This window comes from Staurois parvus, unplaced genomic scaffold (genome assembly GCF_062004578.1).
Source record: "Staurois parvus isolate SC_StPar_1 unplaced genomic scaffold, SC_StPar_1.0 ptg001306l, whole genome shotgun sequence".
Lineage (NCBI taxonomy): Eukaryota > Metazoa > Chordata > Amphibia > Anura > Ranidae > Staurois > Staurois parvus.
Window position 1 is genome coordinate 349,793 of NW_028319102.1, and position 520,056 is coordinate 869,848.

Sequence of the window (520,056 nt, forward strand, 5' to 3'; positions counted from 1 at the left end):
AGTGATGTGCGAACTTGGCGCTATATTTCAAATTTCAGTGTTTTTGGTTTGATTATATTATTGAATTAAATGTATTATTATTATATTATTATTTTTATGATTATTTATTAAATTATAATTTATAATTTCGTGTTTCAAATTTTATCATATCCGGGATGTTTACTAGACTCTTGTTCAGACATATTTCAGTGAGTTATTCCTAAAAATTACAGCCTACAATATAAAATGCCAAAATTCCATGCAAAATAATGGTACCGCTTTCAGCACCAAAAATCTTAAATAATCATACCGCCTGGGAGGTTAAAAAGGGGTGAAAATCTTTACCAAATAATTATAGGTCTGTTAGTTTAACTTCTATAGTTGGGAAGATACTGGAGAGTTTAATAAAAGACCACATAGATGAGTTCTTGATAAAAAAAAATATTTTAAGCAACAGACCACATGGATTCATGAAAGACAGAAGTCAAACAAATCTGATCTCTTTTTATGAGGAGGTGAGGAAAACCTTGAATAGAGGGGTGGCGGATGACGTGGTATACTTGGACAGAGGGGTGGTGGTGGACGTGGTATACTTGGATAGAGGGGTGGTGGTGGACGTGGTATACTTGGACAGAGGGGTGGCGGTGGACGTGGTGTACTTGGACAGAGGGGTGGAGGTGGACGTGGTATACTTGGACAGAGGGGTGGCGGTGGAAGTGGTATACTTGGATTTGTGAAAGCGTTTGACACAGTTCCCCACACACAGCTAATGTGTAAGGTAAAGTCTACGGGCTTGGAGAAATCCGTATGTAAACGGTTCATATAGTGAACTCGGTGTAGAGTTATTCACCCTGAGGTCATCACAGAGGACAAGGGGGAACTCTTTACATCTGGAGGAAAATAAATGTAATCTCCAGACATGGAAAGGTTTCTTCACAGTGAGAGCTGTGAAAATGTGGAATAGACTCCCTCTAAAATTGGTTCTTGTCCAGCTCAGTGGATTGCTTCTTGGATACACAGAATATAACTGGATATAACATTTATAGGTAAAGTTGATCCAGGGAATATCCGATGGCCTCTCGGGGGATCAGGAAGGAATTTTTTCCCTTGCAGGAGCAAATTGGATTATGCTTTGCTGGTTTTTTTTGCCTTCCTCTGGATCAACTGTGGGTATAGGATTATAACTTTTTTTTTTTTATGGTTGAACTGGATGAACTTTTGTCCTTTATCAGACTAACTATGCAACTACGTAAAAGAATAGAATTCAAAACATTAACAATAACATATAAAATCATTTTGAAATCTGCCCCAAATTACATCACCAATCTTGTCTCCAAATATCACCTAAACTGTCCTCTCCACTCCTCCCACGACCTCCTGCTCTCTAGCTCCCTTGTCTCCTCCTAACATGCATGTCTCCAGGACTTCTGCAGAGCCTCCCCCATCCTCTAGAACTCTCTACCCCAATTTATCAGACTATCGCCTTCTCTGCCCACTTTTAGGCGATCTCTGAAAATCTATCTTTTCAGGGAAGCCTATCCTGCCTTCAGCTAATAACCAAACCTTATATTTCTCCTATCAGTTCATACCCCCCAGTTATTACCTTTTGTACCACCATCCCCTCCCTCTTAGATTGTAAGCTCCTAGGACCAGGGCCCTCCTAACCCTCTTGTATTGAACTGTATTGTTGCTGTATTGTCTCCCTTTATATTGTAAAGCGCTGAGAAAACTGTTGGCGCCATATAAATCCTGTATAATAATAATAATCCTGGTGCATAGGGTTATCCTCTACTTATGCTGACTACTGATCACACCTTATGCTGAGTGTGCTATTTAACAGGGGTGTTAAACTGGTGGCCCTCCAGTTGTTGCAAAACTACAAGTCCCATCCAGCGGCGGACTGACAACTCATGGGGCCCCCGGGCAATAGGGGATCATGGGGCCCCTGTGTCCTTGCCCAAACTCAAAAAAGCCTATGAAAAGGGTACCAGTGGCATCTCATGGGGCCCCCGACTGACCTCGGGCCCTCGAGCAGTGCCCGAGTTTTCAAATGGTCAGTCCGCCCCTGGTCCCATCATGCCTCTGCCTTTGGGAATCATGCTTGTAACTGTCAATCTTGCAATGCCTCATGGGAATTGTAGTTTGGCAACAGCTGGAGGACTGCCAGTTTGACTCCCATGTGCTATTACTATTACTAATCAATTTTAATGCCTTTATCATTACCAATCATTATCATAGTGTATGCCAACATATTAAGACTTGCTTTTTTAAATGCTTTACCACTACAGATAACAGATGAGTTCATGACGTGACCTGTCTGTACATACACAGCATATCTGATAAGTATTTTCAGCATTTAATAAAGACTCACAAATGCAGGTCAGCAGGCTTTGATTGCAATGTGTTATATGGCAGTCATTCTGTTTTCTTAATGAAGTGTGAACTTTAACATCTCTGATACACAACAAAGATTTCTTTCCAATGTATATTTTATTACAGACAAGTAAATCATACTTTTGTGACATATGGAATTCTTTATATTATCTCAAATAAAGAATCGTTTAAAACCTTTATTACAGAACAACACAAATCATAAATTTCCTGTTTTACTGCAATACTTTTATTGCATTCTGAACAGCTGTGTAAGAAATAAACGTATAGGCTAAAAATAATAGTAAAACCTTAAAGTGTAACTACACCCAAAAACAAAAACGTCATTTATTGCAGCTTACCAGTCCTAAGATGTGGTGGCTGCATTTGTTCCCTTCTTTCCTTTGTTTTTACCTGCTAATCCTGGGAGTAACACATGTAGTGCCCTCCTCCAGTTAGGCTGTTAGGCTGCTAATGTAGTGCTACCCCCGCAGGGGTCGCTTGAAAATGCTTGTCTCCAATGGTTGCCCTGACCTTGCAAGCCTCTCTCTCCACACTTCGGACACTCTGGGTTCAGACATATTTCAACAGTATAAGATAATAATGCAAGAGACACACATCTTTAGTGACACCTCTATATTAGACTTGTTCAAAAGAGTAGGCTACAGAAATAATGGGTTTAGGATAAACAACCCCAGTTAACACATAAAAGCAGAACACTGGTATTATTATTATTATTATTACTACGAGTTTATATAGCGCCAAAGGGTTTGCTCAGCGCTGTACAATAGGGCTCAGCGCTGGTAAAATAGAAGCAATCAATTAGCAATGTTTAACAGATTATACAGTTATGAGCAGGAGCAGACTGACAACTCATGGGGCCCCCGGGCAATAGGGGATCATGGGGCCCCTGTGTCCTTGCCCAAACTCAAAAAGCCTATGAAAAAGGTACCAGGGGCATCTCATGGGGCCCCCTACTGACCCCGGGCCCTCGGGCAGTGCCCGAGTTTCCAAATGGTCATTCCCCCCCTGGTTATGAGGAATAAGCCTCAACCATTTAATTGCAGCACCAGCAGCATGAAAGGGAAGAAAAGGCTTGTTAACTTATCAGTTACCTCTGGACCACCGGCGCCGCAATGGGGAATGCAGAGAATGATGTAAACATATCCCACATGGAAGAAACATAGATTTGAAATATATGTTAAAAATATTCTTCCCAAATATATTGCCATATATTTGAAATACTAAAATTTTGGCCATATTCAATAAATTTCAAAATATATTTCAATAAATATATATATATATACATACATACATACATATATACACACACTGCATGTTGAAATGCGTTTTTATTACAAAATATCTGAAAATTATTAAAAAAAAAAAAACATTTCAAATATACTGTATGTCTTTAAAATTCAAATCTAGATTTTTGGAGTGCATTTACAAATATATGTAAAAATGTATGTTAAAATAACTTTTTTAATAGGTTAAAAAAAATCTGAATATATATTTAAAAAATATATTTTTAAAAATATCTATTTTTAAAATATATTCTTCAGATTTTTTTTAACATATAAAAAAGTCATTTTAACATATATTTTACCATATATTTGTAAATGCACTCCAAAAATCTAGATTTTTGTATTTTTAAAGACATACAGTATATTTGAAATGTATTTCTAAAAATATTTTTCATATATTTTGTAATAAAAATGCACTTTAACATGCAGTGTATGTGTGTGTGTGTGTATATATATGTGTGTATAGATATATATATATATATATATATAATGAAATATATTTTGAAATTATTGAATATGGCTAAAATTGTAGTATTTCAAATATATGGCAATATGTTTGGGAAGAATATTTTAAAAATACATTTCAAATATATTTTTCTTCCGTATGGGTACTCCACAGATATAAGCATCCCAATTTGAATAGCAGTGGCTTAAAAGAGAAGAGGTCCCTTTAACTAGAATTGCAACTTGAGCCCTGTGATGTTTAAAGTTCCTAATATGGTGGTATCAGTTGCCTTCTGCTAGCAATAGTGGGGGCCCATAAACATTGGTGAATACTGGTATTTCAATGAAATGATACAGATAGGTTGTGGTACTGCTCAAAGCAAAGATCTCATGGTACTGATGTGTAAAGGTGTCTGCATGCAGTCTTTAGGGTGATGACAGAAAGAGGTTGGGCATCTGCCCGCTCAACAATCCTATGAAGGCACGGCCTCCTAGGAACAGAGTTCTTGCTTAGTCTCTTGGCTGTGTGCAGGGATGTGCGGAGTTACTGGCTGATGGCCTATCAGCACATTGAGCAGAGATGTCTGTGTGAAGACCGGATAGTGACAGACCCAATGCAGAGAGGTTGATGTGATACCGGTGTGGCAATCAGTGTCACCGCTGTCCTGTACTGATGTGCAGAGTCCCGCAGCAGTAAGCCAGCAATTTGTCTCTGGAGGAGAAAGAAAGTCCCCCTGTGTTCCATTCTGAATCCCGTGCCAGGAAAGTGACCAGTCCCTTGTTGTAAAATATATCTGCTTTCTCAGCATTCTCCTCATTCTCCAGCTCTGGTAATTGTAGTTCAATCAGCACTCAGGTATGCAGGATGTATTGGCTATAGGACTACTGGTCTCAAGATCCTCTGCTGTCAGAAAAACTTCATCCACTCCGTTAACAGGAGGTGATGTAACAGTCTCAGTACTAGGCACTAGGGGGAAAAAGAATTAATCATAGCCTCACCTACGAAATGTACCTGAATGGCATAATGATATAGCCAGCACCTGGCTACAACAAATTTATTGCTGGCTTCTCTGTAGTCGGTGGAGCATTGATCTATTGTTTTTGTCTGGTCAGTGCTTTCTAAACTGGGTGTTTAATTTCTCCTACCTGTTTCTTGGAGAAGCTTCCAGAATATAGGGCAGGGAGTATCAAATATCCAGTTACAAATACTAATTACGCCTCAGCAAGTCCCTGGAAGGGGGATGTCCAGAAGATGGCTGGGGAGGTGATAATTGAGGTATGAACTGAGGGGTTCTTTCCTCTTCAGGGAGGGTTCCAGTGCCCCTGGCACTGCTGCCCCTGGGAGGCAGTCAGTGTAGAGGAGAGTTGCAGTTTGGCCCTGTGATTTTGCTGAGCTGAGGAAGTGGAAAGGAGTTGGTAAGGACATTTTCCTGGACAATCTTTTATCTTCCTCACAGAATCGTGTCTAGTGGATGGTGGGTGACAGACAGTTTCTTGGACATTGTGAGTAGGACCTTGCATTGGACTTTTGAGTGTGATTGTGCTGAAATGGAATTAGATGCCAGAGGATACTGAATAGACAGGGATGAGTTCTAGCAATATTGGCATTCCCTATTACCTTCAGCAAAGGCTGTTTAGAGAAGGTAAGTGGGAGGTTGTCTTCCTGTTATCTACTTCTACCAAATGGGGTATCCTGTACCCAGAACTCCTTTCCTGTTTGAAGTTATTCAGCCATAAATTCTAAAAATACGTCCCCTAGATTGAACCTGTAAAGGTGGTGAGTATGGAACCATGCTTGTGACTGACAGCCAATGTATTACCACCAAAGGAGAATCTGCCTTTCTAATGGCCCATTCAGGGTAAGTGTTATACATACTTTATGTGTCTGGCTACACTCAATTCTCCACTTTATCTATTGAGAGAGCCATGGTTGTCACCCTAAGGCAGACCAGCAAATACCCGTTCTCTAGTCCATGCCAGTTCCTGATGATGTGAACAAATCTGCTTGTGATGCAGAAAAGAAATTCCCAAACACACCCTCTGTTTGCTCCTTGCTGTCTCTGACATACAGAAAGCTTCGCATAAAAATTCTTTGCAGCACTCAAACCTGCCCTGCATCTTGAATATGATTGGTGATACAGGAAGCTGAGAGAAGGGAATATGAACAGCACATGCTTTAACCTCTTCCAACCATATATGCAGTGGCACAGTGGGTGGGCCTTAAAGAAGAATTCCAGGTATGGATATTTTTACGTAGTTACATTGATCCATCTAGGACCAATGTAACTATGAATATACCATATCTATGGGATTTCTCTAAAAGTTGAAATTTACTGTAGAAGATCCAGTGGAGAAATGGGATGGTGACTTCACAATGTCTACCTCATCCAATCAGAGAACATTTTGCATTCAATGACACCTGTGCAAAGTGGCCCTCGTGGCACAAGACCCAGAAGCTAGTGGAGATCATTGGAGTAGTAATGCCTACTACATTGATTTCCAGCTTCCAGGGGGTTCCCACAGGTATGGTATATGCATAGTTACATTGGTACTAGCTGCACCAAAGTAACTAAGTAAAAGTTGTCATACCTGGAATTCAGCTTTAATGCCCAGCCACAATACACATGCATCCATGCGGCTCCAAGGTTCTGTTCACTCACTGTGCACTCCCAGCACACAAACCAAGCTGTTACTGGGCTGGGCAGGGCAGGCTCTTGATCATGTGACTGCTGCAATAGCCAATCACAATGAATCTGTTAGTGTTAGCATGCACACACCTGAGGACGTCACTGTGTGATGAAACGCGTAGGGTAAAAAGGTCTGATGTGACGTCATCATACATAGTGGCCACTGGCTGGAAGGACTGGGATTGAATCTAGCTGCAGCTATTTATGAGATATTGGTACCAAGATATTTTAATTAGAATGCGTAATTTATATTTTTATAAAGAGTTTTAATTTGGTATACTGCACTATGAGATTTTATATTTCTTTAAGTCTGGTAGGAAGCTGGGAACAACCTTTCTTCTGGCATATTGGGATAAATCCCACAGGCGCTTATGGTCACTCATTATGTAAGAGAACCATGGATTTCCAGTAAACAGTGTGTGTTTATCATTCTTTGTCTCTACTGGTTGCTTTGGGAAAACCTGGAGAATGAAATATTGTGTGTACATAGTATTGATTTCCCAGTATATGTGTCCACAAGAGAATGCACATTTGCTGGACTTTTTTCACAGTGAGATTGATCACACATTATGACGTGTATGGGCGACCACTGTGATTGAAGTCACTTATGTTTCTTGTGTGAAGCACAATTGGCACAGAGATTGTCATTTTCACATTTTAATGTTTTGAGTAGATAGTATACCAACTATATTTTATTTAAAGTGTATTAATATTTAGTGCTGCACTAACGGGGTTGACAGTTAACACCCACTGAAAGGGTTGCCAGTAATGGCAGTAAGGGGTTACATTTCCAGTGACCCTGTGAGGTACTCTCTGAATTCTTGCAGTAGTGAAATACTCACAACTCAGATTAAGGTTAATTGAATAAACTTTTTGACTTTAACACATTTGCAATGTTTGCTGAGTTCCCAGATTTCAGCTTTAAGGGTGAATCTGTGGACAGCACAATCACATTTTTACTATCGTACATGTTAACCCGGGTAAAAAGTGCTAGGTAGTTGCTGCCCGGCAGGGAGGAAAAGGGTTAACTGTTTTCCTGTTTCCTTAATTCTCTGTTTTTGGTGGGCTGCTGCTGAGCTTTGTCTCCTCCCTGTGCTTATAAAATCAGGAGGGAGCTCTAACCAGACAAATTCCAGCCATGTGGGAAGAGGGAAGGTTGACAGCCGGGGCGGACTGACAACACATGGGGCCCCCGGGCAATAGGGGATCATGAGGCCCCTGTGTCCTTGCCCAAACTCAAAAAAGCCTATGAAAAAGGTACCAGGGGCATCTCATGGGGCCCCCTACTGATCCCAGGCCCTCGGGCAGTGCCTGAATTTCCAAATGGTCAGTCCGCCCCTGGTTGACAGTCGAGAAATAATCCAATCCTCCAGCAACCAAAGGCTCTGTACCCCTCTGCCATCAGCTACCTTCTCATCCTGACTGTCCTCACTGGAGATTGCCTGCCTGAGGGCTGCTGAGACCTGTAGTTCCACACAGCTTGCTGCATAGAAAGCAGAAACACAGACAGCCAGCAAAATGTGGGAGAGCGCTTTTGTCCCTGATTCCAGCAAAGCTGCTACAAACAGGGGCGGACTGACAACTCATGGGGCCCCCGGACAATAGGGGTTCATGGGGCCCCTGTGTCCTTGCCCAAACTCAAAAAAGCCTATGAAAAAGGTACAAAGGGCATCTCATAGGGCCCCCTACTGACCCCGGGCCCTCGGGCAGTGTCCGAGTTGCCAAATGGTCAGTCCGCCCCTGCTCTAGCAATACATACTAAACTGAGCATGTGCGACTTACCCCCAAGGCTCTGTTCTATCAGGAGATGAAATAGGGACAGTGTAAGAAGGAGAGGATCAGAGAAGACAGGATCAAATATCCTTTTTACACAATGCAGAGGATTAACCCCTTAGGTTCCACAGTGAGTATAACAAGCATGCTTTACTGCACATACAGACTGATTGTACTGTTGTGGGTTTAGTAACACTTTAAATCTGAACTCTGGTCAGCCATAAAAACTTACTAGTTTGTGATGCCCTCCTCCTCAAACATCTAGAGTGAAGTGCCTCTTTAGGGGAGGATTCAAGTAAAGGAATATTTCTCTTTATCCCTTGCACCCCCACCAGCCAGAACTGTCCTCTATGCTCCTTTATTCGCAGTATGTAGGCAAGCCCCTGATATACTGAAATGTAAGACCACTGATCCAACACGGTACAAGTGGTGGAGAGGCCTCGACTACACGGCCGGATTTTTAATTCGGGGGAGACATACTACTGTTTCCCCGAAAATAAGACCTACCCCGAAAGTAAGCCCTAGCTATACTTTTTGACTTACCGCTAATATAAGCCCTCCCCCGAAAATAAGACCTACCTCCACCAGGGGAGAACTGACCATTCGGGCCCTGCCCGAGGACCCGGGGTCACTGCAGGGCCCCATAAGAGACTCAGTCCGTCCCTGTATGTGCCGCTTCTGAAATAAGCAGCCATTGAGGGAACAGACAGTGAGGCAGGCACTGCAGACACCTCTCCTCCTCGAAGTTTCAGCAGAGGGGTGGGTCCACATCCCTGCCACGGGTGCTGAAGACAGAGTGCTGGAGGCCCGATCCTAATGACAGTACTGCAGCTTTATGTAGGAGGAGGGGGGAGAAAGAGGGCAGAGAGAGAGAGGGGGGGGAGAGAGAAAGAGAGGGGGGGAGAGAGAGGGGGGGGAGAGAAGGCAAAGAGAGGGGAGAGAGAGAGAGGGCAGAGAGAGAGAGAGAAGGCAGAGAGAGGGGAGAGAGAGAGGGGAGAGAGAGATGGCAGAGAGAGAGGGGGGCAGAGAGAGAGAGAAGGCAGAGAGGGGGAAGAGAGAGAGAGAAGGCAGAGAGAGGGGAGAGAGAGAAGGCAGAGAGGGGCGAGAGAAGGCAGAGAGAGGGCAGAGAGAGAAAAGGCAGAGAGGGGAGAGAGAAGGCAGGGAGAGGGCAGAGAGGGGGGAGAGAAGGCAGAGAGGGGGGGGAGAGAGAGAGGGCAGAGAGAAAAGGCAGAGAGAGGGGAGAGAGGGGGGGGAGAGAGGGCAGAGAGAGAGAGAGAGAGAGAAGGCAGAGCGAGGGGAGAGAGAGGGGGGAGAGAGATGGCAGAGAGAGAGGGGGAGCAGAGAGAAAGAGAGAGAAGGCAGAGAGGGGGGAAAGAGAGAGAGAAGGCAGAGAGAGGGCAGAGAGAGAGAGAAGGCAGAGAGGGGAGAGAGAAGGCAGAGAGAGGGCAGAGAGAGAGAAGGCAGAGAGGTAGAGAGAGGGCAGAGAGAGAGAGAGGGGAGGGGAGAGAGAGAGAGCAGAGAGAGAGGGGGGAGAGAGAGGGCGAGAGAGAGAGAGGGGGGAGAGAAAGAAGGCAGAGAAAGAGAGAGAGAGGGCAGAGTGAGAGAAGGCAGAGGGGGGGGGGCTTGCTTTAAAACGTACCTTTTTGTGGAGCTGGTGGAGAGATCAGTTAGGTTGCAAGGCGACGATCCCCGCAGGATGGATCAAATCTGCGGATTGTGGAGGATAATGGATCGGACTCCAATCCGCTATGCTCACTCCGCAGATCTGATCCATCCTGCGGGGATCATCGGAGGGGGTGTCAATACAAATAAGACCTACTCGAAAATAAGCCCTAGTGCATTTTTTAACCTAAAATTAATGTAAGACAGTGTCTTATTTTCGGGGAAACACGATATGTCTTTTCAGCATTAATGTATCCTTAGCAGGTGCTGGCATATGAGTGACATCATCCTGGCTCGGCCAATAAAAATAGAGTAAAATCGCATTTTGAAAGACCAGCCGAAGATATTGATGACTCAGGCACTTACAGCTCTACTTTGAGACATTTCTCCACTTCAAACCTCCCCAAACTAAACAAGCATTTAACACTTCTTGTACAGAAATCAGGGAGGTCTTGTGGTAGACTGGTGGTTTGTGAAATGCAGGTTTTAACTGCTTCCCCACCTACTGGTAAATGTGATAGAGAGGTCCAACCACAGACACAGTGCTCCTATATAACATTAATTGCATGGTCAAATAGGAACAAGGATCCCACTATCATTAACAAGAAAGATGCTGGAGGTAAGGAGTAGCAACCTCTCAAAGAAGGTCCCAAGAAAATAGAGGAACACCATGTAGCCTAAAAGTGGTTAATTTTATGGTGGAGTGGCATTTAGCACATTGTAGGTTTTAACTGCACCTCCACCTAGTTGTAAATCTGGTAGAAAGGTCCCACCATGGTCACAGTGGCCCTTTAACAAAGTCGTTGCATGGGAATGGTCAAAAATAGGAATAAGAATCCAACCATTACACTGTTCAACAGTTAAAAAGTTTTGGGCATAAAATTAGCTAATCTTACATAATTTTGGGGTGCTGAAAACGAAAATGACCCTAAAAAATGTTGATTGGCTCTAGTTTCCATGATATATTCACCCATCTAATGACGTAAGCCATTCAAAATTATGATGCAACTTCAGCTGCATATTGCGCAATTGATACTGGTGACCAATAGAAAATTGCATGTATACTGAGATGATGCAATATTAGCCTTTAATTGCATCACTTCACTGCATAAAAGCTGCAGTATCTGTAGCTGATTGTAGTTCGACAGCGTCTTTACATTTCGTTTTATGCTTATATAGGCTACTCAGTAATGCCTCGAACTTGTGTGAATAAAGCAGATAATTTCTGCTATATCTGCGGTGAAATAACTTTTATCTCACAAAAAAGGAGGATAACAGGAATGATTAAGAAAGCCTACAACTTGTATTTTGGCTGCAAGATAGGAGACCAGGACAAGAGCTGGGCACCACATATACAGTTGCAAGAAAAAGTATGTGAACCCCTTGGGATTACGTGGAGTTTTGCATGAATTGGGCATAAAATGTGCTCTGAACGTCATCTAAGTCACAACAATAGAAGAACACAGTCTGCTGAACATAATACTACACAAACATTAGATGTTGCCATGGTTTAATTGCACATAACATGTAAACATTCACAGTGCAGGGAGGAAAAAGTATGTGAGGCCCTAGCTTAATGACTTCTCTCAGAGCTAATTGGAGCCAGGAGTGAGCCAACCTTGACTCCAATCAGTGTGATGATATTGGATGTGTTGCTGACAGCTGTCCTGCCCTTAAAAAACATACACCTGTTTTGGGTTTACTGGTTTCAAGAAGCACTGTCTGATGTGAACCATGCCTCGCAGAAAAGAGCTCTCAGAAGACCTACGATCAAGAATTGTTGACTTGCATGAAGCTGGAAAGGGTTACAAAAGTATCTCCAAAAGCCTTGATGTTCATGTGTCCACGGTAAGACAGACTGTCTACAAATGGAGAAAGTTTAGCACTGTTGCTACTCTCCCTAGGCGTGGTCGTCCTGTAAAAATGACTGCAAGAGCACAGCGCAGAATGCTGCATGAGGTAAAGAAGAATCCCAGAGTGTCAGCTAAAGACCTACAGAAATCTCTGGCACATGCTAACATTTTTGTTGACACATCTACAATAAGGAAAACATTAAAGAAAAATGGAGTACATGGGAGGACACCACGGAGGAAGCCATTGCTGTCCAAAAAGAATATTGCAGCACGTTTGAAGTTTGCAAAAGAGCACCTGGATGTTCCACAGCACTACTGGCAAAATATACTGTGGACAGATGAAACCAAGATTGAGTTGTTTGGGAAGAACACACAACACTATGTGTGGAGAAAAAAAGGCACAACACACCAACATCAAAACCTCATCCCCACTGTAAAACATGGTGGAGGGAGCATCATGGTTTGGGGCTGCTTTGCTGCCTCAGGGCCTGGACGGATTGTTGTCATTGATGGGAAAATGAATTCCAGAGTTTATCAAGACATTTTGCAGGAAAACGTACGACCATCTGTCTGCCAACTGAAGCTCCTCAGAGGATGGGTGATGCAACAGGACAATGACCCAAAGCATACAAGTAATTCAACAAAACAATGGCTGCAACAGCACAGAATACGCCTTCTGGAGTGGCCCAGTCAGAGTCCTGACCTCAACCCGATTGAAATGCTGTGGCATGACCTTAAGAGAGCGATTCACACCAGACATCCCAAGAATATTGCTACACTGAAACAGTTTTGTGAAGAGGAGTGGTCCAAAATGACTCCAGATCGTTGTACAGGTCTGATCTGCAACAGGAAACGTTTGGTTGAGGATATTGCTGCCAAAGGAGGGTCAACCAGTTATTAAGTCCAAAGGTTCACATACTTTTTCTTCCCTGCACTGTGAATGTTTACATGTTATGTGCAATTAAACCATGGTAACATCTAATGTTTGTGTAGTATTATGTTCAGCAGACTGTGTTCTTCTATTGTTGTGATTTAGATGACGTTCAGAGCACATTTTATGCCCAATTCATGCAAAACTCCACGTAATCCCAAGGGGTTCACATACTTTTTCTTGCAACTGTATGCTGCAATTCTTGTGGGACGGCACTGGAGCAATGGTTGAATGGAAAAAAGGCATCTATGCCTTTCGCTGTGCCAATGATTTGGAGAGAGCCAACAGATCATGTTAGTAATTGTTACTTTTGTATGGTGCCTCCAATTGTAAAAGGGCTAAATGAGAAGAAAAAGTTATCTGTGCACTATCCAAATATTCCATCGGCAATACGTCCAGTTCCTCATGGAGAGGGGCTACCAATTCCTAAAGCACCAGAATCCTTCGTGGTTGAGTCAAGTGAGGAAGAACCTGAAGCGTGTAGTCACGTGCAGTTGTAAGAGAGCCCTTTCCTCGAATACAAGAGAAAAGCCAAGAGAAGCAAAACTGACACAAACTGAAGACAAAACTAGTGAGAATCCCAAGTATTAAAATGATTCAACTTAGCTTATGGCTATAATTTTTCTTGATAATCCTATGCAATATATTATGCCATTTAGGCTTTGTTATGTAGTCAATATCACTTGCTTTATATTTGTGGAAAGACATCTATCTATATAATTATTGTGCATTATGTAGTCATTACGCCTATAGTAGAAAACTTTCCGTTTACAGAAAAACTAGAGCCAATTGACAAATTTCATTGTTATATTTGAACTCAGAATGTGAAATTCATTAAGAAATGGATCCTTTTGTTTCCAAAACTGGCAAAAAATAAAAATTTGTTGAACAGTGTTATTGACAAGAAGTATGCTGGCAGTAGGGGATAGCGACCTCTCGAAGAAGGTCCCAAAAAATTTAAGAAATACTATGTATACTGGAAATCCCCTTTTCCCCTCCCTCCTAGATTGTAAGCTCGAAAGAGCAGGGCCCTCAATCCCCTCATGTTTTGCATTGTATTGGTATTGTTCTGTCACATGTTCTGTCCCCCTCTGTAATGTACAGCGCTGAGCGAACTATTGGCGCTTTATAAATACTGTATAATAATAATAATAATAACAAGTGGAAGATTTAATGGCGTACTGGTTTTTAGTGAATTGTTGGTATTAACTACACCTCCACCTACTGGTAATTCTGGTAGAGAGTCTAACCGTGGACACAGTGGTCTATTATCACCCAAACCGTACTCTCCGCTCCTCGCACGACCTCCTGCTCTCTAGCTCCCTTGTCTCCTCCTCCCATGCTCGTATCCAGGACTTCTCCAGAGCTTACCCCATCCTCTGGAACTCTCTACCCCAATTTATCAGACTATCGCCTACTCTGCTCACTTTTAGGCCATCTCTGAAAAACGATCTCTTCAGGGAAGCCTATCCTGCCCTCAGCTAATAATGGAATCTTCTTTTCCTCCTACCAGTCCATCCCCCACAGTTATTACCTTTTGTACCACTAGCCCCTCCCTCTTAGATTGTAAGCCCCGAGGAGCAGGGCCCTCCTAACCCTCTTGTATTGAACTGTATTGTCGCTGTATTGTCTCCTGTTATATTGTAAAGCGCTGAGCAAACTGTTGGCGCTATATAAATCCTGTATAATATTAATAATAATTATAAAAATAGTTTCATGGGAATGGACAAATATCAGAACAAGGATCCCACTATTAATAACAAGAAGGATGATGCAGGTAGGGATTAGCGACCTCTCAAAGGTGATCCCAAAAAAATAGAGGAATACCAAGTAAACTGGAAATCCCCTTTAATAAGTGTGAGATTTTATGGCAGACTGATTATTAGTGGATTGCAGGTTTCAACTGCACCTCCACCTACTGGTAATTCTGTTAGAGAGGTTCAACCACAAACACAATGATCCTTTGTAAAATTCACTGTATGGGAATGGTCATAAATCAGAACAAGGATCCCACTATTAATAACAAGAAGGATGCTGAAGGTAAGAAGTAGGAACCTCTTGAAGACGGTCCCAGGGAAATAGAGGAACATCATGTAAACTGGAGATCCTCTACAAAAAGTGGGAGCTTTTATGGCGGACTAGTTATAATGAAATGCAGGTTTGAATTGCACTTTCACCCAACACAATGGTCCTTTATAAAATTCATTGTATGGGAATGGTCATAAATCAGAATAAGGATCCCACTATTGTTAACAAGAAGGATGCTGGAGGTATGGAGTAGTGACCTCTCAAAGAGGGTCCCAAGAAAATAGAGGAATACCAAGTAAACTGGAAATCCTCTTTAATAAGTGTGAGATTTTATGGCAGACTGATTATTAGTGGATTGCAGGTTTCAACTGCACCTCCACCTACTGATAATTCGAGATTCAACCACAAACACAATGATCCTTTGTAAAATTCACTGCATGGGAATGGTCATAAATCAGAACAAGGATCCCACTATTAATAACAAGAAGGATGCTGATGGTAAGAAGTAGGAACCTCTTGAAGAAGGTCCCAGGGAAATAGAGGAACACCATGTAAACTGGAAATCCTCTACTATAAGTGGGAGCTTTTATGGTGGACTAGTTATAATGAAATGCAGGTTTGAATTGCACTTTCACCCAACACAATGGTCCTTTATAAAATTCATTGTATGGGAATGGTCATAAATCAGAATAAGGATCCCACTATTGTTAAGAAGAAGGATGCTGGAGGTAGGGAGTAGTGACCTCTTGAAGGGGGTTCCAAGAAAATAGAGGAATACCAAGTAAACTGTAAATCCCCTTTAATAAGTTGGAGATTTTATGGCAGACTGATGGATTGCAGATTTCAGTTGCACCTCCACCTACTGGTAATTTTGTTAGAGAGGTTCAACCACAAACACAGTGATCCTTTGTAAAATTCACTGCATGGGAATGGTCATAAATCAGAACAAGGATCCCACTATTGTTAACAAGAAGGATGCTGGAGGTAGGGAGTAGAGACCTCTTGAAGGGGGTCCCCAGAAAATAGAGGAATACCATGTAAACTGGAAATCCCTGATAATAAGCCAAGGATTTTATGGTTGGTTGACGTTTATAAATTGCAGGTTTTACCTGCACCACCACCTGTGGTAGAGTGGTCCAAAAGCAGACACAGTGGTCCTTTATAAAAATCCATTGTATGGGAATGGTCAGTGGTCAAGAACCAGAATAAGGGTTCCACTTTATTAACAAGGAGGTTAAAAATAGTGACCTCTCAAAAAAATAGAGAAATGCTTTGTAAACTGGAAATTCCCTTTAATAAGCAAGAGACTATATAACAGACTAGCATTTAGTGAATGGAATGGTATTACCTGCTGTTCCACCTACTGGCAATACTGGTAGAGAGACCCAACCACAAACACAATGAGCCTTTTTGAAATTCAGTGCTTGGAAATGGTCAAAAACCAGAAGAAGGTTCCCTCTATTATTAACAGGAAGGATGCTGGAGCTAGGGAATAGGGACCTCTTAAAGGGGGTCCCAATAAAATAAAGGAATACTATGTAAACTGGAAATCCCCTTTAATAAGCTCTGGAAAAAAATAAAAGAACATCTGGAAAAACATCCCATTGGTAAGCTCTATGAGTTTAATGTGGGATAATTTCTTCCTTCGCCAGTGTGCTGTGAAATGGTCCTTGCAAAAATTATTAATATGCAAAGGGATCTGCATAATTAGTTGCCACAGGTAACCCCTTTCTGACTGCGTGAACTGAGTTAATGCACAAATGCTGGATTGGAAACACGGCAAGCACATATCTCCAGTTCATAAAAGGAAATATTTGAATAATATGCAAATGAGCTGCAAGTTATTAACAGAGTGTCAAGGTTTGACAGTCCATGTTATTGTGGAAATAAATGAGTTTTGACACAAATAATTTAGATATGCATTGATTCTTAAGCAAACCATCTAATGAGATGTTATGCAGAAGCGCTAAAAAAAGGTTTGATGACTATTAGTATAAGAAAAAAAAAACACTATCCATTATTAATTTATTCATTAGCGTGGTTAGAAGTGCTAAAATATATATATATATATATATATACTGATATTTTTTTTTTTATTCAGAGCAAGGATATTACAAAGATCATACTCTTACACAGTTCATATTGCCCATTGCGTTAAAAAAAATGGCACACATTAACATCTTAATTAGTAAAGGAAGCCACAATTTATTATCTGTAACAAAAAGGTTTAGAAAAATTTCAGAGGAGCAAGAACAGCATTTCTCAAGGGATCCCAAGTGTAAGCTGCTTGGCAAACTTAGCCTGTCAACTATTTCAAACTTTTAAAAGTAAAAAGTTCTTCCTTAAAGCCGATTCCTCAAGGTTCCTGCTGTTACCTTTATTAGCCAGAAAAGCCTCCTCCGTGTGCCTGCCCTAAAGTGAACCTCTCAATCATCACACACCAGAACTGTGAAGGCAATCAAACTACATCTATATATTGGAAAATAACTTAGAACAAGTAATACTCACTGGGACTGGGATGACAACTAAAGTAGTACTTACTCTTAGTGGGCCATTATGTCAAGCTGTGCTGCTTCTTCAGTGAAGATCATAGTCTGGGCTGTGTTGTCTAGCCAAACATGTTCACAAAACCTTTGGGAAGTAATACAGGCATGGGGAAATATACTATGATAGGATATGATAGATCGTGTAGTGCTACCCCTGCAGGATCCGCTGTAATTACCTTGGTGGGAGGTGCAGCATGGTGCCCATCCGGGAACACTCACAGAGTGCAACAGCAATGTGCTCCAGTCTAGCTGATCTGTGTCCAAATGGGGGGGTTGTCCAGGAAGGATGGCGTGTCCCTATCGTTTCCCTAATCAACTGGAACCTCTCCCTGCTGTTAATCACTGTCCCTGACAGATGGGTGACCTGTCCCTACACTACCCACATGGAAAATGTGCACCAAGCCTGGGAGCCAGGGCCTTAAATAGGCTCTGCCTGACCTAAGTTGACTGCTAGAGCCACAGAGGTAAGCAACATGTGTTTGTATAGTTTGCCCAGTGATCCAGGAAACCGTAGAGGAGTCATGTTCCACACAAGGTTCAGTGTTGGGTCCCTTACTTTTTAATATACTTATAAATAATATAGGGTCTGGGATTAAAAGTACTATTTCAATCTTTGCAGATGACACCAAGCTGTGCAGTGGAATAACTTCCTTACAGGATGTCTCCAACTTACAAGCCGACCTCAATGCTCTATGTAATTGGGCAACTATGTGGCAAATGAGGTTTAATGTTGATAAATGTAAGGTTCTGCACTTGGGGGCTAAGAATATGCATGCATCATACATACTAGGGGGGATACAACTGGGGGGGGCAATGGTGGAGAAGGATCTGGGAGTTCTGGTAGATCACAAGCTTAATAATGACATGCAATGCCAAGCTGCGGTTTTCAAAGTGAGCAAAATCCTCTCTTGTATTAGGAGAGGTATAGACTCCAGAGAGAGAGATATCATATCACCCCTGTATAAATCATGAGTAAGACCTCATCTGGACGATGCAGTTCTGTTTTGGGCACCAATTCACAAAAAGGACATTGGAGAACCTGAGAAAGTACAGAGAAGGGCAACCAAACTGATAAGAGGCATGGAGGAGATCAGCTATGAGGAAAGATTAGAGGAACCGAATTTATCCTCTTTTGAGAAGAGATTAAGAGGGAATACAGTCAACATATATAAATACATCAGTGGTTCATATAGTGAACTCGGCGTAGAGTTATTCACTTTAAGGTCATCACAGAGGGCAAGGGGACACTCTTTATGTCTAAAGGAAAAGAGATTTAGTCTCCAAATACGGAAAAGCTTTTTCACAGTAAGAGCTGTGAAAATGTGGAATTGACTCCTTCAAGAGTTAGTTCTGGCCAGTTCAGTAGATTGCTTTAAAAAAAAAGCCTGGATTCTTTCCTAAGTGTACATAATATAACTGGATACTAATATTTAAAACTAAAGTTGATCCAGCGAACATCCGATTGTCTCTTGGGTGATCAGGAAGGATTTTTTCCCCTGCTGGAGCTTTATTGTTTCTGTTTTTTTGCCTTCCTCTGGATCAACTGTGGGTATAGGATTGTGTATATGGGGTTGTATAATTTTTTCTTTTCCTTTTTATTGGTTGAGGTAGATGGACTTGTCTTTTTTCAACTAGACTAACTATGTAACTAGTTCCTCTTGACTTCCTTTCCAACTGCAATGCCTATGCGGTCAAGCACTACCTATAGTGGAGCAAATAGACGGCACCTACTTACAAACTGGTCCTTTCCCAACTAGTGCAGAGGCAGCCATTTACTTGTGGAACTGATAACAGGAGGGGGTTTGGGGTTGCATGGGATACTCCAGGAACATGGAATAGCAACAGGAGGACACATTTCACTAGTCTAAGCTTCTCTGAAAAGTATTTATGCCAGGAGGAAAAGTGAAGACCAGAACAGAAACACTGTAGGAGCCGTCTCAGTTGGAGTTACCACTGGCACTTTCACTCACAAAGTCACAGGACAGCTATGCACCCTTCAGCTTCCACCAGGCACTCTTCAGTGAGTTTTCCAGACCAGGTCCTTAGCTCCAGAAGGATTTAGAAATAGGTCCCCCCAGCTATGCCACAGCTGGGACCTTGATGAATATCAGATTGAATAAATAGAACTGCTGCAAGGGGAGGCTTAGCCACCCCCACCCAAATGAGAGGAATCCATTCAACAGGAGGATCCTGTTCTAAAGCTCAGACTATTTGTGTGTCTGTTCAGCCACCTGTTCGGCCCACTTACCCAGGGATTGGCTGAAGCACAAGAAATTTTCAGGATGCTCATTTGACTTTCCACCCACTATGGTCTAGAAGCCTCTAGAAGGCAGGGAGAGCAATCAGACTTGCAGCCTGTGAAACCTACAAGAGCCCAAAGCACTGGGGGCGATCTACAACCCCAGGACTCACTTACCAGGTTTGAGGCTATATGTCTGGACAGAGGCAACTCCTCTCACATACTATCCAGATTATTTAAACTCTTACTTGATAAGCTTTCTACTGTGACCCCTTATATCAGAGAATGGGAGAAAGAATTAGGGAAAGACCTAGCTGATATCAGTATAGAGAAAATTACAGTATTGGCCCACACCTCCTTTGTCAACTCTAAGAACCAAAAATCCTGTTACAAATTCCTACTGAGATGGTATAGGGTCCTGGACTGATTGTCTTGCAGAAGTCTTACAGAAAAGTACATTTTTACACCTTTGGTGGGGCTGACTCACGACACACAGAAGTCTCTGGAGTCTTGGAAATGCCCATTGCTGCCTCACCTCCTTAAAATGAAAATGTCTTATTCCACTTCACTGGAAGTGTCAGGAAGTGCCATCAGTGAAAGAATGGTCATTGAAGGTACCAGACATAATGGAAGCCGAGGAGTTCTACAAAACATGGGCCTTATGGTTGGACTTCTCATCCTCTGGCTTGTACAAGCAATTAATACAATAATTATGGCAGTTTGCTTATAAGTGTAAGAAACTAACACTTATACCATGTGATTGACCAGGGAACATGGGCGGAACTGACCATTCGAGCACTCTGGCACCACCAAAGGGCCCGGGGTCAGTAGGGGGCCCCATGAAATGCCCCTGGCACCTTTTTTATAGGCTTTTTGGGTGTACTTTGAGTGTGGGCAAGGACACAGGTGCCCCGTGATCCCCTATTGCCCGGGGGCCCATGAGTTGTCAGTCCACCCCTGCCAGGGAATGTTATGTTATTGCTTTAATCTTAGATAGTAACTTACTCCCCATTTTCCCCTATTCCCTCCCCCTATACCCCCTTACCTTTTCCCCTAAATTGACTGTCCCTGTCCTTTTTCTACATTCCCTATTGACAGACCATACACTCAGGAAGAGCTTTCTGTATCATTTTGTATTTTATAGCTGGAGTAACCCTTTCATCTGGGTAGTAGGTCAATGGAAATGTTGTATTTTTGGACTGTTGCGATACTCTTGTATCGTCTATTGTCTTGACTTTCTGAAAATAAAAATAAAGATTTAAAAAAAATACATCATAAAAAAATAATAGCCCAAAGCAATCAACAGCTGCTCCAATGATTACAGAGGAGCCAAAAAGAGCTAAATTTACCTAACATCCTAGCAACCTATCTAGAAGGGTGCTACGGTCTAATTAGCAGATCTTTGGTTATCAGTGTTCTGCTAATTATTGTTAATGGCCATGGCGATAGAGCTCAGTTGAAGTGAAATGTTTCTTCAGTTTAAACATTGTCTATAGGAATAGGATGTTGGAATAAGATTTTAATTGAAACTAATGGTACAATGCAAAGTAATATGCAGAGAAGCATTTTGTTACTTTGCACAGCAGAACATCAGTTTTTTAAGCAGGTCCCTGGTCCACAGCCAGCAACAGTCATGTTGGCCAAGGTCACCTCTCACCGCCCTCCTGGAACAGGAACAGAAGGTGGTACAATGCACCTGTAGTTTGGAGGCACTCCAATCTTGGTTACTCACATGCTCCTGGCATGAGGCCCATCTCACAAAATAAATGAATGTCCACAAAATGGCCTTTTTAACTATTTACTATAACCAGAATGAAGTGCACATTTCCTTTCCATACATAAACATGTCATTTCCTCTTTCCACCAGCCAGAAATATAACCGAACAGTCTGATTTCAAATGTATTTTGATGCCATCCAGTACTTCCATACTCCTCAGTAGTAAGTCCCCTAAAAGGGTGGACCTGAAAGGGATGCTATATCAGGCCAATATTCAATAGAGAAGATGGGACTTTCAGGGTGCATGAACATGAATATCAAACATATTAAAAAGTTATATCATTTTTATTTCGTATTTTTGTAAAAAACACAAGAAAGGAAAAAATACAGAAACATAAAAACAATTTCAGTACTAAGAGTAAAACTGATATTCAAACTTGGTTATGTAATTGTAGTTACTCCCTACATGTTTCGCCCTCACAGGGGAGATTTTTTTAAGAAATTTCTACCGCCGAGGCAATCTAAAGGTATATCAAAGGAAAATTTTTTAAGCGTTTTTGCATTAGTGTTTAGCGGCATTTTTCTGCGTTTAGCGGCCTTTTTCCGTGTTTGCATTTTTTAGCATTTTTTATGGTAAAAAAAGTCCAAAAATGTCGGTTTGCTGCGTTTTACCACGTTTTTCAGCATTAGAGCGTTTTTACAGCTAAAAAAACTCCTCTAGAAACCCACTAGTTCTGGGTTTTTTTCCAGCCAAAAAACATCCCAGCCAAAAAACGTTGATTCCAGTCTACATTGTAAAGGTATGTGAGCGTACTAAGATGGGGGGAAAAAACAGCAGTTATGCACAAAGGTAACCAAGATTAAACCTCAAACAATACAATAATGGTGCAGCGCTAAAAATATTAAGACCATAAAATCTGATAAAAGGGTAATGAATAAAAATTCATAAATGAGCGTAAAATGGTTAACAGTTCAAAGGTGACTTTCAGTGCTCCTAAAGTGCCTGTTTTCCTGGTGGGTCGGTGCTTGTGCAATGATTGTGGAAGAATTGCGCACTCACCAGACGCGCAATGTAAATGCGCCCATAAACATAAATTCAGATGTCATTAGGGTATCATCAGGGTAAGCCAACTACTGGGGTAACTTCCCTCTGAAGGGGGGAATGGTAAATCAAATGGATCCTGGGGCTTTAAATGGTGATCCAAAATTAGCCAGAGCTCCCCTTAAGGGATGAGTGGGTGCTGCTCTCAGGATGTGCAGGAGGCTCCCTCTCTGGATACTGGGATGGATCTTGTGCAGGGCATCTGAAATTTAATACTCCTCCAGGCAGGTATTAGTCTGATCTATGGAGATGCACCATAACAACCAATGATGCTCTAAGGCAGTACATGCGGTGTCATTTGTTGCTTTGGTGATGGTGGCCTGCCTGCACCCTGCACTGAGGCAACTAATGACGCTGATACATACAGAGCCACACCCGGCTTTAAGGAGAGGATGGAAGTTTTGCTGGGCCAGACCTCCTCCACTTCCTGGCCCCCGCTGCTCTGCTGACACCAAAACGTAGAGCTCTGATGTGAAGAGGGAATTGAGTGATTGGGGGGCTCTGTGATTGGGAGGCTCTGTGATTGGTGGATTTTGTTATTGGGGGGCTGTTTGATGGGGGGCCTATGTGACTGTGGTGTTTTGTTGTTGGGGACTGTCTGAATGTGGGGGGGGTTCTGTGATTGGGGGACTATGGGATTGGGGGGGGGCTCTTTGGTGGGCGGCCTGTGTGATTGGGTGGGAGGCTCTTTGATGGGGGGGTCTGTGTGATTGGGGGGTTTTTTGATTGGGGACTGTGTGATTGGGCTGTTTGATGGGGGGCCTATGTGACTGTGGTGTTTTGTTGTTGGGGACTGTCTGAATGTGGGGGGGGTTCTGTGATTGGAGGACTGTGGGATTGGGGGGGGGGCTCTTTGGTGGGCGGCCTTTGTGATTGGGGGGGAGGCTCTTTGATGGGGGGGTCTGTGTGATTGGGGGGTTTTGTGATTGGGGACTGTGTGATTGGTGGTTTTTGTAATTGGGAGGCTCTGTGATTGGGGGACTGTGTGATAGGGGGGGCTCTTTGATGGAGGGCCTGTGTAATTTGGGGGTTATTTGACTAGGGATTGTGCAAATGGGGGGGCCCTGGTATTGGGAGGCTCTGTGATTGGGGGACTTTGAGATTGGGGGGCACTTTTATTGGGGGGGCCTGTGTGTTTGGGTGGTTCTGTGATCGGGTACTGTGTAAATGGGGGGGGGGGTCCTCAATTGGGAGGCTCTGTAATTGGGGGACTTGTGATTTGGGGCTCTGTGATTGGGGAACTGTGTGATTCGGAGGCTCTGTGATTGGGAGACTGTGTGATGGGGGGAGGCTCTTTGATGGGGAGGTCGGTGTGATTGTGGGGTTCTGTGTTTGGGGACTGTGTGAATAGGTGGGTTCTGTGATTGGGACTCTCTGTGATTGGGGGACTGTGTGACTAGGGGGCTCTGTGTTGGGGGGCCTGTGTAATTGGGGGTTCTTTGATTGGGGACTGTGAAAATGGGGGGGTTCTGTTATTGGGAGGCTCTTTAATTGGGGGAATGTGGGATTGGGTGGCTCTGTGATGGGGCGACAGTGTGATTGGAGGGATCTGTGATGAGGGGCCATGTGATTGGGGGGACTCTGAATTGATGAGAACACTGGGTGATAGGAGAAATATGATGTGATGGGCGACCTTTGAATTATAGGAAATAGAGGGGAGACTCTGATGTAATGGGGGACCTCTGACATTATGGGGGGCCTCTGATGTGAAGGGGGTACTCTAACATGAAGAGGCGGACTCTGATGTGATGAGGGGACCTCTGATGTAAAGGGGGGCTTTTAATATGAAGTTAATTTCATTAAGCACATGTGTGCATCATCCCAGGCTCCGGTTTCCCATTGATAAGTAACATTTAGGTTCTTCATGTTTTTGAATAGGGTGACTCCAGATTTTGCAGATTTTAAAGGGTTCCACGGCTGGAAAAAGGATGAGAAACTCTGCTTTAAACTGATTTAAGTAAAACTTGGTGACAGCAGCCAAATTAAAACCCCAATTTTTGATTACATTTTCCCACCAGTTATATATTTCCTATGGGCAAAAGTCCTAAAGGACGGTAAAATAATACAGTAAGCGGTAAAAATTATGATTAAGTAGAGAAAACACAAAGGTCACCAATGGTCTGGTCTCTGAAGTGTAAAATTAAACGAGAAAAACAAAAGACTCCCCTTTTCATGAAAACACTTCTAAAAATACACCTATTATTTCTGACTGGTTCCCCGTGGGACTTTCAGGCTGCGCAAAATTGATTTTTTTATGTTTTCTTTTTATATAATTTTGCCCAAATGAGCACCTTATTCCCAGTTATTGCCTGTCCTGATTAGCTGCTTTGTGAGAGTTAAAATGAGCAAAAATAAAGTAACACCTCATAAGCCTAGGAGGAAGAGTAACACACAATTAGCTGCTCTCTGGGATAGTTTACTTGAATTTATTTCACTGGAATTAACGGGGCTTAAGGATGCTGAAATGCTTAAATATGCAGTAAGCCGGACTATTAAGAAATGGGATACGTCATTAGGCTGAACCTATTCAGTAAAGCAATACAAAGATCAATCCTGCCTAGCAAAGTGCAGGAAGGCATAACACCCAATCACATTTCACATTACTGAAGACACGTCAATGAAGTATTAATTCTGATTGGTAATTAGGAGTGCCTAAATTTTTCATATTGCTCAATGAAGTAAGCCTGTACATGGAGAAATAGCTATTTAGCATACAGATCATGATGTCCACGTGTGAATGCAAATGTCAGATGACAGCGCCGGAGGAACCTTGTCTTTTCTGATTACCAGGAAATATGCTTCTGCACATCACTATCAATGTACATATTTGCCAACACACCATGGATCTGCAAATATCATACAGAAGTGTTTATTTCCCAGCCCGTTCCAGGAATGTGGATGATGGGAATATTGATGATTGCATATCACCATGTCCCCCTTCTTCAGCTCCAGTGGGATGCTGGCAGTGGTGGGAAGATGCACAGTGTAAGGAACACTCCTTTTTGTTCTCTCTCTCCCCGTTTCCGGTCCACTTACAATATGAAGCTCTATTATGCCAGAATGGAAAAATATGTTTTTGTAATTTTTTGATTATTTGTATTTGTTTGTATATCAGTAGTCAAATATCTATATGGTGATGGCTCCTGAAGAAGTGGATTAAGTCCTTGAAACGCGTTGAGCCCAAGCCGATAAGAATGAACCCAAAGTTTACAAAGAAATTGGATCACATGGAAAGAGATTTGCTGCTACTTGGTATTGTAAACTTTTCATTTGCTAAATGCTTTAGGAGTGTTATTGTGAAATAGAATCTTATTTTATATATTCAAATAAATGGGAAAGTGTCTCCTGCGCCACTAAATATACTAATACTATTCAGCAGCCAGCACTAAAGGTGTCACAATCTCAACACCAACAGTATTCAGAAGATTAAAGTGTAAAACAGTGCGGCGCTCAAACCAGAAAAAATGTTACATCAAATTACATTTACTTATATTAAACCTTTCACCACCTTATATTATGTAGCCCAGATAGCCATAACACATATACAAAATGATAAATAATAGGCTGGTGGTGTCATACGTTCAAACAGCTTGTTCGTGCACTATAGTGACTTAAAACACAATATAGTGAATGGTGTCCATGTGCATAAGATATCATGCAGGTGTGAACTGCAGGTGCCAATCCTCAAATAGGTGGAGTGCCCCCTCACCTTCCTGCCCAGGCCCCTAAGGACCAATGAGCCTTTTGATATATAATGGGTCTTTCCCCTGGAATTGGATGGATCCTTCAGCTGGTGGGTCCCTCAGGTAATAATGGTGGGACTCTCCTCCTCTTATCTCCTATATTGGATCGTTGGTGGTATCGATAAGTACCCCTCCCAAACGGTCACCAATGATGAAAAAGAACTGGCATAGTGTAAAACCGCTTTATTAGATGAATAGTAAAAACAGAGATCTACTCACATGCTTATTCATAAAAAACAGGCCCTCACACCACTCAAAGGGTGTACTGCATTCAGGAAAAAGGAGCACCAAGATGGCGCCTGCCCCGGATATGACGTCAGAACGTTCGGTCGTATAAGCTCCTCCCACTGGCGTATCTACACATTACGTCACTTAAACACGTGACTTCATCAGGATATACCTCACTTAAACACGTGACTTCATCAGGATATACCTCACTTAAACACGTGACTTCATCAGGATATTAAATCACTTCTTCAGCTCTGTGTATACAAAGGAGCATGGGGGAGCTCATGTCCATAATGGGCGTGGTACTGACACAGCTCCTGATAATCCACATTGACTCACAATTGATATGATCCAAAAATATTTAGATAGAATAAAGGTGAATAAAGCACCTGGACCGGATGGCATACACCCACGGGGCCTTAAAGAATTGAGCTCTGTCATTTCAAAGCCATTGTTTCTAATTTTTAGGGACTCTTTAATGACTGGCATAGTACCACTGGATTGGAGTAAGGCCAATGTGGTACCAATATTTAAAAAGGGGTCAAAATCTTTATCTTTAGTAGTTATAGACCTGTTAGTTTAACTTCTATAGTTGGGAAGATACTGGAGAGTTTAATAACAGACCACATAGATGAGTTCTTGCTGGAAAAAATATTTTAAGCAACAGACAGCATGGATTCATGAAAGACAGAAGTTGTCAAACAAATCTGATTTCTTTTTATGAGGAGGTGAGAAAAACCTTGGACAGAGGGGTGGCGGTGGACGTGGTATACTTGGACAGAGGGGTGGCAGTGGACGTGGTATACATGGACAGAGGGGTGGCAGTGGACGTGGTATACTTAGACAGAGGGGTGGCGGTGGACGTGGTATACTTGGACAGAGGGGTGGCTGTGGACATGTAATGCTTGTATTTTGCAAAAGTGTTTAACATAGTTCCCTACACACGGCTAATGTGTAAGGTAAACTCTATGGGCTTGAAAATATCCGTATGTATAATATAATGTATAATACATAAGGGGGATATGATCTCCATGTATAATACATAAGGGGGATATGATCTCCATGTATAATACATAAGGGGGATATGATCTCCATGTATAATACATAAGGGGGATATGATCTCCATGTATAATACATAAGGGGGGATATGATCTCCATGTACAATACATAAGGGGGGATATGATCTCCATGTATAATACATAAGGGGGATATGATCTCCATGTATAATACATAAGGGGGATATGATCTCCATGTATAATACATAAGGGGGGATATGATCTCCATGTATAATACATAAGGGGGGATATGATCTCCATGTATAATACATAAGGGGGGATATGATCAACATGTATAATACATAAGGGGGGATATGATCTCCATGTATAATACATAAGGGGGGATATGATCTCCATGTATAATACATAAGGGGGATATAATCTCCATGTATAATACATAAGGGGGGATATGATCTCCATGTATAATACATAAGGGGGGATATGATCTCCATGTATAATACATAAGGGGGGATATGATCTCCATGTATAATACATAAGGGGGGATATGATCTCCATGTATAATACATAAGGGGGGGTATGATCTCCATGTATAATACATAAGGGGGGGGATATGATCTCCATGTATAATACATAAGGGGGGATATGATCTCCATGTATAATACATAAGGGGGGATATGATCTCCATGTATAATACATAAGGGGGATATAATCTCCATGTATAATACATAAGGGGGGATATGATCTCCATGTATAATACATAAGGGGGGATATGATCTCCATGTATAATACATAAGGGGGGATATGATCTCCATGTATAATACATATGGGGGGATATGATCTCCATGTATAATACATAAGGGGGGGTATGATCTCCATGTATAATACATAAGGGGGGGATATGATCTCCATGTATAATACATAAGGGGGGATATGATCTCCATGTATAATACATAAGGGGGGATATGATCTCCATGTATAATACATAAGGGGGGATATGATCTCCATGTATAATACATAAGGGGGGATATGATCTCCATGTATAATACATAAGGGGGGATATGATCTCCATGTATAATACATAAGGGGGGATATGATCTCCATGTATAATACATAAGGGGGGATATGATCTCCATGTATAATACATAAGGGGGGATATGATCTCCATGTATAATACATAAGGTGGGGATATGATCTTCATGTATAATACATAAGGGGGGGATATGATCTCCATGTATAATACATAAGGGGGGGATATGATCTCCATGTATAATACATAAGGGGGGGATATGATCACCGTGTATAATACATAAGGGGGGATATGATCACCGTGTATAATACATAAGGGGGATATGATCTCCATGTATAATACATAAGGGGGGATATGATCTCCATGTATAATACATAAGGGGGGATATGATCTCCATGTATAATACATAAGGGGGGATATGATCACCGTGTATAATACATAAGGGGGGATATGATCACCGTGTATAATACATAAGGGGGATATGATCTCCATGTATAATACATAAGGGGGGGATATGATCTCCATGTATAATACATAAGGGGGATATGATCTCCATGTATAATACATAAGGGGGATATGATATCCATGTATATATATAATACATAAGGGGGATATGATCACCATGTATAATACATAAGGGGGGATATGATCACCATGTATAATACATAAGGGGGATATGATCTCCATGTATAATACATAGGGGGGATATGATCAACATGTATAATACATAAGGGGGGATATGATCTCCATGTATAATACATAAGGGGGGGATATGATCTCCATGTATAATACATAAGGGGGGGGATATGATCTCCATGTATAATACATAAGGGGGATATGATCTCCATGTATAATACATAAGGGGGGATATGATCTCCATGTATAATACATAAGGGGGGATATGATCTCTATGTATAATACATAAGGGGGGGGTATGATCTCCATGTATAATACATAAGGGGGATATGATCTCCATGTATAATACATAAGGGGAGTATGATCTCCATGTATAATACATAAGGGGGGATATGATCTCCATGTATAAATACATCAGTGGTTCATATAGTGAACTCGGTGTAGAGTTATTCACCTTGAGGTCATCACAGAGGACAAGGGGGCACTCTTTACATCTGGAGGAAAAGACATTTATATTTCCAAACACGGAAAGGTTTCTTTACAGTGAGAGCTGTGAAAATGTGAAGAAGACTCCTTCAAGAGTTGGTTCTGGCCAGCTCAGTGGATTGCTTTAAAAAAAGTCCTGGATTCTTTCCTGGATACACAGAATATAACTGGATATAACATTTGTAGGTAAAGTTGATCCAGGGAATATCCAATTGCCTCTCAGGGGATCAGGAAGGACATTTTTTTCCCTGCAGGAGCAAATTGGATCATACTTTGCTGGGGGTTTTTTTGCCTTCCTCTGGATCAACTGTGGGTATAGGATTATAACTTTTTTTTTTTTTTTTTTATGGTTGAACTGGATGGACTTAAGGAGGGATATGATCACCATGTATAATACATAAGGTGGGATATGATCTCCATGTATAATACATAAGGGGGGATATGATCACCATGTATAATACATAAGGGGGTATATGATCTCTATGTATAATACATAAGGGGGATATGATCTCCATGTATAATACATAAGGGGGGGATATGATCTCCATGTATAATACATAAGGGGGGATATGATCACCATGTATAATACATAAGGGGGATATGATCTCCATGTATAATACATAAGGGGGATATGATATCTAGAGATGAGCGAATCGAACATGACGAAGTGGAATTCGTTCCGAAGATTTGGAAAAATTCCATTCGCGACGAATCCGAAGATTAGCAAACTTCGGATGCACGAATCGAATTTTCCCAAAAATGGCGGCGACATGTGTGGCGACGGAGAAAATGGACAGAGAAGATGGGGCGGGGATCTCTGGGAAGGCGCGCAGACAAGGCGCGCTGACCCATAATGCATTCATGACATGTGATCGCATTAGCCAATCAGCAGCCAGCCAGCACTGTGTAATGGTGGAGCTATAAATCGCGGCCATCTTAGAATTCTCCATTAGCCTACGGTCATTCAAGAGAGACAGACCTGTGTGTATTAAGGGACAGAGCTAGGGCCACAGAGACTTTAGGGCCACAGAATCGTTACTCAGGGACACAGAATCGTTACTCAGGGACACAGAATCGTTACTTAGGGCCACAGCTATCAAAGAATCGAAAATTTAAAGTGACATACACCCTTTTTTTTTTTGGTGGCTGTCGTGCACAGTTGGTGCTGCAGTTTGCCGATTGTGCAAAATAAACTGACTTTCTGCTTCACAACCACTATTGTACGTTCAAAGAGTTAAATCCATTTACACGCCGGCTGGCGGTAATATTTTTTGGGTGATTAGTGCATTCCAGTGACATAAACGTACAGTTTCCAGCCAACGGCAAGCTGCAATTGACCGATTGTGCTAAATAAACTGACTTTCTGCTTCACAACCACTATTGTACGTTCAAAGAGTTAAATCCATTTACACGCCGGCTGGCGGTAATATTTTTTGGCCCCCTGTACCGGCTCCTCATGAACGTGGTTCAGCGGGTTTGCATCACTTAACGGCAAATCGTTGACAAATGCTGGGACGTTCAGTGTTGTGCGCATTAAGCCAGACACCAAAGGGCAGCACAGACCTGTTATTACTCGCTCAAGCATGGCTGAACAAAACCAGTCTCTACCACAAATTGGACCCAGACCTGCCCAGGGTCTCATAAGTAGATTGCATGGAGGAGTAGAGTTCGTTATTGGAATTAACTGTGAGGGACTTTTAAACCTAGGCCTGTGTATGGTCTTCAATTGAAGCTGCTTCTGCTCCGCCACTCTGCCATTGGACTCTTGATAGTCGTCTCCCCACGCTGCTGCTGGGGGGACTTTTTAACATAGGCCTCTGTATGGCCTTCAATTTTAGCTGCTTACGCTCCGCCACTCTGCCATGGGCCCCTGTACCGCCTCCTCATGCTGCTGCCAGGCCCGTAATCTGTCATGGGCCCCTGTACCGCCTCCTCATGCTGCTGCCAGGTCCAGAGTGTGTCATGGGTCCCTGTACGGCCTCCCATTGCTGCTGTCTCCATCGCCACACTCTGCCATGTGCCACTTTCAGGTCTCCTCCCACTGCTGGTGGGTTCCATTTTGTCATAGGGTGCTGTATGGCCTCCCATTGCTGCTGCCTCCACCGCCACACTGTGGCTCCACACTCTGGTTTTGGCCCCGTGACTGCCCAAATGAGTGAAGTGTGCGGTGATTCTAAGATCGACGGCACTCATCTGCATGTCATACTGACTGACAGTATTATTTCTCTTCCCCAGCAGACTCCAAGGGCATTTAAATTAAAGGTACAGTGTTCTGCACTAATATAAAGGCTCTCTGAAGCCTAGAAACACCCTTTTTATAAGTTAAATTCGCAGCGAATATATTCGGCTCAAAGCGAATTTATTCGGCGAATTCGGCGAATCAGCCGAACCGAATTTTTGAATAATTCGCTCATCTCTAATGATATCCATGTATATATATAATACATAAGGGGGATATGATCTCCATGTATAATACATAAGGGGGGATATGATCTCCATGTATAATACATAAGGGGGGGATATGATCACCATGTATAATACATAAGGGGGATATGATCACCATGTATAATACATAAGGGGGGGATATGATCACCATGTATAATACATAAGGGGGGAATATGATCTCCATGTATAATACATAAGGGGGGAATATGATCTCCATGTATAATACATAAGGGGGGATATGATCACCATGTATAATACATAAGGGGGATATGATCACCATGTATAATACATAAGGGGGATATGATCACCATGTATAATACATAAGGGGGGATATGATCTCCATGTATAATACATAAGGGGGGATATGATCTCCATGTATAATACATAAGGGGGGATATGATCTCCATGTATAATACATAAGGGGGGATATGATCACCATGTATAATACATAAGGGGGAATATGATCTCCATGTATAAAACATAAGGGGGGATATGATCACCATGTATAATATATAAGGGGGATATGATCTCCATGTATAATACATAGGGGGGGATATGATCAACATGTATAATACATAAGGGGGGATATGATCTCCATGTATAATACATAAGGGGGGATATGATCTCCATGTATAATACATAAGGGGGGGATATGATCTCCATGTATAATACATAAGGGGGAATATGATCGCCATGTATAATACATAAGGGGGGATATGATCTCCATGTATAAATACATCAGTGGTTCATATAGTGAACTCGGTGTAGAGTTATTCACCTTGAGGTCATCACAGAGGACAAGGGGGCACTCTTTACGTCTGGAGGAAAAGACATTTATATCTCCAAACACGGAAAGGTTTCTTTACAGTAAGAGCTGTGAAAATGTGAAGAAGACTCCCTCAAGAGTTGGTTCTGGCCAGCTCAGTGGATTGCTTTAAAAAAGTCCTGGATTCTTTCCTGGATACACAGAATATAACTGGATATAACATTTGTAGGTAAAGTTGATCCAGGGAATATCCAATTGCCTCTCAGGGGATCAGGAAGGACATTTTTTTCCCTGCAGGAGCAAATTGGATTATACTTTGCTGGGGGTTTTTTTGCCTTCCTCTGGATCAACTGTGGGTATACGATTATAACTTTTTTTTTTTTTTTTTATGGTTGAACTGGATGGACTTTTGTCTTTTTACAGCCAGACTAACTATGTAAACTATGTATCGGCTGTCTGAGGCTGCATTTACACTTGAGCGTAGTGAACATGAGTGTTTTTCATGCATTTTAGCACATGAATTTTTTGCCGATTTTGCCTGTTTTTATACAGTGTTTTTAGGTGATAAATAAATGTAAAATAAATGCAAAGATAAATAAAAAGAATCACAAATAAATAATAAATAAATACAATAAATGAATACTATGCAATAATAAATATTAATTAACCCCAACCTTAACCCTATAACTGTTAAAAAATTACATAAGTAATTAATAATAATAATAAAAAACACCCTAACACAAAGTAAATAAAATAATTTATTAAATTTTGTATTATTTTTTATTATTATTAATAATAATAATAATAATAATAATAATAATAACAATAATGTATTTACGTTTTAGAGTTATGGAGTTAGGGTTAGGGGTTATATATTATTTATTTATTTCATTTTATGTATTATCAATTTGTTTTATTTATGATGATTTTTATTTATTATTATTATTATTATTATACAGGATTTATATAGCTCCAACAGTTTGCTCAGCGCTTTACAATATAAGGGAGACAGTACAATTACAATACATTTCAGTACAGAAGGAATAGGAGGGCCCGGCTCGTGGAGCTTACAATCTAAAGGAAGGGGGAGGTGATACAAAAGGTGATAGCTGGGGGGGATGATCTGGCGGAGGTGATTCAAATACAGTTCTTAGGTGGAGGAGGGGTAGGCTTCCCTGAAGAAGTGAGTTTTCAAAGATCGCCTAAAGGCAGATAGGGTGGGGGCTGACCGGACATGCTGTGGTAGGGAGTTCCAGAGGATGGGAGAGGCTCTGGAGAAGTCCTGGATGCGAGCGTGGGAGGAGGTGATGAGGGAGCTAGAGAGGAGGATATCATGGGAGGAGCGGAGTGGGCGATTTGGGCGGTATCTGTGGATGAGGTTGGTGATGTAGCTATGGGCAGTGCTGTGGATGGCTTTGTAAGCTGTGGTTAGTACTTTGAATTTTATACGTTGGGTTAGTGCAGTGTTTCTCAACTCCAGTCCTCATGGACCCCCAACAGGTCATGTTTTCAGGATTTCCCTCAGATGAAACAGCTGTGGTAATTACTAAGGCAGTGAAACTAATCAAATCACCTGTGCATAATAATGGAAATCCTGAAAACATGACCTGTTGGGGGTCCATGAGGACTGGAGTTGAGAAACACTGGGTTAGTGGAAGCCAGTAGAGGGATTGGCAGAGAGGGGCAGCAGTCACTGATCGGTTGGTAAGGTGTATGAGTCTAGCAGCAGCATTCATAATAGACTGAAGGGGGGCACAGCCTGTGTAATGGTAGACCAGTGAGGAGGGAGTTGCAGCAATCGAGGCAGGATATAACCATGGTGTGGATAAGTTGTTTTGTGGTGTCATTGGTCAGGAAGGGGCGGATTTTGGAAATGTTCCGGAGGTTGAGGCAGCAGGATTTAGCCAGTGAGTGGATATGGGGCCCAAAGGAGAGGTCAGAGTCTAGGATTACGCCTAGCATCCTGGCATGAGGGGAAGGACCAATGGTTGTGCTGTTGATCTTTGGTAAAGTCATGAGTGGGGGATCGGGGAGGAGGAAATATTACAAGCTCAGTTTTTGAAAGATTGAGTTTAAGGTAGTGATGTGATTTATTTGTGTATCTATTTTACATTTATTTATTCATATATTATTTCTATTTTTTTTTTTAAATTTCATTTGAGCAGAAAATCACGCAAAAACGTGCGACAAATCGCACAAAGGAATGCAAAAACCCACAAATTGAGTATTTCCATTAATTTCTTTGGGAATAAAAACACACCAAAAAATGCGCAAGTCTGCCCAGCTACAAAATACGCTCCAGAACTTGCTTGAGCTTCAGGTGTTCGGCTTCAGGTGACTTGGAGTGGAGGTGTAAATCATCTCTATTGAGAATAATTGATTTTTGGTCCTCAAGTGTTTTGGAGTTTCGAGCTACAAAACGCTCAGGTGTGAATGAGGCCTGATTGGAAATGTAACTTCTGGTGACCTCTGACAGCCAACTTGGTGTGGGACTATATAAATTAGGGTATCAACATAATTTGGGCATGCCTGGAGTGAGTGATAGGTCAGGGATAGAAACCCAGTTTGCTAGGGAGAGTGAATTGCAAAAGGAGAGGTTCCTGGCATGGAAGATTAGCTCAGGGACAACACCTGTACACAGGAAACAATCTGGTGTCTGGACTAGTGAAGTGGGGCTCCTCCCAGCAACATAAGAGTGCCATCCCATATACCGCCAACTCCCAACCCTCCAGTGGAAGCCATCCTCTGGTAATACAGGCCCAAGCCTGGTGATATTGTACAAATGCCAACTGCTATGTTGTCTAATATCAGTGCCTATGGAAACGCTCTCCCTCTGTTTTATTCCTTACCGCTAACCTATATACAATATACAAAATATATTACAACTTCAAGGACTATGTACAGTATGTGTGTGGTCGACCAGATTGGGTACCCGAGGCCTAGGCCCTACCTTCAAGTGGCCCAAGACAGACAGCAGCTGAATTTTTTTCTCTCCATATCAGTCTTAGGCTGCCCATATACCAGTCCAATTTTGTTTGAAAAATTTCATTTTTGGAATGTGCATTCGTTTTTGTAATGGTTTCATTGACATGATGATGGCAAGAAAAACATTCTGAGCAAATGTTGGAACAAAAATCTAAACTTGTATGGCCAACTTGAGGAGAAGGCTGGGGGAGAGCGACTGTGGAAGCAGGACAGCAGTGAGAAGATACATGAAGAACCTTTCTCTACCAGCAGAAGTTGATAAGAGGACCATACATATGGACATGGTAGACACAACCCTGGATGTTCTACTACTTCAATACCAAACACTTTCACCCCCTTCCTGCCCAGGCCAATTTTCAGCTTTCAGCACTGTCACACTTTGAATTAAAATTGCACGGTCATGCATCACTGTACCCAAATTAAATTTTTATCATTTTGTTCACACAAATAGATGAAAAAATAGTGAAAATGTAGAAAAATTAGTTTTTCTTCCTTTCTGTTATACAATTTTGCAAATAAATAATTGTTCTTCATAAATTTACACCAAAATGTATTTTTTCAGTGAAAATAACTCAAATCAGTGTATAATATTTAGACTGTAGGGAAGTTATGGAGTCCACAAACTATGGGATAATATCTGAAAACCAAAATATCCTGATGTACTGACAGCCTACCTACTTTTTTGAGGCCTTAAAATGCCAGGACAATACAGATAAATTATGCTTAAATTACCCATTTTTGGAATGTAGACAGTCCAAAGTATTGATTAAGAGGCATGGCGAGAGAGGCATGTCAGGAACACGTGCACGGGGTGGAGCCTAGCTATGGTGGCGTAGGAGAGCATGGAGCGGGTGCTCTCCGAGATCCCCACACCGCCCTAGATGCCTGAGGGATTGTAAACCAGGGACCTACCTGAGAGTGGCGGGGCCCGGAGCGGAGTTGGCGATCCGAAGAGTGCCGGTGGGAGAGGACGGTGCCGTTGGAGTTCGTTGGAGGCTTTTGGGAAGAGGTCCGGCCGAGTGTGCGGGGCTGCTGGGAAGGAGACGCGGCGTGACCATGTGGGCAGCCACGGAGGAGTACTGGGTATGGGAAAAGCCGGCCGGCGTCCGAGGTGAGAGGGAAGACGCCGGCCCGCTACCCCCCCCCCCCCCCCTCAGTAAATGAACAGACAGCACGCTCCCCTAGGAATGATATATTCAAGAAGAAGAGTGAGACCCGGAGAAGAAAAGACTCAGAGGATTCCCCCTGAAGAGGCATGGCGAGTTTTTTGAAGCTGTAATTTTGTGTCACAATTTTCTAGAAAATAAAAAAATTTAAAAAAAAAAATTTTCACTTTTTTTTTTTACATTCTGTCACCAGTGCAGTACAGCATCATTATTTATCTGGTATAAGTGTATTTTTTACAAAAAAATTGTGTTTGAAAAACTGCTGCGCAAATACCATGTGACATAAAAAATTGCAACAATTGCCATTTCGTTCTCTAGGGACTTTTCTAAATATATATATATATGTCATTTTCTAGCAAAAAATACAGATTTAAACTTGTAAACAAAACGTCATAGAAAATGCTTGGTCTTCAAATACATACTGTGACCAGAGCAATACACTGTTACCATAATAACACAGTACTACCCTGGGGAGGTGATAAGTATTTTTTTTTTTACACAATATGATTGCTTATAGCAGTGAATTTCACTGCTATAAGCAAGCAGTTTTACTGAATGAAATTGATTCAGTGTGCATTGTTGTGATTAGATGTGATTAGCCACAGCTAATCACATGGTACAGATGGGCTGAGATGGGTCCTGTCTGTACCATGTGATCACTGTGACCAATCACAGCTAGCAACACAATTGTACACAATGAATGGCTTGACTCAAGGCCATTCATTGTTTACAATTGTCATGTGATCTGCTGTGATTGGTCACAGCAATCACATGGTACAGTGGTATTGGGTCGGTACATTGATCCATCATCCACTGTGTCTGGTGGACACAGCTGTTGACAGATGGCACCAGATATTGCGCCGACGTGCAGCCCTCCGGGCCCATTTGTGGAAAGATGTCATTTAACATCCGACAAGAACAATAGGGCTCCTGCCCAGCCATCATTTTACAATGGCCTGGGCAAGAAGCAGTTAAAGATGAATTCCAGGCATGGTATATTTTTATCTAGTTACATTGATCCAGCATGGGCCAACGTAGTTAGGTATATACCATATCTGACCGATGCCCTGAGAAGCTGGAAATCACTGAAGTAGACACTGGTATCTCAGTGATTTCTGCTTGCAACTGGGTCCAGTGCCAAATGGCTACCCTGCTGCATTTTTAATCCAGGAGGCCGACTGCCAACACCAGTGCCTATCAGAAAATGCATTGCATTTTCTGAATGAATGCAAAGTGTTCTCTGATTGGACAATGTGGAGAGGCATGCTTGCCACCTCATCCAATCAGAAAATGCGAAACGTTCTCTAAATAGCACCCATGCCAAGCAGCCAACAAACTGTGTTCACAATGCATCATGTCGACTGCTCAGCATAGGACCTGAAAGAAAGTGAAGCTCACTGGAGTAGTGGTGCCCAATTCAATGATTTCCAGCTTCCAGCCAAGTATGGTATTTACACGTTGTACATTGTTACATTGGTCCAAGCCTGACCAATATGGCCATACAAATATACCATGTCTGGAATTCATCTTTAAATATCTTACTTTGTCTCATTGTAAGAACAGCATGGGTTATCCTATTAGTAGTGACATGCAGAGTTTAGGCACTAAGGTACTATTGGTGGAATTTACAGGCTAATAAAGTCTGAAAATACAAAGAATTTCTACATCAGATGAACAACTCTCCGGCTTCCAGCCAAGTTGTTTCTAAAATGGATGAAAGATAACCTCTATTAGATTGTTATGAAGGTAATGAGTATGTAAAATGAAGATACACTATATTGCCAAAAGTATTGGGCCAGCCCTCCAAATCATTGGATTCAGGTGTTCCAATCCCCTCCATGGACACAGGTGTATACAATCAAGCCCCTAGGCATGCAGACTGCTTCTACAAACATTGGTGAAAGAATGGTTCGCTCTCAGGAGGTCAGTGACTCCAAGCGTGGTTCCCGTGATAGGTTGTCACCTGTGTAATAAGTCCATCTGTGACATTTCCTGGCTACTAAATATTCCACGCTCAACTGTTAGTGGGATTATAACAAAGTGGAAGCAACTGGGAACAACAGCAGCCAGCACAGAGTCCTGACCTCCACCTGATAGAACACCGTTGGGATGAAGTAGAGCGGAGACTGAGCCAGACCTTCTTGTCTGACATCAGTGCCTGACCTCACAAATGTGCTTCTGGAAGAATGGTCCAACCTTCCCATAGACACACTCCTAAACCTTGTGGACGGCCTTCCCAGAAGAGTTGAAGCTGTTATAGCTGCAAAGGGCGGGGCCAACTCAATATTGAACCCTACAGACTAAGACTGGGAGGACATTAAAGGTCATGTGCGTGTAAAGGCAGGCCGACCAATACTTTCGGCAATATAGTGTAATATTACAATGGCATAGGTGGCATTGCTTCTGTGACAAACCATGGTTCTTTCTAAACAATGAAGTCATCGTCAATGAGTATGCCACATGATGATAATATTATTACAATGGAATAGGTGGCGATGCCTTTATAATAGATTGTAGAGCTGTTCAATGCACTGTATTCATTTGTTATACACTCAATGGCCTCTTTATTGGGTACACATGTTCATTTGCATTTAGGCATCTACACATGGTGAAGATGATTCGCTGAAGTTCAAACCAAACATCAGAATGTAATAAAAAATGTAAAAGTGAGTGCTATCCAGATAGCGGCTGAGCACTCAAGGTAACCAACATATGCCTTATAAACCGAAAAAGTAAACAGTGCAGCGCTAAAAACTGTGATAGACAGTGTAAAATTGAATAGAATAATCAGAGTTCAATGTAAACAGTCTGTGTGATTATAAAGTGCCATGTGACTTGGTAAAATTCAATGGCGGTGCTCCGTAAGAAATGGCAGAATTACGCACTCACCAGATGCGTAATGGTTATACGCATTAAATATCACATCCAGAGGTTTCCTCATCAGATATGGGTCTGGTCAAAGTTAAGGTAATCCTCCCTCAGGGTAGTAGTCATCAAATGCCCAGAATTGAAATTACTGGGATCCAGGTAACCAGAGGTCCCTTTAAGGGATGGGTAGAAGAGGCTGCCTGCTTACAGGATGTCTTCCTTCTCTGGGTAAGGCAACTGGATCATAATAATGGGCTCTGCAAATAAATACTTCACTGCCACCTCAGGCGCCGAGTTCACCATCATCAGCGTCCCCGCCCACGACGGTAACGGTTCCAGGTGGGAGCCAACCTCTTCATCCTCTGCTTCGTTTTCAAAATCAGAGCCACTACTGTGACAGGAAACCTCTGATGAGGAAACCTCTGGATGTGATATTTAATGCGTATAACTATTACGCATCTGGTGAGTGCGTAATTCTGCCATTTCTGACGGAGCACCGCCATTGAATTTTACCAAGTCACCTGACACTTTATAATCACACAGACTGTTTACATTGAACTCTGATTATTCTATTCAATTTTATACTATCACAGTTTTTAGCGCTTTTTATGATCCGCCAGGTGGTGCCTCAGGCTGCCAACTGACAGACCCACCCAGAGCGTGGGGTCTAAGCCCGGGCTGTGCTTTCACCAGGGCCCCTGATGGTGGGGATGGACTTGAAACAGTCCCGGACCAGGTCACGACCTCTGAGCAGGCCCACCAGTGGCTGAGGAGACCTCCGGGGACGTATGCAGGTACCGGAGAGCCAGATGTGAAGCGGATGGCGGCCCCAGCAGGGTAGTAACGGATCGTGGTCCCGTGGGGGTAAGCGAGGTACAGAATCGGCGGGCAAAGAGTAGTCGGGTCACACGCAGGGTCAGCAGGGTAAGTCAGTCCGTAGAATGGTCAGGGCAATCCGGGTCAATCACAGGAGCAGGCAGCGTAGTCAGGGCAATCCGGGTCAATCACAGGAGCAGGCAGCGTAGTCAGGGCAATCCGGGTCAATCACAGGGGCAGGCAGCGTAGTCAGGGTCAAACAGGGTCACTAGACGGGTGCAGGAACTCGGAATCTCAGATAGACCTTGCGGCAATTACTGACAGTGCAGGGCATCTTTAAATAGTGCGCCCTGCACTGTCATTGGCCGCCCAGGACGCGCCCCCGGGCTGTCATTGGCCGCCCAAGGCACGCCCGCGGCTTCCACTGCGCATGCGCGGCGTCCTGTCATCCCCGGCTCACCTGGTGCCTGTGTCCCGGCGTGAGCCATCACCAGCGCGCATGCGCCAGCCGACGGGACGCCACGATCCCTGACATTGCCCCCCCCCCTATGGGCACCCTCCGGGAGCCCCACTGATCTCTCCACCGCAGGTGGCCACGAAAAAATTCCTGAATGAGCCTGGGGGCGTGAACATTCTGGATGGGTTCCCAAGAGTTCTCTTCAGGGCCATAACCCTTCCATTTTATCAGGAACTGCGTCTGGCCCCTCCTCTTTCGACAACTGAGGATAGTCTCCACTTCATATTCCTCCTGGTCACCTATGGCGACTGCCTCGGGAGGTCTGGATTCACGGTCTGGGAAGGGGTCCGGTCTGGATGGCTTCAGGAGAGACACATGGAACACAGGATGTATCTTGAAGGTTCGCGGAAGCTCGAGTTCGTAGGCCACCTCGTTGACTACTCGTTTTACCGGAAATGGGCCGATGTACTTGGGTCCCAGCTTCCTTGAAGGGCACAGCATCTTCAAGTTGGTCGTTGCCAGCCAGACCTGATCCCCTGGTTGAAGCAGTAACTCTCCTCTTCTTTTCCTGTCGAACGCCCTTTTACTGTCCTCTTGGGCTTTAGCGATGGCTTCCTGAATCGTTTTGTTATTGACAGAAAAGAAGGTCAAGATGTCTTGAGACGCCGGTACTGGATTTTCAGGCATCAGATCAGGGAGGAATGTGGGATGATACCCGTAATTGGAAAAGAACGGGGATTGACCCGTAGCTGAGTGATTCGAGTTGTTGTACGAGAATTCTGCGGAAGGCAACAACGTCAGCCAGTCATCCTGAAGGTAGGATGTGTAGCATCGTAAGTACTGTTCCAGCGTTTGGTTGGTCCTCTCGGTTTGGCCGTTGGTCTGTGGATGGTAGGCGGATGAAAGCGACAGCTTGATTCCCAGCGCTTTACACAGGGCATTCCAGAACCTGGAGGTGAATTGGACTCCCCGATCCGACACTATATCTTCGGGAACCCCATGAAGCCTCACTACTTCCTTAATGAAGATCCGTGCCGTTTCTGGTGCTGATGGGGTCTTCTCCAGGGGTACAAAATGTGCCATCTTTGAGAAGCGGTCGACGATCACCATTATTGCTGTGTAGCCTTGGGATGGTGGGAGTTCGACCACAAAATCCATGGCAATCATCTGCCAGGCCCGTTTGGGTATAGGTAAAGGACGTAACAATCCCCATGCTCTACTCCTGGAGGGCTTGTTCCTTTGACAGGTGGGACAGGTCTGGACGTAACGCTCGCAATCCTGGATCATATCCGGCCACCAGAACGAGCGCCGTAGTAGTTCCAGAGTTTTCGTAACCCCGAAGTGACCCGCCATTGGATGGTCGTGGCAGTGCCCTAGGACCAAGGTTCGCACTTCTTCCGGGACCATGATCCGGTCTTCCTTCCAAAACAGCCCACCGTGGTTCTGGAGGGGCGACCCAGACGGAACTGGTAGTCCTACAGAAGCGTCGAGAAGTCGGGAGCGAAGCTCCGTTTGTAGAGCGAGGAAGCTTCCGGAAGGTAAGATGGTGTCAGGTACCACTGCGTTGTCGGGGTCCTCAAACATGCGGGATAGAGCGTCTGGTTTTGTATTCTTAGTACCGGGTCGGTACGTTATATGGAATGTAAATCGCGAAAAGAAAAGAGCCCATCTTGCCTGGCGAGGTCTCAGTCGTTTTGCCGTTCTTAAATATTCAAGGTTTTTGTGATCTGTGAATATTAGGATTGGGTGTGTGGCTCCTTCCAGTAAATACCTCCATTCTTCTAGAGCAGATTTAATGGCCCGGAGCTCCCGATCTCCAATGTCATAGTTACGTTCTGCCGGTGTCAACTTCCTGGAGAAGAACGCCACAGGGTGCAGTAGTTCCTTGGTACCATTCCTTTGGGACAGCACCGCTCCTACCGCGTTTTCGGAGGCGTCCACTTCCAAAACATACGGGAGAGAAGAATCCGGATGGCAGAGAATGGGAGCTGAGGTGAACAATTTCTTGAGCTTTTCGAATGCCGTTTGAGCTTCGGGGGTCCACTTAAAGCGGACCCCTTGTTTTGTCAGTTGCGTGATGGGGGAGACCAGACCGGAGAAGTTCCTAACAAACTTTCTATAAAAGTTAGAAAAGCCGATGAAACGCTGTACCCCCTTTTTGTCGGCGGGAATTGGCCAATCTAAGATCGCCGTGACTTTCTGGGGATCCATCGCGACCCCCGCGGAAGAGAGAACCAGTCCCAAGAACAAGATTTTGCGCTGTTCGAAACAGCACTTTTCTGCCGTAGCGTATAGCCCGTGTTGACGCAGCCGTTCTAATACCCGTGACACGTGACCTCGATGAACCTCCAGTGAGGGGGAAAAAATTAGGATGTCATCCAAATAAACCACCACGAAAACATCAAGGAAATCACGAAAAACATTGTTGATAAAGTGCTGGAAGGTTGCCGGTGCGTTACAGAGCCCAAATGGCATCACCAAATACTCATAGTGGCCGAATCTCGTGCGGAAAGCCGTCTTCCACTCATCCCCCTCCCTGATACGAACAAGGTTATAGGCCCCCCGCAGGTCTAATTTAGTAAATATCATTGCTGAACTCAATCTCTGGAGGAGCTCGGGGACTAGGGGTAAGGGATAACGATTCTTTACCGTTATTTTGTTCAGATCACGGTAGTCTATGCAGGGCCGTAATGATTTGTCCTTCTTCTCTACGAAGAACAGCCCGGCCCCGGCTGGGGATGTGGATGGACGAATAAATCCCTTCCGAAGGTTTTCGTCAATATATTCCCTTAGTACTCACGATTCCGTTTCAGACAAAGGAAAGATACGGCCGAACGAGATCTCAGACCCGGGTAGGAGGTCTATGGGGCAATCGTAGGAACGGTGCGGAGGAAGAATGTCAGCTCCTCGCTTACTGAACACGTCTAAGAAGTCATGGTAGGCCGGAGGAATAACCTGGGATAAAGAAAAAAAAGAAGAAACAAAATAGACAATGCAGGGAACTCAGCCATACGAAGACTAGATGATTTCTGTTGTTCCTTAAAGATAAAGCTGGAACATAAGCCTGTGCTGGTGCAATCATAATATATGCCTATGAAACCTTTACTATTATACTTTACATTTTAAGGAACAGTAATTATTTAGGATTTCGTCGTACAAAGGCCTAGATGACATCAAGCCAGGGGCGGACTGACCATTTGGAAACTCGGGCACTGCCCGAAGGCTCGGGGTCTGTAGGGGGCCCCATGAGATGCCCCTGGTACCTTTTTCATAGGCTTTTTTGAGTTTGGGCAAGGACACAGGGGCCCCATGATCCACTATTGCCCGGAGGCCCCATGAGTTGTCAGTCGCCCCTGCATCAAGCTAGTTTGTTCAGTTTTACTCTGTCTTTTCTGTCTACTGACCAATTCAGGGATAGACAAAGAAACTGAACTGATCAGGAGGATGTGAAGGGAAGAATGAGCAGTGAATGCAAAAAAAAGGTGTCCACTGAACCTCATTACCAGTCCACTTAATGCCGGTGATCTGCAGTAATTGATCCAACCTGTGTAGCTAAATGCAGGTTTGTATTTACTCGTGTAGCACCTCTGCCCTGAGCAGGCTAAATTTAGAGCCCATTCACACTTGCATGATTTGTCATGCGACTCTGGGGTCCAAAGTCACATGACAAGTTGCACCCCACATTTCCCAATGAGTACCATTCAAATCTGTGTGAGTTCAAGTCCAATGATATGTGAAATCCCATGTTAGTCAATGAGAGCTGTCTTAATCGGCACTACTGAAGTCTTCGACTTCAGAAAAGGTTCTTGTACTACTTCAAATGACTTGTGCCTATAGACTTTAATGCAAGTCGACTCCAATTCAGATCCTTATTTATATTGATGTGATTTGGATCCAACATTACAGGAAGATTACCCAGGCAAAGTCGAAAATGCATGAAAGTCGCGCATCAAGTTGCATCAACATTGTACTCCAGTCGTTAGCAAAGAAGCAAAGTTGCACTGTATGTCACACGACTTTCAGGTCACAGCATTGTGAAGCCTTAGTGTTATGGCTGAGCTGTAGCCAACTGAGCTGTGATCTGTCTTTTTGGTCTCATCAGATTCATATGAAACTTGGTAGTTGATTACTCCTGCCTGCTTTTGGAAGAATGTTCCAGCAATAGTGTGGGAGGGTAAACCACTGGGGTTAGAAATGTTTATTTGACCCTAGCCGATACCTGGGAGGCTGTCCTGGAAGGCATGGCTGGGGAAAAGATTATTATTTGGGAGAAGCTTGCCAGAGGCTCCCTTCCCTGAAGCTTCCTCCTGGTAAAAGGCATGTGTGTTCCAGAGAAGCTACTACTAGGGCTTAGCAGATGCCATGTGCTGGAAATTGAGGAAAATGTTTTGTATTTAAGTACTCATTGAGGGTCAGACAAACTGCAGCTACCATCCCATCCCTTCTACGAGACCTCTGTCTTCCTCCCAACTCCACCACTGCTTCCACTGCTGAACTGGCTGCTCCTCTTTCCCAAAACTTCATTCATAGTTACATAGTCTGGCTGAAAAAAAGACAAAAGTCCATCCAGTTCAACCATAAAAAAAAGTTATAATCCTACACCCACAGTTCATCCAGAGGAAAGCAAAAAAGCAAAAAAAAAAAAACCAGCAAAGCATGAACTAATTTGCTCCTGCAGGGGAAAAAATTGCTTCCTGATCCCCGAGAAGCAATCGGATATTCCCTGGAGCCACTTTACCTATAAATAGTAACCAGTTATATTCTGTGTATCTAGGAAAGAATTCAGGCCTTTTTTAAAGCAATCCACTGAGCTGGCCACAACCAACTCGTGAGGGATTCTATTCCACATTTTCACAGCTCTTACTGTGAAGAAACCTTTCCGTGTTTGAAGATTATATTTCTTTTCCTCCAGACATAAAGAGTGCCCCCTTGTCCTCTGTGATGACCTCAGGGTGAATAACTCTACACCGAGTTCACTATATGAACCACTGATGTATTTATACATAGAGATCATATCCCCCCTTATGTATTATACATGGAGATCATATCCCCCTTATGTATTATACATGGAGATCATATCCCCCCTTATGTATTATACATGGAGATCATATCCCCCCTTATGTATTATACATGGAGATCATATCCCCCCTTATGTATTATACATGGAGATCATATCCCCCCTTATGTATTATACATGGAGATCATATTCCCCTTATGTATTATACATGGTGATCATATCCCCCCTTATGTAATATACATGGAGATCATATTCCCCTTATGTATTATACATGGAGATCATATCCCCCCTTATGTATTATACATGGAGATCATATCCCCCCTTATGTATTATACATGGAGATCATATCCCCCTTATGTATTATACATGGAGATCATATCCCCCCTTATGTATTATACATGGAGATCATATCCCCCCTTATGTATTATACATGGAGATCATATCCCCCTTATGTATTATACATGGTGATCATATCCCCCCTTATGTATTATACATGGTGATCATATCCCCCCTTATGTATTTATACATGGTGATCATATCCCCCTTATGTATTATACATGGAGATCATATCCCCCTTATGTATTATACATGGAGATCATATCCCCCCCCTTATGTATGAGAGAATAAATTCAGTTCCTCTAATCTTTCCTCATAGCTGAGCTCCTCCATGCCTCGTATCAGTTTGGTTGCCTCTTTCTCCAGTTCCCCAATGTTCTTTTTGTGAATTGGTGCCTAAAACTGAACTGCATATTCCAGATGAGGTATAACTAATGATTTGTACCGGGGGAAATGATATTTCTCTCTCTGGAATCTATACCTCTCTTAATACAAGAGAGGATTTTGCTCACTTTAGAAACCACAGTTTGGCATTGCATGGCATTATTAAGCTTGTGATCTACCAGAACCCCCAGATCCTTCTCCACCAATGATTCCCCCATTCAATTCATTACCCAAAGCGTTATACGATATAGACCATGGTTTCAAGCTTCTTCACAAGAATCAGGCCAGACCTTGTGACACAATCAATAAATGTTCTACAATACTTCCCAATTCTCCACCATTACATACAGTTCCCAGGAGAATTGCAATAGAGTAATTCACAAAACAATGCCACATCTATGGCACTGAACAATATTCATGTATTCCCTTAACTAAGTGCTGTGGTGTCCAGTACAAGGGTGACCCCATAAAGTGAAATAAGAGACCTAGACTGAACTGGACTTAGAAATAAAAGGTCTAGACCAGGGGCAGACTGACAACTCATAGGGCCCCTGGGCAATAGGGGATCATGGGGCTCCTGTGTCCTTGCCCAAACTCAAAAAAGCCTATGAAAAAGGTACCAGGGGCATCTCATGGGGCCCCCTACAGACCCCTGGCCCTCGGGCAGTGCCCGTGTTTCCAATTGGTCAGTCCACCCCTGGTCTAGACTGGACAGAGGTCCAGTCCTTAGTCCTGTGGCAAGGTCCCACTGACGGGTATCCATAACATTTAGCACAATGATCACATCTTCCCTTGTATGGTCCCTAGCTCCACATTTCCCAAGACGACAACAGTACACTTCCTCCTGTATTTATCACCCCATGAACAGGAGGTACACTACAGCGCAAAATTGTTAACTCCTTAGGAATGGAACCAGGTATGTGAGGCAGTGCCCTCTTTTCCAGTGGCTCATAGGTTTGCAGTGTTCTGACATTTTTGTCCTTTGCTGCCAGCTGTATATTCAATAGGTTGTATGCTGGTAAATGAGATTGTTACAGTAAATTTAATTGACTGCAACCCTTTGTTGAGTACTAACCTACTAGACAAAGATTATATCTCAATGTATAATGCTCAACCCACATCTTCTTCAACGATACAATAAACAGAACATACAATCCAGAAGACAATGGTCAACATGAAAGTCAGAGACTCCAGAAAGAAGTTCAAAAGTGAGTGCACATGAGGAGAACAGGAAAAAAGATACATATAGAGATGTTCTTTTCCACCACCCGTTGCACTACAAGAGCATTCATCAAATTAATTACCAGCAGAGGACTAACACCTCGGCTTGGGAGACAGTAAATGAGGGACTGGGGCAGCTTGACAGGACCTGACGCAGTCTGAGCTGTTTGCTTGTGTAATTAATTGGAATCTCGCCAGCTTGACAAATTGGGATGATGAATCTATCTGGGGTGAAGAGATAGGGGGAAAAAATGCATAATCAGTCAAAGATTTAGTCCAGACAGTTTTCTACCTGACTCCACGAGACAGCAAATCCATTAAGGCTGGGAAGCATCACTTACATAAAGACAGGCTAGTGTCCTTTCTGTGTTCATTTAACTCTCCCTTTTCACACCTGAAACCTCAACGAAGGTGTGAGATTTGTAGTTGCAAAATATACCTTATTTAAATTAGAAATGCAATTCAAACTTTAAAAATGCATATTTGCAAGGTACAAAGGATGCTCTTTTTAGGATAGGATACCAGGGCACAATTTAACTAAGGAGTTTGTACCCAACAGACATAGTCTCTGAGCCAGATTCCAGTTACATTTTTTGAGTTTTAATTTATAAATGTAAGACATCTGATTTCCTGCTACACATAGCACAGATGCCATTCATTCTATCATATATTTTATAAATCAGACCCCAGTTTGTAGTTTTTCTCTTGCTTTTGACAAGGTTGTATTGGTTTGTTGTCCATACATTTGGCATTGCTCTGAATATCCAACGCAACATCATCAAATAGTCAGAATAGAACATTTATTGTAATACAGGACAAATAATGATCCATATCTCTATAAATGATATTCTGTGGAATAACTGTATCATATCTTTATTGAATGTCATCTATGGATAAACTGTATTATATCTTTATAAGGTTTATTCTGTGGACTGACTGTATTATATGTTTATTAACAGTCATTTATGAATGCATTGTATCGTATCTTTATTAACAGTCATTTATGGATTGAAAATGATTACCTATGGATGGATTGTATGGTATCTTAATATTAACAGTCTTCTATGGATGGATTGTATTATGGATTGAAAATGATTATCTATAGATTGATTGTATTACATCTTTAATAACCTCCTCGGCGGTATGATTCTTTCCGATTTTTTGTGCTGAAAGCGGTACCATTTTTTTGCATGGAAATATGTCGTTTTTTATTGTAGGCTGTAATTTTTAGGAATAACTCACTGAAATCTGTCCGAACAAGACACTAGTAAACAATCCGGATATGATAAAACTTGAAACACGAAATCATAAATTATAATTTAATAAATAATCATAAAAAATAATAATATAATAATAATACATTTAATTCAATAATATAATCAAACCAAAAACACTGAAATTTGAAATACAGAGGCAAATTCGCACATCGCTGAGCAAAGTCGCAAAATCTTTTTCAGTGTCTGATGACGAATTTCCCCCACGAATCATTATCACTCAATTCTGCAAGTGGTTCTGATTTACTATCGCTGTTCTAAAACCGCTTTTGACGTAAAGGGACGCTTTTTGGACGCCATGGACTTTTCTAAGTTTCCGGGCAGAAAGAACAGTCAAAATGCAGGCAGGGCGCCGGACAAAGCAGTAGGGACAAAATGTATGTGAAATGCATTGAAACAGCAATGACAGCAAAAATGACTTTTTTTAAAAATTTCAAATTTCCCGCCGGAAATCCCGACGTCACAGGGACCGGAACACGGAAGCCGGATGCCGGCATCGGCCGGAGGAGATGGCCGGGGACGCTGCAGGGGACACATTGCGGGAGCGAAGGACAAGGTAAGTGCTGCAGGGACCCCCTGAGCAACGCCGCATGGTAAGTCCGAGTGTAGCTCGGGGTTACCGCTCTTGGTATTGAAATTTTACCCCGAGCTACACTCGGGAATACCACTAAGCAGGTTAAAAGTCTTTTACGTATGGATTAAATTATTGATTTATATCTTTATAAATGATGTTCTATGGATGGATTGTATCATATCTTTACTGACAGTGTTCCATGGATGGATTGTATCATGAACCAGCAAACACAAATGCTCCTGCGCTTGGGGATGGACTCGATGCAGGCTACAACCACATTAAGAATGTCCTGGAACATGCACACCTTGCTGCCCTCAAATGGACCGGGGGAATCCAAATATACTGAATGAGGAAAGAACAAAGAGAGGGCGCACAGGCCTAGTGCATTACCATAAAAATTTTTTAATAAGAAATAAAATAGGTGTTGTACTCACAAACGAGAATAAAGTCAAGGCACATCATAAAAGACCAGCTGGCTCAACACCGCGCTGAGTAACAGTACGCAATGGGGAGTGTAGACATCCAATAGGCTGACGCGTTTCGAGGACTTGCCAGTGGCTCTGAGGAAGAGCTTTGTTCTTTACTTATGGATTGTATCATATCTTTACTGACAGTGTTCCATGGATGGATTGTATCATATCTTTTTTGACAGTCTTCCATGGATTTATTTATTTATTTCAGGTACTTATATAGCGCTGTCAATTTACGGAGCGCTTTACATATATATTGTACATTCACATCAGTCCCTAACCATCAAGGGGTGTACAATCTAAGGTCCCTAACTCACATTCATATACAAGGGCCAATTTAGACAGGATCCAATTAACCTACCAGCATGTCTTTGGAGGGTGGGAGGAAACTGGAGTACCCGGAGGAAACCCACACAGGCACAGAGAGAACATGCAAACTCCAGGCAGGAGGTGCCGTGGCTGGGATTCAAACCAACGATCCGAATACTGCCAGGCAGAAGTGCTAACCATTTAGCCACTGTGCTGCCCATAGATTTATTGTATCATATCTTTATTGACAGTGTTCCATGGATGGATTGTATTATATCTTTATAAATGATTATATGTGAATTGATTGTATCATAACTTTTTTAACAGTCATGTATGGATGGATTGTATTATAACTTTATAAAGGATCATCTATAGATTGACTGTATTATATCTTTATAAGGTTTATTCTATGGCTTTAGGAGGTTTATTTTATGGAATGACTGCATCATATTTTTATTTACAGCCATCTATGGATGGATTGTATCATTACTTTATTAACAATAATTTATGGATTGAAAATGACCATCTATGGACTGATTGTATCACATCTTTATTAACAGTCTTCTAAGTATGGATTGAATTATATCTTTATAAATGATCTTCTATGGATTGATTGTTTCATAGCTTTATTGACAGTCTTCCATGGATGGATTGTATTATATCTTTATAAATGATCATCTATGGATTGACTGTATTATATCTTTATAAGGTTTATTCTATGGACTGACTGTATTATATGTTTATTAACAGTCATTTATTAATGAATTGTATCGTATCTTTATTAACAGTCATTTATGGATTGAAAATGATTATCTATGGATTGATTGTATGATATCCTAATATTAACACTCTTCTATGGATGGATTGTATTATATCTTTATAAATGATCATCTATGGAAGGATTGCATCATATCTTTATTACCAGTAATCAATGGATGGATTGTATTATAACTTTATAAATGATTGTCTATGGGTTGACTGTATCAAAGCTTTAGGAGGCTTATTTTATGGAATGATTGTATCATATTTTTATTTACAGTCAACTATGGATGGATTGTATGATATCTTTATTACCAATTATTTATGGATTGAAAATGACCATCTATGGATTGATTGTATCACATCTTTATTAACAGTCTTCTACGTATGGATTGAATTATATCTTTATAAATGATCTTCTATGAGTTGATTGTTTCATAGCTTTATTAACAGTCATCTATGGATGGACTGTATTATAACTTTATAAATGATCACCTATGGATTGACTGTATTATAGCTTTATAAGTTTTATTCTATGGAATTATTATTATTATTATACAGTATTTATAAAGCGCCAATAGTTCGCTCAGCGCTGTACATTACAAAGGGGGACAGAACATGTGACAGAACAATACCAATACAATGCAAAACATGAGGGGATCGAGGGCCCTGCTCTTTCGAGTTTACAATCTAGGAGATGACTGTATCATATCTAAATTAACTGTCATCTATGTATGGATTGTATCATATTTTTATTAACAGTCATTTATGGACTGAAAATAATTATCTATGCATTGATTGTATCATATTTTAATATTAACAGTCATGAATGGATGGATTGCATTGTAACTTTACAAATAATTGTCTGTGGATTGATTGTATCTTAGCTTTATGAGGTTTATTTTATGGAATGACTGTATCATATCTTTATTAACAGTCATCTAAGGATTGACTGTATCATATCTTTAACAGTCTTCTATGGAAGGATTGTATTATATCTTTATAAATGATTATCTATGAATTGATTGTATCATAGCTTTATTAACAGTAATCTATGGATGGATTGTGTTATAACTTTATAAATGATTGTCTATGGATTGACTGTGTTATAGCTTTATAGGGTTTATATTATGAAATGACTGTACCATATCTTTATTAACAGTCATCTATGGATGAATTGTATCAAATCTTTATTAACAATCGTTCATCCATTGAAAATGATCATCTGTGGACTGATTGTATCATATCTTTATTAACAGTCTACTATGCATCATTTTTATTATATCTTTATAAGTGATCATCTATGACAGGGTTGCTAAACCTGTGGCCCACGGAGCCCTCTGATGTGGCATGCAACCTCAAATCAGTGAAGTGCATGCCCAGGGTCGACAACCCATTGATCTCGTTTTGGGCTTTCAGAAAGTGCACCACACCCAGGGGCGGACTGACCATTTGGAAACTCGGGCACTGCCCGAGGGCCCGGGGTCAGAAGGGGGCCCCATGAGATGTCCCTGGTACCTTTTCATAGGCTTTTTTGAGTTTGGGCAAGGACACAGGGGCCCCATGATCCCCTATTGCCCAGGGGCCCCATGAGTTGTCAGTCCGCCCCTGACCACACCCACACAATATAAGATTGCCACAAGTCTATGGCAAAGCACAGCTAACCTGCAGGAAAGCCACAGGTCCCACAGGTACACTGTAGTCTGTCACTGTAAAAGCAGCCTTATAGTATAGGGGACTAAAGACAGTAAGGGTTTGTTTACATTTGCAGTTTGTGGGGGTCGGTAAAACCTCATAGTTGAGACGTGTTTTTACTAACACCCCCCTCCCCATGCGACCTCCCTTTCACTTTCTGTTTTACATTTGGACAGGAGGGGCAGCATATAGAGGAACTGATACTCTTCATTTTCCTCCTGCAACCGCTGAAAGACAGCTTCTCTCCATCCCATCGGCATTCAATGGCTGTAGGTGGAAAATGTTCATTATGAACCATTTCATTTCACTGTGGCCCGTGACTGGTTACCAAATCACTTAAGTGGCCCTCGCTCTTCAAAAAATTGGGCACCCCTGATCTATGGATTTATTGCATAAAATCTATATAAATGATCATCCATGTGTAGTGCTCACCCCCTAAATTGCCTGCTGTTTAGGTTCCAAGGCTCTTTCCCAGTAGATATACTAGCAGCCAGGCACACAGTCACTGTTCCGGCACAATGATCAGTCTAGGGGTATTCCTTTTGATGCTTTATTGCAAAACTTGAACTTGGATGGGTGCAGGGTAACTGTAGGATACTCCAGCAACAAATTGAGGTCACATATCTTCCTCCTAAAGATCAGAGCACAGTCCTTGCAGCACCCAATATGACAGGGTATTCTTTTCAAAGTGCAATTTCACCACATTCACTAAGCTCTGGGGAAAATTCCGTTACAAAGTGCAACTTCTCTTTCAAAGTGAACAGTCTATGTTCCTTTAGTAAATTGACCCCCTGTATATCTACTCACAGGGATTGTTATGTATATAATCCCTTTAAGGTATACAGTTTATTATTGAAACTAAGTAGGAATTCAAAAAGAAACCTAAGGTGCATATGTAGGTATCATTTCTGAAGTGTTCCTTAACCGCCTCCCGCCCGCCATATAGTCCAATGATGGACGCAAGGTGGTTCTCTCGTTCTGGGAGGACGTCATATGATGTCCTCCCATTCTCACCGCGCATGCGCGGCTCAGGGAGCGCGCAGCGGGGCGATCGGCGGTGCGCTGTTTCCCTCGGACACAGCGGATAACCGATCTACGGAAAGAGCCGAAGATGTCGGCTCAGTCATGTGATCAGCTGTGTCCAATCACAGCTGATCACATGTAAACAGGGAAATGCCGGTTATCGGCATTTCTCTCCTCTCGACCTGGATGGTGGAAGTCACCAGGCCTTAACCTCATTCACTAAGCTCTGGAGATAATTCCCTCGCAAAGTGAATAATCTATTTGCCTTTAGTAAATCAACCTTATGTTGTATACTTACTACTATAGTCCTGGACTAATTGTAAGGTCTCTGCCTGATGATGTCAGTAAACCCTTCCTAAAACTGCAGAGGGGGCTGGGAAGAGACCGGTCACCTTTCACCCAGAAATGGGAATATTGCCAACTAAAAGGACCACCTTTTTATCAAAGCTTTGCAACATAGCAGCAGCTAATGGATGCAATTATAGATATTTATGTGCCAGGAACAGTGGTGTATTGAGGTTTTGTGTTGCCCTTGGCAACAATTGTCTGCCCCCAAGGACACCGACCAACACATCCCTCCCTTCCCCCTCTCACGGAGAGAACCTAATATTGACCAACAACACTCCTGCTCCCCACCCGGGAGTCACAACCCCTCCCTGCGGCGATAGAGAGACACTCCCCAGGAACGTGAGCCAGGCTCTACATACACCATCAAGCAGCCCGCAACCTCTCTCAGATCCCTGTATATAAGAAACTAAAAGAGGGCGCACAGGCCTGGTGCATTACCTTAAAAATGGGATTTATTTATAAATAAATCCCATTTTTAACCACTTCCCCTCTGGCTGATGTATATAAACGGCCGGACGGTGGCAGTGCAGGGTCGGGTGGCTGTTTATAAACGGCTTCCCCACACGCTGCTTGTGCGCGCTCCCTGGGAGTGCGCAGCACCACGATCCGGTGCCCGTTGTGTCCTCTGGAACACCAATCATCCAACGGGACCTCTGTGTGAGCTCCCGATGATGTGATCACTGATTGGCCAATCAGTGATCACATGCAGAGTAGTAAGCAAGATGTCACTACTGACATCATTGCTTACTATGTGTGAAATCTGTGAATGATCACAGAGATCACATGGTACAAGGCTATTCACAACAGCCTTGTACCATGTGACAAGCTGTGACCAATCACAGCTCACAGAGTAGTTCTCAATGGCTGCAAGAATGAAGGAAAAATGATTGCTTTTACAGCCTTTATGGGTGTAAATGCGATCAGTGTAAAAAAAAAAAAGTAGGGCGAACTGACCTACTCATGGGGCCCCCGGGCAATAGGGGATCATGGGGCCCCTGTGTCCTTGCCCAAACTCAAAAAAGCCTATGAAAAAGGTACCAGATGCATCTCATGGGGCCCCCTACTGACCCCGGGCCCTCGGGCAGCGCCTGGGTTTCCAAATGGTCAGTGCGCCCCTGCCCCCCACAAGTAGTACAGTGTCACCATGGTGACACTGTACTGCTAGGGATACAGTATGTAAAAAAAACCCATAAATAATAATATAAAAAAATAAAAATGTAAACAAAATGTTTAAAAATTATAATTTTTGGTTATAAACTAATTTTGGTTATTTTTTTTTTTTTTACTAAAAAGATAACGGAATACATTTTGGCCAAGATTTATGAAGAAATACTATTTATTTGCAAAATTTTATAAGAAAAACAAAATTTTCAAAATGTTTGGACATTTTCATTTACATAGCAAAAAAAATAAAAATCCCAGTGGTGAATAAATACCACCAAAATAAAGCTTTATCTATCTAAAAAAAAATGCTAAAAAATTCATATGGGTACAGTGTTGCATGACCGCGCAATTGTCATTCAAAGTGTGATAGCGCTGAAAGCTGAAAATTGGCCTGGACAGGAAAGGAGTAAAAGCAGGGGCGGACTGACCATTTGGAAACTCGGGCACTGCCCGAGGGCCCGGGGTCAGTAGAGGGCCCCATGAGATGCCCCTGGTACCTTTTTCATAGGCTTTTTTGAGTTTGGGCAAGGACACAGGGGCCCCATGATCCCCTATTGCCCGGGAGCCCCATGATTTGTCAGTCCACCCCTGGGTAAAAGTGTCCAAACATGAAGTGGTTAAGGCAATGCACCAGGCCTGTGCGCCCTCTTTTTGTTTCTTATATACAGTTCTCTTTGGATATCCCTGGTTGGCAGCAAGGCTTGCATTCCTTTCTTGCTCATGTGGTGATACTCACATTGTGGAGTCCACAGTCCAGCGCAAGAGCACATGCATTCGGTTGCTCCATTCTTCTTTCCAGCTCTCTCACATCCCACCTGGTTCCCATGGCGTGTCCCTTCTTTCATCCCTTCTTCTGGAGGAAGGTGCTGTCCCCCTGAAAAATGCCGCCCTAGGCAAGTGCCTTGTGGTAAATACGCCCCTGGCCAGGAATGCTGCAATTGACTTAATTTGATTGTATCTGAAGCTTAGGTTAAAAAAAGTCAATACTTTCGGCAATATCTATATACTGATCAGTAACCCTAATGCATCTAATAGTGATGAGTGCGTATTCTGAAGTTCCGTATTTTCAGTCCTTGGTATTTTGATTAGAATTTAGAAAGTAACTAGCAAAGTTCTGATACAACAAACTTACTAATGGGAACTTTATGTTACACTCACAGCTAGTGACATGAAGCAGGTTAATCGCTCTAAAATGATAAAACAAATAGACGAGATAGACTGAAACATTTTTGGAGTCTCTTTTCTCTTTGAGCTTTCTCCAAAGTGAATTTAGACAAAGCCACCTGCAGTTCAGGGAGTTTGGAAAAGCAAAGTGTTCTCTGTATACTTACACTGTGCAAAGTAGAATAAAGGAACACGAGGCAAGGGACCCTCTTGGCAAGGTTATTAGTTCTAACTTCAATTCACAGCTCAGTATCTGATTCATCCTGTAGAAAGTAGACTGTTATTACACTGCTTGACCTGGCTATATTGTGCAACAGTCAATGGCATCGTCTACGTCCCGTCCTTATGGGACATTGCTCCATAGGTGATGGTAGTTCAAAAACAATCTTCCTCAGGGTCACATGGCAATTGAGCAGTTTCATCTGAACACATCATATAACGTATACAGTACTATCTAGGTGAACATTAACATCACCTGCAGTATGTTCAAACGTTGGTGGGTTCCTGGAAACAAGGAGCACAGGGGTAATGTTATTTTGATCATATCCTATGTATAATTTACAGATCACAGAGCACAAACAAAAAGCAATCATGATATATAAATTATAAAACAAATACACGATTTAAGGAAAGGACCTTATGACTGACACTTGACGGGGATATTATTATTATTATTATACAGTATTTATAAAGCGCCGATAGTTCGCTCAGCGCTGTACATTACAAAGGGGGACAGAACATGTGACAGAACAATACCAATACAATGCAAAACATGAGGGGATTGAGGGCCCTGCTCTTTCGAGCTTACAATCTAGGAGGGAGGGGATGGTGGTACAGGAGGAGATAGCTGTGGGGGATGGGGTGGTAGGAAGAGTGGAGGAGGTCGGCAAGTTAGCAGGGGGTGGGGTAGGCTTCCCTGAAGAGATGGGTTTTCAGGGTGCGCCTAAAGGAGAGGAGAGTAGGTGATAATCTGATGGGTTGGGGCAGGGAGTTCCAGAGGATGGGTGACACCCTGGAGAAGTCCTGGAGGCGGGCATGGGAGGAGGAGACCAGGGAACTAGAGAGAAGGAGGTCTTGTGAGGAGCGGAGTGTGCGTGTTGGGTGGTACTTGGATATTAGGTCAGTGATGTAGTTCGGGGCAGTATGGTGGACAGCTTTGTACGTCAGCGTTAGGATTTTGAATTTGATCCGTTGCGCAATCGGAATCGGAGGGATATTGTTGTATAAACCATTGCCTTTCCAGATTCAGACCAGTTAAACCAGGTAACGGCAGTGGAAATTCCCAGGTCCAGGTTCCTAAACTACAAGCGATGGGGTGGATTTACCCTAAGCAAACAGACTGATCATTTTGCAAGGGAATTAGCCGCACAGCGTAGCGAATGTGATGAAACCCTTCCATCAACCGATCATCTGCAAGCACACATACTGTTTTTTTTCCTTACATCTGATGGGGTATTCTTTGCAAAGTGAAATTTGACCACGTTCACTAAGTTCTGGGGAAAATTCCAGTCCACAATGCAACTTTCCTTGCAAAGTGAACTACCTATTTGTCTTCAGTAAATTAACCTCCATGGTTCAAAGCGCTCCTCCGTATGAACGTGCGAGAGTACCTAATCACACTAGGGCCGATTTACTAAAGGAGTTGAGAATCAACAATCAAAAAAAGTCAATTTACAGTGGCTAAATGGTTAGCACTTCCGCCTGGTAATACCAGGGTCGTTGGTTTGAATCCCAACCACGGCACCACCTGCCTGGAGTTTGCATGTTCTCCCTGTGCCTGTGTGGGTTTTCTCCCACACTCCAAAGACAAGCTGGTAGGTGAATTATCTCTTGTCTAAATTGGTTCTGGTATGTGTATGTATGAATGTGAGTTAGGGACCTTAGATTGTACACCCCTTGAGGGTAAGGGACTGATGTGAATGTACAATATATATGTAAAGTGCTGCATAAATTGACGGCGCTATAGAAGTACCTGAAACAAATAAATCATAAAAACAAATTCCATACAAATTACTTAGCACTAAAAATTTATATTTGGTTCTGCATTCTTTAAAAGTGGCCTCATTGGGAGGTAGTATATATAAGTACCTGAAATAAATAAATAATAAATACACTTCAATTATCCATTCATGTGAAATGCACATTTCTGTTCATTTTGAACCCCCCAGTCACATACAGATGCTTTTCGCCTTGTATAATTTAAGTTAATATTCTCAACTCCTTTAGTAAAATTAGTCTACTTGTCTTTGCATTGCATTTAAAGTAGAAATCAAATCTTTTTTTTCACGCTGTCTTACATTGATGGCCTCCCACTCTGGGCTTTGTCTTCAATGTTACTATCCCCCTCTTTAAACTGCTTCATCCATCTGTGCACGTTGCTTTCATAAATGGTGTGATCTCCAAAAATATTCTGTAGTCTTCTGTGGATGTCAGATAGCCTGCACCCCTCCTTCATCCAGAACTCAATGACGGCACATTGCTTCTGCTTGGAATCCATCATTTGCCTGAAATGAAGAAGCTGAAGAAGAGTTACTAGAGAGAAGAATTACTCTAACACAGAGGCGGACTGACAACTCATGGGGCCCCCGGGCAATAGGGGATCATGGGGCCCCTGTGTCTTTGCCCAAACTCAAAAAAGCCTATGAAAAAGGTACCAGGGGCATCTCATGGGGCCCCCTACTGACCCCGGGCCCTCGGGCAGTGCCCAAGTTTCCAAATGGTCAGTTCGCCCCTGCTAGGCCCCTCCCACTCTGACAGATATATGGGCTCTAACTCCCCCCGTTATACATCACGAAAGAAGGATTTTCTCTAAAAGGGAAGCTAACACATAATTACAACTTTCCCTGTCAGAGGCGTCCCTAGGGTTGGTGTCACCCGGTGCGGTAACACTTGGTGTCACCCCTCCAGAGAGGAAGGAGCGGAGCCGGTGTAGCGGTAAAATGAGTATCTCTTGAAGATATATATCCCCTGAAGCAACTATGCATGTGCCGGTTTCGGGCCGAAGAAGCCGATCTCCGATTTTAGCACAGAGCCAGCGATCGGCGTCTTCGGGTTGACTACAGCCTTCCTTCGGTGTTCTGTTCCACCTCGCTGAAGACTTCAGCCTTGCAAAGGGTCCTTTTGGTGAGCTGTGTTGGCAACTACATTCTAGCAGCTCTGGGATGTTTGGCTTCAATGCTCTGACTACCTCTAGGCCCCAGGGGCGGACTGACAGCTCATGGGGCCCCCTGGCAATAGGAGATCATGGGGCCCCTGTGTCCTTGCCCAAACTCAAAAAAGCCTATGAAAAAGGTACCAGGGGCATCTCATGGGGCTCCCTTCTTACCCCGGGCCCTCGGACAGTGCCTGAGTTTCAAAATGGTCAGTCCGCCCCTGCACTAACAACATGCAACATTTGAACTACCTATGCAATTTAATAAACAAGTTTTGCATTCCTTACGGTCCAGCCCTGGTATATCATTTACATACTGTATTACATAATATAGTTTTTTCTTAAACTGTTTTATAGCCCAATTTAAGCATTTCCAGTCCGGACACTTTCACCCCCTTCCTGTCCAGGCCAATTTTCAGCTTTCAGTGCTATCACACTTTAAATGACAATTGCGCGGTCATGCAACACTGTACCCATATGAATATTTTAGAATTTTTTTGAGACAGATAAAACTTTATTTTGGTGGTATTTATTCAACACTGGGATTTTTATTTTTTTTCTGTATAAATGAAAAAGTTCAAAAATTTAGAAAAAAAAGTGTTTTTCTTATAAACTTTTGCAAATAAATAATCTTTCTTCATAAATCTTGGACATAATGTATTCATATATATTTTTAGTAAAAAAAAAACGAAATTGGTAATAACTAAAAATTCTAATTTTTCAAATTTTTGTTTTACATTTTTATATTATTATTTATGGGTGGTTTTTTTTTACATGCTGTCACCCTAGCAGTACAGTGTCACCATAGTGACACTGTACTACTTGTGGGGGGTGATGAAGATTTTTTTCTTCTTTTTTTACACTGATTGCTTTTACACTCATAAAGGCTATAAAAGCAATCATTTATCCTTCTCTCTGGCTGCATTCCTGCAGCCATTGAGAAATACTGTGAGAGCTATGATTGGTCACAGCTTGTCACATGGTACAAGGCTGTTGTGAATAGCCTTGTACCATGTCACCTCTGTGATCAACAGATTTCACACGTAGTAAGCAATGATGTCAGGAAGTGACATCTTGCTTACTACTATTCATGTGATCACTGATTGGCCATTCAGTGATCACATGAATCGGGACCTCACACAGAGGTGCTGTACAGCGATCAGACACAGCGGGCACCGATCGCGGTGCTGCGCGCTCCCATGGACCGTGCACAGGCAATGGATGCGGGGGGGGATGTTTAGAAACATTCACCAGCTCCAGCAGTGATCCCGTCCGGCTGTTTATGTACATAGGCTGGTCAGAAAGTGGTTAAAGTTATGACTAGAGCTGTGTAGGCTGAAACTTGTCGATTTACTGTATTAGCGATTTGTACACTGTGGTTTCTACAATAAAGCAAGATATTTAAGAGCAACAATGGTGGTGCGGATCTCATTTAAGCTTTGGCAATAAAACCTGGAAGCTGATTGGTTTCTATGCAGAACTGCACCAGATTTTGCACTCTCCGGTTTTAGTAAATAACCCCCCATGTGTCACTTGGACAACAGGAGACTGACAGCAGTAACAACTTCCATTAGGTCCTGAACCATCCTCACTCTGATAATAAAAAATGTTCTGTAATAATTTCTGTACCCATTGGAGAAATTCCACATCACTTCCTGTGCCACCATGTCTCTGGGACAAGAAGTGAAGGGACATTTCTCCATTGAGTACATTAGTGTGTTGATTTTTGGTGATTTCCATAGCTTATATATGTGAGCGTTTTAGATTTTAAGACCATGTGATCTATTAGAAGCTAGACTCCCTGTTTTGATATGCAAATGAACCAGTTTGACTGGTTTATGAGCAGCACAGGAAATGAGGTAGCAGGGGGAGGGGGAGGGAAGGAGGACTTTTGAACAACCATGTGGTAAGAGACAAGGAGAAGAATTGGTTTTAGGACTTTGAATAGGCAAGAGTTGTTCTGGACTTTGAAGAGGAAGCTGTTGTTCTGTGAGACAAAGGAAGAACACACTTATTCTGAAGACAGATGAGGAATCAGTTGGACTTTGCAGGAACCAGGGGAAGGGAAGGAGCACTTTTGAACAACCATGTGGTAAGAGACAAGGAGAAGAGTTGGTTTTCGGACTTTCAAGAGGCAAGAGGTGTTCTGCAATTTGGAGAGGAAGCAGTTGTTCTGTGAGACAAAGGAAGAACACACTTGTTCTGAAGCAGATGAGGAATCAGTTGAACTTTACAGAAACCAGGGGGAGGGAAGGAGGACTTCTGAACAACCATGTGGTAAGAGACAAGGAAAAGAGTTGGTTTTAGGACTTTGAAGAGGCAAGAGTTGTTCTGGACTTTGGAGAGGAAGCATGTTGTCCTGTCAGAAAAAGGAAGAACACACTTGTTCTGAAGACAGATGAGGAATCAGTTGGACTTTGCAGGAACCATGAAGAAGTTTACACCAATGGAAGCCCACATTAAGTAACTGTTTTAGTGTATGCCTATCACATAAATAATCAGTTTGTGCATGTTATTCAGCTATGATTTGTGTTTTCTGCAGTTGTATGTGCAGCTTTTCTGGTTACTAAAGCACATTATTACACTATAGAGGTCTAAGTTCCCTTGGCTTTTACCACAAGAACCTTTAAATAGACACCAAGAAAAACAATTAGTCGTAAAAACCTAATAAAGGTGTAAACCTTTCTCCAATATATCTAAAACTAAAAAAAAAAAGAAAATCAGGTTTTATAGAATTCACTATCTGCTCTGTTAGGATCATCTGACCTCAGCCACAAAGTGAACGTTTAATCACAGGACTGTTAATTATACACTGTAAACACATTAACCTTTTTACCCAGAATAATATTTAATTCAGTCTTTGTACTGGATGGGTTAACACAGCGGTCATGGCTTTATTTTCTACTGCAACAAAATAGTATTTTTTTAAGTTCACAAATTCTAAAAACATGTTAAATTAAGAACACATTTTTGTTGATACTATGGTTATTAAAACTTTAAATGTTTAAGGAAGATGAAATGGCACCATGACTAGTGAAAGGTGTGTCCATTCCAGAATTCTGCTTTTCCAGATATACAGTATATGTTGATTTGCTAAAAGCAAATAGGCTGTTCACTATGGAAGGGAATTTGCCCCAGAGCTTACTGAATGCGGTGAAATTTTACTGTGCAAAGAATACTGTAACAATAATGCTGGGTGCAATAACTAAAAACAAGTCATATACATGCACACAATCAACATGTAGTCATACTGGTACCTTTTAATCAGCATTTAAACCATTACATATTCCACGCATGTGAAAGACCATCTACCAAATGAACACCTGCCCTGGCACATCGTAGCATTCAACCAGCACTCCAAGAAATAACAGAATCCAACTGCAATATTCTTGCACCGTCAATCTTTTATTATCACACGACACACGGGAGGATATATCTTATAGTCATCACAATCTGCATAATAACACACACCAATAAGAGCGTGAGCATTACAGCATGAAATAGACACATCATTTGACAGTGTCACAGCATAGAATTAATACATTACCAACGCTATGTTAGAAGCTAGGAGGAACAGATCCCATCAGAACCAAACTGCCCAGGGAATCATAGGGAAGCCGTAGGCGCAACCAGTCGATGAGCTCATATAGCCTTGGCAAAAATCCCAGTGTAAGAGCGTCCTCTGGCCACTAAGGGGGGCTTCTTCTGATCTCACCCGGACCTCCGCCTTATAAACCAATTTTCTGGAAGCTGTTCAAAAGTGGGTGGGCGCCCCCACCATAAAAGGAGCTAGCAGAAGAGTTCCGCGAGGATAACAGAGTGACATTCAACCACCACATTCGTTATCTGAAAAGTCACACTTTTGCTTCTTATCTACCCTAAACTTCTACTCGTATAAACTTCTCAAGCAAGTAGACATCTTTAAACAGGTTTTTATCTTCTAATGTGACATACTAGATGTCATAAACACGTTCAATTTCCATAAACAAGTTTTTATCTTGCTCTCAGCAGAATATCTTGTGACTCTGTTCCTTTGGCCTAAAGAAATGACACATCAAGTCACATCTCATGCCCCTGGCATTTGGGAAACAATGCTTTATTGTAAAAATTACCCAAGAAACAAAGGATCCAAGGCCAACACATTTCATAGGCATTACAAATACCCAATCACGTACAAGGAAAATTAAAACAAAAAACAGCATTGAATGATGGAAGTCAGTGTTTTGCTTTGTCTTTTAAGGTTACTATGTGGTAAAGCAGGGGTGCTCAACCTGTGGCACATGGGACACACATGGCCCTTAGAGCCCTCTGATGTGGTGCCTGAAAGACAACATGTGTAATGCACTTTCTGCATCCAGGGCTGTGAACCTGTTGCTGGAATGTCTAGGGTGGGCTCCCTGACTAATCAAAGCTGGACTGGGTGTCTGGCTATTGATTAGCTTATTGTTAATTAGATCACTGCTTAATTAGGTTACTGTTATCTGCTAGCTGTTCATTAGATGTACTGATATTACTGTTTAAAATTTGCATTGTTTAGGATAATGTGATCAAGCTCTAATCTGATTTTAGGTGGTATCAATTCTGTGTCTAGTTCTTGGGTGCAATTTGCAGCTATAATATGTTGTTCCTGTGTTCCAGAGGCAAGGAAGCAGCTCTCTGGCCAGGGCACCCAGGCGGGGTGCTAGGCGGTCCATCACAGATGCACTAAACAGTTATTTAACTTGATCAATAAGGGAGTGCAGCGCTACAAAAAAAGTGACAGAAAGTCCTGAGACAAGCTTGAACCATTAGTAAAGAAATCAGTAGTAAATAAATATCATAAGTCCGATATAATCATGTATGTGGATTGTATAGTCCAGGGTTGTGTTAATCAACTCCAATCACCGTGGGTATGGTCCGGTATTCTGATGCAAAGGTATAGATAGATTGCCTACTCACCAGAAGCGCAATCTCACTGCGCATTACAAGATCAAATACATCCAGGGATCCTGGGTGGGAGCTGCCTGGTATTATGATCCTCTGGTGGTCCCTCGATGGTGTGTGAGAAGAATACCGGTCTGTCACTTTTTTTGTAGCGCTGCACTCCCTTATTGATAGAGTCTATTTGAAAGGTTTGTGGTTCCTTTTTGGTGCAATAGAAGCTTATTAGGGTGCGCTCACTAACCAGCCTACATACACAGTTATTTAACTTGGATTGTAGATTTAGTGTTATCCCATGGAGTCCCCTTCCTTCTTTATTATGGAGTCATCTTCCTTCTGTGCAGGATCTCTTCAAGACTGCTTCTTGCATCTCGTAGTCCTCCAAAACTAGTTGTGCTCCTTTGCCTTCAGCACATGGATGAGTTCAAGCCCTTTCATCCCTCCCTCTACTTCCTATCAACACCACTTCCTGTTCCATGAGCTCCATTAAACCAAACAGGCTAATTAGCATATGGATAAAGGAAACCCGGCTTCTAAAACAATACGTGGTAAAAAAAATACATTATTTCATATATTTATGTTATTACTAAAATAGCCATAGCAGCGCAGTCAGCAGAACTTCACCTCATTCATTTAGCTCGGAAGAAAATTCCCTTGCAAACTGCAACTTCTTTTTCAAAGTAAAGAGCGTATTTGCCTTTAGTAAATCAGTCTCATAATGTATACTTACTACTACAGTAAAATCAATTTTGGGCAATTTTGCCCTGCACCAGTCTCTGCCTGATGATGTCAGAGATCTCCCTCTAGAACTGCAGAGGGGGCCAAGAGGAGACCAGTCTCTACCTCCAGAAATGGGAATAATTCTAACAAAAATGGACACCTTCTTATCAGTGCTATTGTCAGAACCTGGGTCTTCCATGGTGAGTGGCAATGTTTCTTCTTGTTGAGCCACCTGGAATACTGGACAGCTCCCTTGACAATTATTTGGATGATCCTACCTTGACCTTGTTTATCATGAACCTTGGACCCCATGCTCCTCCCATGAACTTCCTGATATAAGCCATGTCTCTGCACTTCCTGTTTGCCAGATTATTGTGCTCTCCAGCCAATATCGTGTTCCTTATCGTCTCTGCTGTTATCCATATTTTGCTATCCCTCGTTATTGATCCTTGGCTTGTTCTCGACTACGCTTCTGCCTGATCCCAACCTGCGACTGCTCCTTACCCACCTTGGCTTGTTTACTGACCACGCTTCCGTTTGATCCCTATCTGCCTATACGCTACTGGACCTCCGCTTGCTCACCTCCTGGTGGGGCGATCCTGAGGACCGCGACGTGGTCCTAACACGCATCCAAATCCATCTCCACCATCAGGCGCTCTGGTGAACACCGGTTGGTAGTTAGACTCTGCACCTCGGGTGATCCCACTCCTCCGCCACGGTGACCTGCCTGTGTACCCATCCTGCAGGTTTCAGGTGAGCCTTTCCACTGCAACTGGTCTTTGAGCCTGACCCCTGGCCATAACAGCTATGCAACACAGGAACAGCTATGAATGCAAATTATGGATATTTTTTGCCAGGTATGCTGCTATCTAAATACTCTAAATTTTCCATCAAAATAATTTAAACTAATTTGATTGTGCCTGTGTAGAAAATCAATGAATAGACCTCCCAGTAATGCTATCACTAGGCTGCCGCTAGAGGGAGCTCTTATCATTTGTAGTGTGACTTCAGGAGACTGATACCAACAAGCTCACATTAAACTCGGAGTGCAAGATAGCAACACATGTTTTGTGCTCTCCTCTTTCATACAGTTAGTAACACTTGGTTTATGCTATCTATGAATCTTTGTTCAGTTTTTTTTTTTACATTCACTTTATCGGTTTAGTATCCTATATGTTGGTAATGGCAATGCTCTAACAAAAATAGATGCACTTTTCCATGTGGCCTGCGCTGCTACTATAAAAGTAATTATTTGTATAATGCGATCCATACTGTTTAACACATTAAACTCGAAATGCAAGTGAACAACATATGTGTTGTGCTCTACTCTTTGATAAAGATACGGCAAGCTGCTTCTTTGTCATACCTTGCACTCAGATTACTGATAATCCTGTATCCTGTACTTCACGATATATAGTCCAATCTCTAGTGCAATGACTATGTACAGAACATAACCCTTATGCATTGAATATTGTTTTTCCTAAATCCAACTCTACAGGTTATTTTGTGTTGTACATTATTAGCAAATAATATATATAAAATTATAATAGAAACATCAAGCAGGTGTGAAACACAACCTCTTCAAGCAAGTTTCCGAATTTTCCAAAAATGTGTCCCAATTTCCAAATTACAACAGTAACACATTTAAACAAATCCAAAATAACAAAATGAAATTTTGTTCCAATTTGAATAAACACTTAAATCAAATTTGAAAACAAATCTGAAATATAAACATAATGTTGACCATTGCTGAGTTCCTGCAAAGACTATGTGTATTAGTGTTAGAATAAAGTCATCTTCCGAAAAGAATAGAATAGTATAAAATAGCATAAGAAAATAAAGTAAAACGGAGCAGAATAGAATAGATTAGAATACAATAGACTAGAAAGAATATAGCCGTCTTCCGAAATTCACCTTTAAAAAAAAATAGAATAAAACAGCATAGGATTTTAAAGATTAGAGTAAAATAGAATAGAAAATACAAGAATATTATAGAATAGAAAATACAAGAATATACTAGAATCGAAAAGAATAGAATATGATAGAATTTATTTGATTAGAATAGAATGGAATGATTATAACCTTCTTGCAAAATTCTAATAGAATAGAATCAGCTATTTTTCACAATTAATTCAGATTGAGTCAATATTTTCGATTTGAATCCATAGGAAATATTTGAATCCGCTTAAAAATGAATAAATGAAACAAAATTAGTAGCTTAAGAAATCGACCTGAAACTAAACAAATGTTTTCGTTCTGCACATGTTTAGTGTTTATTGGATCCCAGCAACAGATGTCATGTCCAACAGAGTAAACACAAAATAATAAAATATTAAAGAGTCCCCTTCATAATAATAAGTTATTTTGTTCATTTTTAGCAAGGATATAAACACTCCATAAATCCATAATATATGTACAATCTACAGTATATATGCATCTTTCATGTTTGTGCATGCATGGTTCACCCTGACCACATGTGACAGACGTGAAAGGGTCTGGAGAAGCCGTGGAGAACGTTATGCTGCCTGTAACATCGTTCAGCTTGTCCATTTTGGTGGTGGGTCAGGGTCTGGGGAGGCATATCCATGGAGGGACGCACAGACCTCTACAGGATAGACATTGGCACTCTGACCATCATTAGGTATCGGAATGAAATCCTTGGACCCATTGTCAGACCCTACGCTGGTGCAGTGGGTCCTGAGATCCTCCTGGTACAGGACAAAGCCCGGCCTCATGTGGTGAGAGTATGCAGGCAGTTCCTGGAGGATGAAGGAATTTATACCATTGAATGGCCCCCACGCTCGCCTGACCTAAAACCAATAGAACACCTCTGGGATATCATGTTTTGGTCCATCTGACGCTGCATGGTTGCACCTCAGACTGTCCAGGAGCTCAGTGATGCCCTGGTCCAGATCTGGGAGGAAATACCCCAGGACACCATCCATCATCTCATTAGGAGTATGCCCCGACGTTGTCAGGCATGCATACATGCACGTGGGGGCCACACAAACTACTGAGTACCGTTTTGATAATTTTAATTTCCATTAACAATGGGGCATCCTTACATTCCTAACACATTACCCAGTCCACATCAGTATAACAAGATATCCTACATTTTACAGGATGGATTATTTATTAACATACTAGCACTATAGTGAACTGGTATATTGCTCCTTGCTATCTACACTCGATGGTAGAGGGTGCCAGTAGGAATTTTTCTTGTGCATTGCGACTTAGACTATTATTGTTAATATTATTATACAGTATTTATAAAGCGCCAACAGTTTGCTCAGCGCTGTACATTATAATGGGAGACAGTACACGAGAAAGTACTGTAACAATACAGTACAATACACGAGGGGTTCGAGGGCCCTGCTCCTTTGAGCTTACAATCTAGGAGGGAGGGGATAGTGGTACAGGAGGAAATAGCTGTGGGGGATGGAGTGGTAGGAAGAGTGGAGGAGATCGGCAATTAGGTGAGGGCGGGGTAGGCTTCCCTGAAGAGATGGGTTTTCAGGGTGCGCCTAAAGTTGAGGAGGGTAGGTGACAGTCTGATGGATTGGGATAGTGAGTTCCAGAGGATGGGGGAAGCCCTGGAGACGGGTATGGGAGGAGGAGACCAGGGAACTAGAGAGTAGGAGGTCTTGTGAGGAGCGGAGAGTACGTTTAGGGTGGTATATGGATATCAGGTCAGTGATGTAGTTTGGGGCAGTGTTATGGACAGCTTTATACGTCAATGTTAGTCATTTTAATTTTAGGCGTTGGGCAATCGGAAGCCAGTGGAGGGATTGGCAGAGGGGGGTGGCGGATACGGAGTGGTTAGTAAGGTGGATGAGTCTGGCCGCAGAATTCAGGATAGACAGAAGCGGGGATAGCCTGTGATGAGGTAAGCCGGTGAGGAGGGAATTACAGTAGTCAAGTCGTGATATAATAAGGGAGTGAATGAGTTGCTTTGTAGTTTCTGCGGTTAGGAACGGGCGTATCTTGGAGATGTTACGGAGATGAAGTCTACATGAATTTTGTCAGTGATTGGACCTGGGGCTGGAAGGACAGATTGGAGTCTAGAATGACACCTAGTACTCTGGCTTGCGGGGTGGGACTGATGGAGGAGTTGTTGGTCGTGATGGGCTGGGGGGAAAACTAGGAGCTCGGTTTTGGACAGGTTTAATTTGAGGAAGTGCAGTGACATCCAATCTTATATGTCGTTCAGTAGGCTAGTGATTCGGGCGGAGACTGAAGGGGTGAGGCGAGGGGTAGAGAGATAGATTTGCGTGTCATCGGCATAGAGATGGTAGTTGAAGCCGTGGGAATGTATCAGTTGACCAAGGGAGGAGGTGTAGATGGAGAAGAGAAGGGACCGGAGGACGGAAGCTTGAGGGACCCCAACAGAGAGGGGGAGTAAGGGGTGGTGGCAGCGTTATAGGCAACACTGAAGGAGCACTGTGATAGATAGGAAGAGAGCCAGGGGAGAGCGGAGTCTCTGAGGCCAAGAGAGTATAGTTTTTTGAGGAGGAGGGGGTGGTCGACTGTGATGAAAGCCGCGGAGAGGTCGAGGAGTAGGAGCCCTGAGTAGTGGCCATTAGCTTTGGCGGTTAGCAGGTCTTTAGTGAGTTTGAGTAGGGCGGTTTCGGTGGAGTGTAGGGGCCAGAAGCCAGACTGTATGGGATCAAGGAGGTTGTTGTCGGTGAGGTGGAAACTCAGGCGGTTATAGACTAAGCGCTCAAGGAGTTCGGATGTAAATGGCAGCAGGGAGATGGGTCTAAGGTTGTTTAGGTGGGTGGGATCCAGGGAGGGTTTTTTAAGTATGGGAGTGATGTGCGCATGCTTCAGAGGGGAGGGGAATGCGCCAGTAGAGAGGGAGAGATTAAAGATGTGAGTGAGGCAGCATAGGATGAAGGAGGAGGGTGATCATAGGAGTTGTGTGGGGACAGGGTCAAGGGGGCAAGTGGTAAGGCGAGCTTCAGAGAAGACCTTAGTGACCTCTTCAGTAGTAGCAAGGTCTAAGGAGTGGAGTGTTGAGGGGGTTTTAGAGTGAGGAATGTTAGGTGGGGTGGAGGTCTGGACAGTGGCGAGGTCGAAGGTGAGGAGTGTTGAGGGAGTTTTCGCGTGGGGGATGCTAGGTGGGGTGGAAGTCTGAGCAGTGGCGATGTCCCTACGAATTGCGTCGATCTTGCTTTGGAAGTGGTTAGCAATCTCGTGGGCGGTGAGTGAGGTACTGGGTGGAGGTGGGGGCGGAGAGAGTAGAGAGTTAAAAGTAGAGAAGAGCCGGCGAGGACTGGAGGAGAGGGTATTGATGAGGGTTACAAAGTAGGCTTGCTTGGCAGCGTGGAAGGAGGAAGTGTAGGTGAGGAAGGCAGATTTATATCGGGTGAACGCTTGTTGAGATCTGGTTTTGCGCCATAGTCGCTCCAGCACATGACTGCGTCGTTTGAGATTTTTGGTTGAAGCGGTCGGGATCTAATGCTTTGTGTGGTTAGGGGTGCTAAGGAGTCGAGAGCGGCTGACAGCGAGTTGTTATAAACAGTAGTGGCCAGGTCAGGGCAGGACACGGGAAGGATACTGTCGTAAAGTTGATCAGCTGCAGAGTGGAAGGGGGCAGGGTTCAGGTTGCGGGGGTTTTGGCTGGTGATAGTTTGACGTTTGGGGGGGTAGGTGTAAGAGGACGAGGAGATGGAGAAGGTGATGAGGATGTGGTCAGAGAGAGGAAAGGGGGCGTCTGTGAGGTTGTGGGGGGTGCAGAGATGAGAGAAAACAAGGTCCAGGGTGTTCCCATCGGAGTGGGTGGTGGACTGTATACACTTTAAGAGTGCAAAAGAAGAGGTTAAGTGGAGGAGTTGGGATGTAGCCGGGTTATTGATGTTGATAGGGATGTTGAAGTCTCCAAGGATGATGGTGGGTAGCTCGGAGGAGAGAAAGAAGGGTAACCAGGCGGAGAAGTCGTTGAGGAAGCGGGATACGGGTCCAGGAGGCCGATAGATTACTGCAATCCTCAGAGGGATTGGAGAGAATAATTGGATGCAGTGGGCCTCAAAACAAGGTATCTTATGCTATGATGACCCCTATCTCATTACATTGATGATATAGTCCAATCCAGAGCAGTTGGGTATTGTCCTTGATATAGACATGGCCAAAATTATTGGCACCCCTGCATTTCTGTCAAATAATGCAACACTTTTCCCAGAAAATTTTATCAATGACAAATGTTTAGGCATTCTAGTGTTTATTTTGTTTCTTTGTATTGGTATGACCCAAAAAGTGGAGGAACAAAAAGACGAATCTGACACATTGCACCCAAAACTCCAAAAATGGACTGGACAAAATTATTGGCACCCTCAATTTATTATTTGGTAGCACACCCCTTGGAAAAAATTACTGAAATCAATCTCCTTCTGTAACTATCAATGAGTTTCTTCCACCTCTCTACTAGAATTTTGGAGCAATCTTTTTTCACCAACTGCTCAAGGCCTCTCAGATTGGAAGGGGGATTGAGATCTGGACTCATTGTTGGCAGTTCAGTACTCTCCGGCGCTTTGTTTGAAACCATTTCTGGGTGCTTTTTGATATGTGCTTTTGGGTCATTGTCCTGCTGTAAGACCCATGGCCTCTGAGACCCAACTTTCTGACATTGGGCTCACTAACACAGGACATCATCAGTACAATTGGCACCTGACTACAAGTTTTTGGAACGCAACTCCTTTTTCTAAGGTAACTATTAGTGTAGTTTAAAATGTTTGGCCCTACCACCAAAGGAGCCTCTGGTTAGGATAGGTCCTCTGTTCTTTGCCTTAACCTCCATAAGACCAGTAACCAGGTAATCATTAGTAGTACTATGTCAAAGAAATCAGGCATTGAAACAATTTAGCATACAGAGTGATTAGTAATAAGGACTTGGCATAAAATGACACTTGGCATCCAGGTCAGCATAGATACTAGCAAAGTCACCTAAAGTGCAGCAGTGGGCAGAAGAAAAGTTTGATTTACTGAAAACAAGAGACTATACTCCCAAAGTGCATTAATGGCAACTATGCTAGGCCTAGACCAACTGAATGTGCACTGTCCGTAAAAAGGAAAAAAAGGGAAGAAGGGAACAAAGGACAGTTGCATGATGGTTTTACTGGAGGGGCAGCCCTTTATGTTGTTCCTATGATGGCTGTTGTTGGGGCCATTTTAAGAACCGTTGATGCACTTAACAACAGTTTTAGTAAACAAGCATTGGGTAGAGGTGCAGTAGAGATGCAATGAAGGTGAGGTAAAGATGCAGCCAAAGTGCAGTGTAGGTGTGGTACAGGTGCAGTATAGGTGCAACATAGGTCTGGTACAGGGGCGGACTGACAACTCATGGGGCCCCCGGACAATAGAGGATCATGGGGCCCCTGTGTCCTTGCCCAAACTCAAAAAAGCCTATTAAAAAGGTACCAGGGGCATCTCATGGGGCCCCCTACTGACCCTGGGCCCTCGGGCAGTGCCCGAGTTTACAAATGCTCAGTCCGCCCCTGGTCTGGTATATTCAATGTCCTGCCTTCAGTAACTCAGTCCTTGCTAGCAGTGTAAATAATGGACAGTGAACCCTCTCGCCAGTCCCTGTGGTATGGCTGTGATCTCTGGCTGTGGAAAGGGCCCCCCCTAGTCTCTTCACAGATTTCCTCTGGTGATTCAGCAGAGGGAAGAAAAGGGTTAGAGAATGCTCTGGTCTCCACTCCCAGATTTCAGGTTTGGTCCCTGCTGGTCTGGTCTCAGCAGTGTGGACAGCATGTAATGAAAAGGTGCAGCGCTAAACAATATAAATTAATATCAATAAATAATGTCCCCAATAATAAAGGCATATATCAGTGACAGTCTATATCAAGGGTCCTCAAACTACGGCCCGCGGGCCAGGGGCGAAATTTCCATGAGGAAGGGACACTAAGTACAGGGGTGGGCAGGGGGCTGCTATACCTTACCTGGCTCCAGTCCCAGTCCCGCGACGATCCAGTCCAGGAAGCGCTGCTCCTTCATTCATTCCGGCCACTCCCTCACTCCTACTGCTCGGCTCCGCCTCCTCACCGGTGATTGGGCGCCAGATCTGTAGCTCAGGAAAGGCACACAGGCGGCCAATACATCCAGCTGGCCAGAGGTCCCTTTAAGGGATAGGTGGGTACAGATGCCTGCTTACAGGAGCTTCCCTCTCCGGATATGGTGGACAGATGACTGGATCGCAGCAGGGCTCTATAAATAACATAGCTCCTCAAGGGAGACCAAGGAGAGTGCCCATAGTGTAGTAACTTATGTCAAAATTTATTAAATATAAAAAGGATTCAGTAAAACAGCAATGTGCAAATACAGCAGCATCAAGTATAGAAACAGACTGACCATCCAGGAACTAAGATGGCCGCCGGGCCTCCACGTGGCTCCAGCGGTGTGATGTCACGACGTCCTAGGCTCGCCTCTAACGCATTTCGTGCACACGCACTTCTTCAGAGGCGGAGACTAAGTGTTGATTAGATCCGTGTTGATTTACACATTGCGTATTTGAATTACGCTTCTGGTGAGTGCGTAGTTCTTACCTTATCACTGGGAGCACCGCCAGTGGATTGGATCGTTATACCACATTGTCTTCACTATATAGACTGTCACTGATATAAGCCTTTATTATTTGGGACATTGTTTATTGATATTAATTTTTATTGTTTAGCGCTGCACTTTTTCATTACATGTTTATGACGAGGTTTTTACTTGGTTTCCTTGAGTGTCCAGCTGCTTATCTTAGAGCGCTCACTTTTATTACCATACTATATTTTAGTGTGGCGAGCATGCAGCAAATGTGCTCTTCTAGGTTCTCTTGGTGCCAAAGGCCAAGAGCCTTCCTTGCCAGTTCACTAAAAAATGTTCACACCTCCGACCGCACTGTACCTATTTGGGATCTGTATTGTAAGGAGTCTGTTCATCTCATTATATGTCTGCCATCTCTAACTACAATTCCCAGCATTCTCATACTTTGCGTAGAAGTCTATGGGTTGGCTTGGCTGTAGCTCTCCCCTTGCTGGCCAGAGGAGAATGGTGCAGCACAAAATTAACATCACAGTAGAGGTAGAAAAGCATGAACGGTAAAGTTATCCTTCTCCATATTTCTGTAACCCAACACTTGAGTACAGAAGTATCACTCACATTACTCAACTGTACCCTTACAAGTGCACTAATAAGGCTACAATCACTCCAGTCCAGAGAAAACCTAGTTTGGGTTCTTCTGATCTGCTAATCACTAGTATCCAATCAAAAATCAGGCCAAAATGATATACCACCATAAACTAAACCTAGTCAGTTTCTATGGGGTACTGCTTTTAAAGACAGCCAATGTACCCATTAGTCCTCATGCACACGAGACGTTTTGATAACGCTGGTAACGTTAGATGTGTAAAGTCACGTTTTTCAGCTTTTTTTTAGTGTTTTTCCATTGGCCTTTGGCGGCGTTTTGCAGCGTTTTCCCGTGTTTTCTCGCATTTGCAGGTTTTTTTTGTAAAAAAAATCCCAAAATGCTGATTCGCAGCATTTTATTGCATTTTGCCACGTTTTTCAGTGTTAAAGTGTTTTTACAGCTAAAAAACTCTAGAAACCCACTAGCCCTTGGTTTTTTTCCAGCCAAAAAAATGTCCCAGCCAAAAAATGTTGATCACAGTCTATGTGTACATGGACACATAGGATAACATGCTGGGGGTTTACTAGCTGTAGAAAAAAATATAAAAACGTCAAGTGTGCAGGAGGACTTCAATTTTCTTATATAAATAGCAAAATAACAATTTAGGCCCCAGAACATTTCATAAATTTGCCATCTTGTCTTCCTCTGAAACATATATTCCCTGTAAAGTGAAACTTCAGTTTTGTTCAGAAGAAAACTCCTCCAGGTGAACTATGTACTTTTTCAAGGATGTTAGCAAACTTTATTGCAGAACCTTACCTGCCTCTCCAGGCATTATGATAGGCATGTCACCTCTTTCCTTGAATGTGACTGATGAATGGCATTGACTGCTTTACTAGATTCTTGTGATCAGTCTTCGTATTGTAATACAAAATGATACATCCTTTCTATTTTGAAAGTATCTGAACAAAAATGGATCTTTTATTGCAGGGGATTTATGCGTTTTGACCTCAAGCCCTATGCAGGATTCCTGGGGAAAAGTGTGAGCCAATTAGTACAGATGGAGCCAGAATTCTGGGAAATTCTATTGACAAGGTTGTTACCATACTTGCACGGAACAAGAAATCTGGACTTTTTTAGAGACAGAATGTAATGTCTGTGTGGAGATTAAATTAAAAAAAGTAAATTTGTTATAAGACTAAGTAAAAGGGTTTTATGAAACAATTATATACAGTATGCAGTAAAAATCTTGTTAACAAAAGTACTTTCTTACAGAAATCATTCAAAGATTTAAAGCAGATAGATTGTGACAAACTATAACCAGATAAACAAAGAATATATTTCAGCTTTTTTTTTAGTGTTTTTCCATTGGCATTTGGCGGCGTTTTGCAGCGTTTTCCTGTGTTTTGTCGCATTTGCAGTTTTGTTTTTTTTTTTATTTTTTTTGGTAAAAAGAAAATCCCAAAATGCTGATTCGCAGCATTTTACTGCGTTTTGCCACGTTTTTCAGTGTTAAAGTGTTTTTACAGCTAAAAAACTCTAGAAACCCACTAGCCCTGGGTTTTTCTCTAGCCAAAAAAATGTCCCAGCCAAAAAACGTTGATCACAGTCTATGTGTGCATGGACACATAGGATAACATGCTGGGGGTTTACTAGCTGTAGAAAAAAATATAAAAACGCCAAGTGTGCATGAGGACTTCAATTTTCTTATATAAATAGCAAAATAACAATTTAGGCCCCAGAACATTTCATAAATTTGCCATCTTGTCTTCCTCTGAAACATATATTCCCTGTAAAGTGAAACTTCAGTTTTGTTCAGAAGAAAACTCCTCCAGGTGAACTATGTACTTTTTCAAGGATGTTAGAAAACTTTATTGCAGAACCTTACCTGCCTCTCCAGGCATTATGATAGGCATGTCACCTCTTTCCTTGAATGTGACTGATGAATGGCATTGACTGCTTTACTAGATTCTTGTGATCAGTCTTCGTATTGTAATACAAAACGATACATCCTTTCTATTTTGAAAGTATCTGAACAAAAATGGATCTTTTATTGCAGGGGATTTATGCGTTTTGACCTCAAGCCCTATGCAGGATTCCTGGGGAAAAGTGTGAGCCAATTAGTACAGATGGAGCCAGAATTCTGGGAAATTCTATTGACAAGGTTGTTACCATACTTGCACGGAAAAAGAAATCTGGACTTTTTTAGAGACAGAATGTAATGTCTGTGTGGAGATTAAATTAAAAAAAAGTTAATTTGTTATAAGACTAAGTAAAAGGGTTTTATGAAACAATTATATATGCAGTAAAAATCTTGTTAACAAAAGTACTTTCTTACAGAAATCATTCAAAGATTTAAAGCAGATAGATTGTGACAAACTATAACCAGATAAACAAAGAATATATTTCAGCTTTTTTTTTAGTGTTTTTCCATTGGCATTTGGCGGCGTTTTGCAGCGTTTTCCTGTGTTTTGTCGCATTTGCAGTTTTGTTTTTTTTTAAATTTTTTTTGGTAAAAAGAAAATCCCAAAATGCTGATTCGCAGCATTTTACTGCGTTTTGCCACGTTTTTCAGTGTTAAAGTGTTTTTACAGCTAAAAAACTCTAGAAACCCACTAGCCCTGGGTTTTTCTCTAGCCAAAAAAATGTCCCAGCCAAAAAACGTTGATCACAGTCTATGTGTACATGGACACATAGGATAACATGCTGGGGGTTTACTAGCTGTAGAAAAAAATATAAAAACGTCAAGTGTGCATGAGGACTTCAATTTTCTTATATAAATAGCAAAATAACAATTTAGGCCCCAGAACATTTCATAAATTTGCCATCTTGTCTTCCTCTGAAACATATATTCCCTGTAAAGTGAAACTTCAGTTTTGTTCAGAAGAAAACTCCTCCAGGTGAACTATGTACTTTTTCAAGGATGTTAGCAAACTTTATTGCAGAACCTTACCTGCCTCTCCAGGCATTGTGATAGGCATGTCACCGCTTTCCTTGAATGTGACTGATGAATGGCATTGACTGCTTTACTATATTCTTGTGATCAGTCTTCGTATTGTAATACAAAATGATACATCCTTTCTATTTTGAAAGTATCTTAACAAAAATGGATCTTTTATTGCAGGGGATTTATGCGTTTTGACCTCAAGCCCTATGCAGGATTCCTGGGGAAAAGTGTGAGCCAATTAGTACAGATGGAGCCAGAATTCTGGGAAATTCTATTGACAAGGTTGTTATAATACTTGCACGGAACAAGAAATCTGGATTTTTTTAGAGACAGAATAATGTCCGTGCGGAGATTAAATTAAAAAAAGGAAATTGGTTATAAGACTAAGTAAAAAGGTTTTATGAAACAATTATATATGCAGGAAAAATCTTGTTAACAAAAGTACTTTCCTATAGAAATCTTTCAAAGATTTAAAGCAGATAGATTGTGACAAACTATAACCAGATAAACAAAGAATATACACTCAACATCTATTATTAGTGATGGGCCAAACTGTTCGGTTCGCGGTCGAACATTCGAACCTGTCGAAAGTTCGACAGTTCAACCGCAAGCTTCGAACAGGGACAATTTACTGAGTGGTATCTTACCGCATCTGAGTATGCAGGAAGATATCGCTCAGCTACTAAAATACCGCATGAGTTATATTATTACCGTATTTGCCGGCGTATAAGACGACTTTTCAACCCGTGAAAATCTTTTGAAAAGTCGGGGGTCGTCTTATACGCCGGTACACGGCGAGCCGGTGTCAGGGCGGCACTTTTTCGAGGGGCGGCGCCACCCCCCCTCCTCCTCCCACGGACACCAAGTACAGGGGTGGGCAGAGGGGCTGCTTTACCTTACCTGGCTCCGGTCCCGGTCCCACGGCGATCCGGTCCAGGAAGCGCGGCTGCTCCTTCTTTCAGTTCGGCCGCTCGATGGTCCCGCCGCCCGCTCGGCTCCGCCTCCTCACTGGTGATTGGGCGCCAGCACTGGAAAGGCACACAGGCGACCAATTACCGGCGAGGAGGCGGAGCCGAACGGCCCCGCGAAAATCAAGCGGCCGAACTGAAAGAAGGAGCAGCCGCTCCTCTCCCCCACTGACACCAACGATGGGGCACTGTTCTCCCCACTGATACCAATGATGGGGCACTATTCCTCCTCCCCACTGACACCAATGATGAGGCACTGTTCCTCCCCCACTGACACCAACGATGGGGCACTATTCCTCCTCCCCACTGACACCAATGATGGGTCACTATTCCTCCCCCACTGACACCAATGATGGGGCACTTTTCTCCTCACTGATACCAATGATGGGGCACTATTCCTCCCCCACTAACACCAATGATGGGGCACTATTCCTCCCCCACTGACACCAATGATGGGGCACTATTCCTCCCCCACTGACACCAATGATGGGGCACTTTTCTCCCCACTGATAGGGCACTATTCCTCCCCCACTGACACCAACCATGGGGCACTATTCCTCCTCCCCACTGACACCAACGATGGGGCACTATTCCTCCTCCCCACTGACACCAATGATGGAGCACTATTCCTTCCACTGATACCAATGATGGGGCTCTGTTCCTCCCACTGACACCAATGATGGGGCGCAATTCCTGCCACTGATACCAATGATGGGGCGCTATTCCTCCCACTGACACCAATGATGGGGCGCTATTCCTCCCACTGACACTAATGATGGGACACTATTCCTCCCACTGACACCAATGATGGGGCACTATTCCTCCCACTGATACTAATGATGGGGCATTATTCCTCCCACTGACACCAACGATGGGGCATTATTCCTCCCACTGACACCAACGATGGGGCACTATTCCTCCCACTGACACCAACGATGGGGCACTATTCCTCCCAGTGATACCAATGGTGGGGCACTATTCCTCCCACTGACACCAATGATGGGGCACGATTCTTCCCACTGACACCAATGATGGGACACTATTCCTCCCACTGACTAATGATGGGGCACTATTCCTCCCACTGACACTAATGATGGGACACTATTCCTCACACACTGACACTAATGATGGGGCACCATCATTGGTGTCAGTGGGAGGAATAGCGCCCCATCATTGGTATCAGTGTGAGGAATAGTGCCCCATCATTGGTATCAGTGGGAGGAATAGTGCCCCATCATTGGTGTCAGTGGATGAAATAGTGCCCCATCATTAGTGTCAGTGGGAGGAATAGTGCCCCATCATTGGTATCAGTGGGAGGAATCATGCCCCATCATTGGTGTCAGTGGGAGGAATAGCACCCCATCATTGGAATACCATACTGAAATACCATACCATATTGAAATCAAATCTGATGTTTTTTCATTTTTATTTGGTGTGCGTTGGAAGAGGGGTAGTCATATACGGCGAGTATAGCTCAAACCCTATATTTTAACAGGAAAAGTAGGGGGTCGTCTTATACGCCCAGTCGTCTTATACACCGGCAAATACGGTAAGTCATGCAATATTTTAGTAGTGAAAATATTCTTTCATATTTCAGCTGTCAGCGGGGTTCCCCGGGAATGTGGTGAAACTTCACTCTGCAAAAAATACCCAATCACAGGCAAAAAAGAAAATTGGCATTTTTGCTTGCACATGATTGGATGGTAGAGGTCAGCAGAGCTTCACATGGTTACATAGTTATATAGTTAGTCTGGATGAAAAAACAGACAAAAGTCCATCCAGTTCAACCATTAAAAAAAAAAAAAAGTATAATCCTACACCCACAGTTGATCCAGAGCAGGGGCAGACTGACAGCTCATGGGGCCCCCGGGCAATAGGGGATCATGGGGCCCCTGTGTCCTTGCTCATACTCAAAGCACACCCAAAAAAGCCTATAAAAAGGTACCAGGGGCATTTCATGGGCCCCCCTACTGACCCCGGCCCTCAGGCAGTGCCCAAGTTTCCAAATGGTCAGTCCGCCCCTGAGCAGCAGAGTTCCACAAGGATAACAGAGTCACATTCAACCACCACATTCGTTATCTGAAAAGTCACACTTTTGCTTCTTATCTACCCTAAACTTTTACTTGTATAAACTTCTCAAGCAAGTAGACATCTTTAAACAGGACATACTAGATGTCATAAACACGTTCAATTTCCATAAACAAGTTTTTATCTTGCTCTCAGCAGAATATCTTGTGACTCTGTTCCTTTGGCCTAGAGAAATGACACATCAAGTCACCTCTCATGCCCCTGGCATTTGGGAAACAATGCTTTATTGTAAAAATTACCCAAGAAACAAAGGATCCAAGGCCAACACATTTTATAATCCTACACCCACAGTTGATCCAGAGCAGGGGCAGACTGACAGCTCATGGGGCCCCCGGGCAATAGGGGATCATGGGGCCCCTGTGTCCTTGCCCATACTCAAAGCACACCCAGAAAAGCCTATAAAAAGGTACCAGGGGCATTTCATGGGGCCCCCTACTGACCCCGGCCCTCGGGCAGTGCCCGAGTGCTCAAATTATTATTATTATTATACAGGATTTATATAGCTCCAACAGTTTGCTCAGTGTTTTACAATATAAGGGAGAGAATACAGCAACAATACAATTTCAGTACAGAAGGAATAGGAGGGCCCGGCTCATGGAGCTTACAATCTCAAGGGCTCAAATGGTCAGTCCACCCCTGATCCAGAGGAAGGCAAAAAAAAAACCAGCAAAGCATCATCCAATTTGCTCCTGCAGGGGAAAAAATCCCTTCCTGATCCCCGAGAGGCAATCAGATATTTCCTGGATCAACTTTACCTATAAATGTTATATCCAGTTATATTCTGTGTATCCAAGAAAGAATCCAGGACTTTCCTACAGCAATCCACTGAGCTGGCCACAACCAACTCTTGAGGGAGTCTATTCCACATTCTCACAGCTTTAGTATAGATTTAGTATATCGAGGAAGATCTTGACTAAGTGTCATAAAATGTGGATTTGGCCCGATCAATTAATGCCAGATAGTCAAGCCCATACTGGTTAGCATGTTTCATTTGGAAAGAAGTGCTACACTGAATTATACATCCACTCAATGGCTTCGAGAGATATTAATCTTTCTGTTCTGAATACTCCGGAACATTTCGGCACTTGGAGGACAGCAAATGTCCTTCACCAATCAGAAGGGCTAAAGTGGCTCCGGCAGCTACAGCCGATAGCATTAGCGCATCTGTCACTGTGAATGTGTAGCCGCTGATGGGAACCAAGATGCTGGTAAAGAGGACAAAGGCAGAGAGTGATGAGGACCTAAGAGGGACAGAAAGTTGGCATTACAATGACAACTTTCTGTTGTATTAAGACTGCATGGGAGAAAAAAAATCTAAACATTTTTTTTTTGGTTTTTTTTGGAATTGTATTTTTGGGGGATTTTTTTTGCCACAAAATATCTTGCAGCACTGGCTGCAAGACATTCCCCAGGTAGGGAGCAGGAGTGGGTGAAGTGGGAGCAGGGGCGGACTGACAACTCATGGGGCCCTCGGGCAATAGGGGATCATGGGGCCCCTTTGTCCTCTCCAACACCCAAAAAAGCCTATGAAAAAGCCAATGAAAGGTACCAAGGGCATCTCATGGGGCCCCCTACTGACCACGGGCCTTCGGGCAGTGCCCAAGTGCTCAAATGGTCAGTCCGCCCCTGAGTGGGAGTAAGCACACCAATGCATTTTTTAGTGCTTTTTTAGTGCTTTTTGCCTTTGGCAGAAGCGCAGTACAGTCCATTTACCATGGTTTCCTATGGAACACGTTCACATCCATGCTTTTTTTTTGAGCTGCTGCGTTTTTGGAAAGGGTCACAGAATCTTTTTAAACCGAAAAGCAGCATTTTTTGCTCTAATAGAATTCAAGAGAAGCTGCTGAAATTCATGGTAGTGCATTTTTGCCACGTTTTGCAGTTTGCATTTTTATTCTGCCCAGCAACAAAACAAATTGCACTTTAACAAGGAAAAAAAGAGCTGAACAAAACACGGTAAAAACACATGTAGAGATACACAAAACAAACTGCAAAAAGCACTAGAGAAAGCATCAAATGCAAAATGCATATATGTGAACACAGCCTTAGGGTAGGTTCACACCTATCTAGTTTGCGTTTGATCTGATTCTGCAGTGGTTTTGTGGTGCATTTTGCGTTTTTGCACATGTGCTTTTGACGCATTTTTGATGCGTTTCACCAAATTTTTTTTTTACTTGTTGCTGGGCAGATTAAAACGCAAACCACAAACTGCATTTTTGCAGCGTCTCCATTGAAGTCTATTGAACCAAAACGCAATGTTTTGCGTTTAAAAAAAGTCCCTGTCACTATCCAAAAAATGCACCGGGTGAAAACGCAGAGATGTGAACTTGTCCCATAGGAAATCATGTTAAATGGACTATAAAAATAGGTAAAAAAAGCACCTTAGTAATAGGTTGATAAGCTGCTATGCACAGACAAGGTACCAATAACCCCTAAAGAATAATAATGTATACAAAATAGTGCAGCGCTTATAGGTAAACTAAAATAACAAATATTAAATCAATAAAATAAATAAACAGTCCTGTAATTAAATATAGGAGTATAAGTGCTCCGGTGCCTTTAAAGATCCTGATATCCGTGTGAATAAGTGGTAAAGCAATGCGCACTCACCGGATGCGCATAATATATGCGCTTTTGTGTAAAAATAATCCAGGTGTCATCTGGTGATGGGTAGTCCTCCCTCTGCTGTGTATGAGGCTGGTGGTCCTCTTCCACTGGGGGTCCTCCTGCTAGCTCTTGGTGAGTGGTATCCCTCTGGTTGGGCTGGGGTACCTTAGGTACATCCAGGAGTGTGTCTGCGGATTAAAATGCTCCCCCACGGGGTAACAAAGATACTCCCATAGTGTAGTAGTTGGTAAAGAAATTTATTAAAGATGCATCAGGTACAAAAACGTTGCAGACAGTTATCAGTATACAACTAACCATCTGGAGTGTTAAGATGGCCGCCAGAGCGCCACGTTGCTCTGACGGCGTGACATCACGGCGTGGTGTGGCTCCTCCTTATGCGTATCGTGCTCCGGCACGTCTTCAGAGGGGGGTTAAATGGACTGTAGTGTGTTTCTGCTAAATCAAAACGCACCACAAAAAAGCTCCACTTTTCTGCCTCCCCCCCCCCCCTCCACTGCCACATTTGGCACCTTTTAAGCGGGGGGCAGGGGGGAGCGGGTACCTGGTTATGACAGGAAGTTTGCCCTCCGACACCCACCCACCCACAACCCTCTGGAACATTTCACTGATTGACAGCCACGGCCGCGAATGGTGGCGCGGGTAGGGCGCTCATGTGTCTCATGCGTGCTCCCTACCCGGGAATGCAAAATCACGTGTATATATATATGTGATTTTGCGCACCCGTTCCGCCTTTTGGCAGTATTTCTGCTATAGGGCGGTCGGGAAGCGTTTAATATGCAAAGGAAACTCCTCCTTCCGTCCATGTCTCCATGCTTTATTTTGCTAAGAAAATATTTTGAAAACACTGCCCTGGTATTTCTGGCAGTGACCATCTTAAGGGCAGATGATTCATGTAACATTTACTTCCTGGAATCCATCTGCCCTTTGCTCAGGCATTGTCTGAGCTGAGAACCCTCCCTCCCCTCCTGACAATTGCTGGGATATATGACATCATTTGCCTAGCCATGGAAATGTACAAACAAAGTTTAAAACACGTAAATATAATATACTTTCTTATCCTAACATAAGGATTAAAAAAAGACCATGTTGATTGAGAGAGTAAAGTTCCGCTTTAAGTAATAAAGTATAACTAAAATATTTTTTTCATTTTGGATAGAGTACAGAATACTTGAAGTGGTTGTAAACCTCAGACATGAATATGTGTATCCATCTATAGTGTGTACTTGTCTCAACTAAGAGCACTGAGTGTCATTTCTGTCTGCTGCTGCCTTATTCCTCTAATATCTGCAGTTTTCCTGACACCAAGAGACAAATGGTGACAGGGGAGGGACCTACAGCAGACTGACAGCCTCAGCTCTGTTCCTGCGAGCTGTGTGGAGTGGGGGTTGTCTCAGAGCTCTCCTCACTGAGCTCTGCAGTGTGTAATTTCAGCTCCCCTTCCCTCTTTTTTCTGAACTCTCATTCAATCTTTATGATACACTGGTAGGTGAAGTGGCTCCTGTGTAAATTGGCCCTAGTATGTGTATGTATGAATGTGAGCTAGGGACCTTAGATTGTATGCCCCTTGAGGGTTAGGGACTGATGTGAATGTCCATTCTCCTCTGACCTCTGACATCAACAAGGCATTTTCATCCACACTACTGCCACTCACTGGATATTTTCTCTTTTTCGGACCATTCTCTGTAAACCCTAGAGATGGTTGTGCGTGAAAATCCCAGTAGATCAGCAGTTTTTGAAACACTCAGACCAGCCCATCTGGGGTCTATCATTTGAACAGCATTGAGTTGCTGCCATTTGATTGGCTGATCAGCAATTTTTGTTACCAAGCAATTGAACAGGTGTACCTAATAAAGTGGCCGGTGAGTGTAGGTAACTTCTGGATACAAGTGATTTTCTATTTGGAAAGGATGGAGTGGGTTTAAACTTAGGCTGGCCATCCATTATACAATTTTCTTGGGAATTTTGCTTTAGATTTACCAAAAACCATATAATATGAGGTCAAATCTAAACAACACTTTCAGTTGTATCCAATTAGGTGGACCCTTGTCAGGGGCGGACTGACCATTCAAGCACTCGGGCACTGCCCGAGGGCCTGGGGTCAGTAAGGGCCTCATGAAATGCCCCTGGTACCTTTTTTATAGGCTTTTTTGGGTGTGCTTTGAGTGTGGGCAAGGACACGGGGGCCCCATGATTCTTTATTGCCTGGAGGCCCCATGAGTTGTCAGTCCGCCCTTGGCCCTTGTGCTACATAGTTGAAGGTAAATCTAAAGGAAATTAGGCACAAATTGAACAGACAATTGTATAATGTATGGCCAGCCTTACACAGAGGTTCGCTGAGCTGATGGTGGAGAAGGAGGGAGATGGTAAAAAGAGGTCAGAGGAAAGATGTGGACGTGAAGAAGGAACACTAGAGGAATAAAAAGAAAAGGAAAAAAGGGAGGGGAAAAAGGGGTTTGGAAAAATTGTAATAAAATGTAGAGGAGTTTGTACAAAAATGTTTGTTTTTTTATTATTATTATTATTATTATTATACAGGAGTTATATCGCGCCAACAGTTTGCGCAGCGCTTTACAAAATGAAGGTAGACATTACAGTTACAATATAATTTGGTACAAGAGGAAACAGAGGGCCCGGCCCGTTAGAGCTTACAATCTAGGAGGAAGGGTTGAGTGATACAAAAGGTAATAGGTGTGGGGGGGGAGCTGATGAAGGAAATAAATGGCGGTTTACTAGGTAGAAGCAGGATAGACTTCTTTAACCATTAGCCGCCCGGCCTATAGCCGTTTGGCGGCCGCAAAAATGCTCTAGCTTTCCGGGTGCATGCCATTTGGCGTCTTCCCGCACATGCGCAGTTCGCGTGGTTGCAGAGCCGCGCAGCAGCGCAATCTGTCGCCGGCCGTGTACCTCGGACACGGCCGATGACAGATCTGAGTATCGGCCCCGTTGCCGGTACCATGTGACCTGCTGTGACCAATCACAACAGGTCACATGACAGTTGTATACAATGGATGGCTTCATTCATGCCATCCATTGTATACTAGTGCCTAGCTGTGAATGGTCACAGCAGGTCACATGCACATGTCATGTGATTAGCTGTGGCCAAATCACAGCTAAGCACAAAAAAAAAAAACAAACAAACTGAATGAATCGATTTCATTCAGGTAAATGCTTGCTTATAGCAAAGTAATTCTTTGCTATAAGCAAATTGTGTAAAAAAAAAAAATACTGATCACTTCCCCAAAGTAGTACAATGTTAATATGGTAACATTGTACTACTTTGGACATAGTGCAATATGAAAAATAAATCTTAAAAATTTTTTTAAAAAAATGTAATAAAAAATTAAAAATAATAAAAAAAAATATATATATAATTTTTTTTCATACTGTCACCAGTCAGTGTCCCTGTTCACCGCCATGCCAGTTCCATGCCAGTTATATGATGACGCTGTACTGCACTGGTGACAATATGTAAAAAAAAAAATAGTGAAAATAATTTTTTTACTTTTTTCATTTTCCGAAAAATTATGACAAAAAAAATACAACTTCAAAAAACTCGCCATGCCTCTTATGAAGTACGTCGGACTGTCTACTCTGCAAAAAGGGGTCATTTGGGGGATATCTGTACTGTTCTGACATTTGGGGGATATCTGTACTATTATGACATTCTTGGACCTCAAGAAATTAGATTGGCTGTCAGTGCTTCAGGATTGATCAATATTCAGATCTATCCCATAGTTTGTGAACTCTATAACTTTCCTACAAACTAAATAATACATCCTAATTTGGGTTATTTTCACCAAAGACATGTAGCAGAATACATCTCGGCCTAAATTTATGAAGAACAATTATTTATTTGTAAACTTTTATAACAGAAACAAAGAAAAACGTGGGTTTTTTTCAAAATTTTTGGTTTTTTTTGTTAATTTAGCAAAAAATAAAAACCCCAGCGGTGATTAAATACCACCAAAAGAAAGCTCTAGTTGTGTGAAGAAAATTATAAAATTATAGTTTGGGTACAATGTTGTATGACCGCGCAATTGTCATTCAAAGTGTGAGAGCACTGAAACGTGAAAAATGGCCTGGGCAGGAAGGTGTAAAATTGCCCGGTATTGAATTGGTTAAAGAGAAAGGTTTTCCGTGATCGTCTAAAGGTGGATAGTTTAGGAGACAGCCGGAGAGATTGGGGTAGAGAGTTCCATAGGATGGGAGAAGCTTTTTCTTATGTTTTTCAATAAAAAAAACATAAATAACAGCAAAAAAAACAAAACAAACAAAAACAAATGATTTTCTATAAAAGTATGAAGTGGTCATGTTTGTACTGTCAGGTAGGTGACCTTCTAAGGAGGCACAGCATACTAGATCACACTTGTGTCATCTACCAGCCGTTCCTCCATACATTTCTGCCTACATCCCCTTCTACTATATACAACATTGTGACCGCGTTTCACAGACACAGGGTTAATCACAGTGTTCTATGTATACAAGGGAAAAAAAAGTCTAATAATATTTCAAAGCAGAAAAAGAATAGTATGAGACCTCATTTAATTGGATCGGAAAGGAAACCATGTGAAGAAAAATAATTATCTGACAAAAAAATAAAAAATAATGTAAAACTAAGAGAGATTCATTATGTGAAGGACGCGGTACCCTTCCACTGTGCTATGATTCAGCATGGTAAGTACTCATTCTTAATAGGTTGTGAGCAGAGCATGAAATATTCCTATGCCACCTCATCTAATGAGTGCTTGTACTCCTGTGGGAGGATGATGGGAGATCGAAAGACAACGGACTAACAAGAGCAGCTCCACTTCCACCTACACATGAAATCTCAATCTGCCCATGCTTGCCGATAGGGAAGTTCACCGACTTCGTTATACAAATGAATCCATGCAGGTGTTGTATTATTAGGTTGGAGGCCATGCAGGTAACTTGGCAGCCTTAAAGGTAGTAATAACAAAGTTAAATGGAATGGGGTTCCAGTATGATTCATTAGAATGGGTTACCTCTATCCCTGCTGTTAAATAGATTCCACTAGAAAGAGATGTATAGTAAACGCATCAACGTGCCTTATTCGGCAACAATGGAAAAAGAAAGATATTAATAAGACATCGTATGTCACTGACATGATCTATGCATGAAACATTTGTACTGTGCTGCTGTCTGATCTTTGTAGAGTAATACAGCTATATGAGATGGAAGCTGAAAACACACAACCTGTATTAATTGGCAATATGCAGGAAATATGTCCTTATCTTAAAGTGTTACTAAACCCCGGACCCTGCACCCACTATATCTGGTCTCCCCGGGCCCTGTATTCACTATATCCACTCACCCTGGACCCTGCATTCACTATATCTGCTCTCGCCGGACCCTGCATTCACTATATCTGGTCTCCTCGGACCCTGCATTCACTATATCTGCTCTCCCCGGACCCTGCATTCACTATATCTGCTCTCCCCGGACCCTGCATTCACTATATCTGCTCACCCTGAACCCTGCATTCACTATATCTGCTCTCCTCGGACCCTCGATTCACTTTATCCGGTCTCCCCGGACCCTGCATTCACTATATCTGGTCTCCCCAGACCTTGCATTCACTATATCTGGTCTCCCCAGACCCTGCATTCACTATATCCGCTCTCCCCGGACCCTGCATTCACTATATCTGCTCTCGCCGGACCCTGCATTCACTGTATCTGGTCTCCTCGGACCCTGCATTCACTATATCTGCTCTCCCCGGACCCTGCATTCACTATATCTGCTCTCCCCGGACCCTGCATTCACTATATCTGCTCACCCTGAACCCTGCATTCACTATATCTGCTCTCCTCGGACCCTCGATTCACTTTATCCGGTCTCCCCGGACCCTGCATTCACTATATCTGGTCTCCCTGGACCCTGCATTCACTATATCTGGTCTCCCCAGACCTTGCATTCACTATATCTGGTCTCCCCAGACCCTGCATTCACTATATCCGCTCTCCCCGGACCCTGCATTCACTATATCTGCTCTCCCCGGACCTCGCATTCGCTATATCCGCTCTCCCTGGACCCTGCACTCACTATATCTGGTCTCCCTGGACCCTGCATTCACTATATCTTGTCTCCCCGGACCCTGCATTCACTATATCTGGTCTCCCCGGACCCTGCATTCACTATATCTGCTCTCCCTGGACCCCGCATTCACTATATCTGGTCTCCCTGCACACTGCATTCACTATATCTGGTCTCCCTGCACCCTGCATTCACTATATCTGGTCTCCCCGGACCCTGCATTCACTATATCTGGTCTCCCCAGACCCTGCATTCACTATATCTGATCTCCCCGGACCCTGCATTCACTATATTTGGTCTCCCCGGACCCTGCATTCACTATATCTGGTCTCCCCGGACCCTGCATTCACTATATCTGGTCTCCCCGCACCCTGCATTCACTATATCTGGTCTCTCACAGTACACACAACATGGAAATGTGATTATTTTAGTAAATATGAACTGCTTAATACCTTTTCTCATCAGCAGTATATAGCAGTCTTGTGACTTCTATCAAAAAAAGAGAACAGGAGGCGCCAGCTAAGTGCAGTAATTGGATGCTGTATATAATAATATAGAAATAAAAACACTCACAAGAGGCAAGAAAAGACAAGCTAATCTGTGTAGGGGATGCGGACACTCCTTTCTGCCCTGCAGGTACCGCCGGTCATACACCTAGGGTCAGGGGAATATTTACCACAAGGCATTTGCCTAGGGTGGTATTTTTCAGGGGGGTAGCAGTGCCCCTTGGAAGAAGGAACACTTGCTGCATGGAGACCAGGTGGGATCCAAGAGAGGCTGCAGGCTGCTTGACAGTGTATGCAGAGCCTGACTCTTGTTCTCAGGGATTTCTGGAGCTGTGAAAGTGAACGTCTTTCTCTCTCAGCAAGTTGTCTTCACCACATCTACATACCTAAATGCATTGAGTTGCTGCCACGTGATTGGCTGATTAGCAATTTGTGTTATAGAGAAATTGAACAAGTGTACCTCATAAAGTGGCTGGTTAGTGCAAATATGCATTGGCCATACCTGGTCGGCCCTTGTAGAAGCAGAGATCACTGTAGGAGCCGCTGCTACTATTTTGAGAAAAAAACAATATTGTGGACTTTTTGTTATTAAACATGTCCAGTAAACAAATTTAAAAAATCAAATTTAGTCATACATTTAGGCCAAAATGAATTCTGTTCCATGTCTTTGCTAATAAAAATCCCTATACATGTAAATTAATTGGTTTACATGAAAGTTATAGCATTTAGAAATGACGGTATAGATAATGGGATTTTTTTTTTCTACAAGTGATGGCAGTGATCAGCGACTTTTAGCGGAACTGCGGCGGACATTCTGACACTGGGGGGGAACTGACTTGGTGTCACTGACACCCCCAGTGATACCAATACAGTGATCAGTGCTAATAAAAAGCACTAATACTGTACTAATGGCACTGGGCAGGAAGGGGATAATGTGTGGGGTGATCAAAGGGTTAACTGTGTGCTGGGAGTGTTTTACTAGGGGGCGGGGGGTGTTCTTCACTGTAAGCACATTGTTTCTGGTAAGCATGTAAAGCTCACAGGTTTAAAGCTAGGTTCACATCTGTGTGGGTGGTGCCGCTGCTGATCCGCATGAAAATCCGTGCAGCCGCACCACCCACACAGAAGAATGCGGACCCGCGGGCGGGTGCCATTAGTTCTAATGGCACGCCGCCCGCACTCGAAAACGCAACCGGACTGGGAATCGAGGTTCCCGTGTGGGCTGCGTTTTCAGAAGAAGTGCAGGGACTTCTTCCCTGCGTGTCCTGGGGCACAGGAGTCCATTCAAATGAATTGCTCTCGTGCCCGTGCAAAACACGGCCCGCACGGCCACATATATTTGAACCGGGGCTAAATGGGCTTAGGAAGTATTTTACTGAGAAGATGACTAAGGCAGGGCATGTAATCAAGAGGCATGGATCCTAAAAAAGTGACTTGTTTGCTAAACACGTTGCTCCATTTTATGCCATTTATTATATATATTTCATGATATGGTCACATGGCACCAGATATGTAGTATTTTATAGTGTTTTTACTTTTGTTAATTAAGACTTATGCTTTATATTTATATTGACTGTATTCTCTTTGGTGGCACAATTAAAGTCCCATTTTATCTCTCTTTCCCCTCCTACCTCCTTGGTAGGGGTGAAGGGGGAGATTTTCAACTTGCTTTCACAGTAGGGATGATGCCCTATTCAGAAAATTGAATATGTACACCTTGATGGTCCCACCACTACTAGTATTTTATCCTCTGTACTACAATTGTCTGAAATAAAATTGTGTTGGATTCAGCATCTGTGTCTTACTGAAGAATTAGCAAGGGAGAATGTCAAAAGCACACAGAGGATCACCAATATGGGTCCAAAAGTTTTAATAAACGATCACATAGTTACAGCAAGGCAACGTTTCGGAGTCTCGCAGGACCCCTTCATCAGGCATGATGGTCACATGCCTGATGAAGGGGTCCTGCGAGACTCCGAAACATTGCCTTGCTGTAACTAAGTGATTATTTATTACAACTTTTGGTCCCATATTGGTGATATGGGTCACATGCCTGATGAAGGGGTCCTGAGAGACTCCGAAACATTGCCTTGCTGTAACCATGTGATCGTTTATTAAAACGTTTGGACCCATATTGGTGATCCTCGGTGTGTTGGTGACATTCTCCTTTGCTGATTCTGTTCGGTTCCAGCCGTCAGTTGCTGCGGCACCACTTGGACACACAGCCATTTTTAACGCAGGAACATGTGCGTTTGGATTGTACACTTGCCTACTGAAGAGTTAGGCTGCTTGTGGATGGTGCTAAGTCAGCAGGTGGCCATACTGTCTAGACAGACTGGGTCTATGGAGGTATTTCAATGCATAAAGCAGCATTTGAAACAGAACGCAATGTATTATACGGGAAAAAACCCAACCCATAGGGGAAGGAATGTGCTGTACAGTAAGCGATACAGGACAAAACCCAACCCATGGGGGAGGGAATGTGCTGTACAGTAAGTGATACAGGACCAAACCCAACCCATGGGGGAAGGAATGTGCTGTACAGTAAACGATACAGAACGAAACCCAACCCATGGGGGAAGGAATGTGCTGTACAGTAAACGATACAGGAAAAAACCCAATCCATGGGGGGAGGAATGTGCCGTACAGAAAACGATACAGGACGAAACCCAACCCATGGGGGAAGGAATGTGCTGTACAGTAAATGATACAGGACAAAACCCAACCCATGGGGGAAGGAATGTGCCGTACAGTAAACAATACAGGACGACACCCAACCCATGGGGGAAGGAATGTGCCGTACAGTAAATGATACAGGACAAAACCCAACCCATGGGGGAAGGAATGTGCCGTACAGAAACGATACAGGACGAAACCCAACCCATGGGGGAAGGAATGTGCCGTACAGTAAATGATACAGGACAAAACCCAACCCATGGGGGAAGGAATGTGCCGTACAGTAAACGATACAGGACCAAACCCAACCCATGGGAGAAGGAATGTGCCGTACAGTAAACGATACAGGACGAAACCCAACCCATGGGGGAAGGAATGTGCCGTACAGTAAACAATACAGGACGAAACCCAACCCATGGGGGAAGGAATGTGCCGTACAGTAAACGATACAGGACGAAACCCAACCCATGGGGGAAGGAATGTGCCGTAGAGTAAACAGAGGACGAAACCCAACCCATGGGGGAAGGAATGTGCTGTACAGTAAACGATAGAGGACGAAACCCAACCCATGGGGGAAGGAATGTTCAGTACAGTAAACGATACAGGAAAAAAACCCAACCCATGGGGGAAGGAATGTGCCGTACAGTAAACGATAGAGGACAAAACCCAACCCATGGGGGAAGGAATGTGCCGTACAGTAAACAATAGAGGACAAAACCCAACCCATGGGGGAAGGAATGTGCTGTACAGTAAACGATACAGGACAAAACCCAACCCATGGAGGAAGGAATGTGCTGTACAGTAAATGATAGAGGACAAAACCCAACCCATGGGGGAAGGAATGTGCCATACAGTAAACGATACAGGAAAAAAACCCAACCCATGGGGGAAGGAATGTGCCGTACAGTAAACGATAGAGGACAAAACCCAACCCATGGGGGAAGGAATGTGCTGTACAGTAAACGATACAGGACCAAACCCAACCCATGGGGGAAGGAATGTGCTGTACAGTAAACGATAGAGGACAAAACCCAACCCATGGGGGAAGGAATGTGCTGTACAGTAAACGATACAGGACAAAACCCAACCCATGGAGGAAGGAATGTGCTGTACAGTAAATGATAGAGGACAAAACCCAACCCATGGGGGAAGGAATGTGCCATACAGTAAACGATACAGGAAAAAAACCCAACCCATGGGGGAAGGAATGTGCCGTACAGTAAACAATAGAGGACAAAACCCAACCCATGGGGGAAGGAATGGGCCGTACAGTAAACGATACAGGACAAAAACCCAACCCATGGGGGAAGGAATGTGCCGTACAGTAAACAATAGAGGACAAAACCCAACCCATGGGGGAAGGAATGTGCTGTACAGTAAATGATAGAGGACAAAACCCAACCCATGGGGGAAGGAATGTGCCATACAGTAAACGATACAGGAAAAAAACCCAACCCATGGGGGAAGGAATGTGCCGTACAGTAAACAATAGAGGACAAAACCCAACCCATGGGGGAAGGAATGGGCCGTACAGTAAACGATACAGGACAAAACCCAACCCATGGAGGAAGGAATGTGCTGTACAGTAAACGATACAGGACGAAACCCAATCCATGGCAAGCAACATGTGCTGCACAGTTGTGATTGAAAACTCTTCTCATTATTTGAAATTACAATAAATTTACACCAGGATTTTATTTAGCAGATACAGACACATTCAAACATACACAGGCTAGAAGCTAGACTTGGAGAACTTCAAAATGCAGCCAGAATTAACAAGGTGACCTCTGAAACCTTTTCCATGCATTTATTTTTACCCTTTATAAATATGTGTTACATCCGTATCACAGCTAGTTAACGTATAATTACGAAAAATCACCACGAAGGAAGCGAACAAAACTTTTCAACACCCCTTGCCTAAATTTGTCCAATTTTAATGTCATTTTTAATTGCTTGGCATTATGATAATTAAAGGCACTTGGCGCGTTTTCTTGACCTTTGCCCCCAGCGTGGGCCAGAGATTCGCACACCGCTAATGCCTTCTGCTTTGTGTCTTTAAACATTTTATTAACAATAATAGTTTTTCGAAAAGTATTTTTCTCTTGTTGCTATTCTAAAGGTCTCTATAATTACCTACAAATGTAATTGTAGACAAAAGCAAATTATATCTCCGAGCGTTGGCCTTGAAGACAAGAGTTAATTCTTAGTTTCTGACCAAGGCAATGCTAATTAGCCTCCACTCACAGCTTTGTAGGGGAGCGAGGCATGTGAAAAAAAGCTGAATGCTACGGTAATGAAGGCACGCCGCCTGCCTGCCAAACAAATCAAACCTCGCCGCATTAATAAGGGCCTTTTCCAGTGCATTTATCATCTATTAAAAGTGCACCAGTTTGTAAAATCATACCACCTTCCAAGAACCTGGGCTCATTTATTTTCTGCATGGATTCAGTCGGAGCCAGACCCACCTTCTAGCTGAGAGGTGACAAGGTAGTCGGAGAAGGAACACTAATTGAGACATCTCCTGGGATGGGAAGAGAAAAGTGAAATCGGAAGAAGGTAATTAGATCGAGCTTGCCTAGGCTAGGCATGTACAATGGAACGGAGGTGCACATTACAGGCTGTTAGCGAAGAAAATACCAAGAGTGGGGAGTATTGAACTGTGGAAAAGTAGCCTTGTTATACCTGAGAGGTAGAAAAAAATAATGAGGATTGCAGACGCTGGAGTGTTTTCTGCAAGGGAAGGGTCTAGGAAAAGCCAGGGTGAAGGAGGAGAAGGCAAAGAAAAAAAATGTATAGGAAAGCACAGCAGAAGGAGTTTTACTAAATACAAAGAGACTTTTGGCCTCCTTTGTCTCGTGTTTCCAGTTTTCTTCCATTGTTCCAATTTTAGCAGAATAGCCGGCGGACAGGAAATTAATAAATAAAAGTAAAAAAAGTTATCCACCATGGATGGGGTGATGGTGGGCTAAATTAGTCTCTGGCTTTTCACAATCTTTGGCAGACTTGGAAGCCTGGTTTCCTCATAGGAAATCTTTGAATTGATCCCCAGAGTCTCACTTCTTCTGCTGCAGCAGGAGTCTATGGAATGGGAAATTAAAAATACAAAGATGAGAGGAAGCCAATGGTGGTGGTGGGATGTAGAAATTCATGTGAAGAGATCTCTATGAGATATATGAAGCCAGACGGCATCTACCGAGGAAAAAAATTTCGTTTTCGGGGAGGACCGTCCCTTTAATGCCCTTTGTGTCTTCTATTTGAAGATACATATACACACTGCAGGTTGTGTGGCTAAATCAAGACGTTAGCATATTAATATTATTGTTATTTTACAGGATTTATATAGTGCCAATAGTTTGCACAGCATTTTACAAAATGAAGGCAAACAGTAGAGTTACTATGTAATTCAATACAGGAGCTTATATTATTGGCAATTAGGTTTATGAAAATATATTTTATAAACTATATAAAATATATTTTATAAAAAATAGTAATCCTAGAATATATATATATATATATATATATATATATATACCCACATGGAGGGAAAATATATTTAAAGTATATTTTAAAAATATTCTTCCAAAATATATTGCCATATATTTGAAATACTACAATTTTGGCCATATTCAATATTATTCAATAAATAAAAAAAAAAAATGTTTTATATATATATATATATATATATATATATATATATATATATATATACAGTTAGAAACAGAAGTATTTGAACACCCTGCGATTTTGCAAGTTCTCCCACTTAGAACTCATGGAGGGGTCTGAAATTCACATTGTAGGTGCATTCCCACTCTGGGAGACATAATTGTTTTTAAGAATTCAGGAAATCACATTGTATGATTTTTAAAGAATTTATTTGTCTTGCACTGCTGAACATAAGTATTTGAACACCTAAGAAACAGCAAGAATTCTGGCTCTCAAAGACCTGTTACTATGCCTTTAAAAAGTTAAAAAGTCCATCTCTACTCCACTCATTAATGTAACTTAGTAGCACCTGTCTGAGCTCTTTAAAGACACCTGTCCACCCCACAGTCAGTCAGATGCCAACTACTACCATGGGCAAGACCAAAGAGCTGTCAAAAGACACCAGAGACAAAATTGTGGACCTCCACAAGGCTGGAAAGGGCTACAGGGCAATTGCCAAGCAGCTTGGTGAAAATAGATCAACTGTTGGAGCAATTGTTAGAAAATGGAAGAGGCTAAAGACGACTGTCAGTCTCCCTCGGACTGGGGCTCCATGCAAGATCTCACCTCGTGGGGTATCGCTGATGATAAGAATGGTGAGGAATCAGCCCAGAACTACAAGGGAGGAGCTGGTCAACGACATGAAGAGAGCTGGGACCACAGTTTCAAAGGTCACTGTCGGTAGAACACTACGCCGTCATGGTTTCAAATCATGCATTGCAGGGAAGGTTCCCCTGCTCAAGTCATCACATGTCCAGGCCCGTCTGAAGTTTGCCAATGACCATCTGGATGATCCAGAGGAGGCATGGGAGAAAGTCATGTGGTCAGATGAGACCAAAGTAGAACTTTTTGGTCTAAACTTCACTCGTCGTGTTTGGAGGAAAAAGAAGGATGAGTTGCATCCCAAGAACACCATCCCTACTGTGAAGCATGGGGGTGGTAACATCATGCTTTGGGGGTGCTTTTCTGCGAAGGGGACAGGACGACTGCACTGTATTAAAGAGAGGATGAGTGGGGCCATTTATTGTGAGATTTTGAGCAACAACCTCCTTCCCTCAGTCAGAGCATTGAAGATGGGTCATGGCTGGGTCTTCCAACATGACAACGACCCAAAGCACACAGCCAGGATAACCAAGGAGTGGCTCCGTAAGAAGCATATCAAGGTTCTGAAGTGGCCTAGCCAGTCTCCAGACCTAAATCCAATAGAACATCTTTGGAGGGAGCTGAAACTCCGTGTTGCTCAGCAACAGCCCCGAAACCTGACAGATCTAGAGGAGATCTGTGTGGAGGAGTGGGCCAAAATCCCTGTTGCAGTGCAAACCTGGTCAGGAACTACAGGAAAAGTTTGACCTCTGTAATTGCAAACAAAGGCTTCTGTACCAAATATTAACACGGATCTTCTCAGGTGTTCAAATACTTATGTTCAGCAGTGCAAGACAAATAAATTCTTTAAAAATCATACAATGTGATTTCCTGAATTTTTTTTTTAATTCTCTCTGAGTGGGAATGCACCTACAATGTGAATTTCAGACCCCTCCATGATTTCTAAGTGGGAGAACTTGCAAAATCGCAGGGTCTTCAAATACTTCTGTTCCTCACTGTATATATATATATATATATATATATATATATATTATGACCACATGGAAGGAAAAAATATTCGAAATACTACAATTTTGGCCATATTCAATATATTTCAATAAATAAATAAAAATAAAATATATATATATATATATATATATATATATATATATATATACAATTATTAATATTTTTTTAATTTATTGAAATATATTTTGAAATATATTTAATATGGCCAAAAGTGTAGTATTTCGAATATATGGCAATATATTTTGGAAGAATATTTTTAAAATATATTTCAAATATATTTTCCTTCCATGTGGATATATATATATATACACAGTGAGTGTGTGTATGTATATGTATGTGTATATATATATATATATATATATATATATACATATACATACAGCTGCAAGAAAAAGTATGTGAACCCCTTGGGATTACATGGAGTTTTGCATGAATTGGGCATAAAATGTGCTCTGATTGTCATCTAAGTCACAACAATAGAAGAACACAGTCTGCTGAACATAATACTATAATAATACACATACTGTGAATGTTTACATGTTATGTGCAATTAAACCATGGCAACATCTAATGTTTGTGTAGTATTATGTTCAGCAAACTGTGTTCTTCTATTGTTGTGACTTAGATGACGTTCAGAGCACATTTTATCCCAAATTCATGCAAAACTCCATGTAATCCCAAGGGGTTCACATACTTTTTCTTGCAACTGTTTATATATATATATATATATATATATATATATATGTGCGTGCTGAAATGCGTTTCAACCTTGGCTCTGAGGAAGAGGTTGTGTACTCGAAACGCGTTAGCCAGTTGGTCATCCAGGGTTCCATCGTATGGACTCAGATGTTGTTTGGATCATACATCTTGTTCAGTTTGACATGCCTGTGTTTTTATGTCTATTGTAAGTATGATACTTACTTTGTTTCTTCAATAAATATTTTAAACGATAATGCACTAGGTGGGTGCGCCCTTTTTCTATTTCTCCATTTGCATTTACAAGTATATTTAAAAATATGTTAAAATTACTTTTTTATATGTTAAAAAAAATCTGAAGCATATATTTAACCTCCCTAGTGATCTGATTATGTCCATATTTCTGTGCGCAAAGCGGTACTTTTTTTGCATGGAAATATGTTTTTTTTTATTGTAGGCCTGTAATTTTTAGGAATAACTCACTGAAATCTGTCCGAACAAGAGTCTAGTAAACATCCCGGGTATGTTAAAATTTGAAACACGAAATCATAAATTATAATTTAATAAATAATCATAAAAAATAATAATATAATAATCATAAATTCATTTCAATAATATAATCAAACCAAAAACAGTGACATTTGAAATATAGCGCCAAGTTCGCACATCACTGAGCAAAGTCGCAGAATCGTTTTCAGTGTCTGATGATGAATTTCCCCCACGAATCATTATCACTCAATTCTGCAAGTGGTTCTGATTTACTGTCGCTGTTCTCTAGCCGGTCTAAAACCGCTTTTGACCTAAAGGGACGCTTTTTGGACGCCATGGACGTTTTACAGTTTCCAGGCAGAAAGAACAGTAAAAATGCAGGCAGGGCGCCGGACAAAGCACTCGGGACAAAATGTATGTGAAATGGTTTGATACAGGAATGTTATACTATGTGATTTTAGTGTATTGAGTGAATGTCACAATATGTCATTTTCAAATTTCTCGCCGTTCCGTCCCCCGTACGTCCCGACGCTCGCAGGGGACGGAACCAAGATTACAGATGCCGGCATCGGCCGAAGGGCATTGCAGGGGACACTGCAGGAGGGACATCGCGGGAGCGCAGGACAAGGTAAGTGATCGAGGGATCCCGGAGCAGCGCCGCATGGTAAGCCAGAGTGTAGCTCGGGGTTACCGCTTTTGGTACTGAAATGTTACCCCGAGCTACACTCGGGAATACCGCCAGGGGGGTTAAAAAATATATCATTTTAAAAATATGTGCTGACTTTTAATAGTTGGGCTACTACCTGTTCATGCATCCAGTGTCCTCACCCCGAGCCGATTCTTCAGTTGGCAGTCAGGGTGCTGGCGCCACCATCCTGACTAAGGAAAACTGACAGTGAAGCCTTGTGGCTTCACCACCAGTTTCTTACTGCGCATGCGGGGAGAATGCTGTGCTTTGTGAATTGGCTTCAGTCCTCTGGGACCTTGGAAGTGTCCCAGAGGGCTGCGGGGGTGCCGGACTTCTGGCTTAGCTTGCTGATGGGAACTGAGCCAGAAGTGGGAGCGGGTACCTGTCAAAACCAGTTACCTACTCCCCCCTTCCCCACAAAAGGTGCCAAATGTGGCAGAAGAGGGAAGGTGGTTGCGAAGTGGAGCTTCCACTTTTGGTTGGAACTCTGCTTTAGCCCCAGTTCACATATATGCGGCCGTGCGGGCCGCGTTTTGCACGGGCACAAGAGCCCATTCATTTGAATGGACTCCCGAGACACGCAGGGAAGAAGTCCCTGCATTTCTTCCAAAAACACAGCCCGCACGGGAACTTTGGTTCCCAGTATGGTTGTGCTTTCCAGTGCGGGCGGCGTGCCATTGGAACTAATGGCACCCACCCGCGGGTCCGCATTTCTCTGTGTGGGTGGTGCGGCTGCATGGATTTTTGTGTGGATCCGCAGCTGCACCACCCACACAGATGTGAACCTAGCCTTAATGCAGCAGATAAAAAGACATATCATGCTTACTTCCCTTAGACATCAGAAGATGTACAGCAGTGCCATCAGCACAGAACTGGCAAAAACCAGTGGGACCCAGGTACCCCCATCTGTCCGGAGAAGTCTGGCCAGAACTGGTCTTTATGAAAGAATTGCGGCCAAAATACCATGCGTCTGTCATGGAAACAAGACTAAGTGACTCAACTTTGTATGAAAATATTGTAACTGGGGCACAGAAAAATGGCAGCGGGTACTTGGTAAAATATTTGGCTGTAGCACGAAGCAGTTGGTTGGTGCAGGGTAATAGAGCAGAACAATAATGAATGTCTGCAGGCAACTGTGAAGCATGGTGGAGGTTCCTTGCAAGTTTGTGGCTGCATTCCTGCAAATGGAGTTGGAGGTTTGGTCAGGAACAACAGTGTCCTCAATCCTCAGAAACATAGGAAGATACTTATCCATCATGCCATACCATCAGGGAGGTGTGTGATTGGCCCCCAAATGTAAGGTTGGACGAGAGGCATTTCAATCCTAAAGTGAAACAAAACTCTTTCAATCAACATGAAATATTGCTAATCCTTATGCTGCTATCATTAGTAAATCGATAGGAAGGTATATTATATTTTTGTTTTAAACTTTTCATTACTTCCGTTGCTTCCTGGTTTCTGGCCTAGGCCAAAATTATGTCATATATCTCAGAAGTCTTCATGAGCATTTTCTTCTTCATCTGGAGAAGGGCACACCCTTCTGCCTGCATGCCTGAGCTAAGGGCAGATGGAGTCCACAACGTAAATGCTACACAACTAGATAGCAAAAACTGCTCTGCCTGAAATTCCCAGTAAGTCCAGTACAAGTGTATGGTGTTCAGAAGGCTCCTGACAGCCACAATAGCAATAGGATGTCGTAGACCAGCTTTTCAAATCCAGAGTGCCCAGGCACCCCGGGGTGCCTTGATGTTTCTTCAGGGGTGCCTTGGCAAAATGTCTAAAAATTGTCCAAAAATTGTATACAAGCCAGCGGGTGGACAGGCCTGCCTTTTATTGAATAAATTATTTCTAATGTTGGGTGTCCTACAAGTGTGGATGTTGCTGCATTATAAAAACTTAGAATAGTTTCTCATATTTTAGAATGGGGTGCCCTTTTAAAATTATGGACAGTCCAGAGCAGGGGCGGACTGACCATTTGGAAACTCGGGCACTGCCCGAGGGCCCGGGGTCAGTAGGGGGCCCCATGAGATGCCCCTGGTACCTTTTTCATAGGCTTTTTTGAGTTTGGGCAAGGACACAGGGATCCCATGATCCCCTTTTGCTCGGGGGCCCCATGAGTTGTCAGTCCGCCCCTGGTCCTGAGGCACCCTATTTGAGCTGCCTCAAGACTGTTCATAATTTTACAGGGTGCCTCGGGACTACCCATAATTTTTAAAGGGTGCTTTGACTGAAAAAAGGTTGGGAAACACTGCCATAGACAAACACACTCTAGTGCACGGGTGTCAAACTGGCGGCCCCCCAGCTGTGTTCAAACTACAAGTCCCATGAGGCATTGCGAGATTGACAGATACAAGTAGGGGCGGACTAACCAATCGAGCACTTGGGCATTACCCGAGGGCCCGGGGTCAGTAGGGGGCCCCATGAAATGCCCCTGGTACCTTTTTATAGGCTTTTTTTGGTGTGCGCTGAGTGTGGGCAAGGACACAGGGGCCCCATGATCCCCTATTGCCCGGGGGCCCCATGAGTTGTCAGTCCGCCCCTAGATACAAGCATGACTCCCAAAGGTAGAGGCATGATGGGACTTGTAGTTTCGCAACAGCTGGAGGGCCCCCAGTTTGACACCCCAGCTCTAATGGGATCACAATGCTCCTTTATTTGACACAGGATTAAAAAAACAAATGTCCTTCCTCGCTTACATGTTTCAACTTTGTGTGGGTCTTAAAGCAGAGCTCCACGCTCCCCCCCCAAAATATTAAAAGTCAGCAGCTAGAAATACTGTAGCTGCTGACTATTAATATGACACTCACTCACCAGGGATCGAGCAATGTCTTCACCCGAGCTGATTCTTCGATCGATTCTTCAATCGGCTTTGAGTGGTGGTGGCGGCATCTTCATTAAGGGAAGCCTTGCAGCTTCACAGTTGTTTTTTTTCCTACAGCAAATGCGGAAAGGGTGCTGCTCCTTGTGAATGGTCCTGCAGCCTTCTGAGACCTGTGACATGTCCCAGAAGGCTGCGAAGGAAGAAGAGGGGGGTGAACTACCGACTCAGCTCATCGCGGAGCATCTGACCAGAAGTGGGAGCGGGTACCTGTTAAAACCAGGTCCAGCTGAGCATTGGTTAAAGCTTGTAGGAGGAGTTTTCATTCTGCTCTAGGAGGATGCTGAACCCCTGACCTCTATCTGGACAGTGCTGATTGGCCCTGTGCTGATCACATGCACGCTCCCAAGAAAAAAAAAAATCTCTCCAGCAATACACACCAAACTAAGCATGTGCAGGGAGTCTCCACACGATATGCCTTATCAGGAGACAAGAGGGGGACCCTGGAAGAAGGGGAGGATGAGAGAAGTCAGGATCAAACAGTGTTTTTTAGAGAGGATTAACCCCTTAGGTTCAACAGCGAGTATAACAAGCATGCTTTACTGCATATACAGACTGATTGTACTGTTGTGGGTTTAGTAACACGTTACCCTGGGTTCACACCTAAGCATTTTCCGCAGCGTTTTGTGTTTTGCAGAAACGCAGTACAGTCCATTTAACATGATTTTCCTATGGGACACATTCACATCTCCGTGTTTTCACCCGGTGCATTTTTTGGAAAGGGTCAGCGACTTTTTTAAAACGCAAAAAGTTGCCTTTTTGATTCTATAGACATCAATGGAAATGCTGCAGAAAAGGATGTAGTGAGTTTTTGCTGTGTTTTTTATGCGTTTTGCATTTCAGTCTGCTCAGAAACAAAAAAACTGCACAACGCAGCAAAGATGCGTCAAAAACATAGTTACATAGTAACATAGTCTAGCTGAAAAAAGACAAAAATCCATCCAGTTAAAAAAAAGTTATAATCCTACACCCACAGTTGATACAGAGGAAGGCAAAAACCCCAGCAAAGCATGATCCAATTTGCTCCTGCAGGGAAAAAATTCCTTCCTGATCCCCCGAGAGGCAATCAGATATTCCCTGGATCAACTTTACCTATAAATGTTATATCCAGTTATATTCTGTGTATCTAAGAAAGAATCCAGGACTTTCCTACAGCAATCCACTGAGATGGCCAGAACCAACTCTTGAGGGAGTCTATTCCACATTTTCACAGCTCTTACTGTGAAGAAACCTTTCCATGTTTGGAGATTAAATTTCTTTTCCTCCAGACGTAAAGAGCGCCCCCTTGTCCTCTGTGATGACCTCAGGGGGAATAACTCTACACCAAGTTCACTATATGAACCACTGATGTATTTATACCTGGAGATCATATCCCCCCTTATGTATTATACATGGATATCATATCCCCCCTTATGTATTATACATGGAGATCATACCCCCCCCTTATGTATTATACATGGAGATCATATCCCCCTTATGTATTATACATGGTGATCATATCCCCCCTTATGTATTATACATGGTGATCATATCCCCCCTTATGTATTATACATGGAGATCATATCCCCCTTATGTATTATACATGGTGATCATATCCCCCCTTATGTATTATACATGGAGATCATATCCCCCCTTATGTATTATAGATGGAGATCATATCCCCCCTTATGTATTATACATGGAGATCATATCCCCCCTTATGTATTATACATGGGGATCATATCCCCCTTATGTATTATACATGGAGATCATATCCCCCCCTTATGTATTATACATGGAGATCGTATCCCCCCTTATGTATTATACATGGTGATCATATCCGCCCTTATGTATTATACATGGAGATCATATCCCCCCCTTATGTATTATACATGGAGATCATATCCCCCTTATGTATTATACATGGAGATCATATCCCCCCTTATGTATTATACATGGAGATCATATCCCCCTTATGTATTATACATGGAGATCATATCCCCCCTTATGTATTATACATGGAGATCGTATCCCCCCTTATGTATTATACATGGAGATCATATCCCCCCCTTATGTATTATACATGGTGATCATATCCCCCTTATGTATTATACATGGAGATCATATCCCCCCTTATGTATTATACATGGAGATCATATCCGCCCTTATGTATTATACATGGAGATCATATCCCCCCTTATGTATTATACATGGAGATCATATCCCCCCTTATGTATTATACATGGAGATCATATCCCCCCTTATGTATTATACATGGAGATCGTATCCCCCCTTATGTATTATACATGGAGATCGTATCCCCCCTTATGTATTATACATGGAGATCGTATCCCCCTTATGTATTATACATGGAGATCATATCCCCCCTTATGTATTATACATGGAGATCATATCCCCCCTTATGTATTATACATGGAGATCATATCCCCCCTTATGTATTATACATGGAGATCATATCCCCCCTTATGTATTATACATGGAGATCATATCCCCCCTTATGTATTACACATGGAGATCATATCCCCCCTTATGTATTATACATGGAGATCATATCCCCCCTTATTCTCCTCTTCTCAAAAGAGAATAAATTGGGCAGCACAGTGGCTAAATGGTTAGCACTTCTGCCTGGCAGTACTCGGGTCGTTGGTTCGAATTCCAGCCATGGAACCGCCTGCCTGGAATTTGCATGTTCTCCCTGTGCCTGCGTTGGTTTCCTCCGGGTACTCCGCTTTCCTACCACACTCCAAAAGACATGCTGTCTAAATTGTCCCTAGTATGTGTATGTATGAATGTAAGTTAGGGACCTTAGATTGTACACCCCTTGAGGGTTAGGGACTGATGTGAATGTACAATATATATATGTAAAGCGCTGCGTAAATTGATGGCGCTACATAAGTACCTGAAATAAATAAATTCAGTTCCTCTAATCTTTCCTGATAGCTGAACTCCTCCATGCCTCTTATCAGTTTGGTTGCCCTTCTCTGTACTTTCTCCAGTTCCCCAATGTTCTTTTTGTGAATTGGTGCCCAAAACTGAACTGCATATTCCAGATGAGGTCTTACTAATGATTTGTACCGGGGAAATGATATCTCTCTCTCTGGAGTCTATACCTCTTTTAATACAAGAGAGGATTTTGCTCACTTTAGAACCCGCAGCTTGGCATTGCATGCCATTATTAAGCTTGTGATCTACCAGAACCCCTGGATCCTTCTCCACCATTGGTTCCCCCAGTTGTACCCCCCCCCCCTAGTATGTATGATGCATGCATATTCTTAGCCCCCAAGTGCAGAACCTTACATTTATCAACATTAAACCTCATTTCCCACATAGTTGCCCAATTACATAGAGCATTGAGGTCGGCTTGTAAATTGGAGACATCCTGTAAGGACGTTATTCCACGGCACAGCTTGGTGTCATCTGCAAAGACTGAGATGGGATTTACAATCCCAGACCCGATATTGTTTATAAATATATTAAAAAGTAAGGGTCCCAACACTGAACTTTGGGGTACACCACTGACACCCCTAGACCATTCAGAGTATGAATCATTAACCACTACTATCTGAATACCATCTTTTAGCCAGTTTTCTATCCATTTACATACAGATTTTTCCAAGCCTGCAGACTTTACCTTACATATTAGCTGTGTGTGGAGAACTGTGTCAAATGCTTTTGCTAAATCCAAGTATACCACGTCCACCGCCACCCCTCTGTCCAAGTATAGCACATCCACAGCTACCCCTCTGTCCAAGTATACCACGTCCACCGCCACCCCTCTGTCCAAGTATACCACGTCCACAGCCACCCCTCTGTCCAAGTATACCACGTCCACCGCCACCCCTCTGTCCAAGTATACCACATCCACCGACACCCCTCTGTCCAAGTATACCACATCCACAGCCACCCCTCTGTCCAAGTATACCACGCACACCGCCACCCCTTTGTCCAAGTATACCACGTCCACAGCCACCCCTCTGTCCAAGTATACCACGTCCACCGACACCCCTCTGTCCAAGTATACCACGTCCACCGCCACCCCTCTGTCCAAGTATACCACGCACACCGCCACCCCTTTGTCCAAGTATACCACGTCCACAGCCACCCCTCTGTCCAAGTATACCACGTCCACCGCCACCCCTCTGTCCAAGTATACCACGTCCACCGCCACCCCTTTGTCCAAGTATACCACGTCCACCGCCACCCCTCTGTCCAAGGTTTTGCTCACCTCCTCATAAAAAGAAATCAGATTTGTTTGACAACTTCTGTCTTTCATGAATCCATGCTGTCTGTTGCTTAAAATATTTTTTTCCAGCAAGAACTCATCTATGTGGTCTGTTATTAAACTTTCCAGTATTTTCCCAACTATAGAAGTTAAACTAACAGGTCTATAATTACTTGGTAAAGATTTTGACCCCTTTCAAATATTGGCACCACATTGGCCTTACGCCAATCCAGTGGTACTATGCCAGTCATTAAAGAGTCCCTAAAAATGAGAAGCAATGGCTTTGAAATGACAGAGCTCAATTCTTTAAGAACCCGTGGGTGTATGCCATCCAGTCCAGGTGCAAGAACACAAAATGCACCGCAAAACTCACTGCAGAAACAAATCATATGCCAACTGCATAGATGTGAACCTAGCCTGAAGCTGTGTAAGGGGTTCTTTACTGTTAGAACAGTAAGGATGTAGAATTCCTTTCCACAGTTATTGGTGTCAGCTGGGAGTGTAGATAACAAAAAAAAACTTTTAGATGAGTTTTTCAGTGAACACAATATTCAGGGATTTGGACACCAATTCACAAAAAGAACATTGGGGAACTGGAAAAAATACAGAGAAGGGCAACCAAACTGATAAGAGGCATGGAGGAGATCAGCTATGAGGAAAGATTAGAGGAACTGAATGTGTTCTCTCTTGAGAAGAGGAGATTAAGGGGGGATATGATCTCCATGTATAATACATAAGGGGGGATATGATCTCCATGTACAATACATAAGGGGGGATATGATCTCCATGTATAATACATAAGGGGGGATATGATCTCCATGTATAATACATAAGGGGGGATATGATCTCCATGTATAATACATAAGGGGGGATATGATCACCATGTATAATTCATAAGGGGGGATATGATCACCATGTATAATACATAAGGGGGGATATGACCACCATGTATAATACATAAGGGGGGATATGATCTCTATGTATAATACATAAGGGGGGATATGAGCACCATGTATAATACATAAGGGGGGATATGATCTCCACGTATAATACATAAGGGGGGGGTATGATCTCCACGTATAATACATAAGGGGGGGGTATGATCACCATGTATAATACATAAGGGGGATATGATCTCCATGTATAATACAAAAGGGGGGATATGAGCACCATGTATAATACATAAGGGGGGATATGATCTCCACGTATAATACATAAGGGGGGGGTATGATCACCATGTATAATACATAAGGGGGGATATGATCACCATGTATAATACATAAGGGGGGATATGACCACCATGTATAATACATAAGGGGGGATATGATCTCTATGTATAATACATAAGGGGGGATATGAGCACCATGTATAATACATAAGGGGGATATGATCTCCATGTATAATACAAAAGGGGGGATATGAGCACCATGTATAATACATAAGGGGGGTATGATCTCCATGTATAATACATAAGGGGGGATATGATCAACATGTATAATACATAAGAGGGGATATGATCTCCATGTATAATACATAAGGGGGGATATGATCACCATGTATAATACATAAGGGGGATATGATCTCCATGTATAATACATAAGGGGGGATATGATCTCCATGTATAATACATAAGGGGGGATATGATCTCCATGTATAATACATAAGAGGGGATATGATCTCCATGTATAATACATAAGGGGGGATATGATCACCATGTATAATACATAAGGGGGATATGATCTCCATGTATAATACATAAGGGGGGATATGATCTCCATGTATAATACATAAGGGGGGATATGATCTCCACGTATAATACATAAGGGGGGATATGATCTCCATGTATAATACATAAGGGGGGGATATGATCGCCATGTATAATACATAAGGGGGGATATGATCTCCATGTATAATACATAAGGGGGGGATATGATCTCCATGTATAATACATAAGGGGGGGATATGATCTCCATGTATAATACATAAGGGGGGATATGATCACCATGTATAATACATAAGGGGGATATGATCTCCATGTATAATACATAAGGGGGATATGATCTCCATGTATAATACATAAGGGGGGATATGATCTCCATGTATAATACATAAGGGGGATATGATCTCCATGTATAATACATAAGGGGGGATATTATCACCACGTATAATACATAAGGGGGGATATGATCTCCATGTATAAATACATCAGTGGTTCATATAGTGAACTCAGTGTAGAGTTATTCACCCTGAGGTCATCACAGAGGACAAGGGGGCGCTCTTTACATCTGGAGGAAAAGAAATGTAATCTCCAAACATGGAAAGGTTTCTTCACAGTAAGAGCTGTGAAAATGTGGAATAGACTCCCTCAAGAGTTGGTTCTGGCCAGCTCAGTGGATTGCTTTAAAAAAGTCCTGGATTCTTTCTTGGATACACAGAATATAACTGGATACTAATATTTATAGGTAAAGTTGATCCAGGGAATATGCAATTGCCTCTTGGGGGATCAGGAAGAAATTTTTTCCCAGCAGGAGCAAATTGGATCGTACTTTGCTGGGTTTTTTGCCATCCTCTGGATCAACTGTGGGTATAGGATTATAACTTTTTTTTTTTTTAATGGTTGAACTGGATGGACTTTTGTCTTTTTTTCAGCCAGACTAACTATGTAACTATGGATTATGAACATGGTAATAACATAACAAAACACGCACTCAGGTTGAGCTGGATGGACTGGTGTCTTCATTGAACCTTACCAACCATGTAACTATAGTGGTGGATGATGGGATTATCGGTTATCTCCTTGTGCTTGAAGATTCCATTGGCCACGTAAAATAACATGGAATACCAAGAAAGCCTTGACAAGGTACACAGGGCCAATGAACGCGCACGTCGTATGCCTCGAATTTAGGGCAGATTCAGCCAAATGGTTAGAGCGGGACCAGACGGAGTAACTCGGGGAATACTTCATGGTATCTGCGCCGTGTTTCGCTAACATCCTTTGAGAAGCCTTCGGGGGCCTTTTTCAGGAGTCAGGACCTCAGTGTAATATACAAGTTGTGATTGTGATATTTCCCTGGATGACTGTACTTTACTGTTCCGAGGTCAGAGGTCAGCAAAGGTTCGGTAGTTGCAGCAATGCTGCCTGTCATCATTAATAAGTACAAAGAACTTGCTTTAAAAGCCGCCTTATAAAACTTTAAAGGGATTTGGAAGCTTAAGTGAACTTCCCAACGTCTTCAGGGGCCGAGTGCATTTGGGTTGTCTACTTATATTAATTTCACAGAGTTTAAAGGGTCAAACAATGCACTTGGCAATGATTACTAATGCATGAAACACCGAATTTCATGCTGTTGGATTTGTTTTTTTGTTTGTGTTTAAATGAATGCGAAAGGGAAAGAGTTGTTTGCGGGTCATTCTGGGGACAGAGGGGTTAACAAATGTATTTGTCACCACAGAGTGCCAGTGAAATGCTGTATCATACTAGGGAGACATACAAGCCATGTGCTACAAAGGCAGCATAATGCTGAACAGCAATAATGAAAGGGCCACCGAAGCGTAGACATATGAACAAAAGAAAAAAAGAATAATTACATCTGCTATAGATATAGATGGAAAAGGCCTCATAGAGTGATGGTAGTTGGGATGTTTACAAATGGATTAAAATGCAGCAATGTAGCTCAGTAGAATCCATCAGTTTATGTCTTCGGCCATTTTGGGCGTGGCTGAGACATAATCTCTAATAGTCCAATTTTTTTTTCTATAACAATCTTTATTGAACATTTTTAAAGGCAGTATAAACCAGAACACAGGAAGCAAAATCACTTTCACTGTTGCAAGCAGGGATATATTTCACATTATTATTATTATTATACAGGATTTATATAGCGCCAACAGTTTGCGCAGCGCTTTACAATATAAGGGAGACAGTACAATTACAATACATTTCAGTACAGAAGGAATAGGAGGGCCCACCCGTGGAGCTTACAATCTAAACATTTCACCACTCTAGTGCAGTGGTCTCCAAACTGTGGCCAGAGACCAAATGTGGCCCTTTGCTCACATTTATCCAGCCCTTGAGGCATTATTCTTTCCTCTGACAATTTTCTTCCCACTGATACCAACAATGGGGCACTTTCCCTAATCTGACGTCAACAATGGGGCACTATTTCTCTCACTGACACCAATAATGGGGCATAATTCTTTCCACTGACACCAACAATGGGGCATAATTATTCCCACTGACACCAATAATGGGGCATAATTGTTCCCCCTGACACGAATGATGGGGCATAATTCTTCCCACTGACACAGATAATGGGGCATAATTCTTGCCACTGACATTAATAATGGGGCATAATTCTTCCCACTGAAACCAATGATGGGGCATAATTCTTCCCACTGACACCAACAATGTGGCATAATTCTTCCCACTGACACCACCAGTGGGGCATAATTCTTCCCACTTACATCAATAATGGGGCATAATTCTTTCCACTGACACCAATAATGGGGCATAATTCTTTCCACTGACACCAATAATGGGGCATAATTCTTTCCACTGACACCAACGATGGGGCACTATTTCTCCCCTAAAACCAAAGATGGAGCATTGTTTAACACTGAGCACAGTCTGGCCCACCTAAAATCTAGGAAAGAAAAAACTAGCCCTTTGTTTAGAAAGTTTGGAGACCCCTGGGCTAGTATAACATTATACAAGAACATCTTATCCACTTAAAGTGTTACTAAACCCAGGACCCTGCATTCACTATATCTGGTCTCCCCGGACCCTGCATTCACTATATCTGGTCTCCCCGGACCCTGCATTCACTATATCTGGTCTCCCCGGACCCTGCTTCACTATATCTGGTCTCCCCGGACCCTGCATTCACTATATCCGGTCTCCCCAGACCCTGCATTCACTATATCCGGTCTCCCCGGACCCTGCATTCACTATATCCGGTCTCCCCGGACCCTGCATTCACTATATCTGGTCTCCCTGGACCCTGCATTTACTATATCTGTTCTCCCCAGACCCTGCTTTCACTATATCCGGTCTCCCCGGACCCTGCATTCACTATATCCGGTCTCCCTGGACCCTGCATTCACTATATCCAGTCTCCCTGGACCCTGCATTCACTATATCTGGTCTCCCCAGACCCTGCATTCACTATATCTGGTCTCCCCAGACCCTGCATTCACTATATCCGGTCTCCCCGGACCCTGCATTCACTATATCCGATCTCCCCAGGACCCTGCATTCACTATATCTGGTCTCCCCGGACCCTGCATTCACTATATCCGGTCTCCCTGGACCCTGCATTCACTATATCTGATCTCCCACAGTACACAGAACATAGATATGCAATTATTTTAATAAATATAAACTGCTAGATATCTTTTCTCATCAGCAGTATATAGCAGTCTTGTGACTTCTATCAGTGTCCAGCAGAGCACAGGTTAAAGCTTGTAGGAGGAGTTTTCATTCTCCCTTGATTATCCTATAAGGCCCTCTATCTGGACAGTGCTGATTGGCCTTGTGCTGATCACATGCACTCTCCAAAAAGGAAAAAAAAAACTATCTAGCAATACACACTAAGCTGAACATGTGCAGCTTGCCCCCAAGGCTCTGTTCTATCAGCAGATGGATTGGGGACAGTAGAAGAAGTGGGGATCAGAGAAGACAGGATCAAACAGCCTTTTTACACAATGTGGCATATTAACCCCTTAGGTTCCATAGTGAGTATAACAAGCATGCTTTACTGCATATACTGACTGATTTTATTGTTGTGGGTTTAGTAACACTTTAAGGACCAGGCTTTTTCTAGCACTTTTTGTTCACATGTAAAAAATGTTTTACTAAAAAATTATTTAGAACTCCCAAACATTATATATTCTTAAAGCAGGAGTCCTAGAGAATAAATTGGTGAGTTTTGCTATTTTTTTTACGTCACACGGTATTTGTCCAGCGGTTTTCCAAATGCAATTTAAATATATATATATATACATACACTTTCTTAATAATAATGCAAAAAAACACAATACATAACCCAATTTTTTTTGCAAGCATGGGGAAACAAGGGGCACTTTATTTATTTATTTTATTTGCACACTGTTGCTTTAATTGTAATCACTTTTTTTGCTGTGACATCCTTGTGACAGCAATAGGTATGTAACAGGTGGAGGAATTTATGGAGGAATCTGGGGTCTAAAAGACCCCACATCCCTCCTCTGCACTTAAAAGCATTCAAAACAGCAAGATCAGCATTTTTGAATGCTTCTGAGTTTTTAAAAATGGCACCGTTGACATCCGGGACATGACAGGCCATCACTTCTGGGTTACCATAGTGGAGAGCCGATTCCGGCTTTGTTCAACTCTCCGACCAGCTAGTGAACGCGTAGCTGGTTGCTTGGATCTTCCAGTGGGATGTGAGATCTTGAGCAAGCCTCGGAAGGTGGCAGGAGGGGGGTCTCCCCTTTCACTGCTTGTATTAGCAATCAAGCGACTAGTTAGCCACTCCAATTGTGATTACAAGAGAGCTGTCCGCTGGCTCTAAAAAATGGTACTGGGGTAATGCCTGCAGCTGCAACCACTTGAAGGTACCACCAGGTATGTGACTTGTTGGCAAGTGGTTAAGTGAGGAAAAGATGGAAGGGGGATTTAGGGGAAATAAGAGATGAAAAAAGGATGTAGTCCCCAGGAGACAATTCTCTATCAAGCCAAGAACTGGATGGGACTACAAGTACCAGGAGGACAGAAAGCTGCAGCAGGAGGAAAAAGGAAGCGAAGCCTGGGGCTCGGGACATGTTTACGTGGGATTTGAGGGGAGACCAGAGATTTAGCTGCTGAGATAGAGAGCTCAAAAGGCTTGAGAAAAGAGCCTGGGCAGCTCTGAAACACATATCCATGCCCCTTTGCCCTCCAGCAATGTCTGACATCACTTCCAGTCTGACCTGCACTCCACTGAGATCCCTAGCTTCTCGGTTCCTGGTTCTGAGCCTGCTGCCTGGATTCTTCCTCCTGGCCAGTGATGGTAGGCTGTTTTCTGGAATGATGTGATCCACCATCCATCCACATGAAATCTATACTGGGATGTTCTTATGACAGGCGCCATATATTGTTACCTTGGTTAGTTGTCTATTGTCATTTTATTATTAAAGACTTTCTAATGCTACAGTTAGGTGCCATCTGGTGTTTCTTTCTGAGTTGAAGAGCTGTCTGTTGCTTGTGTTCACTTCAGCGTCGAAGACATACTGAGCTGCCATATCTGCGTGGAGGGCACAGCTGTCGGAGAAAGGGGCATCTCTGGTTCCGTGAGAGAAAGGGGCATCTCTGGTTCCGTGAGAGAAAGGGGCATCTCTGGTTCTGTGAGAGAAAGGGGCATCTCTGGTTCCATGAGAGAAAGGGGCATCTCTGGTTCCGTGAGAGAAAGGGGCATCTCTGGTTCCATGAGAGAAAGGGGCATCTCTGGTTCCATGAGAGAAAGGGGCATCTCTGGTTCCATGAGAGAAAGGGGCATCTCTGGTTCCATGAGAGAAAGGGGCATCTCTGGTTCCATGAGCGAAAGGGGCATCTCTGGTTCCATGAGAGAAAGGGGCATCTCAGGTTCCAGGAGAGAAAGGGGCATCTCTGGTTCCATGAGAGAAAGAGGCATCTCAGGTTCCAGGAGAGAAAGAAGCATCTCAGGTTCCAGGAGAGAAAGGGGCATCTCTGGTTCCCTGAGAGAAAGGGGCATCTCTGGTTCCATGAGAGAAAGGGGCATCTCTGGTTCCAGGAGAGAAAGGGGCATCTCAGGTTCCAGGAGAGAAAGGGGCATCTCAGGTTCCAGGAGAGAAAGGGGCATCTCTAGTTCCATGAGAGATTTTTACTACTGGGTCCCAATTCATTTCCAGTGCTACTGGTGACTGAAGCCAGAGAGCAAGAGGAGGTTTAGTTACAGAGTACATGGTCATGAGAGTCTGTGGGCCACAACTTCCTTGCCCACTTCCGAAAGGGACAGTGTCTTCTTGCCTTGGAATACAGTTTTCATATTAATGCTCTATACCGTTGGATCCATTTAAACCTGAGCACCCCAACGCAGGAATTAGGCTTTTTATACTGCACTGGCAGGTGTGAGGGGTTTCGAAAGGCTTAAGGACCTTTTAGCTTCCAATACTGCCGCTTTAGTTAGGAGCTCCCTAGGTTCAGGGTTGAGGTACTTTAAGAGGTCCTCTCGTTGGTTGTGGGCTTGTACAAAATGATCTGCTATTGCCTATTGCTGTTGCCATTCTGTATGCTGATTTGTGGAAAGTAAAATAAAACCTCTTTCTGATGCCTTGATACTTCAGAGGGTGTGGCATTGCCAGAAGGGTCATTGTCATCCAGAATCAGGGACCCATACGTCAGTGGCTCCTTCAGGGCTAAGCTGTACTCATCCATCATAACTAATAGGAAGTGATTTTTTATGTACATAGCCATGTTGAAGGCCTCCATGTTTTAGGCTGAATTCACACATAGTGTGGTGACAGACGTTTTACTGCATTGTAACATGCCTGTCACTGTAAGGACACAATGAAAACAATTATCCTGTGTGTCCTATTCACGCTACAATGCAACCTGGAGCTGTGGTACAGTTTGCTGCAATAAAATGGTGTTTATCTGGGGTGTGGCTCATATACTGTATGTGTCACCATGCTTGTGCTGAGAGCTCCGGGTCTTGTACTTGCGATCAGGCCCAATTCCCGATCACCTGATCGCTACTATGACCTGAGTATGAGGCTGGGTTTACACATATGCGGTGCGGTATTTTGCATGTGATTCACAGAGGAACCGCACCGCATTCCTGTGGAAATCACATGCGAATTGTCTGCGGTGTGATTGGAGCCTTACATTTTGTATGGCTCCAATCGCGCCGCTGCTGCACCGAAAAAGTGCAGGAACCCTTTTTTTGGTCCGCACTAGAATCAGATGACTGGTATTCACACCTATGCGATCTGATTCTGCACATTGCACCGCTTTTTGCGGACCGATTTCACGGTGTTGTTAACTTAACATACACACCTGCAGCGGTTCTGTCAGGAATGGACTCAGCACTGGTGGTGGGACTCCCCTGCCGTGTGGGCTGCAGTACCAGGGCTGACCAGCGGGTGCTCTCAGCAGCCAGAAGCTCACTCCTGCAGTCAGCCAACACCTGGGGCTGATTGCAGGAGATGTATAAGGAATGGCCAGGCCTGTGATCAGGGCCTTGGTGTATGTTTCCCATGAGTTCCTGTACCTGGTATCCTGTGTTCCTGCCTAGTTGCTGACCCTGCTTTGATCCTGACCTCTGCTGACCGTCTCCTGTTGAACCCCTGACTTGCCTGACCATCCTTCTGCCTGATCCACTGTACCGTGCTGCCCGTGAGTTACTGAACCCAGCTTGTGACCCTGACTATTCTCTGCCTGCTCCTCCGGTACCTCATTGCCCGCACGTTGCTGACCTGGCCTGCCTGACTACGCTTGACGCTACCCAGACGATCCATCCATCCCGCACGGATCCAGTCACTACTGTCCAAACCTGCCAGCCCCTTCACATCAGGCTTTCCCCTGGTACATACCCTCTACCACAGTTGGGTGCACTCAGGGGCCGCGACCTGGTCTCAGTCCTGCGCCAAGTCCATCCCCACCATCAGGGGCTCTGGTGAAAAGGCAGACTGGGGCTTAGACTCCGCGCCCTGGGGAATCATGTTCTGTGGGTCACTAGAGATCCCGCCGGGCGGTGCCTGACGGTACCTTACAGCCCGCCTGACCATTCCACCTCTCCAGCCATGACTACGCCTGTGTTCCTGAAGCCTGCTACTTGCCTGTGTCAGTCCACAGATCTCTGGTCATACCCGGATCCCCAACAGGTTCGCATGAACGGGGTGCGGTTCTGATGCAGTGCGGAATTCGCAAAGAAAACGCTGCAAATTCCGCACTGCATCAGTGTGAACCAGGGCTCACAGTAATTAGTCACTGTGCAGCCCACCTGTGCTTTTTCTTTCCTCTTGAATGGAAAAAAGATACATTGTAAACATACAAGAAAAATTTTATAATACATTTTATCTTTTTCTCCATGCTATAGGAGAAAAGTGGAAGGGTCCTTTCACACGGGCGTTCTGTTTTTTTTTACTTCAGTTCAGTCACGTTTTTTCAAAGAAAAAATGGATGAGTTTACCCACTTCCAGTACGGACACTTTCACCCCCTTCTAGTCCAGGCCAATTTTCAGCTTTCAGCGCTATTTGACAATTGCGCGGTCATGCAACACTGTACCCATATTAATTTTTTAGCATTTTTATGAGACAGATAAAACTTTATTTTGGTGGTATTTATTCACCGCTGGGATTTTTATTTTTTTTATTTTTTTGCTATGTAAATGAAAAAGTCCAAATATTTTGAAAAAAAAAGTGCAAATAAATAGTTTTTCATCATAAATCTTGGCCAAAATTTATTCCGTTATCTTTTTAGTAAAAAAATAAATAAATAACCCAAATTAGTTTATAACCAAAAATTATACTTTTTAAACATTTTTTTTTTATATTATTTGTTTTTTGGTTTTTTTTACATACTGTCACCCTAGCAGTACAGTGTCACCATTGATTTTACACTGATTGCTTTTACACCCATAAAGGCTGTAAAGGCAATCATTTCTCCTTCTCTCTAGCTGCATTCTTGCAGCCATTGAGAACTACTGAGTGAGCTGTGATTGGTCACAGCTGTCACATGGTACAAGGCTGTTGGGAATAGCCTTGTACCATGTGACCTCTGTGATCATTCACAGATTTCACACGTAGGAAACAATGATGTCACAAGCGACATCTTGCTTACTACTACTACAGTGATCACATGATTGGGACCTTGCACAGAGGTCCCGTCCAACGATCGGTGTTTCACTATGTCCAGAGGACACAGTGGGCACTGGATTGCGGTGCTGCGCGCTCCCAGGGAGAGCGCACAAGCAGGGTGCGGGGAGGCCGTTTATAAACCGCCACCCGACCCTGCAGTGCCATCATCCGGCTGTTTATATACAACGGGAAGTGGTTACCCATCCATTTACATCGGTTTTTTCATCTGTTTTTCATCCGTTTTTCATCCGTTTAAATCTGTTTACATCCATTTTCATCCATCTACATCCATTTTTGGTCCGTTTACATCCATTTTTCCTCTGTTCCAGTTTTTTTTGCAGAAGAAAAATAGGGTTTTCTTCCGTTCAAAAGAAAACGGATGTTAACGGATGCGTACATTAACGGATGTAAAAAGATGTTCATCCGTTTACATCCGCAAGTCAATAGAAATACATGGGGGTCCGTTTTTTATCTGTAAATGGACAGATGAAAAACGGACATATGGAACGCCCGGGTTAAAGAGGCCTAAACAAAAAAGTGTGTGTATAAAAAGAAAAAGGAAAATAAACTAGGTCAGGGTTTGATCTAGGTCCATATCAGGGTTAGGTGACGATTAAAGGTCAGGGTCCTTTCACATGGGCGTTCTGCTTTTTTTTCTTCAGTTCAGTCATGTTTTTACAAAGAAAAAATGGATGAGTTTACATCCATTTTTTCATCCGTTTTTCATTAGTTTACATCCATCTTTGGTCTGTTTACATCCGTTGTCATCTGTCTACATCCATTTTTGGTTCGTTTACATCCGTTGACATCTGTTTTTTGTCCATTCCATTTTTTTTTTTTGCGGAAGAAAAATAGGGTTTTCTTCCGTTCAAAAAAAGGATATTAACGGATGTGTACATTAACGGATGTAAAAAGATGTTCATCCGTTTACATCCGCAAGTCCATAGAAATACATGGGGGTCCATTTTTCATCCGTAAACAGACAGATGAAAAACGACATACGGAACGCCCGGGTGAAAGAAGCCCAAACAAAAAAGTGTGTGTATAAAAAGAAAAAGGAAAAAAACTAGATCAGGGTTTGATCTAGGTCCATATCAGGGTTAGGTGAGGATCAAAGGTCAGGATCAGGGTCAAAAGCTGGAGTCAAAGGTCCTTTTGTCGGTGCTTTTGAGGTACAAATGAAAAGAAAAAAAAAAGCAATTTCAAATTTACACCGTGTTCCAAATTATTATGCAAATTCTATTTAAGTGTCACAAAGATGAAATATTTGTTTTTCAGTGGAACTCATGGATGGCATTGTGTGTCAGGGCTCTTTTGATCACTGAAAACAATCTCGGACACCTGTGATAATTAGATTGGCCGGTGAGCCAAATTTAAGGAAAAACTACTAAAGGACGGTGTTCCACATTATTAAGCAGAGCACCATTTTCAAGCAATATGGGGAAGAAAAGGGATCTCTCTGCTGCCGAAAAGAGTGAAATAGTTCAATGCCTTGGACGAGGTATGAAAACATTCGATATTTCATGAAAACGTAAGCGTGATCATCGCACTATGAAGAGATTTGTGGCAGATTCAGAGCACAGACGGGTTGGTGCAGATAAAGGCACATTGAGGAAGATTTCTGCCAGATCCATGCATCGGATCAAGAGAGCAGCTGCTAAAATCCCATTACATAGCAGCAAACAGATATTTGAAGCTGCTGGTTCCTCTGGAGTCCCACGGACATCAAGGTGTAGAGTCCTCCAGAGTCTTGCAACTGTGCATAAACCTTCTATTCGGCCACCACTAACCAATGCTCACAAGGAGAAACGCCTGCATTGGGCAGAAAAATACATGAAGACTCATTTTCAAACAGTCCTGTTCACTGATGAGTGCCGTACAACCCTGGATGGTCCAGATGGATGGAGTAGTGGATGGTTGGCGGACGGCCACCCTGTTCCAACAAGGCTGCGATGTCAGCAAGGCGGTGGTGGAGTCATGTTTTGGGCCGGAATCATGGGAACAGAGCTGGTTGGTCCCTTTAGGGGCCTCGAAGGTGTAAAGATGACCTCTGCAAAGTATGTGGAGTTTATGACTGACCACTTTCTTCCCTGGTACAGAAGGAAGAACTATGCTTTCCGTAATAAAATCATCTTCATGCATGACAATGCACCATCTCATGCTGCAAAGAATACCTCTGCATCAATGGCTGCTATGGGGATAAAAGGAGAGAAAGTCATGGTGTGGCCTCCATCCTCCCCTGACCTCAATCCTATTGAGAACCTTTGGAGCATCCTCAAGCAAAAGATCTATGAGGGTGGGAAGCAGTTTACATCCAAACAGCAGCTGTGGGAGGCTATTCTGACATCTTGCAAACAAATTCAAGCAGAAACTGTCCAAAAACTCACTAGTTCAATGGTTGCAAGACTTGTGAAGCTGCTATCATTCAAGGGGTCCTATGTTACAATGTAACGTCACCTGTTACAATGTTTAAAAAGTTAAAATGTTGTTAAAAGTTTGATTGAAATAACTTTTGATTTCAGTAAATATGCTGCAAACACAACAAATGACAATTTTCAGTTCTTTACAACCTATAAAGTGTTTTGAAACTTACTGTGCGGAATAATTGGGAACAAAAATCCTGTTATCATTAGGAGGTTTGTTCAATAAAATGTGAATTGTACTCTTAATAGTTGTAACCTGAGAATTATGCTGACTGTTATTTACATCAATTATTTAGGTAAATGAGAAAAATATAATTTGCATAATAATTTGGAACAGGGTGTAGTATCAGTGTCAGTGTGTTTTAGTTAGGATAAAATGGCAAAATGCACACTATTGTTTCTGGGTACAAACAAAATATAGGAACATACCCAAACCCATGGCTCCGCTCCAGACTTGCTCCTTTCAGCTCACACAGACAACTCAGGTGCTGGATGCCGCAGCTCGTCTCCACTCTCTGTCAAAAAGTATAGGAAATATAAGCCGCACACCAGAATTTAGCTATTCTTTCTGTATTTAACCTCCCTGGCGGTATTCCCGAGTGTAGCTCGGGGTAAAATGTCTGTACCAAAAGCGGTAACCCCGAGCTACACTCGGGCTTACCATGCGGCGCTGCATAGGGGGTCCCTGCAGCACTTACTTTGTCCTTCCCTCCCGCGATGTGTCCCCTGCAGCGTCCCCGGCCATCTCCTCCGGCCGATGCCGGCATCCGGCTTCTGTGTTCCGGTCCCTGTGAGGTCGGGATGTACGGACGCCGCTGGCGGCGGCGGCGGGAAATTTGAAAATTTTTAAAAATTTCATTTTTTTCCAAACAAATTTTAGTAAAACATTGCTGTTTCAACCCATTTCACATACATTTTGTCCCGAGTGCTTTGTCCTGCGCCCTGCCTGCATTTTTACTGTTCTTTCTGCCTAGAAACTGAGAAACGTCCATGGCGTCCAAAAAGTGTCCCTTTTAGGTCAAAAGCGGGTTTAGACCGGCTAGAGAACAGCGATAGTAAATCAGAACCACTTGCAGAATTGAGTGATAATGATTTGTGGGAAAATTCGTCATCAGACACTGAAAACGATTTTGCGACTTTGCTCAGTGATGTGCGAACTTGGCACTCTATTTCAAATTTCAGTGTTTTTGGTTTGATTATATTATTGAATTCAATTTATTATTATTATATTATTATTTTTTATGATTATTTATTAAATTATCATTTATGATTTCGCGTTTCAAGTTTTATCCTACCCGGGATGTTTAATAGACTCTTGTTCGGACGGATTTCAGTGAGTTATTCCTAAAAATCACAGCCTACAATAAAAAAACTACATATTTCCATGCAAAATAATGGTACCGCTTTCAGCACAAAAAATCTGAAATAATCATACCGCCAGGGAGGTTAATTGGTTGAAAAAATGAAAAAAACTCTGTATACATTGATAAGTGTGCCTGAAACCACCTTACGTGACGCGTTTCACCACTACTGACTTGCTCACAAGGACAGGGGGAAGTCTCCTATCCTCGTGAGCAAGTCAGTAGTGGTGAAACGCGTCACGTAAGGTGGTTTAGGGTGGAGACATCAATGTATACAGTTTTTTGACACATTAAATACAGAGAGAAGAGCTAAGTTTTGGAGTGTGGCTACCAACAAAAAATTGCATAGAAATATGTAGTATCCAGGGGCGGACTGACCATTTGGAAACTCGGGCACTGCCCGATGGCCCGGGGTCAGTAGGGGGCCCAATGAGATGCCCCTGGTACCTTTTTCATAGGCTTTTTTGGGTTTGGGCAAGGACATGGGCCCCATGATCCCCTATTGCCCGGGGGCCCCATGAGTTGTCAGTCCGCCCCTGGTAGTATCGCTGCAATTGTCAGGAGAAGGAGACTTTATTGTGGGTTGCTCTTTGGTGGTAAGTTATGATTATAGCAAGAATTATACAGCTACATTTATCTAATTGTATTTTTACTATTTTCTGCCAGTTTTACTTTAACCACTTCCAGTCCGGACACTTTCACCCCCTTCCTGTCCAGGCCAATTTTCAGCTTTCAGCACTATCACACTTTGAATGACAATTGCGCGATCATGCAACACTGTACCCATATGAATTTTTTAGCATTTTTTCTTAGACAGATAAAGCTTTATTTTGGTGGTATTTATTCACCACTGGGATTTTTATTTTTTTGTTTTGCTATATAAATGAAAAAGTCCAAACATTTTGAAAAAAAGTGTTTTTCTTATAAAATTTTGCAAATAAACAATATTTCGTCATAAAACTTGTCCAAAATTTATTCAGTTATTTTTTTAGTAAAAAAAAAAATAACCCAAAATTAGTTTATAACCAAAAATTATAATTTAAAAAAAATTTTTTTTTTACATTTTTATTTTTTTTTTATATTATTATTTATGGGGTTTTTTTTACATACTGTCACCCTAGCAGTACAGTGTCACCATGGTGACACTGTACTACTTGTGGGGGGGGTGATGAAGATTTATTTTTTTTTTACACTGATTGCATTTACACCCAGAAAGTCTGTAAAAGCAATCATTTCTCTTTCTCTCTGTCTGCATTCTTGCAGTCATTGAGAAATACTGAGTGAGCTGTGATTGGTCACAGCTTGTCACATGGTACAAGGCTGTTGTGAATAGCCTTGTATCATGTGACCTCTGTGATCATTCACAGATATCACACGTAGTAAGCAATGATGTCAGAAGTGACATCTTGCTTACTACTCTGCATGTGATCACTGATTGGCCAATCAGTGATCACATGATCAGGATCTCGCACAGAGGTCCCATACGATGATGGATTTTCCACTGTGTCTGGAGGACACAGCAGGCACCGTATCGCGGTGCTGTGCACTCCCGGGGAGTGCGCACAGTCCAAAGTGGCAGGCGCCGTTTATGAACCCTGGACTGCCACTGTCTGGCTGTTTATATATATACAGCGGCCGGACGGCAAGTGGTTAACAATAAAATTCATAAAATATAATTTACTATTTACCAACAAATGAAAGACCAATTTGTCCTGAAAAAAAAAACAAGATATAATTCACCTGGATATACTACATAGTTGGGATATGTACAGTTTTACGAACATATATCAAAGTTGCAAAACTGTATTCGGGTGTTAAAGTGTTACTAAACCCACAACAGTACAATCAGTCTGTATATTCAGTAAAGCATGCTTGTTATACTCACTGTGGAACCTAAGGGGTTAATCCTTTGCATTGTGTAAAAAGGCTGTTTGATCCTGTCTTCTCTGCTCCTCCCCTTCTTCTACTGTCCGCAATCCATCTCCTGACAGAACAGAGCCTTGGGGGCAAGCTGCTCGTGCTCAGTTTGGTGTTTATTGCTAGAGTTTTTCTTTTCTTGGGAGAGTGCATGTGATCAGCACAAGGCCAATCAGCACAGTCCAGACAGAGGGTCAGGGGTCTTCAACCTCATAAGACGATCAGGGCAGAATAAAAACTCCTCCTACAAGATTAACCAGTGCTCTGCTGCACACTGATAAAAGTCACAAGACTGCTATATACTGCTGATGGGAAAATGTATTTAGTTCCCAGCTCTCCAAGCACCCTGGCTCTGCCTACACGCATATTGTCATGGTCATGTGACTTCCTCAGTAGTACCTGAGGAAATCATGTGACCATGGAACGGTAGAGATGCGGAAGCCGCGGCCCCACTGTTTACACTTACTGTACGCTTTTCATTTACCTTTTATGTGAGTGCATTTTTATCAAATGAATTGTTTTTAATTTGCATACTACACTATGGGGACATTTTTTCCATGTATGTGAGCATACCACAGGGCGGTGAGCATGGTTTTAAAGGGCCAGTCACTGGAAACATCCTATCAGAGAGCGATTTCTGAACAGGAGATTATGTTGGAGCGGTATCTGGAAGGAGGAGATGAGATGATGAGAGGACCCATATTAAAAGAAAACAAGCGGTTCTGACCTGTAAGAGGACAAGTCGGATACTGGAGGTGAGCGCAACATGTGAGCGGTGGTGCTTCACTGTAGGTACAAGTGTCCAATAGGTGTTTACTACCTCTATAAGATTTGTTTTACATTCATCAAGGGGTATATATAGTGTACAAATAAAATAAATAAATAAATAAAGTGCCCCTTGTTTCCCCATGCTCGCAAAAAAAATTGGGTTATGTATTGTGTTTTTTTGCATTACTATTAAGAAAGTGTATATATGTGTATGTATGTATATATATGTGTGTGTGTGTATATATATATATATATATGTGTGTGTATATATATATATGTGTGTGTGTGTGTGTGTGTGTGTGTGTGTGTGTGTGTGTGTGTGTGTGTGTGTGTGTATATATATATATATATATATATATATTGTGACAGTATGAACGGCAAAGTGATGGATGGAAGATATGTGTCACCTCGCATGAGGTCATACTGTGAGGTGTAAGGTGGAGTCCACTCCAGGTTTTCGGGGCCACAATGGCAGAGGTGGTTCCGAACCAGAGTTTGAACTCCACTAATGACCACCAACAGGTGATACAAAAAGGGCAGGGCTGGAGCAAGGAGTCCCTCGTGGCCTGGGACTCAGAGAGGTATTCTGAGAGAGCTGTGTGTATGGACTATACCTACAAGAAAAGGTTTGCTGTTATTTTGTTTTGGTGACAGGGAGAAGCCCTTCACCTCTTAGAGAGGAATCATCTTCTGTTTAGTTAGTGCCTGGATGGCAAGGGTTTATTTTGGATGTTTTGTTTATTTTGATATTTCTTGCAAACCTTTTTAATAAAACTGACAACCAGTCAGATTTTGATGAAAGCCTGCTGTGCGGTCTACCTTTGTCCCAGGGAAGGAGATCCCCCACCTGAGCTAACCCCCACATATGGTGGAGGATGCGGGCAACTTCCTGAGCAAGTGGGAAGATGGAGGAAATAATAAGAGCCTTACTGCAGGCCAATGCAGTACAACGGGAGACAAATCGCCAGGTTGCGGAAGCCCAACAGGCACAACATGAAGCCCAACAGGCACAACATGAAGCCCAACAAGCAGACCGAGAGCTCCTTAAGCAGGTGGCCCAACACCTATTAGAATTAAAGAAGGAATCTGCAGATCCGCTGCCAGGGGAGCAGAAAATGGCACGGGCCAGCTATGTTTTGCAGAAGATGACACCTGCGGATGATGTGGAGGCCTACCTCACAACTTTTGAAAGGGTTGCTGTTCGGGAAGGGTGGAAAAAGGAGCAATGGGCAGAACTGCTTGCACCATTTTTGACAGGTGAATCCCAAAAAGCCTATTATGACCTGGAACCAGGGGATGCCCAGGACTATGAGAAACTGAAGGCTGAGGTCCTTGCACGCCTGGGTGTCACCATTGCAGTCCGGGCTCAGCGGGTGCATCAGTGGCATTACAGGGCTGACAAACCACCCAGATCTCAGATGTTCGATTTGATACATCTCTCCAAAAAGTGGCTCCAGCCAGAGGTATTGTCAGGCCCTCAGATTGTGGAGCGTATGGTCATGGACCAATATTTGCGTGCACTCCCTGCCACTTTGAGGAAGTGGGTCGGCCGTGGAGACCCTAAATCTGCAAATGAGCTGGTGGACCTGGTGGAGAGATATGCAGCCGCTGAGGACTTTTTTCATGCACCTGGGCCGTACCCCAATGTCACTAGGGGTGGAAAACTATCCGGAGGATCCGGTAAGACTGTTCCATGGGCCAAAGGCTCAGGAAAAAACGATAAGACTATTGTGTCAGATAATAAGATGGTAGGCTTAGGACCTAGAGACTGGCCAAATAGGTCAGGAAGGTCCTCAAAGCCGTTTAGAGGTTTAGGTACTGAACATATCAAATGTTATCAGGTGTCATGCGTTAGGTCATATTACTGCAAACTGTCCTTTAAATAATGAACCTATGCAATGTGAAAATGCTTATTTAGGAAAACGCAGGTCTCTTTTTGCACAGGTGGTATGTACTGCAGCATGTCAGCAACGCATGGAAAAAGCAAATGTGTGTGATTGCCATTGATGAAAAGCCAGTAGCTGCTCTGCTAGACTCGGGTAGTGTTGTGACCTTGGTTAAGAGTGATTTGTTAAACCCTGCAAGCTTACACCCTAGCACGATTGGGGTTATTTGTATTCATGGTGATACACGTAATTACCAGACTGCTCTGGTGGAGATTGATACTCCCTGGGGCCCTGTGACCCATTCAGTGGGGGTGGTGCCCTCTCTGCTTCATGAAGCCATAGTGGGGAGAGATTTTCCCCATTTCTGGAGCTTATGGGACAAGGAGAGGTGTCAGGAGGACCGAACTCCCCCTGCTGGGGAAACGCCGGAAACTCCTGAACTCACTCCTGACCCCTTTGACTGCCGAGTGGAAGTGGAAACTGTGGGTGTGTCCGAGGAAGGTGTAGATCTTTTCCCTTTCTCTGTAATGGCTGGGGAGCAGGAGGAGTTGGATCCAACCCCAGACATTGAGGATATAGAACAAGAGATGATCGCTGGCTCTACTGAGGGTGGACAGAATGTGGTGCCTGACCTAGAGGTCAGAAAAGAGGATTTTTGTACGGAACAACTGAAAGATTCCACACTTAATAGAGCCTGTGAAAACATTAAAATGATTGATGGGGAACCAGTGGAAAATAACGTAGCGGTGTCTTTTCCCTACGTGGCTCTTAACAATAACTTGCTGTATCAAGTGGTAAAGCAAGGGGAGGAGGTGGTAGAACAGTTAGTGGTCCCCAAACCCTTTTGCCGGATGGTACTGGATTTAGCCCATGGGCATATAATGGGTGGACACCTGGGTGTAGAGAAAACAAAGGAGAGAATAACCCAGAGATTCTTCTGGCCAGGCTTACATGGAGACGTCAAAGCGCATTGTGAGTCATGCCCGGAATGTCAATATTCTGCGCCCTCACCCCATTTTCGCAGTCCGCTAGTACCTCTACCCATAATTGAAGTACCGTTTGAAAGAGTGGGCATGGACCTAGTGGGTCCAGTAGTAAAGTCTGCCCGGGGCCATCAGCACATACTGGTTATACTTGACTATGCCACCCGGTATCCTGAAGCCATCCCCTTGCGTAATACCTCTGCTAAAAATATCGGCAAAGAGCTTGTCCGGGTGTTTAGTCGTGTAGGTATTCCAAAGGAGATATTAACGGATCAGGGCACGCCATTTATGTCTAGAGTTATGAAAGAGTTATGCAAGTTATGCAAATTGTTCAAAATCTCCCATCTCCGTACGGTTTATTGGGCGGTTTATCCCCAATTTTGCCACCATTGCAGCCCCACTGACAATCATGACCGACCCCCTACCTTTCGTCAGATCTAAGTGGAATCCCGAGGCGGAGACCGCATTTCAAAGGCTGAAACAAGCTCTCTGTGCCCAACCTGTGCTTGTGACTCCAGATTTCACAACAGAGTTTGTGGTACAGTCTGATGCCTCTGACGTGGGACTAGGTGCGGTACTGTCCCAAATCAGAGATGGGGAGGAGCACCTTGTGGTCTACCTAAGTAGAAAACTCAACAAACATGAGAGAAACTATGCCATTGTGGAGAAGGAATGTTTGGCCATCAAATGGGCCTTGGAGGCCCTGAAATATTACCTGTTAGGAAGACCGTTCAAGTTGGTTACTGATCATGCCCCGCTCAAATGGATGTGTGATAATAAGGAGAAAAACAGTCGCGTGACAAGGTGGTTTCTCGCGCTACAAGTGTTCAAATTCACAGTGGAACACAGAGCGGGGAAACTGCAAAGTAATGTAGATGCCCTTTCCCGGGTCCATTGCCTGGTTGGGACAGTTGCTCAGCCGCAGGGGCTTGAGCAGAGGGGGGGGGGATATGTGACAGTATGAACGGCAAAGTGATGGATGGAAGATATGTGTCACCTCGCATGAGGTCATACTGTGAGGTGTAAGGTGGAGTCCACTCCAGGTTTTTGGGGCCACAATGGCAGAGGTGGTTCCGAAACAGAGTTTGAACTCCACTAATGACCACCAACAGGTGATACAAAAAGGGCAGGGCTGGAGCAAGGAGTCCCTCGTGGCCTGGGACTCAGAGAGGTATTCTGAGAGAGCTGTGTGTATGGACTATATCTACAAGAAAAGGTTTGCTGTTATTTTGTTTTGGTGACAGGGAGAAGCCCTTCACCTCTGAGAGAGGAATCATCTTCTGTTTAGTTAGTGCCTGGATGGCAAGGGTTTATTTTGGATGTTTTGTTCTGTCAACCAGTCAGATTTTGATGAAAGCCTGCTGTGCGGTCTACCTTTGTCCCAGGCAAGGAGATCCCCCACAATATATATGTGTGTGTGTATATATATATATATATATATATATGTGTGTGTGTGTATGTATATATATACAGTGGGGATCGAAAGTTTGGGCACCCCAGCTAAAAATTGGTATTAATGTGCATAAAGAAGCCACGGAAAGATGGAAAAATCTCCAAAAGGCATCAAATTACAGATCAGACATTCTTATAATATGTCAACAAAAGATAGATTTTATTTCCATCATTTACACTTTCAAAATAACAGAAAAGAAAAAAATGGCGTCTGCAAAAGTTTGGGCACCCTGCAGAGTTAATATCTTGTACTGCCCCCTTTGGCAAGTATCACAGCTTGTAACGCTTTTTGTAGCCAGCCAAGAGTCTTTCAATTCTTGTTTGAGGTATCTTTGCCCATTCTTCCTTACAAAAGTCTTCCAGTTCTTTGAGATTTCTGGGCTGTCTGTCACGCCCTGCTCTTTTAAGGTCTATCCATAGATTTTCAATTATGTTGAGGTCAGGAGATTGTGAAGGCCATGGGAAAACCTTCAGTTTACGCCTCTTGATGTAATCCCCCGTGGATTTTGAGGTGTGTTTAGGATCATTATCCATTTGTAGAAGCTATCCTCTCATTAACTTCAGCTTTTTCACAGATGGCATCAAGTTACCATCCAAAATTTGCTGAAATTTTATTGAATCCATTTTTCCTTCTACTCGTGAGATGTTCCCTGTGCCACTGGCTGCAACACAACCCCAAAGCATGATTGATCCAACCCCATGCTTAACAGTTGGACAGAGGTTCTTTTCATTAAATTCCGTGCCCCTTCTTCTAAAAACGTACCTTTGCTCATTCCGGCCAAAAAGTTAAATTTTAACCTCATCGGTCCACAGAACTTGTTTCCAAAATGCATCAGATTTGTCTATATGTTCATTTGCAAAGTTCAAACAATGATTTTTGTGGTGAGGACATAGAAGAGGTTTTCTTCTGATGACTCTTCCATGAAGACCATATTTGTACAAGTATCTCTTTATAGTGGAATAGTGTACCACAACTCCAGTGTCTGCCAGATCTTTCTGGAGGGATCATGCAGTCAAACGTGGGTTTTGAATTGTTTTTCTCACAATCCTGCGAGCTGTTCTGTCTGATATTTTTCTTGGTCTTCCAGATCTTGCTTTAACTTCCTCTGTTCCTGATGACTGCCATTTCTTAATTACATTCCGAACAGAGGATACTGACATCTGAAAACGCTTTGCTATCTTCTTATAGCCTTCTCCAGCTTTGTGAGCGTCAACTATTTTCAGTTTCAGTTTTCTAGACAACTGCTTAGAAGAACCCATGGTGCTGATTGTTGGGGCAAGGTCAGATGAGTCTGGGCATTTAAAACCTTTGAGATTGACATCACCTGGTCTTCCCACACGATGATTGAGAACAATCCATGACACTGGCAGGTCTCAGCTTTGCAAAGGGGGCAGTGCATGCTATAAATTCTGCAGGGTGCCCAAACTTTTGCAGACGCCATTTTTTTGTTTTCTGTTATTTTGAAAGTGTAAATGATGGAAATGAAATCTAACTTTTGTTGACATATTATAAGAATGTCTAATCTGTAATTTGATGCCTTTTGGAGATTTTTCCATCTTTCCTTGGCTTCTTTATGCACATTAATACAAATTTTTAGCTGGGGTGCCCAAACTTTCGATCCCCACTGTATATGTGTGTGTGTGTGTGTATATATATATATATATATATATATATATGTATGTGTGTGTGTGTGTGTGTGTGTGTGTGTGTGTGTGTGTGTGTATATATATATTGTGGGAACTCGCTTCTTTAATGGTAGAGCTTCTTCAAAGCACACAGCAACTCGCTTTCTTTTCAGGGCCTTTTTAGCCCACTTTTATTTAAACGAAAGTTCAAAACATAAGAGGTTCCCACGCAGGGGTATCCACCATCACACAAAACACCGATTCAGCCTCCTGGCTTATACTCAACTTGATGTCTGTCTCCTGCAGACTTCTTCAAGACACAGCTCTTGCACGCCACTAGCACACAGCTAGTCTCTAGCAGCCCCTTGCTGCTTTTTGGCTTCCACCTCTCCTAAGTGAAGCCCATCTGACTCCTATCTGCCGGGGTGGAGCCCAGAACCCTGGTCCTGACTCCCTCTAAAGGCCTGCACACACCTGTGCAATCAGTCTCCTGGCCTATCCCAAAACCTGGTCCCAGGATTGGAGATTTCATCCCTCCCAGATCTCTTTGAAATCTCCAGGCTCCAGATCCCAAAACAGACCTTACAAACAAAGGAGGAAAGTGAAAAGCCACTTTCCTCTGTATCAAACACTTAGCCTGGAGCCCCTCAACCTGCCTTGTTGAGAATCCTGGGTGACAGATTGCCACACTGTCACATAATGAATATATATATATGTGTATGTATGTGAATATATATATGTGTGTTTGTGTGTGTGTGTGTATATATACACACACATATATATTATATATACACACACACACACACTATATATATACACACACACACTATATATATACACACACACACATATATACACACACATATATGTGTGTGTGTATATATATAATATATATGTGTGTGTGTGTGTACACACCCCCCCCCCCCCCCCTTGAATGTAAAACAAATCTTAAAGAGGTAGTAAACACATATTTATATATAGCAGCACAGTGACTAAATGGTTAGCACTTTCACCTGGCAGTACTCGGGTCATTGGTTTGAATCCCAGCCACGGCACCACCTGCCTGCAGTTTGTATGTTCTCCCTGTGCCTGCGTGGGTTTTCTCCGGGTACTCCTTTCCTCCCACACTCCAAAGACATGCTGGTAGGTTAATTGGCTCCTGTCTAAATTGTCCCTAGTATGTGTATGTATAAATATAAGTTAGGGACCTTAGATTGTACGCCCCTTGAGGGTTAGGGACTGATGTGAATGTACAATATATATGTAAAGCGCTGCGTAAATTGATGGCGCTATATAAGTACCTGAAATAAATATATATATATAGTTTTTTTTAGTGGAAACGGTTTTTAATTTGATTTTTATGCAGACAGCAACTGCTATGTAGCGCAATGTGAGGATACAAAGAGATCTTCTGGAGTTTAGATTTCTATTAGATTCATCTGATCGCCGTCTGTAATCTTCCCGCAAACATTTGCTTCTAATGATGGCTGTTTTATCAACCTGCTCTGTAATAACCTCTCTGTACACAAAGCAGCAGTTCTGCGTCGCTGCCACTGCCCCCGGGATGCATGTGCAATAATTTCACCAATTTATGACCATTTACGCCATGCTTGAATCTGTCTCTGCAAAGCTTGCAGCTGTCTCTGGGTAATTCGCTCCATAATGTAATCGCTCCATGCTGCCCGCAGTTCTGTGAATGGGCTGTAAGCACTTGGATCTGCCACTTCTGGTTTTAGGCTGTTTTCTGAAAATGACTTTTCTTTTTTTAAGGAGTAGATAGAACACTTTCCAGCGTGGACGCATTTTTGGGTAACAATATCACATTGATGAGCACCGTACAGGTGGTACTTTATTTTTCTTCCAGTCGTTGCAGTTTCCCTGCCGTTTTAAAGCCATTTGCTGGTTGTATTGTGCAGCATAGGAACATCAGGAACACCCGTGATGTCACCAGGAATCTAGGAAAAAGGAGACTCAATGAACTCATCTGAGCTAAAAAAACAAGAGTAAAATGCATTTTTTTAACCCTTTGCCCTCCAGATGTACCCCCCTTCCTGACCAGGCCATTTTTTGCATTAAGGCTCTGCGTTACTTTAACTGACAATTGCGCGGTCATGCAACGCTGCACCCAAATGAAATGTATGTCTTTTTTCCCACAAATAGAGCTTTCTTCTGGAGGTATTTGATCTCCTGTGCGTTTTTTATTTTTTGCGCTATACACAAAAAAGTCTGGCAATTTTGAGAAAAAAACTAGTATTTTTGACATTTTGCTAAGAAACATGTCCAATAAAAAAATTTAAAAAACTAATTTTGTCATAAATTTAGGGCAAAATGTATTCTGCGACATGTCTGCTAAAAAAAAATACCAATCTGTGTAGATTCATTGGTTTACATGAAAGTTATAGCGTTTACAAATTACGGTATATATACTGTTTTTTTTTTTTTTTGTTTTTTTTTTTTTACTAGTAATGGCAGCAATCAGCGACTTATAGCAGGAATGCGGTGGGCATTCTCACACTGAGGGGAACTGACTTGGTGTCACTGACATCCCCAGTGACACCAATACACTGATCAGTGCTAATAAAAAGCATTAACACTCTACTAATGGCACTGGGTAGGAAGTGGTTAACATGTGGGGCGATCAAAGGGTTAACTGTGTGCTGTGTGTGCGCTTTACACTGTAAGCACACTGCTTTGTATGGCCCTACTGACAGGGAAGAGAACTGTATTGTTTACACACAGTTCTCTCCCCATCAGTAATACTCGGCGATCACCGGGTGCCGGCGAGTAATCACTGGCCGGGACCTGGTGATTGACAGGCGAGGCTGTAAATAGCTGCATGGGTAGGGACCACGCCCCCTACTCGGAAATGCAAAATCTTGTATATATACGCAATTTTGCGCACCCTTGCTGCCCTGTAGCAGTATTTCTACTATATTGTGGCGGGAAAGAGGTTAACTACCTTCCCATCACTCACCGTAAATATACTGCGAGCAGGCGGCAGGTACAGGCATGATCACTTACATGTAGGTGATCAGCTTTCTTTTGAGTTTGTGGCACGCATGTGCCTGACCCCTGCCAACCCATGCTGTGATTGGGCACAGCACGAGTTTGGCAGGTGATTTGAGCCAATGATTTTGGCTGAAATCAGCTGATCAGCTGTGTCCAATCACACAGAGTTCTTTGTTTACAAAACACAGAACTCTGTGTACTGTAAACAGTGATCTGGCTGTTTCTTCTGCCTTAAAAGCAGGGAAAAAAACAGCCAGATAGTAAAGTAAAAACAACACACATTACACTTTCGTCAGGACACAGTTAACCCCTTGATTGCCCCTAGGCGTGAACCCCTTCCTAGCCATTGTCATTAATACAGTGTCAGTGTACAGTATTATCACAGATCACTGTATTAGTGTTGCTAGTGATGTCAGTTGGCGACCCTCCCAGATAGTGTCTGTTAGCACCAGATTGCCCGCCACCCTAGCGACAGATTGCCTGCCATCAACAGTATAGCGTCATTTGCGTAAATTCCAGTATACTGTGTATACCATAGTTTGTAGACAGTTTAACTTTTGCACAAACCAAAAAAATACACAATTATTGGGATTTTATTTTTACCAAAGACATGTATCAGAATACATTTTGGCCTAAATTTATGAAGAAATTTGATGTTTTTATTAATATATGTTATAATAGAAAATAGAAAATATTGTTTTTTTTCTTTTTTCATTTATGTAATAAATGGTGATCAAATGCCACCAAATGAAAGCTCTATTTGTATGAAAAAAATGGTGTAAATTTAATTTGCGTACAGTGTTGCATAACCATGCAGTTGCCAGTTAAAGTAGCGCAGTGCCAAATAGCATGAAGGGGGTAAAACCTACTGGAGATCAAGTTAACAGGGTAAAGTTTGTTGGTGATGTGGATATGCTGACTCATTTTTCTGTAAGGCAGGCGTCTCCAAACTTTTCAGTCTGAGAACCACACTGTATTTATTACAAATATTAGCGGGCCAAAAAATATCCCCATCAGAGCCCATTAGATTCCCTTTTACATCATTACGTCCCTATCAGACTACCCTTTAGTCCCCATCAGTGTCATCCTTACATCAGAAACTCTATCAGAATCCCCCTTACATCAGAACAATCCCTTACATCAGGGTCCCCCCTATGTCAGGGTGCCCCATCAGAGTCCCCTTTACATCAAAGTCTCCCCCTTACATTAGGGAGTCCGCACTTATGTCGGGGTCCTCATCAAAGTACCCCCTTACATCAGAATACCCATCAGTGTCCCCCTTTACTGAGTCCAGGTACATGTTGGGGGGAGTTGAAATGGAGACCACAGGCAGCCTCTGTTGACCTAATTCCTCAGTTTGCGCACATTGAAGATATGCCCTTGACCTTAGCTGCGTGCCAGAGAAAGTCTTGTTGTGGGCCTTAGTTTGGAGACCGCTGTTGCACAGCTCAGCAATGTGATAGTACGGGGCTCACATTTACAGCCCATTTTATGTCACACACGGTCCCCCCGATACCAAAGGTAGAAAATGGTCAGGTGACACAACAGAACAAGGGACCCTTATGTCTGCAGAATATGACCCACATGCTGAACACCCTGGATGGTTTGCAACTGTAACCATCGGCATATGTGAAGTAGCAAGTACAGTGGGGATCGAACGTTTGGGCACCTCAGCTAAAAATTTGTATTAATGTGCATAAAGAAGCCAAGGAAAGATGGAAAAATCTCCAAAAGGCATCAAATTACAGAATAGACATTCTTATAATATGTCAACAAAAGTTAGACTTTATTTCCATCATTTACACTTTCAAAATAAAAGAAAACAAAAAAAAGGCGTCTGCAAAAGTTTGGGCACCCTGCAGAGTTAATATCTAGAGATGAGCGAATCGAACTTGGCGAAGTGGAATTCGTTTCGAATATTAGGAAAATTTCGATTCGCGACGAATCCGAAAATTAGCAGACTTCGGATGCGCGAATCTAAATTTTTCCTAAAATGGCGGCGACATGTGCGGCGATGGAGCGGGGATCTCTGGGAAGGCGCGCAGACAAGGCGCGCTGACCCATAATGCATTCATTCATGACATGTGATCGCATTAGCCAATCAGCAGCCAGCCAGCCAGCACTGTGTAATGGTCGAGCTATAAATTGCGGCCATTTTAGAATTCTCCATTTGCCTCCAGTCATTCAAGAGAGGCAGACCTGGCTGTATTGAGGGAGAGAGGGACACAGAAACGTTACTTAGGGCCAGAGAAACGTTACTTAGGGCCAGAGAAACGTTACTTAGGGCCAGAGAAACGTTACTTAGGGCCAGAGAAACGTTACTTAGGGCCAGAGAAACGTTACTTAGGGCCAGAGAAACGTTACTTAGGGCAACAGAAACGTTACTTAGGGCCACAGAAACGTTACTTAGGGCCACAGAAACGTTACTTAGGGCCACAGAAACGTTACTTAGGGCCACAGAAACGTTACTTAGGGCCACAGAAACGTTACTGAGGGCCACAGAATTGTTACTGAGGGCCACAGAATTGTTACTGAGGGCCAGACACAGAATTGTTACTCAGGGCCAGACACAGAATTGTTACTGAGGGACAGACACAGAATTGTTACTGAGGGACAGACACAGAATTGTTACTGAGGGACAGACACAGAATTGTTACTGAGGGACACAGAATTGTTACTGAGGGACACAGAATTGTTACTGAGGGACACAGAATTGTTACTGAGGGACACAGAATTGTTACTGAGGGACACAGAATTGTTACTGAGGGACAAAGAATTGTTACTGAGGGACACAGAATTGTTACTGAGGGACACAGAATTGTTACTGAGGGACACAGAATTGTTACTGAGGGACACAGAATTGTTACTGAGGGACACAGAATTGTTACTGAGGGACAGACACAGAATTGTTACTCTTGGACAGACACAGAATTGTTACTCTTGGACAGACACAGAATTGTTACTCTGGGACAGACACAGAATTGTTACTCTGGGACAGACACAGAATTGTTACTGAGGGACACAGAATTGTTACTGAGGGACACAGAATTGTTACTGAGGGACAGACACAGAATTGTTACTGAGGGACAGACACAGAATTGTTACTGAGGGACAGACACAGAATTGTTACTCAGGGACAGACACAGAATTGTTACTCAGGGACACAGAATTGTTACTCAGGGACACAGAATTGTTACTTAGGGCCACAGAAACGTTACTTAGGGCCACAGAAACGTTACTTAGGGCCACAGAAACGTTACTTAGGGCCACAGAAACGTTACTGAGGGCCACAGAATTGTTACTCAGGGACAGACACAGAATTGTTACTGAGGGACAGACACAGAATTGTTACTGAGGGACAGACACAGAATTGTTACTGAGGGACAGACACAGAATTGTTACTGAGGGACACAGAATTGTTACTGAGGGACACAGAATTGTTACTGAGGGACACAGAATTGTTACTGAGGGACACAGAATTGTTACTGAGGGACACAGAATTGTTACTGAGGGACACAGAATTGTTACTCTTGGACAGACACAGAATTGTTACTGAGGGACACAGAATTGTTACTGAGGGACACAGAATTGTTACTGAGGGACACAGAATTGTTACTGAGGGACACAGAATTGTTACTGAGGGACACAGAATTGTTACTGAGGGACACAGAATTGTTACTGAGGGACAGACACAGAATTGTTACTGAGGGACAGACACAGAATTGTTACTGAGGGACAGACACAGAATTGTTACTCAGGGACAGACACAGAATTGTTACTCAGGGACAGACACAGAATTGTTACTGAGGGACACAGAATTGTTACTGAGGGACACAGAATTGTTACTGAGGGACACAGAATTGTTACTGAGGGACACAGAATTGTTACTGAGGGACACAGAATTGTTACTGAGGGACAGACACAGAATTGTTACTGAGGGACAGACACAGAATTGTTACTGAGGGACAGACACAGAATTGTTACTGAGGGACAGACACAGAATTGTTACTGAGGGACAGACACAGAATTGTTACTGAGGGACAGACACAGAATTGTTACTGAGGGACAGACACAGAATTGTTACTGAGGGACAGACACAGAATTGTTACTGAGGGACAGACACAGAATTGTTACTGAGGGACAGACACAGAATTGTTACTGAGGGACAGACACAGAATTGTTACTGAGGGACAGACACAGAATTGTTACTGAGGGACAGACACAGAATTGTTACTGAGGGACAGACACAGAATTGTTACTGAGGGACAGACACAGAATTGTTACTGAGGGACAGACACAGAATTGTTACTGAGGGACAGACACAGAATTGTTACTCAGGGACAGACACAGAATTGTTACTCAGGGACAGACACAGAATTGTTACTCAGGGACAGACACAGAATTGTTACTGAGGGACACAGAATTGTTACTGAGGGACACAGAATTGTTACTGAGGGACACAGAATTGTTACTGAGGGACACAGAATTGTTACTGAGGGACACAGAATTGTTACTCAGGGACAGACACAGAATTGTTACTCTGGGACAGACACAGAATTGTTACTCAGGGACAGACACAGAATTGTTACTGAGGGACACAGAATTGTTACTGAGGGACACAGAATTGTTACTGAGGGACACAGAATTGTTACTGAGGGACAGACACAGAATTGTTACTGAGGGACAGACACAGAATTGTTACTGAGGGACAGACACAGAATTGTTACTGAGGGACACAGAATCGTTGAATTAAAGAGTATGTCAGACAACATGCAGAGGAGTGGCAGAGGAGGCAATGTTTTAGGAGCGAGCAGACGTGGCAGCAGAGGAAGGGGTCGAGGCAGCACTAGTCGCAGCCAGAGGCCAGTGCTCCCGGTGTCATCCAGCGGTCGTGTCTCCACCGACAACCCTGCCGTCATCGATTGGTTGGCTCGGTCGTCTTCCTCTTCCCAGGTCACCTCTGACACCTACAGCCAACGGTCGGTGGGTACGTCAGACACAACCGTTAGTTGGCATGGCCCAGGAGCAAGCCCACTGAAATCACGTGTCCTCTACCTGCCCCTGTCCTTTGGTGTTCCCTCACCAAGCGAAGTATCGCATGCTGTGGGCTCAGCCCCACTGTACAGTGAGGAAGAGCTAACAGAGGGCGGTCAGGAACGGGGGGAGACATCCGCCTCTTCAGCAGTCAGGCGAAGAAGTAGTGGCGAGGAGAGTGGCTCGGTAGCCGGTCTAGAGACAGGTCTGTCTCCTGACCCACACGCAGCCGAGGGGGCTAGTAGTGAGGCGGAGACCCTAATTGATGATGAGGCTGATCGCACTTGGCAGCCTCGTCGTCATCAGGCTATTTCTTCCGCATCATCAGGAGAAGAGGGTGGCAGCTTGGCAGCGAGCAAAACAGTCGGTGGGTTGCCCAGGAGGCAGCAGGGTCGCAGCAGTGTCAGTGGAGGCAAACGGCCACGGAGTAGAGCACCAGCTCCACTGCAGTCTATCACCACGGCCAGTAGTGGTGCCGGTGTACACGGAGGAAGTAGCAGTCAGCCAGTGAGGAGTATCGGGGGCAAAGTTTCCTACTCGGCGGTGTGGCAATTTTTCGTCAAGCCGCCCGAGGAAGTAAACGTAGCCGTATGTCGACTATGTGGCCAGAAAGTCAAGCGTGGCCAGGGGGCCCATGTTGGGACTATAGCGTTGCATCAGCATATGCAGCATCGCCATTTGGTGGCCTGGGAAAACCGTGATAAAGATACGGCGGTTCTGCCTGCCCCAGCCCCCGCTCCATCACCCGCTCTGTTACTTGCTCCTTCACCCGACGTCAATCGCCCTCTATCAGCCAGTCAAGGCTCCAACACCTCTGCTGAGGGGAGTTGTCGCTCGTTGGCATCTTCCGCTCGTTCAGATGCTCCTTCTCCTGCTACTCCTCTTCACGGATTCCGTCAGCAGTCTTTCTTGGAATCCGTTTCCAAGAGACAACAGTTTGCGAGCACGCACCCGACGGTGCAAAAGCTGAACGTCCTCCTGTCCAAGTTGCTGGTGCTGCAGTCCCTCCCTTTCCAAGTGGTGGACTCAGCACCTTTCCGAGAAATGATGGCTTGTGCCGCGCCGCGGTGGAGAGTGCCAAGCCGTCATTTCTTCGCCAAAAAGGCAGTGCCAGCCCTGCATTCACATGTAGAAGAGATGGTGGGCCAGTCTTTGAGCATGTCGGTCTCTGCCAAAGTGCACGGCAGCGCCGACGTGTGGAGCTGTAACTACGGTCAGGGACAGTACATGTCATTTACGGCCCACTGGGTGAACGTGGTGCCGGCACAGCCGCACCAGCAACTTGGACAGGTCACGCCGCTTTTGCCTCCACGTTTGCACGTCCTTGGTCCACAAAAGATGTCCGCCTCTACCACCTCTTCTTCCGCCGTGTCCTCAGCCGCCACCCCCGTGCCAAGTCCCATTACCCGACCGGCATATCACATGTGCAGGGCGCAACGGTGTCACGCTGTGCTGCACCTGGTATGCCTTGGCGAACGTAGTCACACAGGGGAGGAACTTCTGAATGTAATGAACAGAGAAATCGACAGATGGCTGTCTCCGCGCAAACTGAAAATTGGAACCATGTTGACCGACAACGGAAAGAACATGGTGTCTGCTCTGCGTCAAGGAAGGTTGTGCCATGCGCCATGCATGGCTCACGTGTTCAATCTGGTTGTCAAGCGGTTCCTAAAATCCACCATCCCACTGCAAGACATCCTTAAAATGTCACATAAACTTTGCATGCATTTCAGCCATTCCTACACCGCAAAGCACACCCTCCTTGAGCTGCAGCGGCAGAACGGAATTCCACAGCATCGCCTGATCTGCGACGTTGCAACAAGGTGGAATTCAACCCTACACATGTTAGACCGCCTTTACGAACAGCGAAAGGCCATCACCGATTTCCTGATGTTACAAGCGGATAAAGGTACTCCCCTGTGTAACTTAGATGTCAGCCATTGGCAGCTCATGCGTGACACCTGCCGCTTGCTCAGGCCCTTTAAGGAGGCCACGCTATTCGTGAGTCGGCAGGACTATGGGATGAACGACGTCATTCCTCTGTTGCATGTCCTGGAACAAATGCTATTAACAATGGCTGGTCAGGGTGCGGTAGACGTGGCGCACAGATCTCAACGCCACATGACCCCTGTGGGGGCAGGACAGGAAGAAGAGGAGGAGGAGGTAGAGGAGGACATTTGTGCTCAGGAATTATTGAGTGAAATGGGTGGTTTTTCCACTCAGCGGACAGGAGTGGAGGAGCAGGAGCATCTGGTAGAGGAGGAGGAGGAGGAGACAGAGGACCCAGACGCACCGTGGCAGTATGCTGTGGAGATGGAGGCAGGGAGTCCCTCGCATTCCTTGGCACAAATGACCCATAGCATGCTCAGTTGCTTGCGTAGCGACAGCCGAATAATAACCATCAGACAGAGGGATGACTTTTGGCTGTCCACCTTGTTGGACCCTCGCTACCGTTCAAAAATGGTGGCCTTTTTCACACCTGCTGAGAGGGAGGCCAAAATAACGTACTATAAAAACCACCTATGTAGTCAGTTGGTCTCTGCCTTTCTGCGCCAACGTCCATCCTCAGACACTGTGGGCCCTGTGCGCTCGCGTTCCGCTGCCATGGCAGCAGGGGAGGGGAGGGGTGGGGTGGTAGGAGCAGTGGCAGCTCCACCAGCAGCGGCTGCCTCAGTCTGCAGTCGATGATGAGTAGCTTTCTTCACCAGCGCAGTGAGGAAACTACTAACCAGCCGCAGCAGCAGCAGCATCAGGTGGACCTGGAGCAGGACCTCAAACAACAGGCTTGGGCCTACTTGGACAGCACCCTGCCAACCGAGCTAGACAATCCCCTTGACTACTGGGCAACGAAACTTGACCTTTGGTCCCAACTAGCTGAATTTGCCCTTGAAAGGCTGTCATGCCCAGCCAGTAGCGTGGCATCGGAGCGCGTGTTTAGTGCGGCAGGAGGTATTGTAACTCCGCGGAGGACACGACTGTCCACCCAAAGTGTGGAGAGACTCACGTTTGTGAAAATGAATCAGGCGTGGATTAGTCTGGATTTCAAACCACCAGTTCCTGACACAACTGACTAAATCCGCCATGAATCATGCCCCAAACATGTGCCACTTTCAGGTCTCCTCACACTGCTGGTGTGTTCCATTTTTTGTCATAGGGTGCTGGCAGATTACGGGCCTCCCATTGCTGCTGCCAGGCCTGTAATCTGCCATGGGCCCCTGTACCGCCTCTTCATGCTGCTGCCAGGTCCAGAGTGTCTCATGGGTCCCTGTACGGCCTCCCATTGCTGCTGTCTCCATCGCCACACTCTGCCATGTGCCACTTTCAGGTCTCCTCACACTGCTGGTGTGTTCCATTTTTTGTCATAGGGTACTGGCAGATTACGGGCCTCCCATTGCTGCTGCCAGGCCCGTAATCTGCCATGGGCCCCTGTACCGCCGCCTCATGCTGCTGCCAGGTCCAGAGTGTGTCATGGGTCCCTGTACGGCCTCCCATTGCTGCTGTCTCCATCGCCACACTCTGCCATGTGCCACTTTCAGGTCTCCTCACACTGCTGGTGTGTTCCATTTTTTGTCATAGGGTGCTGGCAGATTACGGGCCTCCCATTGCTGCTGCCAGGCCCGTAATCTGCCATGGGCCCCTGTACCGCCTCCTCATGCTGCTGCCAGGTCCACAGTGTCTCATGGGTCCCTGTACGGCCTCCCATTGCTGCTGTCTCCATCGCCACACTCTGCCATGTGCCACTTTCAGGTCTACTCACACTGCTGGTGTGTTCCATTTTTTGTCATAGGGTGCTGGCAGATTACGGGCCTCCCATTGCTGCTGCCAGGTCCGTAATCTGCCATGGGCCCCTGTACCGCCTCTTCATGCTGCTGCCAGGTCCAGAGTGTGTTATGGGTCCCTGTACGGCCTCCCATTGCTGCTGTCTCCATCGCCCCACTCTACCATGTGCCACTTTCAGGTCTCCTCACACTGCTGGTGTGTTCCATTTTTTGTCATAGGGTGCTGGCAGATTACGGGCCTCCCATTGCTGCTGCCAGGCCTGTAATCTGCCATGGGCCCCTGTACCGCCTCCTCATGCTGCTGCCAGGTCCAGAGTCTCTCATGGGTCCCTGTACGGCCTCCCATTGCTGCTGTCTCCATCGCCACACTCTGCCATGTGCCACTTTCAGGTCTCCTCACACTGCTGGTGTGTTCCATTTTTTGTCATAGGGTGCTGGCAGATTACGGGCCTCCCATTGCTGCTGCCAGGCCGTAATCTGCCATGGGCCCCTGTACCGCCTCCTCATGCTGCTGCCAGGTCCACAGTGTCTCATGGGTCCCTGTACGGCCTCCCATTGCTGCTGTCTCCATCGCCACACTCTGCCATGTGCCACTTTCAGGTCTCCTCACACTGCTGGTGTGTTCCATTTTTTGTCATAGGGTGCTGGCAGGTTACAGGCCTCCCATTGCTGCTGCCAGGCCCGTAATCTGCCATGGGCCCCTGTACCGCCTCCTCATGCTGCTGCCAGGTCCAGAGTGTGTCATGGGTCCCTGTACAGCCTCCCATTGCTGCTGTCTCCATCGCCACACTCTGCCATGTGCCACTTTCAGGTCTCCTCACACTGCTGGTGTGTTCCATTTTTTGTCATAGGGTGCTGGCAGATTACGGGCCTCCCATTGCTGCTGCCAGGCCTGTAATCTGCCATGGGCCCCTGTACCGCCTCTTCATGCTGCTGCCAGGTCCAGAGTGTCTCATGGGTCCCTGTACGGCCTCCCATTGCTGCTGTCTCCATCGCCACACTCTGCCATGTGCCACTTTCAGGTCTCCTCACACTGCTGGTGTGTTCCATTTTTTGTCATAGGGTGCTGGCAGATTACGGGCCTCCCATTGCTGCTGCCAGGCCCGTAATCTGCCATGGGCCCCTGTACCGCCTCCTCATGCTGCTGCCAGGTCCAGAGTGTGTCATGGGTCCCTGTACGGCCTCCCATTGCTGCTGTCTCCATCGCCACACTCTGCCATGTGCCACTTTCAGGTCTCCTCACACTGCTGGTGTGTTCCATTTTTTGTCATTGGGTGCTGGCAGATTATGGACCTCCCATTGCTGCTGCCAGGCCCGTAATCTGCCATGGGCCCCTGTACCGCCTCCTCATGCTGCTGCCAGGTCCACAGTGTCTCATGGGTCCCTGTACGGCCTCCCATTGCTGCTGTCTCCATCGCCACACTCTGCCATGTGCCACTTTCAGGTCTCCTCACACTGCTGGTGGGTTCCATTTTTGTCATAGGGTGCTGTATGGCCTCCCATTGCTGCTGCCTCCACCGGCTCCACACTCTGGTTTTGGCCCCGTGACTGCCCAAATGAGTGAAGTGTGCGGTGATTCTAAGATCGACGGCACTCATCTGCATGTCATACTGACTGACAGTATTATTTCTCTTCCCCAGCAGACTCCAAGGGCATTTAAATTAAAGGTACAGTGTTCTGCACTAATATGAAGGCTCTCTGAAGCCTAGAAACACCCTTTTATAAGTTAAATTCGCAGCGAATATATTCGCATCGAATCAAATTTATTCCTCGAATTCGCTGAATCAGCCGAATCGAATTTTTGAATACTTCACTCATCTCTATTAATATTTTGTACTGCCCCCTTTGGCAAGTATCACAGCTTGTAAACACTTTTTGTAGCCAGCCAAGAGTCTTTCAATTCTTGTTTGAGGTATCTTTGGTGGTACTCAAGAAAGGAATAACTCTAGCTCTCTGCTCTGGACTAACCTGCTTGTTTACAGCCTGGGCTGCAGCATGTGAACGTTGCCATCCAGGCAGAAAACATAAGTGAACCACACTGATTTTCTCAAAACCGAGTGGGTGCTGGAGAAGTCCTGGAGAGCATGGGAAGAGGGGAAGAGGTGACGAGGGAGCTGGAGAGCAGGAAGTTTTAGAGGAGGGGAGTGGACTATATGGGCAATATGTTGGGAGGAATAGCCTCCAATGAAGTAGCAATAGTAGCCGCAGAGCTCCAAGAAGGGGTTGACCAAGTAGCAGGCCCCAAACATTGGATACCCCGAGGGAGGGAAGACACATGAAGATCCAAGATTGCATGGAAGTATATTAACGTTAAAGTTCCAACAACATAGTAAGGGCTTATTTAAACTTGCTTCAACGTCAACACACATTAAAGGTCCTACCGATTCAACATGCTTTTTGTATGTGTTTTTGATGCTTCAATGATGTTTCGATGATGCTTTAATGAAGATTTGCAAATGCCCTGTGTGTGTTGATTTTCTATTTGTTTTAAAGGTAATAAAACCCCAGGTCAGTAGTACCCCCAGTCAGCAGATCCCCAGTTCATTAGTATCCCGTTCAGCAAATCCCCAGCTCATTGGTACCCTTGTTCAGCAGATCACCTGTTCAGTAGTACTCCCAACCAGGGGCGGACTGACAGCTCATGGGGCCCATTGGGCAATAGGGGATCATGGGGACCCTTGTATCCTTGCCCAAACTCAGTAAAGCCTATGAAAAAGGTACCAGGGGCATCTCATGGTTCCCCCTACTGACCCCGGGTCCTCGGGCAGTGCCCGAGTTTCCAAATGGTCAGTCCGCCCCTGCTCCCAACTCTGCTGATGCCCCACCCAGTAGTATCCCCAGCTTTGTTGATGCCCGCTCAGTAGTAACCCCCCAGTTCTGCTGATCCCCCCACTCAGTAGTAACCCCCCAGTTCTGCTGATCCCCCCACTCAGTAGTAACCCCCCAGTTCTGCTGATCCCCCCACTCAGTAGTAACCCCCCAGTTCTGCTGATCCCCCCACTCAGTAGTAACCCCCCAGTTCTGCTGATCCCCCCACTCAGTAGTAACCCCCCAGTTCTGCTGATCCCCCCACTCAGTAGTAACCCCCCAGTTCTGCTGATCCCCCCACTCAGTAGTAACCCCCCAGCTCTGCTGATCCCCCACTCAGTAATAACCCCCAGCTCTGCCGATCCTCTGGTTTGCTGATCCTCCTAATTTCTGAAGTGAAGCAAAGATAAGCAAGTGAAATGTGTAAACACGGTAAGCGTACAATTTATTTAGTTACAGGTGCTTTGATTGGCATTCAGAGAGCTTTAAAAAAGCGTGTACAATGCCACATTTTGAAGCAAGTGTAAACAAGCCCAAATAAAGTCTGTGTGGAAACAATGAACTGGCCAGCAACACTTCCAGAGAACTGTGCACAATTGCAGAGAGTGATACCCTGATTCTGGCAACATCTGGCAGAGAAGGCGGCTAGAAGGTGGTAATGCAACAAGGCATCCGTAGCATAAAGTTTCCTACTGAACAGCTGGCTAGCAGTCCCTATTCTGTACCTACTCCAATGGAACCACTCCCTATGCTAAGCACACCCTCCCAAACCAGTGGGTTCCTGTCCCTGACCACACACGCTAAATGTGCGTCAACTGCACTGAGCCAGTGCTTTTTAGAAGCATTGCCCTCCCTAAAGATGGCCACAGAGGGCATCCAGAGCAGCAAGGTCCAATGGGACAGCTGCTCACCTGATGACACCTACGGAGGACAGAGAGGATCATAAGTTCCTCCTGTCCTCCACTCTCTCTACATGGTGGTTGCTGAGTAGTGCCACCTATGCAGGGAGGTCAAACTACACCTACAACCACACACAGCCTACAACCACACATATATGAACATTTGCTATTACATATACTACTTTTTTGTTTGTAACAGGCTGTATGTATACATTTCCCAGTTTAAACTGCTGCTGCTGACACTGTCACATAGATAATAAGGTTTGTTTGTATGTAAATATATGAATGTTCATGTCCCAAATGCCGTAATCAAGCTGTCAATGACAACTACAGTCATAGACTATAAAATATGAAAATAAGCCTAGTTCCCCACTGTCACATACACTACACAGCGATAATCTAAAGAAACAGCATTTACTAAACATTTCTTTGTCATGAAAATTCCCCTATTGCTATCATTAAACTGAGAGATAACCCTCTGCATTGTGTCTGAGCTTACAGCATTGATTGTTGGGTGTAAGAAAAAAACCTTTACAAAAGGAACTCCAGAAATATCAAAAGGCAAAAAAACTTTCATTATGAAGGGATCAATAGCAAACATATTATTTCCTTGAAAATAAAATCCAGGGGTGAAAAATTAAGCATGCAAATATAGGGGCTTGTTATTTTCATTTTGGATGTTATAAAAAAAAGAGTGAATGCAAATTCTTTGCCCTTTACTATCCAAGATATCCTAGAGCTTGCCATATACAGTTGTGTTCAAAATATTAGCAGTGTGTTGAAAAAAGTGAATAAAGCTGAAAATCCTTCTAATAGCTTTTATTTCCATCCACACAAATGCATTGGGAACACGACACATTCTATTCCAAATCAAAACATGAAGAAAAATATATCACATTTGTGTTGTTCCTCTAAAAAAATTGAAGAAAAGTGAATATTAGACGGTTCAAAAAATCGCAGTGTTTGTATTCTTTACAAACTCAAACATTCATTATATAAACTGAAAAATGTTTGAAGATTTTGTTTTCCTTTGAATGACTTAATGAATATTTCGTTGTATAGGAACTGTTTCTGAGAACTGCTGTACATCTGTGTTGCATGGAGTCACCCAACTTCGGGCCCCTGTGATCAGGTATTCCAGCCCAGGATGATTGGACTACATTCCACAGTTCTTCTCTATTTCTTGGTTTTGCCTCAGAAACTGCATTTTTGATGTCACCCCACAAGTTTTCTATTGGATTAAGATCCGGGGATTGGGCTGGCCACTCCATAACGTCAATCTTGTTGGTCTGGAACCAAGATGTTGCACGTTTACTGGTGTGTTTGGGGTCGTTGTTTTGTTGGAACACCCATTTCAAGGGCATTTCCTCTTCAGCATAAGGCAGCATGACCTCTTCAAGTATTCTGATGTATTCAAACTGATCCATGATCCCTGGTATGCGATAAATAGGCCCAACACCGTAGTATGAGAAACATCCCCATATCATGATGCTTGCACCACCATGCTTCACTGTCTTCACAGTGTACTGTGGCTTGAATTCAGTGTTTGGGGGTCATCTGACAAACTGTCTCCGGCCACTAGACCCAAAAAGAACAATCTTACTTTCATCAGTCCACAAAATGTTGCGCCATTTCTCTTCAGGCCAGTCAATGTGCTCTTTGACAGATTGTAACCTCTTCAGCACATGTCTTTTTTTCAACAGTGGGACTTTGCGGGGGCTTCTTGCAGATAGCTTGGCTTCACATAGGCGTCTTCTAATTGTAACAGTCCTCACAGGGAACGTCACACCTTCTTTCATCTTCCTGGAGCTGATTGTTGGCTGAGTCCGTGCCATTTTGGCTATTCTTCTATCCATTCCAATGGTATTTTTTCGCTTTCTTCCACGTCTTTCAGGTTTTGGTTGCCATTTTAAAGCATTTGCGATCATTTTAGCTGAGCAGCCGATCATTTTCTGCACTTCTTTATATGTTTTCCCCTCTCCAATCAACTTTTTAATCAAGGTACGCTGTTCTTCTGAACAATGTCTGGAACGACCCATTTTTCTTAGAATTTCAGAGAGAAATGCAATTGTAACCAGCATGTACAACATTTGCTGCCTTCCTTCCTTAAATAAGGGCAATAATTGCCACCTGTTTTTCAAAGAATGAATGACCTCACTAATAGAACTCCACACTGCTATTATTTTGAACATGCCCCTTTGAATTAGTGATTCAATGACACAGAATCAGCAGCATGCATGTCATGACTGTTGGGTCTGTTGGATTTCTATTACTCTACTACACCTGCCAGTAAATGATTTGCCATGTAGAAATATCATTTCTACCAAAAACAGTGATTGATCCGGTTAGTGATGTCTGACTGCTATTATTTTTAACACAACTGTACATAGATCAAAATTTGGCTGGTTCAGCAAGGACCATGTAAGGGGGGTGTTAGAACAATTATGAGTTTGGCCACTAGGTCCTGGTAATACAAGGGACTAAAAAAGGTCCTGGTTCTCTAGCTGGGAATAATAGGGACAAGATGATGTATGCCCGCCCTTGGGAAGGTACTGTCAACCACTGATGGAATCATGAAAACTTGCCTGCCATACTGTTCCTGAAGTAAAGCACTGGAGATCTATTGGATTGGGTCTGCCTTGCCTTTGGATTATTCTGGTCTAGTACTTGGGTCAGCCAGAGCAAATGTGGGGTGAACTGTCGAGGCATTGCAGTAATGTACTTGTGGTGTTCAACTTTACACTCTACTTGCTCTCCATGGGAGTGAAGACGCACACTAACACATAAATGAAGGCAAGAGGCCTGTTAGTGATACCCGGGAGTGAAATGTTATGCCAATGTTCTTTTTTTGGTCTTGCCTACAAATTTGTATCAGTCTGTGGGCATCCCTGCTTGACAGAAGTCGATCGTTTGACTGACTTCTGTCAAAGGCACATGATGGAAAACTTTTATCAATCAGTCAATCAGCTGCAGCCGATGATCAGTATATTCTGACCGCTTTGGGTGCCGCAGCCCCAACAGTCCCATTCCATTATCCACCACTGGTGAAACAAAAAAAAAACCCAACAATATATGGCAAGCTTTACTCCACTATACCTTCCAGTCATTTTTCTGCCTCCTCTGTAAACAGTGGATCGATGTGTGTTTAGTTTTGGCTGTTCTGGGTCTCACAGGCTGTAGGCTCAACTACTTCTTCCTGTCTTCTAGTAGGTTCTAGAATGTAGTGGGCTGGAAGAGGCAGACCCTGGGCTTGAATATTTATGAGGTATAAGCCAATCCCTGAGGGGAAATGCCCAGTAGGTGGCTGAGAAGGAGATAAATAGCCTGAGGCTGAACAAGGTTTCTACCATGCTTCACAAGTTAACAGAAGCCCGAATCGCACAGCAAGCTGATATTGCACCATTAAAGGGCTCTCCACCAGGATTACCATGCTCTATGCGGCACTTGGTCTGCTTTGTCCTGCTAGCTGCCAAGATCACCATTGTAGGGTCATGGAAGAAATCCTTTGTATCCAGAAACCGTATGAAACCGAAGATATCCTGGATCATGATCCATGAAAAGGTTGCTAGTGTGATTAATGATAAAAAAGCAATGTTTGAACACACCTGGGAACCGTGGGCAACTTTTATGAAGCGATCCTTACCTTCCTCCCAAACATGACTATGTAATACCTTCACTACTTTGAAACCTTAGGTCTCCTTTCTCTCTGTTCTTCCTTTCTCACTTCTCTTATCTTGGTCTTTTTCTTTCCCCTTTTCTTGACCCCTCAGGGGGAAATTTTTTTCATTTATTTATTTTTATTGTAATTTTTTATTTTGTTTTATTTTCCTTTTTTATCTTCCTTTATTTTATGTATTTAGTCCTAGTGTCAGCCTGTTTTGTACAAATAAGGTACTTTTTCATGTGTAACGCATTACATTGCATGCGGAGAGACAAGCTCAGTTGGACCTAGGGGGCATATTGGAGAAAGTTCATTGAGGTCCCAGCTCTGGTGGAGATGCGGGGCCAATTTTTCCTGGAGGCAGTTCAGAGTCAAGTCAAGAAGGTGCACTGAGGATCCGGCCTGGAGCTTCATGGTACAGTGTTAAGCTAGGGTTGCCACCTCATCTCTTTAACCGAACACATACTAATTACACAGGTTGTGTGGCTAATTAAGGTGGTAATTCAACTCACGTAGTGCCTTAAACTAGCCCCAGAACCTGTAAAAATAACATGTTCGGTTTTAAAGGGATGAGGTGGCAACCCTATGTCAAGCCAATATTGAACAGGAGGTATCCAAGTATCTGGAGACACAGTGGGGGTGATTTACAAAGGCTGGATAGTGGAAAATCTGATGCAACTCTGCAAAGAAACCAATCAGCTTCCAGGTTTTATTGCCAAAGCTTAATTGAACAAACTGAAGCTGATTGGCTGCCATGCAGAGCTGCACCAGATTCTGAGTGCTTCAGTTTTAGTAAATCTAACCCACAAAGAAGAGGCCTGGAAGTGGGATTCCAATGACTGCCTGCTGTTTAACCCTTTGTGAAGAGAACCTGTGACAAATCAATGGGACTTGTCAGGGGTTTGCTTTCTACCAGTTTTATCTGTCTTGTCTTTGAACTAATTTCTAACCGTGTATTATTATTATTATTATTATTATAATACAGTATTTATAAAGCGCCAATAGTTCACTCAGCGCTGTACATTACAAAGGGGGACAGAACATGTGACAGAACAATACCAATACAATGCAAAACATGAGGGGATTGAGGGCCCTGCTCTTTCGAGCTTACAATCTAGGAGGGAGGGGATGGTGGTACAGGAGGAGATAGCTGTGGGGGATGGAGTGGTAGGAAGAGTGGAGGTCAGCAAGTTAGCAGGGGGTGGGGTAGGCTTCCCTGAAGAGATGGGTTTTCAGGGTGCGCCTAAAGAAGAGGAGAGTAGGTGATAATCTGATGGGTTGGGGCAGGGAGTTCCAGAGGATGGGTGACACCCTGGGGAAGTCCTGGAGGCAGGCATGGGAGGAGGAGACCAGGGAACTAGAGAGAAGGAGGAGAGAAGGAGGTCTTGTGAGGAGCGGAGTGTGCGTGCTGGGCGGTACTTGGATGTAGTTGTATGTAGTTTTTGTTCTGTAAAGTCCATTTGTGCCAAAAGCAAGTGTTTAAAGCAAATGAAATTTTGAAGTACTTTTGTACAACATTCATCTATTAGTTGAAAGTACTGAAAATTTCCATACAAATTTTTGAATGATTGAATGTTCGTTCAAAAGTGTATGCCCAGCTTTAGAAGTAAATGAAGCAGAGGATCTACAGAAAACTGGAGCAAACATGTAAACCTCAGAAGCTCTCAAGTTCTTCTTTGAATCTAAACCCTAGTATGGAGCAAGCACAGGATGGTCCTCTTGTGGAGTGCTACTCTTCCAGGCTGTGTGGTGGCTGTTTGTTGTGTGGAGCATTCTGTGGCCCTTTCAGCTTCACTCTTTTTTCAAGGCTGGTTGGAATAAACTGTTAAAAGATCCAAATGACTGGAAATCCGTGTTCATTATTTGCAGGAAACTGTTTCAAGTACACTCTAAGGACTACTAGAGGGTCAAATGATGTGAGTAACAGACACATTAGTGGCACATACTGTACATGTCACAATTGAATTGCATCCACACGGTCTGACTGAGCATGGCCAAGTATGTTCTTCTTGAATCAGTAGAATGTTCTAAGCAGGGGCGGACTGACAACTCATGGGGCCCCCGGGCAATAGGGGATCATGGGGCTCCTGTGTCCTTGCCCAAACTCAAAAAAGTCTATGAAAAAGGTACCAGGGGAATCTCATGGGGCCCCCTACTGACCTCGGGCCCTCTGGCAGTGCCCGAGTTTCCAAATGGTCAGTCCGCCCCTGGTTCTAAGACTGGTGGAGACACAGTTACTGATTTACCAAATGAGACACAACACCATCAGCCTAAGATGTGGTATTTTGTGCACCAAGAGGGCTACACTTATTCAGCATATGATGGATTTACTTTAACCAGCTGCACCTGGACGCAAACTAGCAAGTAAAGCTAGCAATACATCAGAAATAGAAGAATTTATGGGGCTTCTGAGTCAAATAATGTTCTCCAAATCTGTTAGCATTGAATATTTAATTTCTTTTTAGCAGTGGTGGTCAACTTTCCTGATATATGGGGGCCTCAAGTGCAACCCTGACATCACCAAAGGACCGCACATAAAGCTCAATGAATATTCATTAGCAGAGACAGCAGAACCAGAACAGGATATTGTCAAAGACTATGGGCATGATATAAGAGATTTTCAGAGACTCTGGACATAATGCACGAGATGGTCGGAGACTGTAGGCACAATACAGGAGATGGTCATAGACTGTGGAAATAACACATGAGGTGGTCAGAGACTGTAGGCACAGCGCAGGAAATGGTCAGAGACTGTGGACATAATACACAAAATGGTTGGAGACTGGGGACATAATATATGAGATGGGCCTAGACTGGGGACATAATACAAGAGATGGTCAGAGACTGCAGACATTATACATGAGAAGGTCCTAGACTGGGGATATAGTACAAGAGATGGCAAGAGACATAACACAAAAGATTGTCAGAGAGTAAACACAATGTAGAAGATGGTCAGAGACTATGGACATGGTAAAAGAGAGAGTCAGAGAATGTGGATATTATACAAGAGATGGTCAGAGATTGTGGACATAATACAAGAGATTGTCAGAGAGTGTGGACATAATACAAGAGATGATCAGAGATTGTGGGTATGGTACTGGAGATGGTCAGAGACTACAGAAATGATAAAAGAGATGGTCAGAGACTGTTGACATAATTCAAGAGATGGTCAGAGTGCATATGATGAATTTGCTTTAACAGCTGCACCTGAACGCTAGCTAGCAAGTAAAGCCAGCAATACATCAGAAATAGAAGGAATCTTTTTAGCAGTGGTGGTCAACTTTCCTGATATATGGGGGGCCTCAAGTGCAACCCCGACATCATCAAAGGTCCGCACATAGAGCTCAAAGAATATTCATTATCAGAGACAGCAGAACCATAACAAGGATATTGTCAAAGACTATGGGCATGATATAAGAGATTTTCAGAGACTCTGGACATAATACACGACATGGTCAGAGACTGTAGCCATAATACAGGAGATGGTCAGAGAGTGTGGACATTATAAAGGAGATGGTCAGAGACTACAGACATGATAAAGGAGATGGTCAGAGACTGATGTGGATATAGTACAGGAGATGGTCAGAAACTGATGACATACTGAAGGAGACTTTCTGAGACTGCAAACATGCTATAGGAATTGTTGCAGACTGAGGACATGCTTCAGTAAACAGTCATAGACTAAAGACATGTTACATGAAACTGATAGAAATCACTGGTATAACAGGGCAACACGAAAACACAGATTTGTGTCTGCAGGGGCCCAGAGGGCATTACAAAAGGTGTCAAAAGGCCACTTGTGGCCTCAAGGCTGCAGGTGTGCACCAAAGCTCTGCAGGTTTGTTTTAAGGAGGCTGTGGCTTCTGGATTGTGTAGCGCTCACCCTTAACCTCCCTAGCGGTCTGATTATGTCAGTATTTCTGTGCTCAAAGCAGTAAATTGTTTTTAATGGAAATATGTTGTTTTTTTTATAGTAGGCCTGTAATTCTTAGGAATAAGTCACTGAAATCTGTCCGAACAAGAGTCTAGTAAACATCCCGGGTATGATAAAAATTGAAACACGAAATGATAACTTATAATATAATAAATAATCATAAAAATAATAATAATATAATAATAATAAATTTAATTCAATAATGTAATCAAACCAAAAACACTGAAATTTGAAATAGAGCGCCAAGTTTGCACATCACTGAGCTCAGTCGCAGAATCGTTTTCAGTTTCTCTGATGACGAATTTCCCTACAAATCATCACTGAACTCTGCAAGTGGTTCTGATTTACTATCGCTGTTCTCTAGCCGGTCTAAAACCGCTTTTGACCTAAAGGGACGCTTTTTGGACGCCATGGACGTTTCTCAGTTTCCAGGCAGAAAGAACAGTAATAATGCAGGCAGGGCGCAGGACAAAGCACTCGGGACAAAATGTATGTGAAATGGTTTGATACAGTAATGTAATACTATCAGATTTTAGTGTATTGAGTGAATGTCAAATTTTTACATTTTTGAATTTCCCACCGGTTACATCCCCTGTACGTCCCGACGCTCACAGAGAATGGAACCTGGAAGACGGATGCTGGCATCAGCTGGAGGACATGGCTGGGGACACTGCAGGGGGGACGTCGTGGGACCGCAGGACAAGGTAAGTGCTCGAGGGATCCCAGAGCAATGCTGCAGTGTAATCCTGAGTGTAGCTTGGGGTTACCGCTTCTGGTACTGAAAGTAAACCCCAAGCTACACTCGGAATACCGCCAGGGAGGTAAAGGAGCCGCTGAGTATTGTGACCCCTATATCCTGCACAGCCAAGCAACACAAATTTTCAGACTTCCACTCAGTCCAAGTAACCAGTCCAAGAGCTTGTTTTTGTTGTTTTATTTAGGGGATAAACAGCTTGGATAGGGTTTAGTTATATATGGGATGCCCAAATTACTCTGAGGACAAACTTCCTAATTCTGTACAAAAAAGTCGATCCTGAACTTTCTACCCAGGGGTGTAGAGGTACTCACACTGTCCTTGTATCCTGTAGCTCTGGGTAAACTGCATTCAGGCCTCTCATTAAGTTTCTGTCCACTTGTAGGCAGTCCTTCCAAGGTGGACTGTAAAGCGGTTGAGCTCGCTATGTCAGCTTCCTTTCCTGCAGCCTCCAGCCTGGAAGTAGAACCTACCTTGCTGGGGTCCCCTCCCATGCTATGCAGTAACACCTTCAGTAATCCACCTGACTCCTACTGAGAGAGCTCCTTATATCCAGGGGCAGTCTGACACACTACCAGGACCTCCCACTTGGGATTGGTCAGACTACCATGAATATACACATCTAAGTCTCCACGCTTCCGCCCACTAGCTTCTGGAAGGTTCCATGGAACTCCAGAACCAGGTGGAGGCAATAGAGGCCCAACCAGCTGAGTCATCCAGCCTAACCTGGACTTGACATGCTCACTCCAACTATTGAGTGAGCCATCAAATTTACCTAATTCTCTAGCACCAATACAGTTCCTTTTCTTTTAATTTTTTGATGGATAAATGCTAACTTGGTTACCAAATGTAGCAGAGTTTGTATGTAAGCGTCAAGGGCAACAACATGACCGATAACCTATGGAGATATGTATTTAAACAGCAATTCTAAATAGCAAGATAAGCCAGCTATTAAAGAGCTATTCACCAAACACTGCATCTGTGCCAAAATCAGAAACTTCACTAAGCGTAGGTATCCTGTAATGATTTTTGTAGGGTAGATAAAGTAAATAGCATAAGGGCAGAGAAGAGAGGTCACTGCTACTGTTTGATGTATTTACTTATGTGCAGGGGCGGACTGACAACTCATGGGGCCCCTGGGCAATAGGGGATCATGGGACCCCTGTGTCCTTGCCCAAACTCAAAAAAGCCTATGGAAAATGTACCAGGGGCATCTCATGGGGCCCCCCAGGCAAACGGGGATCATGGGGCCCCTGTGTCCTTGCCAGAACTCAAAAAAGCCTATGAAAAAGGTACCAGGGGCATCTCATGGGGCCCCCTACTGACCCCGGGCCCTCGGGCAGTGCCCAAGTTTCTAAATGGTCAGTCCGCCCCTGCTTATGTGTGTAAATTTCAGCTTCATTAAAAGCAGTCTAAATCTCCACACAGATTTAAAATGAAAACACATAATATTAATGTGCAATATTCCGTATTTACGCAACTAAACCATTTTATTGTTTTATTCTTCACTATAATAGTTGAAGAAAGAAAATATATAAAAGTATTTTACATCCCTTTAAATTAAGTCCTAGGTAATTAACTGCAGCCAGATTTCACATAACTCCTCACATGTTGTTGGGTCTGCTTCCTGAATCCTGTGCTATGTAACTTCATCTCTCCCTGTTTTTTATCTTACTAGTCAGATTCATACTCCTAAAGGAGGTTTGAATCTGATCAAGGCCACAGGATTAACAGTAGGGGCCAGGGCGGCCCAGTAGGGAGGCTGTACATACAGTAAGGGTTGCCACCCTCTACCTTTTATTACGGTCTGTATTGTAAAACATATCTTCCCAGTCCACCCACATACTGTAGTAATCAAGCCAGCTCAGACTTGGGAGATTCCAGGCGGCTGATGTCGGGTGGGAGCGACAGCTACCCATTGGCCGAGGGAGCAGCAGAAGATGCTGAAGTCTGCACATTGTACCACCACTTACTGCTTCCTAAGCCAATGGATATACAAGGTGGGCTGTCCATTCCTGCAATTAAATCTTACATCCCGGTCCTCAGTGGTAGCCCTGAGGTTGGGAGAAGCCTGCAATAAAGCCTAGAAACCTGTTTGTGAAACTAAGCATTGGAAGGTTGTGTAGTACCCCCAAATTGATGTAAGCTTCATCAAAGATTTATAGAGAGAAGCGGAAGGAGAAAATTTAGGAATTGCTTTGTTCCCCTTTTATATGTAAAGAATCTAAAATAGCTGACCATGCAGACAATCGTTTATCTGTATCAAGGCATGCCATTACATTCCTGTTTCACGAAGGGAGGTGCCCTGGGTCAACATGCCCGTTACTGGTGGTCCACCAGAGACCTGCTTACAGACTTGTAGGTTTGGTGCAGCGTTGTGTGGTGAGCAGAAAACACACAGAGTCCGAGTTTGGCAATATTAGTATATTGTAGAAAAGTTTGGCAAGTACAAAAGGCCCAGTGGGTAAGCACACCCAACCGGAGCCATATACAACTGAGACTGAAGTGAACCCACAAGATGCACAATGGAAGATGCTGACAGCATCTGCCATGTGGAGCGGAATGTGGCCTGCCGGTCCACACCCAAAAGGGAAGGCTTCCTTGAAGACAGATGTAGTCCCTGTACTGTTCCTACTCATCCAGAATCTTTCCCTATCTCTAATACTGTCCCTGACAGAGAGAGATACATTCCCTTTACTAACCACACAATTGTGCCAATCCTGGGAGCCGGAGTCCTAAATGAAGTTGTGAAAATGTGGAATAGACTCCCTCAAGAGTTGGTTCTGGCCAGCTCAGTGGATTGCTTTAAAAAAGTCCTGGATTCTTTCTTAGATACACAGAATATAACTGGATACTAACATTTATAGGTAAAGTTGATCCAGGGAATCCTATTGCCTCTCGGGGGATCAGTTATTTTTTTCCCTGCAGGAGCAAATTGGATCATGCTTTGCTGGGTTTTCTTTTGCCTTCTCTGGATCAACTATGGGTACAGGATTATAACTTTTTTTTTTTTTTTTAATGGTTGAACTGGATGGACTTTTGTCTTTTTTCAGCCAGACTAACTACGTAATATGTTACATAGACTGTGCCTGATCCTAGATGACCACCAAAATCACAGGGGGCACCAGCATCCAATCGCATAACTGCTTCCCTGTGACCAAGGAAACCATAGAGGAACCAAATTCCCCTCAGCTTCCACCCAGGAGCGGACTGACCATTTAGAAACTCGGGTCCCGACGTCGCAGGGAATGGAACCCGGAAGACAGATGCCGGCATCAGCCAGAGGACATTGCCGGGGACACTGCAGGAGGGACATCGCGGGAGCGCAGGACAAGGTAAGTGAAGAAGGGATCCCGGAGCAACGCTGCAGTGTATTCCCAAGCAGGGGCGGACTGACCATTTGGAAACTCAGCCACTGCCCGAGGGCCCAGGGTCAGTAGGGGCCCCATGAGATTCCCCTGGTACCTTTTTCATAGGCTTTTTTGAGTTTGGGCAAGGACACAGGGGCCCCATGATCCCCTATTGCCCGGGGGCCCCATGAGTTGTCAGTCCACCCCTGCTTCCACCCCAACCTGCACTGCCGCTTTGATCGAGCGCATCCTGCAGTGGGGAATACAGACTGCACCTGCCTATAGACTGGTGCAAAAACATTTGAAAAATGAAAGTACTGACGGACAATGTTCCCTGTAAGCACATCAAGGCTTAATTTTCACTTCTGACTGGAGTGTGTTCAAGATATTTCCTTCCTGACAAAACACGTATCGTCCTGTTGACTGACAGAATACAATCGGTTAAACCAATCCATAATTTCTGGGTCAGCATGGGCGTTCCAGTTCGCCGCCGGGGCGCCCATCATGACACATTGCCTGAATGCACTGAAAGCTTGAGCAGGTGTCAAGCACCTGCTGTATCCATGTTTACATCAATGAAATTGATCGTCTTCGGTCAACACCTGTATAAAATGATTTGCAATCAATGTAGCCTGGACTGACCTCTTAGTTTTTCTCCTGCCTGGGGCCACAGCATTCCCAGGACTGGAGAAATTGAGTCTGCCAGTTGCGAAAAGCAGAGCGTGTTATTGCTTAAAACTCACACCTGAGACAGGCGCAACTTCTACTTAGACGTCCTGGTGAGACTCACAGCTGGCCACTTCATTTAGCAAGGAACCTTAAAACTGCTAAATTATCTATTTTTTCTGAAACACCATAAATCATTTATTTTACATCAGGTTATTTTCAAGACAGAGTATTGGCATTTCTAATTTCATGCTTTCGAGAATTCTATAAATAATACATGCAATCAATAACCGCACTGTTAGCGCAAGACTGAAGGATAATTAACATTTGATTTCCCCAAACTATTTGGTGACACAGATCTTAGATTGCTGCAGCGATTCATTTGACAAATATGTAGATTTTGTGGAATACAATGACCTGCTTACACATTCAGGCTAGGTTCACATCTGTGCGGGTGGTGCCACTGCGGATCTGCACAAAAATCTGTGCAGCCGCACCACCCAAACAGAAGAATGCGGACCCGCGGGCGGGTGCCATTAATTCTAATGGCACGCCGCCCGCACTGGAAATCGCAACCGCACTGGGAAACGAGGTTCCCGTGTGGGCTGCGGTTTCCAAAGAAGTGCAGGGGCTTCTTCCTTGCGTGTCACGGGCATGGGAGTCCATTCAAATGAATAGGCTCTCGTGCCCTCACAAAACGCGGCACGCAGGAACGCATATAGGTGAACCCAGGGGTAAGAGAACATTCTGTATATGATATTAGGTTCATTGTCCTTCGTATTTATCCAACTCATCAGAATTTTGGGGTCTGCTTATGCTCTTTGACGTGCCTGTAGTGCCCCTCTAGTTAGCCAGGGCAAGCTAGCTATTTTTTTTGGTTAGAGGCTGGATAGCAGCCTGGGATGAATCAGCCAGGTTAACTGTAGGTCAGGGCTGAGGGCTCTGCCGGTCAGCTCCCTGATACCTCCTCCTGCTCTAGAAGCTTCAGAGGTCTCTAGAAGGCAGTGGGTGGGGATGAGGAAGGGCTGATCTGCATACTCAAGGGAGTCTGACCAATCCCCAAGCAGGAAGCCTGACGTGGGGTCAAGACAGCCCTTAAGTATGACAGAGTCTGATCAGGAAGTAGTCACTGTCAGGTGGAATATGGAGTGAGAGGCTGGAGTGTGGAGCATGGGAGGGGGCCCAGGGAGTGGCCTACCTACAGGCAGGTGCTGGACAGGAGTATCTCTCTACCTTAACCGTCCCCTCATAGAGGACAGTCTGGGAAGCAGGGAAGGAGCCAGCCCAGCGTAAGGCCTAAAGGCAGCCACCAACCCAACAAGCTTACAGGAGAGGAGTGATGAATCCTACACCCCATGGACTGGATAAAGGGAAAGGGCAGTGAGATGGAACACCCAACTAGCTTCCCATCTGGGGCTGTTGAGGCATCTGGGAGAAGAGGTACTCCAGAGAGCTGGAATGCTTTCAGAGGAGAGACTATTTTGTCCATATCTGTACATACTGGAGTTGCTAAAAAGGAGGTCCTCAAGTTTGCAGTTTCCTTGGGCATCCCATATACCCCTCAACGCCATCCAAGTTCTAAACCCCTTAATAAAATCACAAAACCAAGCTCAGGGACTGTTTACTGACTCTGAATGCAATGTGTGGAAGAAAATACATGTTGCCTGGTTGTGCAGGGAACTCAGCGACTCCTAAGGGGGTAGTGCTACATGCCCTATTAAGGTTTTCAGCGGTGCCACATGACTACACTGGAGACAGGTACCCCTTCCACCCAGCCCCAGCGCCCCTTTAAGTGGGTCTTTACACCCAAGGAGCGGACTTCTCGATCACATGACCACTGTCATTGACTCTCACAGTGATCACATGATGAGGAGCCCATCATTCCAGCTCCCAATTCTGACTAGCGACTGCGAGATGTCTATAACAGCTTGGTCACTGTGCTGGGAGCAAACAATGAGTGCACTCTCAGCACAGAAGCCTCAGCCTTCCATGGATGCATATGTGTGACATGTCGGTGTTAAAGCCCACCCCTTTTGCTGCATATTACATGGGTGTCACAAGATTAATAACCCCATGCTCCTAAATTCAGAGTGTGGTATTCTGCTTCAAATGCTGCTTTCTGCATTGACATACTCTTAGACCCAGTCTGTCCAGACAGTATGTTCACCTGCTGGCTTGACACCATCCACAGGCAGCATAACTCTTCAATAAGATGCAGAGGTTGAACCCAATGCAGTTTTATATCTGATATGTGCAGTACACAGGATGGTTTTCCAGTTGTTTTAATTGAAAGTAGATAATGATTTTCCCAAGCCCTGTGTCTGCAAAGAACTATCACTACCCAAGGGAACATGGAGGAAACAGGGAGGGTCTAGCTAGGACTGAACTAAATAACAATAAACAGGAGGGGAGAAGCAGAGAGATGTACCAAATCACATATGTAAACAAGTTGTACTGGTCCTAAACCACCATTAAATAATGCATTGCAACAGATGTTCTAATCCTCTCAACTCTATCCAAAACTAGAGAAAAAAAGTTTGCCTTTAGTTATACTGTAAAGTTATATTGGATCCTCATCTGATTTAACCTACAGTTGTGTTCAAAATAATAGCAGTCAGACATCACTAACCGGATCAATCACTGTTTTTGGTAGAAATGATATTTCTACATGGCAAATAATTTACTAGCAGGTGTAGTAGAGTAATAGAAATCCAACAGACCCAACAGTCATGACATGCATGCTGCTGATTCTGTGTCATTGAATCACTCATTGAAAGGGGCATGTTCAAAATAATAGCAGTGTGGAGTTCTATTAGTGAGGTCATTCATTCTTTGAAAAACAGGTGGCAATTATTGCCCTTATTTAAGGAAGGAAGGCAGCAAATGTTTTACATGCTGGTTACAGTGCATTTCTCTCTGAAATTCTGAGGAAAATGGGTCGTTCCAGACATTGTTCAGAAGAACAGCGTACCTTGATTAAAAAGTTGATTGGAGAGGGGAAAACATATAAAGAAGTGCAGAAAATGATCGGCTGCTCAGCTAAAATGAACACAAATGCTTTAAAATGGCAACCAAAACCTGAAAGACGTGGAAGAAAGTGAAAAACTACCATTCGAATGGATAGAAGAATAGCCAAAATGGACTCAGCCAACAATCAGCTCCAGGATAACAGACACATACAAAAAACATGCAGCGCTAGAGTAAAAAGATCTGTCTCACGATAAAGTGTGACCACCTAATTAGGTATAAACGCAGCTAGCATAAAGGTAATGGGCCCTGAAGGTGATTCCTGTTCCTTGAGCGCACACCGCACCCCTGGAGGTCGCTGACATAAGGATTCCACTACATACCGGATGAGCGTTTATTCCACTGGACACCTGGTAATTCCATAATTGGAGAGGACGCAGATGATTCTGGTGACCACAGCAGAGACGACCACCACTCCGGCAGGTTCCCTGATCCATTGACCAGGAGTAGGTCATTTTACTCCAATGCGCTACTATCTGCGCTATCTGGTTAGTGCATTCTACAGCCACACTTCCTACCACAGATGTCACAGATTTATTTACGTCACTCCTATGATATATTGACTTTGACACCTATATCACCATTTACACCTTCTTAACCATGAGAATGTTGTAGTATTGGTTGCTTAGACCATTACCTTTATGCTAGCTGCGTTTATACCTAATTAGGTGGTCACACTTTATCGTGAGACAGATCTTTTTACTCTAGCGCTGTATGTTTTTTGTATGTGTCTGTTATACCACGAGGCGTTTTGGAGGCTTGCCTTTCATGCCAGCTGCTTTTATATTTTGCTCTAAAACTATCCAGCGCTCGTTACACCCCTTTTTCATCTATTTAAATCAGCTCCAGGAAGATGAAAGAAGGTGTGACGTTCCCTGTGAGGACTGTTACAATTAGAAGACGCCTATGTGAAGCCAAGCTATCTGCAAGAAGCCCCCGCAAAGTCCCACTGTTGAAAAAAAGACGTGCTGAAGAGGTTACAATTTGCCAAAGAGCACATTGACTGGCCTAAAGAGAAATGGAGCAACATTTTGTGGACTGATGAAAGTAAGATTGTTCTTTTTGGGTCTAGTGGCCGGAGACAGTTTGTCAGACGACCCCCAAACACTGAATTCAAGCCACAGTACACTGAAGACAGTGAAGCATGGTGGTGCAAGCATCATGATATGGGGATGTTTCTCATACTACGGTGTTGGGCCTATTTATCGCATACCAGGGATCGTGGATCAGTTTGAATACATCAGAATACTTGAAGAGGTCATGCTGCCTTATGCTGAAGAGGAAATGCCCTTGAAATGGGTGTTCCAACAAGACAATGACCCCAAACACACCAGTAAACGTGCAACATCTTGGTTCCAGACCAACAAGATTGACGTTATGGAGTGGCCAGCCCCCCCCCCCGGATCTTAATCCAATAGAAAACTTGTGGGGTGACATCAAAAATGCCGTTTCTGAGGCAAAACCAAGAAATAGAGAAGAACTGTGGAATGTAGTCCAATCATCCTGGGCTGGAATACCTGATCACAGGGGCCCGAAGTTGGGTGACTCCATGCAACACAGATGTACAGCAGTTCTCAGAAACAGTGCGACTACAACCAAATATTCATGAAGTCATTCAAAGGAAAGCAAAATCTTCAAACATTTCTCAGTTTATATAGTGAATGTTTGAGTTTGTAAAGAAGAATACAAACACTGCGATTTTTTTTTGAACTGTCTAATATTCACTTTTCTTCAATTTTTTTAGAGGAACAACACAAATTTGATGTATTTTTCTTCATGTTTTGATTTGGAATAGAATGTGTCGTGTTCCCAATGCATTTGTGTGGATGGAAATAAAAGCTATTAGAAGGATTTTCAGCTTTATTCACTTTTTTCAACACTCTGCTATTATTTTGAACACAACTGTATGTCCGAGCATGCAGCTTCTTTATTTTTAATCTTGTTCCAGTTTAAACTGGCATTATGGTCACTGCCCCACATATCCTGTTTCAGGGTGACTCCGTTCTCTTGCAGCATCTTATGGAGTCACCCTTGCATGAATTTGACTAATTTGGGTCTCCCTACACTGTGTGCATCAATAGAAACACAGTCTCCTAGTCTAAGATGGCAAGACACTCCCCTGCTCCTCCCTTCCTGTCCTCCTCGCCCCTCCCTTCTTTGGGGCAACAGACTGGCTTTAGATTTCACTTGTACTATCAACTCTTTCCTGTGGAGACTGGAAGTTCAGGGAAGCAGCATAGAGAGAGCAGGAGCCAACAGCATTGAACGATGTAAACTGCAAGTGCTGGAGTAAGAATTGTAACAAATAGTTTGCTGGGAAGTGTTTATTTTAATGTGATCAATTGTGTTCTTGTTACTATTCATAAAACTTGATTTGTTTTTTCTTTAATAAAGGGAGCCAGAATGACTCTGAGATTATGGGGTGTTTCCATGTCCTATTCCTGTTCCTATTTTTCTACACATTGCTGACATACATAAGAATGCGCTGTGCTTTCCTATGCGATTCACATGCAGTTCTGTGCGGTGCAATTTCAAATATTTAAAATTACACTGCACCGCACCAAAAGTAGTGCATGCACTAATTTTGGAAGCTCACTGCAACCGCATTGTATGGAACTTCTATACCATGCGATCTGGTGCATGCAAACGCCCTGCATTTGCAACATGCTATTGGGGTGTCATTGGCTTAAAGTGTTACTAAACCCACAATCAGTCTGTAGATGCAGTAAAGCATGCTTGTTATACTCACTGTGGGACATAAGGGTTTATACTCTGCATTGTGTAAAAAGGCTGTTTGATCCTGTCTTCTCTGATGCTCCCCTTCTTCCAGTGTCCCCCCTCATATCACCTGCTAAGACATATCATGTGGAGACTCTGCACATGCTCAGTTTGGTGTGTATTTCTAGAGGGTTTTTTTTTTCATGGGAGAGTGCACGTGATCAGCACAGGGCCAATCAGCACTGTTCAGACAGAAGCCAGAGGTTCTACATCATCCTAGAGCAGAAAGAAAACTCCTTCTACAAGCTTTAGCCAGTGCTCTGCTGGACACTGATAGAAGTCACACAACTGATATATACTGCTGATGAGAAAAGGGAATTTAGCAGTTTATATTTACTAAAATAATTGCATTTCCATGTTCTGTGTACTGTGGGAGACCAGATATAGTGAATGCAGGGTCCAGGGAGACCAGATATAGTGAATGCAGGGTCCAGGGAGACCAGATATAGTGAATGCAGGGTCCGGGGAGACCAGGTATAATGAATGCAGGGTTCGGGGAGACCAGATATAGCGAATGCAGGGTCCGGGGAGAGCAGATATAGTGAATGTAGGGTCCTGGGAGAGCAGATATAGCGAATGCAGGGTCTGGGGAGAGCGGATATAGTGAATGCAGGGTCCAGGGAGAGCAGATATAAGGAATGCAGGGTCCGGGGAGAGCAGATATAGTGAATGCAGGGTCCAGGGAGAGCGGCTATAGTGAATGCAGGGTCCGGGGAGACCAGATATAGTGAATGCAGGGTCTGGGGAGAGCAGATATAAAGAATGCAAGGTCCGGGGAGAGCAGATATAGTGAATGCGGGGTCCGGGGAGACCAGATACAGTGAATGCGGCGTCCAGGAAGACCAGATATAGTGAATGCAGGGTTTGGGGAGACCAGATATAGTGAATGCAGGGTTTGGGAAGACCAGATATAGTGGATTCAGGGTCCGGGGAGAGCGGATATAGTGAATGCAGGTTCTGGGAGACCAGATATAGTGAATGCAGGGTCCAGGGAGAGTGGATATAGTGAATGCAGGGTCCGGGGAGACTGGATATAGTGAATGCAGGGTCCAGGGAGACCAGATATAGTGAATGTAGGGTCCAGGGAGACCAGACATAGTGAATGCAGGAACCGGGGAGACCAGCTATAGCGAATGCAGGGTCCGGGAAGACCAGATATAGTGAATGTAGGGTCCAGAGCGACCGGATATAGTGAATGCAGGGTCCGGGGGAGACCAGCTATAGCGAATGCAGGGTCTGGGGAGACCAGACATAGTGAATGCAGGGTCTGGGGAGACCAGATATAGTGAATGCAGGCTCCGGGGAAGACCAGCTATAGCGAATGCAGGGTCTGGGGAGACCAGATATAGTGAATGCAGGGTCCGGGGAGACCAGATATAGCGAGTGCAGGGTCCGGGGTGACCAGATATAGTGAATACAGGGTCTGAGGAGACCAGATATAGTGAATGCAGGGTCTGAGGAGACCAGATATAGTGAATGCAGGGTCTGGGGAGACCAGATATAGTGAATGCAGGGTTCTGGGAGACCAGATATAGTGAATGCAGGGTCCGGGGAGACCAGATATAGTGAATGCAGGGTCCAGGGAGAGTGGATATAGTGAATACAGGGTCTGAGGAGACCAGATATAGTGAATGCAGGGTCCAGGGAGAGTGGATATAGTGAATGCAGGGTCCGGGGAGACTGGATATAGTGAATGCAGGGTCCAGGGAGACCAGATATAGTGAATGTAGGGTCCAGGGAGACCAGACATAGTGAATGCAGGAACCGGGGAGACCAGCTATAGCGAATGCAGGGTCCGGGAAGACCAGATATAGTGAATGTAGGGTCCAGAGCGACCGGATATAGTGAATGCAGTGTCCGGGGGAGACCAGCTATAGCGAATGCAGGGTCTGGGGAGACCAGATATAGTGAATACAGGGTCTGAGGAGACCAGATATAGTGAATGCAGGCTCCGGGGAAGACCAGCTATAGCGAATGCAGGGTCTGGGGAGACCAGATATAGTGAATGCAGGGTCCGGGGAGACCAGATATAGCGAGTGCAGGGTCCGGGGTGACCAGATATAGTGAATACAGGGTCTGAGGAGACCAGATATAGTGAATGCAGGGTCTGAGGAGACCAGATATAGTGAATGCAGGGTCTGGGGAGACCAGATATAGTGAATGCAGGGTTCTGGGAGACCAGATATAGTGAATACAGGGTCTGAGGAGACCAGATATAGTGAATGCAAGGTCCGGGGAGAGTGAATATAGTGAATGCAGGGTCCGGGGAGAGTGGATATAGTGAATGCAGGGTCCGGGGAGAGTGGATATAGTGAATGCAGGGTCCGGGGTTTAGTAACACTTTAATATTGACACCCACTGTAGATCGCAACTGCAGTGCGTTTCAGATGCAGTGCAGGAAACGTGCACGGAATGTGGGTTTCCCGCACCGCGTTCTGGGGTGAACTGGCCCTCAAAGTAGCCTAATATACCACTAGATGTTCCTTTTATTTTTCCATCCCCCGTTATAGTATATGGTTTGAAGACTCATAAAGGTAAAGTCCTTTGGTGGCATTTAAAATGCATTTTCATCAAATGAAAGGAGGTTCCCTGCTCTAGCAGTAGAAGTTACCTTTTCTACTTTGTATATTAAGTGTCAGTGATGGAAATACATCCATACAGTCTATAGCAGTCCACACACTTAGATTTTATACCATCGATCGTCAAATTTTTTAAATAAGGAAAAAAAAAAAATCACAGCATCCCTTATCCTACAGAGACATCTAGTGTTCACCGGGTCCGGAGTAAAAGCTGAATTACTCCAAGTCATGCATAAAAAGTACTTCTGTTTATCCGAGGGCAAGAAATACTGCTCAGGGCCAGGGGAAGAAAACATCGCACATGGCTTACATTTTTTAGGATAGCACCTGGCTGACAAAATACCGGGCTATGGATTAAAAATATCTCCTGTACTGCATACACAATCTCGTTTGAACCAAATCTTTCTTCCCCTCTTTCTTGCACATAGTCCCTCTTTTTTTGTCTGATGTATAGACCTGTGTATAGAAAATGTATCATTTTATCATTTTAGCAGCAAAAGTGTTTTGGGGTCCTTTCACACGGGTGTTCCGTTTTTTTCAATCAGTTTTTCAAAGAAAAAACGGATCAGTTTTTCATCAGTTTACATCCGTTTTTCATCAGTTGGTCATCAGTTTACATCAGTTTTTTCATCCGTTCCGTTTCTTTTTTTAAGGGAAGAAAATAGGGTTTTCTTTCGTTCAAAAAAACTGATGTTAACAGATACGGACATAAACAGATGATCATCTGTTTACATCCGCTAGTCCAGGGCTTAAAATTTCAAGTCCTGAGCTACAAGCCAGGTCTTAAGAGTTACTCGCCAACCAGGGGCAGACTGACCATTCAAGCACTCGGGCGGTGCCCAAGGGCCCGGGGTCAGTAGGGGGCCCCATAAAATGATCCTGGTACCTTTTATAGGCTTTATTGGGTGTGCTTTGAGTGTGGGCAAGGACATGGGGGCCCCATGATCCCCTATTGCCCAGGGGCCCCATGAGTTGTCAGTCCGCCCTTGTCGCCAACCAACAAACACACACAAACAGAGACACCTGTACACACACACAGACATGTACATACACACACAGACATGTACATACACATGCACACAGAAACATGTACACACACGCACAGAGACACATGTACACACACACACATACAGACACATGTATACACAAACAGGCATGTACAGACACGCATACAAACAGATACATGTACATACACAGAAATACACACACAGACACAGGTACATACACATATACGTACATACACACAAACACACACATGTACATGTACATGCATACACAGACACACACAAACACATGTACACACACACACACACCCCTATAAAAAGCTGCAGTACTTCGTTGTTCACTCACAGAGCCGGGTACTGCACTCTAGGGGGAGGCAGAGAGCACAGCACACACTCCTTGCTTTGCTTTCACTGCGCTCAGCTATTAAGCAGTCTGACGGCTCCCAGTGCCAATAACAGATCCGGCCTGAGCTCTGAGCCTGCTCAGCAAGACAGCCCTGGGGGACACACTCGCACCCACCATAATTTCCACTCACCATTGGCGAGCAGGCGAGTGGAAATTAGGCCTGCGCTAGTCCATAGAAATACATGAGTGTCTGTTTTTCATCCGGGAACGGACATATGGAATGCCCATGTGAAAGAGGCCTTACTGCGCTCAGGGCTTTCTGTGTGGGAACGTGGGGGAATGCACCTCCAGCACTGTTTATAATGTCAAGGGGTACTGGGATCTGCTTCAAGGTCGATTTAGTCCTCATGCACACTGGATGTTTTTACAGCTGCTGTTTTTGGCTTTTGGCGTATTTTTCTACAGCCAGTAAACCCCCCCCCCCAGCATGTTATCCTATGCTGTCCTACACAGACTGTAGTCAACATTTTTTGGCAAATACGTTTTTTCGCTGGAAAAAAAACCCACAACTGGTGGGTTTCTAGAGGAGTTTTAGCTGTAAAAATGCTCTAACGCTGAAAAACGTGCCAGAATGCAGTAAGACGCAGTAAAATGCCGCAAACTGGCATTTTGTGGACCTTTTTTGACCCAAAAACCCACTAAAAAAACACAAATGCAGAAAAACGCAGCTAAATGCCAGTGCACAAACGCTAAAAAAAAGCGAACATCAAAACACCCCGTGTGCATGCAGCCAAACTAGTGGGTTTCTAGAGGAGTTTTTTAGCTGTAAAAATGCTCTAACGCTGAAAAACTCAGCAAAACACGGTAAATCGCGGCAAACTGGCGTTTTTGCACTTTTTTTGAGTAAAAAAACACGGCAAAACGCCGCTAAACACTAATGGAAAAAACTCTAAAAAACGCACATTTCTAACATGACTATACACAGCTAGCGTTACCAGTGTTATTAAAACTTCCCGTGTGCACGGAGCCTTATGCTGGCTGCTGGAGAATCTATTGTCAGTGGAGGGGATCTATTTTCGTGTAGTGGTCTATTGTTGCTGGCGGGTCTATTGTTGCTGGAAGGGATCTACTGTTGAGTGAGGGGTCTATTGTTGCTGGCTAGTGGAGTCTATTGATGCTGGTTGCTAGGGGATCTGCTGTTGCTGCTGAGAGTCTATTGTTGCTGGGGTGGTATTTTGTTGTGTGGGTCCATTTTTGCTGGGAGAATTTATTGTTGCTGGGGGGAAGGGGATATATTGCTGCTGGCTCTGGTTCTGCTGTTTTTCTGTTATCATTAAGCCTGGGTTCACACTGATGCGGTGCGGAATTTGCAGCGTTTTCTGTGCGAATTCCGCACCGCATCAGAATTGCACCCCGTTTTTGTGAACCGCTATAATAGGTTAACAACACCCCCCGAAATCGGTCCACAAAACGTGGTGCGATGTGCAGAATTGGATCGCATGCAGTGAAGGAAATAAGAATTTGATCCCCTGCTGATTTTGAATGTTTGCCCACTTACAAAGAAATGATCGGTCTAAAAATCGAATGGTAGGTGTAACACTGAGAGACAGAATAGCAACAAAAATTTCAAAAGAAATGCATGTCTAACAAATGATGACTGATCTGCATGTTCATGAAGGAAATAAGTATTTGATCCCCTATCATTCAGCAGGATTTCTGGCTACTAGGTGTCTTTCATACAGGTAACAAGCTGAGATTAGAAGCAGTCTCTTAAAGGGAGTGCTGCTAATCTCATTTTGTTACCTGTATAAAAGACACCTGTCCTAGGAGCAATCAAACAGATTCAAAACTCTCCACCATGGGAAAGACCAAAGAGCTGTCCAAGGATGTCAGGGACAAGATTGTAGACCTACACAAGGCTGGACTGGGCTATCAAACTATCGCCAAGCAGCTTGGTGAGAAGGTGACAACAGTTGGTGCAATCATTCACAAATGGAAGAAACACAAAACAACTGTTAGTCTCCCTAGGTCTGGTGCACCATGCAAGATCTCACCTCGTGGAGTGTCCATGAGCATGAGAACAGTGAGGAATCATCCCAGAACTAAACGTGAGGATCTTGTCAATGATCTCCAGGCAGCTGGGACCACAGTCACCAAGAAAACAATTGGTAACACACTACGCCGACAAGGACTGAAATCCTGCAGTGCCCACAAGGTCCCTCTGCTCAAGAAAGCACATGTCCAGGCCCGTCTGAAGCTTGCCACTGAACACCTGAATGATGCAGAGGAGGACTGGTTGAAAGTGTTGTGGTCAGATGAGACCAAAATCGAGCTCTTTGGCATCAACTCAACTCGCCGTGTTTGGAGGAGGAGGAATGCTGCCTATGACCCCAAGAGCACCATCCCAACTGTCAAACATGGTGGTGGAAACATTCTGCTTTTGGGGTGTTTTTCTGCTAAGGGGAAAGGACAATTGCATCGCATCAAAGGGACGATGGACGGGGCAATGTACCATCAAATCTTGGGTGAGAACCTTCTTCCCTCAGCCAGGGCATTGAAAATGGGTTTTGGATAGGTGTTCCAGCATGACATTGACCCAAAACACACAGCCAAGGCAACAAAGGCGTGGCTCAAGAAGAAGCACATTAAGGTCCTGGAGTGACCTAGCCAGTCTCCAGACCTTAATCCAACTGAAAATCTCTGGAGGGAGCTGAAAGTTCTAGTTGCCAAATGTCAGCCACCAAGCCTTAATGATTTGGAGAGGATCTGCCAAGAGGAGTGGGCCAAAATCCCTCCTGAGATGTGTGCAAACCTGGTGACCAACTACAGGAAACGTCTGACCTCTGTGATTGCCAACAAGGGATTTGCCACCAAGTACTAAGGCATGTTTTGTGAAGGGGATCAAATACTTATTTCCCTCATGAACATGCAAATCAGTGCAGAATTTGTTAGACATGCATTTCTTTTGAATTTTTTGTTGCTGTTCTGTCTCTCAGTGTTACAATACACCGAACATTCGATTTTTAGACCGATCATTTCTTTGTGAGTGGGCAAACATTCAAAATCAGCGGGGGGTCAAATACTTATTTCCTTCACTGTAGGTGTGAATACCCATGTGATCCGATTCTAGTGCGGACTAAAAAAGGTTCCTGCACCTTTTTGGTTTCGCATGTGGTGAGATTTGAACCATACAAAATGTATGGCTCCAACTGCACCGCACGCAATTTGCATGTGATTTGCATAGGAATGCGGTGCAGTTCCTGTGCGAATCACATGCAATATACCGCATCGCATATGTGTGTACCCAGCCTAAAGTGGTTGTAAAGGCTTAATGTTTTTTACCTTTATGCATGAAGGTAAAAAACCTTCTGTGTGCAGTGGCCACCCCAGCCCCCCTCCCTCCCCCAAGTCGCCAATCACACTGCTGCAATTTAAAATCGTGCGATTTGTGTGCGATTGCAGCAGGATTTCAGGTTCCATTTCTGAAGATTTTATTGCAACTTTGCAAGATTTTCAACAATTTCCTGCAATTTGCATTGTGATTTTCATTGTATTCTATGTATGTGAAATCGCAATGAACGGCAGAAAATGTAATGCAAGAACTACTGTAGAAATCTTGCTGCAGCAAATTGTACATGATAAGACACCAACATTCACATTCATTAGATACGATTTTAGGTGCACCTGAAATCACACCGGTATGACCAGGCACTAATACTCACCTGAGCCTGATCTCGGTCCAGCGATGTGCACAGTAGACTCGGCTTTCCCGGGGCTCCGCCTCCACACTGGCTAAGACACAGCACCGCAGCTGTCAATCACAGCCTGTGAGGAGTGGGCAGGGCCAAGTCCCACTCTGCTGTGTCTATTGGATGCAGAGAGCAGGTCTTGTGGAGGAGCATGCACCAGTGCCCCCATAGCAAATGGCTTGTAGGGGGGAGGAGCCAGAAGTGCCTGCGGGGGGGCCCTGGAAGAGAGAATCCGGGCTGCTCTGTGCAAACCTTTGCACAGAGCAGGTAAGTATAGACATGTCTGTTATTTAAAAAAAAAACCTTTATTATCACTTTAACAAATTCCATACAAATTACTTAGCGCCATAAAATGATACAATATACGATAAATATATATACAATGATAAAATATTCTCTAAAAGGAGCTGTACTGGAAGGTGGGGGGGGGGGGGTGAAACCAAGGGACGGTGCTTGGAGGTGGGTGAGGGGCAGGGGCGGACTGACCATTTGGAAACTCGGGTACTGCCCGAGGGCCCGGGGTCAGTAGGGGGCCCCATGAGATGCCCCTGGTACCTTTTCATAGGCTTTTATGAGTTTGGGCAAGGACACAGGGGCCCCATGATCCCCTATTGCCCGTGGGCCCCATGAGTTGTCAGTCCGCCCCTGGTGGGGGGTGAAGACAAGAAGAGACTCAGAAGGGGGGAGTTCTTGCACCTATTCTCTGAGAATAAAAGCCCTGACTGCGCTAAACAGCTCAAAATTACTGCTGTTGTAAAACTGGGGAGTGCTGTAAGGAAAGTAGAACTTCAGCCAAATGGGGATGTTCCACTTTTTTTCATCCTTCTCCTTCCTCCTGTTCAATTTTTGCCACTTAATTTTTTTTGGGAAGGGCAGATACCTGGTTTTGACAGGAACCCGCTCCCACGTCTGTCCGGATCGTTTAGCGGATGTTCACCCACTTCTCTCTCTGTCCGCAATCTTGTGGGACACATCACAGGTCACCGAAGGCTGCAGGACCATTCACAACACACAGGGCAGGGACCCGAAGATCAGCAAGAAACCAGACCAGGTGACGGCGTTGGATCCTTGCTGATCTTGGACAGGTAAGTGTCCTTTTCTTAAAAGTCAGCAGCTACTGACTTATAATTTTTTCTTTCTAGGGTGCCCAGGCCAATTTTCAGGTTTCAGCACTCTCACACTTTGAATGACAACTGTGCAGTCATGCAACACTGTGCCTAAATGAAATTTTATAATTTTCTTCACACAACTAGAGCTTTCTTTTGGTGGTATTTAATCACCGCTGGGGTTTTTATTTTTTGCTAAATTAACAAAAAAAGACCGAAAATTTTGAAAAGAAAACCCACGTTTCTTTGTTTCTGTTATAAAAGTTTGCAAATAAATAATTGTTCTTCATAAATTTAGGCCAAGATGTATTCTGCTACATTTCTTTGGTGAAAATACTCCAAATCAGTGTTTATTTTTTAGTTTGTAGGAAAGTTATAGAGTTCACAAACTATGGTATAGATCTGAAAATTGATAAGTCCTGAAGTACTGACAGCCAATCTAATTTCTTGAGGCAAAAATGTCAGAACAGTACAGATATCCCCAAATGGCGCCTTTTTGCAAAGTAGACAGTCCGATGTATTTCATAAGAGGCATGGAAGTTGTAATTTTTTTGTCATAATTTTTTGGCAAATGACGAAATTAAAAAAATTATGTTCACAATTTTCTTTTACATACTGTCACCAGTGCAGTACAGCGTCAGCATATAACTGGTGTGGTGGTGATCAGGGACAGACTGGTGACAGTACGAAAAAAAGTTTTTTATAATTTTACATTACATTTTTTTTTCTTTTTTTAAGATTTTATTTTTTATTTTACACTATAACCAAAAAAGTATAATGTTTCCATAGTAACATTGTACTACTTTAGGGAAGTGATCAGTATTTGTTTATTTTTTTTGCACAATTTGATTGCTTATAGCAAAGAATTTCTTTGCTATAAGCAAGGATTTAACTGAATGAAATCGATTCATTCAGGTTTTTTTTGTTCTAATTACCTGTGATTGGGCACGGCTAATGACATGACACAGATGGGCTGTGATTGGCCCAGTCTGTGCATGTGATCACTGTGACCATTCACAGCTAGACACACTTGTATACAATGGAGGCATGAAAGGAAGCCATCCATTGTATACAATTGTCATGTGGTCTGCTGTGATTGGTCACAGCAGGTCACATGGTACTGGCAACGGGACTGGTACACAGATCTGGAATTCGAATTAGTAAAGAAAAAGAAAGTGTCCTTACACAAAGCAATATTTACAACAAAATAATAGAAATGGTGAAATGTACTGTAGACACCACCAAAGTGAAACCTTAAAAAGTACTGATATTTATTAATGTACAAAATGTAGTCACACTCATTCCCACCCCATGTCAAAATAAAAAATTACATACCTGTGAATGGAGGAGAGAATCCTTTGAATGATCAGATTCTTCCCCATTCACAGATCCCATTACAGGTGGTATAATCAGTGAAAGAACCTTTCTCATTGGTGGAGAGGGCAGGAGGGGGCGTATTCCCGTCGGATCATCTTTAGTGTAGCTGAGCCCAGAGATCCGAAGCTGTTAACCTCCATAAAGTCAGAAGTTCAGCAGTAGGAACTTGTTCCGGCATTGGGCTCCAGGACTCCAGCCTTGATCCATGGGACGCCTGGATATAGTTGAAATCTCAGGACAGTCCTGTGGAATCCAGGATGGTTGAGAGGTATGATGCACTTATGATTTACCACTCATAAAGCTGAAGTTTAAAAAACAAATCCTACAGCTTTAGTCACGTCACTTTCTTGTGATGTCCCAAAGTATGTCCCAGGTTGTGCAGGAGCCTGGTTCCTGCAGAAATCTTCACTGCAGGGATGCCCTGTACTCTTCCTGTGTCTGAACTTCCAGCACTGCGATGGTTACCAGCTTTGGGTCTTTAGGCAGAACTGCACTACAGATGATCTGACGGCGATACGCCCCCTGCTTCCTCCTCTGCCTATGAGAAAAGTTCTTTCACTGATTACTCTGCTTGTAACAAATCTGTGAATAGAGGAGGGAAACCTGTGACTGATCAGACCCCTCCTACCCACCCATTCACAGATTATGTTACAGGCAGTGTAATCAATGAAATAACTTTTCTGAACGGAGGAGAGGGCAGGGGAGGGTGTGTCCCCAACAGATCATCTTTAGTGCAGCTGAGCCTGGAGACCTGAAGCACTTAACTCCCACAGTACCGGAAGTCCAGAAGCAGGAAGAGTACAGGGCAGCACTGCAGGGAAGATTTCTCCAGAATCCAGCATGGAATATACTTCATTAGTGTGCATGTGCTGCTTTAACCATATAGCAGTTACCCCTGAAGGGGCGGCTGAGAATAAACCTAGGTCTCCCAATGTTGTCACACAAGCCATGCATACCGACAATTCAGGCTCAGTCTAGGGAATGTCTTTTTAGTAGCTATTACTGAAAGACTTTAACAGAAGAGGGGTTTAGGGTCACCAAATACTCCAAAAATGATCAATATCTTCTCACTAATCTCTATAGCTGCCTTTCTTAGAGGTAATGGGGAATGGCTAGTATATCTAGGACCCTATAGTAGCAGCCTCAGTCACATAGCAGCTTCTTGCACATGCACAACTAACAGTCCCCAGGCAGTGGTGTATTTAGGTTTTGTACTGCCCTAGGCAACACCAAAATCTGGTGCCAAGTACTCTATATGTCTGTATTAAGTATATTGTAGTGATGCTGGCTCCATCCCTCTCTTCTCTGTACCCCCAGAGCTGACACTCTATATGTCCTCTGTATACAGTATAATGAAATGATGCTGGCTCCATCCCTCTCCTCCTCTCTGTTGTTTAACCTGCCAGTGGTGGTGCTGATGCTGCTCCATTCCTCCTCCTCCCATCGGGCAGTGCTGTCAGTCAGTGGTGCAGAGTAGTCAGTGTTGAGCTGGCCGAGTCCTGGGATGGAGAACCTCCTGGAGAACCCGGTTCAGGCTGTGCTGTACCTGCAGGAGCTGACCAGCATTGTGCAGAACCAGCAAAGCCTCATCCACACCCAGTGGCAGTGAATGAATCTTCAGTCTCCTGCCGGCTGCCACGTGTGCTCCTTTTTCTGGGGGGGGGCGATGCCGCCCCCCCCCCCCCCGAATAGTGCAGCCCAAGGCAAATGCCTTGTTTGCCTCACAGTAAATATGCCCCTGTCCCCAGCACGGTCTTTACTCTCAGCATCTTGGGTACTGTCTGCTACCCAGAATTCACAGGTAGATCCTCAATAAGGGAAATAACAGGATCCTTCTCCAGACCAGGACTTCAGAACAGTGCCCTCCAGCAGCATCCATTGGCAATCTTCTTCAGGCCCTAGGCCCAGCAGGTGCTGAGATCCAGATTGCAAGTTTTTGTATAAGTAAAGCTGCCTACAGGGACAGCAGCCCCAAGAGACCTAGAATCCTCCCTAGAGGGAAAATGATGCTCTGGCAAGGCTTCCCATACATTTATCACTTCCCCAGCCACCTTCCGGATGCCTCATTCCAGGGATTGGCAGAAGCATGATAAATATTCATTCTGGCTATTTGGATCTGTCATATATTCTGGAAGCTTCTTCCAGAAGCAGGTGGGAGGAATCAAACACACAGCTCAGGAAACCCTGAACAGATAGATAGATCCCCGTTCTACTCACTACAGTGAAGGCGATAACTAAATTTACCCTAGCAGCCTAACTAGAGGAGGGTGCTACACACAAATAGCTGCGTACAGATGTATTTACCCACTTATGTCTTTGGGTGGCTGTATGCAGGTCTAAGATATTCGGGAGACCAGAAATACACATTGTCTTTACGCTGTATGGGCACATGTGTATGTAGTCTTACAGGTAAGTCATGTTACTAATGCTGTAGATCAGGGGTCCCCAGACTTTCTAAACAAAAGGCCAGTTTACTCTCCTTCAGATTTTGGGGGGGGCTGGACTGTGGTAAGCGGGAGTAGAAAATACCCTAGTGGGAGTTGAAAAACACCTTAGTCCCCCATCACTGGTATCAGTGGGAGGAATAGTGCCCCATCATTGGTATCAGTGGGAGGAATAGTGCCCCATCATTGGTGTCAGTGGGAGGAATAGTGCCCCATCATTGGTATCAGTGGAAGGAAGAGTGCCCCATCATTGGTATCAGTGGGAGGAATAGTGCCCCGTCATTGGTATCAGTGGGAGAAATAGTGCCCCATCATTGGTATCAGTGGGAGGAATAGTGCCCCATCATTGGTATCAGTGGGAGGAATAGTGCCCCATCATTGGTATCAATGGGAGGAGTAGTGCCCCATCATTGGTATCAGTGTGAGGAATAGTGCCCCATCATTGGTATCAGTGGGAGGAATAGTGCCCCATCATTGGTATCAGTGGGAGGAATAGTATCCCATCATTGGTATCAGGGAGGAGGGATAGTTTCCTATCATTGGTGTCAGTGGGGGGAATATGACCCCATCACTGGTGTAATTGGGAGGAATAGTGTTCCTTTTGTTTATATTAGTAGGAGAAATTATGCCCCAATGTTGGTGTCAGTGGAAGGAATGGTGCCTCATCATTGGTGTTAGTGGGAGGAATAGTATCTCATATCAGAAGGAGAAAAAGTGCCCCAAGTGCCAGATGAAGGCACGCAATAGGCTGCATCAGGCCCACAGGCCTCAGTTTGGAGAACACTGCATTAGAGAATTTTTTTTTTTAACTAAATGTCAACTTTAACAAGGCAAAGGAGGGAGGCACCCCCATCCCATGGATGGTGCAGGATTCCACATAAACTCTAGGCAGCATCCATAAAGCAACACTATGATGCTATCTAATACAATTCTGAAATGGAGATCCTTGGGAGCCATCACCCTCAGCCTCTTCTCCATGGGGTGGTGTTATAAAGTTTAGGGACAGTGAGGTCATGGGCAGGGGCAGACTGACAACTCATGGAGCCCCTGGGCAATAGGGGATCATGGGGCCCCTGTGTCCTTGCCCAAACTCAAAACAAAAATATGAAAAAGGTACCAGGGGCATCTCATGGGGCCTCCTACTGACCCCGGGCCCTTGGGCAGTGCCCGAGTTTCCAAATGGTCAGTCCGCCCCTGGTCACGGGTTGCCCTATAGCTCAGTCTGCAAAGGGGGGGGGGAGGCTAGCCCTTATTTTATGCAAACATGTAAACCCACACCCCACCACACATTTTTCTCGGGAGTCAGGGAACAGTTTGCTGCTGCCCCTGTTGCTAAAAGACTGACTGTGGACACTTTTATTTCTATAAGGGCCCTAAATTGTTCACAAATTGGGTATCATTACAAAACATTTGTATTCTGAGTTGTTTTTTTGCCTATAAGAATCTTGATCTGAGCAGACTCGGATTTGATGTCAGTCATTTGTTGGTCATCGGGCAGAGCACTGACTCGGTGGTGACCTGATCATGAGTTGTAATTCACTCTATTTCTGCCACCACGCCGCACAGGAACCTGCTCCTGAGTTCAGTGACAACAGATTGACTGCAGCTTTGATTAAACTGATATTGAGAGACAACACTCTCTTCTTACGTCCTCGGCGGTAATACGGAGGGACAAGTGTGAGGGAAATGTCACAACGTGGAGAGCTATGGAGTGGAAAGAGCGGCCTTTGGACCAGAAGCTCAAAGCCCCTGGTAAAATGATCTAAGTGGTTTTGGAACACGGCCATAAGCCTCCTCCTCTGATTTATGCATGACGGAAGTGTGAAAGGGTTACAGACAATGTGCTGCCAGAGCTCAACATGCGGCTCCTTGATTTTCTTAAAGTGAGTTCATCATTATTATTATTATTATTATACAGGATTTATATAGCACCAACAGTTTATACAGTGCCTTACCAAATAAAAGGGAACAGTTCAGATACAATCCAATCCAGGGAGAGTTCAGAGAGCCATTACTGTGAGAGTTTACAATCTAAAAGCAGCATTTCTCAACCTTTTTCAAAACCTCGAGACACCGAAATCTAAAATGTAAATGTAATCAGTCCCCCATCATATCAGAGGCCCCTCAATCACATCAGAAGTTCCCACTTCACATCAGAGGCCCCCCTATCGCATTAGAGGTTCCCCCGTACCATTAGAGCCCTCCCCCACCACATCAGAAGTTCCCCTTTCACATCTGAGTCCCCCCCCCCCCATGGCATCAGAGCCCCCCATGACATCAAAGGTTCCCCCTACACATTAGAGGCCCCCATCACATCAGACGTTCCTCCATCACATCAGAGCCCCCCATCACATTAGAGGTTCTCCCTTAAAATCAGAGGTCTCCATTACATCAAAGGTCACAATCACATCAAAAGTTCCTCCATCAGAACCACCCCCCATCACATATGAGGTTTTCCCTTCACATCAGAGGCCCCCATCACATTAGAGGTTCCCAAATCACATAAGAGCCCCTCTTTTTACATCAGGGGCTCCCCTTCGCATCAGAGGTCGCCCAATCACATTAGAGTCCCATCACATCAAAGCCCACCCATCGCAACAGAGCCCCTGTCAGGAATGGACTTGCCAATAGTGGTGGGACTCACCTGCCTTGTGGGCTGCAGTACCAGGGCTGACCAGCGGGTGCTCTCAACAACCAGAGGTTCACTTCGGCAATTAGCCATCACCTGGGGCTGATTGCAGGTGGTGTATTTAAGGGATGGCCAGACCTGCAGTCTGTGCCTTGGGCTGGCCATACATTATACAATTATCTTCCAATTTTCTGCCCAATTTCCTTTAGATTTACCTTCAACTGTGTAGTGCAAGGGCCTGCCTAATTGGATACAACTGAAAGTGTTGTTTAGGTTTGTCCTCCTATTATATGGTTTTTGGCAAATCTAAACCAAAAATCTCCAGATAATTGTATAATGTATGGCCAGCCTTAGTGTGTGTTTTTCCATGGGCCCCTGTATCTTGTAACCTGCATTCCTGTTCCTGTTTCTGCCTGACTTGTTGCCGACCCTGCCTGATCCTGACCTCTGCTGACTTCTCCTGTTTGATCCCTGGCTTGTGACCCTGGCCATTCTCTGCCTGACCCCCTGTACCTACCTGTCCGTTAGTTGCTGTACCCGGCTCGTGACCTGACTACTCTCCGCCTGCTCCTCCTGTACCTACCTGCCCGATAGTTATCGACCCGGCCTGCCTGACTACGTTGTGCTCTATATGTGCATGTACCTGTGTATCTATATCAGTTTAGGTTTGGGTTTGTTTCACCTTGTTGTATGTATTTGTGTTAGCTTGGGGTTTGGTGCACTGCGTTTATATATGTATTGTTAGTCTTAATAAATTGTCCTATTTATACCATATCTGAAGCCTGCGTTTCCCTGTGTCAGTCCACACACTTCTGGTCACACCCGTATCCCTGACAGCCCCCCTTCACGGCAGAGGTCCCCCTATATATCAAATTTTCATCCTATACATTAGTCTCTCCATCACATAGTCAGAGTCCCTCATGTAACGATTGTGCGCAATAGAGACATGGAGCTGTATGTGACAGCCATCTTGTTAAAGTCTCAGCATTTTGGTTTCATGAGCAGTGTTCCTACTCCTACCCCCCCCCCCCACCACCCTTTTCAAGCTATGGAATTTGTAGCTGTAACTTTTAATGAACTTCAACAGAACCTCTTATCTTAACTAAAACACAAATAGACGCAGTGTCCAGCCCTGATCAAAGCTGTAAACAGCTAATTAGTCTTGGCAGGATGTCTGTTTCCAAAAACCATGAAAAACACTTTCTCTGCCCTATCATAAAACAATAATAATGACCTGAAAGGCCATTAAGGCTCTAGGAATGCAGAGCGTGCCATAAAACATCTATTCCACAATGTAACAATTCCACATACAATTCATTGAATTCAACAGGAACAGGACACATTAATATTAAGTATATATTTGAATGGGGAATATCATACCGAACAAATTAAGGTCACACATGACTATGTTAGCACATAGGAAAGGGGAGAAAGCAGTCTCCTCCCACCTGGGTGACAAGGTACGCTGTGTTTAGTATCCCTGGGTTCGAAATATAATTCTGAATATTAATATGCCAGTTGCTAGATTACCAACTGCACATATTGGAAGTTATTAATATTATTTCAAAACTGTAGTTGGGACTTGGTCATAAACTTGGTGGCCTCCTCGCACCCATCCCCTAAACTGGATTATTGGTCAGTTGCTCTCTGTCCACACTCCCTTGATATCACAAAGGGACAGACATGATCTAGTAAGCAAGCTTTTGTTTTACCATCAACCAAGGAACATCTTAATGGACTTGAGAGCCAAGGCAACATTTTCTCTTGGGCAAATGGACTCTGCTAAAACCAGGACTTTGCAAGTATTCTGCCTTCTTAACTCCTTTATTTTATTTCTTTGTTGCATTATTGTTCTCTTTATTTCTTTGTAACCCTTTCTGTAAATATTTTAATTGCACCATTTGACTTTTTCATTAATAAACCCTATTTTGAAAACTGTTAAAATTATCTCTAAGGCTTTTAATGCAAACTAAAGAATCCCTGTCTCTTGAAGAGTGCTACTGTGTATAATAATCCTCTGAATATCCCTGTCTGTGGTGACAGTGTGTGTTTCAGACGTTTATGCTAAAATCATAGTGTTGTTGCTAAGATTTGTGATTTTTCTCCTTCTCTGTAAAAAGGCAGTGGTGGCAGTTTAAAGAGTTAATTGCTTAATTAACTAACCCAGTAATAATCGCTCTCAGGCTGCTGGCACATAGAATGTGGTCCCATGAGCTGGAAAATCTTTGTGCAGGGTGCAGCTGAGAGTGGCATTGTTACGCAAGTGGCAGCGCGGTGCAAGATTAGCTGGTCCTTTGTCATGAGTTGGTGAGAAGGGCAGGGGTCGGGCACCGCGTTCGTCACATCTCATCACATCAAAGTGCCGCCCTGGGTCACAGAGTCCTCTCATCCATCACTGATCCAGAGCAAACTGGGTCCTGTACTGGTGGCACCGTGGGGGAACCCAAAGGGCACACAAAGGTGCTGTGGCACCCCAGTTGAGAACACTGATTGCTGTAAGTATACCTGGTTCTGAATAGGAGGAAAAGGTGAAATAATAGATCAATGTACCATACCAAAGTATTGAGCTTAAGATCAGAGGTTCTCCCATCACATCAGAGGTCCCCCCATCACATCAGAGGTCAGCCCATCACATCAGAGGTCCCCCCATCACATCAGAGGTCAGCCCATCACATCAGAAGTCCCCCCCATCACATCAGAGGCCCCCCATCACCTTAGTGGTTCCCCCATCAGATCAAAGGTTCCCCCATCACATCAGAGCAGAGGTCCCACCATCACATTAGAGGTCCCCCGTTACATCAGAGGTCCCCCATCACTTCAGAGGTTCTCCCGTCACATCAGAGGTCCCCCTATCACATCAGAGGTCCCCCCATCACATCAGAGGCCTCCCTACCACCTTAGAGGTTCTCGCTTCACATCAAAGGCCCCTCTTCACATCAGAGGTCCCCCATCACATCAGAGGTTCTCATCTCACATAAGAGGCCCTCCATCACATCAGAGGACTACCATCACAACAAAGGTTACCCCATCACACCAGAGACCCCCACCCAACTCTCCCAAAGGTGGGTAGGGAGTAGAGACAGGGATGGCGCCGAAGGTGGGTAGGGAGTAGAGACAGGAGATGACTAGCAGGAAAGGTGGGAGGGGGTGGAGACAAGGAATGGTGCTCAGAGGTGGATAGGTATTCAGAGGTGGGTAGGGGGCAGAGACAGGGGTGACGAGTGGGAGAGGTGGGTTTGGGTGGAGACAAGAAATGGTGCTCAGAGGTCTATAGGGGGCCGAGAGAGGAGGTGACTAGCGGGAGCGGTGAGTGGGGGGTGGAGACAAGGAATTTGCTCAGAGGTGGGTAGGGGGCAGAGACAGGAGGTGACTAATGGGAGAGTTGGGTGGGGTGGAGACAAGGGACCGCGCCTGTAGGTGGATAGGCAGTAGAGACAGGAGGTGACTAGCAGGAGAGGTGGGAGGGGGGTGGAGACAAAGGACGGTGCTCAAAGGTGGGTAGTGGGCAAAGACAGGGGGTGACTAGCAGGAGAGGAGGGATGGAGACAAGGCATAGCACTCGAAGGTGGGTAGGGGGTAGAGACAGGGGGTGACTAGTGGGAGAGGTGGGTGGGGGTGGAGACAAGGGATGTTGCTCAGAGGTGGGTAGGGGGCAGAGACAAGGGGTGACTAGTGGGAGAGGTGGGAGGGGTGGAGACAAGGGACAGTGCTCAGAGGTGGGTGGAAAGCAGAGACAGGGGGTGACTAGCAGGAGACGTGGGTGGGGGTGGAGACAAGGGACGGTGCTCAGAGGTGGGTAGGGGGAAGAGACAAAGGGTGACTAGCGGAAGAGGTGGGTGCGGGGTGGAGACAAGGGGTGGTGCTCAGAGGTGGGTAGGGGTCAGAGACAGGGGGTGAGTAGCGGAAGAGGTGGGTGGGGGGTGGAGACAAAGGGTGACTAGTGGAAGAGGTGGGTGGGGGGAGGAGACAAGGGGTGGTGCTCAGAGGTGAGTAGGGGTCAGAGACAAGGGGTGACTAGCGGAAGAGGTGGGTGGGGGTGGAGACAAGGGGTGACTAGCGGAAGAGGTGGATGGGGGGTGGAGACAAGGGACGGTGCTCAGAGGTGGGCAGGGGTCAAAAACGGGGTGACTAGTGGGAGAGCTGGGTGGGGGAGTACCTGCATCTATTCTCTGCGGAAAATAGCCCTGTATAAAGCGCAATGTGACACATGAGAAAAACACATGATATGGGAAAACAAAAATCATTTTAAATGCAGAACCATGAATGGTCCCTGATCACATGTTAGAATTCATTGTTCTGCATCCTTCCAAACCAACATCTCATTCACTGTGCTTTCCCCAATTAAATAAAGCAGTCGAGTGTCCCTAAAATCATCCTATAATACCAGCAGCCATAAAAGTAGCTTCTCCTGTAAAACCCGATTCTCAAACAATATGTGTGATGAAAAGTTGCGGTTGAACATGTGAACTATCTACAACGCACCGCCGCTAATCAGCAGGTCACATCTAGATAATTGAGCTGCTTGTCAGCGTGTCACGGCTGTACGCCGCATTTCTGCTCCCACTTTCCTAACAACGGCTTGCGTGTGTAAGAAGGCGAGCGGATCTCCGCAGCGTACGGGTGGAAGGTGCGACATTTCCCCTGCAGGTACACAGCTGAGTCACTATTTGCTCTTCTTCATCTCCATTTTCTCCTATATAGTAGATGACAGTCAGGGTACAAACAGCCATTTAACTCCTTCAGGCCTAGAGGGCACAGAGTCCTGGGAAGGATCACACTTCTCCTTCATCAATTAAACTGTATGTGAACTCCGACAACCCAATTCTCTTTTTAGTCAGTGAAATATACCATCAGAAGCACTTTGTTATATCTGTTGCAGAGAAAAAAAAAAAAAGTAACTGTTCATCCAACCAGAAATCTTGCGAGCTGAGATCTTTCTTCACTCTCTGCCTTGGACTTTGGACTATAACCCCCTCCCTCCCATGTTATGGAGAAGAGAGGGAGGTATTATATAGTTCTACCCAGGGCTTTTTTTTTCTTGAAGAATAGGTTCAGGTACTCCCCTCTTCTGAGTCACCCACCTCTGAGCATCGTCACAGCTAATCACCTCCTTTCTCTGCCCCCTACCCACCTCTGAGCACCGTCACAGCTAATCACCTCCTGTCTCTGCCCCCTACCCACCTCTGAGCACTGTCCATTGTCTGCACCCCCACCCATCTCTCTCACTAGGCATCCCCTGTCTCTTCCCCCTACCCACCTCTGAGAACTGTCTCTTGTCTCCACCGTCCACCCACCTCTTCCACTAGTCATCCCGTCTCTGCCGCCTACCCACCTCTCAGCACTGTCTCTTGTCTCCACCCCCCCACCCAACTCTTCTGCTAGTCACCCCCTGTCTCTGCCCCCTAGCCACCTTTGAGCACTGTCTCTTGTCTCCACCCCCACCCACCTCTTCTGCTATAACCCCCTGTCTCTGCCCCCTGCCCACCTCTGAGCACCATCCCTTGTCTCCACCCCCCACCCACCTCTTCCGCTAGTCACCCCTTGTATCTGCCCCCTACCAACCTTTGAGCACCACCCCTTGTCTCCACCCCCACCCACCTCTCCCGCTAGTCACCCCCTGTCTCTGCCCCTTACCCACCTCTGAGCACCATTTCTTGTCTCCACCCCCACCAACCTCTTCCACTAGTCACCCCCTGTCTTTGCCCTCTACTCACCTATGAGCACCATCCCTTGTCTCCACCCCCCACCCACCTTTTCCGCTTATCACCCTCTGTATTGAAAAGAGAAAGAAGGTGGGAGATGGAGATGCAAAATCAGATCATCCCCCATTGCTAACGGGATTTATTGGTGCCACACCGCTTATAAGACATTAAAGATAACATCCCTAATTAAAAAAAAAACTAATGGGGTTTTAAAGGCACCATACCACAAAAATACAATCACAAACTATATAGTAAATACAACTTTATTAATAAAATTCAACCCACTGTTCTGGTAGTGAAAAATAGAGTGCACAGTACATTTTTAAAAATGCTTGTAAGATTGATAACAAACACAATAGATACACAATGGTGCAAAAATATGGCATCAAATAGCCTGGATATCATAATTGACATAACTAACATAATTGGTACAGGAGAGTACTTTACTGTTGTTCTCCATGTCTGGCATAGTTATTGCAAGTAGATACTTGGCTATAGTTCTCCAACACGTTTTGCGGGACATAGCCCGCTTCTTCAGGGAGAAAAAAGTATAAAAACTTAGAAAGTATACAAAATAAACCAAACATTGAAAATAAGCATATCATATTAAGGTCATGACAATGAATCTAAGACTCTCCATTAATATGTACCCAAAATTACATCAAAGACTTCGCAGGAGGCCAATGGAAGAGAACATGAGCATACAATCCAGACATGCATAGAAAGGATCCCTCACTTGGGAAATATCAAAGACTGTAAAATCATCAACGAGATCAAAATGTTTAACCACTTGCCCTCCTGAGGATTTACCCCCCTTAATGACCAGGCTTCTTTTTGCTACTCGGCGCTGCACTAATTCAACTGATAATTGCGCGGTCATGCAATGCTGCACCCAAATGAAATTTACGTCCTTTTTTTCACACCAATATAGCTTTCTTTCGGTGGTATTTGATCACCTGTGCGCTTTTAATTTTTCATGCTATAAACAAAAAAAGACCAAAAAATTTTGAAGAAAAACAATATTTTTTACTTTCAGCTATAAAAAATATATAGTAAACTCAAAGTTGGTTATAAATTTAGGCCAAAATGTATTCTGCTCCATGTTTTTGGTAAAAAAAATCCCAATAAGTGTATTTTGATTGCTTTGTGTGGAAGTTATAGCGTCTACAAACTATGGTATAGATACTGCAATTTACACCATTTTATTGCTATACAGTGCTGCGCTAGTTTAACGGACAATTGCGCGGTCATACAATATGGTACATAAATGAAATTTACATCCTTTTTATCCCACAAATTGAGCTTTCTTTCGGTGGTATTTGATCGCCTGTGCGTTTTTTATTTTTTGCGCTATAAAAAAAAAGGCTGACAATTTTGAGAAAAAAAAACAATATTTTGGACTTTTTGCTATAAAACATGTCCAGTAAAAAAAAATGTAAAAATCAAATTTAGTCATAAATTTCTGCCAAAATGTATTCTGCGACATGTCTTTGCTAAAAAAAAAAAAACAATATGTGTAAATTAATTGGTTTACGTGAAAGTTATAGCGTTTACAAATGGCGGGAAAGATACTCGGATTTTAAATTTTTTTTTTATACTAATAATGGCGGCGATCAGCGACTTATGGCAGCGATCAGTGACTTATGGCAGCGATCAGCGACTTATGGCTGGACTGCGGGACTGTGGCGGACATTTTGACACTGGGGGGGAACTGACTTGGGGTCACTGACATGCCCAGTGACACCAATACAGTGATCAGTACAAAAAAAAAAAAAAAAAGAAGAGCTGAAGGCCGCTATTGAAGCATCCTGGTCTTCCATAACATCTCAGCAGTGCCACAGGCTGATAGCTTCCATGCCACGCCGTATTGAGGCAGTAATTGCTGCAAAAGGGGCCCAAACCAAGTACTGAGTACATATGCATGCTGATACTTTTCAGAGGTCCGATATTGTTCTATGTACAATCCGTGTTTTATTGATTGCATGTAATATTCTCATTTTCTGAGATTGTGGATTTGGGGTTTTCATGATCTGTAAGCCATAATCATCACAATGATGACAAATCACGGCTTGAACTATCTTGCTTTGCATGTAATGAGTCTATCTCATATATTAGTTTCACTTTTTAAGATGCATTACTGAAATAAATGAACTTTTTCACGATATTCTAATTTTTTGAGTTTCACCTGTATGTAACCCGAAACTGGTAACCTGTAAAGGCTTAAAAAGGGTCACCTATGGAGTTTTCCAAGTACCATAATTTGCCGCCGCTCCACAAGCGTGCGCACTTTTAAGCACTAGCCTGCCAGGCACTTTCATCCCCTTCCTGTCCAGGCCAATTTTCAGCTTTCAGCGCTGTCGCACTTTGAAAGATAATTGCGCGGTCATGCAACACTGTACACAAACAAAATGTTTATCATTTTTTGGAGACACATAGAGCTTTCTTTTGGTGGTATTTAATCACCACTGGAGTTTTTATTTTTTGCTAAGCAAACTAAAAAAGACTGAAAATTTTGAAAAAAAAGGTTTTTTCTTAGTTTCTGTTATAAAATGTTGTAAATAATTTTTCTCCTTCACTGATGTGCGCTAATGAGGCTGCTGTGATGGCCACTGATAGACTGCACTGATGGTCACTGATAGGTGGCACTGATGAGGCACTGGTAGGTGTCACTGATGGGCATTGACAGGCATCACTGATGGGCACTGAAATGCAGCACTCTTATATGGCACTGATAGGCGACACTGACTGGCACTGTTAGGAGCACTGATTGGAACTGTTAGGCAGCACTGACGGGCACTAATAGGCAACACTGATGGGCACTGATAGGCGGCACTGACTGGCACTGATAGGCAGCACTGATTGGAATTGTTAGACAGCACTGATTGGAACTGTTAGGTGGCACTGATGGGCACAGATAGGTGGCACTGAAAGGCAGCTCTGATGGCCCCGGGGCGTGCATGCGCAGTTAAAGTGGTAGGACGTCATATGATGTCCTCCCAGAACGAGAGACCCGCCATCCGCCCATCATTTCCATATATGGCAGGCGGGAGGTATTTAAAGCATGACATGTTAAGTATCTATTTCCTTGGTGTGACATCATCTTGTATATTTTACAAAACAAGTTGGGTATTATATTGTGTTTTTGTACATTCAAATTCATTAAGTATATATTTTTTTTAAATTGTGTTTGGAAAACCGCTGTGTAAATACCAGTTGACATAAAAAATTTCAACACCCATCATTTTATTCTCTAGGGCTTTTGAGTAATAAAAAATCTATATAATGTTTGGGGGTTCTAAGTAATGTTTTAGCAAAATAAGTGATTTTTTACCAAAATTTTTTTTAGATTTTTTTACATGTAGGAGAGAAGTGTCAGAATAGACCCAGGGTTCACGTGGTTAAGATATAATTAAAGGCATTTTTTCGGTTTTTTTTTTTGTTTGTTTTTTTTAGTTTTGGATGGAGTGGAGAGTGATTAGAACCTCTGACAGGTTTGTATTGCTGTCTGTGTCCCCATTAGGAAGATTCACCCTCCCTATTTGTCCTGGTGACCGCTTTTGTAGAAAGTGAAAGAAAATCCTAAATTTTAGGTTGTCCACAGAACAGTAATAGAAGGGAAATTTTCCAGCGAAGGCACTACTTCTGCTGATGCTGGTGACAACCAGTACTTCCCTCACTTTGGAGGGATTTTCTCTCACTTCCTGTTTTGGCTATGGGACAGGAAGTGAAGGGAAATCTCTCCAATGGGATACAGATGGCAGAAAAAAAAGAGTTATGACCTTCCCTTACTCTATCCAAAATGAAAAAAGAAATTGTACCTTTAATTCTACTTTTAGATAAATAGTGGTCTATTCAGATATGGACCTTACGTTTACAATAAAATTATACTGTATGTAACTTATATCAAACATACAAAGTGCAACAATTATAGAAAGTAACTTGCGGACCTTCTTAAATGATCTCTAAATATGTAACTTAAAGCCAAGTATAAAAAAATGCCCAAATAAGCTGTGTTCCAAAGTGCTATTCAGCATCAAAAACATAAAGTGATGAAAATGCCCTTGCGAATCACAGTCCCATAATTTCTAATCCAGTGCCAATCTCCAATGATGGTTGTGGTTCCTCTCAAAGCAGAAGAGGAGTCTTTTCGATCCACAAGAGGACGGAGTGGTGGAATATCCACTTACTAATCTAGAGAGTAAGCCATGTGTACTATATGAGGGGATAGCTGCTCTCCCAACTAGCCGTGTCATCAAAAGGTATGGAGCCTAGGTGTCTCTGCTAAACCACACCCCTGAAGTGTTCCTATGAATAACCTCAGGTGGGTGGGGCAAAATGCATCAGGGTGTAGACAAGTGTAGAACGGAAACATTTATTTAGTTTCTGATCGATTTGTTAAGTTTCTAATTTTGTAAAATTTGTTTGGTTTTGTTTATTTGTCTTCGACCAGATTTGAATTTTTCCAATGGATTTGAAGTATTCGAATCATATGCAAATCGAAAATATTGAATTGATCCTAATTCATTGTGAAGAATAGCTGGTTTTATTCTATTCGAAAATCTGATTTCAGAAAACGGTTATATTTTTTCAGTTTTATTCTAATCTATTCTATATTTTTCTATTTTATTCTTTTATTTTCTATTCTATTTTATTCTATTCTTTTATTTTCTATTCTATTCAGCTTTATAATATTCTTTTCTAAATTAAAATTTTGGAAGACAGCGATATTGTTTCTATTTTATTCTATTCTATTCTCTTCTATTTTTTTCTATTCTATTTTTTTATTTTCAGTTCTATTCTATTCTTTTCTACTCTATTCTATTCTTTTACTTTCTATTCTATTCTTTTATTTAATGTTGTAATCAAATTCGAATTGAAAATATTGAATTGATCTTAATTCATTGTGAAGAATAGCTGGTTCTATTTTATTTGAAATTCAAATTTTAGAAGATGTTTATATTCTTAGTTTTATTCTAATCCAGTCTATATTTTTCTATTCTATTCTTTTATTTTCTATTATGTTCTTTTATTTTCTATTCTATTCTTTTATTTTATATTCTGTTTTATTCTACTCTTTTATTTTCTATTCTATTCTGTTTTATTCTATTCTTTTCTAAATTAAAATTTTGGAAGACAGCAGCATTGTTTCTATTTTCTTCTCTTCTGTTATATTCTATTCTTTTCTACTCTATTCTATGCTTTTATTTTCTGTTTTATTCTTTTCTATTCTACTCTATGCCATTTTTATATTTTATTCTATTATTTTATATTGAATTTCTTTATTTTCAATTCTATTTTATTACATCCTGTTATATTCTATTCTATTGTATTCTATTCTGTTGTACTATATTCTTTTCTATTTTATTTTATGCTATTCTTTTCAAAATTTGAATTTCGAAAGACGGCTATATTCTTTCTATTCTATTCAAATCAATTCTATGTTTTCCTGTTCTATTCTATTCCTTTCTATTCTTTTATTTTATATTCTATTATTTTATATTCTATTTTGTTTTATTCTATTCTATTATTTTCTAAATTTGGATTTCGGAAGATGGCTATATTCTAACATTAAAACACATTAGTAGTAGTCAGCAGTATGGTTAATTTTTTGATTCATAATTTTGGATGAAATTTCATTTCATTACTTCGGATTTGTTTCAATGTGTTACTATTGTAATTCGGAAATGTATCCAAATCTCCTTCAAATAATGAAAAATTTCTTCCAAATGTGTGTATTTTGTGGATACATCTACACTGAAGTCGCTCCATATAAATAAATATATTTGCACATATCGCCCCCCCTAGACTTCCACTAAACTAAGCATAAATGTACATTATATCCAAATATTCTTTACTACTATAAATAAAACCCTCAACTCCTCTCTTCAGCGAAACCTATCCTGCCTCCACCGAACAACTAGACTTTTTTTTTCCATCGACTTCTCCTCCCTACAATTATAAAATTTTGTTCCACTCTCTATTAGACTGTAAGTTCTCTTGAGCAGGAACCTCATAACCCTCTTGTATTGTAACTCTTCTGTCTCCATTTATACTCCCTCCTCATTGGCCGACCTCATCGCAAGCTATCCCCTCTTCAGTCTATCATGAATGCTGCTGCCAGACTCCTCCACCTTACCAACCATTCCATGTCTGCCATCCCACTCTGCCAATCCCTCCACTGGCCTCCACCCAGTGTTCTCTATCCCTCTCTGCCAATCCCTCCACTGGCCTCCACCCAGTGTTCTCTATCCCTCTCTGCCAATCCCTCCACTGGCTTCCCATTGCCCAACGAATAAAATTCAAAACATTAACAATCACATATAAAGCCATTTATAACTCCGCCCCAAATTACATCACCGATCTTGTCTCCAAATATCACCCAAACCATCCTATCCGCTCCTCCCATGACCTCCTGCTCACTAGCTCCCTTGTCTCCTCCGGCCATGCTCATCTCCATGACTTCTTTAGAGCTTCCCCCATCCTCTGCAACTCTCTACCTCAATTTATCAGACTATCGCCTACTCACTTTTAGGCGATCTCTGAAAGCCTATCTCTTCAGGGAAGCCTTTCCTGCCTTTAGCTAATAATGGAATCTTCTATTCCTCCTACCAGTCCATCCCCCACAGTTATTAACTTTTGTACCACCAGCCCCTCCCTCTTAGATTGTAAGCTCCCAGGATCAGGGCCCTCCTATCCCTCTTGTATTGAACTGTATTGTTGCTGTATTGTCACCCTAACGGGTGTAAAGCGCTGAGCAAACTGTTGGTGCTACATAAATCCTGTATAATAATAATATTGTATATTGCACAAACTGCTCTATATAAATTCTGAATAATAATAATAACTGAATGAAATTTTGTTTACTAAAGCATTATGTATCATAATCAATTGCCTTTTTTACATAAATAGACCTTTAATGAAGTGGATGACAGGGGAGATATTAGGGGTCTAACAGACACTTATTGAAGTGGAGGGAAGGAAAGAAATTAGGGGTCTGATAGACTCTTAAGTGTTACCAAACCCCGGACCCTGCATTCACTATATCTGGTCTCCCGGGAACCTGCATTCACTATATCTGGTCTCCCCGGACCCTGCATTCACTATATTTGGTCTCCCCGGACCCTGCATGCACTATATCTGGTCTCCCCGGACCCTGCATTCACGTTATCTGGTCTCCCCGGACCCTGCATTCACTATATTTGGTCTCCCCGGACCCTGCATGCACTATATTTGGTCTCCCCGGACCCTGCATGCACTATATCTGGTCTCCCCGGACCCTGCATCCACTATATCTGGTCTCCCCGGACCCTGCATGCCCTAGATCCTGTCTCCCCGGGAACCTGCATTCACTATATCTGGTCTCCCCAGACCCTGCATTCACTATATCTGCTCTTCCCGGACCCTGCATTTACTATATCTAGTCTCCCCAGACCCCGCATTCACTATCTCTGGTCTCCATGGACCCTGCATTCATTATATCTGGTCTTCCACAGTATACACAACATGGAAATGCTAATATTTTAGTAAATATAAACTGCTAAATACCTTTTCTAATCAGCAGTTAGAGCAGTCTTGTGACTTCAGCTGAGCACTAGTTAAAGCTTGTAGGAGGAGTTTTATTTAGGAGGATGCAGAACCCCTGACCTCTGACCAGTGCTGATTAATCCTGTGCTGATCACATACACTCCCCAAGAAAAAAAAAACCTCTCTGGTAATACACACAAAAATAAGTATGTGCAGAAGGGCTACGGGTTCAGTCCGTCTTATCAGCGTGGACATTTCAACAAGAGGAGGGGCAGAGAAGACAGGGTCAAACAGCCTTCTTACACAATGCAGAGGATTAACCCCTTAGGTTCCACAGTGAGTAGAACAAGCATGCTTTACTGCACATACAGACTGATTTTACTATTGTGGGTTTAGTAACACTTTAATGAAGTGAATGGCAGGGGAGACATTAGGGGTCTAATCAGGGGCAGACTGACAACTCATGGGGCCCCCGGGCAATAGGGGATCATGGGGCCCCTGTGTCCTTGCCCAAACTCAAAAAAGCCTATGAAAAAGGTACCAGGGACATCTCATGGGGCCCCCTACTGACCCTGGGCCCTCGGGCAGTGTCTGAGTCTCCAAATGGTCAGTCCACCCCTGGGTCTAATAGACCCTTAATGGAGTGGAGGGCAGAGGAGACATTAGGGGTCTAATAGACCATTAATGAAGTGGAGGACAGGAAAGAAATTAGGGGTCTGATAGAACCTTAATGAAATGGATGGCAAGGGAGACATTAGAGGTTTAATAGACCCTTAATGAAGTGGAGGACAGGGGAGACATTAGATGTCTAATAGACCCTCAATGAAGTGGAGAGCAGGGGAGAAATTAGGGGTGTAGTAGACCCTTAATGAAGGGGGGGCAGGGGAGACATTAGGGTTCTAATAAACCCTTAATGAAGTGGATGTCAGGTAGGATATTAGGGGTCTAATAGACTCCTGAAGAAATAGATGGCAGGGGCTGAAGTGGAATGCAGGGGAGACAGATTCCTTCTGCTCCTTTAGCAGGGTGATGACTGTTTCAGGAAGTGTCAGGCAAGTCAATAATATGGAACCAGTCACCGCTGCCACGTTGTGCATAAAACAGGTACTGTTGGCTGGAGTTAGATGACATCCACTCCAAGATAGCCACGTTTAAGGCACAGATGTCCCAAATGATGGAGATGGTATCCCTACTAGCAACATAATGCAACTTGGAGAGACATTGCAATCTGCTCTCAGTCTGAAGCCATCAGGTTTGTTGATCTGTTGCAATTGCCAAGGCGTGGACCACTTGAATCTTGTTACAAGCATTTTAAAATGTACTAGCAGTATTTTTAGGCCTCAGATATAGAGGCTTCAGCTTACAGGAGAGCACAGTACAGTAAGTTTTTACAAAAGCTACAGGAAGCTTTAACGGGCTAAAGCTTTTAGGCCTCCTTTAGGCATACGGATCTGTACACCCATGCAAAGTGCCTCCTTCAACCACATGGGATGCCCAGGGGTTCCATGCATCCACATGCATTCATGTCTACTGGAAAACAGCAGCAATACGGGCACAGCCACTGGTCCCAATTTGACAGCCATGCAGGTGCACACCTGTGCATTAAGATGACCCTTCATGTGTGTGTGTACGAATCAGTAGGCCTGTGTGAATGAGGCCTCAAAGAAAACTTTTAACACCAATTTGAGGATGTCAAATCCAGAAGATATTGGAAGAGCTGGCTGTTACCAGTAGTCGCCAAACTGCAGCCTGTGGGACTCATGCGGCCCTTTGATGGACTTTTCTGGCCCTTGGAGCACTAGTTCTCCCACTTACCCCAATAATGAGGCACCACTCTTTCCACTGATACCAACAGTGTGGTATTATTCCTTCCATTGACACCAATGATTAGGAATAATTCCTCCTACTGAAAAATGTTTTTCCATTTAGATTGCCTAGGAACAGCTTGGAAAAGAATCCTTATTTGTCCAGAACCTCTCCGCTTGTACCTCATATGACATTGACCACTATATTTTCAGGGTCTTAGATCAAAATGACCGCCCAAATCTTGGGGGAGTTCGGCATCCAACCAGATCACCATCCTCCCCAAGATGACCATCTGGAGCCCAAGACAGGAAACATTTCCTCCTCAATGGACTCCTACCAGCCTGAAGAGAAGGTGCAATGCCACCTTCAAGTTGGAGGATATTGACCCCTATATTTATAGGGTCTTAGATCAAAATGACCGCCCAAATCTCGGGGGAGTTCGGCATCCAACCAGATCACCATCCTCCCTAAGATGACCACCTGGAGCCCAAGACAGGAAACATTTCCTCCTCAATAGACTCCTACCAACCTGAAGAAAAGGTGCAATGCCACCAGGGGCGGACTGACAACTCATGTGGCCCCCGGGCAATAGGGGATTATGGGACCCCTGTGTCCTTGCCCAAACTCAAAAATGCCTATGAAAAAGGTACCAGGGGCATCTCATGAGGCCCCCTACTGACCCCGGGCCCTCGGGCAGTGCCCGAGTTTCCAAATGGTCAGTCCGCCCCTTAATGCCACCTTCAAGTTGGAGGATATCGACCCCTATATTTATAGGGTCTTAGATCAAAATTACTTCCCAAATCTCGGGGGAGTTCGGCATCCAACCAGATCACCATCCTCCCCAAGTGGACCATCTGGAGCCCAAGATAGGAAACATTTCCTCCTCAATAGACTCCTACCAAGCTGAAGAGAAGGTACAATGCCACCTTCAAGTTGAAGGATATACTGCAACCTGCACCAGCTACAAGTTGGGCTTTAAAAGAATTAAAACGCCAGCCAAACAGAATTCCAATTTTAGCCACAAATACCAATTTTGAGCGGTCTTGCCCTTTAAAAGTCATGGTAAGGGTCTTCAATCTGGCACCGGCAATTAACTTTCACATATATTACATCGATGGTAAACGTGATTAACCTGTGAGCATGAGATGGCAGGGAAAAGAGCTGTAGGTGAAGCAGAAGTGATTCAAAATAAAACCGAGGAATGTACGACACATTAAAGAAGAAAAAAAAAACACGCCTCCATTTATGAGCCCAGCTTATCACTATGGCAGGGTAATAAGGTCAATATGAAAAGAGCTGCAAGGCACATACCCCCTAAACATGTGTGGAGTGGAAACGGACCGACCTTCTGTTGTAGAATCCAAACCCATTGAGTCAATTGCCAGAAAACATGACATGACCTTTCGGATTCAGTGAGCATCGGTTTCCCGAGCAGACTGCCGTGCACTTTTCCATTCACTGCTGCCCCCTCAGGGTCTCAACTCACCGGAAATAATAGCTTGCTTTAAAATCTGCACTCCTTTAATGAAAAAAACAGAAACGCACACACATACATACACACACATGGCACCCAGCTTGACCCGGGCAGCTGATTTAAGGAATGCATTTGTTTTTTGGTTTTTTTTTTTGTTGGGAGTTTTTTTTGTATGTTTTTTTTACTCAGGGTCTTTAATACAGGATTGCCTTCCATTTTCACATCCTGTGTCTTTTACTTCATTGCAGAGTATTTATTTTTCACTGTGCTAGGTCAGTGGGAGGCAGAAATCAAAAAACTACCGTAAACCTACAACACAGGTAAAAGCTATCCTATGGCAAGAATCTAAAGTCACTAATAGGAAAATACAGACATGACACACAATGCAACAATAAACATATGCATGAGTAGCTAACTGCTTGTGTGTTTTTACTTTGCAGCCTCCCTAGCGGTCTGATTATGTCAGTATTTCTGTGCTCAAAGCGGTACATTTTTTGCATGGAAATAAGTAGTTTTTTATTGTAGGCCTGTAATTTATAGGAATAATTCACTGAAATCTGTCCGAACAAGAGTCTAGTAAACATCCCGGGTAGGATAAAATTTGAAACACAAAATTATTATTATTATTATTATACAGTATTTATAAAGCGCCAATAGTTCGCTCAGCGCTGTACATTACAAAGGGGGACAGAACATGTGACAGAACAATACAATGCAAAACATGAGGGGATTGAGGGCCCTGCTCCTTGGAGCTTACAATCTAGGAGATCATAAATTATAATATAATAAATAATCATAAAAAATAATAATATAATAATAATAAATTTAATTCAATAATATAATCAAACCAAAAACACTGACATTTGAAATATAGCGCCAAGATCGCACATCACTGAGCTCAGTCACAAAATCGTTTTCAGTGTCTGATGACGAATTTCCCCCACGAATCATTGTCGCTGAATTCTGCAAGTGGTTCTAATTTACTGTCGCTGTTCTCTAGCCGGTCTAAAACTGATTTTGACCTAAAGGGACGCTTTTTGGACGCCATGGACGTTTCCCAGTTTCCAGGCAGAAAGAACAGTAAAAGTGCAGGCAGGGCACAGGACAAAGCACTCGGGACAAAATGTATGTGAAATGGTTTGATACAGGAATGTTATACTATGTGATTTTAGTGTATTTAGTGAATGTCACTTTTAAAATTTACCGCCAGTTCTGTCCCCCGTACGTCCCAACGTCGCAGGGAATGGAACCTGGAAGACAGATGCCGGCATCGGCTGGAGGACATTGCTTGGGACACTACAGGAGGGACATCGCGGGAGCTCAGGACAAGGGCGCTCGAGGGATCGCGAAGCAACGCTGCAGTGTATTCTCAAGCAGGGGCGGACTGACCATTTGGAAACTCGGGCACTGCCCAAGGGCCCGGGGTCAGTAGGGGGCACCATGAGATGCCCCTGGTACCTTTTTCATAGGCTTTTTGGAGTTTGGGCAAGGACACAGGGGCCCCATGATCCCCTATTGCCCGGGGGCCCTATGAGTTGTCAGTCTGCCCCTGTTCCCGAGTGTAGCTCGGGGTTACCGCTTGTGGTGCTGAAACTTTACCCCGAGCTACACTCGGGAATACCTCCAGGGAGGTTAACCTCTTCATGCCAGCCCACAATGCACTGCGGACGGGCAGCCGCTGTAGGCATACCGACATGCGGGTACTTCACTTTGCATACTTCTGGGTTTCGGCACCCGCTGTGGTTGTACACAGCATGTCAGCAAGTCCCACCCAATGATTCATAGCCAGGACCCGCTGATCAGATGTGTACAATCATAGCCCAGAGCTCTGTGTTGGTAAACCCCTTGATCGCCCTAGAACCCTTTCCAGCCAGTGCACTAGTACACTGAATAGTATTAGCACTGATCACAGTATTAATGTCACTGGTGATGTCAGTGGCAGTTACTCAGTATCAGTTAGTGTCAGATTGCCTGCTGCACTTCTGCAGTCCCATTATAAGTAGCTGATCGTCTGCATTAGTAGTCTAAAAAATAATCCAGTATACAGTATATACCATAGTTTGCAGGTGCTATAACTTTCACGCAAATCAATCAATATATACTAACTGGGATTTTTTTTATCAAAGACATGTAGCAGAATACATTTCCGGAGAAAATTTATGAAGAAATTGTATTTTTTTGCATCTCAATATTGGATATGTTTTATACCAGAAAGCAAAAAAAATTGAGTGACCGTATCCCTGAAAATGTGCATTCGCACGAAACGCGTCGGGTGGAGCCGCACTTGCCAACATCACGCCGCCATTGCCAAAGGTAGGAACAGCGGCCATCTTGGTACTCCATTTTACCTTCATTCTTACTTGTTTCCATGTGGATTATCTTTTATTCCTTATTTCATAAATACTACACTATATAATATTTTAATATTTTAACGCTGCACTTTCTATATATTTATCTATAAGGAGTTGTTACCTATACCTTGGTGGTAGCTTATAGTTCCAGCGCTCACCTACACTTGATATATATATATATATATATTTATTTATTTATTTTTTTCGGTCTTATTTTGTTTATATCACAAAAAAATAAAAAACCCAGTGGTGATACAATACCATGAAAGAAAGCTCTGTTTGTGTGAGAAAAAAAATTATATAAATTTTTTTTAGGTATGACATTGCATGACCCCGCAATTACCAGTTAAAGAGTGCAGAATAGCAAAAAATGGCCTTGTTCTTCCGGAGCTGAAGTGATCAATTTAGTTTTGCATTTGGGACTTGTAACTGCTTTAATTGCCTCCCAGTTTCATCAGCTTCCCTGTGCAAGTTATAGGTAAAGGTAACCAAGTGACACAAAATGATTTGATATTTTTTGCATTGCAGGTACTTATATAGGGTCAACACTTCACACAGAGCACCACATATTGTACATTCACATCAGCCCTTGCTCATGTGAGTCAGCTTCCCTGCGCCAGCCGGCACCAGCTGCAGGGGAGAGGAGAGAGCAATGACAATGGATTGGCCATTGAAGCCTAAGGGTGACATTCAGACGTTGTTGGAGCGGTCTCTCCTCTCTGCTGCTTATTACAGGTATTTATACGCTGTGGACAATTTATACTTTACATATAATTATTATTATACAGTATTTATAAAGCGCCAACAGTTCGCTCAGCACTGTACATTACAAAGGGAGACAGAACATGCGACAGTATGAAAACAATACAATGCGATACACGAGGGGATCGAGGGCCCTGCTCCTTGGAGCTTACAATCTAGGAGGGAGGGGATAGTGGCACAGGAGGAGATAGCTGTGGGGGATGGAGTGGTAGGAGGAGTGGAGGAGGTTGGCAATTAGCAGGGGGTGGGGTAGGCTTCCCTGAAGAGGTGGGTTTTTATGGTGCACCTAAATGAGAGGAGAGTAGGTGATAGTCTGATGGATTGGGGTAGGGAATTCCAGAGGATAGGTGATGTCCTGGAGAAATCCTAGAGGCGGGCATGGAAGGAGGAGACCAGGGAACTAGAGAGAAGGAGGTCTTGAGAGGAGTGGAGTGTGCATGTCGGATGGTACTTGGATATTAGGTCAGTGATGTAGTTTGGGGAAGTATGATGGACAGCTTTGTACGTCAGTGTTGGCATTATGAATTTGATCCGCTGTGCAATCGGAAGCCAGTGGAGGGATTGGCAGAGAGGGATGGAGGCCACTGAGTGGAGGCCAATGGAGGGATTGGCAGAGAGGGATGGAGGACACTGAAAGGGAAGCCAGTGGAGGGATTGGCAGAAACGGAGCGGTTGGAAAGGTGAATGAGTCTGGCTGCTGTATTCAGGATCGACTGAAGTGGGGATAGCCTGTGGTGAGGCAGGCCACTGAGGAGGGAGTTGCAGTAGTCCAGTCGTGATGAGCTGTTTGAGGGAGTGGATGAGCTGTTTAGTGGTTTCTGGGGTTATTTTGGCGATGTTGCAGAGGTGGAGTCTGCTTGAGTTTGTTAGTGATTGGACTTGGGGCTGCACATTAACATCATATTGCACATTATTGCACATTAACATCAGCCCCTGGTCATGTGATTCAGCTTCCCTGTGCCAGCAGCAGAGGAGAGGAAGGAGCAGCGACAATGAATGGGCCATTGAAGTCTATGTTTGATGTCATGTTCAACACCATTACCAACCATTGTTGCAGCATTCTCCCAGCATTCTCCCAGCAGCACTGGCTGACACAGGGGAGATCACATGACTGGACCAGAGTGGGCTGAAATAAAGTAAATAAACATACATATAGAGGAGGGATATGATCACCATGTATAATACATAAGGGGGGGATATGATCACCATGTATAATACATAAGGGGGGGATATGATCTCCATGTGTAATACATAAGGGGGGATATGATCACCATGTATAATACATAATGGAGGATATGATCTCCATGTATAATACATAAGGGGGATATGATCTCCATGTATAATACATAAGGGGGGATATGATCTCCATGTATAATACATAAGGGGGGGATATGATCTCCATGTATAATACATATGGGGGGATATGATCTCCATGTATAATACATAATGGAGGATATGATCTCCATGTATAATACATAAGGGGGATATGATCTCCATGTATAATACATAAGGGGGGATATGATCTCCATGTATAATACATAAGGGGGGGATATGATCTCCATGTATAATACATAAGGGGGGATATGATCTCCATGTATAATACATAAGGGGGGATATGATCTCCATGTATAATACATAAGGGGGATATGATCACCATGTATAATACATAAGGGGGATATGATCTCCATGTATAATACATAAGGGGGATATGATCTCCATGTATAATACATAAGGGGGGATATGATCTCCATGTATAATACATAAGGGGGGGATATGATCACCATGTATAATACATAAGGGGGATATGATCACCATGTATAATACATAAGGGGGGATATGATCTCCATGTATAATACATAAGGGGGGATATGATCTCCATGTATAATACATAAGGGGGGGATATGATCACCATGTATAATACATAAGGGGGATATGATCTCCATGTATAATATATAAAGGGGGATATGATCTCCATGTATAATATATAAGGGGGGATATGATCACCATGTATAATACATAAGGGGGGATATGATCTCCATGTATAACACATAAGGGGGGATATGATCTCCATGTATAATACATAAGGGGGGGATATGATCACCATGTATAATACATAAGGGGGGATATGATCTCCATGTATAACATATAAAGGGGGATATGATCTCCATGTATAACACATAAGGGGGATATGATCTCCGTGTATAATACATAAGGGGGGATATGATCTCCGTGTATAATACATAAGGGGGGTTATGATCTCCGTGTATAATACATAAGGGGGATATGATCTCCGTGTATAATACATAAGGGGGATATGATCTCCGTGTATAATACATAAGGGGGATATGATCTCCGTGTATAATACATAAGGGGGGATACGATCTCCATGTATAATACATAAAGGGGGGATATGATCACCATGTATAATACATAAGGGGGATACGATCTCCATGTATAATACATAAGGGGGATACGATCTCCATGTATAATACATAAGAGGGATATGATCTCCATGTATAATACATAAGGGGGATATGATCACCATGTATAATACATAAGGGGGGATACGATCTCCATGTATAATACATAAGGGGGGATATGATCTCCATGTATAACACATAAGGGGGATATGATCTCCATGTATAATACATAAGGGGGGATATGATCTCCATGTATAATACATAAGGGGGATATGATCTCCATGTATAATACATAAGGAGGGTTATGATCTCCATGTATAATACATAAGGGGGATATGATCTCCATGTATAATACATAAGGGGGATATGATCTCCATGTATAATACATAAGGGGGGATACGATCTCCATGTATAATACATAAGGGGGGATATGATCTCCATGTATAATACATAAGGGGGGTATGATCTCCATGTATAATACATAAGGGGGGATATGATCTCCATGTATAATACATAAGGGGGGATATGATCTCCATGTATAATACATAAGGGGGATATGATCTCCATGTATAATACATAAGGGGGGATACGATCTCCATGCATAATACATAAGGGGGGGATATGATCTCCATGTATAAATATACCCGAGTACTACCAGGCAGAAGTGCTAACCATTTAGCCACCATGCTGCCCAATAGAGTCCCTTCTCTCCTCTTACCTGACCATTCTTACAAGACCACCAGCAGGACAATAGATCTGCAGCTTTATAGGTGCAGTAAGCCATCACTTACCACTGTCTCCTTGCATGTAGGGAGTGGTCTGGGCATTGCCATGTGGTTTGATTCCTATTTATACCGCTCCTAGTAAGAGTCAGTAGGCTGCCTGGGTAAGGTTCTGGATGGCAAAGACATTCACTATAAATAATTAGGGATGTACCAATATCGAGTATTTTCATGGGTACTCGTGAAAATACTCCCAATGCCTTAACCAACACTTTGCGGTGCGATTTGTGTTAATGGATGCAAGTTGCACCGCAAAGATTAGCATGTGATTTGAACAGGAATGCGGTTTCCCCACTGCTCCTGTGTGTACCCAGACTTGTCATAGCCCGAGTTCGAACAGGAGAAGTTCAGGAAACCTCCCTGCAGGCATCCCATGCTGAGTCTCATTGGTTGGAGAGGAGAGAAGAATTTGAAATCCCGCCGCTTCCTTTCCTCTCCTTGCAGCGAAGACAGTTCGGGCTAGATGGCATCTGATTGGTCAGCACCGTCCATATGAATCTGGTTTTCAATTTCAGGATGGCACCTTTCTCTTTCAGCATCCCATGGAGCCACCCTTGTATGCAGGGACATGAGTTGTGTCTCCCTACACCAGGGTGTGCAACCTGTGGCTTGTGGACCACGTGACCCTCAGAATCCTTTGATGTGGCCCTCGATCTCAACCCCATGAGGTCACACTGATCCGCACCTGCAGGTTAACTGCACTGAGCCATAGACCCCTATTATATTCTGGGGGTTTGGTACGCTTTCTAAAAGTTCACCACACCCACAAGCAGGGCCATCGTTGCCGCTAGACAAACTAGGCAGAAGCCTAAGGTGTACTGCCGCCTAGGGCGCAGCCATGGCCGCTGGTTTCCCTACTCTCCACCGGTTTCCACTGGTAGTAGGTAGGATGGTGGGCGTTAGGGGCTCCACTGGTTTCCTCCCCTTTCTCTGACATCTAATACCACTAGGTAGTGAAATCGCCGAACACAAAGGATGCAAGGAGATCTCTGGTGAGGGGGTGGGAGGGTGGCGGAGGTGTCCATAGAGGACAGATGAATAATGAGGCCAGACACCGATCATCTGTACTCCGCTATGTTCTCTACCCCCACAGCACAGCTCCCCCTACCACTCGCCTCCAAACAACTCCCATTCCCTCTCACCATCCAGACTACAAACACCAACAATCATCACATCTGCCTACAGGTGGGATGAACCAGTAGGGGCGGGGTGAAATGGAAGAGGTGGGAGGAGTCAAGAGAGGACTGGACACAAAACCACATGACCAAAAAGATGTGAGAGGAGTGAAGGGTCGGGAGGAGGAATTGGCTCTCCATTGTTGTATAATTAGGATTGTCTGATGGCAGAAAAAGGGGCAGAGAAACAACTGTCCAATCATAGACTCCTCCCACTCATCAATTAATCAACGAGCTAGTCCTTCCCATAATAAATATGGAGGTCTGAGCATTGTATCCCCGCCCCTTCTTTTCTAAGAGATCAAAGCCTATGTGCTGAGAGGAGAGGGAACTGCCGTCACCATAACAACTGAGAACAACAACTTCCTCCACCAATCCTGACATCTTCCATGACCAAGGAACCGATAGGTACCACTCTCCCCTCACCAACAGACCGACTGACCTACCCCCCTCCCCACAAGTGGTGCGGGTAAACCGCAGCTCATTCGGCAGCTGCAGGGGGAAAATGTTCAGTATGCTATTCAAAATAAAACAATTTGAAATTCTGAACCATTTAATTTCATTGTGGCCCACGACCGGTTACCTGATCATTTAAGTGGCCCTCACTCTTTAAAAGGTTGAGCACCCCTGCCCTACACTGTGTACATCAATAGAAACACACAGCCCCATTGCCTGGGATAGCATGGCACTCCACCCTTCCTCTCCCTTCTCCAAGCAAATAGACTTATGCAGGCCATACACGGGTCGAATTCCAAACTAATTTTCTTTAGAAAATCTCAAATTTTGTGCATTTTGTAATCCGATGGTGCCACCATTGATTTCGTAATTCAACCAACCAAGCCTTCATTTTCACCTCGTGTTGCTACAAAAAAGAATTTTTTTGGCCGGGATTTTTTTTTTCTTTCCAGGTCACAGCTCACGCTCATTTCTTTCTTGTTTATATTTTTGGGACAATTCTCCCATCATTGATTTGAAATTTGTTCATTTTTAAAAAAATTTCCAACATGCCCGATCACTCAAATTCAATGGCCACCCGAAAATTGGGCACTTCTGTGACCCACTAATAGAGCAAAATTCGAACGTAAATTCTTAGAATAGATTTTTGAAAGAAAATTTTTAGGGAATTCGACCCGTGTATGGCCGACTTTGGACTATTAACTCTTTCCTGTGAAAATCGGAAAATTAGAGAAGCAGCACTGAGACAGCATGAGCCAGCCGCAATGAAAGTTGCAAACTGCAAATGATGGCGTAAGAATATTTACAAACGGTTTACTGGGGAATGCTTATTTTATTGTGCTCAACGTGTTAAGCCGAAAAAAACGCTGAAGATTTTGAGGTAATACCTTTTAATAAGAAAAAAGCTGTGAAAATATGCAGAAAAAAATCTGTTTTTCTTTTTGTTTTAACGTAAACAGCTGCATTGTTCTGTTTGAATTAAAAATTTCTACCAACAGTCAAATGTCAAATGTATTGTCTCCACATAAATGTATGCATCATTTAATGGCACCCTGAGCAGCAATAAATATTATATGAGAGAATGCCATATAATATTTAAGGTACTGAAGCACAAACATCTCTAGATTTTTGGATACTCTCAAATGATGAGGCTTTTTGTAACATTATTTGCTGTAACTTAACATCCATTAGCATTAAAATGTCTTTATTTCAGTATGGTTTATAGACAAAAGCAAACTGCAGATTGGTAGCTGAGCATCACAGAACTGTCTTAAACAAAAAGTATATTTGGGGGAAAAAAAGAAAAACTACAAAAATAATAACTGAGGCATGAATACACTACTCTGGGATCAGTTATGATAGTAGTAATGCATGCTGTGATTTCACAATAGGTGTTTTTTTTTTTAACTTTTAAAATCCAAGATTCAAATCTTAAAAAGAAATTAGCATATGGGTGGTGCTCTTTTTTGTTGTATTATTAATTTTACATAGTTAGTTAGTCTGGCTGAAAAAAGACAAAAGTTCTAGTTCAACCATTAAAAAAAATAAAAGTTATAATCCTACACCCACAGTTGATCCAGAGGAAGGCAAAAAAAACCCCCAGCAAAGTACGATCCAATTAGCTTCTGCAGGGAAAAAAATTCCTTCCTGATCCCCAGAGAGGCAATCGGATATTCCCTGGATCAACTTAACCTATAAATGTTATATCCAGTTATATTCTGTGTATCTAGGAAAGAATCCAGGCCTGTTTTAAAGCAATCCACTGAGCTGGCCAGAACTAACTCTTGAGGGAGTCTATTCCACAAATTTTGGTAGAGTATGTATGTAAAAATCAATCCACAAAACATTATGATGTGAATTTTCATTCCCTAAAATACTGCTGTCTTTAATCGTTAGGTTCTATGAGGTTTTAATAAGAAAATCGAAAATTATATACCCACCATTTGGTAATATTCCTTTCTCGGTGCATATCGATGGCAGCATACAATGGGTCGAAGCTCTGCCCCTTCAAGCCAAAAGGACCAGTTGACTATAAAACCCAGATACCGCTGCTATCCAACATTTTTTTTTGAAGATTATGGCATTCCAGGTGGGAGCTATGTTTGATGCCATGAAGATGCACCAGGAAAAAAAGTGACCGAAAGGCATGTATACAATTTTCAATTTTCTGAATCATAATGGCAGAATGCAGCAGGATTTAAAAAGAAAATTCACAGAGAAAGAATGCAATAGTCGTTTTATTCATGAAGGTTAGAACAGGTGTGCTGCAGGATGGCTCTTCCAAACTAGACCATAATGAGGCAGGACGGATCGACTGTATAGTGTGTGATGAACTTATTTGGTGATGACCACATAGCCACTTTGCATATGGTCTCCATTGAAATCTTGTAGGAGGCTGCCCAAAAAGTTGTGGTGTTGTATATGGAATAATTCCTGACTTCCAATGAAAAGAATAGCTGTTGGAGACTGAATGGTTTCCAAATGGTTCATATAAGCCTGGCTACAAAGAAGACCTGTTGCCATTTCCTTGCTGTATGTGGAATTACAAAGGGCTGGTCAGTTATTCCATAGTATGGTGTTTATGTAGGTTTTGTGGTTGACACTTACATCTAGCGTGTGAAGTCAGCCTGATCATCCCACAAAAGATGAAAGCCCTATTTGCTGATTGATGTGAAAAGAGGGGGGTGACCTTGGGATCATAGCTAGCATGGTGCTCAGGACAACTAGATGAGGAGAAAAGGTGGGGAGGGTTTCACAGTGCCCAAATCAATGCAGTTCTGAGACCAAACCCCCCCCCAAAAAAAAAATTATTGCTACTAGGAAGGCTTTTTTCAATGTGAGTGAGAAGGATGGCCCTGAGAGGTGTGATGGTGATCAGTGTCCCTGACCGATGTCTCATATTTTTGAGGAGTTTCATGATCATTGGCATGAATGGGATAGGAGAAGAGTGAAATCCCAGGGATGGAATAAAGCATCTACCCTTTCTGCCACTGGAAACGAGTAGCAGGCTAGGGAGCAGTTGCATTTGGCACTCCATGTGGTTGCTATCAGGTCCACTTCTGGAATGCCCCAAATCTGGGTTATGGTCTGGAAGGCTGACTTGCACAGGGACTCATTAGAATTGATCAGTTCCCAGCTGGAGAGTTTAGCCAGATGATTTTGGCTTGCCGGAGGCTGTTAAATGCTTCAGGTATATATGTGCCAGGGATATGATTGGCTCCATTTCCAACATCATCTTGTGCCTGTGTGTACCGCCCTGATGCTTTATATATGTGACTGATGTGCAGTTGTCCAGCTGAAGATCTACTTTGGTGTTGGAAATGAGTGGAAGAAAGGCATGTAGTGCTAAGAAGGTTTCATTGATCTTCAGTATGTTGGAAACAGGAAGAGAAGTTTCATTTTCCTTGGACTACATTGGCCTGTACTCCCCAGCCTACGTGGCTGACATCTGATATTATCGTGTTTACCCCTAAAGAGACTATCAGAGAATGATTCCTGAGGTTGGACAGGCATGTCCATCGCCATAGAGATGTCCTCAGGCCATTCTAATTCTCTATCAAAAGCTGACCCCTCTGGGATAAGAATCCTATTTGCAATGGCCTAAGGTGGGCCCATTTGACCATGCAAATGGTCAAAGACATTGAACCTATCAAATGTAAGCATTGTGAAGCTGACAGATGAGAAACTGCCATCAATAACTTAACCTGGTTATGATGTGGAAAATATTCCCCTCCGACAGCTTCATGCCCCCAGGAAGGTAATTTTTTGCCTAAGAGTCAGCTGGCTGTTCTGCCAATTCATTGACCAGCTGAATCTTAGCAACATCTGGGGGGGTGAGGGTCTCATAGTTACAAAGTTACAAAAGTAGTCAGGCTGACAAAGTCCACCTAGTTCAACAAACAGAAGAAAAAAGAAAACATCCATTAACAAAATCCTTTACCCTCAGTTGATCCAGAGGAAGGCAAAAAAGCAAAGCATGATCCAATTTGCTCCAGTGGGGGGGGGGGGGGGGAATCCTTCCTGGTCCCACAGAGGCAAAAGAATATTACCTGGATCAACAATCTCTGGAAGTTAAATCACTTTTCCTCCAGACATAAAGAGTTCCCCCTTGTCCTCCGTAATGACCACTTGTGTATTTATACATGGTGATCATATTCCCCCTTAATCACCTCTTTAAAATTTAGTCCAGCAAAAGTTTCCTCACAGCTGAACTCCTCCAATCCTCCTATCAGTTTGGTTTCCCTTCTCTTTTGCTACAGGGTGGCTACATCCTTTGGGCAGTAGAAGGATCTATGTAGTAGTAATTCCTCACTCCTCTCTGTCTGAGCAGAATGATGACCAGTAACAGCATCTTTGTGAAAGTCCTGGAGAGGCTGAAAATTCTGAACGGGGGGCATTGAAACCATAAATGATCGCATCCTATTCAAAAGCTTAAAAAGTGTTGAAAAGACTGTCGGATGAGAATGAGCAAAAAAGATGCATGAAAGGTCTATCGATAGAAAATAGTCCGGTAGACAAATGGTGAGGAGTAAGAACTGGAGCAACTCCATTATGAAGGCTTGAACTCTGATTTGCCTGTTGAACTTCTTCAAAGCCCCCTGGCTCTTTCTTCCTCCAGAACAATGAGGATGACCTGCTTCTCTAAAAGATATGCAATCTATTAAAACAGTATATTTTTCTTTAGGTTGTTTGATGGCGTTCAGGTTTTCACAAACATTCTTGGAGGTGGACTCTTAAATGCCTGACATTGGCCCAGTACATGGCTGACATGACCGATGATTTGTGGATGTTTTACACCTATACTTAGGCAAATACTTCCCTCAAAAGGATTTTTGGGGATCTTGGTGTGCAGATGTGGTTATGATCTTGGCCAGCATCATAAAGAAGAATTGTGTACCCCTCCATGATCTTCATTCTCCCATGATTGTAAGCTCTGGATTCTTTCCCCTTTTCAAGTTGGCACCTATCATAGAAGGCCTTGGACAGATGGGTCTTAACCTGTGGAATTAGGTAAGACTTACCCCCATAACTTTTGAAATTGCCAAATCTACCTTCCCCACAAATAAGTTCTTGCCATCATTTGGTTATGCCATATTTTTTGAAGAGGAGAATAACAATTAAGGCAACCTTGGTGCTGAGTTAAAAAAAAAAAGTGCCCAAAAGCTTGACCTGTAAAAGAAGGGGCTTTACACTCACCTGTTCTACTGACATGTTCCTCTGATCATCACTCTGTTCAAGAGCTACAACAACCTGAAGAGCATTACAAGTGAGACTTCTGGGAGAGTTGGCAGCCTACAGTTACTGACTCCTACAGCCCTATTGTAATGCAGGGACCAAAAGAGGAACCACAGAGCACAGTGGAGGACCAGGCATCCAACACAGCCAGAAGTGTGTTGGAGTTAAAGGGGTTGTAGCTGTAGCCAGATGCTTGGCTAGAGACATAAAGCGATTTAGGACACTGTGCTGCAGTGCTTTCTGTGGTCCCAATGGAATTTAGCTGAATGGGTTACCACTACCCCGCATCCATCCACCAGGGGGGCTGATAAGCAGAAGGAGCTCAGGAGACTTGATGGTCGGCAGCATTGAAGCATGGGAGACACGTAGTGCAGGGGAAGGATCATGCTATGGCAGTCAAGGGATTATAGAACTACAATTCCCAATGTGAGCTGGGTATAAAAAGATAGAGGAATGTATTTCCTCAGGCTGAATACCTAGGAACTTTCCCTTTACTGCGAGAAGACCGAGGTGTGCACATCACTGCTCCTGTGTGCACACCAACCTGCCACAAACCTGCGGCCAGATGAAGACCGGAATCACTGCAGGGAGATCCAGAAGTGACCTGGCATCTGAACAGTAAGACTCCTGTTGCTGTATTGCTGGAACTGTTCTGAGGACACCACTGCCATTAGCCTGTTGCTGCTAGCAGAGGCTAAGCACATAGGGACTGGCCATCTAACAACTTTACTGGGACTGAACTCGTGCAACACTTTAAAGACTGGGCCCCAATTCTAGCCAGATCAAGAACTAGGGCTAAAGACTGCTCACTCAGCGGCTTCACAAAAACTTCGCATATTGTCCATAATAAGAGGTACTTCATTAAGAAGATTTAAATTTAATTGCTGCCATTCTGTTATGTACCTTGGTTGAAGACTGAGTTGATGAGAGGGATTCCATTGTGGCTTTGGCCCGAGCACCCCTGAATGTGGTGACAGAGGTACAAGGCTCAAAGAAGCATGGGTGTCCAAAGCTTGATAGCAGGTGACTAACACGGTCAGGGATGTAGTCAAGGTGAGCCAGAGTCATACACAATGAGACAGCAGCATGGTCAGGAGGCAGGCCGAGGTCAGTACCAGGTTAGCAACCAGAGCGAGGTCCAGAAGCAAGCCCAGGTCAACACCAGGAGATCAGGAAGAGAATAGTCAGAGGCAAGCCAATGTCAGCACCAGGCAATCAGGCAGAGAGTAGTCTAAGGCAAGCCCAGGTCAGAATCCAGAATCCACAGAGCAAGGTCAGAAACAAGCTGGGTCAGCAACGGATGATCAGTCAGTACCTACAGGAACATGGATCACAGGAAGCCGAAGGATATCCAGCGATTAGTACACAGCAGAGTCTCCTTTAAATAGGCAGCTTGGCTCCAATGTGGGAAGACGTGCGCACTGATGGCACATTTCTATGCGACTGCGTGTCAGTGAATGGTGGATATTAGCCTGGGCTTACCTGAAGGATTCACATGAGCTACAGAAGAATTAGCATTAGCTGCACTAGTTTCCTGACACATTTATATAGAGTGCACTCTAAAGTGGTAATAGCGTACTGACGCAGTATTGATTATCATAGTTGTTAATATTTTCAAATGCCATTACTTACTGCTGACTTTGTGGATTACCAAGTTTACTGTACTTAAAGCGGAGCTCCACCCAAAAGGGGAAGTTACGCTTTAAAGACTGGGCCCCCGCTCCCCATTAAGGATTGCCACCTTTGGGGAACAGGTGGGGAGTGGATACTTCGAAAATTGACAGGTACCCGCTCCCACTTCCTCTGTGATCCTAGGCGATCGGAAGCGGAAGTTGTCCTCCTAACCTCCCTCCCCATAGTCTTCTGGGACACGTGACAGGTCCCAGAAGACTACGGGGCCATTCAGGAAGCGCATCGCTACTCGCGCATGCGCAGTGGGCACCTGGCTGCGAAGCCGCAAGCTGTCACAGACAGGTGCCCACACTGAAGATGCCGGCGCCTGGAACACCAGGCGGCTGGTAAAACGGGCTGCGGGGAGGACACTGCGGTATCGTGGGACAGGTGAGTGGCTGTTTTTTAAATGTAAGCATCTACAGTTTTTGTAGCTGCTGACTTATTTTTTCACAGTGCGACTGGAATTCCACTTTAAGCCTTCATACACACGGGACATTTTGATAACGCTGGTAACGTTAGCTGTGTAAAGAAACATTAAAAACCTGAGTTTTTCAGCTTTTTTTAGCGTTTTTGCATTAGCGTTTAGAGGCGTTTTGCTGCGATTAGCGGCATTTTTATGTGTTTGTGTTTTTTACCATTTTTTTACCAAAAAAATTTTTATTGGTCAAAAAAAGTACAAAAACGCCAGTTTGCGGCGTTTTACCTCGTTTTCCTGCATTTTTCAATGTTAGAGCATTTTTACAGCTAAAAAACTCCTCTAGAAACCCACTAGTCCTGGGTTTTTTTCCAGCCAAAATCATTGATTACAGTCTATGTGTGCATGGACACATAGGATAACATGCTGCGGGGTTTACTAGCTGTAGAAAGAAACGTCAAAAGCCAAACGAATCTGAATATATTTAAAAAATATATATATTTTTAAAAATATATTTTTTTTTAATATATTCTTCAGATTTTTTTAACATATAAAAAAGTAATTTTAACATATATTTTTACATATATTTGTAAATGCATACGGTATATTTGAAATGTATTTTTAAAAATATTTTTCATATATTTTGTAATAAAAAACGATTTCAACATGCAATATATATATATATATATCTGAAGAATATATTTAAAAAATATATATATTTTTAAAAATATATATTTTTTTAAATATATTCTTCAGATTTTTTTTAACATATAAAAAAGTAAAACATATATTTTTACATTTATTTGTAAATGCATAGGGTATATTTGAAATGTATTTTTTAAAATATTTTTCATATATTTTGTAATAAAAACGATTTCAACATGCAACATTTATACTGTTCAATATTTATTTATTGAAATATATTTTGAAATATATTGGATACGGCCAAAATTGTAGTATTTCAAATATATGTCAATATATTTGGGAAGAATATTATTATTATACAGTATTTATATAGCGCCAGGTTTGCTCAGCGCTTTACATTATAGTGGGGGACAGAATATGAGACAATACAGTAACAAAACAATACACGAGGGGTTCGAGGGCCCTGCTCTTTCGAGCTTACAATCTAGAATATTTTTAAAATAAATATATTTTTCTTCCATGTGGGTTTTAAGGGCTTTATAACAAAATTAGTTGATTTATTGATGGCATGAAAGAATGTTCTTACCAACAATTTTCTGCAAATATTTGAAAAAAAAATAAAACTCACCATGTATGGCCAGTTTAGTTGTAGTGTTTTAGAATGCACTACAATAACCAACATTGAATCCAGCTGATTGCTATGAATAACACATTTTCTTTGGTAACTGGAGAATTTAAGAAAAAAAAATGTTTATTTTACAATCAAGGATACAATATTAGAGATTTGCCCTATTCTGTTACACATTGTTATCTTACTAAAGTCAGAATCTGCTGGGCTGATAGAGCAGAAAGTGCCATTTTTATTTCACCTGGCTATGGGATAATGCTGTTTGGAGGTGTAATGTCACTACACAAGAAGTTAAAATGTTGGGTAAGCTGTAAAGAGACGGTACAAATAATGTGTTTTCTCAGCATCCAGTGCAGAACAGCAATTTCCCTTAATGCCCAGCCTGGGGGCTCTATTGTTATTCTGTAGTGGCTCCTGATTTGGGAGATAAACAAAGAGAGGTATCAGGTCAGTGATTATACTACCTATGTATTTGCTGCATGTGAGATAGAGAGGCCCATTACATCAATGACTGCAGAGAGAACACAGCCATTCGGTGTATAAATAAGCATTGTGCTGGATCTCCGCAGGCCATTTGCAGGTGTAGAGGATCTGGAGGCTCGTTTCTGCATCATATACACCAACATTGCGTATAATTAACCCTCTGAAAACCAGATTCTTGTATTGCATTGAAAGACACAACTAAATGACCCTGTAAGATCACCATGAGACTCTACATAAGAGCACCTTAGTAATTATTATTATTGTTGGTACTTATATAGCGCAGTCAATTTACACAGCGCTTTACATATATATTGTACATTCACATCAGTCCCTAACCCTCAAGGGGCATCCATTCTAAGGTCCCTAACTCACATTCATACATACACCTACTATGGCCAATTTGGACAGGATCCAATTAACCTACCAGCATATTTTTGGAGTGTGGGAGGAAACCGGAGTACACGGAGGAAACCCACACAGGCAGAGGGAGAACATGCAAACTCCAGGCAGGTGGTGCTGTGGTTGGGATTCAAACCAACAACCCTACTACTGCCAGGTGGAAGTGCTAACAACTGTGCTGCCCTATATTCTCCATGGTGCCACTGTATGAAGGAATGTGGTCACCCTCTCTTGCTTACTTCTGAAATGGACTATGGGCTATGGCAGCCTTTTCAACACAGAGGAACCATTGAAATAACTTTTCAATCCCAGGGAACCCCTGCTAAAAATTACTATATCTACAACTCTTTGCTGCCCATATAGTGAGTGAAATTACACTTTGGAGAATAGTCACAACGGTTAAATATTCGTTTAGTGACCAGGAAAAAGGATTTTTACCTCCCTTATCTCTCCACATCGGAGGTCACTACTCCCTGACCCCCTGGGTCATCCTCATTAAAAATGCATAATGTCATCACCTGTGGAAGTGAGCCCTTGTAGATAGTCAACTTGGGGTTCCCCATGGCGCGGAGTCTAAGCCCCAGCCTGCTTCTTCACCAGAGCCCCTGATGGTGGGGATTGACTTGCAACAAGCTGGGACCAGGTCGCAGCCCCCAGGAGCGCCCAGCTGAGGATGAGGAGACGGCTCGCAGGATAAGAGTACAATGGGAGGAGACAAAACGGAAATCCAATAGACTAGCCGAGGTCAGGACGGGCGGAAAACAAGCACAGTCAGAGAAAGAAGCTGGGGTCAGTACACAAGTAGTCAATGCAGGATACAGGAGACAGCACCACACAGGAGCTCAGACAACTAGGAAGTTGCTCAGGCAAAGTGGCCTAGACTGAGCATGGCAAACAAGAAGGCGGGCCAGGAAGTGATGGAAGGGAAGGAAATAAAACCCAGAGAACAGCAGGCGACGACCATAGGTGAGCACAGACAAACACACATGTGAAAGGGATCAGGAACAGCACTGCAGCAAGGAGGTAAGAACACAAACAGGAAACTGCAGGCTAACTTGTGACACATGACTATGTATGCAAACCCATGCTATATCCTTGGTTCCTGCAGGCTCCTCTTTCCACGCAACCAGTCCCCATAAGCCTCTTTTCTTCAGCACTCTGGTCACAGCTGTGATGTCATCAACCCATGGACTTTGCATACACTGGGTTTTTACCCTACATATTTCAATAAAAGAATGTTTTATGCTGTGAAGATACCGAGTTGTTGATCTTCTTTGGTTGACTGATGAGCTTGGGTATATAACGCATGTTTGGCCCAATCCAGAAGGAAACTTTCAGCGCTGGCCCAATAAGCTGCACTCAGGGCAATCCCCACCCTGCTCATGACATCATTGACCTAATATGGTCACATGGCCAATAATGTCACAACCAACCGCTCTAGTTTGTTTACATGCAGCTTTGGGTCTGGGAATGCCCTTGTCGCAGCTATTTGAGCTTACAGGTTCAGCTGAACATGGTATCAAAGCAGGGGCGGACTGACCATTTGGAAACTCTGGCACTGCCCGAGGGCCCGGGGTCAGTAGGGGGCCCCATAAGATGCCCCTGGTACCTTTTTCATAGGCTTTTTTGAGTTTGGGCAAGGACACAGGGGCCCCATGATCCCCTATTGCCCGGGGGCCCCATAAGTTGTCAGTCCGCCCCTGGTTCAAAGAGAAGTCAAGCTCATCCCTAAAGATGACATCCCAGCTGCAACCAGTAGACGGAGCGCCGGAAAGCATACTAGTTGCATGGAAAGAGGAGCCTGCAAGAGCAAGGGATAAGGCAAGCACAAAGTGCTTTTTATTGATACCCTATGAAAAAACAAGCATTTACCCATTACATTGGGGAGGAGGCCAAGGCAAAGAGTTTTTTTCCTTCCTGGGAGTTCAGGTTTAAAGGTTTGGTCCTGTAACGTACATGGTGATGGAACCCGAAGTGCAGAGGAAGGCCTCTTTTGCAGCTCTGGCTCAGGAGCCCTGGTAAAGTACCAGGAGGCACAAGAGCACAGAGTGGCACCAGTGCCTGATAGATCTTCTGCTGGTGGAATGCTGATGTGCATCTGGCTACGCAGGGCAGCTGGCATGTGGCACACTGGCCATGAGCAGGGCTTACAGGAATCCTGCACCTGCGCATAAATAGGCGCGTTCCCTGATAGGTCTACGCTGTAGCTATAATTTAGTTAGGGGTGTAGCTTAGTGGCCTAAGTAAGGCCTCATGTACACATGAACTCACCTAGTTGTTAAACTCTCCTGGCAGCAGAAAAACATGGCAAAAATGCGTGTAAACCACGTTTAGCTGTGTTTAGTGCTTGGACGTTTATTCATTTGATTGGCCAGAGTATTTTTCCATTGACATGGACATACGCCCAAGCACTAAACGCGGCTAGCATTTAGCTGTGTTTACATGTGTTTAGCAAGCAGCATTTTTTGGTCAAAACGTTTCTCTCCTGAATACAATTATTCTGCGTTCAGAAGAGGAAGGTTTAAGGGCTGTACACTGCAGCTGATAAACTCACATTTGGGAGCTGTTCAGCGTTTTTTTCAGCAGCCCCTGAACTCTCCCTAATGTTTTAATATGTGTCCATGTACACATCGTCCTTTACAGGCAGTTGAGTTTAGTTGTTTTTTTGAATGCAGAAAACTTGCGTTCAGCAGTAGATTTTATCAGCCTATCAAACGCAAAACGTTTGTACAGGTGAAACTCGAAAAATTAGAATATAGTGCAAAAGTTCATTTATTTCAGTAATGCAACTTAAAAGGTGAAACTAATATATGAGACTCATTACATGCAAAGCAAGATAGTTCAAGCCGCGATTTGTCATAATTGTGATGATTATGGCTTACAGCTCATGAAAACCCCAAATCCACAATCTCAGAAAATGAGAATATTACATGCAATCAATAAAACAAGGATTGTAAATAGAACAATATCGGACCTCTGAAAAGTAGAAGCATGCATATGTACTCAGTACTTGGTTTGGGCCCCTTTTGCAGCAATTACTGCCTCAATGCGGCGTGGCATGGAAGCTATCAGCCTGTGGCACTGCTGAGGTGTTATGGAAGATCAGGATGCTTCAATAGCGGCCTTCAGCTCTTCTGCATTGTTCGGTCTCATGTCTCTCATCTGTCTCTTGGCAATGCCCCATAGATTCTCTATGGGGTTCAGGTCAGGCGAGTTTGCTGGCCAATCAAGCACAGTAATCCCACGGTCATTGAACCAGGTTTTGGTGCTTTTGGCAGTGTGGGTAGGTGCCAATTCCTGTTGGAAAATGAAGTCAGCATCCCCATAAAGCTCGCCTGTGGAAGGAAGCATGAAGTGCTCCAAAATCTCCTGGTAGACGGCTGCATTGATCCTGGACTTAATGAAGCACAGTGGACCAACACCAGCAGATGACATGGCGCCACAAATCAACTCAGACTGTGGAAACTACACACTGGACTTCAAGCATCTTTCAGTGTGTGCCTCTCCATTCTTCCTCCATACTCGGGGTCCTTGGGCCTCTCCATTCTTCCTCCATACTCGGGGTCCTTTGTTTCCAAATCAGATGCAAAAGTTGCTCTCATCAGAAAAGAGGACTTTGGAGCACTGAGCAACAGACCAGGTCTGTTTTTCTTTAGACCAGGTAAGACGCTTCTGACGTTGTTTGTTGTTCAGGAGCGGCTTGACAAGAGGAATACGACATTTGAAGCCCATGTCCAGGATACGTCTGTGTGTGGTGGCTCTTGATGCACTGACTCCAGCCTCAGTCCACTCCTTTTGAAAGTCCCCAACACTTTTGAAAGGCCTTTTCCTCACAATCCTCTCCAGGCTGCGGTCATCCCTGCTGCTTGTGCACCTTTTTCTTCCACACTTTTCCCTTCCACATAACTTTCTATTAATGTGCTTTGATACAGCACTTTGGGAACATCCAACTTCTTTTGCATTTACCTTTTGAGGCTTTCCCTCCTTATGGAGGGTGTCAATGATGGTTTTCTGCACAACTGTCAGGTCAGCAGGCTTTCCCATGATTGTGATTCCTACTGAACCAGACTGAGAGACCATTTAAAGGCTCAGGAACCCTTTGCAGGTGTTATGGCTTAATTATCTGATTAGAGTGGGACACTTTGAGCCGAGAATATTGCACCTTTTCACAATATTCTCATTTTCTGAGATTGTGGATTTGGGGTTTTCATGAGCTGTAAGCCATAATCATCACAATTATGACAAATCACGGCTTGAACTATCTTGCTTTGCATGTAATGAGTCTTTCTCATATATTAGTTTCACCTTTTAAGTTGCATTACTGAAATAAATGAACTTTTGCAAGATATTCTAATTTTTTGAGTTTCACCTGTAAATGCAGCTGAACGCTTCTATAGGCGTTTGCGTTTGAAATTTTCTTTCAACCCTTCTATTTCCAGATACTGTCCAGAGCCTTTTTTCATCATGAAAAATGCATGCAAAGTGTTTTCCCGGTACTTGAATGGACCTGGTACACCATACTTTGCATATTTTTCGCATGAAAAAAAATATGTTAGACACTGCTGCAATAATTTCTGCACAGAAATGAGCTGGAACACATCCAAACACCACAAAAAAAAAAAAAAAAAAAGACCGCTAATCTCAACAAATACTGCTCTCTCTGCTTCTGCTCTCTATTTCTCTCAAAATTTCTTAAATGGTTAATTTTTTACTGTTTTTCAGTGCTTTTTGGGCATTTTGGAAGGTCTCCTGAGGTTATCTTTAAAAAACTCTTCTAAACACAAACACGTATAAACGCGCATAAAACGCAGTGTGCAAATGCGGCTAAACAGACGTTTTTAACTTACGTTTTCCAGCAGTCAGTTTCCATCGTTCAGAAGTGTCCCGTGTACATGGGGCCTAACTGCCCCTAAACTCTGGTAAAAGTATGTGTACATGGACACATAAGCTTTTATTGAGTTGAGTTCAGGAGCTTTGTCAAAAAAACACCAAAAGCTCCTAAACTCACGTTTAGGAGCAGCAGTGTACATGAGGCAGGGGCAGACTGACAGCTCATGGGGCCCCCGGGCAATAGGGGATCATGGGGCCCCTGAGTCCTTGCCCAACCTCAAAAAAGCCTATGAAAAAGGTACCAGGGGCATCTCATGGGGCCCTCCTACTGACCCCGGGCCCTCGGGCAGTGCCCGAGTTTCCAAATGGTCAGTCCGCCCCTGACATGAGACCTTAGTCCCTGGCTTCTTGTATTTCAGAGATACTCCGGCTGTGAGATATTCTTGCTGTAGTTTTTGACTCTGCTCTTGTCTACCTGGGAACCTGATGATTCTGCTCACCTTTGTGTTTTCCAGCATCTCCTGCATAATACAAATGTTTACAATTCAACGAGGGGACAAGGATCCATTTAAAATCGCTCCAGCTCATGGGAAAACCCTGGAATGCAGGCACAGAAATCTCACCAACAATGGCCTTGAAAGATGTAAGGAACTGTTAAGACCATGGAAGACACATGAAAGATCCCCACAATGCCTTTGAGGGATATAATGAACTGCCAGGTGGTCTAATTCTCCAGCATCTATAAAAAAAACATTAGTTTTAGGTGGACTGACCTTTTAAACTCTGGCACAGTTCCCAATTGTCTCTTCATGTCAGGGACACCATCAAGCTTTGGAGATATTTTTTTAATTACTGAGTTTAACCATTAGCCGCTCGGCCAATGGCCGTTTGGCGGCTTCAAAAGTGTCTCTGCACTCCGGGTGCACGCCATTTGGCGTGCTCCCGCACATGCGCAGTTTGCGCTAATGCAGAGCCGCGCAGCGGATCGATCTGTCACCGGCCGTGTACCTCGGACACGGCCGATGACAGATCTGAGTACCAGCCCCCGTTGCAGGTACCATGTGACCTGCTGTGACCAATCACAGCAGGTCACATGACAGTTGTATACAATGGATGGCTTCATTCATGCCATCCATTGTATACTAGTGCCTAGCTGTGAATGGTCACAGCTAATCACATGCACATGTCATGTGATTAGCTGTGACCAAATCACAGCTAAGCACAAAAAAAAAAAAAAACCTGAATGAATCGATTTCATTCAGGTAAATGCTTGCTTATAGCAAAGTAATTCTTTGCTATAAGCAAATTGTGTAAAAAAAAAAAAATACTGATCACTTCCCCAAAGTAGTACAATGTTACTATGGTAACATTGTACTACTTTGGTCGTAGTAAAATCTTAAAAAAAAATAAAAAAAATGTAATAAAAAATTAAAAATAATAAAAAAATAAATAAAATATATATATATTTTTTTTTCATACTGTCACCAGTCAGTGTCCCTGTTCATCGCCATGCCAGTTATATGATGACGCTGTACTGCACTGGTGACAGTATGTAAAAAAAACATAGTGAAAATAATTTTTTTAATTTTTTCATTTTCCGAAAAATTGTGACAAAAAAAATACAACTTCAAAAAACTCACCATGCCTCTTATGAAGTACGTCGGACTGTCTACTCTGCAAAAAGGGGTCATTTGGGGGATATCTGTACTATTCTGACATTTGGGGGATATCTGTACTATTCTGACATTCTTAGACCTCAAGAAATTAGATTGGCTGTCAGTACTTCAGGATTGATCAATTTTCAGATCTATACCATAGTTTGTGAACTCTATAACTTTCCTACAAACTAAATAATACATCCTAATTTGGGTTAGTTTCACCAAAGACATGTAGCAGAATACATCTCGGCCTAAATTTATGAAGAAAAATTATTTATTTGTAAACTTTTATAACAGAAACAAAGAAAAACGTGTTTTTTTCAACATTTTTGGTCTTTTTTTGTTAATTTAGCAAAAAATAAAAACCCCAGCGGTGATTAAATACCACCAAAAGAAAGCTCTAGTTGTGTGAAGAAAATGATAAAGTTTTAGTTTGGGTACAATGTTGTATGACCGCGCAATTGTCATTCAAAGTGTGAGAGCGCTGAAACGTGAAAAATGGCCTGGGCAGGAAGGGGGTAAAATTGCCCGGTATTGAAATGGTTAAACAATGACTAACTTTAAAGAAAATCATTATTGGAATGTGATATTAAGTTCAAGTTCATATTTATTATCTTTTTAAGTTGATAATGTGAACTTTATAATCCGTTTAGTAAATATGGTGCAGGGGTAGGCAACCTGGGAACTCCCATCATGCTTTTGGGAGTCGTGGCTGCCATAGTCTTGCAAAGTCTCAAGGAATTTGTAGTTTCACCACAGCAGGAGTGCCGAGGTTGCTTTTCCTTGATATAGTGCCATAGAATAATAGTAATAATAATGGTTCTCATGGACATTTTCATGGGTACCAAGTGAACATGTGCTCACCAATAATCTCCCTGTAAATAATTTCAATTGAGCCTGTCAGCACAGGGTCACTTGAATGTAAAACATACCTACAAAAAGAGGACACATATACTTATGTAGAGCTACCCTTGTGAGGGCCGCTGTGTTTCAAGATCCCCCTAAGCTCCACACAGCCAGGCAACAGGCATTTTCCACACTTGCATCCACAGTCAGGGAACAGTCCAGGAGCTTGTTTTTTGTTATTTTATTAGGGGAAATAACTTGGATAGGATAATAGTCGCTATAGGCCCAATTTTACTGAATCAATGCACAGGGACAGCTTCCTCCCTATTTACAGAAACAGATCCTGGACTGTTCTTTTCCTTGAAAGCAGTCAGTCTTTGAGAATCAGTAGCAACAGTTTCTAACAGGCTAGGGACTCGCAGCCCCCCTGAAATGTAGCTTAGCGTGTTGTAAACTACATGCAGAGATGTCTCCTCTCCTCTGTAGAACTGCTCTCAGCTCCTCATCCTGCAGACACTACCAGCCCTCCTGGCTGACCTGAAGATCTCCCAGGGCAAGGATAAAGGATTAAGCACAGCACTGTACTTTGAAAGCTTGCTACATGTGGCAGTCTCCTCCCTGGGTGTGCTGATGTACTCACTCTGTCCTCCTTGCTCCCACTGTTCCCAGGTCTGGTTCCTGCTCATGCTGTACTGCTGAATGGACCCTTCTGAGCCAGCCCAAGCCCAGCCTGGGGGCCAGCCCCCCCTAGACCTTGGGGACCCTTCCCAGGCAACTGACAGTCTCCTCAGCACTCAATCTTCCACCCGACACTCTTGCTGGCCTGACTGTCCCATATTTATTGGTCTCACCACTCTACCAGAGCCTCCAAACCTGGGAACCAAAAACATGCATATGAGGTCTCCACCTCTTCTTCCCACTGGCTTCTGGAAGGTTTCATGGTCCTCCAGAGCCATGTGGATGTAATAGAGTCCCAGCCTGTTAAGCCATCCAGCTTGACCTACAGTAGCCAGACCTTAATCACAGACTCACACCATTACCATGAGTCATACACAATAGACTTGCCTAAAATACAAGACTTGCCCTTCACTAGAGGGTGCTACACTTACCTTTCCAGTGGCCAGTTACTTGAAAAGCTGCTGTTTCACTGTTCACTGTCCTCTACAGTTATTCACACTTTCTGTTCTAGAGGACAATGGGCAGTGAAGTATCAGCTTCTCAAGAAACAAGCCATCATAAAGGTAAGAATATGCAGTCTCTTTTTTTGCAAGTATGTTTTACATACAAGCGACTCTATACTGTAAGGGTCACTTTGAAATGTTGGCAGTTATGTCTTGGATTTGTTAAAAAAATCCACAAGATCAAGCAATAACATGGAGCTATTGAACAGAGAGAAGAACTAGAGCATAGCAAGTAATAAAGTCCTCCTGTATGAAGCTGGAGTGTAGGATCTTTAGTGAACATCACATTCCTGAGTTTTTTCAAGCCCAGGAATGCAGTTGAGACAGAAGCTTGGGCATCCAAGTTACTCACAAATCCTTCTCTGTTCTAGCAGCATTGTCAAACAGCAGGAAAAAACTGTCCCACCATGCCACTTAGGAACAGCAGGATGGATCCCAATAGGACCAAATGCTACATGGACTTGGTCTCTAAAGGAATTAAATAAAAGTGAATCACCCTCCTAGTTAGGCTAGTCAAATTTAGTTTTTGGCTTCTGCTGTGATCACAAGAGCAGTCATTGTTTCCTTTGGTTGGCGTAGAGCTTCATAGGATGAGAGTTTGCTTACTTCCCCTTGCCTCTAGAAGACGTTTCTAGGGCTTAAGTGGGAGGATTCAAATAATCAGTCTGAATATTCAGCAGGGCCTAGCTAATCCCTGGGGAGGTGTTCCCAGATGGAGCTCAGTTGCTGTTAAACAGTATGGAGCCCTGAAGAGTTCGTCCCTTTTCCCCCTGTGGGGATAGATCTGTGAATTAAGAGGAGAGGGGCTGCCTGACCCTGAAGCCCAATGTACTGAATACTGGACCACTTTTCAGGAGGCTCACCTATGGACTGTCTATGTACCAGAATCCAGTGAGTAAAGCCTTTATTTTTGCTCATACTGCATCATGTCCCCAGCCGCGAACCGTTCCAGTCTGCCATTACTTGTGCTCATACTATTTCATGGTCCCCAGCCGTGAACCGTGGACTGTTCTAGTCTGCCATTACTTGAGCTCATACTGCTTCATGGTTCCCAGCCATGAACTGTGGACTGTTGCGGTCTGCTGACAATAGTGCTATTGCTGCTGCGAGGGAAGTGTCCTTTGCCAATAATGCCTGACATTTTGGAGTATCTTCCATCACCCCAATTCCCTCCCAAGTTATACTTGCAAATAAAAAGACAACTTTTAGACTGGTCAATAACTTACAGTGAATGGACTGCTGTTGCTGTGTACCTGGATGCCTCTGAACTGTTTTGGGGGAAAAAATGGTTGAATCTACAGCAGCTCCTGCAGGGGGTTGCGTTACAAAAGTTTAAAATTCTTAGTGAGAGTTCTTCCTTAAGAAAAAGGGACAGTCTTTTGAGGACAGTGAGGGGCACATTTTGGACAGAGAGGACAAGAGAGGCATAAGGTGTGAAAGAGCCAATCTACGTCAAATTAAAAACAACCGTCCCTAAACAGCAGTGGGGGGTTTCTGCACTCTGTCTTCTACATATAATGTCATTTTAACATCTCTACCCCAGCAATTTGTCAAGTCATACCTTCAGTCATGTGAATCAAAGGATTTCCACCTATGAAACCATCCTGACACCAAGTATGGGATTGTGCATGTAAAACAGTGGGGTTCCACACAGGGGCGGACTGACCATTTGGAAACTCTGGCACTGCCCGAGGGCCCGGGGTCAGTAGGGGGCCCCATGAGATGCCCCTGGTACCTTTTTCATAGGCTTTTTTGAGTTTGGGCAAGGACACAGGGGCCCCATGATCCCCTATTGCCCAGGGGCCCCATGAGTTGTCAGTCCACCCCTGGTTCCACATCTTTCACACCTCTAATCCTGTTTTGGGACAATAAACAATTGCCTAGATACCTTACCTAATGTTTGGATCAAGGTGTCTCTGCTACCTTTGTGGATATGGATGCTGGGGAATGTTCCTTACACTTATTAGAACTGAATAAGTGGCTTGGATAATTTACAAAACACGCTCAACATTACAGAGCATGTACAGTTGAATGGGACCAACTACTACTAGCCTGTATCAGTTTTGTATTGTTCTTGTGGAAGATTTTTCCTCATTTCTGTTCTAATGGCATAAAAAGTTGGGAAATCTCCCCATCTATCAGGCAATAATAGAAACCTTTTGACATTTTATCCAAAGTTTGTATAAAATTTAGACTTTGAATACCCTTTATTATATTAAATGCTCTGCATACAGGTTGGTGTTTCCATAAGAATTTGAATATGTTTTATTACTATATTGTTTTATTAAAATGTTAAAAATGGGGTTTATTAGTTATCCTTTGGTGCCCAGCAGGGTGGGGTGCTGGAGAGCTTTATTTCATTCACTAAGCTTCACCACCACACATTTAATAGAACCTGCACTGTATCCAAAAAGGTAAACAGAGGGAAAATCAATAGACACCAGTGTTGTCTGCGGGCTCCTTGCAGTTGATCTTTTTCCCATAACAAACTCCCGGGGAGAAGGTTGAGAGTTTAGGCAGTACCAGGGAGAGAGGTGGGTCTGACTGGAGAGGAAGAGGCAACAACTAGCTGCTGTGCTCCTGCTCTTCCCCCTCTGGGGGAAGGGCAGGGGACCCCAGGGTTTCCCATCCTAGCCTCAAGAGACAAGGAGAGAAAGTTACAGCAGGTCAGTGTGGACCAAGAAGAGGACACAGGAGTTGGTCTACCCTTCGATTCCTTCCCTCCTTAGCCCTGGAAGAGTTGCAGGCCTACAGAAAGTATGTGCCCACGACACGAGCAGCCACCAGCAGGGTTTTAGACCAAGTGTCCTTGTTTCTGTTGGAACTGTGTTGGAGTCTGCAACCCACAAAAAGTCATGTTATTAAGGCTCAAGGCTTTCATGTAAAGAACATTAATCACATCCAGCCTCCAGGTGCCTTCATTTGATTAGAATGCTGCTCTGAAGAGAGTGAGGGAGAGTTCTACGGATGCCCCCTGACTATCTGGCCTGAAAAAGGTAAGGCCAGTGTCTGGAACCTCGAAGAGTGGAGAAGGGGAGGGGATGAAACCATGCAGCCAGGAGGATGTACAGGGGGTCTGTCTCCGCCCACCACCCACACATAGGGGAGAGTCGTGTGCAAAGGTATTATATTGCTCTGAAGGTCAGTTATGGGGTGTCAGGGCTCCGGGTATGACCAGAGGGGTGTGGACTGACACAGGGAAACGCAGGCTTCAGATATAGTAAATAAGACAATTTATTAAGACTAACAATACAAATATAAACGCAGTGCACCAAACCCCAAGCTAACACAAATACATACAACAAGGTGAAACAAACCCAAACCTAAACTGATATAGATACACAGGTACATACACATATAGAGCACAGCGTAGTCAGGCAGGCCGGGTCGATAACTATCGGGCAGGTGGTTACAGGAGGAGCAGGCGGAGAGAATGGTCAGGGTCACAAGCCAGGGATCAAACAGGAGAAGTCAGCAGAGGTCAGGATCAGGCAGGGTCGGCAACAAGTCAGGCAGAAACAGGAACAGGAATGCAGGTTACAAGATACAGGGGCCCATGGAAAAACACACACCAAGGCCCTGACTGTGAGTCTGGCCATTCCTTAAATACAACCCCTGCAATCAGCTTCAGGTGTTTTGGCTGACTGCAGGGGTGAGTCTCTGATTGCTGAGAGCATCCGCTGGCCAGCCCTGGTACTGCAGCCCACAAGGCAGGGGAGTCCCACCGTTATTGGCAAGTCCATTCCTGACATGGGGATTGGCTCAGCTGCTTGCTATGGCCACGTGCGAGGCAGCCTGCCACCCACCAACACACTGTTGGACTGGTTTTCTGATGACATTATTGGATAATTGAGGAGAACATTTACACAATGTATTGTGTGAAGATTCTCAACTTCTTTAGTAAATCAGTCTTTGTGCCTCTGTGCAAAAGAAGCCATTTTTGTGGGATAATAGGGATTCACTTCTTCATGTCAGTGCTGCCCCAATGATCACTAGTTATATGATAATTGGTAGGGTGGAACAAGCAGAAAGAGAGGTGAAGGGACACAGATCCAAAAAAATGAGTGAAGCAGAAGCAGGGAGATCCTTGCCCTGAAGGTCCTCGGGTGCAGCTTTCTTTCCAGCAAGGAGAACAGTGAGCAACACAGTAGTGACAACACCCACTCTCACTCCAGATCTCATGAGTCTAGCAGTCAAAGTCAGCAGTAATGTAGATGATCTCACACTGCAGATATAGAGTTTAGGCTACAGAACAGAATAGGCACACCACACGTCAGTAAGAGCATTGCCATTTTTTGGAGGAACTAATGATAAGAGGAACATCTTTTTAAGGGTACTGGTTAGGCAAAATTATAAAACAGCAAATCTTCAAGCCAACTTTAAAGAAAAAGGAAGACTTCACCCCTCAGAATCACATAATGAGAGGTTTTCCATTTGCCAGAAGTATTGTGAAAAGTCTGATAAAGTTGGTTGCTAGAAACTTTTTACATTTTAGCACAGTTGTAATGTTTTATTTGGATGACATTGACAGCTCAATTACTTTTTACTTGTTTCTTGGTGTTAGCCTTTGATTTCCACCAAGTAACATACTCTAGTTACAAAGTCTCTAACAAACTGAAAATAATAATATGATTTCCAATTTTATTTGGGTGTCCAATGAATTATTTGGTTTCTGTCAAAGCCATGAACTTTAAGTATGATGTTAAAACTATATTTTAATATTTAATTTTGTAGTGAAAAGACAATAAGACGTAAAATAAATTAAAGTAAATAACTGAGCAAACCACATTGCAGGCCAGTCAATCTGGAATGGAGGAGGTTAAATAGCTCAAATTAAATTCGAGTCAGATAACCTTTTCAAAATTTAAGAAATATAAATAAGGTTAATTGGAGCTAAAAATGTCAAAGCGTTGTCATGGCCTGTGGCAAACACCCTAATGTGTGTGAGACAGAGAGCAAATGAAACAGACAAGTGAGTGTAAAACAAAAATGGCAACCAATCCAACCAACTTATAACATACACTATATTGCCAAAAGTATTGGGCCCACCCTCCAAATCATTGGATTCAGGTGTTCCATTCACCTCCATGGCCACATGTGTATAATATCAAGTCCCTAGGCATGCAGACTGCTTCTACAAACATTTGTGAAAGAATGGCTCTCTCTCAGGAGCTCAGTGACTCCAAGCGTGGTACCGTGATAAGTTGCCACCTGTGCAATAAGTCCATCCGTCCATCCTCACAAATGTGCTTCTGGAAGAATGGAAGGAAAAAAAGTGAAAACGAATGACAGATTGCAAAGGTTAGCAGGAACAACCCCAAAATTCTTTATATATTAATAGTAAAAAGGTCCGGTCTGAGCATGTAGGCCCTTTACAAAATAATCTAGAGTGGGTGACTGGGGACAAAGAAGGCACATTTATTAAATACATTCTTCAGCTCTGTGTATACAGAGGAGCATGGGGGAGCTCTTGTCCATAATGGGCATGGTATTGACACAGCTCCAGATGATCCACACTGGCTCAAAGTTGATATGATCCAGAACTAATTAAACTGAATAAAGCACCTGGACCGGATGGCATACACCCACGGGTCCTTAAAGAATTGAGCTCTGTCATTTCAAAGCCATTGTTTCTAATTTTTAGGGACTCTTTAGTGATTGGCATAGTACCACTGGATTGGCGTAAGGCCAATGTGGTGCCAATATTTAAAAAGCAGTCAAAATCTTTACCAAGTAATTATAGACCTGTTAGTTTAACTTCTATAGTTGGGAAGATACTGGAGAGTTTAATAACAGACCACATAGATGAGCTCTTGATGGAAAAAAATATTTTAAGCAACAGACAGCATGGATTCATGAAAGACAGAAGTTGTCAGACAAATCTGATTTCTTTTTATGAGGAGGTAGGCAAAATCTTGGAGACAGGAGTGGTGGTGGACGTTGTATACTTGGACAGAGGGGTGGCGGTGGACGTGGTATACATGGACAGAGGGGTGTTGGTGGACGTAATATACTTGGACAGAGGGGTGGCTGTGGATGTGGTATACTTGGACAGAGGGGTGGTGGTGGACGTGGTATACTTGGATTTAGCAAAAGTGTTTGACACAGTTCCCCACACACGACTAATGTGTAAGGTAAAGTCTACAGGCTTGGAAAAATCTGTATGTAAATGCATAGAAAACTGGCTAAAAGATGGTATTCAGAGAGTAGTGGTTAATGATTCATACTCTGAATGGTCTAGGGGTGTCAGTGGTGTACGCCAAGGTTCAGTGTTGGGACCCTTACTTTTAATATATTTATAAACAATATAGGATCTGGGGTTATAAATCCCATTTCAGTCTTTGCAGATGACACCAAGCTGTGCCGTGGATTGACGTCCTTACAGGATAACTTACAACCCGACCTCAATGATCTGTGTAATTGGGCAACTATGTGGCAAATGAGGTTTAATGTTGATAAATGTAAGGTTCTGCACTTGGGGGCTAAGAATATACATGCATCATACATACTAGGGGGGGTACAACTGGGGAAATCAATGGTGGAGAAGGATCTGGGAGTTCTGGCAGATCACAAGCTTAATAATGACATGCAATACCAAGCTGCAGGTTCTAAAGCGAGCAAAATCCTCTCTTGTTTTAAAAGAGGTATAGACTCCAGAGAGAGAGATATCATTTCCCCCGGTACAAATCATTAGTAACACCTCATCTGCAATATGCAGTTCAGTTTTGGGCACCAATTCACAAAAAGAACATTGGGGAACTGGAGAAAGTACAGAGAAGGGCAACCAAACTGATAAGAGGCATGGAGGAGCTCAGCTATGAGGAACTGAATGTATTCTCTCTTGAGAAGAGGAGATTAAGGGGGGATATGATCTCCATGTATAATACATAAGGGGGGATATGATCACCACGTATAATACATAAGGGGGGATATGATCTCCATGTATAATACATAAGGGGGGGATATGATCACCATGTATAATACATAAGGGGGGATATGATCTCCATGTATAATACATAAGGGGGGATATGATCACCATGTATAATACATAAGGGGAGATATGATCTCCATCTATAATACATAAGGGGGGGTATGATCTCCATGTATAATGCATAAGGGGGGATATGATCTCCATGTATAATACATATGATCTCCATGTATAATACATAAGGGGGGATATGATCACCATGTATAATACATAAGGGGGGATATGATCTCCATGTATAATACATAAGGGGGGATATGATCTCCATGTATAATACATATGATCTCCATGTATAATACATAAGGGGGAATATGATCTTCATGTATAATACATAAGGGGGGGATATGATCTTCATGTATATAATACATAAGGGGGGATATGATTTACATGTATAACACATAGGGGGGTATGATCTCCATGTATAATACATAAAGGGGGATATGATCACCATGTATAATACATAAGGGGTGATATGATCACCGTGTATAATACATAAGGGGGGATATGATCACCGTGTATAATACATAAGGGGTGATATGATCTCCATGTATAATACATAAGGGGGGATATGATCACCGTGTATAATACATAAGGGGGGATATGATCTCCATGTATAATACATAAGGGGGGATATGATCTCCATGTATAATACATAAGGGGGGATATGATCTCCATGTATAATACATAAGGGGGGATAAGATCTCCATGTAGAATACATAAGGGGGATATGATCTCCATGTAGAATACATAAGGGGGATATGATCTCCATGTATAATACATAAGGGGGATATGATCTCCATGTATAATACATAAGGGGGGATATGATCTCCATGTAGAATACATAAGGGGGGATATGATCTCCATGTATAATACATAAGGGGGGATATGATCACCATGTATAATACATAAGGGGGGATATGATCTCCATGTATAATACATAAGGGGGGGTATGATCTCCATGTATAATACATAAGGGGGGATATGATCTCCATGTATAATACATAAGGGGGGGATTTGATTTACATGTATAATATATAAGGGGGATATGATCACCATGTATAATACATAAGGGGGGATATGATCTCCATGTATAATACATAAGGGGGATATGATCTCCATGTATAATACATAAAGGGGGATATGATCACCATGTATAATACATAAGGGGGGATATGATCACCATGTATAATACATAAGGGGGGATATGATCACCATGTATAATACATAAGGGGGGATATGATCACCATGTATAATACATAAGGGGGGATATGATCTCCATGTATAATACATAAGGGGGATATGATCTCCATGTATAATACATAGGGGGGATATGATCACCATGTATAATACATAAGGGGGATATGATCTCCATGTATAATACATAAGGGGGGATATGATCTCCATGTATAAATACATCAGTGGTTCATATAGTGAACTCGGTGTAGCTATTCCCCCTGAGGTCATCACAGAGGACAAGGGGGCACTCTTTATGTCTGGAGGAAAAGAAATGTAATCTCCAAACACGGAAAGGTTTCTTCACAGTGAGAGCTCTGAAATTGTGGAATAGACTCCCTCAAGAGTTGGTTCTGGCCAGCTCAGTGGATTGCTTTAAAAAAGTCCTGGATTCTTTCTTAGATACACAGAATATAACTGGATATAACATTTATAGGTAAAGTTGATCCAGGGAATATCCGATTGCCTCTCGGGGGATCAGGAAGGTTTTTATTCCCAGGAGGAGCAAATTGGATCATGCTTTGCTGGGTTTTTTTACTTCCTCTGGATCAACTGTGGGTATAGGATTATAATTTTTTTTTCTATGGTTGAACTGGATGGACTTTTGTCTTTTTTCAGCCAGACAAACTTGTAACTATGTAACCTTCCCATATACACCTTCCTAAACCTTGTGGATGGCCTTCCCAGAAGAGTTGAAGCTGTTATAGTTGCAAAGGGCAGGGCCAACTCAATATTGAACCCTACGGACTGAGACTGGGATGTTATTAAAGTTCATGGGCGTGTAAAGGCAGGCGCCCCTATACTTTTGGCAGCATATTGTATATATCCATATGTTCATGGAAGGGCTTTTCATAGAACAAACACAATACAAAAATTTCCTAGCACACTTACCGGATAGCCAGCAAAAAAAAAAACACATAAAATTTGCATTAAAGTGATTAAAAACCTTTTATTTTTTTTTAAATAACAAACATGTTATACCTACCTGCTTTGTATAATGGTTTTGCACAGAGCAGCCCCGATCCTCCTCTTCCCGGGTCTCCCACCAATGCTCCTGGATCCTCTTCTCTTAGTGCCCCCACAGCAATCAGCCAATGAGGAAAGAGAGAGAGCAGAGAGAGCTGCTGCTCTTGTGCACATCGCTGGATCGAGATCAGCCTTAGCAGGGGCGGACTGACAACTCATGGGGCCCCCGGGCAATAGGGGATCATGGGGCCCCTGTGTCCTTGCCCAAACTCAAAAAAGCCTATGAAAAAGGTACCAGGGGCATCTCATGGGGCCCCCTACTGACCCCGGGCAGTGCCCGAGTTTCCAAATGGTCAGTCCGCCCCTGGGCCTTAGGTATGTATAATGGGGGGTTGGGGGAGGGGGAAACTAAGTATTGAACGTTTCTAACCTTAATGCAGAGAATGCATTAAGCGGAGTTCCACCTAAAAAAAAACAAAAAATTAAAGTCAGCAGCTACAAAAACTGTAGCTGCTGACTTTTAAAATACATCCACTTGCCTGTCCCTCGGTCCAGCAGTGTCCTCACCACTGCTGGTTTCACCGGCCGTCTTCTCTCCCCGGCATCTTCAGTGTGGGCACCCGGCTGTGACAACTTGCGGCTCCACAGCCGGGTGCCCACTGCGCATGCGCGTGAAGCGCTGCACCTTGTGAATGGCCCCGTAGTCTTCTGGGACCTGTCACATGTCCCAGAAGACCACGGGGAGGGAGGGGGGGACGACGACAACTTGGTGAAATGGGAGCAGGTACCTGTCAAATTTGGGTACCCGCTCCCCAAAGGTGCCAATCCTTAATGGGGTGCAGGGGACAAAGACTTAAAGCAGAACTTCCCCTTCTGGGTGGAGCTCTGCTTTAAGTTAAAACTCTTCAGCCTTTACAATCACTTGCAAACAGAGGTTTCAGCTGCACAACATTCTCAAATATAAATGGAAGCCACACTACCTCCTCAAGCCCCTCCACCCAACTCACCACCACGCCCCTGTCATGTGTCCCAGGCTCCGTGTGCCTATTGCCGGCCCAGAACCAGCATGGTGGGTGTCGATGGGTAGAGAGAAGGAAAATCAGTAAATGTCTGTTCACTGATCTCCCTTTCCTACTAATGACCTGGTCTTGGTGTCAATTTCTTTAGTCCGTATGGCTGGAGAAGTAGCTAATGGAGTGGTATCTGTGCTCCATTAGCTTCATTAGAAGAAAGGTGAGACATCAGGAGTTTTTAGAAAGACAACATCAATTGTGTTACATGTTACATATGGCTGCATAAACAAGAGTGAGATCCAGGGGCAGACTGACCATTTGGAAACTGAGGGCCCGGGGTCAGTAAGGGGCCCCATGAGATGCCCCTGGTACCTTTTTCATATGCTTTTTTGAGTTTGGACAAGGACACAGGGGCCCCATCTGATGATGAATTTCCCCCACGAATCATTATCACTCAATTCTGCAAGTGGTTCTAATTTACTATCGCTGTTCTCTATCTGGTCTAAAACCACTTTTGACCTAAATGGACGTTTTTTGGACGCCATGGACGTTTCTCAGTTTCCAGGCAGAAAGAACATTAAAAGTGCAGGCAGGGCGCAGGACAAAGCACTCGGGACAAAATGTATGTGAAATGGTTTGAAACAGGAATGTAATCCTAACAGATTAGAAATTATTGTGTGTATGTCAGGTTTTTACTTTTTTTAATCTCCTGCTGGTTCCACCCCCCTGCATACCAACGCTCACAGGGAATGGAACCCGGAAGACGGCCGTAGGACACAGTGGGATCACAGAACAAGGTAAGGATCGAGGGATCGCAGGAGAAGCACTACAGTGTTACCACTTTTGGTACTGTAAATTAACCCCGAGCCACACTCGGGATTACCGCTAGGAAGATTAAGGTACTTATATAGCGCCATCAATTTACGCAGCATTTACATATATATTGTATATTCACATCGGTCCCTAACCCTCAAGGGGTGTACAATCTAAGGTCCCTAACTCACATTCATACATACACATACTAGGGACAATTTAGACAGGAGCCAATTAACCTACCAGCATGTCTTTGGAATGTGGGAGGAAACTGGAGTACCCGGAGGAAACCCACGCAGACATAGGGAGAACATGCAAACTCCAGGCAGGTGGTGCCGTGGTTGGGGTTCAATAGTATTCAGGTGACTGGTCAGGGAGTGGTAAAACCATGAATAAACCAAGTGGTTTTACTGCCACCAATACAACTATGTAGAAATGATCCATACCTGGAATTCCTCTTTAAATGTCTGTCCTTGGATTTAGATACACTTGATGAAGTACATTCACTTGTGACATTTTCATGTTGACATTTCTCTACATTGTAACAAAAGCCATGACAAGTGGTACTTTAAATTACAAAAAATTAAATATTCTCCTTAAATAAGAAATGAGTCTTTCTTTGGATTCATAATACAGAGGGAATATGTATGTACCTTCTGTTGTAAGAACCACAATATAATAAAAATTCATAAAGAATTCACGGAATCCAATATCTGGTTGCCGACCACCTCACGTAGGAGTATGGTGGCAGAGCGGCTCTCCTGTGCTGGATCACTTATCTAGTACGTGATCCGGCACTTCCAGGTACATGAGCATTTGAGCGTGCCACCAGCGCACTGAGTGTGTGTGAATAGTCACATCACAAGCCAAGCAGTGGGCGGGTGCCGGCCAAGGAATGATCGTCGTCACCCACTGATCGGCGAGGAGCAGTGAATGTACTTCATTAAGTGTATCTAAATCCAAGGACAGACATTTAAAGAGGAATTCCAGGTATGGATCATTTCTACATAGTTGTATTGGTGGCAGTAAAACCACTTGGTTTTCTCAAAGAATAGGTGCAGGTACTCCCCCCCTTCTGGGTCACTCCTTGGCTCCCCCCCCCCCCCCGGCTCATCTCCCAGCATTGCCTTTTAGAGAACCTAGAACCAAGTATCATTTTGTGGTTCTAAATAACATATGGCTCTTGTTAATTATAACAAAAAAGCAGTAAAATTGATCATCTGCAGCCAGCAACAATAGAACCCCCAGCAACAATAGATCCCCCTTAGCAACAATAGACTTCCACCCCAGCAACAAGAGATCCCCAGCAACAGTAGGCTCTCCACAGAAACAACATACCTCCCAGGCATCGAGGGCCCGGGGTCAGTAGGGGGCCCCATGAGATGCCCCTGGTACCTTTTTCATAGGCTTTTTTGAGTTTGGGCAAGGACACAGGGGCCCCATGATCCCCTATGGCCCGGGGGCCCCATGAGTTGTCAGTCTGCCCCTGCCTCCCGTGCAACAAAGTACATCCTCAGCAACAATAGATTCACCCCAGCAATAATAGACCCTTGCTAGCAACAAAAGATATCCCAGCAGCCAGCATCAATAGAACCTCCAGCAACAATAGATTCCTCCATCAACAGTAGATCCCTCCCAGCGTCAACTGACCCCCAGCAACATAAGACCCCTGCAGCAACACTATTCCCCCTCCAGCAACAATAGATTTCACCCAGCTGCATTAGATCCCCCAGCAGCCATCATCAACAGACCCTCCAGCACACTCCAGCTCCATAAAAATCCCAGTGGTGACTACATACCACCAAAAGAAAGCTCTATTTGTGTGAAAAAAATGATATAAATTTTGTTTGGGCACATGAACGCCCAATTTCCAGTTAAAGTAGCGCAGTGTGGTATAGCAAAAAATGGGCTGGTCATGAAGGGGGTAAAACCTTCCACAGCTCAAGTGGTTGAAGCAGGGATCCATCCAAAAAGGGATTTTACGCTTTAAGTACTCCTCCTCCCCTGCCACATGCATTTTTTTTGGGGGGGGGAGTGGGTACCTAGTTTTGACTCCCACTTTTGGCTCACTTTGGCGAAGCGAACTGAGACGGAAGTTCAGCTCCCCTCCTTTCCTCAGCAGACACTTAACAGGTCCCAGAAGACTGGCGGACCGTTCAGGAAGCGCAGAGCAACTCACACATGTGCAGTGGGCACCCGGCTGTGAAGCTGCAAGCTGTCACAGCCTGTGCCCACAGTTGAGATGGCGGCGCCGGGGAGAGAAGGGATGGCTCGGATGAGCACATCGCTGGATCATGGGACAGGTGAGTGTGTGTTTAATAAAAGTCAGCGGGTACAGTTTTTGTAGCTGCTGACTTTTAATAAATACAAAAATGACTGGAGCTCCGCTTTAAAGTGGAGTTCCAGTCTATGGGTCAAAAAAAACAAAATTCAGGAGCAGGGGCGGACTAACAACTTATGGGGCCCCCGGGCAATAGGGGATCATGGGGCCCCTGTGTTCTTGCCCACACTCAAACCACACCCAAAAAAGCCTATGAAAGGTACCAGGGGCTTCTCATGGGGCCCCCTACTGACCCCGGGCTCTCGGGCAGTGCCCGAGTTCCCCAATGGTCAGTCCGCCCCTGGTCACACCGGTATGAATTGTCATGTGATCTGATCATGTCAAATTGCATGAGAAGTGGCACCTTACTATCCACATGGAAGCGGTCAAATCGGTGCAACTGACTCCATCAGTCACACTGATTTTGAAAGTAGTTCCTGCACTGTGACTTGCACAGACATCTGTGCATGAAGTCGCACAATTTCAAAGTCGGATTCAGTATGACCGAAGCCTTAAAGTGATTCTAAAGGCTTAAATTTAAAATAAAAACAAACAGGTTATACCTGCTTTTGCACAGTGCAGCCCAGATCCTCCTTTTCTCGGGTCCCCTACCGGCGCTCCTGGCCCCTCCCTCCTGTTGGGGGCCCCCACAGCAAGCAGCTTGTGCACTCCTTAGCCATTGCTCTGTGTGTCCATTCACACATGGAGCTGCGGCTCAACCTTACCCCTCTCTCTTCTCATTGGCTCACTGGCTGTGATTGACAGCCAATGGCTCCCTCTGTTGTCTGCACCAATGAGGAGAGGGAGTCCCAGGATAGCCGAGACTCATGTGCACACCGCTGGATTGAGAGGGGGCTTAGGTGAGTATTATGGGGGGGATGCTGCACACAGAAGGTTTTTTACCTACATGAAGGTAACAAACCGTCAGCCTTTACAACCACTTTAAGCATATCCACTTGTGAGCAGGGGCGGACTGACAACTCATGGGCCCCCGGGGAATAGGGGATCATGGGGCCCCTGTGCCCTAGCCCAAACTCAAAAAAGCCTATGAAAAAGGTACCAGGGGCATCTCATGGGGCCCCCTACTGTGCCCGAGTTTCCAAATGGTCAGTCCGCCCCTGCTTGTGACATTTTCATGTTGACATTTCTGTACATTGTAAAAAAGCCATGACAAGTGCTACTTTCAATTTAAAAGAATAAGTCTCCTTAAGGCTAGGTTCACATCTGTTCAAATCCGTGCAGCCGCACCACCCGCACAGAGAATTGCGGACCCATGGATGGGTGCCTTTAGTTCTAATAGCACGCCGCCCGCACTGGGAAATGCAACCGTACTGGGGTGGCGTTTTCCAAAGTACAGGGACTTCTTCTCTGCGTGTCACGGGGCACGGGAGTCCATTCAAACCAAGCAAAACGCGGCTCGCACGGCCACATATATGTTAACCAGGGGTAAATAAAAATTATGTCTTTCTTTGGATTCGGAAATATGTATACTACTTCTGTTTTAACCGCTTGCAGGGCAGGGCTGCGTAAAATCACGTGTATATATATATATATATATGTGATTTGCATTTTCGGGTAGGGGGCATGCACGTGCGCCTGTGGCACCCTACCCGTGATGTCATTGGTGGCTAGGGATGTCAATCACCGGGTCCCGGCCGGCGCCTGGCACCCACCAGGAAAAGCTGACAGGGGAAAGACGTGTGTAAACAACACAGGTCTCACTCCTGCCAGCAAAGACCTGCTGCTTTGTGTGTCTCTGCACAGCATGTCTCAATAGTAAAAAACACAGCACACATAATAAAACACACACAGCACACATAATAAAACACACACAGCACACAGTAAACCCTTTGATAGCCCCAGATGTTAACCCCTTCCTGCCCAGTGCCATTAGTACAGTGTCAGTGCTTTTTATTAGCACTGATCACTGTATTGGTGTCACTGGGGATGTCAGTGGCAGTTAGTCCGTTCCCCCCCAGTGTCAGAATGCCCGCTATAAGTCGCTGATCGCCTCCATTACTAGTATAATAAAAAAAACAATATTCCAGTATATATACCACCATTTGTAGACGCTATAACTTTCACTTAAACCAATTAATTTTTTTGTCAAAAAAAATGTTTTTTTCCTTTCAGAATTAACATATTCTCTGGGACACTATACTACAGAATGCTCTCACAAATGTGGGCCATTGATTGCAAACAAGATTTGTTAATTTGCACACACAAGAAAATATTTTTCCTCACAAATCCATTCAAGACCGTGTTGAAAAAATGAATACAAGCTAATGAAAGTCTATAGCCATACATTATACAATTTTCTGTTCAATTTCTGCCCAATTTCCTTTAGATTTACCTTCCACTATGTAGTCCAAGGGCCTGCCTAATTAGATACAATTGAAAGTGTTGTTTAGGTTTGACCTCCTATTATATGGTTTTTGGCAATCTAAAGCAAAATTCTCAAGAAAATTGTATAATGTGTGGCCAGCCTTAGGAGCAAAGCTAAATTTTAGACAACAAAATCCTAATTACCAAGAATTCAACTACAGGTGAGTCTAATTATTCAATAAGCAGGTGTCCAGCAGACAGTTAATTATAAAAGGGCATTACTTAGCAAAGAAAGCCCCTCCCATTTCATGCTGTCAGTTATGGTACCATGTGAAAGAGAAATGTCACAAGGCCTGAGAAAGAAAATAAAATCTTTACACAAGAAAGGTGAAGGCTACAAGTTACTTTGGGTGGGGGGTCCATGGAACACAGCTCACTTTGGAGAGGTGGGGAGACCCCTGTCTCAGTTTCCCATATCCCTGTTATGTGTAAGTCACCCTGTGCCTATTAGGGGTACAGGGTGATTTGTCCTAATATTTGGGTTGTTGACTGTTTAATGCCATGTGGTTACATCCCATTGTTCTATCGTGTGTCTTGCTTGGGAGCAAACTATTATGGGATGTATGTGTGTATGTGTATTAGCTTAGTGGGGGACTGTCTCCAGCAGCTCTCCCTCCTGATGGGATTGTCTGCTGGTCTGAAGTTTGAATATCTGTGTGTCTCTTGTTACTAAATGTAGATTGTCCCGCCCTGTGTCTTTATGCAGGGAGGGGGGGATTGTCCCCTGAGTGTATATATCTTGTATCTGTGTTCAAATAAAGTAGTCTACCTCCTGGATTACTTCAAGACTGGTGTCGTCTAGTCTTGTATGGTTGGCTGTGGTGTCTGTGGTCGGTGTTCGGACGGGGAAGCGGTATTCTAACGGAAGTACCCAAGTGCAGTCTGGGGTCAGTTCTGTTACAAAGATCAGCCAAGTTATCAGTCAGAAGACTGTAGCAAAAGTGATAGAAAAATTTAACAGAACTGCAACCATCTCACAGAAACAAAACCAATTCATTTACATGTATTGGGATTTTTTTTTTTAGCAAAGACATACGTTTGGACCTAAATTTATGCCAAATTTTGATTTTTAAATTTTTTTTATTGGATATGTTTTATAGCAAAAAGCCAAAAATATAGTTTTTTCTTTCAAAATTGTCTTTTTTTGTTTAGCGCAAAAAATAAAAAACGCACAGGTAATGAAATACCACTGAAAGAAAGCTCCATTTGTGGGGAAAAAAGAATGAAAATGTAATTTGGGTGCAGTGTTGCATGACCGCGCAACTGTCAGTTAAAGTAACGCAGCGACGTATCGCAAAAAATGGCCTAGTCAGGAAGGGGGGTAAATCCCCTGGAGGGCAAGTGGTTAAAGGGTAAATTACTGTTTCAGTGATTGTAAGGTGACTGCTGAAGCAAGTTACCTTGACCTGTAGACTTTAAACAGAGCTACAATATGACTCTAATCCAGGGTTTCTCAACCTTTTTTCAGTCAAGGCACCCTTTAAAATTATGGACAGTCCCAAGGCACCCCATTCTAAAATGTGAAAAACTATTCTGACAGCAACATCCGCACATGTTGGACACCCAACATTAGAGGTAATTTATTCTTCCAAAGCAAATACACTTTTTCACACTGGTACTGACTAGTATTCCCATGTTTCTCATCTCCCTCAGTTTTTCTCCATCACTGAGCTAATGTGACAAACAGAGAGGGGCAGGGAAGGGTCAAACTAGGATGCTGTGCAGGCAGCTGACATCCTCCTTATCAATTGATGATGGCATTGGTTGTCAGGACACTAGAAGGTCGTAATGGTGCACAATGAAAACCCATGGCTTTGTGTAACTAAAAGGCAGGCTTGTTCCATATTCCATATATGTTGTATACAAGTTTTGGGCAATTTTTAGACATTTTGCCAAAGCACCCCTGAAGAAACCTCAAGGCACCCCAGGCTGCCTGGGCACCCTGGTTGAGAAAGGCTGATCTAGTCAAACGTCTAAGGGCTCCATTACACTTGCAGTTGAGGGGCGGTAAAAACATTCAGTTGAGAAATTGAACTATTAGGCTGTAAAGGTAGTGGGTAAAATTCAAAACATTAACAATAACATATAATACCATTTATAACTCTTCCCCAAATTACATCACCATCTTGTCTCCAAATATCACCCAAACCATCCTCTCCGCTCCTCCCACAACCTCCTGCTCTCTAGCTCCCTTGTCTCCTCCTCCCATGCTCGTCTCCAGGACTTCTCCAGAGCCTCCCCCATCCTCTGGAACTCTCTACCCCAATCTATCAGACTATCTCCTACTCTGCCCACTTTTAGGCGATCTCTGAAAATGTATCTCTTCAGGGAAGCTTATCCTGCCTTCAGCTAATAACCGAATTTTCTATTCTTCGTACCAGTCCATCCCCCAGAGATACTATTATTATTATTATCATTATTATTATACAGGAGTTATATAGCGCTTTACAAAATGAAGGTAGACATGACAGTTACAATACAATTTGGTACAAGAGGAAACAGAGGGCCTGGCTCGTTAGAGCTTACAATCTAGGAGAAGGGTTGAGTGATACAAAAGGTAGTAGCTGTGGGGGATGAGCTGATGGAGGAAATAAATGTTGGTTTACTAGGTAGAAGCAGGATAGGCTTATTTAAAGAGAAGATTTTCAGGGATCGTCTAAAGTTGGATAGATTAGGAGATAGCCGGGCAGATTGGGGTAGGGAGTTCCATACAATCGGAGAAGCTCTGGAGAAATCCTGGAGGTGAGCATGGGAGGAGGTGACACAGGAACTATAGAGCAGAAGGTCTTGGGAAGATCGAAGAGAGCTGTTTGACTGATTTTTTGAGACCAGGTTGGGGATGTAGCTGGGGGCAGAGTTTTGGATGGCTTTGTAAGTTGTTGTTAGTATTTTGAATTTTATCCGTTGGGCGAGTGGAAGCCAGTGGAGGGATTAGCAGAGAGGGTGGAAGAGACTGAGTGGAAGCCAGTGGAGGGGATTGGTAGAGAGGGGTGGAGGACACTGAGTGGAAGCCAGTGGAGGGATTGGCAGAGAGGGGTGGAGGACACTGAGTGGAAACCAGTGGAGGGATTGGCAGAGAGGGGTGGAGGACACTGAGTGGATGCCAGTGAAGGGATTGGCAGAGAGGGGTGGAGGACACTGAGTGGAAGCCAGTGGAGGGATTGGCAGAGAAGGGTGGATGACACTGAGTGGAGGCCAGTGGAGGGATTGGCAGAGAGGGGTGGTGGACACTGAGTGGAAGCCAGTGAAGGGATTGGCAGAGAGGGGTGGAGGACACTGAGTGGAAGCCAGTGGATGGATTGGCAGAGAGGGGTGGAGGACACTGAGTGGAAGCCAGTAGAGGGATTGGCAGAGAGGGGTGGAGGACACTTAGGGGAGGCCAGTGGAGGAATTGGCAGAGAGGGGTGGAGGACACTGAGTGGAAGCCAGTGGAGGGATTGGCAGAGAGGGGTGGAGGACACTGAGGGGAGGCCAGTGGAGGAATTGGCAGAGAGGGGTGGAGGACACTGAGTGGAAGCCAGTGAAAAGGATTAGCAGAGAGGGGTGGAGGACACTGAGTCGAAACCAGTGGAGGGATTGGCAGAGAGGGGTGGAGGACACTGAGTGGAGGCCAGTGGAGGGATTGGTAGAGAGGGGTGGAGGACACTGAGTGGAGGCCAGTGGAGGGATTGGCAGAGAGGGGTGGAGGACATTGAGTGGAAGCCAGTGGAGGGATTGTCAGAGAGGGGGTGGAGGACACTGAGTGGAAGCCAGTGGAGGGATTGGCAGAGAGGGGGTGAGGACACTGAGTGGAGGCCAGTGAAGGGATTTGGCAGAGAGGGGTGGAGGACACTGAGTGGAAGCCAGTGAGGGATTACCTTTTGACCAGCAGCCCCTCCCTTTTAGATTGTAAGCTCCCAGGAGCAGGGCCCTCTTGTATTGAACTGTATTGTTGCTGTATTGTCTCCCTTTATATTGAGAAAACTGTGGGCACTATATAAATCCATAATAATAATGATCCTGTGGACGGCACGTGGAAGCACAGTATAACCAAAATCCATAAAGCATGAACATAATACAAGATGTAGGGTGTCTTACACACAGCCCAATAAGGTGCACACAGAAGACAATGGTGGACTCTGCAGCTTACGGCTCCAACACAAATTGGTATTTTCTATAATGCGTTGTCGGAGTAATGAGACGCAAAACGGTTCTTGAACCCTGGGTGACTTTTAGCTACAATAAACACAATTTGTCAGTGATGTCTGTGGGATTTAAGCTGTTTGATGCAGATAAAAATAGCTGCAGAAATATAACACGGAAAAGGCTTTTGGCAAAGGGCTGTCCGGTTTAATTCATACATTAAGTATTTGCTAGTTAGGGTCAAAAAGCGGAGTGCTTAAGATACTGTGCCCTCTGAATGAACCTGGTTGGAGCAGACAGACTTCTGCTGAAACTAGCAGCTTACTGAGATCAAGCCCAACATCAAAGGCTCCTTTCGTTCCAATCATTGAATTGGTTTAGCTCACACAGAAGGACAGATGCATCATCGGAGATAATTAGTGCCGGGATTAATTTACCTACTCTCCAATCTTGAGTCATGGTGGAAACATTAAGGGGATTGGGAGGGAGGAAGACGACTTGGAGTTGGAATGGAAAAGGGAGATAATAATATGAAACCTTTGGGGTTCGTTCGCACCGGCTGGCGCGTTGAGCGCCGTATAACGTGGTGTGCAATGTGAAGAGTGGCGCAGTGAGCTGTTACAATGCATTGCATTGTTTTTACTTTTCTTTTTTTTAACTTTATTGAAAAGTCCCACAATCAGGGCTTTTTTTTCAGCGGGAACGCAGTTCCGGCACCTCCAGCCAGGGGCGTATTTACCACAAGGCAAACAAGGCGCAAGCCTAGGGCGGCATTTTTCAGGGGGGGATAGAAGAAGGGATAGAAGGGACGCGCATGCCATGGGAAGCAGGTGGGATCCGAGAGAGGCTGCCGGCTTCTTGATGGTGTATGTAGATGTTAGGGATCCGGGTGTGACCAGAAATGTGTGGACTGACACAGGGAAGTAGCAGGCTTCAGGAACACAGGTGTAGTCAGGGCTGGAGAGGTGGAATGGTCAGGCGGGCCGTACGGTACTGTCAGGCACCGCCCGGCGGGATCTCTAGTGACCCACAGAACAGGATTCCCCAAGGCGCGGAGTCTAAACCCCAGTCTGCCTTTTCACCTGAGCCCCTGATGGTGGGGATGGACTTGGTGCAGGACTGAGACCAGGTCACGGCCCCTGAGTGCACCCAACTGTGGTAGAGGGGTCCGCCGAGGGTATGTACCGGGGGAAAGCCTGATGTGAAGGGGCTGGCAGGTTTGGACAGTAGTGACTGGATCCGTGCGGGATGGATGGATCGTCTGGGTAGCGTCAGGCAGGCCAGGTCAGCAACGTGCGGGCAGCGAGGTACCGGAGGAGCAGGCAGAGAATAGTCAGGGTCACAAGCCGGGTTCAGTAACTCACGGGCAGCGCGGTACCGAGGATCAGGCAGAAGGATGGTCAGGCAAGCCAGGGGTTCAACAGGAGACGGTCAGCAGAGGTCAGGATCAAAGCAGGGTCAGCAACTAGGCAGATCGGCAGGAACACAGGATACCAGGTACAGGGGCTTATGGGAAACATACACCAAGGCACTGATCACAGGCCTGGTCATTCCTTAAATACACCTCCTGCAATCAGCCCCAGGTGTTGGCTGACTGCAGGAGTGAGCTTCTGGCTGCTGAGAGCACCCGCTGGTCAGCCCTGGTACTGCAGCCCACACGGCAGGTGAGTCCCACCACCAGTGCTGAGTCCATTCCTGACAGTAGAGCCTGGCTCTCGTTCCCAGGGATGTCTGGAGCTGCGAAGATGAGTGCCTTTCTCTCTATCGCCGGGGTGGGGGGGGTTAGTGGAAGGCTCTACCAGGTAGGGGGCAGGGGTGTTGTTGGTAAATGTCAGGCTCTCTCCGCAGGAGGGGAAAGGAGGGGTGGTGTTGGTCAGTGTTTGTGGGGGCAGATGATCTTTGTGTTGCCTAGGGCAGCACAAAGCCTAAATACACCATTGCCTCCAGCCCTAAATGTATGTAATGACAAGGGGTGCTGGGGTGTACTGAAGGGTCCATTGATGTTGGCCGCTGGAGGATTTATTGTCGCTGGAGGGGATCTATTTTTGCAGGGAGGGGGTTTATTGATGCTGGGGGAGGTCTGTTGTTGGTTGTTGCTAGTGGGGGATCTATTGTTGCAGGGGGTGGGTCTTTTATTGCTGGGGGACAGGGGTGGACTGACCATTTGGAAACTCTGCCGAGGGTCTGGGGTCAGTAAGGGGCCCCATGAGATGCCCCTGGTACCTTTTTCATAGGCTTTATTGAGTTTGGGCAAGGACACAGGGACCCCATGATCCCCTATTGCCCGGGGGCCCCATGAGTTGTCAGTCCGCCCCTGCTGGGGGGTCTTATATTGCTGGGAGGGATCTTCTGTTATCTATTGTTGCTGGCTTTCGGGGGTCTATTTTTGCTAGGGGGGTTCCATTGTTGCTGGCTGCAGGGAATATATTTTACTGCTTTTCTTGTTATCATTAAAAAATTCCATACAATTGATACCCAGTTCTGTATTCTCTAAAGGGGCGGTACTGTGAGGAACCAAGGAACGGTGCTCGGAGTTGGGTAGGCGGCGGAGACAAGCAGTGACTCGAGAAGAGGGAGTTCCTGCACCTATTTTTTGAGAAAAAAAAAGCCCTGCCCAAAATATTTTTTAACCACTTTCCCACCGCCCTATAGCAGAAATACTGCTACAAGGCGGCCTGGCTGCGCAAAATCACGGATATATACGTGATTTTGCATTTCCGGGTAGAGGGTGTGCACATGCCATACCTACGCCACCATTGGCGGCCTCAGCTGTCAATCACCGGGTCCTGGCCAGTGATCCCCCGCCAGCACCCGTCAATCACTGAGAATCACTGATGGGGGAGAGACCTGTATGTAAACAATACAGATCTCTCCCCTGTCAGTACTGCACACTGCTTTGTATTGCTCTGCATAGCAGAGCAATACAAAGCAATATGCTGACACAGTAAAGCACACACACAGCACACGGTAAAACACACACAGCACATAGTTAACCCTTTGACCACCCCAGATGTGAACCCCTTCCTGCCCAGTGCCATTAGTACAGTGTCAGCGCTTTTTATTAGCATTGGTCACTGTATTGGTGTCACTGGGGATATCAGTGACACCAAGTCAGTTCCCCCCCAGTGTCAGAATGCCCGCCGTAGTCCCGCCATAAGTCGCTGATTACTAGTATAAAAAAAACAAAACAAATCCCAGTATATATACCACCATTTGTAAACACTATACCTTTCAGGTAAACCAATTAATTTACACGTATTGGGATTTTTTTAGCAAAGACATGTTGCAGAATACATTTTGGCCTAAATTTATTAAGTTGACTTTTAAAATTTTTTTACTGGACATATTTAATAGCAAAAACTCAAAAATAGTTTTTTGTCTCCAAATTGTCGGACTTTTTTGTTTATAGCGCAAAAAATAAAAAAGGCAATCAAATCCCACCAAAAGAAAGCTCTATTTGTGGGGGGAAAAAAGGACATAAATTTCATTTGGGTGCAGCGCTGCATGACTGCGCAATTGTCAGATAACGTAACGCAGCGATGTATCACGAAAAATGGCCTGGTCAGGAAGGGGGGGGGGGGATCCGCTGGAGGGCAAGGGGTTAAAGTAAAGTTCTAGGCAAAACTTAACTAGTCTTAACCACTTGCTGACCCGCTCACAGTAAATGTATTGCAAGCGGGCGGCAGGTGCAGGCACAGGAACATACATGTACGTTGCCTGCTTTATTCTGGGTTTGGGATGTGCGCGCCCCCTGCTGACCTGTGCTGTGATTTGACAGCAGGTTTCAACCAATGATTTTGGCAGAAACCTGCTGATTGTACAGATTTCTATGTTTACAAACACACATAATTCTGTGTACACAGAACAGCAATCTGGCTGTTTCTTCTCCCTGAAAAGCAGAGAGAAAAAAACAGCCAGATCTGTGAGTAAAAGCAGCACACATTATACTTGTTAGGCACACAGTTAACCCCTTGATTGCCCCTTGATGTTAACCCCTTCTCAGCCAGGGTCATTAGTACAGTGTCAGTGTACAGTATTAAATCTGATCACTGTATTAGTGTCACTAGCGACATCAGTGTTAGTCTGTCAGTGTCTCTTCCAGCCAGTGTCTGTTAGCACCAAATTGCCCGTCACGCTATCACGCTCACACTAGATGTGGCTGATCACCGCCATTACCAGTATAGTGTTTAGCTGTGTAAATTCCATTATCTATACCATAGTTTGTAGACGCTATAACTTTCACACAAACAAGCTTCTATTTATGAAAAAAATAGATTTTTTTTTAATTGAATATGTTTTATAACAGAAAGTAGAAAATGTTTGGGGTTTTTTTTCAGAATTTTCAGTCTTTTTGTTGTTTATATAAAGAAAAACCCAGTGGTGATCATATGATGATTATTATTATTATACAGGATCAGGGGCGGACTGACAACTCATGGGGCCCCCGGGCAATAGGGGATCATGGGGCCCCTGTGTCCTTGCCTAAACTCAAAAAAGCCTATGAAAAAGGTACCAGGGGAATCTCATGGGGCCCCCTACTGACCCCGGGCCCTCGGGCAGTGCCCGAGTTTCCAAATGGTCAGTCTGCCCCTGTACAGGATTTATATAGCGCCAAAGGTTTGCTCAGCACTGTACATTATAGTGGGAGACAATACAGTAACAATACAGTTCAATACAAGAGGGTTAGGAGGGCCCTGCTCCTTGGAGCTTACAATCTAGGAGGGAGGGGCTGGTAGTACAATAGGTAATAACTGTGGGGGATGGAGTGGTTGGAAGAGTAGAGGAATCCAGTATTAGCAGAGGGCGGGATAGGCTTCCCTGAAGAGATAGGTTTTCAGTGATCACCTAAAAGTAAGTAGAGTAGGCAATAGTCTGATAGATTGGGGTAGGGAGTTCTAGAGGATGGGGGACGCCCTGGAGAAGTCCTGGAGATGAGCATGGGAGGAGGAGATAAGGGAGATAGAGAGTAGGAGGTCGTGCGAGGAGCGGAGAGTACAGTTTGGGTGATATTTAGAGACAAGATCGGTTATGTAATTTGGGGCAGTGTTGTGGACGGCTTTATATGTCATTGTTAGTGTTTTGACAGAGAGGAGTGGCAGATACAGACCGGTTAGTAAGGTGGATGAGTCTGGCAGCAGCATTCATGACACACTGGAGTGGGATAGCCTGCGGTGAGGTCGGCCAATGAGCAGGGAGTTACAATAGTCGAGGCGTGATATGACAAGGGAGTGAATAAGTTATATACCACCAAAAGAAAGCTATATTTGCGTGAGAAAAAAATATACATTTCATTTGGGTAAAGTAAAGTAGCACAGTGCTGAATAGTAAAAATGCCCTGGTCATGAAGGGGATAAAACATATATACAGTATATCGAAAACACAGCAAACTCTGTGCTCCTGCGCTTCGGGATGGACTTGGCTAGGGTTATGGTAACATCACAGATATCCTGGAAAATGCACTCCTTGCTGCCCTCAACAGACCAGGGTAGTACAATGTCACTGGTCTCAACCTCTTCCTCAGAGCCACCTCTAAGGAAGAGAGTGAGACCTCGAAACGCGTTAGAATGTTGGAAGTCCAGGGTTCCATTTTTTTGGACTTATATGCAATGTGGATGGACACCGCTGTTCAGTGTGATGCGCCTTCGACCTGTTTGCCTATAGTGAGTACGATACTATATTTTTATCCTTCCAATACATTTTTTACAATAATGCACTAGGCCAGTGTGCCCTGTTTGTTTTTCTTTTTATCCAGTAAAACATATATATACCTGTGTAAGAAAGATGTATAAAAAGGAGAAGTGATATAATACTCTTTTGCTTCTGCTGTGTGATGAGACCACCTAGCTAACAGGTGGGTAGCCTCACTTTTGTCATTCACTTCATGCTCTGCTAGTAATACGGAGTCATATCAGAGCTTACTGAGCTTCACAGAGGGCAAATTGTTGGTGCCACTTAGCTGGTGCCTCTGACTGAAGTTTGTGACTGCAGAGCTCAATCTCAATCTTCATCAGACTCTGTCTTCATGAGACTGAGATTGAGCTCTGAAGTCACTTTTGCAGCAGTTGTTTTCTTATTCCGGGTCACAATCCTGCGCAATGTGCTTTTGTCTCTTTCAGTCAGTTGACCATGTCGATCGTGCTTATGCTTATAAAATGATGTTTTCCCGGAAAGTGTATATGCCGTCATAACCTCTGATACTGGACCTCGCGACACGGCAAATAAATTGGCAACTTCAGTCAAAGAGGCACCAGCTAAGCGGCACCAACAATTTGCCCTTTATGAAGCTCAGTAATCTTTGACATGACTCCGTATTACTAGCAGCACTGGTGAGTGATAAAAGTGAGGCTTCCCACCTGTTAGCTAGGTGTCTCATCACACAGCAGAAGCAAAAGAATGTTACATCACTTTTGCTTTCAACGCGAAACGTGTCGTCACTTTCACACCTGCAAATTATTTGCTGTTTCAATTTTTTTTTTGTCTAACGACTGCAGATTTCACACAATAAATAAATGTCAATGAAATACGGGCAGCACAGTGGCTAAATGGTTAGCACTTCCGCCTGGCAGTACTAGGGTTGTTGGTTCGAATCCCAGCCACGGCACCACCTGCCTGGAGTTTGCATGTTCTCCCTGTGCCTGCATGGGTTTCCTTTGGGTACTCCGGTTTCCTCCCACACTCCAAAGACATGCTGGTAGGTTAATTGGCTCCTGTCTAAATTGTCCCTAGTATGTGTATGTATGAATGTGAGTTAGGGAGCTTAGATTGTATGCCCCTTGAGGGGTAGGGACCTTAGATTGTACACCCCTTGAGGATTAGGGACCTTAGATTGTACACCCCTTGAGGGTTAGGGACCTTAGATTGTACACCCCTTGAAGATTAGGGATCTTAGATTGTACACCCCTTGAGGGTTAGGGACCTTAGATTGTACACCCCTTGAGGGTTAGCAACCTTAGATTGTACACCCCTTGAGGGTTAGGGACCTTAGATTGTATGCCCCTTGAGGGTTAGGGACCTTAGATTGTACACCCCTTGAGGGTTAGGGACTTATGTGAATGTACAATATATATGTAAAGTGCTGTGTAAATTGTTGGCGCTATAGAAGTACCTGAAATAAATAATAAATAAAATAGATAAAACCTGATTATGGGATGTAGTATTTGGAATCCCACCCAGTCACATGGCTTCTGCTGAGATATTTGATCTCTATCAGACGCTCTCGGAAGACTTACTTCAATAGATTATTCTGGTTGAAAAGTCAGTGTATATAGCTGGCCATACACGTGTAGATTTTCTGGATGAGAATATTCATACGAAAAGTCATATAAAAATTCTTTGAACATTCAGTGAATGGACGAATGTCGTTCGAAATTTGTCTTTTGCTTTTAACATTCACATTTAAAATGAATGTAATTTCTGAACCACATATACTGGCCGTAAATTTATTTGATAGAGAAATGTTTTCCTTCCTGTCCCTTCGAATTTTCCAAGCAGTCAAAAACAAACATCGATTTGACCCCACTAACGATTAGAAAATCAAAGGAATATTCGTGAAACGATAATTCCCGTATGAAAATCTATAAGTGCATGGCCAGCTGAAGTCTAAATGATGTCCATCAAGATGTCTCTGCATCAGAGGAGAAAATCGGTTCAGTTGCTGCGATAGGTCCATAGACCCACAGCCCCTACATAGAAGGCGGATTTACAAAGTAGTAGAGCAAGTTCATTTGTAAAGTGAATTTTCACTTTGGTAAATGAGGTGAAAATTTACTTTCCAAAGAAAATCACATGCAAGGAAAAACAGGATTTTTGCTTGCACATGATTGGAATATATAAATCAGCTTTACTTAATTCACTAACCAAAGTGAACATTCCATTACAAAGTGAAAAATTCACTGTGCAAAGTAAACATGATTTACTCCTTTAGTAAATCAGCCACACTGTTTCTCATTTTGTTTATCAATGATAAAAAAAAATGATCCTTATAGACTGAATTTAGATTTAAATGTTCTGTAATGTCTTTGGTCTATGTGAGAAACTGTAGCCCGTCTCAGGCAATATCCAACTGCTGCCCCATGGTAGAGGATCATGTATTGAATGGATAGACCAAGGGCAGGTGGACCCCTGTTTTTAATGCTTACTGTTAGACAGGTTCATTCGGTTTGTTTGCAGGCTGGCTGGCAAGTTAGAGCTGGGAACTTTCCTGTTTTGTGTTTGACATGTGTCGCCCTTCCATGTGCTCCTTGCTGTGAAGGCCAGTTATAGACTGGGGTAGTGGCCATTTTTTGTAGCATTATTTCTCCCACTGATATAAAGAAAAGAACACTATTCCTGCCACTGGCACCAATGATGGGGCACTATTCCTTCCATTGACATTAACAATTGTGCATTGTTCCTCCCACTAACACCAACGATGGTGCACTATTCCTCCCATTATCACCAACAAAGGTGCATTATCCTCCCATTATCACCAACAAAGGTGCCCTGTTCCTACCACGACACCAATGATGGTGCGCTATTACTCCCACTGACACCAAGAATGGGGCACTATTCCTCCCAATAACACCAAGGATGGGGCACTATTCCTCTCATTGACACTAACAATTGTGCACTGTTCCTCCCAATGACACCAACGATGGTGCACTATTCCTCCCATTGACACCAACGATGGTGCATTATCCTCCCATTTTCACCAACAAAGGTGCACTGTTCCTACCAGGACACCAATGATGGTGCACTACTCCTCCAACTAACACCAATGATGGTGCACTATTCCTCCCACTGACACCAAGAATGGGGCACTATTCCTCCCACTAACACCAAGGATGGGGCACTATTCCTCTCATTGACACTAACAATTGTGCACTGTTCCTCCCAATGACACCAACGATGGTGCACTATTCCTCCCATAGACACCAACGATGGTGCATTATCCTCCCATTATCACCAACAAAGGTGCACTGTTCCTACCAGGACACCAATGAAGGTGCACTACTCCTCCAACTAACACCAAGGATGGGGCACTATTCCTCCATTGACACCAAGGATGTGGTGCTATATCTCCCACAGATACCAACAATGGGGCACCATTCCTTCCACTAATAAAAATGATGGGGCACTATTCCTCCTACTGACACCAACGATGATGCACTATTCCTCCCATTGACACCAACAATGATGCATTATCCTCCCATTGACACCAACAAAGGTGCACTGTTCTACCACTGACACCAATGATGGTGCACTATTCCCCCTACTGACACCAAGAATGGAGCACTATTCCTCCCACTAACACCAATATCTCCCACAGATACCAACAATGGGGCACTATTCCTTCCACAAATAAAAATGATGGGGCATGATGCCTCCTACCGACCACAGGCACCATGTAATTTTTTACACCCACCGACCACCAAGCCTGAGGCACTGTTTTCTCCCACTGATGCTGAGGTTTGTTTTATTCCCACTGGCCCTCCTAACATCTGAAGGACAGTATACTGGTCCTTTGTTTAGAAAGTGTGGAGTCCCCTGCTCTAGGCAAATAAAAGTATAATAGGTGGACATATACTGGAAGTGCTCAGTGTTACAACTCGTTAAGGGCCCTAGTCTCCAGAACAATTCCAGCCCAGTTTTCTGTGCTTGTTCTCCATCATCTGATTCTTGTGTTAGGTCTTCTTCCATCTCTTCAATCCACCTTATATCAGGCCTGCTCCTGTCCTTCTGGTTGAGACATGTGGTTGACTTGTTTAAGTACTGGGACACTATTATATACTTGGGAAAAACTTTACCTTCTGATCTTTTCCTATGGACAGCACAAGATGCAGTGCCTATTTTGGGCTTATCTTTTTTTATTTCAGATACAAAATCTGGATTGTTACACTGATCTCTGCGCTCCCTGTTTTCTTCAAAGTCTCCAGTATCATCTCTCATACGGGGCCAAAAATTCTCCTGAGCACCTTCAACTTCTGCCTCCTTAGAAGTTGCTCATCTGATGGTGTCATTGTGTAGGACTCGGAGCCACAGGTCACCACTGTATAGTAAATGATCAGTGTTATGCTCCTGCTGAGATTGCAAGTTTAAAAACTTTGTTCAAAGCCAAGTCGCTTCCTTTACCTGGTCTTCTTCTATTGGTATTCTGTTCTTTAATGTTATTATCCGCTGTCATCACTTATCCAAGGTTTCAAAAGTCCTGACAGTGTTCATAATTGGCTGTATTTGACTAAACAGTTCCGTTTTTTTCCAATTTTGTCTTTATCTAGATGAAAACTTATATTCCATTATGGAATTCACCTTCAGGCACCTTTTTGTTGAACCTCATTTTAGTCTTTTAAGATCTTTTTCGGAGTTTTGAAGCCTTTAAGGAAGTATATCAATGGGATCAGCATAAACAAGGTTCTACATCAAGTTATTGTCTCCCCCCACTCTCATTATCCTCTGTAGTCTAATGGGGTGGCATTCAACAGCTAAACTAAACAAGCTATCATGGTTTCCTAATCCATGGACGACACCAGCATGGAGCCAGTAAATATCAGAGAAGCCTGAACTTTTATCCTGATAACTTGTCCCAGGTCAGTGGCTCACCGAATAATGAACATTGGTTTAGTAAGACAGCTCCAGAGACTACACCTTTAAAAGCCAAATTGCAATTTCAATATTTGTATCTCTACATGTTATTTTTGTTATATATTTGCATGTTATTAACAACCAATACCTGCCATGGTTGTTAGGGAGCGGGCATCCGCCACATCCGTGACAACTATGACTTATCTGCTGTCAGCAAAGAGAGCCCCCCTGCCCCAAAGCACCACCACCCCCCCATGTCAAAGGCATAAGGCCTGGTATGGTTCAGGAGGAAGGGGGCGCTTGCTCACCCCCCTCCTTACCTAATCTGCCGGGCTGCGTGATCAAATAAGGGTCTGGTATAGATTTTGGGGGGGGACCCCATGAAGTTTTTTTTTTTTAATTTTGACATGCGGTTTCCCTTAACATCCATATCAGACCCAAATGGTATGGATTTGGGGGGGGACCCCATGCTGTTTTTTTCTTAATTTTTAAATGCTGGCAATCCTTTTGCTTACATTTTGCTGTCAGTGGGAAACCCGCTGACAGCAGATGAGTCATGATTGATAGGGACGCGGTGTTTGCCACCTGCTCCTTAACAATCATGACAGTTACTCGTTGTTAAGGACGCTGGCTATTGACAGCGTTACATTACATTTTACATTTTTCACTAATAAAATATCGCATCACTCCATAAAATAGAGCATGCAGTATTTTTGTCGCCTTTTTTTTAATGAATTGAAAAAACATTTTTGAAAAACGCTAAGTGGTATTTTACAGCATTTCTTAACCCCTTGGCGCTGGCATCTCCCAGCCCTTTAAGGGTTTCAGAAGCCAGGAGGCGGGGTGGCGTTTTAGGGTCATGTGACCGCCGTGATTCGCTGTCACGGCAGTCACATGATCGGGAAAGGTCCCGATCGAAAGAGGAGATCGGGACCTTTCCGTGAGTACTGGGCATGTGTGCTGGGAGCGCGCAGGGCGCACGCTCTCGGCACATATGTTTTTCTTAATTGCACGCAAATGTGCGGCCGCTCGCCATCAAGGCCCAGACACCGGGAGGCCGTACATTTGCGTGCGGCCAGCGCGAAGTGGTTAGAGTGGTATATATTGCTTTGTGAATGGAACCCAATAACATAAATGGAGTAATTTATTTATTTCAGGTACTTATATATCACTGTCAATTTACGCAGCGCTTTACATATATATTGTACATTCACATCGGTCTCTAACCCTCGAGGGATGATTTTCTACACAGATACAGCAATAAAAAATATTCTTCAAGAGAAACTTCATCCAAAATGGGAAGTTCTGCTTGTTTACCTACTACAACCCCCCCCCCCCCTTCCCCTCCACAGCCACATTTGACACTTCTTTGGGGGAGCGGGTACCTGGTTTTGACAGGTACCCTCTTCCAATTCCGGTTAGGATCTGTGCGATTTGAGCCAGAAGTTTGCCCCCTCCTCCTTTCCCCCGCAGCCTTCTGGGACATTTTACTGGTCCCAAAATACTGCTGGATCATTCACAAAGTGCAGCGCACATCGCGTATGCACAGCAGGAAATCGGATATGAAGCTGCAAGGCTTCACTTCTGGTTTCCCTTACTGAAGATGAACCTGAAGCCGATTGAAGAATTGGCTTGGGGAGACATCACTGGACCCCTGGACAGGTGAATGTCCTTATATTAATGTCCTTATGTTAAAAGTCAGGAGTATTTGTAGCTGCTAACTTTTAATTTATTAGGGGGGAGCCTGGAGCTCTGCTTTAATATACTCAATAAAATTCACCCAGTGAGAAATATATTTTCCACCAGTGTGAAGACAGGAGAGCAGGGAAAGCCGCAGGGATCTCAAACCCCCAGACTTGTGAAGTGGCTTTCTCTCCTCTCCTTGTAGAGATGACAGTACGGGCTAGATGGCTTCTGATTAGTCAGCACTGCCAATCAAAAGCCGTCCAGCCCTCACTGTCATCCCTGCGCTGAATGGAGAGAAAGCCATGGAGATTTCAAATCCCCACTTTTTCCTTCTGTGACAGCATGGGATCAGTGCAGGAAGGTTTCCCACACCGCTCCTGGGTGAGCTCAGGCTATGATAAGAATGGGTTCACACAGGAGCAATGGGGAAACAGTATGCAATTTCGACAAGAATCACATTCCTGTTCAAGTTGCATGCTATTCTCTGCAGTCCAATTTGCATCCATACATTTTGTATTGACACAAAATGCACCGTAAAGTAACATTGTGAGAGCAGAGAGAGGCGATCCTGCAGTGTGTGAATGTGCACTGCCTGTCAGGCTGCTTGTACACTCACACACAGCAGTGCCAGCCACCCCAGTGCCCCAGTATAGTGCCCCTGTGTCCCTGATCATTGCCCCACAATATCAATAATAAATAATGCAGGGAGGCCCTGTCCCTGTCACCTGTCCTAGTGCGCACAAAACCCCTCCATTCACCATACCAATGTCTTGATCACCGCCATACCCCAAACCAACACCCTGATCACTGCCATATCAGTGCCCTGTTCACCGCCATACACTATACCAGCATCCTGATCACCTCCATACCCCATATCAGTGCCCTGATCACCGCTGTATGCCATGCCATTGTCCTGATCACCGCCATACCCCATATCAGTGCCCTGATCACCGCCATACCCCATATCAGTGCCCTGATCACCGCCATACACCATACAAGCATCCTGATCACCGCCATACCCCATACCAGTGCCCTGATCACCACCATACCCCATACCAGTGCCCTGATCACCGCTGTATGCCATGCCAGTGTCCTGATCACCGCCATACCCCATACCAGCATTATGATCACCCCATATGCCACACCAGCATCCTGATCACCGCCATGCCCCATACTAGCACCCTGATCACCCAGAGGCGTAGCTAGGGAGGGGCAGGGGGGTACATATGTACCCAGACGCCAAGGTACAGGGGCACCAAAATGAGACTTACAGTCCCACGACGATCCAGTCCAGGAGGCGCTGCTGGAGGAGGGGTAGAGAGGTCCGTGGGTCTGGTGTCTTCTTTTCCCTGGACGCAATGTGTGGGCGGGATGACATGCTGCCCCTGTCATCTGGCCACACCCTCGGGATCACTGGACAGCCTATGGCAGCTTGTACCCCCCTCTGCAAGCTCCGTCTCCTCACTGGTGATTGGGCGCCAGAACTATAGCTCAGAAAAGGCACACAGGCGGCCAATCACCTGCGAGGAGGCGGAGCTTGGAGAGGAGGAGCCGAGTGGCAGCATGAAGATCGAGTGAGGGAGCGGCCAGAGCAAGTGAAGAAGACAGCTGACCGGTAAGTGTGCCATGCGGAACGGTGCTGCTGCAACCAGGTATGCTGGCTGTGGATGGGAGAGGGAAGGAGCCTAGGCTGGAGCAGGGGTCAGCAAGGTAAGTGTCATTGGTGTCAGTGGGAGGAATAGTGCCCCATCATTGGTGTCACTGATGTGATTAAATGGGGAGGGGGGCTGGGGCGCCAATTTTATAGTTCGTCCCCGGGCGCAAAATATCCTAGCTACGCCTCTGTGATCACCCCATATGGCATGCCAGTGTCCTGATCACCATCATACCCCATACCAGCATTCTGATCACCCCATATGCCAAAACCAGCATACTGGTCACCACCATACCAGCACCCTAATCACCCCATATGCCATACCAATGTCCTGATCACTGCCATACCCCACACCAGCATCCTGATCACAGCCATACTCCATATCAGAATCCTGATCACCGCCATACCTCAAACCAGCATCCTGATCTCCGCCATACCCCATACTAGCATCCTGATCACCCCATATGCCAACCAGCATCCTGATCACTGCCATACACCATACCATCACCCTCATCACTGCCACACTCCATACCAGCATTCTGATCACTGCCATACCCCATACAAGCATTTTGGTCACCACCTTACCCCATACCAGCATCCTGATCACAGCCATACCTCATACCAGCATCCTGATCATCACCATACCCCATAACAACGTCCTGGCTACTGCCATCCCAGCGTCCTGATCACCGCCATACCTCATGCTAATGTCCTGATCACCACCATACCCCATTCCAGCGTCCTGATCACCGCCATACCTCATGCTAATGTCCTGATCACCACCATACCCCATACCAGCGTCCTGATCACTGCCATATGCCATACCAGCGTCCAGCATGTTAGGATCTCAACTGATCAATTTTCAAATACATATCCCATAATTTATAGACTCTATAGCTTGCACACAAACTAAAATAGTATAAACTGTTTTTTTACCCCAAAATGTAGCAGAATACATTTTGGCTTAAATTTATGTGGAAAAATTATGTATTTGCTAAACTTTATAACAAAAACTAAGCAAAAAAAATTTTTTTTTTCAAAATGTTCGATATTTTTTCATTTATATAGCAAAAAATTAAAAACCCAGTAGTGATCAAATACCACCCAAAAAAAGCGCTATCTGTCTCAAAAAAAGGATTAAAAGTTCATATGGGTACAGTGTTGTATGACACTGAAGTATGTGCTGAAAACTGGCCTGGGATGGAAGGGGGTGAAAGTGTCCGGACCTGAAGTGGTTAAACTAATTCATAGATACAGGGGTTGCTACGCAGCTCAAAAGCCACCAAAGAGCAAACCTAAATCACAAAACATTCAAAGCCACAAGAAAATCAATCAAAGGTTTGTAAAGTTTACTATTTGCCTGTAAAACCATAAAATCAGCAGCTACAATAGAAAAAGTTGTAATATAAAGCAGATGGTTGTAAATACAACTGCGATAAAGAGAATGTTAGACATTCAAGTTTAACAGTGAATTAAATTAGGTAAAAGTCAGATTGATGACAACAGAAATATAATCTAGTTTCAATGAATGACATTGAATTTCACAAAAGAAACCTCTGCATTACCAGAGGAGCTAGAAAATATGAGCCTCCCGCTACCCTACCCACCCCAATCCCTCTAAGGAAACCTGTATGGAGGCTGCCATTGATGACCTATGACTCTGAAAATACTGTTCCCTGGCTGTGATACTGATCCAGTAGCTTTAGGATTAGGAAAAGAAAAGGGGGATTTAATAGGAGTCCCCCTTTTCTAATGGGATTGTGGCAGGGAAAAAAAAGTTTCAAGTCCCCACACTGGGGACATTCTAGAAGGTCAGTATGGTTTTTAGTCCCCCCCTTTAGTGTGAGGAGGAGAAAAAAAACTTTAAAGTTTCAAGTTCCCCCATGGTATACTAATATAATGGGGAAGCTTCTAGAAAATTATTATTATTATAATGCAGGAGTTATATAGCGCCAACAGTTTGCGCAGCGCTTTACAAGATGAAGGCAGACATTACAGTTACAATCAGGGACGGAATGACAACTCATGGGGCCCCCGGGCAATAGGGGATCATGGGGTCCCTGTGTCCTTGCCCAAACTCAACAAATCCTATGAAAAAGGTACCAGGGGCATCTCATAGGGCCCCCTACTGACCCTGGGCCCTAGGGCAGTGCCCGAGTTTCCAAATGGTCAGGCCGTCCCTGGTTACAATACAATTTGGTACAAGAGGAATCAGAGGACCTGGCTCATTAGAGTTTACAATCTAGGAGGAAGGGTTGAGTGATACAAAAGGTAATAGCTGTGGGGAGGATGAGCTGATGGAGGAAATAAATGGCGGTTTACTAGGTAGGAGCAGGATAGACTTCTTTAAAGAGAAAGGTTTTCAGGGATCATCTAAAGGTGGATACATTAGGAGACAGCCGGACAGATTGAGGTAGAGAATTCCATAGGATGGGAGAAGCTCGGGAGAAGTCCTGGAGGCGAGCATGGGAAGAGGTGACACTGGAACTAGAGAGCAGAAGGTCTTGGGAGGATCGAAGATCGAAAAATGGGAGTTTTTAGCCCCCCCACTATACCTGGACAGTTTTAAGCCCCCAAATGCGATTTCTCCTGCGTTCCGGGACCCAGGCCGGTGGTGAGTAGATGAAATCAAACTCCAAAAAAGCAACCACCGGAGTATACAAGGTCGTGCAGCTCCAAACCAAGGCTGGGGAAGCCCGAACAGAACTGTGAAGTGAAACAATAAGAAGCGCACCAACCTTGTGCATTACCTCAGTAACCAAAATTTATTTAGTAAAAGAATGGTACTCACAAACAGCGAATAAAAACAGGCATGTAAGTCCTCCAAGGGACTTCAAAGGCATTTTATTTTAATTTTATTTCTATGATTTATATTGTTTTTTATATAAATCTTGATGACTAGTTACTGCACTTTGTTGACACCCCGGTCCCTCCTCCCGGCCCAGGACAGCCCAACCCATCAGGGAGGGCCTTATTTCAGTCTGGGGGCATAAATGGGAGCATACACTCTCAGTCCAGTCAGCTCTGAAGAAGAAGGCATGGCCTTCGAAACGCGTCAGTGTACTGAGTGCCCACCCCCATGATGGGATTTGCGCTGGCCTCTTGCCTTTGAAGTCCCTTGGAGGACTTACATGCCTGTTTTTATTCGCTGTTTGTGAGTACCATTCTTTTACTAAATAAATTTTGGTTACTGAGGTAATGCACAAGGTTGGTGCGCTTCTTGTTGTTTCACTTCACAGTTTTAAGCCCCCCCCCCCCATGGAATACTAATATAATGGGGAAGATTCTAGAAAATAGGAGTTTTTAGCCCCCCGCTACACCTGGACATTCCTGGAAGAAAAAGTGACCAATAGGGAGAAGAATTGGAGAGAGGAGAGGGCTATAAAAGGGGGGTCCGTTAGCAGAAAAAAACAGAAACCTGGGAGGCATTCCTGTGGTGCTCCTCTCCTACCCGCCCCTTTTTTTCATCGCAGCCAATTATTATTGGTAAGTATCATATTAAATGATGGTAGATTACAAAAGTATGTTCATTGCAAAAAGCTGTATGGTTAATACGTATGGTTGCTAAGTGTTGAGTACAGCTTGAGTCGTAGCCGTGAGGTTTTGAGTAATATTTATTTAAGTAAAAATGTTTTATAATTATTAGTAAGCTAATATGAAAAAATAAAGAGTTATTATAAAGAATTATATTTACACCAATAATAAAACGGCCGCGGCCAAGATAGCACCAAACAAGAGTTCAAATTATTAGAAATAGTGAAGCGCTATATAAATATATAATCCTAATGCATATTAAATAAATAACTAAATGTAAACAACATATTAGTGCTCAGTGAAAAATATAAATTATTATTAATATACAGTGAACCAATCTCTAAAATAAAGTGAACACTCAAATGTGATGGTGGTTATACTCAATATTATTAATTGTAATCCATAAAAAAACAAATCATTAGTGAATAGTGATTATATTCAATAATATTAATCCATAAAGTATAAATAAAACAAAATTCAATAGTGAAATATCAAGCTTTGAAGTCCATGCCTACTTTATGGTATAAGTTAAGTGGCAGCAGCTATTAGTAGGTTTAATATAATTCATTATAAGCGCAGGAGGATATCTTCCATTGTATTAACCCTTTGAGGACCGTAAGGTTTTGGAACGCCAAAAGAATCAACTTTTTTGTTTTTAAAGTTTGTACACTTCAGTTGCTGTAACTAAGCCATTTCATGAAATAATTGGCAAAAAGCTAGATCCACTTGTTGTTTTTTGAGAAGAACTAATATTTTGACTCAAACCAAAAAAAAAAAAAGAGTTTTAAGTTCTTAATCAGATGATACACGCAATTACAAACATGGGACAAATACGTCCCCTGGTCCTCAAAGGGTTAAACAAGAGTTGTGGTCTTTTATTGTTATAGAATAAAGAATACTGCCTACAGTCCCATTACTGAATAAGTATGTAGGAGTTGTGATTTACCTTTTTTCCCTCATACGCATACTTGATCTTGATCAGTTTATCTAAGAACTAAGGCCAGAGACCACCAGGAAACTAGTATGTTCAGTAGGGGGTTAACAATGTCAGCCTCCATATTTATTTCAGAGCATTTTTTTAATATACGTTCTAAAAAGTAAAATAATTTTTTAAAGTGCATGTATTGTAATTTTTTAGGTTTTGGCTATTTTTTTTTTTATAAATATTTATTAGTTTATTAGTTCAAATACAAATCTCTTTCACATTTCTATTAAAATGATATTCAAACAATATCTTGCTATTTGCATAAATTATTTAAATCCCTCATCTCCACCCTCCCTCTTTCCCCTCCCCCCTTCCTCAGCCTCCCACTCCCCTCCCACCCCCCCTCCCTCTCCCACTCTACGTTTTCTCTCTTCTCCTTTATAGCATACATTTCTATTATTTCTAAATCCATTTCTAGGGGTAATATATCCTCATATATTTCACTTTTTCTCTATACTCTTCCCATTTTTTCCATTTTATGTTATACATCTCCATCTTATCTATATGCATGTAATACAATTTTTCTGTCCCACAGATCTGATTCATTCTGCCCATCCAATCCTCCTCAGTTTTGGCTATTAATACACTTTAAATCAATCTCTTTCTCAACCAAGGTTTTGTGGATCCCTAGGGTTCCCCCAAGTTAACCAAGGATTCTTTGAACAGTATGCAGTGATGGGTTGATCTCTTGATTGATGCTGCCTCCACTATCACTGCCTATCATTTGATAGAGCTAGGGGCATGAGACCTATAGAGCTTCTCCTCTCATATCTCAGGTAAGTAACCAATGCTATCAGGGGCAGTGTGGGGGGGGGATCTTTACCATCAATGTTACAGAGGCATCTTCCATGTGGTCTCCAATATAACAGGGCATTTGTTCTACTGACCAGCAGAGTAAGGGAGCCATTCTTCTATTGACCACCAGTCAGAGTAGGCATCTCTCCCACTGACCACCAATGTAGAGGACCACAGAATTGTAAAGGGGCACTTCTTCACTGACCAGCAAAGTAAGCAAGCCCTTTACCATTGACCAGAAATGGAGGTGACACCTCCACTAAATGTAAAATGGGCGTTTATACAGAGCACCAATGTAAGAGGCCTGTTCTGTGTCTATCAATGTAAAAGAGATTGAAAATAGGAGAGGTTCATAGACCATCAAATAGCACCAACAAGTAGAAGGTACAGTTGCAAGAAAACGTATGTGAACCCCTTGGGATTACGTGGAGTTTTGCATGAATTGGGCATAAAATGTGCTCTGAACATCATCTAAGTCACAACAATAGAAGAACACAGTCTGCTGAACATAATACTACACAAACATTAGATGTTGCTATGGTTTAATTGCACATAACATGTAAACATTCACAGTGCAGGGAGGAAAAAGTATGTGAGGCCCTAGCTTAATGACTTCTCCCAGAGCTAATTGGAGCCAGGAGTGAGCCAACCTTGACTCCAATCAGTGTGATGATATTGGATGTGTTGCTGACAGCTGTCCTGCCCTTAAAAAACACACACCTGTTTTGGGTTTACTGGTTTCAAGAAGCACTGTCTGATGTGAACCATGCCTTGCAGAAAAGAGCTCTCAGAAGACCTGCGATCAAGAATTGTTGACTTGCATGAAGCTGGAAAGGGTTACAAAAGTATCTCCAAAAGTCTTGATGTTCATGTGTCCACGGTAAGACAGACTGTCTACAAATGGAGAAAGTTTAGCACTGTTGCTACTCTCCCTAGGCGTGGTCGTCCTGTAAAAATGACTGCAAGAGCACAGCGCAGAATGCTGCATGAGGTAAAGAAGAATCCCAGAGTGTCAGCTAAAGACCTACAGAAATCTCTGGTACATGCTAACATTTTTGTTGACACATCTGCAAGAAGGAAAACATTAAACAAGAATGGAGTACATGGGAGGACACCACGGAGGAAGCCATTGCTGTCCAAAAAGAAGATTGCAGCACGTTTGAAGTTTGCAAAAGAGCACCTGGATGTTCCACAGCACTACTGGCAAAATATACTGAGGACAGATGAAACCAAGATTGAGTTGTTTGGGAAGAACACACAACACTATGTGTGGAGAAAAAAAGGCACAGCACACCAACATCAAAACCTCATCCCCACTGTAAAACATGGCGGAGGGAGCATCATGGTTTGGGGCTGCTTTGCTGCCTCAGGGCCTGGACGGATTGTTGTCATTGATGGGAAAATGAATTCCAGAGTTTATCAAGACATTTTGCAGGAAAACGTACGACCATCTGTCCGCCAACTGAAGCTCCGCAGAGGATGGGTGATGCAACAGGACAATGACCCAAAGCATACAAGTAATTCAACAAAACAATGGCTGCAACAGCACAGAATACGCCTTCTGGAGTGGCCCAGTCAGAGTCCTGACCTCAACCTGATTGAAATGCTGTGGCATGCCCTTAAGAGAGCGATTCACACCAGACATCCCAAGAATATTGCTACACTGAAACAGTTTTGTGAAGAGGAGTGGTCCAAAATGACTCCAGATCGTTGTGCAGGTCTGATCTGCAACTACAGGAAACCTTTGATTGTGGTTATTGCTGCCAAAGGAGGGTCAACCAGTTATTAAGTCCAAAGGTTCACATACTTTTTCCTCCCTGCACTGTGAATGTTTACATGTTATGTGCAATTAAACCATGACAACATCTAATGTTTGTGTAGTATTATGTTCAGCAGACTGTGTTCTTCTATTGTTGTGACTTAGATGACATTCAGAGCACATTTTATGCCCAATTCATGCAAAACTCCACGTAATCCCAAGGGGTTCACATACCTTTTCTTGCAACTGTATAACTAGATGATTATATTGGTCAATGGCCACCACAGGCAGGCCAGGAATTAAACCCATTCACATGTGTTCCATTAAAGAGAATGTAAAGCCAAAACATTTATATATATTGTGTGTAAATATACATATGAAAGGTTTCCAGGTTTTTACTGCCATCTGTGACTCCAAAGGAGATCTTCACCCCTATGTGTCTTAGTGACCAGGCCTAGACATTTGCACAATGAAAACATTTGTTTAGGTTCGTTATTTAAATAATTTAATTTCATTAAATTTGTTTAATTCTTTTTTGGAATTTGTTTTGTTTCTTCATTTTCAAATTCAGAAAATTTGAATTTCGAAAGACAATTATATTCTATTTTATTCTATTGTTCTTTTCTAGTCTATTCTATATTTTTTCTATTCTAATCTATTCTTTTCTAATTCAAATTTATTCTATTCGAAATTAGAATTTTGAAAGACAGTTATAATATTTCTATTTTGATCTATTCTTTTGTTTTTCTATTCTATTCTTTTCTATTCTATTCTAATATATTCTATTCTTTTATAGTCTATTCTATTGTTTTTCTATTCTATTCTATTCTTTTATTTTCTATTCTAATCTATTCTAGTCTATTCTTTCAGGGTTCTATTTTATTCTTTTTGTTTTCAAATTCGAGTTGAATTTAATTCGAATTTTGTTTGAGTGTCATTTCACTATTTTGGTTTCGTTACTATTGCAATTTGGAAATTCGGATACATCCAAATTTCCAAATAACGGAAAATTTGTCTGAATTTCAATTTGGAACGAAACGCATGTCTAACCAGGACATCGCATACTAGCAGATTATGAAAGACTTACCTTAAAACGAAGCCTTCCAGCAGCATGCTGTCACTGCTATCAGGGCTTCCATCTTCACCCTGTCTTCCTTCTGGGGTTGCAGGCTCTGACCATCTGACTGGCCGAGCTACGATGACATCACTCCTGCAGATGCCCACCCTTTGCAGATAGAACAGCTTCAACTCTTCTGGGAAGGCCGTCCAAAAGGTTTAGGAGGGTGTCTATGGGAAGGTTTGACCATTCTTCCAGAAGCACATTTGTAAGGTCAGGCACTGATGTCAGACGAGAAGGCCTGGCTCGCAGTCCCTGCTCTAATTCATCCCAAAGGTGTTCTATGGGGTTGAGGTCAGGACTCTGTGCAGGCCAGTCAAAATCCTCCTCCCCAACCTGGCTCCTCCATGTCTTTATGGACCTTGCTTTGTGCACTGGTGCGCAGTCATGTTGGAACAGGAAGGGGCCATCCCCAAACTGCTCCCACAAAGTTGGGAGCATGAAATTGTCCAAAATGTCTTGGTATGCTAATGCCTTAAGAGTTCCCTTCACTGGAACTATATATATAGTGTATGTAGGGATGTGGTGCCCGATGGCCACCACCCACCCTAATAAAATGCATCCAGTACCGAGACAGGATCATCCAGCACCCAGGACAAGAATTCAGAATTGCTTCCCCCACGAACTATAACTGTTTTATAATGGGTGTACCACCCTGCATCAGTTTTTTGCCCCCTTACTCATCTGCACCCAGGGCAGCTGTCCCTCCTACCCACCCCACCCCTTGTCCCAGCCCTGAATGCATCTATCCAAAACTAGAAACATTTTGGATGAAGCTCTACTTTATTAGCAGCCATATGATGTAGAGTGTGTCCATCAATGTGATCCCTATATAGAGTACACTGACTTTTCTTCTGCTATGAAAATAAAATACTTTGCCTTCAAAGCGGAGAAAAGAAAAGGGCACGTTGAGTGACATGTATACTATTATATTACCGTCTATAATAGTTGACCTGAAATCTTCGGCTGGCAGCAATGGATTGGTCTGCACTGAGCAATACACCTCCAGCGGTAGGGAGGATAGTACAATTAGCCAGTAACTTCTCTCTGAACATATAAGACAAATCCAGGAGAGATGTGTCTGAATCTTCCAGGCCACTGCTGCTGGAAAGTGAACTAGTCACACGCCAATGACAGAGCGGAGACAAATGACTGGACTCCCTGCTCTCTGCACTGTCTGCTATTTAACCCTAGAGGAATACAAGTTACAATAACTAATCTTCACAATGTTTCCAGCTCAGTGGAGTCAGGTTGGGCTGGATTACTCTACAACTGATAAAACAGTTGAGGTTTTTTTCCACTGTTCCGTCTTGTCATACACGGCAACGTAATACTGTCCATTTGTCGAAAAAATTAGATGGAGCGTCCGCTTAAAAAAAAAAGTTATGAAAATTTGGAACGCAATTTTGGCACGTTGTTGTTTCAACGCTCTGCCCTTCTTTGTAACAAAAGTGAAACATTGCATGAAAAATAGGAACGCTGAGATATGAGATGGTGGAGACCAGGCAGGAGAGACCTCACTACTTTACTGCATGGTCCTAAAAGTAGTATATCCAATCAAATCTTGTATTATAATTTTGAGTAGATGTTGGCAAGTTAACCACTTGAGCTCTGGAAAGTTTTACGCCCTTCATAACCAGGCCATTTTTTTGCTTTTCACCACTGTTACTTTAATTCAGAATTGCACAGTCATGCAACACTATACCCATATGAAACGTATTGAATTTCTTTTACACAAATAGAACTTTCTGTGTTTTTTTATTTTTTATTATATAAAAGAAAAAAGACCTAAAAAAAGGGCCCCTTTGTGTATACATGCCTGTTACAATTCCCCTTCTGCTGGTTTTATTGTGGTGTCGTGTGTGTCATCATATAGTCCCAGGCAGGAGCATGCCTGTGAGGGTAGATCCAGGGAGCCCTATGTGCCAATGGGGCCACCCTCTAGGGGGAATGCCAAGTGATCCCAATTTTGACGACAAGTTTCCTGAAAATAGGTGAAATCCAACGACTTGAAGTATGGCAATAACCATATATTTTAACAGCGAGGGTTTAATAAAACTTTAAATTTGCTTGCATAATTGTAGCCTTGTAGTGAATATATTGAAACTCCCTCCTCATCAGCCTACCTCTATACTGGCTATATCCCCTTCAGTCCGCCATGAATGATGCTGCCAGACTCATCTACCTGACCAACTGCTCTGTCCATCATCTATCTCAGCCAATCCCTCCACTGGCTTCTGAATGCCCAATGAATAAGATTTAAAATACTAACAATATATAAAACCATCCACAACTCTGCCCCAAGCTACACCACCAACCTCATCTATAATATCACCCAAACCATTGACTGCTCATCCTAAATTGTCCTGCTGTATAGTTTATTTGTCTCCAGGGCTGTTGTTGGAAACCACAGGGCCCCCTACAGCCAGGCTGACAGCCCCCCCCCCCAAAAAAAACAATTTACTATGCTTCAGTTATGAAGGAACACACTGAATGATTGGTACCAATCACTCATTATGATCATTTAGGAAAGGAAGGGGCTGCTAAATGTGACATATTAACCAAATCCTTGCCCCACTCTCCACCCTGAAGGATCTTGTTGTGTGCTTGCAGCTCCCAGTGGAATGGAGAGGAGGAAAGTTGGCAGCAGTGAGGGGTTGGGGACAAAAGGGGGAAATATATGGTGCAAAGGGAGGGTGATGGGTGCGGTGGGGGGGGGCAATTACTGAAACCAGTGGAAAAGAGAGAAGCCAATTTTCAGCTGCTGTAGAGGGAGCCATAGAGGGGAACAGTTCCAGTAATGCCCCACCCCCTTCCTACTGTGCCAATCACCCTCCTTGCTCATATCCCATTCACCCAGCTGCCTGGGCCCCCCTGCTGGCCTGGGCCCTGTACAGAAGGACTGGTGGTACCCCCTTATCCACGGCCCTGCTTGTCTCCTTCTCCCATGCTCGCCTCCAGGACTTTTTAGGAGCCTCTCCCATCCTCTGATACTCCCTGCTTCAAACCATCCTGTCATCTTCTACCCTTTCCACCTTTAGGTAATCTCTAAAATCAAATTTTTAGGGAAGTCTATCCAACTTCTACCTAAAGGTGGAACTTTTCTTTCTTCATTAACTAATCCCCCACAGTTATTACCTTTTGTATCACTTGTCCCTTCACATTAGACTGTAAGCTCTCAAGTGCAGGGCCCTTCTAAAGCTGGCCATAGATGGTTCCAAATTTTGATCCATGCATGGCCATGCCCGTTTGACGGAAGTCAATTTTTAGATCGACTTCTGTTGAACGGGAATGTTGGAAAACTTTCCTTGATCAGAACCTGCAGCTACTGATTGCTGTATTCTAATAGCTGGGTAGTCTCATTGTCAGAATACTGTACAGTGAGTAAGTGGAGATGATTCCTCTATCCACCTTGCTTGAGTGAATACAGGAATCCATCTGTTTTTTCGTGATCAGCCAGGAATCATAAATGGTCACCTCTATGGTCACCTCAAAGCAGAACTATACTCATCTTCTCTCCAGCACTGCAGTATCCCAGAGCTCCATGCCAGCCGTTGTCGTCTTTGGCTGGATACACTGCCGGGTACCAATCTTTAGCCATTTTGATTGGCCCAGCCAGGATGACGTCACTGTTACACAAACATGGAGTTCATTCATCTCAGTATCGCCAAAATTGCACACTGAGCCATGCATGCGCAGCTTAGTGTACAGGGCATACAGGCAGGTAAGGCACTTAATGCAGGAAAGATATGGAATATTTCTCATCTGCATTGAAAATCCTGACTGTTTGCAATTTCTTTCTCTTTTTGTTGTTGCCGTATTAAACTCCAAAGCAAACATCTATTATATTGCAGCTTACCGATTCTTAGATGTGCTGGCTGCATTAGATTTCTTTTTTAGACTTTCTTTCGTTTATTTTCACCTGGTGATCCAGCCAGTAAGTCTGTTGTTTTTCAAAAGAATAAGCTCTCCTGCAAATGTATAAGTTTCAGGGATGAGACAAACCAGGGGTGGCAGGGGTGCTTACAATGATTAGTTTTATTTATGCAAAACCTTCATACCAAAAGGAAAAAAACTGTAACTGCTTATAAAGTGTTAGCTGGAGTTTGGCTTCAATCTGTTAGTGTATTTAAATCTGCTAGTCCATCTAACACTACCCCCCACTCCAGACAGACAATGCTGATGTCCAAAGGTGCCCCATCATCCAGAGTGAGGCGCGCTCTAATAGCAAGTGTGTTACTGGCCAGATCACCAGGTGAATACACCTAAAAAAAAGAAAACGAATGCAACCACCACATCTATGGATTGGTAAACTGCAATATTTTTTTTTATATTATATTTTTGGTTTGGGGTTTAATACGTGTTTAAAGTTCCACTTTAACCTTCTTGTCTTGAGTTCTGTTATAACAGTACCATGCCCCCCTTTGTATTGTAAAATCCTGCACAAATTGTTGGCTCTATATCATGTATACTAATGTAGCACTGCCCCCTTAAGAGCCACTGAGTATTTTTGGGTTCCCTGTCTGTTCTGAGTCTGATTTGGAAGCACAACCCCTGCTGACACCACTGTAAAACCTTACAAAGCTGGCCCAGTTGCAAACATGAAAGAGATAACCGTGTGTACAGCCACTAGACACTCTGCAAGGCTCAGCCAAATGATCAAACACAGTACCACTTTAGAACCAACCCAAAATGTCCTGCAGGATCAAAATTTAAATGCCAATCCTCACATTGAGGTATTTTTCCCAAAAATGAGCTTTAGTAGGCTATAAAGAATTTGGCCTAACTCACTTTTGGATTCTCAGTTGTTTAGGAACAGGGTTTGAATAGAAAATGAATATACAGATGTTAATGTCCCCTTTAATACATCCGCAGAATAAAAAAAGAAAACAACTCTTCTGCGTGCTTGTTGGGGCCCTAGTTGGTGCACATTAAGGTTGAGGTCCTTTTTGCCCGAGAGCAAGATTTATTGAAGAAGGAAAAGTACAGTAGTAGAAAAAAATCTTCACTTGACTGATGGTAGCAAAGTTAGAGAAAGGGTACCTTAGTGGAAGTAGGTGAAGGCAAAAGATCTCAGTATAAATGAAGAAGGGGGGGGGGCAGGACTCCAATAGAATTTGTGTTCTAACAGTTGACTTAACAATTGACTTAATGAAGCAAGCTCCTTTTACGGCTATAATGTTGGAAATGAGGTGTTAACAATGTCACTGTCCAGAAAGACACATGTGTTGCAGGAGTAGTCCTGCGTCCAAATGGGGGGGACACAGAAGCTGTAGGCTGCAGTAGTGAATTGGGCAAAGAAGTCTATGTTGCAGGTGGTAAACTGTAATGCAAAGTGTACTGCACTGCTATAACTGAAAAAAGAACAAAATATCTGGTAACTGAAGACAGTTTGGGTTGTGGAACCCTCTCTCCAAGTCTGTAGTCTGAGCAGAGTATAGAACATTTTGTTTGGTTGGGGGGCCCCCTTTGTGCTTCTGGTTCCTCTGAGAACAGAACAATACCAGGCACGATCTTACGACCTGTCTGCCTTCAGGGTCAGCCCTCCTGCTTGTCAGCAATGCCAGCTATCTGTATTCCTTCATTTTGGCTCTCCGATGCAACTCAATCTGGCCTGGGGCCACCGAGCCCTGAACCAGCATCCAGCAGACGCCCCCCCTCTCACAGAGTCTCTCTCCTCCCTCCAGGATGTTCCCAGGCTTTCATATAGGCACCTGCCTCTTCGTCAGCTCCTCTGTGAAATGTAGTCTGCTTGTGCACAACAGTCCAGCATACAAGTTCAACAATACCTTGCTAAACTCAAGTCTGTGATACCTAAATTACAGAACACCGCCATCTTGTGGTTAATCATCATCCTGCAAACAGTAACAGTGCAGTGTGTTACATTAAAGTGCTACTATACCCAGGACCCTGCATTCACTATATCTGGTCTCCCCGGACCCGCATTCACTATATGTGGTCTCCCCAGACCCCGCATTCACAATATCTGGTCTCCCCAGACCCTGCATTCACTATATCTGGTCTCCCCGGACCCGCATTCACTATATCTGGTCTCCCCGGACCCGCATTCACAATATCTGGTCTCCCCAGACCCTGCATTCACTATATCTGGTCTCCCCAGACCCGCATTCACTATATGTGGTCTCCCCAGACCCCGCATTCACTATATGTGGTCTCCCCAGACACCGCATTCACTATATGTGGTCTCCCCAGACCCCGCATTCACTATATGTGGTCTCCCCCGGACCCTGCATTCACTATATCTGCTCTCCCCGGACCCTGCATTCACTATATCTGCTCTCCCCGGACCCTGCATTCACTATATCTGCTCTCCCGGACCCTGCATTCACTATATCTGCTCTCCCAGGACCCTGCATTCACTATATCTGGTCTCCCAGGACCCTGCATTCACTATATCTGGTCTCCCCAGACCCTGCATTCACTATATCTGGTCTCCCAGGACCCTGCATTCACTATATCTGGTCTCCCTGGACCCTGCATTCACTATATCTGATCTCCCAGGACCCTGCATTCACTATATCTGGCCTCCCCGGACCCTGCATTCACTATATCTGGTCTCCCTGGACCCTGCATTCATTATACCTGGTCTCCCAGGACCCTGCCTTCATTATACCTGGTCTCTCTGGACCCTGCATTCACTATATCTGGTCTCCCCGGACCCTGCATTCACTATACCTGGTCTCCCCAGACCCTGCATTCACTATATCTGGTCTCCCCGGACCCTGCATTCATTATACCTGGTCTCCCCGGACCCTGCATTCACTATATCTGCTCTCCCTGCACCACGCATTCACTATATCTGGTCTCCCTGGACCCTGCATTCACTATATCTGGTCTCCCACAGTACACAGAACATGAAAGTGCAATTATTTTAGTAAATATAAACTGCTAAATACCTTTTCTAATCAGCAGTATAGAGCAGTCTTGTGACTTCTATCAGTGTCCAGTCAAGCATATGTTAAAACTTGTAGGAGGAGTTTTAATTCTGCTCTAGGAGGAAGCAGGACCCCTGACCTCTGTCTAGGCAGTGCTGACTGGCCCTGTGCTGATCACATGCACTCTCCCAAGAAAAAAAAACTCTCTAGCTATAAACACCAAACTGAGCATGTGCAGAGTGACTCCACACTATATGTCTTCAGGAGGTAAGAGTGGGGCACTGCAAGAAGGGGAGGATCAGAGAAGACAGGATCAAACAGCCCTTTTACACAATGCAGAGGATTAACCCCTTAGGTTCCACAGTGAGTATAACAAGCATGCTTTACTGCATATACAGACTGAGTTTACTGTTGTGGGTTTAGTAACACTTTAATAATACATTCAAATGTGTTACTTTTTCAAGCCCAGTAGAATATCTAGTATTCTTTCTTATTACATGATCCCACTGATCTTCTTATTACATCTGTAATTAATCTGTAGCCAGGTGTAGGCTGTATCATTATGCCTTTCAGGGGCATTTACAAAGAAGACTATGATTACTCCTTTTCCCCCTAGTGCTCAGTACTGGGGCTGCTACATCACTTCCTGTTAGAGTGGATCCAATTCTTCTGTCAGCAGATGATCTTGGGACGTGTAGTCCTATAAGCAAAACATCCTGTATTCTTGAGTGCTGCTTGAACTACATTTACAAGAGAGCTGGCAAACCTGAAGGATGCTGGGAGAGCAGACATATTCTACAGAAAGGGACTGGTGTGCTCCCTTGGTGCAGGATTCAGAGCTGAACACAGGGGGACTACTATTCTTCTCGAGACAGATTGCTGGCCTACTGCTGGGGTACTCTGCACATCAGTACAGCACAGCAGTGACACTGATTGCCACTCTGGGATCGCATCAGCCTCTCTGCATCAGGACTCCCATTATCCAGTGTTCACTCAATCATCTCTGCTGACAGGCTTTCAGGCGGTAACTCTGCACATCCTGCAAACAGCTATGAGTCTGGGCAAGAACTCTGTTCCTTGGACGCCGTGCTAGCCGTAAGATTTCTGTCATCACTCTAGAGACACTGCATGCAGCCCCATTACACTGCAGTATCAAGAGATCTTTGCTTTGAGCAGTACCACAGCTTACTGTATCTGTTTAAATTAATTACCAGTATTCACTAATGTTTATGGGCCCCACCATTGCTAGCAGAAGACAACAAACACCACCATATCAGGAACTTTATAGAAATTTAAATTTTTTCTTTAACAAACATGTCTATACTTACCTTGTCTGTGCAATGGAATTGCACAGAGCAGCCACAAACCTCTTTCCAGGTCCCCCGCTGGCCCCTCCTGTCTGTTCAGTGCCCCCAGGGGAAAACGCTTCCCATGGGGCACACATGCGTACATTTTCCAGAGCCCCGCTGGCATGTCCATTGACACAGACAGCAGGACGCAGCCCCGTCCCCTGCTCCCTTGTCACTGGCTTTTAGTGTTGGGCATGATGTTCTAGTCAAACATAAGTTTGACTCGAACATCGACAATCCATGTGTTCAGCGAACACACAAACGGTAACGGCATTCAGTGGACTCTTCACCCGCTGTGCCCCACAATGCACTGCACCCTGACAGTGCATTGTGATTGGCCAAAGCAACGCACCTGACCACAGGTCAGGCACAATGCTTTGGCCAATCACAGCACATGATGACGTCATAAGGGGGTGGGGGTGACCTGGCCCACATGTGACGTTATCCCAGTATTTAATAACTGCCATCCCAGCGCAGCTGTCAAACGGGTCGGCTGTGGCGCCAGGCATCGTGGTTAACGTTGGATCTACTTTGGGGACATTTTTCTTATTTTTGTGTTTAATGAAGGACTTGTCAAAGACTGTCTACTGTCATTTTTTACACTACACTTTTTTTTTGTGAATGAGTAGCTGTACCATGTACCCCATACTCATTTACATAAGGAAGGGGCAGGATCTGGGGGCCCCTTTGTTAAAGGGGGCTTCCAAATTCTGATAAGCCCCCCGCCTGCAGACTCCCACAACCACCGGACATGATTGTGGGGAAGAGGCCCTTGTTTCCATCAACATGGGGACAAGGTGTTTTGGGGGGAGCCCCCCCACCCTAAAGCACCCCCCAATGTTGAGGGCATGTGACCTGGTATGGTTGAGGGGGCGCGCTCGCTGCTTAGATAAGGGTCTGGTATGGATTTTGGGGATCCGCATCCCAATTTTTTTTTTATTTTGGCATGGGGGTTCCCCTCAAAATCCATACCAGAACTGAAGGGTTTAATACGGATAGGGGGACCCCATGCTTTTTGTTTCTTTTTCAATTGCAGGGCAATGTTAAAAGGATCTCTTCTCTTATAATGCCATTATTATTCAGATTAGGATACTTATATCTATTTATGCCGGAGTATACATTTACATAATTTTCATAATTCATATTCAGCCATTGCGGTGCCGGTGGCCTAGAGGGAGCGGATAAGTCAACAAGCCATTTCTTCCCTCTCTTACTGCTGCTGTTGCAGTTTAATAGCTGAATCTTACTACTCATGACTGTATAATTTATTAAAGTTTGCTAATTGATTATTATTTTACCAGTGTTCTATTTTTATGCGTTAACTGGTGTTGTATATCCTAAACCAGAGCTTGAAATTTCCACTCACCTGCTCGCCAATGGCGAGTGGAAATTATGGTGGGGGCAAGTGTGTCCCTCAGGGCCGTCTTGCTGAGCAGGCTCAGAGCTCAGGCTAGATCTGTCATTGGCACTGGGAGCCGTCAGACTGCTCAATAGCTGAGCGCAGTGAAAGCAAAGCAAGGAGTGTATACTGTGCTCTCTGCCTCCCCTTAGAGTGCAGTACCCGGCTCTGTGAGTGAACAACGAAGTACTGCAACTTTTTATGGAGTGGGGGGTGTACGTGTACATGTGTATTTGTGTGTGTCTGTGTATTTATGTACAATTGTACATGTGTCTGTGTGTATGTACATGTGTGTATCTGTACATGTGTGTGTGTATGTACATGTATGTGTGTGTGCATGTACATGTGTGTGTGTTTGTGTGTATGTACGTACATGTGTCTGTGTGTACATGTGTCTGTGTATGTATGTACATGTGTCTGTGTGTGTGTATTTCTGTGTATGTACATGTATCTGTGTGTATGCGTGTCTGTATGTGTCTGTGTGTGTATACATGTGTCTGTACAGTTGCAAGAAAAAGTATGTGAACCCCTTGGGATTGTGTGGAGTTTTGCATGAATTGGGCATAAAATGTGCTCTGAACGTCATCTAAGTCACAACAATAGAAGAACACAGTCTGGTTCTTGGTTTGGGGCTGCTTTGCTGCCTCAGGGCCTGGACGGATTGTTGTCATTGATGGGAAAATGAATTCCAGAGTTTATCAAGACATTTTGCAGGAAAACGTACGACCATCTGTCCACCAACTGAAGCTCCGCAGAGGATGGGTGATGCAACAGGACAATGACCCAAAGCATACAAGTCATTCAACAAAACAATGGCTGCAACAGCACAGAATACGCCTTCTGGAGTGGCCCAGTCAGAGTCCTGACCTCAACCCGATTGAGATGCTGTGGCATGACCTTAAGAGAGCGATTCACACCAGACATCCCAAGAATATTGCTACACTGAAACAGTTTTGTGAAGAGGAGTGGTCCAAAATGACTCCAGATCGTTGTGCAGGTCTGATCTGCAACTACAGGAAACGTTTGGTTGAGGTTATTGCTGCCAAAGGAGGGTCAACCAGTTATTAAGTCCAAAGGTTCACATACTTTTTCCTCCCTGCACTGTGAATGTTTACATGTTATGCAATTAAACCATGGCAACTAGAGATGAGCGAAGAAATGAAAAATTCGATTCGGCTGATTCGGCGAATTCCAGTGTGAAATTCGATTCGATGCGAATTTCTCCGCTACGAAGATGACTTATTTAAAGGGTTTCTAGGCTTCAGAGAGCCTTTAAATTATTGCAGAACACTGTACCTTTAATTTAAATGCCCTTGGAGATGAGGAAGGAGAAGGAGAAGGAGAAGGATGAGAAGAAGGAGAAGGAGAAGGATGAGAAGAAGGAGAAGGATGAGAAGAAGGAGAAGGAGAAGGATGAGAAGAAGGAGAAGGATGAGAAGAAGGAGAAGGAGAAGGATGAGAAGAAGGAGAAGGAGAAGGATGAGAAGAAGGAGAAGGATGAGAAGAAGGAGAAGGATGAGGAGAAGGAGAAGGATGAGAAGAAGGAGAAGGATGAGAAGAAGGAGAAGGAGAAGGATGAGAAGAAGGAGAAGGATGAGAAGAAGGAGAAGGAGAAGGATGAGAAGAAGGAGAAGGAGAAGGATGAGAAGAAGGAGAAGGAGAAGGATGAGAAGAAGGAGAAGGATGAGAAGAAGGAGAAGGATGAGAAGAAGAAGGATGAGAAGAAGGAGAAGGAGAAGGATGAGAAGAAGAAGGATGAGAAGAAGGAGAAGGATGAGAAGAAGGAGAAGGATGAGAAGAAGGAGAAGGATGAGAAGGAGAAGGATGAGAAGAAGGAGAAGGAGAAGGATGAGAAGAAGGAGAAGGATGAGAAGAAGGAGAAGGATGAGAAGAAGGAGAAGGAGAAGGATGAGAAGAAGGAGAAGGATGAGAAGAAGGAGAAGGAGAAGGATGAGAATAAGGAGAAGGAGAAGGATGAGAAGAAGGAGAAGGAGAAGGATGAGAAGAAGGAGAAGGATGAGAAGAAGGAGAAGGATGAGAAGAAGGAGAAGGAGAAGGATGAGAAGAAGGAGAAGGAGAAGGATGAGAAGAAGGAGAAGGAGAAGGATGAGAAGAAGGAGAAGGATGAGAAGAAGGAGAAGGAGAAGGATGAGAAGAAGGAGAAGGATGAGAAGAAGGAGAAGGATGAGAAGAAGGAGAAGGAGAAGGATGAGAAGAAGGAGAAGGAGAAGGATGAGAAGAAGGAGAAGGATGAGAAGAAGGATGAGAAGAAGGAGAAGGATGAGAAGAAGGAGAAGGATGAGAAGAAGGAGAAGGATGAGAAGAAGGATGAGAAGAAGGATGAGAAGAAGGAGAAGGATGAGAAGAAGGACAGTTCTGTGACAGTCTCTGTCTATTTCTGACAGATCTGGAACATTCACTCCATACAGCTGTTTTAACCGCTGTATGGAGGGAATGTCATGGAACTGTCAGAAATAGACTATTAATGACAGTTCTGGGACTGTCCTTCCATGCAGCGGTTGAAACATTGTATGTATTTGTTTCCATAAATGGATCTATTTATGGAAACAAATACATACAATGTTTCAACCGCTGCATGGAAGGACAGTCCCAGAACTGTCATTAATAGTCTATTTCTGACAGTTCCATGACATTCCCTCCATACAGCGGTTAAAACAGCTGTATGGAGTGAATGTCCCAGAACTGTCATAAATAGTCTATTTCTGACAGATCTGGGACATTCACTCCATACAGCTGTTTTAACCGCTGTATGGAGGGAATGTCATGGAACTGTCAGAAATAGACTATTAATGACAGTTCTGGGACTGTCCTTCCATGCAACGGTTGAAACATTGTATGTATTTGTTTCCATAAATGGATCCATTTATGGAAACAAATACATACAATGTTTCAACCGCTGCATGGAAGGACAGTCCCAGAACTGTCATTAATAGTCTATTTCTGACAGTTCCATGACATTCCGTCCATACAGCGGTTAAAACAGCTGTATGGAGTGAATGTCCCAGATCTGTCAGAAATAGACTATTTATGACAGATCTGGGACATTCACTCCATACAGCTGTTTTAACCGCTGTATGGAGGGAATGTCATGGAACTGTCAGAAATAGACTATTAATGACAGTTCTGGGACTGTCCTTCCATGCAGCGGTTGAAACATTGTATGTATTTGTTTCCATAAATGGATCCATTTATGGAAACAAATACATACAATGTTTCAACCGCTGCATGGAAGGACAGTCCCAGAACTGTCATTAATAGTCTATTTCTGACAGTTCCATGACATTCCCTCCATACAGCGGTTGAAACACCTGTATGGAGTGAATGTCCCAGAACTGTCAGAAATAGTCAATTTTTGACAGTTCTGGGACATTCCCTCCATACAGCGGTTTCCGGCAAAAAGTGTATGTGCAGAGTTCCTCTATTCTGCAGATACACTTAGAGGAGCTCTGCAGATACACTTAGAGGAGCTCTGCACATACACTTTTTTCCGGCTTGGAATTATTCTTATTTTCATCCTACTTCTTCTTCTTCTTCTTCTTCTTCATCCTCTTCTTCTTCTTCTGAGGATGAGGATAAAGAAGAAGAAGAAGAAGAAGTAGGATGAAAATAAGATTAATTCCAAACAGGCAAAAAGTGTATGTGCAGAGCTCCTCTAAGTGTATCAGCAGAGCTCCTCTAAGTGTATCTGCAGAATAGAGGAACTCTGCACATACACTTTTTGCCGGCTTGGAATTATTCTTCTTTTCATCCTACTTCTTCTTCTTCATCCTCATCCTCATCCTCAGAAGAAGAGGATGAGGAAGAAGAAGAAGAAGAAGAAGAAGTAGAAGAAGAAGAAGAAGAAGAAGAAGAAGTAGGATGAAAAGAAGAATAATTCCATGCCGGCAAAAAGTGTATGTGCAGAGTTCCTCTATTTCTGACAGTTCTCTCACAGCTTCTTCACATGTACAGCGGTTGAAACATCTGTATCCTAAATGGAAACTAATAGATACAAATTGTATCTATTAGTTTCCATTTAGGATACAGATGTTTCAACCGCTGTACATGTGAAGAAGCTGTGAGAGAACTGTCAGAAATAGAGGAACTCTGCACATACACTTTTTGCCGGCTTGGAATTATTCTTCTTTTCATCCTACTTCTTCTTCTTCTTCTTTTTCTTCTTCATCCTCATCCTCATCCTCTTCTTCTGAGGATGAGGATGAAGAAGAAGAAGAAGTAGGATGAAAAGAAGAATAATTCCAAGCCGGCAAAAAGTGTATGTGCAGAGTTCCTCTATTTCTGACAGTTCTCTCACAGCTTCTTCACATGTACAGTGGTTGAAACATCTGTATCCTAAATGTAAACTAATAGATACAATGTTTCAACCGCTAAACATGTGTTCCTTCTGTCAGAGAACTGTCAGAAATAGCGGAGCTCACTGCAGGGACACTTTTGCCGGCTGATCGGGAAATGTTCGATTCGCGCACCCGAAGTAGGCAAAATTTCGGTTTCGACGCGAATCGAATATTTCCTGAAATTCGACTCGAATTCCGGTTCGCCTAGTTCGATTCGCTCATCTCTAATGGCAACATCTAATGTTTGTGTAGTATTATGTTCAGCAGACTGTGTTCTTCTATTGTTGTAACTTAGGTGACGTTCAGAGCACATTTTATGCCCAATTCATGCAAAACTCCACGTAATCCCAAGGGGTTCACATACTTTTCTTGCAACTGTATGTGTGTGTGTATACATGTGTCTCTGTGCGTCTGTGTATGTATGTACATTTATTTATTTATTTATTTATTTTTCGAGTTTATATAGCGCCAAAGGGTTTGCTCAGCGCTGTACAATAGAGGGGGGGACAATACATGAAACAGTACAGTAACATCAAACAGCACACAAGGGGTAAGAGGGCCCTACTCTTTCGAGCTTAAAATCTAGGAGGGAGGGGGTAGAGGTACAGGAGGAAATGGCTGTGGGGGATGGAGTGGTAGGAGGAGGGAAGGGCAGCGGCTGTTAGGTGAGGGTGGGGTAGGCTTCCCTGAAGAGGTGGGTTTTCAGGGAGCGCCATGTACATGTCTGTATGTGTGTACAGGTGTCTCTGTTTGTGTGTGTTTGTTGGTGGCGAGTAACTCTAAGGCCTGGCTAGAAGCTCATGACTTGAAATTTTAAGCCCTGTCCTAAACCCATTATTCTTGTTGTCTACTCTTTTGAACAAGTCTAATATAGAGGTGTCACGAAAGAATAGTGTCTCTTGCATTATTATCCTATACTGATAAACTATATCTGAACCCAGAGTATCAGACGTGTCGGGAGGCTTGAAAGATCAGATAAACCATTAGGGACAAGTATTATCAAGCGGCCCCTATGGGAGCAGCGCTACAAATCCATAGGTTTACATCCAGTATGTTCAAGTCTATTTTCCCACAGATAGGATGTGGGTTTATCAAGATGCTAATAACATTTTACTTCTTCAGAGAGATCATTAATAAGAGCCGTTTATACTTATTATAAATGTCTCCTATCGCCTACAATCTGCTGCCATTAACATCACGCGAATCCGATAGTTAAATCCTACAGAGCGGGTAATAAATACTACAGAGAAGCTGGTATGTTGCTGAGGACGGCACTGTGATTACAAAGACCTCTCTTTGTAATAGATTATCAAAGCTGACTCTTCTATTCCATTGAGTATGTTTTGCAACTCTATAAAAATGCTGACTTTAAATTTTTGTTCTTGCGAGAGCGGCGGGATGTTTTTTTTTTTCTTCTCCCTGCGAGTTAGTACTATTGATTCGGCACACCTAAGGGTCAGACATATAATCGATGCACCTAGTGACCTCTGCCTGTGTCCTGGCCTGCAGGGGTCTGAGAAACAAGCGGCGAACGCAACAATTCCTGTCTCACCTTTCCTCACGACAATTCTTCACGGAGAGGAAAAAAAAAAAGCTGCATGCCTCAGAACTCCTTCATCTGACAGAGCCGGGAATAACAAAGTGAGCTGATCAATGCCATAATCTGTGGTGCAGTACAAAGAACCGATTGCTTTAGCGCTTCTAAGGAAAGGCGGGTTGGGGATACCTTTATTTGCAGGGTACAATAGAGGTTTGTGGATGGCGCCTTGAGGTTTTCATTATTTACGAAGTCTTTGCAATTAGCATTAGTGTTTTATCAATAAACGCCTATTATGGGCTTGGATTCCATTCGCCTTATGTAATCTAAAAAAGGTGCGCTCCTTTCTTTTTCCCGCAAATACACTGAGAGAAAAGACCAATTTACAAAAACATGGCTGTGGGATCACCATTTTTTTTTTTACTTTTATTTGTAGTGCCATTTGTACTGTCATTAGTACTGCCATTTGTACTGTCATTAGTACTGCCATTTGTACTGTCTTTAGTTCTGTAAATTGTGTAGCACCCTCCTAGATAACTAGGGGGAGCCAGATTCTAATTGTTAGGCAGGGGCTGTGTAGCAGCCTGGTGCAACAGTCAGAGGGAGGTCAAATTGTGGTCAGGGCTGAGAGGCTCTGCAGACCAGCTCCTCTGGAATTTCCCTGTGCTCTAGAACTTTGGAGAAAGGTCTAGAAGCAGTGGGTAGATCTGAGGAGTGGCTGGATTGTACTCTTAAGGGATCCTGGCCAATCCCCAACAGGAGGCTTGACAAGGGACAACTTTAGGACAACCTCAGCAGCATGAGAGTTCAGGTGGAAGAGAGAGAGAAGGACGTGAGGCTGCAAGCAGGATCCTGTAAGGGGGCCTAGATGGAGAGGGGCTCACCTGCAGGCAGAGTACATTGGAAGGCTGAAAACTTGGGACTTCACTGGCCCCCTGAGAGAGGACTACCTGTGTGACAGGGAAGGAGCGTCCCAAATAGAAGGCCTGGTAGCAGCCACCGGCAGCACAGGAGAGGGACTAAGTGAGTAAACCTGCACCCCCTGGGCCAGTAAGGGGAAAGGAGAAAGGGCTGAGAGTGGGGAACTGGATTTGCAATCTTACCCGGGACTGTTTCACACTGCAGTGGCAGACACTGGATCCCCAGCCCAGGGATTCACCCAGTACAGCTGGATGAGGAGAGGAGTCATCTGGGGTCTGAGGTGGTACTACGGGAAATGCTGGCTAGCTCTCCAGAAGAAAAAAAATTGCTGTAAATACTTGTACATAGTTGCTAAGGAGTTTGCCTTCAGTTGCCATTCCCTTGGGCATCCCATAATCCCCTTACTCCATCCAAGTTCTAAACCTCCTAATAAAACTTCAAAACAAAGCTCAAGGACTGGTTACTCTCTCCTGATGCAAGTCTGAATGAAGGAAATGCATGTTGCCTGGCTTTGAAGGACTATAGGGCGACCCAACTCTCTTGCAACTCCTAAGGGGGTAATGCTACATTTGTGTTTTTATTTGTACTGCTGTTTGTACTGTCATTTGTATTGTTATTTGTACTGCCATTTATACTGTCATTAGTACTGCCATTTGTACTGTTATTTGTACTGGCATTTATACTGTCATTTGCACTCTTATTTTTGCTGTCACTTGTACTGGCATTAGTATTGTTATTTGTACTGCCATTTATACTGTCATTTGTACTGTTATTTGTACTGCCATTTGTAGTTATTTGTACCATCATTTGTACTGTCATTAGTACTGCCATTTGTACTGTTATTTATACTGTCATTAGTATTGTTATTTGTACTGCTATTTATATTGTCATTTGTACTGCCATGTGTAGTTATTTGTACCATAATTTGTACTGTCATTACTACTGCCATTAGTATTGTTATTTGTACTGCCATTTATACTGACATTTGTACTGTTATTTGTACTGACATTTGAAGTTATTTATACTATCATTTGTACAGTCATTAGTACTGCCATTTATACTGTCATTAGTACTGTCATTGGTATTAATTTGTATAGTTATTTACACTGTCATTTGTACAGCCATCATTTGTATAGTTTTTTTACTGTCATTTGTATTAATTTTTACAGTTTTTTGCTGTCATTTGTGCTGCCATTTGTACTGATATTTTAGCTGTCATTTGTACTGATATTTTAGCTGTCATTTGTGCTGCCATTTGTACTAATATTTTAGCTGTCATTTGTACTGATATTTTAGCTGTCATTTGTACTGCCATTTGTATAGTTTTTGTGCTGTCATTTGTATTAATTTGTACTGATATTTTAGCTGTCATTTGTGCTACCATTTACTATAACCAACGCCCATGAAAGGGGCGTGTTTTCCCACATAGTGATACAGGTGTTCTGTGTATCCCTGAGCAGGCAATCCTATTCATGTCAAATTGGATGCAGCAGCTGCGCTGACATAGACACAGCCGCTGCTTCTAAATTCTCACCTCGGTCACATCAAGCCCGACTTTGAAATCATGCGGCTTACAGTGAAGTTGCACAATTTCAAAGTCGGCGGACATGCCGATTTTAGGTGCGATTTGCAAGACATCCGACACAGAGGTCTACGCAAATTGCACCAAAAGTAGTACATGTACTACTTTAGAAATCGGTGCGGCTCCGGAACCGCACAGATATGACTGCTGTAATTGTGGACAATAGGGTGAGACTTGGCATGCGATTTGCAAGTCACATGGCATGCAAATCCCATGCCAAGTTGAACCCAGTGCAACCGGGGTCTTAACAGCCAAGCGGGTGTACGGTCCTGAACACACACTGTCTGTGGTTGAAGCCATGCACCTGCACTCGCACAGCTGTCAAAATAGGAGCAGCAGCTGTGTCCATGCAGTCGCTGCATCCCAACTAACATGAATGGGACTGCCTGCATGGGGATGCAGGGAATACGTGCATCCTGGTGCAGACATACAGTGGGGATCGAAAGTTTGGGCACCCCAGCTAAAAATTTGTATTAATGTGCATAAAGAAGCCAAGGAAAGATGGAAAAATCTCCAAAAGGCATCAAATTACAGATTAGACATTCTTATAATATGTCAACAAAAGTTAGATTTTATTTCCATCATTTACACTCTCAAAATAACAGAAAACAAAAAAATGGAGTCTGCAAAAGTTTGGGCACCCTGCAGAGTTAATATCTTGTACTGCCCCCTTTGGCAAGTATCACAGCTTGTAAACGCTTTTTGTAGCCAGCCAAGAGTCTTTCAATTCTTGTTTGAGGTATCTTTGCCCATTCTTCCTTACAAAAGTCTTCCAGTTCTTTGAGATTTCTGGGCTGTCTGTCACGCCCTGCTCTTTTAAGGTCTATCCATAGATTTTCAATTATGTTGAGGTCAGGAGATTGTGAAGGCCATGGCAAAACCTTCAGTTTACGCCTCTTGATGTAATCCCCCGTGGATTTTGAGGTGTGTTTAGGATCATTATCTATTTGTAGAAGCCATCCTCTCTTTAACTTCAGCTTTTTCACAGATGGCATCAAGTTACCATCCAAAATTTGCTGAAATTTTATTGAATCCATTTTTCCTTCTACTCGTGAAATGTTCCCTGTGTCACTGGCTGCAACACAACCCCAAAGCATGATTGATCCAACCCCATGCTTAACAGTTGGACAGAGGTTCTTTTCATTAAATTCTGTGCCCCTTCTTCTCCAAACGTACCTTTGCTCATTCCGGTCAAAAAGTTCAATTTTAACCTCATCGGTCCACAGAACTTGTTTCCAAAATACATCAGGCTTGTCTATATGTTCATTTGCAAAGTTCAAACGATGATTTTTGTGGTGAGGACGTAGAAGAGGTTTTCTTCTGCTGACTCTTCCATGAAGACCATATTTGTACAAGTATCTCTTTATAGTGGAATAGTGACCACAACTCCAGTGTCTGCCAGATCTTTCTGGAGGGATCGTGCAGTCAAACGTGGGTTTTGAATTGTTTTTCTCACAATCCTGCGAGCTGTTCTGTCTGATATTTTTCTTGGTCTTCCAGATCTTGCTTTAATTTCCACTGTTCCTGATGACTGACATTTCTTAATTACATTCCGAACAGAGGATATTGACATCTGAAAACGCTTTTCTATCTTCTTATAGCCTTCTCCAGCTTTGTGAGCGTCAACTATTTTCAGTTTCAGTTTTCTAGACAACTGCTTAGAAGAACCCATGGTGCTGATTGTTGGGGCAAGTTCAGATGAGTCTGGGCATATAAAACCTTTGAGATTGACATCACCTGGTCTTCCCAGACGATGATTGAGAACAATCCATGACACTGGCAGGTCTCAGCTTTGCAAAGGGGGCAGTGCATGCTATAAATTCTGCAGGGTGCCCAAACTTTTGCAGACGCCATTTTTTTGTTTTCTGTTATTTTGAAAGTGTAAATGATGGAAATAAAATCTAACTTTTGTTGAAATATTATAAGAATGTCTAATCTGTAATTTGATGCCTTTTGGAGATTTTTCCATCTTTCCTTGGCTTCTTTATGCACATTAATACAACTTTTTAGCTGGGGTGCCCAAACTTTCGATCCCCACTGTACATGGCCTTAGCACAGGTGTGCGCTACAGTACTCCCATGTCAACAAGGCCTTATATTTATGTCCCACAAAGTTTATGGGAATGTTCCTTTATGGCTTATGAACAAGAACTTAAATTATAACTGAAGGCAAAACTTTTTTTTTTGGGTATACAATCCAAAGAGATCCTCAAACAAACGTCCAAGAGTTTTTTTGATAAAATTGATTCATAGCAGAAAAAAGCAACGCGTTTCTGGGGCCAAACACCCCCGTCATCAGGGCTTAGGAATTTTGATTGTGCTGAAATGGAATCAGGTGAGAAGATATCAAATAGATCTGCATTCCAATGCAGAGATTTCACCTGCACTACTTTTCTACTGCTGGATGCCCTCAGTCTAAACATAAGCAATATCTTCACACCATTCTACAATATTCCATAACAGCCCATTTGAATCAAGTCTAAAAGTAATCCAAGGAGACTTCATACCACCACCAGCTGCAGCTCCTCTGGAAGGGTCTTGGGTGAATCCGGCTCATCAAGTAAATGTAACAGGAAAGAGAGGAGGTGCAAAACAATTCAGTGTAGAAGTTTGTTAATTTATTTATTGCAGGTACTTATATAGCGCCGTCAATTTGTGCAGTGCTTTACATATATATAGTACATTCACATCAGTCCCTAACCCTTAAGGGGTGTACAATCTAAGGTCCCTAACTCACATTCATACATACACATACTAGGGCCAATTTAGACAGGAGCCCATTCACCTACCCGCATGTCTTTGGAGTGTAGGAGGAAACTCATGCAGTCACAGGGAGAACATGCAAACTCCAGGCAGGAGGTGACGTGGCTGGGATTTGAACCAACGACTCTAGTACTGCCAGGAGGAAGTGCTAATCATTTAGCCACTGTGCTGCCCCAGTTAATGATAATGAAGGCTAAAATAGAAACAATAGATCCATTTACATGAATAAGGAAGATAAAATGTATCGTTGTCAGCCTCAAGCCCTATGGCGACTCCCCAGGTGAAGTGTCTGTAGTGGCCTGGAACACATTCAAGCTGGTGTATCAGTTGTAGGAACTCTCAATAGAGACATCATGCACAGGAGAGCGGGACAGGGTGTGGCACCGTGTTTAAGAGTGATTCTGCCCCTTTCTCAAGCCTGCTTGCTAGGAAAATACCTGTAGAGAGTTGGGCGAGAAGTGTCTGAACCACTAGACAGATGATCGGTGTCGGAGTCACTAGCCAAGTGGATGCAGGAGAAGAGTTTCGTAGTCGGGGTCACAAGCCAAGGTCGATGCAGGAGAAGAGTTTCATAGTGGTGAACACGAGCCAGGGTTGAAACAGGAGAAGAGTTTCATAGTGATGGACACTAGCCAGGGTCGATGCAGGAGAAGAGTTTCATAGTTGGGGACACAAGCCAGGGTTGATGCAGGAAAAGAGTTTCATAGTTGGGGACACAAGCCAGGGTTGATGCAGGAGAAGAGTTTCGTAGTCGGGGACACAAGCCAAGGTTGATGCAGAAGAAGAGTTTCGTAGTCGGGGACACAAGCCAAGGTTGATGCAGAAGAAGAGTTTCATAGTCGGGGACACAAGCCAAGGTTGATGCAGAAGAAGAGTTTCATAGTCGGAGACACAAGCCAATGTCAATGCAGGAAAAGAGTTTCGTAGTCAGGGTCACAAGCCAAGGTCGATGCAGGAGAAGAGTTTCGTAGTCAGGGACACAAGCCAAGGTCGATGCAGGAGAAGAGTTTCATAGTCGGAGGCACAAGCCAATGTCAATGCAGGAGAAGAGTTTCGTAGTTGGGGACACAAGCCAAGGTTGATGCAGGAGAAGAGTTTCATAGTCGGAGGCACAAGCCAATGTCAATGCAGGAGAAGAGTTTCGTAGTCAGGGACACAAGCCAAGGTCGATGCAGGGGAAGAGTTTCGTAGTCAGGGACACAAGCCAAGGTCAATGCCGGAGAAGAGTTTCGTAGTCAGGATCACAAGCCAAGTCGATTCCAAGTAATAATAGTGGTAGCGCAAGTTTGGCAAGTGGAAGTGCAGAGGCATGGCTTAAATCAAGAAGTGCATAGGAGGAGCTAAGAGTTCAAGGTTCAAGAAAAAACAAGATTCCAGACAGGATCATCTAAGAATTTGTTCAGGGAACTGTCCAGCATTCCAGGTGGCTTAACAAGAAGGGCCCCCACACCACACAACAAAGATCCTGGGTTCAAACCTAGATCCTGACACTGCTGATACATCAGGATAGAAGAGTTATAGGCACTCTGCTACTATACAATGTGAAGAAATGTCACCAGCACACCAAGAATTTCTCAAACGGGTCCAAAGCTTTATTTAGTGGTAACATGGTGCATACAAAGGCAACGTTTCAGAGTCATGCAGGGCCCCTTCGTCAGGGCTTTGGACCTGTTTGAAGCATCCTGATTGTGCTGGTGACATTTCTTCACATTTTCTGCGATTCCTAGCCGGTGGTCACTGCAGCACCCACCAATACTGAACAGGCATTTTCAGGATCGTGTGCGTTGGGATTGGACCTGCTACTATACAAGGAACACTGCTTGTGGAACTACAAGGAGCACTAGACCATCTATATTATTATTATTATTATTATACAGTATTTATAAAGCGCCAATAGTTCGCTCAACGCTATACATTACAGAGGGGGACAGAACATGTGACAGAACAATACAATACAATACAATGCAAAACATGAGGGGATCGAGGGCCCTGCTCTTTTGAGCTTACAATCTAGGATAACACAAAACAGCTTCCTGTCTGTAATGCAATATAAATAATATAAACTTACAACAAAACCATGTTACTGTTAATTAAAAAAACAAAAAAAAGCAATAAACAAAAATATAAAATACCTTTAATTGTACTAAATTTACAAAGTTGATTCTTATAAAGTTTAAAAGAACCCAGTTTAAAGATCAACGCACTTCCTCTGAGCCCTTGTCTTCCTAGATCCACCTCACCCTGACTGGTCAGTGAAAAGAGAAGCATTGGAGTGTGGAGTTACATAGTTAGTCTGGCTGAAAAAAGACAAAAGTCCATCCAGTTCAACTATTAAAAAAAAAAAAAAGAAAATGAAAATGTATAATCCTATACCACCATTTGATCCAGAGGAAGACAAAAACCCAGCAAAACATGATCTAATAAGCTCATGCAGGGGAAAAATTCCTTCCTGATCACCTGAGAGGCGATTGGATATTCCCTGGATCAACTTTACCTATAAATGTTAGTATCCAGTTGTATTCTGTGTATCCAAGAAAGAATCCAGGACTTTCCTACAGCAATCCACTGAGTTGGCCAGAACCAACTCTTGAGGGAGTTTATTCCACATTTTAACAGCTCTTACTGTGAAGAAACCTTTCCGTGTTTGGAAATTCAATTTCTTTTCCTCCAGACTTAAAGAGCGCCCCCTTGTCCTCTGTGATGACCTCAGGGGGAATAGCTCTACATCGAGTTCACTATATGAACCACTGATGTATTTATACATGGAGATCACATCTCCCTTATGTATTATACATGGAGATCATATCCCCCCTTATGTATTATACATGGAGATCATATCCCCTCTTATGTATTATACATGGTGATCATATCCCCCCTCATGTATTATACATGGTGATCGTATCCCCCCTTATGTATTATACATGGAGATCGTATCCCCCCTTACGTATTATACATGGAGATCGTATCCCCCCCTTGCGTATTATACATGGAGATCGTATCCCCCCTTATGTATTATACATGGAGATCATATCCCCCCTTATGTATTATACATGGAGATCATATCCCTCCTTATGTATTATACATGGAGATCATATCCCCCCTTATGTATTATACATGGTGATCATATCCCCCCCTTATGTATTATACATGGAGATCATATCCCCCCTTATGTATTATACATGGAGATCATATCCCCCCCCTTATGTATTATACATGGAGATCATACCCCCCTTATGTATTATACATGGAGATCATATCCCCCCTTATGTATTATACATGGAGATCATATCCCCCTTATGTATTATACATGGAGATCATATCCCCCCCTTATGTATTATACATGGAGATCATATCCCCCCCTTATGTATTATACATGGAGATCATATCCCCCCTTATGTATTATACATGGAGATCATATCCCCCTTATGTATTATACATGGAGCTCATATCCCCCTTATGTATTATACATGGTGATCATATCCCCCCTTATGTATTATACATGGAGATCATATCCCCCTTATGTATATACATGGAGATCGTATCCCCCTTATGTATTATACATGGAGATCATATCCCCCCTTATGTATTATACATGGTGATCATATCCCCCCTTATGTATTATACATGGAGATCATATCCCCCCCTTACGTATTATACATGGAGATCGTATCCCCCCTTACATATTATACATGGAGATCGTATCCCCCCCCTTACGTATTATACATGGAGATCGTATCCCCCCTTATGTATTATACATGGAGATCATATCCCCCTTATGTATTATACATGGAGATCATATCCCCCCCTTATGTATTATACATGGAGATCATATCCTCCCCTCGTGTATTATACATGGAGATCATATATTACCCCTCGTACGTTGTTTGTTGTTGTTGTACTGTGCCATGTATTGTCCCCCCTCTATTGTACAGCACTGAGCAAACCCTTTGGCGCTATATAAACTCGTAGTAATATAATAATAATAATATCCCCCCCTTACGTATTATACATGGAGATCGTATCCCCCCCCTATGTATTATACATGGAGATCATATCCCCCTTATGTATTATACATGGAGATCATATCCCCCCTTATGTATTATACATGGAGATCATATCCCCCTTATGTATTATACATGGAGATCATATCCCCCTTATGTATTATACATGGAGATCATATCCCCCCTTATGTATTATACATGGTGATCATATCCCCCTTATGTATTATACATGGTGATCATATCCCCCCTTATGTATTATACATGGAGATCATATCCCCGCTTATGTATTATACATGGTGATCATATCCCCCTTATGTATTATACATGGTGATCATACCCCCCTTATGTATTATACATGGAGATCATATCCCCCCTTATGTATTATACATGGAGATCATATCCCCCCTTATGTATTATACTGAACCAGAGCCAGTGTGGCCAGTGACAATTTCAGTATTTCTGAGAAAATCTGAATCAAGCACCTTGTTTGTGCGATCTGCACTGCGTTTGATTAATTGGAGGACAGGTGCCCCATTAAAGAGAACCTGTCACTAAAAAAAATCATCACACACGCACTTAAATACATACCCCCCCCCCCAATAAAAAATTATGAGCGGGCTGGTCTGAGTATTTTAAAAACTGCTGATCTACTGAGATTTTCACACACAACCATCTCTAGGGTTTACAGAGAATGGTCCGAAAAAGAGAAAATATCCTGTGAGTGGCAGTTTTGTGGAGGAAAATGCCTTGTTGATGTCAGAGGTCAGAGGAGAATGTACAGACTGGTTGCTGCAGCATTCAGATGGTGGGGTCAGAATTTGGAGTAAACATGAAAGCATGGATCCATCCTGCCTTGTATCAATGGTTCAGGCTGGTGGTGGTGGTGTCATGGTGTGGTGGATCCATCCTGCCTTGTATCAATGGTTCAGGCTGGTGGTGGTGGTGTCATGGTGTGGTGGATCCATCCTGCCTTGTATCAATGGTTCAGGCTGGTGGTGGTGTAATGGTGTGGGGGAGATTTTCTTGGCACTAGCAAGATGTACCTAATATACAGTAGTAGCTGGTGAGTGTATGTCACCATAATATGTAGCTAGTATATATCTTTCAACTTTCTGAAATGATAAAGAGGGACATCTTTTAGCACACAGTGTGTAGGCAAAGGACACATCCCTGCCATGACCCTGGTTACACTGCCTTGTATCGACGGTTCAGGCTGGTGGTGGTGGTGTCATGGTGTGGTGGATCCATCCTGCCTTGTATCAATGGTTCAGGCTGGTGGTGGTGGTGTCATGGTGTGGTGGATCCATCCTGCCTTGTATCAATGGTTCAGGCTGGTGGTGGTGTAATGGTGTAGTGGATCCATCCTGCCTTGTATCAATGGTTCAGGCTGGTGGTGGTGGTGGTGTAATGGTGTGGTGGATCCATCCTGCCTTGTATCAATGGATCAGGCTGGTGGTGGTGTCATGGTGTGGTGGATCCATCTTGCCTTGTATCAATGGTTCAGGCTGGTGGTGGTGTCATGGTGTGGTGGATCCTTCCTGCCTTGTATCAACGGTTCAGGCTGGTGGTGGTGGTGTCATGGTGTGGGGGATCCATCCTGCCTGGTGATCTGCTGGCCAGCACTGGTACTGCAGCCTTCACAGCAGGTCAGTCATTTCCTGGATCTGTGAGGAGAGGCTGTGTGAGGAGCTGCTGCTGCTGAGCTGCAGGACAGCTTGAGGGGCCTGGGGCTTGCCTGCCCCAACCCAGCCCAGGTGGGATGTCGGTCCCTGGGCCTGGTTCTGCTGACCTGAAGGCCCCAAAGCCTGGGACCTCAGGGGATGTATCCAGCTTAAACAGGATGGAAGACCCTGGGCCTAGTCCTGGAGGGAAGAAGGCCCCAAAGCCTGGGACCCCAAGTGCCCTGCCCGATCCAGGAAGGAAGGAGGGACCTGAGTCCAGCGAGGTTAGTACCCTGGAGGGACTTAGTACCGGCCTCCGAATCCCAGCAGTGGAGGACCTGGGAACGGGCCCAAAGATGGGGGAGACCTACTCCCAATACAGGGAGCGTGTGGCGGCTTGGATCAGGCTGGTGGAGCAGGAGGGGGCAAAGCTTAAGAAGCTGTCTCTTGATTTGAAGAAGCTGCGCACCTCTTACTTACGCGTGTGGTCCTCCAAGAGGCAGGCGATGAAGCCAGGTCTGGAGGCCTTGGAGCTCCAGGTGTCCCAACAGGAGCGGTATGTTTTGGCGCTGCAGCGGAAGAGTGGGGCCCTTAGTGAGCGGTATCTAAATGAGGCCAAGTTCAAGGCCGCGAGGAGCCGCAGGGTAGCGGCTGTGCGGGGCCCTGTGGAGGAGGCCTCATCTGTGGAGGATCTTGCAGTGGAGTTGTCGGAGGATGGTGAGAGGAGACAGGGGCTGGCTGAGCCCGCTGTGTCGGTGGAGGAAGAGGTTCGGCCTGATATGGAGGAGCGTGCGGCTGCAGAATTATCAGAGTCTCTCCCCCCTGGGCAGCATCCCACAGATTGGGGGACACAGATGGAGGAGGCAGAGCTGGCAGGTGGGCTCCAGTTTACGGTGGAGGAAGGACCGGAACTGCGTCATGCGGACTTCCAGTTTTCATCCGAGGAGGAGGAAGTGGACGCCGGAAGTGACGTCATCCCGCGCAAACCCGCCAAGCCGGTGGCCAGGGAGCGTGCCGCTTTCGTGCGGCTGGATCACAGTCTGCAGGAGGTGCTGGCTAAGGCTGGGGAACTTCCCTCAGGACACAATGGACAGGACTCTGCTACTGGGACTGGTGAGGTATTCTTGGGCATGGGGGTGACAAATGGTATATCTGTTGATGTGTCAGGAGCGTAGGTCCGCCCCACAGTTCTGACTAGGGGTCTCCTCTCCCCAGTAGTCCTGCCGGGCCCCGCCCCCTCGGGGGTTGTGATGGCTGCGGGTGTACAGCCTCATACTACTCCTCGGGGGGAGTTGTCTTCTGAGCCCCTAGTACAGGCTACTGTGGGTCAAGTCCAGGTGGGCTCCCCTGCCCCGATGAGTGATGCCCACCTCCCAGCTCCCTGGGGTCCCAGTGTTTCACAGCCTGTGCCCCCTGTCTTGGCTGCCAGTGCAGTGGTTCCTCCTGCAGGCTCCCCTGGTATAAGTGTCCCTAAGCCCGCGTTGAGCTACTCCGCGGCGGTTAGGGGTGGTCCAGTGCCCATGGGGTCAGCCAGGGCAAGGGCAGGCAACCTACCCACTTCAGCAGCCAGGCGCAATGTTGTCCAAATTAAGTGGACAGGGGTGGGTCCCCCCCTTGGTAGGAGGGAGGTAATCGACCGAATTCTGGAGATGGGGTTCCAGGCAAGTGAAATCTTTGCCATTATCGCTCCGGTTGGGAGCGGGGAATATGATGTCTCTTTCATGCGGCCTGACCATCTTGATTTATTTTGGCAGCGGTATGAGGCCACTTTTGTGTCCAGTCCCAGGTGGGTGGGTTTGACCCCCCGGCTTTTGTCCCGTCAGTCCCTGGTTAAGAAGGTTACAATCCTGGTGCGGAATGAATCCATCCCTGCTGCGGATATCCAGGTCTGGTTGGGCAGGTATGGAGATGTGTTGGGGCCCTTGGGAAAGGTCCTGGATGACCGGGGGATATGGACCGGTGGGTGGACGGCTTCTGTTCGCCTCCGTGTGGTCGGGAATGTTATCCAGCATGTCCCCTCCTCTGCGTTCTTGGGGAAGGATCGGTTAATTATCTTTTATCCTGGCCAGCCGAGGGTCTGTCACCGGTGTGGGGCTAAGGGGCATTTTGCTGCCACCTGCCCAGTTGTACGTTGCTCTCTCTGCCAGGAGATAGGGCACTTGGCAAGAGATTGCAATATCATCAAGTGCAACCTCTGTGGTACGGAGGGGCACTCGTACAACAGGTGCCCAGAAGCCCTCCATAACCTCCCTGTGGGAGAGTTGGCAGCTGAGTTTTCCCGCATGGATGCGGAGGAGGCGGGGGAGGAGTTAGTGAGGGCTGCTTCGGCTTTGGCAGCTACCCTGGCGGGGGAGGTGGAGGCTGCTGAGGCTTCTTTGGTCTCTGCCCCTTCTGCCCCATCTGTCCCAGTTGTGTCCTCTGTCGCCCCTTCTGGCATGCCTGTCCCCCCTCCTAGGAACAAGAAACTGCTGAGGGAGGCTGCTAGGGGGGCTGGGTTGGTGGAGGCAAGGTCTAGCGTAGTTGTGGCCGCTCCCCCTGTGCTCTTGCCTTTGCGGAGGGAGAAGCCTGGTAAGGGGCCTCAGGAGTCCCAGGGTTCTGTCCCGGTAGGGGCTCAGGAGGAGGAGGGGTGGTCCCAGGTGTCTGGGGGTAGGCATAATAGGCCTGTTCTATCCCCTGCGGGGTCAGTCTCCTCTCTGGAGGTGGGGGAGGTGGCCCTGGAAAACCGGTTTGGGGCTCTATCGGGGGATGAGGGTGAGTTGGATCCCACTTCTCCGATGGAGGATGAGGAAGCGAGAGGGCTCCTGAAGCGTGTAAGGGACCCTGCTAAAAAAGTCAGGAGGAGGGTTAAGAAACGTCCCTCTCAATTATCTTAATGGCAGTTCCCGCTCCGATAAAGGTGGCAACCATTAATGTTGCCAGCATAAAGTCTGTAAGTGCTAGAGAAACAGCCTTATTTTTGATCAGTGGGATGGAAGCTGATATTTTCTTTTTGCAGGAGACCAGGTTGCCCACCTTGGCTGATGTCCATCTGGCCAAGCGTGAGTGGAGGCGTGGGCCCTCCTACTGGTCTCTTGCGGCTGAGCCTTACAGCGGAGTCGCAGTGCTTTTTACCGGCATGGTAACGTGTCGGCGGATAATTGAGGTAGAGATCGGAAGATGTCTGATTCTGGATGTTCTCGTAAGGGGGCAAGAGCTCCGGCTCATCAATATCTATGGCCCACAGTCCAAGTGGGACAGGAAGAACCTCTTTGCGAGGATTAAACCTTACCTCTTTAAATCCCGGCTGGTGGTCTTTGGAGGTGATTTTAACACCATTACTAGGCCCAAGGACAGGAGAGGCTTCACTGACAGGCTGGGATACGACAGCGTTTTTCTAAATGCTATAGTCAGGGAGGCAGGTCTGGTTGACGCTTGGATTCAAAGTGTCCCAGACGGCACGGGTTTCACCTATAGGAGAGGTAATAGCCAGAGTAGGATAGACAGGTTTTTTTTGAAGGAGAACTCTGCCTTCTCGGCACCTGAGTGTCGGGCGGTGGAGTTTTCCGATCACCTTATGCTATCTGTCACCTTGAATATTTCAGACACGCCGCTGAGAGGAAAGGGCATCTGGAGGATGAATTCGTCTCTGCTGGAGGACGAGGAGGTGAGACGATCTTTCGAGGAGTTCTTTCAGGCGCAGGAGACTGTGCTGGATTTCTGCAGCAGTAAGTCTGAGTGGTGGGAGCTCACCAAGGTGCGGATCAGCAGGTTTTTCAAGGCCATTGGTAAGAGACGGCAGTTTAAACAGTATAACGCCTACCAGCGGTTGCGGAGGAAGCTCGACCGCCTTGTTTCTAGCGGTGGAGATTCGGGGGCAATCTCGGAGGTAAAGCTTCTCCTCAGGCAATTCCAGTATGATCGGCGTGCCTCTTTGGTTCTGGAGAGGGATTATGGGAAATACCACTCACCCGACCCTTTCCAGAATTGCAAACGGAGTGCAGCAGTTAAGACGATCTCTGCTCTGAGGGATAGTACGGGGTCCCTGACTAAATCCAGGTCGGGGATTCTGGAGGTCTCCAGGTCCTTTTATGCGGATTTACTGAGTGAGAAGCACCTTGACCGGACAGGGATGTCGAGCTTTTTGGAATCCACGCCTGGTCTGGACAGTGATGTCCCTCTGGCGAGTTTGACTGGAGAGATTACTGCAGAAGAGGTGTCCAGAGCGATTGATAGTCTGGCCATTAAGAAGACTCCTGGGCCAGACGGTCTGACAGCCGAATTTTTTAAGGCTTTTAAATCCCGCCTGGCACCTCGTCTCACAGAAGTGTATAACAGCTGTCTGGATGAGGGATCTCTCCCTCCTTCCATGAGACAGTCTGCAGTTATCCTCCTGTCAAAGGGTAAGGATCCTTCGGCTATTGAGAACTGGCGCCCCATCAGCCTCCTCAATGTCGATAGAAAGGTTCTGGCGAAGATCTTGTTCTGGCGCTTGTCGTCAGTGGCAGACAGTTTGCTTTCCCATCAGCAGCATTGCTCGGTTCAGGGCAGGAGTACCTTTACAGCGGTGTTAGCTGTCCGGGAGGCTCTGGAGCGATGTAAGGCTGAAGGATGGGGAAAGTACTTGCTGGCGGTGGATCAGGCAAAGGCCTTTGATCGAGTTGATCACAAGTACCTCTGGCATCTCCTAGACCGGTATGGTTTGGAGGGGAGGTTCATCGGCTGGTTGAAGACTTTGTACCAAGGGGCTGAGAGCTTCATGTTGGTGAATGGTTGGGTTGGGCAGCCCTTTGAGGTTGGATCTGGGGTGCGCCAGGGGTGCCCGCTGAGTCCCTTGCTCTATGCCTTTGCCATCGACCCCTTCGTCAGGAGGCTAGATGGCGGGGCAGTGAGCGGGGTGCCGGTGGGTGCCACTGGAGATCCGCCTTTGAGAGTTGTGGCTTATGCTGATGACGTTTCTGTTTTCATTTCTGGACCAGAGGAGGCGCAGGAGGTGGTTTCAGTAATGGATCAGTATGCCGAGGCATCAGGTTCCAAGGTCAATCAGGACAAATGTGAAGTTCTTTGGATGGGCAGGGAGGGTGAGAGCTTCTCACTCCCGGACGCCTTCCCAGTGCCTCAGCCGAACATCAAAGTGTTGGGCATCAATTTTGGCCCTGCTGATTACAGCAAGCAAAATTGGGAATCCAAGCTGTCGGATGCCGAGGTCAAAGTGAGATGCTGGAAGGGGTGGCGGCTCTCCTTGAGGGAAAGGGTTGACTTGATCAAGACTTTCCTGCTCCCAGTCTTTTTATACGTCAGCTTCGTTTGCCTCTTGCCAGAATCGCTCTATGCGAGGATCTATAGCTGTTTCTTCCAGATGTTATGGGGGAATCGGCTGAACCTCGTCAAGAGGGACGTGACTTACTCATCCAGGCGGGAGGGTGGCCTAGGTATGGTCAACCCGGTGGTCTTTTTCTCTCTGATGTTCTTGAAACATAACTTTGGTAACATGCTGGCAGAGAGTCCGCCTGCATGGGTAGGACTGTTCCGGATCTGGTTTGGACCCTTTCTGCACAGTTGGGAGAGTGGTGGGCCAGTGAGAAGCCTGCGGGTCAAGCATGGTAAGCTCCCGGCTTATGCGGCCCCGTGCCTGAAGTTACTCCGGCGGTGGCATGTGACTGCGGAGGAGGTCCGGTCCCTCCCTAGGAGGCTCCTGGGTGAGAGGATTGTGGCATCTGCTTTCCATGCGCCGCTGGCCTTGAGAGATTGCCCGGGCCATGTTTTGAGGGAGGGTTTGCGGTTGATAAATCTGGAGCGGATCCCCCTGAAGTTGCGGGACCAGGCCTGGCTCGCCTTCCACGGCAGGCTCTACGTGAGGGGTAACCTGAAGTACCGTCCTCCGGATGACCGTGGTTGTCCGAGGTCGGAGTGTGGGGGTGAAGTGGAGACTATGGACCACTTCTTGCTTCAGTGCCCCTTTAACGTAGAGGTGTATAAACAGGTGGGAGGGTCTCTGGGTGTTCCTTTCCTCCATCGCATGTCGTATGCGGAGTGGGTGTACGGAGCATTCGAGTGTCGCATGGGTTTTGATTTGGACACCTTGTTTTTAGTCAGCTTAGTTGTCCGTTACTACATTTGGATGGCACGGTGTCAGGTCTCCATTCGGCAGAAGGTCCTCCCTGTTCAGGTGGTGGTGAGTGACATTCTTGGTGAGGTTGGGAAAATTCGGGGTCTTGAGAAAGACAGGCTGCGGCGTAGGGCTTGGATGGAGGCGTGGAGGAACATCAAGCCTGTTGCTGCGGTCTGTTGATCTCGGGTGATGGGAACTGTCCCTGTTTTCTGCCTCTTGCACTCCCTAGCTTTTGCGTTTCGGTCTTTTTGGTAGCCTTTTGCATGGTAGGTTGTAGGTGTCAGACGTGGAAGATCTGCGGGTTCCTTAGCCCTCCCCCATAGTGTATATAATGGTTAGGTGTTTTTTGTGTATAGTTTGGGCCATATAGGCCGTAAGCGGCAGGTTTAATATGGAAATTGTTTATGGTTTACGTTTATGTCTGAGCCATAAAGGCTCCTAATTATATGGTCTTGGCCATAGAGGCCTTGTACTGAACATATTGTATATAAGTTCCGTTTTTTCTTTTCAGGTTATGGACTTTTATGTTCTTTGTTTATTATTTCTCCCACAGGGGTTGTTGGGACTTTTTCAGTTTCTTTGTTTAGTTGTGTATTTATTTATTCTATTTATTATATTTTGTACTTTTATATATAAGTTGAGGATGGATATGTATGACATTAATACATAAATAAAAAAATCTCCATCCTGCCTTGTATCAATGGTTCAGGCTGGTGGTGGTGTCATGGTGTGGTGGATCCATCCTGCCTTGTATCAATGGTTCAGGCTGGTGGTGGTGGTGGTGGTGTAATGGTGTGGTGGATCCATCCTGCCTTGTATCAATGGATCAGGCTGGTGGTGGTGTCATGGTGTGGTGGATCCATCCTGCCTTGTATCAATGGTTCAGGCTGGTGGTGGTGTAATGGTGTGGTGGATCCATCCTGCCTTGTATCAATGGTTCAGGCTGGTGGTGGTGTCATGGTGTGGTGGATCCATCCTGCCTTGTATCAACGGTTCAGGCTGGTGGTGGTGTCATGGTGTGGTGGATCCATCCTGCCTTGTATCAACGGTTCAGGCTGGTGGGGGTGGTGTAATGGTGTGGGGGAGATTTTCTTGGCACTAGCAAGGCGTACCTAATAAAGTGGCCGGTGTGTGTATATAATGTTTGAGGGGTTTATGTAATCTTCAGGCCTAAAATAATTTGTTTATACATATGTGCCAAAAAATACAAAGTTGCAAAATAACAGACTTACTGGTTAGATCACCAGGTGAAAATAAAGGGAAAAAAGATTGGTAAACTGCAATATATTACAGTTTTTCTTTTGGGTTTAATATTGCTATAATACATAAAAGTGGTACAGATAGTACATACTGTATATTGTGTGATGATGGTGACATACAAACACATAATGTCTCATTTAATTAAATGAAGATATAATGTGAACGTCACCTTTCTTTCTTACAAAAACACAGGAACATGGCAGGAAAGACACCCAGCGGTGTGTACTATTATTATTATTATTATATTTAGCATTGAGGCTGCAGAGAGCCGGTGACTGAGAATGGCCACAGATATTACAAATTAAACATCCAGCCCTCAGGACAGCCATTTGACCCAGAAGATTGGGGGAGGAAATTGCAGGATATTTCTCGGGAAGCCTGGATCAAGCCATCTGAGAATTATCACCTTCTTCATTTAGCACTCCATGTGGTTTTATTGGTAGAAATAGTTCCTGCTGGCAGCAATGGATATGAGGTGGAAGTATCAGGACATCAGAGGCATGCAAGAATAATTCATTTAGGAGAATGCCGGACCTGAATCTATGGGCAAGAAAAGCTAAAGAGGAACTCCTGACGGAAAATAAACAACTCATTGCTGGCAGCACGGTGGCTAAATGGTTAGCACTTCCACCTGGCAGTACTAGGGTCGTTGGTTCAAATCCCAACCACAGCAACACCTGCCTGGAGTTTGCATGTTCTCCCTGTGCCTGTGTGGGTTTCCTCCATGTACTCCGGTTTCCTCCCACCCTCCAAAGACATGCTGGTAGGTAAATTGGCTCTAGTATATATGAATGTGAGTTAGGGACCTTAGATTGTACGCCCCTTGAGGGTCAGGGACTGATGTGAATGTACAATATATATGTAGAGTGCTGTGTAAATTGACGGCGCTATATAAGTACCTAACATAAATCTCATTTCAAACCACTTAATGCCTTCCTTGCAGATTACCAAATTTTAGATGTGATTGGCTGCATTAGTTTTATTTTATTTTTTTTTCCTTTATTGTCACTTGGTGATCCGGCCAGTAGTTCTCTTATTCATCAACTTCCTTTAAAGTGTTACTAAACCCACAACAGTACAATCAGTCTGTATATGCAGTAAAGCATGCTTGTTATACTCATTGTGGAACCTAAGGGGTTAATCCTCCGCATTGTGTAAAAAGACAGTTTGATCCGGTCTTCTATGATCCTCCCCTTCTTCTACTGTCCCTAATCCATCTGCTGATAGAACAGATCCTTGGGGGCAAGCTGCACATGCTCAGTTTTGTGTGTATTGCTAGACAGGTTTTTTTTTTTTTTTGGAGGGAGTATGAATGTGATCAGCACAAGGCCAATCAGCACTATCCAGACAGAGGGTCAGGGGTCATGCAGCCTCATAGGACAGTGAGAGGAGAATGGAATCTCCTCCTGCAAGCTTTAACCAGTGTTCTGCTGGACACTGATAGAAGTCACAAGACTGCTATGTACTGCTGATGAGAAAAGGTATTTAGTTGTTTATATTTGCTAAAATAATTGCATTTCCATGTTCTGTTTACTGTGGGAGACCAGATATAGAGAGTGCAGAGTCCAGGGAGACCAGATATAGTGAATGCAGGGTCCAGGGAGACCAGATATAGTGAATGCCGGGTTCGGAGAGACTGGATATAGTGAATGCAAGGTCCGGGGAGACCAGATATAGTGCATGCAGGGTCCGGGGAGAGCAGATATACTGAATGCAGGGTCCGGGGAGACAGGATATAGTGAATGCAGGGTGCGGGGAGAGCAGATATAGTGAATGCAGGGTCCAGGGAGACCAGATATAGTGAATGCCGGGTTCGGAGAGACTGGATATAGTGAATGCAGGGTCCGGGGAGACCGGATATAGTGAATGCAGGGTCTGGGGAGAGCAGATATAGAGAATGCAGGGTCCGGGGAGACCAGATATAGTGAATGCAGGGTCCGGGGAGACAGAATATAATGAATGCAGGGTCCGGGGAGCAGATATAGCGAATGCAGGGTCCGGGGAGACAGGATATTGTGAATGCAGGGTCCGGGGAGACCAGATATAGTGAATGCAGGGTCCGGGGAGACCAGATATAGTGAATGCAAGGTCCGGGGAGACCAGATATAGTGAATGCAGGGTCTGGGGAGACCAGATATAGTGAATGCGGGGTCCGGGGGAGCAGATATAGTGAATGCAGGGTCCGGGGAGACAGAATATAGTGAATGCAGGGTCCGGGGAGACAGAATATAGTGAATGCAGGGTCCGAGGAGACAGAATATAGCAGAATATAGTGAATGCATGGTCCGGGGGAGCAGATATAGTGAATGCAGGGTCCGGGGAGACCGGATATAGTGAATGCAGGGTCGGGGGAGACCGGATATAGTGAATGCAGGGTCTGGGGAGACCGGATATAGTGAATGCAGGGTACAGGGAGACCGGATATAGTGAATGCAGGGTACAGGGAGAGCGGATATAGTGAATGCAGGTTCCGGGAGACCAGATATAGTGAATGCAGGGTCCGGGGAGACCAGATATAGTGAATGCAGGGTCCGGGGAGACCAGATATAGTGAATGCAGGGTCCGGGGTTTAGGAATACTTTAAGCAAAATACGGTCAGTGATTTGTGATGGCTGGGTGAATGCTTGTGACATTCATCCACCAAACTTTTTATAAACACAACCCATAGTTACAGACTGATTCACAGATTCCCATTGAGACCACATGCACACCCAGGCAACAGTTATGATCATTTACAGTCTGTAGTAATAGCGCTGAGGTGATGTTTAACACATCTTGTATGTTCCATAAGAGGATACTTATTTGTCTCATGTCATACAGATGTCACTGGAGTTTAAAGAAGAATTCTAGGTATGGTATATTTTTACATAGCTTGGACCAATGTCACTATGCATGTCCCATACATATCGTGAGATCCCTCTAGGACAGTGGTTCTCAACCTTTCTAATGCCGCGACCCCTTAATACAGTTCCTCATGTTGTGGTGACCCCCAACCATAAAATTATTTTCGTTGCTACTTCATAACTGTAATTTTGCAGTGGGAGGACTAGTGCCACATCATTGGTGTCAGTGGAAGGAGTAGTGCCCCATCACTGATGTCAGTGGGATGAATAGTGCCCCATCGTTGGTGTCAGTGGGGGGAATAGTGCCCCATCGTTGGTGTCAGTGGGGGGAATAGTGCCCCATCGTTGGTGTCAGTGGGGGGAATAGTGCCCCATCGTTGGTGTCAGTAGGGGGAATAGTGCCCCATCGTTGGTGTCAGTGGGGGGAATAGTGCCCCATCATTGGTGTCAGTGGGGGGAATAGTGCCCCATCATTGGTGTCAGTGGGGGGAATAGTGCCCCATCATTGGTGTCAGTGGGGGGAATAGTGCCCCATCATTGGTGTCAGTGGGAGGAATAGTGCCCCATCATTGATGTCAGTGTGGTGGAGGGGGAAATAGTGCCCCATCTTTGGGGTCAGGGGGGGGAATAGTGCCCCATCGTTGGTGTCGGTGGGGGGAGGAATAGTGCCCCATCGTTGGTGTCGGTGGGGGGAGGAATAGTGCCCCATTCTTGGTGTCAGTGGGGGGAGGAATAGTGCCCCATCGTTGGTGTCTGTGGGGGGGAGGAATAGTGCCCCATCGTTGGTGTCAGTGGGGGGGAGGAATAGTGCCCCATCGTTGGTGTCAGCGGGGGGGAGGAATAGTGCCCCATCGTTGATGTCAGTGGGGGGGAGGAATAGTGCCCCATCGTTGGTGTCAGCGAGGGGGAGGAATAGTGCCCCATCATTGGTGTCAGTGCGGGGGGGGGGGAAATAGTGCCCCATCATTGGTGTCAGTGGGAGAAATAGTGCCCCATTGTTGGTATTAGTCACACAAATGATGGGGCACTATTCCTCCCACTGACACCAATGATACTTACCTTGCTGACCCCTGCTCCAGCCTGGGCTCGCTCTCTCACTTACCTGTCAGCTGTCTTCCTTCTCTGGCCGCTCTCCTCTTCACTTACTCCGGCAGTTCCCTCGATCTTCTTAGATCTACGCGCGCTGCCGCTCGGCTCCTCCTCTCCAAGCTCCACCTCCTCGCCGGTGATTGGCCGCCTGTGTGCCTCTCCTGAGCTACAGTTCCGGTGGCCAATCAGCGGCGAGGAGGCGGAGTTGTTGAGGGATCCCGGAGGTGTGGCCAGGTGACAGGGCAGCGTGTCATCCCGCCCACACATCGACTGAGTCAGAGGAGCGGTGTCTCGGTTCCTAAGACCATCGGAAATATCTGTTTTCCGATGGTCTTAGGCGACCCCTGGGAAATGGTCGTTCGACCCCCAGGTTGAGAACCGCTGCTCTAGAACAGTGATCTCCAAACAGCGGCCCTTTGCTTGCTTTTATCTGGCACTTGGAGCACTATTACATCCACTGACACAACATCAGCGTATAATTCTCCTCACTGACACCAATGAAAGGGCACAATTCCTCCCAATGACCCCAATGATGGGGCACAATTCCTCCCAATAAATCCAATGATGAGGTCCAATGACTTCAATGATGGGGCACAATTCCTCCCAATGACCCTAATGATGGGGCACAATTTTTCACAGTGACCCAAACGATGGGACACAGTTCCGCCCAATGACACCAATAATGAGGTCCAATGACACCGATGATGGGGCACAATTCCTCCTAATGACACCAATTATGGGTCACATTTCCTCCCAATGACACCAATAATGTGGCACAATTCCTCCCAATAAAACCAATGATGGGGTACAAGTCCTCCCAATGACATCAACAATACCCATAAATCGGGTATAGTTTACTCCCAATGGCCACAGTCCATCACCTCCAAAGTCTGAAGGACAGTAAACTGGTGCTTATTTAGAAAGTTCAGAGACCCCCTGTTCTAGAAGCTGGAAATCACTGTAGTGAACCCCACTACTCCAGTGATCTCCACTGGCCTCCAGGTTCTGCACCAAGCAGCTGCCCTGCTGTTTACTGAACACAAAATTTCAGCCGCTTGGCACAGGTAACATTCATAAAATGCTTTGAATTTTCTCAATTCTCTGATTGGATGAATTGAAGAGCATGACATCACTGCCCTGCCTTTCTACCTTGTTCAGAGAACGCTTTACATTCATTGAGTAAATTCAAAGCATTTTCTGAACTGCGCCCGTGTCGAGCGATCAACCTACTGCAGCAGATCAGCTGCTTGGCATGGAACCCGGAAACTAGTGGAGATCACTGGAGTAGCAATGTCTACTACAGCGAATTCCATTTTCCAGGATGATGAGCCAGATACGGTACACCCTGGAAGACGTCACCTTTGATAAAACGCGTTGGAAAAACTACACTATGTGACGTCATCATGCACCAGATGTGGCCCCAGAGGCGGAGTTCATCCATTTTTTTATGTGTTTTATTCCTTTCTTATGTGAGTGCAATTTCATTTATTAATAGAGTATCTTTGGATTTACATGTGTGGAGTATGGGTCTCCCTCTCTCTTCTTTCTGAGTACAATTACATGTAAGTGTGGAAGGAAATTTAAACAGTTGGTGATGTCCCCGGTTGGCGGTTCTTAGAGCTGTGTCTGGACTTTGTCCACATACAATTTAAATGGATCCTGGGTCCAGTCCTTATATGATCGGTGGTTCCTGGAGTGTACCCTGAGTTCGGTTTGCTTATGAATTTAACACCATAGATGACTTCTCTGTAAATTAAGGGTCATGTGGTTCTGGTAATCCTCATCTGAATTATTCCTGGTAGAGGGTGTTTCACTGGAGTAGGACTATCATCGCTTTCTTCGTGGACTTTGGGAAGTCATGTGGACTTTTTAAGTGAATGTTTGCACTGCGGGTTTAGGTGTGATATGCACTTTGGTGTCTTTATTATAGTTTATGTTATGTTGAGCACAGCACATTGAGTTCATTGATTCTATATGCTATCGGTAATATCTCTGAGGGTGCTTGCAGACTTTTTCACATTTTATTTGTTCAACTATAAGGCCCCATGTACATGGGACATTTCTGAACGATGGAAACTGACTGCTGGAATACGTACATAAAAAAGTCTGTTTAACCGCGTTTGCATAATGCGTTTATGCGCATTTGCGTTTAGAAGCACTTTTCAAAGATAAGCACAGGAGTACCTCAAAAAATGCCCAGAATGCACTGAAAAGTGGTAAATTATTAACTATTTCTGACTGTTTCAGAGAAATACAGAGAGTAGAAGCAGAGACAGCAGTATGTGTTGAGATAATTAGGTGTGAGTTGCTCATTAACATTTCTTTTGTTTCCAAGGGTGGGAAAGGTGTCTGGTAGAGGGAGTCATTAAGGTCACCTGGCAGGGGGTCTTCATGAGGAATTTGAGGTGTGAATGGTCATTAACATATCTTTTGTTTCCAAGGGTGGGAGAGGTCTGAGGTGTGAATGGTCATTAACATATCTTTTGTTTCCAAGGGTGGGAGAGGTCTGAGGTGTGAATGGTCATTAACATATCTTTTGTTTCCAAGGGTGGGAGAGGTCTGAGGTGTGAATTGTCATTAACATATCTTTTGTTTCCAAGGGTGGGAGAGGTCTGAGGTGTGAATTGGTCATTAACATATCTTTTGTTTCCAAGGGTGGGAGAGGTCTGAGGTGTGAATTGGTCATTAACATATCTTTTGTTTCCAAGGGTGGGAGAGGTCTGAGGTGTGAATTGGTCATTACAATGTGTGACAAGCTTGGTAGGAACATCCTGTGTTCAGTGTTTTGTCCATCTGAGTACCTTGAAAACACTTTGCATGCATTTTTCATGATGAAAAAAGGTTCTGGACAGCATCGGGAACTGGAAGAGTTAAAAAAAAAAATTCAACCGCAAATGCTTATAAAAGCGATTTGCCGCGTTTAGATGCGTTTAGCCAATTTTACAAGCATTTTGCTCTTGAAACACTGATAAAATCGACGTCTGAATGCAAGTTTGTTGTGTTAAAAAAAACGACTGTAAACTCAACTGCCTGTAAATGCCTATAAATGACGATGTCTACATGGACACATAGGAAAATATTAGGGTGAGTTCAGGGGCTGCTGAAAAAAATGCTAATGTTTTCCTATGTGTCTATGTACACATTGCCCTTTACAGGTAGTTGAGTTTACAGTCGTTTTTTTTAACGCACCAAACTTGCGTTCAGTAGATTTTACCGCGTTTCAAACGTCAAACTCTTGTAAACGCGTGTAAATGCTTGTAAACGCGGTTAACCACATTTATAAGCGTTTGCGTTTAGAAGCGTTTTTTAACTGTTCCATACCCAGATGCTGTCCAAAACCTTTTTTCATCATCAGAAATGCATGCAAAGCGTTTTCCATGTATTCAAATGGACCCGGTACACCAGCGCAGTCAGTTCCAGGTTTTGCGTGAATGAACAAATGGTAGAACGTGCCGCATTTTGCTCATGATGGGATCCATAGTGAATACAACCAGAAAAGACAGGTCATCTACACACATACTGATCTTTCTGCTTCTCTCTATTTCTCTCAAAATGTCTGAAAGAGTTTATTTACTTTTTTTCAGTGCATTCTGGGCATTTGGGAAGGTCTCCTGAGGTTATCTTTAAAAAAATGCTTCTAAATGCAAACGCACATAAACGCAGTTAAACAGACATTTTTTAACCTACATTTTCCAGCAGTTTCAATCGTTCAGAAGAGTTTTCCAAACGCCCCGTGTACATGAGCTCTAAGCGTGGTTTCCAATTTTGATTTTTTTTAAATACATAGTTACAGTGTTCTGGGCTGGATCAAGGTAACTATGTAAAAATATCCATACCTGGAATTCTTCTTTAATGAACGGATGTTCTGGATTGTCTGACGTCTTCGTTAAGGTCGGAAAATGTCCCCCTTGTTCTGAGTGACAGATATATTTTCAGAAGGAACAATTATTGACTTGAACCCAGATCCAAATATAGTTACTCATATCCAACGTACATTAAATCTTAGCAAAACAATCAAGGTAAAAGATCGCTGATCACTTAACAGATGACCCGCTAATTATAAACTGGTATTTTAGGATAATAATGAGAGCAGCTCATGCGTAATGCTCTTCTTTGGAAAAGTCCCAAAGCCGCAGAGCAAGGTGCTTTGAATGCTAAAGCTGTAGTCATAAAAGGTGCGACACGGATGAGTGCTTTGCTTTGATTGCCGCTCTGGTACATGTCGATTACTTGGGCCCATTTACAAAAAAAAAAAAAAAAAAAGCCCATTCGAGAATCATAGAGATGCTGCAACGATGGCATCTAGGTCCGCACCTTTGGGTGAACAGAGTGCTCTCTATAGCAGCTTCCTGGAGGGTGAAATCAGTGAACTAACCTCAAATTATGATGTCATCTCTGGAATTTTTTAATACTGAGATGATCAAAACCCATGGAGTAGGATCCTGAGAAAGAATGCACTCAGCCAATTTTGGCAGCAGCATGGAAGTACTATAGAGCAACACTGCCATCTACTGTTCACTTTACAATATTCTCTGCTGGCTGAACAGGTGGTACAGAGCCAAGTAAACTGGAGTGCAAGATAACATGCACAGAAATATTAATAATACTCACAAACATGTTTAGAAAAATATAAAAGAAAAAAGATAGACAACGCAAGGTTTTGATTTTGGAGAGAATAATTTTTCTGATCTCTTTGTAGAATATATTTATATATAATATATATGTATATATAATATATAGTTATAATATATAATGTATTTATATATAATATATAGTTATAATATATATGTATATATAATATATATTTATAATATATAATGTACTTTTTATAATATATAATGTATTTATATATAACATATATTTATAATAAAAAATGTACTTATATATAATATATAGTTATAATATATAATGTATGTATATATAACATATATTTATAATATATAATATATTTATATATAATATATAGTTATAATATATCATGTATTTATATATAATAGATAGTTATAATATACAATGTATTTATATATAATATATATTTATAATATATCATGTATTTATATATAATAGATAGTTATAATATATCATGTATTTATATATAATATATAGTTATAATATATAATGTATGTATATATAACATATATTTATAATATACAGTTGCAAGAAAAAGTATGTGAACCCCTTGGGATTCCGTGGAGTTTTGCATGAATTGGGCATAAAATGTGCTCTGAACGTCATCTAAGTCACAACAATAGAAGAACACAGTCTGCTGAACATAATACTACACAAACATTAGATGTTGCCATGGTTTAATTGCACATAACATGTAAACATTCACAGTGCAGGGAGGAAAAAGTATGTGAGGCCCTAGCTTAATGACTTCTCCCAGAGCTAATTGGAGCCAGGAGTGAGCCAACCTTGACTCCAATCAGTGTGATGATATTGGATGTGTTGCTGACAGCTGTCCTGCCCTTAAAAAACACACACCTGTTTTGGGTTTACTGGTTTCAAGAAGCACTGTCTGATGTGAACCATGCCTCGCAGAAAAGAGCTCTCAGAAGACCTACCATCAAGAATTGTTGACTTGCATGAAGCTGGAAAGGGTTACAAAAGTATCTCCAAAAGCCTTGATGTTCATGTGTCCACGGTAAGACAGACTGTCTACAAATGGAGAAAGTTTAGCACTGTTGCTACTCTCCCTAGGCGTGGTCGTCCTGTAAAAATGACTGCAAGAGCACAGCGCAGAATGCTGCATGAGGTAAAGAAGAATCCCAGAGTGTCAGCTAAAGACCTACAGAAATCTCTGGCACATGCTAACATTTTTGTTGACACATCTACAAGAAGGAAAACATTAAACAAGAATGGAGTACATGGGAGGACACCACGGAGGAAGCCATTGCTGTCCAAAAAGAAGATTGCAGCACGTTTGAAGTTTGCAAAAGAGCACCTGGATGTTCCACAGCACTACTGGCAGAATATACTGTGGACAGATGACACCAAGATTGAGTTGTTTGGGAAGAACACACAACACTATGTGTGGAGAAAAAAAGGCACAGCACACCAACATCAAAACCTCATCCCCACTGTGAAACATGGCGGAGGGAGCATCATGGTTTGGGGCTGCTTTGTTGCCTCAGGGCCTGGACGGATCATTGTCATTAATGGGAAAATGAATTCCAGAGTTTATCAAGACATTTTGTAGGAAAACGTACGACCATCTGTCCGCCAACTGAAGCTCCGCAGAGGATGGGTGATGCAACAGGACAATGACCCAAAGCATACAAGTCATTCAACAAAACAATGGCTGCAACAGCACAGAATACGCCTTCTGGAGTGGCCCAGTCAGAGTCCTGACCTCAACCCCATTGAAATGCTGTGGCATGACCTTAAGAGAGCGATTCACACCAGACATCCCAAGAATATTGCTACACTGAAACAGTTTTGTGAAGAGGAGTGGTCCAAAATTACTCCAGATCGCTGTGCAGGTCTGATCTGCAACTACAGGAAACATTTGGTTGAGGTTATTGCTGCCAAAGGAGGGTCAACCAGTTATTAAGTCCAAAGGTTCACATACTTTTTCCTCCCTGCACTGTGAATGTTTACATGTTATGTGCAATTAAACCATGGCAACATCTAATGTTTGTGTAGTATTATGTTCAGCAGACTGTGTTCTTCTATTGTTGTGACTTAGATGACGTTCAGAGCACATTTTATGCCCAATTCATGCAAAACTCCACGGAATCCCAAGGGGTTCACATACTTGTTCTTGCAACTGTATAATGTATTTATATATAATATATAGTTATAATATATCATGTATTTATATATAATAGATAGTTATAATATACAATGTATTTATATATAATATATAGTTACAATATATCATGTATTTATATATAATAGATAGTTATAATATATAATGTATTCATATATAATATATAGTTATGCTATATAATTTATTTATATATAATATGTACTTATAATATATAATGTATTTATATATAATATATATTTATATATGCGAGGATGCATATGACATTCAAGTGGCTGCATTATTTCGCCAAAAGAAATTATATAAGTCTGCAATTGAAGAGAAACTGACAACGGAAAGGCCACAATATTGGGCTATAAGAACACATATATTCTGTTGCATTAAAACTCAACAAAAGACTGGTGTATCCATACCTAGGATAATTTTAAAGTGCAATTTCTGCCTAACCATAGCTATTCTTAAAAATGTCCCCTCATCCCTCCTGCTGCCTGTCCTGTCTACCCTACATATAAAAGATCTGTATATTCACCTCCGGCACGGTGATGTGATCCCCTCTGTCAATGAACAGCAGTTGCTGGGGAGAGGAGGGAGCAGAGGGCGCGATCTGAATGTAGAAAGTATGGTACATTTATTATTTATACTACCAAACACTGCAAATTGAGAATTTAGGGACAGGACATACCCAGTACAGATACTATGGAGCTGCAGATCCAGACTACCTGATACACTGATTCTTCCACCAATCAGTGAGTTGCCTACGGTGTGTGTGTTCACTATGCTACACTTAGTCTGGCGCCCTCTGACGTTCTCTTGGCAGCCAAGCATACTGTATGCTGTACTGGAATATAGCTCACCAATATGCTGAGACCTACACCACTCAAGGCTGATTTTGATGACAAGTGAATTTTTACTAGCTATATGTGAATTGCCAGTTTACTGTTTTTCTAATAAATGTACCATTATTAACATAGTAAACTCAGACTGCGCCGTCTGCTATTTTTGTTTGAAATCAATGGGAAAGTTTGACAAGATGTGCTGCTTGTCACACTCTGCTGCACAAGTTAAAAAATGCCACACCTGCAGCATGTGAACAGCCCTATCCGGCTATTATGTTACAGTTCGGTGGATGCCACCCCCGACCGCCCGTCTGAAGGAGACCTATTTCATTGGCAGTTGTACCTATTATTCCTAGTGCCAGGTGTTTGTTTCTATACATTTACCACCTTCCGCCCGCCATATAGTCCAGTGACGGGTGCAAGGTGGTTCTCTTGTTCTGGGAGGACGTCATATGACATCCTCCCATTCTCACCTCGCATGCGCGACTCAGGGAGCGCACAGCACGGCGGTCGACGGTGCGCTGTGTCCCTCACACAGCGGATCACCGATCTACGGAAAGAGCTGAAGATGTCGGCTCGGTCATTTGATCAGCTGTGTCCAATCACAGCTGATCACATGTAAACAAGGAAATGCCAGTTATCGGCATTTCTCTCCTCTCGAGCTGTCACGCTGACAGAGGAGAGGAGAGCCGGTAATCGGCATTCTGCGGAGGGGACATGTACACTGATGATCAGTGTGGCACCAGAATTGCCACCTGTCAGTGTCCATCGGTGCCACCTGTCAGTGCCCATCAGTGCCACATATCAGTGCCTACCAGTGCATATCAATGCCACATATCAGTGCCCATCTGAGCTGCCTTTCAGTGTCACCCATCAGTGCCAGTCAGTTCCACCTATCAGCGCTGCCAATCAGTGCCACCTATCAGTGCCAGTCAGTGCCGCCTATCAGTGCCAGTCAGTGGCACCTATCAGTGTGCATCAGTACCGCCTATCAGTGCCCGTCAGTGCCGCCTATTAGTGCCCATCAGTGATGCCTGTCAATGCCCATCAGTGCCACCTACCAGTGCCTCCTCATCAGTGCCCATCAGTGCCACCTATCAGTGTCCATAAGTGCAGCCTATCAGTGCCCATCACTGCAGCCTCATTAGTGCACATCAGTGAAGGAGAAAAATCACTTATTTACAAAATTATATAACAAAAACTAAGAAAAAACGAATTTTTGTTTTTAATTTTCAGCGGTTTTTGGTTTGTTTAAGAAAAAATAAAAAACCCAGAAGTGATTAAATACCACCAAAAGAAAGCTCTATCTGTCTCAAAAATGATAAAAAATTTCATATGGGTACAGTGTTGCATGACCGCGCAATTGTCAATCAAAATGTGACAGCGCTGAAAGCTGGAAATTGGCCTGGGCAGGAAGGGGGTATAAGTGCCCTGTAGGCAAGCGGTTAAATACTTACTGACCCAGGTCAATATTGAGTAGCATTAAATTCAGCTCTCCGCAACAGTCCCAGTTTCTCATGTGGCCCTTTGGGAAAACTAATTGCCCACCCATGACTTGTAAGAACCATGGCCTGAGCTTTCTTCATACTAGGTGTAGAACATTTTTGATGGGGCCATTATGGGGGCCATACACATTTAGATAAAACTGAACAATCAATATCTAATGTGACAAAACAGACGAATTGGACATCAGATGAGCAAGACAGAAATGGCATGGCTGAGTGATGAGTGACAGATATTGACAGTTTCAGTCAACCCAAGTTGATCATTTGTGGTGGAAAAAACAATAATTTGGACAGGGCCGATTGATGGTATTTGTTCCCACCCTATGGGAACTTTTTTTATATTTATGTAGACCTACCCTTGTAGGAGCCACTGATTAGGATGGGTCCTGTGTTCTCTGTCCCTCAATTTTTTCAAGAACCTCTGCCCCTCTGACACACCAGGTGTCTGAAGTTTACAATATCACAGGAAATCACTGAAAGCAATGCTTGGTACCCAGTAGTAGTACTATCGCAAAGAAAACAGGTACCAAACCAGGTAGTAAAGGCAAACCTAATATATTGAAACCCAATATGATTGGTAACAAAGCAAGCTTAAAATGGATTGATGGTGGTAATAACACAATTTAGCATACAAAGTGATTATCAGTGAGGACTAGGCATAAGATGGCTTTTGGCATCCAGATCAGCATAAACAGTAGCAAGGCCACCTGAATTTCAGCAATGAGCAGTAGTAAAATTTAATCTGCCGAGTGCTGGAACTGTACAGCCAGAGCGCATTTATGGAGGCAATGCTATTCCTACACTGACTGGGTATGCACTGTCCCAAACAAAAGGAGGGTGGTAGCAGAGGGGGCAGGGGAATAAAAGTGATTTGCTGAATAATTATTATGGGAGGGGCAGTCCTTTGAGATATTCTTCTGACGGATTTTATTGGGGCCCTTTAAGAGCATTGGTGCACTTAACGAAAGTCCCAGTAACCTTTATGCAGTATAGGTACAGTTCAAGGTAGACGTGGTTCGTAAGAGGTAAATTTTCAGTATAATGCGGTATAGTGTTGGCATATATGCAGTCTCGGTTTGGAATAAGAGCAGTATTAAGTGCAGTATGGGTTGCGTACACTAGGTGTCCTGCTCTTAGTGGCTCAGTCCCAGCAAGCAGTGTCAGTAACGGGTGAATAACCCTCTCGCCGCTCCCTAGGATGCTGCCATGACCTCATTCTCTACCCAAAAGTCTCTGGTGATCAGCGGTGGGAAGCAAAGAGTGAGTGGACGCTCCATTTTCCCTGAAGCATCAGTGATGTGGGGGATGCCTCGCTGCCCCCGGGTGTCCTCGCTCTCAGCCTCATGCTCGGCTCTCCGCTGGTATGGTCTCCTGCTGGCTCTCTCTTTCTAATTCCCTCAGCACCAAGAGGAAGAGTTTTCTCAGGCAGTTTATTTAAAAAAAAACATCTCTCCACACCTCCTACTGCACAGTACCTATTGGGATCTGTAGTGTAAGAAGTCCATTGGCCTCATTATAAGGCTGCCATCTCAGACTACAATTAACCAGGATCCTTAATGCCCTGCATAGAAGTCTATGGGCTTGCTTGGCTTTAGCTCTCCCCCTGCTGGCCAGAGGAGAATGCTGCGGCATAACATCAGAAGAGAAGAATATAAGGCAATGCTGCCCATATTTCTCTCCATATTGTTCTCCATAATGTTCTTCATAGTGCCGTAGCCCAACATCTGGCTACATGTATATCGGTCATAAGTGATTCACAAGGGTGCAAAAAAACCACCATCGATCAACCTTGATTTTTTTTTCTGCCACAAGCAATCGACTTGGGTCGATCAAAAAGGTCACTATCTTTGCCATGCCATTTTTGTCTTGAGCAATGTCCAATTCCATTGTTTTGAAGAATCAGACAATGACCTTCAGTTTCATCGCACTGCATATGCTCACAATTAGATTGTGGTGGAAGATGCAGGAAAATGCTAAGGGGTCCTAGACATGCTGGGACTGATAGAAAGGAACTGCCTATAAATGATCCCCTACACTCACCTTCTCCACTTTCCAAGAAAGAAATCTTTCCGGAATTCTCCTAATAACGGACACCCCAGACAGACACGAAACAGCTGATAATGCAAAGCAATGGTTTTCATTCAAAATACTAAGTATGCAAATAGAATGTGAAACATCTCAAATACTATCAAGGAATGCGCGTGGTACGAATGTAAGGATTTCATTTTACTTTTCCTGGGGGTGGGTAGAAGATGACCATTGGAATCAACTAATGCAGCTGCTGCCTGGGGCCCCTCAGTGTAATAACATGGATGTATGTGGCCTCTCTGCTGCAAGCAACACTTATCAAATGAATTCCAACATTATATCATCTACCACCAAAGCCGTACTGCTATAAATAAACATTAAGGGGTCAAAGTCAAAATAGTCTGGAGGAAATACGCAGAGGTTTTATTAAAAACCTTCATTTTGATCATTTTCTTTAAAGTGATACTAAACTCTATTTAGGTCTGTATTCTAAATTTAAAAATTCCCTTCTATTGCTCTCAGCCGTCTCCAAATATCCAGATTACTTTTTGTTGCCGTGATCTGACTCCCTGTTAGAGGGTGGCTACATTTATTTTATTTTTTATTTATTTCAGGTACTTATATAGCACCGTCAATTTACACAGCGCTTTACATGTGTATACAGGTGAAACTCAAAAAATTAGAATATGGTGCAAAAGTTCATTTATTTCAGTGCAGCAACTTAAAAGAAGAAACTAATATATGAGATAGACTCATTACATGCAAAGCAAGATAGTTCAAGCCGTGATTTGTCATCATTGTGATGATTATGGCTTACAGCTCATGAAAACCCCAAATCCACAATCTCAGAAAATGAGAATATTGTGAAAAGGTGCAATATTCTCGGCTCAAAGTGTCCTACTCTAATCAGCTAATTAAGCCATAACACCTGCAAAGGGTTCCTGAGTCTTTAAATGGTCTCTCAGTCTGGTTCAGTAGGAATCACAATCATGGGAAAGACTGCTGACCTGACAGTTGTGCAGAAAACCATCATTGACACCCTCCATAAGGAGGGAAAGCCTCACAAGGTAATTGCAAAAGAAGTTGGATGTTCCCAAAGTGCTGTATCAAAGCACATTAATAGAAAGTTATGTGGAAGGGAAAAGTGTGGAAGAAAAAGGTGCACAAGCAGCAGGGATGACCGCAGCCTGGAGAGGATTGTCAGGAAAAGGCCATTCAAAAGTGTTGGGGACTTTCACAAGGAGTGGACTCAGGCTGGAGTCGGTGCATCAAGAGGCACCACACACAGACGGATCCTGGACATGGGCTTCAAATGTCGTATTCCTCTTGTCAAGCCGCTCCTGAAAAACAAACAATGTCAGAAGCGTCTTACCTGGGCTAAAGAAAAACAGACCTGGTGTGTTGCTCAGTGCTCCAAAGTCCTCTTTTCTGATGAGAGCAACTTTTGCATCTCCTTTGGAAAGCAAGGACCCAGAGTATGGAGGAAGAATGGAGAGGCCCAAGGACCCCGAGTATGGAGGAAGAATGGAGAGGCACACACTGCAAGATGCTTGAAGTCCAGTGTGAAGTTTCCACAGTCTGTGTTGATTTGGGGAGCCATGTCATCTGCTGGTGTTGGTCCACTGTGTTTCATTAAGTCCAGGGTCAACGCAGCCGTCTACCAGGAGATTTTGGAGCACTTCAGGCTTCCTTCCTCAGACGAGCTTTGTGGGGATGCTGACTTCATTTTCCAGCAGGACTTGGCACCTGCCCACACTGCCAAAAGCACCAAAACCTGGTTCAATGACTGTGGGATTAGTGTGCTTGATTGGCCAGCAAACTCCCTTGACCTGAACCCCATAGAGAATCTATGGGGCATTGCCAAGAAAAAGATGAGAGACATGAGACCGAACAATGCTGAAGAGCTGAAGGCCGCTATTGAAGCATCCTGGTCTTCCATAACACCTCAGCAGTGCCACAGGCTGATAGGTTTTTTATGCCACGCCGCATTGAGGCAGTAATTGCTGCAAAAGGGGCCCAAACCAAGTACTGAGTACATATGCATGCTTATACTTTTCAGAGGTCCGATATTGTTCTATGTACAATCCTTGTTTTATTGATTGCATGTAATATTCTCATTTTCTGAGATTGTGGATTTGGGGTTTTCATGAGCTGTAAGCCATAATCATCACAATGATGACAAATCACGGCTTGAATTATCTTTCTTTGCATGTAATGAGTCTATCTCATATATTAGTTTCACCTTTTAAGTTGCATTACTGAAATAAATGAACTTTTGCACGATATTCTAATTTTTCAAGTTTCATCTGTATACAGTTGTGTTCAAAATAATAGCAGTGTGTTGAAAAAAGTGAATAAAGCTCAAAATCCTTCTAATTGCTTTTATTTCCATACACACAAATGCATTGGGAACACGACACATTCTATTCCAAATCAAAACATGAAGAAAAATATATTAAATTTGTGTTGTTCCTCTAAAAAGATTGAAGAAAAGTGAATATTAGACGGTTCAAAAAAATAGCAGTGTTTGTATTCTTTTCAAACTCAAACATTCACTATATAAACTGAAAAATGTTTGAAGATTTTGCTTTCCTTTGAATGACTTCATGAATATTTGGTTGTAGTCGCACTGTTTCTGAGAACTGCTGTACATCTGTGTTGCATGGAGTCACCCAACTTCTGGCCCCTGTGATCAGGTATTCCAGCCCAGGATGATTGGACTACATTCCACAGCTCTTCTCTATTTCTTGGTTTTGACTCAGAAACTGCATTTTTGCAGTCACCCCACAAGTTTTCTATTGGATTAAGATCCGAGGATTGGGCTGGCCACTCCATAACATCCATCTTGTTGGTCTGGAACCAAGATGTTGCACGTTTACTGGTGTGTTTGGGGTCGTTGTCTTGTTGGAACACCCATTTCAAGGGCATTTCCTCTTCAGTATAAGGCAGCATGACCTCTTCAAGTATTCTGATGTATTCAAACTGATCCATGATCCCTGGTATGCGATAAATAGGCCCAACACCGTAGTATGAGAAATATCCCCATATCATGATGCTTGCACCACCATGCTTCACTGTCTTCACAGTGTACTGTGGCTTGAATTCAGTGTTTGGGGGTCGTCTGACAAACTGTCTCCGCCCACTAGACCCAAAAAGAACAATCTTACTTTCATCAGTCCACAAAATGTTGCGCCATTTCTCTTTAGGCCAGTCAATGTGCTCTTTGGCAAATTGTAACCTCTTCAGCACGTCTTTTTTTCAACAGTGGGACTTTGCGGGGGCTTCTTGCAGATAGCTTGGCTTCACATAGGCGTCTTCTAATTGTAACAGTCCTCACAGGGAACGTCACACCTTCTTCCATCTTCCTGGAGCTGATTGTTGGCTGAGTCCGCGCCATTTTGGCTATTCTTCTATCTATTCGAATGGTAGTTTTTTGCTTTCTTCCACGTCTTTCAGGTTTTGGTTGCCATTTTAAAGCATTTGCGATCATTTTAGCTGAGCAGCCTATCATTTTCTGCACTTCTTTATATGTTTTCCCCTCTCCAATCAACTTTTTAATCAAGGTACGCTGTTCTTCTGAACAATGTCTGGAACGACCCATTTTCCTCGGAATTTCAGAGAGAAATGCACTGTAACCGTCATGTACAACATTTGCTGCCTTCCTTCCTTAAATAAGGGCAATAATTGCCACCTGTTTTTCAAAGAATGAATGACCTCACTAATAGAACTCCACACTGCTATTATTTTGAACATGCCCCTTTCAATGAGTGATTCAATGACACAGAATCAGCAGCATGCATGTCATGACTGTTGGGTCTGTTGGATTTCTATTACTCTACTACGCCTGCTAGTAAATGTTTTTGCTGTTTTTGGTAGAAATGATATTTCTACATGGCAAATAATTATTTGCCATGTAGAAATATCATTTCTACCAAAAACAGTGATTGATCAGGTTAGTGATGTCTGACTGCTATTATTTTGAACACAACTGTACATACACTGCTCAAAAAATTAAAGGAACACTTTGAAAACACATCAAATCTCAATGGGGAAACATCTCATGCTGGATATCTATATTGATATGGAAAAAATTATGCAACAGACTAGTCTATTTTGCTGAAAGTTCATTGCAGCAACTCAGAATAGTCCTCAGCAGTTTGTATGGCCCCCATGTGCTTGTATGCATGCCTGACAACGTCGGGGCATGCTCCTAATGAGATTATGGATGGTGTCCTGGGGTATTTCCTCCCAGATCTGGACCTGGGCATCACTGAGCTTCTGGACAGTCTGAGGTGTAACCTGGTGGCGTCAGATTGACGTGAAACATGATATCCCAGAGGTGTTCCATTGGATTTAGGTCAAGCGAGCGTGGGGACCATTCAATGGTATTAATTCTTTCATCCTCCAGGAACTGCCTGCATACTCTCGCCACATGAGCCTGGGCATTGTCATGCACCAGGAGGAACCCAGGACCCACTGCACCAGCGTAGGGTCTGACAATGGGTTCAAGGATTTCATCTCGATACTTAATGGCAGTCAGGTTGCCATTGTCTAGCCTGTAGAGGTCTGTAAGTCCCTCCATGAATATGCCTCCCCAGACCATCACTGCCCCACCACCAAAACGGTCATGCTGAACGATGTTTCAGGCAGCATAACGTTCTCCATGGCTTCTCCAGACCCTTTCACGTCTGTCACATGTGCTCAGGGTGAACCTGCTCTCATCTGTGAAAAGCACAGGGAGCCAATGGCGGGCTGCCAATTCTAGTTACATAATTACATAGTTAGTCTGGCTAAAAAAAAGACAAAAGTCCATCCAGTTCAACCATTAGAAAAAAAGTTATAACCCTACACCCACAATTGATCCAGAAGAAGGCAAAAAACACAGCAAAGCAAAGCAAAAATTCCTTCCTGATCAGTAACCAGTTATATTCTGTGTATCCAAGAAAGAATCCAGGACTTTTTTAAAGCAATCCACTAAGCTGGTCAGAACCAACTCTTAAGGGAGTCTATTCCATATTTTCACAGCTCTCGCTGTGAAGAAACCTTTCCGTGTTTGGAGATTACATTTCTTTTCCTCCAGATGTAAAGAGCGCCCCCTTGTCCTCTGTGATGATCTCAGGGTGAATAACTCTACACCGAGTTCACTATATGAACCACTGATGTATTTATACATGGTGATCATATCCCCCCTTATGTATTATACATGGAGATCATATCCCCCCTTATGTATTATATATGGAGATCATATCCCCCCTTATGTATTATACATGGAGATCATATCCCCCCTTATGTATTATATATGGAGATCATATCCCCCCTTATGTATTATACATGGAGATCATATCCCCCCTTATGTATTATACATGGAGATCATTTCCCCCCTTAATCTCCTCTTCTCAAGAGAGAATACATTCAGTTCCTCTAATCTTTCCTCATAGCTGAGCTCCTCCATGCCTCTTATCAGTTTGGTTGCCCTTCTCTGTACTTTCTCCAGTTCCCCAATGTTCTTTTTGTGAATTGGTGCCCAAAATTGAATTGAATATTCCAGATGAGGTCTTACTAATGATTTGTACCGGGGGAAATGATCTCTCTCTCTGGAGTCTATACCTTTTTTAATACAAGAGAGGATTTTGCTCACTTTAGAAACCGAAGCTTGGCATTGCATGCCATTATTAGGCTTGTGATCTACCAGAGCCCCCAGATCCTTCTCCAACATTGATTCCCCCAGTTGTACCCCCCCTAGTATGTATGATTCATGTATATTCTTAGCCCCAAAGTGCAGAACCTTACATTTATCAACATTAAACCTCATTTGCCACATAGTTGCCCAATTACACAGAGCATTGAGGTCGGCTTGTAAGTTGGAGACATCCCGTAAGGACGTTAGTCTACAGCACAGCTTGGTGTCATCTGCAAAGACTGAAATGGTATCTTTAACCCCAGACCCTATATTGTTTATAAATATATTAAAAAGTAAGGGTCCCAACACTGAACTTTGGGGTACACCACTGACAACCCTAGACCATTCACAGTATGAATCATTAACCACTACTCTCTGAATACCATCTTATAGCCAGTTTTCTATCCATTTACATACAGATTTTTTCAAGCCTGTAAACCTTACACATTAGCTGTGTGTGGGGAACTGTGTCAAACACTTTTGTAAAATTCAAGTATACCATGTCCACCGCCACCCCTCTGTCCAAGTATACCACGTCCACCGCCACCCCTCTGTCCAAGTATACCACATCCACCGCCACCCCTCTGTCCAAGTATACCACATCCACTGCCACCCCTCTGTCCAAGTATACCACGTCCACCGCCACCCCTCTGTCCAAGTATACCACATGCACCCCTCTCTGTCCAAGTATACCATGTCCACCGCCACCCCTCTGTTCAAGGTTTTTCTCACCTCCTCATAAAAAGAAATCAGATTTGTCTGACAACTTCTGTCTTTCATGAGTCCATGCTGTTTGTTGTTTAAAATATTTTTTTCCAGTAAGAACTCATCTATGTGGTCTTTAAATAAACTTTCCAGTATCTTCCCAACTATAGAAGGTAAACTAACAGGTCTATAATTACTTGGTAAAGATTTTTACCCCTTTTTAAATATTGGCACCACATTGGCCTTACGCCAATCCAGTGGTACTATGCCAGTCATTAAAGAGTCCCTAAAAATTAGAAACAATGGCTTTCAAAATGACAGAGCTCAATTCTTTAAGGACCCGTGGGTGTATGCCATCCGGTCCAGGTGCTTTATTCACCTTTATTCTGTCTAAATATATCTGGATCATATCAATTGTGAGCCAATGTGGATCATCTGGGGCTGTGTCAATACCATGCCCATTATGGACAAGAGCTCCCCCATGCTCCTTTGTATACACAGAGCTGAAGAAGGTATTTAATAAATTTGCCTTCTCTTTGTCCCCAGTCACCCACTCTAGATTATTTTGTAAAGGGCCTACATGCTCGGACCGAACCTTTTTACTATTAATATATCTGAAGATTTTTTGGGGGTTGGTCCTGCTATCTTTTGCAATCTGTTGTTTGTTTTCAATTTTTGTGGCCTTTATGTCCTTTTTGCATATTCTGTTATATTCTTTGTAATGTTTAAACGATGATAGCGTTCCTTCATTTTTATATTTAATAAAAAGCATTTTGCTTATTATTTATAGCTTTTTTAATATTGGCCATAAGCCACATAGGTTTGGTTTTTTAGCCTTATAAACTTGTTGTCCATGGGAATATATTTTGCAGTGTATTCATATACAGTCTTTTTGAAGAACTCCCATTTCGGTGTTGTGTTCATTGATGCCAATATTCCCTCCCAGTTTAAGTCTTGGAGCGCAGCTCTCAGCCTTGGAAAATTAGCTTTCTTAAAGTTGAGCGTTTTTATTTTCCTCGTATGTGCTTGTTGTTTAAAGTTAAAAATAAATTAAATCATGTTATGGTCACTGCTACCCAGATGTTCTTTTATTTGGACATTCGTAATAAGCTCTGTATGGTTTGAGATTACCAAGTCCAGCAGAGCATCATTCCTAGTTGGGGCCTCTATGAACTGTACCATAAAATTGTCCTGTAGTAGGTCTATACATTTTTGTCCTTTAACTGTTCCTGTAGTACCATTACTCCAGTCAATTTCCGGGTAGATAAAATCCCCCGTTATTATCACTGTCCCAGCCCTTTTGATCTGTGAAAGGAGCTGAGTCTCCACCTCCTCATTAACACTGGGAGACCCATAACAAATTCCAATGATCACCTTTGTAGTACGCACTCCCTTGTGCAGCTCCACCCATAATGCTTCAGCCTCATCACACTCTCCATCAACTAGGTCCTCTTTCACACTCGCTCTGAGATCACTTCTCACATAGAGACAGACAACACCAACTGGTGTTCAATAGCAAATGCCAATCAAGCTCTATGGTGCCAGGAAGTGAGCACAGGGCCCACTAGAGGATGTTGGGCCCTCAGGCCTCCCTCATGAAGTCTTTTTCTGATTGTTTGGTCAGAGGCATTCACACCAGTGGCTTGCAGGAGGTCATTTTGTAAGGCTCTGGCAGTGCTCATCCTGTTCCTCCTTGCACAAAGGAACAGATACCGGTCCTGCTGAGGGGTTAAGGACCTTCTACAGCCCTGTCCAGCTCTCCTAGAGTAACTCCCTGTCTCCTGGAATCTACTCCATGCTCTTGAGACTGTGCTAGGAGACACATCAAACCTTGTGGCAATGGCACATATTGATGTGCCATCCTGGAGCAGCTGAACTGCCTGTGCAACCTCTGTAGGGTCCAGGTATCGCCTCATGCAACAGTAGTGACACTGACCCTAGCCAAATGCAAAACCAGTGAAAAACGATCAGAAAAGATGAGTAGGGAAAAAAATGGCAGTGGCCTCCACCTGTCAAACCATTCCTGTTTTGGGGGTCGTCTCATTTTTGCCCATCTAGTGCAACTGTTGTTAATTTCATTAACACCAAAGCAGCTGAAACTGATAAACAAACCCCTTTGCTACTTAACTGACCAAATCAATATCCCAGTTTAACTGACTTGATGCTATACTCTGCTTAAAAGGTGTTTTTTATTTTTATTTTTGAGCAGTGTATTTTTTTTTTGCACTATGAGTGCTTATCAAGCCATCCAGCTGGAGGTACTCACTGGCACAGTAGGCATATAAGGACATGTTGGCTGCCTTAAGCCTTATGCCAATAAAGTGTTCCTCCATACCCATTCACCATATTGGTTCTTGAATAAGATAACCAGATTTTCAACATGAAATCCAGGGACACCCTACCCAGGGACATGTCCACTGCTAAAGAGGGTGGGACAGAGGTAGAGTATGGGCAGGGATAATAGCTTCATGTTACCACACTAGGCCGATTGGTGGGTGTGGCCAAATTGTGCTACCAGTGGAAGGGGCTTAAAAGGGTATATTTAAATAATGCAGTGTGCAGGGGTCAGTAGTAAGGAGTGCAGTGTGCTTGTAAACAGGTGCAGTCAGTCTGCCGCGAGGTGGCGCATTCCTAAAATATTATGGTAAAAGGAAATGTTACAAGTCATAGCTGCCCTTTTAGAGAAGTGCTTCCTGATGTCATGGATGAGTCAGGGCCCTTATATAAGCCAGGTGGGGAGGAAAATTCGAGCAGGCGGGACATGGGACCCTAGTACCCCAAATGTATGCAGATGTAGTCAGCACAGCCAAGGTGCTGCTCAGGGCAGAAGTCCCAGGAGAGGTGTACAGAGGACAGTAGGAGCAGCTGCAGCAAACCTGTCTCTGGAATAACTAAAGGAGAGCCATGATCTGGATGCCCTAAAGCCTAATAGGCAAGCCAGAGCCCTCTGAGTGAGTGCTAATGTCTCTGGGATCAGGAGAATAACTGCAGAAGGGAATACCCCACTGGGCAGAGCTATGCAGTGGAGATTGGTATACTACAGAAGGAGCCTTGTTAAAGCAGTAGTAGACAGCCCCCATAAAATTCACAAAAAATAGTCCTCTGTAAAATAATAGCATATTGTGCTACTAAGCATCACATACTAGCACATTACAAAAAGATTTACCTTAGAACAAAGCCTTCCAGCGGCATGCTGTCACCAATGTAGGTGCCTGCATCTTCACCCAGTCTTCCTTCCGGGTTCATGGCCATGGTGCGGCTCTCTCAATGAATGGCACGCTGTCCATTGAAAGCACACATGATGTCACCAGCTGCCTTTATAGCAAGTGTCTCCTAAACGGTGCACATTTAGGAAATACACTATACTGCCAAAAGTATTGGGCTAGCGCTCCAAATCATTGGATTCAGGTGTTTTAATCACCTCCATGGCCACAGGTGTATAAAATCAAGCCCCTAGGCATGCAGACTGCTTCTACAAACATTTGTGACAGAATGGGTCACTCTCAGGTCAGAAAATTCAAGCGTGGTATCATGATTGGTTGCCACCTGTGCAATAAGTCCATCCGTGAAATTTCCTGGCTACTAAATATTCCACGCTCAACTGTTAGTGGGATTATAACAAAGTGGAAGCAACTGGGAACAACAGCAACTCATCCACCAAGTGGTAGGCCACGTCACATGACAGAGCGGGGTCAGCGCATTGTTGAAGCGCACAGTTCGCAGAAGTTAATAGCTAAAGACCTGCAAACTTTGTGTGGCCTTCAGATTAGCACCACAACAGTGTGTAGAGAGCTTCATGGAATGGGTTTCCATGGCTGAGCATCTGCATCCAAGCCTTACATCACCAAGTGCAATGCAAAGTATCGGATGCCGTGACGTAAAGCACGCAGCCACTGGACTCTAGAGCAGTGGAGACGTGTTCTCTGGAGTGACCAATCACACTTCTGTGTCTGGCATTGTGGTTGCCCAGATAACGGTACTTGCCTGACTGCATTGTGCCAAGTGTAAGGTTTGGTGGAGGGGGGATTATGGTGTGGGGTTGTTTTTCAGGGGTTGGGCTTGGTCCCCTAGTTCCAGTGAAGGGAGCAGTTAAGACGTCAGCATACCAAGACATTTTGGACAATTTCATGCTCCCAACTTTGTGGGAAGAGTTTGGAGATGGCCTCTTCCTTTTCCAACATGACTGCACACCAGTGCACAAAGGTCCACAAAGACATAGATGAGCGAGTTTGGAGACTGCAAGCCAGGCCTTCTCCTCCGACATCAGTGCCTGACCTCACAAATGTGCTTCTGGAAGAATGGTCCAACCTTCCCATAGACACCCTCCTAAACCTTGTGGACGGCCTTCCCAGGAGAGTTGAAGCTGTTATAGCTGCAAAGGGTGGGCCAACTCAATATTGAACCCTACAGACTAAGACTGGGAGGCCATTAAAGTTCATGTTCGTGTAAAGGCAGGCGGCCCAATACTTTTGGCAGTATAGTGTATTCACTGAACCTACAGGTAAGCCTTATTTTAGAGAACTGAAAAAAATAGGCGCTGTGGAAAATGCTCAGTCAAGCACATTAATGAAGGTGCACCTTTATTGGGTGAGACAAAGTAGCAAATATAATAAAATTGACCAGCCTGAAGTGAACAGTGTGACTCCAACAAACGGCCCGTCCGCTCTAAAGGGAGCTGAGATCGGAGAACACTCCTGTAGGCTTCAAATCACATGGTGTCAGCGTACTGGCGTCCCGGGTGGTGTCACCATGGCAAGCGAAGGCAGTGTCCGGCGTTGGCTTCAGCTTGGAGCGTGTGAAGGGTTACCAAGACAAAAGATGCGCCTTCATTAAGGTGCTTGACTGAGAGCATTTTCCACAGCGCCTATTTTTTTCAGTTCTCTTCATCATGCAAATGGTTAACAAGGCAGCAGTGGTGAGCTCATGATTAACTGTTCACATGTTTCCACCTTGAGTGGCCTCTCTGCGCTCATTTGTATGAGTATTTTAGGCTTACCTGTAGGTACAAGTAAACAAGGTAGGTTTACTACCACTTTAATTTCAGCTGACCAGAGCGGAATGCTTCACCTTATGAATCTCGGTTTGAACAGAGCTGAATGCTGCAGATATAGTGTACAGGGAGATGGGTCCCAAAGTTGTGGTGCTTCTCAGGAGAGGGAAGATGGCTGCTTAAAGTGCTAAATATGCTTTCACTGCTACGGACCGTCCACAAAAAAATGATTGACAATATACTGTCAAGTAACTCCAGAATGTACATCAATGTGATTTGAATGTGTTATGCCATTTTCCTAGTACTAATAGTAACGTGCAGCAACCATATTTATGTGTGCACATTCCTTCCTTTGGGGATATAAAGCTCAATGGCTGGGAATATCGTCCACCGTCTGCATCCATGCAGGTCCCTTTAACCATTAGCCACCCGGCCAATGGCCGATTGGCGGCTTCAAAAGTGCTTCGGCATTCCGGGTGCACGCCATTTGGCGTGCTCCCGCACATGCGCAGTTTGCGCTAATGCAGAGCCGCGCAGTGGCGCGATCTGTCACCGGCCGTGTACCTCGGGTACGGCCGATGACAGATCTGAGTACCGGCCCCCGTTGCTGGTACCATGTGACCTGCTGTGACCAATCACAGCAGGTCACATGACAGTTGTATACAATGGATGGCTTCATTCATGCCATCCATTGTATACTAGTGCCTAGCTGTGAATGATCACAGCTAATCACATGCACATGTCATGTTATTAGCTGTGACCAAATCACAGCTAAGCACAAAAAAAAAACAAAAAAACACTGAATAAATCGATTTCATTCAGGTAAATGCTTGCTTATAGCAAAGTAATTCTTTGCTATAAGCAAATTGTGTAAAAAAAAAAAAAAAAATACTGATCACTTCCCCAAAGTAGTACAATGTTACTATGGTACTATGGTAACATTGTACTACTTTGGTCATAGTAAAATATAAAAAAAATCTTAAAAAAATAAAAAAAATGTAATAAAAAATTAAAAATAATAAAAAAATAAAAATATATATATATTTTTTTTTTTTCATACTGTCATACTGTCACCAGTCAGTGTCCCTGTTCACCGCCATGCCAGTTATATGATGAAGCTGTACTGCACTGGTGACAGTATGTAAAAAAAAAAATAGTGAAAATAATTTTTTTCATTTTCCGAAAAATTATGACAAAAAAAATACAACTTCAAAAAACTCGCCATGCCTCTTATGAAGTACGTCGGACTGTCTACTCTGCAAAAAGGGGTCATTTGGGGGATATCTGTACTGTCCTGACATTTGGGGATATCTGTACTATTCTGTCATTCTTGGACCTCAAGAAATTAGATTGGCTGTCAGTACTTCAGGATTGATCAATATTCAGATCTATCCCATAGTTTGTGAACTCTATAACTTTCCTACAAACTAAATAATACATCCTAATTTGGGTTATTTTCACCAAAGACATGTAGCAGAATACATCTCGGCCTAAATTTATGAAGAACAATTATTTATTTGTAAACTTTTATAACAGAAACAAAGAAAAACATTTTTTTCAAAATTGTTGGTCTTTTTTTGTTAATTTAGCAAAAAATAAAAACCCCAGCGGTGATTAAATACCACCAAAAGAAAGCTCTAGTTGTGTGAAGAAAATGATAAAATTTTAGTTTGGGTACAATGTTGTATGACCGCGCAATTGTCATTCAAAGTGTGAGAGCGCTGAAACCTGAAAAATGGCCTGGGCAGGAAGGTGTAAAATTGCACGGTATTGAAATGGTTAAACAGAACAGGATGGAGACTTGCTCTGTTTAAAGGATAAGTTCACCTTTTGTAACACGTACCTGTTGGTTATGTGTTAGAGAAGACACTGGTAGCGATGAGGCAGAACTCTGTTTTACTTGTGTGGCTTAAGTTGCAAACATACAGAACACATTTCAGCAGACATCTTGGTTTTGAAGAGAGGAATAGGAAGAGAGAGAACCAACAAGTTTTACACATATGCACAACTAGTAACCTTAGTGTACAGTGCCATCTACTGGTCAAGTGATATTAACACACAATACTATATAGTACATGCTGTTGTATTCCCAACAGTAGCCATATTCAGGGTGTAGCATGATACTGTTGCAACAGCCCCTGCACCATCGCACCCCATGCACCCCCCTCCAATCCTCCCTTGTGACAGTAGGCCAGGGATCTTCTACCAGCTATCAAAATTTAAAAAGACAGCATCTGTGTGGGGCTCCCACTCACAATTTTTAAAAAGCAGAGCCATACGGGGCTCTGTCCACCCAGTCACATCATTCATTCACAGAGTTGTGTGAGTAAATGAACTACAAGTACCAACAGCCTTTGCGGCTGACAGCTTGTAATTATCAAATAACTACGAGGGTGCTGGTGAACACTCTAGGCAGTTCATTGGTGCTTCCTGCCATTATGTAAATGCATGCCCGTATGACGTACGAGCAGACAGATACACTGACAATCTGCAAGAGCCTGAGATTGCACCCGTGATCTGCTGACTGCGGGTGCAATGCTTTACAGCCTCCTAGTAAAAAAAAAAAAAATAAATTCACTTTTTTTTACTTGCAAAAAGATCCTAATCCTTAATAAAAACAGACCTAAATGGAAATGGATGCTCACCGATATGCATTGCTGTCTGTTTGCTCTGAACGTCATCTAAGTCACAACAATAGAAGAACACAGTCTGCTGAACATAATACTACACAAACATTAGATGTTGCCATGGTTTAATTGCACATAACATGTAAACATTCACAGTGCAGGGAGGAAAAAGTTTGTGAGGCCCTAGCTTAATGACTTCTCCCAGAGCTAATTGGAGCCAGGAGTGAGCCAACCTTGACTCCAATCAGTGTGATGATATTGGATGTGTTGCTGACAGCTGTCCTGCCCTTAAAAAACACACACCTGTTTTGGGTTTACTGGTTTCAAGAAGCACTGTCTGATGTGAACCATGCCTCGCAGAAAAGAGCTCTCAGAAGACCTACGATCAAGAATTGTTGACTTGCATGAAGCTGGAAAGGGTTACAAAAGTATCTCCAAAAGCCTTGATGTTCATGTGTCCACGGTAAGACAGACTGTCTACAAATGGAGAAAGTTTAGCACTGTTGCTACTCTCCCTAGGCGTGGTCGTCCTGTAAAAATGACTGCAAGAGCACAGCACAGAATGCTGCATGAGGTAAAGAACAATCCCAGAGTGTCAGCTAAAGACCTACAGAAATCTCTGGCACATGCTAACATTTTTGTTGACACATCTACAATAAGGAAAACATTAAACAAGAATGGAGTACATGGGAGGACACCACGGAGGAAGCCATTGCTGTCCAAAAAGAATATTGCAGCACGTTTGAAGTTTGCAAAAGAGCACCTGGATGTTCCACAGCACTACTGGCAAAATATACTGTGGACAGATGAAACCAAGATTGAGTTGTTTGGGAAGAACACACAACACTGTGTGGAGAAAAAAAAGGCACAGCACACCAACATCAAACCTCATCCCCACTGTAAAACATGGCGGAGGGAGCATCATGGTTTGGGGCTGCTTTGCTGCCTCAGGGACTGAACGGATTGTTGTCATTGATGGGAAAATGAATTCCAGAGTTTATCAAGACATTTTGCAGGAAAACGTACGACCATCTGTTCACCAACTGAAGCTCCGCAGAGGATGGGTGATGCAACAGGACAATGACCCAAAGCATACAAGTAATTCAACAAAACAATGGCTGCAACAGCACAGAATACGCCTTCTGGAGTGGCCCAGTCAGAGTCCTGACCTCAACCCCATTGAAATGCTGTGGCATGACCTTAAGAGAGCGATTCACACCAGACATCCCAAGAATATTGCTACACTGAAACAGTTTTGTGAAGAGGAGTGGTCCAAAATGACTCCAGATCGTTGTGCAGGTCTGATCTGCAACTACAGGAAATGTTTGGTTGAGGTTATTGCTGCCAAAGGAGGGTCAACCAGTTATTAAGTCCAAAGGTTCACATACTTTTTCCTCCCTGCACTGTGAATGTTTACATGTTATGTGCAATTAAACCATGGCAACATCTAATGTTTCTGTAGTATTATGTTCAGCAGACTGTGTTCTTCTATTGTTGTGACTTAGATGATGTTCAGAGCACATTTTATGCCCAATTCATGCAAAACTCCACGTAATCCCAAGGGGTTCACATACTTTTTCTTGCAACTGTAAGCCATCTACAGATGGAGGAAAAATGGACAGGCGGATTGCTTCTGTGAAAGGGATAAATATGAGATGTTGCAAATTAAAATTTTTCCATTTCTTTTAGTCAATTACTGTTTTTCATGAACAAATTCCCATTAGCCTGTTTACACCCTACAATAGCTCAAGCTACACATTGCACACATAAGTGGTTGGCTCGTCCCAGGAGGGTCTCATGTGGATAGGTGTTGTTTTCCTGCATTTGGCATGCATTTTGAATAAGAGCCAGGACAAGGGAGGGGCAGAAGGGACACTTGCCCTGAGCACAGTGTTGGGGAGGGGTTGCTGGGAGCTTCTGATTTCTCCTGTGCTTCACTGACAGACATGTGCTACACCCTGATGCTGCCATCAAAGCTGCCGGCTTCAGGATCCGATGGTCCGCCTACCGCCTTTACCACAGTGCTTAGGAGGTTTGGAACGCTTCCCCCAGCTCTGTGGTACAGATCTGATAGTGGGTGGGTGGGTTGGCCACTGGGCAGGGACAGAAGCCAGCAGAAGATGCTGGGGCTAGACACGGAGGGATCTAGGAATGTGGCACAGCCTTCAAGGTGCAGGTACCATTCAATTATATGATACTGTAATCAGTTGAGGATTTGAGCACTGTGGTTGTGATTGCTCACATGTATTCAGTAGATCTTTTTAATAGTTCTTAGGGCTCGTTCACATTCACAGCTTTGGTTTCTGAAGAGCAATCTTTACTTGGATCGCTCTTCAGAGAACATTTGACAGGCTGTGAGAAGTCTCTTCACCTGCTTTAACCACTTAATTGCTGCCCTAGTGTGCTGCAACTGCATGCAATGCATGCGATTGCATGGTGCATGCAGGGTGCTTGCAAAGCAGCCCTAAACACTTAAAAGTGACAGCAAAGCATTGCTAATTTAGCATGTACATAAATCCCCCCCCCACCCCCAGAGCTAAAGGGGTAGCAGTTGGGGCATTAAAAGCATGGCTCAACCGCAGGGTTTTACCACCCCCACAACCACTTGTGTGATTGAACCCTTACAGTGACTTTTTGCTATTTGATGGATTATAGTGGTGGTACTGAGCTTGTGGTTATACATTTTCCTATGGCTATTAGGACTCCTTTTTACTTGTGGTTGTGGAGAAAGAGGGTGGCAAAACATGCAACTGAGCCACCTTTTTACCACCTTCCAACTGCTCCCCCCCCCCCCCCTAAGCTGCAAAAGCAGTGGATTGGGTTCTACACTTTCCACAGACCTTTGGTTCATGGCTGCAGCTGGACTTATACCCCCTGGTAGTGCTCACGGAACGCAACCCATTCAAGTGAATGAGGCTGTACTGAAACTGCCACTGAAACCATAAATTCTACACTCTCCTCCCTCCAATAGCAGCCTGCTGAGGGCAGGAGAGAGTGGGCACTCGCTGACAGCACTCCTTAGTCCCAACACAGCACCACTGAAGAGTGATGGCAGACAGACTGCTCTTCTTCCAGTGTCTCCTTGTCATGTATCACATGACCCAAGATGGGAAGAAGGAGAAGCTGCCTTCATTCCTGGCTGGTGCCACACTGAGACTGAGATATGAACTGTGCGCACACATGGGGGAGGCGGGTTACGCAGTTTGCCATCTTCACCCTGTGCACTGGATGACCTTGTCCCGGCATTGAAGTGTACTTCATACCAGGTCAGGAAAATCCTACCGACTTTAAAGGAAAAGTTCACCTTTGTAAAATAAATAATAAATGCACATCTTTTTGCAGGTAAAAAAAAAATGTGCATTTTATATTTTTTTTTACTAGAAGCATGAAAAGCATTGTTCCTGTGATCAGCAGATGGCGGGTGCAATCTCAGGCTGCTGCAGACTGTCAGTGTAGCTGTGTGCTCGTACCTTGTATGGGCAGGCAGTTACACATTGACAAGAAGCATTAATGAACTGCCTACAGCACTTAACAGCGCCCTGGTAGCTCATTGAGAACTATAAGCTGTCAGCCACAAAGTCTGTCGTCAGTAATTGTAGTTCATTCATTCACTCACAGAACTCTGTGAATGAATGATGTGGCTGGGTGGGAGGAGCCCCGCATGGCCATTGTTTTGTAAAATTGTGATAGCGAGTGCGGGGAGAGGATCCCCAGCCCACTGTCACAACGGGGAATTGGGGGAGGGCATGCGGGGGTGCTGTAACAGTAATATGTTACACCCTGAATACAGTGTAACATGTTACAAAGGGTGAACTAATCCTTTAAAGTGTTACTGAACCCACAACAGTAAAATCAGTCTGTAGATGCAGTAAAGCATGCTTGTTATACTCACTGTGGAACCTAAGGGGTTAATCCTCTGCATTGTGTAAAAATGCTGTTTGATTCTGTCTTATCTGATCCTCCTCCTTCCAGTGTCCCCCTCTTATCTCCTCATAAGACATATCGTGTGGAGACACTCTGCACATGCTCAGTTTGGTGTGTATTGCTAGAAAGGTTTTTTTTTTTTCTGAGGAGAGTACATGTAATCAGCACAGGGCCAATCAGCGCTGTCTAGACAGAGGTCAGGGATCCTGCATCTTCCTAGAGCAGAAAGAAAGCTCCTCCTACAAGCTGTAACCAGTGCTCTGCTGAAGTCACAAGACTGCAATATACTGCTGATGAGAAAAGGTATTTAGCAGTTTATATTTACTAAAATTACTGCATTTTCATGTTCTGTGTACTGTGACAGGCCAGATATAGTGAATGCAGGGTCCAGGGAGACCAGATATAGTGAATGCAGGGTCCGTGGAGACCAGATATAGTGAATGCAGGGTCCGTGGAGACCAGATATAGTGAATGCAGGGTCCGGGGAGACCAGATATAGTGAATGCAGGGTCCGGGGAGACCAGATATAGTGAATGCAGGGCCTGGGGAGACCAGATATAGTGAATGCAGGGTCCGGGGAGACCAGATATAGTGAATGCAGGGTCCGGGGAGACCAGATATAGTGAATGCAGGATCCGGGGAGACCAGATATAGTGAATGCAGGGTCCGGGGAGACCGGATATAGTGACTGCAGAGACCGGGGAGACCGGATATAGTGATTGCAGGGTCCGGGGAGACCGGATATAGTGAATGCAGGATCCGGGGAGACCGGATATAGTGAATGCAGGGTCCAGGGAGACCAGATATAGTGAATGCAGGGTCCGGGGAGACCAGATATAGTGAATGCAGGATCCAGGGAGAGCGGATATAGTGAATGCAGGGTCTGGGGAGACCAGATATAGTGAATGCAGGGTCCGGGGAGACCAGATATAGTGAATGCAGGGTCCGGGGAGACCGGATATAGTGAATGCAGGGTCCGGGGAGAGCAGATATAGTGAATGCAGGATCCAGGGAGAGCGGATATAGTGAATGCAGGGTCTGGGGAGACCAGATATAGTGAATGCAGGGTCTGGGGAGACCAGATATAGTGAATGCAGGGTCCGTGGAGGACAGATATAGTGAATGCAGGGTCCGGGGAGACCAGATATAGTGAATGCAGGATCCTGGGTTTAGTAACACTTTAATTGAGTTGTAGACATGAAAGCTCAGTTCAGAGGATGTATTTGACCTGCTTTGCATTGAGCTGCAATTCTCTGGACATAGCATATCCTATTGAGGTGTCTTTAAACTTTAGGCAAAGCAAGTCAAACACAAGCTTTTTTGTGAAATTCTTGAAAAGAAAGCCCATCAACATGAATCCTAACTCATCACAGCAATGCATCCCTTAGCTAATGGCTCATTCCATAGAAACAGACATACAAAGGTTCAAAGGAAAGGATGCGTGGCACTCAGGACATGCAGGCAGATGTCAGCTCCTGCAATTTAGAGAAGTTCCTCAAGGGATCTCAGCTTTACGTCCATAATTAGGACTAGATCCTAGCTTAGCGGTAATTCAATTTTTAAGCAGAAGCATGGCTTATTCACTCTACTTAGTGGTCTCAGTAACAAAAAAGCTAAAAGCATTTAAAAACTTGGCCAATGACCATTTTGTGTGGTTACTCACATACAGTTGTGTTCAAAATAATAGCAGTCAGACATCACTAACCTGATCAATCACTGTTTTTGGTAGAAATGATATTTCTACATGGCAAATAATTTACTAGCAGGTGTAGTAGAGTAATAGAAATCCAACAGACCCAACAGTCATGACAGGCATGCTGCTGATTCTGTGTAATTGAATCACTCATTGAAAGGGGCGTGTTCAAAATAATAGCAGTGTGGAGTTCTATTAGTGAGGTCATTCATTCTTTGAAAAACAGGTGGCAATTATTGCCCTTATTTAAGGAAGGAAGGCAGCAAATGTTGTACATGCTGGTTACAGTGCATTTCTCTCTGAAATTCTGAGGAAAATGGGTCGTTCCAGACATTGTTCAGAAGAACAGCGTACCTTGATTAAAAAGTTGATTGGAGAGGGGAAAACATATAAAGAAGTGCAGAAAATGATAGGCTGATCAGCTAAAATGATCGCAAATGCTTTAAAATGGCAACCAAAACCTGAAAGACGTGGAAGAAAGCGAAAAACTACCATTCGAATGGATAGAAGAATAGCCAAAATGGCAAGGACTCAACAATTAGAAGACACCTATGTGAAGCCAAGCTATCTGCAAGAAGCCCCCGCAAAGTCCCACTGTTGAAAAAAAGACGTGCTGAAGAGGTTACAATTTGCCAAAGAGCACATTGACTGGCCTAAAGAGAAATGGTGCAACATTTTGTGGACTGATGAAAGTAAGATTGTTCTTTTTGGGTCTAGTGGCCAGAGACAGTTTGTCAATCGACCCCCAAACACTGAATTCAAGCCACAGTACATTGTGAAGACAGTGAAGCATGGTGGTGCAAGCATCATGATATGGGGATGTTTCTCATACTACGGTGTTGGGCCTATTTATCGCATACCAGGGATCATGGATCAGTTTGAATACATCAGAATACTTGAAGAGGTCATGCTGCCTTATGCTGAAGAGGAAATGCCCTTGAAATGGGTGTTCCAACAAGACAACGACCCCAAACACACCAGTAAACGTGCAACATCTTGGTTCCAGACCAACAAGATTGACGTTATGGAGTGGCCAGCCCAATCCCCGGATCTTAATCCAATAGAAAACTTGTGGGGTGACATCACAAATGCAGTTTCTGAGGCAAAACCAAGAAATAGAGAAGAACTGTGGAATGTGGTCCAATCATCCTGGGCTGGAATATCTGATCACAGGGGCCAGAAATTGGGTGACTCCATGCAACACAGATGTACAGCAGTTCTCAGAAACAGTGCTTATACTACGAAATATTCATTAAGTGATTCAAAGGAAAGCAAAATCTTCAAACATTTTTCAGTTTATATAGTGAATGTTTGAGTTTGTAAAGAAGAATACAAACACTACGATTTTTTTGAACAGTCTAATATTCACTTTTCTTCAATTTTTTTAGAGGAACAACACAAATTTGATCTATTTTTCTTCATGTTTTGATTTGTAATAGAATGTGTCGTGTTCCCAATGCATTTGTGTGGATGGAAATGAAAGCTATTAGAAGGATTTTGAGCTTTATTCACTTTTTTCAACAACCTGCTATTATTTTAAACACAACTGTGCCTTCTCAAGGTCCTTAGAAACTTAGAAAGATAGGCAGCCACTGAGGCAATTTTTATATAGCAAAACAAGATATAAAACAATATTATATATTATATACAATAATTCATTTAAACACTGATGAACAACAAATAAAAATAACTAACATAAAGCTGCCCTAAAACTATTACAGTTTCTTTTTCAAATATTATCTGCTTTTAAACTTGAGTTTTAGGTCTGTTTTCACTATACGGTGGGGAAAATAATTATTTTTCCCCTGCATGTGTTGTAAGTTTCCCACTTACAAAGAAATGAAAGGCCTATAATTTTTAACATAGGTGTATTTTAAAAGACAGAGGCAGAATATCAACCAAAAATTCAGAAAAAAACGCAATACAAATGTTATAAATTGAGTTGAAGTTCAGTGAGTAAAATAAGTACCAATAATAATTCTGACTCCCACAGACTGTCTATGTGCTCATGTGGTACACAGATTAGTCCTGTCAATTTGGGGAGGTGCTCCTAACGACAACTCCTTATGTGTACAAAAGACACCAGTCCACAGGATCTCTTTCTTCCATTCACCATCATGGGCAAAACCAAAGATCTGTCAAAGGACGTCAAAGATTGTAGACCTGCACAAGGCTGGAATGGGTTACAAGACCATCAGGAAGAAACTTGGTGAGAAGGAGACAACTGTTGGAGTGATTATTCGCAAATGGAAGAAATACAAAATAACCATCAATCGCCCCCGGTCTGGAGCTCCATGCAAGATTTTACCTCATGAGGAAAGGATGATAATGAGAAAAGTGTAGGATCAGCCCAGAACTGCACAGGAAGAGCTTGTGAATGATCTCAAGGCAGTTGGGACCACAGTCACCAAACAAACCATTGGTAACACAATGCAATGCAATGGATTGAAATCCTGCGGTGCCCGCAAGGTCCCCCTTCTCAAGAAGGCACGTCTGAAGTTTTCCAATGAACATCTAAATGATTCAGATAAGGATTGGGAGAAAGTGCTGAGGTCAGATGAGACCAAAATTGAGCTCTCTGGCATTAACTCAATTCACCATGTTTGGAGGAAGAAAAATGCTGATTATAACCCTAAGAACACCATCCAACAGTCAAGCATGGAGGTGGAAACTTAATGCTTTGGGGCTGTTTCTCTGCTAAAGGTACAGGCCGACTTTGGAGCATTGAGAGGCCAATGAACAGGGCCATGTATTGAAAAATCTTAGATAAGAACCTTTTTCCCGCAGCCAGAACACTGAAGTTGGGTTATGGATGGGTCTCCCAGCATGACAATGACCCAAAACATACTCCTTGAGGGAACAAAGGAGTGGCTCAAGAAGAAGCACATTAACATCATGAAGTGCCCTAGCCAATCTCCAGACCTTAATCCTATAGAAAATGTATGGAGGGAGCTGAAACCTCAAGTTGCCAAGCAACAGCCAAGAAACCTTAAGGATTTAGGGAAGATCTGTAAAGAAGAGTGGACCGAAATCTCTCCTGAGATGTGTACAAACCTGGTAACCAACTACAAGAAACATCTTACCTCTGTGCTTGCCAACAAGGGTTTCTCCACCAAGTACGAAGTCATGTTTTGCTTGGGGATCAAATACTTACTTTACTCACTGAACTACCATAACATTTGCATTGTGTTTTCCTGGATTTCTGGTTGATATTCTGTCTCTATCATTTCAAATAGACCTATGATAAAAAGTATAGACACTTCATTTCTTTATAAGTGGGCAAACTTACAAAATCTGCAGGGGATCAAATAATTATTTTCATATCTCTGTTTTCCCTGGTCACAGGTGCTTTCTACACTTTGCTGTAGAGGAATATCACTTTCTATTGATAGCAGTTCCCCACTGTATGTATACTAGCTTTCTTTTACAAACACTTAATATGAGATAAGGATTCACAGAGCACTATGGGTCATCTTAAAGAGGGAGTACAGCAGTAGCAATATCTATGGTGGCTGGCTTTGTCTGATTGAAACTTTTCCCTGAGCCATCTGTGTAAATTCTGTACTTTGAACAGCTATAGAAAAGAGGGCGTTGCAGATAAACAGATACAACCTATGTAGGAGGATTTGTTTCATCTCTGTGTATTACCCGAGGCCAGTCACTTTGGTTGGTATGTGTAAGGGCTCACAACCACTTTAAAGAGAAGACTTGCGCTGCATGTGAAGATGCTTAATCTGGAGCTGGAGGGTTTCTAGCTTGTTCTTGGGCATGAAAGCTTTAGGTAAACTGGTATCAATGATCAGACCTAGGTACTCCAGGCATATGGTTGGGGACAAGGGGAACTTCTGAAGAACTGTAGCCAACTGAAGTCCCTTAGTGTCAGGGCTCCAGGTATGACCAGAGGTGTGTGGACTGACACAGGGAAATGCAGGCTTCAGATATGTTATAACAATATAATTTATTAAGACTAACAATACAAAACGCTGTGCAAAACTAAACATAAACACAGTGCAAACAAACCAAACCACCCACAGATAACAATACATACAATGCAAGAGTCGTCAGGCAGGCCGGGTCAGTAGCAAACGGGCAAACGGAGTACCAGGAACAGGCAGGAGAATGGTCGGGGTCACAAGCTGGGTTCTGTAACTCACGGGCAGCACAGTGCAGAGGGTCAGGCAGAGAATGGTCAGGGTCACAAGCCAGGGATCAAACAGGAGAAGTCAGCAGAGGTCAGGATCAGGCAGGGTCGGCAACAAGTCAGACAGGAACAGGAATACAGGATACAAGATACAGGGGCCCATGGAAAAACACACACCACGGCCCTGACTGTGAGTCTGGCCATTCCTTAAATACAATCCTCGCAATCAGCTTCAGGTGTTTGGCTGATTGCAGGGATGAGTCTTTGATTGCTGAGAGCACCCGCTGGCCAGCCCTGGTACTGCAGCCCACAAGGCAGGTGCGTCCCACCATTATTGGCAAGTCCATTCCTGACACTCAGTACCTGCAAGATGAGACTAGAGACTGGTCTGCAGCACCTGAGCTGAGTTGTTGTTAAGATAAGTGATCACTGAAATTCCCCTGGTTCTAAAATGCATCAAGACCTTGGTAACACCTTGGTTGTAGCCAGCCAGAAGGGAGCTGCTATCAATTGAAAGTGATATTCCTATACAGCAAAATGTAGAAAGCACTGGTGACCAGGGAATATAAAGATATGAAAATAACCATCGTGAATACCTATCAAAGCCTGTCGTAGAGAAGCCATCACTAAACAACCCAGGTCCTTGCCGAATCTGCACAAAAGCATTTAGGGCCTCAAGATCCAGGATAAGCAAAACTGATACATGTGAGTTTGGTAATGTGAACAGTTTTCAATAAAATCTGAAGTTCTCCTAATAAGAAACAGAGATAACAACCCCTTGCAAAACATCACCTTGTAAGTCCTAGAACAAAGCCAGAGCTTTCTACAGAAAAAGAGGGAGATTGGAAGCAAAAAAATATGTAAATGGGGGGGCGCAGGGGCACTATTTTAAATCCCACAAATACTACATCCCAGACCCAAGCCAAAAACTTACAAAGGTCAGCAGACGCCACCCCACCCCCACTCGTACCTTGTTAGTGGACTCTTGGAAACAGAAGGGACAGTTGTGCATACAAAAGGAGGTTTTGCCTTTCTGCAGGAGAATTTTACATTGTGGGTTTGAGGAAAGTGAGTTTTCTTTATGCTACAGTGTGCTGGATGAGAGAAAGGGGAAAATCCAAAGAATGTTTCTCAAATGTAAAAAAAAAGTTGAACCAGGTATTTCTTGGAAGCCTGGTTGGCCAACCAACTTTTGGCCAAATAATTTTGCACAAGACCACAACAGTAGAGCTGATGACCACAACAGTAGAGCTGATGACCACAACAGTAGAGCTGATGACCACAACAGTAGAGCTGATGACCACAACAGTAGAGCTGATATGAGCTACCAAGTGACTTGAATTCAAAGAGGTGTAACATATACTGTATATTTGACTAATGAAACCATCAGATTAGTAAGGTGCTAAGTTGATTTCCCGACACAGAAGTCAAGCAGTCAGCAAATGCTCAGTGCAGAAAATAAATGATTAAAAAAAATAAATCAAAGAAAGACCACTTTTTTCTACTGGATGGTAATAACCATCAACTCATACAGGTGAAAGAAAGGAGGATCCACAGAAGATGTAACCTTTTTAACTGATTTCTCAGGGAAAGGTAATGGATGGGAAAAGGCTTGAGAACAAAGTCAAGCCAATCAGATGGTTTCCAGCCTCCAGACTGCAGATCATTAAATTTCTGATAATTAGAGAAGACTTTAGCAAAACATTTCTGCCAACAGGAAACATTCTCTGATTCAGAGAGGATTCTTCTCACAAAGTGCTTTCTGGGATACAATTTCCATCCCTTGCACCATGAAAAAGTATACTTCCCAAGTGCAATGTTGGACTTTTTAAGAAGACAATATACTAGCCTTTGAAAGCTCAGGGATAACTAAATCCAACAGGCCCCTATCCCTCAGGACATGGGCTTCTACAGTTAGGCCATTAAAGCAAGGGACTGAGAAGCAGAGTGGAAAACAGTCCTTCAGACAGAAAAACCAAACAATCTGATAGGGCCCACAGAGAGTCTGCCAGGAGTTTTACAAGCCCTGTGAACCATGTCAGCTCAGGCCAGTTCGGACCAGCAAAGCAGGCAAGGAAGGAGTTTCAGAGGAAGACAGGTGTAGATCAGATTGAACTGATCCCTCAGAGCCACCAGAGATTGCACTGTAAAGGTTAGAGGATCCCTGGACCTGGAGACCATACTGCTCTGTTTTTTTTAACCTGGAAGACAGGAAGTTAATGTCTGGTGTCCCCCCCCCCAACAAAAAAAGGTGTTGACACACCTAAGGTTGATGAGTCCACTCTCTGGATGGTAACAACTGAGGAATTCTACTTCTCAATTTTCCAAACCTGGGGTGTACATAGAGGAGAAGGCTGGAATGTGACGTTCTGTCAAAAAGATAATTTGATCCACGTCTCTTTGAACTGTGAGACATCTGGTTTCTCCTTGATGAGTAATGTAAGCCACTGCCATGCCACTGTCTGTCAGTTGCAGAGGTCTAGTGTTGAAGGGATAACTGAATCGCTTTGAGTTCCAGGATATTGTTAGGATATGTGCTTCCTCCAGTGACAAAGTCCCTTGCAGAAAGAGAGTATCAGGAACATCTCCCCAGACTAACAGGCTGGAATCTATTCTAAGAGTCTTCCAGACTAGTGGGAAAAAGATTTTCTGTGACTCCAGCATTGTACTCATTCTCCACCATGCTAGGACAAGACTGGTTATATGTGACAACCCTGAGACTGAGCCTGCTTATCCCACACTGTCAGAATGTTGACTTGCAATGGTCTGGAATGAAACTGGGTATATAAAACTGCCTCGAAGGAGGACACAATCAAGCTCAGAACCCCCATATAAAAACCAAGGGTTGGTTGGCTCCTGGACTGTAACAGTCCAAGCATGGGTGTTGAGAGTCCGTCCTTTTGAAGGAAAACCTTAGACAGGGACAAGTTTTGATACCCCAAGTGATGACATGACTCCACCATTGACTTCTGGATATTTAGGATGCATCAAAACCTCTGCAGGATCTGGGCAGTCCTCAGGACATTGGCTGAACCTGTGCAGACCGTTCCCACAAAAGAAGATTGTTCAGACATCCCCCTATGGGGATGCCCTGAGAGCAAGGCATAGGAAGAACAGGGGCTAGCAAGTTGGTGAAGACCTGAGGTGCAGGACAGAGACTATTTTTTTTTTATTTTATTTATTACAGGTACTTATATAGCGCAGTCAATTTATGTAGCATTTTACATATATATAGTACATCCACATCAGTCCCTAACCCTCAAGGGGTGTACAATCCAAAGTCCTAACTCACATTCATACATACACATACTAGGGCCAATTTAGACAGGATCCAATTAACCTACTAGCATGTCTTTGGAGCGTGGGAGAAAACAGAAGGAAACCCATGCAGGCACAGGGAGAACATGCAAATTCCAGGCAGGTGATACCGTGGTTGGGATTCGAACCACAGACTAGTACTGCCAGGCGGAATTGCTAACCATTTAACTACTGTGCTGCCCTCACAAAACTAAGGGAAGGACAACAAATTGGTAATGCTACATGCCTACTGCAAAACACAGGTAGCGCTGGTACACTGGGAATATGGGGACATGCAAGTAAGTATCCTTAATGTCCACAGAGGACAGAAGGTCTCCAGGATGGAGGGAAGCAATGACCAACCTGGCAAATTCTATGATGAATTTTTGTATCCAGTGAAAGGTGTTGAGCATCTTGGGATCCACTATACGGGGGATGCCACCTTTGGGTTTCATGTGAACAGGCTTGAATAAAACCCTTAAACCTTTCCATTTCCAGGTCAATGGCTATGAGAAATGAACTGTGTCAGAACAGCATAGAGGTTTGCTGTACTTTGTGGGGATTCCAAAATGTTTGACAGCATGAAGAGGGGTGGAGGCAAAGACCACATTTTCAGCTTGCAGCCACTGGTTATAATGTTCTGGATCCAAACCATCTGAACTGTCCTGGGACAAGGTGGCCGCAAAGGCCAACAGACATCCTCCTACTGCCCCCTATTGTGGGGGACTCATTTTGAGATTTGGAGAACTGTCGTGATCTGCTGTTGAAAGCTGTGTACTAACGATCAGATTATTGTACGATCTCTCCAAAGGTGGTTTATGTCATCCGACTTTCTGATCGTGTGTACGGGGCATTAGGCTTTGTGAACACTCGACATGCTAGCCCGTGCATCCAGTCCCTACATTTTCATGCACCTGGAATGGACATGTGCAGTACCCAGCTCCGCTGCCTGCAGCCTGTAAAAGTATATGACAGGCAAAATACATTGTGGATACAGGCAGTACCAAGTCGCACTTATGTTTAGGGTACTATACCTTCAGGGATGTATTTACAGAAAGCATAATACCTGCATTGTGAGCATATGTCCATAAACGAATAGGTCCCTAAATGCAACTACTACTTGGTACAGCCAGGGCCGATGCTTCCACTAGGCAAACTAGGCGTCCACCTAGGACGCACTGCCACCCAGGGGCACCTGGGCGCAGCACAGGACAGCACTCTCTGTGGGATGCCGCCATGTCATGAATGATCCTTCAGCTGAGGGGAGGGGCAGCAGAGGGGAGGAAGAAAGAACAGAGGGAGATGCCGGGTGTCTGGGGCCAGTGCAGCAGCTGAGCTGCCGATCCTTCCAGTGTTCCTCACAGACTCAGTCCCTTACTGCTGTGGAGTTCCAGCCCTTCTCTTCCCATTCATCAGCGGAGGTAGAGCTGCACCTGCAGAGGAAGGAAATGTCTGACTCTGATGTCTCGTGTCTGTGAGTGTGACCCGGCCAGCCATCCATCACATGTGCAATGTGTCAGTCAGTGATGACATCATTATGATCTCAAATCCTGCTCTTCTAGTGCCTGCTGATCTGTGTCAATGTTGGTGGCGGTGTGTTGTGTCGGATCTGTCACTGTGTGGGATCGCTCAGTTCAACTGCCTCCTGTTACAGCGTTTTATCTCCCCCCATTACCTGGGGAATTCCAGCCTGGGATCTGTCAGAGTGTGGATCCATCATCCTCCACTCACTGCAACTGTCACCCTGCCACTGCCAGCCACAGATACAGTCTGTCCATGACACCGATTTTGTCTTTAACCACTTGACCTCCAGAGGATTTACCCCCCTTCCTGACCAGGCCATTTTTTGCGTTACAACGCTCCATTATTTTAACTGACAATTGCGCGGTCATGCAACGCTGCACCCAAATTAAACTATGTCCTTGTTTTCCCCACAAATTGAGCTTTCTTTTGGTGGTATTTGATCACCTGTGCATTTTTTTTTGCGCTATAGAAAAAAAAAGCGAAAATTTTGAGAAAAAAACACAATTTTTTTACTTTTTGTTATTAAACATGTCCAGTAAAAAAAATTAAAAAATCAAATTTCATCATAAATGTCTTTGCTGGAAAAAAAAATCCCAATACGTGTAAATTAATTGGTTTATGTGAAAGTTATAGCGTCTACAAATGGCGGTATACAGTGGGGCAAAAAAGTATTTAGTCAGCCACCAATTGTGCAAGTTCTCCCACTTAAAAAGATGAGAGAGGCCTGTAATTGGCATCATAGGTAGACCTCAACTATGAGAGACAAAATGAGAAAACAAATCCAGACAATCACATTGGCTGATTTGGAAAGAATTTATTTGCAAATTATGGTGGAAAATAAGTATTTGGTCACCTACAAACAAACAAGATTTCAGGCTCTCACAGACCTGAACCTTCTTATTTAAGAGGCTCCGCTGTCCTGCACTCATTACCTGTATCAATGAACTTGTTATCAGTATAAAGACACCTTTTTACAACCTCAAACAGTCACACTCCAAACTCCACTATGGTGAAGACCAAAGAGCTGTCGAAGGACACCAGAAACAAAATTGTAGACCTGCACCAGGCTGGGAAGACTGAATCTGCAATAGGCAAGCAGTTGGTGTGAACAAATCAACTGTGGGAGCAATAATTAGAAAATGTAAGACATACAAGACCACTGATAATCTCCCTCGATCTGGGGCTCCACGCAAGATCTCACCCTGTGGGGTAAAAATGATCACAAGAACGGTGAGCAAAAATCCCAGGACCACACGGGGGGACCTAGTGAATGACCTGCAGAGAGCTGGGACCAACGTAACAAAGGCTACCATCAGTAACACACTACGCCGCCAGGGACTCAGATCCTGCAGTGCCAGACGTGTCCCCCTGCATAAGCCAGTACATGTCCGGGCCCGTTTGAAGTTTGCTAGAGAGCATTTGGATGATCCAGAAGAGGATTGGGAGAATGTCATATGGTCAGATGAAACCAAAATAGAACTGTTCGGTAGAAACACAACTCGTCGTGTTTGGAGGAGAGAGAATGCTGAGTTGCATCCAAAGAACACCATACCTACTGTGAAGCATGGGGGTGGCAACATCATGCTTTGGGGCTGTTTCTCCGCAAAGGGACCAGGACGACTGATCCATGTACAGGACAGAATGAATGGGGCCATGTATCGTGAGATTTTGAGTGCAAACCTCCTTCCATCAGCAAGGGCATTAAAGATGAAACGTGGCTGGGTCTTCCAACATGACAATGATCCCAAACATACCGCCTGGGCAACGAAGGAGTGGCTTCGTAAGAAGCATTGCAAGGTCCTGGAGTGGCATAGCCAGTCTCCAGATCTCAACCCCATAGAAAACCTTTGGAGGGAGTTGAAAGTCCGTGTTGGCCAGCGACAGCCCCAAAACATCACTGCTCTAGAGGAGATCTGCATGGAGGAATGGGCCAACATACCAGCAACAGTGTGTGCCAACCGTGTGAAGACTTACAGGAAACGTCTGACCTCCGTCATTGCCAACAAAGGATATATAACAAAGTATTGAGATGAACTTTTCATATTGACCAAATACTTATTTTCCACCATAATTTTCAAATAAATTCTTTCCAGATCAGCCAATGTGATTGTCTGGATTTTTTTTCTCATTTTGTCTCTCATAGTTGAGGTCTACCTATGATGCCAATTACAGGCCTCTCTCATCTTTTTAAGTGGGAGAACATGCACAATTGGTGGCTGACTAAATACTTTTTTGCCCCACTGTATATACTGGGATTTTTTTTTCTCATTTTTACCAGTAATGGCGGCGATCAGCGACTTAAAGCGGGACTGCGGCAGACATTCTGACACTGGGGGGAACGGACTTGGTGTCACTAACATCCTCAGTGACACCAATATAGGGATCAGTGCTAAAAAAAAAGCACTGACACTGTACTAATGGCACTGGGCAGGAAGGGGTAACATGAGGGGCGATCAAAGGGTTAACTGTGTGCTGGGAGTGTTTTACTAGGGGGCGGGGTCTGTGTGATTCCCTGTAATCACACTGTTGTGCAGTGTCCCCGAGCTGACAGAGAGAAATGTTAGTAAACAAAACAGTTCTCCTCTCTGTGGGAAATCACCAGGCACTGGCAATGAATTACCACCCGGGGCCCGGTGATTGACAGCCGTGATTTTGCACACTGATTTTGTTCACCGCTGCTGACCTATAGCATAATTTCTGCTATAGGGCGGTTGGCAAGTGGTTAATATTGGTGCTGGTGGTATCTTATGGCACTTCTTTTTGCAAATTAAAAGAAATTTAGCAGTTTCATGTTTTGTTGATTTAATATTTTCTACTGTTTTAAACCATTTTTATTTTTTTTGGGGGGGGGGCACATATAGCTGGTCTTATCTAGGGCGCAAAATAGTCTAGCACTGGCCCAGGGTACAGCATCCACCCTTAACATATCTCTAACTGCCATAGACTGGACCCTCCACCTGTCCCTCCTAGGTGCATCATGGAAATAATGGGACTGGACGCACAGGGGCTAAATGCCCAGTGTGCCTGTGGCCTAATGATTTGCAAATGTGTCCTGGTTCAGCCTCTGTCATAATTAAAAAAAAGAAAGACCCTAAAGCAGAAATTCACAGGGAAGTTCTGCTCTTCCTACTTCCTCTTCCTCAGGGGCGGACTGACAACTCATGGGGCCCCTGGGCAATAGGGGATCATGGGGCCCCTGTGTCCTTGCCCAAACTCAAAAAAGCCTATGAAAAAGGTACCAGGGGCATCTCATGGGGCCCCCTACTAACCTCAGGCCCTCGGGCAGTGCCAGAGTTTCCAAATGGTCAGTCCACCCCTGCTCCTCCTCTATCATATTTGGAAATGTAGGGAGGAGCGGATACCTTGTCGTCATTGCGATCTGAGTTGAAGTTCACCTACTTCTCTTGCCCGCAGCCTCCTGGGCCACCTCACAAGTCCCAGGAAGCTGCAGGACCATTCCTGAAGCGCACATGCACAGTGGGAAGTGGCTGTGAAGGCACAAGGAGTCACAGCTGGCTTCCCACAGCATGCTGGTGCTGGGGAACCGAAGACTGGCAAAGAGCCAGCCCGGGTAAGGGTGGCGCTGGATCCCTGGACAAGTAAGTGTCTGTTTATTAAAAGTCAACAGCTATAGTATTTGTAGATGATGACTATTAATTTTTTGGAACCTGGCTGCAGGTCCTCTTTAAATGTTTAAAAATATTGGGGTTGATTTACTAAAGGCAAATGGACTGTGCACTTTGCAAAGTGCAGTTGCTCCAGATCTTAGTAAAAGAAGTAAAGCTTCACTTTGCAAAGAATACCCAATCATGTGCAAGGAAAAAAAAAACAGCATTTTTACATGTGATTGGTTGATAAAAGTCAGCAGAGCTTCTGCTCATTTACTAAGCTCTGGAGCAACTGCACTTTTCAAAGTGTACAGTCTTGTTGCCAATAGTAAATCAACCCCATAGTCTCAAGATTTGTGTCTGGTAATCACACATAGTTACTTTTTTCTTTTTTTGCAATACCTGAAATTCCACAACCCTAGAAACATCACAACAGAATGTTTTCTACCATTAATCCACTAGAGGTCAGTATGTAACCACATTTCATATGGAAGTAATACCATTTCCATTACCATTGTGATTTTAGGTATTCTATTGAAGAATCCGCCAAATTATGAATGCATGTTCAGCTCACCAATTGGCAGCTCCTTGAAATAAAAGTGATAATATGAACATATCCAAATAATGATCACCTGGTATCCAAAATAACTAATATTAATAGCTAACCCAAGACCACAAATGTAAAATATTGCAAATTACCAGTCATTAGATGTGGCGGCTGCATTAGTTTTCTTATTTTAGGCTTTTATCCCCCTCTGTTCTCACATGGTGGACTAGCCAGTAATACACCTCCTGTATTAGAGCGCCCCCCCCCCCCCCACTCTTTATGAAGGAGCACAGGGGGCACCTTTGGACAGCAGCATTGTCAGTCTAGGGCAGGAGTAGGCAACCTGCGCCTCTCCAGCTGTTGCAGGACTACAAGTTCCATCATGCCTCTGCAAGTCATAGCTGTAACTGTCAGTTTTGTAATGTTGCAATGCCTCATGGGAAATGTAGTTTCACAACAGCTAGAGAGCCGCAGGTTGCCTGCCCCTGGTCTAGGGAAAGGTGAGTGTTAGATGGACTAGCAGATTTAGATACACTAACAAACTGAATTCAAGCTCCAGCTAATACTTTCTAATCAGTTAGCGCATACACTACTTCGGGGGCAATCCAGTGCGATTTCGGCACGTTCAAATGAATTGGCTGAAAATCACAGCACACTGAATTCAGACCATGTTCCTGTGCGATTTAGGTGTAAACAAGCTTTTAAAGTATGAGTTGGTATCAAAAAATTTCCAAAATTTTGTAACATGCCAACAGATGGCAGCACAAGGCTGCATGCACAGTCACAGGGAGCACCGACCTTCATAAGCCAGTGTGCCAAAAGACGTCATCCTGTGTACATTGGAACTGTGCAACTGGTGCTATTCTGACCACATGCGTTACCACATCTGCTATCTCATAATGGACAGCAAGTTAGAACAAAGAGCGTGTGAACCCTCACCTTGTACAACAACCCATTCAGTTTACAATAGAAATGAAGGACAAAATATTTGTGTATACTTATAAAAAAACTTTATAAATACCTTTTTTAAAGCGGTAGTGGAACGCAGGAAAGGGAGAAAAAAAGTCCCCTGCAAAGGTAATGTCATAATGTGCTAGTATGCATCGCATACATTATGTAAAACCTAACTGAAAACGAAGCCCTCCAGCGGCATGCTGTCACTACTGCAGAGGCTTCCATCTTCACCCAGTTTACCTTCGGGGGTTCGCGAGATCCGGCCCTCTGACAGGCCGGGCTGTAATGACGTCCCGGGCCACAGTCCTGGGCCACGGCACACAGCTCTGAAGGAACGGCACAGTTATGTCATTCCATCGGAGCGCATGTGCCGGCTTTAAAAAAAAAAAAAAAAAAAAAAAGAGAATATCTCCTAAACAGTACGCACTTAGGAGATATAAATTTTACCTACAAGTAAGCTTTATTACAATATTTATTTTATAATAATTATATTTATTATAAGTAAATAAAAAAAAAACGAGTTTACTACCACTTTAACAGTGATCATATACCCTCTGTTCTCAGCTGCATAGAGAGCTGGGAGAGGAGAAGCGGCAGTGCACCGGGAGGCGGGCGGGGTTTTAGGGTCATGTGACCGCCGTGATTCGCCGTCACAGCGGTCACTTGATCGGGAAAGGTCTGAGGAAAGAGGAGATCAGGACCTTTCCGTGAGTACCGGACATGTGTGCTGGGAGCGTGCAGGCGCACGCTTTCAGCACATATGTTCTTCTTAACTGCACACAAATGTGCGGCTGCTCAGCATCAAGGCCCAGATGCCGGGAGGCCGGCGTGAAGAGGTTAAACAACATTTTTTTTGTACCAGTTATGCAGGCCATAGATGGGTCGAAAATCGGCCGATTTTTCGGCCGAAAATAAAATCGGCCAATCTTTGGATCGTTAGTGGGTTAATAGGTCGGCCGTTTTTCGGTATTTTGGCAGATTTTTTTTTTATCGGTAAAGTTTGAAAAAAATCGGCCGATTTTCGCGGCAATGATGGGCAAATCGAACGATCTTTTTACCGATAAAAAATCTGCGCATGAGCAGTGACCTGCAAGAGGAAGACAAAAAGAAGAAGAGGATGAAGAAGAGGATGAAGAAGAGGATGAAGAAGAAGGAGGAGGATGAAGAAGAGGATGAAGAAGAAGAAGAATTCCAGTTCGGCAAAGTGTCCCTGCGGAGAGCTCCGCTATTTCTTTGACATTTATAGCGGTTGCAACATTGTATCTATTTGTTTCTGAATAAAAACATCTGTATCCGAAATGGATACAAATAGATACAATGTTGCAGCCGCTATAAATGTCAAAGAAATAGCGGAGCTCTCTGCAGAGACACTTTTTGCAGGCTGTAGACGGGATGAAAATCGTCCGATTTTTTTTTTTTTTTACGTTCCTGGTAACGTCGGCTGATTGAACGACCGATTTTTCATTTTTTTAAAGAAATCTCGACCGGTTTTCTCCCCATCTATGGCCTGCATTAGTAGTCGGATAATCTGAGCAATGAGTCAAAGAAATTACATCAGTAAATGGAAAATTATATCACAACATTTAATTGAAATAATTTATTACAATTAAAATATATTACTTTTTGTAGTAAATTAGATATTTTTTGTATTGGAATAAATTACGACATCAAGTTAATATTTAAAGCAGCAATCCCTGAGTCCTATGCAGAGCACTTGTGAGTGGTTAGCACCCATTTCTTTCCCCATTTCATTATATTTTCGATAATTGGTAGTGATTAAGGTCACCATCAGCAGTTGCTAGACCCAACAGAGAGAAAACATGATCAAAAAAAAAAAAAGCCTTGGGGAGGGGGCTATTTATTAGTAGAATGTTCTGTCTTTGTGTAGCCCCAATGCACTCCTTCAGCCCCTTAAAGTGGATGTAAACCACAGGCATGAAATATTAACAAAGTATATCCCTAAATAGTGTGTGCTTGTCTCAGTCCAGAGCACTAAGTGTCATTTCTATCTGTTGCTTCGTTCTATCAGCATGAGTCACATTTTCCTAACACCAAGAGAAAAATGGTGACAGGGGAGGGATCTCTAGCAGATTGACAACCTCAGCTCTGTTCCTATGTGCTTGTGTGCAGGGGAGTGGCTCTTCCTTCATCCTCCAATCAGCTCTCAGAACTCTCCTCACTGAGCTCTGCAGAGTGCAACATCAGCTCTCCAACCACTTTTTTTTCCTGAACTCTCAGACATGCTTTATAAATTCAGCGCTTTGAACAGATGTAGAGAAGAGAAGACTTTAGATAGACAGGTACAATTACATAGGAGGATTTGTTTCATCTCTGTGTATCATCTGAGGTCAGTCACTTCGGTGGGTATATGTGAGGGTTTACCACCACTTTAAGCTGGACATACACTGTACAAATTTCAGATGGCTCCTGTTGAACAGGCAGAGATTGGCTCAGTGGTTGGCCCTGGCAGCTACCTCCTGCCCAACAACCCTAGACTGAAAAGTTGCAGGCGTCGGGTGGTAAACAGAACCGCAGCAGCATCCAATAGGATGCAGGCACTTTCAAGTATTTTGAAAACTGGTGGGGCCTGCTGTCAAGGTACAATAGCCACAGTGGTCTGTGCTATATGGCGTGAATGGAGGAACCTGTTAGATATTTTTCTATGAGTAAAATGTGTAATATCCACAGCTTTACTCCCCAGAGTCACGATTTCTGATTATATTTCATCCATGCTGAGAGAATAGTACCCACCCAATGGGGTATATTTCATCTCTTAGGATAAAGTTCTGGAGTACCTGAGGCCTGGTTCACACCTATGAGTTTTTCAGTGCATTTTCAGTTTTGCAGAAATGCACTACAGTCCATTTACCATGGTTTCCTATGGGTCATGTTCACATCTCTGCATTTTCCACCGATGCGATTTTTGGAAAGGGTCAGGGTCATTTTTTTCCTGCAGCAGGTTACCTTTTTGGTTCCATAGATTTCAATGGGAATGCAGTGGGAAATGCAGTTCTTGCATTTGCGATGCGTTTCTGCTGCGTTTTTGCTGGTTTCTCCCACATGACAACAAACACCTCGAAAAACAACAAAAACGCATTAAAACCCCTCTAAAAAAAAAGCGTGAGAAAAATGCAAAATGCATCGGGAAGACACATCAATCACAATCTGCATAGATGTGAAGCAGGCCTCACACGGGGGCTGAGGGCATTATTTCATGGTGCTACACAGAGATATGGAGCTGGTGTATGCCTTTAGTGTATGTTTTAGTATAAAGCCTCACATTTCTCAGCATATCTTCCTGTACTCTGTCTCCATAACATTTACCAAAGGTTTTCTTCTCCTCATTTTCCCTCCCTTCTTCATCCATTTCCCTTTGGTCTGGTCTCTTCTCCTGTGGTAGAGTGGTTGAGGTAAGTGGTCAATGTTGTCATCTACAGAGAAGACCAAACTTTCTTTGCCTGTAAGATGCTTAGCCTGCTCCTCTGGCATAGCAGTTTCCTTTTCTGCGGCTTCTAGCATTTCCTCCGCTGGATGATCCATCTTCTACAACAAACATATACCATCATGGTGGCAAAATAAAAACAGTATTTGTGATGTGCACACTATGACAGCACGGTGATGTCCCTCTGGCAATGATCCTGAAAAAGGTCTCGTGTACCTATCACTCAACATTTAAATTTGCCAAATGGGTGCCCAAACTTCATAGATCTGCATGTGCAAAGGTTAGAAACATGTTGGTGGAACCTTTTTTGCTTTATATGCAGAGAGCAGCTTATGTAGGTACACCCGTGAACTCCAGGCTAGCTCTTCGACAAGAACAAGGTAGAGGTGCAATTCTAGGTCATAATGCTTTTGGTATGGCAAGTGGACATGTAAATTCCTCTGCGATCCTTCTCTAATATCTGCTGCCATTTTTCTGGCCACAAAGGTCACTGTGCTTTAATCTGTTTGATTCTATCACTGGAGGAACGTTTAGCTTCTGATACAGACACTTTAGAACAGGTGTCTCCAAACGTTACAAAGGACCATTTTACTGTCCTACAGGCTTTAGGAGTGTCAGATTGTGGCCAGTGGAGGTAGAAAATGTCCTGGGCCCAGCATCAGTGAGAATAAACATTTCCTCAGGGTTGGTGATCAGTAGGAGGTGGAGTAGTGCCCCATCTTTGGTATTAGCGGAAGGAACAGTGCTCCATCATTGGTATTAGAGGGAGGAATAACACCCTATCCTTAGAATTAGTGGGAGGAATAGTGCCCCATCACTGGTAACAGTGGGAGGAATATTGCTCCATCATTGGCATTATTGTGAGGAATAGTGCCCCATCATTGGTGTCAGTGGAAGGAATAGCGCCCCATTGCTGGTGTCAGTGGAAGCAATAGCGCCCTATCATTGGTATTAGTGGGAGGAATAGTGCCCCATCATTGGTGTCAGTGGAGGAATAGTGCTTTATATCATTGGGAGGAACAGTGCCGTAGATGAAGGCTAGCAAAGGGCTGCATCCGGCCCTCAGGCCACAGTTTGGAGACCACTGCTCTAAACCACTTCCATGCCCAATTGGCCATTTGTATATAAACTTCTATGGATGCATTGAAGACATACCTTTACTATATTTGCCTATAAGTATATATAAAAATTACAGGACTTTATATATATATACACTATATTGCCAAAAGTATTGGGCCGCCTGCCTTTACACGCATATAAACTGTAATAGCATCCCAGTCTTAGTCCATAGGGTTCAATAATGAGTTGGCCCACCCTTTGCAGCTATAACAGCTTCAACTCTTCTGGGAATGTCGTGCACAAAATTTAGGAGTGTGTCTATGGGAATGTTTGACCATTCTTCCAGAAGTGCATTTGTGAGGTCAGTCACTGATGTCGGATGAGATGGTCTGGCTCACAGTCTCCGCTCTAATTCATCCCAAGGTGTTCTATCGGGTTGAGGTCAGGACTCTGTGCAGGACAGTCAAGTTCCTCCACCCCAAACACGCTCATCCATGTCTTTATGGACATTGATTGTGCACTGGTATTCAGTCATGTTGGAGCAAGAAGGGGCCATCCCCAAACTGTTCCCACAAAGCTGGGAGCATGAAATTATCCAAAATGTAAGAGTGTCCTTCACTGGAACTAACGAGCAAGCCCAAACCCCTGAAAAACAACCCCACACCATAATCCCCCCTCCACCAAACTTTACACTTGGCACAGTGCAGTCAGGCAAGTACCGTTCTCCTGGCAGCCGCCAAACCCAGACACGTCATCAGATTGCCAGACAGAGAAGCGTGATTGGTCACTCCAGAGAACACATCTCCACTGCTCTAGAGTCCAGTGGTTTACAGCACTACATCCAAATCTTTGCATTGTACTTGGTGATGTCAGGCTTGGATGCAGCTGCTCAGCCATGGAAACCCATCCCATGAAGCTTTCTACACACTGTTGTGCTAATCTGAAGGCCACACCAAGTTTAGAGGGCTTTAGCTATTGACTCTGCAGACAGTTGGCGACTTCTGCGTACTGTGCACTTCAGCATGCGCTGACCCCGCTCTGTCATTTTACGTGGCCTCCCACTTGGTGGCTGAGTTGCTGTTGTTCCCAGTTGCTTCCACTTTGTTATAATACCACTGACGGTTGACCAAGGAATATTTAGTAGCCAGGAAATGTCACGGATAGACTTATTGCACAGGTGGCAACCTATCACAGAATCACGCTTGGAGTCACTGAGCTCCTGGGAGCGACCCATTCTTTCACAAATGTTTGTAGAAGCAGTCTGCATGCCTAGGGGCTTGATTGTATACACCTGTGGCCCTGGAGGGGATTGGAACACCTGAATCCAATGATTTGGAGGGCTGGCCCAATACTTTTGGCAATATAGTGTATGTAACATTTATCAGCCCTTTTCCTTTCCTGAATAAACACAATGAATGACCAGTACAGATCACTCACTGTGTATATTCATAACTGAAGCATACTGTGTTTGTTTTTTTTTGGGGGGGCAGAACTTTGCTGGACTGGTTAGATATTCAACCATAGTGTGTTTGTGTCTCAGTGTTTTCACTAGGTCTACTTCTCATTCATTTAAAAAAGTAACATGGACTTACCACAGGCGCCTCTCCGAGCTGAATTTGCAACCATATATTCAGTCTTTGGCTCCAGTCACCAGGAGGGTCAACTTCCCACAGGCGTTCCTGTTCTTTAGGATTATCCATAAGAAATCTTCCACATACTTGGGGCAAAAATGTTATAAAACCATCTGATCAGCTTAACTATGCCAACAAATTCAGTCTCCAATAACGCACGGTAAGAGCAATGATGTGCATTAATGTACGTTACACCATAAATGATTTTGTACTTCTATAGCACATTTTATTATAACGCTGACCACCATCCAAGTCCCTTTAAATATATCTATTTGTCTTTTGGACCCGGACATATTTTGGACTCCTTTTGTTCTAGCCTAGGAATGCTATTGTGCTAAAATGGAAGTCAGCTACAGCTTCCACTCTGGATTTTTGGAAATCACTAGTTAAAGTGGAACAAAATATTAAGTCCTGCTAGATCACTTCTGGCTGGCCCTCTTTGCAGGTATAGCTATGTAAGACATTACAAATAAGTGCCTATACTATTTAAAATGCAGTAATACGTCTCACCCTGCTCTGCTCAGCATTGTGCCTAAAATGTAGAGGCCAATTGGCATGGAAACCACAGTGACTTGGGCTCCTGGAAGCACATGGGGGCCAGCCTCCTTCCCACTGACGTTGGGCCCAGAACTAAGAAGACCCCCCTAATTGGGGTTATAAGGAATCTTTTCCCCAAGAGTTATATCACTTCCCTGGGTACCTGTCTGGCTGTAAATTATACCAGCTACCCTTTCCCTGCAATTAGGGCTGGAGGGACTGTTTCTGGGACCCCTTGGCATACTGTGCATAGTGGAACTATTACCCTGCAGCGATGTGTTATGTGTAGGGGGTGAATTCCAGCATATGTGGGGTTAAGAAACTTTATTTTCTGTTTCAGGTTTCCTGGCATCAACTATTGTTTGTTGTAATTAGGTCTTAGGTGATAAGCTCTCACTTTGTTTAATCACTTCAAGAGTTCAGACTGCTAGGTGCCAGGAAGGAATAAATTGTGTTCTTGTGTTTAATTGTTTGTTTATGTAATGTAATTTTTTTCCTGGAACTTGTAATGTGTGCCATACCTGTCTAGGGGGAAGGTTTTTCTGTATAAATGCAGCGCTGTTTGTTGATAAAGTCAGTCCTGTTTTACTCCAACATTGATTCTGTCTAAATGCTTGGTGTAAATTTGCTATATTCTGGTTCCAGAGTAGAGGAAGCTGTAGTTTGGTGGAGATACCCAGTCGGGGTGTCAGGCAGTCTGTCACAATGATCTGCTGACAATCTAAAGATTTACTGCTGCTCAGGGGCTCTGGGCTTCAGCAAAATGGCAGCCTCCAGCAAGAAGAAACAGGAACAATGCTGGAGGCAATTCACAGCACACACTAATTTTGGTAGCATAATTACTAATATGGAATGTATGTTCCTTGCTAAAGAAAATCATTTTTTATCAAGTTGTTATGGGTTAAAGTTCTGCTTTAATACAGGACTTCCACTTTATAAAGCCATATATGAGTCTAGAAGTTGCCACAAAAAATTGTCCAAGGAATGGGATGCTGGAGTTACATCCAAGGGTACCAATGTGATATTGATATATGAATCCATCCTAACTCCATAACAAGTTCACAAAATGAGATCATCCTATTGGAGGGGGAGGTGCACATCTTATTACATAGAAATTGCAGATGGAAAGGTGGGGCAGTAGATGGAAAGGTGGGGTTTGTTTACTAAAGCTGGAGAGTGCAAAATCAGGCTCACTTCTGTATAGAAACCAATCAGCTTCCAAGTTTTCTTGCCAAAGCTTAATGGAACAAGCTGAGGTTGGAAGCTGATCGGTTTCTATGCAGACGTGAGCCTGATTTTGCACTCTCCAGTTTTAGTAAATAAAGCACCATGTGTCACTTTCTCTACAAGTTATGAATCCTTATGATGATTTTATACATACAACTCGGATTACTGCAGAACCAAGTGTGGAAGACTTTGTTGCGTTTCTTATAACCATGATAATGTTTCCCACTTTTGTGTGCATTGACTGTATTGTACTTCCAAACCAAGGGTATGTGCAGATGGCTTTGTTTTGTATCTAAACCACTTCATCTCTGGAAGGTTTTTCTCCCTTCATGACCAGACCATTTTTTGGTATTTAGAACTACTTTAACTGGTAATTTAACTGGTTATCTCTCGCCTTGACTATTGTAACTCCCTCCTCATTGGCCTATCTAATTGCAGGCTATCCCCTCCTCAGTCTAGCATGAATGCTGCTGCCAGACTCATCCACCTTACTAACCCTTCCATATCTGCCACCCCTCTCTTCCAATCCCTCCACTGGCTTCCCATTGCCCAACGAATAAAATTCAAAACATTATATAAAACCATTTATTACTCCGCCCCAAATTACATCACCAATCTTGTCTCCAAATATCACCCAAACCGTCCTCTCCGCTCCTCCCACAACCACCTGCTCCCTTGTTCCCTTGTCTCCTCCTCCCATGTTGGTCTCCAGGACTTCTCCAGAGCCTCCCCCATCCTCTGGAACTCTCTACCCCAGTCTATCAGACTATTGCCTACTCTGCCCACTTTTAGGCAATCTCTGAAAACCTCTCTCTTCAGGGAAGCCTATCCTGCCTTCAGCTAATAATGGAATCTTCTATTCCTCCTACCAGTCCATCCCCCACAGTTATTACCTTTTTGTACTACTAGATTGTAAACTCCAAGGATCAGGGCCCTCCTATCCATCTTGTATTGAACTGTATTGTTGCTGTATGGTCTCCCTTTATATTGTAAAGTGCTGAGCAAACTGTTGGTGCTATACAAATCCTGTATAATAATAATAATTGCGTGGTCATGCAAAGCTGTATCCAAACAAAAATAAACTCAATAAAAAAAAAATAAAAAGAATTAGCAAAAAAGACATGGGTAAGTGGAACACCAGTTTTGCTGGGGGAAAATCCTCTTCCAGCCAGTTAGGGCTCGTTCACACTTGGCTGTTTTGCCAACGCTTGCCAAACGCCCCTATAGCGTTTGGCAAGCGTTGGTCCGGTGTTTGCGGAGCATTTTTTAACGCTCCGCAAACGCTCCACAAACGCCGCATGCGCGGTTTAGCGGCGGTTGCTAGGCGTTTGCTGAGCGTTAACGCCCCACAATCGCCTATAATGCAGTTTGAGTGGTGTTACCGCTCCGCGAACGCCCCGCAACCGCACCGCAAACGCCGGCCGGGCGTTTGCGGAGCGGCACCATAGACGAGAATAGGAGGCTTCAACGCCTCCTGACTCGTCCAGAGGCGTCCGTTTTGCCGCGACACGACGCAAACGCTCCCGTTAGAACAGCACCATGTGCTGTAATGTGCAGAATTGGCAGAGGCGTTTGGGAAGCGGTAAAAACGCTTCCCAAACGCCTCTCTGCCGCCTGCACACAGCGCTAGTGTGAACGTAGCCTTATAAACATTGCTAGGATTTTGGTTCATTGCTGATTCGTTATCCTGCTGTTGTGATAGAAATGACATATAAGAGGAGATTTACTAAAACTGGAGCACATAGAGTCTGGTGCAGCTGTGCAACCAATCAGTGCCCAACTTCAGCTTGTTCAATTAGGCTTTGGCAATAAAACCTAGAAGCTGATTAATATTAATATGCACAGCTGCAACATATTCTGTGTGCGTCGGTTTTAGTAAGTCTCCCCCATAGGATTTGCTTTAAAAGAATGTGTATACCCATTTACTCAGTGAAAGTGCTTTGACTCAGCCACAAGATTTACAGAAAGCTTTTTTATGCACCAGAACCTCATGCCAGGGCTAGCAAGCTACAGGATCAATGCCATTATTGTACCAAGACACAAAGGATAGAAAGGTCTTCTGTGCCTTTAAGTATTAGTTCCCACCCAGCCAATAGCAAAATGACGGTCGAGCGGGACTTTTGTTGATCCGGGTGGGCGTCATATGATGCCCTCCCGGATTGGGGCAGCGCTGCAGCGAGATCTGTTTACCAACCCGTTGCCGATATCATGTGATCACTGTGACCAATCACAGCAGGTCACATGACAATTGTAAACAATGGATGGCTTCCTTTCATTTCCTTCCTTTCATTTTTTTGGCCAATCACAGCCCAACTATGTCATGTGATTAAATTAAGTGACGTCAACACGCACACGGGAACCGGAAGTTGACCGGCGGCCATTTTGGATGAGGGAAAGACTATCTGATTTCCCCTGGGCACTTCCTGGATGACAGCAAAACCACAATTTGGTATTTTAAAGCGTTTTTCAAGTTTGTAAAATGTAAGCATCCTGATTAAAAGTTAAATTGATGATTGATCTTGGCGGTATCACACTATTGTGTCCCTTATATGTTTGCATTTATATGAAACATGCTTGATGGGGATATATGGAGTCTCAAGGCTTTTTGGATCCTGATGTTATTATGAAGGCAGTTTTTACTGGGTAAAGATCCATAGGAGGATTGTCTCCCACCTATCTTTTGGAAAGATATAAAAGCGTCTGTTTTTTGGAATATTGGTAAGGGTATGCATTCCTTACTGCACTTAGAAGTGTCACAGTGCCGGTTTGAATAGAGCACTGAAGAGTGATTCACATTCACAGTGGTATTTTATTGTTTTGGATTCACAGTTTTTTTCACTTTATTCACGTTTTCACTGATTGCTAATGGGATTGGGTATCCACTTGAATGAAGTTATTATAATTTATTTGATTTAAAAAGATAATGCACTATGTAAATATTTTATTTTTTTGAGGAATATTATCGGAGGAAGTTTCTGAAGGATTTTTGAACACGATATCATTTGAGAAGAACTTGATTTCAAAAAACTTTTTTGGACTTATAGGGTTTGGACTGCACAATAACATAAGTTATTGAGGACTTATTGTATAGCATCTCCCATTTATTAAATTTATGTCATGTGATTAGCTGTGGCCAATCACAGCTAATCACAACAAAAACCACTAAATTAATAGATTTCATTCAGTTAAATGCTTGCCTATAGCAATCATAATTCAATCATAAAAAAAAAACAAAAAACTGATCACTTCCCCAGAGTAGTACAATCTTACTATGGCAACATTATATTAATACTTTACTCTGATCATAGTGTTTTCTAAAAAAATTTTTTTTTTTTCATACGGTCACCAGTCAGTGTCCCTGATCACCACCACACCAGTTGTATGATGATGCTGTACTGCACTGGTGACAGTATGTAAAAAAAATTGGTGAAAAAAAAAGTTTTTTCATTTATTTATTTTCCCAAAAATGATGACAAAAAATTACAACTCCAAAAACTCATTATGCCACTTACTAAAAACCACAGACTGTCTACTTTCCAAAAAGGAATAATTTGGGGGATATCTGCACTGTCCTGACATTTATGGCCTCAAGAAATGAGATCCGCCATCAGTACATCAGGACTGATCGATTTTCAGATAGTTTGTGTACTCTATAATTTTCCTACAGACTAAATAATATACACTAATTTGGGTTATTTTCACCAAAGAAATGTAGCAGAATACATGTTGGACTAAATTTATGAAGAACAATTATTTATTTGCAAAATTTTATAACAGAAACAAAGGAAAACTTTTTTTTCAAACTTTTTGGTCTTTTTTATTTACAAAAAATAAAAAACCAAGTGGTGATTACCAGCAAAAGAAAGCTTTAGTTGTGTGAACAAAATGATAAAAATATAGTCTGGGTACAGTGTTGCATGACCACACAATTGTCATTCAAACTGTGAGAGATCTGAAAGCTGAAAATTGGCCTGGGCAGGAAGGGGGTACAAGTGCCCGGTATTGAAGTGGTTAACAGACCATAATACACTGGGGTTATTTTTACAATAAAAAAGCATAAAAAAGGAACATATGTTAGGTTTTGATATCAGGTTTTCTTACCATGATACATGTCAGAAGAAATGGGAAAGCTGATACCCAAAGCAACTTCCTGGGCAAACATCTGGCAGAAGTCTTGTAACATAGTTACTCCAAAACCATGTTTCCGCCATTTTTTCTGTACATAGATTGTGTCCAGCACAGGTAGCATGTAACACTGACTAATTCGATCACACAGACTTCCTGGGAAAAGATGTAAGGAAATATTTGTTCTAAGAGGACAGGTCACATCTGCATTGTAAAGCACTTCCTCAACACAAAATAGCTTCATAGGCTACTAATGCTGTCCTTCAGATTGCCAAATATTTTCTATATTGCCCATTGAGAGATACATTTTGATAGTAAGCATTGCAGGGAAATCCAAAAGCTGTTCAAACTGAGGGGCACAGTCTTACAAATCACACAAAAAGCCGGATTGCAATAAACCCCAGTAGGCACTCATTGCCCAAATGGAGTGGGCTTTAATGTGAAAAGGATGCATGTAAGCAGGTGGATGTCGAATGTTTTACATTTGTTGAAAATGTTCTACTGTTTTCTAGTTGATGTATATGGTTAGAATTTAGAAAAACCATTAAGCACTGCTTAGTTTTGTTTGCCCTTCTGAGATGGTACTCCCTGGGAGGTAAGAATTAACTCTGATGTCCATATTTTCCCAGGCTTTTTTGGGAAGTACCGCCCTTTGCTGGGGCAAAAACTTAAAAAAGGAGGGAACCACCTCTTTGGAGGCACTGCAGTTAGTAAGACAGCCGGAGGTTCGGTTCCATCTCTCCCCATCCAAGGTACCAGAAGGCTGTTAAGATGTGATTCGCTGTTTTGCACATTACCACCTCCTGTGGGAGCACAGTTGGGGTTCCAGGGGTATGGATTGGCTCTAAGGATAATGGACACAAAGGATTTTCACACCTATTGAAGGTACGATTAGCTCAAAAAGTAGAAGGGACAGGAGGATAACTAAGGGGTTCTTAGAAGACTGTGTACAGAAATGAATGATATTGAAAACATCTTTGTTGAACTGTTTATATGTTACTCTTAACAACTTCACTAAGAACTTTCATTGTTACCTACATCTTGGCCTGGTCCGAAGTCACTCTAGAACAACCTTAGAGAGGTGCATGCATATATGGAGTATCACAAAAACAAGGCTTATTAGGGGACAAGACAAGTTAGAGAAGATGCAGTACATATGTCTAACGTGCAGTGAAGCTATTCAGAGGAAACTATATTGCCGTTGCTAGTGACTACAGTACTAATGTAGAGTGCAAAAGCAGCCAGCCAGTTGGGAAGCGGTGTGACTTAGCACAGGTAACAGAAGGAGCTTGTTTGCTAGGGCTCCTTCCCAATACCAATAGGAACCCCAATACTGGGTCCGACTCGCACCAGAGGGCATCCTAGGGACCCAGCCTGTAAGTCACAGAAGATGGAGTGATGCCTTGGGAGAAGAATAAGCATGGGTTATGGAATCCATCTTCCTAGTATTTAAGTGTACTATATGAACCAGTGTCACTGGGACTGAGGTGATTACTGGGCTGGTGGAATCCAGTACAGATCAGAAATACTGCACCAAACAGAGAGAAGAGTTTTGAAGTGTATTGAGAAACTGTTATCCATGGTGTACAGAGTGTAATGAGTTAACCCCTTCGCGCCGGCACCTCCTGGCCCTTTAGGGTTTCAGAAGCCGGGAGGCGGGGTGGGGTTTAGAGTCATGTGACTCACGGCAGTCACATGATTGCGAAAGGTGCCGATCGAAAGAGGAGATCGGAACCTTTCCGTGAGTACCGGACATGTGTGCTGGGAGAGTGCAGGGCGCGCGCTCTAATCACATATGTTCTTTTTTATTAGAACGCAAATGTGCGGCTGCTCTGCGTCTAGGCCCAAACGCCGGGAGGCCGCACATTTGTGGTCGGCCGACGTGAAGAGGTTAAAGAACTGTGCCACGAATTATGGAGTTAATTGTGTTCTTTTGGAAAAGAAAACCTATAAGTTGTAGTGCTGCCTTAATGCCAGCCTTGTGTTTGGGGAGCTCCAGTAAGCATTCTCTTCAGGTTCCTCACATGAACGTAAACTCTGCCCACACGCATCTTATCTTAAGACTCATGAGCCTGCACAATAATCTGTTGAGTCCACTTAGAAATAGTGGACCTGAAATCTGGAGAACCTCCCTTAGAACATTCTTGAAGGACAAACTGAATCAGTTTACCTAAAGCAGGGGTCTTCAAACTTTCTAAACAAAGGACTATTTCACTGTCCTTCAGGGGTTGCCAGACTGTGGCCTTTGGGAGTAGAAAATGTCTACGGCTTAGTGGTCAGTGGGAATAGAAAATTGAATAGCGCCTGTGGTCAGTAGTAGGAGGAACAGTGCCCCATCATTGGTATTAGTGGGAAGAATAGTGACCCATCATTGGTGTCAGTAGGAGGAATAGTGCCACACTATCTGTACCAGTGGGAGAAAGAGTGCTCCATCATTGGTGTCAGTGGGAAAAATGGTGTTCCATCATTGGTATCAGTGGAAGGAATACAGCACCATCTTTGGTATCAGTGGGAGGAATAGTGCTCCCTCATTGGTGTCATTGGGAGAATTATGGGCCCGTCATTGGTGTCAGTGGAAGGAATCGTACCCCATCACTGGCGTCAGTGGAATAGTGCCACATCGCTGGTGTCAGTAGAACAAATAGTTCCTCAGTGGGAGAAACAGTGCCCCAATAGCCAGATAAAGGCAAGCAAAGGGCCACAGTTTGGAGACCACTGGCCTAAAGGAAGCAGTAGCAGAAAGATAAACCCTGACAACCCTCACTATATACAAGCAATGGAAAGTAATCCCCTTAAGATAATTTTCTGCTAGAGACAGGGAGGGTATCACAATACCCTCATTATGGTGAAAGGCTGAGACCACTATTGGTAAAAAGGAGGTCCTCCGTCTCAAAACAACCTTGTCCCTATGTAACTTCAATGAGGCTTCTTACAGGACAACACTGATAATTCAGAAACTCTTCTGGCTGAAGTGATGGACGCAGGAAAGACACCAAAGATGTCAAAATAGGTTGAGAAGAGGTCTTTGTAACACCAACAAAACCAGATTTAGATCCCACAATTGGAGAGTGGAGAGTAAACCTTATTTTGTAGCCCCTCAAAATTAACTCTTGCACCCAAGCTTTAGCTATGTGAGCTTCCCAAATTTCCATGATGGTTATGATATATCCCCCACCTTTGACAAAATTGGTGGGGGCTGACATTTGTGCAGGGACAGATTTATCAGCTGGCTTAGATCCTTTTGTCTGCCACAGTCATTTAAATCCCCCCCAGCCGAGGGAATGGTAGACAACTTGTGGGTGTAAGAACTGGAACTTGACTTGGAGCAAGGAAAGAACATTTTGATGCAGGAAAGGAAGATGTCGACCCGTGTCGCTGTTTCTTGGGTTTGCAGGTTTGCACGCCTAAATGAGCACCCTGTTGTATGTTATTAGTATCATCCAGTGAAGAAACGAAAAGACAGTCTCCCATGAAGGGTAAACATAACAAAGCCTTCTTACATGCTTGCTTAGCCGAAAAACCATTGAAGCAGGCATACCCTGCAGATCGGGACAGAGGATTCTACCGGCAGCTGTTGATAATAGAAAAAAAAAATATTCAGAGTTTCACAAAAAAAAAAATAGGAGAACGGAAAGGGAAATGTCCATTCTTCTTAAGGACATTAAGCAGGATTGGTATTATAGCCCCTTAGCGCTGGCCTCCAATATGTGCCTAATGTCCTTTTCTCCTGTAGTTGGCAGTATAACCCTACATCAGGGGCGGACTGACAACTCATGGGGCCGCCGGGCAATAGGGGAACATGGGGCCCCTGTGTCCTTGCCCAAATTCAAAAAAGCCTATGAAAAAGGTACCAGGGGCATCTCATGGGGCCCCCTACTGACCCTGGGCCCTCGGGTAGTGCCCGAGTTTCCAAATGGTCAGTCCGCCCCTGCCCTACATTACTTACTATCAATATGCATCTCTCAATAGATGACAGAGAAAGGTGTTTTTTGGTTAATCTCCTATTTTAGAGAAATAATGCTAAGCAAAGGTACTAGCATTAATCTAGAATGTCAATTCTGATGAAACGCGTAGGATAGAGCTACGTTTCGTGATGTCATCAGGCAACAGGAAGTGTCCCCGAAAGCATGATTCGGCTATTTCTTAGAGTGTTTACAATGCTCTGATGTTTATACCCATGTAAGTGCAATTGATTTATTTCAATAAAGTGATCCATCTGGTTTGACACTATTTAGAGCGCTGGTCCTTTTCTTTTCCTTGAACATGGTGCATATGGGATGGCGAATTGATTTGCACTGACCCCTGCTGATGGTTCCTTGACTATAGCTCAAATCCCTCCTACTTATGACTGCAATTAACAAGCACGGCAAGTGGTACTTAGGAGTTAAGTTCTGCTTTAACTGCCCTTCCCAGCTTTATATACTCACCTTTCCTTTTTAACCTTTTCACACCGGCAAATGTGCGGCCTCCCCGTGTTTGGGCCTAGACGCCAAGCGGCCGCACATTTGCGTTCTATTAAAAAAGAACATATGTGCTGAGAGCACGTGCCCTGTGCGCCCCCAGCACACATGTCCAGTACTCACGAAAAGGTCCCAATATCCTCTTTCGATCGGGACCTTTCCCAATCATGTGACCGCCGTGACATCGTGTCACGACAGTCACATGACCCAAAACCCCACCCCGCCTCCCGGCTTCTGAAACCCTTAAAGGGCCAGGAGGCACCGGCATGAAAGGGTTAACATTGCACTCTGGTTGGTTGCAGGAAGGGAAATGAAATATCAATGAATTCCGTGGAATAATGGGAGCATGTGGGTCACCCCCATTCCTTGATGCAGGTGCTTGGTGGGCGAAAAAGGGTTTAAAACCTCCACAGGGCATCCTGCTTCCTCAACAGAAGGATGAACAAAGTGTCAGGGAACAGAAGGAAGGTGAGTTTGTGCAGAGGAGAGGAGTTAAAATGGAATGAATCCCAAAGCAGAAAATGTAATATATTGCAGCTTATCAATCATTAGATTTAGTGGCTGCATTAGTTTTCTTTTTCCCCTCTGTTTTCAACTGGTGATCTGGCCAGTAACACATCTCCTTTATTAGAGTGCCTCTGCTTTGGATGAAGGAGCACAGGGGGCACCTGTGAACAGCAGTATTGCCAGTCTCAGGGGACAGGAGTGTTAGATGGACTAGCAGATTTAGATACACTAACAAATTGAAGCCAAACTGCAGCTCAAACTTTATAAGCAGTTACAGCAAACCATTTTTTACTTGTAGGATAAAGCGTTTACATAAATAAACAAAACCTGGTCATTGTAAGCACCCCTCTCAGTGGTAAATGGTTTGTTTCATCCCTGTAACTGCTACATCTGCAGGAGAGCTTGTTTTGTTGAAAAACAAGCAACTTAGTGGTAGGTTCACCAGATGAAAATAAAGGAATGGAATCCTAAAAAATAGAATGAATGCAGACATCACATCTAAGAACTGGCAAGCTGCAATATAATAGACATGCTGGTAGGTCAATTGGCTTCTATCTACATTGGCCCTAGTATGTGTATGTATGACTGTGAGTTGGGGACCTTAAATTGTACCCCCCTTGAGGGTTAGGGACTGATGTGAATGTACAATATATATGTAAAGTGCTGCATAAATTGATGGCGCTATATAAGTACCTGAAATAAATATTAAATGTTTGCTTTTAGGTTTATTACTAGGGATGCACCGAAATTTCGGTGGCTGAAGTGTTTTGGCCGAACACACCCCTTTCAGCCAAAATGAAAAAAAAAGCACCAATACAGGTGCCGAAAAAACTCTGCCCCTTGCCGCTGCCCGCCCGCCGCTACTCGGTAGTTCTCAGCCTCACCTGAGAAACCATCAAGCGATCCCGGAGCTGGGCATAGAGATGCGTGAAAGAAAGATGGCCTCCACTCATCTCTATGCCCTTGGAGGACCAGAGCAATGTCACTTCCGCTTCCGGCCATTTTTTTTTAAAGCACTAGATCAATGCTTTTTTTTTTGATCCAATGCTTTACATTGCAGAGGAGAGATGTGGGGTCTTATTGACCCCATATCTCTCCATAAAGAGGACCTGTCACTAATTATTTCTATCACAAGGGATGCCTGCATTTCTTGTGATAAGAATAAAAGTGATTAAAACATTTTTTAAAGGGACAGTGCAAAAAAAAGAAAATAAAAAAAAAAAAAAAAAAGTTTAAAGTGTCCCTGTCCCCCCTTGCTCGCACATAGTGGTGAATGCCCACATATATAAATGGTGTTCAAACTACACATGTGAGGTATCCCCACGAACGTCAGAGCAAGAGCAATAATTCTCACATTAGACCTCCTCTGTAACTACACTTCTAACCTGTAGACATTTTTAAAGCATCACCCATGGAGATTTTTATGTACCGCAGTTTCACACCATTCCACAAGCGTGCGCAATTTTAAAGCGTGACATGTTGAGTATCTATTTACTCGCCGTAACATCCTCTTTCATATTTTACAAAAAAATTGGGGTATATATTATTTTTTTTTAATCAGAGTGTATTTTTTTCAAAGAAATATATAAATTTTTTTTAAAAAATGCACATTTTGGTTTCGGTTTTCAGCCAAGTGCATTTTGAATTTTTGTTTTCGGTTTCTGCACCAGAATTTTCATTTTGGTGCACCACTATTTATTACGGCTTTAAAGGATAAGTTCCCCTTTAGTAAAACATGCTAGCTCCATATCAGACTGGCCCCCACTTCTCCCCTGATCCCCACTTTGACTGATAGCTCCCCCCTCGCTAGCAGTGAAATTTTGAAAAAACGTCATCTGTGAATGACAGACTACAAGTTCCAACAGCCTTAGGAGCTATCAACTTGTAGTCCTCAATGAATTACCATGGCGCTGTGGTAGTTCATTCATTCTTCCTGTCAGTATATCTGCTTGCTCATACATTCTGTATGGGCAAGCAGATATACTGACAGGTCTGCAGGAGACCTGCATGGCACCAATGATCTACTGATCACTGGTGCAATGCTTTCCAGGCTCCTGCAGACAAAAATAATAAATGCACATTTTTTATACCTGCAAAAAAAGTGCAATTATTATTTTGTTTCTAGAACTTATCCTTTAACCCCCCTGGCGGTATTCCCGAGTGTAGCTCGGGGTAAAGTTTCAGCACCACAAGCGGTAACCCTGAGCTACACTCGGGAATACCTTGCAGAGCTGCTCCGGGATCTCTTCTTCACTTACCTTGTCCTGCGCTCCCGCGATGTCCCTCCTGCAGCGTACCCGGCCATGTCATGTCCTCCGGCCGATGCCAGCATCCGCCTTCTGGGTTCCCTCCCCTGCGACGTCGGGACGTACGGGGGACGGAACTGGCAGGAAATTTGAAAGTTGTAAAAGTGACATTCACTAAAATCACATAGTAAAGCATTACTGTAGCAAAGCATTTCACATACATTTTGTCCCGAGTGCTTTGTCCTGTGCCTGCATTTATTTATTTATTTATTTATTTATTTCAGGTACTTATATAGTTCTGTCAATTTACGCAGCCCCTTACATATATATTGTACATTCACATCAGTCCCTAACCCTCAAGGGGTGTACAATCTAAGGTCCCTAACTCACATTCATACATACACATACTAGGGACAATTTAGAGAAGATCCAATTAACCTACCAGCATGTCTTTGGAGTGTGGGAGGAAACCGGAGCACCCGGAGGAAACCCACGCAAGCACAGGGAGAACATGAAAACTCCATGCAGGAGGCGCCATGGTCGGGAATCGAACCCATGACCCATTTACTGCAGACATGCTAACCACTAAGCCACTGTGCCGCCATTTTTACTGTTCTTTCTGTCTGGAAAATGAGAAACATCCATGGCATACAAAAAGCGTCCCTTTAGGTCAAAAGTGGTTTTAGATCGGCTAGAGAACAGCGATAGTAAATTAGAACCACTTGCAGAATTGAGTGATAATGATTCGTGGGGAAATTCGTCATCAGACACTGAAAACGACTTTGCTCAGTGATGTGCGAACTTGGCACTCTATTTCAAATTTCAGTGTTTTTGGTTTGATTATATTATCGAATTAAATTTATTATTATATTATTATTTTTATGATTATTTATTAAATTATAATTTATGATTTTGTGCTTCAAATTTTATCATACCCGGGATGTTTACTAGACTCTTGTTCGGACAGATTTCAGTGAGTTATTCCTAAAAATTACAGCCTACAATGAAAAAATACATATTTCCATGCAAAAAAATGTACCGCTTTGAGCACAGAAATATGGACATAATCATACCCCTAGGGAGGTTAAGTAACAAGTACTCTGTACATTCCTTTAACGAGAAAAAATTGTAAAATAAAATCAAAGTATTCAATAGCATTTAAGCTGTCTCATGGGAAGCCAATATATGAACAGAGATATAGTTTACAATATGGTCATGCAGGGATGGAAAGGTGGAGTATTTATTCTATTACCTCTTTAGGCATCTAAAATTCCCCCAACCATGTAAGGGGTTAAGTGTTGTGGGCTGGCTAGCAGATCACATTCGGTATGATGGAGCAGACTCGGTATATTGTCAAAACACACAGTGGATGTTGTCACCTCAGCCCGATGAGACAGTCAACAGGAGGTAATTATTTCTGCTGCTTTAATGCCGGCCTTGGCACTGAAGAGGCCAGAGGAGACCTCGCTGCCAAAAAATGACCCTGTTTGTTAAAAACACTGACACCACCAAGCAAGAATGTAGCCCCAGCCGCTCACAAACAATGTTTTGCAAGCTGAAATCTCGCTGCAGACTCGGGGTAAACATGTCATTATTGGACAACAGGGGTCACTTAAACTTCATTAAGTACTGGCACAGTTCAACAGGAAAAAGGCTTCCACTGGCCAAGGAGAAAAGCTGGTCCCTTTACATAACGCCAGAACTTGAAATATTCCAAGCTTGGCAATAACCATGGACTAACAGATTTACATGTCATTTTTGGGTTCCCCTATAATTTTATATAATTGCATTACACTGTATCAATATCCAAAAATATGATATTCAACTAGACTATTATGTGTCTATTTGTTTAAAGCGGAACTAAACTAAATCTGAGCACCGCCAACTGAAAAGGCTATTTAATTCATTTTTAACATTCAAAGCAAACTCCGCCATCCATCCATGTCTCCATGCTTTATTTTGTTGAGAGATCACTTTGAAAAACACCCCCTAGCATGTCTAACCACGGCCATCTTGAGTAAGGGCAGATGATTCATGTAGTATTTACTTCCTGGAATCCATCTGCCCTTAGCTTAGATATGCATGCAGGTGGGTGTGCTTAGCTGAGAAAGCCCCTCCGCCCATCCCTCCTGGGATGTATGACATCATTTTGGCCTAGGCCAGAAACCAGGAAGCAACTGAAGAAATGTAAAAAAAAAAAAAAGTAAATATAATGTAGCTTCCTATCTATTTACTAATGCTAGCAGCATAAGAATTAAAAATAGGTGCTGTTGATTGAGAGAGTTTTGTTCTGCTTTAACCATTAGCAACCCGGCCTATAGAGAAAAGCTTCTGCTTTCTGATCACAAATACTTGCGTCTCGATGCGTTTAAACGTGTAAAGATGTGTATGCATACATAATTTGTGTTTATAATCATCTATTTCCCCCTTTGTTTAGACTTTATACAGGAACAAATGTGTATGCATGCGTTTATATGCGTTAGCACGTAAACCGTATGTTCTTAACCATTAGCCGCCCGGCCTATAGCCGTTTTGCGGCCGCAAAAATGCTCTAGCTTTCCGGGTGTACGCCATTTGGTGTGCTCCCGCACATGCGCAGTTGCAGAGCCGCGCAGCGGCGCGATCTGTCACCTCGGACACGGCCGATGACAGATCTGAGTACCGGCCCCCGTTGCCGGTACCATGTGACCTGCTGTGACCAATCACAGCAGGTCACATGACAGTTGTATACAATGGATGGCTTCATTCATGCCATCCATTGTATACTAGTGCCTAGCTGTGAATGGTCACAGCAGGTCACATGCACATGTCATGTGATTAGCTGTGGCTAAATCACAGCTAAGCACGAAAAAAAAAAAAACCTGAATGAATCGATTTCATTCAGGTAAATGCTTGCTTATAGCAAAGTAATTCTTTGCTATAAGCAAATTTTGTAAAAAAAAAAAAAAATACTGATCACTTCCCCAAAGTAGTACAATGTTACTATGGTAACATTGTACTACTTTGGTCATAGTAAAATATGAAATAAAAATCTTAAAAATAAAAAAAAATGTAATAAAAAATTAAAAATAATAAAAAAATAAAAAAATATATATATATTTTTTTTTTTCATACTGTCAGCAGTCAGTGTCCCTGTTCACCGCCATGCCAGTTATATGATGACGCTGTACTGCACTGGTGACAGTATGTTAAAAAAATAATAGTGAAAATAATTGTTTTAATTTTTTCATTTTCCGAAAAATTATGACAAAAAAAATACAACTTCAAAAAACTCACCATTCCTCTTATGAAGTATGTCGGACTGTCTACTCTGCAAAAAGGGGTCATTTGGGGGATATCTGTACTATTCTGACATTCTTGGACCTCAAGAAATTAGATTGGCTGTCAGTACTTCAGGATTGATCAATATTCAGATCTATACCATAGTTTGTGAACTCTATAACTTTCCTACAAACTAAATAATACATCCTAATTTGGTTTATTTTCAGCAAAGACATGTAACAGAATACATCTCGGCCTAAATTTATGAAGAACAATTATTTATTTGTAAACTTTTATAACAGAAACAAAGAAAAACATGTTTTTTTTTTTCAAAATTTTTGGTCTTTTTTTGTTAATTTAGCAAAAAATAAAAACCCCAGCGGTGATTAAATACCACCAAAAGAAAGCTCTAGTTGTGTGAAGAAAATGATAAAGTTTTAGTTTGGGTACAATGTTGTATGACCGCGCAATTGTCAAAGTGTGAGAACACTGAAACGTGAAAAATGGCCTGGGCAGGAAGGTGTAAAATTGCCCGGTATTGAAATGGTTAAACAGGAACTTGTTTCGGAGTTGCCTTCTATTAAATTAAATGGTGACTTTACTGCCAATGCATCTACTCAACCTAGGAACAAGGAACACGATAATTGGGGTTAGTGAAGCAGTAAACCAATGTACAGTTGTGGCCAAAATTATTCAACCCCCACTGAAATTGAGTGTTTTGGCCAGTTTGACATTGCTTTTGATCATTCAGTCATCTTGCTTACATTTACATTAAAGAGGCACTTGTAGGTCAGACAAATATAACATAACAGTTATAATGAAATAACCACAAATGTCTTTTCTGTGCTCACAGCATTATCAGTTTTATTCAACCCCCAAGTGACATTCAATCTTAGTACTTAGTACAGCATCCTTTTACAGTTATAACAGCTTTTAAACGTGAAGCATAGCTTGACACAAGTGTCTTGCAGCGATCTACGGGTATCTTCGCCCATTCTTCATGGGCAAAGGCCTCCAGTTCAGTCACATTCTTAGGCTTGCGCACTGCAACTGCTTTCTTTAAGTCCCACCAGAGGTTCTCAATCGGATTTAAGTCTGGTGACTGCGATGGCCACTCCAAAATGTTCCAGCCTTTCCTCTGCAACCATGCTCTAGTGGACTTGGAGGTATGCTTGGGATCATTGTCCTGTTGAAAGGTCCAACGTCTCCCAAGCCTCAGGTGTGTGACGGACTGCATCACGTTTCCATCCAATATCTCCTGGTACTGAAGAGAATTCATGGTACCTTGCACACGCTGAAGCTTCCCTGTACCTGCAGAAGCAAAACAGCCCCAAAGCATGATTGACCCTCCACCATGCTTCACAGTAGGCAAGGTGTTCTTTTCATCATAGGCCTTGTTCTTCCTCCTCCAAACATAGCGTTGATCCATGGGCCCAAACAGTTCTAATTTTGTTTCATCAGTCCACAGAACACTATCCCACAACTTTTGTGGTTTGTCCACATGGCTTTTGGCATACTGCAGTCGACTCTTCTTATTCTTTGGAGACAGCAAGGGGGTACGCCTGGGAGTTCTGGCACGGAGGCCTTCATTACGCAGTGTGCGTCTTATTGTCTGGGCTGAAACTTCTGTACCCACATCTGACAAATCTTTTCTCAGTTCCTCAGCAGTCACACGGGGACTTCTCTCCACTCTACGCTTCAGGTAGCGCACAGCAGTCGAAGTCAGCATCTTCTTTCTGCCACGACCAGGTAGCGTTTCAACAGTGCCCTTTGCCTTGAATTTGCGAATGATGCTTCCTAAGGTGTCTCTTGGTATGTTTAACATCTTTGCAATCTTCTTATAGCCATTGCCCTTCCTGTGAAGAGAAATCACCTCTTCTCTTGTCTTCCTGGACCATTCTCTTGCCTTCACCATGTTTGTAACCACACCAGTAAATGTCTAGAAGGAGCTGAGTATCACAGTCATTTTAAAGCTGCCTAATTGGTGCTTATTATGCTTGATTGCTGCTCGGTGACATCCACAGGTGTTTTCAATACCTGATGGAAAGCACCTGTATGAACCTCTGTTCTTCAGAGTGGTAGTCTTTAAGGGGTTGAATAATTGTGGCAATGAAGAAACCACATAAGAACCATTTACTACTGTATTACATAAACAATTGATGTCATTTTAGTTGCATTTGGGTAGTTACAACGTCCTTGTAGGATTTGATTCTGAATACAATTCCAAATGTACACTATAGTCCCTAAACCCCTTTACAGCATTGGGGGTTGAATAATTTTGGCCACAACTGTAATAAACTGCAGTTCTGCAGCATAAGGATGGCCACACAAGCAGGGCCACCATTAGAAATCACGGGGCCCTGCTCAGCCTACCTGGCAGGGCCAGGGCCTGAGTTTGACCACCCCTCCCCGTAGCCCATAGGCAGCCAGCAGAGAAAAACACAGCAAGCACTTTGCGCCATGGAGACATTTAAGTGTGGCAAAATTGCGCTAACTGTGTAAGGGATTTAAAACTTATACAGAGCACAGGGGCCAACAGTATGTAACATATATGGAGTGCAGGTCAGGTTTATGTATAATGTACAAAATGCAGGTGTCAGGAATATGTAGTGTACTGAGTGCAGGGGTCAAGAGTATGTAATGTACACAGCGTAGATTCCAGGCATATGTTCCCTACAGTGTGCAGGAGTCAAGGGTGGGTAACGTCCATAGTTCAGGTGTTGGGGGTGTTTAATGTACAGAGTGCAGGGGTCATGAATGAGTATTATACAGAGTACAGAGGTCAGTAGTATGTTATGTACAGAGTGCAGGGGTCAGGGGTGGGTAATGTACATAGTTCAGGAGTCAGGAGTGGGTAATGCAGAGAGTGTATGGGTCAGGGGTGGGTAATGTACATAGTTCAGGAGTCAAGATTGGGTAACGCAGAGAGTGTATGGGTCAGGAGTGGGTAATGTGCATAGTTCAAAATGCAGGTGTCAGGAATATGTAATTTACATGGTGCAAGAGTGGATAAAGTTCAAAGGGTAGGGGTCAGGAGTGGAAATATACATAGTTCAAAATGCAGGTGTCAGGAATATGTAATTTACATGCAGGGGTAGGTAATGTTCAGAGTACAGGGGTCAGGAGTATGTACTGTACAGTGTGCAGGGGTCAGGAGTGGGTAATATACATAATTCTGGGGTCAGGGGTGGGTAATGTTCAGCGTGCAGGAGTTAGAAGTGGGTAATGAGTAATGTACATAGTGCAGGGGTCATGAGTGTGTAATGTACAGAGTACAGGGGTTGGGAAAATGTACTGTACAGTATGCAGGGGTCAGAAGTGGGTAATGTACATAGTTCAGTGGTCATGAGTGAGTAACATACATAGTTCAGGGGTCAGGAGTATGTATTGTACAATATGCGGGGATCAGGAGTGGGTAACATACACAGTTCAGGGGTTTAAAGCATGTAATGTACAGAGTACAGGAATCAGAAGTGGGTAATGTACATAGTTCAGGGGTCAGAAGAGGGTAAACCATAGACTACAGGGGTCAGGAGTGGGTAACGTACTTAGTTCTGAGGTGAGGAGAAGGTAATGTTCAGAGTGCAGGGGTTAATATATGTAGGTCAACGGTCATCAGTGGGTATCGCATTAAGTGCAGGGATCAGGAATGTGTAATACACATTGCTCAGGGGGTCACAAGTGGGTAATGTACACAGTTCAGGGGTCAGGAGTGAGAAATTCATAGAATACAGGGGTCAGGAGTATGTAATGTACATAAATGCAGGGGTCATGAGTGTGTAATGTACATAGCTCTGGGGACATGAGTGAGTACCATTCAGAGTGAAGGTGTCAAGAATATGTAACAGAGTGCAAGGGTTAGAAGGGTGTGATGAACAGACAGACTGCAAAGGCAGCAAACGGGGCAAACGCTGAAGGGCAGCGGATGGGGGATGTACGCAAGCTGCGACCACGATGTCTTGCATCTCAGCATGGCAACAATTATTCCCCCTGTTGCATTCAGCCGCTGAACACAACTCATTCCGCTGAACGAGGTCGCCCCACAACCTCATATAATTCATGATTTTTCGTTGCAGTAGTAATGGTATTTAGGGGTTAAATCAGACAGTCAGGAGGCAATATAATACTTCCTCACCACCTGTCAAATGTTTTTTGTTTTTACATACTGTAATCAAGTGATGACTGGCTTCAAAGTGCCCCATTAGCTTTAAAGACAATTAATTTATTAGGTATTTACCTTTGTTTTTGTATGTGTAAAATGCCACAGCCTCCCCACAGTGCCAAAGGATCTTGGCCAACTCCCCTGCAGGGTGTGGAAGGAAGCAGACTCCATTCTCTGAGCCACCACCCTCCATGAAGCCACACACCAGGCAGTTCAGCACAAAGAGGACAATCCTTTCTCCACACGTCTGGACCTGGAGAATGACAAACCTCATTGCTCAGAGGAAGAACCAATTGCCAAATTATCACAAACTGCTGACAAGAACGGTTCTTAGTGCCCTTCTCTAATAGAAAGATCGATCTGTGCCTGAAGGTTCTCTAGAAAATTGTGAGATAATACAACGGAAATAACATTACAACAGTCTAATCGGCTATAGTGAGTCAGGCGGCAACTAAACAGACATAAAAAGTTATCACGGTTTTGAAAATCGAATGTGCTTCTAAACTTGCTGCTATTAATGTTTATAAAGTGTTATGGCGAACAGCACCAAGAGGGATGCGAAGGCAGCCTATCAGGCTATATTTTCACAAGTCAGGAGATAGTAGCCTTGATTGTAAATAGTAAGATATACCTGGAAACCTGTTGTGGCACTTGGAAGCATGGGCATGGATCATTTTATTTTTGGGGAGAACTGAAGTTGATCATTCTTGGGCATGTGTAGAATAAATAGGTGACGTGGGCAGCACGCCATGGCAAAATTGCACAGTAGGAGGCATCTACAGTTGCAAGAAAAAGTATGTGAACCCCTTGGGATTACGTGGAGTTTTGCATGAATTGGGCATAAAATGTGCTCTGAACGTCATCTAAGTCACAACAATAGAAGAACACAGTCTGCTGAACATAATACTACACAAACATTAGATGTTGCCATGGTTTAATTGCACATAACATGTAAACATTCACAGTGCAGGGAGGAAAAAGTATGTGAACCTTTGGACTTAATAACTGGTTGACCCTCCTTTGGCAGCAATAACCTCAACCAAACGTTTCCTGTAGTTGCAGATCAGACCTGCACAACGATCTGGAGTCATTTTGGACCACTCCTCTTCACAAAACTGTTTCAGTGTAGCAATATTCTTGGGATGTCTGGTGTGAATCGATCTCTTAAGGTCATGCCACAGCATTTCAATCGGGTTGAGGTCAGAACTCTGACTGGGCCACTCCAGAAGGCGTATTCTGTGCTGTTGCAGCCATTGTTTTGTTGAATTGCTTGTATGCTTTGGGTCATTGTCCTGTTGCATCACCCATCCTCCACGTAATCAGAGGAGTTCACATACTTTTTCTTGCAACTGTAAATCTGAGCCTACTTACTGTGTCTATATGTTACAGTCCTTGTGCCCAAAAATATGCGACAGTCTAAAATACACAATGACTACTGTACAGAGGATCTCCCCCAGTACAGATCTCATCCCCAGTACAGCTCCCCCTCTTGTATGGATTTTCCCCAGAACAGGTCTCCCACAGTATGGCTCTATACCAGTAAAGCTTTCCTCCCTAGTACAAATCTCACCCTAGTACAGATTTTCCCCAATCAGATTCCGCCTAATACAGATCTCTCTCACCCAGTACATAATCCCCCCCCCCCCCCAATACAGATCTTCTTCAGGACAGATCCCCCCAGTACTGATCTCGCCTCTACTAGAGATCTCCCTCAGAACAGATATTCCCCAGTTCAGATCTGTCTCAGATCTGTCCAAGCACAGATCTCCCCTAGTACAGATTACCCCTGGAGTACAGATCACCCTTCTAGTACAAATGCCCCCCCCCCAGTACAGATCTCCCCCAGAACAATAATTCAATAATTTGCAAAAAATGAGACTCTACCTTTACAAATGCACACAGACTACCGTAAAGAGGATCTCCCCCATTACAGATATCCTCCCCAATACAGCTCCCCCTCTAGTATTTCTCTCCCCCCTTGAACAGAGCTCTCCCAGTATGGCTCTACACCAGTACAGCTTCCCCCCCAGTACAGATCTCCCCCTTCCCCCAGTACAGAACTCTTCCAGTACAGATCTTCCCCAATCAGATTCCACCTAGTACAGATCTTACGAAGTAAAGATCCCTCCACCCCAGCACTGATCTTCAGGACCGATCCCCCCCCAGCACAGATCTCAGCTCTACTAGAGATCTCTCTCAGTACAGATGCCTCCCAGTTCAGATCTGTCCAAGTACAGATAATCCCTAGTACAGACTGCACCTCTAATACAGATCACCCTTCTAGTACAGATGTCCCCCAGTGCAGATCTCCCCACTAGTAGAGATTTTTCACAGTAGAGATCTCCCCAGTACAGATCTTCCCCATAATACAATCTCCCCAGTATACTTCTGACCAAGTACAGATGTCTTTCTATTACAGGTCTCCCGCAGCACAGGATTCCCCTAATATGGATCTCTACTAGTGGTGAAATCTGTGCTGAGGAGATCTGTATTAGTGGGAAACCTGTACTGGGGGAGATCTGTATTGGAGCAGAAGTGCACTGGGGAAGTGCTGTACTAGGGGATAGTTCTGTATTACGGCAGGAGTACCAGGGGGTGATTTGTACTACGGGGGGACAAGTGTAATAGAGAAAGATATCTACAAAAGGGGTGATTTGTACTAGGAGGAGATCTGTTTTGGGGAGAGTGGCAATCTCTACTGGAGGAGATCTATACTAAGGGGAGAGATGGACTAGGAGGGGGATCTGTACGAGGGGGGGCATCTGCGCTGTGGCAGATTTGTACTGGGGGAGATCTGCATTAGGGGGGCAATCTGTACTGCAGCAAATCTGCACTGGGGAAGATCTGTATTATCAGTATTAAGGGGGAATCTTTACTAGGGGAGATGTGTTTAAAATAAGAGATTTGTGCTGGAGGTGATCTATATTAGGTGGAGATTTGTGCTGGAGGTGATCTATATTAGGTGGAGATTTGTGCTGGAGGTGATCTATATTAGGTGGAGATTTGTGCTGGAGGTGATCTATATTAGGTGGAGATCTGTACTGCGGCAGCAGTGTACTGGGAAGATCAATGCTATGGAGGAGATCTGTATTGGGAGAGATCTGTAGTGTTGGAGATCTATGCTAGTGGTGAAATCTGTGCCAAACATGATCTCCAACACTACAACTCTCCCCCCCACAGCCCAAAGCCTATGTCCTTTTCAAGAGTATCAGAGCTTTGTATATTAGAATGCCCTTCCATCCATAAAAGCAAGGTCTTTGTGGGTGCTGCAAGTTTGTATAGATTTTTTTTTTATAGTGTTTTCACAGTTTATTTAAACTTGAAGGCTTGCTTGTAGACATAAGTCACTTCTCTACGGCTTTTTACACAGTGGCAGGGGCGGACTGACCATTTGGAAACTCGGGCACTGCCCGAGGGCCCGGGGTCAGTAGGGGGCGCCATGAGATGCCCCTGGTACCTTTTTCATAGGCTTTTTTGAGTTTGGGCAAGGACACAGGGGCCCCATGAGTTGTCAGTCCGCCCCTGCACAGTGGGCATTCAGATTCATGCACTCAGGGAATGCAGGCAGTCTGTGTCCAGGGCATTCGTCCCTGGGCGCATACTGCCCTAAACCTAAGTACCACTAGGGGCACCATCCAACCCCGCTTAGCAGCTGTCAGCCTCTCATAGAGCTTGACAGGCTGTCTACAGCGAGGCTGGATGGTGCACCTGTGCCCACTGACTGTACCTACAAGCTGCAGTCCCCTGCAACGGGGCAAAAATGCCCAGTGTTCATGATGCCATTAAAAAAAAGGTCTAGAGAAGGCTGTGATTTCATGGGTATTATTGAAATGTATTTTCATACCCACATGAGTTAGTAAAGGAAGTATGACTAAAATACTTTGATATGTCAGTTTAGAAGTCAGCAAAGTCACATACTCGAAACAGGTGTCCTGCCCAACCCTCGCTGACTGGAGGAGGGAGGTGGAACAGATTATGGAGGCCCATCGTTGGGTCCATGTAGCACATATTACCCTGGAGGAGTTTCATGATGTTTGGGCTGGGTGGCTTTATTATTTCCATGAACTACCAGATGAGTAGGATCTTAGGGACAGGGAGGGTTCTTTTGATTTTGCATATGCCCTACCACGACTTTTGGGAACGTATCCCAGTTTGCTTGTTGTTGTTCACTCCTTTTCTTCAATTTTTTCTTCTCTCTTCTCCTTGTCTGCCTCTCTGTACATTTATTATATTTTCTGTTATTCATGGGTCTGTATACCTCTAGTGTACTGCCGTAACACTGGCCTGCTATTAGATTGCACTTGCAGGGGGGGCCTCTTGGTTATTCTGGTGCAACCCCACTGTGGTGTATGGCTCAGTGCACCCCTGAAATTGTGCCTTTTGGCATCTTTATTTTTATGTAATGCTTTGGAGCTTTTACTATTGTAAACTGAGGTTATCAGACCACTGTATGTTTATTTGAAAATTTTCAATAAAAAGAGATGATCCAAAAAAAAAGGGAAAGTCACATACTCTATATATTTAAACCATTTTTTTTATTGCTGTCACCCCTGAGAAGTAGCACCCTGGACACATAACAGAATATGAGCTGAATTTTCTCCATATACACTATGTTGCCAAAAGTGTTGGGATGCCGGCCTTTACACGCACATCAACTTTAAAGGCATCCCAGTCTTAATCCGTAGGGTTCAATATTGAGTTGGCCCCGCCCTTTGCAGCTATAACAGCTTCAACTCTTCTGGGAAGGCTGTCCACAAGGTTTAGGAGTCTGTCTATGGGAAGGTTTGACCATTCTTCCAGAAGCACATTTGTGAGGTCAGGCACTGATGTCGGACAAGAAGGCCTGGCTCACAGTCTTCGCTCTATTTCATCCCAAAGGTGTTCTATGGGGTTGAGGTCAGGACTCTGTTCAGGCCAGTCAAGTTCCTCCACCCCAAACTCGCTCATCAATGTCTTTATGGACCTTGCTTTGTGCACTGGTGTGCAGTCATGTTGGACCAGGACGGGGCCAACCCTCAAACTGTTCCCACAAAGTTGGGAGCATGAAACTGTCCAAAGTGTCTTGGTATGCGGACGTCTGAAGAGTTTCCTTCACTGTAACTAAGGGGCCAAACCCAACCCCTAAAAAACAACCCCACACCATAATCCCCCCTCCACCAAACTTTACACTTGGCACAGTTGCAGTCAGGCAAGTCCCGTTCTCCTGGCAACCACCAAACCCAGACACGTCCATCAGACTGCCAAAGAAGCGTGATGTGACACTCCAGAGAGCAAGTCTCCACTGTTCCAGTGCCACAGCTCTGTGCTTTACACCACGGCATCCGACGCTTTTCATTGCACTTGGTGATGTAAGGCTTGGATGCAGCTGCTCGGCCATGAAAACCCATTCCATGAAGCTCTCTACACACTGTTGTTGTGCTAATCTGAAGGTCACACCAAGTTTGGAGGTCTTTAGCTATTGACTCTGCAGACAGTTGGAGACTTCTGCGCACTGTGCGCTTCAGCATGCGCTGACCCCGCTCTGTCATTTTACGTGGCCTACCACTTGGTGGCTGAGTTGCTGTTGTTCCCAGTTGCTTCCACTTTGTTATAATCCCACTAACACTTAAGCGTGGAATATTTAGTAGCCAGGAAATGTCACGGATGGACTTATTGCACAGGTGGCAACCTATCACGGGACCACGCTTGGAGTCACTGAGCTCCTGAGGGCGACCCATTATTTCACAAATGCTTGTAGAAGCAGTCTGCATGCCTAGGGGCTTGATTTTATACACCTGTTGCCACGGAGGGGATTGGAACACCTGAATCCAATGATCTGGAGGGCGGGGCCAATACGTTTGGCAATATAGGGTATACATGAGAGCTGTACAGAAACTAATGCAAAAGTGGGAATAACATTTTTAGGCTCCATGCACACTAGAGGTTTTTTGTAAGCTCCCAGAAGCTGTGATCAGGATATTGTTTTTCTGCTCCTAGAAGCTAATGTTCTCCTATGTGTACATGCACTTTATTTTAGGCTATTAGCATTTTTGAGCTTCAGTATCTAGGAGCAGAGTTTTGTAGAGTTTTTTGGAGCATTTTTCCAGCAGAAAAACAAAGATATACACTGCTAAACGCTATGAAAACGCTCCTAACAGCTTTTTGTCTAGCTTTTTTTCCCCTACATGTACTGTAAAAATTCTAACATTCCGAAATTCTCCTAAACGCTTCTGAACGCTACTAAAATGCTACTAAAAATGCTATTACCAGCATTTTTTTAGCTTAAAAAAACGTTAGCGTGCATGGAGCCTTAATAACTTACTGTACATAGGTTGCTCAAATTTCACATGTTGGTAGAGTAACTACCAATAATAAAAAAACAAAAACCCAGTGGTGATCAAATATCACCAAAATAAAACTGTATTTGTGTGAAAAAAATGGTATAAACTTTCTTTGGGTACAGTGTTGCACGACTGTGCATTTGCCAGTTAAAGTAGCACAGTGCTGAATAACAAAAAAAAATGCCCTGGTCATGAAGGGGGTAAAATCTTCCAGAGGTCTAGTGGTTAAGATAAAAAAAAAAACTATTTGACTTTAGAACTACTTAAAAAAAAAAAGTTATGCCCAGTTTTGCATTACATTCAGTACAGACTTGTATATACACCAGTAGATGCTGATGTCAGTTTCTCTGACTCTGCAGCAGATCCTCCAAAATAATACTCCATATGGAGAAGACAGTCCATAGAAAGAAGCAGGAAATGTAGCTCATACCGTGGCCTTGAGTGTCAACAATTTAGGAAGTGAGAGGACACCACCTTTTGGCTGGAATTCCACTTTAATATGCACTGCCCAGGGCAAGGAGATAACAGCCAGTTTTTGCTGTGGAGCAGACATAAAAAAATATCTACTTTCTCTTTCCTCCGGTTTTTAATATAGAAGACAGTAATTGGTGATTAATTACTTCTGCATTTGGCCCAAGCAATCTAGAACACTCACCTGTCGAAGACCCTCCTGGATGGGAACACATGACTGCAAGATGTCATCTACACCCCACCATCTGCCGTTCAAAGACACCGCCACAACTGGAAAAACAAGCACAATAGCTCACACAGTAAAGCCAGGAATGTAGCAATCGCGCACTCCGAGATGGACGCGGTCCCCCATTTTGTTAAGAATTTTCAATGTTGTATCATTTCACCCTCCCAAAGCAGGCTGACTCCTCCGATCATCCCCCCCTCCCTCACTGTGGAGTGACATGTGGTCTGAGTGTGTTTGCAGAGGTCAGAGGCAGCCAAAGCACAGCAGGAGAGCTCCAGAGCTATAGAACCCCAATGGAGCTGGGGACTAGCTGTCTAGTAGCTGTGCAATCTGGGATATCGTAAAAGCGTAAACCAAGCCCTTCACTGAGTTCAAAGCATGGTTGCAGGAAAGAAAATTGTATCATCTATGGCCGGATATGTGTAAGACTTAGGTGAGGTTCACAACTATGCAGGTTGCGTTTGAGGTGTTTCTGCATTGCGTTTTGCTTTTTTTTGCATTTTTGAACTTGCGTTTTTTATGCATTTTTGCTGTGTTTTTCATGCGTTTTGCAGGCTTTTTTCTTTTATTATTTTTCTTGTTGCTGGGCAGATTATAAATGCAAACGCATCAAAAACGCAATACATGCTTTTTTGCAGCGTTCCCGTTGAAGTCTATAGAACCAAAAACCAGGGAGGATAAAAATCAATGATTTTTTTAAAAAAATCAAAAAAAATCGGATTTTTTTAATTTAAATCGGATTTTTTTTATTTAAATCGGATTTTTTTAATTTAAATCGGATTTTTTTAATTTAAATCGGATTTTTTTTTATTTAAATCGGATTTTTTTAAATAAAATGCTTTTTGAGGAAAATATATTACCATCCAAAGGTTATTCCATCATGAAATAAAGATTAGATTTTTAATTATGTAGAATAAGGCTGTATGTGTTTAATTTTTTTGGTAAATAAATTCCATGAATCTATTCACAATGTCATGCTCTTCCAGAGGTTTTTGTAAGATTATTGGGCAGTTTCTCTGCCTACAAGATATTAGCACAGATGATTGGTTTACTTTTGCAGTTCTCAAAACTGAATTTGACTCAGCGGAGATCACATGCCTCTTCACAGCAAAAATGTTATAACATGAACAGAGTTAAGAAAAAGACCTTCATCCTAACTTCTACAAACCTATGAATACAGAATCAACCCCTTCACTGCTAAGTTTCAAGAAGTTCAGTGAATAGAATAGAAACAATATTTTTCTGATTGTTTGGAGTGGAATAGATCTGCACAAGAAGAAAGTGAAACTAAGTGTGAGGAGGAAGGGGCTGACAGTGTGAGGAGGAAGGGGCTGACAGTCTAAGTTTCTTAAAATATATATATTTTGTTTAGCCAAATTAGTTAACAAACATGGATGTTTAAGCAAATCACATATGCTGGAATGTTATTGTTTCAGTTGAATAAATCTATTTAAATTGTTATTATTAAGGTAATGATTATTTTTCTCCTTCCTAAGTACAACAGAAAAGTTGTCCAAATATGAATGATTAACCTATTAAACTGGGGATAAAAAAATTATTATGAAAAGTTGTTATTCTAAAAATCTTCATCTACTTCATATTAAAGTTATACCAGCAAGAATTAGTCTTTATGTAGAAAACTAGGATTTAAATCAAGCCTTACTGACTAGTGATTTAAATCGTGATTTAAATCAGTTTGATTTAAATCAAATCCACCCTGCCAAAAACGCAACGTTTTGCGTTCAAAAAAGTCCCTGACTCTTTTCCAAAAAACATACCGGGTGAAAACGCGGAGATGTGAACTTGTCCCATAGGAAATCAAGTTAAAATGGACTGTACTGCAGAAAACACTTAGGTGTGAACCTGGGTTTAGAATGGGGGTGTGAGCAGGTTTAGGATTAGACAGGTTTAGCCCGGACTTAAGCAGAACTAAACCCTCCTATCTTTTTTTAGCCAAGGAAGTTGCCATCTTAGCATCTGTTTGATTTGCAGCTGCCGTGATGTTGCACATGTGATCAGTTATAACTCCAGCTGTAGGATGGCTTAACACTTGACAATTTGGTTGAGAGCACCAGCAAATGTGACAGTTACATTCCTAGCATGTGATGGGAATGTAATTGTTTTTGAAACTGTTAAAATGATGGGTTTAGTTCAGGGCATTTATCCCTGTGCTGCAGCAATCACATGTCTCTCACAGAATTTAAAGTGTTACTAAACCCAAGACCCTGCATTCACTATATCTGGTCTCCCCGGACCCTGCATTCACTATATCCGGTCTCCCCAGACCCTGCATTCACTATATCCGGTCTCCCCGGACCCTGCATTCACTATATCTGGTCTCCCCGGACCCTGCATTCACTATATCCGGTCTCCCCGGACCCTGCATTCACTATATCCGGTCTCCGCGGACCCTGCATTCACTATATCCGGTCTCCGCGGGCACTGCATTCACTATATCCGGTCTCCCCGGACCCTGCATTCACTATATCCGGTCTCCCCGGACCCTGCATTCACTATATCCGGTCTCCCCGGACCCTGCATTCACTATATCCGGTCTCCCCGGACCCTGCATTCACTATATCCGGTCTCCCCGGACCCTGCATTCACTATATCTGGTCTCCCCGGACCCTGCATTCACTATATCTGGTCTCCCCGGACCCTGCATTCACTATATCTGTTCTCCCCGGACCCTGCATTCACTATATCCGGTCTCCCCGGACCCTGCATTCACTATATCCGGTCTCCCCGGACCCTGCATTCACTATATCCGGTCTCCCCGGACCCTGCATTCACTATATCTGGTCTCCCCGGACCCTGCATTCACTATATCTGGTCTCCGCGGACCCTGCATTCACTATATCTGGTCTCCGCGGGCACTGCATTCACTATATCCAGTCTCCCCAGACACTGCATTCACTATATCCGGTCTCCCCGGACCCGGACCCTGCATTCACTATATCCGGTCTCCCCGGACCCTGCATTCACTATATCCGGTCTCCCCGGACCCTGCATTCACTATATCCGGTCTCCCCGGACCCTGCACTCACTATATCCGCTCTCCCCGGACCCTGCACTCACTATATCCGGTCTCCCCGGACCCTGCACTCACTATATCTGGTCTACCCGGATCCTGCACTCACTATATCTGGTCTACCCGGACCCTGCACTCACTATATCTGGTCTCCCCAGACCCTGCATTCACTATATCTGGTCTCCCCGGACCCTGCACTCACTATATCTGGTCTCCCCGGACCCTGCATTCACTATATCTGGTCTCCCCGGACCCTGCATTCACTATATCTGGTCTCCCCGGACACTGCATTCACTATATCCACTCTCCCTGGACCCTGCATTCACTATATCCGGTCTCCCCGGACCCTGCATTCACTATATCCGGTCTCCCCGGACACTGCATTCACTATATCCACTCTCCCTGGACCCTGCATTCACTATATCTGGTCTCCCCGGACCCTGCATTCACTATATCCGGTCTCCCCGGACCCTGCATTCACTATATCCGGTCTCCCCAGACCCTGCATTCACTATATCCGGTCTCCCCGGACCCTGCATTCACTATATCCGGTCTCCCCGGACCCTGCATTCACTATATCCGGTCTCCCCGGACCCTGCATTCACTATATCTGGTCTCAACGGACCCTGCATTCACTATATCCGGTCTCCCCAGACCCTGCATTCACTATATCTGGTCTCCCCTGACCCTGCATTCACTATATCCGCTCTCCCTGGACCCTGCATTCACTATATCTGGCCTCCCCGGACCCTGCTTTCACTATATCTGGTCTCCCCGGACCCTGCATTCACTATATCTGGTCTCCCTGGACCATGTAGGAGGCGTTTTCTTTCTGCTCTAAGAGGATGCAGAAGCCCTGACCTCTGCCTGGACAGCGCTGATTGGCCCTGTGCTGATCACGTGCGCCTCCCAAGAAAATAAAAAACCTCTCTAGCAATACACACCAAACTGATGGTTGTTTGCACACACACACATAGCCATCTTATGTGAAAGCTACCTGAGTTTCTTTTCTTGGGGTTTACCAAGAGCAGCATTTTCTGTGAATCGTCATCTCTGTAGAGCGGCATGTGAAGAACACAGTTCCCATCTACTTTTATCTGCAAAATGACACAACATAATAGTACATCACTTTAGTATTTATTTATTTGTTATAGGTACTTATATAGGGCTGTCAATTTACAGCGCATTACATATATATATATATATAGTACATTCACATCAGTCCCTAACCCTGAGCCCTGGTTCACAACTGATGCGGTGCGGAAATCGCAGCACTTTCAGTGCGAATTCCTAATTGCATCAGAATCGCACCCCATTAATGCGAACCGCTGCGTGTGTGCATATTAAGTTAATAACACCCCGAAAGCGGTCCGCAAAATGCGGTGTGATGTGAAGAATTGAATTGCATAGGTGTGAATACCCATGCGATCCGATTCTAGTGCGGACCTAAAAAAGGGTCCTGCACATTTTTGGTGCGGGTGCGGTGCGAACAGAGCCATACAAAATGTATGGCTCAGATCGCACTGCACACAAATTGCATGTGATTTATACAGGAATGTGGTGCGGTTCCTGTGTGAATCACATACGATATACAGAGCTGCATGTATGTGAAAGGGCCAATTTAGACAGGTTCCAATTAACCTACCAGCATGTCTTTGGAGTGTGTGAGGAAAATGGAGTACCTGGAGGAAACCCGCACAGACACAAGGAGAACATGCAAACTCCAGGCAGGTGGTGCCATGGTTGGGATTCGAACCAACAACCCAAGTACTGGCAGGCAGAAGTGCTAACCATTTAGCCACTGTGCTGCCCGCATACATTTTGCATTGACGCAAATCACACCGCAAAGTATTGGTATTCGGCATCAGCGAGTACTTGACCAAAAGTATTGGTGCTCGTAAAAAAAAGGTGTTTGTGCATCCCTAGTAGATACATAGTTACATTGGTTCAGGCTGGATTCATGTAATCATCCACACCTAGGGTTCATGTTTAAATCCCAAGTGAAGTCACAGAAACAGATATTCAGTCTGATAAGCACTGTACTAACTACAAATGGCACACCCCTTTTGATAATGTACCTGTAGTACGAAACACATCAAGGAAGAGCCCTGCACGCCGTGACGTCACGCCGCCGGGTCACGGAAGTCCGGCGGCCATCTTTTCTACCAGCTGGTCAGTTTGAATTCATGCAACTGTCATTACATTGCTTCGTTTCTTGCACTGCAACAAGTGTATGTTTCTGGATTTTATTCTCTTACTAATCAGTACCATTAAAGTATCATTTTAAAATACTACACTATGGGAATATCCCTTTTCTTTGCTCCGCACCGAGCACTTTCATTCCCCAGAGATCCCCAGAAACCATCCCAGTGCCTGGAAGAGTTTGATCCATATACCCTGGCTTGCCATTATCCTATAACTCAGAGGAAGGCCACCCACTCCCAGGCTACATCTCGGACCACCCTAAGAAGGGATCCCTGACCGGTTATCATTATACAATACAACGTGCTTTATATATGCACATCTGGTGAGTGCGCACTTTATCTATTTATCAGCACACTCACCTGACGATTTTTCTTATGTACTGGGATTAAGTACAGTCAGCAGGCAATCATTTTGAAGAATTTTATCGAGATTCTATTGACATATCATGACTTAAACGCATTTTTATGCATGTGTGTTTCCACTAAGAACTATTTTACATGTTGGGAGATTCTATATGTAGTAGTAGTTTTATGGTCAAAACGCACCCACTAACTCTGTGCGTTTTCTTATAGGATTTCATTTGTTACACTATTTTTTAGCGCTGCACTACTTTTATAGATCTTGACTGAAGGCTTGTGGTTTTACCTTTTAGTGTTTTCAGCTTCTTTTACATTGTTAGCGCTTGCTTTAATATTGTATTTACTGTACTAACAACCTCCATTTCCACTGTGTTATCCCTACTTTTCAGTTACAGCAGTTGTGCCGGGTGTCTATGGCTACAGTACAAGAGACAGACCGGAGTTAGAACCAGTGTGCTCAGTAATCCGAACTCAGTCTCAGAACTGGCCAGACACACTGCTCTCTTCCTCTGCAATACAAATCTGTGTTAGGTAACTTCTGCTGGGAGGACTGAGTGTTACTAAGTTATGCCAGCATGTAGCACTGGCATATTATTATTATATTATTATTATTATACAATATTTATAAAGCGCCAATAGTTCGCTCAGCGCTGTACATTACAAAGGGGGACAGAACATGTGACAGAACAATACCAATACAATGCAAAACATGAGGGGATTGAGGGCCCTGCTCTTTTGAGCTTACAATCTAGGAGGGAGGGGATGGTGGCACAGGAGGAGATAGCTGTGGGGGATGGAGTGGTAGGAAGAGTGGAGGAGGTCGGCAGGTTAGCAGGGGGTGGGGTAGGCTTCCCTGAAGAGATGGGTTTTCAGGGTGCGCCTAAAGGAGAGGAGAGTAGGTGATAATCTGATGGGTTGGGGCAGGGAGTTCCAGAGGATGGGTGACACCCTGGAGAAGTCCTGGAGGCGGGCATGGGAGGAGGAGACCAGGGAACTAGAGAGAAGGAGGTCTTGTGAGGAGCGGAGTGTGCGTGCTGGGCGGTACTTGGATATTAGGTCAGTGATGTAGTTCGGGGCAGTATGGTGGACGGCTTTGTATTTCAGCGTTAGGATTCTAAATTTGATCCGTTGCGCAATCGGAAGCCAGTGGAGGGATTGGCAGAGGGGGGTGGCGGAAATGGAGCGGTTGGAAAGGTGAATGAGTCTGGCAGCCGTATTCAGGATCGAATTAGAAGGGAGAAAGCAGCATTTACACTGAAAATGTTATTTTAGAGCAGAACTTTACCACCTGCAGATCTCCAAGTAAGGTGGGTAGCAGGGCGCGTCGGTGGAGGATACTGTGGAATTAAGGCAGCTGATGATGGATGGTGTGTAGGGAAACCGGTACTGAGCAGCACTTCTAAAGAGTGGAGACAAACTCTGTGCAGGAGAAGGTGAAACAGGAGGGCGCTTCTAAGTGCAGTATTCCAGCTCAACTTTAATATAAAGCAGTTAAAAACACTTACAATGTGGTAGTAAAAACAGGCTCTAATGTAATCCGTCAGTAGCAGGGCTCTGTCCTCTAAGCCAGCGGCTCGCGAGCCACATGCGGCTCTTTACACACTTTCATGCGGCTCTTCTGTGTGCCGGGTGCCCGCTCCCCTCCCTCCTCTCGGGCGGCCGCCCCAAAAGTCAGGACTCTGCAGCTAGCCCAGCAATGGGCAAACTACGGCCCGCGGGCCGTATACGGCCCAGCAGACCTTTTAATCCGGCCCGCGGAGCGTGGCAAACATTGGCTGTCAGGATGTAGGCGGGGCAGCGTGACAAACTCCTCTCCTCTCACAGTCCGCCCTGAAGACCGGAACGGCGCGGGAACACGTCGAGAGGAACGCGCGGAGCAAAGGTAAGTGAATTGACACAATATGGGGAATGAATTACTATAGCGGGGATGAATTACTATAGGGGGGATGAATTACTATATGGGGGATGAATTACTATAGGGGGGATGAATTACTATATGGGGGATGAATTACTATGGGGGATGAATTACTATATTGGGGATGAATTACTATATGGGGGATTAATTACTATGGGGGATGAATTACTATATGGGGGATGAATTACTATATGGGGGATGAATTACTATGGGGGATGAATTACTATGGGGAAAGAATTACTATATGGGGGATGTATTTTCAGTTTTAAAAATGTGGCTCTCAAAATAAATTTCAATCGTGGTTTTGGCGAGATTTGGCTCAGTTGAAAAAAAGGTTGCCCACCACTGCTCTAAGCGATGGAGCTGCTGTGCCAGCCAGCAGCTGCAGGGGAACTTGAGGAGAGTTGTTAAAGATGGCCGCCGCTCAGCTCGGACCGCTGGAACGTACACTGTCCACGGACCGGAAGTGACGTGAGCATGGAGCGGTGACGCGTTTCGGAGCATGAGCAGAGCTCCTTCTTCAAGACCGACTCTCCTCAAGCTCCCCTTGCAGCTGCTGGCTGGCACAGCGGCTCCATAGCTTACAGCAATGTTTCTCAACCTTTTTTCAGTCAAGGCACCCTTTAAAATTATGGACAGTCCCGAGGCACCCTTTAAAATTATGGACAGTCCCGAGGCACCCATTAAAATTATGGACAGTCCCGAGGCACCCTTTAAAATGATGGACAGTCTTGAGGCACCCATTAAAATTATGGACAGTCTTGAGGCACCCTTTAAAATGATGGACAGTCTTGAGGCACCCTTTAAAATTATGGACAGTCCCGAGGCACCCTTTAAAATTATGAACTGTCCCGAGGCACCCTTTAAAATTATGAACAGTCCCGAGGCACCCTTTAAAATTATGGGCAGTCCCGAGGCACCCTTTAAAATGATGGACAGTCTTGAGGCACCCTTTAAAATGATGGACAGTCTTGAGGCACCCTTTAAAGTTATGGACAGTCCCGAGGCACCCTTTAAAATTATGAACTGTCCCGAGGCACCCTTTAAAATTATGAACAGTCCCGAGGCACCCTTTAAAATTATGGACAGTCCCGAGGCACCCTTTAAAATGATGGACAGTCCCGAGGCACCAATTAAAATTATGGACAGTCCCGAGGCACCCTATAAAATTATGGACAGTCCCGAGGCACCCTTTAAAATGATGGACAGTCTTGAGGCACCCTTTAAAATTATGGACAGTCCCGAGGCACCCTTTAAAATTATGAACTGTCCTGAGGCACCCTTTAAAATTATGAACTGTCCTGAGGCACCCTTTAAAATTATGAACTGTCCTGAGGCACCCTTTAAAATTTATGGACAGTCCCGAGGCACCCTTTAAAATTATGGACAGTCCCGAGGCACTCTTTAAAATTATGGACAGTCCCGAGGCACCAATTAAAATGATGGACAGTCCCGAGGCACCAATTAAAATTATGGACAGTCCCGAGGCACCCTTTAAAATTATGGACAGTCTTGAGGCACCCTTTAAAATTATGGACAGTCTTGAGGCACCCCATTCTAAAATGTGAATAACTATTCTAATAGTTTTATATAATGCAGCAACATCCACATCTCTTCTCCCTCAGTTTTTCTCCATCACTAAGCTAATGTGACCCCAGCACTGATGGAGAGGGACAGCGGAGGGTCAAACTAGGATGCTGTGCAGGCAGCTGACATCCTCCTTATCAACTGATGATGTCATTGGTTGTCAGGATGCTGGTGGCTAGAAGGTCATAATGGTGCACAATGAAAACCTGTGGCTTGGGGGCGCATGCGCGACCAGGGACGATGGCGGCTGTGTAATCCCTGAGCTCCGCTCATCCCTGGCCAGCACGGACTCACCCGCCACACGCCACTGCCTTCCTTCAGCTCCGGGTGAGTCATACACCCTCTGCACCCGGCACGGCACCAGAACGAGTCCTCTATGGGGAAGATAGGGCGCTGGAAGCCCCCCTCCCCGCAGCCACAGGATCCGCGGCCGTCACCGCTCCGGCGGTTCTTATCCAGGCCGCAGTCCCCGGCCTCTGGCATGTCCAGGAACCCAGAGAGCGATCCTGGACCCCCGGTGGTCACGGAGGGTACTGCACCCTCAAGCATTACAGCTCCTCTGCCTGCCTCTGCCCTGCTCCAGCCCCAGATGGAGGATCATGATCCCCAGATTATAACTGGGGGGGCAATAGTTCACCCTGCCTCAGGGAATCAACACCCCTCCACCCAGATTTCCAAGCAGGCCGTCACATCATCATCTCTCACAATTTCAGCGCTAGATGATAAATTGCAAATATTCTTACGCAATATCACCGCATCCATTTCCACTGAAATTGGAAAACTGGCGTTGGATCTCAGAGGGGAAATAGCGCAGATTGGTGACCGCACGGATAAACTGGAAAATGAGTTTGATGATTTGGTGCAATACGTTCATGTTCTGGAAGAGGACAACGCGTATTTGAAACATTCCATGTCCCAAATGCAGCTCCAACAAGAGGATTTGGAAAACAGGGAACGGCGCCAAAATATCCGTATACGCGGTATGTCCGAATCTATTGATGATGCACAACTACACCGTCACCTATTATCCTTTTTCACCGCAACTGCTCCCTTGGTTCCAGAAGCTGATTGGCGTATGGACAGGGCTCATCGCTCCTTGGGCCCAAAACCTGTTGAAGGCACCAGACCTCGCGACGTCATTGTTCGCATCCATTTTTTTCAAAGCAAGGAAGCCTTATTATCAGCAGTTCGCCACAAGCCATCTCTGGAATTTAAAGGTGACAGACTCCAACTCTTCTGCGATCTGTACCCGATTACCCTGGCCAAGCGGCGAGCTCTGAAGCCGATCACCTCACACCTTCAGAAAACCTGTGGCTTTGTGTAGCTAAAAGGCAGGATTGTTCCACCTGCTGGCTTGTATACAAGTTTTGGGCAATTTTTAGACATTTTGCCAAGGCACCCCTGAAGAAACCTCAAGGCACCGCAAGGTGCCTGGGCACCCTGGTTGAGAAAGGCTGGCTTAGAGTACAGAGCCCTGCTACTGTCAGATTACATTAGAGCCTGTTTTTACTACCACATTGTAAATGTTTTTAACCGCTTTTTATTAAAGTTGAGCTGGAATACTTCACTTAGAAGCGCCCTCCTGTCTCACCTTCTTCTGCAATGTCCACACTCCCTTTCCTTGCTCCCTACAGCTGACAGGTCATTCTGGTACTCTTCGGGATTCATTGCCTTCTGGGTGCTCCATTGGTCAGACACTGATGATGCAACTCCTGATCACACAGCGTGAAGTTATATTGTCCCGGTACCTGGCTCCATTCTCTGTACCTTACAGATTCCGGGAAGGAACCAGGAGACGCAGAGCACTGCATTATGAACCACAGGCAGTATACATAAATAAAACATTGCTAGGAGTGAAGAGAACAAGGCTTTTGGCAGAAGGGACTTTGCATGTCTCTTTTGCCAAAAAAAGTTCCTCCAAGTAGTTTTTTTATTGAATGACTTAAAGCGGTATTAAACCCCACAACAAAAATATATTATATTGCAGCTTACCAATCCTCAATTTCTAAGCTCCACAAACTGAAAACAATATTTAATTAACTTTCATCATTCAAAGCCAACACCCATGCTTTATTTTGATGAGAGTTGACTTTGAAAAACACCCCATAGCATTTCCAGCCAAAGACATCTTAACCATTTCCCGCCCAGCCTATGGCCAAATGGCGGCCAGCAAAAGCCCTTACTTTTCCAGGTGGACGCCATATAACGTCCTTTCGGGCATGCGCAGTTTGCGCGCCTGCAGAGCCGCACAGCGGTGCGATCTGTCACCGGCTGTGTACCTCGGACACGGCCGATGACAGATCTGAGTACCAGCCCCATTGCCGGTACCATGTGACCTGCTGTGACCAATCACAGCAGGTCACATGACAGTTGCATACAATGGATGGCTTCATTCATGCCATCCATTGTATACTAGTGTGTCTAGCTGTGAATGGTCACAGCGATCACATGCACAAGCTGGGCCAATTACAGCCCAGCTGTGTCATGTGATTAGCCGTGGCCAAATCACAGCTAAGCACAAAAAAAAAAAAAACCCTGAATGAATCAATGTCATTCAGGTAAATGCTTGCTTATAGCAAAGTAATTCTTTGCTATAAGCAAATTGTGCAAAAAAAAAAAAAAAAAATACTGATCACTTCCCCAGAGTAGTACAATGTTACTATGGTAACATTGTACTACTTTGATCATAGTGAAATATGAAAAAAAAAATCTTAAAAAAAGAAAAAATGTAATAAAAAATTCAAAATAAAAAAATAAAAAAAAAAATTATAATTTTTTTTTCATACTGTCACCAGTCGGTGTCCCTGATCACCGCCATGCCAGTTATATGATGACGCTGTACTGCACTGGTGACAGTATGTAAAAAAAATAGTGAAAATAATTTTTTTAATTTTTTCATTTTCCGAAAAATGATGACAAGAAAAATACAAATTCAAAAAACTCACCATGCCTCTTATGAAGTACGTCGGACTGTCTCCTCTGCAAAAAGGGGTCATTTGGGGATATCTGTACTGTCCTGACATTTGGGGGATATCTGTACTGTTCTGACATTTGGGGGATATCTGTACCATCCTGACATTCTTGGACCTCAAGAAATTAGATTGGCTGTCAGTACTTCAGGATTGATCAATATTCAGATCTATACCATAATTTGTGAACTCTATAACTTTCCTACAAACTAAATAATACATCCTAATTTGGGTTATTTTCACCAAAGACATGTAGCAGAATACATCTCGGCCTAAATTTATGAAGAACAATTATTTATTTACAAACTTTTATAACAGAAGCAAAGAAAAACGTGTTTTTTTTTCAAACTTTTCGGCCTTTATTTGTCAATTTAGCAAAAAATAAAAACCCGGGCGGTGATTAAATACCACCAAAAGAAAGCTCTAGTTGTGTGAAGAAAATGATAAAATTTTAGTTTGGGTACAATGTTGTATGACCGCGCAATTGTCAAAGTGTGAGAACACTGAAACGTGAAAAATGGCCTGGGCAGGAAGGTGTAAAATTGCCCGGTATGGAAATGGTTAAACAGGAACTTGTTTCGGAGTTGCCTTCTATTAAATTAAATGGTGACTTTACTGCCAATGCATCTACTCAACCTAGGAACAAGGAACACGATAATTGGGGTTAGTGAAGCAGTAAACCAATGTAATAAACTGCAGTTCTGCAGCATAAGCAGGGCCACCATTAGAAATCATGGGGCCCTGCTCAGCCTACCTGGCAGGGCCAGGGCCTGAGTTTGACCACCCCTCCCCGTAGCCCATAGGCAGCCAGCAGAGAAAAACACAGCAAGCACTTTGCGCCATGGAGACATTTAAGTGTGGCAAAATTGCGCTAACTGTGTAAGGGATTTAAAACTTATACAGAGCACAGGGGCCAACAGTATGTAACATATATGGAGTGCAGGTCAGGTTTATGTATAATGTACAAAATGCAGGTGTCAGGAATATGTAGTGTACTGAGTGCAGGGGTCATTCAAAGTGTGAGAGCGCTGAAACCTGAAAATTGGCCTGGGCAGGAAGGGGGTAAAAGTGCCCGGTATGGAAGAGGTTAAGTAAGAGCAGATAACTCATGTAGCATTTCCTTCCTTGAATCCATCTGCCCTAAGCTCAGGCATACAGATAGGAGGGTGTGCTTAGCTGAGAAAGGTTTTTGGCAGAAGGGACTTTGCATGTTTCTTTTGCCACAAAACGTTCCTCCTAGTAGTTTTTTTATTGAATGACTTAAAGCGGTATTAAACCCCACAACAAAAATGTATTATATTGCAGCTCTGTGGAAATTAACTGTATCTGAGCTCCGCAAACTGGAAACAAAATTTGATTCATTTTAGTTATTCAAAGCCCAAACCCCCATCCATCCATGTCTCCATGCTTAATTTTGCTTAGAAATCACTTTGAAAAACACCCCCTAGCACTTCTGGCCGTGGCCATCTTGAGCAAGGGCAGATGATTCATGTAACATTTACTTTTTGGAATTCATCTGCCCTTAGCTCAGGCATGAAGCCAGGAGGGTGTGCTTAGCTGAGAAAACCCTCCCCCCAAAGATTCCTGGGATGTATGACATAATTTTCCTGGGCATGGAAACTAGGAGGTAACTAAAGAACTGAAAAAAAGTTTCAAACAAAACAAATGTAATATACTTTCCTATCTATTAACAATGATAGCAGCATAAAGATTCAAAATAGTCTATGTTGTCTAAGAGAATTTAGTTCCACTTTAACTGTATCTGAGCTCCACAAACTGAACATTATTATTATTATACAGTATTTATATAGCGCCAAAGGGTATGCTCAGCGCTGTACAGTAGGAAGGGGGACAGAACATGAGACAAGACAGTAACAATACAATACACGAGGGGTTCGAGGGCCCTGCTCTTTCCAGCTTATAATCTAGGAGACATGTTATTTAATCACTTGAGCTCCAGAGGATTTACCCCCCTTAATGACCAGGCATCTTTTTGCTACTCGGCGCTGCACTAATTCAACTGATAATTGCACGGTCATGCAATGCTACACCCAAACGAAATTTATGACCTTTTTTTCACACAAATAGAGCTTTCTTTCGGTGTAATTTGATCACCTGTGCGCTTTTTATTTTTCACGCTATAAACAAAAAAAGGCCACAAATTTTGAAGAAAAACAATATTTTTTACTTTCAGCTATAAAAAATATATAGTAAACTCAAAGTTGGTTATAAATTTAGGCCAAAATGTATTGTGCTCCATGTTTTTGGTAACAAAAATCACAATAAGTGTATATTGATTGCTTTGTGTGGAAGTTATAGCGTCTACAAACTATGGTATAGATACTGCAATTTACGCCATTTTTCTGCTATACAGCGCTGCGCTAGTTTAACGGATAATTGCGCGGTCATGCAATACGGTACATAAATGAAATTTACATCCTTTTTTTCCCCACAAATTGAGCTTTCTTTCGGTGGTATTTGATCGCCTGTGCGGTTTTTATTTTTTGCGCTATAAAAAAATAGGCTGACAATTTTGAGGAAAAAAAACAATATTTTGGACTTTTTGCTATAAAACATGTCCAGTAAAAAAAAAATGCAAAAATCAAATTTAGTCATAAATTTCTGCCAAAATGCATTCTGCGACATGTCTTTGCTAAAAAAAAAAACCTCAATACGTGTAAATTAATTGGTTTACGTGAAAGTTATAGCGTTTACAAATGGCGGGAAAGATACTGGGATTTTTAATTTTTATTTATACTAATAATGGCGCCGATCAGCGAATTATGGTGGCAATCAGCGACATATGGCGGCGACCAGCGACTTATGGCAGGACTGCGGCGGACATTTTGACACTGGGGGGGGAACTGACTTGGGGTCACTGACATCCCCAGTGACACCAATACAGTGATCAGTGAAAAAAAACCACTGAAACTGTACTAATGTCACTGGGGAGGAAGGGGTTAACATTTTTAGAATTTGCTGTGTAAGGGGAGTGTTTTACTAGGGGGTGGGGGTGTGTACTGGATGGGAGAGGGAGGGGGGAGCTGATCGAAGGAGAGAAACTCTGCAGCTTCTCACAAGCTGTCAGAGAACTGACACAGAACAGAGCTGTGTGTAAACAATGCAGCCCTGCTCTGTGTCAGCGATCACCGTCAATCTCGGGAAAGCGGACGGTAAAAACCGGCCGTGACCCGGCGGCTGACACCCGCGGGACAGGTAGGGTGGGCGCGTGCCCCCTACCTGTTTTGAAGGCAGCCGTTTTAAAACTTGCTTTTGCCTACGAGTGCCGCCCTGCCACCGTTTATATGCGGTGGCTGGGCGGCAAGTGGTTAATTAATTTTTAGTATTCAAAGCAAACCCCCCCCATCCATCCATGTCTCCATGCTTTATTTTGATGAGAATTGATTTTGAAAAACACCCTGTAGCATTTCTAGCCACGGCTATCTTGGGTAAGGGCAGATCATTCACGTAGCATTTCCTTCCATCTGCCTTAAGCTCAGGCATGCAGGCAAGATGGTGTGCTTAGCTGAGAAAGCACCTCCTAATATTAAGAGTCCTGGAAATGTATAACATCATTTTGGCCTAAGCCAGAAACAAGGAGGCCACTGAAGAAATGTAAAAAGAAATATTTAAAACAAGTAAATATAATATACCTTCCTACCAATTTGCTAATGCTAGCAGCATACGGATTACAATATTTCATGCTGATTGAGACAATTTAGTTCTAGTTTAAATGTGGTGGCTGCATTATTTTTTTTTCTTTATCTTTACAATGTGATCCTGCCAGTAACGCACTCCCTGTCCTATGGTGTCTCCACTTTGGATGCAGCAGCATTATCAGTCTGGGACAGGGTAGTGTTACATGCACTAGCAGATCCAGAAGGAACAGAGTGAATCTTATTGGTCAGCGCCTGCACAGTGAATCACTCTGGTCCATCCTGGAAGCGCTGCACAGCAAACTGGAAGAGGAGCAGGGATTTTCAAATTCCCAGACCGCCAGACTGGCTGTAAGGGCACTGACAGCTCAGCATCCTAAAATTACCGTATTTTTCGCTCCATAAGACGCACTTTTTTCCCCCAAAAAAAGGGGAAAATGTCAGTGCGTCTTATGGAGCGAATATGGAGCGGCCGCTCCGGTATTTCCACCGCCGCCGTGTCAGAATACCGGGCCGGCCGCTCAGCTCTGCAGCGGGACCTTATGGAGATGACTGCAGACTTTTGGGGAGGGGGGGAGCGGGTACCTGAATTTGACAGGTACCCGCTCTTACTTCCGCAGAGTTGTTCTTTGATCTTACCTGTTCCTCTATCCAGCTGCGCGCTGTCTTCCCGGCTTCTGTAGTGTGGGCACTGGGCTTGACAGCCGGGTGCCAAGTGCGCATGCGCAAGAAGCGGTGCTTTTTGTGAATGGTAAGGCGGTACCTGGGACACATGACAGATCCCAGAAGCCGCCGGACCAATCACAAAGCGCAAGTGCGTCTCGCTCATGCGCACTGGGCACCCAGCTGTTATGCCGAGCACCCACACTACAGAAGCTGGGAAGACAGCGCGCGGCTGGATAGAGGAACAGGTAAGAACAAAGAACAACTCCGCGGAAGTAAGAGCGGGTACCTGTCAAATTCAGGTACCCGCTCCCTCCCCAAAGGACAGCAGTCATCTCCTGTACTGTCCGCAGTCTCTGGTCATCCCTGTGCTGTCCGCAGTCTCTGGTCATCCCTGTGCTGTCCGCAGTCTCTGGTCATCCCTGTGCTGTCCGCAGTCTCTTGTCATCCCTGTGCTGTCTGCAGTCTCTGGTCATCCCTTTGCTGTCCGCAGTCTCTGGTCATCTCCTGTACTGTGTCTGCAGTCCATTAGTTCAGAATTTTTTTTTTTCCTGTTTTCTGCCTCTAAAACCTAGGTGCGTCTTATGGTCAGGTGCGTCTTATGGAGCGAAAAATACGGTAAGTACCGCAGGGACCTGGGGGAGGGGAGGGGTCATGGAGGGTGTATGATGTTAGTTCACCTTTTCATTTTTTCTTTAAAAGAGAAGTACAGGAATTTTTTTTAAATTATACATTTATACTCATCTCGATGGATGCAACATTGGCCCAATGCTACATCTGTCTCCTGCTGCCCCTAGGATCAAGAACCAAGTGATCAAAGACTGCTGATCGCTCAGTTCTCAGTCTTCAGTGAGGAGAGAGCCAGTGGCTGTTAGTCACCAATCTCTGCTCTGCTCCTCCAGCACTCATTGGGGCGTTGGGCTGTGGAGGAGCTTGAAGCAGCTGGCTCAGGTTCTCAGTAGTACACTGAGAGGCTAAGCCAGCTTCAGGTCCAGGTATCTGGGTGGATCCCGACACTGAAGCTGGGATCTCTCCAGAGTCTGGAACGGCAAAACTTTGGCCCTACTTCTCCTTTAAGCCTGTTCACACATCTGCACTGGCAACTGCATACAATTTAAAAGAGATGTGTGGGGTTTTCAAAAAACAATCATACTCATCTAGGTGGATGCAGCATTGTCTGATGCTGCATTTGTCCCCCGCCACCTCTAAGACTAAGACCTGAGCGATCACATGATTGTCAGTCTCCGGTTCTCTGCTGCTCTGTCCTTCCAACATTCACGGGAGCACCAGGCTGTGGAGGGGGCAAGAGCGGCTGGCTCAGGCTCACAGCAGCACACTGAGAAACTGAGCCAGCTGCCGGTCAGGCATCTGGGGAGATTTGGACATTATTGGCGGGATCCCTGCAGAGCCTGGACTTGCTCTGTGACCTCAGCCGACAGCAGGCTTTAGCTTGCAGTCAGCTGAATCTGAGTCACAGGAGTGCAGAAATAAATGCACTCCTGTGATCCACAGGAGAAGCAGAACCAAAGGAGTTTTGTCCCTACTTTTCCTTTAAAAGAGAACTTTAGAAAAAAAAATATGCAGGTATTAGAAAATATGGAAATAATTTCTAACAGATTTTAAATATTACTAGTAATTTTCCCCAAAAAAATCTATAATTATTTTATCTTCCCACAATTCACTGCACTGCATAAATTAGACTGAGTGGGAGGTTATTATGTATTAATTAAAGGAAAAATTAACTTATTTTAACACACTGCTTCCAAAATTGCTGAAAATCTTAATTTTTGTTATTTTCCTGAAAACCCCTACACAGCAGTCGAAGGTTCAGAACTCTGCACCTATCAGGGTCCACAATATTGTAAATTTCACCTATGTTCAGATACTAGGTGAGCGCAAAATCAGGCTCACTTCTGCATATGCAGGCCATAGATGGGTCGAAAATCGGCCGATTTTTTGGCCGAAAATAAAATCGGCCGATTTTCGGATCGTTAATGGGCTAATTGTTCGGCCGTTTTTCGGTATTTTGGCAGATTTTGGAAAAAAGTTGGAGAAAAATTGGCCGATTTTGCCGATCGGCCGATTTTCGCGGCAATGATGGGCAAATCGGCCGATCTTTTTACCAATAAAAAAAATCTGCACATGAGCAGTGACCTGCAAGAGGAAGACAAAAACAAGAAGAAAAAAGAAGAAGAAGAAGAGGATGAAGTAGAGGAAGAAGAAGAAGAGGATGAAGAAGAGGATGAAGAAGAGGATGAAGAAGAAGAAGAAAAAAAGAAGAAGAGGATGAAGAAGAAGAAGAAAAAAGAAGAAGAGGATGAAGAAGAAGAAGAGGATGAAGAAGAAGAAGAAGAGGATGAAGAAGAAGAAGAGGATGAAGAAGAGGAAGAAGAAGAGGATGAAGAAGAGGAAGAAGAAGAGGATGAAGAAGAGGAAGAAGAGGATGAAGAAGAGGATGAAGAAGAGGATGAAGAAGAAGATGAAGAAGAGGAAGAAGAAGAGGAAGAAGAAGAGGATGAAGAAGAAGAGGATGATGAAGAAGAAGAGTAAGAAGAAGAAGAGGATGAAGAAGAAGAAGAGGATGAAGAAGAAGAAGAAGAAGAAGAGGATGAAGAAGAAGAAGAGGATGAAGAAGAGGAAGAAGAAGAGGATGAAGAAGAGGAAGAAGAAGAGGATGAAGAAGAGGAAGAAGAAGAGGATGAAGAAGAGGAAGAAGAGGATGAAGAAGAGGAAGAAGAAGAGGATGAAGAAGAAGATGAAGAAGAGGAAGAAGAAGAGGAAGAAGAAGAGGAAGAAGAAGAGGATGAAGAAGAAGAGGATGAAGAAGAAGAGGATGATGAAGAAGAAGAGTAAGAAGAAGAAGAGGATGAAGAAGCTGAAGAAGAGGATGAAGAAGAAGATGATGAAGAAGAAGAAGTAGAAGAAGCAGAAGAAGAGGATGAAGAAGAAGAGGATGAAGAAGAGGATGAAGAAGAAGAGGATGAAGAAGAGGAAGATGAAGAAGAGGATGAAGAAGAGAAAGATGAAGATGAAGAAGACGAAGAAGAGGATGAAGAAGAAGATGAAGAAGAGGATGAAGAAGAAGAAGAAGAGGAGGATGAAGAAGAAGAAGAAGAGGAAGAAGTAGAGGAAGAAGAAGAAGAAGAAGAGGAAGAAGTAGAGGAAGAAGAAGAAGAAGAAGAGGATTAAGAAGAAGAGGAATTCCAGTCTGGCAAAAAGTGTCCCTGTAGACAGCTCCGCTATTTCTTTGACAGTTCCTTGACATTTATAGCGGTTGCAACATTGTATCTATTTGTTTCCAAATAAAAACATCTGTATCCTAAATGGATACAAATAGATTTTTTTTTTTTTTTTTTTAAAGAAAAATCGGCCGATTTTCGACCCATCTATGGCCAGCAATACAAACCAATCAGCTTCCAGGTTTTATTGCCAAAGCTTAATTGAACAAGCTAAGGTTAGAAGCTGATTGGTTTCTATGGAGAAGTGAGCCTGATTTTGCACTCTCCAACATCAGAAAATAGACTCCTAGAAGTCAAATACAGAGGTGATTTAGGTAGTTTACAGGAGGAGGTCACAGAAAAGACCTCAGTAATGTGATAATGCCCATTCCAATGAGCACCCAGGTGATACAGAAAACTGCAGAACTAGTGAGTGAAGAGTGTGCCATTACCCTGGCTATGCAGTGTGGCAGGGGACACACACAATTATGTGGCACTCTGTATGCATAAAGGCTTTTTCACAGTAAGAGCTGCAAAAATGGTTTTATCCCATGTTGAACCCTTTCGCTGCCAGAGCTGTTTTTGCACACGTTTAAAAAAATCAGTTTAGACCTGAATATTAGTTATTGATCGATATTAGCACAATGGTTCATCCAATGCAAAATTTGGCCAATTGTGTTGAAAACTATAAAAGGTAAGGTTGTGCCAAGTAAATACACTCAAAAAAATTCAAGGAACACTGAAACACATCAGATCTCAATGGGGAAAAATTTCATGCTGGATAACTATACTGACATGGACTGGGTAATGTGTTAGGTACACAATGATGTCCCATCATTTGATGGAAATGAAAATTATCAACCTACAGAAGACTGAATTCAAAGACACCCCGAAAATCAAAGTGAAAAAATTATGCAGCAGGCTAGTCCGTTTTGATGTAATTTCATTGCAGCAACTCAGAATGATCCTCAGTAGTTTGTATGGCCTCCACGTGCTTTATGCATTCCTGACAACGTCAGGGGAGGCTCCTAAAGAGATGACGGATGGTGTCCTGGGGTATTTCCTCCCAGATCTGGACTAGGGCATCACTGAGCTCCTGGACAGTCTGAGGTGCAACCTGGCAGCGTTGGATGGACCGAAACATGAAATCCCAGACGTGTTCTATTGGATTTAGGTTAGCAGAGCGTGGGGGCCATTCAATGGTATCAATTCCTTCATCCTCCAGGAACTGTCTGCATGCTCTCGCCACATGAGGCCGGCATTGTCGTGCATCAGGAGGAACCCAGGACCCACTGCACCAGCATAAGGTCTGACAATGGGTCCAAGGATTTCATCCCGATACCTATTGGCAGTCAGGGTGCCATTGTCTAGCCTGTAGAGGTCTGTGCGTCCCTCCATGGATATGCCTCCCCACACCATCACTGACCCACCACCAAAATTGTCATGCTGAACCATGTTACAGGCAGCATAATGTTCTCCACGGCTTCTCCAGACCCTTTCACATCTGTCACATGTGCTCAGGGTGAACCTGCTCTCATCTGTGAAAAGCACAGGGCCCACTAGAGGACATAGGGCCCTCAGGTTACCCTCATGAAGTTGGTTTCTGATTGTTTGGTCAGAGGCATTTACACCAGTGGTCTGCTGGTGGTCATTTTGTAGGGTTCTGGCAGTGCTCATTCTGTTCCTCCTTGCACAAAGGAGCAGATACTGGTCCTGCTGATAAGTTAAGGACCTTCTATGGCCCTGTCAAACTCTCCTAGAGTAACTGTCTGTCTTCTGGAATCTCCTCCATGCTCTTGAGATTGTGCTGAGAGACACAGCAAACCTTCTGGCAATGGTACATATTGATGTGCCATCTTGGAGGAGTTGGATTGCCTCTGTAGGGTCCAGGTATCACCTCATGCTACCAGTAGTGACACTGACCCAAGCCATATACAAAACTAGTGAAAAACAGTCAGAAAAGACGAGTAGGGAAAAAAATGGCAGTGGCCTCCACCTGTAAAACCATTCCTGTTTTGGGGGTCTTCTCATTGTTGCCCATCTAGTGCACCTGTTGTTAATTTCATTAATACCAAAGCAGCTGAAACTGATTAACAACCCCCTCTACTACTTAACTGACAAGATCAATATCCCAGGAGTTTAATTGACTTGATGCTATACTTTGATTAAAAAATGTTACTTTAATTTTTTTGAGCAGTGTATATACCCAACATGTCAAGCTTTACATTTTCACCTCCCCCTCCAAAACTACAACAAACTTCGATACCCTACATTTTACATAGGTTATACTTTAAAGGCCTCTTCAGGTTATCACCAATTCATAGTTAATCATGAATAGTGACCCTATAATAATTTCTCTCACTCTGCCATGTGCAATGATATGTAACATGTGAATAGCAAGTGATGTTTTCGTACGTATGTGACCCAGACTGGTGCGTTTACATTTATGTGTGTGCGTATGTGTAGCACTGCCCCTTGGGACAAGCTGGAATATATTATGGGTCCTGCGCTCAATAGATCCAACCCTAAGCAAACCCAATCTCTCTGGCACAACTGGTAATGAATAGCAAATACCCCGCTAAGAAATTTGCTGACACAGGGCTAAATAAAACAAGAACAATTTTATGGAGAATGAAATGCAGTGTAGAGGGGTGGGGTTCCCCTTTCAACTTCAAAACTTACTTTTGTTCTTTTATGCAATGCAGTAAATTTGGTCTGCCACTAGAGGGCTTCACAGCCAAGAGTCTCCGGATGGCAGAGCCGCACTTTAAGCAGAATACAACTGATATCAAACAAATAAACTTACTTATACTCTATCAATGAAACGTATTACCCACACCGGTGTATGATTCTGCTTCTGAGGGGCGTTAGCCAAAAATCACCTCAGAGTCAGAACAGAATGCAATAAAGAGGTACCTCTAATAAGGCTACTAAGCCAGATTCCCCCACTTCAGTCCTTGTAACGGTTCAGCTCTAGTTGGTGCACGTTTAGTCCTTATAATGAAGTAAATAGCAGCTGAAGGCTTCTTTGGAGTTTCAGCTGGTGTGGGTTACATCAGATTTCACTAGGTTTCTGGGCTGAGAGGGTCCAACCTCAGTGTCTAAAGGCAACACAAAGCACCCCAAGACCAGGGGCAGTCGCAGGATGCAATCTCCCAGTATGTGTCAGTCCCCGGGGCAGACAGTCTCAATTACACTGGTGGTGAGGGGCAAAGCAGGCAGAGGGATCTGTGACTTGCACAGGGCCCCGGATGGGTGAGATCCCAGCAGTGGGGTGCGGATGTCCCAGTCTATATGCAAAGTGTAAATGGTGTGTCTTACTCTCTCCAGGGGGACAGCTCACCAGACTCTGAACACACAGCAGGGTTCCTCTATCCGCTCTGGGTGCTGTAGTGCCTCCTCCTCTGCTTGGACGGGCTCCACGTGTCCCTGTCTTTTCTCCAGCCTCGTGCCTCTCTCTTCTCCCCTTCACTTCCTGCTTCCTCCCCTTCCCAGCGTTCTTTGCTGTGTAGTGGATGAGTCATCAACTTGGCAGAATGCCCAGGTTTTACAAATAGGGGAGAGAGAGGAAGGACTGACTGCTGAACGTGTGATTCCTTCGGAATCCTCTTGTACAAGGAGCCTGCTACATATGTGACGGTGGAGTGAGCTAAACATTTTTCTGAGAGAGGGGTTTACTGTAAGTTCTTGGGTGTAACTTATTTTTTTACTTTTTTTTATTTTTACTAAAACTTTATTTATATAACATGGGCACAAAAAGTCCCCTATGTGACAATGTTTTTAAAACAGTGTGTGTAGTGTGTTTAGTGTGTGCAAACTATAAAGTACGGCAGTGGCAGTAAAAGGGTTAAATATATATATATATATATATATATATATATATATATATATATATAGTACACAGTATCTCACAGAAGTAAGTCTACCCCTAACATTTTTGTAAATACTTTATTCTATCTTTTCATGTGACAACACTGAAGAAATGACACTTTGCTACAATGTGACGTAGTGAGTGTACAGCTTGTATAATATGTAAATTTGCTGTCCCCTCAAAGTAACTCAACCCACAGCCAGTAATGTCTAAACCGCTGGCAACAAAAGTGAGTCCACCCCTAAGTGACAATGTAAAAATTGGGCCCAATTAGCCATTTTCCCTCCCCGGTGTTATGTGACTTGTTAGTGTTACAAGATCTCAGGTGTGAATGGGGAGCGGGTGTGTTACATTTGGTGTTATCGCTCTCACTCTCTCATACTGGTCACTGGAAGTTCAACATGGCACCTGATGGCAAAGAACTCTCTGAGGATATGAAAAAAAGAATTGTTGCTCTACATAAAGATGGCCTAGGCCAGTGATGGCGAACCTGTGGCACGCAGAGCCATCTCAGTGGGCACGCCAGGAAGAAGAGGAAGAACGTGCTCTCCTGCGCTCCCCCGGGGGGCGCGCACCGGGCGATCTCTGTGATCGCTGTGTCCTACGGACACAGCTGATCAAGTGACGTGGTAAAAGGCCAATCACAGCGGCCTTTTACCACGTGATCAGCCGTGTCCAATGACACGCTGATCACCGGGAAATGCAAATGCCGGTTCTCGGCTGCACTTTCCTCACGCTGTCAGATCGTGAGGAAAGTACTGCCGAAAACCGGCAGTTGTCAGAGCAGGAAACGGCACCAATCATTAGGGTCACTGATCATCCGTGCCCTGATGATCGGTGCCCAGCAGTGCCACACACAAGTTCCGCCCACCTGTGCCCAGCAGTGCACCCGCCTGTGCCCAGCAGTGTGCCCACCTGTGCCCAGCAATGCACCCACCTGTGCCCACCTGTGCCCAGTAGTGCCACCCATCTGTGCCAACCCACCAGTGCCGCCCACTTGTGCCCACCAGTGCCACCCACCAGTGCCCATCAGTGCAGCCCAGCAGTGCTGCCAGTCAGTGCCACCAGTCAGTGCTCAGCGGTTGTGCCAGTCAGGTGGCACTGACTGACATCACTGCTGGGCACTATCAGTGCTGTCTATCAGTACCCATTATCAGTGTCCCCTATCAGTGCCACCAATCAGTGCCGCATATCAGTGCCACCTATCTGTGACACCTCATTAGTGCTGCCCATCAGTGCCACCCATCAATGATGCCCAGCAGTGCCGCCGGTCAGTGCCGTCTGTCAGTGGCTCCAGTTGGCGCTATCAGTCAGTGCCGCTTGTCAGTGCCCATCATTTCCTGCATATCACTGCATCATCAGTGCCTCCTCATCAATGCTCACCAGTACCGCCTCATCAGTGCTACCTATCTGTGCCGCCTCATCAATGCCGCCCATCAGTGCAGCCTCACCAACGCACATCAAAGAAGAAATATTACCTGTTTGCAAACTTTTAGAATAGAAGCAAAGAAAACCTTTTATGTTTTAAATTTTTTGCTCTTTTTTCATTTATAGTGCAAAAAATAAAACACCCAGTGGTGAATAATTACCACCAAAAAAAGCTCTATTTGTGTGAAAAAATGATAAAAATTGCATATGGTTACAGTGTTGCATGACCGCACAATTGTCATTGTTAAGTGCAACAGCACTGAAAGCTGAAAATTGTCCTGGGCAGGAAGGGGGTAGAAGTGCCCGGTAGGCAGGGAGGGGGTAGAAGTGCCCTGTAGGCAGGAAGGGGGTAGAAGTGCCCTGTAGGCAGGAAGGGGGTAGAAGTGCCCTGTAGGCAGGAAGGGGGTAGAAGTGCCCTGTAGGCAGGAAGGGGGTAGAAGTGCCCTGTAGGCAGGAAGGGGGTAGAAGTGCCCGGTAGGCAAGTGATTAATTCCAGTGTTGGCACTTTGAAATAAAAAAGTTGGTTTTGTGTTGCGGTTTGGGCACTCGGGCTCAAAAAGGTTCACCATCACTGGCCTAGGCTATAAGAAGATTGCCAAGACCCTGAAATTGAGCTGCAGCACGGTGGCCAAGACCATACAGCTTTTTAACTGTCAAGGTCCTACCTTTCTTCAGAGCTTGTGCATCTCCATGAGCTGGCATCCATCTTGGTTTTCTGCAAAGCATGGTGGGAACCTTTATGCCTTCAGGCTTCTGCGGCTCCTCCTCAGAAGGGTGTGGTTGAGCACATTTAAACCTGCTGTCTGCAAGTGTGCTCTGCACTTGTTTCCTGTATGTTGCCCTGTTGCAAGCTCTTGTGTTGTTCCCATTGCTTTCCTGGTAACCGACTCGGCTTGGACAAGACTACTCTCTGCGTTAACCCTTTATCTGACCTCCCGTTGCTGAACCCGGCCCGTGACCCGAGTATTCTTTGCCTACCGTCTAGTACTGTCTGCTCCGTTGTTATTGACCCGGCTTGTCTGACTACTCTACTCGTGTTCCCATCTAGCTCCCACCAGCTGTACGCCATTGGCGGCAGTCGTTATCGCAGCTGGGGTCACTCGGGGGCCGCAACCTGGTCTCAGGCTGCGTCAAGTCCATCCCCACCATCAGGGGCCCTGGTGAAGGGTAGCCTGGGGCTTAGACTCCGCGCCCTGAGGGACTCTGGTCTGTGGGTAGTGGCTGTCGTCAGTCGCAGCGTGACCGTACCATAGGCCTGCCTGCCCATTCCAGCGTTCCTGCCCTGACATTACACAAGTGCCATGAATCCTGACGGTGCAGGTACGCCTTCGATCCCTATGTTACTCGCCAGACTTGACCAACAGGATCGCTTGTTGGATCAGTTCGCTCAGGCGTTGCAGGCTCTGCTTGCACGCACAGCGCACCTTACCCCTGGGGCTATTAGGTCAGTTGTTACTCCGGTGGACTCTCCCACTGTTGCTCCGGTTGTTGCACCTACCTTCGCATCTGTTGCGGAACCCGCGGTACCCAGGTATGACTGGTTCTGCCCCTCTTCCTCAGCGCTTTGGTGGGGAACCGAGTCAGTGTCGTGGTTTCCTTAACCAAGTGGGGATTTACTTTGAATTAATACCTCACGCTTTCCCTACTGAGAGGGCAAAGGTGGGCTTCCTAATCTCGCTACTCTCTGATAGGGCCTTGGCCTGGGCTAATCCCTTATGGGAGAGGAATGACCCGGTGATTCATGTGTTTACCCGTTTCGTTGCCTCCTTCCGTACGGTATTCGACGTACCCGCTCGCTCCGCTTCTGCTGCCAAATTGCTCATGTCCATGCATCAGGGTTCATGAACCGTTGCCGAGTACGCCATCGAATTTCGTACTTTGGCGGCAGAGGTGGGTTGGAACAATGAGGCTCTAGTGGCTGCTTTCTCTCATGGTCTCTCTGATGCGTTGAAGGACGAGATCGCAGCTAAAGAACTGCCTGTGGAGTTAGAGGCACTCATCTCCTTCCTAATCTTGATTGACACCAGGCTCAGAGAGAGGCCTTCATTTAAGGAGCGGCTGCGGAGGCCTCCTAACCGTTTGGCGCCTACGTTTTCTGTCCCACCCGTGCCTCCCTCTCCTCCCACGCCTCCTGGGGATGGTTTGTCTGGTAGTGAGCCCATGCCGCTGGGGTTTGCTCGCCTTTCTGAGGGGGAGCGGGCCTCTCGGCGTCGGGAGGGTCGCTGCCTGTACTGTGGACTCGGGGGGCATTTTCGGCAGTCCTGTCCGGTCCGTCCGGGAAACGCCCGCACCTGAGATCCTGTCGGGGGCAGATCTTGGGTGGAGTTTCCTCGTCCCCGGTTTCCCGTAAAGATAAACCGCTTATCACCGTTGTCCTCTCTTGGGCAGGAGGCTCGGTGACGGCCCAGGCGCTGGTAGACTCTGGGGCTGGCGGTTTGTTTATGGACAGTTCGTTTGCGGCCCAGTACTCCATTCCTCTGCAGGCTCGAGAGACTCCATTGGTTCTCGAAGCGATAGATGGCAGGCCCTTGCATCCATCGCAGGTTACCCACGAGACCCTGCCGGTGGAGGTAGCTATTGGGGCTGTTCACAGGGAATTGGCCTGTTTCCAGGTAATTTCTTCCCCGCACTACTCCGTGGTTTTGGGCTATCCCTGGCTTCAGAGGCACAATCCGACCTTTGATTGGCGATCGGACGAGATTCTCTCATGGTCACCACGGTGTGGGGCAGGTTGCATCCGTGGTCCGGTTAAGGTGCTGTGCACCTCCTCGGACTCTGTGCTGCCCACTGAATATGGGGAGTACCTGGACGTGTTTGACAAGGTGCGTGCCGGTGCTCTGCCTCCTCATCGTCCATACGATTGTGCCATAACCTTACAAACTGGTGCTACTCCTCCGCGTGGCAGGGTGTATCCTCTTTCAGTGGCAGAGAATCAGGCCATGGAGGAATACGTTGCGGATGCGCTTTCCCGGGGGCACATTCGCAAGTCTACGTCTCCAGCAGGAGCTGGGTTTTTTTTTGTGAAAAAGAAGGGAGGTGAGCTGAGACCCTGCATTGATTTTAGGGGTCTCAATCGGATCACGATTAAAAATGCTTATCCTATTCCGTTGATCACCGAGTTGTTTGACCGCCTCAAGGGAGCAACGGTCTTTACTAAGCTCGACCTTAGGGCTGCCTACAACCTTGTACGGATCAAGGAGGGCGATGAGTGGAAGACCGCGTTCAACACCAGAACCGGCCACTATGAATACCTGGTTATGCCCTTCGGGTTGTGTAACGCACCCGCGGTCTTTCAGGAGTTTATTAACGATGTCTTACGTGACTTGTTGCAGCAGTGCATGGTGGTTTACTTGGATGACATCCTGGTTTACTCTGCGTCTATGGAGACTCATATCTAGGATGTTAAGCGGCTGCTGCAACGGTTACGTGAAAACGAGCTTTTCTGTAAGCTCGAGAAGTGTGAATTTCACCAATCCCAGGTTGCCTTTTTAGGCTACATCATTTCCCCGGTGGGTTTTTCTATGGACCCTGAGAAGGTTTCAGCGGTTCTGCATTGGCCTCGTCCCAGTGGTCTTCGGTCCATTCAGCGCTTTTTGGGATTTGCCAACTATTATCGGAGGTTTATCAGGAACTTTTCCACATTGGCAAAGCCTCTCTCAGATCTGACCAAGAAGGGCAGTAAACCTCACGAGTGGTCACCCGAGGCCATCTCAGCTTTCAAGGTTCTGAAAGCCGCCTTCACTTCGGCCCCAATTCTGTCTCATCCCAATCCTGGGTTGCCTTTTGTTCTCGAGGTTGATGCATCTGAGACAGGAGTAGGCGCCCTCTTGTCCCAGCGTCGGTCACCCGAGGGACCCCTACTTCCTTGTGGGTTCTACTCCAAGAAGCTTTCCTCTGCAGAGTGCAACTACCAGATTGGAGACAGGGAGTTGTTGGCCATTATTCTGGCTCTCAAGGAATGGAGGCACCTGCTTGAGGGTTCTGTGGTCCCGGTCCTAGTTCTCACTGACCACAAGAACCTCACATATCTCTCGGAGGCTAAGAGGTTGACACCCCGTCAGGCCAGGTGGGCTCTGTTTTTGTCACGTTTTAACTATGTGGTCTCTTACTTGCCTGGTTCCAAGAATGTCAGGGCTGATGCCTTGTCGCGGCAATACTCTGAGCTGTCCAGGGAGGACACTGAGCCGACCTCGGTCATTCCTCCAAACCAGATCCTGGCTGCCATTCGTACCAACCTGACTTCTCCCCTTGGGGAGCAGATTTTGGCGGCTCAAACTAACGCTCCCCCTGAGAGACCTGCTGGAAGATGTTTTGTACCTGAGGGATTGTGTACCCGCTTGCTACGTACCTACCATAATTCCAAGACTGCCGGTCATCCTGGTAGGAACCAATTGTCCTGGGTCGTTTCTCGGTTATTCTGGTGGCCATCTCTCCGTTCTGACATCGCCTCATATGTAGCAGCTTGTTCGGTCTGTGCCCAGAATAAATCTCCTCGGCACCTTCCTTTGGGCCTTCTGCAACCCATTCCCAATGGGGAGCGTCCCTGGTCACACCTGGGAATGGATTTTATTGTGGATCTTCCTGTGTCTCAAGGTCATACGGTCATTCTTATGGTGATCGATCATTTTTCTAAGATGTGCCATTGCGTTCCGTTCAAGAAATTGCCGACTGCACAAGAACTGGCTACGGTTTTCACCAAGGAGATCTTTCGCTTGCACGGGTTGCCCAAGCTGATTGTCTCGGACCGTGGGAGCCAGTTTGTGTCCAGGTTCTGGCGCGCCTTCTGCTCCCAGTTGGGTATCAAGCTTTCCTTCTCTTCGGCCTACCACCCTCAGTCCAATGGGGCTGCGGAGCGTTCCAACCAGGCCCTGGAACAATTCCTTCGTTGCTTTATATCGGATCATCAGGACAACTGGGTCGATCTCCTGCCATGGGCAGAGTTTGCGAGGAACTCGGCTGTCAACTCCTCCTCTGGGATGTCCCCCTTCATGGCCAACTATGGGTTCCAACCCGCTGTATTGCCTGAGTTGTTCTCTCCACAGGACATTCCGGCTGTGGATAACCACCTGGCTGCTCTGCGCTCCTCATGGGGGCAGATTCAGAGGTCCTTGAAGGACTCAGCACAGCGCCAGAAGCTCCAGGTTGATCGTAGACGGTTGCCCGCTCCCTCATACCAGGTCGGAGATCGGGTGTGGTTGTCCACTCGCAACCTCAAGCTTCGGGTGCCCGCACCAAAGCTGGCCCCCCGTTTTGTTGGTCCTTTCCGCATTCTTCGCAGGGTGAACCCGGTTGCCTATGCCCTTGCTCTTCCTCCTGGGATGCACATCTCCAATGTCTTCCACGTATCACTGTTAAAACCTCTGATCTGTAATCGCTTTACTGCCTCTCCGCCTCGGCCTCGTCCTATCAGGGTCGACGGCCATGAGGAGTATGAGTTGAGCCGCATCTTGGATTCTCGGTTGGTCCGCGGTCGGGTACAGTTTTTGGTCCATTGGCGTGGTTATGGTCCCGAGGAACGTTGCTGGGTTCCTTCCGCGGATGTTCATGCTCCTGCCCTGCTCCGCGCTTTTCACGCCCGATTTCCTCAGAAACCTTTTGTTGAACCACGGAGGGGGAGGGGCCCTTGAGGAGGAGGTACTGTCAAGGTCCTACCTTTCTTCAGAGCTTGTGCATCTCCATGAGCTAGCATCCATCTTGGTTTTCTGCAAAGCATGGTGGGAACCTTTATGCCTTCAGGCTTCTGCGGCTCCTCCTCAGAAGGGTGTGGTTGAGCACATTTAAACCTGCTGTCTGCAAGTGTGCTCTGCACTTGTGTCCTGTATGTTGCCCTGTTGCAAGCTCTTGTGTTGTTCCCATTGCTCTCCTGGTAACCGACTCGACTTGGACAAGACTACTCTCTGCGTTAACCCTTTATCTGACCTCCCGTTGCTGAACCCGGCCCGTGACCTGAGTATTCTTTGCCTACCGTCTAGTACTGTCTGCTCCGTTGTTATTGACCCGGCTTGTCTGACTACTCTACTTGTGTTCCCATCTAGCTCCCACCAGCTGTACGCCATTGGCGGCAGTCGTTATCGCAGCTGGGGTCACTCGGGGGCCGCAACCTGGTCTCAGGCTGCGTCAAGTCCATCCCCACCATCAGGGGCCCTGGTGAAGGGTAGCCTGGGGCTTAGACTCCGCGCCCTGAGGGACTCTGGTCTGTGGGTAGTGGCTGTCGTCAGTCGCAGCGTGACCGTACCATAGGCCTGCCTGCCCATTCCAGCGTTCCTGCCCTGACATTAAGAGGACAGGTTCCACTCAGAACAGGACTTGCCATGGTCGATCAAAGAAGTGCACATGCTCAGCGTCATATCCAGAGGTTGCCTTTGGGAAATAGATGTATGAGTGCTGCCAGCATTGCTGCAGAGGTTGAAGGGGTGGGGGGAGAAAACAGAATACAGAACCAAGTATAATTTCTTTATGGTACATCACGGGACACAGAGCAGGCTATTCATAACTATGTGGGTTGTAGGCCACCTATAGGTGAATGGACACTGGCCGACCAGAGAGGAGGTCCTCCCCTATATAACCCCTCCTATACAGGAAGTACCTCAGTTATTTCGCCAGTGTCTGTAAGATGGATAGTCACTGAAAGTGTTGCTGTGCTCTTGAAGCATAACTGAAAGTGCAAAACGGTTCCTTTAGCAAATCAGGGACTTTAATCGAATCCATTAGGAAGGCTACAAGCTAAAATGGATGGTACCCAAGCCTCGTTGACTAAGGAGAAGAATCAAGTTTTGCCTGTAATGCAGCCTTACGGTGCAGATGGAACCCTGTGCAGTTTTAAATCTGACCAAGGCATTTCCAGCGAGGTGCTATACGGATCCAAGGCGGTAGCACTTCAGCATGGGGACTGAGTCCTTGAAGGTCTGCATGGCAATGCCCGCTGTGATGGGTGAAGGTTGATGCCTGACGGAAGTCAGAGACCTGTGGTGGGAGTAGTAGGATATCTCTTTTTTTTCTCTCAGTAAAGAGAAACAAACAAAGCCCTAAATTGGAGGGAAAAGGAGAGGTGTTGTGACTGAGTTTCCACCAGGGGGAATGCTCACTATTGCTCCTGAGTTGTGCTTGTTCTTTTTGCTTTTGGCCACTAGAGGGAATGCGGCCGGAAACGGAAGTCGACCATATTTTGTTTATCTGGAGGCCAGGACACATGTGGTCTGCTGCTGCTGAGAAATCTCTTGTGGCTGGGACACAGAGCGACTATTTTGTAGGGGCACGCAAGTACTCCCCTAAGGGGAAAGCGTGGACCAGTCAGTCAGGAGCCGCCCTAGGTGGCTCATAAGGCAGCATTTGCATTGAGATGGAGGAGGTGAAAAGGTCTGAAGTAATGTCTTCCAGAAAGCTGAGTAGAGTAGGTGCAGGAAGAAAGGGCACTAATGTACCACCGACAGGCCCAGAGCAAACTAGCTGAAGGTACGCTGTAATATCCTCTCCTGACAGGCCAGAAGCGACTGGACAGTCTGAGCCTCTGCGTCTGTCTGACATTGTGGCTGCTACTGGGGCTTCTGCCTCAGCATATCTAACCAAAAACGATTTAACTTCAGCCTTAGCAGATAAGATTGCTGGGATGATTGCATCAGTTTCTCAGGGGACTAAGAACCGGGATAGATCCCCGTCACTAGAACCACCAACCCTGGAGCAGGAATGGGTGAAGCCTGAGGATGAGGAAGAGCTGGAGGAAGGTCAGGCAGTAGAATTTCTGTCTGAGGAGTCACACCCTAAGGAGAAGCAGGAGGTCTCTGCCTCCCAGTCTTAGAGATTTTTAGTCCAAAACCTCACTGATATGGTACAATCTGGATTCAGGCTACCTCCGATAGAAACCTCTGAGATTACTTATTCTTCCCTGGGCTCTTTGAAGCCTTCACAGAGTACCCAGGTCTTTCTGGTGCATCCTCTTCTGGAGCAAATTATGAATGCTGACTAGAATCACCCAGACAGGGTTTTTGTTCCACCAAAGAGGTTTTTTATTTTGTACCTAATGGATCAAAAGTTTGTTAAGAAATGGGGGTTGCCTGTAGTTGGTGCAGCTGTTTCATCTATGAATAAATCTTTAACTTCTCCTTTGGATAATGTACAGGTTTTCAAGGACCCAGCAAATAAGAATCTGAAGTCTCACCTTAAGGCCTCCTTCTCTTTGGCAGGTTCTGCTGCACAGCCAGCTGTGGCAGCTATTGGCATTTGCCTGTGACTGTGTCAAGCAATGGATTGGAAGGCCATTAGTGCAGGGGGAATGCTCAGCCGAGAATTTGGAGGATGTTCCGCGTGCTTTGTGTGTCGCGGTTGATGCTCTTAAGAATTCAATTCAGCAAATTTTTTGCTTGGCCCTCTTATCAGTGCACATGCACAGGATTTTGTGGCTGAAGAGTTGGTCAGCAGAGCAGCCATGAAAAAAATTGTTGGCAGGTTTTAACTTTCACGGGGAACGGCTGTTTGGGGAAGATTTGAACAAATATATCCAAAAGATTTCAGGGGTAAAAGTGCTTTTCTACCCTCTAAAAGGAAATCTAAACGCTGTTCTTTTAAGGTGTCAGGGGCTTTGGTTGCTGGGCCCTCATCTACCAAACAGTCGTTTCGCCACACACAGGTCCCAGACTCCAGGGGTAGATCTCAGAATCAAAACCCAAGGAGACCTTGGGTGCAAAAGTTGTTTAGTTGCTTTATTTCAGGCACTTGATTGCCTATTGGCTCAAGGAGGTTCCAGCAGGCTCAAGGTCTCAGGGGTTTTATTCAAACCTGTTTACAGTCCCAAAACCAAATGGGGATGTAAGGCCCATTTTGGACTCAAAGGGGCTAAATCAGTTCCTAAATATCCAATCCTTTCATATGGAATTGGTTCGGTTGGTAGTGGCTTCCCTACAGGAGGGAGATTTTTTTAGCGTCCATACACATCAAGGATGCATATCATGTACTAATATTCATTCTCACCAAAGACTTCTTGCGGTAGGGGCTCAGCATTTCCAGATCCTGGAACAGCTGGGGTGAGTGCTCAACCTCAAGAAGTCAGCCCTGGAACCAGTGCAGAGCCTGGAGTATTTGGGGATGTCCTAGACACAGTTCAGGCAAAGGTATTTTTGCCTCCAGGGAAACATTGCACCCTGAAGAACAAGGTCTGCAGTTTGAAGGCCAAGAGGTATCCTTCGATTCGCCTCTGTATGAGGATGCTGGAGAAGATGGTGTCCTCGTTCAAGGCTATTCCCTATGCCCAATTCCACTTCAGACCTCTGCAAAGGTACATTCTGTCTGTTTGGAACAAAAAGATTCCAGCCCTGAAATACTGCATATCTTTGTCTCCAGTGGTGTGGCAAAGCCTGAATTGGTGGTTGATAACTCATAATTTGGAAAATGGAAGATCCTTTTGGCCAGTGGTGTGGAAGTTGGTAACCACCGATTACAACCTTTCAGGTTGGGAAGGGCCGTTCTGGAGGAGGCCACAGTTCAGGGAACATGGCTTCCATGGGAAAGGGTTCTTCTCATCAATGTCCTGGAACTTTGAGCAGTGAGGCTGGCTCTAAGGTATTGGGCATCGAGGTTTTAGGGTTGGCCTGTAAGAATTTAGTCTGACAATGCCATAGCAGTCGCATACTTCCCCTTCATGTTGGGTGCTTGAAAGGAAGTTTCAATGAACATTTATTACAGAGCCTGGAAAGCTTACATTGCCTGGAGTGAGGTTCACAAATGGCACCCACGAAAGTATGTGATTGGCAGGATTCTGCCGTTTCTTCAAATAGGGTTGCAGAAGAATTTGGCTGTTGGTACCATTAAGGGCCAGGTTTCAGCATTAGCTATTTTTTTCCAGAAGCACATTGCATCTCATTCTTTGGTGCGCACGTTTTTACAAGGAGTGATGCGTATGGCTCCTCCTGTCAGGTTGCCTTTGTGTCCTTGGGACCTGAACTTGATTTTGGAGGTTTTGCAAAAGCCATCCTTTAAACCTGCTGGAGAGATTCCACTGGTCCTGTTGCCTCGTAAGGTGTTGTTTCTAGTGGCAATAACTTCAGCAAGAAAGGTGTAGCAGCCAGCTCTATCTTGAAGAGAACCATTTCTGGTTTTGCATCATGAAAAGGTGGTGTTGCCACCTCATCCGTGCTTTTTACCAAAGGTGGTTTTTAGCTTTAACCTCAATCAGGACATAGTTATGCCTTCATTCTTTCCTAGGCCTCAGTCAGCAAGACAAAGATCTCTGCATAACATAGATGTGGTTCGTATTGTAAGGATCTTCTTAAAGGCAACAGCACAAGTCAGGAGGTCGGATGCTCTATTTGTGTTGCCAGAGGGGCCTCAGAAAGAAGCAGGCGGCATCCAAGGCAACTATTTCTCATTGGATCCGCCAATTGATCATTCAAGCCTATGGTTTGAAAGGTAAAGTCCCACCCTTTCGGGTAAAGGCACACACCAGGAGTGTGGGGGCGTCTTTGGCAATCTGCCATCAGGTGTCAGTGGCTCAGGCTTGCAAGGCTGCTACACGGTCTTTGGTTCACACATTCACAAGGTTCTTCCAAGTGGATGTCAGAGCCGCAGATGATTCTGCTTTTGGCCGCAGTGTTTTATGGATGGCTGAGTAGGTCCTGAGGGATTACAGATGGTGGCTATCACCCTCCCCTTAAATTTCCTATTGTTTTGGGACATCCCAAATAGTAATGAATAGGCTGCTCTGTGTCACATGATGTACAAGGAAAATTTTATTTTTCCTAAATACTTACCTGTAAAATCCATTTCTTGGAGTACATCACGGGACACAGAGGTCCCACCTCTCTTTCTGGAATGTCATTGCTGGCTACAAAAACTGAGGTACTTCCTGTATAGGAGGGGTTATATAGGGGAGGACCTTCTCTCTAATTGGTCAGCCAGTGTCCATTCACCTATAGGTGGCCTATAACCCACATAGTCATGAATAGCCTGCTCTGTGTCCCGTGATGTACTCTAAAAAAAAGAATTTTACAGGTATGTAGGAAAAATCCAATTTTTGTGATGCTAAGTAATTTGTATGGAATCTCTTAATGGTCACAAGAAAAGCAGTAAAATAGATCCTCTGCAGACAGCAACAATAGCCTCCACAGCAACAATAGACCCCTTGCAACAAAATACCCCCACAGCAACAATAGACCCGCCCCAGGAACAATAGACCCCCACCAGCAGCAATAGATCTCCCAGCAGAAATAGATACCTCCCTCAACAGTGGATTCCTCCCAGCAACAATTACCCCCCCACACACACACACACCCTCCCCAGAAACATAAGACCCTTTTACTTATTATTATTATATAGGATTTCTATAGTGCCAACAGTGCTTTACAAAAATGAAGGTAGACATTACAGTTACGATACAATTTGGTACAAGAGGGAACCGAGGGCCCTGCTCGTTAGAGCTTACAATCTAGGAGACCAACAATAGACCCCCTCCCTGAACAATAGATTCCTCCAACGACAATATATCCCCAGCAGCCAGCATCAATAGACCCTCCAGCACACCTCAGCACCCCTTGTCATTGCATACATTTAATGCTGGAAGTGCCAGAACTGTGTTCCCCTGCATTCCCCCTAAAAAAGCCTTCATCTTTCCTCCTGCTAGTTTGAGGTCATGTTCCCGTGTTCTTGATGTAAGCTGCATATTGAAAATACTGCCATCCTGAACCTTATATTACTTGTTTTATTTTAATTCACAATACTCCCCTTTTTTTTTTTTTACAACTGATGCTAGAAAAGTGCTAAACAACCTCCTAAGAATTCCTGCTCAGGCCCCACAGCAAAGGGAGGTGGCACTGAAAATATGTGAGGGACGTAGGGAGGACTCTAAAATGAGCATTACGAAAATCCAGGCAAGGTTCAAGCAGGGTCTCTCTGAACACTTTGGGTGGGCCCTTTTACTAGCAAACACATTAATTTAAGGGTTGCACAACTGGATATTAGGTACAGAGATCAGCAATTGAGAAGTGGCATTAAACACGGAGTCACAAATTTCAGTGTAAACATAGGAGCTACATTTAAATGGAAACCATAAAACACCTGAACACGCTAAGTGAACTACATGGGAGTCATGGATTACCTCATGATAAGAGATCTGTCAAAATAATTACTTTTTTGCATCAACATAAGTTTAAATATGACTGAGATGTGTTTAACCACTTGCCTTTTTTGCACGCAAGTTAAAATCTGCATTTTTTTGCTAGAAATTACTTTGTTATGATATATGTACAGGGGTGACAGGGGTGATTTAAACATGTTTTTAATAACTTTTATTTATTTTATAGGATTTTTTTTTACTCTGTTTTTATTTTTTTCAACTTTATAACTATCACAAGAAGTCTAACAAGTTCCCCATGTGATAGCATTGGGCAGGAGACAGGTCCTCTTTATGGAGACATTGGAGGGTCATTGGAGGGTCTATTGGACCCCCAATGTTTCCACTGCCTCTATTCAAGAACATATCAATTTTATTGTTATCAGAAGCAGACTATCAAGCCCCCTATGCGATAGCACTGGGTAGGTGACAGGTCCTCTTTATGGAGATATTGGGAGGGACTATCTCCCTTGCCCTCCAATGCAGTCAATTAAGAACAGATCATTAGTCGCAGGAGGAGTTGGGGAATGATGCTTTCCTGATCACCTCTTGGTTTTACTGTACCAGCAGTTTCCTGTGATCTCGGGCTCCCTAGAGAATCGGCAAGAAGGTACATGGGGCACACTTTCAGAGCCCCATAAAAGTGATTGGGTAGCTTTAGAGCCACATGAATCACTTTTATCTGGAAGGATCCAGCATTCTGCTGCTACCATTTACTGATCAGGTACAGCAGCCTGGGTCCTGCGCCACTTTCTTGAGGAGCCCAGAACTGCGAAAAACTGGTGGTATAGAGAGACCAGGAGGTGATCGGGAAAAATGTATTCTCCGATTCCCCATGTGGCTATTAATGTGTTCTTGATTAGCTGTATTGGAGGGCAGGGGAGACATTGAGGGTCTGATAGACCCCCCAATGTTTTCATAAAGAGACATTGGTGGTCTAATAAACCCCAATGTCTCCAAAACCACTTGACAACCAGCGATGTTCGTTTTCTTATGTACCCATATTTTTTTTTTTCAGCCGGCGATCAGATTTCTTGTAAAAGCAATCCCAGTGGCTAATTAGCCACTGCTTTGCTTTTACTAGCAGCGGGAGGGGACATCCCTCCCGTCACATTCCACAGCACTTTTGGGCTCTCCTGTCCCACCAGGAGACCTGAGCATCCAGCCAGTAATTCCGCTAGCTCACCATAGAGGTAATCGGAGACCGGAATGGCTCTGATCATCTCTTTGGTATAGGAAACCAGAAGTGATGGCGCATTTCATAATTTCTGGTATTGAGGTTATAAACAAACCCTTAGGACAGTGGTCTCCAAACTGCGGCCCTGGGACCGGATGTGGCCCTTTGCTGACCTTTATCCAGCCCTTGGGGCACTATTCCTCACACTGATACAAAAGACTTTTCTGCCAACTGACACCAACAAATGGCCACCATTTCTCCCACTGACAGGAATAATGGGGCACTATTCCTCCTAATGATAGGACACTGTTCCTCCCCCTAATACCAAATCTGGCAATGTTTATTCCCAATGATGCCAGTAAAATGTCCACTCCTGCTGGCCACAGTCTGGGCCCCTAAAGTTGAAGGACAATAAACTGGCCCTTTGTTTAGAAAGTTTGGAGACCCCTGCCTTAGGGGTTTGAAAAAAGCATAAGATCATACCAAAGCTTTTAATGGCAGAGGAGACAGCTGGGGTCCCCAACCAGTGAGAACCTGTCACTGCCTATTGTTTTGTATTCCCTGTGATAACAATAAAAGTGAAAAAAAAAAACTAAAACAATGTAAAAATAAAAATAAATAAATAATTTAAAATACATTAAAGTGCACCGCCCACCCCCTATGCTCATGCGCAAAGGCGCACGCAAAAGTCGGTCCCGCACACATGAGCAAACAGCGATCGTCAGATCGGGGATAGCAATTCTAGCACCAGACCTCCTGTGTAAATCTAAAGTGGTAACCTGTAAAGACTTTTAGAATATCGCCTATGGATAATAAAATTGACGCCATTTTTGTTCTTGCACAATTTTAAAGTGTGACAGATTTGGTATCTGCTTACTTGGCATAACATCATCTTTTATATTTTACCAAACAATTGGGTATTATATTGTGTTTTTGTACATTAAAATTCAAAAAAGTGTATTCTTTAAAGAAAAAATTGTTTGAAAAAATGCTGTGCAAATACCGTGTGACATAAAAAATTGCAACAGTCACTACTTTATTCTCTAGGGCCTCTGCTCTGCTTTAAAAAAAAATGTATGTATATATATATGTATATATATATATATACAGTCAGGTCCATAAATATTGGGACATCGACACAATTCTGACATTTTTGGCCCTATACACCACCACAATAGATTTGAAATGAAATGAACAAGATGTGCTTTAACTGCAGACTGTCAGCTTTAATTTAAGGGTATTTACATCCAAATCAGTTGAACAGTGTAGGAATTACAACAGTTTGCATATGTGCCTCCCACTTGTTAAGGGACCAAAAGTAATGGGACAGAATAATAATCATAAATCAAACTTTCACTTTTTAATACTTGGTTGCAAATCCTTTGCAGTCAATTTCAGCCTGAAGTGGGGAACGCATAGACATCACCAGACGCTGGGTGTCATCCCTGGTGATGCTCTGCCAGGCCTCTACTGCAACTGTCTTCAGTTCCTGCTTGTTCTTGGGGCATTTTCCCTTCAGTTTTGTCTTCAGCAAGTGAAATGCATGCTCAATCAGATTCAGGTCAGGTGATTGACTTGGCCATTGCATAACATTCCACTTCTTTCCCTTAAAAAACTCTTTGGTTGCTTTTGCAGTCTGCTTTGGGTCATTGTCCATCTGCACTGTGAAGCGTCCAATGAGTTCTGAAGCATTTGGCTGAATATGAGCAGATAATATTCCCGAAACACTTCAGAATTCATCCTGCTGCTTTTGTCAGCAGTCACATCATCAATAAATACAAGAGAACCAGTTCCATTGGCAGCCATACATGCCCACGCCATGACACTACCACCACCATGATCACTGATGAGGTGGTATGCTTAGGATCATGAGCAGTTCCTTTCCTTCTCCATACTCTTCTCTTCCCATCACTCTGGTACAAGTTGATCTTGGTCTCATCTGTCCATAGGATGTTGTTCCAGAACTGTGAAGGCTTTTTTAGATGTCGTTTGGCAAACTCTAATCTGGCCTTCCTGTTTTTGAGGCTCACCAGTGGTTTACATCTTGTGGTGAACCCTCTGTATTCACTCTGGTGAAGTCTTCTCTTGATTGGTGACTTTGACACACATACACCTACCTCCTGGAGAGTGTTCTTGATCTGGCCAACTGCTGTGAAGGGTGTTTTCTTCACCAGGGAAAGAATTCTTCGGTCATCCACCACAGTTGTTTTCTGTGGTCTTCCGGGTCTTTTGGTGTTGCTGAGCTCACCGGTGCGTTCCTTCTTTTTAAGAATGTTCCAAACAGTTGTTTTGGCCACGCCTAATGTTTTTGCTATCTCTCTGATGGGTTTGTTTTGTTTTTTCAGCCTAATGATGGCTTGCTTCACTGATAGTGACAGCTCTTTGGATCTCATCTTGAGAGATGACAGCAACAGATTCCAAATGCAAATAGCACACTTGAAATGAACTCTGGACCTTTTATCTGCTCATTGTAATTGGGATAATGAGGGAATAACACACACCTGGCCATGGAACAACTGAGAAGCCAATTGTCCCATTACTTTTGGTCCCTTAACAAGTGGGGAGCACATATGCAAACTGTTGTAATTCCTACACCGTTCACCTGATTTGGATGTAAATACCCTCAAATTAAAGCTGACAGTCTGCAGTTAAAGCACATCTTGTTCATTTCATTTCAAATCCATTGTGGTAGTGTATAGAGCCAAAAATGTTAGAATTGTGTCGATGTCCCAATATTTATGGACCTGACTGTATATATAGATATATATAGATTTATAATTTTGGGGGGTTTTAAGTAATTTTCTAAAAAAAATACAGATTTTTACATGTAAACAAAACGTGTCAGAAAAAGGCTTGGGAAGAGATTTATTAAAGCAGGTGCACTCAGAATCTAGTGTAGTTGTGCTTGGTAGCCAATCAGCTTCTAACTTCAGCTTGTTCAATGAAGCTTTGACAATACAACCTGGATGATGATTGGTTTCTATGCAGAGCTGCACCAGATTTATCACCATGCAGTTTTAGTAAATAACCCCCCATTTGTCTTCAAGTGGTTATATAAAGAGACATTGGCGGCGGGTGGCCAGGTATAAAGTTTAAAAAAAAAAAAAACAGCCAAAAAAAAAAAGTGCCACTTTAAATTGCAGAGGGTAGCGGCAATACACAAAGCCTTAGATGGTCTGGAGGGGTGAAGGCCCACTTTAACCTACATGGAACCAATGACTACGTTGTTTTAGTAATTTTACGGCAGGATGCCAGGACATCTGTAATCTAAAACTCAAATAAGTCGGGTCATGCAACATGACCGAAATCCAAAACATGGAGATAAATTAAACAGAGTAGCTCAAGCAGATGAGAGTCCTAATTATAGAAATTACCTGAGCCCTGCAACAACGCTGTGATGTGATCTCAGCATGACGTACAAACATTACATTGCTAAATACAAGAACTAAAATTGACAGTATTACAGCTTACCGGTCCCTAGATGTGTTGGCTGCATTAGGTTTCTATTTTCACACTTTTTCTCCTTTTTTGGATGTGGCCACCCAGATGACCCCTGTGGCCATCTTTAGTGAGAGCTGTGCTTGTAAAAAGCACTGGCTCATTGCATTTGGTGCATTTTTTTTCTGTGGTTAGGTCAGGGACAGGAACCTGCTTGATAGGGAGAATGTGCCTGGCATAGGGAGAGGTTCCAGAGGAGGGACAGCATAGGGACTGTCATTAAAGCTACTATGGGGAACCTTTGCGGGGCAGCACAGTGGCTAAATGGTTAGCAAACTTCGTCTGGCAGTACTAGGGTTGTTGGTTTGAATACCAACCACGGCACCACCTGCCTGGAGTTTGCATGTTCTCCCTGTGCCTGCGTGGGTTTCCTCCGGGTACTCTGGTTTCCTCCCACACCTGAAAGACATGCTGGTAGGTTAATTGGTTCCTGTCTAAATTGTCCCTAGTATGTGTATTGTGACAGTAGGCAGGTGAAATCACCTGGTTGCGTCCTGGATGGACGATACATTTGTCCAAGGTTCAGACTCTATGGGGATTTGTTCCACTAGGGGGAAGTGCTGAGTCCTTCAGCACTGGGTTAATGAGCCCAGCTGAAGGTAGTGGGCTCATTAAGGCTGGTATAAAACCTTCCAGCCTGCTTAGGGAGTTGCTCCAACCTGGAACCAGATCTGTGCCTGACTGGGGAGCAACAGCCTATCTGTGTGCAGGGAGACAAAAGCCTGTGTGGCGAAGCCTCCAACTACCAGCAACTAGGTATAGCATCAGGCTGTACCTAGTGGATAGCTAGGGAAGCTATTTGTACAGTAAGTAGCCAAGTTGGTCTTGATTTGATGTTTCTTTTTGGTTTGACGTTTTTCTGTAAATATTGTAAATAAACTGCACCTTTTTGTTTTTCACCTCCACTGTTGTTGTGCTGTGCCTGTGTTTTTGTGTTGTGCACCCATCCAGGGGGTCACAGACACCCGCTGCCGAGCGAACCCCATTACAGTATGTATAAATGAAAGTTAGGGACCTTAGATTGTACACCCCTTGAGGGTTAGGGACTGATGTGATTGTACAATATATATGTAAAGCGCGGCGTAAATTGACGGCGCTATATAAGTACCTGAAATAAATAAATATATGCACTCTACTAAATGACAGTGCAGAAGCATTCTAAAAAATATTATAAGATCCTCTGATATTCCTAGTTCTCCTACCCACCTTCTCTCCATCTGGACAGTAGAAAACCTCAACAAAATCGCTCTGCTGTTGGGTGATCTGTAAGAAGTGCTGGTCTGATTGCTCCAGAAGGCTCTGCAAATCTGATGACATCAGACAGTCTATGGGGCAGCATCGTTCTGCAAAATAACAGACAGCATTAGATACATTTGGCTTTGTAGAGAAACTGGAACAAAGAATTGCTGCTGCCTATCAAAGTTATACAGGCAGCACACACCAGAGTGACAGTGATGTGAAACAATAAGGCTCCATTCACACAGGCAAATAGTTCGCTGCACTTAGAGGCGACTGAACGCTGCCAATGGAGGCAGATGCACTCTGTGTCATGGGCACATGCACGCTGGCTGATTAGCTGTGGCCAGAGACAACATATAAATGCCATTCCTGGAAACACACTGTCTGTGTCCAGGGTTGGTCAGAGGCTTTACTTACATGTATCCATTCGGATAAGCAATTTTGTGAATAACAAATAAACCTAAAAAAGAATTTTCGGTCAGAGAATAAGTGCAGCAGCTGCCCCTGACGTCGTATGTGACGAAACGCGTATGGAGGAGCTAATGCTTGTGACGTCATCACGCACCTAGATCTAAGTATGCGGCCCATCTCAGTCCTGGGATTGGCTCATGTTTGACAAGCACTTTGTCAGGAATGGACTTGCCAATAATGGTGGGACTCACCTGCCTTGTGGGCTGCAGTACCAGGGCTGGCCAGCGGGTGCTCTCAGCAATCAGAGACTCACCCCTGCAGTCAGCCAAACACCTTAAGCTGATTGCAGGGGTTGTATTTAAGGAATGGCCAGACTCACAGTCAGGGCCTTGGTGTGTGTATTTCCATGGGCCCCTGTATCTTGTATCCTGTGTTCCTGTTCTGGTTTCTGCCTGACTTGTTGCCGACCCTGCCTGATCCTGACCTCTGCTGACTTCTCCTGTTTGATCCCTGGCTTGTGATCCCGACCATTCTCTGCCTGACCCTCTGCACCGCGCTGCCCGTGAGTTACTGAACCCAGCTTGTGACCCCGACCACTCTCCCGCCTGTTCTTGGTACTCCGTTTGCCCGTTTGCTACTGACCCGGCCTGCCTGACGACTCTTGCATTGTATGTATTGTTATCTGTAGCTGGTTTGGTTTGTATGCACTGTGTTTATGTTTAGTTTTGCACTGCGTTTTGTATTGTTAGTCTTAATAAATCATATTGTTTATACCATATCTGAAGCCTGCGTTTCCCTGTGTCAGTTCACACACCTCTGGTCATACCCGGAGCCCTGACACACTTATTCATTGTAACACTGTGAGTAATTAGTATGTTTAATAAACTTTTGAATGCGGTTTTACACTATGTGGCTCCTTTGGCTCTCTACTTACTATATAGCCGAGTATTACAAGCAGAAGGACGAGGCTTCTATGAGGGTGTAATCGGACTAAAGGAGGTGCACATTGCCTCAGACAGGGACCAAATGGATACATAAACATATTTTGACTCTTTTTCTGATTGCATTTGCTTTGGTAAGCGTATTTTATTGAGCACGAGGTGGTGGATCACTGCAGTGTTACGATTTATGAAGAGCTATGTGATGAAGTGTGGATGAAGACTGCATCTAATACTCTGGGACTGTTACTTTTTTCCTGCAAATATTTTTTGGACTCATTTGTATTACGATTTATGTCAATTGTTGATCATTGTTCTCTGAGCCTTGATTCACACTGATGCGGTGTGGAATTTGCAGTTTTCTGTGCGAATTCCGTACCGCATCAGAATCGAACCCCGTTCATGCGAACCGCTGCGGGTGTGTATGTTAAGTTAACAACACCCCGAAATCAGTCCACAAAACGCGGTGTGATGTGCAGAATCGGATCGCATAGGTGTGAATACCCTTGCAATCCGATTCTAGTGTGGACCAAAAAAGGGTCCTGCACCTTTTTGGTGCAGGTGCGATTAGAGCCATACATATGGCTCCAATCGCACTGCACAAAAATCGCATTTGATTTACACAGAAATGCGGTGCGGTTTCTGTGCGAATCATATGCGATGTACCGCACCGCATATATGTGAACCCGGGCTTAGTGCTGCACTTTTGACATGTGAACAACAGCAGGACTGGCCATTGATTTGCACTGTGTGCATGCAACGTGTAGCTCCACCACCCCTGGCTGCCCGTGTGAATGTAGCCGATTACTTTTAAACATTTGATTTCTCCAGTTTTGTTGGGTTACATGCAAAACAATTTTTTTATTCCTATTAAAGAAAGTGTAATGACTTTTCACTAGTGGAGTTACCCTAGGTTCACATCTGTGTGGGTGGTGCCGCTGCAGATCCGCACGAAAATCCGTGCAGCCACACCACCCACACATTCACTTGAATGGACTCCCGTGACACGCAGGAAAGAAGTTCCTGCACTTCTTTGGAAAACGCAGCCCACACAGGAACTGAGGTTCCCAGTACGGCTGCGTTTTCCAATGCGGGTGGCGCGCCATTAGAACTAATGGTGCCCGCCCCCGGGTCCGTAATTCTCTGTGCGGGTGGTGGGGCTGCACAGATTTTCGTGTGGATCCACAATGGCACCACCCACACATATATGACCCTAGGGTTAGTATCGCATTAATTTCAATGGGCTGCCCTATGCACAGAAACACACAAAAAAAGGTGCCATTTTAAAAATCACGCCTCACCACAACGCATAGTACTGAGGCACCATGGTTTTTGGTGTGCGCGAACGCACAAACATCAGCAAGATGTGTGGGGCTGCTATTAAGAATCAGTAGCACTGCTGCAAGGCTGTAAAAGAAAGTGAGTTCTTGTGCGTTGCAGGACAGCAAGCGATTTTACGCATGTTTCTGCAACACAATAAATCTGAATGAGGGTTTAGGAACAGGATAATATTTCAGAAAAATAAAGTATTTTTTCTTCTAAGGCTCCATGCACACTGGTGTTTTTTTTTAAGCTCATAGAAGCTGTTATCAGCATTTTTTTTTCTTCTCCTAGAAACTAAATAGTGTAATCCAGTGCGTCCATGCACACTACTTTAGGCTAGTAGCATTTAGGTGCAGAAAAAAAAAGAGTTTTTGGGAGTGCTTTTCCAGTAGAAAAAAAACACCGAACGCTCCTAAATCCTACTAAAACGCTCCTAATAGCTTTTTTTCTACCTTTTTTTTTTTTTTTAATTCTAAATGTACTGTAAAAATGCTAATAAAACGCTAACGCTCCTAAATGCTACTTAACCCTAGGTTCACATCTGTGCGGGTGGTGCCGCTGCAGATCCGCAAGAAAATTCGTGCAGCTGCACCACCCGCACAGAGAATTGCGGACCCGCGGACGGGTGCCATTAATTCTAATGGCACGCCGCCCGCACTGGAAAACGCAACCGTACTGGGAACCGAGGTTCCCGTGTGGGCTGCGTTTTCCAAAGAAGTGCAGGGACTTCTCCCCTGCGTGTCATGGGGCACGGGAGTCCTTTCAAATGAATGGGCTCTCATGCCTGTGCTAAATGCGGCCCGCACAGCTGCATAGATGTGAACTGGGGGTGAATGCTACTAAAAAACGCCATTACCAGAGATTTTTATCCAGCATTTTTTGAGCTTAAAAAAATGCTAGTGTGTAAGGAGCCTTATGCTGGCCATAGACGGGTCGAAAACCGGCCGTTTAAAAAAAAAGAAAGAAAAAAGAAAAATTGTTCATTCAATAGGCCGACGTTACCACCAACGGTAAAAAAAAATCAGCCGATTTTCGTCCCGTCTGCGGCCGGCATTTAATTACTTCTGTCCCTGCACAGAGCTCCGCTGTTATATTTGACATGAAAAAGTATTGCGGTTGCAACATTGTATCCATTTGTATCCATTTCGGATACAGATGGTTTTATTTGGATACAATTAGATACATTGTTGCAATCGCAATACTTTTTCATGTCAAATATAATAGCGGACTGGAATTCTTCTTCTTCTTCTTGCAGGTCACGGCTCATGCGCAGATTTTTGATCGGTAAAACGATCGGCCGATTTGCCCATCATTGCCAGAAAATCAGCCGATCAGTAAAATCGGCTGATTTTTTTTCCAACTTTACCAATAAAAAAAAAAGTGCCAAAACCCAGAAAAACAGCCGACCAATTAACCCAACTGTGCAAAAATCGTCCGATTTTCGACCCGTCTATGGCCGGCATAAAAGACAAAAACAACAATCACAGGTATGTTTAGTATGAATTGAACATGCAGCTCTGGATTCTAGATACAAATCACAGCACACAGACCATTTGTAGTGAGCACTTCCACCTGGCAGCACTAGGGTGTCAGTTTGAATTCCAAGCTTGGCACTACTTGCAGATTCTCCCCCCCCGACAATGCTCCTGCACATGATGATGCGTTAAGTGTTTGTGAATTTCATCCTATTCCCTTGACTTAGAACCCTTAATGTTTCCAAACTGTAAAAATGTCTTAAAAGGACACAGATATGATGGCATTCCGGACATCCAGCACACCGCGACAAAGATACTGTACAGCGTTCTGGAAAAGGAATTCCAGGGCTGTTTCCGGCAGTGGCACAGTTGTTCTGTCTCTCCAATCTAAGCATTGATAGCGTGATCTCTGTAACTTACAGTTGTGAAGAGATAGCGATAACTTCAACCTCAGTTGGATACCACAGTCAGTGACTCAATGGATAAGACATCTTGTAAATCTTGTGAAGTTTATTCCATAAACTGAGAGAATCATACAATTAACATCTGATAGGTCAAAAGATCATACTGTTTTCTGCTCCATGACATGAGGCTAGAGCTGCAATGCATTCCTGGGAAAAGGGGCAGGCTATCTATACAGCATGAACTAAACCAAAGGAACGGGAGGAGCAGAAACACAATGTAGAAACACTTAAAGGCATATGACAGTCAAGTGAAAAATGACAATAGTCATCTAGAAAAGTGCGTCACTTCACAAGGGGACTACTTTGAAGGTGACAACAGTCATCTAGAAAAGTGCGTCACTTCACAAGGGGACTACATTGAAGGTGACAACAGTCATCTAGAAAAGTGCGTCACTTCACAAGGGGACTACTTTGAAGGTGACAACATTCATCTAGAAAAGTGCGTCACTTCACAAGGGGACTACTTTGAAGGTGACAACAGTCATCTAGAAAAGTGCGTCACTTCACAAGGGGACTACTTTGAAGGTGACAACAGTCATCTAGAAAAGTGCGTCACCTCACAAGGGGACTACTTTGAAGGTGACAACAGTCATCTAGAAAAGTGCATCACCTCACAAGGGGACTACTTTGAAGGTGACAACAGTCATCTAGAAAAGTGCGTCACTTCACAAGGGGGCTACTTTGAAGGTGACAACAGTCATCTAGAAAAGTGCGTCACTTCACAAGGGGACTACTTTGAAGGTGACAACAGTCGCTAGTGTATAGGTAAGCAAACATCTTTTCTTTTTTTTTTTACAGTCCATTACGGGAATAAAATTGTCACCCCTCATATATTTACAACATGTCTTTGTAGTGACTTTATGCCTATTTCAATACTAATTAAAACTTTTTGGGATTAAAGAATAAAAATGAGTAAAAAATTGAATCTCACTGTTTTTTATCGCTTATTTTATATCCACAGCAAATAGGTAAATAATTGTATGTGTATATATAGGATATCAGTATGACTGCATGAAGGATACATTTAGATGTAGTGTCTTGTGAGTCAGGGGATTCCAGACATTACATCTCATACAGTTGAGAACTGGTAAACAACCCTAACCCCCTCCCATCCCCCTCCCGTGCGTCTCATAGAGCGTTCCCTTGGAAATTGGAGTGCCTCATCTGGGTATCAGCTTCCTTCTATCTCTTTCAGCTGACACTGCCGCAAGGAATGTATTTACACAGAGAAACTGGATAACAAAAAAAAAAAAAGCAGCAAACCCAGAGAGATTAAAGTGCCGATATGTCCCAAAACAAATGAGACGCTGGGGCCCTTTCCTATGGCGGTTGTTTCATCCCCACCATCGCTGGGAACAGAAGTCCGGTGACTGGGTTTACCAAACCACAGATATCTCTACCCCATTCTGGGATCCACAGCACCAGTAAGACGTGATCTGTAACAATTTGTGGCACTCAATCATTAAACGCCTCTTTGCATATCGTGTAATTCTGTGCACCATGGGGGAAGATTTACTAAGACTGGAGCACTCAGAACTTGGGCGGACTGACAACTCATGGGGCCCCCGGGCAATAGGGGATCATGGGGCCCCTGTGTCCTTGCCCAAACTCAAAAAAGCCTATGAAAAAGGTACCAGGGGCATCTCATGGGGCCCCCTACTGGCCCAGGGCTCTCGGGCAGTGCCCGAGTTTCCAAATGGTCAGTCCCTGACTCAGAATCTGGTGCAGCTGTGCATGGGAGCCAATCAGCTTCTAACTTCAGCTTGTTCAATTGACTTCGCCGCTTCCCGGCCCTTTAAGGGTTTCAGAAGCCGGGAGGCGGGGCAGGGTGTTAGGGTCATGTGACCGCCGTGATTCACCGTCACAGCGGTCACATGACTGGGAAAGGTCCCGATCGAAAGAGGAGATCAGGACCCTTTCCATCACTACCAGACATGTATGTTGGGAGCGCGCAGGGCGATCGCTCTCAGCACATATGTTTTTTTTTATTTGCACACAAATGTGCAGCCGCTCGGCGTCTAGGCCCAGATACCGGGAGGAAGCACATTTGTGTGCGGCCCGTGTGAAGAGGTTAAACTTCGGCAATAAAAACCTGAGAGCTGATCAGTTTCTATGCAGAGCTGCCCCAAATTTTGCACTCTCCAGTTTTAGTAAATAACCCCCAATGTATGCAAGAGTAGGACCTTTTCCCGAGGGTAACATGTGATTTCTAAATTGAATTGATTGGCTTCTGCTTTCTAGAATCATTTTCTAAGTCCTCATGCACACTGGATGTTTTTACAGCGGTTGTTTTTGGCTTTTGGCATTTTTTTCTACAGCTAGTAAACCCCCCAGCATGTTATCCTATGTGTCCATACACACTTAGGGCTCATGTACACTGCAGCTGATAAACTCACATTTAGGAGTTGTTCAGCATTTTTTTCAGCAGCCCCTAATCTCTCCCTAATGTTTTCCTATGTGTCCATGTACACATTGTCATTTACAGGCATTTGAGTTTACAGTCGTTTTTTTTAACGCGTTCAGCAGTTGATTTTATTAGTGTTTCAAAGACAAAATGCGTGTAAACGTGGCTAAACTCAGCAAATCGCGTTTATAAGCATTTGCATTTGAAATTTTTTTTCCAGTTCCTCTTCCAGTTCCCGATGCTTTCCAGAGCCTTTTTTCATCATGAAAAATGCATGCAAAGCGTTTTCAAGGTACTCAAATGGACAAAACACTGAACACAGGATGTTCCTACCAAGCTTGTCACACATGGTAATGACCAATTCACACCTCAGACCTCTCCCACCCTTGGAAACAAAAGATATGTTAATGACTATTCACACCTCAAATTCCTCCTGAAGACCCCCTGCCAGGTGACCTTAATGACTCCCTCCACCAGACACCTTTCCCACCCTTGGAAACAAAAGATATGTTAATGACCATTCACACCTCAAATTCCTCAAGAAGACCCCCTGCCAGGTGGCCTTAATGACTCCCTCCACCAGACACCTTTCCCACCCTTGGAAACAAAAGAAATGTTAATGAGCAACTCACACCTAAGCTAATCTCAACACATGCTGCTGTCTCTGCTTCTACTCTCTGTATTTCTCTGAAACAGTCTGAAATAGTTAATAATTTACCACTTTTCAGTGGATTCTGGGCATTTGAGAGGTTCTCCTGTGCTTATCTTTAAAAAACGCTTCTAAACGCAAATAAACACGTTATGCAAACGTGGTTAAACAGACATTTTTTAACCTACGTTTTCCAGCAGTCAGTTTCCATTGTTCAGAAGTGTCTCGTGTACATGGGGCCTTAAACTGTAATCTACGTTTTTTGGCAGGGACGATTTTTTGGCTGGAAAAAACCCTTAGCATTAGTGGGTTGCTAGAGGAGTTTTTTAGCTGTAAAACCACTCTAATGCTGAAACCGAGGTAAAACGCTGCAAAACAGTGTTTTTGTACTTTTTTTGACCCAAAAAAATGCTAAAAAACACAAACGCGGGAAAACTCCGCTAAACGTGGCTAAACACTAATGCAAAAACGCTGAAAAACTCATGTTTTTAATAAGACTTTACACAGCTAACGTTACCAGCGTTATCAAAACACCTCGTGTGTGTGAGGGCCAATGCTCATCATAGGCAAGGCTTGTTAAATATCTAGTTTACTTAAAAAATGTTCAGTGCCCATTTACTCACCATGATCAGTTGCAGGTCTCCTTAACTCCATTTTCCACAACTGGGTTCCTGGACATGCGCAATAGCTGATGTGTATGTGAATGGCGCTGGACTGGTAAAAGTGGAGTAATAGCATTGTTGGATGTAGAGTAGAGTAAGTTCTCCTTCAATGGGGCTGACAGGGAATGAAGGTGTATTGTAAAAGGACCTTGTTCTGGTCCCGGAATGCTACCTCTCTGATATGCTCATGCTCATGCTGGGATCCATAGTGAATACAACCAGAAAAGACAGGTCATCTCAACACATACTGCTCTCTCTGCTTCTGCTCTCTCTATTTCTCTTAAAATGTCTGAAATAGTCAATTATTTACTATTCTTCAGTGCATTCTGGGCATTTGGGGAGGTCTCCTGAGGTTATCTTTTAAAAATGCTTCTAAACGCAAACGCGCATATTGGTGGCTAAATGAGCATAAACACGGTTAAATATGAATAAACACGGTATGCAAACGTGGCTAAACTTACGTTTTTTAACCTACGTTTTCCAGCAGTCATTTTCCATCGTTCAGAAGAGTTTTCCAAATGCCCCGTGTACATGAGCCCTTAGAAGAGCTACCCTGGACTTTAATGAGAAGGATGCTGTGAGGATAATCACAAGTACTGTATCTCTGTGTATTCAGAACTGTGTCTTCCCCATGATTCTCTGCTATACTCTCTGTTGTTATAGAGCACTGGTTCCTAACCTCAGTCCTCAAGCACCCCCAAAAGGTCAGTTTTGGGAATTTCCCTTAGGTACAAAAGCTCTCATAATTACCAAATCATTGACATTCATTTATTTATTTCAGGTATTTATATAGCGCCATCAATTTACGCAGCGCTTTACATATATATTGTACATTCACATCAGTCCCTAACCCTCAAGGGGTGTACAATCTAAGGTCCCTAACTTACATTCATACATACACATACTAGGGACAATTTAGACAGGAGCCAATTAACCTACCAGCATGTCTTTGGAGTGTGTGAGGAAACCAGAGTACCCGGAGAGCAAGCAAACTCCAGGCAGGTGGTGCCATGGTTGGGATTCGAACCAGCGACCCCAGTACTGCCAGGCGGAAGTGCTAACCATTTAGCCACTGTGCTGCCCCTAACCATTTAAAGCACCTGTGCTCTTGAGGAATGAGGTAGGGGACCAATGTTATAGTCTTAAAAAAGACTATGCTAAGCAGCCTCTTGTTACCCTGATTGAAGCACAGAGACCTTGCTGTGAAGAGTCCATGTCTGTGCAGATTTCATAATCTGATTTATATTATTCTGCAATGTAACCATACTTATTGCCATCCTTAAAGCTGAACTCCAGGCATGAAAACTTTAATTTAAATGTTGTTATTCATAGCTACAGGAGTTATGTAAATTGACTTTGTGTTCGCCAAATGCCATCACAAACTCAGATACTGTCATGTAAAAGTAGCAGTGACGTCATCGCTGTGCTGTACATAGCTTGAGCAAACAGCAGAGCTGTGGGAGAGGCCCACCAGGCTCCACCCACAATAAGCTGCCTCCAAAAAACTAAGGGGATGGAGACGAGACCAGTCTCCCTGAACAAGGAGAGAGGGCAGCAGTGAGCGGTCTTTATTCCAGGAATAAACCTTCACAATGTATTACTGCAGCAATAGATCCACGCCAGCAACAGTAGACCCCGACAGTAACAATCTCCCAGTAGTTAGCCTCAATAGACCCTCCAGCAGTCAGCAACATTAGACTACTTCCTCAACAGTAGATTCCTCCCAGCAACAGTAGACAGTCACTTTTTCTTTACTTATGTGTGTGTTTTTCTCACAGGATGGAGGGTGTGGGTCCTCGGGCCTACCCTGAAGTCTAGGGGGAGGATGTGTGGCCTTTTGGTTCCTTCCTCCCCTGTCCCTAGGGGGTTTTCTCTTCGGGAGAGCCCCCTGACCAAGTACTGGGTGTCTGGCTTCGGCTGGACACAAGGAACGGTGGTCCACCAGGCCTTTTGGCCAGGAGGACCAAATGGGAACCTTGTCCCCGTCAGGAGCTTCGTGCCCCGGGGGATCAGGGTAGTGGTCCATCCCCTTCAGGGGAAGGACAAAGCACACCCCTAAGTGCACTCTTTCGTGTGGTGTTTTGCACTTGCACTTTTTTTGTGAACACTTACGGTTTTTTCGTTATAGTTGCACGTTTGCGGACTTTAAAAAAAAGTAGACCCCGACAGTAACAATCTCCCAGTAGTTAGCCTCAATAGACCCTCCAGCAGTCAGCAACATTAGACCCCTTCCTCAACAGTAGATTCCTCCCAGCAACATAAGACCCCCCTCCCTCCCAGCCAGCATCAATAGACACCCCAGCACCCCATGCTATTATATAAATGTAGTGCTGGAGGTACCGGGACTGCACTTCCCCATGTTCCTGCTGAAAACAGCCCTGGTTCTAATGACGGCTATCTTTTCCACTTCTCTCTTTTTACTGCTTGTCTGTACACGTACATGCAAACATTACCCTTTTCAAAATGGTGGTTGTAAAGGCTCAAGGTTTTTTATGCATTCTAAGCATGAAAATACAAAATTTGTGCTGCAGCCCCCCCAATACTTACCTGAGCCCACTCGTGATCCAGCGTTGTGCATAACAGTTCTCCAGGGACTCTCCCTCCCCATTGGCTTCCACTGCTGTCAATCACAGCCAGTGAGCCAAAGAGGAGAGAGAGGGGGCAGTGCCTAGCCATGGCTCGGGAGCGAGTCTGCTTGGATGCCTCCAAAGCAAGCTGCACTAGGTGCCAGGAGTGCCAATGGGGGACCAGCTATCTTTTCCACTTTTCTCTTTTTAATGCTTGTCTGTACATGTACATGCAAACATTACCCTTTTCAAAATGGTGGTTGTAAAGGCTCAAGGTTTTTTACCGTTATGCATTCTAAGCATGAAGGTACAAAATTTGTGCTGCAGCCCCCCAATACTTACCTGAGCCCACTCGTGATCCAGCGTTGTGCATAACAGTTCTCCAGGGACTCTCCCTCCCCATTGGCTTCCACTGCTGTCAATCACAGCCAGTGAGCCAAAGAGGAGAGAGAGGGGGCAGTGCCTAGCCATGGCTCAGGAGCGAGTCTGCTTGGATGCCCCCAAAGCAAGCAGCACTAGGGGCCAGGAGTGCCAATGGGGGACCGGAGAAGAGGAGGATCAGGGCTGCTCTTTTTTCATTTGCCTTTATTATCACTTTAAATTAAACGTAAACATTTGCCTGGGTAAACTAACTCCACTACCCTTCACAATGGGGGATATTTACTAAAACTGCAATCTGGTGCAGCTCTGTACAGAAACCAATCAGCTTTCAGGTTTTATTGTCAAATCTTTATTGAACAAGCTGAAGTTAGAAGCCGATTGGCTACCATGCACAGCTGCACCGGATTCTGAGTGAACACGTTTTAGTAAATCTCCCCAAAAGCCTTAATAAATTATCCAGTTATGCATGCCATACACGGGTCGAATTCTGAACAAATTTTCTTTAGAAAATCTGAAATTTTGCGCATTTTGTAATCCGATGGTGCCATCATTGGTTTTGAAATTCGACCATCCAAGCCTTTAATTTCACTATATGTTGCTACAGAAAAGAATTTTCGTGCCCAAGAATTTTCTTTTCTTTCCAGGTCACAGCTCATGCTCATTTATTTTTCGATCACATTAAAATTTTGAAATTCACTCATCCCGATCACTCATATTCGATGCTCTCATAAAAATCGTCTGTTTCTATGACCCACTGATGGTGCGAAATTCGAACACAAATTCTTCGAAAAGATTTTCGAAAGAAAATTCTTTCTGAATTCGACCCGTGTATGGCTGGTTTTAGTCTTCAAAGAGATCCTGTCGCCAGACCATTCATTTAAACAATCTTCTCACCAGATTATATGTGCATTAAATGCATTTTATACATGTTATTTACCTGCTGATTCTGAAACCTGAGAATATGAAATGGTTGTGTGTTTGATAAATTATGTCACCTGTCATCTAAACGTACCTGCAAGCTTCATTGTTATGGTGACTGCTGATTAAATGCTGGCAACTGTCTTCAGAACACCTAGTGAAATAACAAACAAAAAAAAAAGTTTAAGAACCACATGTCATAGTTACATAGTTAGTCTGGCTGAAAAAATACAAAAGCCCATCCAGTTCAACCACTGAAAAAAAAAAAAAAAGTTATAAATTCTATACCCACAGTTGACACCAGAGGAAAGCAAAAAAACCAGCAAAGCATGACATATCAGACTGGATGTCACACCACCTCCTAAAACTCAATCTATCCAAAACTGAGCTCATAATATTTCCTCCCCCAGGTGACTCTTCACCTGATTTCTCTGTCAGGATCAATAGCACTGCTGTCAACTCATCCCTGCATGCCAGGGTGCTAGGTGTAATCCTGGATTCTGAACTATTCTTTCAGGCCCACATCCAATCCCTGTCCAAAACATGCCGCCTCAACCTCCACAACACCTCCAGAATATGCCCCTTGTTAACCGATGATACCACAAAGCTCCTAATTCACTCCCTGGTAATCTCTCGCCTTGACTACTGCAACTCCCTCCTCATTGGCTTACCTTTACATAGGCTATCCCCCCTCCAGTCCATCATGAATACTGCTGCCAGGCTCATCCACCTTACCAACTGTTCAGTGACTGCTACCCCTCTCTGCCAATCCCTCCACTGGCTTCCACTCAGTATCCTCCACCCCTCTCTGCCAATCCCTCCACTGGCCTCCACTCAGTGTCCTCCACCCCTCTCTGCCAATCCCTCCACTGGCCTCCACTCAGTGTCCTCCACCCCTCTCTGCCAATCCCTTCACTGGCCTCCACTCAGTGTCCTCCACCCCTCTCTGCCAATCCCTCCACTGGCCTCCACTCAGTGTCCTCCACCCCTCTCTGCCAATCCCTCCACTGGCTTCCACTCAGTATCCTCCACCCCTCTCTGCCAATCCCTCCACTGGCTTCCACTCAGTATCCTCCACCCCTCTCTGCCAATCCCTCCACTGGCCTCCACTCAGTGTCCTCCACCCCTCTCTGCCAATCCCTCCACTGGCTTCCACTCAGTATCCTCCACCCCTCTCTGCCAATCCCTCCACTGGCTTCCACTCAGTATCCTCCACCCCTCTCTGCCAATCCCTCCACTGGCTTCCACTCAGTATCCTCCACCCCTCTCTGCCAATCCCTCCACTGGCCTCCACTCAGTGTCCTCCACCCCTCTCTGCCAATCCCTCCACTGGCTTCCACTCAGTATCCTCCACCCCTCTCTGCCAATCCCTCCACTGGCTTCCCATTCAGTGCCCTCCACCCCTCTCTGCCAATCCCTCCACTGGGTTCCCATTCAGTGCCCTCCAACCCTCTCTGCCAATCCCTCCACTGGCTTCCCATTCAGTGCCCTCCACCCCTCTCTGCCAATCCCTCCACTGACTTCCCATTCAGTGTCCTCCACCCCTCTCTGCCAATCCCTCCACTGACTTCCCATTCAGTGTCCTCCACCCCTCTCTGCCAATCCCTCCACTGACTTCCCATTCAGTGTCCTCCACCCCTCTCTGCCAATCCCTCCACTGGCTTCCCATTCAGTGTCCTCCACCCCTCTCTGCCAATCCCTCCACTGGCCTCCATTCAGTGTCCTCCATCCCTCTCTGCCAATCCCTCCACTGGCTTCCCATTCAGTGTCCTCCACCCCTCTCTGCCAATCCCTCCACTGGCTTCCCATTCAGTGTCCTCCACCCCTGTGACGGAAGCGTAGGCAGGACAGAACACACACGGAGGATGATAAACACACAAAGTTTTATTGAAATGGGAGAGACACTCAATCAGGGTAGGAAGGTAGTGTCCGGGTACCCAAAAAGGGGGGAAGAGGAGGGAAAAGTCCAAATAGTTATAATCTGGCCCACGATAGGGCAATTCGGGTAGCGATGGCCTGAGCACTCACGGGGGGGGGGGGGGGGGGGGCAGTCCAGGTAGCTATGATAATCCAGACACGCAATAGGCAGTCCAAGCAAGTATTAATCCAAGTGGGCAGTTCCGGCAAGGATAATAGATTCAATGGGGTAGTCCAGGCAGGGAAAGTATGGGTGCTTTCAGTGGGGCAGTGCAGACAGGGCAATATATGGATTCAAGGGGGCAGTTCAGGCAGGAGAATATGAGCACTCACGGTTTAAGCAGGGGTAACTTCCCAGAGGCACACAGCAGTCAGGAGACAGGGACCCCTGCAGCACTCAGCTCTCCAGGGACACAGCGGTCAGCAGGCAGGAACAGCTTTCCAGGGACAAACAGCAGCCAGGAACAACTTTCCAGGGACAAACAGCGGTCAGCAGACAGGGATCACTTTCCAGGGACAAATAGCGATCAGCACTCAGAGGGGTCTGGGCTTTGGGGTCTCTTCAGCTCAGACCTCCAAACAGCGGCCAGCAGACAGGAACAGCTTTCCAGGGACAAACAGCGGTCAGCAGACAGGAACAGTTTTCAAGGGACAAACAGCGGCCAGCGAACAGGAACAGCTTTCCAGGGACAAACAGCGGTTAGCAGACAGGGATCGTTTTCCAGGGACAAACAGCGATCAGCGGACACTCAGAGGGGGTCTGGGCTGTGGGGTCTGGCCTCAGTGCAGACCTCCGAACAGCGGCCAGCGGACAGGACCAGCTTTCCAGGGACAAAAAGCGGTCAGCAGACAGGGATCGCTTTCCAGGGACAAACAGCGATCAGCGAACACTCAGCGGGGTCTGGGCTGTGGGGTCTGGCCTCAGCTCAGACCTCCAAACAGCGGCCAGCGGACAGGAACAGCTCTCCAGGGACAAACAGCGGTCAGCAGACAGGGATCGCTTTCCAGGGACAACCAGCAATCAGCAGACAGGGACCCTCATGGTACTCAGCCTTCCAGGGACAACCAGCGATCAGCAGACAGGGACTCTCACGGTACTCAGACTTCCAGGGACAACCAGCGATCGGCAGACAGGGACCCTCACAGTACTCAGCCTTCCAGGGACAAACAGCGATCAGCAGACAGGCTCACTGGGACTCAGCGGGGTCTTGGCTGTGGGGTCTGGCCTCAGCTCAGACCTCAAACAGCGCTTCTATCCAGAGCAAGGGACCAACAGGGAAGCCGGGTCCTGGCTGTGGGGTCTGGCCTCAGCTCAGACCCCACACAGCGCTTCCCTCAAGAGCAGGGGACCAACAACACGGGCTGGGTCCCGCTCCGGCCTTCTTAAGCCTGAGCAGGATGTTTCCCGGTTGCCCCAGCAACGGCCAGCCCAGCGTCGGGTTGCCGGGGCAACGAGGCACGCCCCCCCCTCACTCTCGCCGCGCTTCAGGAAGCGCGGCCTTAGTCTCTGGCGGGCACCTGGGAAGCCTCGCGCCCTGTGCTGCGGATTCCTAGCGGGGTGCCCGACATCTTGGCAGCTTCGCCAAGTAGAGGTGCTACCCGCACCACAGGGGGAGTTTCCTCCTGTCCTGCACAGCCTTTGATGTAGGTTCGTGCAGGACACTAGGAATCTGCAAGGGGAAGGGAGGGGGGATGATCAAAGGGGAGAGCGAGAGGGAAGCCCTGACTGGGGGGAAGGAAGAAAGGCAGAGCGAGGGGGGGAGACCGTGACACCCCTCTCTGCCAATCCCTCCACTGGCTTCCACTCAGTGTCCTCCACCCCTCTCTGCCAATCCCTCCTCTGGCTTCCACTCGCCCAACGAATAAAATTCAAAGTACTAAAAACAACTTACAAAGCCATCCACAACTCTGCCCCCAGCTACATCACCAACCTGGTCTCAAAATATCAACCAAACCGCTCTCTTCGATCCTTCCAAGACCTTCTGCTCTCTAGTTCCCATGTCACCTCCTCCCATGCTCGCCTCCAGGATTTCTCCCGAGCTTCTCCCATCCTATGGAACTCCCTACCACAATCTGTCCAGCTGTCTCCTAATCTATTCACCTTTAGACAATCCCTGAAAACCTCTCTTTAAAGAAGTCTATCCTGCTTCTACCTAGTAAACTGCCATTTATTTCCTCCATCAGTTCAACTCCCCTACAGCTTTTACCTTTTGTATCACTCAGCCCTTCCTCCAAGATTGTAAGCTCTAACGAGCCGGGTCCTCAATTTCCAAATTGTATTGTAACTGTAATGTCTGCCTTCATTTTGTAAAGCGCTGCGCAAACTGTTGGCGCTCTATAAATCCTGGATAATAATAATAATGATCCAATTTGCTCCTGCAGGGAAAACAATTCCTTCGTGATCTACAATCAGATTTACATATCATGCAGAGTGTAAGCTCCCATAGTACTGCATATAGAACATTCTTTGAGTAAGGACTCCTGCTTGTTAAACTTGACGGCTAAACTCCACCATTTCAACGTGAATACACTTTTATAGGAAAATTACACCAGGCATTTGTGGTCATGTACTGTAGGCCGGTGGAAAACCGCAACAGCTAAAGTGTTTGATCTTTTTTTCACGGTGATCCACCACTATTTTTACAAGTGTTGACCACAACAAATGGAGCAGATGCAGAAACAACTGTGAGCAAATGTCCGCAGAGAAAATGTGTATGAACAAAAAGATATCAGTACTGCCTTTAAAGGATGGTGACAGCTACACAAAAAGCAGGGATTAACCACTTCCAGACCGGCTAACATACAGCCGATGCTGCTGGATTGTTTTTACAGGCAGCAGAAGGGCCCCCCCCCCCTTTTGCAACCCTTTGGTGCCTCCTGAGCTCTCCCATCCTGGCTGGAAGCCTGGCACTGTAGCCAGCAGTTCCGCCAGCTTACCATAGAGGTGATCGGGGACTCGATCTTCCCCAATCATCTCTATGGTATTAAAAACCGAAAAACCGTGTGACATGAAAAATTGCAACACCCACCATTTTATTCTGTTAAAAATATAGAATGTTTGGGGGTTCTAAGTCATTTTCTACAATAAAAAAAAATACTGATTTTTACAGATAAACAAAAAGTGTCACTGGTCTTACCCTAGGTCAGTGATGGCGAACCTTTTTGAGCCCGAGTGCCCAAACTGCAACCCAAAACCAACTTATTTCTTTCAAAGTGCCAACACTGCAATGAAACCTGAATATCGAGCTTTTGGTTTAGAAAAAACAACTCGTACAGTAGTGCAAACTAATTAACAGTACAGGGATGACCAGAGACTGCGGACACAGTACAGGGATGACCAGAGACTGCGGACACAGTACAGGGATGACCAGAGACTGCGGACACAGTACAGGGATGACCAGAGACTGCGGACAGTACAGGGATGACCAGAGACTGCGGACACAGTACAGGGATGACCAGAGACTGCGGACACAGTACAGGGATGACCAGAGACTGCGGACACAGTACAGGGATGACCAGAGACTGCGGACACAGTACAGGGATGACCAGAGACTGCGGACACAGTACAGGGATGACCAGAGACTGCGGACACAGTACAGGGATGACCAGAGACTGCGGACACAGTACAGGGATGACCAGAGACTGCGGACACAGTACAGGAGATGACCAGAGACTGCGGACAGTACAGGGATGACCAGAGACTGCGGACAGTACAGGGATGACCAGAGACTGCGGACACAGTACAGGGATGACCAGAGACTGCAGACACAGTACAGGGATGACCAGAGACTGCAGACACAGTACAGGGATGACCAGAGACTGCGGACACAGTACAGGGATGACCAGAGACTGCGGACACAGTACAGGAGATGACCAGAGACTGCGGACACAGTACAGGAGATGACCAGAGACTGCGGACACAGTACAGGAGATGACCAGAGACTGCGGACACAGTACAGGGATGAGCAGAGACTGCGGACACAGTACAGGGATGACCAGAGACTGCGGACAGTACAGGAGATGACCAGAGACTGCGGACAGTACAGGAGATGACCAGAGACTGCGGACACAGTACAGGAGATGACCAGAGACTGCGGACACAGTACAGGAGATGACCAGAGACTGCGAACAGTACAGGAGATGACCAGAGACTGCGGACAGTACAGGAGATGACCAGAGACTGCGGACACAGTACAGGAGATGACCAGAGACTGCGGACAGTACAGGAGATGACCAGAGACTGCGGACAGTACAGGGATGACCAGAGACTGCGGACACAGTACAGGGATGACCAGAGACTGCGGACAGTACAGGGATGACCAGAGACTGCGGACACAGTACAGGAGATGACCAGAGACTGCGGACAGTACAGGGATGACCAGAGACTGCGGACAGTACAGGGATGACCAGAGACTGCGGACAGTACAGGAGATGACCAGAGACTGCGGACAGTACAGGGATGACCAGAGACTGCGGACAGTACAGGGATGACCAGAGACTGCGGACATAGTACAGGGATGACCAGTGACTGCAGACAGTACAGGGATGACCAGAGACTGCGGACAGTACAGGGATGACCAGAGACTGCGGACACAGTACAGGGATGACCAGAGACTGCGGACACAGTACAGGGATGACCAGAGACTGCGGACACAGTACAGGGATGACCAGAGACTGCGGACACAGTACAGGGATGACCAGAGACTGCGGACACAGTACAGGAGATGACCAGAGACTGCGGACACAGTACAGGGGATGACCAGAGACTGCGGACAGCACAGGGATGACCAGAGACTGCGGACACAGTACAGGAGATGACCAGAGACTGCGGACAGCACAGGGATGACCAGAGACTGCGGACACAGTACAGGGATGACCAGAGACTGCGGACAGCACAGGGATGACCAGAGACTGCGGACAGTACAGGAGATGACCAGAGACTGCGGACAGCACAGGGATGACCAGAGACTGCGGACAGCACAGGGATGACCAGAGACTGCGGACAGCACAGGGATGACCAGAGACTGCGGACAGTACAGAGATGACTGCTGACCTTTGGGGAGGGAGGGGGAGCGGGTACCTGAATTTGACAGGTACCCGCTCTTACTTCCGCAGAGTTTTTTTTTTATCTTACCTGTTCCTCTATCCAGCCGCGCGCTGTCTTCCCGGCTTCTGTAGTGTCGGCGCTCGTCGGACAGCCGGATGCCCAGTGCGCATGCGCGAGAAGCGCTGCGCTTTGTGATTGGTCCGGCGGCTTCTGGGATCTGTCATGTGTCCCAGGTACCGCCTTACCATTCACAAAGAGCACTGCTTCTTGTGCATGCGCACTTGGGACCCGGCTGTCACGCACACTACAGCCGGGAAGACAGCGCGCCGCTGGATTCTCCTGCCGTGCCCACAGATAAGGCTCGGCGTGCCGGCTGTGGCACGCGTGCCACGGGTTCGCCATCACTGCCCTAGGTTCACATATATGCGGCCGTGCGGGCCGCGTTTTGCACAGGCACGAGAGCCCATTCATTTGAATGGACTCCCGTGCCCGTGACATGCAGGGAAAGAAGTCCCTGCACTACTTTGGAAAATGCAGCCCGCACAGGAACCTCGGTTCCCAGTACAGTTGCGTTTCCCAGTGCGGGCGGCGTGCCATTAGAACTAATGGCACCCGCCCGCGGGTCTGCAATTCTCTGTGCGGGTGGTGCGGCTGCACGGATTTTTGTACGGATCCGCTGTGGCACCACCCGCATAGATGTGAACCGGGGGTTAAAGTGGTTAACTCCAAACTGATGACCTATAGGGTCTTTTAAAGCATTGTCCCAGGAACAAGGCAGGATGGGATACTGTCATCTCTGGGAGTTTTTTGGCCATGCTTCGGGAGACACACCGACAGCCTACACCTATAGCAAGGGCAGGGGCGGCCTGACAACTCATGGGGCCCCCGGGCAATAGGGGATCATGGGGCCCCTGTGCCCTTGCTCATAAAAGCCTATGAAAAAGGTACCAGGGGCATCTCATGGGGCCCCCTACTGACCCCAGGCCCTCGGGCAGTGCCCGAGTTTCCAAATGGTCAGTCCACCCCTGAGCAAGGGCATTATTCAACCATTTGCCCTCCAGAGGATTTACCCCCCTTCCTGACCAAGCCATTTTTTTCTGATATGGCGCTGCGTTGATTTAACTGACAATTGCGCGGTCAAGCAACGTTGTACATAAATTACATTTATGTCCTTTTTTCCCCACAAATGGAGCTTTCTTTTGGCGGTATTTGGTCACCTGTGTGTTTTTAATTTTTTGCGCTATAAACAAAAAAAATACAATTTTGAGGGAAAAAAAACAATATTTTTTACTTTTTGCTATAAAACATCCAATTTTAAAAATCTAATGTCGTCATAAATTTAGGCCAAAATGTATTCTGTGACATGTCTTTGCTAAAACAAATTCCCAACACGTGTAAATTAATTGGTTTACGTGAAATTTATAGCGTCTACAAATGGCGGTATATACTGGGATTTTTATTTTTCTAGTAATTGACAGCGATCAGCGACTTATAGTGGGACTGCGGCAGGCATTTTGACACTGGGGGGGAACTGACTGTCACAGACATCCCCAGTGACACTAATACAGTTATCAATGCTAATAAAAAGAACTGACACTGTACTAATGACACTGAGCAGAAAGGGGTTAAAATCCGGCGTGATCAAAGGGTTAACAGTGTGCTGTGTTGTCTTTTACTATGTAGGCAAGCTGCTTTGTGTTACTTTGCTGTGCAGAGCAATACAAAGCAGCATTCTTGTTCTGACAGGGGAGAGATCTGTGTTGTTTACATACATACCTCTCCCCTGTCAGCTCCACTGCCGATCACTGAGTCCCGGAGGAGAATTGGTGGCCGGGACCCAGGGATTGACATGCCGAGGAGCCAATAGAGGCGTGGGTAGGGATCGCATGTGCACACCCTCTACCCGGACATGCAAAATCACATATATATATATACACGATTGTGCGCAGCCCTGCCGCCCTGTAGCAGTTCTGCTATAGGGAAATCAGGAAGAGGTTAAGTCAAACCTGCACAGTTTGTTTTTTATCTACAGGCGCCCGTTTTGGTAAAGGTGAACTAACCCTTTAGGACCAGTTCACACCACAAAAACACACTTCGGATGCATTCCGGATGCGTTTTTCCTTACAGTTCACACCACACTCCATTCTGGTGCAGTTTTGATGTAGTTTGCTGTGTTCCAGTACAGTTTTGTGCAGAAAAAAATACAGCATGTTCTACTTTTTTTTTCTGCACTGGAACCTGACTGCACTGGTGTGAACTAGGACTATTGGAATACATGGAAAACACTGTGCATTCATTGTTGATGCAGAAACAAAACACACTGGACTGCGTCTGGTGTGAACTGGCATTTAAAGTTTGACATGTTGGGTATCTATTTACTCGGCACCAACTCAACTACAACCCTTTTATCAGCCCATCCTTATACCTTATCTCAGTGATGGAGAGGGGTTTTACCCATACACGTTTTTTTAGTGACAGGTTCCTCATTACCTCGCTATAGCCGAAAGATGGCTACAGTACAGTTCTCTCGTTCTGGGAGGGTGTCTACAGACGTCCTCCCAGAACACGCCATGGGCACGCTCTGTGACACTGCTGATCACAGATCGCTATAAAGGGCCAATCACAGCGACTCTTTACCATGTGAACAGCTGTGTCCAACCACAGATGATCACATGTAAACAGATTGTCGGTTATCGGCTTTTCCTTTCTGCAGCGCTGTCACTGTGTGCGGAAAGGAAAGCTGATAACCGGCAATCCTGACAGTGCTTTGTTTATACTGATAATCAGGGCACTGATCATCAGCGCATAGATTATCAGTGCAGCCCCAGCAGTGCCCATCTGTGCAGCTTATCAGTGCTGCGTCAGTGCAGCCTATCAGTGCCCACCAGTGCTGTGTCAGTGCCGCCTCATCAGTGCAGCTTATCAGTGCCCAGCAGTGCTGCGTCAGTGCCGCCTCATCAGTGCAGCTTATCAGTGCCCAGCAGTGCTGCGTGTCGCCTCATCAGTGCAGCTTATCAGTGCCCAGCAATGCTGCGTCAGTGCCGCCTCATCAGTGCAGCTTATCAGTGCCCAGCAGTGCTGCATCAGTGCAGCTTATCAGTGCCCAGCAGTGCTGCGTGTCGCCTCATCAGTGCAGCGTATCAGTCCCCAGCAGTGCTGCATCAGTGCAGCTTATCAGTGCCCAGCAGTGCTGCGTGTCACCTCATCAGTGCAGCTTATCAGTGCCCAGCAGTCCTGCCTCATCAGTGCAGCTTATCAGTGTAACCTATCAGTGCCCACCAGTGCTGCGTCAGTGCCGCCTCATCAGTGCAGCTTATCAGTGCCCAGCAGTGCTGCGTCATTGTCGCCTCATCAGTGCAGCTTATCAGTGCCCAGCAGTGCTGCGTGTCGCCTCATCAGTGCAGCTTATCAGTGCCCAGCAGTGCTGCATCAGTGCAGCTTATCAGTGCCCAGCAGTGCTGCGTGTCGCCTCATCAGTGCAGCTTATCAGTGCCCAGCAGTGCTGCCTCATCAGTGCAGCTTATCAGTGTAACCTATCAGTGCCCACCAGTGCTGCATCAGTGCAGCTTATCAGTGCCCAGCAGTGCTGCGTGTCGCCTCATCAGTGCAGCTTATCAGTGCCCAGCAGTGCTGCTTATCAGTGTAACCTATCAGTGCCCACCAGTGCTGCATTAGTGTCGCCTCATCAGTGCAGCTTATCAGTGCCCAGCAGTGCTGCTTATCAGTGTAACCTATCAGTGCCCACCAGTGCTGCATTAGTGTCGCCTCATCAGTGCAGCTTATCAGTGCCCAGCAGCGCAGCCTCATTACTGTAGAGCCCATCTGTTCAGCCTCACCAGTGCAGCTTATCAGCGCTACCTCACCAGTGCCGCCTATCAGTACTCATCAGTGCACATCACTGCCGCTTCATCAGTGCCTATCGGTGCAGCCTCATCAGTGGCCATCGGTGCAGCCTCACCAGCGCACATCACTGAAGAGGAAAAATTACTTATTTTCCAAATTTTTAACAGAACGAAGAAAAAGATTTTTCCAAATTGTTCTGACTTTTTTTGGTTTGTTTAGTAAAAACCCAGCGGTGATTAAATACCACCAAAAGAAAGCTCTGTCTGTCTCAAAAACATTCTGAAAATGTCGTATTGGGTACAATGTTGCATAATCGCGCAACAGTCATTCAAAGTGCGACAGCGCTGAAAGCTGAAAATTGGCCTGGGCAGAAAGGGGGTGAAAGCGTCCGGTATTGAGGTGGTTAATGACACAGCCACCGGAAGTGTATGTAAATCAGGCAAGCCGCTTGTTGGTTGTTAGAGGGAAGTGATCGGGCGACTGATAGCATCCAAACACCCCTTAGAAGTACTGATTTTCCCACCCTCGCTCCTGCCCTCCTCTTATGTCCTGAGCTCCTCACTCCCACTAGTGGAATCTGGAACAAGCATGGCGGGGTGCTGCTGGGTACAGAGGAGAGAGATCAGTGAACGTCCCTTCACCGATCCCCGCTTCCTGCTAATGATCCCGGTGTCACTTTCCCCATTCAGTATGGACGGGGAAGAAGCTAATGGAGCACGATCTGCGCTTCGTGAACTTAACTGGAGGACAGGTGAGACATCAGGGTTCTTCTAGACCCCTGATATCTCATTAAAGAGAACCTGTCACCAAAGAAAATAAAGTGTCCCCATGTGAAAAAAAATAAAGTGTAAAAAAGTAAAGTTCCACCCGTGCACTTAACCATTTTCCATTTTTGAGGCCCCGCCCCCACATACAGGCACGTACGAATGTAAATGTGCGCAACGAGGGTGCCTACACATAAAACCGTCAACTGCGGTACGCGTTACGTACCGCTGCACACACCAGAGTGACATCGATAATCCTCGGCCCATTATTCACAGATAACCCGTAACTGATGACCTGTAGGAGCTTTCAAAGCGCAACCTATGGAAGATACAGGGTACTGAAGTTTATCACCATTTCACAGGCGCACGCAATTGTCAGCCTTGACTTGTTGGGTGTCTGTGTACTCGGCGCAACATCACCTTTTATATTTTACCATAAAATCGGGTCATATATTGCTACCACCTCCCCCTCACTCCCCCTCTCTGTTGGGGTCCCTCAAGGCTCCGTCCTCGGGCCCCTTCTCTTCTCCATCTACACCTCCTCCCTTGGCCAACTCATACACTCACACGGCTTCAACTACCACCTATGTGCCGACGACACACAAATCTATCTCTCAACCCCCCACCTCACCCCCTCAGTCTCCGCCCGAATCACTAGCCTACTGAGCGACATATCAGATTGGATGTCGCTCTGCTTCCTTAAACTGAATCTCTCCAAAACCGAGTTTCTTGTCTTCCCCCCAGCCCGGACACCACCCCCCATTGACTTCTCCATCACATCCAACAACGCCACCATCAAACCCGCCCCGCAGGCCAGAGTACTTGGTGTCATTCTGGACTCCAACCTATCCTTCCAGCCCCAAGTCCAATCTTTAACAAACTCGTGCAGACTCCACCTCCGCAACATCGCCAAAATCCGCACGTTCCTAACCCCAGAAACCACTAAACAGCTCATCCACTCCCTCATCATATCACGACTCGACTACTGCAACTCCCTCCTCACTGGCCTGCCTCGCCGCTGGCTATCCCCGCTTCAGTCCATCCTGAATATGGCTGCCAGACTCATTCACCTTTCCAACCGCTCCGTCTCCGCCACCCCCCTCTGCCAATCCCTCCACTGGCTTCCGATTGCCCAATGGATCAAATTCAAAATCCTAACACTGACGTACAAAGCTGTCCACCATACTGCCCCGAACTACATCACTGACCTAATATCCAAGTACCACCCAACACGCACACTCCGCTCCTCACAAGACCTCGTTCTCTCTAGTTCCCTGGTCTCCTCCTCCCATGCCCGCCTCCAGGACTTCTCCAGGGTGTCACCCATCCTCTGGAACTCCCTGCCCCAACCCATCAGATTATCACCTACTCTCCTCTCCTTTAGGCGCACCCTGAAAACCCATCTCTTCAGGGAAGCCTACCACACCCCCTGCTAACTTGCCGACCTCCTCCACTCTTCCTACCACCCCATCCCCCACAGCTATCTCCTCCTGTGCTACCATCCCCTCCCTCCTAGATTGTAAGCTCGAAAGAGCAGGGCCCTCGATCCCCTCATGTTTTGCATTGTATTGGTATTGTTCTGTCACATGTTCTGTCCCCCTTTGTAATGTACAGCGCTGAGCGAACTATCGGCGCTTTATAAATACTGTATAATAATAATAATATATTGCGGCTCTGTGCGCTATGATTCACTCTAATGTCTATTCAACTGAAATGTTGCGTTTTATAAACCGTTGCGCAAATATTGTATGATGAAAAATATTGGAACTAGCACTATTTTATTCTCTAGGGCAGAGGTGTTAAATTGGCGGCCCTCCAGGTGTTGTGAAACTACAAGTCCCATGAGGCATTGCAAGACTGACAGTTACAAACATGACTCCCAAAGGCAGAGGCATGATGGGACTTGCAGTTTCTCAACAGCTGGAGAGCCGCCAGTTTGACACCCCTGCTCTAGGGTGTCTGATTTCAGAAAATATATAAAGCATGGAGGGGGGGGGGGTTAACCTCTTCCCGTCTGGCCCATGCTGAAAAACGGCCAACCGGGAGCATTGCCAGCACAGGGGGGATGTTTCTAAAAGTCCCCACGCATCCATTGACTGTGTGCGCTCCCAGGGAGAGCACGGCGCCGTGATCTGTGCCCGCTGTGTCCACTGGACAAAGCTGAACACAAATCGCTGTGCGGGACCTCTGTGTGAGGTCCTGATTCATGTGATCGCTGATTGGCCAATCAGAGATCACATGAACAGCAGTAAACAAGACATTGTTTACTACTTGTGAAATCACAGAGATCACATGGCACAGGGACATTCACAGCAGCCTTGTACCATGTGACAAGCTGTAACCAATCACAGCTTGCACAGTATTTCTCAATGGCTGCAAGAATGCAGCCAGAGAAGAGAAATGAAAGGAGAAAAAAACCCATAAATAATATTAAAAAATAAAATTAAAAAGTAAAAAAAATTGAAAAATTATAATTATTTTTTTATCAACTGATTTGTGTTATTTTGGGTTAATTTGGATTATTAATTTAACCAAAAAGGTAGCTGAATGCATTTTGGCCAAGATTTATGAAGAAAGATTATTTGTATATTTTTATAACAAAAACCCCATGGTGAATAAATACCACGGAAAGAAAGTTTTATCTGCCTCAAATGCTAGAAATATCATATGGTTAGTGTTGCACGACCGCGCAATTGCGACGCACAGTATGAGAGCGGCCTGGGCAGGAAGTAGGTAAAGTGTCTGGGACTGAAGTGGTGGACTAATCTTCAAGCCTAAAACGTGCTTTATGTGTGCCAATAACTGCTTCTGGCAGGGAAAGGGTTACAGTGAAGTGGAATTCCGGTTTCTGAGTCCCATGTCAGGGAAGGAGGGAAGGATTGGAGGGGACACAAGGCAAAGTTTCTAACAGCCAGCCTTAGCCGCGCATGCGCTGTGTACACACCAAACAAGCACAGGCGTCATCTGTTTCTCTACTTGTAGAACTACAAGTCCCTGTACAACTTGAGGAGCCACCTGACCGTGGTGCACACACGCAGGAAGAAGTGTCCCCCGGACACACAGAGCTGAACTCCTCTCCCAGCTTACTGTTTACCTGGGTACCCTCGCCATATGCGTCACCATTTCCGGGGGGCGGAGCCCACTGTGTTCTGTGACTCCGACCGGCCGAACCTCGCTCCGCCCCACCCGCCCCTCAGCTAGGCTGAAAGTCCAGCCCCGAGATACTATTGGCTACCGCCAATCCTTAGTAAACACGTGGAGAATGTTCCCTGTCAGGCTGAGATTGTGTGTTCCCGCCTTCTTGTGAGGGGCGGGGCTGGGCTGAGTGTTCTGTGTCGTCTCTGTGGGAGGTTATGTCAGTTCTTTCTCCTTGGTGCAACTGTTCAGAGGGCGGTAATAGGGACTTACTACTGATCCTGACCCCCGCACTCTGCCACACTTATTCCGGACCCCTGCACTTTGCCTCACTCCTGACCTCCGCACTCCGCCTCACTCACTCCGGACCCCCGCACTGCAACACTCACTCCGGACCCCCGCACTCTGCCTCACTCCTGACCCCCGCACTGCAACACTCACTCCAGACCCCCGCACTCTGCCTCACTCCTGACCCCCGCACTGCAACACTCACTCCAGACCCCCGCACTCTGCCTCACTCCGGACCCCCGCACTCTGCCACACTTACTCCGGACCCCCGTACTCTGCCTCACTTACTCCTGACCCCGCACTCTGGACCCTCGCACTCTGCCACACTTACTCCTGACCCCGCACTCTGCCACACTTACTCCGCACCCCCGCACTCTGGACCCTCGCACTCTGCCATACTTACTCTGGACCCCCGCACTCTGCCACACTTACTCTGGACCCCCGCACTCTGCCTCACTCCTGACCTCCGCACTCTGCCTCACTCTGAACCCCTGCACTTTGCCTCACTCCTGACCTCCGCACTCTGCCTCACTTACTCCTGACCCCCGCACTCTGCCTCACTCCTGACCCCCGCACTCTGCCTCACTCCTGACCTCCGCACTCTGCCTCACTTACTCCTGACCCCCGCACTCTGCCTCACTCCTGACCTCCGCACTCTGCCTCACTTACTCCTGACCCCCGCACTCTGCCTCACTCCTGACCTCCGCACTCTGCCTCACTTACTCCTGACCCCCGCACTCTGCCTCACTCCTGACCCCCGCACTCTGCATCACTTACTCCTGACCCCCCTAACCTCTGAGTGATTACTGACCCCTGAACTCTGTCACTTACTCGTGACTCCTGAACTCTGCATCACTTACTCCTGACCCCTGAACTCTGCGTCACTCGTGACCCCTGAACTCTGCGTCACTTACTCGTGACCCCTGAACTCTGTCACTCGTGACCCCTGAACTCTGTGTCACTTACTTGTGACCCCTGAACTCTGTGTCACTTACTTGTGACCCCTGAACTCTGTGTCACTTACTTGTGACCCCTGAACTCTGTGTCACTCGTGACCCCTGAACTCTGTGTCACTCGTGACCCCTGAACTCTGTGTCACTTACTCATGACCCCTGAACTCTACACGGCAGCGTTTTTTTTTGACCGGGCACACTAAAAATGCAAAACGCTGCAAAAACACTCTACCCTGCATTTCAGCAGATTCTCCATTGAAGTCTATTGTAGCAAAAACGCTGCTTTTTGCTTTAAAAAAGTCTCTGGCCCTTTCCAAAAACACAGCAGCTCAAAAGAGCATAAATGTGAACATGTTCCATAGGAAACCGTGTTACATGGACTGTAGTGCGTTTCTGCAAAAAGCACAAAAAAACGCATTGGTGTGAACGGAGCCTCAATCAGCACCGCCAGTGCACCGGACACGTGTGAACAGGCACCATAGGAAGCAATGGTATTTCACATGTCATGCGGATTGGATGTGATTCCAACTGTATGTGACCGGCACTAATACTTTGTGTTTGTTGTCTCCATGTCAGAGGTGACATCTGACAGCAAATGTCTGCAGAAGCATCAACTTTGTTTCTTTTTTCTTTTTTTTTTACTTTTTGTGCCACATTGTTTGATAAATCCATATTCATCCATGTTAGTTATTGGCAATAGTATAAGCCATTGGTCTCCAAACTGCACCCAAATGTGGCCCTTTGCTTGCTTTTATCCGGCCCTTGGGGCATTATTCCCCCCACCATCAGCAACAGTGAGAGCATAGTTCCTGCAACTGATGCCAACAATGGGGCACTTTTCCACTGACACCAATAATGGGGCACTATTCCTCCCACTGACACCAATTATGGGGCACTATTCCTCCCACTGACACCAACAATGGAAACTATTCCTCCCACTGACACCAACGATGGGGCACTATTCCCCCCGCTGACACCAATGATGGGGCACTATTCCCCCCGCTTACACCAATGATGGGGCACTATTCCTCCCACTGACACCAATGATGGGGCACTATTCCTCCCACTGACACCAATGATGGGGCACTATTCCTCCCACTGACACCAATGATGGGGCACTTTTCCACTGACACCAATGATGGGGCACTTTTCCACTGACACCAATGATGGGGCTCTATTCCTCCCGCTGACACCAATGATGGGGCACTATTCCTCCCGCTGACACCAATGATGGGTCACTATTCCTCCTGATGACACCAATGATGGGGCACTATTCCTCCCACTGACACCAATTATGGGCACTATTTCTCCCACTGACACCAACAATGGAAACTATTCCTCCCACTGACACCAACAATGGAAACTTTCCTCCCACTGACACCAACAATGGAAACTATTCCTCCCACTGACACCAACAATGGAAACTATTCCTCCTGCTAACACCAATGATGGGGCACTATTCCTCCCGTTAATACCAATGATGATGCATTGTTTCCTCCCACTGATGCTGGGACATTTTCTTCCCCCACTGGCCAAGTCCGGCCCCCCTAAAGTCTGAAGGACAGTAGACCGGCGCTTCGTTTCTAAAGTTTGGAGACCCCTGGTATAAGCTAATTTTACTTCTTTACCTGGAAGGCAGATATCAGAAACCTTGACCGAGAATAAAGGGATCTTCGACTATTGATCGATTATTCATCTACTGTACAGGGTCTCCCATCCATGTGACAGATGAATGGCATCCAATCCACATCTCGTCGTTGTCACAGGTAAGATTCCATTGTAGCACTACCCCCGTAGGAGTTACTGAAGATTTGGGTCCCCCTATAGTCCTGCACAGCCAGGCAACACGCATTTTCCACAGACTTGTATTCAGTGTCAGTAAACAGTCCTTGAGCTTGGTTTTATGTTTTATTCAGCGGTGTTAACCACCTCCCCTCTGGCCGTTGTATATAAACAGCCGGACAGTGGCAGTGCAGGGTCGGGTGACCGTTCATAAATGGCCTCCCCGCCCCCTGCTTGTGCGCGTTCCCTGGGAGCGTGCAGCACCACGATTTGGTGCCCGCTGTGTCCTTCAGACACAGTGGAACACCGATCGTCGTACGGGACCTCTGTGTGAGGTCCCGATCATGTGATCACTGATTGGCCAATCAGTGATCACATGCAGAGCAGTAAGCAAGATGTCACTTCTGACATCATTGCTTACTACGTGTGAAATCTGTGAATGATTGCAGAGATCACATGGTACAGGGCTATTCACAACAGCCTTGTACCATGTGACAAGCTGTGACCAATCACAGCTCTCACAGTAGTTCTCAATGGCTGCAAGAATACAGCCAGAGAGGAGAAATGATTGCTTTTACACCCATAAAGGCTGTAAAAGCAATGTGTATTAAAAAAAAAAAAAAAAAATCTTCATCACCCCATACAAGTAGTACAGTGTCACCATGGTGACACTGTACTGCTAGGGTGACAGTATGTAAAAAAAACAAAAAAACAAATAATATAAAAAAAAATTAAAAAAAAGTTTAAAAATTATAATTTTTGGTTATAAACTAATTTGGGTTATTTATTTTTTTTACTACAAAGATATCGGAATACATTTTGGCCAAGATTTATGATGAAATATTATTTCTTTGCAAAATTTTGTAAGAAAAACATTTTTTTTCAAAATTTGACATTTTCATTTACATAGCAAAAAAAAATAAAAATCCCAGTGGTGAAGAAATACCACCAAAATAAAGCTTTATCTGTCTCAAAAAAATGCTAAAAAAATGCATATGGGTACAGTGTTGCATGACTGCGCAGTTGTCATTCAAAGGGTGATAGCGCTGAGAGCTGAAAATTGGCCTGGACAGGAAGGGGGGGAAAGTGTCTGGACTTAAAGTCCGCGCAACTGTCACTCAAAGTGCTCTGAAAGCTGCAAATTGGCCTGGGCAGGAAGGGGGTAAAAGTGCCCGGTAGGCAAGTGGTTAAATGAAACAGTCCTGGGTAAGGAGCGAATCAGGTTTCCCACCAGAGTGCTCTTTTTTTAACTGGCCCAGGGGGTGTAGGACTACTCAATCTCAGTCCTTTGAGCTGAATTAGGTAGGTGGCTGCCTTCACAAATATAATTTAAGTATGCCTACATGCCTTCCGCTTGGCTGGCTCCTTTCCTGGCCCTACAGGTGGTCCTCGCTCTGGAGGGGCGGTGAGGCTGAGCGATTCTCCTTTCCAGCTTCCTGTCTGCAGGTAGGCCCCTTCCCACTGGGCCCTCTCCTAGGCTCCTGCATCTCAGCTTCCTCGCGTCTTCCACCCGAACGCTCCTGCTGCTGAACAGTCTCAGTCACTCTTAAAGCAATTCTAAAGGTTCACTTTTTTTTGTAAAATAACAAACACATCTATACTTACCTGCTGTGTGCGGTGGTTTTACACAGAGCAGCCTGGATCCTCCTCTTCTCGGGTCCCCCACTGGCTCTCCTAGCTCTTCCTGTCTGCTTGCTATGGGGGCACCCGCTGCTCCGTGTGTCCAGAGACCCATGACAGCCGAGGCTGTCCTTCACATCGCTGAATCGCGATGAGGCTCAGGTAAGTATTGGGGGGCTGGGGGAGCTGCTGCCCACAGAAGGTTTTTTATTTTCATGCATAGAATACATGAAGGTAAAAAAACCTTCAGCCTTTACAACCACTTTAAGAGCTGTCCTGACCCCATTCCAAGCCTCCTGCTTGGGGATTGGCCAGGATCCCTTGAGAATGCAGACCAGCTCCTCCTCGTCCCCGCCCACTGCTCTTCGAATCTTCTCCAAGATTCTAGAGCAGGGGGAGGTATCAAAGAACTGATCTGCAGAGCTTCTCAACCCTGACCCAAATCTGACCCAGCTGACTATTGCCCAGGCTGCTACTCAGCTCTTCTAACTAAAAAGTAATCAGCTGGCGCCCCCTAGCTGACTAGAAGGGTGCTACACTTTATAGGCTTTAAAGCCGTTAATTGTTTTCTATGCTGAAGTAATCGATTTTTGTTTAATTTTATATATATTTTTTTATTTATTTATTCTGTATATATGTAAATATGTTTTTTATTATATTGTTTGTAAACTTTTTAATAAACAAAAATTTACAGTTCTACACAGGCTTCTTACCTCATTTTAGTTTAAACAAGCTGATCCAGTATTCAGTTATGCAGCCTTGGCATTGCTAGAATTACAGTTATTATTACAGTTATTGCAGTTGTTATTTCTTTTTTTTTGGAAGGTTTTGGTCCCTACAGAAACTATCTTGTGAATTCCAGTTGGGAAGCAGTAAAGGTTAGTTTGGATACCCCCAACATGTTACAGTATGGAATTATTTATGAAATTGTTGGCTATGAATGAGTGAATATGTTTTTGGGGCATTGGGATATACCAAGCTGAAGAAACCTTCAGGCTGGGTTCACAGTGATGTGGTCTGGAATTCACAGCGTTTTCTGTGCGAATTCCGCACCGCATCAGAATCGCACCCCATTAATGCGAACCGCTGCAGGTGTGTATGTTAACAACACCCCGAAATCGATCTGCAAAACGCGGTGCGATGTGCAGAATCGGATCTTATAGGTGTGAATACTCATGCAATCCGACTCTAGTGCGGACCCAAAAAAGGGCCCTGCATTTTTTTGGTGCAGATGCGGTGCGATTTGAGCCATACAAAATGTATGACTCCAATCACACCACACACAAATCGCATGTGATTTGCACAGGAATGCGGTGCGGTCCCTGTGCGAATCACATGCGATGTACCGCATCGCATTAGTGTGAACCTAGCCTTAGTGCCATTCTAAGAATTCTCTATTCATAATAAAGAACATTCATTTAGTATGTGTTCTAGAAAAGCAGCGGTAAGTCCATTCTATTCTGACTATATCATTCTTGAATCTTTTACCACATAAAGATATTAACCTCTTCCCATCCACGTACGTATATATACATCCTTGGGCAGGAAGGGTGATATTTCGATCATCATTACAGCTGCAGCTGTTCAGACAATGACGATTCCCTACAAAGTAAAAGTGATCAGAGTGGCTATACAGCTGTCTGATCACTTTTACAAGCAGTGGAAGGGGGTCTCCCCCCCCACCTACCGCCTTTACCGGGCTCTCCTGTCCCAGGTACAGATGGGACAACTGGGATCAGTGTCCCCAGACAGTAAGAGGAACTTCTATTGTTCCTCCTACTCTGTGACATCACAAACGGGAGGCGATGAGAATTTTGTCACTTCCGGTTTCAGTTCACTTGTTAAGCCGTTGGAATTTGATGGGTGATAGATATCCCCTGGGAGCACCTTAGTAATCCTCTCCTTGTTTGCAGATATGACTGCTGGGCCAAATTCCATTTGACAATCCTACTCTTCCACCTGCGCTGTCAGAATGATTACTTTGTATCTATTAGATACAAAGTAATCATTCTGACAGCGCAGGTGGAAGAGTAGGATTGTCAAATGGAATTTGGCCCCAAAAAGATGGCTGCGATTAGGAGCTCTACAATAAGATGGCGCGTATCAGCTATATAAAGCAGTATGGGTGAGGTGAGCGTCCATTCACATCCCCTGACGAAGCCACGAGGACCTGTGGCGCAACGCGTAGGGGAGGGGCTCTGACATCACCACACACCCAGGACAGCCAGTATAGGCATTGAGCGGTATACACACAGTGAGGAGGCTCTGTTTTTAGTATTATACAAAGCTCTAAATGTTTTTTAAAATGTGAGTGCATTGTTGGGCACTAAATAAATTAATTTTAAAAAAGGATAAGGCACTATATCTACTTTCTTTTATGCATTTAATACGGAGGAGAATCTAGGGGAGGATCGGAGGGATGGAGCAAAAATCCCACAGCACAACAAGGAGGGAGAGATCCCAGCAGTCATATCTGCAAAGAAGGAGAGGATTACTAAGGAGCTCCCAGGGGATATCTATCACCCATCAAATTCCAACGGCTTAACAAGTGAATACATCAGGTTCCTATTGTGGCCAAAAGTGATGTTTGCCTAAATTATATTAGGCTTACATGGAGGTGAGCGCATATTATAATCATAAATAGAAGCAAACAAGATTTTGAAAAGATCGCTTTGGATCACATGGGGCTATCACTATTAATTTAAATATAGACTTTTATATTTATCTGAGTTATATTACAACTGAATTATTTATTATATGGCACGGTTGATTATTATTAATTTTTCATATTCATTTATCACTATAATTATTTATGATAATTATGAATTTAGGCACTTTTTGATTATATATTAAAGGATTTAAATCACTGAGAATTAATTTGGTATATACTATTAAGGTATTTTTATTTTGGAGCGCAACATTTTTGTTTTTTTTTTAAATATATGGTATAATAACACATGGTAATGAGGATGTGAATAATGTCAGCGAACCACAGTATTTATTAACTCACAATTTTAGTGGCTCACAAGTATAAATGCAATATATTTTTAAAAATATATATTTTTTTAAATATATTCTTCAGATTTTTTTAACATATTAAAAAGTCATTTTAACATATATTTTTACATATATTTGTAAATGCATTGCAAAAATGTAGATCTGTATTTTTAAAGACATACAGTATATTTGAAATGTATTTTTAAAAATATTCTTCATATATTTGTAATATAAACACATTGCAACATGCAGTTATATATATATATATATATATATATATATATATATATATTGCATATGGCCAAAATTGTAGTATTTCAAATATATGTCAATATATTTGGGAAGAATATGTTTTAAATATATTTTAAATATATTTTTCTTCCATGTGGGTCCTGTGGCCAGTAGGGATGAGTTCAGTGTTCGGTCCAAATGTATGTCAGCTACATCCTTGAACAGCTAGAATGTCAGCTTGTTTGCACCTTCATGTTTCAGCTATCAAGAAGTTCAGTTGGTATATATTTTTTTAACTGTTTTTTTTTTTTTTTGGCAGGAACTGGCAAACCTTGGTCTTGGTGACGATGTCCATCTTGAGATCCTGGAACTTCCTGTGAAATATACTGAGGTGGAGAAGAGGATCAGGAAGATTTGGGCAGAGCTACAACCTAAGGTTTAAAGGGCTACTAAGGGCACTTGTATTTCAGTCCAAACAAGTACCAACTATAGTTACAATGTGATGTACAAGCGTTGCTAAGTAAACAAAATGTCCTTTCTTTCTTGTACATCACGAGATACAGAGCAAGCTATAAATCATGACTACCTAGGTTACTAGCCACCTACACGTGATTGGACACTGGCAAAAAAAAAGACAGGAAATTCTCCCCTATGTAACCCCTCCCATGCAAAAAGAACATCAGATTTACTGCCGGTGTCAGAAGGTGATGGTCACTAATGTGCAGCTCTGCGCAAATGCTAATATGTGCTCAGATAAGTCCAGATTGGAATCAAGTGTTTGGTAGTATTTGAATCTGTTCCTATGGCTTTTGAGCTTAAATGGACGATACCTAGACCCTGCTGCGATAGAAGAAGTGTGGACATGGGTGCGGCCTGTAATGTGACCACGTAGCACTGGACCTTGCGTATATGGAACCCTGCACAGTAATAACTTACCAAGGTTTTTCCAGCAAGGTGCTATACAGGTCCAGGGCAGTGAACCCCAAGAAGGGGACTCGAGTCCCTGAAGGTCCTAAGAGTGAAGATTGAATCTTGATCTTATTATGGATGGATCCTACAGCGAGATTGGTGAGCCCCAAGTAGCCTACTGTACCTATATATTAGGAGTGCACCTTTTTTATGAGGTTTGTAGTCGCCTAAATGTCCCCCCTTAATCTCCTGTGATTCACAAACAGCACAAAGTAAACAAAAAAATGTCCTTTTCCTTCCCTGACTGAGGCACATTGACTTTCCTTCGTGCTTCACACACTCCCCTCCCAGACACTGCAGCTCACAGTAGGAGGGTTTCAGCAGCAGATGCAGTGCTGTCAATCCAGAAAGCAGTGGACAACACAAGGTGTGACCAGGGGCTGATTGATATTTTACAATGCTGATAAGCACGTACCCCCTGCAACATTTTTTTTTTCATGTCTCTGTAGTACAAACAGTCTCTGCCTGCATGAGAGTGACAACTCTGCTCTGAATTCAGCAGCGGTGAAGCACAGTTGCCACCACATCACAGGAAGCTGCATTGGGTGGAGTTTACTACAGGCTTAAAGGTATTAGTGAGGCTTTGCAGAGAGTCTTAAGAGAAAACTGGAAGTGCAGCACCAGTTACAATTAAGTGCAGTAGCATATATATATATCCTCCTGCTCCTTGACCTCTCCGCGGACTTCGACACTGTTGGCCACCCTCTCCTCCTTGCCAAACTGCACTCCCTTGGCATCAGGGACGCTGCTCTCTTCTGGTTCTCCTTCTACCTTTCCCAACGCTCCTTCAGCGTCACCTACAACACTGCCACCTCCCCCTCCCCCTCTCTGTTGGGGTCCCCCAAGGCTCTGTCCTCGGGCACCTCCTCTTCTCCATCTACACCTCCTCCCTTGGCAAACTTATTCACTCCCACAGCTTCAATTACCACCTCTATGCCGACGACACCCAAATTTACCTCTCCACCCCCCACCTCACCCCCTCACTCTCCGCCTGCATCGCCCACCTCCTAAACGACATATCAGACTGGATGTCGCTCCATTTCCTCAAACTTAACCTATCCAAAACCGAGCTCCTGGTCTTCCCCCCCCTGTGCCCCCCCCATCCTCTCCATCACTACTAGCAACGCCACCATCTCTTCCACCCCAAACGCCAAAGTCCTGGGTGTCACCCTGGACTCCCACCTCTCCTTCCTACCCCATATCCAACTGCTATCTAGATCTTGCAGGCTCCACCTCCGTAACATCTCCAAGATACGCACATTCCTCACCCCAGACACCATCAAACAACTCGTACACTCCCTCATCATCTCACGCCTGGACTACTGCAATTCCCTTCTCACTGGCCTACCCAAACGAACGCTATCCCCACTCCAGTCGATCCTAAACTCAGCGGCTAGACTCATCCACCTCACCAACCGCTCCACATCTGCCTCCCCCCTCTGCCAATCCCTTCACTGGCTCCCGATTGCCCAACGCATCAAATTCAAACTGCTAACTCTGACTTACAAAGCTATCCACAACGCCGCCCCAAACTACATAACCGACCTGATACCCAAATACTACCCTACCCGTGCCCTTCGCTCCTCACAGGACCTCCTGCTCTCTAGCTCCCTGGTCTCCTCCTCCCACGCCCGATTGCAGGACTTCTCCAGGACTTCCCCCATCCTCTGGAACTCCCTACCCCAATCCATCAGACTGTCACCTACCCTCCTCACCTTCAGGCGCACCCTGAAAACCCACCTCTTCAGGTGAGCCTACCCCAACCTCACCTAACACCTGACCTCACCTAACAACTAACCTCCCACCACTCCATCCCCCACAGCCATTTCCTCCTGTACCACTATCCCCTCCCTCCTAGATTGTAAGCTCGAAAGAGCAGGGCCCTCGAACCCCTCGTGTATTGTATTGTTACTGTCTTGTCTCATGTTCTGTCCCCCTTGCTACTGTACAGCGCTGAGCATACCCTTTGGCGCTATATAAATACTGTATAATAATAATAATATATATATACTTTTTTTAATGAGAGACCTTGGGGAAGATTTAAAATTCTTATACAGAATTTGGTGCAGCCATGCATAGTAACCAATCAGCTTCTAATTTCAGCTTGTTCAATTAAGCTTTGACAATAAAACGTGGAAGCTGATTGGTTACTATGTAAATCTCCCCCCATGGTTCTACGTTTAATTAAAACTATGCTCTGCTATAGTGAAATCATACTGTATAAGATGATGACATACATTAGAATGCATATCCAAATTACACGGGTTCTGTGGTCAATTTGGTTTTGTTAAGATTCTTACCTTTGTTAAAGTAGAACTGTAGTCATTGTTCTTTAACTACTTAGAAATTAAAAGGGTTATAACCCATGTCAGGTTTTTATTGCTGTGTCCCTGTTGTGAAGATCTCTCACCGTCTTGTCCTTGTGCAAGGACACTGACCGCAGTAAAAAGCCATAGTATGCCTTAGGATAGTATGGGAAACATAGGTTCTGTTTCCCATACTAACCTAATAAAAGGAAAAAAAGGTTATTTCCACTTAAAATCAACCACTGTGCTCTCTGCACATGCTATACACAGCACGGTGATGATGTCGATGCTACATTTACAAGGAAATACCTGGGTTTTGCAAAAGCATTTGCTGGGACAAAGTGTATTTTTATTCTTTGTGGCTGTAGATTTCAGCTTGAGCTATTGAGCTCTGTAAATACGATTTTTGCAACCTGTAGTAAAAAGGAAACCATGAACAGGATTTTAGAGCTCCCTTTTCTGGATGACTGTGTACTATAATGCTTGTTGGCAACCACCTCATCTGTAGCTCCATTTGTTTATGTGTTCACCATTGAAACCAAGGAGGACATCATTTTCCCTGCTTTTGAATAAACCTGATTTTGTTATGGTCTAATGAGGGACACAGGAATGTACAAAATTCTTAGATGTTTAGGTTATGCTGCCACTTTCAGGAGTTGGGACACTGGCAAAGAAAAACATCAACATCAAGGTAGTGAGTAACGCTGAGATTCTTGGAGGTTACCTTCTTGCAGCTTGAATGCTCAGGCAACCCTTGCAGCTTCCACTCTAGATCCTTGATTCAGGTACCTTCTTCAGGTGACCTTTCTGGATTTACTGCACTCTATTGTGCTTCTTCCCTGATTTGTTTGGGTACTCTGCAACCTGCATCCCTGATTCCTACTGAGGTAGCACTATATCATTTCCCAATAGATATAACATTTATTTCCACACTATGTTATAACCCTTTTGGTATTTGACACCCTTCAATTTTGAGGCCTGCGAGAGATCAATTCCTATTGCCCCTTTACCTCGTAAGCTCTTGACTATTCAACGTCCTCTTGCTGGTTTTACTTTACAGCTCTTACCCTTATGTCTATCTTCGTGCCCCTTCTTTTCCTGGCATCCCATTGTTTTATGATCAGGAGATCTTTACTACCATGAGTCAGAGCCCTAGTTGCTCACATTTTTTTATGCTAAGCCAAGGTTCTGATCAGTTACACCCATTACGGACCCTTGTCCATGACTTTTTTGAGGCTTTATGGAATTGTTGGGGAGTTTCAATTTCACATGGTCTTTCTCCTTGTGCTGATCCTCAATTTTTTTCCCTCTGAGTTAGGAAATTTGCATGTAAACAGGCACCAAGCTGGTCCTTCGGGCAAAAAGTCAAACTATTTATTGCCAGAGCATGGGCAATGTGAAAATTATTCCATCCTAGAAGGATTCTCATAACAGTTCCTTCATCTTTTTTTTTTTCAAACATTTTTCAAGTCAATAGGGGATCCTTCATTTAGCTGGTCTTTTAATTTGACGTCTGCTAAATTTCATCTGGAGGCTGTTAGATCTTCGCATGAAAAGTTTGAGAACTACCCCTGTATCCATCCGGGTGATCTTTTCCAGATGCTGGACACCATTGGCTGTCTAATTTCTTGACCACTTATTCTATTCTTTCTGGAGTCAAGGTATTGGCCTACAAATCCCGACATCTGATGTACCACAACCTTGAAGTGTGACACTTCTGCATGTGAGTTTTATCCATTTTTATTTATAAGGAAGTATCCATTGCTAATACGTTGTGTACTTCCATGGAGGTTTAGCAGCTAGAATCCTGTGTTACCCAGCTTAAAATTTTTCGTAAACAAGATACTATGAGTTTGAAGGCCTGAATGGGCCTTGTTAGTGGAATATAATAGGATAATGTTGACTAAAACACTTTGGAGGAGAAACAAATATTCCTTGTGTGAGGCCAGTCCCCATACTGGACAGGATCATCCAATGAAGGGAGCAGAAAGGTCTTGGCTGGTTTAAGGAATTTAAATTACCTCATACTGGATACCTTGTGGGCAGACTTAGGTCTCTTGCACACTGCAGCTTGAAAAAGCTCAGTACAGCATTTTTTTTTTAAAGGTAAGATGTAGCCCATTATTTACAATGTGCTTTTGCACACAAGTGCGTAAACAAATGTCATGTATTCCTCAGTGAAAAAATCCACGCATATGAGCATAAATATTAATGCACTTTCCCTAGGAATATATTATGCATGCAAATGCACGCCCGCGCAAATATGCATGAATACGTGCAAAACTAATGCCTGAAATTACGCCCAAAAAAGCAGATGCTCAATCATCAGTATCACAGCCTTAGGCTGTTAAAAATATAGATGTATAGCATCAATAAATGTAGATAAAGTATTCTTTAGTTTACAGTTGTGCTCAAAAGTTTGTATCCCCTGGCACAAATCATGACATTTTGGCATTGATATTGAAAATATGACTGATGGTGCCAAAAAACTGTATTTTCTTTAAGGATTGTAATCATATGAAGCCATTTATATCACATAGCTGTTTGGCTCCTTTTTAAATCATATTCATAGCAGAAATCACCCAAATGGCCCTGATCAAAAGTTTCCCTCCCCTGGGATGTTTGGCCTTGCTTCAGACACATAAGGTGACACACACAGGTTAAAATGGTAAATAAAAGGTAATTTCCCCCATCTGTGGCTTTTTAAATTGCAATTATTTATTTATTTATTTATCGAGTTTATATAGCGCCAAAGGGTTTGCTCAGCGCTGTACAATAGGGGGGGACAATACATGAAACAGTACAGTAACATCAAACAGCACACAAGGGGTAAGAGGGCCCTACTCTTTTGAGCTTACAATCTAGGAGGGAGGGGGTAGAGGTACAGGAGGAAATGGCTGTGGGGGATGGAGTGGTAGGAGGAGGGAAGGGCAGCGGCTGTTAGGTGAGGGTGGGGTAGGCTTCCCTGAAGAGGTGGGTTTTCAGGGAGCGCCTGAAGGTGAGGAGGGAAGGTGACAGTCTGATGGATTGGGGTAGTGAGTTCCAGAGGATGGGGGAGGACCTGGAGAAGTCTTGCAGTCGTGCGTGGGAGGAGGAGACCAGGGAGCAAGATAGAAGGAGGTCCTGTGAAGAGCGAAGGGTACGGGTAGGGTGGTACTTGGGAATCAGGTCGGTGAGGTAGTTAGGGGCAGTGTTGTGAATGGCTTTATAGGTCAGAGTGAGCAGTTTGAATTTAATGCGTTGGGCAATGGGGAGCCAGTGGAGGGAGAGGCAGAGGGGGGTGGCAGAGGTGGAGCGGCTGGTGAGGTGGATGAGTCTGGCAGCTGAGTTCAGGATGGTCTGAAGCGGGGAGAGCCTGCACTGGGGTAGGCCGATGAGGAGGGAGTTGCAGTAGTCCAGGCGTGAGATAATCAGGGAGTGAACGAGTAGTTTAGTGGTGTCTGGGGTAAGGAAGGAGCGTATTTTGGCGATGTTGCGAAGGTGGAGCCTGCATGTATTTGTGAGTGATTTGACATGAGGTTGGAAGGAAAGGTTTGAGTCCAGAATGACGCCAAGGACCTTGGCTTGCTGGGCGGGATTGATGGTGGTGTTGTTGGTAGTGATGGAAAGGATGGGGGGGGGGGGCACGGGAAGGGGGAAAGACGAGAAGCTCGGTTTTGGAGAGGTTGAGTTTGAGGAAATGGAGCGACATCCAGTCAGAGATGTCGTTTAGGAGGTGAGTGATGCGGGCGGAGAATGTGGGGGTGAGGTGAGGGGTGGATAGGTAGATTTGAGTATCATCAGCATAGAGGTGGTAGTTGAAGCAATTAGTGTCAATGAGTTTATTAGCTCTCACATGGATGCTCTGGGCAGGCTAGATACTGAGCCATGGGGAGCACAAAAGACCTATTTAACAAGGTAAAGATGGAAAAGGATATAAAAAGATGCCCAAAGCTTTGAATATGGCAGTCAGTACTGTTCAATCACTTATTAAGAAGTGGAGCATTCGGGGATCTCTTGATACTAATTCAAGTACAAGTAGACGAAGAAAGATTGCAGCCATAGCTGCCAGAAGAATTGTTTGGGATACAAAGAAAAACCCACAGGTAACCTTAGGAGAAATACAGGCTGCTCCGGAAAAAGACGGTGTGATTGTTTTGAAGGAGCACAATACAACGATTCTTGAATAAAAAGCTGCATGGTCGAATTGCTAAAAAGAAGCCTTTGCTGCTCCAATGCCACAAAAAAAGCCTGGTTACAATATGCTGGACAACACCTTGACACGCCTCAACAAGCTTTTTTGGTTTGGCCCCATGGTGTGGCTTTTTGTACTCTATATGAAACTTTAATAAATGGAAATTTAAAAGTGCATCACACGGAGTTGCTGACCTTTTCATTTGGCTATTTATCTACAGTTTGTGTGGCTGCAGTCTAGGCACATGTGGACCTCTGTGTTGTGACTGTTGGATGGGTTGCAGCACCACACCAGCATTATGTTCCTATGGAAACCACAGCCCTGGACCTGTAAAGCACCGTGGCCACTCCAGGCATTGACATACGTGCCAATGGGGACACCCACAGCAGAATCCAGTGCATGTTAGCAACATTACAGGCTGGCACCATGTCTTCCATCTGGCAGGGTCTGGATATGGTTCACCAAGGAGCCAACCAATCAGAAAGCTGCATAAAATGCTACAGCAACTATCGCAAAGCTAAGATATTAATAGAAGAATCAGTTTGGAATAATCTTCCAGAGAGAGAAAGGTAAGCTTCTATCAGTAAAGCGAAGAGGTCTATCACCTAAGGACACTAGTAAAAAAAACTAAGGTTACTTGGAAGTGGGAGGAGTTATATGGGGGTTGTCCCAGTAACTTTTTCGTGAGTGTCCAATCACCACACAGACAGAGGTTTGTTCCTTGCTGTCTCTCACAGAGCACTGGAGACTTCACAGGTAGCAGCTGGACACCCTGGTGGACAAAAATGGGGAGAGAGCAAAGAGGGTTGTCCATAAGTGTCAGATGTTCAAAACTACGTTAAATATTACATTACATACAGTGCTGTGAAAAAGTATTTTCTCCTTCCCAATATTTTCTTTTTTTTGCATATTTGTCACACTTGATTCAGATCAAACTAAATTTAATATTACACAACGATACGAAATGCAGGTTTTAAATGATGATTTCATTTATTAAGGGAAAAAAACTGTCCAAACCTGCCTGGCCCTTTGTGAAAAAGTAATTGACACCCCCCTTGCTAAATCATGAACTGTGATTAACCATATATTTTGGAAAGCTGAGTTAAATTTCATTTGCTACATTGAGGCCTGAATACTGCCAAAGCTGTTGAATCAAGAAATCACTTAAATATAACCTGTCTGACAAAGTGAAGCATGCTAAAAGATCTCAAAAAGCAACACATCATGCCACTATCTAAAAAAATTCAAGAACAGATGAGACACAAGTAGTTGATATGTGTCAGTCTGGAAAGGGTTACAAAGCCAGTTCTAAGGCTTTGGAACTCCAGCAATCCATGATGAGAAAACAAATGGAGAAAACTTGGAACAGTGGTGAATCTTCCCAGGAGTGGACGACCTACCAAAATAACGCCAAGAGGACAATGACGACTTATCCAGGAGGTCATAAAAGAACCCAAAACAGCATCTAAAGAACTGCAGGACTCACTTACCTTAGTTAAGGTAAGTGTTCATGATTCAGCCGTAAGAAAGAGACTGGGCAAAAATGGCATCCATGGGAGAGTCCCAAGACCATGGCCACTGCTGACCAAAAAGAACACAAAGGCTAGTCCCACATTTGCCAAAAACATCTTGATTATCCCCAAGACATTTGGGCAAATATTCTGAGACAAAAGTTGAACTTTTTGGAAGATGTGTGTCCCGTTAAATCTGGCGTAAAACTAAGACAGCATTTCATAAAAAGGAGCATCATACCAACAGTATGGTGGGAGTAGTGTGATGGTCTGGGGCTGCTTTGTAGCTTCAGCACCTGGACAACTTGCTATAATTGATGGAACCGTGAATTCTGCCCTTTACCAGAAAATCCTGAATCCTGTCCAGCCATCAGTTTGTGATCTGAAGCTTAAGCACACTTGGGTTATGCAGCAGGACAATGATCCAAAACACATCAGGAAGTCCACCTCTGAATGGTTTAAAAAAAAAATGTAGGTTTTGGGGTGACCTAGTCAAAGTCTGGACTTAAAGTGATTCTAAAGATTTAGTTTTTTTTTTTTTTTTTAGAAAATAACAAACATGTCTATATTTATCTACTGTGTGCGGTGGTTTTGCACAGAGCAGCCCGGATCCTCCTCTTCTTGGGTCCCCCTCAGGCTCTCTTGGCTCCTCCTGTATGTCAGGTGCCCCCACAGCAAGCAGCTTGCTATGGGGGCACGTGCTGCTCTGTGTGTCCATTTACACATGGAGCCACGGCTTGGCCCTGCCCCCTCTGTCTCCTAATTAGCTGACTGGCTGTGATTGACAGCAACGAGAGCCAGTGAGGAGGCAGAGACCTGGGACCGCCGAGGCTGTCATTCACACTGGATCACAATGAGGCTCAGGTACGTATTGGGGGGGGGGGGGGGGGCTGGGGTCGCTGCTACACACAAAGTTTTTTACCTTCATTCATAGAATGCATGACTATTGGACGTGCAGAATACCGAGGCTAATACTTACCCCTAATCCATAAAACCACCACCACCCTTCAAAAACCTTCCCCACCCAAATAAACACGCGACTCTCTTTCTGGTGTAAAAACCGGCCATAGCAGCCATTTATTTACCATAACTCAAACATAACATTTCTTACAGTAAACTTAATTGATACCTGACAGTATGATCCCAAACCGGGTCCAAGGTCTTCGAAGGCACCATTACCCCCATCACAAACACGGCTGTATCTGACACCCAATGAAAGGCCCCCAGCCGCTACTACACCGCTTCGGGGACAATACTACAGTTACTTAGTCCCAGATACAGCCAATGAACTCCCACATTACCAACATGACCTTATAATTGGGAAGGGACACCCATACCTACGATGGGCCCAACCCATAATTCACCAACTTGTCACTCCAACACCGCCTTCAAAGACCCATCGACCCCTGCCGACTGCCATGACAAAACAGACAAACACTTCGGGACACAAACAGCTGTCCTGAACAATAAACAAACACAATGAACCCACATAAAACAAACACCACGAACAACCAAACCAAACAGAAAAACCAACACCAGGACAAACACAAGGACAAATCATAACCAACACATCAAACAGAATACAAAAACCAACTCCAGGGAGGGAGGGCGGGAGGAACCACCTCCGTGATGGCACAAGCTCCGACTGACTCCGACAAGACCCAACCCCCCTTTTCAAATCCTGCAAGACCACCCCTCAATGATGCGTACTCCAATCAAGTAAGTAACCATCCCCCCCTTTCCTCTTGCTTAGACTCCCACCTAAATTACACTCTCCGCCTCATCTGCACGCCCCAGTCATGCTGGCCCTCCCTTTTAGCTTCGCTCAGTCCAGGCCTTGACTTGAAGGTAAAAAAACCTTCAGCCATTACAACCACTTTAAATCCAGTTGAGATGCTGTGGCATGACCTTAAACAGACCGTTCATGCTCGAAAAACCCTCCAAAGTTGCTGAATTAAAACAATTCTGCAAAGAAGTGTGGGCCAAAATGAATCCACAGTGATGTGAAAGACTGCCAGTTCTCGCAAATGCTTGATTGCAGTTGTTGCTGCCATGGGTGGCACAACCAGTTATTAGATTTAGAGGGCAATTACTGTTTCACATAGGGCCAGGCAGGTTTGGACAGCTTTTTTTTCCTTTAATAAATGAAATCGTCATTTAAAAACTGCACTTTGTACTCACTCGGGTTATCTTTGTGTAATATTAAAATTTGATGATCTGAATCATTTAAATGTGACAAATTTCCAAAAAAAAAAAAAAAAAAAAAATCAGGAAGGGGACAAATACTTGTTTATAACACCGTACATTGCTGACAAATGGCCTAATGAATTGCTGTCCAAGGACAGCATCTGTTTACTCCCATACAATTGTTTCTGAAGCTGCCTGTGCTAGTCAAGCATTGACTTTCGAATGCATTGAAACTTTGAATATCATAGTCCAACTGAGAATTTTCATTGCTGGGGAGGGGAATGGAAATTAGGCTTTATTTTCTTTTTGATAACAGCCATTCTCTCGTACATATCATAGACTATTGCTGTATTGCCATTCTGCTCTACTGATAAGTATGTGCATTTAATTTACCAGTTAAATATATGCAGTAAGCGTCAGTGTAATCCTTGTAAGTAATGTTTTAATCCCTTCATGACTGAGGGCATTTTATGCCACCGAAGTCATTCCAGTCTGAAGGCTTTTTTGAGAAGTACTCAAGTGTAATGTGGTAGTCTGATTCCCTCGGGAAGTCCAATGACAGGCAGGGGATCGCACTCCAGGTTTGATAGAGCGCCACAGATCTGACTTGGACTGTGATGTAATTGTGATAATAATTGCTCCCCTTTTTTAATGAATCATGATTTTATTTCGATTTACCAAGTACCAGAGGGTAACACTAATTAAACTGTATCTCTGCGCAAAATAAATGAAAAAAAAAAAACACATTCAGCATAACTCTGTAATACTTAAAGTGTTACTAAACCTGGACCCTGCATTCACTATATCCGGTCTCCCCGGACCCTGCATTCACTATATCCGGTCTCCCCAGACCCTGCATTCACTATATCCGCTCTCCCCGGACCCTGCATTCACTATATCCGGTCTCCCCGGACCCTGCATTCACTATATCCGGTCTCCCCGGACCCTGCATTCACTATATCCGGTCTCCCCGGACCCTGCACCCTGCACTCACTATATCCGGTCTCCCCAGACCCTGCATTCACTACATCTGGTCTCCCCGGACCCTGCACTCACTATATCTGGTTTCCCCGGACCCTGCATTCACTACATCTGGTTTCCCCGGACCCTGCATTCACTATATCTGGTCTCCCCGGACCCTGCATTCACTACATCTGGTCTCCCTGGACCCTGCATTCACTATATCTGGTCTCCCCAGACCCTGCATTCACTATATCTGATCTCCCACAGTACACAGAACATAGAAATGCAATTATTTAATAAATATAAACTGTGACTTATATTAGTGTCCAGCTGAGCACTGGTTAAAGCTTGTAGAAGGAGCTTTCATTCTGCTCTGACTGTCCTATGAGGTTGCATGACCCCTGACCCTCTGTTTAGACAGTGCTGATTGGCCTTTTGCCCATCGCATGTACCCTCCTAAAGGAAAAAAAAAACTCTCTAGCCATACATGCTAAACTGAGCATGTGCAGAGTGACTCCTAGAGCTCTGTACTATCAGCAGATGGATTGGGGACAGTAAGAGAAGGGGAGAATCATAGAAGACAGGATCAAACAACCTTTTTACACAGTGAGGATTAACCCTTTAGGTTCCACAGTGAGTATAACAAGCATGTTTGACTTCATATATAGACTGATTTTTACTGTTGTGGGTTTAGTAACACTTTAAAACTTTCTCTTTTTTTTGCTTGCAACGCATTGCCCATGCTGCACTTAAATGTTAGGCAGAGTTCTTTCTTTCTGAACTATAGACAGGGTCATGGATAAGGGGGTACCACCAGTCCTCCTGTACAGGGCCCAGGCCAACAGTGGGGCCCAGGCATCTGGGTCAATCAGATGTGGGCAGGGAGGGTAATAGACATGTTGGGGGGGGGGGGAATACTGGAACAGATCCCCTGTATGGCTCTTTCTACAGCAGCTGAAAGCTGGACATTTCTTCTCTCCCTCCCTGTGGCTTTCAGCTGCTGCAGAGAAAGCCATACAGGGGATCAGTTCCAGAAATTTCTCCGCCCCCCACTGCATCCATCACTGTGCACCATATGTTTCCCCCTGCTGTCCAGGCCCCCTCTGTGCCCCCACCCCTGCAGTGCTGCCACCTTCCCTGGGAAGGGTCTGGTAAATAGGTCACATTTACCAGCCCCTTCCTTTCCTGAATGAACACAATGAGTGATTGGTACCAATCACTCCCTGTGTTCATTCATAACTGAAGCATAGTAATGTGTGTATTTTTGGGAGGGGGGGCAGAGGCCCCTGCCAGGTTGGCTTATGGGGCCCTGTGGTTTCTAACAGCAGCCCTGACTATAGAACACCCCCCACTTATGTTGTGGAGATGAGAAGAGGGGCACTGGTAATAACTAGTTGTGCCAGTAGTGGAGGAAATGCTCACATACACTCAGTGGCTAATTTATAATATACACAGTGTTTTTTTTTTCCACAGAAACTAGGAGCAGGTACTCCTCTCTTCTGAGTCACCTCTGGTCTCTGTACGCCAGGAACAATAGATTCCCCCAGCAACAATAGATCAACAAAATGCTCTGCAACATACAATAGACACAGCAACAATAGATCCCCGCCAGTAAAAATACAATAGATCTCCCAGCATCAATATATCTTCCAGCAGTCAGCAACAGTTGATCCTAGCAACATAAGATCCCCCATCAGCATGAATAGCCCCCCACCAACAACAGATCTGCCCAGCAACCACAGAAAAAAATTACCAGTAACAATACAGTAGATCTTCAGCTGCCAGTATCAATAAACCCCCCATCACCCCATTCAGTGCTGGAGGTGCCAGAACTGCCTCCCCCCACCTTCCCTTGTGTACACATGCCTAGTACCCATAAAGTTGAAGCAGATATATTCAAATGATGTTCATGTGGTGTTTATTGGATGTAATGTGTGCCAAGCAATCATCAACCACACCATTACACCACCACCAGTCAGAACCACTGACATAGATCCATGGTCTTAAAATATGTACACAAAATTAATTTGCACAGCAGAGGTTGGGATTTGTCAGGCAATATTTTCCAGTCCTCGGTTGATACTCTGCTCATTGTAGTCTCTTTTATTCAACTCTTAGCTGACCATTGGGGAACTCAGTGTGGATCTCTACTGCTGTAGTTCTTACTATTCAAGGTTCATCATGCCCAACATGTAGGCTTTAGGGACCAAGGGGCGGAGAAACGGCACACATAGCCGTTGAAATTGCAGAAATTGTATCAAATATGTTCCAGCATACAGTAACAGCAGGGGCGGACTGACAACTCATGGGGTCCCCGGGCAATAGGGGATCATGGGGCCCCTGTGTCCTTGCCCAAACTCAAAAAAGCCTATGAAAAAGGTACCAGGGGCATATCATGGGGCCCCCTACTGACCCCGGGCCCTCGGGCAGTGCCCTAGTTTCCAAATGGTCAGTCCGCCCCTGAGTAACAGAGTCTATGCAGTGGCTTAGAACTGGCAGCATCACTCTCAGAAGGTTACACAGTGTTTGCAGAGGGCAATGCACAGAGACCGACAGCACCTGGTACAGAGGGGGTGGCTGGAAGGCAGATGCAGCAGGACCAGTAGTAAAAAGGTTCCCCCCTTAGAAGCTCTGATGACAGTCCCTATACTGTCCCTCCTTCCCCTCTTTAACCCCTCCCTATACTCCCTATTAAGCGTGTTCCTGTTCTTAACCTAGCCACACGCAGAATGCACGCCAACAGCAGTGGGACAATGCCTTTATAAGCACTGTCCTTACTAAAGGTGGCAACAGGGGTCACCCGGGTGGCAGAGTCCAATCAGACAGCAAGCCACCCGATGACACATACAAAAGGCCGTTCCTCCTGTCCTCCGCTCTCCTTGCAGGGTGGTTGCAACAGCACCACCTGTGCAGGAAGGTCAATGTACACCTGCATACAAACATTGTGGGCGTTCAGAGATGCCATTCTGAAATCCATTCTTGTAAAGCAGGGGTCTCCAAACTTTCCAAATAAAGGGCCAGTTTATTGTCCTTCAGACTTTATTGTGGCCAGAAGGGGGGTAGAAAAAGTCTCAGGCCCAACATTAGTGAGAGTAAATAAGGTCTCAGGTGTGGTGTTCAGTTGCATAGTGCCTGCGGTCAGTAGGAGGAGGAGTAGTGCCCCATCATTGCTATCACTGGGATATTGGGCCATCATCGATGCTAGTGGATGGAATAGGGCCCCATCATTGATATCAGTGGGAAGAATAGTGTCCCATTGCTGGTGTCAGTTGGGGGAATTATGCCCCACTTTTGGTGTCAGTGTTAGGAATAGTGCACCAAGGGCTGGATAAAGGCTAGCAAAGGGACCGCAGTTTGGAGATCTCTGATGTAAAGAGTTGTTGAGGTTGCCAGCATCCTTTCATCTTGAACAAATCTCGCCATTCCCTCCTACCTTTCTTAATCACAATAGGTTTTCAAATACAAAACTACAGCTTGCTGGATGTTCTTTGCATCATTCTTTGTAAACCGTAGAGATTGCAGAATGTGAAGAGCAGTTTCTGGAAAGCTGCAACCACCATGTCTGGCACCAACAATTATTCCACAGTCAAGATTACTTAGATTGCACATCTTCCACATCTTTATGTTTGGTTGAACAACAAAATGTCTTGATTATGTCTCCATAGTTTATGTACCGATTTCCAGATACCTGATTTTCCATTTGGCAAGTGAGTAGTTGTACCTAATAGAATGGTCCCTGACTGTGCACATATTTATGGATAAGTCACACTGTAGGGTCCAGCTTAGAGACTTGTTTCTATATATCTGTAGCCCACAACCAGCTTTTCAACCCACGTTGTACACACAAGCCAAAAGACCCATTTTTTCTTGTTGCCAAATAATTTGTCAATCTGTTTTTTTTCCCCCACTCAGGTCATGTGTTGCTCCACCCAGGGCCGGACTGACCATTTGGAAACTCGGGCACTGCCCGAGGGCCCAGGGTCAGTAGGGGGCCACATGAGATGCCCCTGGTACCTTTTTCATAGGCTTTTTTGAGTTTGGGCAAGGACACAGGGGCCCCATGATCCCCTTTTGCCCGGGGGCCCCATGAGTTGTCAGTCCGCCCCTGGCTCCACCATTTCGCTTAGATATCTGTTTCTCTTTAGTGATGATTATCTGTCCTGGTCTGGAGCATTAGGTTGATACTCCGTACTCTCCTCTTGGTCGTGGCAATTTCCATATTTAATTTGGCCTTTCTGTCATCTGGCCTTGATTCAGACATTGATTCCTTCAGATACTCTATGTAATATACACTCACTGGTCACTTTATCAAGTACACATGTTCAAATGCTTGATAACACAAATTGCTAATCAGCCAATCACATGGCAGCAACTCAATGCATTTAGGCATCTAGACATGGTGAAGACAAACTTGCTGAAGTTCAAACCGAGCATAAGAATGGGGAAGAAATGGGATCTAAGTGACTTTGATCGTGGCATATTTATTGGTGCCAGACGGGCTGGTCTGAGTATTTTCAAAAACTGCTGATCTACTATTTTCATGCACAACCATCTCTAGGGTTTACAGAGAATGGTCCGAAAAAGAGAAAATATCCAATGAGTGGCAGCTGTGTCTATGAAAAAGCCTTGATGTCAGAGGAGAATGGGCAGACTGAAGATGATAGAAAGACAATAATAACTCGTGTCAATATGGACCAAAATCTCTGAGGAATGTTTCCAACACCTTGTTGAATCTCTGCCACGAAGAATTAAGGCAGTTCTGAAGTCCAACTTGGTACTAGCAAGGTGTACCTAATAAAGTGGCTGGTGAGTGTAATGTCCACATTTGTTGGATATCTCAGTGGCTGTTGGAGTACTGTTGGACATCTCAACTGTTTAGGAATTCCCACATTAATGTGTCCCTCAAAAGATTATAAAGAAAATAAGATTTGTACTTACCATAATTATTTTTTTTTTTTACGTCCAATGAAGAACACAGGTCCTGTCCCTCTGTGTTACTGGCTGTTTATACTGCTTGTTAGAAAAAAAAAATGGGGGTAAAGGTTTAGAGACAAAGTTACACAGGGACTGGCTTAACCATTTCAGTCCCAGGCCAATTCTGACTCTTCTCACATACATGTAAAAATCAGCATTTTTTTTTTGCTAGAAAATTACTTAGAATCCCAAACATTATATATATATTTAATTTATTTATTTTTTAATTTATGTATTTATTTTTAAGCAGAGGCACTAAAGAAAAAAAAAACAGTTTTTTGGGAAAAAATACACAAGAGCACAATATAATACCCAATTGTTTGGTAAAAAATAAAAGATGAAGTTACGCATAGTATATAGATAACCAACATGTCACAATTTAAAATTGCACATTTTTGTGGAATAGGGAAAAACTATGGTACTTAAAATTCTCTTTTTTTAATTTCATCGTTTACTTATTTACATTTTTTTATTTTTACACTGTTGCTTTAATCTATTTTTTTCACTTTGGTGCCTGTCACAAGGGAAGAACATCATCCCTTGCGATAGCTGGAGCAGTGATAGGACCTCTTTATGGATTGATCTGGGGTCTATTAGACCCCAAATCTATCCTCTGCTTTTAAATGCATCTGATTAACCACTTGCCCTCCAGAGGATTTACCCCCTTTCCTGACCAGGCCATTTTTTTGCGATACAGCGCTGCTTTATTTTAACTGTCAATTGCATGGTCATGCAACGATGTACATAAATGAAATTTATGTAATTGTTTTTCCACAAATAGAGCTTTCTTTCAGTGGTACTTGATCACCTTTGCGGTTTTTATTTTTTGCGCTATAAGCAAAAAAAGACTGGCAATTTTAAAGAAAAAAATGTGGGGCTTTTTGCTATAAAGCATATCCAATAAAATTTAAAAATCAATTTTCTTCATAAATTTAGGCCAAAATTTATTCTACTCCCTGTCTTTGCTAAAAAACAAAATCCCAATAATTGTATATTAATTGGCTTACGTGAAAGTTATATCATCTACAAATGGCGGTAAATAGGCTGGAATTGTTATTTTTATACTAGTAATGGCAGCGATCAGCGACTTGTAGCTGGACTGCGTAGGGCATTCTGACACTGGGGGGAACTAACTGCCACTGACACTAATACAGTGATCAGTGGTAACAAAAAGCACTGACACTGTACTAATGACACTGGGCAGGAAGGGGTTAACCTCTGGGGCGATGCTGTGAAGAGATACAAAGCAGCATGTCCATGCTGACATGAGAGAGACCTGTGTTGTTTACACACAGGTCTCTCCCCTGTCAGCTTTGCCAACGATCACCCCCGCGCACCCCCTACCTGAAAATGCAAATCATATATATATATATATATATATATATATATATATGTGTGTGTGTGTATGATTTTGTGCAGCCGTGCCGCCCTGTAGCAGTACTTCTGCTACAGGGCTGATGGCAAGCAGTTATACCAAGATTGGTTTGATAAGATGCTTTCACAACATCCTGGTCCTCGTTCATCTCTATGGTCAGCCAGCGGAACCGCCAGCTCCAGTCCTGGGCTCCCTGGTGGGACAGGAGAGCCCAGAAAAGCAGTGGAAAATGGTGGGGGTTGGGGACCCCTCCACTGCCTATGAGAGCAATCCAGCGGCTAATTAGCTGCTAGGATAGCTTTTACATTAAAGCCCATCTCCGGCTGAACAAAAAAAAAAAAGATTCCGGGATGATGCCTGTAGCTGCAGGCATCATCCCAGTATAATCCCTTAAACCAGGGGTGTCAAACTGGTGGCCCTCCAGCTGTTGCGAAAGTCCCATCATGCCTCTGCCTTTCAGAGTCATGCTTGTAACTGTCAATCGTGCAATGCCTCATGGCCATCGTCAGTATTTGATTAAGTGCAGCTCTAAGTACCAAAACTAAAGTGAAGAAAAAACACCTCTGAAAAGTGAAGATACCATCAGTACAGTTCCCCTATCCCACCTACAGTCACATACATAAAGCTTGACCTGCTCAGTGCATAAAGTGTAAGTTCACCTTCAGCAAGATTTTGAAAAAAAAGCCCCCTTTGCAATGTGATATCTTCTGAATAGTACATACGTACCAGCGCTCCTCACATTACAAATGCAGCTGTTGGGGGCCCCTCGATCCCCCTCCATCCTGCCATTTGCAGGAGGGACTGGACATTACAGCTAAGCACCCTCTATTGGTTGCTCTGGGCTGTTAAAACTGTGTGAGTGCGCCGTGCGCATGTGTTCTCCTTCTCCAGCTAAGCTCATTCCTTCTCTAGCTGGTCTTAGAAGAGCTATACAAGATATGGATTTGCATGGAGGGGGGGCTGTTGGAAAATCTTGCTGAAAGTACAATTACACTTTGACTCTATGGGCCACCTGCATGCCCCTGACCAGGGGCAGACTGACAACTCATGGGGCCCCCGGACAATAGGGGATCATGGGGCCCCTATGTCCTTGCCTACACTCAAAAAAAGCCTATAAAAAAGGTACCAGGGGCATTTCATGGGGCCCCCTACTGACCCCAGGCCCTCGGGCAGTGCCCGAGTGCGCGAATGGTCAGTCCGCCCTTGCACCTGACATACAGGGGCTGCTTTTTCGGAAGTACAGGGATTATCTGTGTGTCACGGGGTACGGCCACATATATGTGAACCGGGGCTTAGTCCTAATCAAAAAAAAAAAATTTAATCATTAACCAGCCGCATTAAAGCAGAAATACTGCTACAGGGCAGCAGGGGTGCGCAAAATTACGTATATATACGTGATTTTGCATTTCTGGATAGGGGCTCTCCCTACCCGTGCCGACATTCACGGCCTCGGCTGTCAATAACCGGGTCCCAGACAGTGATTACTCGCCGAGTATTATCGACAAGGGAGAGAACTGTATGTATACAATACAGTTCTTACCCGTCAACTCCTGCACACTGCTTTGTATGGCTCTGCATAGCAGAGCCTTACAAAGCAGTGTGCATACAGTGGAAAGCACTGATCGCCGAGTATTATTGACAAGGGAGAGAACTGTATGTATACAATACAGTTCTTACCCGTCAACTCCTGCACACTTTGTATGGCTCTGCATAGCAGAGCCTTACAAAGCAGTGTGCATACAGTGGAAAGCACAGACACAGCCTCATAAAACACACGGTTAACCCTGTGATTGCCCCAGATATTAACCCCTTCCTGCCCAGTCTCATTAGTACAGTGTCAGTGCTTTTTATTAGTACTGATCACCGTACTGGTGTCACTGGGGATGTCAGTGACACCAAGTCAGTTCCCCCCCGGTGTCAGAACGCCCACCACAGCCCCACTATAAGTCGCTGATTGTCACCATTACTAGTCTAAAAAAAAAAAAACCTGTCACGTAAACCAATTAATTTACATGTATCAGGATTTATATTTAGCAAAGACATGTCGCAGAATACATTTCAGCCTAAATTTATGATGAAATTTGATTTTTTACGTTTTTTTATTGGACATGTTTAATAGCAAAAAAGTCAAAAATATTTTGTTTTCTCAAAATTGTCAGTTTTTTTTGTTTATAGCGCAAAAAATAAAAACCGCACAGGCGATCAAATACCACCGAAAGAAAGTTCTATTTGTGGGAAAAAAAGGACATAAAATTTCATTTGGGTGCAGCGTTGCATGACCGCGCAATTGTTAAAGTAAAACAGCGCTGTATTGCAAACAAAATGGCCTGGTCAGGAAGGGGGGGGGGGGGGAATCCTCAGGCGGGCAAGTGGTTACAGAGACGGATATGTAATCTGATTCTAACTTTTCTGCATTTCTTGTTATTCTTTGCTGGCAAACGTGACAAAAACACCCTACCGGTAGCTGTCTGTGCATATTGGAATGATGGCCTCATCTAAAGCGATTGTCCTGGAGCAATGTGCAAGAAACAAAGGATACGTGGACAGGGACCTCGGCGGTGCTCACCCTCAGGACGGTTGCTGTTTGCTGGAAGGACCAGAAAGAATTGAGTCTTCCATTAACATGAAAAGTGTCTGCAAAAATATTTCATGGCCTGGGATCGATGTGATCTATTCCAGAGATGCTGGGAGGTAATACAATCTAAAGTGTGTGTGTGCGTGCGTGTGCGTGGTTTAGATTTATGCAGGCCATACATTATTATTATACAGTATTTATAAAGCGCCAATGGTTCGCTCAGCGCTGTACATTACAAAGGGGGACAGAACATGTGACAGAACAATACCAATACAATGCAAAACATGAGGGGATCGAGGGCCCTGCTCCTTGGAGCTTACAATCTAGGAGGGAGGGGATGGTGGCACAGGAGGAGATAGCTGTGGGGGATGGAGTGGTAGGAAGAGTGGAGGAGGTCGGCAAATTAGCAGGGGGTGGGGTAGGCTTCCCTGAAGAGGTGGGTTTTCAGGGTGCGCCTAAAGGAGAGGAGAGTAGGTGATAATCTGATGGGTTGGGGAAGGGAGTTCCAGAGGATGGGTGACACCCTGGAGAAGTCCTGGAGGCAGGCATGGGAGGAGGAGACCAGGGAACTAGAGAGAAGGAGGTCTTGTGAGGAGCGGAGTGTGCGTGCTGGGCGGTACTTGGATATTAGGTCAGTGATGTAGTTCGGGGCAGTATGGTGGACGGCTTTGTACGTCAGTGTTAGGATTTTGAATTTGATCCGTTGCGCAATCGGAAGCCAGTGGAGGGATTGGCAGAGGGGGGTGGCGGAGATGGAGCGGTTGGAAAGGTGAATGAGTCTGGCAGCCGTATTCAGGATGGACTGAAGCGGGGATAGCCAGCGGCGAGGCAGGCCAGTGAGGAGGGAGTTGCAGTAGTCGAGTCGTGATATGATGAGGGAGTGGATGAGCTGTTTAGTGGTTTCTGGGGTTAGGAACGTGCGGATTTTGGCGATGTTGCGGAGGTGGAGTCTGCACGAGCTTGTTAAAGATTGGACTTGGGGCTGGAAGGATAGGTTGGAGTCCAGAATGACACCAAGTACTCTGGCCTGCACATACATGGGTCGAATTCCAAACAATTTTTCGTTCGAAAATTGAAAATGTTGTTCGCTCGGTAATCCAATGGCTCCATCAATGATTTCGAAACTCGAACGACCGAGTCATAAAGTTCACCCCATATAACAGGCGAAACTTCTGTTCCTTCCAGGTCATGGCTCATGCGCATATTCTTTAAACATATTCCACAATGTGTATAGGGAAAAAGTAGCGCAAACACCTTGCAATGCCAAACTAATAATAATAAGAGCTTTGTGTATATCATGAGAGGAACCTCAGTAACCTCTCACAACACACCCATACTCACACTTTAGCAAGAACATAAAAAATACATCAATATGTAATAAAATATATAAAAATATAAATAAATAAATAAAATTTAACACATGAAACTATAATTGTGTGTTAGTTCTAATAAAAAATAAAGTCCACATCCAAGAAGTAAATAAAATAATAAACTAAAATAGAAAGTCCCGTGATGAGAAAAAATTGTGCTCAAACAAGAATCCTTCCGTGCTCTCTGTGTATCCCCCACTCAGGTGTACACTCACCAAATGAATCATAAATGCAAGCAGGAAGGAATAATTCCAATGATGTGTGCTGAGTGGTCATCCACAAATATATCTCTATGAGTTGCCCAAACGATTTAATCCTCCATATATTAGCTATTCCACTTTCCACCGTATCATGTAAAGGAAGCAAAAACAAAAACCACTCCAATGGTATATTACCCAATGAATAGGCGTTTATTGCTTAAAAAATTGCACTTATAATGCAGCATTAAAAGACAAGCCCATATGATAATAGTGAAGGGTTAGTTGGAACCTCATGGTGCTCTCACCACCATCGGATGATCCAGCAAATGCCACCACGTCACTTCTGGTATACGGACTACGTCACATCCGGCCAGCTGCACCGTCTCACCCTGACACGTTTCGTCATATCCTGACTTAATCGTAGGGATCCCTATGATTAAGTCAAGATATGACGAAACGCGTCAGGGTGTGACGGTGTGGCTGACCGGATGTGATGTAGTCCGTATACTGGAAGTGACGTGGTGGCGTTTGCTGACATCCCCAGTGACACCAATACAGTAGTCAGTGCTAATAAAAAGCACTGACACTGTACTAATGACATTGGGCAGGAAGAGGTTAACATCTGGGTCGATGAAAGGGTTAACTGTGTGCTGTGTATGTGCTTTCCACTGTAAGCACAATTCTTTATATGGCTGTGCTATGCAGAGCCATACAAAGCAGTGTGCAGGAGCTGACAGAGGAGAGATCTGTATTGTTTACATACAGGTCTCTCCGCTGTCGGTAATACTTGGAGATTGCTGGGTGCTGCTGGGGAATCACAGGCTGGGACCTGGTGATTGATAGCCAAGGCCGCAATTGGAGGCACGTGCCTCCCTACCCGGAGCTGCAAAATCATATATACAGTGGGGATCGAAAGTTTGGGCACCCCAGCTAAAAATTTGTATTAATGTGCATAAAGAAGCCAAGGAAAGATGGAAAAATCTCCAAAAGGCATCAAATTACAGATTAGACATTCTTATAATATGTCAACAAAAGTTAGATTTTATTTCCATCATTTACACTTTCAAAATAACAGAAAACAAAAAAATGACGTCTGCAAAAGTTTGGGCACCCTGCAGAGTTAATATCTTGTACTGCCCCCTTTGGCAAGTATCACAGCTTGTAAACGCTTTTTGTAGCCAGCCAAGAGTCTTTCAATTCTTGTTTGAGGTATCTTTGCCCATTCTTCCTTACAAAAGTCTTCCAGTTCTTTGAGATTTGTGGGCTGTCTGTCACGCACTGCTCTTTTAAGGTCTATCCATAGATTTTCAATTATGTTGAGGTCAGGAGATTGTAAAGGCCATGGCAAAACCTTCAGTTTACGCCTCTTGATGTAATCCCCCGTGGATTTCGAGGTTTGTTTAGGATCATTATCCATTTGTAGAAGCCATCCTCTCTTTAACTTCAGCTTTTTCACAGATGGCATCAAGTTACCATCCAAAATTTGCTGAAATTTTATTGAATCCATTTTTCCTTCTACTCGTGAGATGTTCCCTGTGCCACTGGCTGCAACACAACCCCAAAGCATGATTGATCCAACCCCATGCTTAACAGTTGGACAGAGGTTCTTTTCATTAAATTCTGTGCCCCTTCTTCTCCAAACGTACCTTTGCTCATTCCGGCCAAAAAGTTCAATTTTAACCTCATCGGTCCACAGAACTTGTTTCCAAAATGCATCAGGCTTGTCTATATGTTCATTTGCAAATTTCAAACGATGATATTTGTGGTGAGGACGTAGAAGAGGTTTTCTTCTGATGACTCTTCCATGAAGACCATATTTGTACAAGTATCTCTTTATAGTGGAATAGTGTACCACAACCCCAGTGTCTGCCAGATCTTTCTGGAGGGATCGTGCAGTTAAATGTGGGTTTTGAATTGTTTTTCTCACAATCCTGCGAGCTGTTCTGTCTGATATTTTTCTTGGTCTTCCAGATCTTGCTTTAACTTCCACTGTTCCTGATGACTGCCATTTCTTAATTACATTCCGAACAGAGGATATTGACATCTGAAAATGCTTTGCTATCTTCTTATAGCCTTCTCCAGCTTTGTGAGCGTCAACTATTTTCAGTTTCAGTTTTCTAGACAACTGCTTAGAAGAACCCATGGTGCTGATTGTTGGGGCAAGGTCAGATGAGTCTGGGCATTTAAAACCTTTGAGATTGACATCACTTGGTCTTCCCAGATGATGATTGAGAACAATCCATGACACTGGCAGGTCTAAGCTTTGCAAAGGGGGCAGTGCATGCTATAAATTCTGCAGGGTGCCCAAACGTTTGCAGACGTCATTTTTTTGTTTTCTGTTATTTTGAAAGTGTAAATGATGGAAATAAAATCTAACTTTTGTTGACATATTATAAGAATGTCTAATCTGTAATTTGATGCCTTTTGGAGATTTTTCCATCTTTCCTTGGCTTCTTTATGAACATTAATACAAATTTTTAGCTGGGGTGCCCAAACTTTCGATCCCCACTGTATATATATATATATATATATATATATATATATATATATATATATATATATACATACATACATACATACACACACACGTGTCCCAAATTACATCGCCAATCTTGTCTTCAAATATCACCCAAACTGTCCTCTCCGCTTCTCGCACTACCTCCTGCTCTCTAGCTCCCTTGCCCCCTCCTCCCATGCTTGTCTCCAGGACTTCTCCAGAGCCTCCTCCATCCTCTGGAACTTTCTACCCCAATTTATCAGACTATCTTTGACTCTATTCACTTTTAGGCAATCTCTGAAAACCTCTCTCTAACCTCTCCTGCCTTCATCTAATAATGGAATCTTCTATTCCTCCTACCAGTCCATCCCCCACAGTTATTACCTTTTGTACCACTAGCCCCTCCCTCTTCGATTGTCAGCTCCAAGGATCAGGGCCCTCCTATCCCCCTTGTATTGACCTATATTGTTGCTGTATTGTCTCCCGTTATATTGTAAAGTGCTGAGCAAACTGTTGGCGCCATATAAATCCTGTATAATAATAATAAAAATAATATGTGATTTTGCGCACCCGTGCCGCCCTGTAGCAGTATTTCTGCTATAGGGCGGTGCGGAAGCAGTTAATGTCAAGCTGGGATAATTTCCACTGTATTAGAGCGATACAAGACGGGTGCTTTTATTATCATGCCAACAATACCTCCATTCCGGCCTTTCCCTTTACAAGTATATAGGATGGCCCCATGCAGTGGCGTCCCATGGCAGGTGCAGGGGGTGCGCGCCGCGCCGGGTGACGCCTACCGCACGGGGTGACACCAGACCCGCTCCACGAAAAGGTAAGTTGTAAAGCAAGCCAACGATCCCCGCAGGATGGATATGATCCTGCAGGGATCGTCGGCTTGCTTTACAACTTAACGTTTTGTGGAGCGGGTCCGGTGTCACCCCGTATAGGTTGCATGCCGACAATCCCCGCAGGCTGGATGGGATCTGCGAATTGGGGAGCATAATGGATCGGACTCCGAATCTGCAGATCCGAACAATCCTGCGGGAATTGTCGGCATGCAACCTATACGGGGTGACACCGGACCCGCTCCACAAAAAGTTACGTTGTAAAGAAAGCTGACTATCCCCACAGGATGGATCGGATCTGCGGATTGGGGAGCATAGTGGATCGGACTCCGAATCTGCAGATCCGAACCATTCTGCGGGGATTGTCAGCATGCAACCTATACGGGGTGACACCGGACCCGCTCCACAAAACGTTAAGTTGTAAAGAAAGCTGACGATCCCCGCAGGATGGATCGGATCTGCGGATTGGGGAGCATAATGGATCGGAGTCCGATCCATTATGCTCAATCCGCAAATCCCATCCATTCTGCGGGGATCGTCGGAGGGCATGTCACCAAGTGTTATTGCACCAGGTGACACCAACCCTAGGGACACCCTTGGCCCCATGTCCTGTGATAAATTAATACACAAAGCTAACATGCCATATTTAAAAAAAAAAAAAAAAAAAAAAAAAAAAAAAAAAAAAGTGACAGTTATTTTCAGTTGAGTTCAACGAGATTTAAACATTCCAGTCCAGTGGCTAAAAGATCCTTATCCTCGTGTTAAGCTTTGTGATCTAAGCCTCATGTCTGCTATGGATGGCATATGCGACTTTCTGACCCGACTCCGCTTGAGATGACCTTATTCCAACTGAAAGCACGTCTCATTTCAGAGAGAAGGGAAGAACAAAAAAAAAAAAAGTAACTTAATCAAATATTATGATTTGTGAGTTTGAACCGCCGGCACTGCATTTGTACCGAAACTATACCTCATTATAATAATGACTGTATTTTGGTTTTTAGATACCTTTGTGAATACGCGTACTACATCTCCCTGTACTATGGAAGTGGCAGAGCCGTGTTTATTCATGTGCCCCAATTAAGCAAAACATTCACAACAGAAAAACTGGGACAAGCTTTGCAAAAGATTATCCAAATGGCGTTGAGACAACTGGGGCATACATCAGATCTTCCACAGACATAGTGTAAGGCAATATTAAAAGATATGTCAACCTTCGACCCCTTTTGTTTTATGTCCGATATTTATCATGGTACATATTCTATCCAGAACGGTCAGTATTGACTTTACATTTTCTGCATATTGTTGTTTTTAAGGTAACTGGGGTGTATTTGTAATACACATTTTAAATTATAATTTTAAATGATTACCTTTAAAGCTCCATTTAACAAGTTCTGTGTTTTACTTTTTTTTTTCTTGTGGTTTCCTGTTTTGATTTATTTTATGTATCTTTTCTAGGAGTCATCTGCATACCATGTGAAAACAAAAGTGCAGCTTCTTAGTCCGTTTTTACAGCGGCTGTTTTTGGCTTTTATTTATTTATTTCAGGTACTTATATAGCGCCGTCAATTTACGCAGCGCTTTACATATAAATTGTACATTCACATCGTTTTTTTTCTACAGCCAGTAAACCCCCCAGCATGTTATCCTATGGGTCCATGCACACATAGACTGGAATCGTTTTTTTTGGCTGGAAAACCCCAGGACTAGTGGGTTTCTAGAGGAATTATAAATTATAAAGTCTTTTTCCTTTCCCAAATTATATTAATACATTGAAAAGAATAATCATAAATAAAAAATAAATAATAAAATAAAAATAGATATAAATAAATCTCCTTATCCAAATGTCCACAGGTGCAATTCCAAAAAACTATAGTCCTCTTTTTTTCTTTCAAGAAAATATCTCTCTTATTTTCAATCTTCAAGTAATGTCCAAATATTCATATACCTCAAAAACCAAAAAAAACTCAACATAGTGTATTATCCTTATATCAAAAGGAAAATCGTGCCATACATAGTGAGTCACATCAAACACTAAAATTGTGCATGTGAAAAAGAGAAAAAAAAAAAAGGTGTGTGTGTATATATTTATATATCTATATATATATATATATATATACACACACACACACATATATAAAAATCTCCAAGTGTGAAAAACACTCTGTGAGCACTACAACCAACAATAGTGATCCACTCAAGTGACAAGTGCTATCATACTCTGTGATAACTTGGTGTTATTATTTAACCCACTGCACAAAACAAACAGCACTCCAACTCCTGTAGTAGTGGATAATTTTTTTTTTTTTTTTTTTTTTTTTGAGGTATATGAATATTCGGACATTACCTGGAGAAAAAGACACTCATCTTCACAGCTCCGGACATCACCAGGAACAAGAGTCAGGCTCTACATACACCATCAAGCAGCTCATAGCCTCTCTCGGATCCCACCTGGTCCCCATAGCGCGCGCGTCCCTTCTTTCATCCCTTCTTCTGGGGGGAGGTGCTGCCCCCCTGAAAACTGCCGCCCTAGGCAAGTGCCCTGTTTGCCTTGTGGTAAATACGCCCGATTCCAGCTAGTTCTAAGTGGGGCTTAAACAAAGACTGTGAGCATCAGTGTGATTCCTACATGAAGTCATTATTTAATAAGTTAACCACTTCCAGTCCGGACACTTTCACCCTCTTCCTGTCCAGGCCAATTTTCAGCTTTCAGCGCTATCACACTTTAAATGACAATTGCGCGGTCATGCAACACTGTACCCATATGAATTTTTTTTGCTTTTTTTGAGACTCATAAAACTTTATTTTGGTGGTATTTATTCACCACTGGGATTTTTATTTTTTTGCTATATAAATTAAAAAGTCCAAATTATTTTGAAAAAAAAAGTGCTTTTCTTATAAAATTTTGCAAATAAATAATCTTTCTTCATAAATCTTGGCCAAAACGTATTCAGCTATCTTTTTAGCAAAAAACCAAAATTAGTTGATAACCAAAAATAATTTTTCAAAGTTTTTTTTTACATTTTTTTTATATAAATTTTTTTTTCTTTTTAAACATACTGTCACCCTAGCAGTACACTGTACTACTTGTGGGAGGTGATGAAGATTTTTTTTTTTCACACTGATTGCTTTTACACCCATAAAGGCTGTAAAAGCAATCATTTCTCCTTCTTTCTGACTGCATTCCTGCAGCCATTGAGAAATACTGTGAGAGCTGTGATTGGTCACAGCTTGTCACATGGTACAAGGCTGTTGTGAATAGCCTTGCGCCATGTGACCTCTGTGATCAGTCACAGATTTCACTAGTAGTAAGCAATCATGTCAGGAAGTGATCACATGAATCGGGACCTCACACAGAGGACCCGTACAGTGATCGGTGTTCCGGAGGACACATCGGGCACTGGATCGCAGTGCTGCGCTCTCCCAGGAAGCACGCACAGGCAGTGCATGCGGGTGACATTTAGAAACGTCAACCCGCTCCGTCCGGCCATTTATGTACACGAGCCAGACGGGAAGTAGTTAAGATTCCTACCGAGGTGAAAGACTGAGGGGTCCTTCAAAGGTTAGTACCAATTGTCCAAGAATTCACTATCCAGGGCAGAAACTTCCTCACGTGATAAGGAGGCAGCAAAGATGGCATAAAATTGTCCCGGTTTTCACACTGGAAGTCTCCCGGAAAGAGGTACCAGTAAAACGTTTATGGTAAGAGTAGCCATAGAATAGTCTGTATCTGGAAGGGTACATTGAACCGAATAGGAATGGCCAAGTTTACAGCATTAGTGTGGACACAAGATCAAGTATGTCAGATTCCATAATGGACCAATGGAAAACATATTCCACAGGAGCATGGTGAATATGAACCGGAGTAAGAAATAGGTTCCTCAGGCACATGTATGAGAGAAGTGCCAGTTGGGGCATATGATACTGGAGAAGTAACAGTTGAAATTGTGGATGTCTACTGGAAGATGGTCTTATTAATTGAGCCAGATGTGGAGATTAGAAGCTTGGTAGCTCCAGCAGAGCCAGCCAGTGAAGCCAAACTTACAGTCAGCGGCCTCTTTATTAGGTACACCTATTCAATTGCTTGGTAACAAAATTGTTAAATCAGCCAATCACATGGCAGCAACTCAATGAATTTAGGCATCTAGACATGGTGAAGACATCTTGCTGAAGTTCAAACTGAGCATCAGAATGGGGAAGAAAGGGGATTTAAATGGCTTTGAATGTGCCATGGTTTTTGGTGCCAGATGGGCTGAGTATTTAAAAAAAAAAACTGCTGATCTACTGGGATTTTCACGCACAACCATCTCTAGGGTTTACAGAGAATGGTCTGAAAAAGAGAAAATATCCAGTGAGCGGCAGTTGTGTGGATGAAAATACCTTGTTGATGTCAGAGGAGAATGGGCAGACTGGTTGCTGCGACATTCAGATGGTAGGGTCAGAATTTGGTGTAAACAACATGAAAGCATGGATCCATCCAGCCTTGTATCAAAGGGTTCAGGCTGGTGGTGTCATGGTGTGGTGGATCCATCCTGCCTTGCATCAATGGTTCAGGCTGGTGGTGTCATGGTGTGGTGGATCCATCCTGCCTTGCATCAATGGTTCAGGCTGGTGGTGTCATGGTGTGGTGGATCCATCCTGCCTTGCATCAATGGTTCAGGCTGGTGGTGTCATGGTGTGGTGGATCCATCCTGCCTTGCATCAATGGTTTAGGCTGGTGGTGTCATGGTGTGGTGGATCCATCCTGCCTTGCATCAATGGTTCAGGCTGGTGGTGGTGTAGTAGATATTTTCTTGGCACTAACAAGGTGTACCTAATAAAGTGGGTGGTAAGTGTATATAAATAAGGTTCCCAAAGCTTTGGATTCTTGAGGGGAACTGACAAATCATCCACAAGAACTGAAAGGGGACCACGACACAAGGTCCCCTGCTATGGCAGGATTGTCTAAAAGTCTCTCAAAAGACAATGTACATGTGTTGTTGTGAAATAAACAAGGCCTTGCGCACTCACAAACAAGTGACAAACTGAGATGAGTGGCCAGAGGTGACTGAAGGCAGACAGTTCATCAGACTGGAGAATCCATGTGGCGCATGTAGTAGGGACAGCGGCAACACCAATCTTTGCAGGCTTGTTCCGGCCAACGTTTGCCCCTGCTGGGAATTGCTGTCAAGGGAGGCTTTGGGGACTGGAACACATCAGAAGTGGAGACACAGTCCTCAACCTGTAAATGTGCCAACAAGGCCAGTACATTGGGTGTCCGGTGTGCACCCTAAGCGGAGATCAGTGGTCACATTACAAACAAGTCCCACAAGCCGCAGTTCTGCGAAGTCCAGGAACAACTTCCAAGATTGCACCAAGGATCAGCCGGTCTGGATAGCTGCTGGATGGAGACTAGCTCAAGGTGGTTATAGAAGTCTTGATTGCAGAACCACCATCTACAAATTAGAATCATATATATATATACACACACACACATCATTTTGCATTTCTGGGAGGGTCACTAACTGACTTCGCTAGTGACACTAATACAGAGATAATTCTGTACAGACACTGTACTAACACTGGCTAGGAAGGGGTTAACATCTATGGGCAATCAAAGGGACAACTGTGCCTAAGGATGTGTAATGTGCGCTGCTTTTACTTTCTAATCTGGCTGTTTGTAACCTCTTCCTGACCACCCTATAGTGATATACTGCTACAGGGCGGCACGGGTGCGCTAAATCACGTATATAGACGTGATTGTGCATTTCCGGTTAGGGGGTGCACGCTCCCTACCTGCACCGCTATTTGTGGCCGCGGCTGTCAATCATCGGGTCCCAGCCGGAGATTACTCGCCGGTGCCCAGTGATTGCCGAGCATGTCCGATGGGGAGAACAGTATGTAAAACAATACAGTTCTCCCTGTCAGCTCGTGCACACTGCTTTGGATGGCTGTGCACAGCCATCCAAAGCAGTGTGATTACAGTGAAGCACAGACACACGTAAAACAGCACAGTTAACCCCTTTGATCGCCCCTCATATTAATCCCTTCCTGCCTAGTTCCATTAGTACAGTGTTAGCACTTTTTTTTTTTAGCACTGATCACTGTATTGGTGTCACTGGGGATATCAGTGACACCAAGTCAGTTCCCCCCCAGGGTCAGAATGCCCGCCGCAGTCCCGCTATAAGTCGCTGATCGCCACCATTACTAGTAAAAATAAAAATTCCAGTATATATACTGCCATTTGTAGAAGCTAAAACTTTCACGTAAACCATTTAATTTTCATTTATTGGGGTTTTTATTCTTAGCAAAGACATGGAGCAGAATACATTTTGGCCTGAATTTGACGAAATTTGATTTTTAAATTTTTTTTACTGGACATGTTTAATAGCAAAATGTCAAAAATATTGTTTTATTTTCTCAAAATTTTTTTTTCTATATAATGCGAAAAAAAAAAACAAAACACGCACAGGCAATCAAATACCGAAAGAAAGCTCTATTTTGTGCGAAAAAAAGGACCTAAATTTCATTTGGGTGCAGCATTGCATGACCGCGCAATTGTCAGTTAAAGTCACACAGCGCCGTAACGCAAAAAATGGCCTGGTCAGGAAGGGGGGTAAATCCTCAGGAGGGCAAGTGGTTAAACAGCCAAATCGCTGTTCCTATGCACACAGAGTTCTGTGGGTTTGTAAACACAGAACTCTGTGTGTGATTAGACACAGCCAGGGGCGGACTGACAACTCATTGGGCCCCCGGGCAATAGGGGATCATGGGGCCCCTGTGCCCTTGCTCAAACTCAAAAAAGCCTATGAAAAAGGTACCAGGGGCATCTCATGGGGCCCCCTACTGACGGCGGTGCCCAAGTTTCCAAATGGTCAGTCCGCCCCTGGGCGCAGCTGATCAGCAGGTTTCAGCTGAAATCATTGGCTGAAATCTGCTGCCAGACTTGTGCAGCGTCCAATCAGTGTAAATTTACTGTGAGCGGTGTGTGGGTGGTTAAGAGACAGCACTGCCATTAGGATCTGGTTAACATATATTAGAACTGATTGGTCATTAAAGGCCTCAAAAAAGCTGTTTGGACTTTTTTTGACCTCCCCCCAAAAACATTTTTTTTGGTGAAAACCCCCCCCAAAAAACACGAAAATGCGGCTAAACACTAATGCAAAAACGCTGAAAAAACCCATGTTTTTAACATGACTTTACACAGCTAATGTTACCAGCGTTATCAAAAGGTCCTGTCTGCATGGAGACTAATGCAGGCCATACATGGTTCGAATTCCGAACGGTTTTTCATCCGAAAAGCGAAACATTCGTTCTGTAATCCGATGGTGCCACCAATGATTTCTAAAATCGGTCATTTTCCACGAAACTTCCAGCAAGCCCGATAAACGAAATGGGGGAGGAACCACAAAAATTGGCCGATGCCATTGCCCTACTAACAGCGAAAATCGGCCGATTATTCTTAGGTCCGATTTTCGTACGAAAATCGTTTGGAATTCGAACCATGTATGGCCAGCTTTAAGAATTTGAAGATTGTGTGTGCTCGGTCTTTAGGGGTTATTAATACTTACAACTGAGGCTGATAAAAAATAGGTGGTTCAGCTGCGATTTTCCCGCCTCTCCAGGGGAGGACTGACCATTTGGAAACTCGGGCACTGCCCGAGGGCCCGGGGTCAGTAGGGGGTCCCATGAGATGCCCCTGGTACCTTTTTCATAGGCTTTTTTGAGTTTAGGCAAGGACACAGAGGCCCCATGATCAACTATTGCCCGGGGGCCCCATGAGTTGTCAGTCCGCCCCTCTGCCTCCCCTTATGTTGTTGGGCAGGGCACATACCACACCGCCATACCAAAGCAAATAAACCCTCAACAATGGTGGTTTCTGTACTTCCTGAAAGGCACCCTTTTATTAAAAAGATACATCTCTATATGTAGACTTGCAAAACAAATGAGTATTGGGTATTCCAAAACAAAAGCTCGATCCATACTGACAGCTTTCTATGTTCTATCAGTTCCTGTACTAAGCTTGCCGTATGCTTACACAGGTGTTCACATATCAATTGTGGTCAGCAGTTGTCCTACTGCAGAATAAATTTTGGGCTAATCACACGCCTCCCTGAGGGTATGGCATGATGGTCAAGTATTTGCCTGTATTACTCAGCATTGAGGACTCCATTGATCCTGACCAAATCTCCAACTCCACTTGCAGAAATGCAGCCCAAAACTTGCAAGGAACCTCCACCATGCTTCACAGTTGCCTGCAGACGCTCATTATTATACCATGCTCCAGCCCTTTGGCAAACAAACTGCCTCCTGCTACAGCCAAATATATAATTTTGATTCATCAGTCCAGAGCACCTGTTTTTCTGCACCCGTTCCTCTGTTTTAGTGCATTTTGAGTCGCTTAGCCCTGCTTCCATGTCAGGCGTTATGGCTTTTTGGATGCAATTCTTCCACAAAGAACACTTCTCATGACAGTAGATGGGCAATCCTGGATCCCACCAGTTCTGTGCTGATGGCACTGCTGGACATCTTCCGATGTCGAAGGGAAGCATTATTATTATTATACAGTATTTATAAAGCGCCAATAGTTCGCTCAGCGCTGTACATTACAAAGGGGGACAGAACATGTGACAGAACAATACCAATACAATGCAAAACATGAGGGGATTGAGGGCCCTGCTCCTTGGAGCTTACAATCTAGGAGGGAGGGGATGGTGGCACAGGAGGAGATAGCTGTGGGGGATGGAGTGGTAGGAAGAGTGGAGGAGGTCGGCAGGTTAGCAGGGGGTGGGGTAGGCTTCCCTGAAGAGATGGGTTTTCAGGGTGCGCCTAAAGGAGAGGAGAGTAGGTGATAATCTGATGGGTTGGGGCAGGGAGTTCCAGAGGATGGGTGACACCCTGGAGAAGTCCTGGAGGCGGGCATGGGAGGAGGAGACCAGGGAACTAGAGAGAAGGAGGTCTTGTGAGGAGCGGAGTGTGCGTGCTGGGCGGTACTTGGATATTAGGTCGGTGATGTAGTTCGGGGCAGTATGGTGGACGGCTTTGTACGTCATTGTTAGGATTTTGAATTTGATCCGTTGCGCAATTGGAAGCCAGTGGAGGGATTGGCAGAGGGGGGTGGCGGAGATGGAGCGGTTGGAAAGGTGAATGAGTCTGGCAGCCGTATTCAGGATCGACTGAAGTGGGGATAGCCAGCGGCGAGGCAGGCCAGTAAGGAGGGAGTTGCAGTAGTCGAGTCGTGATATGATGAGGGAGTGGATGAGCTGTTTAGTGGTTTCTGGGGTTAGGAACGTGCGGATTTTGGTGATGTTGCGGAGGTGGAGTCTGCACGAGTTTGTTAAAGATTGGACTTGGGGCTGGAAGGATAGGTTGGAGTCCAAAATGACACCAAGTACTCTGGCCTGCGGGGCAGGTTTGATGGTGGCGTTGTTGGACATGATGGAGAAGTCAATGGGGGGTGGTGTCCGGGCTGGAGGGAAGACAAGAAACTCGGTCTTGGAGAGGTTCAGTTTAAGGAAGTGGAGCGACATCCAGTCAGATATGTCGCTCATGTGCGTTTCATCTGCTGCATTAGGTTCCTTGGCTGACCACTAGGTCTGCGGTCCTCAACGTTGCCCTGGTCAATGATGTCCTCAGTGCTGAGAAATACAGGTGGATACTTCTCCATCATGCTATATCAAGGAGGCGTGTAATTGGCCCATACAGCCAATGTCATTAACCACTTCCAGTCCGGACACTTTTACCCCCTTCCTGCCCAGGACAATTTTCAGCTTTCAGCGCTGTCACACTTTGAATGACAATTGCGCAATCATGCAACACTGTACCCATATGAATTTTTTAGCATTTTTTTGAGACAGATAAAGCTTTATTTTGGTGGTATTTATTTACCACTGGGATTTTTATTTTTTTTTGCTTTGTAAATGAAAAAGTCCCAAAATTTTGAAAAAAAGTGTTTTTCTAATAAAAGTTTGCAAATAAATAATATTTCATCATAAATCTTCGCCAAAATGTATTCCGTTATCTTTTTAGTAAGAAAAAAATAACTCAAATTAGTTTATAACCAAAAATAATTTTAAACTTTTTTTTTTTTTTACATACGGTCACCCTAGCAGTACAGTGTCACTATGGTGACACTGTACTACTTGTGGGGGGTGATGAAGATTTTTTTTTTTTTTTTTTTACACAGATTGCTTTTACACCCATAAAGGCTGTAAAAGCAATCATTTCTCCTTCTCTCTGGCTGCATTCCTGCAGCCATTGAGAACTACTGTGTGAGCTGTGATTGGTCACAGCTTGTCACATGGTACAATGCTGTTGTGAATAGCAGTGATCATCTGTGATTATTCACAGATTTCACACGTAGTAAGCAATGATGTCAGAAGTGACATCTTGCTTACTACTCTGCATGTGATCACCGATTGGCCACATGATCGCACAGAGGTTCCGTACGACGATCGGTGTTCTACTGTGTCCGCGAGGACACAGCGGCACCGGATCGCAGTGCTGCGTGCTTCCAGGGAGTGCGCACAGGCAGGGGGTGGGGAGGCCATTTATAAACGTACACCCGCCCCTGCACTGCTCCCGTCCGGCCGTTTATATACAACGGCCAGAGGGGAGGTGGTTAAGAACTATCTTCAGTGTAAAGAGTCCTGGAAGTGACGGTTTGATGCCCACAGAGCCCTGATCTTAACATTCAGTCTGCCTAGGAGGACATGAAGATACAGAAGGATTGGAGGCAGCCAACATCTACAGAAGATCTATGTTTAGTTCTCTGGGATGTTCGGAACAACCTACCTGCCGAATTCCTTCAAAAACTGCGTGCCAGTCTACCTAGATTTGATGCTGCTTTGAAGGCAAAAGTGTGGTCATACCAAAAAATGAATAGATTAATTTTTTTTTTCTATTCGTTCACTGTGCATTTTGTAAATTGATAAATATAATCAATTAAAATATATATTTTTGAAAGCATTCTTACTTTACAGCATTTTCACCTTCCTAAATCTTTAGCAGAGTACTATATACAGGCGTACCTCGGTTTACGACCGTCTCAATTAACGTAATTTTTGGTTTACGAATAAAAATCCATTGAAAATAATGGCTCGGTTTACAATTTTTTTTCCCCAATATAAACGGATTAATTGGTTTTCAATACATTTATGAATTTTTTTTTTTAATCATGTCCCTGTACAGTACTATGCCTTTAAAGTGCACTTTATAAAGAGTTTTGAACAGATAAAACTTTTTCTGACCTCCGGAACGGATTGTTTTTCAATGCATTTACAAATTTTTTTTAATCATGTCCTTTATGCCTTTAACCTCCCTAGCGGTCTGATTATGTCCATATTTCTGTGCTCAAAGCGGTACATTTTTTTGCATGGAAATATGTATTTTTTTTTATTGTAGGCCTGTAATTTTTAGGAATAACTCACTGAAATCTGTCAGAACAAGAGTCTAGTAAACATCCCGGGTATGATAAAATTTGAAACACGAAATCATAAATTATAATATAACAATCATAAAAAATAAAATAAATTTAATTCAATAATGTAATCAAACCAAAAACACTGAAATTTTAAATATATCACCAAGTTCGCACATCACTGAGCAAAGTTGCAGAATCGTTTTCAGTGTCTGATGATGAATTTCCCCCACGAATCATTATCACTCAATTCTGCAAGTGGTTCTGATTTACTATCGCTGTTCTCTAGCTGGTCAAAAACCGCTTTTGTCCTAAAGGGACGCTTTTTGGACGCCATGGACGTTTCTCAGTTTCCAGGCAGAAAGAACAGTAAAAATGCAGGCAGGGCGCCGGACAAAGCACTCGGGACAAAATGTATGTGAAATGGTTTGATACAGGAATGTCATACTATGTGATTTTAGTGTATTTAGTGAATTATTATTATACAGTATTTATATAGCGCCAAAAGGGTATGCTCAGCGCTGTACAGTAGCAGGGGGGACAGAACATGAGACAAGACAGTAACAATACACTACATGAGGGGTTCGAGGGCCCTGCTCTTTTGAGCTTACAATGTCACGCTTTCACATTTTTAAATTTCCCGCCAGTTCCATCCCCGTACGTCCAGACGTCGCAGGGAACGGAACCCAGAATCGGCCGGAGGACATTACAGGGGACACTGAAGGAGGGACATCGCGGGAGCGCAGGACAAGGTAAGTGAAGAAGAGATCCCGGAGCAACACTGCAGTGTATTCCCGAGTGTAGCTCGGGGTTACCGCTTGTGGTACTGAAACTTTACCCCGAGCTACACTCGGGAATACCGCCAGGGGGGTTAAAGTGTACTTTATAAAGAGTTTTGAACAGATAAAAGACTTTTTCATTTTTTTCTGACCTCAAGAACGGATTAATTGGTTTTCAGTGCATTCCTATGGGAAACCACCTTTCGGTTTACAAATTTTTCGCAATACGAAAAGTCCCGCAGAACGAATTAAATTCATAAACCGAGGTACACCTGTATATCATTCTGTATATTATCTATCATGTAATAGAGCTGAAGTATACATGTATGACAGACGTGCACAATTTACAGAATGTAGAACAAAAAAAACAGTAAGCCAAACATGCATACAGAATTCTTTTATTTAACTTAAATCTTGTAGTACTGGAACTACTAGAAAAAAAGCAGAGTAAGAGAAACTAAAACTGCCTTAGGTTCAGCCATTCAAAATAGACAAAATTTCTTTTTTTTTCAATAATGTAAAGAATTCAGAGTATATAGCAAGAACAGGAATAAATTCTTACAACAGAATATACAAAAAACATGTTGAAAATTTTTTTCTTATCTACCGATTCATTTTTAATATAAACACAGGAATATTTTTATGAATAATTTACACACAGCATGTAATTTTTAATGTAACAAATTGACCATGTTATTTTTTCTATTTTTTATTTTCTTAAACAAGAAAAAAACTTGGAAAAGATTTTTTTTTTTTAATCATTTATATTATTTTATTAGCAATGCATCAATTTCATAACTTTTTTTTTTTTGTTTTTTTTGTTTTTTTAAGTTTTATGTTTTTTTGTCCCAGAGGTAGTGAAAATCTCTGGCCAGTACTTATCTTTCTGAAGCCTTACTGGATTGGAAAACAGAAAAGATGAAAAGAAAAAAAAAATATATATATGATTTGAAACCACTGAGGAAAAGCAGCCGATGGTGGATGTTTAAACCAGTTTGCCCCCCTGAAAGATCTGCAAACGTTACACAGAGCCTTGATCCTGGTTAGTAGAGAATTGCTGATCCAACAGCCGCCGTGTTAAAGCGGCATCGGAATCACTTCTTAAATTTGACAAAAAGGTCCAACATCACTCCACATTCTCTACCATGGGATGCGTTCTGATACCGATAAGAACAATATGAAGGTCTATGCAAACCACACTAGAGACTTAAAATGTATTCCCCTCACTATTCTGCTGCCATCCAGTGAAGGCTTAAATATCCATTGTGTTAACTGTCATGTACAGTAAAAGTGAAATGACCAGTATAGATCTTCCCAATGCAACCAGAGGGTTATGTATAAAAAAAAAAAAAAAAAAAAAAAAAAAAGGTACAGAACTGTTTTTAGCACTAAAGTGAGACTCGGTGGGCCGCTGTTTGCCCATGTTTAAGCTGGGCTACTTTTTTTTTTTTTTTTTTGCATTTCATGTAGCAACAACGCCACTGCTCATGTTATGTACACACACATGGACATAGACCCTGTCCTTCAAAATAAAGGTTTTTTGTTTTTTTTTCTCTTAAACAATACTCATTCCACTCAAAAAAAAAAAACACCACACGTCTAATAAACTACATATTAGAAATTCAACTGTAATTAAAGAAAAAATGCAGTGAGGCGCAGAAACGTCTCTTGTAAACCAAACATACTTAAATAAATATCTACTACCCGTAATCTACTGGACTTGACAGCCCTGCTGAAAGCTGCGGTTTGATAAATAAGCTGATTACTGCCTTTTGTTGGCAAACAGATTAACTTTTTTTTTTTTTTGCAAAAGCCATATAAATTAATTTTAGAAAGACAAGTGCTAAGTTTGGACTAACCGGTTTGGCATTAGTGTAATATCAAAGTGGGGGGGGGGGGGGGGAAGGCATACTTGTGGTTGGGTTGTATAGCAGAACATTACTGATCTCACTTTCGTAAGGGGGAAGGTCAACTAACTGGCCCTACTCTTCGCTTACATGAGCAGAGTGTACATTCGCCCTCCAATCTGTAGTGTCACATACTCTAAGGTAGGGTTTCTTGACCAGGGTTCCTCCAGAGGTTTCTACGGGTTTGGAGTTAGGAGAAATTTCTCCCTCTAAGATCCCACGGTCACCATGGATCCTTTTAACTATCAGTAAGGAGGGAATTTTTCCCCAATGTCCAGAAGTGTAAGGAGAATTTTTCCCCCAATGACCTAAGGTAGGGTTTCTCGACCAGGGTTCCTCCAGAGGTTTCTACAGGTTTAGAGTTTTGTTTCTCCCTCTAAGATCCCACTGACACCATGGATCCTTTTAACCATCTGTAAGGGGGGAATTTTTCTCCAATAACCACAAAAGTGTAAGGAGAATTTTTCCCCAATGACCACAAGTGTAAGGAGAATTTGTCCCCAATGACCACAAGTCTAAGGAGAATTTTTCCCCAATGACCTAAGGTAGGGTTTCTCGACCAGGGTTCCTCCAGAGGTTTCTACGGGTTTAGAGTGTTGTTTCTCCCTCTAAGATCCCACTGACACCATGGATCCTTTTAACCATCTGTAAGGGGGGAATTTTCTCCAATAACCACAAAAGTGTAAGGAGACTTTTTCCCAATGACCACAAGTGTAAGGAGCATTTTGCCCCAATGACCACAAGTGTAAGGAAAAATTTTCCCCAATGACCACAAGTGTAAGGAGAATTTTTCCCCAATGACCTAAGGTAGGGTTTCTTGACCAGGGTTCCTCCAGAGGTTTCTATGGGTTTGGAGTTTTGTTTCTCCCTCTAAGATCCCACTGACACCATGGATCCTTTTAACTGTCTGTAAGGGGGGAATTTTTCCCCAATGACCACAAGTGTAAGGAGAATTTTTTCCCCAATGACCGCAAGTGTAAGGATAATTCTTCCTACTGACCACTATGTTGCATCATGAGCTGTAGATACAGTAATTTTTAGCAGGGGTTCATTGAGATTGGACAGTTATTTCAAGGACTCCTCAGTGTTGAAAAGGTTGAGAAAAGCTGCTGAGGAATTAAATGAAACCTGTACTGAGATCAACAGACAGCCATACAACTAGAATGTTGAGGAGCATGGGCAGTCTGTTGCTTTTGGTGATCTGAAACAGATCAAAGAATGGGAAGTCGGCACACCTGACGTGCATACTTGTTCAGGGTCAGTGGCTCAGAAAGGAATGAAGCCAATGGGTCAACATGACCACCAACTAGCATATTTTGTTTTTTGCAGGACAGGGCAGTCGCCATATTTCTTTCAACACAGGTCCCCTTTAAATACACTTGGTGCCGTTTTGTTGGGCCTCTTCACTACAAGCACACAAGTTGTACGTTTCTGGGACCCCTCTCGGTATATTAGTATTGAGAAATCCATCCGAAATGACCCCTTGGGTTACCTTCAGACACACACACCTACTTGGTTAATTTAGTTCATGTGTTTCGACTATTAAATTGAATGGCTGAACCAATTTAGTTCTTATTTAAAGGGGATAGGTGGAACCCTTTGCCACTATGCAGATCAGCCCAATTTAAATAGTTTCCATTTTCCATGGAAATCACTTTAAATACACAACAAAGTTTCAGTGGAAATGATCTTTTTGATGTTAAAAAGAAGGGGCCCAATTATGAGGAAGCCTTACTGCCGCCATATTTTTTTTTTTTAAAGGCATATTCATAAAACACAGCAGTGTGCCTTATAAATGCGCTTAGTGCTTTTCTTCCTTCAGAGTCAGGAAGTAAGCTAGATGCTATTTATTTTCATAATATGGGGGGAAAGTGCTAGGAGGGGGATGGCCTGGTTACATGAACAGTCATAGCCATGTGAGTGGCGTCTCCTCCTGACGCCAAGTGTTTTTTTTTGCAGTGCTTTGTGGAGAACACACTGTAGGACATTAGATACATATCACGGCTTGTATTTATGAATTACTTGTAAAGCGAAGGGCAGTGTGGAATAAACACTGCATATCAAGTGGATTGCGATTTTCCACCTTCATTTTAGGTAGGCCCCAAAGTGAACAAAAAACAAATACCATCTCAAAAAAAAATTTAAAAAAAAATTTAAAATTAGAAACCCAAGTGCTTGTTTCTCAAATGAGTCCTCACGACGTGAAGCATTTTTACGCATATTTTATGAGCTCATCCCATAGAAATTGGCCAAAACGGGAATTTTAAAAAAGTGGTGAAATTCAATTCATTGATCATTTATTTTCAAAAGTGATTAACTGTGTTGTCACTTTCATCATTCATACCAAACTGGCTACAGGTGAATATTGGAGTTAGGTTTGTGACCATGTAGGTGGCCACTGATCCAAGCTGGCATGATTGGAGGATGAATGTACACCAGTAGTGGTCAAGTTCTAGGCAGCTTTCTCTAATAAAGAGCCTGAACATTACAAAATATAAACTAAATATAAATTCGGATCACAGACACCTAGATATCCATGCTGATATCAGTGTGTGACCAGCACAAATGGCAGTGCTATTTCCTATTAATGATCAAGGGAGCCCTCATCAAATGCCTTAATACCCAGGGGCGGACTGACCATTTGGGCACTCAGGCACTGCCCGAGGGCCTGGGGTCATTAGAGGGCCCCATGAGATGCCCCTGGTACCTTTCATAGACTTTTCTGGGTGTGGTTTGAATGTGGGTGAGGACACAGGGGCCCCATGATCCCCTATTGCCCGGGGGCCCCATGAGTTGTCAGTCAGCCCCTGTTAATACCCAATGTGCTGCCTTCATGTCTGATTGTCCAGTTAGGTTCCTAACCAGGAGAAATATTAAGTGCCTTTTTTTTCTTTTGGAACACTGGACAGCAAAACACAACAGCAAGCACAGAAACAAAACCGCTAAACAGGAAAGAAACAGACAAGGGAAAAAAAAAATTGCAAAAACAGTTCTGTATCTTCATTCCCTCAGTTCATAAAGAAATATTCTCCATCAGAACATATGTGATGTAAACAAAACACAAAAAACTGTCACAGACTGTAAAATAAAACAGAATGAGATTTGGTTCTGATTTGTCAGCTGATTGCTGAGGAACTTCAGAAACTGTCAAAATGTATTTCATTTAGGGATTTAAAAAATGTTGCCCAGATCATTGGATACAAGACCCCAAATACCTTGAACTCTTTAAATTTGTTTGTCCATGGAAAGCAGAATTTCCTACTTGCATTTTTTTTAATCCAAAAGAATTTTTGTTAGTTTCAAAAAAGGCATACATTTTCTACCTGCATTTTTTTAATTTAAGAGTTTTTATTAATCTCAAACTTACCTGTACTTTTTTTCATCCCAGAGTTTGTACTAGTATTAAACATGGGAATAAAGTCCTACCTGCATTTTTTTTTTTAATCCCAGAGTTTTCATTGGTATTAAACAGGCAAATAAAGCTCTACTTGCATTCTTTAAATTTCAAGAGTTTTTATTATTAAATATGGGCATAAAGTCCTACCTACATTTTTTTTTAATCCAAGATTTTATTAGTATTAACCATGGTCATCCTGCTTGCACTTATTTTTTAATTCCAGAATTTGTATTAATATTAAACATAGGCATAAAGTGCTACCTGCATTTTTTTCATCCAAAAGTTGTAATACTAATAAAAACTATTGGAATAAAAAAATATGCGAGTAGGATGCCCATGTTTAATACTTGGAAAACATGGTTATCTTACTTGCATTTATTTTTAATTCCAAGAATTTGTATTAGTATTAAACATTGATGTAAATCCTACTTTTTTCTCTTAAATACGTGTTTTTATTCATATTAAAGTTGGGCAAAGTTTTACCTGCATTTATTTTAATCCAAGAGTTTTCATTGGTATTAAACATGGAAATAAAGCCATTTTTTTTAATTTCAAAAGTTTTCTTTTATTAAAATGAAACATGGGCATAAAGTTCTACCTGCATTTTTTTTTAATCCAAGAGTTTTTATTAAAATGGAACATGGGCATAAAGTTCTAGCTGCATTTTTTTTTTTTAATCTAAGAGATTTTATTGGTACTAACCATGGGTATCCTACTTCTCTTCTTTTTTTTTTTTAAATTCTAGAGCTTTAATTATTAAATATGGACATACAAATCTGCTTACCATTTTTAGAATCCAAGAGTTTTTATTATAAAACACTGATAAAGTCATATCTGCATTTTTGTTTAATCCAAGAGTTTTTATTACTATTAAACATGGGCATCCCACTTGCACATTTTTATTGTGGGCACCAAGTTCTACCTGCATTTTATTTTTAAGTCCAAAAGTTATTAAACATGGGCATAAAGTCCTAATTGCACTTTTTGAATCCATTTTTTTAAAATATTAAACATGGACATAAAAACCTGCCTACATTTTTTTTCATCCAAGAGATTTTATAAATATTAAACATGGGCAGAAAGTTCTACCTGCATTTTATTTTTAAGTCCAAGAGTTTTTATTAAACATGGGCATAAAGTCCTAATATCACTTTTTGAATCCATTTTTTTTTAATTATTTAACATGGACATAAAAACCTGCCTACATTTTTTTTTAAATCCCAAGAGTGTTTATTAATATTAAACATGGGCAGAAAGTTCTACCTGCATTTTTTTTTAATCCAAAAGCTTTTATTATTAAATATTGGCAAAAAGTCCTACCTGTGTGTGTTTTCTTTTTTTTTAAATAAAAAAATATTTTTATTGGTAATAAAATGGTCATAACGTCCTACTTGCATTCTTTCACTGGCATGATCAGCTTACAAAATGAAGGGCAGAACATGGATAGTAAAACATTTCCCTAAAGGATCCACAATTAACAAGCGGGATGCAGAAATATTTTGCGATTCTAACAGTGTATAATATTTGTGTGATTACTCTTTAATATATTCATTGCTGAATTGTCCTTTATTGCCGTAGGAATAAATCTGATCTATAGTGTTGGGGGATTTTTCTTTTTTTTTTCTCCTATGCATGTTAGAAACTTGATCTCGCTATTGTACTCGAGTCCGTCTGCCGTTGGCTGCACAATATAATCATGCACCACACATCTGTACCATACAGAATTTGTGGGGCCAAAAAGGTTACCATAGCAACTGGGGGCCCCAAAGAGAGCTTATCCTGACCTGAACTCCGAGGACAGATGTAAAATTCTATTGCAGTTTGCACACGGCCAGGAGATAAGCGGGGCACGCTTTATGGTCTACATGCCTGTAAGGGGCCCGGGTAAAAAAAAACAAAAAAAAAAAACAATACCACGGCTTTAGAATGATCACACTTAAAAGGCAGCTTCCCACTAAAAAGCTAATTAAATCGCCCGCTCTCAGACTGCTTATTGGCTTGGAAGGGACTTTCAGCCAACGGAAACTACCTCATTGTAGCACGCATCTCTCGTGACCCGTTGACCACCAGATCTGAGTAATAACGCCACCACGGGAAGCTTAGCAATTCAGACAATACAGGCTGTTGGTTCCCAGTGATGCTTCTTCTAAAACTTAGATTTCTACATTTTTTACTTTTTAATTTTATGTGATTTTACGTAAGATTTTTTAAATGTGATGTCGGTCAACATTTTTTTTTTTTTAAAAGAGAAAGCAAAGTCTACTACTAGATCCGTGTAATTTTTATACTTGAAAAGTACCCAAACCATCCTATACCCCATACAGTAATACAAACCATGATAGTGCCATTAATGTCATATTAATGGATCATTGGGTCTAATGTCATATCAGTGGATCATTGGGTCTAATGCCATATCGGTGGATCATTGGGTCTAATGCCATATCGGTGGATCATTGGGTCTAATGCCATATCGGTGGATCATTGGGTCTAATGTCATATCAGTGGATCATTGGGTCTAATGTCATATCAGTGGATCATTGGGTCTAATGTCATATCAGTGGATCATTGGGTCTAATGTCATATCAGTGGATCATTGGGTCTAATGCCATATCAGTGGATCATTCGGTCTAATGCCATATCAGTGGATCATTGGGTCTAATGTCATATCAGTGGATCATTGGGTCTAATGTCATATCAGTGGATCATTGGGTCTAATGTCATATCAGTGGATCATTGGGTCTAATGCCATATCAGTGGATCATTGGGTCTAATGCCATATCAGTGGATCATTGGGTCTAATGCCATATCAGTGGATCATTGGGTCTAATGCAGCCTCTCTCAACCAGGGTGCCTTGAGGTTTCTTCAGGGGTGCCTTGGCAAAATGTCTAAAAATTGCCCAAAATTTGTATACAAACCAGCGATGGAACAAGCCTACCTTTTAGTTACACAAAGCCACAGGTTTTCATTGAGCACCTTTATGATCTTCTAGTGTCGGTGTCCTGACAACTAGTGGCATCATCATTTCATATGGAGGATTTCAGCTGCCTGCACAGCATCCTAGTTTGACCCTCCCCCACCCCTCTCCATCAGTGCTGGGGGTCACATAGTTATTTCTCATTTTAGAATGCGGTGCCCTTTTAAAATTATGGACAGTCTGGAGGCACCCCATTTTAGAATGGGGTGCCTCCAGGCTGTCCATAATTTTAAAGGGTGCCTTGACTGAAAAAAGTTTGAGAAACACTGGTCTAATGTCATATCAGTGGATCATTGGGTCTAATGTCATATCAGTGGATCATTGGGTCTAAGGTCATATCAGTGGATCATTGGGTCTAAGGCCATATCAGTGGATCATTGGGTCTAAGGTCATATCAGTGGATCATTGGGTCTAATGTCATATCAGTGGATCATTGGGTCTAATGTCATATCAGTGGATCATTGGGTCTAATGCCATATCAGTGGATCATTGGGTCTAATGTCATATCAGTGGATCATTGGGTCTAATGCAACCTTTCTCAACCAGGGTGCCTTGAGGTTTCTTCAGGGGTGCCTTGGCAAAATGTCTACAAATTGCCCAAAATTTGTATACAAACCAGCGATGGAACAAGCCTGCCTTTTAGTTACACAAAGCCACAGGTTTTCATTGAGCACCTTTACGACCTTCTAGTGTCGGTGTCCTGACAACTAGTGGCATCATCATCATCTCGTGGAGGACCCATCCCATCATGATTCCAGAGGGCGTGATTTATAAAAATGAACTATAGTGGAGCTCTTGCCTTAAATGAGGCAAGCAATTTTGTTGGTCGCTTTGAAACCTAAAACCTGACTGATTTCATTGCTGCATAAGTTTTTCTCATAAGCTTCTTGCTAATAGAATGTGAACAGATGCCTAAACTTTTTCTGTGTATTGACCCTTGAACTACATTGCGGGTTTCTTTCCTTCAAACCTTTGAGGTGGGACTTAGGTTGTTGAACAAACAATTTAACGAATGGTGTATCCAGATCTGGGCAACAGATTATTGTCATGGTGGCAGCTAATCAGCAAAAACCTCTCATATTTCAAAGGAAAGTATATTTTGCAAGCCGAGACAAGTTATTTAGACAACATTACAAAAAATACATATGCACAATATAGATTTTTTTTTTTTTTTTTTACAAAACCCTCATGGTTGATTGAGATTTCAGAAATCTGTTTAGCAGTATGTGCAACAGAGAGAGGGGGGAGAGGACATCTCCATGTCAAGAGGTCATTTATGAAATTAGAAAATGAGGTGCATTTTATTTCTAGTCCGGGAACCCTTGACAAACAATCACACTATGTAAAACAATTCAATTTATAGTTACTACACCAATGTATGGCAACATTAACATATAAGAGTGACAATGCCATCTATGGAGGAATTATCAAAGTAACAATCTATTGAGTACAGTCAATGAGTATTGCTAAGAGCCTGGCCGGCCACAGACATACTAGGGTGGGAAGATGTGCACTTCCAATCTAACCACACTCTAGGTTGTCTCTAAGCCGGTGGGTCCATAAACATGCACAGTTGGACAAGTCAACCATACATATCTATGCAATGGAGAGGGGAGCAAGAGCCACTATGGACACCTCCAAAGCCGTTTATTAAGGGAACAATAGATGGTGTAAGTCTCAACAGGAATGATCGCTGTTTTCCCTGGATCTGTTGGCTGAGGGTCTCTGGCACTTTCAATAGACACAAGATCGTCAGCCAATCCAGTTGAAAAAAAGGCAAGATTGAACGGCCCATCGTGTGTCCATAAACACCCTTTGGGATGCAGACTGTGGGTGTGGGTTTGGATTGAATTTTAGGTCCCTACCAGCTGACTGGATGTGTAACTTGCATAGAAGATTCCCAGCTGTAAGGCCTCTCTAGAAAAGCAGCATTTATTTTCTACCATAACGACAAGCAACAGCTGGAGAGCTGAAGGTTGACCTGGATAAAAAAAAAGGTACTCATGAGGGGCAATGGTTGATTGTTTTTAAGGTTTTGTGTTGTTGTATAAATCGAAAAAGATATACTACATAGCAGTAATGCTTGTAATTTCCATTATGTCCAGGAAATTAAATCCTTCAGCCCTTAAACCAAGAAGCAGGAGCATATTTAGTCCTTGAGGTGTTTGCTATATAATATAGTCCTTCACAATTCCCACTGTTTACACAACAGGGTTCATCAAACCATCAGCAAAGAATCAGCATCAGCCTTTAAAAACTCTCACAATCTGAGCATTGTGGGAGATGCAGTATAGCAGCGGCCAGAGTGCTAAAAAGTTCACTAGTTTGGTGTACAACAAAGCAACCATTAAATAATCTTGACTTTGGCAGAGTTGATTGGGTCACACCCAATCATGAACAAACATACAGTATGCTATAAGGAGCCTTGCACCCCTGAGCACACCAACAAATTGGAATGGCAGATTGCCTCTCCCTCCTCTCAGTAACAGCATTTGTGGTTTGAATAGTGTATGAGGTTACCGGTTCTATGGTTTATTGTCAACTGCTGAGAAATGCGAGATGTATTTTTTTAAATTTTTATATATATTTATATATATAGATATTTACACTTATAAAAAATAAAGAGTGAGGTAGATAAATGTTTGGGAAAAATATTGAAAACTGTCCCCTGTCATTTACAAAAAAAAAAAAGAAAAAAAAAAAAAACATCGCAATACATATTTATATGTGTTGGGGCATTTAACAGTGACCAAAATCAACAAGAACAATAAATAAGAAAAAAAGAAAAAAGAAAGAAATCCTACACAGAATACCTTCTTACATGTAGGGGTTACAGGGTAGGAAAATATACAAGAGAATATAAGATTCTTCAACATAATAATTCAGGCATTCATTTTTTTTTTTTTCGTCGTAATGACTAATGATACCATGCCATTATATGACCAAAAAAACCCTTCCACTCCAAAGCAAAAACTTGATCTTACCTAATGGCGAGGAGCAGCAATACCCAAGAACCAGACTGAAACCCTCATATTTCTATAAGGGTGGTCAAAGACATAAGAGGAAGGGGTTGGATGAGCAGGCACAATCTGACCACTCCTAGACATGTTTTGGCCACCACAACGTCAAACAAAACCAAACAGCTTGGCCAAGGGTTCATGTTTATGCCTATGGGGCCTATTAGATGATCTACCTAATACTGGTGATGCAGATTTGTTTTGGTTGAAACAATAGTGATCATACAAAGTACTCCAACCTGCCAGGCCACTATTTCCCTCTAATACTGTCATCCGGTAGAGTCTTCAGGTACTCCAACATGAGATCAACACCTGATCTGGACAAAAATAGCTGAATCAGGAGAGAGGCATCAACCAACCTATGGGAATCCTTAACAACTAGTAAACTGAAGAAGCCATTTTGTGATTAGCTGCTATCTGCACCTAACAATAGCTTGTTGACTGAAGAACTTTGTTAATCATGGCTGGTAATTAGATCCTTTTATTCTCCAAGTGAAACATGGAAGAACATAAGGAGGCATCTGTAATGGGCAAGAGACAAGACAGATCTTCCCTAACAGAAAAAAAAAAATTAAATCAAGCCCACCATGTTATTAAATAAGCCTTATTCAGTTTCATTAAGGTTGAAAAAAATCTTAAGTTTTGGTCTAAATGTTGATTAATGTCAAGTCTTCATAACAGTAGTCAGCAATGAGAAGAAATGGGGATTCAGAAGCGTTTGAAAAATATGGGCAAGGCCTTTGAGTTACAACCTAGGCAGAACAAAATATATGGTTATAGTTTCATTAACTTCCCAATGATAGATATATAATATCTATTACAAAAACTTCAAACTCCTCCGGCAGCCATATTATTAAAGGCCAACATGCCCATACCTGTTTAAGTTGAAGTGATCCTTCTTTAAATGAAACTTTTTTGCAGACATAAAAAAATATTGACTCATTCTGTATCAGGCATTCTCAACCAGGGTTCCATGGATCCTAGGGTTCCACCAGAGGTTGCTAGGGTTTCCTTGAGCTGTGGCTACTTGACCTTCTGATACTGCCTTCATAGTTTCAGATCCATTGCTACTTGACAGAGCCAGTAGGGTGGCAGGTCCATTGCTACTTGACAGAGCCAGTAGGGTGGCAGGTCCATTGCTACTTGACAGAGCCAGTAGGGTGGTAGGTCCATTGCTACTTGGCAGAACCAGTAGGGTGGCAGGTCCATTGCTACCTGGCAGAGCCAGTAGGGTGGCAGGTCCATTGCTACCTGGCAGAGCCAGTAGGGTGTCAGGTCCATTGCCACTAGGCAGAGCCAGTAGGGTGTCAGGTCCATTGCCACTAGGCAGAGCCAGTAGAGTGACAGGTCCACTGCCACTTGGCAGAGCCAGTAGAGTGACAGGTCCACTGCCACTTGGCAGAGCCAGCAGAGTGTCAGGTCCATTGCCACTTGGCAGAGCCAGAAGGGTGGTAGGTCCATTGTCACTTGACAGAACCAGTAGGGGTTCCAGGTCCATAGTCACTTGGCAGAGCCAGTAATGGTTGGCATTCTAAACACCACTGTAATGGGTCATTCCTTTCACTGACCACCAATGTAAGGGGCAACATATGTTCCTTAATACCCCTAAAGGACTAATCTTAGCTGGGGTTCCCGTACGCCTGAAAATTATTTCAATAGTTCCTCTGGGGTATAAAGGTTGAGAAAGGCTGTTCCATACAGTTAAAATAAATGTCATGTGCGCCATCCTGGCACTCTGGTACAGTAAAACCCTAGTTTACGAATAGCAAGGGTAACCAGATCAGTTTTATAGCCTAATCCAGCCAAATCCTTTAGGTTTAGACATAGTGAGGAAGAGTTAGAACCTCTCACCATTGCTTCTAATAAAGAGATCTGTCACCATGGTACATATGCTCTTCACTTCCTGAGCAATAAATGCAGCATAAGGGATTATGCAAATGCAGAAATCTAGTAACCTGGTATTTTACAAGAGTTTCAAAAAAAAGGGATTGCCGTTGAATTCTTCTCTTATAATGTGTCCGCTTAACATTTCAACATTTGTATGCAGTTGCAAGAAGGCACCACAAGATGGGTTTACTGGACTGTGATAAGATTCATAGAATGCCTTTAGTTTCAAAAGAAATTTGGTCTGTACGACATTTGTCCTTGGGATGGAAGGGTTTTTTTTTTTTTTTTTTTTTTTCTTCAGGTAGGCTAATGAAAAAATAGCTCCCAAAATAGACATCGAGACTTAAAGCTTGGTGCTGTATCCAAGAATTAAAACCACACACGCGCACACAAAGTACACATACAGGAGAGATAGATGGAAAAACATGCAAGCCATCCTGTAACCACAGCCAAGCGACGGGCTCCGGCTCTGATGCTAGGAAGGGACAAACAGCGTTAATATGAGACTGTGTGATGATTTTTTTTGTTTTTGTTTTTTTTGTCGTTGTTTGTTTTTTGACCTGAGTTATTTGACGCATTGCAACATAACAAAATGATAGCTGTGTGAGGAGATAAAAAAGGGACAATATTTATACACTGGTATCTTGAGATACTTTGTCTGCACCGCCACCCTTCTCTAAACACTTCTTTTTTTTTTTTACACTACTATGAAGCACAAAACAAAAAATAAAATAAAAAAACAAAACAAAAAAAAAAACAAAAAAAAAAAAAACACAAATCATGCCACACATAAAAGGCAATAAACAATTAAATGGCTACCTCTACAAGTTCATTCATGGGAGGTGTACAAGGTCAGGAATCATATGACACAATTGGGGGGGGCTTATTCATATAAGTGTAGAAACAGCGCGTCACCTCGCGAGCCATTAAAGTCTCCCATTCCAGCCAATGGAAGCCTCTTGCACATATACTCTTTTTGTGTAGGTGTGTGTAGGTGTGTGTGTGTAAGCCCTAGGGAAACGAGAAGCAAAATTTATAGAACATGAGGAGATGGAAGAGTAGACCTGAAGGTGCTTTTTTTCATTTTTTTTTTTTTCTATCATAGATTAAATACACAAAAAAGATAAAGAAAAAAATAGCAGCCTTTTCTGTACAGACATAGATGAATATCTGAACCATAAAAAAGTTATAAAAGGGACACAAAATGCGTATGTAAATGACGCTATGACCTCACATTGAACTGTAAGGACCTTCTACAAAAGTCTTAGCAAAGAAAGAAAATCCCACTCTAACCCCTTCCCTCCCCCACCAAAATGATGTACTTGTATATATGAGGCCCGAGATAGTAACTTCAAAGGAGATGCGGAGACAGCTGGCAATTGCAGGTAAGTCTGTTGTTCTAGAACATTCCAGCACGCGATTCCAGAATTCCAATAGGCCAACGCATTTTGTTTTTCTTTACAATAACAAAAAAAAAAAAAAAAAAAAAAGAAAATCTCTGCAAAAGATCTATTTTCATTGCTGACTCTTCTGACGATCCCCTGAAAATGGCGGCTTGATAGCATGCGGTCATTCACGACTTCTTGCTGGGTTCTTCCAGATCATGTTTATAACATATATTACATTGACCTATAATATATGTTATTTCAAGACCGCTTCCGCCTTATCACTCGCCTCAAAAAAAAAAATTAAAAAAAAATCTGTGTATAAGATGATTATTCCATAAAGACGTCCCCATTGGATGAGGAGGAAAAAAAAAACGAAAAAAACACAAAAAGGAAAAAAAAAGGTGTGCATGGGCTTTGTGATATGAAAAGTGACTTCATACATCCGTACTGTCCATGCTGTAAAAAAAAAAAAAAGAAAAAAAAGAAAAAAAAAAATCTATTTGGCAAAGACTGGCAGAATTAAATAGACGTCTGGGTTGCAATATGCTTTACCTTTACTAAATGTGTCTCTTTATATTTTTAATAGTGAGCCAAAAGTGAAAAGTAGTTTGTTTCCATCTGGCCCAAACGATGCAAAAGAAGTGCTTTCAGCCTTGTTGTGTGCAAGAGCAAGTACACACTTACCGTGTCACACAAGCGTAAGTCGGGGCACTGGTCTGACGTACTAGATCCATCCATAAGCAAAGTACACCAGTGCCAACTCAGCCAGGAGGCTGAAGTCAAACAAAAAGACAGAAAGTGGATTAGTGTTTGCACTGATTTTTTGGAGGAAGCCTCCTGTGGGTTATGTCCTACAGGTACACAAGGGGCTGTGTTTCCACAAGTGTCCGTCAGACCACAAGCCTGGATCAGCAGGCTGAGGACTGTGGCAGAGGTAGCGCCCTCTCGTTCTTGCGCCCCCCATTCATATGCGCGTAGGGTTGTCTCTCATCAAAGCTCGCCCTGAGGACAACTACACCAGGACCATTTTCTGCCTTGTGTCCCACATGATGTTCTGATGTCTGCAAGGTACATGATGGGTCCAATGGAATGCTTTCCATGTTCTCTGCCTCCAGGTCTAGTTCTTCCGTGTCCGGCGGTTTGTTCTCTTCGCTGTAGAAGAAGGACACCTCCCTAAAGTTTGGATCGAGCTCGTCTTTAATGCTGCTGATTATCTCCAGGAACGAGGGTCTCATCTTAGGGTTGTACTGCCAGCACATGCGCATCAACTCGAACCTACGAAAACAAAGACAAATATTACAAGAGATACTCAGATGCAAAAACAATACAATGGGGTTTGTTTACTAAAACGGGAGAGTGCAAAATCTGGTGCATTGAAACCGATCCGCTTCCAGGTTTTATTACCAAAGCTGAAGATAGAAGCTTGCACACCATGCACCACTGCAACCGATTCTGTGCGCACCAGTAGTAAATCTACCCCAGTATGTTCACAATATTCTATGAATTACGTTGACACATTCATATGTGAACAAGAAAAATACTAAAATTTTAAATGAAAGCAAAATCGATAAAATGAACCGGTCCAGGGGGAAATAGAGAGTCCAATAGCCAGTGATTAAATGACGAGGAACCTAGCTGAATCATCTTTCCACCTAAAAGTATGGTATTACTGGCATCTAAACGGACAATCGCTGGGGTGTGAAAAAAAAACAATTCACCTTTTTTTCTTAGGTTGAAAATGATATTGATGCTTTTTTGTGTCACTGAAAAGCTGACTAGTATCCTCACAAACACCAGGTTTCTCAAGGTGTGGGGAGCCAATAATGTGGACACTTTCCACTGAGTGTCTGAGAACTCTGATGAACCCATCCAGGGGGCCACCCTGCACCACGTTCCCCCTTTTCCACTCCTTTCTACCCCACCTATCAACCAATCTTACCCTCCTGTCTTCTCTGCCTCCCCTTTTCTTCCTTTCACTCCTGCCTTCTGCATTTTCATTACCACTCGTTACCAACCCTTGGCTTGTTCCTTGACTACGCCTCTGCTTGATCCCAACCTGCAACCATTCGTTATAGAGCTTTGGCTTGTTTACCAACTATGCTTCTGCTTATCCCTACCTGCTTTATCTGCTACTGAGCCCCAGCTTGCGCACCTCATGGTGGGGTCAGGGGCGGACTGACAACTCATGGGTTCCCCGGGCAATAGGGGATCATGGGGCCCGTGTCTTCCCCCACACTCAAAGCACACCCAAAAAAAGCTTATAAAAATGTACCAGGGGCATTTCATGGGGTCCCCTACTGACCCCGGGCAGTGCCCGAGTACTCGAATGGTCAGTCTGCCCCTGGGTGGGTGATCCTGAGGTCCTCGACCTGGTACTAACATGCAGCAAAACCCATCCCCACCATAAGGAGCTCTGGTGAACACAGTTTAGTACTTAGACCCAACACCTCAGGTAAGGATGCATTAACTGCCAGTGTGACCTGCTTCTGTACTTACCCAGCTGGTTGATGGGTGCTTCGCTATTGGTACCTGAGCCTGACCCCACACACTGACACTTTTCCTGTTCTTATATTGGTACATCCAGGCGATAGGCCCTTAAAAAATTTCCCACCTCCCACTCCTTCTCAATACCAACCTTGAAAATTTCCCAATCTGGGAATTGATGACAAAACCAAATTCGCAACCAATTTCTGACCCCCTTCCACCCAACTCCTCCCTCCTTTTACTCCTCTCCATAAACCTACCTCTCTCCCCTTTTAATCCTCCCATTTTATCCTTTTCCTAAACTAAACCTAGGAGTGCCAGGTCCCAAGGTGCACCAATTCTTGTACCTCAACGACTGAATTTCCCAGTGCACCCAAATGACAAGACACCGCTCTTTACTTGTATTATCTTGTCTAATGACTCAATGTTTCTGAGATTGGTTGCAAAATCTTTTGTAACTAAAAGAATTTAAATGAACATAAGGTTGCTATCAAAATATATACAGCCTGGGGGGGGGGGAAGGGGGGCGGAAGTCCAATGAATGTTTACAGAAACCTTAAAGAAAAAACAATTCTAGGTGAATCATGAGCAGTATGGATTGTGGTGTCTGGTGTTCAAAAGGACAGATTGACGTCAAGCGCCTGGTGGTCTAATGCATTTTACGGCCCCCAGGTCAAATCCGGTCCTTTGGCTGTTCCTGCCCAGTCCATGTGACCTCAGATATGTGGGAGTGTTGGTTCCTGGATCCAGGCTGGCCAGTCAACAAGATGGCAGTGGCTGTGCTTCTGCCTTCATTAGTCCACCAGTCGTCAAGATGGTTTTACTTTTGTAGATGGACAGTGTGATGCCACCCCTTAAACCATTGGGGTGGACCACAGTTAAGAAGCACAGCCCACATCCCCACTAGTTGGACCTCACTTCTGCCTTGCTGCGGAAGTGACGTTGCATGCCTGGGATATGTATAACAGTGGAGGCCCTAAACCACAGTCTGATTCTCTCATGTGGCCCCTAGGGAAAATTAATTGCCCACATCTGGTTTAGTGAATTACTTACAGCTTACTTTAAACAGCTGCTCTGCCTCTGTCCTTTAGTAAAGGCCATCTTCTCTTCCCCCTGAATTTTCACAGGCAGATCACAGGAGGACATGAAATCTGTGAGAGCATCCCATCTAAAGGCTAAATGGTTAGCACTTCTGCCTGGCAGTACTCGGGTCGTTGGTTCGAATCCCAGCTATGGCACCACCTGTCTGGAGTTTGCATGTTCTCCCTGTGCCTGCCTGGTTTCCTCCAGGTACTCTGGTTTCCTCCCACACTCCAAAGACATGCTGGTAGGTTAATTAGATCCTGTCTAAATTGTCCCTAGTATGTGTAGGTATGAATGTGAGTTAGGGACCTTAGATTGTACACCCCTTGAGGGTTAGGGACTGATGTGAATGTACAATATATATGTAAAGCGCTGCGTAAAATTGACGGCGCTATATAAGTACATGTAATAAATAATAAATTTATTGATAAATTTCAGGTAAAAAAAAAAAAAAAAAAAGACAGTTCCGTGATCTACGTCCAGCATGTTCCCGTCAGCGATCTGTTTTCCTGTAAGTCTGTGCTGCACACAGGATCTCTCCTGTACCCTCCTGGCCCCTTCACGTGGGGTCCACATTGGGGAAACAAGGCTGAGCTGGGAAGCCAGACGTCTGACGTGTACACTGAGCTCTGTCACTTGACGCTCTCCGAGCCATTCCGCACTGACCATGCTTCCAGCTCTTGCCATAAATGGAAGACTTTTTAATCCCCCTCTTCCCCTCCCGTGTGGATTTAATACCTTGTTTACTGAATCTCAAGGAGGAGCTGCCTCCTGCACAGGGGAAAGGAATCATGTGCACACAAGCACACCCGACCCCGGCCTCCTCCCCAACAACACATGCTTGGAGGATGGAGATGGCGTTCACCCTTCTCGTACATTTGTAAAAAAAAAAAAAGGACGGAAGATGAAATGTGCTGCTAAGGAGATGAAGCGATACAAATGACCAAAGTGCACATTCTACCGACTGTGCACATGGCTGAGTGCCTAATAAAAATACTTTTCAATCAAATTATTTGATGAGAAAACAAAATATTTTACGGGAAGCCCGCTGTGGCTCGATCTATAGTAACATGGTGGCCGTTTTATCAACGCAGGCCAATTATTTTAGCCGTCCTTTTTCTAGGAATAGAAAACGAAAGCAGACACATTTTTAGCATTCTAAATAAGCACTAATATCTGTCGTCTGTTTACCGTGCCATATGTATCATGACGATCGTTCTGCCGCTATATAGATGGGTCTATAGACCTACCGTGCCATATGTATCATGACGATCGTTCTGCCGCTATATAGATGGGTCTATAGACCTACTGTGCCATATGTATCATGATGATCGTTCTGCCGCTATATAGACCTACTGCGCCATATGCATCATGACGATCGTTCTGCCGCTATATAGATGGGTCTATAGGCCTACTGCGCCATATGCATCATGACGATCGTTCTGCCGCTATATAGATGGGTCTATAGGCCTACTGCGCCATATGCATCATGACGATCGTTCTGCCGCTATATAGATGGGTCTATAGACCTACTGCGCCATATGTATCATGACGATCGTTCTACCGCTATATAGATCCAAGAGACGGCCAGAGGCCGCAGGCACGACCCAAGAGACGGCCAGAGGCCGCAGGCACGACCCAAGAGACGGCCAGAGGCCGCAGGCACGACCCAAGAGACGGGCCAGAGGCCGCAGGCACGACCCAAGAGACGGCCAGAGGCCGCAGGCACGACCCAAGAGACGGCCAGAGGCCGCAGGCACGACCCAAGAGACGGCCAGAGGCCGCAGGCACGACCCAAGAGACGGCCAGAGGCCGCAGGCACGACCCAAGAGACGGCCAGAGGCCGCAGGCACGACCCAAGAGACGGCCAGAGGCCGCAGGCACGACCCAAGAGACGGCCAGAGGCCGCAGGCACGACCCAAGAGACGGCCAGAGGCCGCAGGCACGACCCAAGAGACGGTCAGAGGCCGCAGGCACGACCCAAGAGACGGCCAGAGGCCGCAGACACGACCCAAGAGACGGCCAACAGAATGCAGACATGACCCAAGAGAAGGTCAGAGACCGCAGACATGACACAAGATGATCAGAGTCTGCAGGAGATTGATGACAACATGTTATAGGAGCTGTAGCAGACTGGAAACGTGCTTCAGGAGACAGTCATAGATTGGAGACATGTTAGACCTGCTAGAGAGCGAGAAGTTACTAATACTATATCAGGGCAGCAGGGAAACACTAGTATCTCCATGGGCCACACAACAAGTGCCAAAAGACCACATGTGGTCCCCAGGCCACAGGTTGGGCACCAGGGTTCTAGAGAGATTCCACAGGTATGGTATATACAGTTACATTGGTCCAAGCTGGATATATGTAGCTATGTAAATATATCTTACCTGGAAATCTTTAGGCTCCATACACACTAGCATTTTGTTCTGCTCCTAGAAGCGAATAGTGTCATCCTATGTGTCCATGCACACTACGTTAGGCGATTACCTGTTTTTTTTTTCTTTTCCTCTAAATGTAATGTAAAAACACTAATAAAAATGCTAATGCTTTTGAATGCTACTAAAAAACATCAGCGTTTTTTTTTATCCAGCGTTTGAACAAGAAGAAAAAAAGTCTAGTGTGCATGGAGCCTCAGCAACCAGGAGCAGAAAAAAACTGGCATTTTTTGGAATGTGTTTCCAGCAGAGAAAAAAAAAACAAAAAAAACCAGCATAATGTTCCTAAACGCTACTAAAACACTAACAGCTTTTTTTTTAGATTTTTTTTCCCTCTACATGAACTGTAAAAACGAATAAAATGCGAATGCTTTTAAATGGGCAGCACAGTGGCTAAGTGGTTAGCACTTCTGCCTGGCAGCACCAGTGTCATTGGTTCGAATCCCAACCATGGCGCCACCTGCCTGGAGTTTGCATGTTCTCCCTGTGCCTGCGTGGGTTTCCTCCGGGAACTCCGGTTTCCTCCCACACTCCAAAGACATGCTGGTAGGTGAATTGGATCCCGTCTAAATTGTCCCTAGTATGTGTATGTATGAATGTGAGTTAGGGATCTTAGATTGTACACCCCTTGAGGGTTAGGGACTGATGTGAATGTACAATATATATGTAAAGTGCTGCGTAAACTGACGGCGCTATATAAGTACCTGACATAAATAAAATAAATAATAAATGCTTCTGAATGCTATCAAAAAACAGCAGCGTTTTCTTATCCAGCGTTTTTTGAGCTAGTGTGCATGGAGCCTTAAAGCGTACATTGTACCCCCAACTTGGGAGATCCCCCCTCTCTATTTATTCAAACAATCAAAACAGAAGAAGAAAGGGATGGGGGGGAGGAGCACACATTTTTTACAGCTTTCACAATCACAAGAGGAAAGGGGAAACCTTCCCATCGCCTGTTCCGAAGACATTTTTCGAAAAGAGGCGTTACAGTGATTTCCCCGCGCTTTCTGTACATCTCCCGGACAGGAACTGAAATCATCCCAAGAGGGAGGGAATCATTTGCCAGATTCAGAAAATAACAGCTTAATATTCCAAAAGACCCAGAAATCTGCCTTTTTCGTGGTACTAAGTTCTCAGAAAAAAAATACAAAGATTCTGTCTTGTTGTATTATTTGAATGCAGCGGAGGGCTTGATACCCAGATTTTGGAGGGAACAAGAAGTGTCAAAAATAAAAGGATTGGGTGAGAAGGGTGGATCAGATATATAGATTAGAGGAACTTTACCATATGGATGAAGATAAAATGGAGAGTTTTCGTGTAAGATGGAGAAAATGGGAGGAGTTTAGAAAGTCAAATTTATTTTCACAGTTTATGTAATAGAGATGAGAGGATAAAGGTGAACTCTATGGAATAAAAGTAGTATGATTCTAGGCCTGGGAGCCCCAGAAGTAAGGAGAATCGCCAATCTCTGCCAATCCCTCCACTGGCTTCCGATTGCCCAACGGATAAAATTCAAAATGCTAACATTGACTTATAAAGCCGTTCATAACACTGCCCCAAACTACATCACCGATCTGGTATCCAAATACCACCCAAAACGTACACTTCGCTCCTCACAAGACCTCCTACTCTCTAGTTCCCTGGTCTCCTCCTCCCATGCTTGTCTCCAGGACTTCTCCAGAGCCTCCTCCATCCTCTGGAACTTTCTACCCCAATTTATCAGACTATCTTTGACTCTATTCACTTTTAGGCAATCTCTGAAAACCTCTCTCTAACCTCTCCTGCCTTCAGCTAATAATGGAATCTTCTATTCCTCCTACCACTTCATCCCCCACAGCTATCTCCTCTTATACCACTATCCCCTCCCTCCTAGATTGTAAGCTCCAAGGAGCAGTGCCCTTGAACACCTCGTGTATTGAATCGTATTGTTACTGTACTGTCTCGTGTATTGTCTCCCATTGTAATGTACAGCGCTGAGCAAACTACTGGCGCCATATAAATACTGTATAATAATAATCGCAGAGTGGAGGTTGTGATAGGTGGGGGGGGGGGGGGGGAGTGGAGGTTGTGATAGGTGGAGGGGAAGGGGAGGGGGGGGGGGGAAGGGGAGGAGGGAGGGGAAGGGGAGGAGGGAGGGGAAGGGGAGGAGGGGGGGGGAAGGGGAGGGGGGGGGAAGGGGAGGAGGGGGGGGGGGGGAAGGGGAGGAGGAGGGGGGAAGGGGAGGAGGGGGGAAGGGGAGGAGGGGGGAGGGGAAGGGGAGGAGGGGGGGAAGGGGAGGAGGGGGGGAAGGGGAGGAGGGGGGGGAAGGGGAGGAGGGGGGGGGAAGGGGAGGAGGGGGGGGAAGGGGAGGAGGGGGGGGGAAGGGGAGGAGGGGGGGGGGGGAAGGGGAGGAGGGGGGGGAAGGGGAGGAGGGGGGGGAAGGGGAGGAGGGGGGGGGAAGGGGAGGAGGGGGGGGAAGGGGAGGAGGAGGGGGAAGGGGAGGAGGGGGGGGGAAGGGGAGGAGGGGGGGAAGGGGAGGAGGGGGGGGAGGGGAAGGGGAGGAGGGGGGAGGAGGGGGGGGGAGGAGGGGAGGGGGGGGGAGGGGAGGAAGGGTGGAGGGGAGGAAGGGTGGAGGGGGGGGAAGGGTGGAAGGGGTGGGGGATAGGGGTGGAAGGGGTGGGGATAGGGGGGGAAGGGGTGGGGATAGGGGGGGAAGGGTGGGGATAGGGGGGGAAGGGTGGAAGGGGTGGGGATAGGGGTGGAAGGGGGGGGGTAGGGGTGGAAGGGGGGGGGTAGGGGTGGAAGGGGGGGGGGGTAGGGGTGGAAGGGGGGGGGGTAGGGGTGGAAGGGGGGGGGGGTAGGGGTGGAAGGGGGGGGGTTACTAGGGATAGGGGTGGAGGGGGATATATGTTAATATTTGATATATTGTTAGTATTTATGTTCTTTGTTGTGTTTCAATAATTTTGTAAATGGGAAATTGAAATGAATAAAATATTTAAATTAAAAAAAAAAAAAAGAAATCTCAAACTCATAAAAAAGATGCAGCTAAAAATGGAGTAAGAGAGGATTGGCAACAAAGCAAGCATTATACCAGCCGGCTTTAGACTTCTAAATACCGGCAACTTCCAACCTAGCGGATATCACAGCAACAAAAAAAAAAGAAAAAACTATTCAAGGTCAACGGGAGCAGATGCATGCTGAAACAAGGCTGCCTGCTGAGTATTCAGCGATCGCTGTTGCTCGCTCAGTTACTATAGCAAAGTATGAATCATACATTTATGTCGCATGACTAAGAGCCGTCCAAAGTAAGGGCAGCCGCAGAATCCCCCACAACTGATCATAAAGGGTGGCCCCGTGCTTTGGAAGACTTCTGTAAAGGACATCAAGTCAGATTGCTGCCCCTATCGCTGGCCTCTTTAGAAACATCCAGCGATGCTCAGAGCGAGCTCAAAAAGAAACAAACATGTTTTGCAGGCAGCGAGCGCACTGTCTGGTGGGGCGATTTTTTTTGTCTAAGCTCTGGTGACAGTTCGCTGTCAGGGTGGAGGAGGGGGGAGGAGAAGCGTTGCTCTCACAGTCACAGGGTAACATATAAAAAAAAACATACAAAAACCCAGGGGGATGTTTAAGGCCAAGTATTGGTTTTACCCGGAAAACATTGACGTTTCATAATCTTTAGTCAATGATCAGCAAATACATGACTTCCTAAGTTTACAGAAGGTAGCTACAATGTAACAAAGGTTCTCTTACACAATGGGAGGATCTGCACAAATCGGTCATAGATCGGCACTACCTACACCATGGGGTGGGCAACCTGCGGGCTC

The 520,056-nt window shown here is 44.1% G+C and overlaps 3 protein-coding genes and 1 long non-coding RNA gene across 7 annotated transcripts; 1 reads left to right on the forward strand and 3 right to left on the reverse strand.

Moving 5' to 3' along the window:
• Window positions 1-56,979: 56,979 nt before the first annotated feature.
• Window positions 56,980-63,968, reverse strand: LOC149437135 (uncharacterized). The gene is made up of 3 exons (XR_016308174.1): window positions 63,714-63,968; window positions 59,313-59,533; window positions 56,980-57,519 (listed from the first exon to the last, which is right to left on the reverse strand). It is a non-coding gene; the product is annotated as an uncharacterized LOC149437135 (long non-coding RNA).
• A 67,680-nt stretch (window positions 63,969-131,648) lies between these two features.
• LOC149437136 (protein FAM169B-like) lies at window positions 131,649-449,744 on the reverse strand. 3 transcript variants are annotated; one of them, XM_089661085.1, is made up of 9 exons: window positions 449,646-449,744; window positions 435,075-435,134; window positions 422,756-422,892; window positions 383,904-384,003; window positions 379,834-379,919; window positions 372,934-373,111; window positions 358,199-358,378; window positions 352,295-352,419; window positions 131,649-132,279 (listed from the first exon to the last, which is right to left on the reverse strand). In XM_089661085.1, the coding sequence occupies exons 2-9, from the start codon at window positions 435,085-435,087 to the stop codon at window positions 132,211-132,213; spliced, it is 888 nt and encodes a 295-aa protein (XP_089517211.1). In that variant the 5' UTR covers window positions 435,088-435,134; window positions 449,646-449,744; the 3' UTR covers window positions 131,649-132,210. The 3 variants fall into 3 exon arrangements, with proteins under 3 accessions (XP_089517211.1, XP_089517209.1, XP_089517210.1); XM_089661083.1 differs by lacking the exon at window positions 131,649-132,279 and adding an exon at window positions 347,784-349,744 and having other exon boundaries at window positions 449,646-449,736; XM_089661084.1 differs by lacking the exons at window positions 131,649-132,279; window positions 358,199-358,378 and adding an exon at window positions 347,784-349,744.
• Window positions 428,561-484,891, forward strand: PGPEP1L (pyroglutamyl-peptidase I like). Of its 2 annotated transcripts, XM_089661086.1 has the most exons (6): window positions 428,561-428,823; window positions 452,635-452,693; window positions 455,155-455,207; window positions 457,877-457,993; window positions 478,481-478,707; window positions 484,505-484,891. In XM_089661086.1, exons 2-6 carry the CDS (start codon window positions 452,660-452,662, stop codon window positions 484,683-484,685), a joined length of 612 nt encoding a protein of 203 aa, XP_089517212.1. In that variant the 5' UTR covers window positions 428,561-428,823; window positions 452,635-452,659; the 3' UTR covers window positions 484,686-484,891. The 2 variants fall into 2 exon arrangements, with proteins under 2 accessions (XP_089517212.1, XP_089517213.1); XM_089661087.1 differs by lacking the exon at window positions 452,635-452,693 and having other exon boundaries at window positions 428,711-428,823.
• A 26,265-nt stretch (window positions 484,892-511,156) lies between these two features.
• Window positions 511,157-515,185, reverse strand: LOC149437138 (insulin-like growth factor 1 receptor). The gene is made up of 2 exons (XM_089661089.1): window positions 515,172-515,185; window positions 511,157-511,523 (listed from the first exon to the last, which is right to left on the reverse strand). The coding sequence occupies exons 1-2, from the start codon at window positions 515,183-515,185 to the stop codon at window positions 511,157-511,159; spliced, it is 381 nt and encodes a 126-aa protein (XP_089517215.1).
• Window positions 515,186-520,056: the final 4,871 nt, after the last annotated feature.

Excerpts from the sequence above, each read along its gene's own strand:
- PGPEP1L (XM_089661086.1), top strand. The coding sequence starts at position 452,660 with ATGGCATCCAATCCACATCTCGTCGTTGTCACAG. Across the intron at positions 452,694-455,154 it reads ACATCTCGTCGTTGTCACAG|GTTTTGGTCCCTACAGAAAC; the intron begins GTAAGATTCCAT and ends TTTTTTTGGAAG. Across the intron at positions 455,208-457,876 it reads CCAGTTGGGAAGCAGTAAAG|GAACTGGCAAACCTTGGTCT; the intron begins GTTAGTTTGGAT and ends TTTTTTTGGCAG.
- LOC149437136 (XM_089661083.1), bottom strand. Across the intron at positions 379,920-383,903 it reads CCCCAAGAAAAGAAACTCAG|TTGTGGCGGTGTCTTTGAAC; the intron begins GTAGCTTTCACA and ends TTGTTTTTCCAG. Across the intron at positions 352,420-358,198 it reads TTCTTCTGACATGTATCATG|TATGTGGAAGATTTCTTATG; the intron begins GTAAGAAAACCT and ends TTTTGCCCCAAG.